Source organism: Harmonia axyridis, chromosome 1 (genome assembly GCF_914767665.1).
Source record: "Harmonia axyridis chromosome 1, icHarAxyr1.1, whole genome shotgun sequence".
NCBI lineage: Eukaryota > Metazoa > Arthropoda > Insecta > Coleoptera > Coccinellidae > Harmonia > Harmonia axyridis.
In genome coordinates this window covers 42,851,212-43,427,927 of record NC_059501.1, presented here as the reverse complement: position 1 = coordinate 43,427,927, position 576,716 = coordinate 42,851,212, and the positions used below count along the sequence as shown (strand labels likewise).

The 576,716-nt window shown below is 34.1% G+C and overlaps 19 protein-coding genes, 6 long non-coding RNA genes and 1 pseudogene across 39 annotated transcripts; 9 read left to right on the top strand and 17 right to left on the bottom strand.

The window, feature by feature from the left end:
• The first annotated feature begins 10,910 nt into the window (after positions 1 to 10,910).
• On the top strand, positions 10,911 to 109,565 carry LOC123671444. The gene is made up of 4 exons (XM_045605308.1): positions 10,911 to 11,008; positions 26,690 to 26,887; positions 26,960 to 27,138; positions 107,241 to 109,565. The coding sequence occupies exons 1-4, from the start codon at positions 11,006 to 11,008 to the stop codon at positions 107,557 to 107,559; spliced, it is 699 nt and encodes a 232-aa protein (XP_045461264.1). The 5' UTR covers positions 10,911 to 11,005; the 3' UTR covers positions 107,560 to 109,565.
• LOC123671445 lies at positions 20,847 to 21,879 on the top strand. The gene is made up of 2 exons (XR_006746094.1): positions 20,847 to 21,635; positions 21,722 to 21,879. It is a non-coding gene; the product is annotated as an uncharacterized LOC123671445 (long non-coding RNA).
• On the bottom strand, positions 21,685 to 22,686 carry LOC123671448. The gene is made up of 2 exons (XR_006746098.1): positions 22,450 to 22,686; positions 21,685 to 22,290 (listed from the first exon to the last, which is right to left on the bottom strand). It is a non-coding gene; the product is annotated as an uncharacterized LOC123671448 (long non-coding RNA).
• LOC123671446 lies at positions 29,154 to 29,911 on the top strand. The gene is made up of 3 exons (XR_006746095.1): positions 29,154 to 29,654; positions 29,709 to 29,798; positions 29,849 to 29,911. It is a non-coding gene; the product is annotated as an uncharacterized LOC123671446 (long non-coding RNA).
• Positions 77,308 to 92,335, bottom strand: LOC123671447. Of its 2 annotated transcripts, XR_006746097.1 has the most exons (4): positions 92,061 to 92,334; positions 77,744 to 77,920; positions 77,505 to 77,683; positions 77,308 to 77,444 (listed from the first exon to the last, which is right to left on the bottom strand). It is a non-coding gene; the product is annotated as an uncharacterized LOC123671447 (long non-coding RNA). The 2 variants fall into 2 exon arrangements; XR_006746096.1 differs by having other exon boundaries at positions 77,505 to 77,920; positions 92,061 to 92,335.
• An 11,551-nt stretch (positions 109,566 to 121,116) lies between the features above and the next one.
• LOC123670625 (homeobox protein HOX3-like) lies at positions 121,117 to 122,001 on the bottom strand. Its single transcript, XM_045604144.1, has one exon. The coding sequence runs from the start codon at positions 121,999 to 122,001 to the stop codon at positions 121,153 to 121,155; it is 849 nt and encodes a 282-aa protein (XP_045460100.1). The 3' UTR covers positions 121,117 to 121,152.
• An 11,858-nt stretch (positions 122,002 to 133,859) lies between these two features.
• On the top strand, positions 133,860 to 137,915 carry LOC123683445 (homeobox protein Hox-D3-like). The gene is made up of 3 exons (XM_045622500.1): positions 133,860 to 134,374; positions 134,462 to 134,531; positions 136,523 to 137,915. Exons 1-3 carry the CDS (start codon positions 134,060 to 134,062, stop codon positions 137,245 to 137,247), a joined length of 1,110 nt encoding a protein of 369 aa, XP_045478456.1. The 5' UTR covers positions 133,860 to 134,059; the 3' UTR covers positions 137,248 to 137,915.
• A 3,732-nt stretch (positions 137,916 to 141,647) lies between these two features.
• LOC123670616 (homeobox protein Hox-B3-like) lies at positions 141,648 to 141,983 on the top strand. Its single transcript, XM_045604136.1, has one exon. It carries the CDS (start codon positions 141,648 to 141,650, stop codon positions 141,981 to 141,983), a length of 336 nt encoding a protein of 111 aa, XP_045460092.1.
• A 46,104-nt stretch (positions 141,984 to 188,087) lies between these two features.
• On the top strand, positions 188,088 to 189,291 carry LOC123670609 (annotated as a pseudogene).
• Positions 189,292 to 202,039: 12,748 nt separating this feature from the next.
• On the top strand, positions 202,040 to 360,748 carry LOC123683842. Of its 4 annotated transcripts, none has more exons than XM_045622783.1 (9): positions 202,040 to 202,241; positions 342,428 to 342,548; positions 342,598 to 342,828; positions 342,886 to 343,031; positions 350,891 to 350,967; positions 354,858 to 355,295; positions 355,397 to 357,071; positions 358,723 to 359,063; positions 360,251 to 360,748. In XM_045622783.1, the coding sequence occupies exons 7-9, from the start codon at positions 356,356 to 356,358 to the stop codon at positions 360,346 to 360,348; spliced, it is 1,155 nt and encodes a 384-aa protein (XP_045478739.1). In that variant the 5' UTR covers positions 202,040 to 202,241; positions 342,428 to 342,548; positions 342,598 to 342,828; positions 342,886 to 343,031; positions 350,891 to 350,967; positions 354,858 to 355,295; positions 355,397 to 356,355; the 3' UTR covers positions 360,349 to 360,748. The 4 variants fall into 4 exon arrangements, with proteins under 4 accessions (XP_045478739.1, XP_045478757.1, XP_045478748.1 ...); XM_045622801.1 differs by lacking the exon at positions 350,891 to 350,967 and adding an exon at positions 343,138 to 343,273; XM_045622792.1 differs by lacking the exon at positions 350,891 to 350,967.
• LOC123683898 lies at positions 225,147 to 226,629 on the bottom strand. Its single transcript, XM_045622907.1, has 2 exons — positions 225,671 to 226,629; positions 225,147 to 225,615 (listed from the first exon to the last, which is right to left on the bottom strand). The coding sequence occupies exons 1-2, from the start codon at positions 226,361 to 226,363 to the stop codon at positions 225,580 to 225,582; spliced, it is 729 nt and encodes a 242-aa protein (XP_045478863.1). The 5' UTR covers positions 226,364 to 226,629; the 3' UTR covers positions 225,147 to 225,579.
• On the bottom strand, positions 230,151 to 234,491 carry LOC123683860. Of its 4 annotated transcripts, none has more exons than XM_045622831.1 (8): positions 234,062 to 234,491; positions 233,462 to 233,577; positions 233,291 to 233,400; positions 232,910 to 233,191; positions 232,407 to 232,850; positions 232,197 to 232,350; positions 231,998 to 232,140; positions 230,151 to 231,417 (listed from the first exon to the last, which is right to left on the bottom strand). In XM_045622831.1, exons 1-6 carry the CDS (start codon positions 234,246 to 234,248, stop codon positions 232,347 to 232,349), a joined length of 1,143 nt encoding a protein of 380 aa, XP_045478787.1. In that variant the 5' UTR covers positions 234,249 to 234,491; the 3' UTR covers positions 230,151 to 231,417; positions 231,998 to 232,140; positions 232,197 to 232,346. The 4 variants fall into 4 exon arrangements, with proteins under 4 accessions (XP_045478787.1, XP_045478805.1, XP_045478780.1 ...); XM_045622849.1 differs by having other exon boundaries at positions 231,998 to 232,350; positions 234,062 to 234,192; positions 234,274 to 234,491; XM_045622824.1 differs by having other exon boundaries at positions 231,998 to 232,350.
• On the bottom strand, positions 236,770 to 239,909 carry LOC123683886. 2 transcript variants are annotated; one of them, XM_045622874.1, is made up of 5 exons: positions 239,755 to 239,909; positions 238,863 to 239,013; positions 238,408 to 238,809; positions 238,101 to 238,348; positions 236,770 to 237,434 (listed from the first exon to the last, which is right to left on the bottom strand). In XM_045622874.1, exons 1-5 carry the CDS (start codon positions 239,813 to 239,815, stop codon positions 237,253 to 237,255), a joined length of 1,044 nt encoding a protein of 347 aa, XP_045478830.1. In that variant the 5' UTR covers positions 239,816 to 239,909; the 3' UTR covers positions 236,770 to 237,252. The 2 variants fall into 2 exon arrangements, with proteins under 2 accessions (XP_045478830.1, XP_045478841.1); XM_045622885.1 differs by having other exon boundaries at positions 238,101 to 238,345.
• LOC123683816 lies at positions 243,555 to 250,267 on the bottom strand. Of its 3 annotated transcripts, none has more exons than XM_045622759.1 (2): positions 248,808 to 250,267; positions 243,555 to 248,749 (listed from the first exon to the last, which is right to left on the bottom strand). In XM_045622759.1, the coding sequence occupies exon 2, from the start codon at positions 245,634 to 245,636 to the stop codon at positions 244,455 to 244,457; it is 1,182 nt and encodes a 393-aa protein (XP_045478715.1). In that variant the 5' UTR covers positions 245,637 to 248,749; positions 248,808 to 250,267; the 3' UTR covers positions 243,555 to 244,454. The 3 variants fall into 3 exon arrangements, with proteins under 3 accessions (XP_045478715.1, XP_045478707.1, XP_045478699.1); XM_045622751.1 differs by having other exon boundaries at positions 248,808 to 250,074; XM_045622743.1 differs by having other exon boundaries at positions 243,555 to 248,700; positions 248,808 to 250,074.
• LOC123670601 lies at positions 248,426 to 263,405 on the bottom strand. Its single transcript, XM_045604113.1, has 9 exons — positions 262,650 to 263,405; positions 261,779 to 261,939; positions 260,792 to 260,974; positions 260,561 to 260,697; positions 259,660 to 260,071; positions 259,425 to 259,554; positions 259,220 to 259,344; positions 258,672 to 258,879; positions 248,426 to 248,700 (listed from the first exon to the last, which is right to left on the bottom strand). The coding sequence occupies exons 1-9, from the start codon at positions 262,717 to 262,719 to the stop codon at positions 248,426 to 248,428; spliced, it is 1,701 nt and encodes a 566-aa protein (XP_045460069.1). The 5' UTR covers positions 262,720 to 263,405.
• On the bottom strand, positions 286,410 to 289,472 carry LOC123683835. Its single transcript, XM_045622772.1, has 2 exons — positions 289,225 to 289,472; positions 286,410 to 287,581 (listed from the first exon to the last, which is right to left on the bottom strand). Exons 1-2 carry the CDS (start codon positions 289,462 to 289,464, stop codon positions 286,559 to 286,561), a joined length of 1,263 nt encoding a protein of 420 aa, XP_045478728.1. The 5' UTR covers positions 289,465 to 289,472; the 3' UTR covers positions 286,410 to 286,558.
• On the bottom strand, positions 299,963 to 302,060 carry LOC123683882 (matrix metalloproteinase-18-like). Its single transcript, XM_045622862.1, has one exon. The coding sequence runs from the start codon at positions 301,956 to 301,958 to the stop codon at positions 300,852 to 300,854; it is 1,107 nt and encodes a 368-aa protein (XP_045478818.1). The 5' UTR covers positions 301,959 to 302,060; the 3' UTR covers positions 299,963 to 300,851.
• Positions 304,564 to 306,534, bottom strand: LOC123683891. Its single transcript, XM_045622899.1, has 2 exons — positions 306,404 to 306,534; positions 304,564 to 306,343 (listed from the first exon to the last, which is right to left on the bottom strand). Exons 1-2 carry the CDS (start codon positions 306,477 to 306,479, stop codon positions 305,631 to 305,633), a joined length of 789 nt encoding a protein of 262 aa, XP_045478855.1. The 5' UTR covers positions 306,480 to 306,534; the 3' UTR covers positions 304,564 to 305,630.
• Positions 311,552 to 316,915, top strand: LOC123683807. 2 transcript variants are annotated; one of them, XM_045622730.1, is made up of 2 exons: positions 311,552 to 311,666; positions 311,775 to 316,915. In XM_045622730.1, exon 2 carries the CDS (start codon positions 312,959 to 312,961, stop codon positions 316,013 to 316,015), a length of 3,057 nt encoding a protein of 1,018 aa, XP_045478686.1. In that variant the 5' UTR covers positions 311,552 to 311,666; positions 311,775 to 312,958; the 3' UTR covers positions 316,016 to 316,915. The 2 variants fall into 2 exon arrangements, with proteins under 2 accessions (XP_045478686.1, XP_045478676.1); XM_045622720.1 differs by having other exon boundaries at positions 311,610 to 311,666; positions 311,725 to 316,915.
• Positions 327,791 to 334,534, bottom strand: LOC123683909. Of its 4 annotated transcripts, none has more exons than XR_006748072.1 (4): positions 333,900 to 334,534; positions 333,495 to 333,846; positions 331,975 to 332,223; positions 327,795 to 327,928 (listed from the first exon to the last, which is right to left on the bottom strand). It is a non-coding gene; the product is annotated as an uncharacterized LOC123683909 (long non-coding RNA). The 4 variants fall into 4 exon arrangements; XR_006748071.1 differs by lacking the exon at positions 327,795 to 327,928 and adding an exon at positions 330,430 to 330,567; XR_006748067.1 differs by lacking the exon at positions 331,975 to 332,223 and having other exon boundaries at positions 327,791 to 327,928.
• On the bottom strand, positions 337,669 to 338,952 carry LOC123670583. Its single transcript, XM_045604091.1, has one exon. It carries the CDS (start codon positions 338,950 to 338,952, stop codon positions 337,669 to 337,671), a length of 1,284 nt encoding a protein of 427 aa, XP_045460047.1.
• Positions 360,749 to 363,226: 2,478 nt separating the features above from the next.
• On the bottom strand, positions 363,227 to 444,987 carry LOC123683786 (putative ferric-chelate reductase 1 homolog). The gene is made up of 10 exons (XM_045622680.1): positions 444,786 to 444,987; positions 410,732 to 411,126; positions 402,712 to 402,899; positions 402,379 to 402,653; positions 387,993 to 388,146; positions 376,039 to 376,265; positions 370,030 to 370,270; positions 365,182 to 365,294; positions 364,205 to 364,315; positions 363,227 to 363,611 (listed from the first exon to the last, which is right to left on the bottom strand). Exons 1-10 carry the CDS (start codon positions 444,798 to 444,800, stop codon positions 363,474 to 363,476), a joined length of 1,857 nt encoding a protein of 618 aa, XP_045478636.1. The 5' UTR covers positions 444,801 to 444,987; the 3' UTR covers positions 363,227 to 363,473.
• On the bottom strand, positions 396,473 to 397,966 carry LOC123683794. Its single transcript, XM_045622690.1, has 2 exons — positions 396,617 to 397,966; positions 396,473 to 396,554 (listed from the first exon to the last, which is right to left on the bottom strand). Exon 1 carries the CDS (start codon positions 397,950 to 397,952, stop codon positions 396,750 to 396,752), a length of 1,203 nt encoding a protein of 400 aa, XP_045478646.1. The 5' UTR covers positions 397,953 to 397,966; the 3' UTR covers positions 396,473 to 396,554; positions 396,617 to 396,749.
• A 25,166-nt stretch (positions 444,988 to 470,153) lies between the features above and the next one.
• Positions 470,154 to 563,543, bottom strand: LOC123675019 (dynein axonemal heavy chain 10). Its single transcript, XM_045610245.1, has 21 exons — positions 563,189 to 563,543; positions 562,829 to 562,984; positions 561,804 to 561,830; positions 557,446 to 557,522; positions 554,631 to 554,864; positions 547,028 to 547,344; positions 546,111 to 546,291; positions 535,161 to 535,400; positions 532,890 to 533,080; positions 532,608 to 532,806; positions 529,445 to 529,692; positions 510,125 to 510,269; positions 508,803 to 509,112; positions 508,112 to 508,225; positions 503,961 to 504,304; positions 493,613 to 502,885; positions 485,068 to 486,178; positions 479,378 to 479,509; positions 477,494 to 477,873; positions 476,394 to 476,573; positions 470,154 to 470,482 (listed from the first exon to the last, which is right to left on the bottom strand). Exons 1-21 carry the CDS (start codon positions 563,418 to 563,420, stop codon positions 470,186 to 470,188), a joined length of 14,388 nt encoding a protein of 4,795 aa, XP_045466201.1. The 5' UTR covers positions 563,421 to 563,543; the 3' UTR covers positions 470,154 to 470,185.
• Positions 506,434 to 507,409, top strand: LOC123675025. The gene is made up of 2 exons (XR_006746738.1): positions 506,434 to 506,878; positions 507,001 to 507,409. It is a non-coding gene; the product is annotated as an uncharacterized LOC123675025 (long non-coding RNA).
• A 3,602-nt stretch (positions 563,544 to 567,145) lies between the features above and the next one.
• LOC123681324 (trypsin-like) lies at positions 567,146 to 568,174 on the bottom strand. The gene has a single exon (XM_045619664.1). It carries the CDS (start codon positions 568,155 to 568,157, stop codon positions 567,186 to 567,188), a length of 972 nt encoding a protein of 323 aa, XP_045475620.1. The 5' UTR covers positions 568,158 to 568,174; the 3' UTR covers positions 567,146 to 567,185.
• Between the last annotated feature and the right edge of the window lie 8,542 nt (positions 568,175 to 576,716).

Here is a 576,716-nt window from a genome sequence, read left to right as displayed (position 1 = left end):
TTTGGTATTTAATCCTATTATTTCTCCGACGATTGACTTCTGTATATTCTGAATATTCTTTCTGCTTTATCAAGCTTGCCTTGATGATGGTGTAAACAATTTAAACTGTAGATAACAAATTTTTTCAGAAGATCAAACATTTTCTGCCATTTACCTAAATACTGGTGTGAAAGATTGTTTACGTTACTTATTTTGCACAACCTCATTTTGGTTAGTCTAATAAAGCAGCAAAAAAATGGGATAGTTATTTGAAAGATATGAAATATGACGTCAACCTGTAAAAATAAATTACGTCATGAGAAAAATCATAAGATAGTTGATTGAACAATTAAATTGACCTGTCCGCGCATTTCGCTTGAAAACATTCAATAACTCACTTATTGATTTTGCCCCTTTTTTATCTACACACTGTACATGTTACCTAATTTCAGAGATATGAAACATCACGCTGTGAACTCAAATGTTTATAACTTCAAAGTTTTTCCTAAATTATTATTATTATTTTCAGTTTATGGAGACAATTCTGATGATGATTCAGATTATAACTTATCTACGTATTCAGAAACGCAATCTTAATACTCACGAGATGGCAATAGGAACTCAACACCATGTTCTGTTCTATCTGAAATGGATCTGAATATTGAAAGGAAAAGGCAACCGAATGAGTTCAATAGTAATTCCCTTTCGAAAAGCATCATTCATCTGTCAAACGAACCAGGGTGCGATGACGAAAATATGATGGTAACTGAGTCCCGCAGAAGAAGGCGAATTTTTGTTTCTACTGCCTTACGAAACAGCAAAAAATCTCACGACATCTAGAGAATAAACACAGCGGCGAGGAGGAGGTGAAAAAATGTCTTATGTTACCAAAAGGTTACTTAGAAAGGGCCAAGATTATTGGTCAAATAAAAAAGAGAAGAAAGTTTCTTTTTAATACAAACGAGAATTTCAATGATGGTGAGCTGATTGTTGCGCGAAGGTCTAAAAGCAGCAGGAATAAAAGTGGTAGGTATTATAGTGCATTTGCAAACTGTAGGGGATTTTTCTCAAAAGCCACTCTTCGAGTGCATTTAAAATCCTGATGATAAACTTATCATCATTTATGTGAACAAAATGGTAGAAAAATATAGGGAACCCAGACATTTCCAAATGATAAGGCAGATATTGCGATTAATTGGTAATTTCCTCATTAATATGAAGGCACTAAGTAAGGAAATAAATGATTTTGCCTCTATATATGAACCCAAGTTTGTGGACATGGTTTTATCTGCTATAAATATGTGTGCCCGGTACACTGAAACTACGAACTGCTACGAAGCTCCTTCGGTAGCGTTCAGTTTGGGCACACTGCTGCAGCAGATAGGCAATATATTAATTACAGAGTGCATTAAAAACCACAAGGAAAAAATGTGACAAAATTCTAAATATTTCTTGAAAGTTTTCGCACAAGAAGTCAATATAAATGTTAACAGAACCGTTGCTGAAACTCAACTCAAAATGAGTAGGACAAAAACAATTATGCTGCTCACAATGGGCGACATAAAAAAACTCAGAGACTATTTGACTAGAAAGCGAAAAGGAGCCCTTGAAAAATTGAAAATTGCCTTCTCGTCATTGGCCTGAATAGACTCAACAAAGCAGGTTTTCAATAGAAGTGGAGAGAATTTGCATTGCAGAATTTGAATAATTTGACCTCTTTCAATCACATTCAGGAAAATCAAAGGAAATAGGAAAAAATTTGTTCGATTCACTATAAGGGGCGAGTTGAATCGGACGGTTCCTCTTCTTTTGGATACTCATTTATGTGAGTGCATACAATTAATAATAAACAATAGAAAAAATATGAGGGTCCACAAGAGTAATCCTTATGTATTCGGTACACCAGGGTCGGATACAAAAAAGCATTCACATCTGAGTGCTTGCACTTTAATGAGGAAATTCTCTGAAGCTTGTGATGCTGACCACCCGACAAGATTACGTGGCACCAATTTGAGGAAACATATAGCCACTACGTGTATAACCTTGAAAATCGAGACGTAGTGGATATGCCGAACTTCATGGGCCATTCAGAGAAGATTCACAAAGGCATTTATCAGCCCATTATAAGTAGGGACATTTTGGGTACTTCACAACTTCTGCAAACAGCTCAAGGAGACAATGATAACGCAAGCAGTGATGACTCATAAAATGAGGTTGTCAATGATGATAAAACAATTCCTGCAAACGACATTAATTCAACAGGAGGAACTCTAAATACTAATGGCGGGAATAGGAAGAATTCCAGCAAAGGTGAGATACATAATTACATTCCATTCGAACTGCTGATTGTAGTCAATTCACCAACCTCAAAATAGTTTTTTTTTTTCAAAAACATCTTGAAATTTAGACTTTACTAATGTCAGTTCCCGAAGCAATATAGTTTTTGGTACGGCCGTGAACATAAAATAATGATTTTATCACTATATTATAGTATTACCAATCGAGAACAAATCTGCAGCTGAGCTCCAGGGAGGGCTCTCGTGAAGTATATTGAATTTTTCTACTCCAGATTTAAAATATAATATGGAAGAACTTGAATTAAAACAATTTAATTCATATGTTCATTAGGACCAGTTAAATCACTACGGAGTGAAAAAATTAATTGACATCATCTGTCCGTGCGATGCAATGTCTCTTGAAAATATTCTGTTGATATATCGCACGATATATGTTTGCGAGAAAAAATTGCATGTGTTGTTTGAGTAGAATCACTCTCGTCTTGGAAAGTTACTGAAACTTGTTTATTGTTTCAACTCTTTTTCGCATTTTTGTAGCTCATACCTTATGTGGCATCTTCAAAAGAGTGAGGTGGACGGACCCAAGAGGAGAAAGATGCTATTTTCCATTTTTTCGGAGATTATGTAAACAGAAAAGCTCCACCTCCTTTGAAGGTGATACAAACAATGCTAAAAGAAACTACTGTTCTTCAGAATCGTACATCACCGCAAATAAAGACATGGATTCACAATCAGCTAAGGAACTCCAAGAAGAAACTATCATTTTCAGACTGAAACTGATATTTGTGATATTTTTAATTTATTTCTATACATAGTCTTTCATTTTTATTCATATTCATTTATTTTATCATATATTCATTTACTTTTTACATAAAAAAATTATTTGGCATTAATTGGTCACCTTGATTCAAGTCAAAGTATAGAAGAATATTCTATATTCGATATTTTTGATCAGCCAGTGTATGACTGGGGGAAGTCTTCAAGACGAAAAATTATCTTCTTGAGCCAATCATAAAATGAAAATGAGAAAACTTTTGGATCCTGCGGCTGAAGATCTTGATGGCGATGTGGTTACGTTTCCTCCTGAAGATGATAGCATTTTCAGTACGAAACTCACATCTTCGAGCAAGTGGAGAATTTGGAGGGAAAACATTAATTCTGAGGCATAATTCTGTGGTTCATGTTAAAAAAAATTGAAGATGAATATTTTTCGATCCAATCTATTCCTCCAGTTACTTTCGAAATCGGTAATAATTCATCAAGTTATGAAGAAAATAATTTGGAATCCTGAGGAATAACAAAACCACTGATTTTTAATGGAAACAGTAGGTGGGATTGACCAATATAAGATCCATTGAATATACGCGAATAATAATGATAAAGGGAAATTCCACGTTGCCATGCGTATTTTTACCAGATGCCAATTTATGTGTCGACATTAATCAGTTCTTTGACTGAGAAACTGAGTGGAGAAAAAGTTCCGGGAAGAGCTGCAATATATATCGAAGGAGACTCCTATCGTGATGGGAAGAATGTGACTATTTTCTCCATTGATAGGGTGGCGGCTGGTGGCCGCACGACTATAAAAGAAGGGGACATTGAGGTTATGACCAAGCAGCTTAATCTTGAATCATTCCGATCTAGAAGGTTCGAGGCTTCTAAGAAAAAGAAGGCCTTGAAACCAACTGTAAAAGAAGAAGAAACGAAATCGACTATTTAGAGAAGAGTCGTTTGTAAGAAGGAGCCCGCGGCAGAGAAGAATGTCGGAGAGGCGAGCGGAAGTAAGAGTAAAAGCTCCATCACCGAAAAAGTGACCCAGAAAACTGAGATTGAGTCTCACGTCCGCGCTGGCGCTACAAGGAAAACTAACGTAGTGGATTCCGTCACAACTATAGACAGATAAGGAGAAGACTGTGTAGAGTCATTTGAAATGTCGATGCTGGCGACCCGAGGGACAGGGTTTGGAACTAATGTATCGCTATTTCACACAAAAACATATTTCATCCTTTTCTACTGAAAATGATGACTAGTGTAAATTCCAACCTCTCTATAGTCAGTTTGTTTTTTGTTTCAGTGCAGTCCTGACATAGACATAGCTTTTATCAGGTTCAAATTTAAAGTTTAATTATCTTTTATTTTTTTTCGTAAGTATAAGTAACGGTAAATAGGGTAAATATATAACTATTAAGCACCTCTTGACCATAATTGATCAGCATGTCATGCTAGTTATTCATGTTGCATCCCAAATTGTGCGAATAATTATTACAGGGGTTCAACCACGAACTTTTTTCGGCCTCCTCCAACTAAAATTTTAAAACAATTAAAGCTGTACATTCCAGCTGTAACATTAATATACACAGTAAGATATGTGAGGACCATTTCAGTGAAGACAATTTTTTTAATACACTTAAAACCAGACTTTCACCTTCAGCTCTGCCAGATTTTCCGAATTATGCACTGCTCTCTGATCCGAATAATTTAATTAATTGTGTGCCGAGTACAAGTTTAGATATCACAAATAATCATCCAAGTACTGTGACTCTCCCCTGTTGCGAAGAAAAGATCTGGCATTTTAAATCAGCTAACATATAGAGAGAATTTTTTTTATGAGATTAGTATACGACAAAGAGAGCAGTTGTCTAGATTGAAAAAAAAACCATTGATAAGTCAAACATTAATTAAAATTAGCCGAGAATATAAGTGATTCCATTCTGTTAGAGCTTCTTCATTCTTCAGGGCAAAAAAAAATATTAAAAAAAAAGTGAAACAAACAGAGCTTTATTTTCACTCCATATTGTTCTATTGTTATCACCTCACTTTTTACAAAAATCTCTTCAGGATCACCAATAATTTTTCACTTTGTTCTAGGTTTCGAACAGCTTATGTGAGAGTTCTGCCAAAGAATTCAAGATTCCAATTCTAAATCAACCCTTCGATTTCCTGGATTGTTGTCAGTAATCACAGAAATTATTATTCTATTGTCAATCTTCAAATGAAATGAAATTAAAAAAGGCATCAGGTTTAGAACATCGTATTGTATCACTTAACTATTGAAGAAGGTATTCTTTAATAGTTAAGTGATACAATACGATGTTCTAAACCTGATGCCTTTTTTAATGTTCTCAAAATATTCATGTGTTAGGTCTTCAAATGAAAAAAAAATATATTCCTTATATGATTCAATAATTCATCAATTTCTGTTCATGAATATCAATTTGTATAATCATCTGCAATAAGAAGTATTTCAATTTTAGTTGAGTATTATTACTGAGGTAAAAATTAACTTGGATGCAAAATCTCACTGAAATATTGAACAAATTGTAATTGATATTACAGTTTTTTCACAATTTTCGGTGCAGGTTTTCATTCAAATTGTGAGTTATGAAATAATAAGGCGCCAAATGCGCAGAATCAACATCATTAGTTCCATTCCCTGCCCATAAGGTCGCCGCAATCACGCTTATTTATTTTACCACTGAGTTGTCACTCTTTCCTTCCTTTCTCTATGGTCACAACCGTCACCTCTCAAGAGGAGGATAGGAGCTCGGAAGTAGGAAGCGTGTCCGCTTATAGAAGTGGCACACCCTTGCGTCCGGGAGTGAGACAAGTAGAGGTCAGGAAAGACTTGATTTCCAATAAAGAAAGTTCTTCGGAAAGTGAGGATGATGATGCTAGATAAACATTCATTTCCGGAGACCTTTTCTTATCGAGAAGAATATGCCTCGTTCATTATATCAGCGCAGATGCGCAAATATCGAAAGGAATTGCTGTGGAATTCGCGTCACGCTTCGGAGATCGCGAAGAAAATGCGATATCTGGGGACTCTCACATGTCCAGGAGCATACTTTCTGAATCCGGACGAGGATACCGATAAGTTTAGAGTGGCGTTAGTCACTAAGCAGAGATATCATGGAAAGCCCTCTCTTGCTAGGATCAAGGAGGCGCTACGGATTATGAGATCGATGTTGATGGCTAGAAATATTAGCCATATAGCGATGCCGAAAATTGGGTCGGTGTCATGATATAGATTCAAATTATTATGTTATATTATAATGTGTGTACGCATGTGTTAACCCCTACCCTTTTTCCATGTAGTCCTCGTACTTGAATAAACAGATAAGTTTCCGATTAGATTTCTTTTGAATAAGAATAACAGTCAGGATTAGACAAATCAGACTGGGCTTAGGTTCAAGATGTTATTGAACGAATACTTATAGCGTATGGTATAAACGTCGATGTACATTATATCGATAGTTTAGAATCAGCTTAGATCGTAAGTGAGGAAGAAGAAGAAGACTCTGACCGCTTAGAATTTGAGCTTCTAGCGTTGGGGTTGACTGATTCCAGTCCAGCGTCGAAAGAGACGCAGTTTGTCACGTTCCTGGCTGCTGAGCGATTATCTTTTCCGTCGAAGGACTTGAAGAAATGGTTGTTATCCGATCCTTAGATGTTGGACGGGGGTCTGTTATTGTAATTAGGATTTCAGGCGATCGAAATCATTCGTAACGCCTGAGGCTATTGACTCAAACACTATACGTCAGCTTGAGCCTGATGAAGGTACGATTAAGCAAGGACTACTGCTCGTTAGCTGTGGTTTAAATGGATCCACAGCTATGGTCATGAAACTAGAGCAAGATGAGGCCAAAGCAAAGGTTGCGATGTGTCGCATCAGTGGAGTAGAGACACAGTACTATACGAAGATTCCGTGACAGATTCGGATTGAAGGAACTTACACCCTCTTTTGAGGACCTTGCCGTCATTACGGCAAAAAAAAGCTTTCATGGAAAAACATCCAAGTTCATGAGGGAGAAGGAGCTAAGCTTCCGTTTGATCCATCCAAACTCTACTACCGTCTATTGTCTAATGGGGATGAAATACATAGAACATGGTTATGTTCTTCGATTCAGCTCAACAAAGTGTATTGTTCTTCTTGTATGGCATACGGCGGCAAAAATAACAGAGATTCTACATTTATTACTGGACACCAAGCCAAGGCAGCTTTTGAATGACTAAAAGGTCCTGATATTGAGAGTCTTCTAGGTGTTAATCAATCTAACTGACGAGAAAGGAAAGTTCATACAAGAAGATTGGTTGTTCAACGTTTGATTGATATAATTTCATTTCGGGGTAAGCAAGGCTTAGCTTATAGAGGGAACAAAGCAAAGGCAATTTTCTCGAACTTGTCAAAATGGTTGCAGACTATGACGTCATTTTACAAAATCATGTTAAACCGTTTATATAGGACAGTAAAAAACACAAAAAAATAATGGAGGAAAAAAATTTACAAGAAAATCAAACAGAAGACAATATGGGCGGGTTTCTGTGATGACATTTTATAAAAATCTCTCATAAAAAAAATAATAAAAACGATTGCTTTAATTCGACGCATTAAAATTTTGAAAGACCTCCAACATAGTATTATATACAGCGTGATGGTAGACTCTACCCAAGATATAGCAGTTATGGACTTATTGGCTATTTTTGTACGCTATGTCGTCCGAAGAAAAATTTATGAAATACTTTTAGAAATAACTGTAGTCGAAGGCTCGAGTGGACTTTCGTTGTACAAGCACTTAGAATTAGCTAAGTACGGAATTCTGGCATCGAATATCGTTGCATGTTCATTCGACGGAGCAAATAACATGAAAGGGTGTTATAACGGATTACAGGCACACTTTAAAAAGGCAAATGAAAATATGATTTATACTCACTGTATGGCTCAGTCTTAAACCAAGTGGTAGCTAATTCGAAAGTAAAATTGGTAGAAGCAGAAAATTTGTTTGGATTGGTGGAAGAATCTGCAGTTTTCCTGATCCCATCCTACAAGCGAATGGCAAGTATGGGAAAAAGAAACAAAAAAAAAATACTGCACGCAAAACACTCTATAGACTGCAAAAAATAGGAGCCACTAGGTAGTGGAGTGAACATAAGGCTCTATCTTTAATAATTGATGAAAGTGTGTTAATAATAATAAATAATAATAATAAATTTTTATTCATCCTGATAATATGTACATAATAACAATAAATTCCAATATTCCATATACAATTACAGTGACCTGGTGACCTGAGCTGGAGCTCGTATGTCACCAAATCACCTATATACGTGATGAACAAGTTGAGCAATTCACAGTTTTCATTTCTATGTGATAGCGCCAACGCCATATTCCTTCAATAAGGTGTAAAAAAAAACCAAAAATGAACTCAATCACATCTTGTCCACTTCAACACACAACCGCCTATGAACCAAAAACCCACGGCCTGTAGATTGATCCGTCAACAACCGCATAAAACCTATTCGAATTATCAATCAGAAAACGTTTGAGTTCAATCCTATGCTTTTTATTCTTGAAGTTGTTAACTTTAAACTTAAGTGGGAGAAGAGTGTACAATTTAGCTCGATAGTACAGCCAACCATGCTGAAGGTGATATTTGCTCAATCTAGGCACCACAGCCTCCTGTTTAACAAGATATGATATCCATGATCTATCAACTTTGTTTCTGTCCTGAACTGGCTTAGGAGAATTTCAAAAATATACAATTGCTTTATGTTCAGTTGCTCAGTTTGGTTAAGGAGCGAAGAAATTGCCACAAATAAATTATTCAACGTCATTACCGTATTCAAGGAAAAATGTGATGGTAAATTCGATTGTAAATCCAGATATATGGCCAGAAATTTGACAAGTCAAAGGGCAAAAGTTGAAAATTCATTTCATTCATTTTACTTGATTTGTTTCTAGTTATTACTCCCGTTTCCAAATATTTGCAAACTAAAACATTGAACTATGGTGTTGCTTGACATTTAGTTCAAACACTGCTAAAACAAATCGATGAAAAGATAAATGATGAACATTTTGAAATGTTGTACATGAAAACCAAGAAGTGAACCTCTGCTCTTAATTTGCAAATTGGAAGGTTATAATATCGATGTGGAAATAGAATTAGATTTCACAGAAAAAAGAATTTCTAAGAAAAAACGAATGCCTGGGGAAAATTAAAAGCTAATGCTCCTAAAATATCAATAGTACAATTATAAACTAGTATTTTTCAATATTTTAGACTGCTCTAGAACTAGCAGTTAAGAGAGATTTTCCCCAAACCGAGAAGTTGGTTGCATCCAAAGAAACTCAATGAAATCATGCAGCTTGATGATCTTCCGACTGAAGTCCTCTCTTGTTTATCAAACCTCTGCAAAGTTGAAAAAGGTGGTTTGGAATAACTCGAAGAATTTGCAGATCAATTCAGAAGTTTTATAAAAATTGAAAATACTCGAGAGGAACAAATCCCAAAAGAAATAATAAACAAAGCAGAAGAAAATTCAGATTCGGAACCTGAATCAGAAGAATATTATCATGGTCTCTGCAATGACATTAAAAATGTTTCAAGTGATTTTCATGCGTCTTTTCAGTTATGTTTTAATTCTCTGGATTATTATTAATGTGTGCTGACGATACCTTATGCACAGGTTACAAGGGAAAGAGTGTTTTCTAAGCTGAAAATATATATTGAAATCATCGTGGCTGTGACTGGTGACTTGATAATTCTTCCAATTTAAAGTTTAGTTTTTCTTTAATTTTTTTGGCTATAGAGCTGTTCACAGTTCTGTAATTTTCACCACAGACAGTCTTCGGACTTAGTTATTATATTTTTATTTGTGAAAAAAAGAGAAAGAAAAACATTATAAATTATTGTAATTGTTCTTGCGAATGAAGTATTATTATCATTATATATTCTCCAGGTCACAGTCTAGTGTTGATATAAATGTGATGTATGTACAAGACAAGATTAGTTGTAGATGAATCACTTGAGATTCCACTGTTTAGGAAGAAACATTCGCAGCGTTATATATTTTATCTTGGGCCGAAATTTTACATTATGCTTCCTCTTCATCTGAGACAAATCGAAAATATGTGAGGTATGAATGATTATTTACTCATTTTAAGGTAATTCATCTATTGTGTATGCATAATTTTGTAGCATGAAAGCTAGCGTATGCTGCTTTTTGTACGTTTCACTTTATTATTTTTTCCACAATAGAAAAGAAGCAGATAATTTTTATGATGAATAAATTGAAATAGAATGTTTGTCGGCAACAAAGCCTTCATTAAAATTATAGGTGTATTTCCTACGTTTGTATAGTAACAATGTTTCAAAAGCCACATTTGATTGCAAACATTGTGCTGTTTGAACAGTGGAAAATGATTCTGCAAGGCTTTTCATTTTCAGTATAATACTACATTTTATTGCCTATACAGAATTTTTCGTTTTTTGAAATAAATGATTATATGAAGGCGATATTTGATAGCAGGAGGAAAAAAAATTATTATTGTTGAATAATAAATAATAATAATTAAATATTATTAAGCATACCTATAATGCAAATTATATCGTTTGAACGATTTGCGGATATCAAGAATCCTCGGAAATATCCAATTGAGATTGAAATTCAGTTAGGGAAAAAGAGGGCAATTGCTCTTATAGACATCGAGAACGATCGAAATTAGGGTTGGGTCCTCAAACGCCAGCCCTCCCTATTTCATGATTGGTCCGGACTAGGTGGCTGCAAATGCGAGATAAGGGCATTGAAAATAATCTCCGACATTCTCCCCTTTGAAACAAATTATTATGGAAACCCCAGGATTGGATGCTCAGTTTCGTTAGAAGAACAGTGCTGACAAGTTGTTCTTGATTGAATTATTGAATCAGGAATTCGATTAAGGAACATAAGCAATGGTATGTAGTTACATATTTCCTTTGATTTTTGAGCTCATTATAAAATGGATCGATCTGAGGGCACAATTTTATGAACAACTTTTGTTAGAGAGTGAATAAAGCACAAGATCTGTCTAATTGCGATCAAAATTTGTTCGTCCTCCATACTAATGGTTTTCATTTTGTCGTTTTTCAGTTATTTTCTTAATTCCAACTGCCCATGTTTGAAAAAGCCAAATTTGTTGATGAGTTTAACTATTTACTTTCGGAAATTCATATTTTGTCGGTCGAATTTTCACAGGAATATTTTCACAAGTTGGCGTTAATAACTCAGAATCACATGAAAACTTTACGTAAATTGGTTATTCATTTTTTTTTTCGGTCTCTGTTCATTATGTGCTGAGCAGTCTCAAATATCCAATAAAACTTTGCTTTTTTCAACCAGAAGTTATATTTTCACTTGCTTTTTTCTGACATTTCTCAAAAAACTTTCTCTCTAATCTTTATACCGGGAAATGAATACTGAAAAGCATCAAAAGATTCAACTGTCTCGACTACTTAGGTGCTTACCTGATAATTACTAATACATTTAATACATAAACGTTGAAACAAGTAAATTAATATGTGAATCAACAAATGAAACTGAATAAAGAATTTATTTCAAATGTACCTAAATGTTATTATTCGCAGATTATCTTCTTTTTATTTATTCGTTCGACTGCATTTTCAATTTCCAAATAAATCAAATTGGAGCTAAACCAATTTTTCTTGGCTTCATTATAAAATAGGCATTCGCCCAGTACACATTGGGTCAACAGGGACCATCTGGCTAACTCCAACAAGAATCGACGTTGGTGAAATTGTGGACACACCATGAATAGTCCAGTTTTTCACAGGAAAATGTTGAAACAGTTTTGATTCCTTTGATTCTACATTATTCTGAGGTGCTGAATCCAAATCTGTGGTCTGCCACCAAAATTTTGTGACGATACATTGAAAAAAATGAAAAAAAGGGAAATTTTATTTTGTGGTTTTTGCATATAACTCAGAAAAGATTATTTTTTCTTGAATAACCATTGAAAAAACAAAGTAAATAAAATAAAAATCATATTTCTTCAATCAAAATTTTTGTCCGATGAACCGTTCTGTCTTGAACGATAGTTTGGAATTGGCTCTTTTTATCTCCAAAAACCCACTTTCTTCTTTCCAAAAATTCAATTTATTATTAATGGCATGTCATTCACTGGATAATTTCTTATTTCATTACAATCCAAACGGGTTTATTACTAAGCCACCACCTGCTTAAAAAAATTGCTCTACTTTTTGAAATTTTGTTCATTTCTTATTGATTTCAATGAAGATATTGAGGAAAGGATACAAAACCGTCGAAGTATTCATACAATAAAAATCTCAAATAATGAGTCTACCTGATTTCTGCGCTGAGAAGAAAATTTTATTGTACTCGAGGTGGTGCTCCTCTCAGTCCCCTCTCTCCTTATCAAAAACCCTCGGAAAAACCCCACCGGCTGCCTGCTGACCTCCAGGGACACTTACAAGGATAAAGAATTACAAACAAAAAATTGGTTATTCGTTTTCGATGTCGTTTGAATTTGCAGGCACTTCTTTAAATTGATTTTCACCTGTCTAAGTGTCAGCAGTTGTATTCAAACGCGGAATACTTGAAGATTCGTCTGCATCAATTCTCCTCTTTTTGAAAAAGTTTTTCAAAGAAGTTTTCCAAAGAAGTTTACTTATTCATAATAAGATTTGGATTAGTTTTTTGATCATGCAACACACATAGTTAAACACGGAATTCAATAGAAAAATTCCACGTCATCCACCTCAATTTAATTAACATAATATACTAAACCTAGGTACTCATTTATCTTTGTGAGTGAAAATTTTAACGTAGTGGAATCCAAAGTGACGATAGAGTTTCTTTGCGACAAAGGGATAATAAGATATAATATGATATTATTTATTTACTTTAGGGTCCTAAAAAAATTGGAGAAATTGCTATCAGGAGTGCCACAGATTCAATTCGAGTATTTCGGAGCTTTTACATCTCATTAATTTTTACGCGATTGTTTATCATCAATTTGGCATTTATAGCCCGTATGTAAATAAAGATTGGGCCGACGACTCTCGGGTCATATCGAGCCCTTCAATAAAACCACTAGTTGATGAATTCGTTGATGCAATTTTTTCACGATTGATATTGAAGGTAGTGACTTAAAATGGATATTCCTCCTGAGGGGGAATATATCCCTCTTATCCCTTGGGTTCTTTTCAACTATTCAAATTCAGATGAACGGTTTATCGGACAAAAAAACTTATTGAAAAAAATTTATTCACTTTGTTTTTGTATTGGAAGGTCAAATTGATAATTGACTACTAGCACATTCGTACTGGACGTCGAATTATTCTCGGTCGCGACTATTATTTATTTTAAAAACAGTATACAAATATTATGTGTTTGTATAGCTACCTACCGAAATATATTCTTTACTTCCTGCTTCTACTGTTCTAACATGCTATTAATACGGAATTCTACACGAAGCTCAAGAACTATAACCTCTTTCACTTTTTTCAAAATGATAAGATATCAGCAAGCAGGTCATAAATATCCTGATTCATTCTCGAATTGCAAGGCGTTTCTGAAAAATGATTTTCAAAAATGTATTTTGATTTTTATTCCAGATATTCGAAATATTTATAACGAGACTATGGTGTGAAAACTTCTTTAAACATGGATTTCTTGAGTGTTCTGAATTCTTCAAAACACTATGTCAATTTTAATGAAGTATCTTCATTTGATAATAACCAAAGCTCAGTAATTTGTAGAAGCTGAGGTGAGCTCATTAAAATAGCTTCATTTTCAAACTAAGTTGGCTAATGTTTCAATTCTAAAATTTGAGACATAGCAACATCCATTTCTATGGGTTTTTTAACACAGTTGAATTTAGCTTATTTGACCCAGAAAAAAGAAACTGGATGATATGAATGAAATTTTGTATTCGTATAAGATTTATCACATCAATGAAAATTTATATTTCGAAAATCATGTCTATCGATAGTAGCATTTGCGAGATATAACTAAAAAATGCTTTTTTATGGACTTTCAACCGTCTCTATCTTTTCAACCGAGCCGAATCGGAAAAAAATGGTAACGAGTTTCTTTTGACCTCAGGAATCTTCTTTTGAAATATGTGTACTGTTCTCATTTATGAGAACATCATTCCGATTTAACTCATTATTATAGTATGTAGAGAAACCTGCTATCGAATAGTTCCTTACCGACTCAAATTTCAGATAGAATTATTGCGTCTATATGATTTTCCATCCTTTCCCATAGATTATAAGTTCATCCAAATTTTTGCTTTTTCTCTCCACTTTCAAGTTACGCCGGAAAATCATAGTATTCACGAATTTCAACCTGTCTCTTATCATCAAACTAATCGAAAAATCCGTTCATTATTTATTCCTTGTAGGTGTCTGCACAAAAATAACTATAATTCTTTTGAGATTGGGTGATACAAGCATTTATTAACGTAAACAATAAAGCATATGTAGATAAAATCTCAGTTTAGCGGAGGAAATGTAAACGTGACATACTTTTCAACGTATGATACAAGACTCAAGAGCACAGACAAAAACAAAAACTTCAACAACAATAGAATCAATTGGAAATGAGTTCGGGTAGAAATGAAACTAATCCCATGATTTATCTACTGCAACTTGTTTACGAATATGAGGCGGAATTTCATGTGAAAGCATTAGTTACCAATGTGAAGGTGTAGATTTAATTTTCTAGACAAAGACAATGGTCTTTCTTCCTAAAATATTTTCAGATCTCTACCACTTCCGGTTATACCGGATACAGACTACTACTTCCTTATTTCGAATGGCACACCCAGTATATTATTGCATCATTAGATAGCTTTTTTGATGACAATTTCAGCAATATGCCATAGCTTGAGTAAAAACTCAACGGTTCATGAGTTAATGGGGTTCTTATGAAAAAAATGGTGGCGATGAGGTCTCACGTTTTTTTGGATATTTCGGCAGAAAAAGCTTTGTCGGAAAACTTTTTCTTTTTTTTTCAAATCTGCAAATACATATACGGTTTGAACCACAAATGTACAGGATATTTATAAGAAGGTCATGAACTTGGACAACTCAAATTAATCAAAACTCAAGATTATCAAATCAAATGTTGAGAAATCCATAAACCAATAAGAATAATTAATTAAAAATGAATAATTCAATACAATTCTGGAAATGTCAAATGTTATCGAAACACCGAATTGTAGTTTTTTTCTGTGTTTTCCGGAAGTCACAGATTACTCCACAAAGTGATTTTTTCTCTTATTTCGTAATATGTTCCTCTGAATCTTTTCCATAACAATTTTAAACCTACAAATTCGAATTAAGACGAAAATTATGAATTCAGAATAATAGAAAATTCAATAGAATTTCGAAAAAAAAAAACAATATTCCAATTACAACAGACCGATATAGGTTGAAATTTAGTTTGTTCATCTTGAATGATTACTCCAATATTCATATCGAATGACAATGACAACGTTCATTTTTTGTCTGAACTTCAAAAATAGACGTTTGAAATTTTCAGATATTTTTTTTTTCGGAAAATTCCGAAGTAAAGTTTTTATATCACAAACGAATAATCAATATAATATAACTTTTTTAAACCATTAACCAATTTATTGAAAGGATTGCAAGGAAAGGGCTATTTTGATATCAAGGCATTTCATTACTTTTCATAATATCGATTTTCGATGAAAATTAAAAAAGGCTGCGAGAGCATAATATACCAGGTGGTTCAACTAGATAAAAGCCGCATCCACGTGCTGACTTGTGCAAGTGCTCATTAGCTGTGTGATGTATTCAAACACAGAGCCGTAATCCATCACCCCTCGTATATTGTAAGGACACACGTCTCATTGAAAACATTTCATTATTGTTGCCATATACCAGTTTCGAATCAGTGATTTCAACCCTCTTTCTCACACACTTATTGGCTTCTGTGAGATATAATAGATTTAGGGTTTGTGCGCACAGTTGACTTGTCACATCAGTGAGGGTCGGTAACTCTCACGCTGATCTGCTAAAATTAGTTCTCTAAATCCGAACATCTATATGATACTTATCAATATGGGAAAATTTTATATGGTGTGTCAAATAATAATGTGTTAAGGAATTGGCGCCTTTGTGAAGAATATGTTTCAAAGAATCAATGGTGCATGAAATGCGTGTTGCTCGCTGAATACTTGATTATCATACTGCATTACTCATCAAATATGAGGAAATATCATATAAATCAATCAATTAATACATTCACCAACCAGAAGCCGTTGTAAATCGTCCTCGCTCTCAGCTACAATTACTGCATCATCGGCATAACAAATTATTTTGATCTCACCGGTTGTTAGGCTGTAACCTCTTGTTTACTTCTTCAGTTCTTCTATTATATCGTCCATTATTAAATTGAACAAATGAGGACTCAAGGAATCCCCTGCCTTATTCCTATCGGTGGTGATTTAGGTACCTTACTATCTTAAAGATATTGTCAGGAACATTTTTTCTCTTTAGGATACGAGTGATATCTTTCAGTTGAACTCGATCAAAAGCCTTCGTCAGATCAATGAAACACATGTACATGGGCTTGTTGTATTCTATAGACTTTTCTACCAGCTGTCGTACTATATATATAGCGTCTATGGTTGAACGGTTTTTCCTTAATCCTTGTTGTTCTTCAGAGATGCTCGTGTAGTTCTCTATCATTTCCGTCAGGATTTTGGTAAACAGTTTCATGGTAGAGTTCAGCAGGGTGATACCTCTATAGTTTTCAGGCTTCCTCTTGTATCCCTTCTTGAATATGGGTATTTTCAAACTCTTTTTCCATTCATCAGGAACCATTTCTGTATTAATAATTGTGTTGAAGAGAGTTTTCAGTTCGTTTGCAAGTTGGGATCCACCATATTTGGGGAGTTTATTTGGTATTCCGTCTGGACCTGGAGATTTACGATTCTTTAGTTTGCCCAGTGCTTGTTTCACCACCTCGACTGTGATTTTTGAGGTCCCTGTATTTTCTGCTTCTTCGCTATAGTGACCATCATCATGCTCTTCATTTGAACAATATAAATTCTTGAAGTGATCTTCCCACGCATTCTTATCTATCTGTGCTGTTCTCGTGTATTCCACCAGTTCCATTCTTCTGTTTTTCAGCATACCCCATATCTTTTTCTGAGCCCCATTAAGATCGTGTTCCATTTCAGAGGTAAATTGTTCCCAGTATTTCCGCTTTATCTTTCATCACTGCGTTGGTTCTGTTTCTCACTTCCGTATATCGACTCCTCTCTTCCGGTGTTCTTCTGCTTCTGTATCTTATGTAGGCTTCCTTTTTCTCTTTAGTCAACTCTTTTATTTCTGGACAATACCATTCTTTGTTATTTGATCTGTCTACTGTTCTCACTTTTCTTTGACCAATTGCTTCTATCGCCGCTGTTTCGATGTTATTTTTGATCATGTTCCAGCTTATTTCTACGCCATCTGTTTCTAATACTCCGTTTATCTCAATCTTTTGTTGAAGACGAGATTGGTAAAGTATTTTGTTTGATGCGTTGGCTGGTGATTCTGTATTATATTTTGTCTTTTTAACAGAGTTCTTGTCTTGCCTTTTTCTTTGTATGTTCATACGTAGATTACATAACACAAGATTGTGATCTGAGCCGATATTTGCTGATGTTACACTTCGTACATCTAAGATCTGGGATGGGTGTATGGCCAGGATAGGACAAAATCTATAATTGATTGCAGACCTCGGGAATTTTGCCATGTTATTTTGTGCTGAAGTTTGTGTGGGAAAAAGGTATTGTTTATCCTTAGAAAGTAAAGTGCATAGAAATCGATAAGTATTTCACCATAATCATTGATTTGTTTTTCATTGAATCGACTCATTATCCCAGGCAGCACATTGTTGCCCACTCGGGCATTAAGATCTCCCAAGATTATCAATTTTTCCGTTGACGGTATTTTTCTTACTTCTGCCTCAACTCTTTCATAGAAAGCGTCTGTTTCTTCTTTTTTCCGAATACTATCTGGGGCATAGACACTTATGATATGTGTTTTTCCGCATTCTGTGTTTAAAGACAAGTATTATCTCGTCAATGTATTGGATGTTATCGATAAATGGCTCATATTTCTCTGCGACCAGGATCCCTACACCAGCTGACGCTCTCTTACACTGGTCTACACCACTATAAACGAAGATGTATTCCGGCAACTTTAGAGTACCCTTGCCTTTCCGTTTGGTCTCGGATAGTGCGCAGATGTCCACCTTGTGTTCTCTGATCTCCAACAATATCTCATGGGATTTCGTGTTCCAGGACATGATATTCCAGCAAGCCACTCTCAAAGTTTTATTCCTTTATCTGTTCTTCTTTCTCAAAACCGTATTCGTTGTCCTATTCATAGCTATTTTCGTCACCGTTGTATCCATCGTATTCCGAGGCCGATTATTGGTTCTGTGAGCAGAATACTTTTTATGCCAGGTAGAATGCTACCCTCGACTGACAACCCTCCTCCTTTATCCGGGCTTGGGACCGGCAGTGACACCTGGTAGCTACTCAATCCACCACCAGACATCACAGGTGGCGGGTAATTTATTTGACAATTATCCCAACATATTGTTTTTCGGATACTAATTACAATACCGGTAATTGTAACTAGCGGCGGAGAACGTTCTTTTTCAAAATTAATAATTATAAAAAATTTATATATAAATATATAAAATATATGCGCCCTGCGATGTATGTTATTGATAGGTTTTCAGCAGGGGCGCCAAAAAATTATTTGCTTCAAGCGCCATAATTGATCGCGCCGGCCCTGACTTCAATGACCTGAAAAATCGAACTTTTCACGGTTGTTTACCATTAAACACTGATAAATTTGTTGCAATTTAAGCTATGATATTATTGGCAAATGATAGATCTGAAAGACCATGTGCTGAAAACTTTGATATCCTCTGTCCAGAATTGTATTACGGAAATATTGAAGATGAGGTTACTGTAAACGAGACTGAAATTGCCAATATACCTGCCGTAAGCCCTCCAAATGATCATGATGGTGATACATTAGGTACGGAATTATGCCAAGATGTTGAGGTCGATGAGGAACACATAGAAGAAGCTTGTCACGTAGAAAATTGGAGAGGACTAGGAAACCCCAAAAAGAAAAAAACTAGATCATCATTCTACGCTGCACCTTGTCCGGAAATTTTGATGGTAGAAATTCATAGAAGGATGGAGCTTTTCACTCATCAAAAATGGAAATATTGTCAATAAAACAAGAACAACTAAAATATCAGGTGGTGAATCTATTCTACTGGCAAATTATTATCCATTTGATACGATCCTACAATGCATTTTATCAGCTTAGTGCGGCAGTATTGGTTTTCAACAAAAAATAAATGAGAATTAAGATGTAAAAATATTTACCCTACTCAATTTATCAACTATCGAAATTGCTCTCACGAAAAGACGTTTGCACGGATATATAAAACCATTCAATTGACTGAATCTCCTCATACAAACTTTGAATGTACGTTTCTGGGATCGCTGCAAGGACACTATAATTGCCTGATATACTCCAATGAAGTATAATTGAAACTATACTCAGCAGTCATCTTTTTATCGACACAAGTGAAGTTGAAAATATACAGTTGGAAAAATTGCCTATAAATTTGAAATGTGCAATTGCTGAAACATGCTCAACAAATTTGAATGAAATGCCCTCATAATTGAACTAATTTGTCAGAAGTAAATCAGTTAAAGAAAAAATTACCTAAGAATGAATGAACAATACCCCTTTGAATCAATTAACTCTTGTGGCGTTTTGGGGTCTAAATCTGAATCTTTCATCAGACAAATTCAGAATTTGTCAACACAGAGAGTTTGGTCTATTTTATTCAATTTTCTATTGTCAATTAATTTTTCAGTAAATTCATCAGATATGTACCAGATACCCCTGCTGTATTCTTCACCTCTCTAAGTCGAATTTAATCAAGAATGACTCGAACTACGCCTATGTCGAACTATACGTAACTCGACGAAAAATCTTGATCCCGTGATGATTCGAGTTAACGAGAGTCCACTGTATTTGTTCATCACAGCTCACTGGATCTTATACTAATTTGAATTTTCCTGAGGATTACTAAAGAATTGTTTGACAGAAACCGACAAGAAACCATAAAGTGTATTACTGGACCACGGTTTCTTTTTACATTTTTCTTAACTAACAGTGGTTCACCAAAAAAAAGTTCTGGTGGGAAGAAGAGGGCACTCTTCCAGAAAAAATATTACCCTGTAGATTTGAATTCAAAATTAGCATATCACATGATGAAAACTTAAAATTGGAATATGCTATGACGTTTTCGCCATAATGAGACCTGATGATGTGAGCTTAAATGCGAAATCGGACCCTCTCATTTGCTTATATGGAGAATCTTACATAAACAAGCATAAAAGGAAGCAGATGAACACAGTTGCTTCCAATAGGATGAGGGAAATGGCTCGTTTGCAAATAGCCATATCAAAATCAAGCACAATAACATCCTTGATTGATGCTCTAATGCCTCATCATTACGAGCTGATTGTGGCAGCAGCCAAAGTAGTGTGCGGATTTGATAGTAACAAAAAAACCTTCACAGCATCATCTTTAGCACTACACTTTGGCACTCACTTAAAATTTTTGTGTGATGTTGCAAAGAAAGCAATACTCACGAATAATCCCTTGTTCACTCATGATGAACAAGAAAGGAAAAAAAGATTAAAGCAGATATTGTTAGGGTTCTGATACCATGTAAGGGTGGATTGACAAATACAGGTACTTTGTACAGTTTAATCGTTGATTTAACAAACTTGGAAACACAAATCTAAAACAAAATGGAGGTTAGGTTTGCTGCTTAAGGTGTGACGCCGTTATCTATTCGTGTCTGACAGAACTGGCATCTCCACCTTTAGCGGCCATATTACTTTTCTAGCTGCGCATGCGCACTAGACGGATCATATTAGTTGTCAGCAGGTTGTTTTATAGAAGTGGACTGGCGCCAAATATATTTGGCCAGCAGTTCTTACTTCAACACCCCCTCCCAAACTGAGGAACTGACAACTAGTCAACAGATAAGACATATACAGATAAGTTCCAACCAACTGACTTCAATAGTTAAAATAGAATATATACAGTACAATAAATACAAATAATAGTTAATATTTCTTTTGAGTTTATATAAATCAAGCCTTAAAACTAAATCAACAGGATTGTCAGTGGAACTGTAGAGGCTGTTACTGTAAGGCAATCGAATAGGGTTCCTTATAGCGAACCAACTTTCCTGAATATTTTGTATGGTATCAATACATTGTTTCCAGGGACCGGAGACCCTTCCAACAAGTGATATTATACCACCAGATCAACATATACATATAACAGATACATATTAAGTTCCTTCATATAGAACTAACTTGATTAATTCATCACACACACATACGTGTCCGAATTTTTTTGATTTCGCATCTATCATTACCAGGGACCGGAGACCCTTCAAATCAAGACACTAGTGTTTATGAAAGTATGTAACCAGGGACCGGAGACCCTTCTACATGACTTTGAATAAACACTTAACATATAAACATATTTATTAGAGTATATTTCCAGGAACCGAAGAACCTTTCAATAAAACTCCGACATATACACAACAGATTTTTAGTATTGTCTAAGCATGTTTCCAGGAACCGAAGAACCTTTCCACACAGACACATATTCAACAGATTTTTAGTATTGTCTAAGCATGTTTCCAGGAACCGAAGAACCTTTCCACACAGACAACTACTCGACAGATTTTATAGTATTATCCGAGTATGTTAAACAATACATGGATAAACAACAGATAACTGAAAAAAAAAAGAGAACATATTGGGTTATTTGTATACAAATCAACTGAAAAAATCAAGCCTCATAGAATACAAGGTGATTACGAAATTTACTTAGCTTTGCTGCACTTAAAGGTTTTGTAAGAATGTCAGCAATCTGATCATTGGTATTAATCTTCACAATATTAATTTTCTTGTCACTTACATGTTGACGAATTAATAAATACTTACGTGCAATATATTTTAAACGACTTTTACTTGTACCTGCAAGACAGTTTTGTCTTGCTGCTTCATTGTCTTCATATATATCAACAGGAAATGAACTGATACCCACAGTTTCTGCCAATAACTGTGCTAAAAATAGAACTTCATTAGTAGCATGAGTAAGTGCAATAAATTCTGCTTCTGCTGAACTTTGTGCTAATGTTGATTGAAGGTTTGAGCACCATACAACCGGATTACCGAATGCAAAAATCACAAAGCCGGTTGTCGATTTTTGACTCTTCTCATCACCTGCAAAATCTGCATCACAATAGCATGACAACGTTGGGGAACCTGCTGTATATTTTAGACCCAACTGACTGGTACCTTTCAAGTATCTGAAAACCCTTTTTACTAATGTCCAATGATACTGTTGTGGATTGGCTTGGAATCGAGATAAATAACCTACAAAAAAAGATATATCGGGTCTTGTAAATAAACTTAAATACAACAGAGAGCCTATGGCTTTCTTGTACGGAAAATCTGCTTCATTAGGAACTTTATGATTTCCTTGAGGAACCAATGAACATATTGACGTTTTCTTGAATAAGCTTTTCACTGGTACCTGTAATTAATAGATCATCAACATATACTAGAATCAAAATAATCTCACTATCTTCCTCTTTCTTATACAAACATGGTTCACGTAAATTTGTTTCAAAACCTGAATTCTTTATAAAATTATCGAGTGTTATAAACCAACATTTTGGTGCTATCGATATTCCATAAAGAGCTTTTCGTAACTTAAGAATTACCTTAGTTTTATCCAGATTGATTCCTTCTGGTACACTTACATATTTTGGTCTATCAATTTCACCATAAAGAAATGCTGTTTTGATGTCCAACTGTTCAATATGCCATTGTCTAGAAACTGATAATGCAAATAATAATTTAACTACTGATAGAGTTGGTGTAGGAGATGCAGTTTCCTCAGAAGTATACTTTTCAGTATCTTTGCATCCTACAACAACTAAACGAGCCTTATATATACCATTGTCTTTAACTGTAAATACCCAGATGATGATTTTTGTTGTTTATTCTTAAAACACTCGTAATTCTCACTCAGCAAGTTCTAGAAAGACTGAACGGAAGGGAACCCAACCCAGAAGGGAACTCAACCCAGTTCAGCTGGCTGAACGGAAGCAAGTTCAACCCAGAAGGGGGGCTCAACCAAGTTCAGCTGTCTGAACGGAAGGGAGCTCGTCCCAGAAGGGGGCTCAAACCAATTCAGATGTCAGAACAGAAGACTTGACAGAAGGACTTTTGAAAGAATTTTTTTTTTCTTTCTTCGTATGGGGCTACCTATATGTATAACCTATCATGTCGACTCTCTAAACAGAAATCACATATATTATTATCACTCTTTCCACATTTAATGCAGAGAACTGAAACAGAATTAAGATTATTCGTGAACATATTAGATTCTCCAATGGGATAATCAAAACATAAGGAACATGCAGTATAAACTTCATTGATCTCGGTCTCGAGATTCCTATCTGTGTCATCAAAACATTCAGAACAAATATCATTCAAACTACTACCTGTATACATACTGTTGTCAACCTCTCTGAAATACTGGCAGTTTGCTACCTCTAAAAATGCATTCTTCACAAAATCATAGGTTCTGGTTGCCTCGGGTAAAGTGTAACTGTAAGAGTAAAACTCTGGTTGGTCAGCATCTCGAAAATGTTTTCTGGAACTTCCATTGTTGACACGTGGGATTGATCCATTTCTTCTTGATAACTCATTTTAACACTAACTTCTTGATTGTGGATTGCTTTTAACGTCACAAGCTCTGTTATCATGTGAGGGTGCTCGTCACAAGCTCTGCTATTTCGTGAGGGTGGTCGTTACAAGCTCTGCTACCATGTTAGGGTTCTGATACCATGTAAGGGTGGATTGACAAATACAGGTACTTTGTACAGTTTAATCGTTGATTTAACAAACTTGGAAACACAAATCTAAAACAAAATGGAGGTTAGGTTTGCTGCTTAAGGTGTGACGCCGTTATCTATTCGTGTCTGACAGAACTGGCATCTCCACCTTTAGCGGCCATATTACTTTTCTAGCTGCGCATGCGCACTAGACGGATCATATTAGTTGTCAGCAGGTTGTTTTATAGAAGTGGACTGGCGCCAAATATATTTGGCCAGCAGTTCTTACTTCAACAGATATCGCAAACGAAGAATATGATTACACAACACTGGTGTAACGATGTTTCCAGTCTAGCAAATAAGGTATTGAATGAAATCGAAGTGAGCAAGCCTAAGATACTTCCTTTTACGGAAGAGCCCCCTGCAGGGCTCTGTGTGGACTTTTCGAGAGCTTTCGACTCTGTCGATCAGGAGATTTTGCTGGAGAAACTGAAAATGTACGGCATAAGAGGGATTCCACTCAAACTTTTTGAGAGTTACCTCAGCAACAGGAAGCAAATCACTTTTTTGGATCACGAAGGAACTCGAATTCTATCATCTGAAAGAACTATACACAAGGGAGTGCCACAAGGAACCATAGTGGGACCCATCTTATTCGTAGTGTATATCAACGACTTACCTGAAATTTTCCAGAAAGTTCTATTTCCTCAAGATCAACTTATACTTTCTCCATCTACTACCTATTCAACTGAGACTTCACCACAACATAATTTAACAATTGAACATCTATCACCTAGAGAAGAACATATAGAAACATATTTAAATGCTGACGACGCTAATGTTTTAATATCAGGCCAGACTATTGGAGATGTCATGAACACTTTGAAAACATCAATGATAGTGATTGAAAAATGGTGTATCGAAAATGGTTTAGTTCTCAATGGGAATAAAACTAATGTTTTAATATTTTCAACCAATCGCCCAAATTTAACATTTCCGGAGAGTATTACTTTGGACAATGGAATAGTTCAAATAAGATCTTGTACTAAATTATTAGGTGTATTTATTGAGAGCAATCTTGGTTGGGGGGTTACATTGTGAATCAGTGACGAAGAGATTGCATACGATCATATATACACTAAGAGCCATTAGAAATAGAGTAGATATAGACACCTTGAGGATTGTTTATTTTGCAAATTTTCAATCAATTATGTCATATGGAATCATTTTCTGGGGTGGGAGCACCCAGGCTGAACTCGTGTTCATCGCTCAGAAGATGGCTATGAGGATAATGTTTCACATGAAATACAGGGAATCATGTCGGGGTATATTCAGAAGATATAATATACTAACTGCACCTGGTCTATATATCTATAAAATTTTATTATTTTTGTTCAAGAACAATTCCTATTTTCAGAATTGTAGAAATGTGAATAATACCAGGAGAATGATTGAATATCTATTACCTATTCACAAACTAACGAGTACGGAGCGTAATAATTTCTATATGAGTATGAAACTCTTCAATCATCTACCTAGAAAAATGAGAGCCATTAAGAAATTGAAACTCTTCAAAAGAGAATTATTCGCAATGTTAATAAAATGTGAACCATATTCAATACTTGAATTTATAGACTTTTGTCATGTACATATAGCATAGATATAGTAGTTCATTTGTAAAGAATTTTTGACTTGTTTTCATTTAGTAATTGTAGATACAATTCTGGAAATAAATACTATTATTATTATTAATATGCTATGCTATTAACATGAGTATCTCGAGAACAATTCGATTTCGAGGACCCCAGGAATCTGTCATTTTCGTTTGTACCTCCAATTTAGTCAATTCAAAACGGATGTCTTCACAAATAAATTGCAATTGGGGAGAGGAATTACCCCCAGTACCCCTATTTCTACGCTCTTGTATTCTGACCCTTTGGTTCTTCAGAGTGTGGTTAATATTACTACCCTTCAATGCGTTGTGCGCTTCATAAAGGTCGGCTAGATCGAACAAGGATTGCACACCATTCCGAAATAATTCCCTCAAAAAGTGTATAACTCCTGAAATTGAAAAAATACCCCCGATCGAATTGAAAATCGTGATTAAATTGCAAAATAGCAGAAGAAATGTTTACGCAAAATTTCGTGAAGATCATTTCATCAGAAATCCTTATTTAGACAAAATAACCGATGACTATCATAAAAAATCACATTTCATAACATACTGAGAGAGTTTGGTGATCTCCAATAGATGCATGAATAATAAAAAGCTCTTCATACCAAGTCTGCCTTCCTCTCGATTTTTTTATGAATCGTCAGTTTGGATCCGTGTTCGGAAAAATAGATTAACTCATTCAGACATTGCCATTTTTAGGGCTCTGATGTAATTGACCGAAAAACATAACAAAGCATGAATATGAACTATTCACAATACACAGACAGAGCGTTTGAATTCTCTTCAAAAAATTGTTTTTTTGCACCAACTTCTGTTTTAAAGAATGTTCCCATGAAATGTTTCGAAATGAATTTTCGATATTTAAAAATTGACTTTGTATCATAAATTCGAGCTTTGCAGAAAATTCACATTTCAATAATACTACATTACTTCACAATTTCAGCCTCTCATCACTTTATTTGGATCACCTAGTGGTATTATGGATCGACTTGAAGGCACTCCTTCTTCACCCAGTAAACTCTTGGAACTTCACGATATGATATCTGATGAGGAAGATGAATTTTTTGATGATTACTCTGTAGTAGATAGTGATGACGAGAAGAAATCTGATTTTTTCCGAGCTCCGACTCTAACTGTGCAGGTATTTATAGATTTATATCGACAAAGAGGCATTTTTTCTAATTTTAAATGAATTTTTTTTTATTTTCAATAGCCTTCACTTGTGGACTCCACACCACATAGAGGAATAACAAGAAAAATATTCACGAATACGAGAGAAAGATGGAGACAGCAAAATGTCAGTGGAGCATTTGGGGAATTGAGGAAATTGGTTCCAACGCATCCACCAGACAAGAAATTATCAAAGAATGAAATTCTCAGGATGGCTATAAGGTTGGTGTTATGATTATTGTGACTATTCCCCGCACTTTCCAAACGACCCTATAAGCAGCTCTGGTCAAGTTCTGATTATCGATAACAGCAAACTTGATTCTTGACTCTAATTGATCTGTCAAGTTTGGTGTTTTCAGATGTTTGAATGTGACAGTAGCTCTAATTCTTAAAACGTCGTAGGATTAGAACGGGGGCCATATTCTGTAATTTCTCCCCACCTAAGTTGAAGGTATCACCTTGATGAGGTGTACCTACCTACTTTCATTAAATTTCCCATTTTTCAAAATGACACAAACTCAGTTAATAATATCGAAGTTTATATCAGAATGACAAAAACAGTAGTCATAATACCAAGTGACTATTCTTTCTTGATTTCCGTCCGTTAAACACGATTATGGCTGATTAACCATTAAATGTATCTTGGGTAAAACTATGTAGATATTTTGTCGTCGTTGACTGTGGAGACTGAATAAACTGAATAATTTTTTCTGTGCATTACTTATGATAAATTTTTAATGCAACAGTGCCTTTGAGGAAATGAGGAAATTGCTATGCTGAGAACATTGTTTTTATTTTCTTATATTCTGAAGATAAAAGTTTTATATCGGGATATGAAAGCACTTTTGTTCTATTGCAGTTTTCTGCATGGGACTTCAATATACATATTTATCAAGCATCTTGGGGTTCTTCATGAATTTGAGAGCAAAAAGGAATCGGTATAAGAAAAACATTCATTAATTGTGAAGGTAGTGTATTGTTCGTGAAAGTGAAACTTGTATAAATCGTATCTCTTTACATACTCAAATGGTTGAAAATGAAATTAAGGAAAGCAAATTTTATTTTTGGATAATAACTTTTATGGCTTAATTGATGATAATACTTCACATGATAAATAGGCAGTGACGGCTCGACAGGTTCGTCAGAGAGAAATAAAGAATCAGAATTATATTCATTGAAACATATTCTGAATGATCGATTTCGATATTCAAATCTCCAATAATTTCCTCGATATATTATATTTCCATTTGAACTGGCAAATGTAACTTATTTCGATCAACAATTATTTATTTATTTAAATCAACAAGTTCTCTACAGGGTCGTAACTAGGGAATCCAATCCCGCATTTGCGGGATCCCTCTGCATTTCTACGGTATCAACATTGCGGGATTTTCCATGCGGGATCCGCGGGAAGCATTATTAAAATTCCGTAATCCACAATAAAAGCGCAAACGTCTTCTAAAACGCCCCAGCAATAAACTCTCAACTCATAGTCATGAATTACGGACTTTCACCTGCTATGACAAAATTCCCATTTTTATAAAAATCTTACCGTTTTCGAGATTTTTTTTTTTTTTTGAAAATAATGACTTTTTGCCCCTTTCAATAGTATTGTCCTTATGGTTGGTACAATTTTACATCTTTTTGGTTAATTTTTTCAGTAAAATATTGCTGAAGAATGATGTTAACGTTTACGTTAAAAACATCCTCCGAACATTTTAAAGGGGGGCTATGAGAAATATTTTTATTGGAAATTTTGGTAGTGGATTATTTTGTTCATGAAGTTTAGCCTACCGTAGTGGAAAAAAATGTACCGAGCTACTGCTGCACATTACAACAATAAATTGTCTATTTTATAGTGATTTCAAAGAGGTATCACACAAGTCATTTGTTATTCAAAGAAAAATGATATGGCTGTTTTTATCCAAATGGGTACGTTTCTGACAAAATCAAGTTTGTCAATTCTGTTAAGAAATCTTCGATATTGCATTACTTAGTGAACAATGGCAATTGTTTACGTGCGAAAATATTACTCGCATAATTATTCACCTCAACGAAATTCAATTTTGCCGGCAAATTTTGCGAAAACATCATGCAGATCCAGATTTTTTCAATAAGATCATTGGGAGCGAAGAGTCTCCCTGTACCAAGGATGGGTACATGAAGACCTAAATCCTCTGGACACCCATACGTGATGAAGCCGAATTGCGGATGCGTTCTCTCAATTCGGCTTGTAACGGTTATATTTTACACCATTTAGATTTCGGTTGTTACTGCGCCCTCTAGAGGTTGATTGTGAATTCAACTCGGAATATTCCGTATTAATATAAATTTGAATTTATTATGGAACAGTTATTTCCGGATAAGTGAGGTCGAATATCATTACCGTTGGGAAATATTTTATAGTTTCTGGATTTCTTGTATTACTTTTCTTCTGTGTGGGAAGTTTCGTTTGACAACTGGTAGATTCTGTGGTTATGGATTGTCAAAATGGAGGTTATCGGCGATTTGAGATAATTTTGAAAGAGATTTTTTTGGGAAGAAAATTGGACTTGAATTGGAGAATATATGATCTGGAATCATCCTTGTTAGAGGCGATTATTTCTTCAATTTGGGTAATTCCCTGTTTGGCTTATGGTATTGTGAATATTTCTGGGAAATACGTTTTATACGTGATTATAAAATTTTCTTCCACAAGGTCCATCTCTTGTACTGAATTTACTCTGAAGATCTGAGAGGTATGATATCATTTCTATATCTTGAGCTGTTGTCTGAAATTTCTGTTTTATTAGGATTCGCTTCCCGCCGATTAGTTCGAATAACTGTTGAACTTACAAGAGGAATATCAAGAAGATCCTTTTCCCTCGAACAACAACTGAGAGGTATAAATTCCGTTTCATTTTGTGAACAATATCTTATAGTATTTTATTAGGGTCCTAGTGCCTGGGTATTTTGGAGAATCCTAGTGCCTGGTAAGAGTCTGGTTGGATTTGAAATCCTAGTGCCTGGGTAACGTTGAGAATCCTAGTGCCTGGATATTTTTGGGAATCCTAGTGCCTGGTTACGTTCAGGAATTCTAAGTCTGGTGTATAGTACGGTTGGAGTTTATGGTATTTATTTTCTGGTATATGGTGCTGAATTCTGGTGCAGTTCTGGTGTATGGTACATTCTGATATATGGTACAGTTCGAGTACATAGTATATTGCTGACATATGGTGTACCTCGAGTAGATGGTATATTCTACGTATAGAGATCTCACCGTTAGATTTGCTGTCAACCTTCAATATTGATTTTGTATCAGGTAACCGGTGCTTGCACTGGGTATTGTATCGAGATTTAGTTTTAGAAGTAACGATTTAGTGTTCTGATGGTAAATCAATCATTGGAATAGAAGTTAACGGTTTTTACTATTAGTTTTCTGTCCATTGACAGTTATATTAAAATATATTGAATCAAGGTTGTTTGTTGCTTATTAGATACTGTGGAAATTGTAAACAGTTTGCGGTGAGGTGCACTTCACTAACTGGCCATTTATTTTAACAACTATAATACTTGTGTATCCCTTCAGGATTTGTGACTGGAATTTGTTATCACTTTATTCAACCTGCTATTTTATACCAGCCAGTTATTACAACCACTGTATTTGTATATTCCTTCAGGATCTGTGGTTTAGGTCAATCTTCTTGTTTACTTGGTTATTTGTCTTGTTTTATTATCTTGTATAGTTGGAGTTTGTCGAACTCTGTTTATTTTTCAGTTTCGGTACTGAAGTTTGAGGTTAAGCCTTAGCCAAGTGTAGGCTGATTAAGGATTCTGTTGTCAGGATTAGGTTAGGTATTATAGGTTATAGGAAGCCCTTCTGGCATTTGTTGTTGATTATAGTTTATAGGAAGCCTTCTGGCTTTTTTTAGTATTAGGTCAAGTTTTTGGAAAGCCCTTCTGGCTCTTGGTAACTTTGAGAATTCCTTTTTTTTTATTTCTTTTATTATCAACCACTGCATAAATTTTAATTTTATTAAACGTTTGACTTGAGTGATTTGTTTTACTGCTACTCTGATAGAGGAGTACGCAATTTATTCTTAAGACAGGCATATCTCTACCTGGCGCCCATTATTACCTTCCATCTAATTTTGAAGAACTCACTCCCATCTTCACTGAGTGTAGTCGCGAGCCGAATTTAGCCTTGTGACCGGCTTACTCAAGGTCGACACGTCACAGGCTTCATCACGCATAGGTGTTGCGTATACTTTGTCTTTTAGGCAGCCCCAATAATAAAACTCCATAGGATTTAGGTCAGGTGAACGAGGAGGCCACAAAATTTCACCTTCTCTTCCAATCCACCGGTGGGGATAAGTTCTATTCAAATGTGCGGTAACTTCGAGTCCGTAATGTGCTGGGCATCCATCATGTTGAAACCACAGAATATAAGTCGCAGCGCCAGTGACACATCTTCCAATAAAATGGGCAGCTGGTTGGTTGAAAATTCCAAATAATTGTTTGCGTTCAGTAATGGCGGCAGTTCGATCGGGCCCAAAATTGCACCATTAAATATTCCAGTCTATAAATTGATCTTGAATCGATATTGTGATTTATCTTCTCTCACCTCGTGTGGATTTATGATATTCCAGCCATGCAAATTGTGGAGATTCATGTACCCTCCTTGGTACAGGAAGACTCGTCGCTCCTAATGATCTCATTAAAAAAATCTGGACCTGCATGATGTTTTCGCAAAATTTGCCGGCAAAATTGAATTTCGATGAGGTGAATAATTATGCGAGTAATATTTTCGCACGTAAACAATTGCCATTGTTCACTAAATAATGCAATATCGAAGATTTCTTATCAGAATTGACAAACTTGATTTTGTCAGAAACGTACCTATTTGGATAAAAACAGCCATATCTTTTTTCTTTGAATAACAAATGACTTGTGTGGTACCTCTTTGAAATCACTATAAAATAGACAATTTATTGGTGTAATGTGCAGCAGTAGGTCGGTACATTTTTTTTCCACTACGATGTGTGTACGACAGGTTGTCTGCCTAAATATTTCGATCAAACCTATCAAAAATTCTTTCATTTTGCACAAGAATTTGGTACGCTACGAAGTTCCGACGGTACCTAATAAATTGCCAGCTGTCTGTGATCATCTGAAATCCGACACGGATACTCAATAAAACAACCTCTCGAGAGGCAGGTTTCGACGGCAGCAAGGGATGGCAGACTAGCTACCATTTCGACGCAAGCTACTTGGTCGCTTGCTACCAAACGCTCAAAAAAAAAGGCTTCGTGAGTGGCGGGCATTAAGTTTTCTTTCCGATTAATGTGCATGCGAATGTTTAACTAGTGTCTGAAAAATATTTCGTCAGTTGAATAGATTACGTATAACGTCGAATATATACCAATTATCACTAAAATGAGTGTCATTGTAGTTTATAATGAGAATAAAGGGCCATGTTTAGTTTGGAATCATTTCTTGAAAACCGAAGATGGTTTTTCAGCTGAATGCAAGTTATGCCCTAGCATTATTAAAATCTCTGCTCGTTCTACCAAATGTCTTCACACCCACTTAGAAACGAGGAATTTCATGATTTTGAAAGACAAGATCAACAATGAGAATGACGTTATTGATATTGATAGCGCGAGTAATGCCAGTAGGCATAGTATCATGATTTCTAAGCGCTCATCCTCAGATGACACTAGTTCTTCTGTGTTACCTAAGAAGAAAATAAAAATCACGGAGTATTTTCAATCTCAGAAAAGAGTTTCTGATGGAAGAAAGTGTCCGGAATGGTAGCTAAAGATGGTATACCGTTTTCAAAGTTTATCACATCGATAGATATGCGCCAATTATTCGAATTATTACCCTGACAACAATGACAGCGAAGATGAAGAACAATTCTATCTCTTTTCCATGGATCACGAATTTCCAAAAGTTGATTTACTACGAAGTTACAGGTAAAAAAAATATGTTTTGAGTTCAAATAAAATTGAATAATTTATTTATTCTAGGACATTAATTCTTAAAGTACGACAAATTGTCAAATTCTTTAGTTCAAAATTTCCCAATGAGAAATGACTTATTGTAAAATTAATTTGAAGCAGAATTTGGCAGAGAATTGCAATTGATCAAACATTGTAAAACACGGTTGAACAGCCTTGTAGCAATGATTTCAAGGTTCAACCACGTCAAACGATGTTTATTTAAAGCTCTCATTGATCTTAAAAAGACATTATTTTTACATTCATTTACTGAGGATGAATGTATTTATTTATTGTTCATTTTGAAAATAATACATCCAACAGGCCGTGAAGCCCAATTACAGGTGTACATAACTAAACTATCTAATAAAATTATATAATGATTATTCTATCAAAACAAGAAGAAACAAATCATCATGAGCCTACTACAAAAATATAATTTAATTCTGAAGCGTACTGAACAATAAGTGCCTAAATTGGTATAAAGACAAGAAAAATATATCCACACTCTGAAGATTATTATAACTCCTGCACATTGACGTAAGTGGACAATAAAAATGATGCTGAGTATTAGGTACATCAATATGAAAAGTTAAACGTGATCTGGATGTAAAACGAGGAACATTCAAATATATTGACGAAAGAAGAATTGTCGAATCGATCCGTCCGTGAATTATCTTATAAAGAAAGACGAAATCATTAATTTCGCGGACCTAGGTCCCTTGACTCATTTACTTTTCGTAATAGCGTGTTATTAAGGTGGTAATCATAAGCAATAGGGGATGGCCTCCTAGTGAACGTCATAGTTTTACATTTACTTATGTTTAGGAATAACTTATTCTCCACACACCATGTATGCAATCTGTCGAGGTCACCTTGCAACAATAAACAATCCCGGCGATCCCAAATCTCTCTGTAAATCTTTAAATCATCCGCAAAAAATAATTTTTTAGAACAAAAAATATCCGAAATGTCATTGATGAATTCATGATGTATATTATTTATGTTGTATTTCCTTTCATTAATTTTAATTTTTGTTTTTTTCTTTATTTGTATTTTGTTGGGGGTTGAGTGGAGTAGCCTTGGCTAGACTTCACCCCTAGAATTTGCCAAATAAAGACACTATTATTAATCCCTTATGAGGATGAAGAGAATAATGTACCATTATCTAATCTTGCAACAAGAGGTGAAACATCGCCTTTGAACTTAGACGTAGAAGAGGAATTGAATCATAGACTTCGTACTGCGTGGGTATCAGAATCAAAGGCTTCTCCTATGACCGTACGAACAACACTAGAACATTTACTAAAGCATGAATCTTTCCTACGAAAACATTTCCAAAATCAATGTTCTAAACTAAGTACTAACTACTTATTATTTTGTATATAATAATAATAAAGGCCTTTATTTATAGAAATTGTGATACAAAAAATAAATAAACATTTTTATCCTGCTACTAAAGTATGTTTTTAATTGGTATAAGTATTATTATTATTATTTTCAATAGATTGAGTACAAAAAAAACATAATACTTCAATCCCGCATTGTGGGATTGGATTCCCTAGTCGTAACACTCCCCTCAAAGCTAGGTTGACTTGGATAGTGGATCACAGTTGTGGTTCAAGAGTACTTGAAAAACGACTCGTGTCAACGGAACAGTCGTGCATTAACGAAATGAACGATTCATCCTAGTTGACATGGGTAGTGAAGCACAAGCGAGGTTAGTTATGTATGGAGATCCACTCGTGTCAACGGAAGAGTGGTGAAACTATTCACGAAACGGATGGTTACGTAAGGCAGCACGAACGTAAAATGGGATACCAAACATGTTACGAATTCTGTTAGTCGTGGAGCCACCATAGTGGAAGAAGAAGAGGGTTATTTTCGATTTCTTTTTGAACAGAATTGTACTGTAATAGGTTTGTGATATTTTGTACCATTGATTTTTTTGTTACATACGGCTCTGAAAATATTCCCCAAAACATATTTATTGAGTTTCAACGGATGAAATAAATTCTTAGTACATGCACTGAATATCACAAAATTCAATTAAAAGCTAGGCGAGCACATATGTCAAACATTTTTTGGGTTTCACAGGAAGTCATGAAAATTAAAGAAAAAATTAATCCCAGCACATTTGTATTTCGATGTTTTTTTAATGAAAATATGTGCAAAAAATTGTGCCGCACTTATGGGAAGTTGTGCCCTTGACATTTCCGTAAAAAAATTTGAAGCAAGTTGGTCCTGCATTTTCGTTTTTCTTTAGCGAAAATTGCTTCAAATATTTTTGCTACATTGGTGCAATTGTCTTGATCTTGTCAGATTTTCAGAAATAACTCTACTTTTTCTTCAAAGGATGGAAATCATTTATCAGTAGATTGTTTGAAAATCTGACAGACTTGAGTCTGCAGAAATATATAGCCAAACTATACAGGGTGAGTCTTTGCTTGTACATATATTTCAACCCAAAATTCCTGAGGTCAAAAAAAAACACTTCTTCCTTCACTATTTTTTACGATTGGATTTTTTTTCACACATAGTATAGCGGGCATTCTGTCGACCGGACTTAAATGGAATTTTATGTTCGGAAAAGATTGATCTTGTCCAAGGATTTATCAAGCCAAGTAGCTTGACATTTTAACCAACTACTCGACTTGAAAATCAAACTCTTGAAAAATTACATACTTGAGCTTGGCTTGATTTGATTTTAGATATTTATTGCTCGACTTGATATCAAGCTACTTGATATTACTTGAGATTGATATGCACACGTCGCACGGCATATATTTCTGCAATCTCGTGTGCGCCTAGACTAAATGAAGAAAATCCTTGAGCGCCAAGAGACTGAAGCATTCGCCAGTGTGACATTCATAAGTAGTTTTCTTTCATTTCTATCAAATCTATTGGTAGATTTCGGTAGTTTCAGAAATATCTTTCCAAACTTGGCCAGAATGGCCAAGGATTTTTATCGACGCCAGGATCTTCCTGTTGAAAGACAATTTTCCTGAGCTGCTCTTACAGTTACAAAACCCGCAATAGGTTAGTCGACAAATCTATAAGATGACTCATGTGTCTTAGATCCTGGATGGAAAATTATGGAATCAAACAAAGCCTGGAGGTTTCTCAATATTGAGAAACTTTATTTTTTATATTTACATTTCTTTTATACAATAAGTTCAATAAATAAAAGTGTGTTTTGCAATGTTCCTTCTCATTTCATCATTTTTTTAATGATGTGATACTACACAATAAAACTGCTTACAATCAAGTAGCTTGATATGATTCAAGTACTTGATAAATAAATACTTGACTTGACATTGGATAACTATTACTTGACTTGAGTGCAACTTAAAATCAAGTCAACCTCAAGCCAAGAAACTTTAAAATCAAACCAAGCCGTGAATCCCTTAATATGTCAGTAAAAACCATATTCCGAAAATAATCTTCATCGATTCCATTCCATTTGCGAGATATAACTGAAAATTACATTTTTTCATGGATTTCCAACAGCCCATATTCGAATCGAAAGAAATGATAAAGGAAAAAACTATTTCCTTTGACGTCAGAAATCTTCGGTTGAAATATGTGTACAAATGAAAGACCCACCCTGTATAACAATACTCGGTCAAAAGCTGGGTTAATTTTTTCTAATTTTTTTGTTTTTGATTAACTTTTGTGGAAATTTCTATGGCATACCTACCATTACATGGGTGTAGCACAATTTTTCGATGTGAGTAAAGTTGACCCAGCGCTTTTGGATTTTAGATTTTTTTTTGAAAATCAAAAGGCGCTGGACCAACTTCCAACACATTGTTACCAGTTCCTACAATCTACTTTTTTTTCTTATTTTTGGCATATGAGGGAAAAACTATTGACTTTTTCTGAGAATCTGACCGGTATAAGTTGGCACAATTATACTACAAATTAATTTTCGCCAAGAAAAATGAAAGTGCAAGGATAACTTTTCTCTGATTATGTCTTTATTTTTTGGAAGAATAAGCGGGATATTCGTGAAAATCACAGCGCACAAATTTTTCTTCAAGTAGCATAATTTTTCGAACATGAATATGAGAATTATTGTCGGATGGACGTGTGTGGATTGCTTTCCTGGAAATTACTCGAATTACACAGTTTATAGTTCGAAATAAAACTTAAAAAATCGTACAGAAGGGGCTGATATCCCAGAGAGTGCGGTATCGTCTGTTTTGTTTTTCGATCGTTGAGTTTTCGGGATTTATTTCCTTATTATTTGGACTGAAATAAGGAACGGTGAAGCGAATTCAGTTTTTTGTGACAATCGGAATATGTGTTGAATGCGATGTTCATACGGAGACTTAACGTGCGGTTGATAGCAGCCTAAAGCCCACCATGGAATGCACGAAGTGCAGCAAAGCGGGGACCGCGAGATCTCCTCTGGTTGCTTGTGATGGATGTCCTACAAAGTTCTGTAAGTCATGTTCGGGGTTGCACCCCTCTGAGATTGCAGTCCTGGAAATTAAGGGTAAGCGTCTTATGAAATTTTATTGCCCGGGATGCCTTAAGGGAGAAACGTTTGAATTGTTGAAAAATACCATTGAAGATAAAAACACCATTATAAAAAGCAAAGAAAAAGTAATAGAACTTCTGGAGCAAAACCTGGAGAAAACTAAGCAAGAGTTGATGAACATGTCAGTTGACAACACAAGAAGATATTCAGAGGTTTTGACTTCCATCAAGCCTTTGGAAGAAATCAATAATAGGAGCAATGTTCCTCTGATAATTTGTAAACCTAAATCAGACCAAGATGTTATGAAAACTAAACAGGATCTCATAACAAAATTAAAAATCAATGCAAAACCAATCGGTGTAAACTCGCTGAAAATAAAAAGTGGAGGAACGGTCTTGCTCAAATGTAACTCCGAAAAATCGCACAAAGAATTGAGGAAGGAACTCGAAGAAAACATGAGTGACAAATATGATATAAAGGAAACAAAACTACGGCTACCTGAAGTATTTATTTCAAACATTGAAAACGACATAAAAGCTGATGAAGTCATAGAATCGATAAAGAATCAAAATGATTTCTTTAGCAAGGGTGATCAAATTGAGATAGCCGTGCTGAAACCAAATAAGAAAAAAACAGCTCAAAATTGTGTATTACGTTGCAATGGAACGGCCTTCAAGAAAATGATTCACATAGGCAAAGTTTATATAGGTCTGAGACGTTGCGAAATAAATGAGAATGTTACAGTCACTAGATGTTACAAGTGCCTCAAATTCAACCATAAGTCGAAGGACTGCAAATACACTGGACCAGACAAGTGTTCCTTTTGTGTCGATAGTCATCATTATACTAAATGCAAATCTCAGGAGAGGACATGTATTAATTGCGTCGAGAGCAATAGAAAATACGGAACTAGTTACCCAACATCACACTCTGCTCTAGATAAGGATTGCGAACTATTCAAGCAACAAATGGATAAACAGAAGGAACGTACGGACTACAAAACACTAAACATTACAGTTGAATAGTGGAGCGATATTTTCAAGAACATGAAAAGGAAGTAGAGAATTTCAGAACCCAATGCGTGCAGGATGTATATCAACTGAATCGTTTGAGTGATCAGATGGATGGCTCTATTTTCAAGGTTTTTCACTTGAATATACGCAGCGTAAATAAAAACTTAGATGAACTGAAAATTGTTCTTCGACAAATTGATAGGAGCTATGATGTGATAGTACTAACCGAGACTTGGCAGTTAATGAACCCCGAAATATTCAGTATGCCACAATACGATTTAATATATAATAGTGGAGAAATTAATCAAAACGATGGAGTTATAGTTTATATAAAATCATGTATACAATACAAGTTTATTTTGGAGGATGTAGGCGGTCTGAAATTCATTATTTTCGATATCTTATATCAACAGAAAAACATAAAATTAACAGCTGCATATAGACCGCATACAGTCTCCAAAGATGTTTTCAATGATTGTCTTGTTTCACTGTTCAATAAGCATAAACACGATAAGGATATAAACATATTTCTTGGCGACACAAACATAGATCTCCTGGCATATTCGATTGAGCATGAACATTACATGAATATACTGTGTGAGCAAGGTTTCGTCCCCACCATAGACGCGGTCACTAGACAAAAAAGCGGAAGCTGTTTGGACCATATATTCTTGAAAACACTAGGTATTAACGAAGTGAGGGTGACACCCATTGTTTTAGAAATTGATTTAACTGATCATTATCCAGTAATGCTATATGTAGAAACGGAAAAATCGGAACAACGCCCACGTTTGACTAAATCAAAAAAATATATCGATTACACAAATTTAGAAATGGATTTGACCAATGAATCTTGGGAGAATATTTATTCAGCACCGAACGTGAGCGAGGCTACGGGAAGATTTATCGAAACGTTTACATACTTGACAGACAAAAACTCAAGACGAATAATCAAAAAAAATATTAAACGAAAGGAATGGATAACTGAAGGCATAATAAAATCAATTAACGAGAAAAATAGTATGTATAAAAAAATCAAATCGGAAAAATTTATGGACGAGAATCTCAATGAGAATTATAAGAGATATAAAAAACATTTAGAAAAATTAATTAAAATCGCTAAAATAAATTATTATGAAAACGAAATACAAAAACATAAAAATGACCCCCAACAGTTGTGGAGGGTCATAACAGATAAAAAACTCAATCAGCAACAGATTTCCTTAATTATGCAAGATAATATTACATTAACGGAAAGAACTAAAATAGCGGAAACTTTTAACACGTATTTTTCTAGCATAGGCACACAACTAGCAAATAAAATAAAAAAGAAAAAAACGAAATTTAATAATTCAGAATCATCTAACCAACTCAAGTTAAATTTTGATCCTTGTGATGAGCAAGAGATATTGAAAGTAATAGAGTCACTAAAAGCGAATAAATCTCCAGGTATTGATGGTATCCAAGTGACACTACTTAAGAGAATTGCCAAAAGTATAGTCGCTCCCCTTAGGTTTCTGGTGAATTTCTCTATGCGGACGGGTATGTTTCCGGTTTCTTTAAAAACAACACTTATAAAACCAATACACAAAGCAGGAGATAAATCGTCCGTAAATAATTATCGCCCAATATCACTAGTATCAAATATCTCAAAAATATTTGAAAGAATAATACATAATAGAGTCACGAAGTTTCTGGAAGGGTGCAAAATTTTGAGTGAGAGGCAGTTCGGTTTTAGGGTCGGGAAATCCACACAGGATGCTATAGCGGCACTAACAGGTGAAATATATAGATGTCTGGATATGTCGAGACCATGTCTGGGTGTGTTCGTGGATTTAGCCAAAGCCTTCGACACGGTCAGTCATGACGGATTGCTTGACACTCTGGAGAGCATGGGTGTCGAGGGTAGTCCACTCAACTGGTTTAGAAGCTATCTGATAGGTAGAAAGCAATGCGTCCAAGTTGGAGAATCGATAAGCTCACTATCAGACATACATTATGGAGTGCCTCAGGGAACAATATTGGGCCCTGTTCTTTTTAATATTTACATTAACTCGATGTTTTCATTGCGCACCAGGGGGAAACTATTTGCATTTGCGGACGATACTGCGGTATTTTATGAGGGAGATAGCTGGGAACAACTAAAGAGTATGGTAGAAATGGACTTCAAAGACATAATTCAGTTTCTTAATTATAAGGTTTTAACAATAAACAAGCAGAAAACAAAATTTATGCTGTTTTCCAATAGCTCAACTGTATTGCCTGAGTATAGAACGTTAAATATTGAGGATGACTTCACAATTCATTCAGCAGATCATATAAAATATCTAGGTGTAATATTGGACCCATATTTGAGATGGAATTTTCAAGTCGATAACGTTGTGAAGAAAATTCGGAAAATGATACCTAGATTCAGGTTTTTTAGGGAATTCTGTAACCCTCAGTTGTTGAGAACATTGTACTTGGTTTTGGTTCAACCCCTTTTGGTATATGGCATACTTGGATGGGGAGGGGTAGTGAAACATTATTTACTTAAGCTCGAGGTAACACAGAAATGGTTGTTAAAGATAATATACAATAAACCATATCGCTATCCGAGTGAAAAACTGTTCCAAGAATCTGCTGTTATGAATCTTCGACAGCTGTATATGCTCGTGCTTGCTGTGCATCAATTTAAAAACATTTCGTCCGCGGAATTTAACGAGCATTTGCATGGAACGCGACACAGAGGACGAATGATTTTAATACCTAGAACAATGAAAACCATAGGACAACGATCGCACACATTTTTATCCCCTCGAGTGTACAATTACATACCAGCGTGTATTAAAGCAAGTAATAGCTTAAAAATTTTTAAATTAAAATTGAAAACGTGGATAGGAAACTTAAGTTCTCAGGAAGTTACGAATTTGTTGGATATTAAGAACTCGTATGTCCATACCTGAAATGTTGGGGGGAACCTTGGTCACAACAGCGGATTAATTGCATATTGGGCTCCTGATGCCTTGTAATGTGGTGTTAATAAAATGTTGTGTATATAGTCTATTAGATATTTGAGTGTATATATATTGTGTACATGAAGAGTGGAACAAATAATTTCAATGTAGATGCCTCAAACAAGGTGCCTACGCACCTTCGAGGTAAAGAATAGTTTATTGATTTACCTTTGTATCCATATTTAGGTTGAATTGTACTCAAATATGTTTGGTATAAGAAACTGTACTCTGAAAAATGTTTTAATTTTGCTCAATAAACTTATAATAATAATAATAATAATGTTTCCTTTGGAAAAAAATAAAAGTGCTTGGCTGACTTTTTTTTCATAATTTCTCGGAAAACGAGAACGAACAATTTCCGTGGAAATATTTACGGCATAAGACAAATTTTTTCATTTATTTGTGAGAAGAAGAAACGAAAGTGCTGGGCAATCCTTTTTTTAACTTTTGATAAAATTAGAGAGTTTTTCGGAAAAATTCGAACTCTGTACAAATATAATTTTTCGAAAAGTGCTATGCTGGCCCATTCTTCCGAATTTTGAAATATTTCGTGATTCACATGATATAAAAAAAATCAACGGTACAAACCAGTACAAACCTAGCACAACAAAATTCTTCTCAAAAAGTTCTGGGCCAACTTCTCACACATTCACACATAATTTTTGGTCTTTTTTTTTAATCGAAAGAAACAAAAATACACAGGAGATAATTTTTTTTTATTTAAGCGATTTACTGGGAATCCATTTCACTATTATTCATTTCAAAGAGTTTGTCGTTGCAGAAAGTTCTTATTTTTAATTTTTTTTTTGAAGTGGAAAAAAAAAGAATAAGATGAATTCTTGATTGAAAAGAAATTTATGCTTGTTATAATTTTCCAAACAAACATTTATTTTTTTATGAATTGTCACATAATAATATTATACAATAAGTCTTTTCAAAGGCTGAGAATGCGGTTCATCTAAAATTGAAACTGAAGACGTGAAAACGTATGTAGAATTATTGCATGTGGTAGAAAAGGACTGAAAATCAGAGGAACGTATGAGATTCCTTCACTCGTCCTGAAAATTGGTGAGATCTCAAAAACGCTGAGGAGAGAGGAGTAGTTAAACTTTGGCAGATCACGAGAATGTCACGTGGTACAAACCCCTCATAACAGCATGAGTCAAACAATACAGGGATATGCTTTGTATAATTTCAAGAGAAAAACTCCTATGAACATGGAGTCACAAACGTTAATTCGATCATAAATAATAGGAAAGAATAACGACAAATTTAATCAACTTCAAAGAGGTGTCGCACCATTCATATTCCTCATAAATATCCAGATAGACAGGTATAAATAAATAAATGGTCTACTCCACTATAAATTTAATTTATGCACTATGCATTTCGGCAAGGTAACTTGCCATCATCAGGTGCTCGAGACAGTTGTTAACATTTGCGGAAAGGCGTGCAAAGCTTCGGAAACTAAAAGGGATTAAAAACATATGTTCCGCTGAAACCTGAAACCGATGCTAAAATTATTTAGCATTTATCAGTAACTAGTTTCGAATGCAGAATCGTAGGAATTTTCCATATGTTGACATTTTCCACGTAATTCGAAGTGTTGTTTTTCGTCTTTGTGAAATGCATTCCATCCCTCATTCAATTGAGGTAAAAGGCAATGCTGCTTATATTGTTTGGGTTGCCATGTGTTATTTATTGAACAGGCGGCTTAGTAAAGCTCGCCACTCACGAAGCGTTTTTTCAGGCCTTTGAACGCCAAGCGTCCAAGGGATTGCAGTCGGGCAGTCAAGTTCATTCTCTGATTTCCAGTCGTGCGGTCGTGTCCCGAGCTGCCCGACTGTAAAATTATCCGAACGCTCGAACATGGTAGCCTCGTGAGTGGCCGCCTTAAAGACGGTTTGGAGATTTTTATTGCAGGGAATGTTAATAAACGCAGCAAAGCGGACCAACCTCATGTCGTTTTCAAGAATATGAAAGGGCGGCCACAAACTAGGCTAAATTGTCGCACTTCGAAAAAAGGCGCCTGAAACAGTCGCTTCACTGTTTCACCCCTAACACCGGCCCTGTCTGTAGGTATGTACACCTGTAATGGGTCTATGTGAATTGTAGTGTCCCTGCGAAGGTTTTACTGTGTCTATTTAAGGATCTATATTATTTTGTACGTTGTAATGTAATGAAAATAATTGCTGGATTTTCCAAACGACAATTTGATTATAAAAATATGACAATTTTTTCGGTTAAACCACGGTACCTACTCCCGACTTTCCAAGAAGAACGTTTTTACATTTTTGGATCAGATAACAATAAACTGTGTTCAGTATTACCTGTGCAAGTTTGTCAATAGACGTATTATGACCCTATCCTCCTTTATTATTCAAAATCTTAACCCAGATAATTTATTGCTTCAGTCGGCACCTTGTTGAGGTTGTTTTTCAAAGATAACCATAAAATTCGATTTTAAGGCTAAGATAAACGTGATGAAAGACTGAAAGCAGTATAAACAAATCGTTTTACAAACTTATAGGCATATTGGCACCCCAATTACAATTACAAAAAAATATTATTCCTTCTTTTTATCATTATATCCTAAAGTTGAACACGTCCTACAAATTTTTCTTAAAGACAAGCATTATGATCCTATCTTCCTATCTTTCGCCAATGGAAATTCCAAAAGATGCTGTGATTGTTGCGTCATAAAAAAAAATTGAAATTATGCCATATTGTTCATCAATTCGTCATGTCTATGGTACAGTACGGTTGCTCTTGAAAAATTACAATTTAAAAGTGTTTTAAATAATGAATTCAGCATAATTGTGTGCGATAGTTGTTAATTTCAATCATAGCGTAAGAAATTTGATATAATATTATTGGAATTAACTTATTTCATCATCTTGAATACTGTTCCAAACTGTTTGTTTAACTTTACGCGGAGTTTTTTCTTCTCGTTCGCCAACATAATATTGTGTTGATAACACATTGAGTCTCCCGCATCCAGGGAGCGTATTCATAAATTTTAGTCCGCCCGAGGTTGCTGTGCGCGTGTTTTCATATTCTTGCTGTGTGTAACATCGAGAGAAAGGGATTCCTTTTTGTGTCCTTGATTCTTTCAATCCTACCCTTATATTCCTTGTTATTCGTGGCCCTCCTCTCTGTGAAAAGTCTCCTGTATAGGCCCACAGGAGTGAAGATTGTAGTACCTTGCCCTTCCTCAAAAAAAGACGAAGAAAGAACTATTTCAATATGCCTTTTATTTGTGGGGTTTGCGGTAATTTTACGAAGGGTGCAGATCAGCTACAATGTGCTCGATGTCGCAAAACCTATCACCCTATTTGCGTAAATTTGTCAGCTGAAGATGTGGAGTACTTGAGGAAATCCAATTCTAAATGAAGTTGCCATGATTGTGAGTCTCGAAAGAGATCGTTACGTAGCGGGTCCCAATCTTCCGGCATGAACAAAAATCCAGCATAGCAGGTGACTACTTGAAAACAATAAAAATGATCAATCCACCATTTAAACTGAGCTACTAGATGTAGAGAAACACTTGAAAATCATAAGCAAGTACTTGACTCTCATACAAAGGCGATCGCATATTTTGAGAGGAAGATTGAAGTCATCGAGTATTCTCACGCTAAGTTGTCTTCTGATCTCTCTGACGTTGTGGATAGGGATGTGTCGTTCACGAACGAACGAATCAAAAGACCCGTGTCTTCAAAACGAATGGTTCGATCGGGTCGTCTCTCTGAAAATGATTCGTTCGTTCGAACCGATCCAGATGATTCAAACTTTCACGTTCAGTTCATTCAATCTGTGGATCTTTTAGGTCCCAAATATCGAAAGATCCATGGAATGGTTCGTTATTCTAGTCTAGGTAGACTATTTCGGATGGGTTGACCGCAAAGAAACATCTGATAGTAATAAAATACATCCATTTCGCAGATGAATCATCGGCTCGGCAGTCGGCACCCGGTTTTGAACAAAAATGATAGATAGTAACTGTCTGTAATGGCTCCTCTCATGATTATTACCAATTATGATATCTTGAAAATGTGTTAATGTATATTGTTTTTTATTTTTCGATAAAAAATTTTCAGAAACATGAATGTAGGTTTAGTTAAAACTATACTACAAACTATGTAAAGTTGATTAAAATGAATTAAATGAATGAACATATTTGTCATCTTTTGGGAACAAGGTACAGGGTGTTTCACGTAAGCGGGACTCTGGATTTTTTGCTTATCCTTTGAGCGATATTGAAAAGTGACCCACCAAAATGATAGTATTTTTCACGAGCTATCCAAATATGTTATCGGAAAACTATAGATCCGAGGCATGGAAAGTTATTGAGGAAAAACCGTTTTTCCGATAAAAATTTTTACAAATTTGACTGATTTTCAATATAGGAAAGTCTAGAGACTATTTCTCACCAATTTCTTTCTCCATTTGAACTACAAGAAAACAGAAGTTTTTTTCTTTTAAATTATATTTCATTATATTTTCTGAATGCACTATCGATTCTGAAATCTGAATCCGAATATGTGAATATAGTGGTAGTTTTATATTTATTTCAAGCTATTCCATTCAAAATGAACATGAGGAAATTCAGATTTAATATTCGGAAAATATATCCATTTTTCAAATTTTGTGAATTCTTCGCTCACGATGAGTAAATTAATAATATTGCAAAGACCACAACGTTGTTAGAATCATATATAAAGCCCCTTTATATGGAAAAATTATACATAATAATACATATGATATTTTCTTCACATGCATTTTTCAGAATTTGATTTCTCGATTCTTGCCTTCGCAATTAATGGATCATGTTCTCGTCCTGGGAGGATCTGATTCGGTATGATAAACGGTAATTCAGAAATTTCTCGAAGTTATCTATACAATAAGAGTAAAAAGCTCTAAATTGTTTGAGATGAGCTCTGGACGGTAGACCGCACGACGAAGGTATTAATTGCATCTTATCTTACTTATCTTTTCTGAAAAAGATGGATGAATTCATTTGTTTGGAATAGATACAGGTAATTGTCAATGATATTGAAATAGATACAGTGTGAATAATTACGAATATTTGAAATAGATAGTGAGAGAATCTCATTGTGATTGTTAATGATTGAAAAAGATACACTGTGAATAATTACGAATAGTTTAAACAGATAGTGAAAAATCTCATTGTACCTAATTGTCGATGATGATCTCTTAGGCTCATTCAGGAAAAGACGATTATCTCTTCACGCCAAAATATAAAAAGATTTTAAATTTGTGAAACACACACAGTCTTCCATTGAACATCAGTGTGAATTATTATTTTCGTTATTATTTTCTCAAAACTTTATAATGTCGACTAATATGTCAAAAAAAAAGAAGTGAAGTGTGGATGCATTTTTCCGTAGGGGATCAGAACAAGGCAAAGTGTGGGTATTTTCTGAACACTTTGAGTTTTAGTGGTGGTGCAACCGGTAATTTGATAAGGCATCTGAATAGCAAGCATCCTACAGTATTACAAAAAAAAACCAAAAAACAAGAAGAAACCACAAGCGATCCCGCTTTTTCGTCAAACGATGTTGAAGAGGATCAACCGGCGACAAGTAAACCCTCTTCTTCTACTTCAACCTCATCGGGAACAAGTTCAACAAATAAGGGTCTCCTCCATAATAAGATGATGCAGCAGAGCAGTATAGGAGATTATATGACTTGGTCAAGAAACCACTCCCATTGATTAAAAACAAAGCCATTAATGATCAATTAATGGCTTTATTGGTCAAGGCTTATTTACCATTCAATCTGATAGAAAATCCGGAATTCAAGAAATTGGTGGAATAGCTTAACGCAAATTATTGTCTTCCATCAAGGAAAACAATATCGGCGAACTATATTCCACAATTATACCAAAAAGTGAAAGAAAACGTGGAAAATAAACTAAACGAAGCCGTGGCAGTATGTCTGACAACAGATGGGTGGACTTCGCTGACGAACCAGAGCTATATAGCGATGACTGCTCATTTTACAAATCAATCAGCACAAATAGAGTCGTGTCTACTTGGGTGTTTTCCATATAATGAAAGATATACCGCCCAAAATCTTGCCACTTTTATGAAGGACGAAGTGAATAAGTGGAAATTAGAAAACAAAATTTCTGCTGTTATAACGGATAACGCTGCAAATGTGGTAGCTGTAGTGAGGATGACTACATGGAGACATTTTCCATGTTTCGCACACACTCTAAATTTAATTGTTCAGGACAGCCTTAAATCCATAGAGCCACAATTGAGGAAAGACAAAACAATTGTGGAATATTTTAAAAGAAGTAGTTCTGCACTAGCAAAACTACGCGAAATGCAGATCCAGTTGAATTGTCCTGGACTTAAATTGAAGCAGGACTGCCCAACAAGATGGAACTCAACATACGATATGTTGGAAAGAATCTTGTTATTAAAGAATGCAGTTGTCAGTACTCTCGCCATCGGAAATCCCGGAATAAATTCACTTCAAATGGATGATTGGACGATAATAGAATATTCATTGAATGTTTTTAAAATATTCGATGAAATTACGAAAGAGGTCAGTGCGGAGAAGTTTGTTACCTTCTCGAAAATAATCGTTTTTGTGCAGGCGATCAGGGATCACATTCAAGAAGTACAACATTCAGAACTGAATGATATTCCTGAAATAAGTCAACTTCTCCGAAATATTCCAAATGGAATAGGCGAGAGATTTAAGGATGTCGATTCCAATGAACTGACAACACAGGCGACCTTTTTAGGTTTGGATTCTCTGAATCAAGATTCGATTCAACATTGAAATTGATAAGGCAAAAAATGTCGCAGTTTACTATAGAAAACGAAGAAAGCACTTCCTCAACAGTGCCAGAAGAAGAAATTTCTTCGTTAGTATATAAGCGATACAAGGAGAAAGTCAAGGGACAGTTGGAAGTTCGTAGTTCCTCAGCAGCTGCCATTATTGAAACCGATAAATTTCTGAGTGAACCTCTACTCAAACTTTCGGGAAATCCTTTAAAATGGTGGATCGAACGAAAAATGCTGTACCCTCGTCTTTTCATTTTAATGGAAAGACGATTGTGCAACATGGCAACTTCGGTCCCCTGCGAAAGGATTTTTTCGAAAGCTGGAAATATTATTAATGAGCATCGAAGTAGGCTCAAACCTGAAAAAGCTGCCCAGCTCATTTTCTTGAATCACAATTTGAGTTTAAAGTAATTAGTTAATGCTGTTATTACATATTTCTGTATATACCTAATGTTGATTATATATTTATACCTATACACCTATTATTTCTTTAATCAAATAATTTTACATGCAAACTGTTTATAAATACCTACAATTTCAATCTGACAATATAGATTTTCCTTTTTTTGAATTAATCATTTAATGCAAATTTCCTATCTACTCATTTCGGTAATAAGAGAATCATTTCAGATGTTTTTGCACATTGAAGATCACGATGTGATATGAACTTATCTGAAAAATTAATTTCAAAATGATAATGTGATTTTGTTCGGATTCAAAATATGACAAAAAATTGCAATTTCAAATCCAAAATATAATAAAATTTCAGTTCAGCAGGTAGTTTTCATTATAATTAATAAGGCAAGGCCTCATGAATTTAGTGTTCTGTACAATGTACATACATTCATGATTTATTAGTAGCTAAAACCTCGAATGGTCCGCAATCATTCAATTTGAACGAGACATAAATTGGTTTATGAAATTTTTTCATAATCATTACATGGATCAGATCTCAACTCAATTCATTATATTCGGCCAATTCGGTAACTTATAACTTCTTGATAATGGATTATCTCCTATATCATGTCTCGAATATATCATTATCACGAATTCTCGATCCTATTAAAAACATACCGATCCACAAATACAAAGGTGATCTGATCTTAACTTAACAAAAACATTATTAACTTGACCAGGTAAAGAAAAGAAGGAACGAAAGAACCAGATCTACGGATCTTTGAATCATGTGCAAATCGTGCATGGTTCGATCTGAGCTAGTGAGCTGAAAAGAACCATTGGGTCAATTGAACGGGTCTTTTGAACCGGGTCGTCAGAGCTATTGATCTGGTTCGACCCGGTTCGTCGAAATTGAACGAACCACACATCCCTAGTTGTGGATAGGATTGAGAAGGTGAGGACTAAGACACCATGTGCTGATTCTGCGTCGGGTGGTTCGGATACCGCTGAGATTCTTGAGCGCTCGAAGCGATCGTTTAATATCATCATAAAACATATACCAGAGTCAGAAGCATCCAATGATTATGAGGCTGCTCGCGAAGTTCTGGGGCATGTTGATCCCAGTGCACATAAGCTTCAAGTTCGAACTACTCGTTTGGGAAAGACACGGTCAGTACAACCCCGTATGCTGAAGGTTAACATGGTTTGTCCGGACATCGTAAGCTCACTTTTACGAAATAAGAAAAAACTACTGAGTAGGGAGTCATTTCAAAAATACGTGTTCACTGATGACAAGTCCTCTTGAATTATCTGCTAGGGATGGGAATACCGGTTACTCACCAGTCGCGTTACATTCGCGACCGCTCCAGAAAAATACTGCTCCAAAATACCGCGATTTTGTAACTGTGGTTACAGGCAACAAAACCGTAAGCGATTGCAACTGGGTTGAGTATCAGCGACGGAGGAACGAAGGAAACGAGACCATTGGGATACCTAGACTATTTGTGGACTGTCCTGTTGAATGATAATTCATTGTTCATTGAGTTTCTACGTTTTTCCAGAAGAACGTATGCAAGCATAACAACATTTTTTTCTTGCAAGCATAACAAAATCATAAAACCATAAAATTTTTTTGGTGGCTCAGAATAACAACAAAGGTTAGAATCTTCGAAGGGCACCTCATTAAAAACAGATGGTGTAAACTTCAGTGGAAATATACCATCCTCGGGTAATCTAGGTATTACGTGAAAGAAATCATATCTATGTGTATTGCTGAAGACGTGGTATTCAATGTAAAACCTTAATGAGGTATCTACATTTACCAAACCTCGTTCAAATATCCCAAACCGTTTCGATGTTATAATTCGAAGTCCGGTGCCGGTACGCCGTAACTATCGTTACTTTGGAACCGGTTACTTTACGTTTGTGGAACGCGCGACTACGTTACTCAAAAATACCGCTCCAAAATCGCGGTATTGAAATACCGTCCCATCCCTATTATCTGCGCGTCAAGTTGCGAGAAAGGGAGAAGGCCGGGGAGATGAATCTCACTATTAGATATCTTCGAGGGGAACCGGCTATTGTTCCAGTGGATTGTGGCAGCAAATCGAAAAACTATCCGGCTCACTAAATGAATGAATACTCGTCCATTCCAACTCACAATCAAATGCATTCCAGTCCAATATTTTTTTTTCAACCTGGAAAGGATTGCTAGTGGATGTGGTTTGTGCTCCCAGTGTTAACGCCTGTATGGACCTATATGATTCACATGGATTTCACTCACTTGGTGCCTGATTGAATTCTAAAATTTGTATATATTTTTCGTGTTATTTCTTTTTTTTTTTACTTTACATACTGATACATACATGATACATACTGTATCAATCATTTTGTTTCTGAGCTTCATAGGCATAACATCAGCTCTTGTCGTTGAATAATAATAATATTCCTGTTAAGAAAAAGTTCAAAAGCAAAAGAAACATTAGAAACATCTATTTGGCTTCAGAAAGGAGGGAATTTTGTGCAGAACATTTTTGTGTAAATAAACATAAATTCGACTTTTGTTAGCACATTAGTTTGCAACGTTCACAACTGAAACTTGTTAGATCACTACTCGTATTCTCAATTTTTTTTTTAACTTTAAAGACAATGAGCCGAAGAAGTAGTCCCGTTTGGAATTTTTTCAGTGTATGCGATACAGTGAAACATTTAGCAAAGTGTGATATTTGCAAACAGGTGATGTCATTCAAATCATCAGTTACGAATTTGAAGAGACATCTCCAAAACAAACATCCAACTGTTAAAATTGTTCCACATTCGAATCCCAGTGTGAATAGTGAAGAAATTGAGCAGAATCTGCAAAATCCAACTGCTACAAGTTCAACTGTTTCATCTTTGAAGTCTGATGGGAATACTTCTGAGGAAAGCAATCTGATCCAAAAGGTATTGTGTAAAAATTGAGATTATTACTTTATATAAAAAAAAATTCAATGTGAAATGAAATGAAAAATATTTCCGTACAAGCATTCAAATATGGTGAAATCAATCTTAATTCAAATGAAAAATATGCTCATTGAATTGTTTTTTTTGTTGTTTTGAGAAATTTCGGAAATGGTATTCAGTGAATGTTATGTGGAAATAATCCACTCACTTCATTCTTCTTTGAGATTTTATTCTAGTGATATTTTCTATTTATATTTTGTAAATAATTGCTCAAAACTAATATCTATTTCTTTTCAGATTGACTCAATTTCCACAATAAGAAAACGAAAAATACAACAAGACATAACAGAATTTTTAACGAAGAGGATTAAAGTAACACCTTCTATAAAGAAGACTGAGCTGATCAGCTGATACTGAGCTGATGAAGTTTTTTTATTTGGATTTTCAACCCTTTCGCGTTGTTGAGGACATCGATTTCCGAAACTTCGTAAAAGCGCTAAATCTATCATATGAACTACCTACCCGTCAGTCAATATCAGCTAGTATTTTGCCAGAGTGTCTCAATAAAATCTAAAGATTTGATGATAAATGTTGGATATAGGTCACTCAGAACGGATTGTTGGACTTGATAGCAATGATTAGCAATGATAGTTATGTTGGAATTATGTACTGTTCATTTCATAGACAGTAATTTCACATTTCGATCAGCTTTATTGAAATGTGCAGTCTTTGATGGTTCACACACTAGTGTGAATCTGTTCTAATGAACTAAGAAATATGGTGGAAGAGTGGAAGATGAAAGAAAAAATTGTATTCGCGGTTTCAGACAACGCCGCCAATATCAAGAGTGCCATAGTAAACCATTTAAAATGGAAATACTTGTTGTTTTGCGCAGTATTCTTGAATCAATAAATTTATTCGTTCATTTTGAATACATCATTTACTTGTATGGAGTATTATATATTTCTATGAAGTATATGTATTCGGTATTCTATTCAATCATTCCAAGTATACCAAATTTCTTACTTTACTTTTTCCGATTCAATATATACTTGGATCAAGTTTAATATTTCAAGAATATCCTGTTTCTTGATTTGAGAATAGTTTTTTTTCCGTGTGGGTACGCCAAAGATCGTGTGAATAAACCAATTGCTTTTTTCCATTTTTTGTATATCGGATATATTCAAATTATTAATCTGATTTTATCGTTGCATATTTCATTCGAAGCCGCAATTCAGATTAACATAATTTAATTTTATCTTTGAGAAGCATCAATCGTTGCAAACAAAATTTCTATGTGTCATACAGGGTGAGTCAGCACAAAATCTTTTTGATGCTTTGCATTCTGCACTTATTGAAAGAAATATTAATTTTGGAGATATGATTGGTTTTTGCTGCCGACACCACAAATGTTATGTTTGGGGAAAAAGCTGGCGTTTTCAGCGAAATTTGTACATACAATAAAAACTGCATTTTTATAAAATATGTATGCTATTCAATTGCTCTATCCGTGATATATGCTAGCAAAATTTTTCCCAGAAGTATTAATCAGATCGTTAGGGATGTATACAATTATTTTTCACAGAGTTCCGAAAGACAGTAGAATTCATGGAATTTCGAAATTTTATGGATCTAGAGATAAAATTTTGAGACATGATGACATTCGATGGCTCTCGTTATATAGCAGTGTGAATAGAATACATACTAGAACAATGGCCTGCTTCAAAATTATTTTTTCAGGGTCAGTATTTAGAAGACAAGCGACATAAAATGTTTTCTGAATTTTTATTCAATTGTTTCAGTGATGAATATTGAAAATTATATTTGAATTTTCTCAATTTTATATAACCCATTACCGATAAATTCAATTTGATTTTTCGAGGAGATTATCCGGTTATACATATAGTGACCATACGTCCCGCTTGGGGCGGGACAGTCCTGCTTTGAAACTGCTTGTCCCGCTGTCCCCAGCGAGGGCAAAAATGTCCCGCTTTTTCAAAGAATCCACTATCAAAATTTGGCGGAATCGTCTAACGGCGGCCTAATAATGTGATGAGACTCTCAGGGGATGCAACACGTAAAACACATGCAGATGCTATGGCTAGCCTAATAGATTTTGCGCTCGGCACCAATATTATTATGCGAGAACTGCTTTGAAGTTCTTGGTTTTATTCAGTGAGAAGCTTGAATTCGCGCCGGTATCGGTTGGACGAAAATACGTAGTGCTCGATTCTCATACAGAAAAATGCCTAAACGGAAGTGTTCTTTCAATTCTAATTTACAAAGCAAATATCCATTTATAAAAGTGAGAAGTGAAATATCTTCATCAGAAGTGAGATGTGAAAAGTGTCGAACTGATTTTAGTGTTCATCATAGTGGTGCTGGCGATATTGAAAAACATATTAAAAGTGAAAAACACAGGCTTTCTGACCAAGCTGCGGCACCCAGTTCGTCAATGTTCACTTTTCTCAAAAGAACTGATCAGCCAACTTCTAGTGATTTAAATATAGCAGCAGCAGAAGGTGCATGGGCGTTTCACACTGTGCAAGAGAATCACAGCTTTCGCTCAAATGATTGTAGTTCTCTTATAATTCAAGCATGCTTCGAAAAAAAATTTCGCTGTGCTCGAACAAAATCACAAGCTTTAGTTGTGAAAGTATTGGCTCCTATGGCATTGGATGAATTGAAAAGTCAACTTCATGAAACCCACTGCATTACTTTAATGACTGATGCTTCAAACCATGGTTCGATCAAGCTATTTCCAGTTATGATCAGGTATTTCTTACCATACGAAGGTATAAAAGTCAAGATTTTAGAGTTCAGAGAACAGCCGGGAGAAACGTCGGATATCATCGTTGATTATTTGAAGGAAGTATTGTCTCTAAATAATTTGAAAAAAAAATAGTGGCATTTCGTGGAGATAATACAAATTGCAATTTTGGAGGTAAAAACAGAAAAGGCAGTAATAACGTTTACGCGAAATTGCAAAAATCGTTAGAAAGACAGATCATTGGTAGAATGTGGAGCTCACGTAGTGCACAATGCCATCAAAACAGCCGCAGATTGTCTCCCCATCGACTTTGAATGCATAATAGTCAAAATCTATTCTCATTTCTATATCTACACCATTCGAGTTGCACTGAAAGACTTCTGTGATGCAACTCACACAGAGTATCAAAAAATGCTTGGATATAGTAAGACAAGATGGCTTGCGTTAATGCCCGCTCTGGAGAGGGTAATTAAAATGTTTCAGCCTTTAAAAAACTATTTCCTAAGTATCGATAAATGCCCGAATATCTTGAAAATGTTTTTCGAGGATCCTACCTCTGAGTTATGGTTGTATTTTCTGCATACGCAGGCAGCTGCATTCCACAAAGTCGTGCTGAAAATTGAAGGACAGAACATATCTGCAGTTGAATCGGGGAGACAAATAAACCTTCTCCGAGAAAGCCTCGCTCTTAAAGAGAGGACAATTTTCTTACTTCATTCTGTCCGAACAATTTCAGTTAAACTACAAGAAATTGATGATACATTTGACCAACAGAACATTAATACTGTGGCTTCCGAGTTCTATAAAACGAGTAAGGAATACTTGGACCAATGGTGTCAGTTCAATAAAGAATTAGAGATATTCGAATGGGTCAACTTGAACAAAAGAATGATTTGGGAAGAAGTTCAGAAGGTAGTGGATATACTGATCACTCAGGGTTTTATTAGCTGCAGCCAGGATACAGAAGCATTTGAAGAGTTTTCCCTCATTTCAAAATATCTTACAGATGAGAAAATCACCAACTGGAATGCTGAGAATATCGCCTCTGAACAACGATGGGTAGAACTGTTCCTGCATTTCCGTGCCAATAATATCCCCTGTGAAATCTTTCATATCATTTCTGAGTATGTTATGTGCCTGCCTGGAAGTAACGCTCCTGTAGAGAGAATTTTCTCTCTGATGAATAAAATATGGTCAATTGAAAAAACGCAGTTAAGTGTTGCAGTATTGAAGGCCATTCTATTTACAAAAGTTAACATCAAAAAAACATGTAATGAGCTTTATTCGTATTTGAAAACTAGACCAGATATATTGAAACAGATTTGCTCCACCGAAAAGTACAAAAATAATGGTAATTGATTTTTCATTTATCTTAATATTGATTGTTATTTGTTTATTCATTCATATGAATAAGATGATAACAGTTTTAGTCGAGGGGGTAACCACTTCCGAAATCGATGTAATTCTGAAACACGAAATCCCGAAATCATCATCCGAAATCCCGAAATCGCCACCGAAATCACGAAATCATCTCCGAAATCCCGAAATCACCTCCGAAATCCCGAAATCGCTACCGAAATCCCGCAATCGCTGTCGAAATCTCGCAATCGCCGCGCCGTCGAAATCACATTTCTCGCAATCAATGGAGTGTGCGCACAGGCATAGGCACTGACCTATTCCATCTCGCGCGTGCGTGCTATCGATGCTCTACGTTCGTTATACCCAGTATTTTATATTCAAGTCAGGTTATAGTTTTACCGCGATTTTCGAATGAATAAAGTACTTTTTCAGAAAAAGTTGTTGAATTAATGATAAAGTGAGTATTGAAAATTCCTTATTTCAAATGAGTCTATCGATTAAATAGAACTAATGCATCAAATGATTGCCTGTATCAAAAATGAAATTCACAAATACGAATGTCGAGCAAATATTTCGGAGGGTATTTCCATACTTTATATACAGAGTTTTTCAAAATTCAGAAATAAGATTTTTGGGGTTACCTATATTCTGCAGGTCAAAATAAGTCGCAATTTCTGTTACCGAGTTTCGTCACCAATATACAGAGCGTTGAAGATTTCATTCTGTTTTGAATAGTTTCAAAGATATTTTATTTGAAACCTAGCATACATTCGAGCATGCGTTTCAGGATTTACATCCAGTTTGCCGAGTGATTTCGACGAGGATTTCGATAACGTGCATAGGAAGGGAAAGTTTTTTTCGTCCACTGAACTTTTTTGTGGTGCGCTGCTGGGGATTCTGAAATACAAAATAAAATATTTTTTTTTATACATTTCTTGTTCCCTGTAATTTTTGCGTTTCTGTGACTGTTATTGGGAATCATTTATTTATTGAATTCGGTTTATGATCTTGAATTGCAGGTTTCCTTACATATTACCTGAAAAATAAAAAATTTAACGGAACTTGAGTTTTAATGAAAGCGAGAAATGAATCAAAGAGACTAACTAGAAGACTAAAGTATACCTAAATTGCTATTTATATATTATTTTCTCGCAGAAGATGTTTTTTGTTTTTCATTTTGAATAAAAGTTTAAAATTCTAATACTTTTTATTATCTGTGCAACATTTCCGTAGATGCAAAAGTTTTCGAATGAACTGATGATAAGATCGTACTCTCGATCGTACTTCTCTCCTTCAAAAGTTTCAATGAAACAAAAAATCCGAGAAAAAATCTTTCGAAGTAATTCGAAATATTTTGCAATCAGATGAAACGTCTGTTTCTAAACGAAGTATCTAACGTATCTGACACAAATTAAAAAATTATATTTTTTGTTGCTTTTTTGACATGACGAACCATCATATCCTTATCCGTTGTAATTTGGGAAGAATCACTTACTAAGACTGAGTAAATCCCAACAGGCTCCTGAATTCCGTGCAGTATCTTAGTATAATAAACTTCCTGGGGGACTGAAAAATCTGCCAATGAATAGATTCAAAGCAGAAATCAAAATTATATTGTAGCTAATGTGATTTATTCGATTGGCGATTTCAACGGTTTGACCTCGGGTTTGACTCTGGATGAGATAGGTTTTATGTTATCCGAGATGTAATCCTGTTCTGGAGCATTTTTTTTAGCCATTAATATCTTTCCCTCGACTTATTGACAAATTTGTACAAAACTTATGCTATGGACGATTTTATTCCAGGCCATAAACTAACGTAACCAAATATGTAAATGTCGATTACAAAATCAAAAAGACTGCATAACTCTGGATAGAAGGATTTCCTTATATTTTTTATAGAATGTATCTGTTTTTGTTAGGAATATTTGTATATAAAATTTCAACATTTTTAGGAATCATTAAAAAAAAATGAGCTTGTCACCTTTCAGTAATGGTGATGATAAAATCTTTTTTCATACCTCCAATATTTTCAAGTAATAAAAAGTTTCTCGCAAAAATCATTCGAAATCCCCTGAAATCACCATGATTTCCGAAATCGATGTAACTTTTTCACTTTTTGAGTGATTACTCGCTTGGTTTTTCCTTTCAATAAATAAATATTGAAATTATTAATTTTCTAAATTATATAATTACCAGTACCAAGAAAAAAAAAATAATGAAGTTAGTACCTTTAGTTTGAAATGTGGGGATAACACTATCACAACATCAGAAACAACTAAATCTCTTGGAATCCATGTGGACAGAAATTTAAGATGGACTACTCATATTAAGCCATCTGTCTTATAACATTTTGCTCTGGGGAAGTAGCCCTGACTTCTCCAGAGTTTTTGTAGGTCAGAAACGAGTATTACGTACAATATTCAACCTCAATATGTTAGCGTCTTGTAAGCCAGTCTTTATTGGGAATGGAATCTTAACCCTACCCTCGATATACATTTTCAAATGCTTACTATACGCAAAGGAAAATGAAGACAAATGGATGAAATTATCAAGTCATCATAATTATGTAACTAGAAATACGCAAATTTTTCTATTACCTAAACATAGGACCCATAAATTTGAATGCTCTCCATTGTACCGAAGTATTAAGTTATACAATCATTTGCCACCATCTGTGAAGTCGTTGAATTTAAAATTGTTCAAAAAAGAAATCAAGAACCTCCTCTTAAAAAAAGGTTTCTATTCTGTAAATGAGTATTTATGTGACTCCTTAGTTGTTTAGTTTTCTTATTGTGACCTGTCCTATGCACCATGTAGTGTCTTAAAGGATTAAATAAAATTATTATTATAATCATTTCTGATCATCCGAAATCACCCGAAATCCTCCGAAATCGCTCGAAATCCTCCGAAATCATTCGAAATCGTCCGAAATCGTGCGAAATCCCCCGAAATCCTTCGAAATCGTGCGAAATCGCCCGAAATCCTCGGAAATCATCATGATTTCCGAAATCGATGTAATTTTTTCACGGAGTGATTACCCTCTCGGTTTTAGTAATATTCACATTCAGTTTTAATGCTGATTGTTACTCGGTTTGTTATTTGACTCCTTCGTTGTTACAATGTTGCACATAAGTTTTTGATATTTTTTTTCGATGATTGTTATTGCTTTTCCAGTTGTTCTTATTCTTTTGTTGTTTATCTCTTCATTTTCTCTGATTTATTGTTATTTGTTTCGTGTAATCTCATGCCTAAGTTGTTTTCACTTAAATATATCTATTCATTTTTAATGTTCATGGTAATTTGTTTGCTTGTAATGAACCCTTTTTCGGTTCTTTTTTGTTTCATTCGTCCTTCATCACAAGTTTTTTTTGTTAGTTATAATTTTTATCAATTCTGATTGAAATCATTTGATTTGTACACCTTTTCTCTTTAAAGTCTTGTTTTTGCGTTACTCAGTCTAGTGTCCCGCTCTGGACTCAATTTTTTTTGTTCTTTCATCTATTTTTATGTAAATGTCCCGCTCTGATGAAAAAAATAAATGGTCACGTTAGTTATACATAGAGTCCATAGACATATTACATATCTATTAAAACAATTATTAGGCTGTTATATGAAAGTATCTTATATCAATTCAATATCTATTCATGAAATTGAAAAATAATTTTTTTATGCTACCAATTGAGAAAGTATATTTGGGAATAAATGTTTTTCAACATTTGAAGAGTTCAAGAGACGATAGCAAGATAACATTGGAAATGGAAAAAGATTTTTTGGGTAAATGTCAATTATTTCTCATTGAGCTTTGTCAACAATTAATGTCAAGACTACCGACAGATGATTTATTCAAATTCCTATCTTTTTTAGATCCGCAGGTAGCTTATTACCATGAATTCAGTTCGCTTTGTCCCTTATTCGAGAAGTTCCCAAGTATAATTTCTCATGTCAGTCCACAGTCTATCGACGGTGAATTTAGAACTTTGATTGACAGAACAGATGATAGCGAGATTGTTCCCAATTCTATACTTCCATCGAAAAATTATCCAGAAGAGAAAATCGATATAATTTTACCAAGGGGATCGAAAAATCTAAATCTAAAAAACTGGCATCGACCCAAATATAGCAGCTGTAAATTCTTCGAAGGGCAATTCATTTTAAGGCAGGATGAATTTGAGAATATAACGGAAAGTAAAAAATTGATTAGCGGAATTTGGAGTTATATTATAAACGAAAAAGTTAAAAACGTTAATAATGTATGTTTATTAAATTTCAAACACCATAGGTATATGCCTTCTACGGATGAAATTAAAGTGTATGCGTACTGTTCACAAAATTGTAAGGTATTCGTTTTGACAATTGAGAAAGTTTCCTTGGAGTGCGATCATCAAGTAAATGTTTTGAGCTCTTCGTTAAATTTCAATCACACAAACAAGTTGACTCGGCATTTGAGGGGAACTGAAAGGAAATTATTCAAAAAAAAAGCCCATAGTGTAAAACCCTCAAAACTGAGAGAAATTGCGATTAGAACTGCATCTGAAAAATTAATTAAGGCCGGAAATATGCAGGGCATCAAGTCTGACGCGGTTTTTAGGAAAGTTATGTCGGAAAAGTTTGCATCGTATGATCGTGATCAAGATGACCTTTATGATCTCCTTCTAATGCAGAGGGAAAATTACTCCTACATGAAAATTGTCGGGCAACCTCTCCATGTTTATATTTATAGTTTACAACAATTGGAAGTTGTTTCACGGCTCATCGATATTGGTGTAGATGATATGACAATTCATCTAGATGCCACTGGATGTATTGTCAGAAATCCACCGTCATCTAAGAAGAGAATATTTTATTATGCAGGAGTAATCAAAACTGATTTTAATGATAGAATATTTCCCGTAGTGGAAATGATAAGCTGTGATCATGATAGCGTATCAATTGGCAGGTAGCTTGTGAAATTCAAATATTTTGCCATAGCCAATAAACTTAGATGGCCTATATTTAGAAGATTAGTGACAGATTTTAGTTTTCCCCTCATTAATGCAGTCTCTTTTTTCTGGAACGAAATTAATTTAAAACAGTACCTTAAATTGACTTACGAATTTGTTGTCCATCAGAACTGTAGTTTAAACGATATTACAAGACTACATATTTGTTGTTCTCATTTTTTCAAAATTATTAGTAATGACGTCAAAAATCATTTCAGTAATTCTGCGAGTCAAAAATTCATCAAAGAATTGATAGCATCTCTCTTCAACATGAACGAGTTTGATGTTATATGCGCATGGTTCAGGGATTTTGTTATACTTGTGAAATCCGAATACTCTAATGATTCTGTAAAAACGGCAATGATTAGACTTATGACAACCTCCTTGAATCATGAATGTATAACGGAATTAGAAAATGAAAATTGCCCTCTTCCAAAAGAAAGAAAAAGTAGGGATGAGGGGAAAATTTATAAAAGTAGTCCATTTTTTGAGCACTTTTCGCAAATTTGTCAGTCAATTGATACGGAAACAATATCAGGAAAAGGTCATGAAAGCAACCCCTATTATAATCCAAAATTCTTAAATGACGTGTGTTTAAAAAAGTATTTTGCTTACTTGCCCTTGTGGAGTGGGTTATTATTACCAAATCCAATTAAACGCCTCAGCAACGCATTAGTTGAAAACTGGTTCTCCGTAACTAAAAATATAATCATGGAGGGAAAATTCAATCAAAAATGCAGCAGAGTTATTCGGAATCTTAGAAAAAGAACATTAGCTCTACATAAAGAATTTATTCTAAATATTCCGAAAGCTCGCTGCACTAGGAAAAGAAAAAATGATAGATGGAGTGAGCACTCTATATATCTCCAAGAAGAAAAATGGAAGAAAAAACTTAAACTGCCGACCAGTAATTTTGAGGGGACCGAATTAAAAAAAACCTTAAAAAATTTAAAAGACAAGGATCATGAAATAAATGAGCGAAAAAGATTTCCAAATGGACTCATGAGAGATCCAGAATACTATAAAAAATGCTCCACGTTTGGGAATTACGTAGTGGGTAGATATCAACATTTGATTTACAATGACCTATTGATTTGTGATTACGAAACTTTATCCGGTAAAGAGTGGTTGACCGATGCTATTATGAATTTCTCTATAAATTCGTTCATCCGAGGAAGCGATCAAAATAATTTCGTTATGATAGCAGTAGAAAAATCATTCGCCATCTTTAATATGAATTTAGAGGATTCATTTTTTGAGGATCTACCACTTTTTACTGTAGAGAAAAAAATTATTGTTCCACTCCACATCAATAGGAACCATTGGTGTTTAATTTTCATTGAGATAAGTGAAATGCAGTTTATATATATCGATCCCCGTGGCTATTCATCAAAAAACGCAAATTGATATTTCGAAAAATTTCAATCATTTTTGAGGAAGTATGACCACATTAAAAGAACACATTTGGCCAATATCAATTGGAAAACAGCTAACCTTGATTATATTAAACAGACAGATACGTACAACTGTGGTGTTTATGTAATCTATTTTGTTGAACAGTACGTCAATGGTTCACCACTAACATTAACTATAATCTTAGTAGCATATCGAAAAAAATTAAAAAGACGTTATTGGAACATTCTCAAGTAACTTTGAATTTTTGTATGATATGTGGAGAAGATGTAGAATTTTCAAAGAGTCATTGCACAGTTTGTGGACGAAAATTTCATAAGGAATGTTATTATTTGAAAGATTTTCCTTGTGCCTTATGTAAAGAAATGACATGATATATTTTTAAATAGTAGACAGAAAAATTTGATTTATTTTCACCTCATCAAAAACATCCTGAAAATTATCCTTGATTTGAGCAATATAAAGGAATATGAATACACTACCCCTTTATCATATCCTCCGATTGGATTACTTTCAGTTAATCGATTATCTTTCGAACAAAAAAGTTATGAATTTTCATCTAGAAAATACCCCCAAAACCGCATTTTCCCCCTTCCCCGAGGCCTGACAACCTATGTGGGGTATGTTTCGATTCAGTTCTCCTCTGTTTACCACATACTAAAAGCTGAACACGGTACTAATTCAAACAAAAAAGTTATGAATTTTTATCTAGAAAATACCCCCAAAACCGCAATTTCCACCCTCCCCGAGGCCTGACAAACTATGTGGGGTATGTCATTCGATTCAGTTTTCCTCTATTTACCACATACTAGAAGCAGAACACGGTACTAATTCAAACAAAAAAGTTATGAATTTTTATCTAGAAAATACCCCCAAAACCGCAATTTCCATCCTCCCCGAGGCCTGACAAACTATGTGGGGTATGTCATTCGATTCAGTTATCCTCTATTTACCACATACTAAAAGCAGAACACGGTACTATTTCAAACAAAAAAGTTATGAATTTTTATCTAGAAAAAACCCCCAAAACTGCAATTTCCCCCCTCCCCGAGGCCTGACAAACTATGTGAGGTATGTCATTCGATTCAGTTTTCTTCTATTTACCACATACTAAAAACAGAACACGGTACTATTTCAAACAAAAAACTTATGAATTTTTAAGTAGAAAATACCCCCAACACCGCAATTTCCCCCCTCCCCGAGGCCTGACAAACTATGTGGGGTATGTCATTCGATTCAGTTTTCCTCTGTTTACCACATACTAAAAGCAGAACACGGTACTAATTCAAACAAAAAAGTTATGAATCTTTATCTAGAAAATACCCCCAAAACCGCAATTTCCACCCTCCCGGAGGCCTGACAAACTATGTGGGGTATGTCATTCGATTCAGTTTTCCTCTGTTTACCACATACTAAAAGCAGAACACGGTACTAATTCAAACAAAAAAGTTATGAATTTTTATCTAGAAAATACCCCCAAAACCGCAATTTCCACCCTCCCCGAGGCCTGACAAACTACGTGGGGTATGTCATTCGATTCAGTTTTCCTCTGTTTACCACATACTAAAAGCAGAACACGGTACTAATTCAAACAAAAAAGTTATGAATTTTTATCTAGAAAATACCCCCAAAACCGCAATTTCCACCCTCCCCGAGGCCTGACAAACTACGTGGGGTATGTCATTCGATTCAGTTTTCCTCTGTTTACCACATACTAAATGCAGAACACGGTACTATTTCAAACAAAAAAGTTATGAATTTTTATCTAGAAAATACCCCCAAAACCGCAATTTCCACCCTCCCCGAGGCCTGACAAACTATGTGGGGTATGTCATTCGATTCAGTTATCCTCTATTTACCACATACTAAAAGCAGAACACGGTACTAATTCAAACTAAAAAGTTATGAATTTTTAAGTAGAAAATACTCCCAAAACCGCAATTTCCCCCCACCCCGAGGCCTGACAAACTATGTGGGGTATGTCATTCGATTCAGTTTTCCTCTGTTTACCACATACTAAAAGCAGAACACGGTACTAATTCAAACAAAAAAGTTATGAATTTTTATCTAGAAAATACCCCCAAAACCGCAATTTCCACCCTCCCCGAGGCCTGACAAACTACGTGGGGTATGTCATTCGATTCAGTTTTCCTCTGTTTACCACATACTAAAAGCATAACACGGTACTAATTCAAACAAAAAAGTTATGAATTTTTATCTAGAAAATACCCCCAAAACCGCAATTTCCACCTTCCCCGAGGCCTGACAAACTATGTGGGGTATGTCATTCGATTCAGTTTTCCTCTGTTTACCACATACTAAAAGTAGAACACGGTACTATTTCAAACAAAAAAGTTATGAATTTTCAAGTAGAAAATACCCACAAAACCGCAATTTCCCCCCTCCCCGAGGCCTGACAAACTATGTGGGGTATGTCATTCGATTCAGTTTTCCTCTGTTCACCACATACTAAAAGCAGAACACGGTACTAATTCAAACAAAAAAGTTATGAATTTTTATCTAGAAAATACCCCCAAAACCGCAATTTCCACCCTCCCCGAGGCCTGACAAACTACGTGGGGTATGTCATTCGATTCAGTTTTCCTCTGTTTACCACATACTAAAAGCATAACACGGTACTAATTCAAACAAAAAAGTTATGAATTTTTATCTAGAAAATACCCCCAAAACCGCAATTTCCACCCTCCCCGAGGCCTGACAAACTATGTGGGGTATGTCATTCGATTCAGTTTTCCTCTGTTTACCACATACTAAAAGTAGAACACGGTACTATTTCAAACAAAAAAGTTATGAATTTTCAAGTAGAAAATACCCACAAAACCGCAATTTCCCCCCTCCCCGAGGCCTGACAAACTATGTGGGGTATGTCATTCGATTCAGTTTTCCTCTGTTCACCACATACTAAAAGCAGAACACGGTACTAATTCAAACAAAAAAGTTATGAATTTTTATCTAGAAAATACCCCCAAAACCGCAATTTCCACCCTCCCCGAGGCCTGACAAACTATGTGGGGTATGTCATTCGATTCAGTTTTCCTCTGTTTACTACATACTAAAAGCAGAACACGGTACTAATTCAAACAAAAAAGTTATGAATTTTTATCTAGAAAATACCCCCAAAACCGCAATTTCCAACCTCCCCGAGGCCTGACAAACTATGTGGGGTATGTCATTCGATTCAGTTTTCCTCTGTTCACCACATACTAAAAGCAGAACACGGTACTAATTCAAACAAAAAAGTTATGAATTTTTATCTAGAAAATACCCCCAAAACCGCAATTTCCACCCTCCCCGAGGCCTGACAAACTATGTGGGGTATGTCATTCGATTCAGTTTTCCTCTGTTTACCACATACTAAAAGCAGAACACGGTACTAATTCAAACAAAAAAGTTATGAATTTTTATCTAAAAAATACCCCCAAAACCGCAATTTCCACCCTCCCCGAGGCCTGACAAACTACGTGGGGTATGTCATTCGATTCAGTTTTCCTCTGTTTACCACATACTAAAAGCAGAACACGGTACCAATTCAAACAAAAAAGTTATGAATTTTTAACTAGAAACGGCCCCATATAACAACATTAACCCCGTGAATTGCTAAAAAATGTTCAATAATGGAAAAAAATATGAAAAGTCTGTATTGCTTGAGTCAAATAATAAATTACCATCCATTTTCATAATGAAAATCATAATTATACCGTTTTTTGCTTGGACCGTACTTTTGCCTCGGAGTGTACTTATGGATGTGGATAACTTCACACCGGTCCAATGGCATATATATCGATATATTTGAATGAATGGTTTTGAATGATGTTCCTTAATGAAATTTAGTAGAATGAACTTTTGAATATTTGAATGAAAAAGGTATTATGCTTGAAGATAACGTTTATCAAGAAAAAATTATCATTTTTGTATTAATTCATTAACGCAGAAATGTCAAGTGAGTGGAAAGCTAAAAACATACACGATAAATGGATATCATTTTTCAATAAAACAGGGAAATATGTAATAGAGGTGAATCTCATTAAAATGTGCAAATATATTTTCGCAATTCCGGAACATAATGCTAAGGGGGAACGAGTGTTTTTCACAAGATTTTGGCAGTGGACTAAAGAACGAAATGCATCAAGTGCAGTAAGCATAGTGGGAAGCATAATTTGAGTTATTTATAATTATAAAATGATATACGAATAATTTTATAATTATGTGAAAAAATTATTTGAGAAAGCCAAAACTGAAAGAAATGCATAACTAGGCAAAGAAATATGGCACCGAGGATCAAGCCTAAAAAAGGGTACCTACTTAGGGTTTATTGTTGCGACTTTATGGTGTTTTTATTGCGAGTTAATATTATTTTTGTTCTTTATTAATCATTTGAGTGGAAATGTCTGAATTAATGAGTCCTATTTCATTGGGGAATGTGTTATAATTCAAATACCTAATGAAAAAAGTAATCCTAGAAACTCCGGATGATTATTAAACGAATACCTCTCAGATAAGTTTTGAATTTCTGTGTGTTATTTCAAACTGTTTCTGTGCTACTTGTCCCGGTCGATGTTCCAACATTTATGGCACGGACGGCCAAACACAAATAATAACGGCATCGTCTAAACAAAATACGATCCCTTTGGGTCAGGTCATAAAACCTCCAGATGTAACATTTATTTCAACCCCCTTTGATTTTGCCGCTAATCGGTACTTCGCTATATGAATTGCAACATCTGGTTGCGGAAAAGAACTGTGTCTTCCTACATTGGGTTGATTAAATGAAAACAAACAAAACCGCTTCTACCCTCTATTTTAACCAAGTGACTACTCGGGTTCTTCCAACAAACAGCGAATTGCAAAATTAATTCAGTCAACATTTACATATTCAGTGCTATAGTACGCGAGCATCGTCCTAGTCAAAATTATTTATCGACGATATATTTTTTGTGATACTTAAGTATAGTTAATATGAATAAAAGGTATCAATCGGGATCTGAAAAGAAATTTTTAAGATGAGTGGATCCTGAGATATAGTCGCTTACCTCGCTTATTTGCCCACCCTGTACATAGGAATAATAGATAGGTTCGTATTGCTCGCAGATTAATTGAATCGATCCTCATGCTTTGAAAAAAAAAACAGAATAAAGTAAGATAGTCGGAAGGAATGAGATGATACCGTCTGAATGAATCGAAGGCGGCCGTCGGAAAGCAATAAAAGACCCTTTGGATGTTAAAATAATAAAAGTTTTTGGACAACAAGCGTTTTCTTGCAAATTATCCACATATATTATGTTGAAATGGAATATTTGGAAGACTATTTATTCTTTCGTGTTCAAGTAGTAGTCAAATTTGAAATTCCATACAAGGAAAATTTGATTTTATTTGCTGCAGATTGCGCAAACGTTATGATGGGGGCAAACAATTCTTTGATGACCCACCCTAAAAATGGTGTGCCTTCATTATACACAATGAAATGAATTTGTTGAGTACCTCACGCGAGACAATCATAATTATTTTGGCTCTAGTCCAAAAAGACAGTCCGCATTAAAGGAATTCCAAAACTTTTGTCATGTGAAGGTGCATAAAATATTGCATCCTTCCCAAACGCGCTGGTTGTCGGTCCACATGGTTGTCGCGAGAATTTTGGAGCAGTAGATATGCTGCTCTGAAATTATTTTTTACGGACGCAGTGGGCTAAACACGACGTTGTAGCTAGGGATGCAAGCAAAGTATCGATACTTCGGAAGTATCGATACTTTCGTTTCGATACCAAGTAATTTTGGCATCGATACTTTGAATGCGATACTTACCTGGTATCGATACTTCAAATCCGGGTATCGGTTAAGTACCTTATCTCGGTAATGTAGGTTTCCACTAAAAAGCGCCATCTGTTATTTTGTAAGAGAACCGGCATAATAATAACATTTGAACTTGTAGATTTCTTCTCAAACCGGGGAAAAACCGGAGGAACAAACAGGGGAAATACCGCACTTGCAATATACTTTCGTCGTTGATATTTCACGATTTCGTTTTCTGTTGCCGCGTTAGTGAAGCATCTGACTTAATTTTAATCGAAATTTTTGGAATGCCTCCGCCTAAAAGCGACGTTTGGACGTATTTTAAAAAATTAAATTCTTCTACTGCAATTTGCAAACAATGCAGTAGATCTTTAAAAACTAGTGGAAATACTTCCAACTTGATGAAACATTTGAAGGTGAGTGTTATGCATGTTACATTCAATTCTTACTCAAAAATTTTCATCAAATAAATTTCAGCTATATGTATAATTTTCTTATAGATTCACAATTTTTCAATTCAGAAAATTTCACAAAAATAAATTTCTGCTATATATCTTTTTGTAGAGTCATGGAATCGATACACGAACCCACAAAGCAAAAGGATGTTATTCAGATGATACTCCAAGACCAAGCACATCAAAAGATGCTGATATTATTTTAAATGAAGAAACCAAATTAGAACAAGACTCCCTCAATGAAGGCTGCGAAACTCATTCTATTAGTTCTGTTAGTACCACTACTATAACCAGTGATATATTACAATCATTTAAAACCATCAAAAGTTTTGAAGGTAGGATAAAAATGATATTGTTATACATTTTTTTAACTGAATATTTCTTCATTTGTAGTCGGTGGGGTGAAACACAGTGAGATAAGTAACACCATAGCTTATTTCATCTGCGCAGATAACCGCCCCTTCTCAACAGTTGAAGGACGAGGGTTTAAAAAATTAATGAAAACTGTTTGCCCATTGTACAAATTACCATCGAGAGAATATTTCAAAAGCAATATTGACCTGAAGTATGATATTATGCATTCCGTATATAAACAGAAAATGTCTGAGATTGAGCATTTTTGTCTGACTATGGATATATGGAGTGAAATGATGACAGGAAGGAGTTTCTTAGGTGTAACTGCCCATTTTATCCACAAAACGAGAAGAAACTCAATATCGTTGGATGTGAAGGAATTATGTAACCGCCATAATGCGGCGTACATATCAGAACAATTAAAAATCATTTTGAATAGTTGGGACATCAATGAAAAAAAGGTTGTTGCTATCGTAACAGACAATGGTGCTAATATGGTTGCTGCAGTAAGGTTGATGGAGGGAAATCAGCATATACCCTGTTTTGCTCACATCATCAACCTGATAGCAGAAACACCCTTATCCAATCCACAAATATCCACTTTGATAGATAAGGTGAGAAATATTGTCAAGTGGATAAAGAATTCTGTGATTTTATGTGACGATCTCAGAAATAGACAGAGGCAAAATAATGTTAAGGAGGGATTGTTGAAAAAAGTTATTCTTGATGTAAAAACAAGATGGAATAGCACCTTCTATATGCTGGAAAGGTTCATAGAACTATCCTCGCTTATAAGCGAAATTCACTTAGGCAGACGTAATGCCCCACCAATGGTCGATGCTGGGGAATTGGAAGCAATTGCAGAAATCATGAAAGTTCTGAAGCCTCTGGAATATATGTCCAAGGAACTATCAGGGGAGGATTACATAACAGCCTCTAGAGTAATTCCCATGATTAATTGTGCAATGCATACCTATGAAAATAATATATTCGAAATGGAAGAGTCCAAGTTACTCAACAATCTCATATTGACTGAAATGAGAAAAAGACTGAGCAAAGCAGAACATATCCCTGTTTTGGCTGTTTCTACACTTTTGGATCCTAGATTCAAAAATATACATTTTAAAGATTCGCAAGCAGCTGCAAATGCAATTTCCTTTGTGAGGAGGCTATTGAAACACGATGTAATGCCTGAAACTCCTGAAAGGAATAATTTACAAGCTGAGAGTACATCAGAAGGATTTGACTTTTGGAGCTTCCACAAAACCCTTGTCTCAAGCCAAACAGAGACAAGAAAGGAAACCGATGAAGTAGCAATGTACTTATCGAATCCTCTGACTCCAATTGATTCAAAAAAGGATCCAGTAAAATATTGGGAGGATACTAAAAATGTATTTCCTAAGCTGTATAAGGTTGGAATCAAATACATGTGTTTGGTGGCAACCTCGGTTCCATCTGAAAGGCTTTTTTCAAAAGCTGGTGCCACTTTAGTTCAAAATAGAAACAGGCTTCTTGGAAAACGATTAGGAAAACTGTTGTTTCTAAATTCTATTCCTGAAAGTGAATGGTTTTGAGTTCTAAACTTGTTAGTTCATATTTTCATTAATTTTTTTCATTTCTATTATATACCTACCACATTTTCAGTTTTTTATATTTTTGCAATAAAATTCATAATACTTTAATGAATTTCTTTCTTGCCCACATAAAACATTATAACCAAAGGTAAAAAAGAGATGATTTTGAGCAATGAGCAACTTAATATTTAGAATTTCGATGTTTTGATCATTTGAGGAATGAGGTTAGATCTAAATAATAAATAATGCAGGATAACTTTCATCATAGAATATGTTATTGTATGTTCTGCGAATTTTGTTTTGAAGTATCGATACTTCGATACTTCATGGTATCGATACTTTTGAAACAAGTATTCAAGTAGTATCGATACCTTAGTGTGAAGTATCGAATGAGTACATGGTATCGATACCTTCTGGGTATCGTTGCATCCCTAGTTGTAGCCACTGAAATATTTTAATTAAATTGAATGATATTGTTACAAAATTATTCCTACAATTTCTAGATTTCATCCTAACGATATTCAATAATTCGAATAAAGAGATGCAGTCAGAAGCACCAAAATTACATGTGCTCTATAAAAATGTTTGTAGTTGTTTGAGAACAATTTATGATTGTTTTTTCGAAGGATCATACATATCAAAGACTCAAATAGAAGATATTGACTTCAAAGGTCCAAATAACCATCTAATAATAGAGAAATGTTATTTTGGTGCTTCTGTTAGCAGAACAATTTCAGAAAACAATATTTCTGAACAGCAATTAAGTTTTTCCATCTGAGGTGCTTGGAATTCTTCATTGAATTAAGCACTGAGATAAATAAAAGATTTCCTCTGTAAATAATATTTCGAGAAAACTCACATTCGTGGATCCAGCAGTAGTTAAATCTGGAAATATTGCTTCCATTGCTGAAGTGGTAGCATTATTTTCAAATCCAATTAACGAAAATGATTTCCGAACTGGACACTGAGTGGCTATTACTCAGATGTACAAGAGTTTTGGAAAGCCGTACAAAAAAATTACATCTGGAGAAGGATTGGAGGTATTTATTAAATTAACAAGATTTGAATTTAATATTTTATGCCTTCCGCACTCGTCTTCCAATGTAGAGCGCATATTTTCATCAATAAATTTGATGAAAACAAAACAGCGGAACGCTCTCAATACAGACACAATATCGGAGTTACTTCATTGTAAAGATTATATGAAAAAAGATAATTGTTTTGATTTCAAAATACCTCAGAACATGACAGCTACAATGAATAAAGATAACATATATAAATTATAAATATTATGAATTGTAAATTGATAACTTCTCTAAGAAAATGTTTTTTCATTCATTTATTCATACAGGTTTGAGCCTCTCAGAATTCATTATCTCAATTTCATGATTACTCACATAGTGCCCGAAAAATTAATTTTGTTTGATTGACTTTTACCCTTGAATATTAATGAATCGTGTTGACAATTAACGTGGATCATTGTGGTAAATAAAGCAAAGCACTATACCTATATTCACCGTAAGAAACAAAAAAGGACGGATCTGCACATCGTAAATAATATGTAGTTCGTGGTATCTCTGCTGTTGGTGCGTCACAGTGCGGTTTTTTCTTATGCAATAATTTTATTGCTTTTCTTTTCGAGGGTGAGAACTGAAAATCTGGTTACTTAGATCTTCGAATTCCTCAATTCAATGTAATCAAGGAACGAACAATACATATCATATAATAGAAAGTTGGGCTTGAATTCCTAGTGCATGTGTGCTTATTATACACAAAAGGGGTAGAAATGTTCCTACCCATAATTTTTCCCCAGGATGTGATTGTTTTTATGAACTTGTTGACAAATATATGAATGTCACCAGATTTTACTCTCTGAAATGTGATTCCTCTTTCAATACATGCTAATGCTTCGAATGCCTGAAAATTAATTCTCGAACAATTTTTACCCAGGGCTAATTAGGTATTTGATATGAATACATATCTCATATAGAAAACAAATATGTATTCATGTTTCGTATGTATCAAACTTACCCCTGAAAGATATCTTTGGCCAAAATCTGGTATGCCAGAATAAAATCGCAAAATTGAAAACAGAATGTATAACATTTTCGTGACAATACAATACTAATCGGGATGAGATTTCATGTTTATGATAGAACAATGATTTCAAGCTTTATGTAAAAATTCATGGTGATAATTATCAGAACCATAAAAAATGCTGTGACATTGCCCAATGGAGCAGGCATTATTCTTCCCCATTTTTCGCTTCTAAAAACAGCGCTCTACAGTACATTATTTTCGGTCTTATAACATTATTAACTTATTGAAACTTATTATTTACTCATGCGTCACATTGCGTTTAATCAAAAAACTGGAAATTTCTATGGAATATTTAATTTCTCGATTCTCAACCAGAGCACCCACATTTCCTCTATATCTATCAGGATCTAATGGGGAGAAAGTGAAATATTGAGATTCCGGGCATTTCGTAAATCCAAATTTCATTAAGCACTCTTTCAAATTATTAGTGTTGTTCAATTTGTGTTTCCGTACTTTCATAGGTTCATAAATTCTGCAGATTCACGACGATTGAAAACTATTTGAATTTCATAAATATTCTACGTAAAACACCAAATCTTCAAACAAACCAAACCATCTCAATTTGCGGTTGCTAAGCAGGGTGGTCTCTTTATAACCGTATCATAAATACCTATCAATGGATGAACATCTGGGAATGCGTTAGGAGGGTCTTCTTCAAATTTCAAATTGGGAATTTAAAAAAAAAATCGAGGTATATGGTATATACAGACGATGGTGGTTTTTCAGATTACATTAATGATTACACACACACATGGGCGCCCGCAGAAATTTTTCTCAGGGGGGGCAAAATGAAAATTATTGAAAAACGATAAGGCGTCCATGATTGTCATTGAAAACAAGAAAATTGTTGTGAATTCATTACTTTTCGTTTTTCCTTGCCCTTTGGATTGAGAAGGTTATAGTGAGGGTATTGTGCTGAAACATGAGGCGATCAAAATCTCAGGGGGGGCCACGGCCCCCCCTGGCCCCCCCTGCGGGCGCCCATGCACACACATACAGCAGAATATCAGTTGTTTGTATTCCTTCATAGATAATAATCATCCATTTATGCACCTTGTTGATAACATCTTTCATAATTTGAAGGAAGATATATTGAATTTAGAGATCAAGATTACACATTGGCAGGTCACACAAGCAAAGTTGAAAAAAGGTCATTTTTTGGACTCTCTCACTGAGTTAGTTCCTGATCATGTAATGGATACTGTAGTTGTACCTACTGTAGGAAATATTTGGACGAAAATATAACAGTTTTTTCAGTCGACGATTCTCCACATTTTAAGAAAATGGATAACTTAAAGCAGAAATATGGTATTGGTGGTATTCTATTCAGAATGATTGGTTTAAGAACTTGTCTGGTTTAACAGTTCCACGTGAAGTTGAAGATGTTTTGTCCTTGGGTCCATCCACAGTTTAAAGAAAAAAATTTTGACTTTATAATGAAGTTGGCAAGGATGAACGGATTCCCTAGAAATATTGTTAATGTCATCCTAAATGAACAATAACCGGTGCTACTTGATGTTTCTTGTAAAAAGGTTAAATATTTCAAAACACCGTTGCAGAGGGGTCCGAGTGGTGCACTTTGCAAGTTGTTGGAGAGAGAGGATACTAAGAGTGTTCAATACAGTAAGAAAACTGTCAATAATTTATTTTCCAGATTGAAGGATCTCACACCAACGCTACAAAGATCGGGAGTGGTTTATTCGATACCGTGCGGTAATTTCGATAAGAGGTACATAGGGATTACAAAGAACAAATTGGATGTGAGGGTGAAACAACACAGATATGATCGTGGTGTAGTGAATATTGATAAAAGATAAAAGAGTGCATTGAGCTCCCACCATTTTTCAACTGGCCATAATTTTGACTTTAATAATGTGAAGGTGTTACATAGTGAAGTAAACTCTCGAATGTTTAATTCTGATAAGAATTGTAGAAATTGAGGCTATTAGCAGGAATTGCGGACACACAGACCTACAGACAGACAAACAGACCAACATACAGAAACGAAAGCTGAGTTGTTCAGAATGGCCTGAATGCATTTTGCGAGTAGAAATTTCGAGACTGGAGACAAAATTTTCATAATGACAGAAATGATGGCAATAGTTCAACTATTTTCGGTAAAATCTGAAGAAAAGAGTAGAATATTGAAAAAAATGGGGAAATCGCTGAGTTGGGGTCAAGAGTTTTTGAATGCTAGTCATTTATGCGTTCCTTGCGCCCTTGGAAACCACTTGTACCTTTATAGAGCTCAAAACCTTTGAACTTTACGTAAGTACTTTTCTTTTACGAACACGATTTCCACGTATTGTCTCAGAAATTTTTGCAGCAAAATCCAAATATATGAAATATAAATGAAAACATAGTTTGTTTGATATCAGTACACCACGAAAAATTTCCACCAACTTCCCGGTGATTTCCCTCACCTCTTAATTTACAAGGTATCACATTAATAATTAAAAATACCTCAAATATAAAATCGAAACCTATAATTATAAAGATTCAAGCCAACCTACCTAAATAAATTTTCGAATGAAACACCCTATAACTAACAGAAGAGACTCATTTCATCTAGGTGATTTGCGTTAATTGTTAATATTTTGAGCTCTGAAATGTTTCCTTAAGTGATGAATCACTCTGTATAAGTATATATCATATATATATATATATATATATATATATATATATATATATATATATATATATATATATATATATATATATATATAATGCCACCAAGACAATAGAAGATCTCTTGGCTTACGCCCGAGAAGCTTCAAAGAACTCCACGGAAGTGTGAAATTAAAAAAAAAAAAAAAAGTTGAGACTGCTAAGAATTGTATCCTCTTACACGCAGACGATAAAGATGAAAATGGGCCTGGATAAATGCGCTGTGATTCATGTCAAAAGGGGAAAGATGGTAGAAGGAAAGGATATGCTAATCCAAGATGGAACAACGCTCCAGAGACTATCACAGGAGGACACCTACAAGTACCTTGGAGTCCAACAAGCATTAGAAATAAAAACATCTGAAGCGAAAGCTTCATTCCAACATGAGTTCTTTGATAGAATAAGAAGTTCTCAAAAGCAAACTGAACTCCAAAGCCATGTTCAAGGCAATTAACATATGGGCAATACCTAGTATCACATATTCCTTCGGCATAATAAAATGGTCGAACACGGAACTCGAAGCCATAGATACAAAAGTAAGAGTTCTCATGAGCAAATACGGTATCCACCACCCTCACTCATCAATAAATAGGTTATACCTGCCCAGGCATTGTGGAGGCAGAGGACTACAAAACATCGAGATGACCCACCAAAAAGCAGTTAGCGAACTGAGAACATATTTTAAATCAAGGCACTCACCGTTCTTTCAGGCGATCTGCAGAGAGGATAGTAACATAACGCCCTTGAATCTGAACTCTACGACGGAACCTCTCCAGATGATGACATATGAAACACTTGCAGACGAATGTAGGGATGGGCAATAAATATCGATATATCGAAATATCGATATTTTTCCAGAAAATTTTCGGTATATATCGTCGGTATTTCCAATTTCCATACTATCGATTGTCGATATTTCCAACCGCGATATTATCGATATATTTATATAGATTTCGCTGTACCAAATTCGATATTTTTTTATATTTCACATTATGATTTCGACCTCACGAAACATAGTTCCATTAGTCGAAAATCCTGATTTAGCGAACTATAAAATAAATATCGAATATTTCCGATATATGTAGCAGTTTTGATAATCTACTCATCGAAAATAAAAAGTTATGTCTCGATCTTGCTGAAAGCTCAAGAAAAAATAGACATAATAAAATTGTAATAAAATTCAACGGCCGTTGTTAAATACCTTTCTTTTTTTTTTTTTTTCTTTTCTTTCTATTTTATTTGGGCTCAGCAGTCATGCTATGTACCCATAATCACGTAGTATATAATAATGCATTGTCCACCACCAGACATGTATAACATCCATGACCTAGCCGGGATTCGAACCCGGTACCTTCAGCATCACAGCCGTCTCTCAAACCACTGTGCTACCGAAGGTAGACAAATACCTTTCTTTCTGTACATAAACGTCCTGAACCATTTATTGGTTATTGATGGAATTCCCAAGATCCCTTTTACCTACTCCATATTAACCCATACAATATTTTCAGTTTTGAAATTCTACATATATTGAAAATATGCAAAACTGCTAAATATGATGTAGTCACGATGAATCTGGATTTTCATCTAATGGAACTAGAGCATAATATGTCTCGTGTGGTCAAAATCATAATGCAAAATATGAAAAAATATCGAATTTAACACTTTCAAGTAAATATCGAGTATTTTCGATATGTAGAATTTCAGAACTGAAGTACCTACTTCATTTTGAAAATATTCTATAAAAATGGAAGCAAATTACTAAAAATCTGGATTTTCGACTAATGGAAGTAGATCAAAATATGTTTCTTGTGGTCGGAATCATAATGCGAAATATTGAAAACTACTAAATATGTCGTTTTCAACTGAATCTTATTATTATCCTCTTTGAGAGAAAAACTTTACTGAATTCAAAAAAAAATTCCCACACTAAAATATTACAGCGATATATATCGATAAATATCGATATTTTTACTCCAACATATTCCGATACATTTCGATAGTGTCAGAAAATATCGATACAATATATATCGATAGTTTTCTGTCCCTTGCCCATCCCTAGACGAATGGCACGGTAAATCCCTCCACGCTAGATATCCCACAGCTCTGAAAGAGAAAAGAATTAACAAAAAACACTCTCTTACTTACCTTACATCAGGTTACCTCTTTCCGGAGACTGAAGGGCGCATTATTGCCATACAGGACCAGGTCATGCCAACGCGAGCCTATATGAAACATATAGCAAGAAAAAATATACTTACCGACAGATGCCGTAGATGTGGACAAGCTCTTGAGTCCATCCAAACATCACCTCGTCGTGCTCCATCCTGGCTCCTAAAGAGTACACGAACCGCCATAATGCAATGGCAAAAATTTACCATCAAGCCATAGCCATCAAAACAGGTCTCCTAACAGCTAGAAAGAAAATACATGAGTATGTAGCACCTACTGTGCTCGAAAATAACAGATACTTACTGTACTGGGATAATGTCATCCAAACCGACAGGAAGATAGCGCACAATAGACCTGACATAGTGCTGTTCAACAAAGTAGATAAAGAAGCCACTATAATAGATATAACGGTCCCAGCTGATGATAATATCATCAAAGCATACTCTGAGAAGCTCGGCAAATATCAGGACCTCGCTTTTGAACTGAAAGAGATCCATAAACTGAGAACAGTAACCATTCTCCCTCTTATAATCAGTACTAACGGGCTTGTTGAAAGCCATCTGAGAGACCACACAAATTCCTTAGATCTCGAGTTAAACCTTATTGACACAGCGCAGAGGGAGGTACTGCTCTGGACAGCAAGAATAGTGAGAATCTTCCTGACGACAACCTAGATTAGTCTTGGTCAAACTTGACCCGGCTGATGTGGGACCAATACCCTATACGGTGAAAGAAAAAATATATATATATATATCTTTGTAATTCTCTTTTGAAACAAAAAATACTCCTAATAGATCAGACAAAATAAGGACATGCCAACAATGCAATTTTTCTCGAAAAAATCACGCCGGTAAGGTTAGCTCCCGGCCGGCCAGCTCCACGGGAACCATTCATTCCACCACGGTCAAACACACTTTCGTCATTTTCGATATTTTGATTTAATTTCTAGATGCGTGAATGTAATAAAATTAGGTTCATCTTAAGATCTAGATCATGAAAGATCTAGCGAGTAGTAATTTTTTGTTTATATAGGCTACATCTAGGGATCAATTTAAGGATGGAATTGAAGAATTTCATGCCGGCCGAAGAGATTTTCGTGATTTTTATATTTTCCGAATGAGCGGCCAAAGATGATATTTATTCCATCTTACGTGAATTGTATGATATCATGCCGGCTGGATAGTTTTTCGTGATTTTCATGTTTTTCGAATAAGCGGCCAAAGATGATATTCAGCCCATCTTATGGATAATTGAAAAAGCTATAAATATTGAAATTTTCGTTCACATTGGGTACCTCTAAGGGCCCAGCTCCACGACCTGAATAGTATGATATCGTGCCGGCCGGATAGTTTTTCGGGATTTTCATGTTTTTCGAATGAGCGGCCAAAGAGAAAATTTAGTCCACGTTATGAAGGATTGAAAAAGACATAAATATTGAAATTTTCGTTCACATTGGGTACCTCTAAAGGCCCAGCTCCACGACCTGAATTGTATGATATCGTGCCGGCCGGATAGTTCTTCGTGTTTTTCATGTTTTTCGAATGAGCGGCCAAAGATGAAATTTATGAAAAATATGGGCGTCACTGTGCAAGACTGTGATAAATCATCAGTTATGGTAAAAAAATGTTTGGCAAAAATATCAGCCAACAAATTCGGATCGCTACATAGTTTTCCATCTAAATTTATGGAAATATTACAACAACCACTATTTGTTCTTCCAGTAAGTCCGTTTACTATATTCAAAACTGTCTTATTTCTGTTCGAAGAGTTGTCAATAACAGAACTATAAAACTTATATTCTGTGCGTTTTATCAGCGCAATATGCTGATGTTTTGCTATTTTGTAGTTTTCATAAGTATCTAAGAGGCCAAAATTTTTATGGAGCCAATGGAGGTTCGACAGGTTCTGTTTACTCTGGATGATCTCGGGTGTTATCCATTTTTTTACTGAAGGTGTTGAAGTTCGTTTACGCATAAGACAGTTTTCTTCAAGATAATAGCGAACAATATTAACGAATGCCTCAAAACATGCATCAATATCAGAATTCGAATAAAGTTCAGCAAAATTGCACTTAGATAATGAGACTAAGAAATTATCTACATTATTCTGACTTAGATTCCTAAACGAATATGTTTCGATCTTTTGCTTGTTTTCCAGTCTGAAATTCACCTGTAGTAAAATAGCCTTATGATCACTAATATGGGGATCGAAAACTACAACTTTATAGTCATGTGGATCAACATTAGTAATGATGTAATCAACTTTAGATATACTGGTATGACCGTTTATGTTCGTGAATTCTCTACTGGAATACTGTGACGTTACACTCAATCCAAAGTAATCTAGCAAATCATTCAACAATTTAGAGTTATTACAGTTTTTCCTTAAGAAATCTATGTTTAAATCTCCACAAAGAAAAATATGATCAACAACGTTAATACATGACTGCAATGCGTAAAACAGTTTATCAAAAAACATTTCTAAATTACCAGAACAGGGCCGATAAACACTGATGATGCCCATACGAATGTCTTGATCCGAAACTACAACACCACAAATCTCAATGTGCATTTCCTCGGAGAATCCGGAAACCTTCAGTTTCTTCACTTGTAAACTCTGCTTCGTATATATAGCCGATCCACCATGTTGCCTAGAGGTACGGCAAAAGTAATCAGCCCGAACATAGCCAGCAATCACCACCGCTCTGATATTGTCCACACTGCACCAATGTGGCCAAAGATGAAAGGGCCTCAAAAGCTGTAACCGACTTTTTTACGACTCTTTATCAGAACTTTATACTTTATTTCTAAACGGTCAAGCATTTCTGATCATTAAATTAATACCGTCCTCTCAGATGAGTTTGGAATTTTTGTGTGGTATTCCATCCTATTTCTATGCCACTTGTCCCGGTCGATGTTCCAACATTTATGTTAGCCCTAACCTAGAATGACTTGGTATTTTCGTCGATATTTATATGAGTTCCGTCAGTTGTAGACATACTTTGTTTACAAGAAGTTACATTGGGGAAATGCTTATCGAAGAAATTTGCGCGTATTTGTGGATCAACATTATTGGTAAATTTGGATTTCACATCTCCTCTATCCGTTAATCTATTCAAGAATTGCCAGACCGTTCTGATTTAATTATATGAATCAATAATCTTGTCACGGATATATTTTTGTTTAGCATGTTAAGATTTTCTTCGTAACGTAGCTTTTCTTTTTTGTAGTCTTCCAGACAGGGCCTCCACAACAGCGCGTGCAACGCGTGCACCGCAGGCGGGCTCCACTCTAAAAGGGCGCCAAAACCTCCTATAGACCGCATGAAGAACCGATTGGCCAAAGGTTTTCCAAAAAGATTCTTTCAAATTTTCTCAACAATTTTTTTTTCCAAACTTCTTTCTTGCAATTTATACAAGTTTCTGAACGACGCTATCGGTATGAAATAGCCAGATTGTCATTATACGATTCTTTATTAGTAAATAAATCATAGATAATTATCCCTTTGTCGGCACGAGATTTCTTAATGTCCGCCACTCACGAAGCGTTTTTTCGAGCGTTTGGTAACAGGCGTTCAAGAGATTCCAGTCGGGCAGTCAAGTTCATTCTCTGATTTACAGTCGTGCGGTCGTGTCCCGAGCTGTCCGACTGGAATCTCTTGAACGCCTGCTACCAAACGCTCGAAAAAACGCTTCGTGAGTGGCGGGCATTATGGGCACCCGGCAACCTGCATCTGACGGCGGACACTCTTTCTTCGATTACCACTGACACACGCATATGGTAAACATAAACAATCATAAATACCGAAACGACGGCCTTTAGCCCGGGGAATCACTGAAACTTTCGACACTATCTGTAGGAAAAATACTTCAAGTTACCCAGAATATCTGAAACTACCAAAATCTGCTTGCTGCGCTATAACAGCGAGAGGCGGCATAATCCAAATAATAGATTTTATTTCGCAACGTTTGAGGGTCAAGAATTTAAATACTTAGATAATTAAAAATTGTATTGTAATACACAAAATTTTATTTTGTGTATTGTGTTTTTAATTCAACTGTTTTTTGTTGTGATTAAATTAAATTTTATGAAATGGTAAGTAACTTTTCAAGGTTCTTCTAAAATAGTTTTTGAATATGATAATGGGAACTTTCTCAAAACTGTCTCAGATGATTTCGTCTTTTGATCCTGTGATCGACATTAATCGAGTGCAAAACTCACTAACAAATTCTTTAAGAATGACCCATTATTTAGGTAACCAGATACAAAATAAAATTAAATTTAGATATTAAACTCATGAGAGGTCAAGGGTCTGATAATGGGGCAAATATGCGCGGAATTTGTATTGGTTTACAAAAACCTCATTCTCGATGCTAATCCTAGGGCATTTTTTGCGCCATGTGCTGCACACAGCTTAAATTTAACTGAAAATGATGCTGCTAAGGTTTCAAATGCACTGGACTCTTTTGATATTGTACAAGAACTTCATATATATATTTCTCTTCATCCACAAAAAGATTGGAATGTAAAAAAGCATGGGCCTCAGTTACATCTAAAACCCTTAAATGATACTAGATTAGGGCTGCCATACTTCCCGGTACGCCGGGACATGTCCCGGTTAGGACCATTGAGTTCCCGTATCCCGGTCAGTAATTTGACCGTTATGAAATTCATATTTCCTTATATAGAGTAGGTGAGACAAAATTTGTTTTCATGGAATCTCAACGGATTCCAGTAATCATAAATCTGAAATGCTGTTTCCGTTATTTCTCAGAAACCGAAGTATTGAAAATAAAATTATAAAAATTGGATACATGGCCAAATAAATCGTCTTATACAGTCACTTTTTTATGTATTGAATCCTTAGAGGACCTTAATATTTACATATGAAATATTTTCGCCGTCAGTGCGGATAACAGAAATAGGTACTCACTTCGAAGTAAAATAAAGGCGATTTTTTTTAATTAGAAGAGATATTTTCCGAAGGCAACAAAATTATCGTTTGTCCAGTGCATAGACTTCACAACACTGCTTCCACTTCCGCCGATATGATGTCAATTTCTGTGCAGTCTAATGGTCTTAAAATTTTCAAATATTTTTCGATATTTTCTCTAAGGGTCGAACGATGAAAGGTTTTCGTGAGTATGCAGAAACCAATAACAGCAATGTAGTTTCTTCTTCTAGAATTAGATGGCTTTCACTACTTCTAGCTATTGATCGTTTGCTGAAGCAATGGGTGTCATTGAAAAAAAATTTCTTAGCTGAAAAAAGGGCCTTAAAAGCTGTAACCAATTTTTTTGATTCTTTATTAGAACTTTATACTCTATTTCTACACAGTCAAGCATTTCTGATTGACGAACCGATTGAAAGGATAGAAGAATCATAAATTACTGTTATTAAAGTAAAAATTAATTGAGAGGATAGGTACTAATTAAGAGTTGAATGGAAGATTACTAAATAAATATTTTGGGAACCAAACAAGACAAGTCTATAACAAACTAAAGCACGAAGAATACAATGCAATAAGTTAAATTTGACAGTGAAATCAGAGTTTTTTCACAACACCCGATATCTCGAATATAATGAATATAAAATGACATACGTAAAATTTTATAATTATGTCAGAAAAAAATTACTTGAAAAGGCCAAAACTTTGAAATATATAAATGGGCTGAAAAAAATGGCACCGAGGATCAATTTCAAATTTTGAAGAGTAGTGACTCTACTATCGCCTTCCTTCAATATTTCTGAAATCGCGAACAAATCAGATCCGGACTTTTTCTATTTTCGGAAATATTGGATCTCCCTGTACGTGCACTTTTCTCGAATTCGTAACCACAAATAATTAATTCATAGAGAAAATTCATAAACCAACACTGTGTGGAAAGTTGGTCCAGCACCTTTTGATTTTCGAAAAAAAAAAACGAAAATCCAAATGTGCTGGGTCAACTTTACTCACATCGAAAAATTGTGCTACACCCATGTAAAAGAAATTAATCAAAAACAAAAAAATTAGAAGAAGTTGAACCAGTTTTGGTCTTTTTGACCGAGAATTGTTTTATACACTTTGATGTCTTGGATTTGTACACATATTTCAATCGAAAATTCCTGACGTCAAAGGAAATACTTTTTTCCTTTATCATTTTTCCGAATCGGCTCGGTTGAAAAAATATGAGGTGTTGAAAATCCATAAAAAAATGTTATTTTCAGTTATATCTCGCAAATGGAATGGAATTGGTGAAAATGAATATGGTTTTTACTGACATGATGAATATTTTCCGAACATGAAATTCCATCAAAGTCCGGTATATTAAGTGAGAAAAAAAAAACGGATCGGAAGAAATAGTAAAGAAAAAAGTGTTTCTTTCGACCTCGGGAATCTTTGTACAATTTACTGATAACCGATTTCCATCCTTTGAAGAAAAAGTAGAGTTATTTCTGAAAATCTGAACAGAACAAGACAACTGCACAAATATAGCAAAAGTATCTGAAGCAGTTTTCGCCGAAGAAAAACGAAACTGCAGGACTAACTTTCTTCATTTTTTTTACGGAAATGTCAGGGGAACAACTTTCCATAAGTGCTGCACAATTTTTACACATATTTTCATAAGAAAAATCGAAATATGCTGGGATGAGATTTTTCTAATTTTTGAGTATTCCTGTGATACCAAAAAAATTTATGAAATGAGTGCTGGCCTAGCTTTTAAATGAATTTTGTAATATTCAGTACATGTAGTAAAAATTTATTTCATCCGTTGAATCCCAATAACATGTTTTGGGAAATATTTTCAAAGTCGTATGTAACAAAAAAAAAATCAATCTAACAAAGTATCACAAACCTAGTACAGCTCAATTCAGTACGAAAAAAAATCGAAAATAACCCTTGTCTACTTCCACTATGGTCGCTCCAAGACCACGGAACACGTTAAATATCTAACATGTTTGATATCCCATTTTACGTTCGTGCCGCCTTCGAAACCGTCCGTTTCGAGAATAGTTTCACAACTCCTCCGTTGACACGAGTCGATCTCCACACATAACTAACCTCGCTTGTGCTTCACTACCCGTGTCAACTAGGATAAATCGTTCATTTCGTGAATATTTGCACGACTGTTCCGTTGACACGGGTCGTTTTCCATGTATTCTTGAACCACAGCTGTGATCTACTAGCCATGTCAACCTAGCTTTATGTTGTTTTTATTGCGAGTTGATATCATTTTTCTTCTTTATAAATTATTTCAGTGGATATGTCCGGATAAATCTTATTTTATTGGGGAATGTGTTATAATTCAACGTGCAAAAAAGTCAATAAGTCTAGAAACCCTGGAAAAAAATAAATGAATACCTCTCAGATGAGGTTTTAATTTTTGTCCCGGTCGATGTTCCAACATTTATTGAACCTAAAGTTTCATTTTATTCAAATATGTAAATATTTTAGAAATAGCAGAAAATAATACTTTTAACATAGAAACTAGACATAAAGCAAGTTCTCTTTTATTAAATATTCATTCTTTTAAATTTATTTGAAGTATAATAATTTCTTATGATGTTTCATTCCAGATTAATATTGCAAAATGATGCAAAGTATAGCGATTGACATTAAAGTGTGCCAAAACTATTTGAAGAATTTAGTTGATCATTTCAAAAATTATAGGGATGATAATGTTTTCGAGGAAAAACTTGCGGAAGCTGGAAAACTAGCGGCTGCTCTTGAGATAGATCAAGGTTTTTCTCCATTATATACTGTAAGACGAAAGTATAAACCAAAATTGTTCGATTATGAACAGACGGATGAGGCACCTCAAGATCCAAAAATCGCTTTTAAAATAAATTTCTTTTTGAAAATAATTGATCAAACACTAAGTTCCTTAATTAGTAGGTTTGATATGATATCTGATTACGATAACGTTTTTTGTTTCATTTCTGATATTCTTAAATTAAATGACAAATATCTATTAAAATGCTGTCATGCTTTTCAACAAAAACTGATCAGGAAAAAAGAGGCTGACGTGAAAGAAAATGATTTATTCAACGAGATAAAAGCCCTAAGATTGTTTTCATTATCTGAAGCGAAAATCCCCTTGAAATTCTACAATATATTTTAGAAAACAATCTAACTTCTTCTCTACCGAATCTTTGTATTGTTTTAAGAATCCTTCTCACTTTACCTGTGTCCGTTGCTTCTGGTGAGAGATCATTCACTAAATTAAAAATAATTAAAAACTATTTGAAGTCTACCATGTCATAAGAAAGATTTTCTGGATTGGCAATCCTAGATATAGAACAAGAGATACTCGATAAAATTGATTGATTGATAATATAAAAGAATTTGCAGCAGCCAAATCTAGAAAAACATCCATTCAATTTCTGGATTGATCCTAATTAAATGTTTATGCCTTTATGAATAATTTATAGAAGAATACAGCTTAAGTTTTGAAACATATTTGAAATGTATCATGTTACAACACCATAAAGTTCTTAAGGCAATGAAGGTTGCTGATAGATTTTCAACTAGTCTACACTAAATTCTCAACAAAAAAAATTTTTCCGATTTTCCAGCAGTGCTTTTCTCCACCTCCCCCATTTATGGGGGGCCAAAATATGTTCCGCACGCGGGCGTTGTTGTCCCTTGCGTGGCCCCTGACTGAATTCACCAATGTACAAAAAAAATATGGCCGCTGAAGCAGCCAGAATTACTGAAAAAATTATAACTAACTCGATGGTCAATTCAACATAGGATGTGCCATATGTTAGAAGAAACCTTCTAGGCAGTAATGTGTAAACTGCACATTTTTTCCTCAAAAAATAAATCGAAGCTAAAGGTTTGATACAGAATTTAAATAAACATTCCTTGTGTACATGATATCCTTCAAGGAAATACTTGTTGTGTTATCGAATTTGTCAGATCATTTACAATCCATTTAGATTATTCTAAAGCGATAATTCTTGTAGAAGAAGCAATAAACCATCTCTCAAATATGAGACAATCTGACAGTTCATGGAAGAATATTTGGGAAAGGGTTGAGAATATTAGCAAAGAGATTCGCATGGATATCAAGGAAACTATAGTAGAAAAAAGAAAGAAGTCACTGCCTGCACGGTTTAAACACTGAAATACAAGTGGAAGATAACTGGCAGGAAGCAGAGAATTAGAGGTACCCAATGTGAACGAAAATTTCAATATTATTGGCTTTTCCAATCCTTCATGAAATGGTCTAAATTTCATTTTTGGCCGCTTATTCGAAAAATATCACGAAACACTATCCGGCCGGCATGATATCATACCATTCAGGTCATGGAGCTAGGCCCTTAGGAGTTATCAATGTGAACTAAAATTACAATATTTATAGCTCTTTCAATCCTCCATAAAATGAACTATATTTCATCTTTGGCCGCTAATCCGAAAAACATGAAAATCACGAAAAAGTATCCGGCCGGTACGATATCATACAATTCAAGTCGTGGAGCTGGGCCCTTATTGGACACCAATGTGTACGATAAATTTATTATTTATACCCTTCTTTTTGTTCTATGATATGAACTCAAATTCATTCTTGGCCGCTCATTCGGAAAATATAAAATCACGAAAATCTCTTCGGCCGGCATAAAAGTCTTCAATTCCATCCTGAAATTGATCTCTAGATGTAGCCTATGTAAACGAAAAATCGCTAGATCCCCTACTATCTATAGCCCTATATCTTTCATTTCTCTAAAAGATGAACCTAATATAATTACTTTCACGCATCCAGAAATTAAATCAAAAAATCTAAAATGTGTTTGACAGTGGTGGAATTAATGGTTTCCGTGGAGCTGGCCGGCCGGGAGCTAACCTTACCAGTGTTGCCGAAAACACCGATTTATCGGTATTTATACTGATTTGGAAACTGATCTCCCGATGTACCGAAAGGGGATAAATGTATACCGTTTTTTCAATTTCATAGATATTATGTCGAAATTGAATCTTTTACCGAAAAATTAAATATTTTTTATAATTAGATGCATATACAAGAGATTATTTATTTATTTATTTATTTATTAGAAAGAAGAACACAAACAGGTATTCCAACCCAATACAGTATTCACAATTCAAAAAAACAAAAAACTTTATCATCATACAATCTCAGCATTATATAAACCTAACCCATTGTACATATACTTATTTTAATACTTAACCTAGAAACGCGAAAAGAAAACAAAACAGTTCCCCTGCACTCCAGAGAGAAAAAAAAAAAATGCAGAGAAACACAATATAATAATAAACTAATAGGTACACATCATGAACTTATTCTTCAAACAATTTTTCAGTTGAACAAGAGAAATATTGAAAATATCGACATCAAGAGACAATGAATTGAAAGTTGACATAAATCTACATAGTGGCGAATTCTGTGTAACATTTAATCTACGAAAAGGTATAGCAAACAATTCTTTAGATCTTAACTTCTTCTCAGGAACCCGAAATGTTACCTGCTGAAGGAGGCTCGGGACAGAGAGGACACCATTCGATATTTTGTACAACAAACATAAATCATTTAATTTCCTACGATCTTCCAAGCTGATCAAATTAAACCTCTGTTGAGCTTCTGCATAATCATGGTTATCAATTTGAAAGTAATTACGGAAAGCAAGGTGTTTCAAAAATTTATGCTGCACGCTTTCTAATCTCTTTATATAATATTTGTAATGAGGGTTCCAGATTGGAGATGCGAAATTGAGCTTACTCACCACAAAGGCATGATATAAGGTTAAAACTGATCTATTTCTCCTAAATGATCTACCGTGTCGAAGGACAAATCCCAGCATTCTATTCGATGAGATTAGATAAACACATCTTGCTCGGTTTAGATACATAAAGATAATATTCAAAAGGGTCATGGGCCTTCATTACCGCAAAGTTACAGACCACGGGCGCTTTCGAAATTTTGGGATTTCCGGCTTATACATGTTTAGTGGAGAAAAAATTAAATTTTTAAAAGTCAGGTGCTTGGATTTCTATCTAGAGGCCTGTCAACAAATAATTCAAAGATTCCCATTAAAAAACAATATTATTAGGGACTTGAATATTTTCGAAGCAAGGAATGTTAAGGAAGGCAAAACTGCCTCTGTAATTCCAGTGTGCAGATTTTTTCCCGGTTTAATAGGCGACATAGATTTCCAAAACTGTGATACAGAATGGAGAACCTTGCGGAATACGAAAATAATCAAAGAGTTTCCTGACGATACGTTATTATTTTGGGAAGAAGTGGCTCATATTAAGAATGGTGATGGCACTCCCACTTTTCCCACTGTGACTAAATTCGTGTTTAATATTTTCACATTACCCCATTCCTTGGCAAACGTGGAGAGAATATTTTCTGCCATTAACCAAATGAAAACGACCCAACGCAACAGACTGTCAACCGAAACAATTACAAGTTTGTTGCACTCAAAAAGATTGATAAAAACAACAGGACCTAACTGTTTTGATTTTGACATTGGTCAAGAAATGACCTCAACTATGTCAAAATCATATTGGTATGGGTCGACAAACTCATGAATACCCAATTGTGGGGAAAATTTATATGTTTTTATTTTTTAATGAAAATATTGTATCTTATTAATTTTTTCACTTAATGTTATTTTTGGTTACAAGAGAATGTCTTATCAGTTAATTAAATGTTCTTTTGTTTATATTTTATTTTAATAAATTGATATTCTTGGTAAAATCTTCCTTACACCGATTTGCTCCCCAAATACACCGATTTTGCGCAGTCATTTATACCAATCTTGAGTTTATACTTTCGGCAACACTGAACCTTACCGAGGTACTTCTCTGGCTTAAGTGCCTTACAGCCTGGCCATGAAATTTTCTAAATATTCAAAACTTGTTGGAACTAGTTTCAAATTATAGAATACATTGTGTAAATTGGGAAGAGAAAACTCTGAGGGCGGAATGTATTTTGCTGAAAAGATTAATGGATAGAAACGAGAACCAAAAAACTTCAATTCGATGACAGATTTGTGTAAGCTTCTGCAGAACTATTATCCAGCATTTGATAACTTACAAATACTAACCAAAATAGGACTCACTTTGCCAGTTTCCACAGCTGCTTGTGAGAGATCGTTTTCATGTCTGAAGAGAACCCATTTGACGACTACTATGATTAATACTGGACTTTCCTATGTCTCAGTACCCAGTATTGAAAAAGAGAGAGCAAGAAATATAGAATTAGATAATGTAGTCCTTGAGTTTTCAAAAAACCATAAAAATAGAAGAATTCTTTTAATGCCATAAATCATTTTTTGGTCTTTCCATATTTCATTAATCTTGAATGAATACTGATCATTATTATGAATGATGAATAGGGTAAATGCACTGGTTAGCCGTGGTTCTCGACCATTCCGTGATTTGAGATAAAATAATAATAAAAATATATCATAGTGCAAAATATTTTCGCGGTACGTGTTCTCGACCATTCTACCCTTCCAAGATAGTTTGCATAGTAGTGGTATAGGTCAAAGTTTTCGCGCTAAAAATTAGTTTATAATCGTCTATCATAGAAAAAGGTTCTTTCTCGACCTATCTTAGAGAAGTGCTTTGTGATATATGACCAGAAAATAGTTATTATTTCTTATTTTAAATGAATTATGTGTGTATATTTTGTTGCATTTCAACTATAAGATATAATTTTCAGTGTATTTCAATCAAGAAGCAAATAAATGTATATTTTTTTGTTCAATATTCGGCGGTCGCGAACTGGTATTGGAAAATTTGTATCTTTTATTTCTCGACCAAAGTGGTCGAGAACCAATATGTTACTTCAATAATTGTTTATTTCAACCGATATATTTCTGTTGGATCATTTTCGTTTTTTTTTCGATACCCTGATTCATTTATATATCTACCTTCTGAATATTAGTTTGCGACCACCGAATTAACGTTGAAACACTTATTTCTACCCTTTATTTATTCGCGGTCGAGAACCAATTTGATTGTACTCAATTCTCGACCACTGGTGGTCGGTGTTTTATATTTCATTTACTCATTAGTTGTTAAATAGATATTAAGAGCAAAATAACCAAATAATGTTGTATGAGTTGCTATTTTGAAATATTTATAGAAAGTGGAAACTTTTGCAAAATAATTTTTTTTTACGTTCCGAGTGTTTCTTACTTGATTACCCCATTTGAAACCCATCTGAGTGATGGTAGTGATGTCGATGGTACGGTACGAAAGTAAGTACTAATCACTCATCTCGCTCTAAAGTTTTTCATAAAATTTTTAAGTGGAGCGGCCACTATTATTAGTGGTCGAAAACTAACACAAAAATGGTCGAGAACTCTGCGGCGTGGTCGAGACCGAAGGTTATTGAGATTTTCTATATTTTTTCACATTTCAAAGGTTAAATGCGGAAAGAATGCTTAAAATTATATGACAAATAAAAAAACTTAAAACTACCCAAAGAATCGATGAACACCAACACCATTAAAATTTGATAAGTTTATGTGTGAAAAAATCGTGCTCGAAATCGACGTTTCTGTTAACTGGTCGAGAACCAGTGCATTTACCCTACTGATCATTATTATTGTTGCCTATAATACATTTCGTTTCAATTGAATTTTTTTTTCTGTTCTTATGCATATTACAGATTTATGTTTTTACCGATAATGTCTATTTTGCGTTAGAAATATATGATATAAATATATGTGATGATGATAAATATATATAGCAACATAAAACTTCCGATTTTCGCGTATTAGTTCGATATACTTTGGCCCCGTCAAAAAAAATTCACCCCTCTGTTTTTGAAAGCTGGCGTCGCCACTGACAATGATAATGAAAACTTTACAACAAATTCCTACCTTTAGAGATACGGAGTTTCGAAGACCTGATTCGAATTTCCCCTTCAGATGTTCATCACAATTTTTTTATATTGATAATTATTATATGTTTCTTTCATATGTGCTTGAATATTTGAGGATAAAAGGTAATATAATAAACCCTCGTATAAAATTTGCAGTTTTTTTTACACCGCCAGAGTAAAGGAATAAGATACTTCTGGAACATAAACCTGAGATGTCCTCCTTTGATAGGAGAAGTACCTATATTTTTCATCTCCAATAACGATCACTATTTTCTCAGTCTATTACTCATAAAATTTTGTTGTAATTATTCTAGAGACAACAGATCTCTAATTTAATTTAAAAAATTACCTATTTGAATGCCCATTTCTGATTATCACAAATTTTGAATGATCAGTTGCACTCTCCGTTAAACTTGTAACTAGATTATATCGAATATAAATTATCTATAATAGTTTTCATATAGGTACTGAACTTTCTGAAGACTGTGGAACAGAATATAAAAAATATTTTTTTTCAGATAGGACTCAATAACATTCGCCTTTTTCTTAAATAAATTTGGATATCATGAAAATCTGTCCCATACAGTTCCTGAATGTGATTCATTCATCTATTTGGATACTATTCTCATCCGAATAATTAAATATTTCTCTTTAAATAATAAAAACATGTAATTCCTATAGCCATTTAGCTATTTCAATACTATTCTCATCCGAATAATTAAATATTCCTCTTATAAAAAAATTAAAAACGCATTATTCCCATAGCCATTTAGCTATTTTAATACTATTCTCATCCGAATAATTAAATATTTCTCTCATAAAAAATTAAAAACGCATTATTCCCATAGCCATTTAGCTATTACAATACTATTCTCATCCGAATAATTAAATATTTCTCTCATAAAAATTAAAAACGCATTATTCCCATAGCCATTTAGGTATTACAATACTATTCTCATCCGAATAATTCAATATTTTTCCTAATCCTTTTAGTAGACGATCTCATATATACTCACCCAAATTACTGAAAACTATATTACACTTCACTTAAAACAATACTGCGATTACATTTTGAATTTATTGTTCTCATTTATCTCGCAAAAACACAACACAAACAAAAACATGTGCGTAACCTGCATAACATACAACTTGTTGAACACCCCGATCAAGCGGCTGTGGGCGAACTCAACACTCTGCTACACTGCGGCCACTGCGCTATCTATAAAGACGGTTGTGTCCGGATCTGGAAGGGGAGGTGTCCTTACAACGTTAATAGGAGGAACGGAAATCGCCTTGTAGTTGTAACTGATGCTTAGAGTTAGAATATGAATATAGATAGAACTGATAGAAGGAAGAAGGAACGGAAAGTAAACATTTTGTGCTCGATCCCGAATACAAGGAGATGGAAATTTGGTGTCACCAATCACAATCGATTGTGTGTGAGAGCCATAGGCGTGGAGAATCCTGATTTTATTGTTAAATGCTTCATCAGGAATTATTCTTTCATAACTTGAAACTCCACAATAGCCAAATCATTTAACTGAGAAAATCATTGATCCTTTTGAAACACGAAAGAATTTTTATAAATAAGTCACATTGTAAACAATTTTCGAGCATGAATTAATAATTTCGAAATGAATCAAATTATGTTACGCTATTAATTTAGTGCCCCTTCAGACAAGAAGTGGCGAATGTTGGCATCAAAACAAATGCATCAGTTACAAGGCGGTTTCCGTTCCTCTTATTAATGTTCTAAGAAGTGGTGCTTCTGTTTTGATTCCAACATTCGTCGTTCCTTATCTGACGGGACACATTAACAGTAGCGTTACATAATTTGATTTAATCCGAAATTGTCAATTGATGCTCAAAAATAGTTCACAATGTGATTTATTCATGAAAATTCTTTCGTACGTCAAAAGGGTCAATGTTTTTCTCAGTTAAGATTCAGCTATTGTGGTGTATAAAATACCTTGCCTGGTTTGTTCAAAATGTTTTATAGGGCAATCAAAGCAACTATTGAAAATGAGACTCAAACAAAAGAATTACGATTGGATTGACATTCAGAGATAAGGAAAATACGACCACCCTTTCTGAACATCATTTTGTAGAAAATCTCATACGTTTGACTTCAATAACGCGAAGGTAGTGGATTATGGAAGTAATGGGAAGAAAAGGAACATGAGCGAAATGATTTTCATATAATTAAACGAGACTGTTAATCACAGGACCGATACACAACATCTAAGTCAGGTATGTGCTAATTTATTAGACAGATATCGTGAATTCCAAAACCCATAAATATCCAACGGAGGCGATCCATAACATACAGTGGAGGTGAGATGATATTGGGTAGGTGAAAAAACTTTCAGTCGAACTCCACCAAATACAAACTTTATTGATAACGTGGGTGTAGTATCAAAAGGGACATGTTTCGAAGGGACCATCCTTCATCCTCAGTCAGAAAAAGGTCTACAGAAAAAAGAAATGTCAGTATTGTGATTAACAGTAAAATTTTTAATCTACCATATGTGGTGGAAAAAATAACCAAGAATATATGTGAATATTAAAAAACTAGAAAACTAAGAGGAATTTAACCGCAAAACTTTGCGGGTCCCCTAATGTTAGGGGTTGTGGTTAGATCGGGTGAAAATAACATTTTTGTTCATATAGTATCAATTAATAAAATTGTGACCATGCACGTGTTGTCTTTGAAGGGGTTATGACAAGGAAGTGACGTTTGACACGACATGAAGTTTGAGGCCGACATCTGTCATCCACCGAGCGAGACGTCACGAGCCAAGGCGACAGAGTTACTGTCCAATGGACCTATGGTAAAGAGCAATAAACAATCGTACAACATCAACTGACCGCAAAATTAGGAATTTTTATAAAAGCTGAACTAGAAAAACTGTAATGTGTAACCATGGTTGTTGAGCGAGTGTGAAGTGAATTCAATTCAGAAAAGAAAATTATCAACAAATCGATCAATCAAAACAATAAGGAATCGAATAGTTTTAAGCTGTCAAAGTTGGTTTGCTCGTTTATTCATTGAACTTCTGATTTTTTTTATTGCCTTATTTATCTCCAGGGTCTCAAGTAGATTGAGCTCCTTCCCTTTTTTTGAACATAAAAAGAGTTGTTAAATTGAAAGAAATTTTGTTTGAGAACTAAATCCACAAGAGAACATAAGTTCAGTATGTGATAAGTGGGTAAATTTGAATTGGAAAAAAGAAGTTGTCTAATCAACATCGGACAATCTTCGGGGTCAATGCTGGGGAAAAGATTTGAGACTTTTTTTGAGAATAATTCAGATGATGAGATTCATTTGAAAAGGACATACCTATTCAGTAGTTTAGTATTTTCGTTGAGCAGAATTTTAGAGACAAATTCGATATTTTTTAATATTTCACATTATGATTTCGACTACACGAAAGATATTATGTTCTAGTTCCATTAGTCGAAAATCCTGATTTATCGTGTTCAAATTCAGTTGAAAACAGGATATTTAGTAGTTTGCTCCCATTTTTATGGAATATTTTCGGTATGCAGAATTTCAGTTTAGCGTTTCTTCATTTCGATATTTATTTTAGAGTATCAAATTCGATATTTAATATTTCGCATTATTATTTCGACCACAGGCAACATATTATGATCTAGTTGCATAAGTAAAAAATTCTGATTTATCATGACCAGATTCAATTGAAAAGGAATATTTATAGTAGTTTATTATTATCATTATTATTATAAGTTTATTGGCCAAAAATTAAACATTCTCCAGAGTATACTTCTTTACACCAAACATATTTAAGTATAATTCAATCTGAATATACAAGTTTGTTTCTGTTTTTATGGAATATTTTCAATATGTAGAATTTCAAAACTGAAAATACTACTTATTGTATAGGTTAATATAGGGTAGGTACAAGGGATATTGGGAATTCCAGCAATAACCAATGAGTGGTTTAGAAGGTTAAGGTAGAGAAAGATATTTGAAAGCGGCTGTTGAATAATATTACAATTTTATTGTGTCTATCTCTCAGAGGAAAGAAAAGATAGAGGTGCCTTATAGCATTTGTTGACATCGCTATAACATTTTTGTTTACAAACACTTATAATGTACTGCGTTGCCATTCTGAGGAAGAAGTAATCTTTTCTCCGTTCTGTGGCATAGATGTTTTGCGAATATTCTGAGGATTTGGCAACACGGTTCTGTTGTTGTTATTTCACGTGCCAACTGGAGGTGCGTTGAGGGTTAACTGTTCATTTTAATTTCACGTTTGTAATCGGCTTTATTTCATACAAGTTTGTGAATTTTAAGTTACATATTGTTAATTTTAATCATGGTTCATGGTAGATACTCGAAAAACATGTATAGTGTGTAAAACATCGGAAATGAAAACCTAACCTATCATAGGTTAGTTCACGTTTTGAGTCCATAGGCGTAGAATATATCTCGTCTATGGCATAGTATTTGTGAGATATCGAAAACTTAATTCAATGCTAACATTTGTAGGTTTCCTTCAAATAGAGAATTTAGCAAAATATTGTGACACGTATTAATATTGGAAATGAACAATTTGCCGGAATATGCATATGTTTGTTCCAAACATTTCAGCACCGAAAACTTAATAAGAGGCAGTAAGAGAACCATTGACTACGCCACTGAAATGTTTACCGCCTCTCTAGTTGTCAATTTTGCAGGTTTGTTGTTGTCCTATCTCACTTTATCATCATGCTGTTGCAATTGATTACAATACAACGCTATTTACTTCTAAGGGCACCTCTATCTTTTCTTTCCTCTGAGGTCTATCTCTTTCCAGGGATTTCAGCAATATTGAGTAATAACTTTTTATTTTCGATGTGTAAAAATTCAAAACTACTTCATATCGAAAATATTCGATAGTCATTTCAGAGTGTCGAATTCGATATTTTTTAATTTCGCATTATGATTTCTCCCACACGAAAGATATTATGCTCTAGTTCCATTAGTCGAAATTCCAGATTTATCGTGACCGAATTCAGTTGAAAACTAAAATTTAGTAGTTTGCTCCCATTTTTTATGGAATATTTCCGTTATGCAGAATTTCAGTTTTGCGATTCTAGAGTGAGAGAGAATAACTTTATTGAAAACTTTTCAAAGGGCTATCGACCGAGGTCTTCCTGCCTTGCGATTCTATATTTCGATATTTATTTTAGTTAATGGAATTCGGTATTTTTAAAAATTTCGCATTAGGATTTCTCCCATACGAAAGATATTATGCCCTAGTTCGATTAGTCGAAATTCCAGATTTATCGTGACCAAATTCAGTTGAAAACTAATATTTCCGTTATGTAGAATTTTAGTTTTGCGATTCTATATTTCGATAATTATTCTAGTTAATGAAATTCGATATTTTATAATATTTCGCATTATGATTTCTCCCGCACGAAACATATTGTGTTCTAGATCCATTAGTCGAAATTCCAGATTTATCGTGACCAAATTCAGTTGAAAAGTAAAATTTAGTAGTTTGCTCCAATTTTTTATGGAATATTTCCGTTATGCAGAATTGCAGTTTTGCGATTCTAAATTTCGATATTTTTCAATATTTCACATTATGATTTCGAACACACGAACATATTATGCTCTAGTTGCATTAGTCAAAAATTCTGATTTATAGTGACTGGATTCAGGTGAAAACGACATATTTAGTAGTTTTAATATTTTCAATATGTAGAATTTCAAACCTGAAAATGCGTCTTATTGTGTAGGTTAGTATGGGCATAGTATAAGGAACCTTATACTATGGTATCATCAACAAGAGTATTCTCGTAGGTGTGGTTATCTTCCGTCCTTCCAGGCAACGGTAAAGTCAACGGTTCTTGAGAATGGCTCCAAAATCGGAGCCGAAACGTCGAACACGACAAAATATTCATCTAATATTGTTATTAATTCCATTTCGTACCTTGTCTGCTTGAAACGCAGGGGGTCATGACCCCCCCCCTGGGACCGCGCTTGGATTTGAGACAATGTAAACTTTCACAATAAATTACAATTTAGTTCATATCGAATTTTTAATGAAAAGAATGGATTATAATGACAGACGGCTATTGGTCTATTCAGAGTATAGAAGATTGTCACAAGCATTCAATATAAAATATTATTATTCTATACTCAAAGGTCACGAGAGTCGAGATTCGCGAAAAATGTCAAATATAAACGTTGTATGCGCCATCTGAAACAGACGCGATCTCTCGTAATCAAGTAGGTATAAATCAGAAAAATTTCCCGTTTTGTTTGAAAGGTATAAGTAGACACACCAGGTTTTCTATGCATCTTTGTCCTGTGTAAGGGGAAACTACTTTTGTTGTATTGGCGCGCTATTATGGCATAACATTAGGGGATCCGATTTGCATTAACGAACAATATTTGAAAACAAAGTTCTTTCGGGATTGCGTAAATTTCGATTGAGTTTGTTGCTACATAGTGAGAGCATAACCTTTTTTTTCGATGTTTCGATTGATTATTTAGAATGTAGTATTCATTTTTGTTAAATTTATATTCTGAGTCTTTTATAGGTTTACCTAGATTTTTTTCTGTTAATAAATAAATAAATCATTCTTCTTCGCTAACATTAGAAGAAAATCAAAAATCAAAAGTACCGGTCGTCTAAAACCGAATTTATCGATCACGCATGAAAAAAAGGAAAAAAGGGAGTAAACAAAAACCTTTGAGATAGACACTTAGTCGTTATTGTTTTTCGTGTTATTTGCTGGTGATGTTCAATTAGAATAGACCAGAATGGTGTCCAGGATTTAATCCATTAAGAAAAATTGAAAATCATCCGAGCTCCAAGGCACACTTCTTTGGTTTTAATTTATTAGATAAACAAGATATTCGATCACAATTGAACAGTGCTTAACGACTGAATATCCGGAAACATAATGAGCAAGTGAAAAAGAACAAATACATTTTATCGAACATTATAAACTGTATTAAATTTTGTGATGCTTTCGAATTAGCATAACGTGGCCATTACGATGGAAATGATTCAGCTGTGTGAAGCTGGCACCACCAAATACGAAATTAGGATCAAAATTTCAAGATCATTTGTCTAAGGTTGTCCACCCTTTTTTTCATTTGTCCAGGCACCGTTTGGGAGATATGAGAATTGACAACTTTTCCGTTCATTTTCTGAGCAACACCCCCAAATTGCAAAAAAGTATTTAAAATGGCATAGATCGTTTGTCCACCACATCAACCAAAATTTCGGAAAGTGTGAAATTGGCACCCCCAATAGCGAATTTTGAGCAAAATTTAAGGATCGTTTGACCATCATAAGTCCGCGTTTGTCCACCCTCAAAAACCAAAAAAACGAAGATTTGATAATTTGGAAAGTGTAAAGTTGTCACCCGCAAATGCGGAGTTAGAGATCAAAATTTCAGAATCGTTTGTCCATCGTAGTTCAACGTTTGTTCACCCAATAATTTCATTTGTCCACCTTATAATTTCATTTGTCCACCTTATAATTTCATTTGTCCGAAAATAGAAACCAGAAACATCGACCATTCGAATTCACGGGAAGTGTGAAGTTGGCATCCCCAAATGCAAATTTTGAGGTCGAAATTTCAGGATCGTTTGTCCATCGTAGGGCCACGTTGATCCACGTTTGGCATTCTGATAGGAGCTAGAAAAGTAGAAATGTTTATGTGAAAATCTCAGTTATTAATATTTGAATTAATTTTCGGAAGAATTTGAGGAATTCAGAAAATTTTCTAGAAAAATATGCAGAGAATACAATGAAGCCATGTAGAATTCAATGAGTGATTTCATTACGAATTAAAAATGTAGCAAGTTACATTCAAAAAACAAAAGGTGGGGAGGAATCATTTCCGGTGAAATCGGAAGTTGAACGAATCTGAAGCTTTTTTTGTATCTCTTAACAAAGTTTTTATAAAATTTGAAGTGATTATCTCGAGTCTTTCTTTGAAAGATCTCTACCAACGGCCTTCACGAATCACTTTGTAATCTGTATACGATAAATTTCATACTCAGTCATTATATTTTGCATAATAAATAAAGGAACCCGCTCCTTTATTTTTATGATTCTTCAATGACATGGAAGTTCATTTTAAAGAGAATTCTTCACAAAATATCTCCTCTCCTATTATCAATGTCAATGACTGTCACATACTCAGAGTAATAAACATAGATAGAGGGAGCATTATGTCATTTTCAGCAGGCAAATTTTGTCCCCAACATTAACTATCAAATTTGACATGAAGCCCGCGGAAATGAAAACATATCAGTGATACGATATTTCACTCGCAAGTTCCTCCAGAAACTTCTTATGTCCCTTAGTGAATCAACGTTTCATATCAAAATATTGAAATAAATACCTCAATATATCAGAAATTCAGAAAACAAATTTCAAGCCCGCCAAACGACGTGAAACAACGGATGGCACTAGGAGAGCAAAGGTTGCCAAACCTTAGATTTCAGCAGGTAGATACAGAATATAATAAATGTTCTGCTTATTATAAATTCGACAATTAGGAAAATATCGGCTTCCAAATTTTCAAATTTGCACATTCAATCGGAAATCACTCAAATAATTATATTTCATTCCATATAATAGACATTCATAATGATATAGTAACATTGTGGATTTGAAAATAACGAGCGTTCATTTGAATTCGGGTAGAGCGGGTATTTTGTGATTACAAGTAGCGCTTAGCTTGTACGATATTACTAACATTTGTTTACATACTTCGAATTTGGAAACTATATGGTACAAGCTAAGCGCTACTTGTAATCACAGAAAATCCACTCTAATTTCTGCACAGCACTCTTGACCACGAATTTAAATGAACGCTCGTTATATCACAATCCGACAACGTACTCTATCCATTTTGGGGACATATAAAAATTGCATATACTTCCTCTATGTTTATTACTCTATGATCAGATAAAATAAAGTGTCAACAAGTTTCTGACGTTGGAGATACAGGCGCGGATCCATGACCCACTTCTGGGGTGGGGAACTTTTAGATACTTCCGCCATTTTGGGACGTCATTTTTTTTTGCCGTTCATTAATATGGGTTTTCACAAAATGTATTGAAGGTGGAATGAGTAAAATAAAAAATGTCCCTATTCATGTACTTGTATTTTCTCATTATACACTGTGTCCGTAAAGTATGGAACAAATTCATTTTTAGCTAAACAGACCATTTTAAGTAATGTTCCTGAAACACGTCGATTTTTAATTTAACTTTACCGTATTCTAAAATAATAATCTAATATACAGTTTGAATTACTTTCGAGTAATGACGTCACCCTCAGTTTTTTTTAATGGAACATCCCCATGTTGTCTCAATTTTCTGATTACTCGAGCTGAGCTGATTCCAAAAATGTATCACATGTTGATTCCAATTGGTACAGGGTGGACAAAAATACAATAGTTTTGTGTATGTTCATAAAGTAACGCGTAACATTTTTCATTAGTTGAATTAACAATATCATCAAAAATACTTATTGTTTAGCGGCAATTGGTTTGAATGTAACACCAAATAGTTTGTAACATTTTTAGATTAATAAAAATGAGCTGTTTCCAAACATGTTTGGTACTTGGTCTAGCAGACAGAATATGAAAGAAATTATTTCTTATCAATTCAAAAGAAACGGTCGTCTAGTTTTTTGTAAAATGTCATTATTTGTTTATTGCCGCTAGACAATAAGTATTTTTGATAATATTGTTAATTTAACTAATAAAGAATGTTACGCGTTATTTCATGAGCACACCCAGAACTATTGTATTTTTGTCCATTCTGTACCTATTGGAATCAACATGTGATACATTTTTGGAATAACCTCAGCTAGAGGAATCGTAAAATTGAGACAAAATGGAGGTGTTCCATTTAAAAAAAAATGACGGTGACATCATTACTCGGAAGTAATTCACCTTGTCTATTAGATTATTATTTTAAAATACGGTAAATTAAAATAAAAAATCGACGTGTTTCACGATTATTTCTTAAAATGGTCTGTTCAGCTAAAAATGAATTTGTTCCATACTTTACGGACACAGTGTATAAAGTAACAAAGTGTATCAGTTTTTTGACATTTTCTATGTCACTTGTGTTCAGTAGATTAAGCCATTTGATCATAGAAAGATACAAGCTTGCAAATGGACTACTTTTTTCTTCAGAATGACACTAGGACTAGGTTCACTCTGCTCTCTGCATGAAAGAAACCGAATGGATTGAATGAAACTCCAAATCAGCTATTATACAGGGTGTTTCTAAATTGGAGGATGGGTACCCAAACTCTTTTTTTTTTCCAGATACAGGGTGTTGGAGTTTGATTTTTTCAACTTTTTTCTCATAGCACCTGTGCTTTACGAGATATTTAACTTGAATTTGGTATTGATATTCTAATTTAATGTGAATCATGTGATTTTGAATACAAATCTACAGGGTGATATTTTTTCTGGAACACTGCCTGCTTTATTCCTCCAGAACTTTTTTTTGGTAGACTACAGGTAGTTCAGAAAAAAGTTAAAAGAAACTTTGATCGAGTACTACACTTTTTGGTTTCTTGTAATTCTGTCCTATCTGCTACTGATTTCTAGAAAAAAAATTAAAACTATTCTCTAGTATAGTATATCCAAAGTCACTTGGAGGAAGCTTGAATATTTCAATTATACAAGGGTTGTCCAAGTTTCAGAAATTCCTTTGGAATTTATGAAAATATTGCTATCAATACTCTCAAATAAACCCCGGTATTTAGCAGATCGTCTTGGAAACAAGAATGTCCCGATTTGATTGATCTTATTGGCTGAATATTTCCCCTCGTATTTCCCTTTCCACTTTGAGAGCGTTTTTGGTTACACTCATTGGCTGCATCTATCACTTCTTAATTACTTTATAATAATTCGCATATACCAGTGTGGTCCATAGGGGTATTATTGAAGTGCATTTTTACGTAGTTTTAGTTCGTTGTGTGACTGATGCTTTTAATGATTTCGACTACTTATGATGTTCGGCACATTTCATTGGCTTATGTAAAAAAAGATGAATATTTCGCAATCAAATCTATTTCTCCATTTACTTTCAAAGTCAGAATTGATATATGACGGGTTCTGAAGAAAATGATTTCGCATCCTAAATATTAACCAACAAAATTTTCATTACATTTTCTGATTTCAGCAATGTTATTACTGGTTTGAGAATAGGCATATGATGTTGAGACTCTTAGTACGTCAAATTAGCAGCTACGTAGCCAGATCGAAAAATCAATCAAGTATTTTATAGCAAATAGAAATATTTCACCATTTCCTGCCATCAGTTGGGACAGTTTGAATAATAGGTTACATATATCTTTTGAATATTTATTCTGATTCTGAATACGAAAAGTTATCGAGGAAAAACTTGAACTGAGGAAATACTACAGTTTCTAACTGAGTGGAGTAGTCTATGACTTCCGGAAAACATAGAAACTAATATCGAAATTTGGATAACTAAATCTGACATTTCATGAAATGTCATTAATTATTATTCGTAATTGAAAATTTTATTGATTTATGGATTTTCAACCATCTTAACTTTTCAACCAAGAAACTTTTTAGTTTCTTTTTATGTTTTCTGGGAGTCATAGACTACTCCATTCAATGAGAAATTGCAGTTTTCCTTGAGTATTGCCATATTGCTGAAATTATCATCAACCAAGCCATCTAATAATGCAATAATATACTGGGTGTGCCGTTTGAAATAAGAAAGTAGTACTCTGTTTCCACCGTTTCCGGTATAAAAGGAAATTGTATAAATTTTCATCACAAAATTATTATTTGTTTTCTATAAACGTTTAATAGGCCATCGCGGTGAATCACCCTGTACATCATTATCATTTAGACTTCTGCTTTCACAGAGGGACATAAATTTCACCTTACAATAACGAAGAAATAAAATTCAATTCGGCAACGTAGCTGCTAATTTGACGTAGAAAATTGGATGTCATTCAAGGATCTCAAGGTCATGCACCTATTTTACCCTAGTTTGTCTTATCTTCAGACAGAACCTTTCCGAATTCATCTCAGACATTTTCGTGCTCTTATAATTCTATGCAACGATCAGTTCATCACCGTTGATAACGTTCCTTGATAGTATATTACAGGTCGAGAATAAAGAATAATCAACTTATAACACCGTAGAATGGCATAGTATTATTTCTGATGTAACAGCAAAAGGTACTCACGTCACAAATTTTCTGAAAGAATCGACATCTGAGTCCCATACATACGCAAAAATATTATTTTCAAATCAAGGGTTTGAAAATTGTGCGCCTATGGTTTATGACTGTTTTGCAATTATCTCTGGCCAAGCGTTTTTATAGACTAGTTCAAGTGACTTTGGATATACTATACCTAATACTCAGAAAAATCCAAATTATAACGAAGATTCAGTTAGTAAGCTATGATGAATAAATTTTAATTTGAGTTTTGATACTTATTTAACGCATCTGTAGCGAAGATGAGTAAAGATTCGATAAACTGGTATAATCATCACAAAAAAAAAATAGATTACAAAACTTATAAGAAACACTCTGTATCTCGAAAACGTAGTGTTACGGGGTCCATATTTATAGGCCTTTTTCTATTATCCAAGGAATCTCTCATATTCCTTACCTCCAATTTTAGCAATCCATTCCTATGATTATCCAACAAAGCTAAATATTTCTTTTGATAAACAAAATAGGAAATATATTGGCAAGTAGGCCTGCTTTTATTGAAGATTATCATATTTCAGATCCTTTTTTCCAAAGTACCAACAAAGAGGAAATATTTCGCATGTACGTGTTATTATTCTTTCATAATTGTCTATTTTTATTGCCATCCGTTCCAAGAGAAGGCATCGTAAACATCGTATTGAGTAGGTAACTCAAAACATCATTAGACTTAGACCTGAATAACAGGAATAGATAATGTTAAGGGTAGGCGGAGGGCTCCGACCCGATATAAAATAAATATTCAACGTCTTGTTATATTTCATGGGATAAGTAAAAAATATTCACTCAGGAATTGTTTTGTTAACGGAATTTTGAAAATTACAGGCTCCCAAAAATCATGGCCCCGGGGAAAATCACACTCGCCACTTGCTCCACTCCTTTCTCGACGGACTAAAAGGCTTTCATAAGGCGGATAAACTAATATTTTATTGCAGATTTGGATTCAACGTGATTTGAAATGCAAAAAGCCAAAGTTTGAGGTATGATTATAATAAAAAATTGGTTCGATTCCAGATGTTACTATAGCATAGCATCATGTCAAAAATTGTTGCATTGGTAGAATGCGTGCTCAATTATATTCATTTAACATTAGTTGAGACTAAATTTGTCCTAGTACTAGTCAATACAACAATTATATGTTGGGGTCACAAAATAATTAATTAATTAATATACAAATTAACAGATAGAAAACAACTATTTATTCTAGTCGTCACACTTCTAGTATTCATATATTTTCCCTTTCCCTCTTCTTGGGGTCCATAATTCTGATTGGTGAATTGAAATTAAAAACAATTGCTGAAATATCAGAGATAACACCTGAAAATCTATACCCATCTAAGAAGCCAGACAAAAATAGATGGTTTGTCAAAGAGATACCGACAAGATTTATGAAGCGCAAAAAAACTCTTGGAAATCGGGGTAAGCAGAGAATCACATGCCGACGCGCGACAGTAATATTTATGACCCAATTGCGGCACCTTTGAACGTGTTTATTGCGGAACGTTTGAACATACAAATTGGTCCATATTCGTATTATTTCCAACCTTATTGCATTTCTATTCCGTATTCCTACTTTCAACATCTTTGTTTCAGAAATTAAGTCAAATTACATTTTTTCTGATCTTGTAATTATTTGAGCCTCAATATGTCAAATTCTAGAAGGGCCGGCAAAATTTAAAGGCGGCCACTCACGAGGCTCCCATAGTCGAGTGTTCGGATTATTCAGGGGCCCCGCAAGGGACATCAACGCCCGCGTGCGGAACATATTTTGGCGCCCCTTAAAGGGGGGAGGTGGAGAAAAGCACTGCTGGATAATCGGAATTTTTTTTTTAAGTTTTATTGAGAATCTAGTGTAGAATGGTTGAAAATCTATCACCAACCTTCATTGCCTCAAGAACTTTATGGGGTTAGTTGTGACATAATACATTCCAAATGTCATTCAAAATTCAAGCTGTATTCTTCTATAAATTATTCATAAAGGCATAAACATTTAATTAGGATCAATCCAGAAATTGAATGGATGTTTTTCTAGATTTGGCTGCTGCAATTTCTTTTATATTATCAATCAATCAATTTTATCGAGTATCTCTTGCTCTATATCTAAGATTGCCAATCCGGAAAATCTTTCTCATGACATGGTAGCCTTCAAATAGTTTTCAATTATTTTCAATTTAGTGAATGATCTCTCACCAGAAGCAACAGACATAGGTAAAGTGAGAAGGATTCTTGAGGCAATACTAAGATTCGATGGAGAAGTTATTATTTTCAAAAATATATTGTAGAATTTCAAGAGGATTTTCGCTTCAGATATTGAAAAAATTCTTAGGGCTTTTATCTCGTTGAATAAATCATTTTCTTTCACGCCAGCCTCTTTTTTTTCCTGATCAGTTAGCTTCTGTTGAAGAGCATGACAGCATTTTAATAGATATTTGTCATTTAATTTAAGAAAATCACAAATAAAACAAAAATCGTTATCGTAATCAGATATCATATCAAACCTACTAATTAAGGAACTTAGTGTTTGATCAATTATTTTCAAAAAGAAATTTATTTTAAAAGCGATTTTTGGATCTTGAGGTGCCTCATCCGTCTGTTCATAATCGAACAATTTTGGTTTATACTTTCGTCTTATAGTATATCATGGAGAAAAACCTTGATCTTTCTCAAGAGCAGCCGCTAGTTTTCCAGCTTCCGCAAGTTTTTCCTCGAGAACATTATCATCCCTATAATTTTTGAAATGATCAACTAAATTCTTCAAATAGTTTTGGCACACTTTAATGTCAATCGCTACACTTTGCATCATTTTGCTAACAATATTAATCTGGAATGAAACATCATAAGAAATCATTATACTTCAAATAAATTTAAAAGAATGAATATTTAATAAAAGAGAACTTGCTTTATTTCTAGTTTCTATGTTAAATGTATCATTTTCTGCTACGTTCGGAAACTTGTATAAATTGCAAGAAAGAAGTATTATTTCTTTTGTTTTATTACGGTTTATTTGTTTTCGTTATCATGTAAAATGGTTGTACCGTTGAAATAAATACATAAATAAAATTTGAAAGAATCTTTTTCGAAAATCTTTGGTCCATCGGTTCTACATGCGGTCTATAAGGGGTTTTGGCGCCCTTTTAGAGTGGCGCCCGCGTGCGGTGCACGCGTTGCACGCGCGGTTGCGAGGGCCCTGGGATTATTTTGCAGTCAGGCAGCTCGGGACACGGCCGCACGACTGTAAATCAGAGAATGAACTTGACACTTGACTGCCCGACTGGAATCTCTTCGACGCCTGCTTCCAAACGCTCGAAAAAACGCCTCGTGAGTGGCGGGCATTATGCCCGCCACTCACGAGGTGTCCGGGCCATTTGGGGGAGGAACGTTCCCCCAGTTCCCCCCTCCCCTCTGGATACGCGCCTGTGGAGATATATTTTTGGGTTTATATTGTTCCTCAATAAAAATAAACGTTCTTTTCTATTTCACTTGAACAGTCGAGGAGAAAGTAGCACCTATAGTCTGTTACTAGAATGAAAATCTAATGCTCGTGATTTCTCAGGATCGCACTCGGAATGACATTCTAATCTTGACAGAGAATATACCATTTTCAATTGTCCACTATTGTAATAATACTATCACGATATCACTATCGTGATAGTACAATCACGATATAATATATGATAGTACCTATCGAGTATTTTACATGGTGACAGTTGTTGCGATAGTTGCTATCACTATCACACTATCGTGACAGTACTGTGACCGTGAAAAAAAAATTTAGGAGACAATCTATTCTATGGATTATTAATGGATTTAGAAGGAGGGTCATGTCAGTTGTCAAAAAAATTATACAAATACCTACAAAGAAAATAGAGAAAAGATATAAATATTATTTGAACCTGATTCAACTTTCCTTAATCATATTATTTTTGTTTTCAGATATATCAAACTATTGAGCAGCATTGTAGAATGGCAACAGGAGAACAGAAATGATGTCATCATCTGTGAATCTGTTTCATCATATTCACAATTATTTTGCTCCAGCAGTAAATATACAAGATTGAGATCAAGAAGACATTTAGTCTCACTTGATAGCCAGCCCTTTTTCTGTGACAAAAATGGAAATAATTTACTTATGATTGCTCCTAACAACCATCTACCTTTATCGACTAAAAAACTTGGTAACGATACCAAACATGGTAAAAATATAAAGCAAGAAAACGACGAGCGAGATGAAGGAGATTCGAATAGTAGCTAAAATAATTATAAATGCTGTTATGGTTATTTTTTACTCTCTTAGAGGTACTAATGTTTGAGTAAGAATATTGAATTCACAATTCATTATTGTTCGGTTATAGATTTCTTGTTGGTGTAATTTCGATATTCCCGCTAATAACGGGTGTTTTTTAAGAGGTTGCCGATTTTTTTTTTGAATAAAACACATATAAAATTATGAAATGACCAAAATTTTATTTTATTTGGTAGATAATTTTTTGCATTTAACATTTAAACACAATTTGTGGCATATGGCCACCACGACTATTTTTCACAAATGTCATTCTGGAGGTCCAATTTTCGACCACTTTTTCAAGCATTTGAGGGCGTATGTCAGCAATGACACGTTGAATATTGGTTTCCTAAGCGTCAATCGATTGAGGTTTATCCACATAAACCAATGACTTCACGTATCCCCACAAAAAATAATCGAGTTGCGTCAAATCGCACGAACGCGGAGGCCAATTCACCGGACCATTTCTCGGAATAATGTTGTCGTTGAAAGTTTCTTTCAATAAGTCGATTGTTTCTAGTGCTATATGGCAAGTGGCACCATCTTGTTGAAACCACATTTCATCCATATCCATATCTTCAAGATTTGGCAACAAAAACTCATTGATCATGGTTCTGTATCGATTTCCATTCACGGTAACGCGTTGTCCTTCCTCATTTTTAAAGAAATATGGACCGATGATCCCACCAGCCCATAGACCGCACCAAACAGTACATTTATCAGGATGCATTGGTAATTCTTGAACGGCGTTGATTATCTTTGCTCCAAATGCGACAATTTTGCTTGTTGACGTATCCATTTAACCAAAAATGCGCCTCATCACTGAAGAGAATTTTACGGTAAAAAAATGGATCTTCGTTCAATTGATTTAACGACCAATCACTGATTCACGGCGCAAACGATGGTCGTGTGGCTTTAATTCTTGCGCCAATGGAATTTTGTATGGTACCAAACTCAAATCTTTACGTAAAATTTTCCATAAAGTCGATGGACAAAGTCCAATTTGCAGAGCACGACGACGAATCGATAAATTGTCGTTTTCTTCGACACTGGCCTCAACGACAGCAATATTTTCTTCTGTACGAACTCTTCTCCTTCTTGTCGGTGGCTTGGCATCCAAAAGAGTAAATGTAGATCGAAATTGGGTAATTACGTTCTTTATGGTGGTCTCTGACGGACGATTATGTGCACCATAAAATTCACGAAGTGCTCTATAAACATTTTTAATTGAACACTGATTTTGAAAATAAATTTCCACGATTTGAAAACGTTGTTCTGGAGTTAACCTATTCATAATGATTTGCCAAACAATACTGAGTAGAAATGCCACTTTGAGCTGTCAAAATAACTGTCATAAAATAGAATGACATCTATCGGAAAAACAAACCTAAAAAAACACCCGTTATATTATTTTGAAGAATAAAACGACTTTTGTTAGTTACTCATTTGTTGCTAAATCCTTTTACGGTTTATGAGTTTATTATCGCTCTCAAGATGTTTACTTATATTGCATTACAAGCTCGTTTATGTCCGAGGTATACTGTTTTGTCGGCGTCTTCCTTGTTTTGACATCTGTGATATTTGAATTCGTCATCCGTATACACTTACCCGTTGTTTTCGGTTTTTGTATCATTTTCGTTACAATATTTTGATACTACATTTATCAAAGAACTGAACTGAGCTATTCGCTTCGAAAAATTGCCAATGCTGTGTTTTCCAATTCAATATGTTCCATTCAAATTGCAATTTATTTGTGAAGACATCAGTTTTGAATTTATTATACAGGGTGTTCCTAAATTGAAGGTACAATCGAAAATGTTAAATGACAGATTCTTCGGATCCCCTTATTGAAATAAAGACCCACAAGAAATTCAATTTAAATTCGGCATAGATATTTCAATTTAAAAATTTTATCGTGTGATATAATAATTTTGATGCAAATCTACAGGGTGATATTTTTTTCTGAAAGAGTCTTCTTGCATCAGAATTTTTTTCTGGTGGACCACTGGTAGTTTAGAAAAATATAAAAAGAATCTCTGGTGCAGTACGACACTTTTTGGTTTCTTGTCGGTTCTTGTCAAACAATTCTCTGGTAATCCTCAGGAAAATTTAAATTATCATAAGATCCGATAAACTATTATAAGCATCACAAAAAAGTAGAACTACAAGAAACACCCTGTATCTCGAAAACAAATTGTTTGTGGGCCTATGTATAGGACATTCTATTCTTAAAATTATAAAATACATGGAATTTCTCATTTTCTTCGTACCTCCAATTTATGAAACCCCGTATGAAGTAAGAACTATCGAATCGGTAATCGAAAAAATGCTAACATTTCGAGTAATTTTGGTTCAAACTTCGTTATCAAATCATTGTTTGTTTTTTACATTGCAGATATGAGTAAACGGTGTCGTCAAAAAAATTTTTTCGGTTTCCCCTTCCCCAAGAAGAAAAAAGATCTACGCCCTTATAAGTGACTACTTACCGTTCAGCGAAGACTACCGATCTCTGATAATAATAAAAGTAGTCGCTGGGCTCCTCATCCAAACTATTGTCTTCGATTGGTAAAATCTTTTTCTTACCGTTCTCGATACTTGTTGTTGTGCTTAGGCAATAGATATAGAGAATAATTTGGAATTTGACTAACATTAAGCACAAAAATTCTTGATTGTGACAAATAGTACCAACCCATTTCCAGATTATTGATATTAATTGGATGGTGTATTCAAATGATGCAACAAAAATAAGAAATGTCCTGTAGATATCGATGTTACTATTTTTTTCTGCTAACTCGATTTCGTTCAAATAGATATATATACAAATTTGCAGTTGCAGTTGCAGATTTATCTAGGTTTGAATATTTTTGGCCTTGATTTTTTAAAAGATGGAGCAAACATATGTAATTTCCTCCACTAGATAAAAGTAATCTCTACATTTATCATAGTCAGTACATAAATTGTCTTTGAACCCCAGCAATGGACTAGTTTTCATTTTTTTGTTATGGATAAATTTCAAAAATTTAAGTAAAATGAAACAAAAATGTGGAAAAATCATTGGAATATCTCTAGAAATTAAAAAGTTATGGGACTTTGAAGTTGCGCTTGGAAGAATAATTTCATAGTCTAGTGTGTGACGTCACGCCACTTACACGAGGCGACTGGTGTTCGCAGAGTGCTCACGAATTCATTGGTGTACAATCACTTGTGCCGTTCGTGTCGTGTTTTGTTCGTTACAAGATGGCTGAAATAAAAAAAAATCCTACAAATATTGTATTGTGCCTATGTGTGCAAGCACGACAATTAAAAACCCCAATAAATTGTTTTTTCATGTACCAAATGAATCAAAGGAAGAAGTGGTGCAAATTAATGAGGCGTTACTTAATTGGACCTAAAACTACTTCATATGTGTGTGAAGATCATTTTGATGTAAGTACCTATCAGCGAGCCTATCAGTACTAGCTGTCTATTTCTGATAATAAAAATACTAAGGTGTAAGTTGGTTTGAAATAAGTTATTGAGTAAAAATAACTTTGTCCTTTCACGAAGCCTTCTTCCATTATGGTGACATAAAAACAGAAGTCGAGTTAAAACTACACTGTACAACTACAAACGGCGCGAGAGCCTTGGCGCGGCTAAGTATTTAAACGTAATTTATGGTGTAGCGATCACAGGCAAGTGGCGTGACGTCACAGACGAGTCGGAGACCAAAGACGTTCCGCACTGAAAAACGTCAATATAAATAATCTACTTCTCAGTCATTTATTGATTTTCAAATTTTCAAAATTTTTTCGCTGATTTATCAGTTTTGCTCTATATTTTAATTCTATCGTGTCAAATATAGAATTATCAACATCACTAAACTAGACCATTGCAATCATTTGCTACCTTCATTTTCTGATTGAATAAAAAATCAATAATCAGATATTATGAAGAAAACCGTTTTATCTGAAAGGATGAGCAGAACGAATTAAATGTTAAATAAATAAACGTCAAGCAATGTTATAAACATTGAGCAATTAATTTCATTTGTGACAATAGATAATAGATTAACCAACTATGTAAATGGAACTTTCGAACATTTGAATTTTAAAACTTATAGAACTGATAACCCTTTTACTTTAATTGATAAATTATTGTCTTAAGGAATATAATTTCCTCATTCTATTCTGAATTTACCTATTACTATAATATTGATAATGTAACTACAGTTTGTAAAACTACTACAGTTCACAAAAATTAGCAAGCAGCATTAGTTAGATAAGTTCCTTACATTCTGGACAATATTCTAAATATATCAATATTAAATATTCTGTTTCTGATTTCCACATATGTATTAAATATATTATAATTGTTTAAGTTATTTTTTTCACAATTCAGGCTCAGGCAACAGAGTCCTTCAATAATGTTGAATCACGTAGAAACTATACAATTTCCTTGACAAAAACGATGATTCAACACAATTAAACTATATATTACGCAAGTCAAAGCTGATCATTTTGAAATAGTGAGCGCAATCCAACTTGTTCGAGATGGTTTGCACTATACTTCAGATGGTCCATCGTAGGTCCACGTTTGTCCACTATTATTTTTCATTTGTCCATGCACCGTTCGAAGGATAGAGGGTGTTTCATTGGGAAACGGAAATACTTCACAGGTGCATAGGTGGCACCAAGGCGATTCTGGAGATACCCCATTTATTGGGTCTTCGTAGCCGAGATACAGGATGTTTTATGAATTTTGCTCGTTTCTTTCTGAGGCCATATTAAACGAACCAACCGGTATATTTTCTTCATATTTGGCAAATATGTTCCTAATTGAGAGCCCAAACGTCTCATGTAATAAGTGCTTTGAAAATCTAGGTCCGGGTTAACAAAATATTATGAATCGTTTGAATCCTCGAAACAACACCCTGTACATCGGAATTTTGAAAATCTGTATTAATATGCGGAAACACCACTAAAAACTAAACTGAGACGTGTACTTCAAATTTTTGCGCAGACAGTTTTACTGCACAAATTTTCAACGTAGAAGTGAAGTTTTTGAGAACTTGAAAGTGGTTTGAAGTGACTTTTAACAATGAATTATCAAAAACATTAAATCCATCATTATTTCAATATGACTTTGTAAATCATTTTTACATTGGTTTTCCTTTTTATAGCTTTATACAATTTCAGTTTTTATTTGATTTATTCCAGGTATCTTTTTGATCTTTGATCTTTCTTCCAAAATTTTCCTTAATTTATTTTTTATAGTTTCATATATAAAATAATGTGAATATAATTAGACTTACGGTCTAAGCCTTTGCTTTTTGAAACTCGTTTTCGCAATCTGGGGGTCCTGCTCAGTTAATGCTCGGAAAGAACGTTTATTTCCATATCTATTGAACGGTCTCTGGTCAGATGAACAAAAAAAGGGGGACAAACGTGGACCTACGATGGACAAATGATCCTGACATTTTGAGCTCAAAATTCGCATTTGGGGGTGCCCACTTCACACTTTGCGTAATTTGGAATGATAAATTTTTTTATTTCTGGGGGTGGACAAATGAAATTATTAGGTGGACAAACGTGGACCTACGATGGACAAACGATCTATGCCATTTTAAAAACTTTTCTGCAATTTAGGGGTGCTGCTCAGAAAATGAACGGAAAATATGTATTTTCTTATATCTCTCGAACGGTGCCTGGACAAATGAAAAGAAAAGGTGGACAAACGTCTACCTACGATGGACAAACATTTCTGAAATTTTCATCCAAAAATTCGCATTTGGGGGTGCCAGCTTCACACAGCTTATCCAGTCTCTTGGAGAAAGCTGAATATTTCGATTATATGAGGGTTGTCTAAGTTTCCAGAAATTCCTTTGGGGCCAGTGAATTTATTGCCTAAAAATACTTTCAAATAAACCTGTAACTAAACTACCCAGTTTGCCCGAGCATGAGACTGAACTGGGCAATCTGTTTAGTAGGCAGTTGAATTTCCCTCGATTCTGTGGCCGGGTTGAAAGTCAAACAATTCAATGAAACATGTGGCATCTATTTCGCTTCAGATTACAAAAAAAATTGATATGAACTTTGAAAAAATTAGAAGTACTGACATTAGTTGAAAGTCAAAAATAAAAAAAAATCATAAACAATATTGTGGTATTTTTTCTATCAGACAATGTTGAACCCAAAGAAAACTTATCTTCAGAATGCCTCTGTAATATTATGATGACCGTGCTGAAGATTTTGTAAAGATGTGGATTCAATATGAAGGCTGGCTGGTTCCTGAAGTTAATATTCCAAAATATTATCTTGCGATACAATCTCCCAGAAAAAGCGTCTTCGACGCTTTCACCTATTCATTTAGGTAATATTATAAATAGATATTCACAAGGTTAGTCACAACTTATTTAGGAGAACAGGCTAATACTTTCAAACTGACTTTTAACAGGATGAAATTTCAAAGAATGAATAAGAAGGAATTGAATTTGGTTGACGACGCATTCGATCGCGTTGCATGGGCGAATCTCTTATCGATGGTATCGATTATTTCCTTCACGAGATCTCCTAGGAATTGATAAGCACTGTAGCGTGAACAGGGCCGCATTAAGGAGATCGTCAAATATTCACGCTACAAACCCTGGTATTAAACGAATCGCGGTATTCATTTCAAAGGTACATCAATGACCAAGCGTTCAAGTAACTTTGGATATACTATACCTATATCATTGCAAAAGATAGTTCTAAATTGATTCGACAGAATTAAAATTGCTAGTCCTCAGAACTAGTAATACAGTAAATAAAGAAAGGGTGTCCCAAAATAAACGCAATATTCAAATTTGCCGCAGTGTCCGACAAAAAAAAAAACAAATAAACAGCTGGCAGTTAAGGTAAGTAAAAATGAAGCATTACACAACAGAACAACGTGGCTTCATTATTGAACAATATTTTCAAAATAATGAAAGCTTGGCGACGAAACACATTTTCACCTTAATGGGTTTGTTAATCTCCAAAATTGCGGAATTTGGGGTTCTGGGAACCCACATGTGATTATCGAACGACAAATGCATCGTGGCACCCAATCGAGCACTGAAAAAAATTGCTTGAGCACTAAGCACTCGAAAAAAAGGGCTTCGAGCACCAAGCATCGATTTTCACAAAAGACTCGTGATGACTAAGAACTTTGTGAAAGTAATTCGAAATTTTGGGCACTAAGCACTTTAGTAGGAACTGTTGAAAGTGAGGTTTTTCAATTGGAATAAATATTGTTCCCATAAACATATGTAAGATAATGGACGGGTAAGAGAAGAAGTTCACCAGAAATTCATAAAAGCATTTTGATTCAAAATAGTGAATTTTCGCGAATGAAAAAATGAGGTTATTATTTTTCAGAGTTGACAACAGAGCTGTGCCAAAGCATTGTGCTTAGTGCTTTCGAAAGCACTTGAAGCTTTTTTGTGCTCCCGAGCCCTTTTTGAAATCGGTGCTGAGTGCTTAGTAATCGAAGCACTTTGACAAAAGGCTTAGTGCTTAGTAATCCCGAAAGTGCTCCCGAGCACTGAAGTGCTCGCGATTACTTTTGCGGATTTTTGTTATAACACGAATATGCGCCGACGCCTTGATCGTTTCACATAATCTGATTAGTCTTTGATCGTGTATTGAAATGCAATAGGTACACAATAAAGATCTGACACTGGCTGTTTTGTGTGAATTCAATGTGCATTTATATATCAGATAAGTTTAATTTAATAAAAAATCAATGCATTTGTTAGGCGGAAGGAGAGTAGGAAATTGAATTTTCAATCATATCCCAGGATATTTCTTATAAAATAAAGTATAAACAGTACTATTATGATATTTTGAAATTGAACATTTCAATACCTATCTTAAAGGTAAATGAGAAAGTTATTACAATTACCATCCCCTTTTTTTTTCAACAATAAGAATTTTGATATTTGCATGATTGAAGGACGTCAAACAAAGTTCGATCATTAGTAGTTGGCCAGACTGTTAACGATAAAATTGAATAATTTTCTGAAAATATGAATGCTTTGTGTCGAGAATTGTCACAAATCACAATTCCTTTTTTCTAATCATACCTCTATTTTTTATGCTTGCGTTGTATTCTACAAGTAAATTTAGTTTCCATATCTTGCTTTTTAGTTTTCATTATGAAACTTATTTTCATATTTCGATCTCGTGAAATAAGACTTCCTCTAAACCTCCGATCTTGTGATTCCAAAAATGATATATTTCATTATTTATGGATGCTAGATATTTACCTCTTGTTAGTATATTGTAATTTCACGAAATAAAGTCCGATAATATTTCTGTGAAGTGTTTACATGAAAATAAATATATAATCTGAATTATTTTTTAATGTGTTTGACATGATATTTCGAACAGCCTTAATGAAATACTTAATTGGACATAATAAACTTTACGGTTATATGGGACATTTGCCGCCTGGAATTTTCAAACTTTTCGAAGAAATTCAATACTAGGAGTGAGTTTACATCTGTTCGTTCATTATAGAATTTCTCCAATAGTTTGGAAATACCTGACGGGGTGAACGTCCAATACACCTTTAAAATTTATTTGGACCTATTTAGTATTTATGTTTCTTCAGGCAATGCTCATATTTTTGTCACTTATTTAAGGTCTGTTGAAATGTATGTACCCTGATTATGTCACAGTGTTGGCGAAACAATTGTCACAAACGGTAAGGGATTTATGGAAATCAATTCGTTTTATTATTTTATTATTCCGAAAAATTTCCATCTAGGCGAGTTTCTATCTTCAGAAGTGATTACGGCTGTCCGCTGTTACTGTCGGCACGTTTGATAATTTTATTACCCATTTTTGTTGCTGGTAGACCCGAGGGAAGACCGGGGTGAACACATTTTTTTCAGGATTTCTTCTATCTGAAGTTTTTCTCCTTGAATCTAACCAGATTATTCAGCCACTTCCGCCGACTAGAATACGAGATGTGAGATAATGGAATATTTTCAATCGAATATTATACACCATCTGTTTTTGATGGGATACCCTCTGTAGATTCATCCTTTGTAGTTGTTCTCAGCCGACAGCTACCAAAGAAGTTTTATGATTTTATTATGTTTACGTACTTTCTTCTAGAATCGTGTAGAATCTCAAAGAACAATGAATTGATTCATCGAAACAGTCTAGGCATCCCAATTCCCATTCGTCTCGAACAGATTTATAAAACTTCGAAAATCTACCAACTGATTTCTTCCTACTAAAAATTTCCTGGAATTGCGAAAAAACTACTCAAAAGTAGATTTCTACTAAATCTGGTCACACTGCTTTGAAAATAAAATTCCGATGCTGATAAGGCAAAATATGTTTTATTTTATTTTGCTATCATAAAAATTATTAAGCTTTGTTGGAGAATCATAAGAATAAAACGATGACTTATATCTTATAAATTGAAATGAGTTCTTTCATTTTTATTATCCAATCCATACGGGCTGTTCCAACATTGATGCGATGCTCAGTTAAGGGCTGATATTTTCGATTATTTTTCGACACAGTAACACGAGGTTCTATTAGATTAGAGCTACATTATCTAATTGTTTGGAAATATACAGAGTGTAGCAAAAAATTTACCTACTTCGATTAATAAACAAATATTTTTTTATGGAACACCTTTTTTTTCATTGAATTTTCAGATTGCACGGAATAAATTAACCTGAGTTGGTTCGCTCAAAATTTACCGTTTTTGAAATATTTCGATTTTTTATAAAGTGAAGAGGCTTTGGAGGATCCTAACGACAAAACGAGTCAACTAATTGACGACTCATTCAAACGTTATTATCGGGCATATTCTAAATGGCATAGCCTGCATTTTATTTTTTTATCAGGTAGCAAATTTTAGTATCTTTGTAAATTTGTCTCCTGAATCACAAAATAAATTATAGGGTGTACCAGTTGAAATAGTCCAATACTAAATTTTGAATGCGTCATCAATGAATTTTATCATTTCGAACACCCAGTGGAGTTTTCAATGATTTTCTTTCGAAATCTCATTCAAATAAATTCCTTCATTACGAAATTTCAGCGCTTAATAATTTTGTTAAGACTATCTAGGTATATCTAGTGGTTCTAGGAATTTCAAGCCTCAACTTTCAATTTCGGTCTGTAGAATTTCAATATAGTATTGAACGTATGTCCTCAATCCAATGAAGGATTGAAATATGTTCAATTGTTCTTGCAGTTAAGAAAACTCTTTAGATGTTCATTAATTCTAATCTGGAAAGCCTTCCTGTCGAATATACCTATACATTTTGGCAATCATGACAGGTCAACTGTTGATTTATCATCTTTGGAGGTAGGACCTAGTAAACATGTTATTTGTTATGAATTTCAAAACAAATTCAAACGCAGCTCGGTCAAAAAGATTTCACCTGGTTATACTCATTCACCTTCCTGGTAAGTAGTTTCAGATGAATTGTTTTCAAACTGTGAAGAAAATACTAGTAAATAGCAACAAATAGGTATTCTGAAGGATCTACGAAATATTAAATATTTGGTACTTGGGTATTTAAATGAATTTAGTGAAGTTATTGAAAGTAATAAGGCGCTTATTTAGCTCTTACTAGATCGAATTATTTAGGTCCAGTGGTGTCTCAGTGGACACAACAATATTGAGGATAAAGAGTACGCAACTGACTCGTTTGTGGTTTTTAATAAATTTTCAAAGATTGAACAACTAATAATATAGGTACAACTTTTTCGTCACCTGTATTTCCGTCATATCTAGCTTCGTTTTCGAGAAAAAAAATTGAAGCCACTCTATTGAATCATAAACACCATGTGGATCCTAAACACCATGAATAGTTTTCAGAATGAGTTGAGCTAATTTTTTTTCTCGATAACAATGCTTGATATGAAGATAATATAGGAGACCGAAAAGTTCCATTTTTAGTTATTCAATCTAAAAAATAAAAAACCACAGAAAAATATTTAGGATAATTCATAAATAACTAGGTACCGTTTTTTCGAAACTTCTTCGCTCGTCATATCTCGGAAACGAAGCAACTCCGGACGGTTCGTAGACCATTTTTAAGACCAAACGAACCAATATCTGAAGCTTCGTACCAGTGTAACCAGATTTAGTAGAAATCAACTTTTTTAGATTTTTCGCATTTGCATGAAATTTTTAGTAGGAAGAAATCAGTTGGTAGATTTTATAAGATTCAGAAATCTCACCGAGATGGTTGGGAATTGAGATACCTAGACTGTTCCGATGAATCAATTCTCTGTTCATCGAGGTTCTATGCGGTTCTAGAAGATCGTCCATAAACATAATAAAATCATAAAACTTCTTTGGTGGCTGTCGGTTCAGAATAACTACGAAATGTGATGGAATTTTCGAAGGGTACATCATTTAAAACAGATGGTAAAACGAGTTTTGCAAAATCTTCATTCGAAAATATACCTACCATTATCTCACATCAGTTATTCTATTAAGCGGAAAAAAATATGTCTAACTGGAATTTCATTGTTAAATTAAAGTTGCTGATTATTTCAGATTTATAGATATTCATTTCATATTACAGAATCGTTTTTTATGAACTTTATTTTATAAAGAATTTCTACGTATCTTTGTATTCTCAATCTCAATCAATTTAATCATTCGGACTATGGAAGCATATGTTCAATTTTCGAAAGGAAATTAAAAAAAACATCCAAAAATTTGATTATCTTGAATCGAATCGATTTATTCTAATTCTGAAAGTTACGATTGAAATTGAATATAATTATTATAATAATTTTTGTAACTTGAAATCGTACTTATAAACTTCAACCTTATATATCATGTATATCATTCTTTCAGATTCAATTTCGAAACGTAGGTATCTTGTGCCTAGAACACTGATGAAATAATTTTGTATTTGGTTATATTTCATTGGGTATCTTGTACATCATTGTCAGTGATTGCAAGATTTTGGCAATATTTGAAGTTATTTGGGAAAAGAACTCTTATGAAAATGAGGAATTTCTGAAAAAGAAACACAAATCGGTAAAATCTTTTCTGATCGGACAAAAAATCTTATGTATCCACTTATGTGACAGTTAGTTCTTCATTTTATACTATAGTTGAAATTAATGAAGTACTTGTTTGAACAAAATACATACAGAAGCAGGTATAAAGGTCGTAAAGAATAAAATCTCAAAATTTTATTAGATTAGTATAGCGTTGGCCAATAGTCTATCAAACAAAAATAGTATTATTTACATGAGTTAGGTAAACGATAGTGAAAATTAAAATAATAAGACTTAACACGTATAAGGGTCAAGAAATTGATACGCAAAAAAGTTCCATTATTCCATTGTTCCATATTTTCATTCGAATTCTCATTGCTCTGATACTTGCCTAAAGAAATATTTCAGTAGGCACTTAAAAAACAACGACAGAAACGAGGTTTACTATCTTTCTTACCAGATAAATATTTTCTCCGAATACTGCATTCTTTGCGGGTTGGGTAGGTCATAAAAAGTCATAAAAGGTATTTGGGATTTGCCAAAAGAACGGTTCTATTAGATTTATTCTTCTTTAAAAACCAATTTTATCTTGGAAATATGTATTTAAAACAAAAAATGATTAAAATATGAACTTTAACTCAAATATACATTGGAATATGCAGTTATGCAAATTCATATTCATCCGAAGCCTAGTTATGGTTAAGCCAAACTCATCGGTTTTGTGATCAAAGAAATATTGGATAATTTTTTCAAGATATTCTGTTTGAAATTTTATGTTTTTGGTTGAGCTATCCACATAATATTCATTACGACTCTTGAAATTGTTATTTAACATCTAAAGGCAACATTTTATTGAGATTGAATCAAAAGTTTCGAAATCTTCAAAAAAAAAATTCGAACGCCTATATCTACGAGATTCCTTGTTGGATTTGGACAAACTAAACAGTAACATTCGATATTCGAAGATATCCTGAAAATTTCAAGTTTGAATATCTCTCCGAGAATTATCATTTTTTCGGCCGGACGAACACAATCGAATTTCAAGACAGATTCATCATCAGTGAGTCGAACCCTCGGTCAAGCATTGCAGATATTATGACGAAATAATAAGGCTGAATGATGGCTCTAAAATATATAGTCATAAGTTTTCAAGTATGGAATAATAACTCATCACATTCGTCCCTTCCATGCAGGTTCCTGCTATTTGATATTCAATTTATCTGTTGGTTAACTAGAATCATTCATTTTTGTGACAATTCAATTTTTACTTTCATTCAAATATAGTCAAACATTTTTCTAAAATAAAAATTGAATTGTTAAAAATTCAAAATCATATTTGAAGAATTTGAACTTGTTCTCTTTCATTTTCATTTTGCTCATTCTTCTTTATTTTGATAATCCAGTTTATATTATCAACTTTGAAAAATTTACTATTTTGAATCAGTTGGCTTCTATAAAATTCTGGTGTACTTCTTCTCTTACCCGACCATAATCTTACATTAGATTATAGGAACAATATATTTTCCGATTAAAAAACTTCACTTTCAACAGTTCCTACTAAAGTGCTTAGTGCTTAGTGCTCGAAATTTCGAATTACTTTTACAAAGTGCTTAGTAATCGCGAGTCTTTTGTGAAAATCGGTGCTTAGTGCTTGGTGCTCGAAGCCCTTTTTTTTCGAGTGCTTAGTGCTCAAGCACTTTTTTTCAGTGCTCGTCACAGCTCTGAGTATAGGGTATGAGATGTTCAAGTTTTGATCCAACCAATTGCTGTTATTACCAGCATTCAGAATTTGTTGTTCCTGGGATGTCAATTGGGAAGAAATATCTTTTTCTTTAACATGAACCTTAGATCCATTCTGAAGATGAGCAATATTTTGAGCGGAATTGTTCGGAATATAGCTTCCATGATAGTTTCTTCCAGGGTAGTATGGAGGATTTCCCATTTGGGGATATATAGGGGCTTCCGGGTAACAATCTGGGGCCCAATTATTGTATCCCCTGCCAATGTATTGATTCGGTCTTGGCAAATAAGGAATATGTTGATTAATTTGGGCGTAATCTGAGTATACTGGAGGCATCTTCATAGTACCATTGCATTTGGTCCTAAGGTTAGTCGATGGGTTCTGTTGCGAGTCTGGAGAATTGGGATGACTAGTGGAAGGAGAGCCACCCTTGTTCTTCTGCTCCTTCTTGAACTTCATACGCCTGTTTTGGAACCAAATATTAATTTGTCGTTCGGTCAGATTCAGAGCTCTCGCTAAATTAATGCGTCTGGGCCTACATAAATATTTGCAGGTGAAAAATTCCTTTTCCAGTTCCACTAGCTGGTTGCTCGTATAAGCTGTCCTTGCTCTTTTTGTGGTGTTATTCGGTGTTATCTGTGTGGGGACTACTTGAGCTTGTTGATGCTGTGGAGTACTCATCATGTACTCTCCTGAAAATTGTAATTATTGTTGTAAGGGTTCAATTTGCAAGGATTTCGATTCTTATTAAACAGATTTCAAGAGAAGTTTTCACAATGATAAACTATCTTTACAGGAAGATTCAACGTTTAGTAGACAAATTTATTCAAAAGAGATAACTATTTATTCCGAAATTTTATCTATGTTACAATTTGGCAGTTGATAATATATCGATAATTTATTGAAAAGAAAAGGTTTGAAAACGATGTTTCACAGAGAAATGAGACCTATAATGGTGGATTGAGTCCAAAAGAGATCAGAAGTCGCTAGATTATATAAAAGGGTATGCGAACGAGAATTAAATTACAATTTTCTCAACAAAACTGCAAGTGGCAATCACTCATATAAATTCTTTACGATAGCATTGTTAATGAAAAAGCTACTTGAAATAATCAAAAGAACTTATATCAAGTATTATCCGTTCATTCGATTTTTCCTTAAAATTCACGCTGAGAATACGCAGTAGGTATATTTAGTACCAAAAACAATTATAATATTATCGGTCGAAATCGTGATACAGAAAATCTTTCTGCAAAACAACATTTTTTTGAGAAAAAAATCACTAAACGATATTCATGGAAATATTCCATTGATTTCGATAAGAAGTCAGTCTTAACGGAACTTTATTTTCGGAATATATTCATCATACCAATAAAAAATGATATTTCCAAAATCATTTGCGAGATATAACTTAGATTTTTTTTTTGGATTTTCAAGAGACTGTATCTTTTCAAGCGAGATGAATCGGAAAAAATGCTGAAGGAAAAAAGTGTTTCCTTTGACTTCAGGAATCTTCGGAGTCAAAGACTCATCCTGTATATGTATATCCATGTTTGAGCGCCCAAAATATCAAATAATTGCGCAAAAATACACAATCATGTAAACTTGTATTGAAACCATGATATTATATGCTATATTTTTTAAAGTGTTGAAGTAATTTTGACATCATCAATTTCCATCAGTTCTTTTATCTGAATAACCTTTACTTCAAATCCATTTATTGTAATTTTGTTTCATATTTTGCGATATGAGTAGAAATGATGGAAGAAAAGGTTATAATTAGTGATTAATGATTCATGTTCTATGAGGATGGTGAATGTCATAAACCTCTGTATAAAATTCACTCTATTTTATTAGAGAAGACATACAACATATTAAACTATCAATTAAACTGTTAATACAATTAACGGAATAAAAAGAATCAATGTCAAATCATTAATAAATCATAATCATTATCAACATCAATGATCTCTTGTAATGTATAAATTAATTAATATGAATTGTTTATTGTATATTCCTTTGAACTTTCGATAATTTTTTCAAAATTGAGAAGAATTGAATAAACTCTCAACTTTATTCTCATAAAATTATTTTATATGAAATGAATTACAAACAAATAAAAGTAGAAGTTGATATTTTAGAAAAAATCAATTGAAACCTTTGAATTAAATAACATTTCAGAAATTTTCAGGGTAGGTTTGGATTTTGAATGTAGCAGTTCCGTGAGTATGACCGTTTGAAATTTTGTATTCTCATTAGTTTTGCAATTGCAGGGTAAGAAATTGTTTGTTGATATGAGAAACCAATTCTAGCATAGAAAATTTGGGAAGGATATTGAAAAAAATACTAAATACCGAGTATTTCCATGATCGCATTAAGTTGAAATTTGACTATAAATAAAGGATACCCATTTCATCCTTTGTGCCAAATTTTGTGTTGAAAGCCAAAACCATGAGAAATTCAAGAAATATATCGAAAAAAAATACCATAATATCTCCGTGAACACAAAACCGATGGTGATAAAATTTCAGGATTTCATATGAAATATTAATTTCAAGACCTTTTTGCGAATTTTTAAGGCGATATCATCAGAACCATAGAAAGAGCAATGTGATATTTTTTTTGGTGTATATATAAAAAATTACCATTTCAAGCTACAAGCAAAATTGTTGATAACTTTATCAAAACCAAAAAAAAAACCGAATATTGGCAAAAATTTAGTGACTCAAGATAAAATAACAACTCGGTTGTAGATTTTTGTTAAGAAGATTGAATTATGCTGTGAAACGAGATTTGAAAGACATTTGAAAGATTTGATTGATTGATCTAATTCTTAAAACCTGTACATGAATTTGCTCACGATTTCATGCGCAGTGGTGTTGTCAATTATTCAATTATAATTTCACCAAAATGAAGAATTATCGATAATCTAATTTATTGCAATCAATTCATTTATAAATAATTATATTGAAGGTATCAAAAGTTTAGATAGAATAAAACGATTTATTGATATAGTCTCGACCAACAAAATCGTTTTGTTACATTAGCTTAATTTAGATAATCTTCGAATTTCATCTGCAATAAAATAGAGGTTTTAAACATTATTAAATATGAAGCATCACATATTTTCTGATTTTTCTGATCACTGAAATTGGATAAAATCAAAAGTTTCATTCAGACATTTCTGGATTTCATGAAAGTCACCTTCCAAAACCGGCTTTCAATAAATGAAAATACATGAATTTTGTCAGATATGCTCTAGACAACTCACTGTGCTTTCTATAGCCAGCAACTTGTCGCGTCGAGGAAGTCGTAATGATGTCATTAGAATCATATTAATGAATATTTCCCTCCTGTCAAAAATTCTATGTATCTGGAGAACAATTATCGAAAATTACAGCGATAATTGCATTGTAGGAAGCGAAACTGCTCTGCGATAATTGTTCTGTTCATAGATGCATAGTTTCTATGCATCTTTCACAGTTCGAATCTATGGCATCTATGGAATCTATGCCACTTTGAACTTAAACAACAGTTTATTCGGGAAATATTCCCCCGAATTACACTCGTGCATCAAAATGACCGGATAATTTCGCATTCCAGCGTGTTTTCTTTGAAAAACTGCATTCGGTCATTTTCATTTTTGGAGAAAGAGCCCTCCACCTTCGGTGTCTTTCTCCAAAAATGAAAATGAACTCATGCAGTTTTTATGACAACACGCTGTCATGCAAAATTATCGGTAATTTTGATGCACTTGTGCAATTACTTACGAAAATCTATCGATTGCATCTTATCGTTTGGAATTTCGAAATATTTTATATTTTCTTGGTAAATTCAGCAGAATGTATAACTAAGTTTTCATGAATTATACATATACGGTGTGTTTTCATTTTCCTCCATTTCTAAATTGAAACATTTTGTGTTGTAGTGTACTTTTTGTCTTAATTAATTTGAATTGAAAAATATCTGTAGTTCAGAGAACGCTGAGTTGAACACCATACATTTTATAAAGATGTTAATGACATTCACCCCTATCACACTATATTTTGAATACATTGAGAAAAAGTTTTAATTGTATTGAAGAATGGCAAAACATCAACTTGATATCACTGATACAATGTTGGTACTTTTTCATCAATTTAATGAAATTTTATTCCTAAACGTATATCCCTAATTATTGATATTATCAATCACCATTATCAAGATTCTGAAATTGATGATGCATGTTCTATGTTACATATTACTTTTGGACTTTGGGTGCTCGTTTCCTGAACAGATCGCTCTAGCATTTCGTTACAATGTCTATATTTTTCCAATCAAGATCCCGAAAGATTCTAGATAAATCTGTCCTCGAATTCGAAATTTGATTTGTATATAAAAAATATTGTATAAATCGCTTCATCAGAAATATCACAAATTTAAACAGAATAGAAAAAATTTATTTCTGTGAAAATTTGACATTTTCGGTGAAACAAGATATATCAACAATTCTTAGTTAATTGAAGGATAATAATAGAATGCTCATTATAAAACACCCAACATCCACTTACATAATGATTTCAAAGTTTGTAGAAAATATTATTTCGGATACAAATACAAAACTTTAAATTGATGAAGCAGAACTACACAACCTCTAAAAGTTGACCCTTTTAGTCAACAATAGATTATTCAATTTACTAATTCAACTACACTTATACTGCGAAATCCAAAACAGCACCGTTATCTGTTTGTACTGATAGCAGGTAGTAAAACCATTATGACACTTCTTAGAAATTCATGAAGTACTTAGTTAGTGAGGGGGTGTGATATTCTGGGTTTTCCTAATGACTGATAACAAAGAAATATGCAAAAATAGGACGTGGACTATTTATAAGGGTTGATCATAAATTATTCTCGACGAAGATAAGCTTGTAAAACTGAAATATATTTGAAAACAAATTTTACCGATTTATTATTATGAAAGAGAAAGGAAAAGGATATAGGTACTTATTCATATTTTACACTATGATTTATTAACTATTTCTACTATCAAAATACAATCTCTCCACATATAATAAATATAAGAAAGTGATTTAAATCAATGCTTTGAATCTTAAATTGTTGGTTTCAACATACAAATTTATTTTTCGAAAAAAAATTATTCCAGAACTATTTCAGTTAGAAATTTGTGGCTAAACATAGTATTGTATTTGATATCATCACTTCCATAATATACAGCGTATGATCGATGAAAGATTACCTCATCGACCATCATAATACAAGATACAAAGGGCGGTAGGGCATGCAAAGCTAGGAAAACTAAATGGGATTAAAAACATGTGTTCCGCTGAAAACATTCGGTATTTAACAGTAACTAGTTTCGAATGCAACAACTTCCAAATAATTCGAAAGCGAAGATATTGTTGTTTTTCGTCTTTGTGAGATACTTTTCATCCCTCTTTCAATTAGAGTAATATTCAATACTTCTCATATTGATTGTGTTGCCATGTGTTATTTATTGAACAGGCGGCTTAGTAAAGACGGTTTTGAGATTTTTATTGCAGGGAATGTTGATAAACTCAGCGGAGCGGATCAACCTCATGTTGTTTTTAATTATCAAGACTATATTTTTTCAGAGAAATGAAAAGGCGACCACAAATTCGGCTTAATTATGGCCCCTCGAATAGGGGCGTCTGAAACAGTCGCTTCACTGTTTAACCCCTAACGCCGGCCCTGAGGAATCACCTTCTGAAGTTTGTCAAAGTACTTTTGAATTACCTTGTATAGGTACAGGCGAAACAAATAGGAAATATTTGGTTACAAACACGAGATAAATTTATTAGTATTTGCTATTCGTTAGGAATTTTATTTTGAAAATCAAATACAAACAACATTCAAGTTGTTTGTATCTTCTCTGTAATCCATTGTGTTATTCCTTTTTGTGTGCATCATCTCACTCAATAGACGTCTAAAATAATTCTGTTCCCTAGATGTTTACGTCAAAATTTTACGTTGAGATGTTTTCGTGTTTATTGACAGTAAAATTAAATTTGCACACGTCACCATTCAGTTGAACCTTATCGTTTGAAACCATTCAAGGTTCAAATTCAGAAAACTGCAGACCTCTTCTAGAAATGATATGTCATTCTGTTCGAAGGTGAGGTATTGATTTATTAAATGAGCGTTAAAATGATTCAGACCCAAATTAAGTGCTTTTCTCGAGTTTATTTAGAACCGAACATTGTGATATTGATCATTTAATGATCACGTGACCACAGATTTTACAGATAATCAAGATTTATCTGAAATAAACGAACGGTACAGAGCATCCTGAGCTTTAGCTGTTATGTCAGTTCTATGATACACACGTGGCGCCCTTCGTGGCTAAATGAAATGAAATCATTAGTAAAACATAATCAATATTCATAATATACACTTTTACTGTCTTGCCTGCTGAAGAGGCGTTAGAAATTTATGCTTTTTTTTAACTATACTAAGAAGTTTTGAGTTGATTTTGTTTTCAATATTGAAAAATATGGAAAAATTCGGAAGGTATGGACTTTGATATTATCAATTATTTACTGCAAGAAATTCACAAATTCATTACTATGTAGTTGGTTGCCACAATTCATATTACAATAAGAAAAAGTAGCTCGAGAAAGAAGGAAAGATATGGTGATATGGATTATTAGTGTGAGAAGAGTTTGATAAGAATATTTGAGAAATGATAGCAAATGTCTCTCATCTAAAACTTATTGTAGTGCTGATCATATTTTGAGAGAAATGGCAACCTGAAGTATTCCATAAAATATGCAGTGCTCATTTTGTGTGAAACGTGAGAAAAAATGATCATGAGAGAACTTCATTTAACCCAAAGATTTGTAGAGGTTAGTTTAAATTATGTTACGTTTATCTAATCTCATTCTACTTATTTCAGAAGTATAAAAAAACGGATACCTAATTCCTCTACAAAAATGAAAAGATATAAAAGAAAAATGGTCTGATCTAGATGAAAGTATATTTCCAAGGAGGAATCACTTCTAAAATCTCCATTCGTTTCATGAAGACAAAAATGTTTCAATGGAAGTTTAAGAAGGAAAAAAGGAATTTTCATGTCAAATTGATCCAAGTGATTTGGAAGATGATATCTTTTTATTTTCATCAGTAATTTAATGGACTATGGTGCCAAGGGATGTGTGATGGGATAACTTACTGCCATAGGATAAATAAATGATATGTAAAATCAATGCAGTATTTGATAATAATAATTTATTTGCACACAAGAAATTCATAAAAACATACGCCATCAAAAGTTTACATGGCTTCTCAATCAAAAATCTTAAACTATAAATGAGTAGTATTAATAGTCATTGTAATGAAAACATAAATATGTCAGTAGTTACAAATTATCAAATAATATTTACAAAAATTATTCCTAAATAAATCACTCAACCTGTATATTGTATGATCCAATAGCAAATCCTTTACTCTCTTACTAATAACAACTGGACTCAAATTTTTCAATAACATGTATAACTTCAGACATGTATGATTCGGAACTTTTCTCATTCTGGATGGTCTTATTCCAGCATAATTAAGGCTGAGAAAAATATCTTTCTGATTGAAAAATTTAAACTTTCATGCTACACAATGTGTAAAGCATATTTTTAAAATAAATCATTTCAAGTTTTAAGAATTATTTTTTTGTGAATTCTTCATCAAATGGCTCACTAACAGTTTTGAACGTCTTATCACCAGATGAGAACACTATAGAGTCGCAATTTTTCAAATTCATAATTGCCATACTTAATCAGACTCTAGCATAATGTTTATTCATTCTTTCAAATTAGCTGGCTTTTCCTCTTCTCAAATTTTGGCAATGGTGCTCAGTATTTTCAGCAGAAATAATTTGACCTGAAATTATAAACAATTATAAAAATAATCTCTATAACTTACTAGAAACTTAACAATGAATAGACATAATTTCACTGACTCCCCATTCTTGAAAATAACACCATTCAGAAAAGCAACAAGCCTCGGGTCCAACTGACAAACTTCAAGTCCTTTTCCTGAATATGGTATTTTTTCCCTGAAACTTTCGTATGATAATAAACTATTAGCTGACACAAATATAGATATAGTACCTTGAATACACTGATCTGGCTTTATATTCCCAATTGATTCCATGCTGGGTAAATTTATTGCCGAACAGGACATTTATAAAATACTTCTGGGACACTGATGTCCCAGTCGATACCCTTGAGGGAGTAAATTTCTTCTGCTTCATCCATTACATAATTTCGATATAATAAGGTGAAAAATTCACTGAAGTCTGTCTCATTTATTTAGAAGTAATGAAACCAGTCCACTTCATATATTGTAAACATGGTCAGCTTTTTTGAAAGCTTGGCCTTTTTCTTCATATCCCTAGCTTGAATGTCCATCGCTCTTCTGAATAAACTGAACATGCAACACGCTTTATATAATTACACGAAAAAATTATCTGTCCCCAAATTCTTACTTATGATATTGTCCAAAGTCACCACCAGATATCTCATTCCAAAAATATACACACTGCCTATTCATTTATTATCTGCATTCCATACCCATAATTTTATTTATAATCCAATTATAGAAGTATAACAAGTTAGGTATTGAAATTTTTCAATACAAACTACGACGAAATGTTAATTTTTATAAATAAACAAACATCAAAGACAGATAAAATCCAATAATCCATAGACAAAGGAAAACTCTGTGGATAAAATCGTTTTGCTAGGTCGAAAACGTCCGACGAAAAAGATTGACATCTGATTGCTCAGATATCTTTGCCGAACGCTCCAGATGTGTATTCCCCTCAATCTGGATGTAATAAACCAACGGTTCAGACAAGTCCTAGCGGTCCGAGGTAATAACCGAACGCGCTTAAAGTACAAGACAGCTGAAGAACGCTGGTTTGTTTACGTTGAATTTGACAGTTTCGTTTTGGCGCGTTCCACTCATAGTAAGGGCTCGAAGCCCTAGTGCGCCGGGGTGACACGCACCTGACTGGAAAGCAGCTATTATGTACTTATTTAAAAAAAACATTTTTTCACATATACCTAAACATTTCAGAACATTAAAAATTCAGAATTCCCTATCTTTTGGAGAGCAGTATATATGTGGTGTTATTATAAGCCATGTCATTTTGTCGGTTAGTTTATAAATCCTGAAATCGACATGAACATTCGAGTGTTCAGCAATGTGCTTGAAATTGTTATTTCAGATAACTAACAGAAATATCAACTGCATCGCATTTGTGATTACGAAAATATTTAATTTTTTTTTTCGATGTTCTTCTTGCAAATTATATGCTTCTGGATATGCGATCAATATTAAATTTCGAACTAGACTTCAAACTATAATTCTACATCCTACTGCAAATTTTTATCTTTATCGAATTCGCAGGTGTGTAATGAAAAAAGGAACAAATTTTAATTTTTGAACGACCATATTTACGGGACCCCTATCGGATTTTGCATAAAATTAACCGCGATACTAAACTAACCTACCCTGCCAATTTCAAGCTTCCAAGTCATTTTGTTCCATATTTTTAGTGAATATTATATAAATACAGCCAGACAAAATAGAATTTGAGCCCTCGAAAATACTATCCAAGTAATTTTTTTTTGTGCGGTGTAGCATGAAAACAAAAATTCAAATTCAAATTGAAAGTTGGTCAGGGTTTTCACCATAATTTGACCCTCCCCTTTAACTTTGTTAATAAAAGAGGTACAAAAAAATGTTTTCTACAAAAGTTTCACGAAATCGTGTTTTATGTAAATGATTTCAAAACGAAATATACATAGAGTGGGCAACTTATTGATAGCAACTTCATCTTTTCAAATGGAACACCCTGTATATTTTTCTATATTTGACTGGCTCTCTTTCCCCTGATTTCAAATATATAACATATGTTTGGCCTATCTCTCTCATTCTGAGTACCACAGAGATTCAAATTTTAAGAACGACTTGGCAAGCTAAGTAGGTAATCAGTTTTCAAGTGGAAGGCTGCGATAATTCAAAATGCCCTTTTTGAGTTATCTCGTTGGCAACTATATCAGAGTTTTACTATAAATTGGAATTGGGCGATTTGGATGCTCCTTTTCTCTCCTTGTAGCTTTCTTATTTTTATTGTTCTCCACATAAAGCGAAAATATTTCGAGTTTTTCCGCATTAGATGAATAGTTTTATGCAATGACAAACGTTTGTTATATATCGTTGCCCACGAGATAACTCAAAAAAGGGCATTCTGAATTATCGCATCCTTCCACTTGAAAACTGATTACTTAGCATGCCAGGTGGTTCTTGAAATTTGAAACTCTATGGTACTCAGAATAAGAAAGATAGGCCAAACATATGTTGTATATTCGAAATCAGGGGAAAAAGAACTAGTCAAATATAGAAAAATTTACGGGTGTTCCATTTGAAAAAATGAAGTAGCTATTAATATGTTGCCCACTCTGTATATATTTCGTTTTGTGAAATCATTTTAAAAAACCCCTGGTCGATTTCGTGAAACTTTTGTAGAAAACATTTTCTTGTACATCTTCTAGTAACAAAGTTAAATGGGGGTCAAATTATGGTGAAAAACCCGGTACATACTCCTCATTGCCATTTGAAATGAAAGCAGAAATTTCAGCTTTTTTTTACAATAAATGGATTTGAAGTAAAGGTTATTCAGATAAAAGAACTGATGGAAATTGATGATGTCAAAATTACTTCAACACTTTAAAAAATATCGCATATAATATCATGGTTTCAATACAAGTTTTCATGATTGTGTATTTTTGCGCAATTATTTGATATTTTGGGCGCTCAAACATGGATATACATATACAGGATGAGTCTTTGACTCCGAAGATTCCTGAGCATTTTGTCCGATTCAGCTCGCTTGAAAAGATACAGTCTCTTGAAAATTAAAAAAAAAAAATTATTCTAAGTTATATCTCGCAAATGATTTTGGAAATATAATTTTTTATTGGTATGATGAATATATTCCGAAAATAAAGTTCCGTTAAGACTGACTTCTTATCGAAATCAATGGAATATTTCCATGAATATCGTTTAGTGATTTTTGTCTCAAAAAAATGTTGTTTTGCAGAAAGATTTTCTGTTTCACAATTTTGACCGATAATAGATAAATCCATGACAGAAGAGTTGAAAGTACCATAATATATACATAATAATGAAATATAACTATGAAACTGAAATATTTCCGCCCGATTTAGTTCTACAAGATATGGCAGAATGAACGGATTTACCATATAATTATTTATAATGAATTTTTTCAATTCATTTTTGGTGATCTGATGAATCACCGAATGAAATATTTTTATGCAAAATCCTATCATTTCAAATGCTACAGAACTGTATATAGTAGTTTCATCAAAAGTAACAATTACAACAGTGCAAACTCATATATAAGCTAGAAAACAATCATATAAAGAGTCAAAATCTATTGAAGAAAGTCCAAAATATGACCAACCGAGAAACAAGGCAAAACAATTCATACTACTTATATAGAGCAAATACTGAAAGTCGAAGGAGGGGTCCCATATATGCCAGCTTGACAACTTTTTATAGCATGCCAGGTCATATCAAGAATTCATTAAAGTGTACATTAAATTAAACATTAAAACAATATACGCAAGTTCAAAACTACCTTACTTAACATCAGTGAAATCGAAATAGAAATTTCAGGAAATACATATTTTCAATTTCAATTTTGAAGTCTACAGGATTAAATATATGTATATCACAAGGTGGAATAGGCGCATAAATGAGCTTTCAAAACTCCTTGACTTGTCAGTGGAATAGTAATGGATGTTTCGAAAACTAGATTTTTTCAATTTTTTTTTCGACATCTGATGGAATATTTCTGTTTAAAATCCTATTATTTCAAATTCTATAGTAGGTACAAGCGAAGGTGTCATAGATGCTTAAATGCGTTAAAAAACTGATAACTATGATAGCGAAATAATTATAGAAGTTCGCCAAATAATTAATTCAAATTAATCCTATTAAATGATCAACAAAAATAAACAATTCCATAGAAATGCGAATTTGACACATTATACTTCAGAATAAACGAATTGCTATAGGTCCAATAAATTATTTCTCTAATTCTGTGGTTATTCCGTTCATTCTTCCACATCTTGTAGAACAAAATCGTGCGAGAATATATCAGAAACGCACAGTTTTCATGGTTATATTTTATTATTCTATGTTGGCACTCCGAACTTTCCGCTACGGCTTTATCTGTCAATTCATCAAATTGCCTTAAAGAAATCAGTTCTGCCAACCAAAATTTTTCAATGCAAAAATCACTAAATTATATTTATGGAAATATTTCATTAATTCCAATGAAAATGCAATGAATTAGAGAAAATAATGTATAATACTCGTACAGAAGGCTCATTCTACCACTCGTTCATTCCAAAACTCGCCACTTCGTGGCTCGTTTTTGAATTTTGAACTCGTGGAAGAATATCAATGCCTTCTGCACTTGTATTATAAATAACTATTCTAGTCGCCCCCCCTACCCCACTCTATGTACCCAAACTAATTGAGAGGGAGATGTCCATAAAAACAACATTACTGATAACGCTAAGACCGTTTCCAAAACAGCCGTCGTTGAGCAGACCTCAGCTAACTTTCACAAATTTATTCTTCAGATTTTTCGTAGTTCGTGTTTGTGAAGTAACAGAAGTAAAGAAGAATGGAAGATAAAGTCAATAGTGTAGTTCACGAAGAGCAAAAGAATGGCGTTGAGGAGATGAAGCCGTTAGTGTCCATCGATCAGGGGAATCAGTGTAATGGTGATGGACAGATAAAGTCACCAGTGATAGAACAACACATACAACAGAGAAACGGATACAGTGATTCTGAGATATATAGTGATGTTCAAGGAAACGGTTTATCAACTGCCCCCTCTCAGATAACCATAACTCCTATGTGTAGTGAATATCCTGAACAATATGTTAGCTTAGATGACTATTACGACTACAATCGTAACAGTTCTCACCAGCTTCAGGTAAATTATTTCAAAGATTATATAAGATATTTTAAAAGATTTCGTCCTCGATAGTTTTTTTCAAATAATATTTTTACTTTTTTTCAGGCGGGCAATTGCAACATGACTACATATAGGATGAACGAATACAATAATATCAGAGATGACAGGCAATTAGGTAAGTTCAAATCATCATTTACCTACAAATTTTAAATTTTCTTAAATTTGATTAACATCAAACCTTCATCCCAATTTGCTATTTTATTCAGTTATCTTTTCACTAGGAAAATATCATTCAACCTACCATAATAAATCAGATTGTAATCAATTATTACTATGAAAGTGGAATATTTTCCAAGTCCAAAATTTTTTAAAACCTATATCTTCAAATACTAAATATACCCGTCTATATATGAACCTTTATGTCGATGCTTTTCCAAATTATTCAACTTTATACATAGAAATTAATGAAAATTTACAGTGGAGTATATTTATTTTTCAAGTTTACTTATCACCTAAGTTATAAAATTGAGTCAGAAATTTTGGTTGAAAATATTTTCTAGTTTTATAGATATCATAACCTACAACCTACAAGTAAATAGCCATATTGAACAAAATTTGCTTCAATCCGTCCCTGTACTTTTCTTGGTAGTTCATAAAATTTACGAGAGAGACAACTTATTGTAGATGAATTTTAGGATATCGCTACTTTTTCATAGAACGTTGTTGAAACGTATAACTTTCCATTAGGGATTCGCGGCTTGACTTGATGTTTGAGGTATTGACTTGATATTCGAGCTGAAGGGTATTATTTTTAGAGCTATAGAACTTTAAATTGCAATACAACAACGATGGATTATTCGATTGACATGAATTTTATTTATCCGCAAGATAATCTTGTGGCATTACATTTTAAATATGATTTCTGGCATATGACCGCCACGGCTGGCTCGGATGTAGTCTAATCTGGACGTCCAATTTTCGATGACTTTTTCCAACATTTGGGGCCGTATATCGGCAATAACACGGCTAATGTTGTCTTCCAAATGTTCAAGGGTTTGTGGCTTATCCGCATAGACCAATTACTTCACATAGCCCCACAGAAAGTGATCTAGCGGTGTTGAATCACAAGATCTTGGAGGCCAATTCACAGGTCCAAAACGTGAAATTAGGCGGTCACCAAACGTGTCTTTCAATAAATCGATTGTGGCACGAGCTGTGTGACATGTTGCGCCGTCTTGTTGGAACCACAGCTCCTGGACATCATGGTTGTTCAATTCAGGAATGAAAAAGTTAGTAATCATGGCTCTATACCGATCACCATTTACTGTAACGTTCTGGCCATCATCGTTTTTGAAGAAGTACGGACCAATGATTCCACCAGCCTATAAAGCGCAACAAACAGTCAGTTTTTCTGGATTTAACGGTGTTTTGACATACACTTGAGGATTAGCTTCACTCCAAATGCGGCGGTTTTGTTTGTTGACGTAGCCATTCAACCAGAAGTGCGCTTCATCGCTAAACAAAGGGATTCATATATTGTACCTAAGAGTATAATCTTTTTCAGAATTTTTGGTTTGATAATGGAGAATATGCCGAAACATGTAACCGGATGATTTAATATACAAGGTTCAAACAACAGAAGTGTTTTTTAGACTTTTTCCTTAAATTTTTTACTAAATATACCGACTGCGTATTCTCAGCGTAAATTTTAAGGAAAAATCGAATGAACAGATAATACTTGATATAAGTTCTTTTGATTATTTCAAGCTTTTCATTAATAATGCTATTGTAAAGAATTTATTTGAGTGATTGCCACTTGCAGTTTTGTTGAGAATATTGTAAAAATTCTCGTTCGCATACCCTTTCATATAATCTAGCAACTTCTGATCTCTTTTGGACTCAATCCACCATTATAGGTCTCATTTCTCTGTGAAACATCGCTTTCAAACCTTTTTGTTTCAATAAATTATCGATATATTATCAAATGCCAAATTGTAACATAGATTTCCGAATAAACAGTTATCTCTTTTGAATAAATTTGTCTACTAAACGTTGAATCTTTCTGTAAAGATAGTTTATCAATGTGAAAACTTCTCTTGAAATCTGTTTAATAAGAATCGAAATCCTCGCAAATTGAACCCTTACAACAATAATTACAATTTTCAGGAGAGTACATGATGACTACTCCACAGCATCAACAACAAGCTCAAGTAGTCCCCACACAGATAACACCGAATAACACCACAAAAAGAGTAAGGACAGCTTATACGAGCAACCAGCTGGTGGAACTGGAAAAGGAATTTTTCACCAGCAAATATTTATGTAGGTCCAGACGAATTAATTTAGCGAGAGCTCTGAATCTGACTGAACGACAAATTAAGATTTGGTTCCAAAACAGGCGTATGAAGTTCAAGAAGGAGCAGAAGAACAAGGGTGGCTCTCCTTCCACTAGTCATCCCAATTCTCCAGACTCGCAACAAAACCCATCGACTAACCTTAGGACCAAATGCAATGGTACTATGAAGATGCCTCCAGTATACTCAGATTACGCCCAAATTAATCAATATATTCCTTATTTGCCAAGACCGACTCAATACATTGGCAGGGGATACAATAATTGGGAAGCCCCTGTATATCCCCAAATGGGAAATCCCCCATACTACCCTGGAAGAAACTATCATGGAAGCTATATTCCGAACAATTCCGCTCAAAATATTGCTCATCTTCAGAATGGATCTATGGTTCATGTTAAAGAAGAAGATATTTCTTCCCAATTGACATCCCAGGAACAACAAATTCTGAATGCTGGTAATAACAGCAATTGGTTGGATCAAAACTTGAACACCTCATACCCTATACTTAACGGTAAAACTACCATTACCGAATTGTAATTCAATACAATCTTCATCATCAGCATTCATGATGGTTTTTCTACTCCAGGAGTAGTTTTTATAAGCGGCGCATATATTACGAAGACAAAACATCTTAATTTCGAAAACATTATTGTGCATCTTATTTTGATTTTAGCTTTAGCGGGATAGCCAGTGCGTGTGATAATCACATACTAACATTTAAAGTAATGTTGATATCTGATTATGGCAATTTCAGTATGTTTCTCCTAAATTAATGTGTCTACATCTACATCTGTGTCTACATCATGCTTGTGTTCATGATTATAGTTTGAATTATTCATTCAGAATCAACGAATTATTGTTACATGGAGGTTTTATTGATATTATTGTATAGATCATTGTATATAGCTCTATATTTTTGTAAGATATATTTCACTATTTTCGTCCTGAATTCTCCCATTGATCCATAAAATCGATAGGAAATAACTGTGAACTATTGAAAATACTTTGAACACATATTTTTTTCAAGTAATTTTCCAAAATTGTTACTTCAGGAATGCTATCAAGATATTGTGAATGAATTTTAATTGTATCTTTTCATACTGAATCGAACTACAATCAATGTACATAATAATATATTTTTTGAATTTTTGTATTTTACAAAGAATTGAAGGAATTAAAAAAAAACAAAACTGTAAGAAAACTTTTCGTTTCAGTTGATGCAATAACATGTGAAGGTAATTGAATTTTTAAAAACCTCGTTAAACAAGATTATGTAGATTCTTATATTATATTTACAGTCATATTATAATTTAAACGAATATTTATTTATGTAAAAAAAAATTTATACTTGAAGAAAACACCAAATTTTACACGATGGTTTATTATTTTTCCCTCTCCCCTAAAATATCCAAATAATTGAAGAAAACAATCATAATCGAGAATCGAACCTATGCCTGCCATCCTTCTTGGAGTCTGAGAGAAACATAACTTTTTGCAGAAGTTAAAAAATTTCATTTACACTTTTTGATACAATTTGTGGTACGTTTCACTAACGTTAGACCTTTCAGATAGTTAATACATCTATGTATCCACTATAATATTATTTCTTAAAAAATAGTTGACAAAATAGGATTACTGAACATAATAAACGTCTTTAGCACTTAGCCAGCAGGACATATGGCTTTTTTTCAGAAACAAATTTGTATTATATCATTCATAACTCTGGAACTTTCGGGATTAGGCCTTTCGGTAAATATTTCGCTAATTCTGAGGCTAATCCGTTCATTCTGCCACATCTTGTACCATGTGTCAATGGCCTAGTTGCTGAGACACGTTAAATTTAAAAAAATCGTTCTAGAATATCGAAGATTCGTACATATTTCATGGTTATATTTTATTATTTTTTGTTGGTACTTGGAATTCTCCTGTCACGGATTTATATATTATCGTAAGTAAGATGTCTAAAAACCTGGTGTATGGACTGATTAGCGTTTGTTTTGCCTATTCTGATTGGCTACGATCGGGTTTTAATTGATGTATCCTGTCAAAATCAAAGGAATAAAGATCGAAAGGAAAGGTATGATATTGCGGCACGCCACGAAATAAAACTAATAGTTTCGATTTGGTCGAATGTCATTCCATTCAAAAATTGACGAGTGCATTCACCATGTTTTTAGACATCTTAATCGTAAGTAATTGCACAAGTGCATCAAAATTACCGATAATTTTGCATGACAGCGTGTTGTCATAAAAACTGCATGATTTCATTTCCATTTCTGGAAAATTTTCTCCAAAAATCAAAATGACCGAATGCAGTTTTTCGAAGAAAACACGCTGGAATGCGAAATTATCCGGTCATTTTGATGCACGAGTGTAATTCGGGGGAATATTTCCCGAATAAACTGTTAACTTGTCAAAGTGACATAGATTCCATAGATGCCATAGATTCGAACTGTGTAAGATTCATAGAAACTATGCATCTATGAACAGAACAATTATCGCAGTGCTGTTTCGCTTCCTACAATGCAATTATCGTAAGTAATATCATAAGGGCATCTAATTTTTCCGAAAAGAATCGAAAAAACACGTTGCTAAGTAATATTTTGACAAGAAGCATGAGTGCTGGTGGCAACAAAAATCCGAGTCGAAGACGAGGATTTTTGCACCTGCACGAATGCTTTTTGTCAAAAAATATTACTTTGCAATGTGTTTTTTCGATTTTTTTCACAGGAAAAATTAGATGCCCGAATGGTATTTGACAAGACTATTTCCTGAGTAACAGATTATTCTGCATGCATTACCTATGTATTGTCTTCACAACTAGTTCTTTGTAATTTTCACAGTTTTCCTTCTTCATATTCCACGCCCAATCTTTCAGAATTAGGTTTAGTTGTTCTAAAGTTGTGTTTTCCATAAGCTCATAGTTATTTGCTTTGCAGAATGTCATGAACTGTTTCCATATTGAAATATGAGTTCTGAAGGTATTATACGGTGTACTTTTCTCAATCGCCAGATCAATATTAGACAAAGAATCGCTTCCAAAGCGACTCATTTTCACGATATAAGCTGACTAACTAGCACTTGACAATAAAATCAGAAAAAATTGTTGAGCGTCGTTTTCTGGTGTCCTTGGAGATTATAATTACGTTTGTTTTCAAAGGTATTATAATTTTTGGTGACAACAACTGTCAAGTTTTGCCGCGGGTAAACGCGAATAAACTGCTGACAGGTCCTGCCAAACAGTTTTTCCACCTAGAAACCATTTGTAATTCAAAATTGCGCGTTTCTGATTGGTGCAAATTACGACGAGGGAAATAGTCGCTGTAATTTTCGATAATTGTTCTCCATATACATAGAATCTTTGACAGGAGGGAAATATTCGCCTTAATTTTCGATAATTGCATTCTATTTACATAGAATTTTTGACAGAATGGTAATATTCGATCAAATTTTTGATAGAGAAAACTATTCAGCCAACCCACATTTTTCAGTGAATTAGTGAAAATAATGCATAATTCTCGTACATAAGGCTCATTCTACCACTTATTCATTCGTGGAAAAATTATAATGCCATCTGCACTTATATTATAAATTAATATTTTATTGCCAATATTTTTGCAACACACGTTTTGGCGTTAGAGAGATAGAGGAAGTATACGCAATTCTTACATGCCCCAACATGGTTAGATTACGTTGTCGGATTGTGATATATTTTCAAATCTACAATTTTACTATATCAATATAAATGTATATTTAATTGAATGAAATATATTTATTTGAGTGATTCCTGATTGAATATGCAAATTTGAATACTTGGAATCCGATATTTTTCCTACCTGCTGAAATCCAAGGTTTGGCAACATTTGCTTCCCTTGCGTCCCTTGTTTCACGTCTTTTGACACGCTTGAAGTTTTTTTTCTGAATTTCTGATATATTGCGGTATTTATTTCCATATATTTTGACTTAATATGAACCATTGATTCCCTATGAGACGTAAAAAGTGCGTTTTTTGTGCAGAAACTCGCGAGTTAGTGAAATATCGTATCACTGATATGTTTTCATTTCCGCGCGCTTCTTGTCAAATCTGATAGTTCATGTTCATGTAAGGGACAAAATTTACTTACTGAAAATGACATATGCTCCCTCTATCTATGTTTATCATCCTGAGATGTAGACTATTTTTGAAAACTCGATGATCCTTGGTGATGAGTTTGTTTTGAGCTCTAAGTCACGCTCTCAACTATAAGCTCAGATAGGGCTATCATCTGATGAACTAGTGGAATGTTCTTCAACATTGCGATGTCCAATACTTCTGGGCGACCTAGTTGTGAGTTGCCTATAACAATTTCTTGGGCTGAACGTTGAATCACCCTGTACAGCGAGATAATAAATCTGAAAACTCCTCTTGAAATATGTACAATATGAAACAGAATAATTTGCCAATTCAAACCATATAACCATTTTCACGATACAAAATGATGAATACCCCAAAGGAGGAACGACCAACTCAAGAAACCATCCCCCAGATAACATAAATTGATTCCACAAATTCTACAAATCGTACAAAACAACGAAGGATATTATTTTCGAGAGTTCAGTTATCCGAATTAGAGAAGCAATTTCATCAAAACAAATATTTAGATAAGTCAAGTTACAAACGTATAGCTTTAGCTCTACACCTGTCTGAACGCCAAGTCACGGTATGGTTTACAAACAAGCGTTATTGATATATTATCAACTGCCAAATTGTATCATAGATAAAATTTCCGAATAAATAGTTATCTCTTTTGAATAAATTTGTCTACTAAACGTTGAATCTTCCTGTGAAGATAGTTTATAAATGTGAAAACTTCTCTTGAAATCGGTTTAATAAGTATCGAAATCTTTGGAAATTGAACCCCTTACAACAATAATTACAATTTTCAGGAGGGTACATGATGACTACTCCACAGCATCAACAACAAGCTCAAGTAGTCCCCACACAGATAACACCGAATAACACCACAAAAAGAGCAAGGACAGCTTATACAAGCAACCAGCTGGTGGAACTGGAAAAGGGATTTTTCACCAGTAAATATTTATGTAGGCCCAGACGCATTAATTCAGCTAGAGCTCTGAATCTGACCGAACGACAAATTCAGATTTGGTTCCAAAACAGGCGTATGAAGTACAAGAAGGAGCTGAAGAACAAGAGTGCCTCCCCTTCTTCATCAATTGATTCCACAAATCGTACAGAACGACCAGAGACATTATCTTCGGGAGTTCAGATATAAGAATTAGAGAGGCAATTTCATCGAAATACATATTTATATACAGTCCATTCAGGAATTATTGATATCCCGGGTGGCTTTGGAAAATCGAAATTAAGTTGGTACTGGCTCATTCAGTAACATTTTGAATTGCAGATTTCGGGTTGGCATTGGGAATGTCATTGAGAGGAGGTTAGATTTCAGTTTGTTTGTGTTATTGGTTTTGATCGAAGAAATTTTCAAACTTAAAAGTTGTATCAATTTCAAACACACCTTGATTAGTCTATTTGAGTATTTCTCACAGTACTGTTAGAAAAAAGAAGAAGGCAAGTCATTACAACCTGGATTATTAGTGGAAGAAAACCTGTGCAATACCATTTCACCTTCAAATAATCATTGAATGATTCGATTGTTACCAAAAGCCGAGCCAAAAGCAACCAATATATCAGCCTGGATGAAATTTGACCAAGAAGCATCTGGATTTTAATCAGTCGAAGACAACTTACATAAACTTAATTGGTTACAAGTTCAAAACAGTTAATAAAAGGAAAATTCTTATTGATAAACAGAAAAATATAATAAGTTGAGTACGATTTTATGGTGAATAGAGAGAATATTTGCAACAAAATGTGAAATTCATTCATCTGGAGGAAACTTGGTTAGGTATTTGAAAATGCCAGCATTATTCAACAGTGGACTCTAGAAAGAAAACAAAATTTTTTCAAATATATTCAAGGGTAAAAGTAAAAGGAGCACTATTTTGAATGCTGGATATTTGGATTTTACCTGGATGTTTTGTTTTGACAGTGGTGATCATGAGGATTATATAAATCTATGACGAGATAATTATTTTATAATTGGATTGCTTAACAGAGTCTTGGCATAGCATCTATAGTTTATTTATATTCTATATTGAAATTAAGTATTGTTATATCTGTTTTTGTTCTTCAATAAGTAATCCAAAAATCTAATGAATTCCAATTGCTTTATAGAATTTTTACTGATTATTTAATCGAAAAAATATTCAGAAGAGTAACTTCAAGAATTTCTTTACCTCTTACCCACTTGAAGATATCTAATAATAGAATGCAATAAAATTTTAAAATTCACAAATTAAAAATAATTTCATGCAAAAATGCTTTTAGTGAATTTAGTGTTATGGGCAAAATAATTTATGTAATTTAATAGAAACTAGTATAAAAGCATTTCAATCAAAAACAGAAAACTCGTGTACAAATAGTACCTATATTTTTCATACAAGTTTAATCAAACATTCATGTAATGAACAGTTTCAATAAATAGTGTCTTTAGAAAGTAATTTACACATCGGCTAATAAATTGGTTCCAATTTTGAAAGTAACAGTACAACTGTGATATCAAAATTTTTCATATACTAAATGGATTCTTTGAATTTTATTTCTGTCTTATTATGATATGGCTCTTCCATTCACTAAGCTACACTATTTAAATTTATCAACCAGTTTTTTCTGTTTTCTTCACCAGTTTAGACACCACACCACAGTTGAAATGATCCATAAGTTATTTGATAAGAATTTTGCAAGCAGGTTGGTATCCAGTGTCCATCAGTAATGCAACAATTTTTGAAGAGCCATTGGTGAAAAGGAATATGCATATTTTAATGATCTTCAATGGGATCTTTCATGGGCGACTCTTAAATGAATATATATCTCTTCATTGGATTTCCTTGAAATGAGATAGCATTTCACTATATTTTTACGTTATATAATCTGAATTTCAATTTATGAAATCATGACTGTATGCGTCCCTTCGTAATAATCGTAATTTCGAAAATTCAGGATCTTTCGGATACAAAAATGATGAAAATAATTTAAACTAGTTATTTCTATGATGAACCATAGCAATTTTTAGTGATATTTTTGTAACCAGAAATAAAGCCGCGGCTAGACGTTCATGGCCTACTTCGATGTCAATAATTCCTGAATGGACTGTAGGTCAAGATGCAAACGTATAGCTTTAAATCTACACCTGTCTGAACTCCAAGTCAGGGTATGGTTTGAAAACAAGCGTAGGTACATGAAGAAGCAGGAGAACAAGAGTGCCCCTTCTTCATCGATTGAACAACAAATTCTACAAATGTTGTTGATGTTGATGTAATGATTCTTACACCAATATAAGAACAGTGAGTGACAAAACAATAAGAACTGTAGAAAAGGGTGGAAATCGAAAAATATTTTTCATCAAGAAGAAAAATGAAGAAAAGAAGGATATAAAGGAATGGTTCTGCAATTGGAACCCTGCTAAACCATGGCTATCAAATTTTATAGTGACGGGGCCAGCGCGAGTAATTTTGGCGCCTGAAGCAAAGAATTTTTAGCCGCCTCTGCTGAAAAGCATCAATAACAATATGAACTCTTCTATATCTGTTTCAATGAGGGTAATAGGGAATTCTGTTTATATTGATTGGGCTGCCATGTGTTATTTATTCTACAGGTGGCTTAGTGAAGGCGGTTTGGAGATTTTATAGCAGGGAATGATGACAAACGCAACGGAGCGGAACGGTACAACCTCATGTTCAAAAATCAAGAAAATGAAAAGGCGGCCAAAAAAACTGGGCCGGAATACCGCCCCTCAAATAGAGACGCCTGAAACGGTCGCTCTACTGTTTAACCTCTAACGCCAGCCCTGTATAGCAATTTAGCCTGATACCACCAATGTTTTTCATAGTTACACTTGTAGTATAGGATCCCGATATAGAACGACCTTCACCGAGATGCTTATTTGATAAAACGTATTTTATATTTAATTTAACATGTCAATTAATATATCACATATGGGTTGCTTAACAAATTTTAGTCCAGAGTAGGTTTAATTAATAATAAAAAAAAAATTTTTTTTCGAACATTTCACCGGTTTGCTTATTAGATAAATTCTATACCAATCGAAAGTATGAGGCCCATAGAATGTGCAAACGTTAGGTTGCCTATTTTTTTCCGGTCACAACTCTCGGTTGCCAGGTATAAACCGGTCAGTCTATACTAGCATTTTGCAACGGTCTGACTATTTAATCAAAATCAATATGATTAAAGATTATTTTATTATGAACACGGTGGTATAGGGTTGCCTGCGAAAAATCAGTCCAGAATCCCGGTTGTCGAATTTTAAAAAGTTAAATATTGCTGCGAGTGAGGACACAGCATAGCAGCTGTTTGAAGTCCGTCCAGTGAAAGAAAGAAAGTGCGCATGCTATTTGTTCTTGGAAATGAAGAGGATATATGCGTGCATTATTTTGGAGCAGATAATTATCAAAATAGATGAATAGTTATTTAATTTTTTTTTTAATCAATTAATTATTTATGTGTGTAAATTTTTTATGTGACACTAAATGAAAAGGATAGCGATAGACTCGTGTATGCGTGCATCATTTTGGAGTAGATAATTTTTGAAATAGAGGAATAGTCAATTAATTATTTATGTGTGTATATTTTTTATGTGACACTAAAGAATCTTTACTAAAAAAGAAGGTTATAGTAATACATATATAATACTAATCTTGCAAAGGACCCCGCACGTTTAGTATGGGAAATGGCTTTCCGTGAATTTGGCTGAATTTTTGATATGTTGTAGTTCTTGATGAACTGATCAGAAAAGTCCCTAGTCACAAAGCTCAAAAATGGACAGTTTTCGAGATATGGAGCTTTGAAATGGATTTTTTGCAATTTTCGGGGTTTTTGCTCATCAATCGGGGAACTCTCATTTCTTGTTTTGATGGAATTTGGATGTTCGGCGTCCAGAAACCGACTGAGAAATGATCTTCCTTGGTTATATTAGGCACCGCTATCGATAATTTTTTATACACTGCTCCACATTGGCTATGAAATGAGATACAAAATCCAAGATCTTCCATACATTTTTTCATGCCGCAAGATGACGCCAGAATAATTCACATGACTGAGAAACGACATATTGTGGGATTTTTTTAAGAGAGACCATAATAACTGAATCCTCATATATCTGATGTCCAATAATATCAAATATGTTAGCCGAAATGTTCATAACCAGGCATCGCGAGCTGTAATGGGGGAAAATCATAATCATATAACCTCAGGGATAACAATTGTGATCACTATTGATGTCATTTACATATGATATGTGATTTGTTTCTCACAAATCTCGATAATCTGACAATGGGGTGCCAAGACATTTTCCTCAGAATTTCTCCAAATTGATGATAGCATCTCACAGACAAACGAATCCGTGAAAATGTCTGCAGTTTTGATACAATATAGTACTCTCCTGGTAGAAAATAGAAATCAAAGTGTTGGAAGCAAACTATGAATGGAACTTCCGATATTCACCCACGAATTCTTGATAATAATTTTTTTTTTCTATGACTTTTTGAACTTCACACATACGAATGAATACAATCTAATAATATGATCGTTGGAAAAATGAATGAGTAGATCAATCAAAAACAATATAATAATGAGAGTGACATTCATAATAATAATAACAATAATGATAATAAACAAAAAACAATTTAAAATTATATTAGCAATCGCAAGAATTCTGATATAATATTAAATTGTTTTTTGTTTATTATCATTATTGTTATTATTATTATGAATTTTTTCAACAATTTTCAACGTGCAAAGACATCTTTTACACATCCAAACAAGTTCCCGAACCCGAACGTCGCAATCCCCATAAAATGACCTCGGCCACAGATTGCAATTATACGATTCTTTTCGAGTAAACAAATCATAAACAATCATCCCTTTGTCGGTACGGGATTTTTTGATGGACCACCTGCACCGGACGGCGGGCACCATTTCTTCGATTTTCACTAAAACGCATATGGTACACATAAACAATCATAAGTACCCAAGCAATAGCTTTTAGCCAGGGGAATTACTGAAACTTTCGCCACCATCTGTAGGAAAAATACTACAGGTTACAGAGAATTTCTGAAACTACCAAAATCTGCTTGCTATGCTATAACAGCAGAAACCTATCCAAAGAATAGTTATTTTGTTTCGAAACGTTTAGGGGTTGAGGTCAAGACGCAAAAAATTAAAATACTCAGATAATTGGAAAGATTTGTATTTTGTGTAATTATGGTTTGTTTTACTGTTTCTTGTTGTGATTAAATTAAATTTTATGAAATGGTAAGTACCTATCCACATACAGTATTAGCATTTCTATTAGTCTATAAAATTCGATATTTTTTTTTCTGTTTAAAATGGTGCACATCCTCAATTAGCCCATACCTATATACTATAATATTATTTTTATTTGCTTCAAATAGGGAAGTATTGTTTGTAATCGTGAAAAAATTGAATCGACTTTGATATTTTGAATTTGTTACCTGGGGCCACCATTATATTATACTCAATTTTTTTTTTTAATATGCACCCTGGATCTGTATTATTTATTTGATGTTCGTAGCCGTTTGACATTCTAAAAAAATTATATTTCACCTTTGCCAAAAATTAATTATTATAACAGGAACAGGGTATGTGCTTCAGATCGGTCTTAACTTATTATTATTATTAATATTAACTCCGTTTAGGTTTAAAGGCTCGGATTTAAGGTTTAAATTCATAAAAATGAAAACATACGGGTTATTCTCAAAGAGATGGCGCAAAGTAAATCATGGGTGAATGTCCTTACCAATTTTGGATCAAGTTTTTCTTAAATTCTAGGAGCCATACAAGAAAAAACGACCTTCTGGTGCAAAATTTCGACAGCAAAAAAAAGCTTGACTTCAACAAAGGGAGAAGATGGCTGGGAGTATGTTCTAATACTGAAACGATAGAGGGAGAAGAAATTACAGTTTCTAAAGCGGCGCCATTGCCATCTTCTGCAACATGTGGACCATCGACATTAACAAGTATTGAAAATCTAGCCTCTGTAGAGTCGGCCATCCTAACAACTACGACTACAAGCGACACTTTTGACGATTGTCACAAGAAAGATTATCTGGTTTGGCCATCTTAGCTATAGAGCAAGAGATACTCGATAAAATTGATTTTGATGATATAATAAAAGAATTCGCAGCAGCCAAATCTAGAAAAACATCCATTCAATTTTATCCTTTAATTGAATATTTTATTTGTTATTTGTTTATTGTTTGGTTTATATATTTATGAATAGATTAAAGAAGAATAAAGCTCAGGTTTTGAAAACTCTGCAGTTCCATTACAAAATTAAAATAAAATGCGGTTTTGATCGAATGCTTGAATAAAATAATGAAAAATTTTAAAAATGTATTATGCAACAACTGACAGCATAATGTTCTTAAAGCATCCAATAAAGGTTGCTGATAGTTTTTTTAAATTCCTAACAAAAACTGAAACATTTTTTGCCGATTATCCTGCGACGTTTTTCTCCACTTCCCCCCTTTAAGGGGCGCCAAAATATTTTCGGCACGCGGGCGTTGATGGCCCTTGCGGGGGCCCTGATGCTACAAGTTATCATGAAATCACTAATCAGGTTCAGTCGTCATGAAATGATATCTCTAGGTTTTTTCAGGATTTATGAATGGAATAAACTCCATTTTCCGGAATATCGATATTGCAATTGAATGTATTTGAAGAATATTCGATTGATATTGTTTTGTTATAGATTGAGTGAGAATAGGTAAAGTTTCTATCTACATTAATTTCCTAATGTCGTAAGTTCCAATGAAATTTCTCAAAAGCTATATTTAGCATTCGACAGTTGGTTTCGATCATTTTTTCCCAACCTTTTACGATTCTTAGAGTTATGTATTTTATTATTCGACTGTAATAATATTTTCTGACCGAAAAATCAGCCCATCTCAATGATGTTGAAAATAAATAAAATCATGTTTTATTTTTATATTTACCTTATATTTAAAATTCAAATGAATATTTTCGGGTTGTAGTTTGTGGATTGAACATATCAATGGATTTTTCATATAGCTCAGGAGCTTGAAATAGTTTCCTAGTTTTCCTAGGTTTCCTAGTAATACATCTTTTTTGGTAAAAATGAAGGAAAAAACTTGAAAATTGGAAAATTCAGTTTTAATATCAAATAAAAGAAATTTTATAAAGAAAAGTTCAAGAGTTGGTAGAGACAGATGGAATTTTAGTTCTTCTATACATACTAAGCAAATAGCCACTCTTAGTGCTGTGCAGTTTTTTTTATAAAGTAAATAAGCTACTTTATCAAATCCAAGCTCAACCATTAACGAAGAAAGAACTGAAAATGAATTTTTAAATCAGAATCGTTGTTATCCGTGTTTAATTGAAACTCTTAGCTCTCTGGTTAACATCAGTTCTACAAGATCTTGTTCTAAATCTGTTATTTATCCAGCATTTGAGAAAGGACCTATTGCCTCAATCCCTTCAATATTCAAGTAAATGGTAACAAGTGAGTATCAAGGTGAATTTAGATGTCAGAAATACATTAAAGAATTTAGCTACGACCAGGTCAGAAGCTTTCGATTTCTAATTCAATAAAAATTTAGAGAGATTTCCTCAATTTTTACTGAATTAGAAATCAAAAGTTTCTGATTTTTTTTTGTACTTGGAAGGAAACAATATGATGTATTTTTTCGATACTCTCTATCATTTGAATTCAACCCGCACCAATTCTTTACAAAATAATTTTCTATGGGAATAAAGCTTTTCCGATATAAGACACTATACGATATTGATGAGGGTTATTGAGTCTCAGTGCTGCCCTGGTGATAATGAATTTGATGCTTTGAAAAGCACACAGTTTCAGTCAATAAAACCTTGTAATCATGAAGATACTGAGTGATATCAACGCGAATGCTCTTGCAACCATCAATAATTATTATGAATTAACTGGCAATTATTTCTTTGAAGTTGGCAAAAATAACAAATTAGGTACCGAGACCCATATATTTGATGGTTTCCTTGTCACTATATATAAAAACCGTGTAGCAACTTCCAACGGATAAAAAATGTAGGCTCAAAAATTCATTGACAGAAAGGCTTATTCAAGATCGACTCAAGAATCAAATCCCAATACAATACAGAGAATGGAAATCCCACAATAAGCATTCAAAATTAGCATTGTTACAAATTACATCTGCAACAGAGTCTACCTGCAAGGTAGTCAGCCATATGTTAATGAAAATATTTTGGTAGTATGACAACAATTCCGTTTATGATACGTTGCTTTGCTGTTTATGATTTTGCGCTTAAACAATTACATTTCTGGGGGGAACACCCAGGCACTACCATTTTATACAGATTTTTGATGAAGTGTTTTTTTTTCGGGTAGCTATTATGAAAATATTTGCACTGCTTTGATAGGACTAGTTCAAACAAACCTCAAACTGTATTTTAATAGCCACAACTGCTATCTTCAAGCTCTTTTTCATAGTTTTTCAAGTAAAGCAAAAAAATTGAGAGAAATTATACCGTATAGAATATTTATGTTCACCAATTTGCATATCATATTTCAAAGGTAGTGGAAAAGATTATTCATATATAAATTGAATATCCACAAGGAAATAAAACAAACAGAAGAGAAGACAAATTAGGTAAATATTGCCAGCCAAAATTATCCAGTGGCGTAAATATAGGGGAGCGATCTGATACTTTTTCTATTCTAATTCTACTCCACTGACTTTTGTTCGAGAAAATTATTTCATTTCTGAAGTTTTACTAAAAAAGGGTTCTTTTTTATTGCGCATCTGAAATAGCTTCTGGATGTTTCAAGTATTATTATTTTTTTTAATTATCCAATCAGTTTGTTGATTCCTCAGAGGAATGCAAAATATACGAGAAACAATTTCATTTTTCATTTCACGATTTCTTTCTTATCCTTTTCAAGAAATATAAGAATAGGCAAAAACAGCAAAACCATTATTTCTGGTATTTACCCTTATTCTTATAACAAGAAAGGTGAAAATAGCATATTTACCCAAGTACATGTTAAATTCTATAGAAAAACTACCTACCGCTCAATTGATGTCGGCAACTGGACTGAGAAGTGGTTTTTGTTCCAACAACCTGACCTTCAACCGTGTCAAGTAAATCAGAACTCAATTATCACATTTAGACCACAAAAGTACCCAAACAGTAGCATATTTTGTATCAGCTTATGGGGTGCGTCGTTATTTCCTATCATTTGAAAAAACATGATCAGTCAAAACTCACAACTATGAACATAGTTTTATTAAGTACCTACTAATCAGAAACTTTTCAGAAATTCGGGGAGCGATCTGATAGTTTTTCTATTCTTATTCTACACCACTGTCTTTTGTTCGAGAAAATTATTACATTTCTAAAGTTTTACTAAAAAAGGGTTCTTTTTTATTGCGCATCTGAAATAGCTTCTGGATATTTCAAGTATTAGTTTTTTTTTCAATTATCCAATCAGTTTGTTGATTCCTCAGAGGAATGGGAAAATATACGAGAAACAATTTCATTTCACAATTTCTTTCTCATCCTTCTCAAGAAATATAAGAATGGCCAAAAACTGCAGAACCATGATTTCTGGTTTTAACCTTATTCTTATAACAAGAAAGGAGAAAATAAGATATTTACCCAAGTACAAACTACCGCTCAATTGAGAGTGACAAAATAGGTACCAAATGGTATTTTATGATCCGGTTGGCCGGTCCTGAAGGCGGCCCTAGATCGTAATGCGTGCAATAATCCTTCTGACCTTGTAATAAAAGAAATTGGAGGTACACAAGAAAACGCTCAAAAGATAGAAGTGTCTAACGACAAGAGATGTAATAAACCATAACAGGCACTTTGAAAATTTGCCGCCTGGCATTTCCTTATCATTTTAAGATAAATATAGTTAGTATGTTTCAGGATATACTAAAATACAAATTCAATTTAATGCATCCTCAAACCCCAAAACAATTTTCATTAAAAAAATTGCATAAAAAAATCATCCAAGTAGACTAGCAGTATCATTCATTAACGCTCATTGTTCCAAATTATCGAGAAAATTAATACCGATCATCCAAAGCGGAGCTAATTTTCGAGACTAATTCTCAATCAAAAACCTGATTTTGGGAATCCATAAATAATTTTCATTACATGACAACGTTCAAAATACAATTATAGATCCTTATGTAGACGCAGTAATCCTACGCTGGGACACAGCAATACAATCTAAATGCCATAAATAAATTCATTCTCATTACAGGTATACAGATACGAAAAGAATGATCGAGCGGATTTTGAGAACATTAAATCCTCCAAGAATTAACTTCGTGCTCAATTCTATGAATGATTCAAAACACTTTGTTTTTCTGATTCAGTTTAGTTAGAGGAGGAAGTGTGTACATTTCAAGACCCCAGGTTTAAAAGAATAGAAAGATTCATCGGTTCTCAATTCAGAATAAAAAAATATTTGACCACTGAAATAGAGAAATGTCTAAAAATCACAATGCATAGGGAACAGAAAAGCAAGGTTTCAAATGAAAAAACTTTGCCAACGATTTAAAAGACGGCATTACATTTCGAATGTGGAATCTTATATTATTATTTTTAGAACTCTTTATTGCTAAATTCATATGTTTGAATCTTATATTCAATTTTTATATTTTTTTCATTGATAATATCCCAATTCTATTCATATATGTTCGGATGAAACCACTTTCCACTATTATATGAATAATTTCAATTCAATTGTATCTATCAATTTGTTTTAATTATTCCTGAATAGAGAGTTAAGTGATCATTCAAACTTTTATCGTAATGCAAAACGCAAATATTCGAATAAATATTCAATGAATATTCGAATATTCAAATGTAGTGGTAACTTAATAATAACATAAAAATTGTTGGCAATGTCATGCGACCCCTTTTCAACCACCCCACTGAATGAATTATCGTATTATTTCTGCGCCATCTATAGCTCATGATTCAGCGCCATCTTTTATCGAGTTACTTCTCCAGGTATTCAATAGTGTTCGATATATGCAACCCGTAAAACACCGGATCCAACTACAGTAGCGACCCCAAGTGACCAGTTCCTTGCCGTCAAACGGCGGTTGGCTTACTATCCATTCCTTATACTATGACCATAGTATAAGGAAAGGATAGTAAGCCAACCGCCGTTTGACGGCAAGGAGCTGGTCACTTGGAGTCGCTACTGCAGTTGGAACCGGTGTTTTACGGGTTGCATATATCGAACACTATTGACTACCCAAACTGGAGAAGTAACTCGATAATAGATGGCGCTGAATCATGAGCTATAGATGGCGCAGAAATAATACGATAATTCATTCAGTGGGGTGGTTGAAAAGGGGTCGCATGACATTGCCAACAATTTTTATGTTATTATTAAGTTACCACTACATTTGAATATTCGAATATTCATTGAATATTTATTCGAATATTTGCGTTTTGCATTACGATAAAAGTTTGAATGATCACTTAACTCTCTATTCAGGAATAATTAAAACAAATTGATAGATACAATTGAATTGAAATTATTCATATAATAGTAGAAAGTAGTTTCATCCGAAGAAATATGAATAGAATTGGGATATTATCAATGAAAAAAATATAAATATTGAATATAAGATTCAAACATATGAATTTAGCAATAAAGAGTTCTAAAAATAATAATATAAGATTCCACATTCGAAATGTAATGCCGTCTTTTAAATCGTTGGCAAAGTTTCTTCATTTGAAACCTTGCTTTTCTGTTCCCTATGCATTGTGATTTTTAGACATTTCTCTATTTCAGTGGTCAAAATTTTTTTTATTCTGAATTGAGAACCGACGAATCTTTCTATTCTTTTAAACCTGAGGTCTTGAAATGTACACACATCCTCCTCTAACTAAACTGAACCAGAAAAACAAAGTGTTTTGAATCATTCATAGAATTGAGGACGAAGTGTATTCTTGGAGGATTTAATGTTCTCAAAATCCGCTCGATCATTCTTTTTGTATCTGTATACCTGTAATGAGAATGAATTTATTTATGGCATTTAGATTGTATTGCTGTGTCCCAGCGTAGGATTACTGCGTCTACATAAGGATCTATAATTGTATTTTGAACGTTGTCATGTAATGAAAATTATTTATGGATTCCCAAAATCAGGTTTTTGATTGAGAATTAGTCTCGAAAATTAGCTCCGCTTTGGATGATCGGTATTAATTTTCTCGATAATTTGGAACAATGAGCGATAATGAATGATACTGCTAGTCTACTTGGATGATTTTTGTATGCAATTTTTTTAATGAAAATTGTTTTGGGGTTTGAGGATGCATTAAATTGAATTTGTATTTTAGTATATCCTGAAACATACTAACTATATTTATCTTAAAATGATTAGGAAATGCCAGGCGGCAAATTTTCAAAGTGCCTGTTATGGTTTATTACATCTCTTGTCGTTAGACACTTCTATCTTTTGAGCGTTTTCTTGTGTACCTCCAATTTCTTTTATTACAAGGTCAGAAGGATTATTGAACGCATTACGACCCTAGGACCGGATCATAAAATACCATTTGGTACCTATTTTGCTCACTCTCAATTGAGCGGTAGTTTTTCTATAGAATTTAACATGTACTTGGGTAAATATCTTATTTTATCCTTTCTTGTTATAAGAATAAGGTTAAAACCAGAAATCATGGTTCTGCACTTCTGCAGTTTTTGCCCATTCTTATATTATTTCTTGAGAAGGATGAGAAAGAAATTGTGAAATGAAATTGTTTCTCGTATATTTTCCATTCCTCTGAGGAATCAACAAACTGATTGGATAATTGAAAAAAAACTAATACTTGAAATATCCAGAAGCTATTTCAGATGCGCAATGAAAAAGAATCCTTTTTTAGTAAAACTTTAGAAATGTAATAATTTTCTCGAACAAAAGACAGTGGTGTAGAATAAGAATATAAAAACTATCAGATCGCTCTTCGAATTAAAAATTTTCTGATTAGTAGGTACTTAATAAAACTATGTTTATAGTTGTGAGTTTTGACTGATTATGTTTTTTCAAATGATAGGAAATAACGACGCACCCCATAAGCTGATACAAAATATGCTACTGTTTGGGTACTTTTGTGGTCTAAATGTGATAATTGAGTTCTGATTTACTTGACAGGGTTGAAGGTCAGGTAGTTGGAACAAAAACCACCTCTCAGTCCAGTTGCCGACATCAATTGAGCGGTAGTTTTTCTATAGAATTTAACATGTACTTGGGTAAATATGCTATTTTCACCTTTCTTGTTAGAAGAATAAGGGTAAATACCAGAAATAATGGTTTTGCTGTTTTTGCCTATTCTTATATTTCTTGAGAAGGATAAGAAAGAAATCGTGAAATGAAAAATGAAATTGTTTCTCGTATATTTTGCATTCCTCTGAGGAATTAACAAACTGATTGGATAATTAAAAAAAAAATAATACTTGAAACATCCAGAAGCTATTTCAGATGCGCAATAAAATAGAACCCTTTTTTAGTAAAACTTCAGAAATGAAATAATTTTCTCGAACAAAAGTCAGTGGAGTAGAATTAGAATAGAAAAAGTATCAGATCGCTAACTTTCAACTATAGGCATAGTTTGTGATTTATCAAGTACTAATCAGAAACTGTTTAGAAATTTGGGAGTCGAAAAGGCGAAACCATATTTTTTCGTGGAAGAAAAAAAATATTATGCATTTTTCGATACTCCTCACCTGTTGAAATCTATCCGTAACAATTTTTTGCATAATAATTTTATGTTAAATGGACAGTACATATGCTTTTCTGATATAAAAAAAGTATATGATATCGATAAAAAGAGTAGTACGGGAAAAGCTTTATTAAAATTGACGGATAAACATCTCAATCCTAACTGTTTCCAAAAAATGAACGTGAAGTTAGCAGCACAGTTATTGAGTCACAGTGTTTATGCTGCTATACAAAAGGCCAATTTTTAATCATTCAAAATAATAATAATAATAATAATAATCAATAAAGTCCCATTTTTAGAAAATAGGACTTTATTGATTTAAATTCGTTACAAATGAACAGAAAAGCAGAACAACTTATATCTTAATATTGTACGAACAGAAGGAAAGTCCAAATAACCTTCAAAATATAAAGATAAAATAGAATATTTTTCTAATGTCACTTCGGTTCGAGCTATTCGATTGTGGGACTACTAAAAATAAATAAATAATTCTCTTTATTCCACAATAATTCAAATCATAATGAAATGGCGTCATCAAAATTGAGTAGTTCGGAGGATATTTTCTCGATATCATTGAGATTATTACTCCACAACAGAATATTCGTGTCATCTACATATTTCAATAGCAGGTATAAGAGAAGGTATATAGAAGCACAATAGGCTTTCATTGAGTTTCAACATATCATAAACGGAATTGTTGTCATACTACCAAAATATTTTCATTAAAATATGGCTGACTACCTTGCAGCATAGTATAAGGAATGGGCTTGCAGGTAGACTCTGTTGCAGATGTAATTTGTAACAATGCTAATTTTGAATGCTTATTGTGGGATTTCCATTCTCTGTATTGTATTGGGATTTGATTCTTGAGTCGATCTTGAATAAGCCTTTCTGTCAATGAATTTTTGAGTCCACATTTTTTATCCGTTGCAAGTTGCTACACGGTTTTTATATATAGTGACAAGGAAACCATCAAATATATGGGTCTCGGTACCTAATTTGTTATTTTTGCCAACTTCAAAGAAATAATTGCCAGTTAATTCATAATGATTTTATTGATGGTTGCAAGAGCATTCGCTCAGTATCTTCATGATTACAAGGTTTTATTGACTGAAACTGTGTGCTTTTCAAAGCATGAAATTCATTATCACCAGGGCAGCACTGAGACTCAATAACCCTCATCAATATCGTATAGTGTCTTATATCGGAAAAGCTTTATTCCCATAGAAAATTATTTTGTGAAGAATTGGTGCAGGTTGAATTCAAATGATAGAGAGTATCGAAAAAATACATCATATTGTTTCCTTCCAAGAACAAAAAAAAAATCAGAAACTTTTGATTTCTAATTCAGTAAAAATTGAGGAAATCTCTCTAAATTTTTATTGAATTAGAAATCGAAAGCTTCTGACCTGGTCGTAGCTAAATTCTTTAATGTATTTCTGACATCTAAATTCACCTTGATACTCACTTGTTACCATTTACTTGAATATTGAAGGGATTGAGGCAATAGGTCCTTTCTCAAATGCTGGATAAATAACAGATTTAGAACAAGATCTTGTAGAACTGATGTTAACCAGAGAGCTAAAAGTTTTAATTAAACACGGATAACAACGATTTTGATTTAAAAAATCATTTTCAGTTCTTTCTTCGTTAATGGTTGAGCTTGGATTTAATAAAGTAGCTTATTTACTTTATAAAAAACTGCACAGCACTAAGATGGCTATTTGCTTAGTATGTATAGAAGAACTAAAATTCCATCTGTCTCTACCAACTCTTGAACTTTTCTTTATAAAATTTCTTTTATTTGATATTAAAACTGAATTTTCCAATTTTCAAGTTTTTTCCTTCATTTTTACCGAAAAAGATGTATTACTAGGAAACCTCTAATATTTCAAGCTCCTGAGCTATATGAAAAATCCATTGATATGTTCAATCGACAAACTACAACCCAAAAATATTCATTTCAATTTTAAATATAAGGTAAATATAAAAATAAAACATGATTTTATTTATTTTCAACATCATTGAGATATTTCAATATAATTTGGTTGTTTAAGGTAAACTTTTCTTCAAATATTCATAAAAACATGGGCTGATTTTTCGGTCAGAAAATATTATTACAGTCGAATAATAAAATACATAACTCTAAGAATCGTAAAAGGTTGGGAAAAAATGATCGAAACCAACTGTCAAATGCTAAATATAGCTTTTGAGAAATTTCATTGGAACTTACGACATTAGGAAATTAATGTTGATAGAAACTTTACCTATTCTCACTCAATCTATAACAAGACAATATCAATCAAATATTCTTCAAATACATTCAATTGCAATATCGATATCCCGGAAAATGGAGTTTATTCCATTCATAAATCCTGAAAAAACCTAGAGATATCATTTCATGACGACTGGACCTGATTAGTGATTTCATGATAACTTGTAGCATTGTACTTGTTTATCACAAATACACGCCACTGGCGTAAATTCTTATTGTAGAGCAGAAAAAATATCAAAATATAGAAATCTTCTGACCACTCTATTTCAAATATTTTAGTTCTTCAAAATAACACCAATTCTTTCAGAGGGCTCCACTTTACGGACCAATTTTTTGAGAGTAAAATTCGAGGCTTAACGTGAGTGCAACTAGATGGCGCTCAACATCAACAAAATCGAAAAAAGCACTACACTGGCTTACTATCCTTTCCTTATACTATGCTATGACTGTAGGTATATTGTTAAGGAAAATAAGCGTTACTCAGTTATTGTTGCTCTGTTTAGTGTTCGAGCTATTTATTCCAATGATCTCCCACCATCTTAAGACTTAAGGTTGTAGACTACTTTGCGCTGAAACTGCAATTCCGCTAGATGGAGCTACCCGAAAATTTTTGGTAGATTTGTACCTGGCACACCCATTCAAGTTGAAGAACCGCCTGTTTGGTATTTATTGCCCCTAATAAAATCTCAACTCTCGATGAAGCCCAGCAAAGAGTAAATTTGTGTTTATGTAAACTTTAGAAATTCAGTTCAGTTAAGATACAGTGGCGTATCCTAGGGGGGGGGGGTAAGGGGGATATATACCCCCCAGAAGGAATATCCATTATATGTAACAACCTTATATATCACAATCTTATTATGAGTAAGCAAAATTCTTTGGAAAACTTCTTCAAAAGAAGGAAAATTTGTTATATTTGTTTAGTTATATATTACTAAATAAGATAATTACTGTAAATATTGTGAATACAGAAATGACAATGAACCACTGTCATGGACGTATATCGAATATGGATAATAGAAAAAAATATATGATTATCTCTGAGTGTATGATTTCACAGAGAAAGTCATAAATAGTGCATATTGAGATTTCTAGAATGAAAAATTCGAGAAGCTTTTGAGTTCTCATTTTATGCGCCTTTGGAGACCACAAAAGTGGGTATAGGAATATAAGACATGTGATTTATTAGGTTATTGTTGTCGGTTTGTTTATTTGGATGAGAATTTCTGATATTCTACTGAAATTCAAAATGATTATTTGACATTTGACACGTAAAAAAATTAGTGAAGGCAATAAGAAAAGAGTAACAGAATAGAAAAAAAAGATTGTATTTTGTTCTGTCTATCGGAACACTTGGGGTTTTTACAGATATATTCAGCTCATCTAAGTTCAATATTTAATAATTTTTTCAAATCGGATAAACTCGCTCGGCCATGTATAAGTATTGATCTTTTAATTTTTTTTGTAGTGATAAATTGAAATGAAATTTCATACAAATTGCAATTGTTCGTATGGTTGGTTGTCATGGAAATGTATATGTCCATAATAATTGTAGTTTGAAATTTTTTTTTCCCATTAATCATTTCTGATGATGCCTAAGCATGAAAGTACTTACTTTGCTGCGTAGGCAGGAAAAGTAATACTTTACTGATTGATATGTGTCTGCAAAATTGAAATTTGTTGTCAATCGGAGAAAAAATATTTTATAAGTGTATTTAAATTTCAAGAACTTTTTTTGGTAAGCGAGGGAAAGCCCTACGCGTTGAAGCATAAGTTCAAGATTCTGGCTCGCGAACTTGCATTCCTCTTGGAATTCTCCCATCTATTATCTCCGAGAGAATACAATTTTCATAATATCTCAAGGAAATATAATATACATATAAATAATTGCTTATAGGAATCAGCAATACTCTTATTGGCTATAGGTGAAGATAAGTAATATTCGATTCAATCATCTTTTGAATTGGTAATATTTCTTTTACTTCAGGTAGAAAAATTCTCAATATTTTTCACAATTCTTTGCTTTAAATTCAAATTTGGAATAACGATTTAACGTTCAACTCTTCGAGTTGAAAGAGATGTATATTGTTCTCTTTCTCTAGGGCAATAAATCAAGAGAGTTGAGTTAACGAAAAAGATTATTTAAAAAAAATATTGCAAAATCTTAAACTTTTATGACATGAAATTTTCAAGGAGGTATGTATACAAGAATGGCTTCACGAAGCGAAAAATTTTTACTATAAATTTTTTCAAGTTAATATTAATGAAGGAAGTACGAGAAAATTTTTTTAATCAAGAATTGCCTATTTTCAGGGTTAAATTTAAATGGTAAATATTGTAGATAGAGTTTCGGGAATAGGGAGTTTTTCAAAAGAAATTTTTTTTTTTGAGAATTTTCTGTCAGATTTCTGAAATATTAATAATTTTCCATATTTCGGCAAAAATCCAGATACCTTTTTTTCATCTTAATTTCTTTATGACTTTTGAAATTTTCTTTATGATACTAAACGCTCAAAATGTACTTCTCCAGACATCATTACGAATAAAATCAGCTAGCATATATATTTTAGGAACAGTATCGTTTCTAATTCTAACAATGATTTCATAACAAGTTTTCTACCTTTCCCTATTCTTCAGTGCAATATTGTCATAAACTAGTAATGTACACAATTTTAGCCAATCAGAGAAACCCTACCCTCGTAAATCATAAAAGTGTCATTCATCTCGAGCCATAAAATACAGTCCAAGATTCTATTGGCGTTCATGTTGCAAAAAGGCGTAAACCTTTGGGAGGCGTTCCAAAAAGCATAATTCCATATGAAAATCATCTACAATTAGAGCAAATCAAGCAATTTTAAAAAAATTTTTGCACCAATTCAAAACACATAATATCACTGAACATTTGTGGATGAGTTACTTGAAATGAGAAGTCTCTCTGAAGCTGAATAGTCATTTAAAGAAAGTGTTCAATTTCAAAGTTCGATTTGCGGAATACTATCGATTTTTTTTTGGAAATCGAGACGGGATCTTCAAGTTCACTATATCACGTCATTGTTCACTCAAAAAATGAAATGAATCCGACCTGTACTTTGGAATTGGAATGCACTGAAATTAGCACTGAAATAGCAGTGGTATGAACAAGGTATTGAACACCCTTAAGGCCTTTTTGCCAACGGCGAAAAGGATCAAATTTGTTTATTGCATTCAGGGCTGTCGACAGAAATTATGGGCCTAGGGGATATATCCAATATAGGCCCCCAGGCACTTCCGCTATTTCGAGTCGTTTTTTTTTTCGCCATTTGGTAATTAATTCAAAAGGAGAGATATTGGAAATGCTTCGTTAGATCTATCATTTAGAAAGTTGTTAATTTTCGATGACCCGAACGAATGACCTCTTGCGGTTGCAGGTAATCTCTCAATAAAACACCGATGTCAAGTTTGAACCGTTTCCAAAACAAATCTGGTTGATAATTTCAAAAGCAATAATATATTTTGTCCAAACTAAAACTTTTCTTATTTATTATTTATTTTTTATCTCCGCAACACAGTCTTGTGAATTATCTTTATTTAACCATTGATCTTCCATTTATACAGTCGATTAATGCATTGGATTCTAGAAATTCATTGTTGCCTGAAGTTTTATATTTCGATTTCAGTGCAAATATTGAAAGGTTTGTTGTTCCTTGTTTCTTTTGAGCATCTGCTTTTAATTGCGGTCGAATCAACCTCACCTTATGCTTTTGGTTACCAGACTTAGTACATTACATTTTAATCTCTTGTCTTCTGGAAAATACTTCTGATATGAATTTTCTTATTTGTTAACAATTTGATACACCAATAGTTCTTGCTGTCCATTATATATTTATATCTTATTGATTATTTGTATTCACTTTCACTTTAATCAATATGCACCTTCTCGTTGCATTCGTTTCATTCATTCGATGCGAAAAGCAATCTAGAAACTTTTCAAAAAAATTAGGTGCGAAAAGAATTGAAACCTTATATCGATACAATTTATTGAAAAATGAAAAATGGGTTTCAATTTCTTGCAAATAGAAAAATCCTATCTCTCGGATCAGCTTCATCAGTATTTACACAACTGGAGAAAAATTAAGGAATGAAGAAGAAAAACCAAAATTTTTGCGGTTTTTTGAGTGTATTTTTTAAGAATATAGAAAAATTCACAATATTGTGTCCTTTTCCTTCATCAAGTCAAGTCATAAAACTTTTAAAGACTGTATTGTCGTTGAAAATGGTCGGATCGGAATTAAAAAAAATAATTTTAAAGTTTGTAGTTTCTATATCAGTTTCGAAATCTTATGATAAAATTTTTTTCCTACTTGTTTATTATTTGTGGCTGAAAATTAAGTTGAAAACGGGTGGTACTCTTATGGTTTTTTCAGACTAAAAATTAAAATAGAGATATAACTAGGTAATTTTGCTAAATTGAGATTATTTTTGATTTATGATATATTCAAAATTAGAATTATATTTTGCCGAAAGTCTGTTATATTATTTAGAATTAAGATTTGAAATAGGGAATCCACTCCCGCACTAAAATATCAATCCCGCAAATCCGCGGAATAAAAAATATCAATCCCGCGGATCAGCAAGAATGCGGGATTGTTAACTACATAAAATATATACTCTTTGTACTCCACCTATAAGACATGTTCATAAGAAGGTCTTATGCTATTAAAAACATACAATAGTATAAAAGTGTTAATTTCATGGCAACAGCTGACAAGTTTTGCCACGTAGAAAAACGAAAAATCTGACACAAAATACAAAGGTCTGGAGGGCATGCAAAGCTTCGAAAACTAATTGGGGTTAAAAACATGTGTTCCGCTGAAAACATTTGGCATTTTACAGCCTGAATGCAAAATCGTAGGAATTTTCCGTATGTTGAATGTGTAAACAACTTCCACATAATTTGAGAGCGAAGATAGTGTTGTTTTTCGTCTTTGTAAAATACATTCATCCCTCTTTCAATTAGGGTAATAGGCAATGCTGCGTATATTGGTTTGGTTACCATGTGTTATTTATTGAACAGGCGGCTTAGAGACGGTTTGGAGATTGCAGGGAATATTGATAAACGCAGCGGAGCGTACCGACCTACTGTTGTTTTTAAGAATCAAGACTATATTTTTTTGGAAATATGCAAAGGCGGCCACAAAATGAGCTAATTTGCCGCCTTCGATAGAGACGCCTAAAACAGTCGCTTTACTGTTTCACCCCTAACGCCGGCCCTGCTCAATAGTCTCATTAGGTGACCTCCCTTTAACTTTGTTACTGAGAGAGGTAAAAAAAATGTTTCCTACAAAAGTTTCTCGAAATCAACTATTGTTTTTTGAAATGATTTCACAAAATGAAGTATATACAGAGTGGGCAACATATTGATAGCAACTTCATTATTTCAAATGGAACACCCTGTATATTTTTCTATATTTGACTAGCTGTTATTCCCCTGATTTCGAATATATAACATATGTTTGGCCTATATCTCTTATTCTGGGTACCACAGAGTTTCAAATTTCAAGAATAATATTTTTTATGACATTATTTGACATCACTAAAATTTTTGAAATTAGAAGAACTCTTTATATAAGTCAACTATGTATATCATCTAATGAAAGAAAGGAGAGCATATTATAAAGTTTTTAGTTTTTACGTGTCATTTGTGTTGAAGATTATTGTAAAAATAAAGAGAATATATTTATTTTCCAGTGACTTGGATTAGTTATATTGTAATGTATATAACATTTATTTATGTTCTGGATTAGTTGCATTGAATTGAATATTTTGGTTTAAATTCAGTGCAGTTTTGGATAATTTTAATTATTATTTGGACAGTTTTCCTGAAGTAGCAAGTAAAAATTAAACTACCGGTCTAATAGGATGATAATTTTGATGTAATTTGATCGAAGATTTAAGAAATTCATTTAGAACAAATTCAATTCTCGGTAAATGAATCGAAAATAACAAAGACACTCTATCAAAAGATGATAAAACAGGAGTGTAGAAGTCAACCTGTAATTATTGCCAAAAAGTATATAATAATAATAATAATAACTAATATGGTTTATTCTAGTGTTGGGCATAATCGGATGTTTTCAATAATCGGTTATTCGTCAACCGAGCATTTCAAAAATCCGATGTTTATTCGAATAAAAATTCTCCTATGCGATATGACCTTCAATGCGTTGAAAATGTTTAAATATCGTCGGCAATAGCCAAAGATTCCCGAATACGTTGCGCTAAGTAATAAACTACACATTTTATCACTTGGTAGACATTTGGATCATTCAGTCACTGGGAACAATTCATTACTCAGCTGAATATGTGTCTGAAATCACTCTGATGCCTGAGATTTATGTCATTCATGAAATCTTTAAATTTTTTATTCCATTCACACCAATAATTAGGGAATAATTGAGTTTCTATTCCTAATTTATTTGAAACTGGAGTTGAAGTTTCATAAATTGTAAATAAATAATATTCATTTGGCATGTCAGAGTGATCTCAACAAAATAATACATTTTCTGAATTGAAGGCATAAAAGTACGAAGCCATTAATGAATTATTAGAAACCCTTATATAAACCCTAAAATAAAAGGGGATATGCTCTCATACATTTTAGTCTCTTTCAGTTTGAATGTTCCAACGAAAGAAATTTCATTTTGGAATGATTAATTATTTCCGAAAATAAAAATGCGTCCTGGAGCCAACAAGTCATTTGTTTGGAAATACTTCATCAAAGCTGATAATCAAGTGGCTGTGTGTCTATTTTGTGGAAAAAATTTCAAATATTTTGGAGGAACAACTAATCTTCATTTTTCCTTTTCAGTTTCTACCATTCAACGCCGATTAATTCAAATATACAACACCTCAGTTTTCGGTAAAGTGCAGCGAAATATTCCCAAAAAAAAAATCACCCACACACATATTTTTCGCTGATCAAGTCCAAGTTATTTTGTTATTCGTTATTCCTAAATCCTAATTCTTTCTTATCCCATTCGATTCTTATCATCAACACGATTTAATTTACAAGCACGAGAATCGTAAATTAAATAATCGGAAACGTACACGAGGATTCCTCGTCGAGTACGAGTAGATACATCATATGAATGACGAAATCAAACGAAGACGAGATGCGAGTCTCCGAATTTAGCGATACGAACATTTCGATGCTCGGATGTTACCGAGCATTTTAAAAATCGGTTAACCGAGTATTTCTATCCGAGGATGCCCATCACTAGTTTATTCTGTAGGCTACAGGGTATAAACATATAATCACAGAGGCGTGAGCCTGTACGTGACATATATAGGGCTAACAGGCAGATTTTTTGGAATCAGAATTAATGAACATCTGAGAAGTTTCCTTAACAGTAAGAATAATTCTACATATCCCAATCACTTGTTAGGACATACGTTTAACCATAATTTCCAAATTTTACAAATTGAGATTGAAAATTATGGTTTAACCTTCCTAGAAATGTTTGAAATAAACGGATACAAATAAGTTGGCATTATGTTGAACGCTCCAATTGACATTAACAACTTGCCTCTTTTGAATACCCTTCTACAACCATTCATTGCGGGAATTCCCAAGATTCATTGTCAATACCTTGTACCATAGTATAATATTCCTTATACTATGCTTGTACCTACCTAACTACCCTATACTTATCTATAAAGGGTGAATCACCGCGATGACCTATTAAATGTTATGGAAAACTAATCATAATTTTGTGCTGAAAATTTGCAGAAAGGGTTTGAAAGGATGATTTTTCTCCATAAAAAACTTTCAGATCTCTTCAACTTATGGTTATGCCGCGAACATACTACTACCTCCTTATTTCAAATGGCACACCTAGTATATTATTGCATAATTAGATAGTTTTTTTGATGACAATTATGCCATACCTTGGGAAAAAACTCAACGGTTCATGAGATGATGGGATTCTTATGACAAAAATGGTAGCAACGGGGACTCACATTTTTTCTGAATATTTCTGCCGAAAAACCTTTTTCCTTTTCGATTGTGCAAATACGTAGTAATATGAGGATCTTTGCAGTTCGGACCAAAAAAGTACAGGGTATTCATAAGAAGATCATGAACTCGGACAACTCAAATTCATCAAAACTCAAGATTTTCAAGATTAGAACCTATATATTTCATTTTTTTTTATTTATTATATTTCAGTCAATTCTACGTAAAAAATAGTGGGGGCTACTTAAGCCAACCCTATACCTAAAATGAATACTTCAAGAATTATCGAGGAAGAACTTTTAATGAGAAAAAACCGGAATTTCTGACTTTGTGGAGTAGTCTGAGATTTCCGAAAAACACAAAAAGAAACTAAAGTTAGATGTTTGGATAACTAAATTTTACATTTCATTAATTGTAATTAATTTTTCGTTGGGATTGTTGAAAAATCCATTAACCAATACAATTTCAATTACAAATTATTCATGAAAATTCTTGAAATGTCAACTTTAGTTATCGAAACATCGAATTTTAGTATTTTTCTCTGTTTTACGGAAATCACAGACTATTCCACATAGTTAGAAATTGAATTGAATGTAAAAATATCCTCAGCTGTAGCTTCATTTTCTAAAAGTTTGTATTTGTATTTTCACTTTATCTACATACTTGTATTTCTATTGGTACTGGTACTACTAGATTTTTAATAATCAATCTACAACAATCAACTGGGTGTTTAAAATGATACAATTCGTTGATGACTTATGCAAATGTTAATATTGGGCTTATTCCAACTGAAAAAATAAAATATAGGGTGAATATTATATTTTCTCATTTGGTAGAGGACTTTCCGAAGATAAATAAAATTTTGTTTTGAACACTAGAGTTCTCAATGATCATCAAAAAGTAAGTACTTACCTCCATTAGTCTAGGATTAAATTTCAAAATCTCATTTGCATAAATTCATTCATCTCGAAGAAGTAGGTAAGGATCTTCCAAAGCCCCTTTCACTTTATAAAGAATTTTATTTGTATATCATTGAAAAAAAGGAACAACGAAAAATTTTTGAATACCTCATTTTTTCGATCTGATCCGACTGTCCACGGCACAATCATAATTCAAGACGAAAAACAGTTTTTTGTGAATAACTCAGAAAATATCCACTTTGGGGCAAGGGTGTGATGCATACACTCACATTATTTTTTAACGTTGATTCAATATCTGCCATAAAAAAATGGGGTTCTAATTTGAAAAAAATTGATTTTTCACGATTTTGTCATCCCTAACTTTGAAAGCGATTTTTTCACCCCCTGTATCATGAATCGCGATTTCGATTTTCAAAGTGGATACATCAATCTTACATCTTGAAAAATCCAAAAAATGAAAATTTTCCATCCAAAAACCTCGAAGTTATTCTGGTTTCAGCGGAGCTCTATTTTCGATTTTTTTTTCGAATTTTCCCGCTCAGAGAGAATTTTCCAACCAAAACTGAATAATGTTACATCAAAATAACTTGAAATTTTCTAAGGAATCTATTTCTTCAATAAAAAAATGGTGTTCTAATTTGAAAAACGGAAGTTGACGTCATTTCCGGAAAAACCGGAGGTGCTCATGCCTTGAAAATATTTTAGATTTCATCAGCATCGTGAAATACTTATAAGTGCTGAATTTCATGAAAATACGTTCAGTAGTTTCCCGTATAAATATGGGTGAGGTTCCTCGTGAAAGACCCTGTATAACGAGATTCTGAAAATACAGGCCCGGCTTAACTAAACTTGGTTCGATTCTCGGAAAAAACTTCAGATAGAAAAAATTCTGAAAAAATGTGTGCACCCGGCAGTAACAAAAATGGGTAATAAAATCATCAAACGTGCCGACAGTAATAGCGGACAGCCGTAATCACTTCTGAAATTCGGTTGAAATATTCTTACTTATACCTACTGAAGATAGAAACTCGCCTAGATGGAAATGTTTCAGAGTAATAAAATAATAAAACGAAGGAATTTTTACAAATTTCTTACTATTTGCGATAATTGTTTCGCCAACACTGTGACATAATCAGGGTACATTGACAAAATAGAGCTTATATAAGTGACAAAAATATGAGCATTGCCTGAAGAAACATGAATACTGAATAGGACCTAATAAATTTTAAAGGTGTATTAGACGTTCACCACACCTGGGATATCCAAACTATTGAAGAAATTCTATAATGAACAAACCGTTGAAAACTCATTCCCATTATTGAATTTGTTCGAATAGTTTGGAAATTCCAGGCGGCAAATGTCCAATAAAACTGTAAAGTTTATTATGTCCAATTTAGTATTTCATTGAGGTTGTTCGAAATATCATGTCAAACACTGTAAAAAATATTTCAGATTATATATTTATTTTTATGGAAACACATCACAGAAATATTTTCGGACTTTATTTCGTGAAATACAATATATTAGCAAGAGGTTGACATCTAGCATCCATAAATAATCAAATAGATCGTTTCTGGAATCACAAAATCGGAGATTCAGAAAAGGTTCTTCTTTCACGAGATCAGAATAGTTTCATTAAAATATGGAAATAAGGTTCATATTAAAACTTGAACTAAAAAGCAAGATATGAAAACCAAATTTACTTGCAGAATAAAACGCAAGCATCAAAAAATAGAGATATGATAAAAAAAGAGGAATTTTGATTTGTGAGAATTGTCGACGCAAAGCATTCATATTTTCAGAAAATAATTCAATATATAATAATAATAATAATAATTGACTTTATTCCCACAAAACAAGATCAATACAAATAATTTTACAAAGAAAAAAAATAACCTCGAAAATGTGAGAATAGGCGGAGTCCAGTGATGCACCTAAGTACATCTTCTGTTCAACTCAACCTAATATCGTTCACATTCTGGCTAACTACTTGATCGAACTTTGTCAGACTTCTTTCAATCATGCATATTTAAATTCTTCTTGTTGAAAAAAAAGGGGATGGTAATTGTAATAACTTACTCCTTTACCTATAAGATTAGTAATGAAATGTACAATTTCAAAATATCATAATAGAACTGTTTATACTTTATTTTATAAGAAATATCGTGTGATATGATTGACAATTCAATTTCATATTCTTCTTCTGCCTATCAAATTAATTGATTTTTTATTAAATTAAACTTATCTGATCCATAAATAATAAGATGTTATAATTGCTTCTTAAACGTCATACATGACATCCAATAAGCGGTTTACGAGGTAGTGGCGTAGTAAGTAAATCTCTTGAGTGCATAATGATGTCCTTGACAGTGGCGAACTGAATTCACACAAAAGAGCCAGCGTCAGATTATAGTGTATTGAATTTCAATACACGATCAAAGACTAATAAGTTTATGTAAAACGATCATCAAGGCGTCGGCGCATATTCGTGTTATGACAAAAATTCGGAAGGGCTTAGTGCTTAGTAATCCGCCAAATTGCTCGCGAGCACTTCAGTGCTCGGGAGCACTTTTGGGATTACTAAGCACTGAGCCTTTTGTCAAAGTGCTTCGATAAATAAGCTCTAAGCACCGATTTTTAAAAGTGCTCGGGAGCACAATGCTTTGGCACAGCTCTGATATACCTATAGGTGTTCTTGAAACTACCCAACTACTCGATACTGTTCTCATCTTCATCAGAGGAGGATTTATTCGTGTCAAAACAATCAACACCATCATCATCGTCTTCAAATTCAAAATCTGAACCAATCTCGTCCAGAAGTTCGAATAATTCATCAGGATCATTCATCAATCTATTAAGATCGACTTTTTCAGTTCGTTCTGTGAAAAAAATTAAGAAATTTGAATTGGTAAAGACCAACACTACGGCAGACTCATATTAATTTTTTAATGGTTCACTCCTGACCCTCACAATTCAAGTTGAATATCTTATAAAGGGAAGGTGCTACGAGAGAAAACCTTGAACTTTGACACCTATATCTCAAAAACAAAGCGTTTGCGGACCCATCTTATATGACTTTTTCCTTAAAAACACCATCCCCCCATTTCTACGCCCTTGATTACTTACGCAATAAATCGAAGATACCTACAGCGTAAAAAGACATAAGGTAAATATAGACACACATTTCGTTTTATTCGATTTGACTTATCTCCAAAAGCAGGATTATATAGTATTATTATTATGAATTTATTGTAGGTAAAATGATTTCTTTACCGTTCCTGCTTTTTTATGAATTGTGATATTTTGTTTTATATTTTTAAGCTTCAGTATAAATAAACTCAATGTTTTTTGGGATTTTTTCTTGTCTTTTTTTGACATATGTATATGTATTTGTATAGTCTTTATCCACTAGAATAAAATTTTTTTTAAGCACTATTACAAAACATCATCAAAACAGGTGATGTTTTTTGTTGGGGGGTAGGGAGTGGTTTGATTGATACTTTTTCAGTAGGGGCGCTAAAAAAAAACTCAAGATGTGATAATCTCTTTAAAAACAAATTTTATCTTGAAATTCAATTGGAATTCAAAACGGATTCATCATCAGTGAGTCGAACCTTATTGCTTTTGACCATCTATGGCACAAATCTGGCACATTCGCGAAAATTCACTATTTTGAATCAAAATGCTTTTATGAATTTCTGGTGAACTTTTTCTGTTACCCGTCCATTATCTTACTATGTTTATAGGAACAATATTTATTCCAATTAAAAAACCTTAGTGCTTAGTGCTCAAAATTTCGAATTACTTTCACAAAGTGCTAAGTCATCGCGAGTCTTTTGTGAAAATCGGTGCTCAGTGCTCGAAGCCTTTTTTTTCAAGTGCTTAGTGCTCAAGCACTTTTTTTCAGTGCTCGCTTGGGTGCCACGATGCATTTGTTGTTCGATAATCACATGTGGGTTCCCAGAACCCCAAATTCCGCAATTTTGGAGATTAACAAACCCATTAAGGTGAAAATGTGTTTCGTCGCCAAGCTTTCATTATTTTGAAAATATTGTTCAATAATGAAGCCACGTTGTTCTGTTGTGTAATGCTTCATTTTTACTTACCTTAACTGCCAGCTGTTTATTTGTTTTTTTTTTTGTCGGACACTGCGGCAAATTTGAATATTGCGTTTATTTTGGGACACCCTTTCTTTATTTACTGTATTACTAGTTCTGAGGACTAGCAATTTTAATTCTGTCGAATCAATTTAGAACTATCTTTTGCAATGATATAGGTATAGTATATCCAAAGTTACTTGAACGCTTGGTCATTGATGTACCTTTGAAATGAATACCGCGATTCGTTTAATACCAGGGTTTGTAGCGTGAATATTTGACGATCTCCTTAATGCGGCCCTGTTCACGCTACAGTGCTTATCAATTCCTAGGAGATCTCGTGAAGGAAATAATCGATACCATATTGATATATGATATATTTGGAATATTATCCAGAATCTAAGGAACTAATGCTGCTTGCTAATTTTTGTGAACTGTAGTTTTACAATCTGTAGGTACATTATCAATATTATAGGTATAGGTAAATTCAGAATAGAATGAGGAAATTATATTCCTTAAGACAAGAATTTATCAATTAAAGTAAAAGGGTTATCAGTTCTATAAGTTTTAAAATTCAAATGTTCGAAAGTTCCATATACATAGTGGGTTAATCTATTATCTATTGTCACAAATTAAATTAATTGCTCAATGTTCATAACATTGTTTGACGTTTATTTATTTAACATTTAATTCGTTCTGCTCATCCTTTCAGATAAAACGGTTTTCTTCATAATATGTGATTATTGATTTTTTATTCAATCGGAAAATGAAGGTAGCAAATGATTGCAATTGCTGGGGTTCAAAGATAATTTATGTACTGACTATGATAAATGTAGAGATTACTTTCTTCTAGTGGAAGAAATTACATATGTTTGCTCCATCTTTTAAAAAATCAAGGCCAAAAACATTCAAACCTAGATAAATCTCATGGTTTTAACTGCAAATTTGTATATATATTTGAACGAAATCGAGTTAGCAGATAAAAATATTAACATCGATATCTACAGGACATTTCTTATGTTTCTTGCATCATTTGAATACACCATCCAATTAATATCAATAATCTGGAAATGGGTTGGTACTATTTGTCACAACTAAGAATTTTTGTGCTTAACGTTAGTCAAATTCCAGAATATTCTCTATATCTATTGCCTAAGCACAACAACAAGTATCGAGAACGGTAAGAAGATTTTACCATTCGAAGACAATAGTTTGGATCACCCTGTAGATTTGCATCAAAATCATTATATCACACGATAAAATTTTTAAATTGAAATATCTATGCCGAATTTAAATTGAATTTCTTGTGGGTCTTTATTTCACTAAGGGGATCCGGAGAATCTGTCATTTAACATTTTCGATTGTACCGTCAATTTAGGAACACCCTGTATAATAAATTCAAAACTGATGTCTTCACAAATAAATTGCAATTTGAATGGAACATATTGAAATGGAAAATACAGCACTGGCAATTTTTCGAAGCGAATAGCTCAGTTCAGTTCTTTGATAAATGTAGTATCAAAATATTGTAACGAAAATGATACAAAAACCGAAAACAACGGGTAAGTGTATACGGATGACGAATGCAAATATCACAGATGTCGAAACAAGGAAGACGCCGACAAAACAGGTATACCTCGGACATAAACGAGCTTGTAATGCAATATAAGTAAACATCTTGAGAGCGATAATAAACTCATAAACCGTAAAAGGGTCCGATTTTTTGCTGCCGTGTCGATTTTGAACAAACGTAAAAAGATTAGTGGTGGATTTTATGGAGAAATTTTCGTTCTTCGTCTTTGAGAGAATTCTGAAATTTTGTATTTTGGAAATCTTCGGAGGTAATTACCCCCAGTACCGCCCCTATTTCTAAGCCCTTGATCACTTATACTGTTCTGTTTATCCAGTAAAATAATCTACCGATCTAGCAACAAACGAGTAACTAACAAAAGTCGTTTTATTCTGCAAAATAATATATTAGTGGGAATATCGAAATTAGACCAACAAGAATTCTATAACCGAACAATAATGAATTGTGATTTCAATATTCTTACTCAAACATTGGTACCTCTAAGAGAGTCAAAAATAACCATAACAGCATTTATAATTATTTTCGCTACTATTCGAATCTCCTTCATCTCGCTCGTCGTTTTCTTGCTTTATATTTTTACCATGTTTGGTATCGTTACCAAGTGTTTTAGTCGATAAAGGTAGATCGTTGTTAGGAGCAATCATAAGTAAATTATTTCCATTCTTGTCACAGAAAAAGGGCTGGCTATCAAGTGAGACTAAATGTCTTCTTGATCTCAATCTTGTATATTTACTGCTAGAGCAAAATAATTATGAATATGATGAAACAGATTCACAGATGATGACATCATTTCTGTTCTCCTGTTGCCATTCTACAATGCTGCTCAATAGTTTGATATATCTGAAAACAAAAATAATATGAATAAGGAAAGTTGAATCAGGTTCAAATATTATTTATATCTTTTCTCTATTTTCTTTGTAGGTATTTGTATAATTTTTGTGACAACTGACATGACCCTCCTTCTAAATCCATTAATAATCCATAGAATAGATTGTCTCCTAAATTTTTTTTCACGGTCACAGTACTGTCACGATAGTGTGATAATAATAATAATAATAATAATTTATTCATCCTGTAAGACATTTTACATGTATAGGACAAGTCATAAAATCAGTGAACAATCACAATTTAACTGAAAAATATTCGCTAACTGAGAAATAACATTTTTCTAACATTATAACCTTAACTACTTTCCTAAATTCCTTAAAACTAAGACATTGTACATTTCTTGGAAGATGATTAAAAAACTTCATACATTGATAAAGGGGACTTTTCAAACTCAGTAGTCCTGTGTTTAGGGATGGACATAATTCTATCATTTCTAGTGTAATAGCTATGAAATACTGAGAGCTTCGTTATATTGTTTTCATTCTCTTTAGCATACAAAAGGCATCTGAGGATAAAAATTGATGCAACAGTCAAAATATGATAGTACTTGAAAAAGGGTCTGCATGAGGTTCTAGGTGTAAGATTAAACATCATTCGCAGAATCCGTTTTTGTGCTATGAATACTCTATCAACATCGGATGAGTTTCCCCATAACATAATATTATAAGAAATGTGACTATATACAAGACTATAGTAAACATTTATGAGTGAATGTAAGGGAATAGTATTTCTCTAATTCTGTGGTTATTCCGTTCATTCTTCCACATCTTGTAGAACAAAATCGTGCGAGAATATATCAGAAACGCACAGTTTTCATGGTTATATGTTATTATTCTATGTTGGCACTCCGAACTTTCCGCTACGGCTTTATCTGTCAATTCATCAAATTGCCTTAAAGAAATCAGTTCTGCCAACCAACATTTTTCAATGCAAAAATCACTAAATTATATTTATGGAAATATTTCATTGATTTCAATGAAAATGCAATGAATTGGAGAAAATAATGTATAATACTCGTACAGAAGGCTCATTCTACCACTCGTTCATTCCAAAACTCGCCACTTCGTGGCTCGTTTTTGAATTTTGAACTCGTGGAAGAATATCAATGCCTTCTGCACTTGTATTATAAATAACTATTCTCACTCTACTTATAGCATAGAAGGAGCTATTATGTTTTTTGCATACAGAATGGACATGCGAGTCCCACTTCAAGTTCTGGTCAAGATATATTCCCAGAAATCTTGCACTTTGTTTAGCTTCTATAACAAAGTCCAAATACCGCAAGGTTAGCCCACCCAAACCATAACTCCTATTTTTGATGTAAATACGTAAATACATTCTGTCTTGCTGATGTTAATCATTATACTCTTTTGACGACACCAGTCTACAAAACACTGTAGCAAGAGTTGACATAAACTCTGCAATTCTTCGAACGTCTTGGCGCTAATCACCACTGAGGTATCATCAGCAAACGAAACCAATCCCAACATGTTCATGAGAAGATTAAAATCAGTGTAACCGGATGACAAAAACAGCATGTTCTTCAAATTCATAGGTAAGTCATTTATGAACAAAAGGAAAAGAAGTGGCCCCAATACAGAACCCTGAGGTACGCCCAAATTAATATTCTCTTCTTGCGAGAAAGTGCTATCAACCTTTACAAGTATAGTTCTACTCTCTAGATAACTTCGAATCCATGTTAGAAATATCGGGTGTCCCAAACTCGATGGCCTATTAGACGTTTCTGGAAAACTAATCATAATTTTGAGCTGAAAATTTGCACATTGGGGTTTGAGACAATGATCTTTCTCCCTAAAATATTTTCAGATCTCTACAACTTCCGGTTGTACCGGAAACAGACTACCACTTCCTTATTTCAAATGGCACACCCAGTATATTATTGCATCATTAGATAGCTTTTTTGATGGCAATTTCGGCAATATGCCATACCTTGGGTAAAAATTCAACGGTTCATGAGTTATTGGGATTCTTATGAAAAAAAAGGTGGCGATGAGGACTCACATTTTTTTGAATATTTCAGCAGAAAAAGCCTTTATCGAAAAACATTTGTTTTGTTTCGTTTACGCAAATACGTAGTATTATAAGACTGTTTTCGGCTTGGACCAAAAATGTACAGGGTGTTTATAAGAGGATCATGAACTTGGACAACTCAAATTCATCAAAACTCGAAATTTTCAAATTAGAACCTATATTTTTTATTATTTCAGTCGATTCTACGTACAAAAAAAGTGGGGGTTACTTCAGCAAACCCTATACCTAAAATGAATACTTCAAGAGTTATCGGGGAAGAACTTCAAATGAGGAAAAACCGCTATTTATAACTGTGGGAATAACTGTCTGTTACTTCCGTAAAACACAGAAAGAAAATAAAATTCGATGTTCCCATAACTAAATTTGACATATCAAGAATTGTAATGAATTATTCGTAATTGAAAATTGTATTGGTTTATGGATTTCTCAACAATACCAACGAAAAATTAATTAAAATTCATGAAATGTAAAATTTAGTTATCCAAACATCGAATTTTATTTTCTTTCTGTGTTTTACGGAAGTAACAAACAGTTATTCCCACAGTTATAAATAGCGGTTTTTCCTCATTTGAAGTTCTTCCCCGATAACTCTTGAAGTATTCATTTTAGGTATAGGGTTTGCTGAAGTAACCCCCACTATTTTTGTACGTAGAATCGACTGAAATAATAAAAAATATATGTTCTAATTTGAAAATCTTGAGTTTTGATGAATTTGAGTTGTCCAAGTTCATGATCCTCTTATTAACACCCTGTAAATTTTTGGTCCAAACCGAAAACAGTCTTATAATACTACGTATTTGCGTAAACGAAACAAAACAAATTTTTTTCGAAAAAGGCTTTTTCTGCTGAAATATTCAAAAAAATGTTGTAATAATCGGGAATTTGAGATTCTCGATTATTGGGTCTGGACGTCGCCAACGTGCGGTAGGTAGACTAGACCCTTTTTAGGTCAGGCACTTGACATTTGACTTGGTGGAGACTAATAAAGTGTGAAATTTATTGGTTCCCTATTTGTCCTATTTGTCAAATCTGGATGATGGAAATCTTTTTGTACAAGTCGATACTTAGGTGCAGTCTCGACCTCAGCCGATAAGAATGTACGTTTTGGGGTGTTAAAAATTAGTTTATCGAAGTTTGTTGAGTGGTCTCCTTATGGGAACATGCAATCCGTGGGAAGAGAAAAACTTGGCAACAACGGAAAAAAATCCAAGACGTTATTTTTGAAGGTACGCCCATCGGGGGCGGGAAAATAAGTAACCTTAGGCCGAATCAGAGAAAAATTAAGCAGTTAGTGACGAGTAAGTTTCGGGAAACGGTTAGTTTCGGGGAGTTCAGGGAACTCAAGAATCAGTTCGGGAATTAGGGAGTTAGTGACGAGTAAGTTTCGGGAAACGGTTAGTTTCGGGGAGTTCAGGGAACTCAAGAATCAGTTCGGGAATTAGGAAGTTTAGAGTTGAAGGTAGAAGTTAGTCGATATAAATGTTTTGGAAGATTAGGTTTGAAACGTAGTTTGGAAAATTCAATAATAATATATTTTTTTTTTGGTTTTGTCACGGGTCGACAATAGATTCAGTAGAGTTAAAGATTAGTCATAACGGTATCGGTTCGCCAAAGTTTTCGTGAGGTTCGAGATACGTTTCGCGATAGTGGACTGGATGTGAAGGATTATATCCACCGAAGGAATTGACAGGTAGCAAGTGAGAAATTCAAAAGTTTAATTTTTTTTTTTTTTTTTTTTGTTTGGTTGTTCTGTCCAATGTTCTGAAATCTCCAGTTAGTTTATGTAAAAGTTTAAGGCAAGTCCTCCAAAGATCAGTTCTGGCTCAAGCTTAATTTTGTTTAATTTTTTTTGTGTTATTAAAATTATAAAAGAGCTTATGCCTTTTAGTTATCCCTAGATCTGTTCCCAAAGAAAAAAATCCAGTTTAACACTAAGTCCTGTCCCTAGTGCGACAGGCCTTACCCACACTTTCTCCCTTAATAAAGGAGAAATTTTGATTAACATCTTTATAACACTACCACCACCTTGATCAGAGGAAAGCCGCTCTTCCAATGATCACAAGAGGCGGTGGATTAGTACAAATGGTGACAGCCGGTGCGATGTGTTAATTTTTTTTCTTTGGAACAACATAGTCGATTTTTTTTTTCCGAAAGAATTTTGGATTTTTGAAGAGGTAGATATTTTGAATAAATCTTGGAAGAAGCAAATTTTTAAGTTGTTGGACATATAGCCGATTCAATTTGAGTGGAATTATTCTGACAATTTTATTCGTGATAAATAATAGTTGAATACTAGAGATAGAGATCATAGATATTGGAATAAACTGAGAGATTTCTGGACGAAGGAATTGATGATATTGAGTGATTGAAGAATTAATCATATGTTGTAACAGTTTCAGCTAGATAATTTTATTCAGGGAAATACTTTAGGAGAAAGCCGTTAAGGAGTACGAGATCGGTGTAACTAAATTTGTTGAGTTGTATGAATTTTTTTTTTTTGGTAATATTTGGGTGAACATTTTATTCCTCAGGACTTTAGTAGACATTTTGTACCTACCTAAATAAATCGTTTATTTGTTTAGACAGTAATTTAAGAAAAAACGCTGACAATGTTGCCGACGGCGAGCACCATCTCTACGGCGAATACAAGTTGTTTATCGAAAATTCCATTTAGATACCCTTTAGGAATGATCGCAACAACACTAGATAATTTTTCAGGCAAGGACGCAACTAGGTATTTCGAAAAATTTGAACTTAGGTCGCAATTAGACGGATGGAGTGAATATGAGACGTTGACATTGCTTAAATTCAAACTTGTAGGGGACGCGTATAATTTTTTCAAATCTGATATTGCCCTAAGTTATTTATCATATGCAGAATTAAAAGCAAAATACCTTCAAAAATTCACTCCATTTAGGTTACCTTGGGAAAATCAGTGGAATTTGAATAATTGTTTTCAGAGACAGGATGAAGACGTTTCATCTTTTTGCACTAGATTGAGAATTATAGGGGCGGAACTATTAAGTGAGGATTTGTCCGGGGCAACGAAAGATGAGGAATCGGGTATTAGGAAGAAAAATAGGGATTTGATTCTAAATCAATTCAAAATTGGACTACGTAAAGAAGTTATGAGGGAAGTCGGTATTTTTTTATTGCGCGAGGAAAATTTGGATTTAGAAAAAGCAGAGGAACTAGTAAGATTGCAGGAAACGACTCATGAAATGTTGCAAGGGAGATTATCTACTAGAAATATATCGGAAATTAAATTCGGAGTAATATGTCAATTTTGCAGAGAAGTAGGTCATTCGGCAAAAGAGTGTAGAAGTACTTGGGCAAATTGGAGGAACATTCATCAAAACGTCAAAAAAGGCTGTTATTCTTGTGGCCAACCGGGTCACTTCGCGAAGGAATGTCGGACTTACAGGAGATCAGTAAGAAGAAATAGTAAAGTATGTTATTCCTGCAATCAGACAGGACACTGGTCGAGAGATTGCCCAACGAAAAATTGGAGAGAAACCCAATTTCGTAATAATTCTCATTATCGACCATGTTCAGTTAGTAATGAGTTCAAAATCGGAAATATCAGAAAAGTTTACCTCAGTGAAAATAAGTCTGAAGGATTAGCGGAAAAGAAAATGACGGCAATTCAGGAGGATGAATCGCGAATTGAGAAAAGGAACATACAATCGGTCGAAAAACAGATGAAAAGTCACATAAATAATGATATTTTTCCAAAAGTGAATGAAGTTAGGGAACTTGAAGTCGAGACGCAGTACAAAGATATTAACAATTCAAATATGATAAAAGAAAGGGGTAGCGGTATTAAACGAGAGATTATAAGGGATAACGAGGAACACGGATTGACGGTTAGGAAAATGATGGAATGTGAGAATTTGAGGGACTTAGACGGTAGGAGAGATGATTCGGTCACAACGGCAAAGAAAATTAGAAAACCTGATACCACTTTGGAATCAGGGGTTGTAAAATTAAAGAACAATACAGAAATAAAGAAATTACTAGTTGGTGAAACAATGAAATTAGAGTCAAGACCAATTCACGAGATAGCTAATCAAAATATCCAGGCAGAAAAATCGGCAAGGGTGACTAGAGTTAATACGAAATCAGTGGACCCCCAGTTCAAGTTGGCGGATTTGGTGTACTTAAAAGAAATGAACGCAAAAAGGGGATTATCAAGAAAACTATTGAAAAACTGGGCTGGACCGTATAGAGTAACCGAAATAATTGGTCCTGTGACGTGCAGGGTAAGAAAATGCGGGGGCAGAGATGAACAAATTGTACATGTAAATCGATTAAAACCGTACACTGCACTAGGTGATGAAATGGGAGAAATATTAGAAAAACGCGTGAGATCGGGATATACGGACCTGGATACTGATTCAGACGAAGAGCAGGAGGAGTTAGGAAAATTCCCCCCGTTTTTGATCCCCACTTGGGAAAACCTGGATGAAGATCAGGGGGAAAGCGAAGAAGAATCGGTAGAAGAAGTTGAAATTCCTGTTCGACGGTCGAATAGATTAAGGCGCCCACCTGATCGATGGGGCTACTACTAATCGCGAAAGACAGCCTCAGATAACGCGGGAATGGTAATTTCATATGAATTTTCTTTTTTATTTTTATTGTAGATTTTCATTTTTTTTTAAGTTTAATGTAGGATTAATTAAGTAAGATAGATAGTAGAAGATAGGGTAATATAGCGTAACGTCGCAATGGGTAACGTGAGGAAAATCTTAGAGATATGACCTTCAGGTGATGTGAATCGGCTCCTGCCCTTTTCGTAGATTCCAGGGACTCGCTAACTCGGAGAGCGAGAATCTGTTTGATATATTAGATAATTCAAGTAGTATTCATCGTTTTGTTTGGTTTAACATTTTATTGGAAAAAACATTGTGGTCGCTGAAGGACATCCCTCGACTGCAGTTCATAGGTGAGCACAATGTTTTGTTGAATAGTGGCAATGGGTGGAATGTTCTATTGTATGTATAATATTTTGTGTGTGTTTTGTTCAAATTTAGATATTATGTATTTTAATGAACCTCTTAGAAATGTTTTTGGTCTAATATATAGCTCCTAAGTTGTTCAACTTGCTTCCTGGAGAATATAAATCTTCCGTACACCACCCTAATTTCAAGAGAAAAGTGGGGAAATGGCTTCAATGTTCAGACAGAAATATTATTAACAACAAATAACTTGTGCTCAAAAATTTGAGGAGATATATTGATTATAGGATATTGTGATACTGTTATGAGTCTGAATTTTGTAAAATTGTTTTTCGTTCTTTTTTTTTTATTGTTATTTTTGATCAGCATTGTTGTGACCTCGTTGATATGTAGAAGTGAAAGAACATCACTTACAAGTAGCAACGCTACTTCTATGATTTATGTTTATTTTCATATTATTTTCATATAATTTATATAGGTAGTACGAGGAAGGAGAAACCAACCGTCGTGAAGAAGGACCAAATTGTAGTTAAGGGAATAACCTTCCTCCCAATCGTGTGTGTCTACCGCGAATAGTATATGTGCGGATAAAAACACTTAATTAATGTGATGTCCCGGTGTGTCCAAGCGACACTATACTACAGTTCGCGCCTGAGAAGCGTAGACAGTTTCGTTGAGCAACCAGGCGAAAGGGTTAAGTTGGAGGTTATGGATGAAGTTACTCAGTTGTTCATTTGCGAGATATAAGTATGGAGAAATGAAGAGAAGAAAGTCAGCGAGAAACTGAGGATGCAGAAGAAGTTTACACAAACCGTAACTTCGCACAAATCCGATCATGTCATACACTGCGGATACTGAGGAAGATATCAACGATTTTGAATAACAACAACACTTCATCGTACTTTAACTATACCCTAATGTATGGAGGAGCAGACTACCAGTCTTGCGAAAAAACGCTCAAAAAGTGAATCGCGAATTACAAACGATATGCGTAAAATAGTCCAACTATAGACTTATCTCACGATCGTTGTGTAACGTTGAGGACAAGTGACACTATGCCCCCTTTCCCTATCCTTGGAGGTTATTCCTGAAGCGAAGTCTGGGTCCAGGAGAAAACGAAATATCGTCCTGAATGAAAACACTAGATGCCGTCATGACGAGACCAGGATGTGCCGCGAAAGTGTACTAGAATTGCGAAAGTGAACTCATAGAACTCCATGTTGGAGCAGTGAAGTGGTTAAGAAGAGATATTTTAAAGAATTTATGACGAATTTTGTTTTTCTTTTTAGACTGAAGATTTTTTTTATTTATTTTTTTTTGTTGGTTGAAAATTTTTGGAATTGATCATGTAGTAAGAAAAAAGAACATACCACCTTAGTAATAATAGTTTTTTTTGAGGGATTGAGTTTAAATAAGTCAATTTAAATTTTTTTTTTGGTTTGATATGTTTTGATATGAATGCTTGATTGGTTATTGCATTAATGTATATATTTTGGTTATATGTGTTTGGGAGATGATGAACTATTGGACAGAAGACAAGGAGGACAAGGGAAAAGTTATGGCAACCGATGTCATAACTTTTTCGAAGAGGGATGTATCTGTAATAATCGGGAATTTGAGATTCTCGATTATTGGGTCTGGACGTCGCCAACGTGCGGTAGGTAGACTAGACCCTTTTTAGGTCAGGCACTTGACATTTGACTTGGTGGAGACTAATAAAGTGTGAAATTTATTGGTTCCCTATTTGTCCTATTTGTCAAATCTGGATGATGGAAATCTTTTTGTACAAGTCGATACTTAGGTGCAGTCTCGACCTCAGCCGATAAGAATGTACGTTTTGGGGTGTTAAAAATTAGTTTATCGAAGTTTGTTGAGTGGTCTCCTTATGGGAACATGCAATCCGTGGGAAGAGAAAAACTTGGCAACAACGGAAAAAAATCCAAGACGTTATTTTTGAAGGTACGCCCATCGGGGGCGGGAAAATAAGTAACCTTAGGCCGAATCAGAGAAAAATTAAGCAGTTAGTGACGAGTAAGTTTCGGGAAACGGTTAGTTTCGGGGAGTTCAGGGAACTCAAGAATCAGTTCGGGAATTAGGGAGTTAGTGACGAGTAAGTTTCGGGAAACGGTTAGTTTCGGGGAGTTCAGGGAACTCAAGAATCAGTTCGGGAATTAGGAAGTTTAGAGTTGAAGGTAGAAGTTAGTCGATATAAATGTTTTGGAAGATTAGGTTTGAAACGTAGTTTGGAAAATTCAATAATAATATATTTTTTTTTTGGTTTTGTCACGGGTCGACAATAGATTCAGTAGAGTTAAAGATTAGTCATAACGGTATCGGTTCGCCAAAGTTTTCGTGAGGTTCGAGATACGTTTCGCGATAGTGGACTGGATGTGAAGGATTATATCCACCGAAGGAATTGACAGGTAGCAAGTGAGAAATTCAAAAGTTTAATTTTTTTTTTTTTTTTTTTTGTTTGGTTGTTCTGTCCAATGTTCTGAAATCTCCAGTTAGTTTATGTAAAAGTTTAAGGCAAGTCCTCCAAAGATCAGTTCTGGCTCAAGCTTAATTTTGTTTAATTTTTTTTGTGTTATTAAAATTATAAAAGAGCTTATGCCTTTTAGTTATCCCTAGATCTGTTCCCAAAGAAAAAAATCCAGTTTAACACTAAGTCCTGTCCCTAGTGCGACAGGCCTTACCCACACTTTCTCCCTTAATAAAGGAGAAATTTTGATTAACATCTTTATAACACTACCACCACCTTGATCAGAGGAAAGCCGCTCTTCCAATGATCACAAGAGGCGGTGGATTAGTACAATGTGAGTCCTCATCGCCACCTTTTTTTTCAAAAGAATCCCAATAACTCATGAACCGTTGAATTTTTACCCAAGGTATGGCATATTGCCGAAATTGCCATCAAAAAAGCTATCTAATGATGCAATAATATACTGGGTGTGCCATTTGAATTAAGGAAGTAGTAGTCTGTTTCCGGTATAACCGGAAGTTGTAGAGATCTGAAAATATTTTAGGGAGAAAGATCATTGTCTCAAACCCCAATATGCAAATTTTCAGCTCAAAATTATGATTAGTTTTCCAGAAACGTCTAATAGGCCATCGAGTTTGGGACACCCGATATACCCCTGAATCCGTTGTAACATTTATTAACAAGGAACTCATAGGAAAGACTATCAAAAGCCCGTGACAAATCAAAAAACAACCCCGCGACGAACAAATCTTTATCAAGGCAATCATGCACAAACTCAACGAAAAACAAAGCTGCCATATGAGTCGAGCGACCTGACCTGAAGACATGTTGTGCAGTGTATAATATATTATACTTATCTATATAGTTCATCATTCGATTGTAAACGATTCTTTCAAAAACTTTGGAGAAGACAATGAGAACAGAGATAGGTCTGTAATTAGCAACATCATGTACATCATTTTTCTTATAAATAGGCAAGACTATGGCTTTTTTAAAAGATTAGGGAATACATCTGAGCTTATTGACAAATAAATTATATGGGCAAAATGAGGTGCGATTGCAGGTCCAATATTTTACAGTATACGTGTTGAAATATGATCAATGCCCGAACACTTGTTGTTTTTCAAATTATTTATTACATTGATCACCTCATTGTCCAGAACTGGTTGAAAAAAGAAGTTGAAATTCAAAATTGAAGAGGTCGTGCACGCATTGGACAAGTTAGAATTATAATAATCGTGCAGGGCTTTTTCAGTTACTGAGGAAAAATATTTAGCAAATATAACCGCTAGATTTTCAGGGTCAACATATGATTTTCCATCAATAATCAACTCAATGGGCTTGTATTTTTTTAACGTTCGGTTTGTTTGGGAATTCACGATACTCCACACTGTTTTATTTTTGTTGTCAGAGGTTTCAATCAGATTACTGAAATATCTAGATTTTGTTTCCTTGATTAACGAGTTATATGAGGATTTGCTTCTCCTATAATTGTCATAGGTAGATTGGCATTTCATGTTAGTATACAGCCAATAACATTTATCAAGATTTCGCTTTGCCAGGTGAATAGCGGGAGTGATCCAACGCTTGTCATATTTAGTATGATTATTAGATTGAATTAATGGAAAAAATTTTTGGAAACTATCTACAATAAGATACATGAATGCTTCAAAGCATTCATCAACGTCATGAGAACAATAAAGAAAGGAAAAATTACAATTATTGATAAAATGACTAAAATAGTCAAGATTTTGAGGGCTCAAATCCCTGACCAATTTATGTGAAAGAGTTTGTTTCGGAATAAAACCCACTGGAAACTTGAGTGAGAGAACTCTATGGTTCTACTATGTACGTAGGAATAATAGATACAGTCCATTCAGGAATTATTGACATCGAAGTAGGCCATGAACGTCTAGTCGCGGCTTTATTTCTGGTTTCAAAAATATAACTAAAAATTGCTATGGCTCATCATAGAAATAACCAGTTTAAATTATTTTCATCATTTTTGTATCCGAAAAATCCTGAATTTTCGAAATTACGATTATTACGAAGGGACGCATACAGTCATGATTTCATAAATTGAAATTAATATTATATAACGTAAAAACATAGTGAAATGCTATCTCATTTCAAGGAAATCCAATGAAGAGATATCTATTCATTTAAGAAACAATCCCATTGAAGATCATTAAAATATGCATATTCCTTTTCACCAAAGGCTCTTCAAAAATTGTTGCATTACTGATGAACACTGGACTGGATACCAACCTGCTTGCAAAATTTTTATCAAATAACTCTTATGGATCATTTTAACTGTGGTGTATAAACTGGTGAAGAAAAAACTGGTTGATAAATTTAAATAGTGTAGCTTAGTGAATGGAAGAGTCATATCATAATAAGACAGAAATAATATTCAGAGAATCCATTTAGTATAATTATGAAAAATTTTGACATCACAGTTGTACTGTAACTTTCAAAATTGGAACCAATTTATCAGCCGATGTATAAATTAAAAAGTCACTATTTATGGAAACTGTTCATGATATGAATGGTTGATTAAACTTGTATGAAAAATATAGGTACTATTTGTACTCGAGTTTTCTGTTTTTTATTGAAATGCTTTTATACTAGTTACTATTAAATTACATAAATTATTTTGCCCATAACAGCTTTAACTCACTCACTAAAAGCATTTTTGCATGAAATTATTTTTAATTTGTGAATTTCAAAATTTTATTGCATTCTATTATTATCTTAGAGTGGGTAAGAGGTGAAGAAATTCTTGAAGTTACTCTTCTGAATATATTTTTCGATTAAATACTCAGTAAAAATTCTATGAGGCAATTGGAATTTATTAGATTTTTGGATTACTCATTGAAGAACAAAAAACAGATAAAACAATACTTAATTTCAATATAGAATATAAATAAACTATAGATGCAATGCCAAGACTTTGTTTAGCAATCTAATTATAAAATAATTCTCTCTTCATAGATTTATATAATCCTCATGATCACCACTGTCAAAACAAAACATCCAAGTAAAAATCCAAATATCCAGCATTCAAAATAGTGCTTCTTCTACTTTTACCCTTGAATATACTTGAAAAACATTTTGTTTTCTTTCTAGAGTCCACTGTTGAATAATGCTGGCATTTTCAAATTACCAAGTTTCCTCCAGATAAATGAATTTCACATTTTGTTGCAAATATTCTCTGTATTCACCATAAAATCGTACTCAACTTATTACATTTTTCTGTTTATCAATAAGAATTTTCCGTTTATTAACTAAATTATTAATTATGAACTTGGAATCAATTAAGTTTATGTAATGTTGTCTTTGATTGATTAAAATTCAGATGCTTGTTGGTCAAATTTCATCCAGGCTTATATATTGGTTGCTTTTGGCTCGGCTTCTGGTAACAATCAAATCATTCAATGATTCTTTGAAGGTGAAATCGTATTGCACAGGTTTTTCACTAATAATCCAGGTTGTAATTACTTGCCTTCTTTTTTCAAACAGTACTGTGAGAAATACTCAAATAAACTAATCAATGTGTGTTTGAAATTGATACAACTTTTAAGTTTCAAAATTTCTTCGATCAAAACCAATAACACAAACAAACTGAAATCTAACCTCCTGTCAATGACATTTCCAATGCCAACCCGAAATCTGCAATTCAAAATGTTACTGAATGAGCCAGTACCAACTTAATTTCGATTTTCCAAAGCCACCCGGGATGTCAATAATTCCTGAATGGACTGTAGGTTCGTATTGCTCGCAGATTTATTGAATCGATCCTTATGCTTAAAAAAAAAAACAAAATGAGATGAGATGAGACCGTCTGAATGCATCGAAGGCTGCCGTCGAGAAGCAATAAAAGACCCTTTTGGGTGTTAAAACAATTAAATTTTTTGGACAACAAGCGTTTTCTTGCAAATTATCCACATCTGTTGAAATGAAATATTTGAAAGACTATTCATTCTTTCCTGTTCAACTAGTTCAAGTAGTAAAGCAATAAAAGATCCTTTTGGGTGTTATAATAATAAAATTTTTTGGACAACAAGCGTTTTCTTGCAAATTATCCACATCTGTTGAAATGAAATATTTGAAAGACTATTTATTCTTTCCTGTTCAACTAGTTCAAGTAGTAAAGAGAACAACTTTCTTCAATAAAAGACCCTTTTGGGTGTTAAAATAATAAAATTTTTTGGACAACAAGCGTTTTCTTGCAAATTATCCACATCTGTTGAAATGAAATATTTTACAGACTATTTATTCTTTCGTGTTCAACTAGTTCAAGTAGTAAACAACTTTCTTCAAAGCAGGCTGTTTTAGTAGAATTGCTGAATCGGGATATTACGATTTTGACGAAACAGAAAAGGTGTCGTTTTGTATAAGTTTTTTGCTGAATTTATCGAAAATATGAGTGCCAGTGATAGTGGGGGCGAAGGAACAAGTCATGGTCCATTACCGAAGAAAAGAAAGTATTACCAGACCTATAAGAGTGATTGGGAAAAATTACCCGAGTTTAGAGGTAGGCTCACACACAATAAAAAAGGACCTGAATTTGCTTTGTGCAAGTCTTGCAATAAAGACATTTCTGTGAAAAATGGAAAAGATGCCCTTTCGAAACATTGTGCATCAATTTCTCATAAAGAAAAATCAAAAAAGATTGTCAACCAGCCCACAATAACCAATTTTACAAGTGGTTTGGCAGCAGAACGAAGGAAATTGGACGATGATGTTAAAAAGGGTAAGTCAACTGATAATACTGTATTTCCTTCAATGAATTATATTTTCTCTTTTAAGAGAAATAAGAATAGCTGCTTTTATAGCTGAGCATAACCTTCCTTCACTATAACGGACCACCTGACAAAATTAATGTCTTCTGTTTGTCATGAATCGAAAATAGCTAAGGAGCTAACGTGTGGTCGAACCAAAGCCAACGGTATTGTTAGGAATGTCATTGGTAAAGAAAATTTCAGGACAATATGTCGCAATTTACAAAGAAAAAAATTTTCTTTGATAGTAGATGAATCTACTGACTTAGGTTGTTTGAAACATTTATGCCTGGTTGTTAGATATTTAAATGACGAAAATGTAATAGAGGATCATTTTTTTACCCTGGTTAAATAGTCATGTTCTGATGCGAAAACATTATACAATGAAATCATTGCAATTTTCGTGAAATTTGAAATTCCATACAAGGAAAATTTGATTGGATTTGCTGCAGATGGCGCAAACGTTATGATGGGGGCAAACAATTCTTTGATGACCCACTTAAAAATTGATGTGCCTTCATTATACACAATGAAATGTATTTGCCACTCACTTCATTTGTGTGCCTCGTACGGCTGTCAAAAACTGCCACGGTTTGTTGAGGACCTCACGCGTGACATTCATAATTATTTTAGCTCTAGTCCAAAAAGACAGTCCGAATTAAAGGAATTCCAAAACTTTTGCCATGTGAAGGTGCATAAAATATTGCATCCTTCCCAAACGCGCTGGTTGTCGGTCCACATGGTTGTCGCGAGAATTTTGGAGCAGTATGCTGCTCTGAAATTATTTTTTACGGACGCAGTGGCTAAACACGACGTTGTAGCCACTGAAAATATTTTAATCAAATTGAATGATATTGTAACAAAATTATTTCTACAATTTTTAGACTTCATCTAACCGATATTCAATAATTTGAATAAAGAAATGCAATCAGAAGCACCAAAATTACATGTCCTCTATAAAAATGTTTGTGGTTGTTTGAGAACAATTTATGATTGTTTTTTAAAAAGATCATATATATCAAAAACTCAAATAGACGATATTGACTTCAAAGATCCAAATAACCATCTACCAATAGAGGAATGTTATTTTGGTGCTTCCTTTACCAGAACAATTTTAGAAAAAAATATTTCTGAACAGCAATTGAGTTTATTCTGAGGTTCTGAGGAAATAAAAGATTTCCTCTGCAAAATAATATTTCGAGAAAACTCACATTCATGGATCCAGCAGTAGTTAAATCTGGAAATATTGCTTCCATTGCTGAAGTGGTAGCATTATTTCCAAATCTAATTAACGAAAATGATTTTCAAGAACTGGACACTGAATGGCGATTACTCAGAAATCTACCGGACCTTCAGCAACTACCGGATGTGTACAAGAGTTTTGGAAAGCCCTAAAAAAAATTAAATCTGGAGAAGGATTGGAGGTATTTATTAAATTAACAAGATTTGTATTCAATATTTTATGCTTTTCGCACTCATCTGCCAATGTAGAGCGCATATTTTCATCAATAAATTTGATGAAAACAAAACAGCGGAACGCTCTGAATACAGAAACAATATCAGGGTTACTTCATTGTAAAGATTATATAAAAAAAGAAAATTGTTTTGATTTCAAAATACCTCAGAACATGACATCAACAATGAATAAAGATACCATATTTGAATTATAAATATTATGAATTGTAAATATAAATTGTAAATTGATAACTTCTCTAAGAAAATTTTTTTTATTAATTTATTCTTACATGTTTGAGCCTCTCAGAATATTTTCAAAAATCATTATTTTATATATATATATATATATATATATATATATATATATATATATATATATATATATATATATATATATATATATATATATGATGAATCATAAAAATGAAGGAACACGCTTTATGAGCAAAATATAATGACTGAGTATGAAATTTATCGTATACAGATTACAAAGTGATTCGTGAAGGCCGTTGGTAGAGATATTTCAAAGAAAGACTCGAGATAAACACTTGACATTTTATAAAAACTTTGTTAAGAGATACAAAAAAACTTCAGATTCGTTCAACTTCCGATTTCACCGGAAATGTAACTTGCAATATTTTTAATTCATAATGAAATCACTCATTGAATTCTACATGGCTTCAATGTATTGTCTGCATATTTTTCCAGAAAATTGTCTGAATTCCTCAAATTCTTCCAAAAATTAATTCAAATATTAATAGCTGAGATTTTTACATAAACATTTCTACTTTTCTAGCTTCTATCAGAATGCCAAACGTGAACCAACGTGGCCCTACGATGGACAAACGATCCTGAAATTTCGACCTCAAAATTTGCATTTGGGGATGCCAACTTCACACTTCCCGTGAATTCGAATGGTCGATGTTTCTGGTTTCTATTTTCGGACAAATTAAATTATAAGGTGGACAAATGAAATTATTGGGTGAACAAACGTGGAACTACGATGGACAAACGATTCTGAAATTTTGATCTCAAACTCCGCATTTGCGGGTGACAACTTTACACTTTCCAAATTATCAAATGTTCGTTTTTTTGGTTTCTGAGGGTGGACAAACGTGGACTTATGATGGTCAAACGATCCGTAAATTTTGCTCAAAATTCGCTATTGGGGGTGCCAATTTCACACTTTCCGAAATTTTGGTTGCTGTGGTGGACAAACGATCTATGCCATTTTAAATACTTTTCTCTAATTCTGTGGTTATTCCGTTCATTCTTCCACATCTTGTAGAACAAAATCGTGCGAGAATATATCAGAAACGCACAGTTTTCATGGTTATATTTTATTATTCTATGTTGGTACTCCGAACTTTCCGCCACGGCTTTATCTGTCAATTCATCAATTTGCCTTAAAGAAATCAGTTCTGCCAACCAACATTTTTCAATGCAAAAATCACTTAAATATATTTATGGAAATATTTCATTAATTTCAATGAAAATGCAATGAATTAGAGAAAATAATGTGTGGCGGCTTCTCATAAAGCTCCACATAGCAACAATATATACACAGCATTCGGTAGCCTAGACGTTAAGAGGTAGACTCACGCACCGAGATACGACAAAGGTCCCGGGTTCGAATCCCGGCGGCTCCCGGTAATAATAAATTCCCCAAGCGTCTGTGACACGGCACACACAATTATACCAAAGTCACACTGATGAGTCCGGTGTGTGTGCCAGGGACGAAACGCATAAGTAGGCATACGTGAAATCCTACATTGGTGACCCCGACGTGATGGCGGAAAACTGCGGCGTTGGAGCGCAGAGGCGACTCACTGCCCCGCTCAACGTTACGGCTACTGGAGTGTCCATCGGACACTAGAGCCGATGGCACGCCGAGCCTCGTGTTTCCGTCGTCACAGCATGCAAGCCCGACGTGATGGGAATGGCCATCTTAACGATGTGTCCTGGAAAGCAGAAGGTCGATGCATAGCTCCCATTCATCTGCAATTTCCAACGAAACTCTAGACGCCCGTTCCCATGACGTGCAATACGTGCTCCTTGGTCTGCCGCGGTATGCCGGACGTGAATAGGCGGCATTCCCCGTCCGTACGATGCCGCGAGGTGCAGCTCTGATTAGGCGGCAATCACCCGGCTGCACCGATGACCTCGTAACACGCATAAGTTTCGTTCCTCCGTCACTGGGGAGGGAGTCATGTGGCGGCTTCTCATAAAGCTCCACATAGCAACAATATATACACAGCATTCGGTAGCCTAGACGTTAAGAGGTAGACTCACGCACCGAGATACGACAAAGGTCCCGGGTTCGAATCCCGGCGGCTCCCGGTAATAATAAATTCCCCAAGCGTCTGTGACACGGCACACACAATTATACCAAAGTCACACTGATGAGTCCGGTGTGTGTGCCAGGGACGAAACGCATAAGTAGGCATATGTGAAATCCTACAAATGTATAATACTCGTACAGAAGGCTCATTCTACCACTCGTTCATTCCAAAACTCGCCACTTCGTGGCTCGTTTTTGAATTTTGAACTCGTGGAAGAATATCAATGCCTTCTGCACTTGTATTATAAATAACTATTTTGCAATTTGGGGGTGTTGCTCAGAAAATGAACGGAAAAGTTGTCGATTCTCATATCTCCCAAACGGTGCCTGGACAAATGAAAAAAAAGGGTGGACAATCTTGGACAAATGATCTTGAAATTTTGATCCTAATTTCGTATTTGGTGGTGCCAGCTTCACACAGCTGAATCATTTTCATCGTAATGGCCACGTTATGCTAATTCGAAAGCATCACAAAATTTAATACAGTTTATAATGTTCGATAAAATGTATTTGTTCTTTTTCACTTGCTTTCACTTGCTGATTATGTTTCCGGATATTCAGTCGTTAAATACTGTTCAATTGTGGTCAAATATCTAGTTTATCTAATAAATTAAAACCAAAGAAGTGTGCCTTGGAGCTCTGATGTTTTTTAATTTTTTTTAATGGATTAAATCCTGGACACCATTCTGGTCTATTCTGTTTGAACATCACCAGCAAATAACACGGAAAACAATAACGACTAAGTGTCTATCTCAAAGGTTTTTTTATACTCCCTTTTTTCCTTTTTTTCATGCGTGATCGATAAATTCGGTTTAAGACGACCGGTACTCTTTATTTTTGATTTTTTTCTAATGTTAGCGAAGAAGAATGATTTATTTATTTATTAACAGAAAAAAATCTAGGTAAACCTATAAAAGACTCAGAATATAAATTTAACAAAAATGAATACTACATTCTAAATAATCAATCGAAACATCGAAAAAAAAGGTTATGCTCTCACTATGTAGCAACAAACTCAATCGAAATTTACGCAATCCCGAAAGAACTTTGTTTTCAAATATTGTTCGTTAATGCAAATCGGATCCCCTAATGTTATGCCATAATAGCGCGCCAATACAACAAAAGTAGTTTCCCCTTACACAGGACAAAGATGCATAGAAAACCTGGTGTGTCTACTTATACCTTTCAAACAAAACGGGAAATTTTTCTGATTTATACCTATTTGATTACGAGGGATCGCGTCTGTTTCAGATGGCGCATACAACATTTATATTTGACATTTTTCGCGAATCTCGACTCTCGTGACCTTTGAGTACAGAATAATAATATTTTATATTGAATGCTTGTGACAATCTTCTATACTCTGAATAGACCAATAGCCGTCTGTCATTATATTCCATTCTTTTCATTAAAAATTCGATATGAACTAAATTGTAATTTATTGTGAAAGTTTACATTGTCTCAAATCCAAGCGCGGTCCCAGGGGGGGGGGTCATAACCCCCAGCGTTTCAAGCAGACAAGGTACGAAATGGAATTAATAATAATATTAGTTGTAAATTACAAAATTCATATCTTTTCCGTCGAAGTGTACAAAAGTTATCTAATTGGTACAGAAACGTTTAACGGCATAAATATGAACATTCCTTGTTTCTGAGTCATTCCTATGACTTTCAGGCGTTTTGAAATGGCTTTTAGTGTCACTCCTATTGATCCTACAATTATTGTTGCGTTTGACATGAGTCTTGAACATTTATTGCCTCCAATTCTGCATCTTCAAGAAACTTATCCCTTCCACCGCGATGCTGGTCTTCGACATCAAAATCACCATTCTTGAAGCGTTAAAACCACTCTTCTATTTATTTATTTATTCAATCAAACGGAACAAGCCATTTAACAGATGTACCAGAAAATAACTAAACCTAGACATAAACAATATCGTTGGTACGTTCTTTCACCAATATCGTTCTCACTATAGGTATTTGAAAGCATTCGATGAACCTCAGCCGCGGATTTCTTCATATTTTAGTAGAAAATTGAAACCTCCCGCAAATGACGAGAATTTGGCTCGTAAGCTAACACTGTTAATCGTGAATAACTTTATGATGCAGACACAAATCGACTAACATGTCAATGGCGTTATGTTCACAAATACCTAAACTTATTTTATGACATCTACGATATATTTATTTCTACTACCACTTACCGTTACAGTCATCTATTGCAAAACGGCGGACGCAAAGTTGTACGCCTTATATAAAAATTCATATGAATATCTAAATATAAATATTTTTGAGGTAAGGCTTGATATCGGTATAATCTGGGATTTGGTCCCATAGAAAAACTCTAAGCCCATAACGGCGAACCCCCTCAAAATTTAAGGCTAGGACCGCCCTTGATTTGTCGTCATGGAAAGTTATTTGCATCAAATATTTTCATGTGAGCAAGGGCGAAACGGTATATTCTAGGAAAAAAATCATATAGAATTCCACCCTAGAATCAGCATAGTATACCGAGTAATCGTCTGAAATCAGCTAACGATACAAGGTTTCCGAAAAAAATCTTTTATTTTCTAGACGGATCTACCGGCATAGTCGGCGAGCAGAGCGAGTTATCTATAATATTATTGATATACTGAACTATCTAAAAACTCTGGAATAGAAATTAAAAAATATTTTCTTTCAGGTAGCACTCAATAAAATTCACCTTTTTCTGAAAGTGATTTTAGATAACATGAAAATCTGTACCATACAATTCTTAAATGTGATTCATTTAACTATTTCAATACTATTCTCATCTGAATAACTCAATATTTTTCGTAAAAAAAAATTAAAAGCGCGTTATTCCCATAGCCATATCAAGCTATTTCATTACTATTTCCATCCGAATAACTCAATATTTCTCATTAAAAAAATTAAAAACGCTTTATTCCCATAGCCATTTAGCTATTTCAATAATCAACTAATGCGAAAAGCGATATTTCTCCGAAAAAAATTAAAAACGCGTTATTCCCTCAGTAAATTCGCATTTTCTGCGTTTCTACTTCCATCCTTCACAACACCTCTCTCTCTTCGATAGTCCGCAGAGCGAAGCGAGTAGAAGCCACGTGAGGGCCAGTCCATGTTATTATAGGTCTATGGTTCGAAATCATAATGTGAAATATTAAAAAATATCGAAATTTAGAATCGCAAAACTGCAATTCTGCATAACGGAAATATTCCATAAAAAATGGGAGCAAACTACTAAATTTTAGTTTTCAACTGAATTTGGTCACGATAAATCTGGAATTTCGACTAATGAATCTAGAACATAATTCGTGCGGGAGATATCATAATGCGAAATATTAAAACATATCGAATTTCAATAACTGATGTAATATTGACTACTTTCAATGTGATCTTGTGTCAATGACCTTAGTTGTCGAGACACGTTAATTTAAATAAATAAATAAATAAATAAATAACTAAAATAATTATCGAAATAAAGAATCGCAAAACTGAAATTCTGCATAACGGAAATATTAGTTTTCAACTGAATTTGGTCACGATAAATCTGGAATTTCGACTAATCGAACTAGAGCATAATATCTTTCGTATGGGAGAAATCATATTGCGAAATATTAAAAAATACCGAATTCCATTAACTAAAATAAATATCGAAATATAGAATCGCAAGGCAGAAAGACCTCGGTCGATAGCCCTTTGAAAAGTTTTCAATAAAGTTATTCTCTCTCACTCTAGAATCGCAAAACTGAAATTCTGCATAACGGAAATATTGCATAAAAATGGGAGCAAACTACTAAATTTTAGTTTTCAACTGAATTTGGTCACGATAAATCTGGAATTTCACTAGAGCATAATATCTTTCGTGTGAGAGAAATCATAATGCGAAATTAAAAAATATCGAATTCGACACTCAGAAATGACTATCGAATATTTTCGATATGGAGCAGTTTTGAATTTTTACACATCGAAAATAAAAAGTTATCACTCAATATTGCTGAAATCCCTGGAAAGAGATAGACACAATAAAATTGTAATATTATTCAACAGCCGCTTCCAAATATCTTTCTCTACCTTAACCTTCTAAACCACTTATTGGTTATTGCTGGAATTCCCAATATCCCTTGTACCTACCCTATATTATTCTATACAATAAGTAGTATTTTCAGTTTTGAAATTCTACATATTGAAAATATTCCATAAAAATAGAAACAAACTTGTATATTCAGATTGAATTATACTTAAATATGTTTGGTGTAAAGAAGTATACTCTGGAGAATGTTTTATTTCTGGTCAATAAACTTATAATAATAATGATAATAATAAACTACTATAAATATTCCTTTTCAACTGAATCTGGTCATGATAAATCAGAATTTTTGACTAAAGCAACTAGAAGATAATATGTTTCCTGTGGTCGAAATAATAATGCGAAATATTAAATATCGAATTTGATACTCTAAAATAAATATCGAAATGTAGAATCGCTAAACTGAAATTCTGCATAACGAAAATATTCCATGAAAATGGGAGCAAACTACTAAATATCTCGTTTTCAACTGAATTTGAACACGATAAATCAGGATTTTCGACTAATGGAACTAGAACATAATATCTTTCGTGTAGTCGAAATCATAAATGAAATATTAAAAAATATCGAATTTGTTTCTCTAAAATTCTGCTTAACGAAAATACTAAACTCTGAATATGTCGTTCTCAACTGAATCTCATCATCTGAATCTTATTGTTCTCTTATAAGATAGAAAAACTTTTTTGAATTCGAGAGAATTTTCCCACAACAAAATATTTTTATTTAGTATTTCAGATCCAATTTCGAAAAGTATTTCTATTGTGTATCTTTTAGCTCAAACACTCATGTTCAAAGAATTCTGTATTTCCTAATTTTATCTTGTAAATCTTTTCTGGCGATATCTTGCTTTGGTGAATATTTCAAAATGTTAGAAAAAAGAACTTGAATCCAGTGAAACTAGCAGAACCACCTTGGAACTTTAGATTTATTTTTGGCCATAATTTTAGGCTTATTTACTATTCTATTGAAACATTTTTTCCTCTTAAATTGTCAGAGAAATCTATAGTCAGAATCAATGTTTCTTACACCTTTAGATGCCATAACAGTTACTAATGTTCTGAAATGCCTTCGAATAACGTTGGGATCGATGAAATGAACTTCAAGTGTTGAAAAAATGGGGTTGATCGGCTGATCGGTTGATCTTTTAACTCACCTCGTGAACTCGATCATGGTGTAGGCAGTCTATCCGGAGGTATTCAAATTAGCAAAAATTGTACCTGAATATAAAAAGGGAGACTATGAAAGAGTGGAAACTTATAGGCCCATTGCGCTTCTATCTGGCGATCCATAACATACATTGGAGGTGAGATGATATTGGGTATGTGAAAAAACTTTCAGTCGAACTCCACCAAATACAAACTTTATTGATAACGTGGGTGTAGTATCAAAAGGGTTATGTTTCGAAGGAACAATCCTTCATCCTCAGCCAGAAAAAGGTCTACAGAAAAGAGAAATGTCAGTATTGTGATTAACAGTAAAATTTTTAATCTACCATATGTGGTGGAAAAAATAATAACCAAGAATATATGTGAATTTAAAAAAACTAGAAAACTAAGAGGAATTTAACCGCAAAACTTTGCGGGTCCCCTAATGTTAGGGGTTGTGGTTGGATCGGGTGAAAATAACATTTTTGTTCATATAGTATCAATTAATAAAATTGTGACCATGCACGTGTTGTCTTTGAAAGGGTTAGGACAAGGAAGTGACGTTTGACACGACATGAAGTTTGAGGCCGACATCTGTCATCCACCGAGCGAGACGTCACGAGCCAGGGCGACAGAGTTACTGTCCTATGGTAAAGATTGTCTGATGTTGATTAGACAACTTCTTTTTTCCAATTCAAACTTACCCACTTATCACATAGTTATGTTCTCTTGTGGATTTAGTTCTCAAACATGATTTCTTTCAATTCAACAATTCTAAAAACGTTAGATTAATAGAATCCAATTCCGACAAGGATGAGAACAACTCTAACTCAGTTTTTTCCAATCACATTATTAACGAAAAACATAATTTTGTTCCTAACTCCGATGTTAAGATTTTACATGTTTGTGATAAAGGGAAGAAGCTCAATCTACTTGAGACCCTGGAGATAAATAAGGCAATAAAAAAATATCTGAAGTTCAATGCATAAACGAGCAAACCAACTTTGACAGCTTGAAACTATTCAATTCTTTATTGTTTTGATTGATCGATTTGTTGATAATTTTCTTTTCTGTATTGAATTTACTTCACACTCGCTCAACAACCATGGTTACACATTACAGTTTTTCTAGTTCAGCTTTTTTAAAAATTCCTAATTTTGCGGTCAGTTGATGTTGTACGATTGATTATTGCTCTTTACCATAGGTCCATTGGACAGTAACTCTGTCGCCTTGGCTCGTGACGTCACGCTCGGTGGATGACAGATGTCGGCCTCAAACTTCATGTCGTGTCAAACGTCACTTCCTTGTCATAACCCTTTCAAAGACAACACGTGCATGGTCACAATTTAATTGATTGATACTATATGAACAAAAATGTTATTTTCACCTGATCTAACCACAACCCCTAACATTAGGGGGCCCGCAAAGTTTTGCGGTTAAATTCCTCTAAGTTTTCTAGTTTTTTAATATTCACATATATTCTTGGTTATTATTTTTTCCACCACATATGGTAGATTAAAAATTTTACTGTCAATCACAATACTGACATTTCTCTTTTCTGTAGACCTTTTTCTGGCTGAGGATGAAGGATTGTTCCTTCGAAACATGTCCCTTTTGATACTACACCCACGTTATCAATAAAGTTTGTATTTGGTGGAGTTCGACTGAAAGTTTTGTCACCTACCCAATATCATCTCACCTCCACTGTATGTTATGGATCGCCTCCGTTGGATATTTATGGGTTTTGGAATTCACGATATCTGTCTAATAAATTAGCACATAGGTACCTGACTCAGATGTTGTGTATCGGTCCTGTGATTAACAGTCTCGTTTAATTATATGAAAATCATTTCGCTGAAGTTCCTTTTCTTCCCATTACTTCCATAATCCACTATCTTCGCGTTATTGAAGTCAAACGTATGAGATTTTCTACAAAATGATGTTCAGAAAGGGTGGTCGTATTTTCCTTATCTCTGAATCTCAATCCAATCGTAATTCTTTTGTCTCATTTTCAATAGTTGTTTTGATTGCCCTATAAAACATTTTGAACAAACCAGGCAAGGTATTTTATACACCACAATAGCTAAATCATAACTGAAAAAAACATTGACCCTTTTGACGTACGAAAGAATTTTCCTAAATAAATCACATTGTGAATTATTTTTGAGCATCAATTGACAATTTCGGAATAAATCAAATTATGTTACGCTACTGTTAACGTGTCCCGTCAGATAAGGAGCGACGAATGTTGGAATCAAAACAGAAGCACCAGTTCTTACAACATTAATATAATAATATAATATAATAAACAACAGCATCAAAGAATTACATGCCAGGTCAAAAAAGAAAAAAACACATTTCAGATTTTGAAGAATTCTTCCAGTGAATATACTGTATTCTCTAAGAGGATCTGCTTCAGATTATTCTTAAACTTCTTCTCTGATAATCGCTTTATCGATTCAGGCAGCTTATTGTAGATTTTTGGACCCCAGAAGTCAACACCCTGTTGGGAAAATTTCCGTCTCTGGTATGGAATGCTGAGCTTATCTCTTCCTCTAGTATTGAAAAGATGATATAGGCCATTGGATGGAAAATGGTCCAGATTTTTATAAACATATGTAGCGCATTCAAGAATATATACTGCTGGTATGGTTAGAATCCCCAACTTTTCGAAAATAGCCCTGCAGCTGTCTGTCTGTTTCAGATTCATGATTATCCTTATAGCTTTTTTTTGGAGAATCAGGAGGTCATGGACTAGTGGTGGGGTACCCCATAGGAGTATTCCATATGTTGCCACAGAATGGAAGTTGGCAAAATATGTTATCAGAGCTGCTTGCCTGGAAGATATTTTATTCATTGTTGATATTGAACCTATAGATACGGACAGCTTCTTCTTCATTTTTTTTTTTATTTAATGGATTCGGTCCTTACTTGGCGGAAATTCATTATAAATAAAATAAAACGAAGTAATTTCCACTATGTTATTTAATTGTTAGCAACAATTGTTTCGCCACACTGTGGCTTCATCAGGCTACATTTCTGAACTGATAAGAGTACAAAGGTTTTCGGAATCTTATATAGGAACAAAATTGGCACAAAAATATTCGAAAGGGTATAAATTACAAAGTTATATTGGACCATTTACAGCCTGGGATTTCCAAACTATCGGAAGAAATTCAATAAAGGGGATGAGTTTACATCCGTTTGTTCGTTCAACAGAATATTTTGGGTATTATACCTGTTTATTTCTAGGGATTCTAAGAGTGTTAGTCTTAAGCTCTTGTTTTCTAAATGAAGAATTTTGAGGAATAAGCAAAGAAAACAAGCTTTGAGTCTAACATACCCTAAGGTAAATTATGGTATTGATACTAAATTTTTTTCGTTAACTTATGTTAATAATATTTCTGAAAAGATTGCTAAATACTTGAAAACAAAATTCAATTACACAATATCCTTCAAAACAAGTAACAACTTAGAGATGTTCATTAAAAACAATAAAGACAAAACAGATAAAGAAACTAAATCCGGTGTCTACAAGTTAACCTGTAATGATTGCCCTATGGTTTATATTGGACAAACAGGAAGATCTTTCAATAAAAGGATAAAGGAACACCAAAAGAGTTATACATCTGATAGTTCGTTTTCAACCTACGCGAATCACTTAAAAGAATGGGACCATACCTTCAATAATAACTTTAAAATTCTTCATTTAGAAAACAAGAGCTTAAGACTAATACTCTTAGAATCCCTAAAAATAAACAGGTATAATACCCAAAATATTCTGTTGAACGAACAAACGGATGTAAACTCATCCCCTTTATTGAATTTCTTCCGATAGTTTGGAAATCCCAGGCTGTAAATGGTCCAATATAACTTTGTAATTTATACCCTTTCGAATATTTTTGTGCCAATTTTGTTCCTATATAAGATTCCGAAAACCTTTGTACTCTTATCAGTTCAGAAATGTAGCCTGATGAAGCCACAGTGTGGCGAAACAATTGTTGCTAACAATTAAATAACATAGTGGAAATTACTTCGTTTTATTTTATCTTCTTCATTTCCTCAATATGTGGCTCCCATGACAAAACTCCGTCCACAGTTATTCCGAGAAGTTTGATAGTGTTCTCCTTCTTACTTCTTATCTGTAATTGTTGAGTCTTGGATTCGTTGATGGATAGACAGTTGGAGTGGAACCATTTGCCTGAAGTCGAGTGCACATATCTCTCCAACAGCTGTAGCTGCTCAACACTTATATCCCTCATAAAAAAGGAGGTGTCGTCTGCAAAGAGAAGGGTTCTTAATGTTCTTTTGGATGTTTCCATACTTAGGTTGAGATCATTTATGTAAATAATAAAGAGCAGAGGTCCAAGAATTGATCCCTGAGGAACCCCCGCTGATATGCTCTTTACCTCCGAGAGGAGATCACTCCATTGTACTTGCTGTTTTCTGTTTGATAGGAAAGAGCAAATCAACTTCAAAGCTGTACCATCCATACCATAGTACCGCATCTTACTGATCAGAATGCCATGATTTACCGTATCAAAAGCTTTTGTTAGGTCTTTGGAAAGTATTTGTGAGATCGATTTTTCATCCATAGCTTCGATAATTAGGTGCATCAGCTCAAGGAGCATTGTCGAAGTCGATTTGGCATTTCTGAATCCATGCTGTTGGTTGCTCAAAATTTCATTGCTTTCAAAGTGTTTAAGAAGTCTCGTTTTTATAATCTCTTCGAAAATTTTTGATATGACAGGTAAAATGGATATAGGTCGATAGTTTGATGGGTCACATTCTTCTCCTCTCTTATGTATTGGTATGATTTTAGCTTTTTTTAGTTCATACGGAAAGACCTTTAATAAGAGGAACGGAAACCGCCTTGTAACTGATGCATTTGTTTTGATGCCAACATTCGTCACTCCTTGTCTGAAGGGACACTAAATGAATAATTTGATTAATTTCGAAATGATCAATTCATGCTCAAAAATTGTTTTCAATGTGATTTATTTATAAAAATTCTTTCGTGTTTCAATAGGATCAATGATTTTCCCAGTTTAATGATTTGGCTATTGTGAAGTTATGAAAGAATAATTCCTGATGAAGCATTTAACAATCAAATCAGGATTCTCCACGCCTATGGCTATCACACACAATCGATTGTGATTGGTGACACCAAATTTCCATCTCCTTGTATTCGGGATCGAGCACAAAATGTTTACTTTCCGTTCCTTCTTCCTTCTATCAGTTCTATCTATATTTATAATTCATATTTTAACTCTAAGCAATCTAAGCATCAGTTACAAGTACAAGGCGATTTCCGTTCCTCCTATCAACGTTCTGAGGACACCTCCCCTTCCAGATCCGGACCGGACACAACCGTCTATAGATAGCGCAGTGGCCGTGGCCGCAGTGTAGTAGAGTGTTGAGTTCTTCCACAGCCGCTTGATCGGGGTGTTCAACAAGTTGTATATTACGCAGGTTACGCACGTGTTTTTGTTTGTGTTGTGTTTTTGCGAGATAAATGAGAACAATAAATTTTAAATGTAATTGCAGTATTGTTTTAAGTGAAGTGTAATATAGTTTTCAGTAATTTGGGTGAGTATATATGAGATCGTCTACTAAAAGGATTAGGAAAAATATTGAATTATTCGGATGAATAGTATTGAAATAGCTAAATGGTTAGGTATGGGAATAATGCGTTTTTAATTTTTTTATAAGAGAAATATTTAATTATTCGGATGAGAATAGTATTGAAATAGCTAAATGGCTATAGGAATTATTCGTTTTTATTATTTAAAGGGAAATATTCAATTATTCGGATGAGAATAGTAATTATAATAATACTTAATTATTATTACACATTATAATTATTCGGATGAGAATAGTATCCAAATAGATGAATGAATCACATTCAGGAACTGTATGGGACAGATTTTCATGATATCCAAATTTATTTGAGAAAAAGGCGAATGTCATTGAGTCCTATCTGAAAGAAAATATTTTTTATATTCTGTTCCACATTCTTCAGAAAGTTCAGTACCTATATGAAAACTATTATTGATAATTTATATTCGACATAATCTAGTTACAAGTTTAACGGAGAGTGCAACTGATCTTTAGAGAATTCAAAATTTGTGATAATCAGAAATGGACATTCAAATAGGGTAAATGAACTGGTTCTCGACCAGTTAACAGAAAGATCGATTTCGAGCACGACTTTTTCACACATAAACTTATCAAATTTTAATGGTGTTGGTGTTCATCGATTCTTTGGAGGGTTTTAAATGATTTATCATATAATTTCGAGCGTTCTTTTCGCATTTAACCTTTGAAATGTGAGAACATATAGAAAATATCAATAACTTCAGTTCACGACCACGCCGCAGAGTTCTCGACCATTTTTGTGTTAGTTTTCGACCACTTTTAATAGTGGCCGCTCCACTTGAAAATTTTATATAAAACTTGAGCGAGATGAGTGATTAGTACTTACTTTCGTACCGTACCATTGGCATCACTACCTATCACTCAGATGGGTTTCAGATGAGGTAATTAAGTAAGAAACACTCGGAACGTAAACAAAAATTATTTTGCAAATGTTTCCACTTTCTATAAATATTTCGAAATAGCAACTCATAAACTCATTCTTTGCTTATTTTGCTCTAAATATATATTTAGAAACTAATGAGTAAATACAATATAAAACACCGACCACCAGTGGTCGAGAATTAAATATAATCAAATTGATTCTCGACCGCGAATAAATAAAATGTAGAAATAAGTGTTTCAACGTTAATTCGGTGGTCGCAAACTAATATTCAGAAAGTAGATATATGAGTGAATCAGGGTATCGAAAAAAAACGAAAATGATCCAACAGAAATATATCGGTTGAAATCAACAATTATTGAAGTAACATATTGGTTCTCGACCACTTTGGTCGAGAAATAAAACATACAAATTTTCCTATACCAGTTCGCGACCGCCGAATATTGAACAAAAAAAATACATTTATTTGCTTCTTGATTGAAATACACTCAAAAATATGTCTTATAGTTCATATAGAACAAAATATACACACATAATTCATTTGAAATAAGAAATAATTACTGTTTTCTGGTCATATATCACAAAGCACTTTTCTGAAAGAGGACGAGAAAGAACCCTTTTCTATGATAGACGATCATAAACTAATTTTTAGCGCGAAAACTTTGATCTATACCCCTACTATGCAAACTATTTTGGAAGGGTAAAATGGTCGACCGGTGTGAAAACAGCCGAATGAGATAGTCGAATTTGACCTTGAACTATTCGTACGCCACTGTATATAGAACGGATACCGATGCAAACAAAATAGAATCGCCGCGTGTATTTCATATCTGATAATCTCTTCATAGGATCAAAAACAGATTTTGGGGATATGCTAACAACCATTAGCAGAAAGTACTGGCGTTTACTATGTCCACTTGTACCTCCAAGTGCGGAAGGGGTTACCTTATATCGGGTGTCCCAAGGTGAGTGGCCTATTAGATTATTATGGAAACTATTGATGGTAAAGTTTTCAAATTTTGTGGATAGATATTTGGCCATGTAAGGTACATTTTTAAAATAATTTCACATTTCCAGTGTTGCCGGATGTACGACAATTTGGCAACAACTTTGTTATTTTGAATGGGACATCCGGTATTTCTATTTTTTTTATGATACTCCATTAAATATTAAATCTATTCACTCTTAATTTTTCATCCCTATCTTCAACGGTTTTTGAGTTATTAATCATTTTTCGAAATTTTAGATCAAATTGGCGTATTACGAAAATGACTCTAGTTCGCTCAATATTTGAGATTTAAGTCAGAAATTTTGCAAGTCGTTAGATATTGATCTGATCTGTGTCACTGTTTTTGAATTATGGTTGTCAATAATACAGGACGGACCAAAAAAATCATCATTTGCCAAGTTACAAAATTGTAAAAGTCTATTTTTTCAAATCAGACACCTAGTATATTTTTCAATTTTTGGAATCAGTACAACACACTCTACAATTTTTCTTTTCACTTCCCTATACCTATCTCAACTGGATTCCGAGTTATATGCTTTTATTAGATTCCACATTGATTCAATAAGCGTTAATTTCTTTTGTATTGTTATTTTCTCTATGTCGTTCATAGATCGATATATCAATGAATCAGTTCAATCCATAAATGTCAAAATAAACAATTATTGCCTAACAGGTGTTTTGTTCCGAGGTTTTTCTATAAATAATGGCTCAAGAAAGATATACACATATAACTCATATAACTCGGAATCCAGTTGAGATAGGTATAGGGACGTGAATAGAAAAATTGTAGAGTTTGTTGTACTGATTCCAAAAATTGAAAAATCTACTAGGTGTCCAATTTGAAAAAATAGACTTTTTTACAATTTTGTAATTTGGCAAATGATGATTTTTTTTGGTCCGTCCTGTATTATTGACAACCATAATTCAAAAGCAGTGACACAGATCAGATCAATATCTAACGACTTGCAAAATTTCTGACTTAAATCTCAAATATTGAGCGAACTAGAGTCATCTTCGTAATACGCCAATTTGATCTAAAATTTCGAAGAATAATTAATAACTCAAAAACCGTTGAAGATAGGGATGAAAAATTAAGAGTGAATAGATTTAATATTTAATGGAGTATCATAAAAAAAATAGAAATACCGGATGTCCCATTTAAAATAACAAAGTTGTTGCCAAATTGTCGTACATCCGGCAACACTGGAAATGTGAAATTATTTTAAAAATGTACCTTACATGGCCAAATATCTATCCACAAAATTTGAAATCCTTACCATCAATAGTTTCCATAATAATCTAATAGGCCACTCACCTTGGGACACCCGATATAATTCAAAATGTCATATCTCAAAACCTAAATATAGGATCGAATTCAGATTTTGGGGATATGCTTAAAACCAATAGCAGCTGAAAACGGCGTTAACCGCATCCACTTACAACTCAAGGGGGCGGAGGGGGGTCAACCCATATAAATCAAAATGTCATATCTGAAAATCTGTACATAGGACCGAATTCAGATTTTGGGGATATGCTAACAATCAATAGCAGCTGAAAGTGGCGTTAACCGCATCCACTTAAAACCTAAGGGGGTGGAGGGGGGGTTAACCCATATGGATCGAAATGTCATATCTGAAAATATGAACATAGGTTCGAATTCACATTTTGTGGATATGCTTAAAACCAATAGCATCTGAAAGTGCCGTTCACAGCATCCACTTACACCTCAAGGGGGCGGAGGGGGGTCAACCCATATGAATCAAAATGTAGATGTATATTTTTTTCAGACATAAAAATTGGCGCATATTCAGTTCTTATAATTTCTATATTCGTCAGTAATGAATCAGAACTTTTATTTTTTCAAATCCAAATATGGTCAACATTTTCATCTCTAACGGACATTCTCTAAGCTATTAAATCACTCAAGTATTAATATTACTCATAATACATTTGTTTCGGAATTCCTCATTCAATGCAGCTGTAGTGAATGCATAATTCACAGACATCTTTTTTCATTTCATTTTCGAATAAACATCTTTCATGAAATATTCTCAAACATAATTTACATTTTCTAGAAATTTCGTTTCGGGTACTTCCACAGATGAGGCAAATGTTCTCTACCGATACAGAAGACTTCAAGATGTCGGTCTGAAATTCCTTTCTGAGCTCATTCATATTGGCACATTCATTCAGAGATTCATTTTGTATTATCTGCTTGAAAAAGTATATTATATAAATACCACAATTATTGGCATCATTTTGTTTCAAATGTTTCCTACTTACGATTTTCCAACTATTGTAATTTTGTAGTGACTCCAGTTGTTTACTCTTTTTCAAATACATTATAAATTTTTTCAAATATGAACTACATGTGGAGAGTTGTTCGCCGAATGGATCTAAGTACGTGAATTCTTTTTTAGAGATACTAATTTCGATTGCGCACCAATGATTACCATTAACTAACAGGGGTATGTAAAGATGTTCCTTCACAATCTTGAAATTTTTAAGAAATGAATGTTCTGGTTCGTTAAAAATGAACTGGGCGTGAAGCCCAGCATCAATAATTTGATAAACTCCCTTCGTATTAATCATGTTCAAAATGAAATCTATTACGGCGTCACTTAGCCAATGTGTACCGTTCAAAGTCAAAAAATCAGCAAGTGGTAATTTTTTGTGGAAGCCATCTAGAATCGACACTATTTATAACCTCTTCCATTGGGAAAATGCTTATAATATGCATGATCTTTTATGAGGTCATTATCAAAAAAGTTGTATTTCACTGTTTCTGATTGTATTTCATTATAATGTATCATTTCGGAAGATTTTTTACAGAGTTTACAAATGAATTCTCCTGTAAAAGTCCTATCTGGTTCGCATATCTGATGCACCCACATATTACATGCATCACATTGTACCCAATCGGTGGCGGTTGTTTCTAACGACCCTTCTGAACAGTACTGACAAATAAGCGTACTTGTTTCGTTCGGGCCTTGTGATTCTTCTTTTGGTAATCCTTCCTTGCGAGGAAAGTTTTTCAAATGCCGTCCTTCAAAATGTCCATTATAAATTGCCCTTCTTCTTCGCCATGTTACATGGTTCTGTCTGTGACTACGTCCTGTCAGATTACTCTTTGGTATTACGCAAAGTATTTCTTTGTATCGGGACAACACTAATTCTCTAGACGTTCTAATAAACCGTGAACATTTCCAATTTCTTTCTCCTCTTAATATATTATTTTTCTACGTATTGAAGTGATTTTCAACAGGAGCATTACTAACCCTGTCCCTATCAAATTTTTCCAGCATAATCGCTGACCACAGTGGTAGGAATGGGATATATTTTTTCAAAATCAGTTCGTAAAATTTGGGGTTATAATATTGGTTCATTGAGTCATTCACTAGGTCTATTTCAATGCAATATTCAATCTTTTTAAAATGTATGAAGAAAAGGCTCTTCTTGAATAAAGAATTACTTGAAGGCTCCTGCGCTAAATTAATTTCAATTGATTCCAAATCATGCCCTTGATCTCTAGACTGTGATCTTGATCAGTGATTATCATTAACAATTTATCAATTGATGTTTGCACTGACGAATTATGATATGGACTGCATAATAAAATTAATATATTTTCCATCCATTCTTCAATTTGTTTAAAACTTTTCAGCGTCATACAGGCAGCCATCAAATCCTTCAAATGATTTCTGATATTGAATTGACTTATTGTATGTTGTTCAATGTCTTTACAAAACATTTTCACAAAATGTGAGCAACAAAGGTGAAGGGAAATCATGTTTTCTTTACACATACCAGTTACATTAAAAATGTTATTGAAACAATAATAAAAATAATAATAAGCAAAAATCGGTAACAACACCAAGCTGAATTTTCTTGAGCAAAATGCTTGAAATCCGCAAAAAGTTTACGTAGATCACATGTGTAGTGTGTCCCCGAAATTAATTCCATTACTGGAAATATTCGTTTGTTACTAGTCTGAATTACCCCAGAATACAGATAAACACGTTTGCATTCTTCATAAGGCTTTCTTATGATAGAACCTGTTGCATCGAAATGCAATAAGAAATTGGAATTATTGGTCCGTTTTTCATATTTGAGTACTTGCAGTTGTTCTTTGCTGAAAAGTTTAACCATGAATGGAATGCTAACTTCTTGTATATACTCGCCATTACATAACTGCATCTTACGTAAATCGTTCCAATCATCTACATCCCTATCCAGATGTCTTTTTGCTTCGGACCTTATCTTTCGTATGGTTGTATCAGATTTGATATCCTGAAGGTTGCCCGCCTTGATCAACATTATGTTCGCTTGCAGGAGAGATTTTTTCTTGAATTCGGATGGCTTTAAAAGAAGCAATTTCTTTTTAGCCCTGAACCTCTCGTGACCTTTAACATAAGTAGTAACTAACTTTTCGTGATAGTAATCTTTAGACGAACTACATACAGTAACAAACTTTTTGGACTCTACTCTTATTCTAAATTTTTTGCAATTTCGCTTGTTATGGATGCAATAAGCTAATATGAGTATGTCCCCATTCTTCAATATTTTTTATCTTTAATTGCTAAAGAACGGATTCTGTTTCTTATATAATAGTTCATATAGTTGTTATCAGTGGATTTTTCAAATAAATATTTTTTATGTGTGTCAGGTATGTCAAATTTACCCTCGAAAACTACGCAATTTTTATATGATAAAATTTTCCCATTTCTGCGAATATGGTTAGTACTGCCAAAAGGAATCAATTCTTTCACTATAGGATCGGAAAGATGCAGATCGTTCGATAACTCTAAAGAGTTAATGGTAACTTCCTTATAATCAATAGCTCCAATTTCAAATGATAAGGCACTGCCATTAGACATTTTTTGTATCGGAGATACAGATTCGTCTGAGTTTAATTTATTATCAATGACAATTCCTTTTTCAGGAGTTGAAGTAGGAACTAAAACTGCATTTTTATCTTGAGTGCTCTGATTCTCGTATTTCATCGAAATGCATGAATTTAAGGTATTAATCACTTCGTCTTTATTCCTCTTTATATAAAGACATAATATGCTCGGAAATATATTCAATTTGAATGACATGGCTTTTATAGAGTCATTACTCGGGTCAATGAGCTCATGATAGTTATAATTTCCATTATTTATTTTTATGTATTCTAATATAGCCGATAACACGTTATATTTTTTAAAAACCATCTTCTTAGCTTTGATTTCAAATTCTCTTGGACTGAGGAATATAAGCAAATTGGAAATCTTTGGATTCAAATGAGTCTGAGAATAATAGAAATCAATAAAAATAAACTTGAGTTACAATTGAAATGAATATCCCATAAAATTAATAATCAATATTACACAAGAATGAAATAAAGAAAAAAAAATTATAGATTCTAAAACAGAATGAAAAAATTCGTAATTAGAAAGAACGATAATAATGAATCAAAAACTGAAAATATATGGAAAACGAACTAAATACTGTCAATTCTGAAAACTAAAAGAAATGGAAATATAAGGCTTTTCAGCAAAACAAAAGAAAATCCTAAATGAATAAAAAACCTACAAAACAGTTGGAAACTCAATAATATTCGACAATTGTCGAGATATCTAGGTAGACCAAGATATTAACTCTTAAAAAAAAATAAATCGTGCAAAGAATGATACTTCAATAGGATGAGCACCAAAACATAAAAAACAGGAAGTTATCGAGAACTTGTCTTCGCCTACTACCACTATTCGCATAAAATCCGAGCTGCAACCTTCCTTTGTATCGGCACGGAGGAACGTCAGGCATAAGGCCCGGTGCACACATCCGATTTTTGTAGTTACGACACCGTCGTCGTGTCGTACTTGCGGCCTGTGGTACAAAGAATCAAATGGGAGCATGCACACTACCCGCCGTGCTGTTGCGACGTCGTAACTGCCAGCCTACGGTCGTTTTTTGGTAGCATGTCCCTCTAGGCCGCAACTGTGCCGCAGTCGTAGATGCGATCTCTCAGTACTCTATTCCAAATTGGCCCGCGCACACATACGACGTTTGTCGTGAGTTCGCACAAAATGGCGGCGAGGGAATTGGATATTGAGCTATTCATTGAAGAAATTAAGAAATATCCAGAAATATGGAATGTGGGTGATGAAAATTACCATGATAGGACAAAGAAGAGAGCAGCATGGACAACTATCTGTTGTTTGTTCAGCGATGATTTTGAACAGAAGGATGACAGGGATAGAAACGAAATTTGTAAGTACAATTCATGTATATTTTCAAAATGTATCGGTAATATAATATTGGTTTTAACTAGCATAGTATGAAAATATTATGTGAAAAAAGTCAAATAACTTAAATATATTTGTTTTGCCAAGGAACACTGCCAACCTCAGATACAAAATAATCTGCTAGCTCATTTCTAGCTTGAATTGCTTGATTCGGTCCTCTTTGTGTATGGTTACGTTGGACGATATCAATGATACCTTCCACACTCAATGCTTCATGAATATTGATTCCATCTCTAACTCTTACAAAATTATGAAGGGAACAGCAAGTTTTGATAAGAAGAATGGCCAAATCTAAATTAACATTTATAGGTTTCTGGAAAATTTTCCATTTATTAGATAGTATTCCAAAAGTACTTTCGACATTTCTTCGGGCACGTGACAATCTATAATTGAATATCCTTTTTTTTTCTGACAAAACTTTGCCGCTGAATGGCCTCATAATATTTGGTAAGAGGGAAAAAGCCTCATCGCCAATAAAAGTATAAGGCATTCTTGTTGCAGTACCTGGTAGAGGTTGTGGTCTTGTAATATTCAATGTATTTTCTTCGAGCTTTCTGTTGAAAGAAGACCGTTGAAATATAGTGCTGTCAGATTCCTTTCCAAAATCTCCAACATCGATGTATATGAAGTTGTAATTTGAATCTGCAATTGCCAATAAAACAATGGAAAAAAAATGCTTATAATTATAAAAGAGAGACCCGCTCATTTTTGGTTTTCTAAGTCTGACATGCTTCCCGTCAATAGCTCCCAAGCAATTTGGAAACTGGCAGTATTGTTGAAAACCATCAGCAACCGTTTTCCACCGTTCTTCCGTAAACTCGGGAAAGGATTCTGGTAGTAAACATTCCCAAATAGCCATGCAAACTTTTCTTAAAATTTTTCCGATTGTTGTATGCCCTAATCTGTATGTCAAATGTAGATCAATCTGATCGCATCCACTACCAAAGTATCTGCAACAAAAAAGGAAAATATACTCACATAAATTATTCAAGATGTTTGAAAAAAAATTTGCTTATTTTCATATCTATTATACATATATTAATTTTTTTTTCAGGCAATAAATTGATTAAAAAGTGGAGGAATATAAGAGACAGTTATTCCAGAAATACAAAAAGAAGCACCAAGTCTGGACAGGCAGCTGACGTAAACAAAAAATATATTTATAAAGAATAATGTTTATATTTGTGATAAATAAATGCAGTTAAAAAAATAATTTCCTTCTTCACTTACCTCAAAGTTACAGCTAGCATTTCCAATGGTGGAATGGAAAGTCTCATCCATGTGTCTTGAGATCTGATTTTTGGTGTTATTTTCGCTGCAAGCTCGTCAAATGATTTCACAGACATTCTGTAGTAGTTATAGAACTTATCCGGGTTTTCTCTTAAATCTCCGAAAGAAGTATGAAATCTACCCCTGAGAAGTCTCAAGTCCGTGTAGGGGTGTACCCAATAACGCCTGTTTTGTTTACAAATATACTTCTTGTAAACAAGGTAAGCAAAAACAATTTTTTTGCGATGGTCGTCCATTATAATATAACTATATATAATTATATATTATATTATATAATAATATCGAGCGCCGATCGCACACACACACACTGGCAGTGTGAACTAGTGAATTGATCCGACTCCGCAACCACGCCGGTGTCGTATGTAGTGTGCATTGAATAGGTACGACACCGCAACGGGTGTCGTAACTACAAAAATCGGATGTGTGCACCGGGCCTAAGGTAAACTTTATGCGGCGGGCGGTGGTCCGGTTCAACGTTATTAATCGCTCGTTCTCTGAACCGACCGCTCTATAATTTCGTTACAATGTCTGTTTTTTCGAATTTTGAGCTCGAAATGGTCTCAAATGACAGTGTTTGACTCACTGATGACAAATCTATGCTCAAATTCGATTCTATTCGTTCGTCCGGCCGTATATGTGATACGATATCTATTGAACGGGAGTAACTAAAAACTTGAAATCTATCTCGAATCCCTCGGCTGGGTTCATTATTGGATGAAATCTAACTGGGGTTTCGAGAAGATGACCGTTCGAATTTTGAGTTCCTGATAATTTCAAAACTTCATCAATTTGTCAAAATGAAATCTGCATTCAGATGTGGAATATAAATTTCAAACTTCATACAAAATGTTATTTTGATTGCGTCATCCAATCCAGACAAAATTGTTAGTGCTAAGAAAATTCGAATTTAATATTGAAAAAATTACCGCTAATCTGAATTCGATTTTTAGATATGACATTTTGATTTATGTGGGTTGACCCCCCTCCGCCCCCTTAGGGCGTAAGTGGATGCGGTTAACGCCACTTTCAGCTGCTGTTGGTTTTAAGCATATCCCCAAAATGTGAAATCGATCCTATGTTCAGATTTTTAGATATGACATTTTGATTCAAATGGGTTGACCCCCCTCCGCCCCCTTAGGGTGTAAGTGGATGCGGTTAATGCTATTTTCAGCTGCTATTGGTTTTAAGCATATCCCCAAAATCTGAATTCGATCCTATGTTCAGATTTTCAGATATGACATTTTATTCATATGGGTTGACCCCCCTCCGCCCCCTTAGGGTGTAAGTGGATGCGGTTAACGCCACTTTCAGCTGCTGTTGGTTTTAAGCATATTTCCAGAATGTGAAATCGATTCTATGTTCAGATTTTTAGATATGACATTTTGATTTATATGGGTTGACCCCCCTCCGCCCCCTTAGGGTGTAAGTGGATGCGGTTAACGCCACTTTCAGCTGCTGTTGGTTTTAAGCATATCCCCAAAATTTGGAATCGATTCTATGTTCGGATTTTTAGATATGACATTTTTATTCATATGGGTTGACCCCCCTCCGCCCCCTTAGGGTGTAAGTGGATGCGGTTAACGCCATTTTCAGCTGCTGTTGGTTTTAAGCATATTTCCAGAATGTGAAATCGATTCTATGTTCAGATTTTTAGATATGACATTTTGATTTATATGGGTTGACCCCCCTCCGCCCCCTTAGGGTGTAAGTGGATGCGGTTAACGCCACTTTCAGCTGCTGTTGGTTTTAAGCATATCCCCAAAATTTGGAATCGATTCTATGTTCGGATTTTTAGATATGACATTTTTATTCATATGGGTTGACCCCCCTCCGCCCCCTTAGGGTGTAAGTGGATGCGGTTAACGCCATTTTCAGCTGCTGTTGGTTTTAAGCATATCCCCAAAATTTGGAATCGGTTCTATTTTCGGATTTTTAGATATGACATTTATATTCATATGGGTTGACCCCCCTCCGCCCCCTTAGTGTGTAAGTGGATGCGGTTAACGCCATTTTCAGCTGCTGTTGGTTCTAAGCATATCCCCAAAATTTGGAATCGATTCTATGTTCGGATTTTTAGATATGACATTTATATTCATATGGGTTGACCCCCCTCCGCCCCCTAATGCCCGCCACTCACGAAGCGTTTCTTCCAGCATTTGGTAGCTAGCGTCGAAGAGATTCCAGTCAGACAGCTCGGGACACGGCCGTACTACTGTAAATCAGAGTATGAACTTGACTGCCCGACTGGAATCTCTTCGACGCTAGCTACCAAACGCTGGAAGAAACGCTTCGTGAGTGGCGGGCATAAGGGTGTAAGTGGATGCGGTTAACGTCACTTTCAGCTGCTGTTGGTTTTAAGCATATCCCCAAAATGTGAAATCGATTCTATGTTCAGATTTTTAGATATGACATTTTGATTTATATGGGTTGACCCCCCTCCGCCCCCTTAGGGTGTAAGTGGATGCGGTTAACGCCACTTTCAGCTGCTGTTGGTTTTAAGCATATTTCCAAAATGTGAAATCGATTCTATGTTCAGATTTTTAGATATGACATTTTGATTTATATCAAATTACTGACGGGGATACGGGGTCCAAACCGGGACATGTCCCGGCGTACCAGGGCGTATGGCAGCCCTAATCTAGTATCGCTTAGGGGTTTTAGATGTAACTGAGGCTCATGCTTTCTATAACATTCCAACCTTTTTGTGGATGAAGAGAAATATATCTAAAGTTCTTGTACAATATCAAAAGAGTCCAGTGCATTTGAAGCCTTAGCAGCATCATTTTCAGTTAAATTTAAGCTGTGTGCAGCGCATGGCGCAAAAAATGCCCTAGGATTACCATCGAGTATGCGTTTTTGTAAACCAATATGTTTTCCGCGGATATTTGCCCCATTATCAGACCCTTGACCTCTCATGATTTTAATATATCCAAATTTAATTTTATTTTGTATCTGATAGCCTAAATAATGGGACATTCTTAAAGAATTTGTTTGTGAGTTTTGCACTCGACTACTGTCGATCACAGGATCAAAAGACGAAATCATCTAAGACAGTTTTGAGAAAGTTCCCATTATCATATTCAAAAACTATTTTAGAAGAACCTTGAAAAGGTACTTGCCATTTCATAAAATTTAATGTAATCACAACAAAAAACAGTTAAATTGAAAACACAATACACAAAATACAATTTTGTGTATTACAATACAATTTTTAATTATATAAGTATTTAAATTCTTGACCCTCAAACGTTGCGAAATAAAATCAATTATTTGGATTATGCCGCCTCTCGCTGTTATAGCGCAGCAAGCAGATTTTGATAGTTTCAGATATTCTGCGTAACTTCATTCCCCGGCCTAAAGGCCGTCGTTTCGGTATTTATGATTGTTTATGTTTACCATATGCGTGTGTCAGTGGTAATCGAAGAAAGAGTGTCCGCCGTCCGATGCAGGTTGCCGGGTGCCCATAAAGAAATCTCGTGCCGACAAAGGGATAATTATCTATGATTTATTTACTCATAAAGAATCGCAATCTGGCTATTTCATACCGATAGGGACGTTCGGAAACTTGTATTAATTGCAAGAAAGAAGTTTGGAAAAAAAAATTGTTGAAAAAATTTGAAAGAATCTTTTTGGAAAATTTTTGGTCCATCGGTTCTTCATGCGGTCTATAAGAGGTTTTGGCGCCCTTTTAGAGTGGAGCCCGCGTGCGGTCGTTGCACGCGCGGTTGCGGGGGCCCTGTCTGGAAGACTACAAAAAAGAAAAGCTACGTTACGAAGAAAATCTTAACATGTTAAACAAAAATATATCCGTGACAAGATCATTGATTCTTATAATTGAATCAGAACGGTCTGGCAATTCTTGAATAGATTATCGGATAGAGGAGATGTGCCGGCCGTATTGTTTCTCGTGATTTTCATGTTCTTCGAATAAGCGGCCAAATATTAAATTTAGTCCATGTTATGGAGGATTTAAAAAGCCATAAAAACTGAAATTTTCGTTCACATCGGTAACTCCTAAGGGTCCAGCTCCAAGACCTGAATTGTATGATCTCATGCCGGCAATATAACAAGAGATTTAACATGTATCAATTAATAAACTTTCAAATAATTCAATAACCACGGAGCTATCAGTTCAGTTTCTTAAACTACGAAATCAACAAAGACGTTTTTTTGCAAACGTACAATAACAACGTCTTTTCTCGACTGACAGGATCATCGAAAAGTTCTACTTTTCCTCCGCCGGAGGGAAAAATACTTTTCCCTCCGGCGGAGGGAAAAGTGGTTGCTAAGGAAATGATTAATTGGTTACTAAGGACAAGAATGAATAATTCTAATTCAAACGTCATTTTTATTGACCAAAGTTATATTGTACAATTGATTAATGTTGAATTATGAAAATTGAAACCATATAGAGGAGAAGGTGGTAATGTGACCCCCCACTTTGCTTTTGAGGGTTCATTTCTAAAATAAAGGAATTAAAAAGATGAAATGAAAAATATTGGGTTCAGTATTTATATGTGCATTCACATCTTACAATGAAATAAAATAAACTCGCTAAATGAAATACAAATTATCATTTATTCTTAAGTAATCAAATTTGGCATCTCGAGATCAGCTGATGGTTATGTGGCCCCCTGGGGGTCACATTAAATGTATTGGCACCTAACGACAGAAGTCACAAATATAATAGTCCCCTTCTGAACCTGCACAGGCAATATGAGCCCATAATTGGCAACTCTGACACTGTATCCATTTCTCTCCAGGTCTGTCATTGGTATAAATGGTTTCGCAAAAAATACAGGGTACATTTTCGTTGTCAGGAACCCTATTCAGATTTATGTCATCAAAATTGACGTTTGTTTCGTCACTGTCGGAACTACTGCTGGGTGTCACATCTCTCTTGCGCCGTACACTAACTCCACTTGTGCTTGCTCCATCATAATTATGCCTGACACCTTGTCCACGTCCGCGACCACGTCCTCGTCCGCGCCCTTTTACACGAGTCTCTGCTACTTGTAATGATTCGGTTAATTGGTTTTTATATGGCGATGAAGTGATAACGTTCGCTCGAGTAGTCTTTCTTCCACGATTAGAAGTGCGAGTCTTTGCCTTAGGGATTGGTTGAATGTCTTCTGGGAGAATCAAACTACTTTGCAGCTCTTGTACTTCAGAGCTCACTCCTGGAGTACTCTGGGATACTACATCAACAAGGCCTGTTTCTTGGTTATCAGGAGTAAGAGAACTATGAGATTCTTCCGTTAAAAAATCGACCTCACTGAAAACTTGCGGATTAAATGGATAAATGCCTGTTGCACGGAAACCATTTACTGCAATTTCTCCTGTCGTGCTCTTGAGATATGATCGTCCAAAAAGTTCAGCAATGTCGTAAGGTTTTAGCATTCTTTCAGAGTGCAAAAGAAACTTGCGAATCTCCTCACTGTAGTGACTCTTCAAGGCGCCCATGAAAGTCTTGTCCAAAGGTTGGAGCTTATGAGTTGTGTGAGGTGGAAGACTGATGATCGTAACATGGTTTACACGAGCAAGCTCTATTATTTCAATGTTGCGCGTGTGACTGTAATGGCTGTCAAATATAAGTAATATGGGAGACTCGGCACTAGGGTTAGTTTTATCAATGAAGTGTCTGAACCATTCAGTGAACAAATTGGACTGAATCCAACCAGATGGATGAACTTTGCCAATCGCTCCAGGAGGTGCACCTTTCATCAAGATATCCGTGAAGTTTTTCCTTGGAAAAATCATCATAGGGGGCACAAACATACCTGATGCACTCATGCAGCAGACAAGAGTACACAAAGAACCTCGTTCAGCAGCAGTTAAGGCTCCTATCTGCCTTTTCCCCTTTTTCCCTAACACTTGTGGTACTTTTGATTGCACGATAGTCAACCCAGTTTCATCGACATTGAAAATTCTGTCGGGAGGATAATTCGTTTTACTCATTTCGGCTTCCAAAATATTGAAAAACTCCTTGACTGCTTCACGGTTAAAGCCATTAGCACGAGCATATGATGTCCCCATTGGTCTGCGCAACGATAATTTATCTTTGTGTCGCCTTAAAAAGTGATCCAACCAAGCTCGCCCTGCTACATCATTCTTGAATGTATTCTGAATATTATTTTTCACCGCCAGCTGATAAGCCATTTTTCTAACATCCATCCTAGTGAGTCCATAGTACCTAGCCTCCATAAACAAAATATAATCCACTAACTTTTCTTCCAAGCTAAGTGGTAGTATAGGTTTTCGACCAAGAGGTTTATGTACAAGTAAATCTAAAGACTTTTGTGGATCCTTCACTAACCGTTTCAGTGTAGATCTAGGCACCGAAAACAATTTTTCAGCTTTTTTATATCCCATGACCTTGTGCCACACTGCATCGATTGCTTTTTTCATTTGTTCAGGGTCCCACGTCTTTTGTTTCTTCTTCGAAGATGGAGATAATACGCTTTGTCTAGGCATCTGAAATCACAAAATAAAAATATGTAAATGCTTAACAAGTCTTATTTGTAATGTGGCCCCCGGGGCCATGATACAACCAATGTCGGGGGGCCAAATTAGAGTTATTCAAAATATTTTGATATACAATCTAAAACATTATGAAATATTAAAAAAATGCATATTTACCTTATAAGTACTGTAGACCACAGTGTCACGACACAATGTTCAAAACCACAGCAAATTTGATCAGTTGTTTTACCAATTAAGGAATAAAACTCACAGTAGTAAAATAAGTTTGGCCGGTACGAGTTTCTACTTGTTCAAATGACGAACGAACGCAACCGCCTCTAGCGGATTTATAGGCTATTAAATCAATAGTACACTAAAATGATCTCGTTGCGCCAAAATAATACTAGATGTCGTTGTGGGAAGTAACTAATATTGAAGGGGGCCAATATACCTGCGGGGGTCACATTACCACCTTCTCCTCTAGTAATGGACGGTTAGAATTATGTTCAAAAGTTGATGGCTCAATGTGGTCAAATTTGTGGAAGAGAAAACCCATTCGTTGTATTGTTGTAAAGGTACTCAACCGATAACATAATATTGATTTTCGAAATCGAATTATTCGAAATGACAACCTTTATTAAAATCTTTGTCAAGAAAATATAGTCCAAAAAAATCTGAGGTTTTAGAATTTGAAGACATAGAAAAGTTTTTGAATTCCTCGATGTCAATATATGTATAATATATCATCCTCAATATTATCACATCTTATCTTTTCATCTTATCTGAATTTTGGCAGGACATGATCATAATTTTGGGACAAAATTGCAGATAATATTAATTATCAGATATTCTGGTGCATTCAGAAGAATCGAGTTGAGCAGTATAACAATAAATAATTATCTACCTCTCACCTGCTAAATAAAGGAGAAAATATAATATCCTTGAATTGACATGGAGGATGGAAGAGCTCTTCTGTTGCTGAAAGTTATGTAGAACTGCAGCACAGAAAAAACTGGATATTGCTAAAATTTTGGCTAGCTATATTCTTGCATCGAGTAGTCAAATTTTGAACGTTCCCATTATAAATACAATTGACAAAGGTACTACAAACGTAACCACTTCATACCTGGATTATCATTCAATGCAGGGATATATTATGCATTCTAATGTAACAATCAAAGTTTTCAATAATTGTTCTTTCAAAAATATGGACTGAGAGTTCATTCAATCTTCAAATTATTATAGAATGAATAGAATATATCAAAACAAATCTCATTTATTCTCATGAAATCACATATTAGCACAATTGCAGTAATTCTTCTTTAGTAATAAAAAATATAAGTGCATTAATATTGTTGATGAGAATTATAATTCTCTCAATCATTTATTCTGAACACTAATGATATATCTGCTAAAATTGTTAGGTTAGTTATGTTACTATATATTTCATCAATGCTTTACGATAACTTATCCGTAAAGAAAGCATTGTAAACAATATTCTTCATCAAAAATATTTCTAGTTATTCCAATCCTTTTGGATATCCAATGCAGTTATTAAATATATAAATACTTATGTGTGGATTGTACATAATAGTATTTTCGAATCTTTTCACCCTGGAGAGTTCAACAATTCTGCAAAATAAATGTAAATAGTAGCCATACGAGATGTAATGATTTTGCTTGATTCTACCTTCCATTTTATGAAACAACTTCTTCTATACTATTAGATAAGTTCGAGATAACACAGGATCTACTTGATACATTTCTATTTAGGAAAGTTCCAGGAATTTCGATATTACTAGGTGTAGAGTCAGGGCCGGATTAAACTCTTTTCCGCCCCTAGGCCAAAAACAATTTGCCGCCCCTATGAGTAAAGAGAATTTTAAAAATTCAAATTTTTTAAATACGTTGTAATAATCGGGAATTTGAGATTCTCGATTATTGGGTCTGGACGTCGCCAACGTGCGGTAGGTAGACCAGACCCTTGTAAGGTCAGGCACTTGACATAAGACTTGGTGGAGACTAATAAAGTGTGAAATTTATTGGTTCCCTATTTGTCCTATTTGTCAAATCTGGATGATGGAAATCTTTTTGTACAAGTCGATACTTAGGTGCAGTCTCGACCTCAGCCGATAAGAATGTACGTTTTAGGGTGTTAAAAATTAGTTCATCGAAGTTTGTTGAGTGGTCTCCTTATGGGAACATGCAATCCGTGGGAAGAGAAAAACTTGGCAACAACGGAAAAAATCCAAGACGTTATTTTTGAAGGTACGCCCATCGGGGGGCGGGAAAATAAGTAACCTTAGGCCAAATCAGAGAAAAATTAAGCTGTTAGTGACGAATAAGTTTCGGGAAACGGTTAGTTTCGGGGAGTTCAGGGAACTCAAGAATCAGTTCGGGAATTAGGAAGTTTAGAGTTGAAGGTAGAGCGTGGAAACCTTATTTAGTAGATATAAATGTTTTGGAAGATTAGGTTTGAAACGTAGTTGATAGTTTGAAAAATTCAATAATAATATATTTTTTTTTTTTGGTTTTGTCACGGGTCGACAATAGATTCAGTAGATGTAAAGATTAGTCATAACGGTATCGGTTCGCCAAAGTTTCCGTGATGTTCGAGATACGTTTCGCGATAGTGGACTGGATGTGAAGGATTATCCATCGAAGGAATTGACAGGTAGGAAGTTGAGAAATTCAACATCCTAATTTTTTGTTTGTTTGTTTGTTTGTTCTGTCCAATGTTCTGACATCTCCAGTTAGTTTATGTAAAAGTTTAAGGGAATAACAAAGACTGGCCAGTTTAAGGCAAGTCCTCCGAAGATCAGTGTTGGTTCAAGCTTGATTTTGTTTAATTTTTTTTTTGTGGTATTAAAATTATAAAAGAGCTTATGCCTTTTAGTTATCTCTAGATCTGTTCCCAAAGAAAAAAAAATCCAGTTTAACACTAAGTCCTGTCCCTAGTGCGACAGGCCTTACCCACACTTTCTCCCTTAATAAAGGAGAAATTTTAATTAACATCTTTATAACACTACCACCACCTTGATCAGAGGAAAGCCGCTCTTCCAATTATCACAAGAGGCGGTGGATTTTCGCAGAAGTTGATAAAGACAATTTTCTATCTGGAAATAAAACAATCTAATGTTTCAGAGTTATATTTCATAGTAAAAAATTACAGCTTTCATAATCAAACTAATAATGGTTTTCTTCTTGCCTTCTTTTCCGCAAATTGTTGCAACACAGCTTCGCAGTCTAATTTTTTCAACAATTCAGCTTCAATGCACAAAACGGCCAGAGAATTCAAACGCTCTTGAGACATGCTAGATCGCAAATAGGATAAATTTCGCTCCAATGCTGAAAACGACCTCTCTGCTGAACAGTTCGTTGCAAAAGTGCATAAAAACATTCTAATTGTAATATCGATGTAGGGAAACACTTGCACTAAGCTTTTATCACTTCTAATGAAGGTACTCATCTCGTGTAGAGTTTTTGGAGGTTGTTCTAACTGTGCTAAGTAGGATTTGAAGTGCAAACATTCATCGTGGAGTTTTTCATCTAAATCCTGAGGAAAACTAGAGATGAGATTAGTAACCGCTACTCCTAATTCTTCAGAACTAATCGATTGCAGTTTTAATAGATAAAAAGGAGAATTTCGCAGCAAAACCCTTGTAGCAATTTTTACGTTGATTCAATTCTCTTGTTAGATAGTCAATTATAACAAGATAAACCCCTACTCTGAAGTTTTCCCTCCCACTCAAAGCAGTATGTCCCACTCGAGTTTCATCAGCAGGAACAGTTCTTGTTGTGGCTCTTCTTTCTTCACTTCGATATTTCTCAAATCCAGAATTGATCTTCGCTCTCTCCTCAAATCGATCAAATTGATCTCTTAATCCTAAGATATAATCAACCAATGACTCATAATACAAAACTACTTCATCTATACCAATGCCAACTTTCTGTATTGCTTCGCTCACTTTATCAAATCTTTCCAAAATTGGACTCCATACAGCGAACATTATTGTGGTTTCCAGAGATGTTAGCTTGATTTTCAATCCTTTTACTTCACTCCCAGTCTACGACCTGTCCCGCTCATCAATTTCACTCAAAGCTGCGACAACTTCTTTCCAATTTTGGTTCATGCTGTTGCAAGCTTCATATCTCGCCGACCAGTGAGTTGTAGATAATCGTTTCACTGAAGGGCCAGTCAGATGTTTCATTAGTATCCCCCAGCGAGCAGTCGAGATTGAGAAGAAAACGTAAATATCCTGAAGAAGTGAGAAAAAATCCCGAGATGCCTTACACGATCCAGCAGCGTGTTCTCCGACGAGGTTCAGCGAATGAGCCGCGCATGGGATCCAATATGCCAAAGGAGAGATTTCTTTTATTTTTGCTTGCAGTCCATTATATATTCCTGACATATTTGCCGCATTGTCATAGGATTGATCTCTACAATTCGCAAAATTGAAATTATGCTCCTCCATCATCTTAATAACAGCGTTATAAAGGTCTTCAGCCTTGTGTCCCGGATTTGGTATAAATCCTGTGAGTAAAATTACCTAAGTTAGTACCAAATTATTCAATGAGCTCATAAAGATAACTTTTACACCCTAGTAAATATCAGTAATTATGTGTGAGTAGAATACTATATTTTATCCACGACTTCCTGGGTAAAATTCGAATTAATCTGCATTTTCAAAAATTAGAGTAGTTTCCAAAGCGATGACAACATTTTCTGCGTTCGCACTGAAAATTGCAAGCTCAAAATGAAGTTCAAAATTTTCAAGTGACATCGATTCCATCAGTAGCCTTTTTTTTACCGCGCTGATAGCTTGGTGGTTGATCTTACTGTCAGTCAGTCTATCACGATGCTGATAAGTTATTCACTGCTATAATTCATATGTGCATATTATAGAATTGTCGTGGACAAGAACAATTACATTGCATAAATCAATTCAAATTTTCATTTTTATGTCAAAATTATTATAATATGTAATGAATTTGTTATTTCAAACGTTTCGATCATTAATCGCTCTTACTAATAAACTGGAATTGATAAAATAGCTACACTTAAAAACATTTTTTGAAAGTAACATCATTTCAGTATTGGTAAATGAGAAAACATTAAGAAAAAAATACAACTTTTCTCAATCTTACCTAAAAATCTTTCCACTGGTTTTCCGTCTTCTTTATTATAGCGAGTAATAAAAGCCAGTTCATCGGTATGCGTTATATCTGGTGTGGAGTCTACGCTTATTGAATAGTATTTGGCTTCTGTAACTTCCTGATCAATTGATTTTTTAGAACTTCTGTAGCCATAATTTGGATAATTTCTTCACAAATCGATGATGACAAGTAAGAGACGTTCCCTCTGCCTTGATTTCCGTGCTTTTCAATGTGATCAGCAAGAAAAGGGTCAAATTCAGCTAGAAATTCTAATAGCATCATATAATTGCCATTATGTAGACTACCAAATACTTCCGTCGAACCCCTGAATGAAAGTCCTCTTGATGCCAATGCCTTGATCGCTGCAACAACTCTCTTTAAAACTTCTCTCCAGTACTGTACTTCCCGCTTGTATTCTTTAACATGAAGTGCATCTACCTGGCCAGCTGCTTTTTGCCTTTGGAGTAAAATTAGGACACAATTTTTGTGATTCTGTGAATTCTCGGGCTGTTCAATAGTAATAGGATTTTTCCAATCATTAAATCCGGTAGATGCAAATGGACCTTTTCCATTGAATAAACGGCATGGCAGACAGTAGAGACGTCCTGTGCTGGCAGAGTAAATCAAGAAATCGCGAGTGTGAGTCTCGGCATTTTTCAATCGGGTTTTAAACAATCCTTTCGAACAATATCGAACGCGATCAATGTAATTCCTTCTTGAAGCTTCAAAATCTAATAAATCAATATTTTGTTTAATTCCACGATTGATAAAATTCTGCCTCAACTCCTCTGTTATTTCATCCCACAGAGCTGGATCATCACTGAAGTTATCTGAACTGCCGCTAAGTTCTGGAAAAGCTTTTTTCGGATTTTCACAAGATTCCACTTGTTCCGGAATCTCCATAATGCTTTCAGCTTTGTTTGATGTGTTGTTACCACTTGTTGAAGGTTGATCGAATTCTTGTTGAATTTCACTCAGCTCTGTCGAGTCCACTTTTTGTTTTTTATCACCTTTTTGTAAAAAGGTGTCAATCTTGGGAATCTTCTTCACCAGTTCCTCATTTTTTTCTGATCTTTCCTTTGCTCGTTTTCTATATTCACAACCACTTTCACGTTTTCTTGACATTGCGAAAAAAAGAATGAACAAGTAGATCTGAAGATAAGTTCCCACAAAATTTATTTATACTAAAAATTGCACTAGCAATGTTTAAAAATGACTGGCGACAACTCTATAGTGGTTAGTTCTCGATTCTGAGTGTATTGCATGGACGGAAAAATAGGACTGACGAGCTGCCAGTGCCGATTCCGAAATTCACGCAAAAAATTTAACTAGTTACTTGCATCCATTGAAAATAATACCTACTAGGGCAACTCATCAAACGTGCCGCATTCATATTTTAAATATTATGCCAGTCCTCTGATTTCCCTGACAGTAATCCGTGTTTTATTAGTAGCAATTACAATTTACGATAGGATAGGTTTTCCACGTTCTCTTTGATGCGCTTAACCGCCGACAGTGCCGACTGCTGTTCGGTTTTAGGGCGGCTCCTTTGATTTTCAGATTACCGAGGGGTGTGAAAAATGCAACAATATTTCTATCTTCCATTCAAAAGAATTATACATCGGTAATGAAAAAATGTGCGAAATTTTCGAAGATGGCTATTTCTACATTTTCGTAGAGGAGTTAAAGAATTTTTTTTCTGTGACGGGAAAAAAATTTGACATTTTATCTCTGTTGACAGGTAACAAAATTTGACTTTTCACGAAATTACTTTTTTCCCCGGGAAAAAAGTGAGTACTTTTTTCCCGGATATATATATCTACATATAGATAAAGGAAGATATTTTATTTCAGAATCTTTTATTGAACATTAGTTACATTTCCTTTATATCAAAAGTACAATTATTAAATGTGCATTGCGTAAATGACATGTTCCTTGAACTATTCGGTACAACAGACGAATTTTCTTGTGTTGAAATAATATTTTTCTCTGACATGGACACAACTGTTGTTGATGTACCTGGTCGCAAATCGGGTGTTATTTCAGAACTGCCACACGTTCTGAACACTTTATTAGCAATTTCTGTTCTGTGTGCCACTGATTCATCAACATACCCTTCAGCGACCGTTGATGATTTCCAACCGCCATGTTTCTTTAGTGTCATCAAGTCTCCCCCAGATTCAACTAAAAGTGTAGCAGACGATCTTCGAAATGAATGACCTGTATATGAGTGAGCATTTTCAAGTTGAAGAAAATTAGCTACTGTTTCAGGTACCTTATAAAACTGATTTTTACCCACAACCTGATTGATACATTTTCCATTGCGATATGCATAAAACAGGCGGCGATCTTTTGCTGCTGCTGGACGAAGGGCTATGTACATTCGGTAATACTTGATATATTCTTCAGTAACTACGAATCTTCTGTTTACATCATTCTTTGTTTGCTTCAGTTTCACAATTAATAACTTTCCCGAATCTTCAATATCATCCAATGTTACCTGGCTGATTTCACAAATTCGACAAGCACCTGCAATCCCAAATACAACAACAACCTTGGCCATTAAATAAACTTCATCCGGTGCATTATTTAAAAAATCACTAATTTGCGTACTCGTAAAAATCGCAGCTTTCTTGGGCGTGTATCCTTTCCCATTTTGTTTCAGAAATGTAATTAGTTTGAAATATTTTGAAATGTCTACATTATTATTGGATCGTAACAAACTTTTAATCATTGAATAATTCGACCACACTGTTGATGGCTTTTGTTGTTGTGCCAGTTCCGAAAAGTAAGCCAATAACACTGTCTCCGAGAATGAACTGCATTTCTTTTTCATTTTCCAATCCATAAATCTTGAATACGCGGTTTCGTATATTTTCCGCGATTTAGCTGGCAATAATTTTCGTGACGCTTCTTGCGCGGCTTCTATCAACTCCGGTGGTGTCAGAGAAAACTCGGAATCAGACATTTTTAACTTTAAATTATTCAACAAGATAACTACTAAACAATTAATACCGAGTTCGCAATTTTTGAATCAAATCACAAAATTAAATTGACAGATATTTGATTACTTTGAAGTTTTCCATAGCAACGCTGGTCTAATTGCAGCCCACTAGTTTAAAAATTCTGACTCTAATGCATTGTAATATTATGTTCTTTCACTATTAAATTGTCGTTTTTCCCATCACAGAAAAAAATAGTGTATTATACACGGGAAAAATATTAGATTTTAGCTCTCGGTTTTTTGTCTCCCTCCGCTTCGCTTCGGGAGACAACATAACCTCGAGCTAAAATCTAATACTATTTTCCCTTGTATAATAAATAACTATTTTTTATTCACCGAAAAATTTGCCGCCCCTAGAATTGTGCCGCCCCTAGGCCATGGCCTATGTTGGCCTAGGCGGTAATAGGGCACTGTGTAGAGTAGATATTGTATTTGTTATCGTTCACGACTTGACTTCTGAGCAGAAATGAAAATAAACGATGAAGTGACAGATAAATCCGTGACGGCTGACGGAGAGTTGGTAGTACCAACATAAAATAAAAAATGTAACCATGAGAGCTGTGCAAATCTGATATATTCTCGAACGATTTTGTTCAGAATTTGATTGTATGAATTACAAAACGTTTGAAAAAAAAATAGCATATTTCATTCGCTTAAATTCCCCGCCTCACTCCGTTCGGCGGGGAAACATAAGCTCGCCATGAAAAGTGACACTTCTCCTCCTTGTGAAATAATATACTATTTATTAGGAAAAAAATATTATCACATTATTTCAAGGTAATTTTTCCTACATCAATCGACAAAAAAAACTATGAAAAAGCACGTAATGTGCATGTAACTTATTACGATGTATAAGCAGAGATCACAAGAACTATTGCTGACACATTAAATGACATTTTATTACACTGAGAAAAATATTTATTTGATTTAATACAGCCTGCTTTGCCCATAACAAATGATTTCTTTAAAAATGGTTTCAATAAAGCTAGGTTTGGCCTAAATAAGGGATTTTGTTGATATTTTCACTTCCTATGGAATATATCTTTTGTACACCAGAACATATATTTTATTGAAATTGAATATATATTCATTAGGGTCAAATAAATGCTCTTTTAGTCCCAAGAATAGTTGTTCAGCACAAAAACTGAGTGAAGACTGTGTAGAATAAGCTTATTTGTATTTCAATATATATATTCTGTTGATTCCAATAAACATTTGATTTATCATGAATATTCATCATTATTTAATTTTTCATGTTTATTGTATTATCTACCAATAAAGATTTTTTTGAATCAAATAAAACATTTCGATCCTTTCAAATCAATATATTAGTTCATTATTATCATTTGAAATCCTACTCCATTATTACCTGTGAAAATGAATATTCAGTAAGCTGGTCAAAATGAAATTCAGGAATTAAATTAAGTATTTATTCTTCGACTCGTATTAACAAAATAAATTAACAATATATCACATATATACTATAGGTACTCATATGTTCAAAAAAACATAGTAACGAAGACGTATAAAAATAAATATCAAAATTCTGAAATAATAAAATATTCATTCTTTGAGTCAAATGAACAAAATAAACAATACTTATATGTTTAAAAAAATTGTAACAGACGTATTAAAATAAACATCAAACATAACAATTTGCTTAGTAAAGGGTGAAGTTGTCTATAAAATTTTTCTCTGATTGTTCTGAAATTGTTGGAAAAGTTTCGAATCAGTTCCCCAAAAAGTTAAAGAAACGGCCTAGTCTACGGGACTCACAATATAAAACATATATACTATAGGTACTCATATGTTCAAAAAAACATAGTAACGAAGACGTATAAAAATAAATATCAAAATTCTGAAATAATAAAATATTCATTCTTTGAGTCAAATGAACAAAATAAACAATACTTATATGTTTAGAAAAATTGTAACAGACGTATTAAAATAAACATCAAACATAACAATTTGCTTAGTAAAGGGTGAAGTTGTCTATAAAATTTTTCTCTGATTGTTCTGAAATTGTTGGTAAAGATTCAAATCAGTTCCCCAAAAAGTTAAAGAAACGGCCTAGTCTACGGGACTCACTATACTCACCCCGTGCAGTTGACTTTGATCACAAACTCTGTTTGAATTTATGAATTATCCGTAAATTGCGATCATTCATTTTATGAAGAGCTACAGGAAATATGCAACTCAATGAATTAAAATTAATCAATTTTTTGTGAGCATTTCCATCATTTTCCACAATAAAACCCTGATAATGAGTTGAATACCCTATGCTTCTGAGAGATTCACAGTAAAAATAAATTTTACTATCAGACTCGTAGATTATGCATAAAATTTTTGCATACTGAGGTTCGAATTCGTTATGATGAACTTGGAGACATAAATTGGGTTTGTAAGTTATTTTATTAATAGTTAAAGAGTTCACTAAAACTGCGTTTTTTTGCAAACCAACCTGATCTAATTTTTCTTTCAATGAATCGTCATCAAAAAGATCTCTGGGAATTGCTGAGTGTCCTAATTCGATGCATTCTACAAAACCTTCTTGGGAAAGCAATCTATATGAAAGTTGGAACTGATGACGCATGGATAAAGTAAATATAATATTTCTTCTAGATGAAATAATATGAGCATTAGTTTTAGCAATTTTGTGAAATGCTTCAAACCTTATAGAAGACAGAAAACATAAAGGACCAACCTTTTTTATAATATTTGGATAGTGTATAAGCATATGATGCTTCGGTTTCAAAGTATCTTGAAAGAGTGAAACATACAACTGATTATGATTCTTAATTAAATGACCTAGATAATCTAATTCTTCACAGGAAGTAGTGGCTTTACTAACAATGTAAACAATTTCTACCAGAAGACATAGAAAGCTGGTAACCTCATCATTTTCCTCTATCAGATCCCCGATGATGAACAGTATATATCCCACGAAAGCTGCCATTTCTGATGCAGATATGATAATATTTCGATTATCTAACTGTCGCTTTGTAATCTGTGGAATACGATTTCCTATGTCATGGTTGCACAATCTCAGGAAGTGGTTTGGCCAGACATCCATACAACTTTTCAGAAACGCAGCGAACAAGATAAAACTTGCCATGTTGATTGCCAACGTCCGGAACGGATAGGGCACGCCAAGAAGAAGATGTCACATAAATCATTATAATCAAAATATTTTATACGTTCGTTCAAAATTTCTAATGAGAATTTTTTTTTTGTTACCACATAATAATACAGAATATGACCCAAATCATAGCGGCAGACACCCTCGTATATGTCATGCATTATATCGCAAGAGCTATTTGTGATATTATGATAAGTTGAAAATTCATTCCAAAAACATGGTTCTGTTATACCAAAAGATTTCTGTTCTAAATTTGTTTCATAATTTTCTTCTGTTCTAATTAAATCTGGATCTTCCTCAACCATAGAGTGCTGAGTTTTTTTTGGCATTGACATATTCGACAAGTGAACTCAGCTGAAAAACTTTCTGTAAAACCGGTAATACTATGGATTCCTAAATTATCTCCAATGAGAGCAAATAAACAGAAATATACTCTGATAATTTCATTTCTATAACATACTTCAATGCCTTCTGATTCTAATATTTTCATATCCTCGATAAATTTAGAGAAAACTTTTTTATTGCCAAACGTTTTTCTGTCAGCTGAATGAAATAGTCCCCATAAGAAAATATTCGGCAGTTTAGAGGAAAATGATGAGGGAATAGCTCCTATGGTGAAATATACAGCTCCAATTTTATAAACTCCAGCAGCTGTACCTAATGGATTTAAAGGTTCGTAATCATCGAAGTATACAAACAAGGGTAGCAAGAGTTTATTACAATACTTGCTCTTAATGCGTTTCCAGAGAAGAGATGAGAATATAGAAGAAATTGTATCATTGGACATACTTTCATTTTCAATATGCCTAATCAATTTTTCCATGATACCAGAAATTTCAAGAACAGATTTGAGTACTTTTTGTATGGGTACTATATATGCTTCACAGGTTTTGAGGTCCATACTGATAGATTGACAATTTGAATATTATCAAAAATTTCTCCAAGTTTGAAGGCCTCAGGCTTTATAAGGGTATTCATTGACTCAAACAACCGAAATCGTTTGTATTCAGTGCAAAATGGTTGAAATGGTTTCTTGTTTACAATACTTGAAATTTTTTCCAGAGCAATTTCATCCAAAATATTCAAAGATTTTATTTCTTTCATTATATCATCTGAAAAGTGTGCAAATAAAACTGAACTGCTATCAATAATCTCTTGAATACTCTTTCTAGTCATTGATGGATTACTGTAAAATTTTGAAATGAACATAAGGGTATTATCAAATAAAGAAGGTGAAGTATGTATAGCGGTGTTCTCAGAATTTAATTCGACACTAGCACTGGCGTCATTAGAGGATTGTTTCTCACAATTTCCAATTATTTTTTTGTATCTTTGAATTTTTTTAGTAGAAGAACAATTTTGAATATGTTTCTGTAAGACCCTTTTGGAAGAAAAACTTCTGGAACATTTTCCACATGGAAAATCATTTTCAGCTCTGTGAAATAATTTCAAGTGTAAGAGGTAAAAACTATTCGATTTCAATTTTTTTTTACAAAATTTACAAATGAGTGTCATGTTACCGAACTAAAATTCAAACTTTAATCATTTATTTTATTTTTGTTTTGTTAACTAAGTCTATTATGAAGGGAACTGATTTATCCTCTTTTGTTGTCAGATCATACATCGCTAATTGGATGAATAACCACAAATGTTGGCTTTCTATGGGATATTTTAAATTAAAAACATGAAATGACGAAAAACAGGTCTCTACTGCGCTCAAAATGGATGGTACCTTGTAAAGAGATGTATATATATTTACATATACATTATGAACAGCATTTCCATTTACTTCCACTATTATGAAAGGCTGCAATGTTGCACCTATACTAGCTGCTTCTTGGATTTTATCATTGACAACTTTGGAAACATCAGCAGGAATCTGAAAATATTAACATGTATTTTCATTTCCCAAAAAAAGTTCTGAAATGAAAGCTTATTATCAACATAGAGTTTTTCACATTGATCGTAATTGAAGATTTATGCCGACAAATCATAAGATTCTCGATATTAATTAATAAGTAACATACACAGAAAGGTTTTTCAGCAATTTTGAACTGAATAAAGGTAGAAAAGCAAGAATTTGGGTTCAACTCATCACGAAATCATAAATAAAATGGAAATAATATTCACCGAATTGAATACCATACTTCAATATGTAGGCACACAGAATCTGCTTCATTGACGCAAGCTGAGAATAGACCTTTCTTCAAGTTGCATCCTAATTTTATTCTCACTTTTTTTCTACTTTGAACCACAAATTATCAATTTATGATTAGTTTCTATCATGTATCATCACAGGAATTGAATTAACTATACAAAATTTATATTCATCCAAAAGGTACCAACCCTTCATATGGTAAGAGAAATTACCTTGAAATTTCACATCAGAAGATAACAAGAAAGGCAACAACTGCATTGGGCATTGAGAATATAAAACAGTAGCAACATAACATACTCACGTTGACTTCAGCTAAAATGCTATTCTTGATCTCATTGGCTGACGGCTTAAATGGAACCATACCTCTTGATTTTTTGGCAGATACTCGTCCTTTGTAAGGTATTAGGGCAGCCAACAAACATAGTTGCAAATAATGACGATATTCTGAGAAAATTGATAATTGAATTTCAATTAAAAACACAGCTTTCAAGATTACTCACCTCTATCTAATGTTCCTGACTTTATGAAATTTTTTATTATGACATCTGCACCAGTCAAAAAATTTTCCCTATATTTAATTAAATTGTCATATACTTTGTCCCATTTACCATAGAGAGTTTTCGTTGGAAATAGTTTTTCGAAATCCTTGTTCACCTATAACATATTTAACTTATTATTTGGTAAAAAAAATGGAATTTGTATTCACATACAAGAAGATAGCCAGCATTTTGAGAAAGAATAGGCATTCATTGTAAATATCATGAATAGTGACTTTTTTGTCCTTGAACATACGATTCCTGAAATTGAAGCTTCTATCCCAGTGTTTTTCAACTTCTGTCCAAGGCTCAGTCCTATTCTTTAACCACACAAAGCTTCCATTCTCATTTTCACTTATTTTTTCACCTTCATCAGAATCATCCGATGATCGATTTTGCACTTCTCCTTTTCTTGATGATTTAAGAACGCCACACTTTCTCAACAATGTGAGGGTATTCCTATATTTATCGACTAATTTTCCCTTAGATACTCCAGAAATATTTTCAGAGGAATGTCTTTTTCTCAAGGGTGGAATGTAGTACACCCCTTTCACTTCGTTAGGAAATAAAATTATAATTTTTTCTGCAAGGTCGTTGAAATCATCATTCAATAATCGCCTACAATGTAAAAACCATGTTACAGATTGAAAATTATAAATGCACAGGAAAACACTTACTGCTGATTACTGTTGAGCAAATGTGTTATGATAATTTCAACCAATAAACTTTGGCACTTGGTATCTAAGACTTCTGAGCTACGATAACTCTGAATCACAGCTCTACCTAACAATGTAGACTGCAATAAGCACTCCAAATCTAAATTTTGGACAATATTTGTAGCTGATGATGTGCTCAGTGCTAAAACGGAAGATTCTGATATTGAGGATGGACTAGCAGGTGGAACATCAATAATAACATCGTAAGGCAAAGAGATATCTGAATTATTGAATGTTTCCTCCCTGAAACATGAAAAATAAATGAAAATTCAAAATAAACATATATTGACGGGAAAATAGCTTTCAATCATGAATAAATACTAATGGAACAGTTGTACCTACCTATAATTTTCCAACTGATGATGCTTCTCCTGATTATCAGAGGAACACTGTGCAATATTAGTAATATTACATTCCTTATTGACTATGATTTCATTGGTCTCCAGGTTATCCTTAGAAGTTCAATGTAGTTATTGTAAAAAAATTATACTAGAGGAAGATAAAACTACTTACTTCTTCCAAAGATTGCAGAGAATTCCGAAATATTATTTGGTGTCCAATAATCGGAATGAGTTTATCGATATCAGCTTCGGACAGTTTTATTAAATCTTGGATTCTTATATGGTTATCTGAAATCACATACCTTATTCAATGTTTTATCGTAGAATATAACAATTTAACATTAAATGAGCTTTTTTATTGCACAAGATTGGGTTGAATTTAGCCAAACAAGGTTTGTTTGGTAGAAAGAAATCATGCTCATCATCAGGTTAGGACGATGAAAGGACTAGAAAGAGAAAAACTTATGCACTACTCATGATATAAACAGAGATGAAGAATAAGCTGTCAACTAATGGAATCTTCTTTGGCGCCAAAAATTTGGCGCCAATTTTGATATATTTCTACCAAAAAAATCTTGTTCGATCCAATTGCCTACTATAAAAAAGATCATGAATCCAATGGGAAAAATAAATTAATATTTAACGTGCTTTAAAAAAAAATCAAGATCGAGTAGGCTGTGAATTCTCTTTTTCTTTCATAGACTCTTAGGAAAAGTACTTGAGCTCGAATTTTTTTGAACGCACGTTTTTTCTCCAACAGAAAAAGAATTACCTTCGAAATTACGAAGGTAATTTCCTAGACCATTTTTTAATAAGAAACCCTCCAGTGTATTTGATTCTTCCATATTATTAATACTAAAATATCTAAGGAGAATGTAGGTATATCTTACCGCTAACGAAACACTGAAATAAAATATAGAATTGAAGGAAAAACTCTCTCTTCGATGCATCACAAACATAAGTATATCGTAAAAATATTTTTACCTCAATTTTATAACACTTATCACTTAACAAAAACCAAAGCACATAGCAAACACATCAGCGACCGCACTGTTTCACTATGAGAATGAACTTCTTTCAGTTACCCAGTAATACAGTTCTTCCTTCCTTCCCTTGGATGGAAAAAGGACGAAAGTACAGAACCTATTTCACGATTGGAGCCAATCGTAGACGCGTTAACACATGTGTATACGCGGTACGTTGCCAAAGCCCTAAAACTCCCAGGGTTGCTGAAACTTTTAGGCAGTAAGGCAGTATATCTTATCTATGGGCAGTACCATCAGGGTTTCAATTTTTGAGCGCTTGTTCTACTTAAACGAGTGCTATATCGTTTTGCCCAAATGTCTATAATTTTCGAATTTTGAGCCGAAAATGGTCTCAAACGATATTGTTCGTCTAATTGGTGAAGAATATGAGGTCAAATTAAATTCTGTCCGTATAGGGCAGCCGGCCGTTTTCACCATAACTCTCGAAGGGATTGTCCTAGAGACTCGAGATTTTCAGGGTGTGTTCGGCTCCCAAATGCAGCGGTTGAGTTCGTTAACCAGCAAAGTCGTACATGGTGTTCCATATAATATGGCCATTCAAAATTTTTGTTCCTCAATATTTCACACAAAACGAAACCAAACGAAATGAAATTTTACGGCAACTTGCAAGATGCTCATAATAACCCTCTTGCAAAATTTTGTGACCATAGTCCCATAGTGTTAACAGAAACAGAAAATTCAATTGAAATATTGGAAAGTAGAATTTTTATATTTCCATAACAAAATATACGATTTTGAGATGATAGTCCTTTTGCTCCAAAAAAAAACGAGCGCTCAGAAGCTCCTGCTCAGGGCTTGCTTCCATTTTTATTTCAGGAATAGCAGAATGATAGCGAGATTTCGAGCTTCAAAGCCCCAAAGGTTTTGATGAATTTATTAATTTATGAACAAACTTATGCTACAGCGGAACTGAAGAACATAAATGTTTCTTTGTTTCAAGCTTATCAAAGATACTCTACAAAGTACCATAAATTATTGTCAAACAATTATTTTATTCAGAAATTGAGTCGGTCTTTTTTCTGACACAAGTATTCCATTTGTTCGAACATAACTGATTATATTTCAATCGAATAAGTTGTGTATTTAAATCAATTATATTCAACCGAAATCAAAAGAAACAAATTACTTTTTTGAATTAAAAAAACATATGTTTGAGCATACCAAATATTTCTTATGTTGAAATAAAGTAGCCCAAATAAATCCCTTATGTGAACCAAAAAACCCGTGTTGACTGATTGCAATAAGGCTCATTTACCAAGAAGAGATCTTATTTGAACGAATGAAATCATTAGTTGAATTCAAAGAAACCCTCTGAAACAAAGCATTTTGTTGCTGAAACCATGTCTTTTTTCTCAGTGTACTGACAAAATTTTCAACAATTATACACCTGCATAAGAAAGCAATTCCGAATTTAGGAAAGGACCAGTTCCTCAGTACAGAAACAATATCATTTTGCGTATTTCAAAATCGATAAATCATGTTTGTATTATCAATCAGTGGCGCATTTAATGCTGCCCTATTTCCGATTATTATAGATAATTTCTAAACACTTGAAATTAGGGTAGTATTATTTTCGTCAGTTATCAATAATATAAGCCTGATTAAATGATTGTGAAATATTCAAAATATCATCGTTTCTGTATACCTTCAGGAATATTATTTTCCAACTTCCCAAATGAAGTGAAGTGGGGTGCACTGAGAGAACAGTTTATTCATATATAATGAAGTTTATTGACATTAAATAACCCCCTGATTCGAATATGGCGTAATGAATATTTATTTGTCATAAATAATGGATTGATTTGAGTTTCATAAATTACTATTTATTATTCAAAAATAAATTTCATTCATGTCGAATAAATGATGGATTCGTCTCTAAAAAAGATTTTTACTGTATAAATTGATATATTTTCATCCAATAATGAATTATTTTTCAAAGATAATTGTTATTCATAAAGAATAATTGTTATTTACGAGAAGAATTTTTTTTTCCTGATGAATAATAATAGTTAACGACTAACAAATATATATTGATATCTATAAAAATGATAAAACCAGAATTTAATATATTTTCATGAAATGATAGGTTTATTAGCCATAAAAAAAAATAGTTTTCATTAAATAATTAATTATTATCATAAGTTTACAATGAACAAACATATATTTAGATTTTATACAAACTCTTTTTATATGAATAATAATAATAATATATGAATAACGAGTTTAGTAGTCGTGAAGAAAGGTATGTTTTCATTCAATATTGGATTATTAGCAACAAATCAATATTATTCATTATGTCTTTATGAATTATATAATTTTTCAAATGAGTAAATTCAGCTGAAATCAATGGTTTTCCTAGAATATATACTTTTCCAATAAATATGAATATTTGAACAGGAACTGAAGTATTTAGGTTTTGTATTTTCATCAAAATCATGAGTTTTACGGTTATAGTTGTTTGAGGCGTAAATTATAAAGTCACTGAAGAGGTGGTGCATTTGCTCAAAAATAAATGAAAGAAATTATGCGAAAGTAATATTTATTTATAGAGATAACAAACAAGAACGAACAGTTCATAAAAATGTCTTATATTCAATGTTAAACTTAACAACCATTTTCAACAATGATATAAAAACATAAATTAATTTCTACAAATAAAACGTACGGATATTAAAATAACACGTTTGATAAACTTCTATGAAGAAACATTTACATTCAAGTGCTAATTCAACAACAAAAAATAAACAAACGTACAAACTTTGCCTACATTGAAATTTTTGATGTTAATTAGATCCACCATCAAATTATCACCTTGGCTCAGACATGATTTACGCTGTTCCAATAACTTGAAAAAGACTGATTCAAAATTTCTAAATAATAAATTACATTGATCTTTGAATTGTTTTTGAAAATCTAATTATATTGAACTGTATCCAAGAGGATTTTTAATTATTGGGAACTCTTCTAATATTTCTTCTATTGATATACGTTTCTTTGATATGATGCAACGCCTGTGTTCATAACAGCTATTCCATTTCAATACCACTTCAGACCAAGGCTCCGCATTGTATTTCAGCAAAATTTGACTCTCCTCGTCAGCTATAAAGAAAAAATTATAAATGAATATTTTGAATGCTTACATGTATACAGGGTGTCCGGATTTAACGTTCATATATATCAGGGGGTGATTTTAGAGATCAAAATATGAAGAAAACTTCATACTTAGGTTCTAAAATGCATCTCACAGGCGCTAGAGCCTCTTCAACACGACCTCCAAAATGCCATAAATTTGCGATATTTTTTTCAAAATTTGACGGATTCATATGAAATTAAGTAGATGGAAATTGTTGGATGAACTGAATTGTCTGGTGATGAAAAAATTGACTGATTCTCATCAGTGGCGGCGATAATAGGAAAGGATTTCATGAAATGACGTCTTATTCTTAAGTAAGAGATGAAATTGAAATTTTGATGAAAGAAATGAACTCCTCGACAATTTTCGAACAAAACACCGTTATGGAGCATCATTCTCGAGAAAAAGTGTTTTTATGTGATGGAATGCATTGTAATTGGGCCATGTACTGCCTATCTCGAGACACATGATCATGTGTCTCTAGAATCATCTCCTGAAATATATGAAAGTTAAATCCGGACACCCTATATAGCCATATAAACTAAGACATATTCATAAAAAATTGAATAAACGATTTAGATTACAATTTAAGATGCCATATGGTCAAATGATAATATTGTTTATGTACCTACCATCAGTATTTGTGTCTTGCAAATCATTTTCTTCTGTGAACTGCCGGCATGGTAATATTCCTGCAGATCTTAAAAATGTTAATCTATTCCTGTATTTATCCACCAGTTTTCCTCTGGCTATTCCACTCTTTTCATCCTTCGCGAAACGTTTCTTGATTGGTGATGTGAAGTATACTTGTGGAATTTCTCTCGGGAAAATATCTACTATATGTTTGGCAAGTTTTCGGAAGTCTTCATTATTTAATCTTCTGAAATCAAAACATAATAACAAATTGAATCATACTACATTTGAGACCCTGAAACTCACTTGAAAGGAACAGTATTTATGAAATGCTGTACTATGATTTCCACTAAATAGCTTTGGTTGCAACTAGGTAGAGAATTCTTCGATGCATATATTTGTTTCAAAGCCTTGCCCATCAATGTACTATCAAGTAACTGATCAAGACTGAACTCTATACCACCAACTATTATATGCTTCTTCTTGCACAGTTCTGAAGAAATATGACCTTGATCTTGACCTACATTCGTATTTTTTTCAGATCTTCTGAATTCTTCATTCACTTGATAGTTTTCCTGACTAGAATAGTCATCACGACTTGAAGTTGGTGTAACACATGTGGACGAAAACGTTTCGCTCTCGTTATTGAGAATTATTATTTTTTCTATCGGTTCATCAAAACTGAATGAGTGTTGAAGAGAAGCGTTTTTGAAAATTTCCTTTAGTTATAATTGGGTTGACTTGGAAATAATTCAACTTACGAATTGTTTTGGCAAGAAGACTGAACACCTCTAAATATGCTTGATATTTTTCTCTTGAGTTTCAATCTATCCCCGAGTTTTACGATTAATTTTTCAAAGGAATCATCCCTCAGAAATTCTTCAAGTAATTCCACAGTATCAATACCATTTTCTGAAATAATACAAACGTCATGTCATTCTGATCTCACAATCGAAAAATTCATGATGTAAAAAATACTGAATGAGAAATATACAAAGTGGGTGAAAGGTAACGCACAAAATTCATATCTTCGGTTTATACCCACCCACTATTTCGTAGAAAAATAGCTCGAACATTCATTTTGAATTAATGTTTCTGATCGAATTCTCAATACGTGAAAATTCGAATTCAATGATATGGGTTTAAGAATTGATATTGAAAGATTACTTTTGGAAAATTCGAGAAAATTATTTAATTTATTTTCACGGAATTTACTGCATGTTTTATATTTGCCCCCTGTTGAGTTGGATGAGATTGTATAATATTTTATTGACAGTGAGTAAAATTTCTCAATAATAAGTAAAAACACATGTCATTTGTAATAACGATATATGTATTTCTTTGGAAAAAGTGTATGATTGTGAAGAAAGCTAATATGCGTTCTATTTTCTATTGAAGGAGTTTATGCAAGGTATCCTAGGACCATGTGTGAACAATACACCACCTCCATATTTACAGAATAGAATGCAAGAATTGTATACTCCTATAGACACAATACATCAATACTTAGATCTGTTCATGATTTGTCGTAAGTTAGGTACAACAAATGTAAAAACCTAGGTGTTTTTTTTATTTTTTATTTTTTTTATTTAAAAAATGAAGAATCATATTTCGAGAGAGCTAGTTTTACTATTTATGAAATTTAGACCTTACCTTCAAAAACAGCAGCCAAATGGCTCGAACCATTTTCACTCAAAAAGTGTTGGAATTCCATTTCACTCACCAAGACAAGATATCCTACAATCACCTAGTTTTATCGTATATATTGTTCCGTAAATCACCAGCACTAAAGTACCGTAGTAACGCACCAGCGAAGATTTATGCAAGAATGAGAATACGTGGCGTGGCACGTGCAGATTTCATAAGGGTTTCGGCGAGGAAGAGGGGGCAATCGACAAGTCTCTTCACGTTCGCGGTAAGACAAAGAATATATAATATATATACACTTATTGGTGTCCAATCAATATTTATTATTAATTAATAAATTTCATCGTTCATTATTCAATGCACAATTATTTGACATAAATAACTGCAGTTTGTATCTCAAATTTGATTTGTTTGGTGGAAATAAATGTTTTTTTATAGCTGATGATCTTTTCGGACATTACTTTTCGATAAAATATTTATTTTTTAACAATAAACGTTGCTTTTTATGAATAAATATTGCCCGAATAAATCGAGTGTTTCTTAGAAATAAATTCAGAATCCAGAGTTTCTTTTTATGAATAAGACTTTCGAATAATTAATAAATTATATTAATTATCAATAAAACTGTTCTAAATAAAGAAATCTTGATTATTAACCCTTGCATTTCTCTCAGTGTGGTATATCGAATGTTCTATTATTATGCTGAATACATTTCAGATGAATGAATCTCATACACATTTCACATATCAGCAAAGTATTATTCGATTTCTCAGAGCTACCACAATATAAGCAGGATTTCTTCATATTACTGGATCTGGTGATCATCAATTTTTTTATATATGTTCGATAATAAATTGGATCGAAATTCATGTCCGGTTCGATCCGATGCATAATGCAAGATGCATAATAAATAACAAACACCCAAAAATTGAAGGAATCCTGTTGAAGGGGAAGATCATTTTCGGTTGCTTCAAAAAGTTTGGTGTTAAGGTTTGTGTGAAATTTTTTATTATATTGTACTAGAAATTTGTTAATTTTTTTCATAATATTGCCACCTTTATTGGAAACTGATGGATCTAAATCAAGAAATTAACTTTTTCGTAGGTCTATGTAAATCAAAAGCCAATGGTTATTATTTTGATTGAAAGGCATTACAATTTTAGAATAATATTTTAAGTTTGAAATACCGGTGAAATATGTCGTTCCCCGAGAAAATCTCCGCACTGAATTCATCACCTATTACTGTGAATTCAGGATAAGTAGAATCTTTTTCAAAAATTTCCAGGCAGAAACCAATCAGATTACCGTCCAACTAAGAATTTGCCTCATCTCCATTAATTTCTGGTGTGTTCAACCTTCCGAATGAGTCGTTGAAAATGTTGAAATGATATTTCAAATGATCTGCTCGACATTCAATGAAATCGTATTTGGCTACAACGTATGATGTTTTTTTCACTTTTTCATAATATTTATAGTCATCTATCAAATAATTATTGAGGATGAGGACAGAAAATCGCTTGTAGACAATTTCAGATGTATTATTATTGGTTGTGCAATACTGATTCAAGTATTTCTTCTTGAAATATGTATGACTTCTCTTCACCCTTCTTCACCTTCTTTCAATTTTTTTTCGAAGATCATTTGTTTTTGTCTATATAATATTCGCACATTTTATAAATTCCCAATACATATGTTTTTTGTTTTCTAATGAATCTTGAGCATTTCATTCTGAGATGATTATTCAGGATGTTATTTTACAAAATGCCGAAATAACTCTCGATTGGTGCATTACACGACCTTTCTTCAACTACCATACAAGTCCACAGTGGTAAATATGTAACATATCGTACGAGAACATCATTAAAAAATCGGGGTTGTAAAAAGGATTCATGTCCTCTACCTCATCATTGCAAATCATTCTTAAAACGTTATTACGTCTTTTCTCAAATTCTACGTAAAATTTAGATTTTTTATATTGAGGTGAGTAGAGAAACAAAGCGGGTTCTCCGCCGGAAGTGACGCAATAGGTCTCCTATACGTGCTAGGTGAATATTTCAAAAGTGCGATTTGGCGCAATCGCTGATAAGGATGACCACACCTGACCGCACACTCACTGACGACCTTGTTTTCGTGATGATATGTAATTTTTAAAAAAACTCGAGATTCCCCCGTTCGGATTCGAACTTGGACTTCCTGTGTCTGTAATCTGACGTCAGCCTGTTGGATCTCTCGGCCACCTCGACGACGGTAATATCTGTACGAAATGTGTATGTAGAAGGATTAGGGTTGCCAGATGTATATGAGGAAAAAACCGGACAAATTTTTATTTTTTATTAGTTCATATTACAAATTACAAAATATAACAAAAAATTACGAAAAGCTTACAGTCTACTTCTTTATATACTTAGCATTTGACGAGACTGCTTTCAACAAAGATTTATTGCTTGACATAGCATCCTTAAATTCCGTGCAACTAGCATTTATATTGACATAAACACACAATTCATATTTTACAGTGTTTACGTCGAGACGATTTATTTCGTCAGTCCATAGATTTCCCATAACATTGACATGCGCAATATCTATCTATGTAACTACAAACAATACTGTTGGTTGTCACGCGGTTGCGCTAGATATTGCGCGGTCGCGCCAGATATTGCGCGAAATTTAAAAACCGGACAATCTTCTGTCCGGTTTACTCAGATTTTTTCGAACGGACAAACATGAAAAAAACCGGACTGTCCGGTCGAAAACCGGACATCTGGCAACCCTAAGAAGGATGGAGAAGGCGGGGGTGGGGGAGAGAGAGAGAGGCTTGGGATCGCGCGCTCGGGCACAGACAGACAGACAAGAACCCCAATGAGCCAACCCCACCCCCCGGGGGACCCTGCGGACCCCCGGTGACCCGGTAATGGGGTGATCTGCCCCCCTGGTGGTCTGGTTTCCGGGTCACCCGGAAAGCTGGCCACCGGGCGACCCGGTGCCCGGCGGTTTTTCTAGTGATAATGATAAGAAACATAGACTTTTTGGGGACTGATGAGTGTGTGGGGGGAACAGATATATATGAATATAATTCAGAAGTTAACTCGATCAGTACCCGACAACTGCTTGAAAAAATGGAAGTGTACGAGTTTAAAAAATCTAAAATTTTCAATAGATATCTTTGTCAAGAGTTGCATTTTGCTCTAGTATATCATGACAGTGAATTATTTTCGAGAATTCTATCTGATATAGGATTATTCACACCAAACTCTGTTTTTCAAGAACTCGTACAATATGTTGCACCGAGGACAATTATAAAGCAAGTTTTCGACCATAAAAAGAATAATGATGCGTTCATCGACGATCTCCAATCATCTTTATTGAATCAACAAGTGACATTAAGTGAAGTGAAATATATTCTGGAAGATTTTGGAAATGGGTTGTTGCCATATGACATAGTGGACGTTCAGATGTTGTTAAATAGATTATGTCAAAAAAAGGACATGACTGTATCAGATTTTCATATATATCATCCTATAATTAATATTTGGTCGAATTATAAACCGTTGAATGCATTTGCTGATGAAATAATTGGACTAGCTTCATATTGTGGTGAATTTACCTTGGTATGTGACTTATTGGATGAACTGCAGAATCATGGAATTTCCTTCAATTTTGATCCTGAGCATAATATTACTCATAGGAAGATAATGAGTAATTTACAAAATCATGGTATTGCAGGAAAATGTTTTCATGATGAACAACTTGGATTTTCAGGATGCCATAGTAATACTGAAGTATATGAATATATAAAACAAAAATTATTGAGTTTGTAAAATATATTTATTAAATATTTTATTAACATTACAAGGTGTTTCAATTACTATTGGTACATACACATATTCTTAATCTAAATAGAAATAATAACAACATTCAAAAAGGTGTGAGAAAACTTGAACTTCATATCAATTTTTTGTATCGATATTATTATTATTCATCTGCTGGAGGCATAGATTCATAACACATTAAATCAATATCTGTAACATACGGTTTCAAATCATTACTTTTCATTTAAAAAAAATATAACAAAGGGTGCTTAAGAGTATCTTGAATGGCCAGATTTGTACAGATTTTACACATAGAAAGAAATTTCAGTGTAGGAGGATTGTACGTTATTGTATTATTTTTCAAGTGGTCTTCCTTTTGACGGTAATATTCAGATTCATAACCATAATTGATATCAATCGATAGACCTGATTCTAAATGTAACATTTTTTTACTATAATGATGCAGAAATGAAAGATCTACATAACAAAAAACATCTATCAAAAAATTGGTTGTTTTCAATGGAAAGTTATTTGCAAGACTAACCTTTAATTTTGAATTTTTGCTTTGAAATTGATTGGTGAATATTAAGATTTCATTTATTGATCTCCATTTTCTGCTTCTCTCGAAGTAGTTCAATATAACATCATTATAATCGAACACAATTAGATTTATGGAATGAAATGAATTTGCTTGACCTTTTAATAAGGCAATAAATTTACCCATAAGTACCCACGTTTTGCAAGGGATGTCGTTAGCTTCTTCAAATTCGAGAGGGAATTCTTCTTTAAATTTTTCAACAAGTTCAGGTTGGAAGCTGAAGTAATCTCGTATGGCACCTTCTCCAATGTTGCAGATGAATGATTTCATCTTATGGAAGAAAAAAATACATAGTATTTTTATTGTTTAATGCTATAATGACCCCAAGGCAGTGTGTTGTGGGATTGTGGAATTATGTAACGTTTGTCATCTTTATAGCATAGAGCAATCTTTTTCTGTTCTACTGAGAAGACATTATGACCCTTAGAAACTATATTTATCTGTTTGATATACATTACACTATCATTCAGTAAGCACTGTAAGAAATCATTAAATGATAAACTTTTCACAACATTCTTTTTGATTCCCTTGATTTTTTTAAGTTCTTTTGAGTCCACACAATAAGAGTACATTTTTGAACGTAATCCAACGAAATCTGTCATTATCAAACCGTTGTTTTCATCTTTCATGAGTCCAAGAACTTTTTTATTCACTCTTGGAATATTGTATACATTATCAGGAGGATAGTCTGATGTATCAAATCGAGTAGGACAATCTTGTCTGATTTGCTCGTATGGATCTTGATTACTAATTTCATATGTTAAACTATCAGTATCTACATAGTTCAATATACAATCCTTGAAGGTAGGTAAAAAATAATCGTAGTGGAATTCATATAGACATATCTTCGAAATATCTAATACTGACATTCCAACATATATTGGTTTATCAAATATAAGTAGTCGTTTTTGTATTTCGATTGCTACCAAATCATCATCTAATATTGTTCTACATTTGAAAAGGGGACTTGCAATAAGATTCTTCGCTCCATATCTTCCATTCCACTGATTAACTAATTTAACAGTTCGATGTTTCCTAATATTTTCAATAGTTTTTCCAAATACAGCATTGTTCATCAATTTGAATAAGTTTTTTTCGAAATCATTACACGCAGCTTGTCTTAGAAGTGTATTTTTATCAATATAAACTTTAAGCCAGGCAGACTGTTTGAATTTAAGGACCCTATGAATTTTTTTGAGTATCAGTCCATGACTAAGAGCTTGTTTCAGATTTCGATAGTGTAGAATGTAATTTTTCTTTGGAAATAAAGTTGTTAGTAATTTGGGTTGTTTTATTTTTGAACCTGGTGGTATCCGCGATTCTGCACAAAACGGTAGATCTTTATGAAGATCATGAATATGCTGAGGATATTCCAAATCGACCTCTAATATATAACCTTCAGGAGCATCATCAGGTATACCTAAGATATCAATATTTGTTTCAACCCACTCGAATCCCCCATAGGGTAAAAATTGACTCATAGCGAATCCGTATAAGTTGTTCACATCAAGGTAGAGCAGGTATTTTTCTTTTTCCTATTTATTATACTTAGATCCCATATATTTGTTATTTGCATGAGATAATCTATTGGAACATTGACTAATACCACCTCTTATTCCATCTTCTATGAAGAGTAACATATCAATATCCTTGATAATTTCTAATTCAATATTCGTGATTTTTAACATACAATCCCATGTATATCCAGGCAAAGTATAATAATGAATAGGATCTAACTCATATTCTTTAATGCAACTATCACGGAATTGTTCAAAGATATCAGCCAAAAGTAATATATCAGTTTTAAGATATAGCATTATGTAATCTTTCATTGTATGACACTTGAATGTGGACCAAACCTGTTGAGCATGAAGGTATTGTTCCTCACTTATCCCATCATAATTCAATTGATTATAAAATTTTTCTCTAGATGGCAGACAGGGTTCACATAATTTGTCTATACTATCTATGTAATCGTATGGAAAAACACCCTTCCTAGTTAACAGTTTCAAGTTGTCTACACTCAAATTAGAAAATTGATTTTTCAACTCAGTGTACTGATCTAATTTCAAATATGAAGCTAGATTTTCAAGTGAACTGTTCAAAAAACGGAAACTATCGATAAACCTAAGCTGTATTTTTGTTTCAGAATCATATTTTGTGAAACTAATATATTTCTCCATATTCAAAGGTAGAAGAGAAACAGAACCACTTTTTGCTAGTTCTTTTATTATGAAATGTGCATCATATCCTCCAAGGTTGTGAAACACTACTGGAATAACGAAACTTTTTTTGTAATTCAGGTTACATTTATTATGGGCTCGTCCTCTGTATTTTCCATTGAAATGGTCATGATCCTTAACAATAATATCGTCTGGTGTGAATTTTTTTCTACATATATGACAAATAGTTTTATCATCACAATCATCATCATCATCATATGAATAATTCATAGGTTCCACAAATTTAATTTTTTGATATAAAGTGTCTGTTAATTCCGCTAATTTAGAAGAAAACCCCTCCATGCAATTCACACCAGTATAACTGTCGAAAAATGAGGGAATTAATTCTTCATACATACTTTTCAAATAAAATCCTGCACTTATAGCCGTATGTTTTTGATATCTAATCGAATTGAATTTCACTTCGTTCATAGGTTCTAAATAAGATTCAAAATCACAATATAAAACAAAGGGGCTTCTTTGTTTATAACAGTAGTTAGTGAAAGAAATATGACTTTTTTCTGGAAACTCTATGCGACAGGATTGATGTTTTGTACACAGTTTGATGTGGTTATTCAACTTTTCATCAGAAGAGAAATAATTCAAGCATTGATCACATATCCATAGCTTACATTTATGTTTGTTCACTTGACCTGCTATTAGTCTGGATAAATTTTTTATATATGCAAAATGGTATTTTATCTCCCTATCGATTGAATTGTCTTCTCGAACATTTTCAGGTTGATAGTAATTCTGTATGAGTAGCAAATTCACATGTTTATTTGGAATTTTCGAAGTACAAATGCGTGTGGGAATTACTGTGAATTTTTTATGCTTATCCATTTGCAGAGAAAACACGTTTACTGATAATTCATTCAGTTTTTCAAACTTAGATATATCTTTAAATGCTATTGGAAATTCAATATCATTAATTTTGAAGATAGTTCTCGGATGAGGATAGGACGATGTTCTATAATTGTGTGAGTCAGATGTTGGATATAAACCTGCGATGATGCTCCACATGAAACAAAACTCATCATCATAGTTTTGAATATTTATACAAGCGCGTTTGCATGCTATTTCTTCAGGTAAACGTATAAATGAACTTCCACCATTTCCTATTTCAACTTTATTCATATTGACTTCTAATGCAACTATTGAATGAAGTGCAAATCCACTTTCTTTCTCTTGAAACGATTGGAGTTTGATGTTTATTGGATCTACTACATTTTTTTCATACCACTCCTTCAAGTTTGTACTTTTATCGATAATTTCATTTTTAGTTGGAAAATATTTGAAATCTATCAGTTCTTCATTCACCTCTTTTTTTAATAAATTGTCCACAAAAAACAGTATTAATTTTAACAATATCATTTTTTTTTAAAGCAATTTGTACTCTTCGTTTTAAGAGGTGAAATGCATCTTGTAGAAATTCAGTGAAAAGTATATGTTTTAAATTAATTACTACGCCTGTTCTTATCCGACACTTGAAAGATGAACAAACATCTTGCCATTTCACTCGATCGCTCCGTTTTCTACTGATTCCGGCTCCTTTATAATTAATTGAAGATTTCAGTTGGATTTTATATCGTTTCAAATGACATAAAGCTGTTTGAATTTTGATTTTCTGCCCATGATCCACATTACTGACAATATTTTTATTGAATAAACAAATATGCTTATTTATCAAACGTATCCAAGTTCTTATTATATTTATGTCTTTCTCACGAACAAGAAGTTGCATAGCTCTATGGAATAAAGAAATGTCACATACGTCCATTATTCCATCAACTCAATCTGGAACAGCGGTGTTGATGGTCCTTTATAATTAATAGAAGATTTCAGTTGTATTTTATATCGTTTCAAATCACATAAAGCTGATTGAATTTTGATTATCTGCCCATGATCCACATTATTGACAATACTTTTATTGAATAAACAAATATGCTTATTTATCAAACGTATCCAAGCTCTTATTATATTTATGTCTTTCTCACGAACAAGAAGTTGCATAGCTCTATGGAATAGAGAAATGTCACATACCTCCATTATTCCATCAACTCAATCTGGAACAGCGGTGTTGATGTTGTGAGTCCTATGATCTCCTTCATTCCAATAAATTTGATACCATATTTCTGACTGTTCAGCTCATCCAAATGTTCTTTCAAAACCAACGTTGCTCTTTTTGGTAAAAAAATCTTATTATCTTCAAGTTCTAGAAGAATACAATCTCCATACACGGTCGTTACCAGTTTTGCATCCAATATTGCATGAATGCAGTTGAGTTCCAATGTGTTCAAAGGCACAACTTCCTTATTCTTAACTGAAAGAGCACCCATCTCATTAATTTTATTAAGATCCATTTTTTTTTTCTGAAAGGTAGAAAAAAATAGATTTCCTTATTTTTCAATAAAAGCAGATAATACTCACATTTGATTTGGTAGAGATCAACAGAACACTTTGTTATTGATTCATCAACATCAACTGATGAATTTACTCAGTTTATTCAGCTTTTATATCAGTGAAATGGGTGGGTAGTTTTTTTCCACCGAAACCACAGACAATCTCAGGATGCTTAAAATAAGTACTATTTCCTAATTTCAGACCTATTTCACAAACCAGGAATTGAAATTCTTCACTATGACTACATGAGGATGCTGTGGTTAGTCTTGGAACATAATTTTGAAACAAAGAGATATCAAGGAAAAATTTTATTCATTATAACGTATTCAGTTCACATATTCAATTTCATTGAGTATTTTGTCTTTGATGAAAATCATGCATTCACATAAAATCAAATTTTCAATCGATGAATTGAGATTACAAAAGATTGTAATTAATTCCTCAATAGACTGTACACTATGTTTTTTCATAGTAACTATAGCATTCAAAAATTTTTTATAGTAGGCTTGAAAATTGAGATTCAATAACATTTCTAATCTAGATTTTATAAATTGATCATGAAGTTCTACAATATTCGATACATCTTGTGAAATAAAATATAAATTATTATCATTCCTCGAAACATGTAATATCTTGAACCCATTTACTGTGGTAGTTACAATAGAAATGTCTTCAATAAATCTGATGTCGTTGGCTTCATTCAGTTTGAGGATCTCAATAAACAGCAGCCATTGCTTAGAATCGAATGATATAGACACTTTTCGTCCTAAGTTCTGTGAGTCTTCATTATTGGATATCCTTACAGATGGTTCAAAATTTCTTACACCACTTAATCCACAATCAATGACGTGTTCAGTCGTTGTAAGATTTGTGTTCAAAACAAAATTTTTTTCCATATCCATTATTATGGAATCATACACTGTATCAAATGATGCTGTGTCCTGATAACCGAACATGATGTTCAATCGAAGTCAAAACTTGGAATGATAGCTTCATTCACAATTTGTTTGATTTATTAATCCAGGAGTCATGTGATTTATCGAATCCTAACCACCTGACCAGAACTTTATTTCCTTTTTTACGTAAAATTTTTTCAACTAAATATACATCAGAATATTTAGCTTTTTGGAGTTCTGGTTCATAAAAAGCTCCTCTAATAGGTTGTCCTTGTAAATCATCAAGGAGATAGGTAACAGGATTGGTAATTTGAATCTTGCTGATTTTGAATATTTCAGTTGTCCAATTCGGCAAATAACCCTTACTGAAAACATGTTTGAACTTAGAGATGAGCGATACCGTGATTTCTAGATCACGTTGTGAAACGTTCCTGTTCCTTTATGATATCAGTGAAATAAAAGCGTGACGGTGATCACCGTTTAGGTATCGTATTCGGTTAGAGTCCGTTCCCCGTTCCGCAGCACTGGGAGTGGGGTCACCCCACTACCAGTGCTGTACGGAACGTTCGCTAACCGAATACGATACCTAAACGGTGATCACGCTTTAATTTCACTGATATCATAAAGGAACAGGAACGTTCACGTTTCACAACGCTGAGCACGGACCGTGCTTGTTATTATTATTTGTATGAATCACCCAAACCTCAGCTCTTTTGTCTTTCTGTTAATTCTTTAGAGGTAACAGATTTGTGGAATATGGATATGAATAATTTTGGACATCGAAAAATAAATAATACCTACAAATACAATAATTCACATGTGAATATATATTGATGATATTGAATGGCTGATACTGCATCAAATAAAATAAGAGAAAAACAGAAAAAGTAACAATCAGAAATGTACAAAATATAGTAAAACCAGTTATTGAATAATTAAATTTCCTAAATATATCTGATATTTTCTATTAATTTCTGAGCTAATCAAAGAATTGTGAAATCCCTAAATGAAAGGGTATGATTTTTAGGACATCGAATAATAAATAATTAGCCATATGCATATATTCAGACGTTTATTTATTTAATAATAATGATGAGTAATCAACCTCCAAACAAAATACACTCATTTTATAATTGTATATATCGAAATAGTTAAGGGGCTAATACTGTAACAAAAAATGAGAGAAAAATTAAAAATTTCACAACAAAAAACTCAGAAATGGGTAGTTAAAACAGTCCCTAAATAATCGAATTTCCCAACTATATTTGATGAATTTTTCGAGAGAAAAATACAATTATTCCTATTCATTCTCCACCAACGACAATTACAATTGAGGAAGAGAATCATTTGAGTTTTTTTATTAGTTAGCCTGCTTGGACGTTCTGTTAATTGTCCGGCTTTCGAAAACAATCGTCCGCACGGAACTTATGTGGCTAGAGTGCATCAGTAGTAACTGCCGACAAAGGTTCCGAAGCAATAAAAACATCAGGCTGGCAGGCTGGCTTCATAATTTACGATTGCACGGACGTTGATAAACCCTGAAAATATCTGTTAAATGTTCAAACAGTGATCCCGTCACGCTCTGTATTCGTTTTTCGGAACCGTGACTACCTGTGACAGTCTGATATCAGTGATTGAATCACAGTTCGTGTAGAGTAATATTCTCAATTCTTATTGTTATTGTTCATGACTTCTGAGCAGAAATTAAAATGAGCGATGAATTGACAGATGTAGCCGTGGCGGAAAGTTCGTAGTACCAACATAGAATAATGAAATATCACCATGAAAACTGTGGGTTTCTGATATATTCTCGCACGATTTTGTTCTACAAGATGTGGAAGAATGAACGGAATAACCACAGAATTAGAGAAAATATTTTTTACTCTTTATTGGACCCAAAAAATCTTTATGTACAGGGTGGGCAAATTTCGATGTTTTAGCACTACAACTTTTGAACCAGAGGAAATAGACAGAATCTGATACCCACTTCTCGATCTCTTTTTCTGAGAAACTAATAAGGGTAGTATTCATTTTTGACCACCTTCTTTTGTTTTCGAGTTATAAGCGAAAATTGGAAAAATGGCGATATCGAAAAACATTTATATCTCTGCTAATACTGATGATAGAGCTCTGAAATTAAAACATTATACAGGCACTTTTTTACGTAGAATCCAGTGGCGTGCTCGTATTTTCAAAAGGGTTTTTAATTACGAAGATATGACCCAAAGTTATGTTTTTTCAAATGGGAACACTAGATTTTTGTGTCATTTTCTGAAAGCTTAATTTTTCCTGATTTCAAAAATATACAATATCGTATGATTCGGATCAATATAAATAATAGAAAATGGCCAAAAACCTCTTTTCACCTAAGAGTCTCAATATTTCTATGGTTTCAACTGTTGATGAACACAGAAAAATTGAGCTTTCTATAACAAGAGCAGTGTCCTTCCGTCAATCTGATTATTTCTATGCTTTTCACTTATTTCTACAAAATTCGAATCTAGATATGTTTTATAAATTTTTTATCTAAAAATTGATTTGGAAATAACGGAGAAACCACAAGATCGAATTTTTCAATCGAAAGAGTTGTATTGAGATGCATGTATATTATTTACATAGGTCTCCAGAATCAATACGCACAAGTACCAATCCATTTTAAACAGCATATGAAACAATGCATATATGATTGAACTCAACATTTTAATTACGAAGGGACAAACAAGAAATAATTTTTAACCTAATAATGACAACAATTGCACAATGCACAGTCGACACCTCTTTTCGATATTTCCATAGATGAATATTTGAAACTGTGTTCAAGCTACCTAGGAAACTTTCTTTTCGAAAATATCCGTATAAAATAAATATAGATTCGAATTTTAAAGAAATAAGTGAAAAGCATAGAAATAATCAGATTGACGGAAGGACACTGCTCTTGTTATAGAAAGGCTCATCAACAGTTGAAACCATAGAAATATTTAGACTCTTAAATAAAAAAAGGTTTTTTGACCATTTTCTGTTATTTATTTTGATACGAATCATACGATGTTATATATTTTTGAAATCAGGAAAAATTAAGCTTTCAGAAAATGGCACAAAAATCTAGTGTTCCCATTTGAAAAAACATAACTTTGGGTCATAGCTTCGTAATTAAAAACCCTTTTGAAAATACGAGCACGCCACTGGATTCTACGTAAAAAAGTGCCTGTATAATGTTTTAATTTCAGAGCTCTATCATCAGTATTAGCAGAGATATAAATGTTTTTCGATATCGCCATTTTTCCAATTTTCGCTTATAACTCGAAAACAAAAGAAGGTGGCCAAAAATGAATACTACCCTTGTTAGTTTCTCAGAAAAAGAGATCGAGAAGTGGGTATCAGATTTTGTCTATCTCCTCTGGTTCAAAAGTTGTAGTGCTAAAACATCGAAATTTGCCCACCCTGTACACGAGACCAAGGTTTTCTAGTATTTTGCCATGGAAATAAAATTGACTTATTTGGACTTTCTCTAAATGTACTACATATTTTGCATGCTGCACATAATTTACAAATATCCTCATCGATATTAGGCCAATAAACATACGATCTAGCCAAAGATTTGCATTTATTCACCCCCAAATGCGTAGTGTGAATTTCATCAAGTATCGCCTTACGTAAACTTTCCGGAATAATAACACGATACCCCCAAAGAATACATCCATTTTCAATATGCAATTGATCTCGTTTTCGCCAGAAAGGTAATAATTTGGAATCATCAACAATATTTGGCCATCCATGCAAACAAAAACCGAATACTCTATTTAAAATTGAATCAAATTTAGAAGTTTAGTTTAGAAACTCATTAAATGAAACAGAAAAAATTCTGACAGTACCTTGGTCATCCCGTATTATTTCACCCCTTTTGTCAGACATTCAACGACCATTCCAGAAAAAACTCATTCGACTCGGCTAGATCGGATATGTTATCATTGAAATATCAGGTGTTCTTTTTCGATATCCTTAATGAATTTTCAAATCAAATAAGAATAGAATTCCAAATGAAATTTTGCAAGATGCTCGAAATAGTCATGCTATATTTATATTCAAAATGTCAACTCAAATGGAAATATTGGGTGATTATCTTCCATGTTTCTTTAAAAATATTATTTCATCAACTGGATATGAAAACTTTGTAATATTCCATAGTCCCATACAAAATTTGCGCCATTCAAACAAAAACCTGATCTTTACTCTATATTTTCCGCTCTTTTCAAATTTCAATTCAATGGTTTTTATCTTATATACCGAAATTTTTTTTTCACCTGACACGTTAATTGAATTTTTCGATACGCGACTGCAATTTTTCAATTTTTTTTTGTGAGCTGATGGAAAATGCTCTTAAATATCAGCGAAAAATTTGCCATTTTATAGATGACAGTTCAAAATGTTGTGCCCTCATTTTTCTGATTTTTATTTCCAGAGATATATTTAACTTTTGAAGAAAATTGTGCAATATAAGATCTTTTGAGAGAACGCAAAAGACAATATATGAAGATGCAATCCATACAACCAATAAATGAGAATCAATAATGTACTTTTTTAGGTTTTCCATCGGTATAAAATGAATCAGTGCTCTAAGTAGAAAAAAAAATAAAGAGTATGTGAATAAGTTGTTGGGTGAGTGAGAAAATGAAGTTAAAGTTAATAAGTGGGATGAAATAAAGCATGGATGAGGGAATTAATCCGAAAATGAGAATTTTTTTACCAAATGAAATATTTTTTTTATGTTAACTTTTTCCATATTTACTATTTTGAGTTGAAAAGAGAAAAGACATACCTTCAAGCTAGGTTGACATGGGAAGTGCATGCACTGAAAGAAAAATATAATACCAGCAATGAGAAAATTCATATACTATATGCCTCAACAAAACATTCTAATTCTCAGAGTTCATCTTGGTTTACTGCGATTTAGTTAATAATGGCTATATGATTTAACTCTTCATAACATGAATAAGACCGTTTTACCACAAGTATTAAAGTGATCAGACCGCAGTTGTACTTCTAGTTTTAATACTATTATTACATTATTTCATTGTGGTTGTAAACCCGTTTACTTGCTTCTGTTAAGTTCTCAATTGCCTCAGTAACTTTTTCTCATTAACTCAGTATCCTCATATGACTGTGTTTGTAACACCGTTTCACTACGTTAGTCATTTTATATAACTGGTTTTGAAACTGATTTCACTATCTCAGTAGACTTTAATAACTGCGTTTGTGAGTGTGTATTACTATCTTAGTAATCTAGTATAACTGCACTTGTAACTTTTTCTCACTATCATAGTAACATTGGATATCTACCTTTTACTGCCGTAGTAAACCTATTTTGTAGTCCTTGTTATCTCATCTGAATGCCTTTATCAGCTTCATTTGCCATTTTAATTAATTCTTAACTGCCATGGTAGAATGATTCAATGTAACAGAAAACATTGACCAATTAAATTTTTTCTGTCACATTGGTGCAGTCAGGGCCATTGCAGTTAAATAAATTAACTAAGAGCGGAAGTTGACAAAGGCAGTCGGATGAGTTTAACCATAATATATGAGAGTGCATAAATGATAAAAATATAGTTTATTCTGTGATGAAACATCTACGGATTTACAGATATAAACAATTCACGGATGCGTGACAGACCATTGTCGAACATTAAAACCAACCTGCAAAACATATATCAACTCTATTTTCAAATTGTGATTCTATCATATTGATCAATAAACCATGATGTAAAAATGACCTAAATTGACATAACTAACACTGGAACTTTATTTAATTATCTCGAATTGTTAATAACAGAATTTCAATTACCTGCAAATTGTGCAATTGCTTTGTAAACTGTAATGCACTAAATTTCCAATAATTTTTTGCGCTTTATGTATTAAATCAGCAGTATTGAATTCATTTCATAAGAAGAATATTATCTCGAATGACTACTTCAACATTATTTGGTGGAAATACTAATAAAATAAATAATATTATAACAAGATATTTTATTGTTGCTAATTATCACATTTTTTCTCTGAAAGAATATTTCAAACATAAACTAACAAATAAATTATTTCATAATATAGCGACAAATAAATCCTGAGATTCAACTTGTTCATATAACAAACATAAAAAATAATTATACTTTCTGGTAACAAAATATATTCAAAATAGCTTTATTATATAAAATAACAAAAACGCACACAAAAAATAATAAATGTTAGTATGCTCCTAGATTGCGTTTTGTAAATGCTTAATACTCCTCTTAAGTTAAGTAGAAATTTGCAACATGCAAAACTCGATATTAAATAGCATCACATCGTACAAAGAGTAAAATAAAATGTTGTGTATTAGGCAAAAACAACATTGTGTATTAGGCGAAATCGAGGTACGTTGAAAATTAATTAAAAACTAGTAGTAAGGAACACTTTATTATTTCTCTGAACCTGAAATAAATGAGAAATGAAAAAAGTTTTTTGTAGTAGAATAACCTTTTGAATTCCCTCTTCAATTATTTCATAACTATAATAATGTTCATTGAATTTCAATGTCTTAAAACTTTTATACAGAAAACAAACTTCATTTTCTTTATTCACCAAGATTTTGAGAATTGATCCAAAGATTGGCAAATCGAGCTCATATTTTTGTAGGCATATAAACTGACCTACTCTATAAATGCGGTTATAGTGACTGATCTTAGATACCATAGAACGTTTGAAAGTTAATATTAGCGAGTTTGCACTGTTTTTCAAATAGTGATTGTCCTTCAAATATACTAGTCGCATTATCAGAAAATTTATTTACAGAATCATTTTTATCTTGGAATCCTATCTCTTGTAGTAATCGACTAGAAAACTGTAATTGATGTTTGATTGCTATTGTTCTAGTAATATTTATCCTACAAGCAACCGGATTGACACACAATTTTGATTGTCTATGCTTGGCTTCGTATCTCAATGTTGATATATTAACAACGGGTCCAACTTTGTTCAAAATGTATGGATAGTGTGTTAAGAGATGATGCTTTGGTTTAAGTCCAAGTGAAAACAGGTTTTGATACAAAAAATGATGATCCTCTATCAGCTTTCTTAGTTGTATGCACATGTTTTCTGTTACAGCGGGTGAAAGAATGATTGTCAGTATTTGCCTCAGTTTAATATAAAGTTTCCAGAAATTATTATTTTCGGGAATTAAATCTCCAAAAAGTATACCTCCAGCTAATACTAGGGAACGGCATTCAGAAAAAGAAAGCTTGAGTTTTTTATTTTTTAAATTATCTATATTCATTGAAGGTGGTTTATTGTGAGATTCAAAATCAAAATATCTAATTCTTGCGTTCAAAATATCAACTTCTATTATTTCATATACAATAACTATCTGATATAAAATCGCAATGAGATCAAATAATGCTACGCCTTCATAAATATCATGCACAATATCGACATAAAAATTTTCAGTCACGTTGAAGAATTGAACAGAATTCCAAATAGATTCTTCTCTTATTCCAGTTTTTGATAAGTTTTTTTCTTCAAGATCAGTTTTGTAATTTCGTGGATTTCTCAAAATATCATTATCTTGAACACTTAGCGAACGAGAACGATCTTTATTGCATTTGCAAAATCTACAAAAGTAATTTGCGCTAAAACTTTCAGTGAATCCTAACATAGTGTTTATTCCCAGATTATCACCTGCTAAAAATATAAGGATGAAATAAATTTTTACTTTGCGATTGCCAAGGGTTATTGTTATTCCGTGTTTGAATAGATTGTTGCAATCTTCAACTATTTTGGAGTAGATTAAATTGTTTCCAAACTCTTTCAGGTCATTGCTGTGATAGAGATTGGTCAAAAATATGTTTTCTAGTTTTGATTCGTATAATAGCGGAATAACAGGAATTGAAAAATATACCGCCCCTAATTTATGTACTCCAGCGTGAGAAGATAAGGGATTACCAATCTCAAAATCATCTGAATAAATCAAGAGTGGAAAAACATGCTCCTCATGTGCAAAGTGTCGTCGTTTATTAAGCCACCATTCAGTTTGAACGATATTATGAATGCGTGTTTCATCTTTTAAACTTTCTATATAAGATAACGTTTTAGATAACACGTCAGGTAGTTCGAATACCTTAGTAAGAGTTTTTTTCATTGAAATGAAGTGGCCACAATATTTCTGAACTCTACTTATTTTTGTTCTTTCAGTTTTTTCAGCTATCAAATATTCTTCAGGACTAATGAAAAATCCATTTTTTTCCGAATATTTAAATGTTAAATATTCACTAGAAAAAGAAGTGAACATATTCTCAAATTTGTTCAAATATTTGAAACATTCTTGGCGGTTGGAGTTAGTACACATTTCCGTTATAAAAATTTTGAATAAATTAATAGGTCTTTTTAATAGCGTCAAAACATCTGCCAAAATTTCTTGAACCTTATTTCTAGGTAAAGTATTATCAGCATAAAATTTTGAAACAAATTCCAAAATGTTTTGATTTAATGTCCTTTCAAATATATCAAAATTAGATTTGTTTTCTGTATAATCGTTGACATGAAATGCATTTAATTTAGAAGTAGATGCTTCTGACGTGCTAACGTTAACAGGAATAGCGTCAGACAGATCAATTGTATGGATCCTCAAAAAGTGTTGCTTAAAGCTTTTAAAAGAAGGAAATTTCCTGAAACAATTCTTTTCAGCACAAGCTACCGAAGTCTTGTTATCACAACTATGATGGAATTTCAAATGTGTGAATAAACCAGTACTATTTTCAAATTTTTTTCCGCAAAAACTACAACTTGCCATTTTTACCCAACACAATACCTATATGTACAGTCAAAATAAAAATTATAATAAATGAATACCTACTTTATTTCTCTAAATGGAATTTTAAATCAGATATGACTGCAGCTGCTGCGCTAGTCTTTCTCAAACATGATGTTCTGAATACTAACTCTTGAATGGTCTCCCATATGTGCTTACCTTCCAAAGGATATTCTAAATTTAGAGCATGGAAGAGTTTATATAATGCCTCCAGACATCTGATGGGCGAATCGAGTTTGTAGTGAGTGTCAAAAAATACAACAAAATATTCTTCCTCAATCACTGCACCGAAGGGTTGAAATGGAATCTTTAATTTCGCCAATTTATTTTTTTTTAACAGAACCAAATTTTCCAGATCTGCTAGTTTCTATGAACAAAATTGTATTTTAGATCAGGATATCAGTTGTACATATTTATTGAGAGAAAATAAATTTAACAAAGTAAAAGAAAAAATGGTATTATTCTTCGTGAAATGACATGATGTACTGACTATAGCGAATATTCAGCCTAGTCCATGAAAAACAGCACCCAAATAACAATTATAGTCTAGTAAATCTCCTTTGTCGTGTTTGGAAAACAATCAATCAATCAATACACGATTAATGATCATCTTACCCGAAAATATTTTTCAAGTTGTTCAAGATGGAATGATTATATGGACAACACCCTGGACGAAATTACATTGTTAAAATATACAGTCAACATACCTCTACACTGACAAAAAAACTTTCCTGGCACTCGAGTCTTGTTGGTCTCCAGGTTTTACCTTGGTTTCTCAAGGTTATCATGGGATAAAGATATGGCAGCTTCAGTAATGCTTTTGTGGATCTATCTGAAATAATTAAGAAGAAAATTTAGTTAGTTCAGTTCATTTCTTCTTGATACAATATGATTAAATAAATTTGCACTCACCATGTAATTCGGATCCAATATCAATTTTCCTATCTTTGCACTCGTCAATAATAGCTTCCGCTACTTTAGGCCATTCTTTGTATACAATGTCTATTTCTCCAGGGTTTTGTCTATCGAAGTCAGATTCGAACTGTAATAAGTAGACATTTTTTACATTCACTTCAAAATTTATGTCATTTATATAAATGGAAAGAAACATTATTCTGCATGCTGAATTTAAAATATTGAAACTTACCAACTGAATACCGTTCTGGGTTCTCAATATTGGATACTTTATAAGTATATTCAGTATATCTTCTTTAAGAATGAAATCCCTTCTCTCTTCGAAAGTTGCTTTCCACGCCAGCAACAATCTTGGGAAATCAGTTGCGTCTGATTCTAATAATTTCAAACTTGAAATAACTTCTTCAGAAGGTTCTGTCAATAATGATGCATGTTCTTCTGATTTATAATTATTTGAAAATTTTTCGGCCAATCTCAGGCCAGCTTTAACATGAATATATCTCGACCAGAGTTTTCCCCTTGGTGCTTGTTTCCTCAGATTGGAACTAGACTTGGTATATGGCGTAAAATAAACCTCCTGTGCTTCATTGGGCAAGAGCCTTGAAATTTCTTGGGATGCTCTGGTAAATACCTCTGATTTTAAGCTGAAATAGAGCATTGAATTGAAAATATCAAATTCGTGAAAATTTTGTTTTAATATCTTTTTTTATATGAGGTACACTATATGGGACAATGTGTAGAAATATTTAACTCACGAATCCAAATACATTATATCCAAATTTATTCTTGTTTAGAATGTTTGTTATGCATTATTAATATTTTGCAACTCTAATATATTTGAAATCGTCATGAACTTTTGCGTGCGTGTTTATGAGCCTATTTACGCTTTACATTCCGCGAAAAGTTGAAGTTTTCAACGAGCATCCACCCATTCAGCTACATGACTTCAGATATAAGCATCAATATCAGTGAACGTAATGAAGATATTTTTTAGATGATCTATTTTAATGATGCCTTAAATTCAAGTCTAAAATTTCATTCTGTTCTAATGGATAATCTAACTACTGAATTTCAACTCATTCAGATTTGTAGTGAAAATGGGTTATCCAAAAAGAAATTGAAATTCAACTCACTTGCTACTGGAGAATTTTTGTATTATTTCGTTTATAATAATTTTGGCCAATTTATTACGCAGATTGTTGTCCAATTTTCGGTGATACAGCAATATCATTCGGCCCTCTGAATCTTTCCTCAAAACTTGTTCTAAGTTCTGCAAAGTAATAAATTATGTGCTATTTCAAACCTCAAATATTTTACACCAGTAGCTTCAATATCGGTTCAAAATCATTGGGTTCAAAACTTACTAGGGGTGCGAATACGGAAGTAATTTTTATATCCTCCCCTATTCTCTCCAATGCAGGACTTTCTGATATGTTTGAGATCTGCGGATGCTCCAACAATGATTTTAAATCGTCATCAACTTCTATGAATAGATTATTATTGGAAATGGTTGAAGCACTTGATATAGATGGCATATCAAGTTCAACCTGCAAAAAAAGTTATAAACTGATTGATTATCATTATATGTATTGACTTAGCAGTCAAAACATCAGTATTAATTATTCTTTGCCTAGAGTAGCCCAGTAAACTCTGTTGTAAAAAAAAGAATTTTACAGAGTTGACTTCCCATTAGTAAATGGTTCTCTGTCCAAAGCTCTGAAAAATATCTATAAAATAAACAATTAATTTATTATTTAATTGATATTTTTCAGAATTTGGTAGGGAAAACCCAGGAAGGAGCTTAGTAATGAATTCAACTCCAAATACCTATATCCTTTAATGATTACTTGACTTCACACACTGGGTATACCCAATATCTGATCTTTTGAAAAAAAATTATTTTCACATTAATTTTTTGATTCCATCTGAACACATACACTACAATAATTTTGTTCACTAACGTAGCGAACTCAAGGCAATTTCTATTAACAAAATTTCATCAACCATTTTCGATCATTTTTATTGAGCCAAAGACAACAGATATGGTGTCATTCTTTGTTTATATCTGAATAATATGATTCGTCCTAACATATATAAATTTTGAACGAAAAGAAATCATAGAAGTAAAAAAAATATAAATAATAGACAAGACAATGACAACTGATAATAATCAACTCCACAAATACGTTACCTAATTTCATAACAATAATTTGAATGTGACGTTTTGATGAAATTTCATAACTAGAGTACCTAGAGATACTAGAAAAAGCTATAAAAATCAACCCTTTTAGTGGGAGAAATCAAACATGTAGAAATGAGTTCACTAAGCTAGACAAATTTTTAAATTTTACCGTTTGATTAACATCAATTAGACAGTGCTGCCCACTCGATAATCGCAGATCACTCAACATTTTTTTGAAAACCATTCTTGGTCCAATTTTTGGAAAAATTTCTTTGAGTGTATCGTTTTCATTATGCAACAATTCAAAGTTGGTATCATCGATACCTTCATCTGAAATAAAAAATGAATATAGTGGTATTTAAAAAAATTCAAGAAGTCAGGAGCTTTTGCGCGCATGTTCAAACGGTCGAAACGGTCCAAAATTTCGCGGGAATCTCCAAATCAGTAATATAAGTAATGAACACATGGGGTTTACAGCGATGTCAAAGGCATTCAATTTGTGCTCACTGTATATTGTGCAATTGATTATTGATTTATTCTGACGGTGAATTCGATTAATCTTCGAGGTCACGGAAACACCGCCGATTCCAATGATAGCGTTATTAGGGTCCCTAATATATATCCCTAATTTAGGGATAATCTTTCGAACTGTTTTAAGTTACATAAAATCACTTCGTTCAGTCCAGTACTAATTCATCTGTTTTTAGCTCGGTTTTTAGTTACTTGAATTACTTTGTTCAGTACGAAAGAACATGCATATTAGCGTTTGATTTTGATATTCGATCTTTCAATAATTAATTATTTAGCCTTTCGAATAGAATTCAATTATCACGGGCTATCAAGCCAAAATGCGATGAGATCAATAGAAATTATAAAATATTAAGTTATTAACTAGCATCCACTCCCTTGTATTAATCCCAAACGCATATCCGCCATATTTTCAAGATCCAACGGCCAACATTGCTACCTATTATGAAAACTCAACGGTTAGTGAATTCTAATTGATGGTCTCATAATATTTACGAATATACCTAACTTACCTGTAAATTTTTCGATGTAATCTTCTAGACCGCAACTTTGTAATAAATTTGCAAAGCGTGAATTCTCCATTGGGAAGTCTCAGATTCAAAATGCGCTGCACAAACACCTGTTCGAATATGTCCCACTGTCCCAGGAATCAGGATTGATGGCAAGCACAACAAATATTCCGGAATATTCAAATGGACACTTTTAACAACACTATGAGGATATGCTTTTGAATTAAATTAAATTCGTTCAATCACTTTGGTTTTATTTGCTCGACTGCCTAAAGACGATTAGAGAACGCTTAGTTGGACAGAAAGCAGAAGATACGCTGATTTCGTTTTCGTTGACGATCGTGTGAGCGGGCGAATCGGGTGGCGCGAAACCCTTCATTCGATCATTATCGCATATATTCGACTGATTTAATGAAACAATATTAACTGTGGCAGAGACAAGTGCGACTGTGGTAGTAAATTTATGGAACGAAGATATCTCTCATAGTAATGCTGAATTGTTATGGGTATTGGGCGACGGTCAGGCAACTTAGGTTTACTGCGGCAATTCGACATTTGAATGTGACAATAAAACACATTCATTGGTTTAGTAAGAAAAACCTAGTAAAATTGATTTAACAACTATAGCAACTCAATTTACTATGTCTATAGGGCTGTTTTAACTGGAGAGTAAGAAATAAATCAGCCCTAGTAAGAATAATTTTGGTAAACCTTTCTCATTGAATCATTTCTTTCAGTGTGGCGTTCGATGATTTAATTTTCTTTTTCACGGGAACGGAATGACGTATATTCGTATCTCTAGAACCTATTTGGCAAATTTATGTTGTTTCTTCGTCGGCACAAGGGGATGCCGAACAGCCCTTATGACCGCACGTGTCTTTCAGCGTCAATCTAGATATTTATGACTATTATGCTGCTCCTTTTTTATGGGAATTAACTGTGTCGGTATTCCTGCCTGTTTATTACCGAATTGAATCTCATTCCGAATTTCTAAACATATTATTTTTCCCTTGCCGTTAATATTTTCACTAAAATTTTTGTCTGAGAATTGTTTTATATAGTTAGGCTATATACCGGGTATCCCGGGAAGAATGCGAGAAATGGATGCATAAATGAAGGTCATCATGAAGGACTCGTATCAAGATCGCCGTTTGCTATATACAGGGTGATGTTAACCTTATAAGTGAAATTTCATAGTTCGATAACTCTTTAACTAATCGACCGAATAATTTCAAATTTTGAAGTGTAGTCACTCTATTATCGCCTTCCTTCAATATTTCTGAAATCGCAAACAAATCACATCCGGACTTTTTCTATTTTCGGAAATATTGTATGTGACTTATATTTCAGCTCGAATTCGTAACCACAAATAATTAATTCATAGAGAAAAATCAAAAATAATTTTTGGCACTCAGGTAGTATAGGTTCCCACCTGGTGATGTTGGTTGTTGCCCAAAAACCCATTGGGTCATCCTGCTGAAATCACAAATGAACGGCTGGCATCTGTTGTTGACTGCGTTTGTTTGTTGTTTCCTTCAAGTGTTACTCATCCTGATACTTTTTCACCGAAAAGGCCGAAAGCCCGAAACACGTGTTTACGGTTAGCACTCCTCCTTGCTCCTTGAGGGTACGTCCTTATTATTTTGCCTTGCTTTAAATTAAGAATATAATAGATGTGAGAATGGAGATTCAAGTTTTTTATGATCAGACATGGAAATAAGTGATAGTTTACGCAATGGGGGTCAATATCAATGAACTCATTGACTAAATAAAAAAAAATTATCAGAAAAATGTTCTTTTACCATTCATATGATGTTCCGGGGTAAATTTTATAGATTTCCTGGTTGAATAGATATTTATGGTTTAAAAAAAAAAGAAATCTTACGGTATTTATGTGCAGAATTATGGGTATTGAAGTCGATAGGAAAAACATAAAATTTTGCTACTGCGGCCACAATTTTTTTTAATTTTCAAAAATGCTGAAGACGTCGTTATGTTATTACAGAATCATTAATTCTAGGCATGGACGAGAAATCTAGACAAAAATGAAATCGACTATTACACGTGTAGAGAAATAATTTTAATCCGTGAAATGTTAAATCATTGAAAATTAATTTAACTATAACCAACTGTACATTGATATTGACTACCACACCCGATATCCCCGAATTATTAATTCAACTATAACTCGATGACTAAATTTGGGATCTCTCGAACGAACTAGGATGAAGTGGTTGAGTTGTTAGGAAATTGATTAATGCACTTTGATGTGTAAAAACTGATTTATTGCACAAAATGAATGATAACTTCATGTACATAACAAGATCGAACATGAGCAAATATAATGGAAAAAAATTATTAGTGTTATCGACTTTTTCATTCCTTTTTGTATTGATTTTGAACAAACACTTTCATTTTCAGCCAATTCCTATTTTTGAATAGTTCCTTATTTTTAGAAATCAGGTCGTCACACTTTCCCCTCTTTGGAGGTCTTTTATTCTTTATATGAGTTTTAAAGTATTCGAGAACAACTTTCTTTTCTGAAGTTGTCCAAGGAATGAGAACTCTTTTTTCTCCTTTTTTGAGTTCTTGGGGTTGCTCTTTGGATATATCAGGAATGTCTTCAATTACATCTTCGATATTATTCTCCTCAGATAAATCTGAACGTCTTTGTTCTATGTTATCATCTGGTTCCAATATATTTTCTTCTAAATTCAGGTCGATATCGTCTAGCGATTTGCCTTTGAATTTGCCAGCTTCTCCCTTTTCCATGAAACTTGTGATCGTATCTATCTACAATTAAATTTATCTACATTAAATTTGTGATCGTATCTATCTACAATATTCAAACAATAAAAGATACTTACCCTTCTAATATTATACTAAAACATGTGTGAACACAACACGCTAAGAATCATTACTGACACCATGTAGTTGTTAGTTGTGAGACGATACAAATGATGAAACCGCCAATTAAATTTTTTGTTACCATTAATTCTGACAACACTGTCGGTAGAATTATCCACTGCAAAAAGGCAGGAGAAATATACGTCGGAGGAACTATCTATTGCACTTAGGATATGATTTATACAGTGGAAGACGCAAAGATGGTGTTATGGATAAGAGTATACACACATAGAGAAGCCAATGCCGGATTATCGATAGGAGGACCTAAATATAGGAAAGTGCGTTGAAAAAAAAATTTTTCGAGACAAATATTAGTGCGGATTCATATTATAAACTTATCAAAAAACCAATATATGCAGAGAAATCTAATATACATTCATTGGTTCTGGTAGACGACCTATTGCTGGATCATATGAGGAGGACCTATAGATACCGGGATGTATATATATATTTGAACTTTGTGTGTTCCGGATTGGACCGCGTCTAATATTTTGTCGTGTTCGACGTTTCGGCTCCGATTTTGGAGTCATTCTCAAGAACCGTTGACTTTACGCCGGGGTCTCAATCTGCCTACTCCCCAGGTATCATCAACAAGAGTATTCTCGTAGGTGTGGTTATCTTCCGTCCTTCGAGGCAACTGAAAGTTAGTTGCCTCGAAGGACGGAAGATAACTACACCTCATATGGGCTATGAAAATGGAAAAAAGAGTTGAAACAATATACAAGTTTCAGTAACTTTTCAAGACGAGAGTGATTCTACTCTAACAACACATGCAATTTTTTTTCGCAAACATAAATCGTATGATATATCAAGAGAATTTTTTTAAGAGACATTGCATCGCACGGACAGATGATGTAAATAAATTTATTCCACTCCGTAGTGATTCACTTGGTCCTAATGAACATGAATTGTTGAAATTCAAGTTCTTTCATATTATATTTTAGATCTGGAGTGGAAAAATTCAATATACTTCACGAGAGCCCTCGCTGGAGCTCAGCTGTAGATTTGTTTTCGATTGGTAATACTATAATATAAAATATAGTGATGAAATCACTATTTTACGTTCACGGCCGTACCAAAAAAAATTGCTTCGGGAACTGACATTAGTAAAGTCGAAATTTCAAGATGTTTTTGAAAAAAAAAACTATTTTGAGGTTGGTGAATTGACTACAATTAGTAGTTCGAATGAAATGTAATTATGTATCTCACCTTTGCTGGAATTCTTCCTAATCCCTCCACTAGGATTTGGAGTTCCTCCTGTTGAATTGATTTCATTTGCAGGAATTGGTTCTTCATCATTGACAACCTCATTTTCGGAGTCATCACTGCTTGCATTATCATTGTCTCCTTGAGCTGTTTGCAGGAGTTGTGAAATTCCCTATATGTCCCTACTTATAATGGGCTGACGATAAATGCCCTTGTGTATCTTCTCCGAATGGCCCATGAAGTTCGACAAATCCACTACGTCTTGATTTTCAAGATTCAAAGTAATACACGTAGTGGCTATATGTTTCCTCAAATTGGTGCCACGTAGTCTTGTCGGGTGGTCAGCACCACAATCTTCAGAGAATTTCTTCATCAAAGTGCATGCACTCAGATGTGGATGCTTTTTTGTATCCGACCCTGGTGTACCGAATACATAAGGATTACTCTTGTGGACCCTCATATTTTTTCTGTTTTTTATTATTAATTGGATGCACTCACATAAATGAGTATCCAAAAGAACAGGAACCGTCCGATTCAACTTGCCCCTTATAGTGAATCGAACATATTTTTTTGAAATTTCTTTTGATTTCTCTGAAAGTGATTGAAATAGATCATTATTACTTCTCTCAATCGTTTCGTATTTTTCAAATTCGGTAATGCTAATTCTCTCGACTTCTCCAGCGCGTCGTCTATTGAAAACCTGGATAGACGTTAGCGTTGCCTCTTGTAAGTCTATCCAGGCCAATGACGAGAAGCAAATTTTCAATTTCTCAAGGGCGTCTTTTCTCTTCTTGGTCAAATAGTCGCTGAGTTTTTTTATGTCGCCCATTGTGGGTAGCATAACTGTTTTTGTTCTACTCATTTTCAGTTGAGTTTCAGCAACGGTTCTGTTAACATTTATGTTCACTTCTTGTGCGAAAACTTTCAAGAAATATTTAGCATTTTTTCGCATTTCTTCCTTGTGGTTTTTAATGCACTCTGTTATTAATAAATTGCCAATCTGCTTCAGCAGTGTGCCCAAACTGAACGCTACCGAAGGAGCTTCGAAGCAGTTCGTAGTTTCAGTGTACCGGGCACACATATTTATAGCAGATAAAACCATGTCTACAAATTTTGGGTCATATATAGAGGCTAAATTATTTATTTTCTTACTCAGTGCCTTCATATTAATGAGGAAATTACCAATTAATCGTAATCTCTGCCTTATCATTTGGAAATGTCTGGGTTCTCTATATTTTTCCACCATTTTGTTAGCATAAATGATGATAAGTTCTTCATATCTGATTGCTCTACATACATCATCCTCCCTCAGCGGTGGGAATAAATGATTCCTCACAGTTATTGATGCCATAGGATGTATTCTTGATGTGATTTTTTTGCTTAGCAAATTTGGCAATCTTTTAATGTCGGAATCAATGCCTGTGCAGGATCTGAAATGCACTCGAAGGTTGGCTTTTGAGAAAAATCCCTTACAGTTTGCACATGCACTGTAATCCCTACCACTTTTATTCCTGCTGCTTTTAGACCGTCGCGCCACAATCAGCTCACCATCATTTAAATTCTCATTTGTATTAAAAAGGAAATTTCCCCTTTTTCTTATCTGACCAATAATCTTGGCCCTTTCTACTTTACCTTTTGGTAACATAATAAATGTTTTCACCTCCTCCTCACCGCTGTGCTTATTCTCTAGATGTCGTGAGATTTTTTGCTGTTTCGTATGGCAGTAGAAACAAAAATTCGCCTTCTGTTCTCCTTTTCTTCCGCGGGACTCAGTTACCATCATATTTTCGTCATCGCACCCTGGTTCGTTTAACGAGGCGAATAAATGAACTTGGATGCTTTTCGAGAGGGAATTATTATTGGACTCATTCGGTTGCCTTTTCTCCTCAATATTCAGATCCATTTCAGATAGAAAGGAACATGGTGTTGAGCTCCGACTGCCATCTCGTGAGTTATCAGATTGCGTTTCTGAATACGTAGATAAATTATAATCTGAATCATCATCAGAATTGTCTCCATAAACTGAAAATAATAATAATAATTTAAGGAAAACTTTGAAGTTATAAACATTTAGGTTCACAAGAAAGCGACAGCGCGATGTTTCATATTTCTGGAATTAGGGAACATATACAGTGTGTAGATAAAAAAGGGGCAAAATCAATAAGTGAGTTATTTAATGTTTTCTTATGATTTCACTCATGACGTCATTTATTTTTACAGATTGACGTCATATTTTCTTTCAAATAACTACCCCATTTTTTAGTTGCTTTATTATACCTACTTACATGAGGTTGTGCAAAATAAGTTACGTTAATTACAATCTTTCACACCATTATTTAGGTAAATTGCAGAAAATGCGTTTTGTTTTTCAACAAATGTTGAGGTTTTTGTTTTTTATATTCGAATACAAAAATACTGCTTGTTTTTTTAAATTACTGGCAGTTCCTGTTTTTAACTGGTTTTTTTCCTTCAAATATTTATAAATAATTAACCGTGCAGTCATATTGAGAATTTTTTCTGTTATGTTATGTTCCCCACAAAATGAAAAATTAACGAGTTCTTTTTTGAAGGAATTTCGAAAGTTATCTACGAGGTTAACATTGTGGGCATTTGCGTGGAGGTATTTATAACATTTTTCATGTATTAAATCTATAAATTGAACTAACCTTTCACTCGGATAATTCAATCTTGTTCTCTCATCGTTCTCTTTAAACGTAACGAATAGATGCTGATTTAAAATCACATCATTCGAGAATAAGTTATTTCGACACTGAACACAGTCCAGTACATCAACTTTGCTCAAAATATACCCTGCTACATAAGCAGTAGCATAATTTTGCTCCAAAAAAATTTCATCCGTACTATCAGGAGTGTCAACAATTGTATTACTACAAGATGTTTCAGGAGTTTGGTCAATGGTGTCTGAATACTTTTCAATAAATTTACCAAAATTCCCTAAAAATTCACAGAAATCATCCTCACCATTTCTTGATTTGCTGAGCGGAGAACTTAAATTATTAATAATTAAAGTTTTCATAGCTACAACAAATTGTTGGCATGTGGGATTCGTATTGCAGATACCATGCTGCCTTATCTGGCCAAAAAAGTTTTCTAAAGGATCTTGATTCAAGTTCCTTAAATTCAAAAATGTTATCCCCTGCAATTGTAACTTTTTCCAAAGTAAAATGATTGCTCTAATACTTGTTAGCCACCCATCAACGAATTTAAAATTATTTCTCAACTTTCCCTGCTTATCAAAAATTTTCCATCTATTAATTTTAGACAACATGTCAGACCAAAACTCTAAATGAGGAGAATTATCCGATAGTGCAGATCGAAATTTTCTTCCTTCGTGATTACGCACTTGTGAACTGTTCACTGAGTCAAATAAATTATCCATCAGATGACAGAATTCCGCAGTATGTAAAGAATCTGATTTCAAATGTCCAGAAGAATGAAATGTTTCAATGGCTGCTGCCATTGTTTGACTCAGCTGTCGAGCTGCTACTTTAACTTTCATTTTCATGTAAGAATCTTTGAAATTGAAATAAGACTCTTTCATTCTAAACAGACATCTATAAGTACGTCTAGAATTATCGAATTGGAAAGCTTGCAAAATATGTTCCATGCTTGCAAACTTTCCTTTTTCAAATTCTATCCTACAATCAATTATTGCATTTCTTGTATTTTTTAAAAGATGTGGTACGTCGAATATTGTTTCCACTAATTCTCCATCAACTATAAATTGATATGGACTTGGGTTTTTGTCTGGATACTCTCTAGTGAGAGCAGCAATAGGATGAGATATCCTTAACAAGAATGCAACTGTCGAATGTCAATTTGGATTTTGGAACATTATCCTTCTTGTCATGAGCGACAGAGATAACCATACATCTTCTATCTCTTTCATTCTCTGTTAGGTAGGCGCATAGAATATTTGTTTCCAATTTAGTACTACGAGTTTCACCCCCTGGTGTGCATGCTCCCATTTGATTCTTTGTATCACAGCCCGCATGATGGCAGTTACGACGTCGCAACGGCACGGCGGGTAGTGTGCATGCTCCCATTTGATTCTTTGCCCCGGTGCACACATCCGACATTTGTAGTTGCGACAACGTTGCGGTGTCGTACGCTAGTGTGCATGCTCCCATTTGATTCTTTGTACCACAGCCCGCATGATGGCAGTTACGACGTCGCAACGGCACGGCGGGTAGTGTGCATGCTCCCATTTGATTCTTTGTACAACAGGCCGCAAGTACGACACAGCAACGGTGTCGTAACTACAAAAGTCGGATGTGTGCACCGGGCCTTTGTAGCACAGGCCGCAAGTGCGACACAGCAACGGTGTCGTAACTGCAAAAGTCGTATGTGTGCACCGGGGCTAAGCCCCGGTGCACACATACCGTGTTAGGGGTGATACAGTGAAGCGACTGTTTCAGGCGCCTCTTTTCGAAGGGCGACAATTTAGCCTAGTTTGTGGCCGCCCTTTCATATTCTTGAAAACAACATTAGGTTGGTCCGCTTTGCTGCGTTCATTAACATTTCCTGCAATAAAAATCTCCAAACCGTCTTCACTAAGCCGCCTGTTCAATAAATAACACATGGCAACCCAAACAAATAAGCAGCATTGCCTTTTACCTCAATTGAATGAGGGATGGAATGCATTTCACAAAGACGAAAAACAACACTTCGAATTACGTGGAAGTTGTTTACACATTCAACATATGGAAAATTCCTACGATTCTGCATTCGAAACGAGTTACTGATAAATGCTAAATAATTTTAGCATCGGTTTCAGGTTTCAGCGGAACATATGTTTTTAATCCCTTTTAGTTTCCGAAGCTTGCATGCCTTACCGCAAATGTTAACAACTGTCTCGAGCACCTGATGATGGCTAGTTACCTTGCCGAAATGCATAGTGCATAAATTAAATTATTAGAGGAGTAGACCATTTGTTTATTTATACCTGTCTATCTGGATATTTATGAGGAATATGAATAGTGCGACACCTCTTTGAAGTTGATTAAATTTGTCGTTATTCTTTCCTATTATTTATGATCGAATTAACGTTTGTGACTCCATGTTCATAGGAGTTTTTCTCTTGAAATTATACAAAGCATATCCCTGTATTGTTTGACTCATGCTGTTATGAGGGGTTTGTACCACGTGACATTCATTTGTGCTAGGTTTGTCCTGGTTTGTACCGTTGATTTTTTTTATATCATGTGAATCTCGAAATATTTCAAAATTCGGAAGAATGGACCAGCACAGCACAGTACAGAGTTCGAATTTTTCCGAAAAACTCTCTAATTTCATCAAAAGTTAAAAAAAGGATTGCCCAGCACTTTCGTTTCTTCTTCTCACAAATAAATGAAAAAATTTGTCTTATGCCGTAAATATTTCCACGAAAATTGTTCGAATTCTCCGAAAAATTATGAAAAAAAAGTCAGCCAAGCACTTTTATTTTTTTCCAAAGGAAACATGTTTGAAAAATTATGCTACTTGAAGGAAAATTTGTGCGCTGTGATTTTCACGAATATCCCGCTTATTCTTCCAAAAAATAAAGACATCATCAGAAAAAAGTTATCCTTGCACTTTCATTTTTCTTGGCGAAAATTAATTTGTAGTATAATTGTGCCAACTTATACCGGTCAGATTCTCAGAAAAAGTCAATAGTTTTTCCCTCATATACCAAAAATAAGAAAACTAAGTAGATTGTAGGAAAAACAGTATAACTGGTAACAATGTGTTGGAAGTTAGTCCAGCGCCTTTTGATTTTCAAAAAAAAAATCGAAAATCCAAAAGCGCTGGGTCAACTTTACTCACATCAAAAAATTGTGCTACACCTATGTAACGGTAGGTATGCCATAGAAATTTCCACAAAAGTTAATCAAAAACAAAAAAATTAGAAAAAATTAACGCAGCTTTGGTCTTTTTGACCGAATATTGTTTTATACAGGATGGGTCTTTCATTTGTACACATATTTCAACCGAAGATTTCTGACGTCAAAGGAAATAGTTTTTTCCGATTCAGATATGGGCTGTTGGAAATCCATGAAAAAATGTGATTTTCAGTTTTATCTCGCAAATGAAATGGAATCGATCAAGATTATTTTCGGAATATGGTTTTTACTGACATATTAAGGGATTCACGGCTTGGCTTGATTTTAAAGCTACTTGGCTTGAGGTTGACTTGATTTCAAGTTAAACCCAAGTCAAGTAATAGTTTTCCAATGTCAAGTCAAGTATTTATTTATCAAGTACTTGAATCATATCAAGCTACTTGATTGTAAGCAGTTTTATTGTGTACTATCACATCATGAAATGAGAAGGAACATTGCAAAACACACTTTTATTTATTGAACTTATTCTATGAAAGAAATGAAAATATAAACTTTTTTGAAATAGAAATATAAATTAAATCACTATAAATCATGAAAATATAAAAAATAATGAAAATATAAAGTTTCTCAATATTGAGAAACCTCCAGGCTTTGTTTGATTCCACAATTTTCCATCCAGGATCTAAGACACATGAGTCATCTTATAGATTTGTCGCCTAACCTATTGCGGGTTTTGTAACTGTAAGAGCAGCTCTGGAAAATTGTCTTTCAACAGGAAGATCCTGGCGTCGATAAAAATCCTTGGCCATTCTGGCCAAGTTTGGAAAGATATTTCTGAAACTACCAAAATCTACCAATAGATTTGTAGAAATGAAAGAAAACTACTTATGAAGTCACACTGGCGAATGCTTCAGTCTCTTGGCGCTCGAGGATTTCCTAGGCGCACACGAGATTGCAGAAATATATGCCGTGCATATCAATCTCAAGTAATATCAAGTAGCTTGATATCAAGTCGAGCAATAAATATCTAAAATCAAATCAAGCAAAGCTCAAGTATGTAATTTTTCAAGAGTTTGATTTTCAAGTCGAGTAGTTGGTTAAAATGTCAAGCTACTTGGCTTGATAAATCCTTGGACAAGATCAATCTTTTCCGAACATAAAATTCCATTTAAGTCCGGTCGACAGAATGCCCGCTATACTATGTGAGAAAAAAAATCCAATCGTAAAAAATAGTGAAGGAAGAAGTGTTTTTTTTTGACCTCAGGAATTTTGGGTTGAAATATATGTACAAGCAAAGACTCACCCTGTATAGTTAGGCTATATATTTCTGCAGACTCAAGTCTGTCAGATTTTCAAACAATCTACTGATAAATGATTTCCATCCTTTGAAGAAAAAGTAGAGTTATTTCTGAAAATCTGACAAGATCAAGACAATTGCACCAATGTAGCAAAAATATTTGAAGCAATTTTCGCTAAAGAAAAACGAAAATGCAGGACCAACTTTCTTCGAATTTTTTTTACGGAAATGTCGAGGGCACAACTTCCTATAAGTGCGGCACAATTTTTTTCACATATTTTCATAAAAAAAATCGAAATACAAATGTGCTGGGATTAATTTTTTCTTTAATTTTCATGACTTCCTGTGAAACCCAAAAAATTTATGACATAGGTGCTCGCCTAGCTTTCAATTGAATTTTGTGATATTCAGTGCATGTACTACGAATTTATTTCATCCGTTGAAACTCAATAAACATGTTTTGGGGAATATTTTCAGAGTCATATGTAACAAAAAAATCAATGGTACAAAGTATCACAAACCTATTTCAGTACAATTCTGTTCAAAAAGAAATCGAAAATAATCCTCTTCTCCTTCCACTATGGTGGCTCCACGACTAACAGAATTCGTTAAATATCTAACATGTTTGGTATCCCATTTTACGTTCGTGCTGCCTTACGTAACCATCCGTTTCGTGAATAGTTTCACCACTCTTCCGTTGACACGAGTCGATCTCCATATATAACTAACCTCGCTTGTGCTTCACTACCCATGTCAACTAGGATGAATCGTTCATTTCGTTAATATTTGCACGACTGTTCCGTTGACACGAGTCGTTTTTCAAGTACTCTTGACCCACAGCTGTGATCCACTAACCAAGTCAACCTAGCTTTGAGGGAAGTGTTACGACTAGGGAATCCAATCCCACACCAAAATTTCAGTCCCGCAAATACGCGGGATGAAATTCGACAATGCGGGATTGAAGTATTATGTTTTTTTTGAACTCAACCTATTGAAAATAATAATAATACTTATACAATTAAAACCATACTTTAGTAGCAGCATAAAAATGTTTATTTCATATACAAGATAATAAGTAGTTAGTACTTAGTTTAGAACATTGATTAACATTGATTTTGGAAATGTTTTCGTAGGAAAGATTCATGCTTTAGTAACTGTTCTAGTGTTGTTCGTACGGTCATAGGAGAAGCCTTTGATTCTGATACCCATGCAGTACGAAGTCTTTGATTCAATTCCTCTTCTAAGTCTAAGTTCAAAGGCGATGTTTCACCTCTTGTTGCAAGATAAGATAATGGTACATTATCCTCTTCATCCTCATAAGTGATTAATAATAGTGTCTTTATTTGGCAAATTCTAAGGGCGAAGTCTAGCCAAGGCTACTCCACTCAACCCCCAACAAAATACAAATAAAAAGAAAAAAACAAAAATTAAAATTAATGAAAGGAAATACAACATAAATAATATACATCATGAATTCATCAATGACATTTCGGATATTTTTTGTTCTCAAAAATTATTTTTTGCGGATGATTTAAAGATTTACAGGGAGATTTGGGATCGCCAGGATTGTTTATTGTTGCAAGGTGACCTCGACAGATTGCATACATGGTGTGTGGAGAATAAGTTATTCCTAAACATAAGTAAATGTAAAACTATGACGTTCACTAGGAGGCCATCCCCTATTGCTTATGAGTACCACCTTAATAACACGCTATTACGAAAAGTAAATGGTTCAAGGGACCTAGTCCGCGAAATTAATGATTTCGTCTTCCTTTATAAGATAATTCACGGACGGATCGATTCGACAATTCTTCTTTGGTCAATATATTTGAATGTTCCTCGTTTTACATCCAGATCACATTTAACTTTTCATATTGATGTACCTAATACTCAGCATCATTTTTATTGTCCACTTACGTCAATGTGCAGGAGTTATAATAATCTTCAGAGTGTGGATATATTTTTCTTGTCTTTATACCAATTTAGGCACTTATTGTTCAGTACGCTTCGGAATTAAATTATATTTTTGTAGTAGGCTTATCATGATTTGTTTCTTTTTGTTGTGATGGAATAACCATTATATAATTTTATTAGATAGTTTAGTTATGTACACCTGTAATTGGGCTTCACGGCCTGTTGGATGTATTATTTTCAAAATGAAAAATAAATAAATACATTCATCCTCAGTAAATGAATGTAAAAATTATGTCTTTTTAAGATCAATGAGAGCTTTAAATAAAAATCGTTTGACGTGTTTGAACCTTGAAATCATTGCTACAAGGCTGTTCCACCGTATTTTACAATCTTTGATCAGTTCCAATTCTCTGCCAAATTCTGCTTCAATATAATTTTGCAATAAGTCATTTCTCATTGGGAAATTTTGAATTGAAGAATTTGACAATTTGTCGTACTTTATGAATTAGTGTCCTAGAATTAATATATTATTCAATTTTATTTTAACTCAAAAAATATTTTTTTTACCTGTAACTTCTTAGTAAATCAACTTTTGGAAATTCGTGATCCATGGAAAAGAGATAGAATTGTTCTTCATCTTCGCTGTCATTGTTGTCAGGGTAATAATTCGAATAATTGGCGCATATCTATCGATGTGATAAACTTTGAAAACGGTATACCATCTTTATCTACCATTCGGGACACTTTTTCTTCCATCGAAACTCTTTTCTGAGATTGAAAATACTCCGTGATTTTTATTTTCTTCTTAGGTAACACAGAAGAACTAGTGTCATCTGAGGATGAGCGCTTAGAAATCATGATACTATGCCTACTGGCATTACTCGCGATATCAATATCAATCATTCTCATTGTTGATCTTGGCTTTCAAATTCATGAAATTCCTCGTTTCTAAGTGGGTGTGAAGACTTTTGGTAGAACGAGCAGAGATTTTAATAATGCTAGGGCATAACTTGCATTCAGCTGAAAAACCATCTTCGGTTTTCAAGAAATGATTCCAAACTAAACATGGCCCTTTATTCTCATTATAAACTACAATGACGCTCATTTTAGTGATAATTGGTATATATTCGACTTTATACGTAATCTATTCAACTGACGAAATATTTTTCAGGCACTAGTTAAACATTCGCATGCACATTAATCGGAAAGAAAACTAATGCCCGCCACTCACGAAGCGTTTTTTCGAGCGTTTGGTAGCAAGCGACCAAGTAGCTTGCGTCGAAATGGTAGCTAGTCTGCCATCCCTTGCTGCCGTCGAAACCTGCCACTCGAGAGGTTGTTTTATTGAGTATCCGTGTCGGATTTCAGATGATCACAGACAGCTGGCAATTTATCAGGTACCGTCGGAACTTCGTAGCGTACCAAATTCTTGTGCAAAATGAAAGAATTTTTGATAGGTTTGATCGAAATATTTAGGCAGACAATGAAAAGTTCAGCATACGCAAACAGGAATATCAAAACTAAAGCCTATGGGGAACTAGTAGAATATTCCAAAGGAAAATTACAGAATGAAAGAGTAGATGTAAATTTCTATCTGATCGATATCGTTTTCCATCTTGACAAATCTTCCTCTGCATTGAAATAAACATTCAATAATTTCTATTAAAATATACTCGTTTTCTTTGATATCTATCAAAATGACAGCTCTTTTTGGAAAACCCCTTCAGTATAACAACTGATATTTTAGCTGATTTTATTCAAATGAGCTGATAACATTTATAGTTTCCGACATATTTTTTGATACGACTTTCGGATTTTTCATTCGATACGTACACAGAAATTTACAGGCTAGGACAATCGAATTGGTAATAACTGTAACTAGTAACTGGTAATAATTATTTTGAGTAATTTGGTTCGAACTTCCCTTTCTCGTCAGTTAGATTGATTAACAGCTAGAAGACTCTCAATATCAGGACCTTTTAGGCATTCAAAAGCTGCCTTGGCTTGGTGTCCAGTAATAAATGTAGAATCTCTGTTATTTTTGCCGCCGTATGCCATACAACAAGAACAATACACTTTGTTGAGCTGAATCGAATAAGATAACCATATTCTATGTATTTCATATCCATTAGACAATAGACGGTAGTAGAGTTTGGATGGATCAAACTGAAGCTTAGCTCCTTTTCCCTCATGAACTTGGATTGGATGTTTCTCCATGAAAGCTTTTTTTGCCGTAATGACGGCAAGGTCCTTAGAAGAGGGTGTAAGTTCCTTTAATCCGAATCTGTCACGGAATCTTCGTATAGTAGGATTCTACACAGTGTCTCTACTCCATTGATGCGACACATCGCAACCTTTGCTTTGGGCTCATCTTGCATTTGCAAATAACGCCATTTTTGGTAAAACTATGGAAAATATTCGACTACACAGGGTAGTTCGTCTGGTAAATCGCTATGAAGGTCGTTTCGGAGCCAAAAATCTGATAGCATCGCCAAGATTCCATAGTCGTACGGTTTTCGGTGAGGATTTAATGGCCATCGAACTCAAAAAGAATGAGCTTTTGTTTAATAAACCTCTATATATAGGTATGGCTATTCTTGATATTTCAAAGATGTGTATGTATAATTTTCACTATAAGTATATGCTACCTAAAAATCCTGATTTTATATATTATGTATATTGATACCGACTCATTTTTTCATGAAATTAGAGGTTGTAACCCATACGAACTCATTAAAATGGATTGTTATACACACTTTGATACTAGTGATTACCCTAAAACCAATGCTTTCAACATTCCATTGGTGAATAAAAAGGTACCAGGTTTAATGAAAGATGAAGTGGATGGTGAAATTATCACACATTTTGCGGGTTTAAGATCTAAAATGTATGCTTTCAAGGTTCAAGGGGGAAAAATCACAAAAAAAATCAAAGGGTGTGAAAAATTATGTTGTCAAAAACCACTTGACTTTTGATGATTATGTGAAATGTCTCAAAGGAAATGAACAACTGGTTTTACCCCAAAATACAATCGGCTCCTTTGCACATGACATCTATTCAATTCAGCAATCGAAAATAGTATTGAGTGCACAAGACGACAAACGCTACTTAATTCCTTCATCTTTTGATACGTTACCTTGGGGTCATTATTCACTACAACCACACACATCATCACTACTACCACTTCCACCACAACCACTATCACAGCAATAATAGGAAAAGCCAATATAAATCAATTTAGCCAACATCAGAAACAACAAGGAGATCGACACCAACGTAGCGAGTTCAACCTAACAACTTGCATTACAGGTTTTTTCTCTTCAAGAATCAGCAATTAAAGTTATAATTCAAAATATAGATTCTATATTTCGCGTGTTCCGCCTGAATTTGCCCGAACCTATAACCATTGAAATATTAAAGAAATTTAGCATTTACAAATGGAAACAAATAATAGCTGATGCCAGCAACTCTGTAAAGAATCAACCTTCATTTGAGTATCCTCTTTTCTCTTCGAGGTATATCACGAGTCGTAAAGCTCAAAGCTATATTCTTTGTAAACGTGAATGAAGTGATGAATATGACGATGGTGAAGAATTATATATATGGCGAAATTATTATCGTATTAAGGAATTCAATTTATTTTTGTGTAAAACTTGTTATAAAATTTTTTTCAAAGAACTGAAAAGGAGAAGATTCAATTCAAAATTGTTTAGTATTCGTGACCACTCACATTTGTACATTAGGCAAGACAATCTTCATAACTTGTACAGAAGTAGAGAATATTGGTGTAACTCAGAATTTGATAGAGTTCTTTTCGATATTTATGAAAAGAATGAGTGTTGTGACAGATTACATAATTCAATACCTAACATTGGTGCTAATTTCAAAAAACATGTCAAAAGATTTGTAGATTCTGCAGATGAAGATAGTGATATATAGATTTTAAGAAATAATTTTGATCGAAATGTTGATAGAGATTTTTTTTTTATGCTTAATCCATACAATACATTCCAAAAGATTTGTAACTTCTGGAGATGAATATAGTGGTATAGATTATTAGAATAGTATCATATATGATCGAAATGTTATTCGATATAACTAAAGTTAAGATAATTCGTACTATTTGTAATAAAAAATGTAAATAAACATGTTACGTTGATGAGTTTTTTATTTTTTATTCCTCATGTACTGATACAATATACAAGCACATCTGCAAGAACCATAAGCTACCCAATGTGTTCCAGATCCGTCTGATGAATCCAAGTTGATGATGCCACATTCATTCACCCTGGGACATCTTCTCAATAAACTGTCGCGCATAAATACACCTCTAAAGTTTGAGATTTTTAATTTTATCGTATAATCAACCAACTCATAGTCGAATAATGCTCTATTGGGTAGCTTCACAGTTAGTTTTTTTGCTTTTTAACATAGAGTCCATAACCTTTCTTATATTTCTTCACATAAAGACCATGCCCAACTGCTTTCATTACCTTGTTGTGGCGTTGATGTTCAGCTAATTCTTTTGTAGCATTTTTGGCATCGATAAAAGTTTTGACAACAGCGCTTCCACCACCAAGTAAGCTACCCAAAGTGCTCAAGCCCGCAAGAATTGGCATCAATGGCAATATGCCTCCTGACTTGAATGGAATAATTCGAGGAACTCTGATGTTCTTGCTACACCCAGCTTTTTTTATGGCGGCTCGAGCTGCTCTTAATGCTATCAATGATGACTTTTTAGCGGGCTTGAGCACTTTGGGTAGCTTACTTTTTGGTGGAAGCGCTGTTGTCAAAACTTTTATCGACGCCCAACTGCTTCCATTACCTTGTTGTGGCGTTGATGTTCAGATAATTTTTTTGTAGCACTTTGGGTAGCTTACTTGGTGGTAGAAGCGCTGTTGTCAAAACTTTTATCGATGCCCAACTGCTGCTCCTGCTGCTGGACAAGAATGTGTCCAGCAGCAGGAGCAGGAGCAGCACTTTATGAGTTTCACAATTCATCTGTGGATGTGTCTACTTCTGCTATACAGCTATTATTGGATTGTTGCTGCTGCTCCTGCTCCTGCTGCTCCTCCTGCTGGACACATTCTTCAATAACAACCGTGGTACCAATCACACACATCCACAGATGAATTGTGAAACTCATAAAGATGAGACACACCCAACCATCTAAAGAAATAGTTCAAGTAATTAAGGAACTTCATCGTCCTGCGCGTAAAAATTTCTCTCGACGAAGAACAATTATTTAAGGGTTAGATGATCTTTGGCAAATGGATTTAGGGCAGCTTGATAAGCTCGCCACAAGTAATGAGGGTTTTAAGTATATTCTTCTTGATTGCTTCTCGAAATTCGTATGGGCTAGAGCAGTGAAGAGGAAATAGACGAAGAAGTGACTAGGGCTTTTCTCGATATCCTACAGCACAATGACGGACGAATACCTATCAACTTACAATCTGATCAAGGAAAGGAATTTTTCAATCACCAATTTCAAGAACTAGTTATTAGAAAACATCACATAAATCATTATAATACGTATAGTGATAAGAAAGCAGCAATAGTGGAGCGAGTCATAAGAACGTTGAAAGAAGCGCTTTTCAAACAATTTAGTTTGAGAGGAACTTATCGAGGGATCGACATCCTTCAAGAACTACTGCAGATGTGTTTGTATATTGTATCAGTACAAGAGGAATAAAAAATAAAAAACTCATCAACGTAACATTATTATTATTATTATTATTAAACAAAATTACAGAGTTGAGGTACATTAAACCTATAAACTCTAACTGAAAATTATCCATAATACAACTGTAGAGAAAGAGAAAAAAAACAGAGATAAGTGAAATTTACAAAAGGCTTCAAAAATGATATTATCAACAACCAAAAACCTAACAATGTATACACTTCAATTACTTTTCCAGGTGTCAAATTTATTCTTGAACGCATTGACTGATACTGCTTCTACAATTTCACTGGGCAGGCCGTTCCAATGGTTAAACACCCGATTACAAAGGAAATTCTCTCGGCACCTCGTTCGAAATACTTCTCTATTCAACTTGTATCCATGTCCACGAAGTTGATTCGAATTCAATTCATACAGGTGGGACATATCGACGCCGAATAAGCCGTGCAATGCTCGATATGTAACTATCAGGTCTCCCCTCAAACGACGATCAGCAAAGGAAGAAAGACCCATCATCCGTAGCCGTTCCTGATAACAAGGGCGATTCCATCCAAAGGGAATGCGTGTGACACGACGCTGTAAGTTCTCCAGCAATGCAGCATCACCCGTCAACCACGGATGCCAAACCGGACCGGCAAATTCAAGTATTGGTCGAATATAACTTTTATATATCTGGGAGATAGCCGCCACATTATTGCCACGAAAAACGTTCTGGACAACATATATAAGACGTTTGACCTTCTTTGTGATGTGCAATACATGTTCAGTCCACGAAAGATCACTTGAAATCACCACACCCAGGTCCACATGAGATGAACATCCAACAACTTCAACGCCGTCAATGAAATAAGTCAAACCTGGATTGTTTTTACCCAAATGTAGTATTCGACACTTTGAAGGGTTTAGGGGAATCAACCATTTGTCGCACCAACAAACGACCCTGTCCAAGTCTTCCTGCAGGGTTTTATAGTTGTTGAGAGGGCAATTGAAAAATTTAATATCATCGGCAAATGAAGCACTGTCCGACTTGAACTCAACAGCTAGATCGCTCACATACACCAGAAACAGCAACGGTCCCAGAACTGAGCCCTGAGGAACGCCACTGAGCACGCATCTTGGTTCCGCACCAACTTTTACCACAAACGATCTGTCAGTCAAGAAGCTCTCAATCCACTTCAAGATCAATCCCCGGATTCCAAAGTGCTCCAGCTTGTACAGAAGCCTATTTATTGGTACCCTATCGAAGGCCTTTGCGAAATCCAGATAGACAACATCTACCGGAAGTCTATTATCCAAAGAATGGGTCCACTTGTTGAGACAGTTGAGGAGGCAGGTGATAATTGATCTTCCCCTGATGAAACCATGCTGGGTATCTGGTATGATGTTATGTTCCAAAAAAAACGAAAGCATCCTGTCGTACATTAACCTTTCCAGAATCTTACATAGAATGGAAGTGAGGCTTATTGGCCTGAAATTATTCGGATCTTGCTTGTCGCCTTTTTTATGTATCGGTGATACAAGTGCACTCTTCCATGATTTCGGCAGTATACCAGAGGTCAAAGATACTGAGAAAATTTTGGATATGGGTAGAGTAAGAGACTGAGAACACTCTTTGAGCAACCTGGCAGAAAAACCATCCGGACCAGGTGACGACGAAACATTCAGAGACCGCAGTTTCTCTCCAACCATCAAGGGATTGATGTCAATAAAAGCCAGAGAAGAATGGTTTCGAGGAGAAGCAGTTGAAGGTATAGGTGCTCCGGGCTCGGATGTGAATGCCATTGAGAAGGTATCAGCCAGAATTTCAGCTGAACACTTATGGTCATCTGCAACTAATCCATCCTTGTCCTTAACAAGCGGCAAAGATGGTACGGTATTAAAAAAGCGTCGTGTGTATTTGAAGAATTTCTTCTTGTCACCCGAAGTAGCTAGATCACTCTCAAATTTGGATTTGGCCTCACGTAATCGGCTTGAAAGACGATTGGAGAATGCTCTATGCCTCCGAAAGTCATAAACTTGCCTGCCGCGAACACACCTCCGCCACAACAATTTCTTGAACTTAATCATCCCAAAAATATGACTGTCAATCCAAGGCTTACTGCTATTGACCCTTACAGCTCGCATGAAAGTGTGGTCCTCAACAGTTCCGGTAACATATGCGTTAAATTTAATCCATCTCGACTCGACGTCCCCAGTGCCCATCACATCATCCCAGTCGGTTTTGAAAAATATTTCATTAATACTCTGGTATCTGACAATTTTGCAAGTTTTAGTCTCGGACTTCATTTTAGAGGAAAGAAAAAATTGTATTTTTGCTGATAAAACCAAGTGATCTGATTTTTCCAGTGGCGGATGGTATTCAAGTTCCGAAAGTAAATTCACATCATTTGTAAGGATTAGATCTGGTGTTGTAGGTTCTTGGTTTACTCTGTAACGGGTAGGTTGGTCAACTAACTGGTGTAAATTGGAGTGGTTCAACATTTCGGTGTATGGAATCGAAGGAGAGTTTGCTGAGGGCGAACGAGATATTGGCCATATTCTAATGTCGCCGAGATTGAAGTCTCCAGCCAATAAAACATGTTTATGTAGGTTAGATAAGTTCGTCAGATGCTCACATAGGTCTTTGTCATATATGGAAGGTCGTGGACGATATATGCAGCCAACACACAAGGCGAAGCCAGATGATTCTATATTCAAAAAGATATTATCGATGCCTGGAGTATTGAGTGAATGTTTAGAGATTTTAAACGAATTAGCAATGGAGTCATGGACATATATACATACCCCAGCATAACCTGGAGTAGTAATACTATCGCAACGGTATATGGTGTAATCAGGTATATGAGCAACTATATCAGGCTTTTCTGGATGCAGCCACGTTTCCGTGATCATTATAAGAGAAGGCTTATGATATTCGACCAGTAAAAGAAGCTCATTGAATTTTGCAGTTAGGGAAGCTAGGTTGGAATATAATACCGGCCATACATTCAAAGGTAATGCTAGTTTTTTGGAGAAGAATCTTCTGATACAATTGTAGGAACACCCCTGATGTATTTTATGGTGAGGTTGACCTCTCCAGCTCGGCGTCTTCTCTCAAGCACAGCGCGTAGGTCCTGTAGCTGCTTTGCTTGCATAGGGGTTTTATCATCAGTGATGCTGAATTTGCGCCAATCAGGCATACTAGCGATAACTCTTTTGTTCTTCAGGATTCTCGTGACTATTAGCGGATTATTAAAGCATAACTTGAGAATTCTTGGACGGTCACCCAGCGAAGTTCCTATTCTTGAGATGGAAGTGCGTTGTAAATTTGCGTCGGGACATATACAATCAAGCACCTGAGAAACAAGACTCACATCCACATCGGGGCTTGCTTCAGGAACTCCGCGTATTAACAGGCTGTGGGATCGACGTAAGCGTTCGAGCATTTCAGACGGTTCCACATTAGGAGACACAGAAAGTCCTGCGGAGGGTTGTATCCTCGAAGACTCGATTGCTGATATTCTACAGGCAGCAGAATCTACCGCCTCCGCAAGGCCTCTGTGAGATTCCGCCAAACTCAGCACCTGGGAAGTGCAGGACTGGACCTTAGCATCGTGCTCGCTGATTGACCGGGAATGACTCACAAGTACGTCATCATGACGCCGCAAATCATCCGAATGCTTAACCAAAATTGATCTACACTCGGATAAATCTGCTTGCAGTGCCATCTGAGTGGATTTAATAGAAGATATATCATTGGATATATCGTCGAGTTTGGCCATAAGGGCGGCAAACTGATCACAACTAAGCGACGATGCAGTCGAGGGATGCAAGTTTCCTGGCATGGCCGATGTACCAGGGCGCTGAGAAGGCGATGAGACCGAACCGCTACGAAGTAAGCGGCCCTCATTTGCACAATAGCCACAAGTCCACTTCGCATCGATCAGGCCCAACTCGCTCGGTGACAAATTTAGACAATCAAAATGAAATGCTTTTTTGCATTTGAAACAATTAGCAAATCGAGTGGAGGTCGTCTGCTTCGAGCATATATGACATTTAGTCATCTTCCTCAAACTGTTGCGACACGGTGGAATGGAAAAAAGGAGAGACAAGCTTCACTCTCTTGGGCAGTTAAGAGAGACTCACACAGACTAGGTAGGCCACGGAAGGGGAATAGGGCAAACAATTGGGTTAAGGATCGAGTTGTTATGTCCAGGAATTTGAATAATTCGCGATGGAAACTACGAAGCTGCAGACGCACTGTATTCCTGCCCACCAGATGTACAAACCGCTCTCGAGGTAGTACAAGTACTGGGAGTATTTGAGTTTCAAGTATTGTAAAATGTGGTGCCGTGTTCGCTCGCAATATCGACTGTTACGCGCAACTGGTGGGGAAATCGACGCAAGCGTCAAACGTATGATGATAAATAAAGTATGTAATATCAGAAACAAATAAAAAAAAATTATATACAATATCATCAAAACCAAACAATATCCTTCAAAAATTATTGTTGACCTCCTACCTTCAGATAAAATCAGGCACAACACGAAAATTTGATCTGGAAAAGATAAGTAATCTACGGAGAAAATTTGTCTTGATTATCGAGCCACTCGTAATACGTGTTAACACTCTCTCAGTTGCATTCAATGCAAACATGTTTATTTACATTTTTTATTACAAATAGTACGAATTATCTCAACTATCCGAAAACGTTTAGAAAATTAAGGAATTACATCAAATATTTCCTACATAATAAGTCCTGTCATAGCCAGAACTGGAATATAACACTATAACACGTTAAATGATGCAGATACATTATATAGAACAAAAATACATTTCGTTGGAAATAACATCGTACAACAAAATTTCATCAAAGAACCATCATTTCTTGGATGAAATATTTAAAAAAAAAAAAAAGATATATGTTTTTCAAAATTTTTTTCATTTCATCATATGACGTGTTATGTTGAGGAAAACGAATAAATTTCGATAATCAAGATAATATATGCTTGTGTGAGACTCAGTTCGAGGATGCAAAACATATTTTCATTCTTGATTGAATCATTCTCTGACAGAATTTCACATTCAAATTTTCTCAATGTTCATTCTCCGAATGAATTCCTCAGTGAATTCTTCCTGTTCTTCCTCCTTAACCGAACGCTTTATATCTTTTTCAATTTTTGTAGGTGTGCTAGGAAAATTCAAATCCCCATAAGCTAGCTTGTTCATCTCCTCAATTTTATTGAGAAGCTTTGTGGTCTTTTTCCTCTCGAAATATTGCGGATACAAATAATCTGTGGTCAACCCTGAGCTCTCATATTTATGACTTTCAAAGCGCCATGGAACACTGCAACTTTCCAACTCTTGGAATGTTGGGAAATGATGAGACCAGCTTACTTTTATTCTCGAATTCTGGTCGAGAACTGTTTTCCGTTGCGTCATTCTTTTGTAAATCGCATGTCCATCATTGACCAGAATCATCTTCATTGGTACGTCGTGATGATTAATCAATCTTACATTGATGACGTTTTGGAATCTGTCGATTTCATCGATCTCCACCTTGAAATTCTGAAGCAATGCTAAATTGATAAAATTTCGGCATGCTTCATCTGACCACTGCATAGCTTCGTATGGAAGCTGAACATCAGAAAGTCTTGTTCTGATAGCATGAGCTGGGAGTTTACTATAACACTGCCTCATAAAGAAAATCTTCCCACAGTCTACTTTTCGTGCTATCCCAAAATCAATGAAGAAAAGTTTTACTTTTTTGGCAACTTTTCTACAATCGACTATGACTGCTCGAAAGTAAACTCCATCCAATTCAGCTACACAGTACAAGTTTTTAATTAATAAATTAACGGGAATGACATATGCAGCTGTATTTTCCCTGTAGAATTTCTTCATCTCTTTTGAGGATTCCTCCAATTCAGGGTAGTTTATTGCAATCCAAAATTTCGACGGATCCTCAATGGACACAACAGTAACGTCGTATACGGTGGATCCTTCTCGAAATAGGTTGTTCACTGGAATTGGCTCGATTTTTTGACCTGGCCAAACAATATTGTCAGGTATCACAGGTTCGCAATGATGGTATTCTTCATGATCAATCTGCAAAAATAAATATTAAACATTAAATTACTTTTTCAAGAAACATTACTTCATAGTCAAATTGTTGAAATATAAAAGGAATGTGTAAAAGTTATTGCGAAAACATTGCAACTTTTGCACAAAAGTTTATTATTTTCTACTATACTGGGTGTTTCAAAATTAGTATAGAAATTTCAGTGGTGCATTTTTCAGGTCAAAATATGATTTTTTTCCAAAAACATTTGTCCGTATATAGGTTATGTTTAACCTGGTTACTGATTGTAATCAGCTACAGAGAGATATTTTTTAGGGGTCAAGACATTTTTCGCCCCATAAAATTTTTATAGTACGCCGCTGGTGGATTCTAAAATTTGAAATGAATTTTTTATTTTGTTCATAAATTTTTTGTTTCTTGTCATTTTCACACATCTGCGATCGTTACCGAAAAAAAATGATACGCCACATTCAATTAAAATTTTCAACAAAAAGTATGAAACTAGTATCACAATCAAAACACAAAACTCTACATATTTTGTTTGTGATCTAAATAACAAGCTCCCTCGAACATTTCCTAAAAAAAAAAAGAAACATAAAAGAACCTATATTCCAAATTAAATCTTAATATCTCGAAAACTGAAAGAGCTATGAAGAAAAAAATAAAAAATCTTGAAACTTCAACGCTCAGTAACGTAACGAAGCATTTGCGTACACATCTTTATGGAAAAAAAGTCTCTTTTTGACCTGAAAAATATACCCCTGAAATCTTGATAGTAAATTTTGAAACACTCTGTATAAACATATAATTCAACTCTTATGAATAACTCTGCAGTATTTCGATAACGCAAGATGCCGGACGGTAGATTATTAAGAATACTTATTACAAACAGTTAAAAAAGGGTTGGGTATAAATGATTGAGAATACATTGTCAAAGTCAATTTTGAAGAGATAATGAAATGAAATGAAACGTTAAGTTAGTAAAAGAGATAATTAACTTAATTTCAAGAGCAAATTTTCAAATAATCAAATAGTTAATCAAAAATTGTGTAATCGCTTTTTTATTATCATTGGATACGGGCTAAAACTTCCATATTTCTCATAAAAATTAATTTTTAAGACGAACGATATCTTCAGTATTTATAGTTAAAGAGGAGAGTCAGTGTTTCTTAAATTGGACACCCTAAATTTTTCAAACAGTTTTTTAGCCGAAGATTTGTCGAAAACCATCCCGTTATCGACATTTTCAAAAATGTCATCCGTTTTGAAAATATCTAGTTTTTCGACTCCATTTTTATGGTACACATTATATATAATTATTTTTCATTAGAACAACTGTTTCAATTGTAATCGAGTCATATATAGGCTGTCCCATCCAAAAACCCCAACTCTCCTTTATATCTCTGAAACTGTAATTGATTTCTATGATCTATTAACGATTTATGAATTCAATTGTCATACGGCATCGCATTGTCCAAAACAACCCTAGTTTGAAATTCCAAGAATTACAACTATCGAATCATTAGGGGGATCGCGGTAATTTTCAAACTGAATCACTGTAAGGTTATAACAAAAACAAACATAGCAATTTAGATAATGGAGTTTTGAAATTTATTACACATCTGTTTTAAATGAAAAGTTTAAGATAATAATAATTGATGATAGTTACCTCTGAATAGTGACCAATAAGATCATTGTTGAATTCATGTTTCTCTTCTTGTCGAACAGGTAGCAAATTTCTATCGTTTTCAGGTTCTTGGTCCAGGAAAAAAATTTTTACAGGATACATATCAATGTCCTCAAAATCTGATTCTGAGTTGAATTCATGTTTCTCTTCTTGTCGAACAGGTAGCAAATGTCTATCGTTTTCAGGTTCTTGGTCCAGGAAAAAAATTTTTATAGGATACATATTAATGTCCTCAAAATCTGATTCTGAGTTGAATTCATGTTTCTCCTCTTGTCGAACAGGTAGCAAATGTCTATCGTGTTCAGGTTCTTGGTCCAGGAAAAAAATTTTTATAGGATACATATTAATGTCCTCAAAATCTGATTCTGACCTCTCATTCGTAGTTTCAATCGATTTTCTACGGTTATAGAGTCTATCGATCATAATGTTGTTTGGTCCCGGTTGTAACGAAATATCGAAACCATACATCTTCTGGAAACTCTTTTCCTCTGAGGTTTCCGAAAATTCAATATTTGCCATTGAATTATGTCTCAATACTGCATTGAGATATGAGTCACTGAAAAGATAATATATGTAAATTAATTCTACAAAATTATATCAAAATATTTCTTATACTTTATGCGAAAAGTTTTTGAATACAAATAAAATGGTGTACGACCGAAACATAGAATTTTTAATTCGATTTTGAATTGTAAACATTCAAAATAAGCATTCAGATGAATTTTACCTGTTCTTGATTATGTACGATTAACGCTGTTGCTGTGGTTGTTGTTGTTGATGCTGCTACTGCTCTATGAATAAAGTAAATATTTTTTATATAAGGATACAAAATTTTCAAATTGATGCTTACCCACAGAGTACACTAACACACACGCACAGCGAGAGATATGGTCAACCGCTCCAATAAAGTTTCGAATTGCAACTCGAATGAACAACAACAACAACAATGTATTGTCAGACGCAAATGAGGGAGGAAACTGTGATTCAGTAAGCAGAACGGCTGCTTAAATATGCTCAAGTCACCCTCTAGGAGATGTGAGTCACAATATTGTTTACATTTGAGAGTTGACTGCTATGCAGAAACAAAACAGCTTATCCCAATAGTTTTTCAATATTGTAGTTGCAGATGATCTCATATGTTGGGAAAAAATCACATGGAATGTTAATGACAAATCTAATGAGTATGAACAGGATTTTATTCCAAATTGAAAATTGTATGTTTTACTTTATTATGATAGGAATGCATGTACTGTTGCTTGAATGTTTTCTTCGACACACTGGGCACTCTTTGAACGCCGAAGCACAATCGGTACAAGCCACCATATGCCCACAAGGTGAAAAAACGATAACCAACTCGTCTTTGAAACAAATTTTACATAAAGTGACGCTTTGCTCTGATTCAGTACTCGAAATCTCGTTAATCGCATCCTTTTTACTAGACAATAAACTCTTATATTTTTCATGAACTGCTTCAACGAATGCTGGAGTCTTTTTCAACAATAAAAAATTACATTTGGGGAACCAAAGGGCATGCTGTTCCCAAGGATCATCATCCTCAAATCTTCAAGGCCTCCTCCGCAGTAAAAACACATGGTTTGATCACCAGCACCAGTATAGTAAAATCCTGAGGCAGCTAATTGTCAGGGTTTTTGTTTCATACATTTTGACCAATTATCAAAGGTTGATAGCCTAGATTCGTATGTGATCTGATTCAGGAAGCAAGGATCTTTGGCTTTTTGTATGACTAATTTTTCAAGTCGGGTTTCAAAGTCTTCAGTTCGGGAATTCGGTAAAATTTTCACAGTCGTCTTATACATCTTGAAGTTATATTATAATCAAATTAATCTCTAAATTTTATTGTCAGGTCGTGATTCTGCAATCATCGGTTTGCCTTTTGACTGAGTCCGGTACTGCTTTCTAATCAACTTGGATGATACTCAGCTGTTGTTGTTTAGATTGTCTCGAATGCGGATGCAAAACGATATTCGCCATATTTCCATTCCCGATATATCTCACATGCTTGTTGTTGACATGAAAAAAAAATTCCTTCAACAAAATCGCAATTCTGCTTTCAGAAAATTTGTTCACGAATGGCTTTGTCTGAATCCTAAAATATTTTCCTCGGCAATGAATCATATAATCCCACATCGAAAAGCATTAGCTACCTAGTTAAAAAGTGTAATTTGCTTTTTCATTTTCATATCACATTGAATGCCAAAATTCCATGCCTTGATTATCATGAGACACCTCCAGTACATTCATTCATTGAGATCATGCAAATAAACACACACACACACATTACTCAATTCGAATGAAACACGCTCAACTATTAACATTATGAACTAATTAGTATGGAAAATTACAGAAATCCAAATTCCACTGAGGATAAATCCAATCTTTCAACAACGTAACCATCTATTCGTTCAAATCTCAAATATTCAATTATCGCTTCGAAGAACACACTCCATTTCTACCACTTAATTTACTACTCTACTGTGTGCCTCCCTGTAGCTTAGTTGTTAAACCGTTGGATTCACAATCCGACGCTCGAGGCACCGCCGGTTCGAATCCCGCTCAGACTTTTTTATCAGTTCAAGCTCCACCACAAGATGGCGCCGCGAACGGTAAAACAGTTCCCACCACTAGCTTCCAAACTCACGCTATCCACCACAAGATGGCGCCGTGTGTCTGCACTCCAATATTCATTATCCCACTAATATCCAAAAGTGAGGTTATGTTCGTTTTCTGGCTTAGAACATACTTATCCCTAACTACTATCATAGTATGAGGAATGGATAGTAAGCCAACCGCCGTTTGACGGCAAGGAGCTGGTCACTTGGAGTCGTTACTGTAGTTGGAACCAGTGTTTTACGGGTTGCATATATCGAACACTATTGACTACCCAAAGTGGAGAAGTAACTCGATAATAGACGGCGCTGAATCATGAGCTATAGATGGCGCAGAAATAATACGATAATTCATTCAGTGGCGTGGTTGAAAAGGGGTCGCATGACATTGCCAACAATTTTTATGTTATTATTAAGTTACCACTACATTTGAATATTTATTCGAATAATTGCGATTTGCATTACGATAAAAGTTTGAATGATCACTTAACTCTCTATTCAGGAATAATTAAAACAAATTGATAGATACAATTGAATTAAAATTATTCATATAATAGTAGAAAGTGGTTTCATCCGAAGAAATATGAATAGAATTGGGATATTATCAATGAAAAAAATATAAAAATTGAATATAAGATTCAAACATATGAATTTAGCAATAAAGAGTTCTAAAAATAATAATATAAGATTCCACATTCGAAATGTAATGTCGTCTTTTAAATCGTTGGCAAAGTTTTTTCATTTGAAATCTTGCTTTTCTGTTCCCTATGCATTGTGATTTTTAGACATTTCTCTATTTCAGTGGTCAAAAATTTTTTTATTCTGAATTGAGAACCGACGAATCTTTCTATTCTTTTAAACCTGGGGTCTTGAAATGTACACACATCCTCCTCTAACTAAACTGAATCAGAAAAAAAAAGTGTTTTGAATCATTCATAGAATTGAGGACGAAGTGTATTCTTGGAGGATTTAATGTTCTCAAAATCCGCTCGATCATTGTTTTGGTATCTGTATACCTGTAATGAGAATGAATTTATTTATGGCATTTAGATTGTATTGCTGTGTCCCAGCGTAGGATTACTGCGTCTACATAAGGATCTATAATTGTATTTTGAACATTGTCATGTAATGAAAATTATTTATGGATTTCCAAAATGAGGTTTTTGATTGAGAATTTGTCTCGAAAATTAGCTCCGCTTTGTATGATCGGTATTAATTTTCTCGATAATTTGGAACAATGAGCGATAATGAATGATACTGCTAGTCTACTTGGATGATTTTTTTATGCAATTTTTTTAACGAAAATTGTTTTGGGGTTTGAGGATGCAATTGAATTTGTATTTTAGTATATCCTGAAACATACTAACTATATTTATCTTAAAATGATAAGGAAATGCCAGGCGGCAAATTTTCAAAGTGCCTGTTATGGTTTATTACATCTCTTGTCGTTAGACACTTCTATCTTTTGAGCGTTTTCTTGTGTACCTCCAATTTCTTTTATTACAAGGTCAGAAGGATTATTGAACGCATTACGACCCTAGGACCGGATCATAAAATACCATTTGGTACCTATTTTGCTCACTCTCAATTGAGCGGTAGTTTTTCTATAGAATTTAACATGTACTTGGGTAAATATCTTATTTTCTCCTTTCACAGTGTTTATGCTGCCATAATGACAGCCCTAAGAACTGGAGAACTAGTATCGGCAACAGCCGAAAATACTGTACGCTTTGTGGAAACCATCAACAACTTATTTGATGCTTTGAATAGCACACGGTTTCATTCAACAAAACCTTGTAATCGTGCACTTAGTGATAGAAATCCGGAAGTTATAACAGCCATTAATAATGGTTATGAATTAATTGAAAACTTGTATTAAGTTGGCAAAAATAACAAATTAACGAGGCCTGATAGTTTTGATGGTTTTCTATTAACTATAAATGTCGTGAAGCAATTTGCATATGACCAAAGAAATGAGGGATTCAACTATTTATTCACGGGAAGGCTTATTCAAGATCCTCTCGAGAATCAATTTTCTGTGTATCGTCAGAGAGGGGGATATAACAGAAATCCCACAGTAAGTTCATTCAGAACAGCATTCAAAATTAGCATTGTATCAGATTTTTTAAGGCCATCTGCAAGTGACAATGCAGGTAGTAAGGCAGATGACGATGAAAATATTTTAGTGGCAGATAACAACGAACCTTTTTCCTTATTGAATCTCGATGAAAACTCGTCTTCATCAGAATCGGACGATTCGGATTCTTCAAGTAGTCCAAGTAGTACTCCTGCCACCGAATTTCGAGATGGAGTGACATTGGAAAAATGTTCTGTAGTTTATTTTGCAGGTTATTTGGTCAAAAAATTTTGGGAGCGTTTCGGGTGTGAAGATTGGAAAATCACTTTGGAGGCTCCTAAAAATCTCGAAAATGAAGATGAGCTCTTGATCTTTTTCAAAAATTACGGTTTAAATTTTGAATGTGGATTAAAAGCACCTACATCTTTGCTGGAGAAATTCACAACAATAGTTTTGGATTGTTTCAGCAAAGATATAGGGAAAAGTTGCAATGATAAAGTCATGTGTAATTTGAAAAAAAAAGTGTTAAATGCATTAAAAATTTTCTGCCCGAATGGTTCGCAACGAATATCATCTGCTCGGAACATAGAAGATATATTTTAGATTTGTTGTTAAGAACTGCAATATATAAATATTGCAAAAATATTTCCAGCCTACTTAAATCTCGGCAATCATCGAAAAATGTGAAACTGTCAATTGTTCAACATTATTGAATATACAAAAGGCCAATTTTTAATCATTCAAAATAATAATAATAATAATAATCAATTAAGTCCCATTTTTAGAAAATAGGACTTTATTGATTTAAATTCGTTACAAATGAACAGAAAAGCAAAACAACTTAATATTGTACGAACAGAAGGAAAGTCCAAATAACCTTCAAAATATAAAGATAAAATAGAATATTTTTCTAATGTCACTTCGGTTCGAGCTATTCGATTGTGGGACTACTAAAAATAAATAAATAATTCTCTTTATTCCACAATAATTCAAATCATAATGAAATGGCGTCATCAAAATTGAGGCTTTCATTGAGTTTCAACATATCATAAACGGAATTGTTGTCATACTACCAAAATATTTTCATTAACATATGGCTGACTACCTTGCAGGTAGACTCTGTTGCGGATGTAATTTGTAATAATGCTAATTTTGAATGCTTATTGTGGGATTTCCATTCTCTGTATTGTATTGGGATTTGATTCTTGAGTCGATCTTGAATAAGCCTTTCTGTCAATGAATTTTTGAGCCCACATTTTTTATCCGTTGCAAGTTGCTACTCGGTTTTTATATATAGTGACAAGGAAACCATCAAATATATGGGTCTCGGTACCTAATTTGTTATTTTTGCCAACTTCAAAGATATAATTGCCAATTAATTCATAATGATTATTGATGGTTGCAAGAGCATTCGCTCAGTATCTTCATGATTACAAGGTTTTATTGACTGAAACTGTGTGCTTTTCAAAGCATCAAATTCATTATCACCAGGGCAGCACTGAGACTCAATAACCCTCATCAATATCGTATAGTGTCTTATATCGGAAAAGCTTTATTCCCATAGAAAATTATTTTGTAAAGAATTGGTGCGGGTTGAATTCAAATAATAGAGAGTATCGAAAAAATACATCATATTGTTTCCTTCCAAGAACAAAAAAAAAATCAGAAACTTTTGATTTCTAATTCAGTAAAATTTGAGGAAATCTCTCTAAATTTTTATTGAATTAGAAATCGAAAGCTTCTGACCTGGTCGTAGCTAAATTCTTTAATGTATTTCTGACATCTAAATTCACCTTGATACTCACTTGTTACCATTTACTTGAATATTGAAGGGATTGAGGCAATAGGTCCTTTCTCAAATGCTGGATAAATAACAGATTTAGAACAAGATCTTGTAGAACTGATGTTAACCAGAGAGCTAAGAGTTTTAATTAAACAAGGATAACAACGATTCTGATTTAAAAAATCATTATCAGTTCTTTCTACGTTAATGGTTGAGCTTGGATTTAATAAAGTAGCTTATTTACTTTATAAAAAAAACTGCACAGCACTAAGAGTGGCTATTCGCTTAGTATGTATAGAAGAACTAAAATTCCATCTGTCTCCACCAACTCTTGAACTTTTCTTTATAAAATTTCTTTTATTTGATATTAAAACTGAATTTTCCAATTTTCAAGTTTTTTCCTTCATTTTTACCAAAAAAGATGTATTACTAGGAAACCTCTAATATTTCAAGCTCCTGAGCTATATGAAAAATCCATTGATATGTTCAATCCACAAACTATAACCCGAAAATATTCATTTCAATTTTAAATATAAGGTAAATATAAAAATAAAACATGATTTTATTTATTTTCAACATCATTGAGATATTTCAATATAATTTGGTTGTTGAAGATAAACTTTTCTTCAAATATTCATAAAAACATGTGCTGATTTTTCGGTCAGAAAATATTATTACAGTCGAATAATAAAATAAATAACTCTAAGAATCGTAAAAGGTTGGGAAAAAATGATCGAAACCAACTGTCAAATGCTAAATATAGCTTTTGAGAAATTTCATTGGAACTTACGACATTAGGAAATCAATGTTGATAGAAACTTTACCTATTCTCACTCAATCTATAATAAAACAATATCAATCGAATATTCTTCAAATATATTCAATTGCAATATCGATATCCCGGAAAATGGAGTTTATTCCATTCATCAATCCTGAAAAAACCTAGAGATATCATTTCATGACGACTGGAACTGATTAGTGATTTCATGATAACTTGTAGCATTGTACTCGTTCATCACAAATACACGCCACTGGCGTAAATTCTTATTGTAGAGCAGAAAAAATATCAAAATATAGAAATCTTCTGACCACTCTATTTCAAATGTTTTAGTTCTTCAAAATAACACCAATTCTTTCAGAGGGCTCCACTTTACGGACCAATTTTTTGACAGTAAAATTCGAGGCTTAACGTGAGTGCAACTAAATGCGCTCAACATCAACAAAATCGAAAAAAGCACTACACTGGCTTACTATCCTTTCCTTATACTATGCTACTATCGTACCTTCATCAGGCTCAAGCTGACGTATAGTGCCTGAGTCATTAGCCTCAGGCGTTACGAATGATTTCGATCGCCTGAAATCCTTATTACAATAACAGACCCCGTCCAACATGTAAGGATCGGATAACAACCATTTCTTCAAGTCCTTCGACGGAATAGATAATCGCTCAGCAGCCAGGAACTTGACAAACTGCGCCTCTTTTGACGCTGGACTGGAATCAGCCAACCCCAACGCTAGAAGCTCCAATTCTAAGCGGTCAGAGTCCTCTTCTTCTACCTCACTTACGATCTAAGCTGATTCTAAACTATCGATATAATGTACATCGACGTTTATACCATACGCTATAAGTATTCGTTCGATAACATATTGAACCTAAGCCCAGTCTAATTTGTCTAATCCCGACTGTGTTTTTCTTTTTCAAAAGAAATCTAGTCGGAAACTTCTCTGTTTATTCAAGTACGAGGACTACATGGAAAATGAGTAGGGGTTAACACATGCGTACACACATTATAAATATAACATTATAATTTGAATCTATATCATGACACTGACCCAATTTTCGACATCGCTATATGGCTAATATTTCTAGCCATCAACATCGATCTCATAATCCGTAGCGCCTCCTTGATCCTAGCAAGAGAGGGCTTTCCATGATATCTCTGCTTAGTGACTAACGCCACTCTAAACTAGGGCTGGGAATCATGAATGAATGATTTGAATATTCGAATAATCATTGAATAATTATTCGAATAATTGCATTTTGCATTATTCGAATAATCATGAATATTCACTGAATAATCAATGACTACTTTTCTATTCATGAATAATCAGTGAATAGTCGAGTATTCACTGAATAGTTGAATAATCAATGAGTACTTTTCTATTCATGAATAATCAGTGAATAGTCGAGTATTCACTGAATAGTTGAATAATCAATGACTACTTTTCTATTCATGAATAATCAGTGAATAGTTGAGTATTCACTGATTATTCAGTGAATAGTTTTCTATTCAGTGAGTAGTTAGATATTTATGAAGTTACGAATGAAAGTTTGAATGATCACTTGACTCACTATTCAGGAATGATTAAAACAAGGTTTTGTGATTCACTACGGACAAATCGTTTTATTAATATTAAAATTACTGGAAATTACTTAATATTGAAATAGATAGATACAATTGAATTAAAATTATTATTCATTTAATAGTAGTAGAAAAAGATATTCAGCCAAAGAAAAATTAATAAAATTTGGATTTCATCAATAAAAAAATATAAAAATGGAATATAAGATTCTAACATATGAATTTACCAATAAAGAGTTCTAATAATAATAGTATAAGATTCTACATTCGTAAATGTAACCTTGCCTTCCTATTCCGTATGCATTGACATTTCTAGACATTGCTCTATTTCAGTGGTCAAATATTGTTTTATGTATTCTGAATTGCGAACCGACGAATCTTTATATTCTTTTAAATCTATGGTCTTAAAATGTACACACATCGACTGAGACTGAAGTAACATCCTTCCCTAACAAACTGAATCAGAAAACAAAGTTTTTTGAAAATTCCGTATAATTGATCAGTATGTGTATTCTTGAAAAATTCAATGTTCTCAGAATCCGCTCGATCATTCTTTTTGTACCTTTAGACCTGTAAAGGGTCTATGTAGAATGTAGATTGCATTGTCCCAGCGAAGGTTTTACTGCGTCTATTTAAGGATCTATTGTATTTTGTACGTTTTCATGTGATAAAAAAATCTCTGTATTTACCAAACGACAATTTGATTATAAAAACGAGACCGTACTAATTTGAATGACAATTTATTTGTTTGGATTCCGAACACTGACAGGAGAACCAAAAATGGCGGTGTGTGACGTCACACTAATAGAGCGTATATGGCGAGAGGCAAAACACCAAAACGATTATACCACGTCGCAAAGGGTATATTCACTCATCAAAACGCTCGGTTTATTGGTTCATTAAAACATGAGTTTAATCACTGAATATTGACTAAATATTCATTGAATAATCACTGAATAATCATTGAATAATCACTGAATAATTATTGAATAATCACTGAATAATCATTGAATAATCACTGAATAATCATTGAATAATCACTGAATAATCATTGAATAATCAACGAATAGTTGAATATTCATGACTACTCATGAATAATCAAGCATGAATATTTGTTTGAATGAATTATTCGAATAATCGAATAAATTTATGGATGAATATTCGAATACAAAAAGACGAAAAAGTCCCAGCCCTACTCTAAACTTATCGGTATCCTCGTCCGGATTCAGAAAGTATGCTCCTGGACATGTGAGTGTCCCCAGATCTCGCATTTTCTTGCGATCCCCGAAGCGTGACGCGAATTCCACAGCAATTCCTTTCGATATTTGCGCATCTGCGCTGATATAATGAACGAGGCATATTCTTCTCGTCAAGAAAAGGTCTCCGGAAATGAATGTTAATCTAGCATCATCATCCACACTTCCGGAAGAACTTTCTTTATTGGAAATCAAGTCTTTCCTGACCTCTCTACTCGTCTCACTCCCAGACGCAAGGGTGGGCCTCGGGGTGGGCCACTTCTATAAGCGGACACGCTTCCTACTTCCGAGCTCCTGTCCTCCTCATGAGAGGCGACGGTTGTGACTAGGGCTGGGACTTTTTCGCCTTTTTGTATTCGAATATTCATCCATAAATTTATTCGATTATTCGAATAAATCATTCAAACAAATATTCATGCTTGATTATTCATGAGTAGTCATGAATATTCATATTCGTTGATTATTCAATGATTATTCAGTGATTATTCAATGATTATTCAGTGATTATTCAATGATTATTCAATGATTATTCAGTGATTATTCAATGATTATTCAGTGATTATTCAATGATTATTCAGTGATTATTCAATGATTATTCAGTGATTATTCAATGATTATTCGAATATTCAAATCATTCATTCATGATTCCCAGCCCTAGTTTAGAGACGTCCGAGCGGTCCGAGGTAATAACCGAACGCGCCCTAAATACATTATATTCTTGTTTGCCATACGGTGTTCCTTATTTTACGCAAATACGCAAATGTTACCGAAGAGCAATAATACAATGAGAGTAGAGAAACAAAGCGGGTTCTCCGCCGGAAGTGACGCAATAGGTCTCCTATACGTGCTAGGTGAATATTTCAAAAGTGCGATTTGGCGCAATCGCTGATAAGGATGACCACACCTGACCGCACACTCACTGACGACCTTGTTTTCGTGATGATATGTAATTTTTAAAAAAACTCGAGATTCCCCCGTTCGGATTCGAACTTGGACTTCCTGTGTCTGTAATCTGACGTCAGCCTGTAGGATCTCTCGGCCACCTCGACGACGGTAATATCTGTACGAAATGTGTATGTAGAAGAATGGAGAAGGCGGGGGTGGGGGAGAGAGAGAGAGAGGCTTGGGATCGCGCGCTCGGGCACAGACAGACAGACAAGAACCCCAATGAGCCAACCCCACCCCCCGGGGGACCCGGCGGACCCCCGGTGACCCGGTAATGGGGTGATCTGCCCCCCTGGTGGTCTGGTTTCCGGGTCACCCGGAAAGCTGACCACCGGGCGACCCGGTGTCCGGTATTTCGGGAGTTCAGTTGTAAATATAAACACAATAGCCTTACAATAATCTCTATTGATTTCAATATATTACATATCACGTTCATATGATAATCATAAAAAAAAAAACTGATCGATCTTATTACAATCTTAATATATACATTTAAGTATAAAATAGTACTAGAATGGATTATTTATCATATTCAAGTAATTTTTGTTTGATTAATTCCTACTTGGTGTCACTGATAATTATTTGATTCGATATGATCCTGTTCAGAAGATTTTTCAATTGCTGCAGTAATCCCTCTGAATGACAAGGTAATTTCAGTAGTGTTTCTATTTCAAATTTATATGATCCTGTAGCCTTGTTGAAAAATTCATTGAATTCATATATCATATTATCTTTAATAAAATAGATTTTTCCATCGATATATCTGAATACTGATGAAAAATTTGACGGTATTCCAGGGAATATTTCACTAATATATCTCACAGATTTCCTTGATAAATTGCATTCGTCAATTTCAACACAATATACATTATTATAAAAGATATATGTTTTACCTTTATAGGTATTCAAAACCCCATGAACTATCATATTACGGGGGAGACCCATCCGATTATACTCATAACTTGTTAGCACACCAAAATTACTTGAATCAATTCTATAAAACTTATTATGATGCAATAGCCCGATTTCATCATTCGGTCTCTGATATATGTGGATAGAATCTTTTTTGAAATCTATATTACCTATGGGTATATACTCTAGAGCTCTCAATGGTGGATGTATGATCTTATTTTCGAGTGAAATCACCCACACCCAGCCTTGATATAGGAGATAAATGTGATTATTGATAATGACAATCCTTTCTATTTTATTCTTTACTTCACATAAATTAGGTTTTATATAACTTCCGACAGGTTCCTGTGTATTTCTAGTTGTTTTCATTGTGGTTTGTGTTGTTATGATTGTTGTAGATTCGGTTGTTGGATTATTATTTTCAAATCCATATAAGGATTGTATTGCATTCAAATTGTCTCGAGGTAATATATTATTTTTTATTTCATCTTCTGAATAATAAGGGCTCATAATAGCTGTATTATCTGTAGAATGAGCTAATCCTAGTGCATGACCTATTTCATGAATTAAAACTAAATATAGAGAGGTAAATCCTGAAGTTGGAGACCCAAGTTTCTTGAACCATTTTTCATCATTATCAATATGAATTTCAACACATCGATCATTATCAGGAAAATATGCATGTGCCAATACTGTTCCAGGGCCATCAAATGAAAATGGACATTCACGATTACCATCACAATTTTTAGTCATGTTATGTTTACTCGAACTGTATTTGATGAGAATATCAGGGTTCTTATCATTTTTGAAAAATGACAATCCGGAATTCACATCCCAAATTTCAAATGCTCTAGATGCTATATACTCATCATCCTGATTACCTCTAAGGAATTTCCATTTAATTTGTTTTTTCATCCATTTATTCCTAGTCACGTAAGATTGGAAGAAATCGGAAACGCCGCATCTTGGCTTTTTCATTAGTTTGATCGTTTCACCAGTCAAGGTACCAGTCTCAGAAAGTTTGAAATACTCTTGAAATTTCAATATCGATTCAGTCAATCTGACAGATTCTGTTTCTGAATTATTATTCTTTATTAGATATCCATACTTTGTCAAATATGTTTTAGCAATTTCCATTTCATCATTAGATGATGTAAAATGAAATGAAACTAGTGAAAACAAAAAAGCTGTGAGGAACATTGTGACCCAATGAAATCAAACTGTATACTGATGAGTATATTCAAAACTCGAGGTATTTGAACATTAGTCTTTGAATCTTTCGTTATAAATTTTTTGAGAAATAACGTAAAATCAACTATGATATTTTATTTAATGGAACACGTTTAGAGGTACTACATCTTAATGAGGAAAATCTATTTCTATCATTAAAAACTCCATTCCATTTATCAGTAAAGTTTCTTGCAATAATTTTATTATCAATTAACCATTGGAACAATTTTCTGCAATTATTTATGCTACAACTTTTCGAATCACTTCGATGAGCCATACATTTAGGTGTTTGCTTCTCAAATTTTTCTAGGTTTTGATCCTCCAAATTAATTATTATTGTCCTAGATCTAGATATTTTTTTCAACAAATCATATTTTTGGTGGCCTTTTACATAAACAGTATCAACTCCAGACAAAATTTCACAAATAATGTTATCCAGATCCTCATAGTTCACAAAACCTTCACTATATTGTATTCCGTGATGAAAACGTTCCAAGTATCTAACACTGGTTTGATCTTTATTTGATAACATTTCGAAGTCTATCGGTGGTTTAAAAATGAAATGATATATTTGATATCCATTTGATGCGGCCAATTCCTTCACTATGAATTCTTTGTTAATCACAAACCCTTGCATATCAAGAACAATCATTGTGCTCATATTGATGTCAACTTTCGAACTGTTTCAGTTAAAGGTAAATTCTCCATTATACAGTCGTATACAATAATGCAATAGGCTCTGGTTGAGGAGGGGAAACCTGATCTAGACTCTATCTCAAGTTTTATATCAACCGTTGATGATTTGAAAGATTCACTACGTCTTGAACAGTCAATAACAAATAAGCATCTGTTTTTGAAGTCTGAATATTGAATTAAAGGATTGATTTTTAAGTTATTATAACTAGTCGAAAATTCGGTGTAATTATAATAGGCTTCACCATAATCATTTTTCTTGAAGTTCAATCTTGAATTTTCTTGAGGAATAAATTCACCGTTCAGTAACAGTCGAACATCAGAAACATCAATATTATCAAATAATGTAGGATCTTCTGTACTTATGTTTTTCTTTTTGGTTTGAAAACAGCATATAATAAATCTAGGATAATCAATAATAGAAGTAGTCTTAACAGTCCATATTTCTGTTAGAGAGTTAGTTGTTAAATTGGGCAATTCATGAATTTCCCATTTTCTGAATGGAAATAATATTGGTCGATTTGATTTCATAGATTCAAGTAATTCAATCTTCAAAACATCATTGGGATGAATATGTTTGACTTTCAATTCAATACTATGGATTTTGACTTGCCCTTTTGTAACCCCAACAGCTTCTCCAGTTCCAGCAGTAATTTTCATAGCATTATTATCATTTTGTGATCTGATGAGTCGAATGGTTTGTTTTCCACAAATAGCTAAATTATAGTCGTTGAAGAAATTCAAAAGATGTTTGAGAGGTATTCTGAATATAAAACTTCCATCGGCATTTATTTCTGGATCATTAGGATATGTCCATCCAGCTGTTTCTAGTTCTCTGACGGAATCTTTGTCGTAGCACAGATATCCTTTTATTGTACTTATCAATCCTGGTTCTCTAACCGAATCGATCTCAGTTCCATGTAATTCATAGGAGATCGAATCGAAAAGGAATGCTCCACAATTCGGAACCAACTTAATTGTTCCATTTCCTGCAGTTTTTTCAAGTTGACCTTTAATGATAAGTACTGCATCATGCATGAAGAGCCATGTATCTGATCGATTTATTGAAACTTCGATCGAATCGTTATTATTGAAAGATTTAATGAATGGTAAATATGTTCTTGTTTCCACTTTGCTGATGGATTCATCGTTGTTGATTGGTGAATAAAGATTGAATGTCTGGTTGGATAGCATATCCGATAGATTTTAAGAATATTTTATTTCTTAAGGTGACTTTTCCACCCAACTTCTTGCACGACTTATTGACTACTGATTTCACAGGAGTGGGGTACATATACTTATATGATGATGATGAAGAATTGAATATTAAGACCATCTTTTCAATTCTAATCGTATAATTATCTCTTCACCTCTGAAATTAACAAGTTCAGAATCTTGATCGAGCACCTTCAATGTGATATTGTAGATTCTTGATGTAGTCAATGGTAAATAAATTAAATTTCTAGGCACTTCGTCAATGCTATAGCCTGGATCAGAATCTAGAGAAAATTCATAAATTGTATGTGTGGGCCTATTGTTATAGAAAGCTCCTTCTGTAATATTACTATCTATGTGGATAGTTTGAACCTTCACGATATCTACAGTTACATCAGATTCATGTATCTGATTTGGATTAAGAATTCTCTTGGAATATCCTAAAACTTTACCCAAAGTATCGTCCTCTGAAAAATCAATTGAAAAATGTTTATGATATATTTCGCTCTTTAGTGTATTCAGATTAGGACGTAAAAAAAATATGTCTTCACCTCCACTTTTATACTGTTCTTCTGAGAGTAGTTTCTTCTTCAAGAATTCTTCAATATCACCTATTTCATAGGCTCCTGTGGGAATAACAATTACTTTCCTCTTCTCTTTCAAAGTTTCTCCAATATCACTTTTCGGTTTCACTTGTGGGTTAGACGACAGTTTTGGTATGAAATTTTCTGAATGGAGTTGTTCTTTAATGCTTCTCTCATAAAAGTAGAATTTATTATTAGTTTCATCAATATTTGGAATTGAATTGAAAGTATGGAAGCCAATCAACGCTAGACCATAATGATAATTTGGATCTAATTCTATTGGAGTAGGTAAGTCGATTGAAAGTATCGGAGATCGATCTTTCAATGTGAAGAGCATTGACATGACTGATGAAATGAAACAAAGTATCCTTTTATTTATAACATTTTCGACGTTAAAAACTTCAAACACAAGTGACCACAATTGAATGAATTAGATTTCTGATAATCGGTTCTGTTATACTTAATAATAGAGTTTTTGAAATAATGAACCAATTCTCGGGGTGGTTTCAAATTTCCATAACTATCAAAATATTCCACGTAATTTCCGTTTTTGACATATGCAACCCAGTGAGTTCCTGGACCATTTGAACTGTCTAAATTCACAACACCACACTCTCTGCCTTTTATAGCGGTTGGTAAAGTATTTCGCATGAACACTCCTCGAAAATATGGAATACTCTTACAATATTGTAATATCTCATAATCATATAATGCTCTTGGAGGCAAACTTTTCAGAGGTTTTTTTTTTTTGCTTCTTCAAATATAAACCATAACCTTTATGCATCTTTCTCAAAAATAATCCGTGTCCAATAGATTCCATCGCTTTATTATGTCTTTTTTCTTCTTCCAACTTTTTTCTCGCACTTCGGGCATTTATAACAGCATTTGCGACTGTACCACTTCCTCCTAAAACTGACCCTAATGCTCCTAAGCCAGCTAAAATACCCAATATTGGTAATACTCCTCCAGATTTACTTTCAAATGGTATAATTCGTGGAATTCTTATTTTACTTTTTCCACCGGCTTTTTTCACTGCCGCTCTTGCTGCTCTCAGAGCTATGGAAGCAGATTTCTTCAAATCCCCAGGTTTCGATTTTCTGAGTATTTTATTGATTGGATTGAGTACAGCAGTTCGAAAAGATTTTCGATGCCCCATTCCTAATTTTCGTTTAGCTTTCATGGCACCGGTCACTAAAAGTGACGCAGTTTTCTCTCCTAAAGAAGCTTCTTTTGAACGAAAACGATTCCAAGCACTATCTTCCAATTGTTTATCTGCTTTATGTCTTTCTCTCAAATCGTTAGTTTTGCTATAGGCAATATCATGAACCTTACACGCTTGATCTAAAGGGTTGACCCCCAAATCACCTCTATCTAATCGTTTCTGTAGCTTAGTACCTGGACCACAATATGAATATCCTGAAAAAAAAACATGAATATGAGAATAATATTTACAGCATCATGAATAAATCTACATACCTGGTAAATGAAGCTCAATAGGAAGCTTATTTATGATGGAATTAATGAGGCCCCCACCATTCACAAAAGTCAGCATGATACTGAGAAATCATACGAAATATTTGTATATATAAATATAAAATTGTATAAAGTGAGTATTGACCCAGTTGATTGTAAGATGGAAATTGAACAACAACAAACCGTTTTATCAGTGGATAATTTAGATATACTGGAAAAAGAAAGACCCTCGAAACATGGTGATTTGTTTCCTGATAGTTGCAGAATTTTAATGACAGGTCCAAGTGGATCAGGTAAATCAAATGCTCTTTTGAGTTTATTGTTATCACCAAACGGATTACGTTTCAAGAATATCTATATTTATAATAATAATAATAATAATAATAATAATAATGTTTATTTATTCCATAAAATTACACATAAAGAAGTAAAGATGGAACAAGTCAAAATACAAAAAACGTAACTATCTAATCAACTAAATTTTACAAAACTGTTTGAATTCATCAATATTGTAAGGCTCACAACTTAAAATTAAGACATATAAAGCTTTCCTGAATTTTATGTGACAAGAGAGATTTCTTATTTGTGAGGGCAATAAGTTGAATAAGTTTACTGCCATACATTCAACACTTTTTTCCCTTAGCGTGGTCTTATGAACTGGTACATAGAAAGGGAACATTCTTCTTGTATTATTTAAATTCTTAAACGATTCAAAATAATGATTTTGTTTACTGAAAAAAATCAACAATCTATAAATGTACAAACCAGAGATGGTAAGTATATTATTGCTTCTGAAAAAACCCCTACAAGACTGTCTATAGCCTAAATTTAATATAGTTCTCAATGCCCGTTTTTGAATCACAAACAAATCACAAACATGAGAAGCATTACCCCAAAAGATTATCCCATATGATAGAATTGACTGGAAATTAGAAAAGTATACAAGTTTCAACAAATCAAAATCAACCTGATTTCTCAACATAAAAAGCATGTAACATACAGAATTTAGTCTTCCTCTAAGTTGTTCAATGTGAGGTCCCCACTTCAAGTGTTTATTCTAAAAGCCTATATCAACCCAAATATCAATTACTGGAGAAGGTGCTGAAAGGTGTGCCAGAAATAGGTTATCATCCTTTCAAGGAGAATGATGATATAATTGATCCCAATGACGCCGAAAAAAATTCAATCATTATTTTCGATGATGTTGTAGGAGACAAACAAGATAAGATTAAAGCATATTACTCTATGGGTCGACATAAAGCAATCGATGTTGCGTTATTATGCCAGACATACGTGATGGCTAGCAAACATTTATGTCGTGATAATATGAATATTATTGTCTTATTTAAACAAGATGAAACTAATTTGAAACATGCATTCGATGAACATGTCTCTCCAGATATGACCTTTGAAGAATTCAAACATCTGTGTGCGTTTTGTTGGAATGCAAACAAGTATGGATTTATTGTTGTTGTTAAAAACTTTGATATTAACGGAGGACGCTATCGTCAAGGGTTTGATCGATATATAAAAATTTCCTCAAAACAATAAAAATGACTTATACCGAAAAAATCGTTTGATATTTAAAATAATAACCCATTATTTACTATAGTGGATGACAACGATAATGAAAGTACATAAATATATTGACTTCTATGAATCACATTCAGTATAAGTGAACCCTAGTCAAAATGAAGAGTGATCTTGAGAATCAAAGAAAACGTAAAATACAACAACTTGTGAAGGATGTGAGGAAGAAGTTTCTTACATTCAAACTAGGAAAACATGAAGATGATAAAGCAATCTCCCAATTATTTCAACCAATTACCAAACAACTACATAGTATATAAGATAAACAAAGAGCCGGTTTATTGAAAACAACACAGCTCTATACAGGTCCAACACAGCTTCATACAGCACACCTAGCGTATCCAACACAGCTTCATGCCAGTCCGGCACAGCTTCGAACAGCTAAGCTGACAGGTTCAAATCTGCTTCAGAAAGGCCCTCTGACAGTTCCACCTCATTTTTCATCTAGCTTTCTGAGCCCCAAAGTTGTGTCACCAATTCCACCCCTTCAGCATACATTTCACGCATTCAGTTCATCTACACCTACAACAAAAACATCATATCCAACTTCAGCTTTCAAACCTGAATCATTATTCCAAAAACCCTCGTATAACAAATCTCCTAGATTTCTTCCCACAAATATTGAAGCTGAAACTGATGAAGAAGAGGATGTGTTCCCTGATAACACCAAAGAAGAAATTCAACAAATCCAAGATGATGTAGGGGATCATTCGATTGTCGATGAATACTTAGAGCAGTATCCAGCTGAAGCAAGAAAATACGTTTCATCAATATGGTTATTAAAAGATCAGAGTAATTCAAATGATCCAACATATGGACCTAAATACGATGCCAAAATTTCGAAATGGTTTCTAGGTAGCAAGGTTATCAATTTCGATAAAAAAACTAGTGAAATAATCATAGACAATAATGAACGACTTCCAGGCACAGCAGGGCTCTACAGTTTAGTATTCGATAAACAACCATCCGATTTTACTAAAGATGATTTACAATATTATAAAACAATTTTGAATTTAACGAACGTTCATAGAAGAAATTTCGATGCTACAAAGCAACGACGTGGAACGGTTGGATATAAATGGCTTGAAATTATAAAACCTCTTACTTCCAATCAAGGAGGAAGTTTGATGACATATAACGAAAAACCAATCGAATATATTTATTATGATGATTAAACGAGATAATTGATCGTTTGCGATTACTTTATGCATCGAAAGAAGCAGGTAATACATCTGTTGATAATGAAATACAATCTATAATCGAAGAACTACATGAATCCAATATTATATATTAATAATGGAAATAAAAAAGTAATCTCAGTTTCAAAATGCCTCTTAATAAGTTTGGAAGTACCTCTCATGCAGGAGAAAATAAATTTAAACGTAAACGTTTTGAACATCACAGTTTTCCCTTAACAGCTGAAGGAAATTATGATTTCGGTAATCGTAAACTATGTAATGTTGAAATACCCACAGAAAAAAAAGATGTGGTAATCAAAGATTTCCTTGATCTTGAGTTGGCCAAAGTTACCAGCTCTTTGAAAGCCATTGAAGAGAAAATTATGCAAAACCATTTTGAAAGTGACAGTCTGAATTCTGAACTGAAAAACAAATTCGTGTGCTTGAAATACAATTTAGAGAAAGACTTCGAAAAATTTGTTGAAACATACAGAAAAACAATGACAGTAAGTATGGATATGAAATTGAATCTGATAAGAAATGAATTGAGGACTCTAAAAAACAGGATTTCCACTCCTTATTCAATCACCGACAATGAAGCATCATCACTCTAAAGAAAAAATTCAAGTGGTTAGTGAACTGCATAGACCTGCTCGAAAAAATTTTTTACGTAGACGTACAATCATTAAAGGTATAGATGATTTATGGCAGGGTGATTTAATAGAACTGAGTATTTATGCTAGTGAAAATGGCAATCATAAATTTATCCTTGTTATAATTGATTGCTTCTCCAAATTCATATGGGTTAGAGCATTGAAAACGAAAGGTGCCGAAGAAGTATCTCGGGCATTTGCAAAAATATTGAAGGAGAGTGCACGAAGTCCTAAAAACTTACAAACAGATCAAGGAAAGGAATTTTTCAATAGCAAGTTCAAAAACCTGATGAAGAAATATAATATTAATCATTATAACACATATAATGTGAAAAAAGCTGCAATTGTTGAACGAGTTATACGAACAATCAAAGAAAAAATATTCAAAACGTTTAGTTTGAATGGCACATACAGATGGTTAGATATTTTACCTACTATCATTCATGAATACAATAATGTGAAACATAGAACAATTGGTATGAAACCTAGTGAAGTAAATGAGACAAATGAACAATTTCTCCTCAAGAATCGATACAATCATATTAAAATTGCCGCTCATGGTAAATTTAAAGTTGGAGATATGGTGAGAATAAGCAAGTTCAAACATGTTTTCAGTAAGGGTTATTTACCGAATTGGACAACTGAAATATTCAAAATCAGCAAGATTCAAATTACCAATCCTGTTACCTATCTCCTTGATGATTTACAAGGACAACCTATTAGAGGAGCTTTTTATGAACCAGAACTCCAAAAAGCTAAATATTCTGATGTATATTTAGTTGAAAAAATTTTACGTAAAAAAGGAAATAAAGTTCTGGTCAGGTGGTTAGGATTCGATAAATCACATGACTCCTGGATTAATAAATCAAACAAATTGTGAATGAAGCTATCATTCCAAGTTTAGACTTCGATTGAACATCATGTTCGGTTATCAGGACACAGCATCATTTGATACAGTGTATGATTCCATAATAATGGATATGGAAAAAAATTTTGTTTTGAACACAAATCTTACAACGACTGAACACGTCATTGATTGTGGATTAAGTGGTGTAAGAAATTTTGAACCATCTGTAAGGATATCCAATAATGAAGACTCACAGAACTTAGGACGAAAAGTGTCTATATCATTCGATTCTAAGCAATGGCTGCTGTTTATTGAGATCCTCAAACTGAATGAAGCCAACGACATCAGATTTATTGAAGACATTTCTATTGTAACTACAACAGTAAATGGGTTCAAGATATTACATGTTTCGAGGAATGATAATAATTTATATTTTATTTCACAAGATGTATCGAATATTGTAGAACTTCATGATCAATTTATAAAATCTAGATTAGAAATGTTATTGAATCTCAATTTTCAAGCTTACTATAAAAAATTTTTGAATGCTATAGTTACTATGAAAAAACATAGTGTACAGTCTATTGAGGAATTAATAACAATCTTTTGTAATCTCAATTCATCGATTGAAAATTTGATTTTATGTGAATGCATGATTTTCATCAAAGACAAAATACTCAATGAAATTGAATATGTGAACTGAATACGTTATAATAAATAAAATTTTTCCTTGATATCTCTTTGTTTGAAAATTATGTTCCAAGACTAACCACAGCATCCTCATGTAGTCATAGTGAAGAATTTCAATTCCTGGTTTGTGAAATAGGTCTGAAATTAGGAAATAGTACTTATTTTAAGCATCCTGTGTCTGTGGTTTCGGTGGAAAAAAACTACCCACCCATTTCACTGATATAAAAGCTGAATAAACTGAGTAAATTCATCAGTTGATGTTGATGAATCAATAACAAAGTGTTCTGTTGATCTCTACCAAATCAAATGTGAGTATTATCTGCTTTTATTGAAAAATAAGGAAATCTATTTTTTTCTACCTTTCAGAAAAAAAAAAATGGATCTTAATAAAATTAATGAGATGGGTGCTCTTTCAGTTAAGAATAAGGAAGTTGTGCCTTTGAACACATTGGAACTCAACTGCATTCATGCAATATTGGATGCAAAACTGGTAACGACCGTGTATGGAGATTGTATTCTTCTAGAACTTGAAGATAATAAGATTTTTTTACCAAAAAGAGCAACGTTGGTTTTGAAAGAACATTTGGATGAGCTGAACAGTCAGAAATATGGTATCAAATTTATTGGAATGAAGGAGATCATAGGACTCACAACATCAACACCGCTGTTCCAGATTGAGTTGATGGAATAATGGAGGTATGTGACATTTCTCTATTCCATAGAGCTATGCAACTTCTTGTTCGTGAGAAAGACATAAATATAATAAGAGCTTGGATACGTTTGATAAATAAGCATATTTGTTTATTCAATAAAAGTATTGTCAATAATGTGGATCATGGGCAGATAATCAAAATTCAATCAGCTTTATGTGATTTGAAACGATATAAAATACAACTGAAATCTTCTATTAATTATAAAGGACCATCAACACCGCTGTTCCAGATTGAGTTGATGGAATAATGGACGTATGTGACATTTCTTTATTCCATAGAGCTATGCAACTTCTTGTTCGTGAGAAAGACATAAATATAATAAGAACTTGGATACGTTTGATAAATAAGCATATTTGTTTATTCAATAAAAATATTGTCAATAATGTGGATCATGGGCACAAAATCAAAATTCAAACAGCTTTATGTCATTTGAAACGATATAAAATCCAACTGAAATCTTCTATTAATTATAAAGGAGCCGGAATCAGTAGAAAACGGAGCGATCGAGTGAAATGGCAAGATGTTTGTTCATCTTTCAAGTGTCGGATAAGAACAGGCGTAGTAATTAATTTAAAACATATACTTTTCACTGAATTTCTACAAGATGCATTTCACCTCTTAAAACGAAGAGTACAAATTGCTTTAAAAAAAATGATATTGTTAAAATTAATACTGTTTTTTGTGGACAATTTATTAAAAAAAGAGGTGATGAAGAACTGATAGATTTCAAATATTTTCCAACTAAAAATGAAATTATCGATAAAAGTACAAACTTGAAGGAGTGGTATGAAAAAAATGTAGTAGATCCAATAAACATCAAACTCCAATCGTTTCAAGAGAAAGAAAGTGGATTTGCACTTCATTCAATAGTTGCATTAGAAGTCAATATGAATAAAGTTGAAATAGGAAATGGTGGAAGTTCATTTATACGTTTACCTGAAGAAATAGCATGCAAACGCGCTTGTATAAATATTCAAAACTATGATGATGAGTTTTGTTTCATGTGGAGCATCATCGCAGGTTTATATCCAACATCTGACTCACACAATTATAGAACATCGTCCTATCCTCATCCGAGAACTATCTTCAAAATTAATGATATTGAATTTCCAATAGCATTTAAAGATATATCTAAGTTTGAAAAACTGAATGAATTATCAGTAAACGTGTTTTCTCTGCAAATGGATAAGCATAAAAAATTCACAGTAATTCCCACACGCATTTGTACTTCGAAAATTCCAAATAAACATGTGAATTTGCTACTCATACAGAATTACTATCAACCTGAAAATGTTCGAGAAGACAATTCAATCGATAGGGAGATAAAATACCATTTTGTATATATAAAAAATTTATCCAGACTAATAGCAGGTCAAGTGAACAAACATAAATGTAAGCTATGGATATGTGATCAATGCTTGAATTATTTCTCTTCTGATGAAAAGTTGAATAACCACATCAAACTGTGTTCAAAACATCAATCCTGTCGCATAGAGTTTCCAGAAAAAAGTCATATTTCTTTCACTAACTACTGTTATAAACAAAGAAGCCCCTTTGTTTTATATTGTGATTTTGAATCTTATTTAGAACCTATGAACGAAGTGAAATTCAATTCGATTAGATATCAAAAACATACGGCTATAAGTGCAGGATTTTATTTGAAAAGTATGTATGAAGAATTAATTCCCTCATTTTTCGACAGTTATACTGGTGTGAATTGCATGGAGTGGTTTTCTTCTAAATTAGCGGAATTAACAGACACTTTATATCAAAAAATTAAATTTGTGGAACCTATGAATTATTCATATGATGATGATGATTGTGATGATAAAACTATTTGTCATATATGTAGAAAAAAATTCACACCAGACGATATTATTGTTAAGGATCATGACCATTTCAATGGAAAATACAGAGGACGAGCCCATAATAAATGTAACCTGAATTACAAAAAAAGTTTCGTTATTCCAGTAGTGTTTCACAACCTTGGAGGATATGATGCACATTTCATAATAAAAGAACTAGCAAAACGTGGTTCTGTTTCTCTTCTACCTTTGAATATGGAGAAATATATTAGTTTCACAAAATATGATTCTGAAACAAAAATACAGCTTAGGTTTATCGATAGTTTCCGTTTTTTGAACAGTTCACTTGAAAATCTAGCTTCATATTTGAAATTAGATCAGTACACTGAGTTGAAAAATCAATTTTCTAATTTGAGTGTAGACAACTTGAAACTGTTAACTAGGAAGGGTGTTTTTCCATACGATTACATAGATAGTATAGACAAATTATGTGAACCCTGTCTGCCATCTAGAGAAAAATTTTATAATCAATTGAATTATGATGGGATAAGTGAGGAACAATACCTTCATGCTCAACAGGTTTGGTCCACATTCAAGTGTCATACAATGAAAGATTACATAATGCTATATCTTAAAACTGATATATTACTTTTGGCTGATATCTTTGAACAATTCCGTGATAGTTGCATTGAAGAATATGAGTTAGATCCTATTCATTATTATACTTTGCCTGGATATACTTGGGATTGTATGTTAAAAATCACGAATATTGAATTAGAAATTATCAAGGATATTGATATGTTACTCTTCATAGAAGATGGAATAAGAGGTGGTATTAGTCAATGTTCCAATAGATTATCTCATGCAAATAACAAATATATGGGATCTAAGTATAATAAACAGGAAAAAGAAAAATACCTGCTCTACCTTGATGTGAACAACTTATTCGGATTCGCTATGAGTCAATTTTTACCCTATGGGGGATTCGAGTGGGTTGAAACAAATATTGATATCTTAGGTATACCTGATGATGCTCCTGAAGGTTATATATTAGAGGTCGATTTGGAATATCCTCAGCATATTCATGATCTTCATAAAGATCTACCGTTTTGTGCAGAATCGCGGATACCACCAGGTTCAAAAATAAAACAACCCAAATTACTAACAACTTTATTTCCAAAGAAAAATTACATTCTACACTATCGAAATCTGAAACAAGCTCTTAGTCATGGACTGATACTCAAAAAAATTCATAGGGTCCTTAAATTCAAACAGTCTGCCTGGCTTAAAGTTTATATTGATAAAAATACACTTCTAAGACAAGCTGCGTGTAATGATTTCGAAAAAAACTTATTCAAATTGATGAACAATGCTGTATTTGGAAAAACTATTGAAAATATTAGGAAACATCGAACTGTTAAATTAGTTAATCAGTGGAATGGAAGATATGGAGCGAAGAATCTTATTGCAAGTCCCCTTTTCAAATGTAGAACAATATTAGATGATGATTTGGTAGCAATCGAAATACAAAAACGACTACTTATATTTGATAAACCAATATATGTTGGAATGTCAGTATTAGATATTTCGAAGATATGTCTATATGAATTCCACTACGATTATTTTTTACCTACCTTCAAGGATTGTATATTGAACTATGTAGATACCGATAGTTTAACATATGAAATTAGTAATCAAGATCCATACGAGCAAATCAGACAAGATTGTCCTACTCGATTTGATACATCAGACTATCCTCCTGATAATGTATACAATATTCCAAGAGTGAATAAAAAAGTTCTTGGACTCATGAAAGATGAAAACAACGGTTTGATAATGACAGATTTCGTTGGATTACGTTCAAAAATGTACTCTTATTGTGTGGACTCAAAAGAACTTAAAAAAATCAAGGGAATCAAAAAGAATGTTGTGAAAAGTTTATCATTTAATGATTTCTTACAGTGCTTACTGAATGATAGTGTAATGTATATCAAACAGAGAAATATAGTTTCTAAGGGTCATAATGTCTTCTCAGTAGAACAGAAAAAGATTGCTCTATGCTATAAAGATGACAAACGTTACATAATTCCACAATCCCACAACACACTGCCTTGGGGTCATTATAGCATTAAACAATAAAAATACTATGTATTTTTTTCTTCCATAAGATGAAATCATTCATCTGCAACATTGGAGAAGGTGCCATACGAGATTACTTCAGCTTCCAACCTGAACTTGTTGAAAAATTTAAAGAAGAATTCCCTCTCGAATTTGAAGAAGCTAACGACATCCCTTGCAAAACGTGGGTACTTATGGGTAAATTTATTGCCTTCTTAAAAGGTCAAGCAAATTCATTTCATTCCATAAATCTAATTGTGTTCGATTATAATGATGTTATATTGAACTACTTCGAGAGAAGCAGAAAATGGAGATCAATAAATGAAATCTTAATATTCACCAATCAATTTCAAAGCAAAAATTCAAAATTAAAGGTTAGTCTTGCAAATAACTTTCCATTGAAAACAACCAATTTTTTGATAGATGTTTTTTGTTATGTAGATCTTTCATTTCTGCATCATTATAGTAAAAAAATGTTACATTTAGAATCAGGTCTATCGATTGATATCAATTATGGTTATGAATCTGAATATTACCGTCAAAAGGAAGACCACTTGAAAAATAATACAATAACGTACAATCCTCCTACACTGAAATTTCTTTCTATGTGTAAAATCTGTACAAATCTGGCCATTCAAGATACTTTTAAGCACCCTTTGTTATATTTTTTTAAAATGAAAAGTAATGATTTGAAACCGTATGTTACAGATATTGATTTAATGTGTTATGAATCTATGCCTCCAGCAGATGAATAATAATAATATCGATACAAAAAATTGATATGAAGTTCAAGTTTTCTCACACCTTTTTGAATGTTGTTATTATTTCTATTTAGATTAAGAATATGTGTATGTACCAATAGTAATTGAAACACCTTGTAATGTTAATAAAATATTTAATAAATATATTTTACAAACTCAATAATTTTTGTTTTATATATTCATATACTTCAGTATTACTATGGCATCCTGAAAATCCAAGTTGTTCATCATGAAAACATTTTCCTGCAATACCATGATTTTGTAAATTACTCATTATCTTCCTATGAGTAATATTATGCTCAGGATCAAAATTGAAGGAAATTCCATGATTCTGCAGTTCATCCAATAAGTCACATACCAAGGTAAATTCACCACAATATGAAGCTAGTCCAATTATTTCATCAGCAAATGCATTCAACGGTTTATAATTCGACCAAATATTAATTATAGGATGATATATATGAAAATCTGATACAGTCATGTCCTTTTTTTGACATAATCTATTTAACAACATCTGAACGTTCACTATGTCATATGGCAACAACCCATTTCCAAAATCTTCCAGAATATATTTCACTTCACTTAATGTCACTTGTTGATTCAATAAAGATGATTGGAGATCGTCGATGAACGCATCATTCTTCTTTTTATGGTCGAAAACTTGCTTTATAATTGTCCTCGGTGCAACATATTGTACGAGTTCTTGAAAAACAGAGTTTGGTGTGAATAATCTTATATCAGATAGAATTCTCGAAAATAATTCACTGTCATGATATACTAGAGCAAAATGCAACTCTTGACAAAGATATCTATGGAAAATTTTAGATTTTTTAAACTCGTACACTTCCATTTTTTCAAGCAGTTGTCGGGTACTGATCGAGTTAACTTCTGAATTATATTCATATATATCTGTTCCCCCCACACACTCATCAGTCCCCAAAAAGTCTATGTTTCTTATCATTATGTTTAATAATAATAATAAAAATAATAATTATCACTAGAAAAACCGCCGGGCACCGGGTCGCCCGGTGGCCAGCTTTCCGGGTGACCCGGAAACCAGACCACCAGGGGGGCAGATCACCCCATTACCGGGTCACCGGGGGTCCGCCGGGTCCCCCGGGGGGTGGGGTTGGCTCTTTGGGGTTCTTGTCTGTCTGTCTGTCTGCCCGAGCAGCGCGCGATCCCAAGCCTCTCTCTCTCTCTCCCCCACCCCCGCCTTCTCCATCCTTCTACATACACATTTCGTACAGATATTACCGTCGTCGAGGTGGCCGAGAGATCCAACAGGCTGACGTCAGATTACAGACACAGGAAGTCCAAGTTCGAATCCGAACGGGGGTATCTCGAGTTTTTTTAAAAATTACATATCATCACGAAAACAAGGTCGTCAGTGAGTGTGCGGTCAGGTGTGGTCATCCTTATCAGCGATTGCGCCAAATCGCACTTTTGAAATATTCACCTAGCACGTATAGGAGACCTATTGCGTCACTTCCGGCGGAGAACCCGCTTTGTTTCTCTACTCCATTATCATCATACGACTGTCATTTTTTTTATATCGGAAACCACATTTTATGAAAACACTCCGTAACGTCTGTAATGATTTAAAATTGTATTCGGACGAATAGTCTTTCAATATAATTATGGCGTATGAGTTCAAGGGTGGGCACAACATTGTCTCCATAAAATTGAAACACTATCCGTCTGATAATATCTCTTGCAAAGTCGTCAAGTTTATTATGTTTTTGATCGGTACGCTTTCGTTTAGTGGAATGATCAATCACGTCTCCACAATTAACAATACGAAATATTGATGTATAAATCATTTTTGTTAATACACAAATCCTGTTTATTATGAAGTTTTGAGATTTATCATTATTCTCATGTTTCAGAGTGTAATAAATGTTGAGCACCAATCGTTGACACTGCTCATGTTTGTCCTCGTGTCTAAATTCCGGATCCCTGGAATCTTCAATTTTTTTTAGGGGGTTCAACAAGTTCTGAAGAAGGTCTTCATATTGCCATTATAAAAATAATCAAAAAAACAATCAGCCACACAACGAAATATAACCAAATAAACAGGCTCCAATTACACAGGCCAACAAAATGAAAAAAAAAATTTGGTGCCAGAAATCTAACATCTGATTTTAGATGTTTTTAATGTGCTGATTCCAAAAATGCCACCAGATTTTTCTATCAGCTCTAGTTTTTGAGATACACGTTACAAGTTGAATGATATATCTTATAAGAGACCTGAATCTCTCAAAGGAATCCGCTGAATTACTTGCATCCATATTAAAAGTAAAAAATCTACTTTGTCGAGGTACTGATATTACATTTTATCGTAAAAGAGATAAGAATCTGCTGCCTTTTTTCACTCAGGAAAATGACTTGGTATTCTGTAACAATATAAAAGGGCTCTTAGAAAAAATGGGTTTGCCTGAATACACTCCAGATGATCGGCGCCTTTTTATTGACAGTTCAAAACGTAGTTTAAAATGTGTTCTTTTACATAACAGTAACAAATATGGCTCAATTCCTATTGGTCATTCTACTACCATGAAGGAAGAATATGAAACAATAGCATTAGTTTTGAGAAATATTAAATACGAAGAACATCAGTGCTCATTTTGTGTTGATTTAAAAATGGTTAACTTCCTCCTTGGACTGCAGAGTGGTTCTACAAAATATCCTTGTTTTTTGTGCCTTTGGGACAGCAGAGCTAAAAATGAGCACTGGGTTAACTAAAATTGGCCTTCAAGAGATGTCATGATTCAAAGAATACAAAACGTGATCAACGAACCTTTGGTTTCAAGAGAAAAAATCTTACTTCCGCCCATGCATATCAAGCTAGGCCTAATGAAGCAATTTGTGAAGGCCTTAAATCGAGATGGAAATTGTTTTGGGTATTTGTCACGTAAATTTCCTGGCATTAGCACGGAAAAACTAAAAACTGGTATATTTGATGGTCCTCAAATAAGGCAACTTGTTAAAGATCCACAATTCACCACATCAATGAACGAGACTGAATCTAACGCTTGGAGTTCATTTATTCAAGTAGTACAAAATTTTCTTGGAAATCATAAAGCAGAGAATTACGTAGAATTAGTGGAAACTATGCTTTCAAATTTTAATATTCTCGGCTGTAACATGAGTATAAAAGTTCACTACCTCCACAGCCAACTAGATCGTTTTCCAGAAAACTTAGGTGATTGTAGTGAAGAACAGTGGGAAAGATTCCACCAGGATATTAAAACTATGGAAGATCGTTATCAAGGACGATGGGATAGCCACATGATGGCGGACTACTGCTGGAGCCTTCAGCGAGACTGCCCTAGTAAACTCCATTCTAGAAAATCGTATAAAAGAAAATTTTTATGTGATTAGTGACTAATGTAGTGATGTAAATTAAGTTTTTGCAATAAATACTTAAATCCATGTGTCTTTGTTTTTTTTAACTGTCAATAGTAATATTATATATTATAACAGTTATAACGTAAATTATATACACAATTTTTTAAAAAATCTCAAAAACTAGATCTGATAGACAAAATCTGAGAACTTTTTTACATTCTGTATCCAAAAATTACTCAGGAACAGTTAAGAAATCGCAGGCACCAAAATGTGTGTTGGCCTGTGTTATTATTAACACAGATCGAACAGGTCTACCGAAGTACAATCTTCAATAAAATAATATGTGGAAAATGAGCACAACTCCTATCAATAAGAGCGATAAAATTACCATGCGGAGCATGTGTAAGTACTAACAAACTTGTTCTTGCTGAATTTTTTATGTTCGAAATAATATCAATGTTGACTGAAAAATATATACTTCATCTCGATAAAGAAAGAAATCAATCATACAACGAACTGAAACCGAGTGAAAATGCTGATTTTATTAATACCCATATGAACCTCAGCGAATCATTAGAATGTTATTAAGAAGTGATAGATGAATATATCCAAAAACGCCCCTGAATAGGATCATCGTGAATTCAGCCAATAGAAATCCCTGAATCGATACTTTCTTGTTTCCAAGATGATCCGCTAAATACCGGGGTTTATTTGGGAGAATTGTTAGTAATAATTATTAGCAATAATTTCATAAATTCCAAAAGAATTTCTGAAAACTTGGATAACCCTTGTATAATCAAAATATTCTGGTTTCCTCGAAGTAACTTTGGATATACTATACTGAATGAGTGCAATGAACCGATTTCTCAGAGGCTGAAGAGTAGTTCTATTCTGAATAATGTTGATTCTTTCATCAGGAGATTCAGCATTCTCTTTGAACTTTCTTCTTACTAATTCTCTATCAAATATTGAGGATTCATCCGATATTTCCAAGAAAGAAGCAGAGCACTCTGGTTCTGGTGACTGACTCTGACAACCAATTTTGATGTCCATATCGCTTTTTAAATGTTGTTCATTGCAGGTATTACTGTGACTATTGAACGTGTTCGTTACCTCTATCGATTTGCCATAATGCAACTTATTTTTAACACTCTTAATTTCCGCAGAATACTATAAAAAATAGTTTCGTTTAGCTTAATTTTCATCACTTGATATTCAGAATTCATAAAAATGGTTTATTTTTATAAAATATAAAATTTTCAAGAACACGACTGCTTTTATCTAGATTTTTTATTTTTGTGCGCTTAGAGAAGCTATTGTTTTGCCCACGATATACTTAGACACATACCTGAGTGTATCGTTGTTTTACCTGAATGTCTATCATTTTCGAATATCGAGCCGAAAATGGTCTCAAACGATTGGGTTCGACTCCCTGATGAAGAATACTGGGTCCAACATATCAGTTTTTCGAAATCAGTCAGAGCATCCATCAATTATTTTTGATTTATAACTGCGGTATCTGCTTTATACGATTTTATTTCAAGAAATGGAACTCCCCCAACCCATTTCATATTGAAAATCATAACCTGAACCAGAATACATTCCATCAACACTTTGTAATCTTGAATAGAGTTGTGGTTATTTTCCAAATTATCGTATGTGCTTTGAACTTGGTAAGATCATTTAGTGCTTTCACATCTTCCGTTACAGGAAGTATCTTAGATTTGTTGACTTTGAATTCATTCAACACAATATTTGCCAGAAGGAAACGTCGTTACACCAGTGATGAGCAATCATATCCTTTGTTTGAGATATCTGTTTCAATCTTCTTTTCCTTTCTTTTTCATCATAATTGAGTAACGATAATTTGAGATTATTGCTTTCTTTGCAATATCACAGAAATGTTTTAAGTTTGTGCCAAAGTGCAAGGCTAGAGATTATGTTGTGAAGGTTTTTTATTGGTATCGAATACGCAGACCACTTTGGCCGCTGCGACAATCAGCTCGTAATGATGTGGCATTAGAGCACCAATGTAGGATGTTATTGTACTAGATTTTGTGTTTGCTACATTCAATGCTCCATTTACCTCAGCTTATTGGAAGCTACTGCATTCATCTGCTCCTTTTATGCAATTTCATGTAACATTCTCCATACAAATTTATAAAAAAAACTACGTTATAAAAAAAATCTTGTACTGCTTTATACTTCGATGTCCACCGAATTGCGCATAATCTTTTAAGAGTTTTTGCAGACGGATTTTCATTAGACTGATCAATATTTTTCAAAAGAACAGTTTGTCTTTTTGGAGAGTTGAAGAAATCATACAATTTTTCAATGATATTGAAGCAGTTTCTAATTTGTGGAATTTCGCAAGCACAGTGAACATAAATCGCCTTAGGGTATTTAATAATCGCTTGAACGCCATTGAATATACCTGACATATTACTCGCTCCATCATACCCTTGCCCGACAAGATTCTTGAGTTCTATTCCAAATTTTTCTAAACTATTCAATATTAAATTAGATAAACTTTCGGCGGTTAAACTTTCTACTGGAACGAACTGCAAGAAATCCTCGTGGATTTTGTTTGCATTGACATATCTTACACATAAAGTAACTTGCTCATTCGTCGATATCAGTTGTTTCATCTTCTAGAATAGAAAACGCTCCTGTCTCATTAATTCTTGAAACCAATTTATTCGACATGATAGTATTTATACTGTTGATGATTTCATTTTTTATTTTTGGGCTTATATAAGTCTCCCTTCTACTTGATTTTTCAAGAGTCTTCCTTAGCTTAGTGTCACCCCTAGCTCTGTATTTCAATATTGCACGGAATTTTCCCTCATTTACTATAATCTATTTTTAGTTCTCCAGAATATCTATATCCTCTAAGTGACATTTCCTCTCTACCGCACACTAATATAGCTTCTATAATTGGTTTAATTCTAGCTCTATTTTCTGATACCTGCCTTTGGATTTTCGTCCATCAAGTCTATTATATTCTCTTGAACTTCTGTTTTTATTTTAACTAAATTATCGTATGCACATACGGATTCTTTATGAAATTGAGTATATTGAATTGAATATCTATAAAAATAACTTGTATGCCGGTGGTGGAACCCAAAGTGAACAATCACATCTTTTATATCGCTGACATGTTGACCCACAATTTTTCCAATGTCCTTTGAATTCACACACACTTCTTCAGATTGCTTTTCACCTGTTGAAGTGTCAGCTATTGTATTCAGACGCGATAAACTTGAAGAATCGTCTGCATCAATTTTCCTTCTTATGAAGAAGTTTTCCAAAGAAGTTTGCTTATTCATGATAAGATTTTGATTATTCTTTATATCACGACAAACACATTGAAAGTTAAACACTGAAAATAATAGAAAAATTTCATGTAATTTCAATGTAATTTCATGTAATGTAATTTCATGTAACCTCCAACAGAATATTCTAAACAACTAAACCTACTGGCCTATCTTTGTCAGTTAAAATGTTAACGAAGTAAGTCAGGGAATTCAAAGTGCCGACAAAGATATTCTTTGCGACAAAGAGATAATTGGGTAATTTATGGTATTATTCATTTACTTCAGGGAGAAATTGCTATAAAGGGTGCCGCCGATTCAATTCGAGTAGTTCAGAGCTTTCACTTCAGAATCTCATTAATTTTACGACTTTGTTTTTCATGAAATTGGTATTAATAGTCCGTGTGTAAATAATGATTGTGCCGACGACAGTCGAATCGGATCGAGACCTTTGATATAACCGCTGGTGGATGAATTAAATTTTTGTACGATTAAATTATTGAGCCTTGTGACTTATAATGGATATTCCTTCTGGGGGGGATATATCCCCAGTTTCTCGCTGATTTTCCTTCTCTTCGGTCACCCATACTTTTATTTCACAAATGAATTTAGAACAACTTCATCCATAGCCTCTAACTTAACCCTTTCGGCTGGTTCCTTAACAACACTGTTTACGCTTCTCAGGTCTACCTTGAACAATGGTATGTTGGCGCTTGAACTCATCGGGACATCACTAATTAAGTACAGTAGAATCCTTTTATAGTGACATCGAAAGGAATTGACAAACACGTCATTATAAGCGGACGTCATACAAAGCGTTTTGTGAAAAAAAACCTCTTAGGTGAATTCTCATTTAAATAAAAGAACAAAGCAAAAAAAAATCGAAATTAAATTTCACTTACTGTTGTTTGTATGCATGTTCATATATATTTTATTTTTTAATCAAGAAATCTATAACTATGTCTTCCTTCGTTTTCTCATTGTATTGTAAATTTATATTGTAATAAAAGTCCCTAATGCTATTGTGTATAGAAGACATCGCTATAGTCGAATTTGTACTATCATTTTGTAACGAAGTCTGATTATTCCCATAGGAATGATCAGGCTCCGTCTAAAGAATATTTTATTGTTTTCCGTTCAAATTAATCATTCTGATATATTCCGTAAATATTGGAAATAATTTATTAATTGTTCACCGCGATAATGAAAAAGTCCATGCTTCATGTTTTTCAACCGACCAGGGCCTCGAATAATCCGAGTGAAATAATATAAGAAATTATTTATTTCGGCGTTTTTACCGCTGATATATTTTTTTTCCATATGTCAGATTACGTTCCGCCAAGAGAATTTTCTCGAAAAACGAGGTTTTTGTCGACATGAAGAGTCACGTGGGCCGAATTCCTTCACCGTCCCGCACCGAAGTTATAAAAGGGGGTAACCGACCCAAAATCAAAAAATTCATGTTTAGGCAGTCAGTAGAGAGAGTATAGTTAAAATTCACGTTCAGGCAGTAGTAAATTCATGTTCAGGCTCTCAGATAGTTGATTAGTAGTTTTCAGTAGTTTAGATAGTAGAGATTTTCAGATTCAGTAGTATAGTAAAGTTAGTTATTCAGATAGATTTAGGTAGTAGATAGTTCAGTAGTTAGTTAGTTAGATTTAGAAGTTTAGGCAGTAGTTTTAGTTTTAAAAAAGACATTTTGGTTAAGTGGTTACCAGGTGACCGGAAAATAGTAAAATTGGTAATTGAACGCCAATAATTACAAATCCGTTTCTGAGGTCGAAAATCGCCATTTTCATCAGTAAACTTACTTGTTAGTCTTTTTCTGGGGAGTTTGCTAATTTTTTACTTGTGACTTTCTTACGAGTGAATATTCAAGGGTTTCATTTGATAGAGACAACGAGAGGGTGGTGTACCGGTGGAGTTTTTTTCAACGCGCTAGGATTAGTTTTCATTCCTTCCCGACTCTACAAAATCCACGATTCTCAATCTCCAAATATCATAATTTCCCGGCTCCCGGATCCGACTAACTTGTTCAACGGTTCTGACTGACAATAAATTGGTGAGGTAAGGACACAGTAGTTGTAGACAGTACAAATTATCTCAGTAACCGAATTAAAGTATACAGATTGATATAATTTATGCTTTTTCTGATTTCCCGTTTTTGCTGAGATTGTCTGTATTGTAGAATTGAATCAATAAACCTATTAATTTTGTTGCGTTGTTTGTTACTTGGTCACCGCTACCATCCTAGGTGACACCGAATCCTGTCTTCACTAAGCTGCCCTGGTAAGGTTTGTCAATTTCTCCCTAAAATTGGCTGGCGCTCGAGATACTACTGCAAAGTGCTGAAGGGCAATTGGCAGAGGCGCCAGTGACGCAAAAAGGGCGTGACAAATAGCGCCCTAGCGAGGGACTTGAGAGGACAACGCTACAGAATAGCTCCCGATCTTCAGAAAACAACGCTTAAGGGTGTAAGGACTGAAGAGGAACCGAAGGTCAGTGCAACCATTTTTTTTTTTTCTCTCTCTCTGAGTGGAAGAGATTATCTTCTCCTGTCGGAGGAAGACCCGTATATTGTTTAATTTGTTACTGGTACCTAAGTATCAGTGGACTATATTAAAGTGCTATAAACATTTCCGCGTTTGACAATAATTTCCTTTATTAGCAGGAAACCGACATAGCATTGACAGTGTGGACATTTAAATCTGAATAACTTTTTTTTGTTTTGTGTATTGCAGGACTAGAACAATCGACCGCCGGATTTCTTTGTGACTTTTTCGGTTACGTGAAGGGTTACGGAAAGTGACTTTGAGGTGACACTCAGTGACTATCTTTGTGCGCGTTGAATACTGTTTAACGTTGAGTGGTTGGTTCAACTCGGACAGAAAACCAGTGAGTATAATTGAGATACTACTACCGATTGTTTCATTGTACAATCACTGCAGCTAATATAGTGATATCATACCGCCTTCATATAATAGGGTATTGTTCACTGCTACTATTTACTGATCATCGTTTGAATAAAGAAAGAGTTGTTGTTTTTTCCCTTACACACTTTTATCCTGAGCAACTTTATTCCAGACTGAAACAAGGTAGGGATATAAAAGTCATAAGGACTTGGAGATATCTACTTGTGATTTTATTTGCTTTTGAACCATAATAGCTGATTTCTGATAAATAAAGTTGACTTGTTTTTTATTATTGCTGCAACAGTGAATATAAGTTTTGTTGCTGTGTATCCCTTATTTCTGAATTTACTGATTGCCTGAAACATTTTTATTTTGTGTTGAATTGCTGAAGAATTTTTGAAACAAGTGGTTATCGTTATTGATTTGAATAAAGACTTGCATTGATTTTCTTTGTCTGATATTCCAGGATTACTGAATTGTTGTTGGTTTATTTGAAATATATTTTGACTGTGAATAAAATTGACAATTTGTTATTTTTGAGATTATCTGATTGCTAGAACTGTCAACTGTGTTTGACAGTGAACATTATTTGAACTACTCGGTTAACCCTACTTTTCTTTTCTGGGTTTGTGAATTATTTTGAAATTGTCAACTGCGTTTGACATTGAATATTTAGTTTCTTCTGGAAATTGTCAACTGTCTGACATTGGAAAATTTTTTGAGAATTATAATAAATTTAAACCAACTTGTTTTCTGAAAGTTTTCTCATTTTTGATTTTCTTTGACTGTATCAAACAATAATTCAAACTTGAATTCTGTTGTCAACTTGTAATTTTTCAGCATTGTTGTCTATTAGTGTTATTTTTGTGCGAGGGATAAGGGAAAAATAAGGACTGTTACCGGGAATAGTGAAGTTGGGGAAAGTGTTCGGACTTCAACGGTTAATAAGAAGAGGACAGTGTCGAATAACTTCGATAGATTTCCAATCGATTGTTTGAGTTTGGACTTCAACGATTCAATCACTTAACCTCAACATGGATGTGAATCGACTATTGAATGATGAGCTGACTTATGAATTACAGCTGAGAGGACAAATAATACCCAGCACAGTAATGCTAAAGAGGAGTTTATTACGACAGGTATTGAAATTGAATTTGCCTCTACAGCCGACAGGAATGAACCCGACACTGGACATGGAGTCATGTCAGAACAAACTCACCGACTTGCTGGAAGCCATTCAACACTTTGACACTGAGAACACCACGAAGGAATATACTCGGATTTCAACAAGATTAATACACATTCAGAGAAGACTGAATTTTATTATCACTAAAAATGAAACCGAGTCACAGATGATAGAACACTTAAAGGAGACTGCAGCTCGGGCCTTGAGTTCATTGGAGGCAACGTTGACTGCTGACAGACAGCAACCATCAACCCGACCGGATGGATCGCTTTTGGAGGCAGAGATTCCACAGTCGCCTGAGATGTCTCCCATTCAACCAACCAAGGTTGCACAACTGAAGACATCACTGATAGATTTGGAAGATGATGAACTCCCACTGCCAACTGCCCAGGTCTCCCATACTGCAACACCTGTAAATAAGTCAAGATTAGTTCAAGTTTTGAATGAAACCAGACAGGAATGTGAGAAGTTACTGCAGAATTTACCAACGATGCCTATTCCTCAACCACAACAGCCGAATATGAATCAACCAGAGGCACCAACTCATAGTCGATGGACCAGCTCTATGAGAAGGGTGTCATTTCCCGATTTGAATGAACCCATGATGAATCTGAACCAGCTGATGACACCGACTACTGCCCAACAAGAATCTGAACCACGACCGATGCCAACCTCGACTATACCCATCCATAAATGGAATATTTACTTTGATGGGACTGATAGTGTGATTGGATTTATAGAAGAGATAGAGAGACTTGCTGAATCCCGAAAGACATCCTTAGAACATGTGTTCGAATCGATTTACGAACTTCTGCGAAAGGATGCCAAAGATTGGTTCATCCCCCGGAGGGGACTCTTCAGAAACTGGGACGACTTCAAGACTCAATTAAAAGAGGCATTCTTACCAGTCAACTATGAAGAGAATCTACTGGATGAAATCAAGAAGAGGATGCAAGGTCCTGATGAGAAGTTACTACTGTACGTTACCCGGATGCAAAATCTATTCCAGAAGCTGACTTGTAATCGTCCCACGGAGAGTGAACAGATTCGACTGATAAGACAGAGGTTATTGCCATCACTGCAGCAGGCTTTGGCCTTTCAAGAGACCAACACATACGATGAACTGCTGAAGAAAGGAAAAATCTTTGAATTAGTACAATGGCAAATGGGACATTATACAAAACCACCGGCTAACTCCAGCCTTATTGATGAACCTCATCTCACTTATCAACAGCGTCGTCAAAGAGACTATCAAGCTAATCTCCATGTACTGACAGACGATCAAGTCCCAAATTCCAAACAGGATTCCCCGAGGCCAGTGTCCTCCCACGGTAGAACAGAAAACCGAAGACTCCCTGGACCTGGTCGTCCACAACAGCCGTCAAGATCACTGGAACATGCAAACAACAGGTCAAGAAATGGTAACACCCCCCAGGACCGGACTGGATCCCCAGCGGAACGAAGAGTGACCTTTCAGACCCAATGCTTTCGATGCGGAAAATATGGACATTTAAGAAGAGAATGCCAAGGAACGCCGAAATTATTTTGCTCCCGATGTCAAAGAGTGGGCATCCTCTCCCGAGATTGCCCCTGTTCCCGGAATCAGAAAAGAACTTCCCCACCGACGTCCATCGAGCTACTGACTCCACTGGACCCCACTACTGGAAGTGACAACCGGCCCCTGGTGCTGGTATACATCGAGGGAAAGGTATTTCACGCACTGGTAGATACTGGTGCAACCAAATGTTTCTGCAGCCGGAAGGTAGCCCAGCTGTGTGAAAGGAATGGAATTAAAGGAGAAAAATCCAACACAGAAACTGTCATGGTAGCAAATGGTCAAACGACAGCCACCCCGAAGATGTATCACTTGTCAATGGTGATAGCCGATTATGTCCTGACAGATATAGAATTCTTGTTGGTACCCAATTTAACGGTAGACTTAATCCTGGGAATAGAAGTCCTCAAGAAATACAACTTCTCCCTGGATCTTCGAAAGACAAATGTCTACTTGGAAGGTCGACTTGTACCCAGAGTGGAACAGGTGACAAAGAAGGCCATAGAGATACAGGCCGCCGCAGAACACCTACTGGATCTAACTGGTGAGCAGAGGACGAGACTGGATTCCTTCCTCACCGAAGAACTGGGAAAATTTACCCAACTGAGTGGCACTACAGACTTGATAGAACATAAAATAAGGTTGAAACCCGGAATTGAACCGATTAAACAAAGATATAGGCCTCAGAACCCGAAGATGCAGGAAATCTTTGATCAGGAAGTGGATCGAATGCTGGAGGAAAGAGTAATAGAACCCTCCAAATCACCCTGGAGTTCACCCGTGGTACTGGTCAAGAAGAAGGATGGGAAGTATCGCTTCTGCATAGACTTTCGAGCAGTCAATGAGGCATCAGTTAAGGATGCATATCCCCTGCCATACATCTCTGGAATTCTGGATAAATTAAGACGGGCCAGATACATATCAACAATTGATTTGAAGCAGGGATACTGGCAGATCCCACTGGAGACAGAGAGTCGCCCCATTACTGCGTTTACAGTGCCTGGAAGGGGATTATATCAGTTCACGGTAATGCCCTTTGGACTACATGCAAGCCCAGCAACCTTTCAACGATTCTTAGACACCATCATCGGACCGGAGATGGAACCAAAAGCTTTTGCTTACCTAGATGACATCGTCGTGCTGGGAGAAACGTTCGAGGAACACCTGGAAAATCTACAAGAGGTATTCCAACGACTGAGGGAAGCCAAACTGCGTCTCAACCCAGACAAATGTGAGTTCGTCCGGAAATCACTGAAATACTTGGGACATGTCGTCACCTCAGACGGAATCTGCACTGACCCCGACAAAGTGTCGGCCATTGTCGCCTTTCCGGCTCCAAAAACAGTGCGAGAGGTACGTAGATTCTTGGGAGTCGCCAGTTGGTATCGTCGCTTCATTGAGAACTTCTCCGAGGTGATTTCTCCATTAACACAGTTGTTAAAGAAGAAGCAACGATGGAACTGGGGTCAAGCACAGCAGGAAGCATTCGACATCCTGAAACATAAATTAACTGAGTCACCTATTTTATCTTGTCCTGATTTTACGCAACCCTTTATTTTACAGACTGATGCAAGCGATGTGGGACTGGGAGGAGCCCTAACTCAAACTATCAAAGGAGAAGAAAGAGTCATCGCTTATGTCAGCCGGACATTGAACGCCGCCGAGAAGAATTATTCAGTGTCCGAGAAAGAATGCCTCGCCATAGTATTTGCGATAGAAAAGCTGCGACCATACCTGGAAGGGTTTAGATTCACGGTCATCTCCGACCACATGAGTTTGAAATGGTTAAACTCCATCAAATCACCCTCCGGAAGAATTGCAAGATGGGCAGTGTTCCTACAGCAATTTGATTTTGAAGTACAGTACCGAAGAGGATCACTCAACAAACTGGCCGACAGCCTGTCAAGAAACCCACTACCGACACTTAACTGTGTCCAACTGAAAGAGACAGATATTCAATGTAAGTGGTACAAAAATAAGTTTCAGGAAGTAGAGAAAGGACCAGAACACTGCCCCGACTATTCCATCATCGATGGAAGACTACACCGACACTTTTGGGATTCATCAGATGTTAGGGAAGCTGGAACAGGCCATCCATGGAAGCTGTGTATACCCACCGAACAGAGGAACGAAGTACTGAAAGAAAACCACGACTCGGCCTTGGCTGGACATCTGGGAATAGCCAAGACAATTGCGAGGATCTCGCGGAATTATTACTGGCCAGGTATGTTTAGGGACATTGCGAAATATGTCCGGAACTGCACTTCGTGCCAAAAGTTTAAAGTACCCCAACAGCAACTGGCAGGAAAGATGCAACCTCGAAAGATGGTGGATGCGCCATTCAAGGAAGTATCAACTGATGTAGTAGGACCTCTACCCCGCTCCAAGAAAGGTAATTCCTATATTGTAGTTATGCAGGACAGGTTTACCAAGTGGGTGGAATGTCGACCAGTGAGGAAGGCCAACGCCAAGACTGTCTACATGGCGTTATATGAACAGGTTGTACTGAAGTATGGATGTCCAACCACTGTGATCTCCGACAATGGGAAACAGTATGACAGCCGGCTATTCAGAGAAAACCTCCAGGCTATGGGTATCAATCACCAGTTTACCCCTACGTATACTCCACAGTGCAATCCGGTTGAAAGGGCCAACCGAACACTGAAGACAATGATTGCTCAATTCTGCGAGGCAGATCACCGAAGTTGGGATGAAAAGGTAGGAGAATTAACCTTTGCTATTAATACTGCTCGACAGGACTCTACAGGATTCACTCCGGCATATCTAAATTATGGAAGGGAACTGCGCATCCCCAAAGCCATATATGCCACGGAACCCAGGAATCAAGGATCTGGAGATCCCAACGAGAACACCGAAGAAAAAGAAGAAAGTTTGACTCACCGTACAGAGCAGATTCAACACCTACTGGAGGCCTATGAGTTTGTAAGGACCAACCTATACAGGGCATTTAATCGACAAGCTCATAACTATAACCTTCGACGTAGAGAAGTTCGTTTCCAGGTAGGCGATCAAGTGCTTCGTCGTACACATCACCTATCATCCGCCGTTAATAACTTCGCATCTAAGTTAGCTCCAAAGTTTGAAGGGCCATTTCTTGTTGTGAAGGTGATTTCACCAGTTATTTATGACCTGAAAGACCGGTCAGGTAAGAAAGTGAATCACGTACATGTTAAAGACCTAAAACCATTTCATAACTAGTAAGTTACTTTGTTAAACTCACCGAGAAAAAGTCAGAACTGAGATAAAAAAAAAAAAAAAAATTTGTTACTAACTGGTACCTCCCCGCATAAACTAGACCTAGTAATCTGATTTTATACTACTGACATGTTCTTATTATTCTGTGATTTTCTTGTTCAGGCAAAGAGGATGGCAGAGAGTCTGCATAGTCGCTGGGCAGCGATCCAGTGGGGAGATGAGGTCGTGTACGAGCCACGTAGCTCATCACCGGAGACGATACCGGAAGTACCGGTGTTGAGGAGAAGAACGGTGACAGAGGTGAGGATGTCTAGAGCCTCCCAGAGCTCGGTGTCGTCCGTTAGAGGGAGAAATTACCTAGCCGGAGTAGAGAGAGTGATGAAGAGGACCACTACTCAGTCTACACAGACCCCCCCTTTGTGCCAGCTGCGTACCAGTAAGCTCTTGCTTACTTACCGGTTCTAAAATTCCCTTCAGGACGAGTGTGGAAGACAACACCGGTATAACTAAACCATATGTTTCAGATCAAACCACACCGGCCCCCAAGAATGTCCGTACGGTAGGTACGATGGGATCTAGAGTCTATCTGGAGGTGCGATCCAACACTTGCTGGAAGTGCGGCAAGACATGCCCCTCGCGGCAGGAGTGTCGAGGTCCACCACTCCTATTTTGCAGCAGATGTGGTTTGATAGGTACGCAGACCAGGTACTGCGAGTGCGTACCCAGGAAACTGGCCCCACGACCGCCAGCAACTAGGTCGGAACAACCAGTCAGGCATCCATGTGCAAGATGCACAGAAAGGGAGGCCATGCAGCGGAAGATGAGATAGAACAAAAAGAATGATGAAAAAAAAATAGAATTGCAAAGAAGATACTGTTGTTTTTGTTCCATAATCCTGTAAAACTGTATAAAACCATATAGGGCCTAACCCAATATCTGATAACATTATATTCAAGACTAGTAGACTGATTTTTAATCTGTAAATGTTGATGAAACCGAATAGTACATAATAAGTCAGTGAATATTATACAATAAAAACAATTCCAGTCACTTGCCCGAATTTCAAAGGCCATCAGATATAAATTAATAGTTTCACTGTGTAATCTATTTGAAGAATGCCATTTCTAATCTCTTACTGTTCTGATAAATTACTGAAATATTCCGCAGTGTTACAGATGAAGTTTTCTAAGAGGCTAGATACTCACCGATGAGAATGAATGCTGGAGATAGGCAACACACCTTTCATCGGATGATCAGCTGTAGGCCCAATTCCACCGAAGACATGATTCCTGAAGATTTATTCATGTCATCGTCCAAGAAAGAAGTACTTGAAGAATTGGACATCATGACCTGTCAATTATTACTCTGGTGGACATCTGGATTCCATTGCAATTTTCATATAGATAATTTAAACTGTATAACTGGAAGAATTTTCACCGTTCTGAAAATTTCACCATACAGTCACTGATTCCTTGTAATATCCACAGGTAAATCAACCAGTATATCAATGAGTTTGGAATGGTTTCGACTCATCTGACTGGGAACTTCGACGTCCCTCTGAAAGAATATGGCATGATTCATCGAGATATGGAAATCACGGAACTACTCACCGGAGAATGGGATAATCCACACCTGACATCAGATTATTTCACCGACACTTGGAAACTTCATGGAAATGGGAATGAGTTCTACTCCACAACCCCGAGATGAAGAAATTCCCCAAACATGTACACATTCAAATCACCCCGGATGACCGAAGAAGGAAGACGGCGTTTGAATTTTTCACCGACACTTGGAAACTTCATGGAAATGGGAATGAGTTCTACTCCACAACCCCGAGATGAAGAAATTTCCAAACATTCAAATCACCCCGGATGACAGAAGAAAGAAGACGACGTTTGAATTTGACATCGATTCATAGAGCAAAGTTTTATTTTTATATGTCATACTGTCTACAACAGCATTATAATCTTTGATAGCGTAACGTAACAGTCAGACCCGTACTTCCCATATATCCCGCGTGATAAGACAGGATAGTATTCGGTTATTTTTTGTTTGTTTTTAGAATTCAAATTTCTGTTTCACCGTAACTTGAATTTTTCCGAACCAGGGGGGATGTAACGAAGTCTGATTATTCCCATAGGAATGATCAGGCTCCGTCTAAAGAATATTTTATTGTTTTCCGTTCAAATTAATCATTCTGATATATTCCGTAAATATTGGAAATAATTTATTAATTGTTCACCGCGATAATGAAAAAGTCCATGCTTCATGTTTTTCAACCGACCAGGGCCTCGAATAATCCGAGTGAAATAATATAAGAAATTATTTATTTCGGCGTTTTTACCGCTGATATATTTTTTTTCCATATGTCAGATTACGTTCCGCCAAGAGAATTTTCTCGAAAAACGAGGTTTTTGTCGACATGAAGAGTCACGTGGGCCGAATTCCTTCACCGTCCCGCACCGAAGTTATAAAAGGGGGTAACCGACCCAAAATCAAAAAATTCATGTTTAGGCAGTCAGTAGAGAGAGTATAGTTAAAATTCACGTTCAGGCAGTAGTAAATTCATGTTCAGGCTCTCAGATAGTTGATTAGTAGTTTTCAGTAGTTTAGATAGTAGAGATTTTCAGATTCAGTAGTATAGTAAAGTTAGTTATTCAGATAGATTTAGGTAGTAGATAGTTCAGTAGTTAGTTAGTTAGATTTAGAAGTTTAGGCAGTAGTTTTAGTTTTAAAAAAGACATTTTGGTTAAGTGGTTACCAGGTGACCGGAAAATAGTAAAATTGGTAATTGAACGCCAATAATTACAAATCCGTTTCTGAGGTCGAAAATCGCCATTTTCATCAGTAAACTTACTTGTTAGTCTTTTTCTGGGGAGTTTGCTAATTTTTTACTTGTGACTTTCTTACGAGTGAATATTCAAGGGTTTCATTTGATAGAGACAACGAGAGGGTGGTGTACCGGTGGAGTTTTTTTCAACGCGCTAGGATTAGTTTTCATTCCTTCCCGACTCTACAAAATCCACGATTCTCAATCTCCAAATATCATAATTTCCCGGCTCCCGGATCCGACTAACTTGTTCAACGGTTCTGACTGACAATAAATTGGTGAGGTAAGGACACAGTAGTTGTAGACAGTACAAATTATCTCAGTAACCGAATTAAAGTATACAGATTGATATAATTTATGCTTTTTCTGATTTCCCGTTTTTGCTGAGATTGTCTGTATTGTAGAATTGAATCAATAAACCTATTAATTTTGTTGCGTTGTTTGTTACTTGGTCACCGCTACCATCCTAGGTGACACCGAATCCTGTCTTCACTAAGCTGCCCTGGTAAGGTTTGTCAATTTCTCCCTAAAATTGGCTGGCGCTCGAGATACTACTGCAAAGTGCTGAAGGGCAATTGGCAGAGGCGCCAGTGACGCAAAAAGGGCGTTACAATTTTCAAGATTGCTATGAATAAATCGTGATAATAATTCTGCAAACGATAGCTTGTTTTTGGAGATATTTGAGATTGTTGAATGACCTACGCCAAATTCCTTCACGAGAAAATATTTTGATTCCCTTTCTAATCTGCGTATTATTGTATCTTTCTCCTCAATGGTAATAGTAATTTACGTAACAAGTCCGGAAAATAAGGTTTTTTTGGACGAATAGACAAAATTCCAGGACGAGCGTAAGCGGCTGTGATTCTACTGTATTCTTATCCGCACATATACTATTCGCGGTAGACACACCGAATGGGAGGAAGGTTATTCCCTCAACTACGATTTGATCCTTCTTCAAGACGGTTGATTTCTCCTTCCTCGTATTCTCTATATAAATTACATCAGGAAACAAGAAACCTCTCAAAGAGGTTCATTAAAATATACAATATTCAAATAGTTGAAAAAAATTAAAAAACACACAAAACATTACACATACAATGGAACATTTCACCCATTGCTACTATACAACATAACATTGTGCTCACTTTTGAACTCTAGGCGAGGGATGTCTTTCAGTGACCACAATGTTTTTTTTTTCAAGAAAATGTTATTCAGGTTGTCGCTCTCCGAGTCAGCGAGCGCCTGGAATCTACGAAAAGGACAGGAGCCGATTCACATCTCCAGAAGGTAATATCTCTAAGATTTTCCCCACGTTACGCTATCTCACCCTATTTTCTATTATTACTCAATTAATCCTACATACAACTTAACAAAAAAAAATACAATAAAATGAAAAAAAATTTCTTTGAAATTACTACTCCTGCGGTATCTGAGGCTGTCTTTCACGGCTAAAAGTAGCCCCATCGATCCGGTGGACGTCTTACTCTATTTGAACGTCATAGATCAGGACTTTCTATTTCTTCTAACGATTTTCATTCTGGTTTGCCCATGCGGGAATCAAGAACTGGGGTAATTTCCTAACTCCTCCTGTTCTTCATTTGAATCCGTATCCAGGTCTGTATATCCCGATCTCACGCGTCTTTCTAGTTTTTCCCCCATTTCATTACCTCGTGCAGTGTACGTTTTTAATCTATTGACATGAACAATTTGTTCATCTCTTTCCCCGCATTTTCTTACCCTGCACGTCACGGGACCAATTATTTCGGAACTCTATACGGCCCATCCCAGTTTTTCAATGATTTGTAAGATAACCTTTTTCGCGCTCACTTTCCTCAAATATACCAAATCCGCCAATTTGAACTGAGGGACTACTACTTTCTTATCGAATCTCGTCAACCTTGCGGATTTTTCTGCCTCACTATTTTCGTATATTTGGTCGTAAACTTGATTTTTCAATGTTTCGCCGAGTATGTTGTTGATTTACGAATTGCCCTTCAATTCTGCCTGTATTAATGCTTCCGAACGATCCGGAATGACAACCCCTGTTTCTAAAGTGATATCATTTTCCCGCTTTTTCTTTTCCATTGGGACTGAATCATCTCGCCTGACCTCGAAGTCGCTCAAATTTTCACATTTCATCAATTTTCAGTCGATACTCGTTTCTCGAAATCCCTTATATTCTCCAATTCAATACCGCGATCGCTTTCTTCTCTCATTTTCGAATTTTCAATGTCTTTGTACTGCGTCTCGATCTCAAGTTCCCTAACTTCATTGACTTTTGGCGAAATATTATCATTTATCTGATTTGTCACCGGTTTTTCGGATGATTGCGTGTTCGTTTTCCCAATTTTCTTTTCCGCCAATCCTTCCGATTTATTTTCATTGAGGTAAACTTTCCTGATACCGATCTGGAATTCATTACTAACTCGACCGATTTGAGAATGATTATATTGCCTATTATATTGGGTTTCTCTCCAATTTTTTCATGGGCATTCTCTCGCCCAGTGTCCCGCCAGATTGCAGGAATAACAAACTTCCTGATTTCTTCATTTCGATCTCCCAAAAGTCCGACATTCCCTCGCGAAAAGGCCCGGTTTGTCACAGGAATAACATCCCTTTTTGGCGTTTTGTTGAACGTTCCTCCAGTTCGCTCGGAAGGTATTACATTTTTCTGCAGAATGTGATTCTGATGCCAAAATTGGAAGTTCTTCGAGTTCCCAGAATGCCTTCAAAGTTGCGTTCAGAGATGAATCTAGAGTCACATGCAATGAATTTACTACCTTACAAGAAGAATGAGTTCTACCCATCAAGACCCAACCGAAAACAGTTTCGAGTGCTGAAGGTTCTCCTACTCCACCTTTTTGACGACCATCAAGAAGTAAAGAGGGAAATATTTCAGCTCCCAGAAGTATGTCGACACTACCAGGTTTATTGAAATTTGGATCCGCCAAATTCAGTGAATCGTGGAATGAAAATTTTGTTGTGAAGTTTGGCAAGTCTGAACATATCTTTGGGATGACAACAGCATCGAAGGTAAAGATTGGGTGAATCCCTTCTCGGGGGCGGATTGTGCAAGTGGCAGTGGAAGTTGATGGAGATGATCTTTCTCCTATGCCTTTTATGCATAGAAATGATTTAGATAATGTTAACCCTAGTGAAGCAACACACTTTTTAGTAATTATATTAGTTTGGGAACCACTATCTAAAAGAACTCTGACAGTTTTATAATTCCCCCAGGCATCGAGAATTTCTACCTGAGCTGTAGCGAGAAGAACGTTGGAAGACGCAGTGGTAGTGAAACTCTGAGCTGAGTTACATGAATTGATATCAGAAGAAGAGGGAGAGGTTTGTTTTTTATTTTCATCGGAATCGATATGGAGCAGAGAACGGTGTTTCCTAGAACAAGTGCGACAACTTGATTTAGAAGCACATTTCGAAATGTCATGCGCTGAATGCAAACAATTAATACACCAATTGTTACTTTGGGCAATTTTCATTCTTTCAGTTGGAGTTTTGGACAGAAATGAATAGCATTTGTAAATAGTATGTGGTGAATTGCAAAAATTACATCTTATTTTTGAAGAAATATTATCAGTTTGAGCCAGAAAAGTGGAGGTTGATTTACTCGAGGAAGGTTTTTGCTGTTTGGTTTGAGTTTGAGGAAGTGGACTGTATTTGGGTTTAATGGAGGTAGAGAGAGCTGCAGATTCTAAAGCGGTGCACTGATTCAGAAGGAAATTGTGTAAATTTCGGAACGATGGAATATCTGACGAGCATTCTTGTAATTCAAAACGTTTAATTGTAGCGTTATCTAGTTTCTGAATAATCATATGAAAAAGTACAAAATCCCATTGATCAACTGGCAAACCTAAGTTTTTCAAAGACGACAAATTCTCAGAGAATGTATCGAATAGGTTCCTCAAACCTTCAACCGACTCATTTGTCAACTTTGATATGTTCGTGATATCTTGCCAATATGAATTCGCCAAAAGACGTTTAGCCCAGTCATATTAGGGCTTTCACTTCGGAATGAAAGATAATAAGCTGCAAATTGGTATGAACCTTTGTTTTGTCATTCTAAATGTTGTCTCAAAAGTCACAATCGTTATCGTGTCCGCGTCTCAAGATATTCAAGGTCAAAGGTCACAAAAATCGGTTTTTCGCGAATATCTGGCTTCCTATCGGTTAAATGAGATTTGCATTTATTATAAAAGTTGTAGGCTATAAAATTCCCTACAACTTTTGTTTAAACTTTTTTTTCATACGACCAACCGTTTTGAAGGTAGAGCGCGAAGAGTGCACATCGTACAGTCATATACGGCCTAATGCAAGGTCAAGCGTGAGTTATGGTTATCAGTACGTTATAAAGTCAATTATTTACTTGGAAATTATAATTATTAAACAATGCCTATTATTTATGTACTAACTATTAATTATTTATATTTAATTAAAGTAAGTAACTTGATTATTTATATATAATTATTCATATTTAACTATTTAAGTATATGTCATCATAGGAGAAGATATCAATTTGCTCGTTATTTTAATTGGACGTACTCAGTCACATCATCAGGAAATTTTTTTGAAAAAAGTTGGCAAAGGCAATGTCAAAACACAAATATATTCTACTAAAAGTTTTGACCAATATCCTCGTACTAAAAAGCACATTTTATTTTTACACGCATTCAGTGGCTGTGACACGACTTCTGCGCTATTTAAAAAAGGAAAAAAAACTGTTACTAGAGCATTGGAAAAAATTCCTGATTTAGATAAACTGGTGGAAGTATTTCAACAAGAAAACTGCCCAAAACAAACATTATTAGAAAATGGAGTGCGCATCTTGTTGGCATTATATAATGCTCCAAAATCTGAGGACAACATTGATCATTTCCGCTACACGCAATTCATCAAATTTACAAAACTAAATAAACCTGTACAACTGTCAACACTTCCACCAACAAGTGTAGCAGTTCATCAACACATAAAACGTGTCTACTACCAGATTCAAACGTGGTTAGGGAAGGACTTAGAACCTCAAGAATGGGGCTGGATGCTTGAAAATGAAATCCTGGAGCCCATACGAACGTTATTACCTCCAGCACCAGCCGAACTACTAAACGTAATATTTTGCAATTGCAAAAATGGTTGTGGTTCCCGCTGTGGATGCAGAAAATCAGGGCTACAATGTTCTTTAGCTTGCGGCCAGTGCAACGGACAAGCTTGCCTCAACGCTTCACTGTATCCAAGTAATCCCGATGAAGAAAATACATATGATCCCGATATTCTGGAAGGTTTGGAGATGAACATGACAGATAATGAGGATGATGACAATGAATCGAACATTTTTGAGCGACAAGAAGAAGAAGACGACGAAGAAGAAGAAGATAATTAGCTTCCATTTCCAATTTCATTACAATTAAAATCAACAAAGATACTTTTGATATTTGAACTCACATTTTGATAAACGTATATTATGCCGTATTTAATAATAAATAAAAATATGTGTAAAATATATACTCTTACTATCATTTTAACTTAAAATAAAACTAAAATATATAATCCAGAATTAATAATATTTTATACTTAAATAATTAAATATGAATAATTATATATAAATAATCAAGTTACTTACTTTAATTAAATATAAATAATTAATAGTTAGTACATAAATAATAGGCATTGTTTAATAATTATAATTTCCAAGTAAATAATTGACTTTATAACGTACTGATAACCATAACTCACGCTTGACCTTGCATTAGGCTGTATATGACTGTACGATGTGCACTCTTCGCGCTCTACCTTCAAAACGGTTGGTCGTATGAAAAAAAAGTTTAAACAAAAGTTGTAGGGAATTTTATAGCCTACAACTTTTATAATAAATGCAAATCTCATTTAACCGATAGGAAGCCAGATATTCGCGAAAAACCGATTTTTGTGACCTTTGACCTTGAATATCTTGAGACGCGGACACGATAACGATTGTGACTTTTGAGACAACATTTAGAATGACAAAACAAAGGTTCATACCAATTTGCAGCTTATTATCTTTCATTCCGAAGTTGACCCCTTTTTTTACCTAATATGACTGGGCTAGTTCATTTTGATAACGTTTAGTCAAGGTGTCGAAAGCAATATGGTAATTTTGTGCTGTTAATGGAAAACCTTTCAACAATGACAAAGCTTGAGATTTTAAGGAACTTAGAAGATATTGGAATTTTTCAATATCAGACAAATTAGCATTATTGTGAATCAAACTAGTGAATATGTCATGAAAGGTTGTCCAATCTTTATAATTTCCGCTGAATGATGGCAAAGAAATCTTCGGAAGTTTGACATTACTGACATTAGGTGTAACTTTCAAGGATTTGACCGAAACATCACCACTGATTGTGGGGAATAAATTATTATAAATGGTTTTTATGGTGAAATATGTATCATTGAATGCTGACTTTATCTGTTGAATGAATGGTTGAAATAATTGAATTGTGAGTGTTATGAAATTTTCCATGAATATCCTCCAACTCTTCATATCGAAGTCGGAATCTAACATGACGACTTGCATCATCGACCGCTGCTGTCGCTAAAGAAAGAATTTCCTCAACATCGTCAATTTGTAATTGTCGAATAGCATAATTTTGTTTCAATTCATTAGCACTCATAATGAACAAGCTGAATGTAAATAAATAATTAATAAGAAATCAAATTATACTGTAACACTCAATATGTGAATCGATTTATCGATAGTGAAAAAAATGAAAGTGAAATATTGAACTGAAATAATTTCGAAACAATCGTCGAAGTAACGGAAATTAAAGAAAATTTGGCTCGAATAGGACCAATGTTACGATAGGTCAGAAAATTTAGAAAAATAAGGAAAAAGAATTTGAGAAAAAGAATACACAAAAGATACGTTGGAAGCACTCGACCTACCTTTGTTGGAATGAACGCCAGAGTTGGAGATGGTACTTCCCAGTATCTATTGTCTTGAAAAAACTTGCAGAAAATAGCGAAAATGTCCAAAAATTTCGTGGTTTCGATTGAATCAATTCACGGCGTAGCGCACTTTTTGGAACGAGAATTCGAACTGATCTCTCGCCCATATGTCCCCATATGCAGTCCGAGATTTCCCAACGTATTTTATCACAATTAAATGAAATGAACAAATGCACGGAATGAATGTGAACATTAATTGAAGAAATCGACGCGTTGATTCAACGATTGTTTCGAAACAAAATAAATAACCATATAACTGAATTTAGAATAAAAATAGAACAAAATAAATAATGAGTGTTGCATTAACAGGCTCGGTTTTCCATCTTTTCAAGGATGACAATATCAGGCCGGTTGTGCGCGATTGGCCTGTCAGTTATCAGTGGATGGTCCCAACACACCTTTACAGCATAATTCTCCTGAACTTGTTTTGGTAAGTATTCATGTATTTTTCTTTCTGTTTTTAATAATCCATATTTCAGGGCGATGGCTTGGTGGAATACTTTTGCCATGGCTTTGTTCCGATCAGTGTATTCCCTGGGAGCGAGCATGGGGCAAGATGATGTGACATGCTGAATTGTTTCTGGTGCCTGAGAGCATTTACGGCATTTATCACTAGGAAAATTTCTTCCCGTTATGTTTTTCTGGTACGCTCTTGTAGGGACCACCTGATCCTGGATCGCTGCCAGTCTACCTTCCGTTTCTGGAAAAAGGTATCCAGCTTTGAGGTATGAGAGGGATATTTCTGCATCTATATTTCTATTTTTTAGGACCGTTGGATATCTTCCGTGAAGTGCCCTGCCTTGCCAATCTTCGCATAGTTCCTCGATGGTTGGAGGTTCAGCCAGATGATGTTCAGAAGCCAGGTTCAGCGCCGTAATGCCTTGATCTTCCCTGGAGAGAGCTTTATAGAAAGGTAAGTGTTTTGATTTTAAGTACTCTCTCATATCCTTGACTGTAGTGTGGTGTATGGTTTCGATATTTTGCATACCTCTACCCCCTTTATTCCTCGCTATGTATAGCCTATTTACTGAGGTATGAGGATGGTGCATTCCATGCCTGGTGAGGAGCCCTCGCACTTGAATGTCCAGTGCTTTGAGATTTGTCGTTGTCCACTTCACAATTCCAAAAGAATAAGACAGGGATGGTATTGCCCAGGTGCTTATTGCCGTGTATATATATATATATATATATATATATATATATATATATATATATATATATATATATCCAACAGACATATTCAGTCCCGTTATATTTGGCAGGCTACCTCAGACCCATGTGATCCGGGTGTTTTCTACGAGTGTATATATCAAAAATCGGCTGTTTGAAAATATAACTCATTAGGCAACCAGAGAGGGGAAAAAAAAATTTCCATTCAAAAAAGTTATATATTCGGTTCTCTTTTTGAGACCCGTCACGTACCGCCGATTTTTCATTCCCACATATACTCGGCTGACATGTTCGGCCAACCTTGTCGATCCCTGCGGTGTTGTCAGATCACTGGGACTTATTGCGTCTATTCGATATGGGATATTGTTATATTTGTATAAGTGGTATTGAGAACTGAACAAGTGAAGAATATCGCATATTTCGAATAGTTCGGCTTTTTCATGAGATATGTTTATTGAATAAACTCAACATTTATTCTGAATGAATAAAAATTCCGTAATTTTCGAATATCGAGTAGTAATGATCTCAAACGATTGGAATAGAATCCTTGATGAATAATCTGAGGTAAATTGATTCTGTCTTTTCACGCGATAACAAAAAAAATAAGCCACAAACTTGAAACTTCTTGAGTAATACTGCTAATACTGAGATTCATCGACACATATGCTTGATTGTTTTAAATTAATATTTTGTATTGCTCTTTCTCAAAAGAATATATATACGAAAACCTCACACTAGTCAGAAGTTGAAGATATCAGTTTAAGCTATCTGAAATTTCATTTTCTCGGTTATTCGAATAATACTAATCCAATGAATTGAAATTTGAAAATCACTAGCACTGCAATGGACGGATTAAATGAGCAGAATGGGTATGAATACATCCGCTAGTGAATCAATAATAAATGTTAGATAAAATTTGAAATATCAGAAAATATCTGTCAGATGTTGATGAAATTTTAGGTTTATATGTATAAGGGTGAATAGTGAAATGACTTGTCTCGAATTTCATCTTGGTATCCATTATTCTTTAAATCTATTCGATTGGACTCACAATACATCCGCCACATTGCGATTATATTATGTGTGTATCTGGAGGTCGTTGATGAAATCAGTTATCTGAAATTTCGGTAATGTGGGTTTTCCACGTGGAAAAATCTTGTGTTTAATGAGACAACAGCGAAACTTTTGTAAGACGTTGTATTTGATCGACATTTTTTTGACTGATTACATAAAAAGCAGGACAAACAATACAAATGGTGTGGAGTTTATCGCGACAAAACATCGAGAAAAATACATGGTAGAATAGATTTTATGATTTTATCAAATTTTCAGTACGTTTTAATGCTTCATTTTCAATAACCACTAAAACACGTCCGGTTCTGGTCATTAGACCTCTTTCAAGCATTAAAACTGCAGATGAAAGCAATAGGTGTTATGTATTGAGGATGTGGAAAATTTTGAATTCGAATAAATTATCCTTTGTTCAAACTCGTTTAAATTGCTTTTCAGTCTCAATATGTTCAAACTTAGTAAATCTGCTTTATGTGTTCTTTAAATCATTTTCTTCTCTTTTTTATTGTAGCTTACAGCGTATCGTATAGCCTGGAAATTCTTCGGTTTTCCTCTTATATATGTATGGTATGTCATTCTATTCAATTTTCGTCTGTTTACCACATACTACGAGCAGAATAGGGTACTTTTTCAAGCAAAAAAGTTATGAATTTTTTAGTAGAAAATACCCCCAAAATCGCAGTCTTCCCCTCCCCGAGGCCTGACAAACTATATGGAGTATGTCATTTGATTCAGTTTTTTTCTGTTTAATATACTAAAACCAGAACACGCTATTCTTTCAAAGAAAAAAGTTATGAATTTTTATCTAGAAAATACTGCCAAAATCGCAGTCTCCCCCCCCTCCCGGTGGCCTGACAAACTATATGGAGTATGTCATTTGATTCAGTTTTTTTCTGTTTACCACGAACTAGAAGCAGAACACGGTACCCTCCTATTAAAAAAAAGGTATGAATTTTCAACTAGAAACGGCTCCTATAACAATATTAACGACCCTCTGAATGGCTAAATATATTCAATAATAGAAAAAAAATGAAAAGTCTGTATTGCTTGAGTCAAATAACAAATCACTATTCATTCCCATATTGAAAATCATAAATATACCATTTTTTGCTTGGACCCTACTTTTGGCTCGTAGTGGTTTTTTTGACCTCTGGAATCTTCGGTTGAAATATACAGGGTGTCCCGGGAAGAATGCGACAAACGGATACCATGAAATAAGGTCATCATGGAGGACTCGTATCAAAAGGTTTCAATCGCCTGAGTGCCTTCGTTTGGGATATACAGGGTGATGCTCATCGTTTGACTGAAATTTCACAGTTCAATTACTTTTTAACTAATCGACCGAATAATTTCAAATTTTGAACTTTTGTAATTCTTGACTATCCCCTTCCCTCAATATTTCTGAAATCAAGTAAATCAGATCCGGACTAGAAAAATTTCAGATCTTTTCTATCTTCGTGAATATTGAATCACCCTGTACGTGAACATTATGTTTTTTTTTCGTTTTTGCGTACACCAAGAATTGATTCACAAAAAAAATCTAAATCTCTGCTTGGCACGGTCATACAGGGTGGGCAATAAACATTCCCTTAAGAGTGATTTTTTCTTAGTTCAATAACTCTTAATAATCCACCGACTATCTTCAAATTTTTGTTGCGGTAAAGTTTAATCACCGTTTACTATCGCCTTCCTTAAAAATTCTTGAAATCGAATCTGTATGACCGTGCCAAACAGAGATTTAGATTTTTTATACTGAATTAATTCTTTATGATTACGAAAACGGAAAAAAATCATAATGTTCACGTACAGGGTGATCCAATATTTTCGAGAATAGGAAAAGTCTGAAATTTTTCTATTCCGGATCTGATTTACTTGATTCCAGAAATATTGAAGGAAGCGGATAGTAAAGGGTTACAAAATTTGAAATTATTCGGTCGATTTGTTAAAGAGTTATTGAACTGTGAAATTTCACTCATACGATGAACATCATCCTGTATATCCCAAACGAAGGCACTCAGGAGATTGAAACCTCTTGATAAGAGTCCTCCATGATTACCTTATTTCATGGTATCCGTTTGTCGCTTTCTTCCCGGGACACCCTGTATGTTCGAGTAAAAGATTCAGCCTGTATATCAGTTTTTCATTTTTTTCAAATAGCTCAATAACACGTACCCTGTTCACAATGTTTTGTCTTCCAGAGATTGACGAAACACTCCCCATCTGGTCATGTTTCTACATATTACGCATCAGATAGCAAACACACCAGGCCGGTCGAAGCGACTTACACCCGCATCTGTTATTTTTCAACCCCAGAGTGATAAACCTGACTGGTTTCTGGTGAATACAATACGAATGCATCTAAATCCGCATTTCTTCGACCACCCAGATAGTATGAAAAACTAGCACACTTTGAAAGATTTGAAGATAATTCCATTATTTCTATTTGAATGTAACATTATACGAATACATTATTTGATTGATATTGAAAAAGCGCGTATTGGATTATACCCTCTACAGTAAAGAATGAATCCGGCAGTACCAATTATATCTCGAAATCCTTTATTCTAATTAAATTATTAAATAATAACGTTTATTGTTAATAGTTTTAATAGAGCCTAAAAATGACGTGTAATCAGATTTTCCATATTCGATATACATTTTACACGTTATGCCGTTAAGGGATGAATGTAGTAGTAAAACTCATGAGATTTTCGGAAATCTGAGGAGCAAAAATTTCTTAACAGGGTTATAAATTAGTTCAAATTGCTCTAAAATTATGACGTAATCATTTTTTCCATATTCATATTCGAATTGCATTTTTCACATACTGCCGTTATGGGATCACCGAACTTGAAAAACATCCATACCTAGCCAGGATTCGAACCCGGTACGTTCGGCACCACAGTCGACATCTCTGTCCACTGCACTACCGAGGGATGAATGTTGTAGTGGGACTCATGAGGTCTTGGTAGACTGAGGAGCAAAAAATGTCGTAATAGGATAATAAATTAGCCCAAAACTATGCTGTAATCATTTTTTTTTCCATATTCATATTCGATTTGCACTTTTCACGTACCTACTCCCGGTATGGAATGAATGTAGAAGTACCCAGGATATCTAGTTAACCTGAGGTTCAAAAAATTTCGTAATAGGGTAATGAATTTGCCTGAATTGATCCCAAAATTATTATGTAAGTTAAATTATTCTGGGGAGTTTCTTTAGGATTGGTTTCTGTTTGCTTGACAGTAAAGCTTGCAGAATCCAGGTATTTTTCTTTTGAAACCGTAAATTCAGAGATTTGGTAATGGGTTCAAACGTGAGCCTAAGAAGAGCCTAAAATTATGGTGTAATCAGATTTTCCATGAGAAATCGATTAGCTTGGAGGTTCTGCTAGTTTAGCGTCAAGCTAGCAGAACTCGTGATTTCTCCGACAAGTTAAGAGCAAAACATTTCTGAATAGAGTAATGAATTCTCCTGAAATAATCCTAAAATTATGGCCTCAGAAAAATAAAATATTCGAAAATGATTCTGCTAGCTTAACGGGTTTGAGGTATGGTTTGTAGAAGTATGTAATCAAATAAAAGGATTCAGGATTGCATTCCTGGTTAAAAAGGGCAGAAGTATTTTTTTGAAATCACCCCATTATCTACAACCTCTTTTTAATGGTTTTTACTGAATTTTTTGCAATCTATTGACTTTATTGATTGAAAATAACATTATAACCTCTTTCTTCGATAATTGCTTTCCTGAACAATATATCTGAAGAATTACATTTTGTTAAGGTTTTCCATTTAGTTTTGAAGAAAAAATATCCCTTGCAAAAGTTCGATATGGTAAATACTTTTCTTTACAATAAAGCTTGTCATTTTGAATGATTTGTCGAAATCAATATAAGGTTACAGGTTGAGTATACAACATTACATCGAATAGGTTTTTTTTTTCCATAAAGCTGAACTTTCATGAATTTTGCTTAAACATTCAAAATATGCGATAACAACGTTTTCTATTGTAGATAGGATGATTTTTCGTGGTCCATTAGTTGAATTTTGTATATTCGTTCTCCCAATATTTTTTTGACTTCTGGGGAATTATTCTATTTCGTTCATCTATCGCAATGCTTTTATTTCTGGAGGAATCTAGTTCATTCCAAAATCAGATATTTAAATGTATTAATTGATAATTGCGTCTTCAACACTTATTGAATTTTGAGTTTGTGATACAGACATCTGTTCTGCCAACCAACATTTTTCAATGCAAAAATCAGTAAATGATATTTAATGAAAATATTCCATTAAATTCGACAAGAATGCAGTGAATTAGAGAAAATAATGTATAATTCTAGTACAGAAAGCTTATTCTAACACTCGTTCGTTCGAATAATGACGTTTAAATCAGAGTTATTTATTCTTGTCCATGGTAACTAATTAATCGTTTCCGTAGCAACCACTTTTCCCTCCGCCGGAGGGAAAAGTATTTTTCCCTCCGGCGGAGGAAAAGTAGAACTTTTCGATGATCCTGTCAGTCGAGAAATGACGTTATTATGGTACGTTTGAAAAAAAAATGTATTCCAAAAAAATCTATGGTTTTAGAATTTGAAGACATTGAACAGTTTTTGAATTTGTTGATGTCAAGTTATGTATATTATCTTCGATGTTATCTGACATTTCATAATTTTGGAAAAAAATTGCAGATAATATTAATTATCAGATATTCTAGTGCATGCAGAAGAATCGAGATGAGCTATATTCCTGCATCGAGTAGTCAAAATTTGAACGTTCCCTTTATAAATACAATTTGCAAAGGTACTACAAACGTAACCACTACATACCTGGACTATCATTCCATGTAGGGATGCATTATGCATTCTAATGTAACAATCAAAGTTTTCAATAATTGTACTTTCAATGATATGGACTGAGAGTTCATTCAATCTTCAAATTATTATAGAATGAATAGAATATATCAAAACAAATCTCATTTATTTTCATAAAATCACATATTTGCACAATTGCAGTAATGCTTCTTTAGTAATCAAAAATATAAGTGCATTAATATTGTTGATGAGAATAATAATTCTCTCAATCATTTTTTCTGAACACTAATGATATTTATGCTAAAAATTTTTAGGTTAGTTATATTACAATATATTTCATCAATGCCTTTCCATAACTTATCCGTAAAGAAAACATTGTAAACAATATTCTTCATCGAAAATATTTCTAGTTATTTCAATCCTTTTGGTTATCCAATGCAGTTATTAAATATATAAATAAGTATGTGTGGATTGTACATATTAGTATTTTCGATTTTTTTCACCCTGGAGAGTTCAACAATTCTGCAAAATAAATGTAAATAGTAGTCATACGAGATGTAATAATTTTGCTTGATTCTACCTTCTATTTTATGAAACAACTTCTTCTATACTATTAGATAAGTTCGAGATAACATAGGATCTACTTGATATAGATATTTCTATTTAGGCAAGTTCCAGGAATTTCGATATTACTATAGGTGTAGAGTAGATATTGTATTTGTTATTATTCACGACTTCTGAGCAGAAATGAAAATAAACGATGAAGTGACAGATAAATCCGTGACGGCTGACGGAGAGTTCGGAGTACCAACATATGATAATAAAATATAACCATGAAAGCTGTGCAAATCTGATATATTCTCGTACGATTTTGTTCAGAATTTGATTGTATCAATTACAAAACGTTTGAAAAAAAAATAGCATATTTCATTCGGAGTTGAAGTGACTTTTCATGGCTCGCTTAAATTGCCCGCCGAACGGAGTGAGGCGGGCAAACATAAGCTCGCCATGAAAAGTGACACTTCTCCTCCTTGTGAAATAATATACTATTCTAGTGTCAGTAGTTCTGACCAGTTCTCACTTCTTTTCAGTGAGTTGGTGCACCATAGAATGAAATATTCTAATTTTCATAGAAGAATCAAATCTTGAAGTCATTTTACTTAGTTACATAAATCACCTACATATGATGTTAGCTGAAATATATGATTTTTGAGCTGCGTACAGAAAATTCTAAATGAGCATTTCTCATGACGACGGCCGTATTTACCGGGTTTGTATAAATTGCCAAATGTTTCAGGTTTATATAAAGAAAAGATTAAACATCTAAGATTGAAATAGTTCCCTTTCATCTACGGCCCACAACATTGAGGGACCGCAAACGTTGATTTACCATAGCATACCATATATACAGAGTGGATCGTTCTCGCACGTCGGGTTCGATCGCTGTTGTTCGATATACAAAAGGGCGCGCAAAGTTCGTGTTAGTGCAGTATTGTTTACTTGGGATAAGTTGTGTTTAGAAGTGAAAGAATTATGTCCGCGCGAAGCAAATTAATTATGAAAATTGCGACAGGTATGAGTATTATTTTTTAAAGAATAGTTTCATATTATTCTGTAGGCAAATATAATTAGTTTATGATATTGTTTGAAGTAATAATAAGAAACCTCACTCATTTTAGTGATAGAACTTATAAATCAACTGAAAATGTTTTCTGTAGGTATCGACATTGAAAGAGATGTTCATAAAAATAAGCAATGTGCACCGATGAGTCATCATTACAGAGTGGAAAATAGTGTAAGTTTATCAAAATTTATTCCTAGATATAATATTCCAATTTTACCCTAGAACCCCCAACATATGCATTCCTAATTCGAATTACACAAGATGTTAAAGTTGAAAAAAATAGTTTTTGCGCGCTTGTTTTTTGTGAATAATTATCGTTTTCGAATATTGAGCCAAAAATAATCTCAAATGATACAGTTCGATTACCTGATGAAAAATCATGGTTCAAATTCGAGTATGTCGGTATATCTGTCTGTCTGTCAACCGATCCTTCTTTCTCTTTGTCTGTCCTTCCGTCCGTATGTCTTTTTGTCTTTGTGTATCTATGTTCTTCCTTCGGTCTGTCTGTCTTTCCGTATATCTGCCAATTCATATGTTTCTTGGTCTGCTTTTCTGTATTTCTGCCTGTTTGCCTGCTAGCCTTCTGTTTGTTTTTCTGTAAATATACAGTCCCAAATTCGTTGTCTAGTGAGGGGATTTCAGAATTCTTTCGGACTAGAAAAATAAATGGCTCATTTCCGAGCTAGATTTTTGAGAGAATTAATTTGGTGAAAACCGCAACCTTTAAACTTCAACTGTTCACAAGCTGTAATTTGAATATGGAGTATACTGAAAAGTTCATATAACTTTTTTATAATTGGTGCTATAATAATGAAACAAAAACATTCTACGGGCGCTCTTTTCAGTAGAATCCATTGGTGTAATAATTTTTTTGATGCAATTAGATTTTAAAGTTATAACACAATAATGTGATTTTTAAATGTAAATCATAAAAATATCTTTGATAAATAAAATCGCTTTTCATTCCCTTTCCATAATGATAATATATGATATATGAAATGCTCATCAAACTCTATAAATAGTCAAAAAAAATCAGTTTCACATGGCAAATCACCCTAGTGCCGATCCATTATAATCTGTGAACTTCAGATAATTAAAATATTCGGTTGCCACCAAGTTCTCCGTATTTAACAGTGTCAGGTATTTTCATTGAAAATATTTTCAACTGATTAATGGTGTTCTTCAAATGTGACCAAAGAAACAAATCTAACGATATCAAATTCGGAGATCTTGGTGGCCACCAACTTTCTTCATTATCTTAAGTCCACAGATTATAATTGATAGACAATTGATTGATTTGATGTGTGAAACTTGAACGTCCGATGATTTTTAATGTTTGATGAGGAATTCATTTATCATGCTATAAATTTTTCAAGAGGGAAAAAAATCATAGAAATTTTTATGATTTATATGTAAAAAAACACACGTTTGTATTGTGACTTTAAAAATTAATTGCAATAAAAAACGAATGATAACAAAAATGGATTCTACTGAAAAGTGCCTGTAGAATGTTTTTGTTTCGTGTTCATCGGTTGTTTCCTTTTAGCTTGAAATCAGTTAAATTTATGAGGTTGCGGTCATCAATTTAATTCTCATAAGAATCGTGCCCGAAATTGTCCAAATTATTTTTTATCTAGCTCAAAGGGATCCACTAGACAACGGATAGATGAGCCTACAGTTTTTTTTTTGGCGAACGTCCAAAAATGTTACTGTAGAATTGATCACAATCAGTGGCGTACCCAGACATAAGCCTTGGGGGGGGATAAAGAAAAAAATTTTTCAAATTTTCCTTCTTTTGAAGAAGTTTTCCATGGCAGTTTGTTCACTGATAATAAGATTGTGATATATAAGGTTGTTACATATAATGGATTTTCCTCCTGGGGGGGATATATCGCCTTATCCCCCCCTTGGGTACGTCACTGATCACAATATGGCAGGAGGCGAAACACCAAAACGATTAAACCACGTCGTCAAGTAGTATATTCACTTATCAATTTGCCGTAACTATGGAAAATTCACGGATTAAATTGATTTATCAAAACATGAGTTGAATAATCAAGGATACGTTATATATGTTGTTCAAAGGAAAGTTCTGGGGTAGTTTTGATTTCTTCAATTTCCTACGTTATTTGGGGCGTTCAACCCGAATCTGAGGTTTGCAAACAAAATCGTGACGGAACATTGAAAATATTGCAAAAAAAAAAATTATTTGAATTTTTCGTGACTGCGTTTCCTATACCAAAACAAAGAGAATAAAATTTTCAACAAATTTTTTTTTTTAGCTATTTTGTCCGATCAACTGTTCTGGCTCAAATGACATTGGCATATTTTATCTGTCTCTGCAAAAACCCACTTTCTCCACTCCTAAACTTTTATTTATTATCAATGACATGTCTTTTACTCAAAACTTTCTTCTTCCAATCCAATCTAGGTTTCATAAATCCATCATCAGTTTAAAAAAAAGCATTCTTAAAATCACTTTCTGAAATTTAGTTTATTTATTTATATTGATTTCAATGAATATATTGAGGTGATAACACTGTCGTAGTATTCTTACAACCGAGAAGGACTCAAATTCAATTTTTTTATATGTTATGTATAGGTAAAAACCGCCGATATTCTTTCACCTTTTTTTTTGCATTCTTTTCAAATCTCCTTCGCGAAATTTTGGTGGAAAACTTTAGATTCTGATGCAGCACCCCGAAAAAACATGAAACCGAAGAAATCAAAACTTTCCAGTGCGAGCACAAATTGACTGGACTATTAGGAATAAACGGGGTTTTTATCGGGGTTTAGTTAAGGCTTCGAATAAGAGTAAAATTTTCATCTGTATGATCCTCGGTAATCACCCTAAGTACTGAAAAGGTGAAGTTACATTTTCTATAGATAAATTGAGGTCATTTTGAAGGAAATCAATTGAAATCGAATACAATACAATAGTGGAAAAGAGTTAGAAGTCGCTTGAAGATGGTCTTTCACACGAATTAAGTTGCGGGTTGAAACTATATAAATATAAAATCTCTGTTGTTGAAAATAATTTTTTGTTAGACCGTTTGGACTAATGACGTTATTCCGGTAAAATGGAACCTTTTTTCTGATTGAACACGATAATTCATTTTCTCTCTACCGATTCATACATTGGTATCAAACAAAAATCAAGAATAATCTTCAGTCTAGTTTTACTTTTTTGGTAACATTTGATTTTGGTGAAATTAGTAATTTTTTTAAAAACAGATGTTGTTCCACTTTTTTGTATATTTTTGCATTATGACATCGATTCTATCCTTCATACATTTCTTCAAAGAACTCAAAGGAAATATCCTTTCTTCGGAATGTTTTTTTTGTATTTCTGTACTCTCATCAAATAGGAAACACTCCATTATTTCTCGTAAAGGTTAACATTGTCGAAATTTTGGTTGCTTCAATATACATAAACACATCAAATTCAGTCGACAGCTGACGATTTATTATGAAATATAGAGTATTTTCGAATTTTTTGAAATTCTTCCAAACTGACAATTCTCACAAAATTTTTCGAATTATTTTGTTTTGGCGTTCTCCGAATGTTGTTCAAGTTTCAAATCGATCATAAAGGTATTTTTTGTGTTATTTGGGATACCAAATTTCACATACTCGTAACTCCGGAACCCTTGTCCACTATCGAATTCAACCAAGATATGCGGACACCTAATACTAATCTATTGCATAAAGTAGAATCCTCAAGTTCAGTTATTTTGTTATTGTGGGTACGGACGGCCGGAAAAACGGACTCACTTGAATTTGACCCAGTATTCTTCATCAGATCTTTTGATCTTTTGAGACCATTTTCGGATCGATATTCGAAAATTACAGACATTTGGGCAAAACCGCGATACACTTAAATATGTGTGTTGGCAAAACGATAGTAGGCTTCACTATTAGGAACATGCGCACAAAAATAAAAAGTCTAGATAAAAGCATCGTGTTCTCGAAGGAATGCGCTTTTAATGAGAGTTAACCACTTTTATGAATACTTAATATCAAGTAATGAAAGTTAAGCTAAACAAAGCAATTATTTATAGGCTTCTGGGGAAATCAAATGTGAGAACAAGGTGTTGCATTATCTAAAATCGATAGAGGCAACGAACACGTATAATATTCAAAGTAATACCCCCAATGAATTGAATACCGATATGGACATCAAAATCGATTGTCAGAAACAGTCACCAAGACCTGAGTGCTCTGTGCCATTTCTGGACATATCGGATGAATCTCCTATATTTGACCGAGTATTGGTAAAAAGAAATTTGTTCAGAGAGAATGCTGAATCTCATGATAAGAGAATCAATATTATTGAGGATAGAACTATTCAGCCTCCAAAACTGTCTAAGGAATCGGAATCACATACATTGAAGTCATTCACTACCAATAGTAACGATTCATTTGATGTAAATTATTATTTACCATCCATATATACTTCTTCTGATGATGGGAGCCCTGCGAACCACTCTCCAATTACGGTGTGTATTTCTTTTTGACAGATTTCCTCGCTTGATGAATTCATTAATTCATTGATTTACATTTTTGCAAAACCATTGATTCAATTCAACTATGATTACAGAGCATAAACCACGATATCCACTAAGCAGAAGTAGATGTGTCCAAAGAATTCAACCACGAAGACGAGGGTCAAGCTGAGATCTATAAACGAAAGACAAAAAAAAATCCTGATAATCAGGTTCTTTGTTCACTATGTTTCGAAGAGGTTGGGCATTTTGCAAGACATTTAGAACGGAAACATAGTGAGGATGAAAGTGTAAAAAAAATATCAAAAATGCCTCTTGGCAGTAATGAGAGAAGATGTGCAATTATGGCTCTGAGAAAAAAAGGATACTTCCTTCTCAAAAATGAAAAAGAAAAATTTAAACCACTACGTGAAAACGCTGTTAATACTAATGATGGTGAATACTTACCTTGTGTCAACTGCCTTGGATTTTATAAAAAAACTTATTTATGGAGGCATAAGAAAAGTTGCAAGGCAAAACCAAATCAAGATTTCGGGAAATCTAATCAGCACATGTCAAATGCGCAAACTTTTTTGGTAACCACCGGATTACTCGGTAATTTCCTCAATAAAAGCATAATTAAAAAAGACGTTTTCGGCATAATAAAACCTGATGATGTGAGCTTAAATGCGAAATCGGACCCTCTCATTTGCTTATATGGAGAATCTTATATAAACAAGCATAAAAGGAAGCAGATGAACACAGTTGCTTCCAATAGGATGAGGGAAATGGCTCGTTTGAAAATAGCCATATCAAAATCAAGCACAATAAAATCCTTGATTGATGCTCTAATGCCTCATCATTACGAGCTGATTGTCGCAGCAGCCAAAGTAGTGTGCGGATTTGATAGCAACAAAAAAACCTTCACAGCATCATCTTTAGCCCTACACTTTGGACTAACTTAAAATTTTTGTGTGATGTTGCAAAGAAAGCAATACTCACGAATAATCCCTTGTTCACTTATGATGAACAAGAAAGGAAAAAAAGATTAAAGCAGATATCGCAAACGAAGGATATGATTACACATCACTGGTGTAACGACGTTTCCAGTCTAGCAAATAAGGTATTGAATGAAATCAAAGTGAGCAAGCCTAAGATACTTCCTGTTACGGAAGATGTAAAAGTGCTTAATGATTTCATCATGAACAAAGCACAAGAGGCATATGATAACTTGGAAAATGACATCAACTCTACATCAGATTACAAAGTGTTGATAGAATGCATTTTGGTCCAAGTTATGATTTTTAATAGGAAAAGGGTGGGAGGAGTTCAATTTCTGGAAATAAAATCATATCAAGCAGAAACAACAATTATCAATCAAAAAGAAATGATGGATGCTCTAACTGATCACGAAAAAACGATATGTTCTGCATTTAAAAGGGTAGTTGTATTTGGAAAAGGAAGTAAACCTGTTCCTTTATTGTTCACGAAATTGATACAAAGATATATCCAAATAATTCTAAGGGTACGAGATGAGACTGATATAGTTCCCAAAAGCAATCCTTACCTTTTTGCGAATCCGAATTGTGCAGACAGATGGGTAAGTGGCCCGAGTGTAATAAGGAAATATGCATATATGTGTGGAGCCAAAAACCCGGAAACGTTGACTAGCACGAGATTCCGTAAACAAATTGCTACTATACTTCAGATAATGAATTTTGAAGATGATGAGATGCAGCAAATAGCCACATTTATGGGTCACACAGAAAAGACACTTAGGGAGTTCTATCGGTCAGTATTACTTTTTATGTACCTACCATTAGAATTCCTCAAGTTTTATTCCATATCATTTATGCATGATTGTTAGATGTCACCTAATTTAATTTTGAAATTTGAGCCAAATAAGATTTCACTGAAATGAATTGAAGGTAATTCGAGTTCAAATTCAAATTCTGTTAACATAAAAATTCGAAAAACACATTTTATATGCTTATAAACTAGTACAATAATTTCAATGTTTTCAGAGCTGTAGTTCTTTGATTCTTCTAGCAGATCGTTCAAGAATACGCAGTATTTTCCGAATTTCATTTTACTGTTTTAAGAGTTATGAGAAAGGCCTCATAACTGTATTTAAATAAAATGAAATTCGGATCTGAAATGTTTCAAGTGTTTTCTCAAAATTTATGTTAACATAGAGACTTTGAATTCGAACTTGAATTATGTTCAATCCATTTCAGTGAAATCTTATTTGGCTTATTTGGACCACCTGGTCCTTACCAGGCAGCATCCTAATGGGCAAATAGTCACCGGATAATTTTTTTCAATTCGTCATATTTTGTTGAAAAGGAGCAGCTAAACAATAAAGTCCATAGGTTACACTCAATCATATGACAGGGTGTCGGAGTTGTAAAATGGCATTTCTCAAAAGTAACATTTCTCGTAGAAAAATAATATGTAGAATGCAACACTTTTGCGCAAGAAATATTACTGGTTACCCATTAGGTAATAATTCAAGACTGATTTTAATGAAAACTTTTGTTAGATACGAGCTGATTCAAACATTATTCGAAATTAAATTGATATAGTTCATATTTCAACCTGTAATTGAAAAAGTCGTGTGTGGAATCTTCCAAATTTTTGTCATTGCTCTTAGTTTCAGTACACTATCATAATGTCAAAAAGTATTGGCTTTGCTATGACCAGTTTTTGAGATACACGGGGTAATATAATGCAATGAAAATTTCATAAAAATTAACGGTAAGAGGCACGTTGGTATTCACTTATTGTTATTTTGTCATTGTACAGGGTGTCTAAATTCGATGCTCACTGAGAGCATCTCAAGAACTATAAGACTCAGAGAAAAAATCTTCGAATACCCGGATCTTTTTCTTCGAAATAATTAGATATCAGGAAGGAGATAATAGATATGTTGATTCGTTCTTGAGTTATAGAGCGTTTCTTGAAATATGACTTCAAATACTTCGCTATATCTTGGTTTTTGTTCGAGATATTCGAAAAATTCTAGAACGTTTCTTTTCAGAAAAAGTTATGGTTCATATGATGCTCAATACGGATCATAGAAATATAGCAAACCAATCTTGAATTATTACCTTGTGGAAAGAAATATTTGTTGAGCAAAAGAGTTTCATTCGAGATTATTTCCAACGAGAAATGTAACTTCGAAGAAATGCCATTTTCCAACTTCTAATTCTACTATATCTCAAAAACTCGTCATATGAATGTTTTTGGCCCATGGTCTTTCTTGTTTGGAAGGTCATATTGTGCAATATACGAAAAATACATAAAAATTAACCAGTGACGATTTTTCCGATAGGATGCTGCCTGGTCTTTTCTTTAATGAATTATATTCTAAAAAAATTGGAACGAGCGTTCGATAGCTTCGTGAACTTCAATACGTCAGCGCCTTTTTTATGTTTTACAGATTGCCAGAGGATATATATCAAACGGCAAAGGTTGCAAAGGTGCTATTACTGCTCAATGAGGGAAAAGGAAAAGAGTTCAAAGGAAAGAGCCTCGCAGATATTGAAATCTCCGAAGATTTGTTGGAAATTGAACAGAAAGAAGATAACAAAGACGAAGAGTGTGAGAAGGAAGTGAATGAAAAAGAAACCAATAGTCAGACAGACCATAACAAAAATACAATGAGTCAAATGGATTACGAAAATATGAATGACGTGGATTGCGAAGATATGAATGGAATGGATTGCGGAGATATGAATGAAATGGATAGCGAAAAAACAAGTAATACATTTCAATCAAACAGTGAGTGTCATTTTCTATTTTAAAAAATAACTTTCAGCTGTAGGTACATACTTGAGCTGTATGTTTATGAAGAAAGAATTATGTTTCCGAAATGTGGATCAAGTCATGAATGTAATTTTGGCAGTGAAAACTTCGTTACACCAGTGATTTCTAATGTTCGAATTGTTTTTTCAATCTTCTTCACCTAGCTTGTTCTTCCTAATTGACCGGGATTATTTGTGACTTTTGCCTTCCCACAAAAACTTTTTGATGGGTATCAAATTCATGCAGACCACTTCTGCTGCTGCGACAATCAGCTCAATGATGAGGCATTAGAGCATCGAGCAAGGAAGTTATTGTATTAGATTTCGTAATGAATATTTTCAAACTGGCCCTCTCATTGTTCCTAATGAAAGCTACTGTATTCATTTTCTTCCTTTTATGATTTTTTATATGAAATTCTCTATATAAACGAATGATAGGGGGCTCCGAAATGAAGCTGATATAATCTGGTCTCATTTTATCGAAAACGTCGTTTTTTGTTCTCCTATTAAGTAGCATTAGAGCATTTGACATATGTTGGTAGGATTGTTGGAAATTATTGTTGGGATATGTCTAACATATTTATCTATGTCACCAAAAATGAGAATTTATAGAAGCCGAGGCAATGGACACAGAAATAATATTACTCATTATTCGGAGGAAAATCACCTTCGTCAGTGCGTAGGATCAATTTTTTTTCGTTACTCAACAGAAAACATTCTTTCTTTCTTAAAGCTTAGCACTTCCACGAGACATCCTGAGTATCTTACCTACACTCATCATCAGCATGTTTTCATTTGAAATATCTTGCAAAAGCTGAACCTGTTCATGAAACGACTAAAATCTTGAATATTAAGGTTTTTATGAGGTAGATTTCTTGCTTCATTTTATTTGTGCTTTGCTTTTTCCTATTCTTCACCGTTCTGTTAAATGATCACCGATAAAGATCTGAACTAGACTTGTAAACCTTATATTTTGAATAGTTCATTAGGTAATTAATGTTTTATATCTGGGGCAAAAATTAATTTGCTCTTCACAAACAGAGTGCAACTTCTGACGCAGGCCTATTTTAATGTTTTATGAATTCTATTTAGATAATAGCAGTAAAAAGCCCACAAAGTTTTAAGAATAATCTAACATTTGTTATTTCATATTTATATTTCAAGGCTCTTCAACTGATGTGGTCACTAAAAGTAAAAAAGCAAAACAGAAACTCCATATATGGTCAGGAGAGGAGAAGCAATTAGTACTCAAACACTTCTAGAATCATGTAAGGAACAAGAAGCCTCCTAGAAAACATGAATGTATTGAATTCATTTCCAAGCATTCACCAAGTTTTCAGAATGATGACTGGGTTAGAATTAAAACCCTAGTATATAACGAATACCGGCAAAAATAGATTGATATTGAAAGTATTGTATTGAGACTGAGAAGTATTTATTTTATTTTTGTTTTGTACATCCAGTTTTTATTATTGTTATTTTTTCAATGAGTTTTTTTGATCACGTTTTGTTATACCTTGTTTGCAGACGTGCAGTTATGTGATATTTTGTTTTTTATTATATTTTTTTTTCAATGAGTTTTCTAATCAATTTTTGTTATACCTTGTTTGCAGACTTGCAGTCATGTGCTATTTTGTGTTTTTATTATAGTTATTTTTTTTATGAGTTTTTTTAATCAAGTTTTGGTATACCTTGTTTGCAGACCTAGTTATGTGATGTTTTGTGTTTTTATTATAGTTATATATTTTTTCAATGAGTTTTTTTTCATCAAGTACCCGCACACAATATCTAATTTATTGACTTATCAAATATTTCCACATTTTTATTTTTTGAGTTGATTTCAGTTCCCAGACAAATTCTCAGAATGTTTGTCTCATTGTAACTAAGAAATAGATAATTCCAGTTATCGATATAACAATATCTTCTAAATGAATATTATTTTCATTCATTTTACTTAGTTTCCGATTTATGAATTTCACCAAAGCAGTTTATTATTTCCTCATAACACTATATAATGTATTCTTTCTCGACACTTCTGATTGGTTGAAATCGAACTGTTTTTGATGGTTGGCTATTATTTTCAACATAGTTTCAAAGATTCAAAGAATTATTCGAAATAATTTCAAAGTTGTTATATCTGAAGAATATTCAAAAAATAAGCAAATTTCTAAACTACATGATTCATATAGTTAATAATTCAAGAGAAAAAAGACATTCAGACATTCAATCTATTTTGAACATCATTTGAAATTTCAACATATTATATTTTCATTCATGTCAACTAGGTACTTGCAGTAAGAATAGAGAAAACATGATAAAATATATATTTTTTCAAATGAGCTCGTTACAAACTATTCAAAATATAAGTTTATTTTCACTGTATCACGGACTCATTTTGATTTCATTTATAAACAAAGTTCAATTTTTTTCCTTCTAGAGTTCAATTCGTTATAATATAATGTTATAATAATAATTATAAATCGACTTTATTCAACAAATGTACATACATTTGCCCTGAAAAGGCTAAGATTAGCTAAAACTACTCTTATACTCTTAACCTTCTATAAATACTCTCAGTTGCAAAGAAAAACTGAACAAGTTGATATTTGGTAAAATTTGAAGTCTTATAGCTTTCTTATTTTTAGCAAAATTCAAAATTTTTCCAGGAAACTGTAGATAAAATTATTAATTTCAACTTGCATATTCAATATTGTGTTAAATACTGGGTTTTTAGTCAATATGCAGTGTTAATCAGAAGTTTGTTAAGCCATAATTTTGAAACATCCTATGGAATAATTTCGTGATTAATTATCTGAAGTTACTAATTTTAATCAAGAACCATTCCTCCCCAACGTTGTTTTTGATTCATGGCTTCACCCAATTCAAAGAAATGAAGAAATTTACACGATATGGCTTTGCTCATTTTGCCATAATATCAGTATGAATGCTCAGTTTATGTGTCTTCCAATGAGAAGGCAACAATATGTTGCTTAGTTATAATAATCAATCAATTCAAAATTTATTTATTCAAGCTTATTGAAAATAAATGAGAAATAATAACAATTCGATTCAACTATAACGTAACTAACCTAAAAAAACGTTTTTTTTCTATAATTCAGATTATTATTGTTTTTATTTACTGTCTTCATACCTCGGTTCATACATGCCGATTATAATAATAATATCCATTTATTTCCAGAATCATTAACCATTCTGTCGAATCCTTTCTCAGTTTCTCCTGCTGCACATTTTCTCTCCACTTTCTGAAAACTTTCGCAACACAAGGATGTTGCCTTTGATTGCACTATAGAAATATAGTGCTGGACTGAATGACTCTGTTCATGTTCTAATTTATTTACAGAGTTTCTTATGGATTGAATATTTTGTTGAAATGTTGAATAAGGCTTAATTTAGTAAGTAAGTGATCTACTCGAGGTTTATTTTCAATTTAATGTGGAATCTGAGTGATGTCTTACGCCATCCAATTTTTTCAACCTAAACTTTGTTCCACCTACTTTAGTCCGTCACGGATTATCTTTTCCCCAATTTTTCTCTACTTGCCAAATTTTCTTTTTCTTCATCACTTCATCACTTTTCAGGTCGGCAGCAGACAGAGTGAAAATAGCAAGGATGATTGCCAACATCCGGACCGGATAGGCACTGAAAAAAGAAGAAGATGCCATATTCACCACACTTGTGGGCGAATCTAGGCACAACCATTTCGAAACTTTTTCCTTCAGCTGACAAATTCAACATTATCATCCATGAATTTTCTTATCGTAATGAGAGTGCTCTTATTTCTGTGAATGAATTTATATTTGTGAACTCCCCAGAAGCAAATGCCTTATCACCAAGCGCTCCATATAGTTTGCGAAATTAAAGACCCTATTACATGCCAGACAATAAAGCTAACTAATAATTCTGTTTTTCTTCGCATTTGATATACTAAGATCATGGCTCTTGTTGCATTTAATGACTGTACATTCCTCTCAACAATTTGACCTTCATCCCTAGTACATGTTAACAGCACTATTCGAATTAATTTTATTTATAGATCATTACATTTTCTCATTGTAATTTGCAGTTTTTGAAATTCAGTATTTCAATAATCCATCCAGGGTTTAAGAAAAACACATATCATTATAATATAAAATAATATATAACTTTATGATAAAACCAACAATGTATGTCAAAAACAGATTATGTAATGGTATTCAATTGTAATGAAATACTTTTCAACGAGTTGTCAATTACCAACTGATAAAATTAAGCCTCAACAATGAAACTCAATAATATCGGTAACATAAATATTCTTCATCATTCTACAATGTTGAAAAAAATGGTATATTTCAGCAGACTTCTATGAAATAAAACAATCAGATCATTTTCACGAAACATTCCTATTGCGGAAAGTTTTCCAAGTTTCTTCGATCGGTGCCAAAACAGTTATAAGAATAAGTACAATAGTGATGACAATAACTACAGTTGCATAAATCCATAACATAGCTTTCCTGAATACTCCATACTGAAACAAATAAAAAGTTCAGTAGACAATAAAATTCATAATGGATTGAAATAGTTATTTTCCTAACAAAAAGTTGTACTTTTCCGCAAGAAACTGAACGACGCAAGCGGAGTTTAGTCAAGCAGTTGTCTGCGGGAAAGACACTTTGACACTTTCCGCAAGAGTTATGTACAGCATTTTTTCTACAAGCGCTTGAATTGAATCGAAACTCGAAATATTTGATTAATTATTCATATACATTGACGTAATGCTGCATGTCTTTAACATAGTTATCTGACCGTTGGCGTCAATTGGGTATTAGATGCATAAAGACATGACAGAACTTAACTCATTCTTCAATAGTTGCGTGCGGAAAAATCTCCTGCTATTTCTTTGCCGCGCGCATATGGGTGCAGAAAGAAGGGTTTTTCCTGTAGCGCATGGAAAATTGACTCGTGCAGGAAGAAGGATGAAAGCACAAAGGCTTTTACAAAAATATTTCTAAAATGTCAGATTTATATTTTTAGAGATGAATAATCTGATCCAAAAGGTTTATCTCATTTGTCATACTCCATCTATAATTTTCTAATATTGAGTATCAAAAAAAGACTTACCGGATAATCACCGCTATTCATGTGAGTTGTATTTCTACTTGTATTCAAATCCTTCATTGGAAATGAGGAAACTCTTCCATCGGAGGATCTTTCTGATAAACAACCCATTACCTATGAAAAAGAAAAATATTAGAGATATGATTCAGTAGACATTCAGTGAAAAAATAAATCTTATTATGCAAACCGTTTCGAATATATTGAAGAAGTAAACATATCAGTGGTCGATAAATAAATATTCTTCAATGGAGGGAAAGACTTTAGTTTCCGAATTATGCAATATCGAAAATGGAAAGATTGATGGACGAAAAGAAATGAATTTGAAATTGAAATATAGTTATTCAATTCATATTTCTCCTGATTTGTTTTTTAAGTACCTGAATGTTCAAACTTCCACCAATAAACTGTATGGCTATTCTATTAGCAACAAGGAATAATAAGCTGGGTTGCTCGTTATGAGCCACTCGCATCGAACTGTTTGAATCGAGAAGTGGATATTTCGGTGATGCTTTATATAAAAAAATAAATGGAGAAAACGGGAGAACAAATTAAACTTATAGTTCAAATCTGCAAACTGCATCATTTCACGCCAATCGCCTTCTCGCAGTAACGTCTCAATGACACCAAAAATAAAGAATACAGAGTAATATAAAGATCGATCGTTAACTTCAGATCAGAAACACAATGAAGCAACCGATAAAAATAAAAGAAATTGGTCAAACATAGGGATAAAGTCAATAGAACTGATTTGATTTGAACAGGATAATAAAAAACTATAAAAATTATCAAGAGAGCTCCGTAAAACGATTGGTATACTTCGGGCGTATAGATGAGCAAGAACCTTAGGAACAACATATCACAAGCTACCTCAGACGTATTGAGGGACTTGACTGTCCAAATAACTGACATTTGAACATTCGAATTGTCATTGTTTCGTAGAATCAAAATGGCCTGCTTATATTGGGGCATCTTCCACTTACCGACAATGATAGATGAACAATCACATGGAACACAACATATCCTGCCAGTATGTAGTCAACAAAATGTGGAAGTTCAGCTTTTCCCAATTTGACAGCAAAGAATATGGCGACAACTGAAAAAAAAGAAAAACTTTTGAATTTAGTAGACCGTAATATACAGAAACGAATGATTATTATGAATTTTTTGTCGGAAAAAGTGAGATCGAGTTCCGTATAATGTACTGCGATGAAATTATAAGCAATTGATATTTATTTTATCTTTTATTCAGGAAAGTGATTTAAAACTGATGCAAAAAATACAGTTAAGTTTATCAGGTTTCAGGTATACGAGTAATTTCCAAAATTGATATTTATAGTGGCCTATAGGCCACTTTAAATATCAATTTTTTTGGAAATTATCGATGGAGTTGCCACCCTGCTTATGTGTTTTATTGCGTACCCATAAAACACATAAGCAGGGTGGCAACTCCCTCGATAATTTTAAATGAAAATAGGAGAGTCGACAGGCTTGAAGGGGACATCATACCCTCAAAAATTATTATCACGAGATGTCCCACTGAAAATATTATTTTACTGAAAAACCCACGAAAATATTCGATTGAATTCTTTATTATGGGCCACTGGGTATTTGAATGAAATATCAGAACCTATTTTTACCAAGTGACTGAAAAATTGTACATTAAATCACTTCAGTCAATACTTAGTTCGTGCTTGTTAACCTTCAAGTTCGTAAAATAATACAATACGAATGGTAAAATTGTATATAAATTTTCATATTATAATATTTGAACACTCCTGAGCGTTTTAATTGAGAGTTTCATGTGTTTGCTATAAATTCTGACTTCTGAATTTTCTGTCTGAATGACCTTAACCTATCCGTTCCAATCAATCAATTCAATTCATTCCACAATAGTTGATACAAAAAAAGTAACTTTACATAAACAATAATTTCACCTAAGATGATATCACAAAATACATCTTGTGTGTTACTATTTTCAACCCTATTGCATCGGTCACCATAGAGCGATCCGGCAAAAACACAGTACGACATGATACACACAGATATTATTCAGATAAAAATAATCGGTTCATACTTTCAGGAGTAAGGGAGTCACACAACCATTGAGGGAAAAACCTGAAGGCATAATATCCGGTAATATCCGGCATAAAACAAACTACAGTCCATTCAGGAATTATTGACATCGAAGTAGGCCATGAACGTCTAGTCGCGGCTTTATTTCTGGTTACAAAAATATCACTAAAAATTGCTATGGTTCATCATAGAAATAACCAGTTTAAATTATTTTCATCATTTTTGTATCCGAAAGATCCTGAATTTTCGAAATTACGATTATTACGAAGGGACACATACAGTCATGATTTCATAAATCGAAATTCACATTATATAACGTAAAAATATAGTGAAATGCTATCTCATTTCAAGGAAATCCAATGAAGAGATATCTATTCATTTAAAGTCGCCCATGAAAGATCCCATTGAAGATCATTAAAATATGCATATTCCTTTTCACCAAAGGCTCTTCAAAAATTATTGCATTACTGATGGACACCAACCTGCTTGCAAAATTCTTATCAAATAACTCTTATGGATAATTTTAACTGTGGTGTCTAAACTGGTGAAGAAAACAGAAAAAACTGGTTGATAAATTTAAATAGTGTAGCTTAGTGAATGGAAAAGCCATATCATAATAAGACAGAAATAAAATTCAAAGAATCCATTTAGTATATGAAAAATTTTGACATCACAGTTACAGTTGTACTTAAACTTTCAAAATTGGAACCAATTTATCAGCCGATGTGTAAATTACTTTCTAAAGTCACTATTGAAACTGTTCATGACATGAATGATTGATTAAACTTGTATGAAAAATATAGGTACTATTTGTACTTGAGATTTTTTTTTTTTATTGAAATGCTTTTATACTAGTTTCTATTAAATTACATAAATTATTTTGCCCATAACAGCTTTTACTCACTCACTAAAAGCATTTTTGCATGAAATTATTTTTAATTTGTGAAATTTTATTGCATTCTATTATTATCTTCAAGTGGGTAAGAGGTGAAGAAGTTCTTGAAGTTACTCTTCTGAATATATTTTTCGATTAAATACTCAGTAAAAATTCTATAAAGCAATTGGAATTTATTAGATTTTTGGATTACTCATTGAAGAACAAAAAACAGGAATAACAATACTTAATTTCAATATAGAATATAAATGAACTATGGATGCAATGCCAAGACTTTGTTTAGCAATCAATGAAATAATTCTCTCTTCATAGATTTATATAATCCTCATGATCACCACTGTCAAAAAAAACATCCAGGTAAAAATCCAAATATCCAGCATTCAAAATAGTGCTCCTTCTACTTTTACCCTTGAATATAATTGAAAAACATTTTATTTTCTTTCTAGAGTCCACTGTTGAATAAATAACCAAGTTTCCACTAGATAAATGAATTTCACATTTTGTTGCAAATATTCTCTGTATTCACCATAAAATCGTACTCAACTTATTATATTTTTCTGTTTATCAATAAGAATTTTCCTTTTATTAACTGTTTTGAACTTGTAACCAATTAAGTTTATGTAATGTTGTCTTTGATTGATTAAAATCCAGATGCTTTTTGCTCAAATTTCATCCAGGCTGATATATTGGTTGCTTTTGGTAACAATCAAATCATTCAATGATTCTTTGAAGGTGAAATCGTATTCCACAGGTTTTCTTCCACTAATAATCCAGGTTGTAATGACTTGCCTTATTTTTTTCAAACAGTACTGTGAGAAATACTCAAATAAACTAATCAATGTGTGTTTGAAATTGATACAACTTTTAAGTTTCAAAATTTCTTCGATCAAAACCAATTACACAAACAAACTGAAATCTAACCTCCTGTCAATGACATTTCCAATGCCAACCCGAAATTGGCAATTCAAAATGTTACTGAATGAGCCAGTACCAACTTAATTTCGATTTTCCAAAGCCACCCGGGATGTCAATAATTCCTGAATGGACTGTACAATAATTCTAATACTGAGTCAAACCAATTTGAATTATCTACCATAACACAATTAGGCTCATTTCTAAATTTTCATTTTGTCGACAAGAATTTTTTCACATATTCAGGTAACAAATTGAACAACTTTGTGATCAGAAATGTAACAAAATGTTGACAAACATTAGTGTGCAGAAGTGGCAGCATCAAGTCATTACTTAAGTTAGATCTTGTAGCATAATCATGCGAGACAGACGAAAAGAGGTTTCTTATCTTTAAAAAGACTGGTAAAAACATAAAGGTTTCTTATATTGAGCAGACCATATCCAGAATATAAAGCTATAGTTGGAAATAAGCGAGGCTTTTTGAATAATATTTTTAGAGCCGAGTTCTGACATGACTGTAAGTTACAAAGCACATTGTCATAAGCATTTCCTCAGACAACAATACCTTATCTGAACAATGACTCTACAAGTGACCTATAAACCATTATGAGAAGCTTCTGATTTAAAATTTCTCTGATTTCATGCAATTTACTCTACCACATAAATATGAAGAGTGGTGGCCCCATTTTAGATGTTGGTCCAATACTATTCCAAGGTATTTTATAGTAGCGGATTTTTTCATGAAAATGGAACAGTCGCATTTCGAACTTTGAAATTCATCATTATGTATAAATAAAAAAAAAAAAATTGTTGGTGATTTGGTTGATCAGTTTTTGGTTGGTCTACAGATGTGGCAAAAAAAGTCACAAAAAAAGACTTTGATATATTCAGGCACAACCTTTACTCAACCACTGATGAAGTCTACTGATTCCCCTTTCGACCCTTTCAGTCCAAGATCTCGCATTGAATAGTATTACTGTATCATCAGCATATGATGTAACATTACAGTCATCAATCACTTGTCCCATTTTATTGATAAAAATCAGGAACAAGACCGGTCCAAGTACTGTACCCTGAGGAATACCTGTCTTAACTGTCATATAAGAACTGGAATATTTATTGATTTTGGTTTTTTTGTTGTCTATTACTCAAATAATTTCTAAGTAGGTCCAAGGAGCTACCTCTTATTCCTATTCCTGCAATTCTATCCAAAATTCCAAAAGTATGTTATCAGGAACAGTGTCAAAAGCCTCTTTAAGATCCAGAAAACCTCCAAATTCTTTCTGGTAATATGCAGGTTCTGAGTTTTATTATTTAACGAATCGAAAACTGAATCCTCAGTACTTCTTCCATTTTTAAAACCAAATTGATTATCAAGCAAAAGTTTGTTCTTTTCCAAGAAGTCAACAATCCTTCGTTTTAAGCATTTCTCAAAAATTTTCGCAAAGTTGTTAATTAGAGATATAGGTCTATAATTAATTCTATTAATTATTCATATGAAATTTTGACGTTTCCTGCTGAACTGTTTGTTTTCAGTTCAAGTATCATTGATCTTTTGGAAATGGCAAACATTTTTGTTCATGTTGTTTTTAGTTCACTATACTCGGGAATTTTTCTTTTAATATTTCTGTAAATAATATTTTCATAATATACATAAAACCTTTTTAATTTACGATTCTGCAAATACGTAGTATTGTAAGACTGTTGGCAGATTGGATCAAAAATGTACAGGGTGTTTGTAAGAATATCACTCTTTCGTTCCTGCTTACAACTGATTTTGATTCAACCACGAATTCTAAGATATTATTTCAAGAACAACTATCATCCAAAATTCAAAAATGAATATTTCAAGAAACAACATAATTTCTGCAAACTGTTATTAATTACCGTGATTTATAGAACAACGAAAATTACCTTCATTCAATATATCATTCTACATCAAACTTACTTGCCGCAATATGAGCCAAATTTCCACCCAGCCAATGCATCCAATTGAAGAGAGGTCTCTTGGAGGCACCAGGGTGAGGTCTAAAGAATGCTCCAATGGGTTGCAAAAAACATAAAATAGTCGTAATCGTACCAAGAATGGCATGAGGCAGCTCATTTGACCATGTTCCCAGTTCAACCCAAATTAAAACAATTGCAGCTATAGTGAGAGCCCATGTAAACATCATCAACAAGCGATGCCACTAAAATAAATAGAATGTCTTAATCATTAATTGAACTACTCCAGAAAAATAAATTGTAAACCTGAATATAATATGAGTGGTTCTACACTTGTTTTTTTAAATTTTATTATGAGGGAGTAATTATTGTTTTTCCTTTTTTCCATCGCCAAATTTCTCGCATTAATAATACCATGAAAGTAAATAAATTAATTCAACAGTGTCTGTGTACTTATATCGGGATGGAAGAAAATGAATACTCATTTACATTTGATGCTCTAGCATTGATACTACTAGTAATGGTAACAAGCAGGAACATCGGAATCTATTTTGAATAAAACATAGTTGTAACTTTTAACGAAAAATATTATCGAATCATTTTGATTGAGTTTTTGGAAGAATACACTCGTCCTAGCGGACTCGTGATATTATCAATCGGTTCGTTTTCATATTTTTACCAATAAAAGTTTCCGTGGAATTGAAAATATTATCGATAAAATTTGTAGTACTCGTGGCATTTGATAATACTACCGATTAATTTAATAACAAAACTTAGTTGCTTGAAAACACCACAAGTCCACAATGAAATCTCCAGTTGAGATTTCTATCAATTGTGATTCCTAAAAACTTAAAATTTGAGCTTATTTCAACTTCCGTATCATTGATGTTGATATGCTTTGGAAATATTATGTTCGATCTTGTATTGGAGAAATGCATGATGGTCTTTTAGATCACTCTTATACATCAGACTGCAACGCAACTTTAGACATTGCAGGGCCGGCGCGAGTAATTTTGGCGCCTGAAGCAAAGAATTTTTTGGTGCCCCTGTTGAAAAAATATCAATAACATGACCTCCTTCAATTTTTATTATTATTTATTATTATTATTATTACAAGGTAAAGAGTTGAGGCCAAGCCTATAAACTCACAAAAATTGAATATATGAAAAAATACACCGAAACTTAAAAAAAATGCATTACAAAAGAAAAAGTAATTCACAGCTCCACAAGTAGAACTTACTCGCGACGAAACCAGGTGTCATAGTTGTTTTTGAAAGAGTTCACAGAAACTGAGTTCACCACCGATGAAGGTAAAGAGTTCCAAACGTTAAACACGCGGTTTGTAATGAAGAACTAACTGTCTTTGCGATGTTTTGAAACTTTCCTTCCTCAGCTTGAAAGCGTGACCTCGCAGACGGTCGTCCAGGTTCAACTTGAAGAGACCACTGAGGTCTCCAAAAAAGTCGTGGAGAGCACGAAAAGTTATGATGAGATCACCACGCAGCCTCCTGTCATCAAAGACAGATTCATGATAAATTTAGTAGCTTTTATTTTGTAATTTCTTTAAAATCACAATAATTGTACCTTTATGGATTTTATTCTAGCAAAATCATTCAAAATATCTTCAAAATTAATTTTGCTACTAATTACGTGTTCGCTAGAGATAATTGCGAGCCCAGAAAGTCTCCCCTGAGGCATTGCAGAGCTCAAATAATTTTTAACTTTGAAAAAGAACGTTCTCCGCTGCTAGCTGCAGTTATCGGCATTGTAATTACTAATTAGTATCCGAAGAACAATAACTATTTTAAAATGATTTCCAGATAAATTACCCGCCTCCAAATAATTCAGCAACTGGATAGGTGACTTTTTGGATTCCAGCGTGCGGCTCAAAATAAGCAATTCCGTGCTCAGATTTCTGGGCTCAATATCATTTCCTAATCGCTCGAAGAGTCCATTGCAATTTTGCATTAAACTCTGAAGGTTTTGTATGATGCCTTTACGTCGTATATGAATTCAAATAATGAGCAATGTTCTATCAATTGGAGGAAGCGTTCATTCAAAGAATTAACGCAAGTGTCCAATAAATAATTGAAAAAATCAATGTGATTTTCTCTCAATTGATATCTAAGCGGCGTAATAGCGTTAATTCTACTTTCTCATCTAGTGGTACTAAGACCTTTAAGAGTTAGTGGAAAATTGTATTTTTTCAAAATCCTCACCGTTTAGTTGAACTTGAAAAAAATACGAAAAATTCTTGAACAAGAGAGGAAAAATTTGATACTTCACCAGATTCACAAGCTGCATCGTTAATTACTGAATTCAGCGAATGACAAGAACAAGGAACGAAGAAACCGTCCGGGTTTTCATTAAGAATAATATTAATACTTCACGTGCCTGCTTTCGCAGAAAAGTCAAATCGAATAAAACAAAATGTATGTCTATGTGTCTATTTAGCTTATGTTTTTTACGCTGTAGGTATTTTGATTTATCCCTGGATTTCTTCGACGCCGATGAAAAATGCGTAAGTAATATATCTGATTTTCACATTCACATGACACTGCGTAGGAGCGATGAAATATTACCTACGTATCACACCACGAGATACAAAGGGCGGTAGGGATTGCAAAGCTTCGAAAACTAATTGGGATTAAAAATATGTGTTCCGCTGGGAGCAATTGGCATTTTACAGATCCTAGTTATGAATGCAAAATCGTAAGAATTTTCCAACTGTTGTAAACAACTTCCTCATAATTCGGAAGCGAAGGTAGTGTTCTTTTTCGTCTTTGTGCAACACATTTCATTCCTTTTTCAATCAGTGTAATATGCAATGCTGTTTATTTATGTTGGGTTGCCATGTGTTATTTATTAAACAGGGGGCTTACTAAACACGGTTTGGAAATTTTTATTGCAGAGAATATTGATGAATGCAGCAGAGCGGACCAACCTCATGTTGTTTTTAGCCCACAATGGGCTAATTTGCCGCCCACGAATAGAGGCGCCTGAAACAGTCGCTTCTCTGGTTCACCCCTAACGCCGGCGCTGGTTGATTGGTCACTAAATCATCATGTTTGGAAGTAATTAGGATATTGGTATCATCTACATACAAGTAGGTGTTAATATTAACGTCGGATTGACCCTGAACCATCTCATTACTTCAACTGAATAGGAAACTTCCTCTGCCATTGTTTCATCTTCCTTGATCATGATAAATATCTCATTCTGGATATCATCCGGTAAGTCATCATGTAAACAATAAAAAGAATAGAACCCAGAATAGTGCCCTGCGGGACTCCCCTAATAATATCTATTTCAGACGATAAAATTCTTTCTCCATTTTCACATAATAAAATCACAACTTGTTTAGGGTTCTTCAGGTAACATTCAAGTAGTTTAAGCGGTAATCCTTTAATTCCACATAACTCTAGATTTTGTGAGAGTATATTGTGGTAAACAGTATCAAGGGCCCCATGTTCGAGCGTTCGGATCATTTTACAGGCGGGCAGCTCGGGACACGGCTGCACGACTGTAAATCAGAGAATGAACTTGACTGCCCGACTGGAATCTCTTGGTTGCCTGGCTTCCAAAGTCTCGAGAAAACGCCTCGTGAGTGGCGGGCATATGATATGGTTTAGAACATTCCCTGCCCAAACATTTTGAGGGAATTGCGTGTATTCCTCTCTCATCCAGTGAGGATTTTCGGTAGACCAGTAGCGGCAATTTTCACGATTAGCATATCCGTTAACATGTCCATTTCAATCATTTGTTCACAAAAATCAGTTCTCCTATTGAAATTATCTTCCCAAAAGCTTCTGGCTAAGTATCATTTTATAGGAATACATGTTATTTTGTTTTGATATGTTAAGGATTGATAACATTGACTGTTATGTAGTCATCGAAGACCTTTATTATTATTATTATTTCCACTCGATTTATCTGGATCACATCACATCTAATTTCATATCCCCACACAGTGAATTAGCATCTGCTTTTTTTATCTGCCTTACATGCTCAAATTCGCGAAATTACTTTTCTACTCAACCTCCCTCGGGATAAAAGCGGCCATTCCGGAAATTTCTCTTGAAATAAACGACTTACTTGTTTTTGAGTTCGAGTGTTATTTCCGTAACCAATCATTTGTAAAATTATCGTAATGAGCATTTCCGTTAATGGAACCAAAATTGAAACCAATTAAATTCAAACACAAATGAGACAATTCATGAACTACAACTTATCACAAAAAAAATTTTTTAAGGCGTTTTAAAGGAAATAAAATTGCCACAGAATATGTTTTAAGTAGTTTTCAGGAAATCATCTGGAATATACAATATTATGGTTTTTTCTTACTTTCCTCTCCATCACATCTTGAGGATAAATAGGTTTAGTATTACAGTAATAAGATTTGGGAATATTCAATGTAATATTATAACTAATTTCGGTAATCGCATGATTCTACTTTTTTCGAGTTTAATTTTTGCAATGATCTTGAAAGCGATAACATTTCTAAATAGAGAATAGAGTAATCTTCCACATGATGTTTCACAAGCCCATACTTCTCATTTGAAAAATAGCGGGTTCTACCTGTCTTTCGAAGGGGGTTGAAGGTATGGTTCGCATTTTTACGAAGAAAAATCAGATGTAGAACTAGATAATAGAGTTAATTGCGGCTGCGGTTTGGCAGCATTAAGAATCTTATTTCCCTTTTTCATGCAAAAATATTCGATTGAATAAAAAAATTGAAGCCCTCATGTAAAAATCAATAATTCGACTACACCTTCCTTCTGTCTTCTTCGACCCATCCATCTACCCAAAGTCTCTCAAATATAAAATAATATACTGCTTTTACAATATTGTGCGTGAATTTTCAAAGATGCTATAAACACGAAATTTTGCATTGAACTCGAAACTATTCTTCTTAATGAACTCTTATCTCAACAGGATCTGTCTGCACGTCTACATTGAGTTTCTTATTCGTTCCCTATATTTTTCCCCAACCTTCCCTGAAAATTTCATGGGTTTCCATTCGAGAGTTATCGTGTTTGCAGACAGAATAAAATTTGAGGCCATATTCGTCATCAGTGAATAGAACCATTCCCGGCCAAAAATTCGGAAATTGGAGACATTATAATGATTTTTTTTGTCTTAGAGGAAATGATAGCGCGATCTATTCAAAGAGCAAGCGCTCTAAAATAAAAGTGTTAAAATTCATGAATTGATTTTGTTGAATTTGATATGATTTCATTTCTTTTTCTTTGTTTTTATGTTATGGCGATATCAAACTCAAGTAAATGTAGTAGATAGGTGGTTTTTGAGTCTGTGAATTTGAAAATATTTCGAACAATAAGAGTCTGATGAGGAAGAATTGTCTGAATATATAAAAATTCAGTAAATTCTTATGTTAGTTGAATTATCCGATTTTCAATCTGCTTTCTCGAATTTATGGATTTGGATAATTGTATTTTTTTATCATTGACTTGTACATATATTTCACCCGAAGATTTCTGAGGTCAAAGACAACGCTTTTTTCCTTTACCATTCTTTCCGTTTCGGCTTGGTTGAAAATATACAAGTTGTTGGAAAACATTAAAAAAATTATGTTATTATTATTATCTCGCAAATGGAATGGTATCGATGGGAATGATTTTCGGAATATAGTTTCTTATTGATGTGATTAATATTTTCCGAAAATAAAATTCTATCAAAGTCCGGTCAAATCCAGAATGCCCGCTATACTAAGTGAGAAAAGAAATCGAATCGGAAAAAATGGTAAGGGAAAAAAGTGTTTCTTTTTTCTTTTTGACCTCAGGAATCTTCGTTTGTACAAGTCAAAGACTCCCCTATATATGAAAACTGAAGGTATTACTTATTTCAGTTATTCAATATTGATATAAGAAAAACCATCAAGGTAAGAATTTGGATTTTCATCAGTTATGCATTTCTGGAATAAATAACTCGATAAAACGAAAACAACTGAAAATGCTTAGTAAAGAACAAAAAAGAAACGTTATATACTTACACCAAACCACACATCTTTACCACACATAGAGCTATCCGTCCAAGTCTTACGATAGTATCTGGCTAATAAGGTACCTATTGATACAGCTCCGATCCAAGCTGCTAACATAAACGCTCCATGTATGCGAATCAAAATTCTGGAAGCTCCTTCTACTTCTGATACATCAGCTAAAGACAGTAGACTTCCTGATGGCAGATAGGTTACATCATGGTAACCGACCCCTTGTCCTGAAATAATAATGTAGAATAGGCTTTCTAAATGTCAGTATTATTAATGAATCTTGATTACTTTCTTGGAATTAATAGAATTCTTTTGTGTATACAGGACAAGCCACTGTCGAGGGTATTCTGGACTTTTGCGGAGAAAGAAAAGTACAATTTTATTGAAAACTAGCTGCTCGCCCCGGCTGCATTTTTCCGTTTCCTATGTGGCGCAACCAGTTGCTCTAATCCATTACGCTGTGTCCTGCGTGAGCGAATTATTGCGAGCGATGCGAGCGACGCGACCAAACACGATTTATCAAACCTTGGAATATAATGGCGCTGTCCTACGTGCAGTCGTATCGGTCGTAAAACTGTTTCAGGCGAATTTCGCGCTCTGTCGGCGATCAAATTATTTGATATCTCCGGGCGGAATTCGCGCGAACTTCAGTAGTTCTTGTTGATGCAGGCACGTTTACTTCGATCGCTCTACAATGAATTATTTAAACGAAGTTTTAATACTGGTTCTTAGAAATTCCAGTATACTCTGGGACAAGACTGATAAAAGATATCATAATCGACTGTTGGTGGATAGAGAATGGAGTAGAATTGCCGATGAACTGGGGGAAACAAGAAATATTGACAAGTTAACTATAGTATTATATACACTGAGAGATGTGTTCATTTGATATTATCGAAAATGCATTATAATTAATAAATCATTTATTGGATATATGGACAAACAAATATTAGTTTCATGGAAATAAATAATTTATTTGAAATCCCACCAATAATCATCATTTATTATTACACTCCATTTATTTACGGATAACTTATATTAATAATGCTGAAGAAATATCCATTTGAAGGAAATAAATATAGTTGAGGTTAATATATCATTGAGTAATAATTAATAAACCTTATTTATATGTAACATGTATCCATGCTGAATAAAAAAAAAAATTTCAATTCAGTAATGGATAATTATTTTGGTTGTTTCTATTATCCGATTGTTAGGGTCTGAGTAATTTTTTAGAGTTCATATTGAGGGTATCCGGGTTTGAAACTAGTCATCTTGATTCGCATCTGTTATATATTAAATATAAATCTGCTGTAATTATTGTGAATTGTGAATTAATAAAGAAATATGGATTTCTCTCAGTGTATATTTGAAACTCTTTTTTGAAGCTTTCATATGTACCCGTGGATCAATCCTAGCATCTCTAAATTGTTAGATTTCATATTGTGATATTCCTTCATAGTCTATAATAATATTATGCAACAACGTGATGGCCTTTACAATGTGTACTGCATTTTCTCTAATTCTGTGATTATTCCGTTCATTCTTCCACATCTTGTAGAACAAAATCGTGTTTTCATGGTTATATTTCATTATTATATGTTGGTACTCCGAACTTTCCGCCACGGCTTTATCTGTCAATTCATCAATTTGCCTTGAAGAAATCAGTTCTGCCAACCAACATTTTTCAATGCAAAAATCACTAAATGATATTTATGGAAATATTTCATTAATTTCAATAAAAATGCAATGAATTAGAGAAAATAATGTATAATACTCGTACAGAAGGCTCATTCTACCACTCGTTCATTCCAAAACTCGCCACTTCGTGGCTCGTTTTTGAATTTTGAACTCGTGGAAGAATATCAATGCCTTCTGCACTTGTATTATAAATAACTATTCTCCCCACGATACATTGGCAACACAATTTAATTTTGTATTCTTCTATGAATGATTCGATTTCGGGAAACCTGAACATATGTTATCTGTTCGATAATTTATTCTTGCAATAAATAAACCTACGTGTTCCTAAATGCTTTTGTATTATATCCATAATCCTCATAATAAAATGAGAAAGAATCATTTTCGTTTCAATTCAATCATCTACTTTCTGTCAGGCAACCCAAAATACATCCTACGTCAGTCTCAAATTATATAAATAAATCACAAGTACGAAGCCAGGGCTAGCCGCTATTTTTCAATAAAATCGTATTTTTCTTCTTCCGTAAAAGCCCAGAGTACCGTCGACCGTGACCCACCCTCTCCTGCAATTCATGTCTATTGATATGTCTTATCAAAAACAAAAAAGCAGCTCAAAACAAGCGTAAATACGCTTGTCAGTTCATTACGAGGTTCACTATCATTAGGTATTCCTACTGTCGTGTTCTGTTACACTGAATATTTCCCTCCTGTCAAAAATTCTATGTATATGGAGAAAAATTATCGAAAATTACAGCGATGATTGCACTGTAGAAAGCGAAACAGCACTGCGATAATTGTTCTGTTCATAGATGCATAGCTTCTATGCATCTTACACAGTTCGAATCTATGGCAATTCCATTCTAAATCAGTTTGACAAGCAGTTTATTCGGGAAATATTCCCCCGAATTACACTCGTGCATCAAAATGATCGGATAATTTCGCATTCCAGCGTGTTTTCTTTGAAAAACTGCATTCGGTCATTTTCATTTTTGGAGAAAGAGCCCTCCACCTTCGGTGTCGGGCTTTTTCTCCAAAAATGAAAATGAACTTATTCAGTTTTTATGACAACACGCTGTCATGCAAAATTATCGGTAATTTTGATGCACTTGTGCAATTACTTATGAATATGTAGCAGAAAGTTGAGACTTGTATAGTATATCCAAAGTCATTTGGGGGAAGCCAGAATATTTCAATTATACAAGGGTTTTCCAAGTTTTTAGAAATTCCTTAGGAATTTTTGAAAATATTGCTAACAATACTCTCAAATAAACCCCGGTATTTAGTAAATCGTCTTGGAAACAAGAATATCCCGATTTGATTGATCTTATTGGCTGAATATTCCCCCTCGTATCCCCCTTTCCACTTAGAAGGCGTTTTTGGTTACACTCATTGGCTGCATCGATCACTTCTAAATTACTTTCTTATAATTCGCATAGACCAGTGTGGTCCATAGGGGTATTATTGAAATGCAATTTTACGTACAGTCCATTCAGGAATTATTGACATCCCGGGTGGCTTTGGAAAATCGGAATTAAGTTGGTACTGGCTCATTCAGTAACATTTTGAATTGCAATTTTCGGGTTGGCATTGGAAATGTCATTGACAGGAGGTTAGATTGTTCAGTTTGTTTGTGTTATTGGTTTTGATCGAAGAAATTTTGAAACTTAAAAGTTGTATCAATTTCAAACACACACTGATTAGTTTATTTGAGTATTTCTCAAAGTACTGTTTGAAAAAAGAAGAAGGCAAGTCATTACAACCTGGATTATTAGTGGAAGAAAACCTGTGCAATACGATTTCACCTTCAAAGAATCATTGAATGATTTGATTGTTACCAGAAGTCGAGGTAAAAGCAACCATTATATAAGCCTAGATGAAATTTGACCAAAAAGCATCTGGATTTTAATCAATCAAAGACAACAATACATAAACTCAATTGGTTACAAGTTCAAAACAGTTAATAAAAGGAAAATTCTTATCGATAAACAGAAAAATATAATAAGTTGAGTACGATTTTATGGTGAATACAGAGAATATTTGCAACAAAATGTGAAATTCATTTATCTGGAGGAAACTTGGTTATTTGAAAATGCCAGCATTATTCAACAGTGGACTCTAGAAAGAAAACAAAATGTTTTTCAAGTATATTCAAGGGTAAAAGTAGAAGGAGCACTATTTTGAATGCTGGATATTTGGATGTTTTGTTTTGACAGTGGTGATCATCTATGATCTATGAAGAGAGAATTATTTTATAATTGGATTGCTAAACAAAGTCTTGGCATTGCATCTATAGTTTATTTATATTCTATATAAAAATTAAGTATTGTTATATCTGTTTTTTGTTCTTCAATGAGTAATCCAAAAATCTAATAAATTCCAATTGCTTTATGGAATTTTTACTGAGTATTTAATCGAAAAATATATTCAGAAGAGTAACTTCAAGAATTTCTTCACCTCTTACCCACTTGAAGATAATAATAGAATGCAATAAAATTTTAAAATTCACAAATTAAAAATAATTTCATGCAAAAATGCTTTTAGTGAGTGAGTTAAAGCTGTTATGGGCAAAATAATTTATGTAATTTAATAGTAACTAGTATAAAAGCATTTCAATAAAAAACATAAAACTCGAGTACAAATAGTACCTATATTTTTCATACAAGTTAAATCAATCATTCATGTCATGAACAGTTTCAATAAATAATGACTTTAGAAAGTAATTTACACATCGGCTGATAAATTGGTTCCAATTTTGAAAGTTACAGTACAACTGTGATGTCAAAATTTTTCATATACTAAATGGATTCTTTGAATATTATTTCTGTCTTATTATGATATGGCTCTTCCATTCACTAAGCTACACTATTTAAATTTATCAACCAGTTTTTTCTGTTTTCTTCACCAGTTTAGACACCACAGTTAAAATGATCCATAAGGCCCAGTTGCACCAAATGCTTTAATCTCGACTTGGCTCTTAAGTGAGGCCTTAGATCACGATTAATGTAATGCATCGTTTCACCACACTCCAAAGCGCCATTTAATCGACCAATCGCGATTTAGCACTAATCGGCCATTTTTGGAGGATTATAATCTTTCAAGTTGAGATTAATAATTATTTATCAGTATGGAACTCTTATCTATGTAATTATTTTTCCGAAAATTTCTAATTTTTGGGTCAATTTTATCAAAATATGACTATATGTATAGGATCAATATTTCCCATTTAAAATACACGTAAACTTTGTTTTTGTGTTTTATGGAATTTATTGCAAAGAATAATTTATTGATATGTTTGATTGAGATATTATTTAAGAAGCAGTTAAACTTGTTAATAAAAATAAATAAGTTAATAAAATTACTTATATAGTTTTTTTTCCAGAATGTGTGGTTCTGTGAAATGGGATAATTTCTTTTTAACTTCTGCAAGTTTCCGACATTTCGAAGCACATCACTCGACATTTTCGGCAAAGATTAACTTTGTTTTTTGTTTACAAGATGACAAATGATTTGAAATGTTATGAGTTATGAATGAATGACACCTGACACCTAGCGCCAATGGTGGTCATCACTGCTAATACGATACAGAACACTATATAACTTTTTGTTCACAACGTTGCCAAATGGTTTGACTATTTAATCGCGATTTGGTTAATCGCTATCATCTTCGGACGGGTTGATGCATGGTGAAACAGAAAACATTGTTAAGCCTGCTTTAGTAACAAGCGGAGTTTAATCAATCTGGGATCAAGTGCTGTTTGGTGAAACTGGGCCTAAGAGTTATTTGATAAGAATTTTGCAAGCAGGTTGGTATCTAGTAGTGTCCATCAATAATGCAACAATTTTTGAAGAGCCTTTGGTGAAAAGGAATATGCACATCTTAATGATCTTCAATGGGATCTTTCATGGGCGGCTCTTAAATGAATAGATATCTCTTCATTGGATTTCCTTGAAATGAGATAGCATTTCACTATATTTTTACGTTATATAATCTGAATTTCAATTTATGAAATCATGACTGTATGCGTCCCTTCGTAATAATCGTAATTTCGAAATGTCAGGATCTTTCGGATACAAAAATGATGAAAATAATTTGAACTGGTTATTTCTATGATGAACCATAGCAATTTTTAGTGATATTTTTGTAACCAGAAATAAAGCCGCGACTAGACGTTCATGGCCTACTTCGATGTCAATAATTCCTAAATTGACTGTAGTTTTAGTTCGTTGTGTGAATGATGCTTTTTATGATTTCGACTATGATGTTTGACAAAATTCTATGGCTTGGGTAGGGCCCCCGCAAGGACATCAACGCCCGCGTGCGGAACATATTTTGGGGCCCCTTAAAGGGGGGAGGTGGAGAAAAACACTGCTGGATAATCGGAAAAAAATTTTTAAGTTTTTTTGAGAATTAAGTGTAGAATGGGAAAATCAATCAGCAACCGTCTTTGCCTTAAGAACTTCATAAAAATAATGAAAAAAATGAAAATACATTCAATAAACTCTATACTACTGTAGAGTTATATAAAAATATAAACTGCACAGTAATGAACATACTACTGTAGAGTTATATAAAAATATAAACTGTGCACAGTAATGAACATAAAATTTACTCTTTATACATCGCAAAATATATTAGCTTCTTATTAAGTGGCACAAACGTGTGCTTCATCACAGATAATGGTCGAAATCCTGTATAATATTTGTCAAAATCCTGTAGTAAATCTGTTGAAATCGTGATTTTAGTGTGTCATATTCTGTATTTCTCTTTGTCATATTCGTGTGTACATTAATAGTTCTGATTCATCATTTTATGTAATTTTGTCTTATCAAAGTCTATTATCCATTTTTTCAATTTTCTTTTGAATGATATTTTGTGCTTCACATTTTTTATTTCTTGTGGTACTAGGGGGAAAAGTCTCGGGGCTATGTAGGTGCAACATCTTTAGCCTATCCTCTTTACTGATCTTGGGCGTTCAAAGTTTTTTTCGGCAGTTCTTGTACGATATTGATGGTCTTTCGCTTTGACATCAATTTTTCGTTCGTAGATGTTCAGAACGATTTTCAGTGCATAAACCTGTCTTATATCTGGTACTTAGGCCAGTTCATAAAGTTCTTTACTGGGGAACGTCATTTTTTTCCAGTGTATTATCTTGAGGAAATACTTCTGTAGTACATCCAATCTTATTTTGTGACAGTCCAGTACTCCACCCCAAATTACACCATAGGATAGCTGGGACTGCACGAGCGCATTATATAATATGTTCAGATGTTTCAAACTATTTATGTTTTTCCTTAGGTATTTGAACTTATATTAGATTCCGCGCAGTTTCTTAGTTAGATAAATCATGTGCTGGTCCCATTTTAATTGTTGGTCGATTACTATGCCTAGGTACTTCACTGAGGCTGCTTTTGGGATACTTAAATCTGTATTTATGTGTTAATCTCCAAAGTCTTCTGTTTTAGCTTTGCTTGATGTGAACAGTAAGTATTTTGTTTTACTTGGGTTTAATGTAAGTTTACTCAGTTGAAACCATTTATTTATTTTCTCAAAATCCCTCTTTGCAGTATTTTCCAGACCTGCCCATGATGACTCCTCGTACAAAACAACGGCATCGTCTGCAAAACTTATACATTCGCATTCAGTTCTCATCTCTAGCAGGCTGTTTATATAGACTAGGAAGAGAAGCGGTCCTAAGACTGTACCCTGTGGAATTCCGTAAGTTATAACTTTTTTTCACTTTGCTCATCATTTATTACCACAATTTGCTTTCTGTTATTAGGGTAGCTTTTGATCAAATCGTACATTGGTCCACGGAATCCATAGTTATAAATTTTTTCTGATCGAATGCTTTTGCTAGGTCGATGAATATTGCTAAAGTTGGTATATTTTTATCTATATTTTCATGAAGCTTTGTTGTTAGGGCTTTTATTGCGTCTTCGGTCGAGAGTCCTTTCCGGAAACCATATTGTTCATGGTGCCAGTTGTTACATAATACATTCCAAATGTATTCAAAACTTAAGCTGTATTCTTCTCTAAATTATTCATGAAAGCATAAACATTTAATTAGGATCAATCCAGAAATTGAATGGATGTTTTTCTAGATTTGGCTTCTGCAGATTCTTTTATTAATATAAAAGAATTTGCAGAAGCCAAATCTAGATACTCGATAAAATTGATTGAATGATAATTCATTCAATCAATTTTATCGAGTATCTCTTGCTCTATATCTAAGATTGCCAAACCAGAAAATCTTTCTTATGACATGGTAGACTTCAAATAGTTTTTAATTATTTTTAATTTAGTGAATGATCTCTCACCAGAAGCAACATACACAGGTAAAGTGAGAAGGATTCTTAAGGCATTACTAAGATTCGGTAGAGAAGAAGTTAGATTATTTTCAAAAATATATTGTAGAATTTCAAGAGAATTTGACGCTCCAGATAATGAAAACAATCTTAGGGCTTTTATCTCGTTGAACAAATCATTTTCTTCCACGCCAGCCTCTTTTTTTCCTGATCATGTTTTTGAAGAGCATGACAGAATATTAATAGATATTCGTCATTTAATTTAAGAATAATATCACAAATAAAACAAAAAACGTTATTTAAGGAACTTAGTGTTTGATCAATTTTCAAAAAGAAATTTATTTTAATAGCAATTTTTGGATCTTGAGGTGCCTCATCCGTGTGTTCATATTCGAACAATTTTGGTTTATACTTTGGTCTTACAGTATATAATGGCAAAAAGCCTTGATCTATCTCAAGAGCAGCAGTTTTCCTCGAAAACATAATCATCTCCATGATTTTTGAAATGATCAACAAAATCCTTCAAATAGTTTTGGCACACTTCAATGTCAATCGCTAAACTTTGCATCATTTTGCTTACAATATTAATCTGGAATGAAACATCAAACCAAATTATTATACTTCGAAAGAATAGAAAATAGAAATATTTAATAAAAGAGAGCTTGCTTTATGTCTAGTTTCTATGTTGAAAGTATCATTTTCTGCTGTTTAAAGGGCTATCACATATTTGAATAAAATGAAACACTATAGCATCAATTCTACCTGACCATCTAGTATCACTTAGGGGTTTTAGAAGTAACTGAGGATCATGCTTTTTTATAACATTCCAATCTTTTTGTGGATGAAGAGAAATATATCTAAAGTTCTTGTACAATATCAAAAGAGTCCAGTGTTTCATTTCCAACCTTAGCAGTATCATTTTGAGTTAAATTTAAGCTGTGTGCAGAACATGGCGCCAACATTGCCCAACGATTAGCATCGAGTATGCGTTTTTGTAAACCAATATATTTTCCGCGCATATTTGCCCTATTATCAGACCCTTGACCTCTCATGATGTTAATATCTAAATTTCATTTCATTTTGTATCTGATAGTCTAAATAATGGGTCATTCTTGCAAGAAAGAAGTTTGGAAAAAAAATTGTTAAAATTTGAAAGAATCTTTTTCGAAAACCTTTGATCCATCGGTTCTTCATGCGGTCTATAAGAGGTGTTGGCGCCCTTTCAGAGTGGCGCCCGCGTGCGGTGCACGCGTTGCACGCGTGGTTGCGGGGGCCCTGGGCTTGTGTAAAAAAATATGAATATTTCGCAATCAAATCTATTCCTCCATTTACTTTTAGAGTCAGAATTGATATGACGGGTTCTGAAGAAAACGATTTCGCATCCTAAATATCTTCATTCCACTGAAGAAAAAAATTATTAAAATGAGAACCAACATTTTTCATTATATTTTCTGATTTTAGCAATTTTATTACTGGTTTGAGAAATCATGTAGAATCGGCATATGATCTTGAGGATCTCTTATTTAGTCAAATTAGCAGGTACGTAGCCAGATCGAAAAATCAATCAAGTGTTTTATAGAAAGTAGAAACATTTCACCATTTCCTGACATCAGTCGGGACAGTTTTAGTAATAGGTTAACTATATCTTTGAATATTTAATCTGATTCTGAATACGAAAAATCTAAGAGTTATCGAGGAAATACTAGAACTAAGGAAATACTACAATTTCTAAGTGGAATAGTCTATGACTTCCGGAAAACATATGAACAAAAATCGAAATTTGGATAACTAAATTTGACATTTCATGAAATGTCATTAATTATTCATAATTGAAACTTTTATTGGTTTATGGATTCTCGACCATCTTAACGAATAATTCATTACAATTAATAAAATTTCGACTTTTTAGTTTCTTTCTATGTTTTCTGGAAGTCATAGACTACTCAATTCAATGAGAAATTGCAGTTTTCCCTAGTTCAAGTTTTTCCTCGATAACTCTTTAAGTATAGGATTTGCTTGAAACCCCTCTCTTTTTATACTTATGTAGGATTGACTGAATGAATAAGAAATATAGGTTTTCTTCCAAAAAACTTTTTCATAAGATATCCATAAGAATCTCATTAACTCATGAACCGTTGAGCTTATACTCAAGTATTGCCATATTGCTGGAATTATCATCAACTAAGCTATCTGATAATGCAATAATATACTGGATATGCCATTTGAAATAAGAAAATAGTACTCGGTTCCTGGTATAAAAGGAAATTGTATAAATTTTCAGCACAAAATTATTATTATTAGTTTACATATTCAACTATGTAGTGGCAAAGAGGACAGGGGAAATAAAAAAAAAGTCAGGGCACGAATACCAGTGATGAATTATTATTTTACAATTAACGTCTAATAGGCCATCGCGGTGAATCACCCTGTACATCATTATCATTTATTCTGCTTCCAATGCGGGACATAAATTTCGGCTCACAATAACGAAGATATAAAATTCAATTCGGCACCGTAGCTGCTAATTTGACGTAGAAAATTGAATGTCATTCAAGGATCTCAATGTCTTGCACCTATTTTACCCTAGTTTGTCTTATCTTCAGACAGAACATTTCCGAATTCATCTCAAACATTTTCGTGCTCTTATAATTTTATGCAACGATCAGTTCATCATCGTTAATAATGTTCCTTGATAAAATATATATTAATCACATTATAACACCGTAGAATGACAGTATAATTTTTGATGTGACAGCAAAAGCTACTCACGTCACAAATTTTCTGAAAGAGTCGACATCTGAGTCCCATACATACGCCAAAATATTATTTGCAACTCAAGGGTTTGGAAAGTGTGCGCCTTTGGTTTATGACTGTTTTGCCATTATCTCTGGCCAAGCGTTTCTATAGACTAGTGACTTTGGATATACTATACGCTTACAGCACGGAAAAATATTTAAATGTCATATGCAATTATGGTTATTGCAAAAAAAAAACATTGGCTCTTTGCAGTCGTAGCTGCGATCCTGCTCCAAACTATTGTCTTCGATCGGTAAAATGGCCTTACCATTCTTACTTAATATAATGTTTCATATTCAAGTTTTTAATATCAGATGTAATTAACGCTGCATATTGACCTTGAAACATTCAGAACGGATACCCCAGTATGATGTCAGGTGAAAATTATTGAATTTCTTAATGAAGAATAATATTTGTTTTATTACAGGATGTTACAGAAAAAAGGGCCAAAGAGCAGATTTAAGTTGACGGCAAGTTTTCAACGCCATCCTGAAGGGAAATTCAATCAATTATTTCGAAATACCATTGTAAAATCTACAACTCGACACCGCCCTGGAGAGTTTTAGATAGGGAATCTTTATACATCGGAGAAGCGGTATATATATATGCTACATATGAACCACCTCTCCTCAATTTGAATCTTTCAGTGCTTTAAAGCGTCGCTCTTGTAGAATCCGACGTACCAACCTTTTGAAATACGTCTCCTTTGACATGCAACGAGCTTTGGTGTTCTGTCCGATACCGAAGGTTAAGCCAAATTTAGCAAACGTGCTACATCTACCTCGTAATCTTGTAGGTTTTGAAGGCTTTTCTGTTCAAGTCTGCCAACCTGTGAATAATATACTGCATATCGCATCGCATCAGCTTTCAGAGCTTTTTTCTTGTCTTGTTGATTGGCTCGTATCGTTTGAAACATTTTCAGGCATTCTTTTCACAAAGAAAATCAAGAACCTGTCTATCCCTAAATTATTATTCGCCTTTGTATATGTGTTTGATATATCTAGAATATTGGACAAGAGCCCATACATGAACACAAAATGCGTAGTTTTTTTGGGAATTATTTCGGGGTTATTAAAATGTAATAGAGAGGTCGATCAGGGCTCGGAGGAAAGCTTTTACTATGAGTCATTAGTCATAAAAATAATTATTACCTGTAGCACTATAACCAGCTGCAACCAGTAAATAATACTTTTTGTTCGACAAGTCGAATTCTAAACCATTTACCAGAGTTTTTGCATCTCTTCTAACTTTGCAGTATATGACATCATTGATGAAGCTATGATTCAATAAGCGGATCCCTAATTGCTGAAAATGAAACAAAACTTGATTATTTCTTCATTCAACAACAAGTACAATGAGAATAGGAATGTGTATTTCTCCTCTACAAATTGCAATTCACAGCTTAATTGCCAAAAAAAAAAATGGAAAACTGATCACAGTTCTAACTATATGGTTATACGTATATTTCAAGAAAACATGACAAGGCATAATATTGCTCAAAAAATTCTATTTCATTTTCCAAAAAAGTAATTAGACTTCGTTGCAGTTGATTTTACAAGAGAGACTATATTATGTCGTGGAAAGAAGAAATTTTCTATTTTTGAATTATCAACCAAATATATTTTGTATATATGTATATATGTATATATATATATATATATATATATATATATATATATATATATATATATATATATATATATATATATACTTCAACTTTGCAGGGTTTGGCTATAATGATGCCGGTCATTATTTAAGAAGTACTTATACTTATAAATGTACTGAGCAGGATTACTATCGCAACGACGAGTCATCAGTAGGGTAAAACTAACCTGTCTCACGACATTTATAAGTATAAGTACTTCTTAAATAATGACCGGCATCATTATAGCCAAACCCTGCAAAGTTGAAGTATATATATATATATATATATATATATATATATATATATATATATATATCTGCAATTTTAAGGGATATCGACTGAAGCGAGGTAGATTTAAATACTCTTTATTTCTTGCCTAGCTTTCGGAAAACTTTGTTTCAATCATCAGGGCCAAAAATGTTGAGGTTATTCCTCAGTAATTACAAATAAACTTGAAAACATTGAGACAACAGTTCACAAGACAAGTAGTCAATTTTTAAAACACAATAAATTATGCTTCGATAAATCTAACCTTAAAATAATTGATCACAGAGTATACAAATCAGTCCACAGATTATTCTGTCATAATGTTGTTCTTCTCTGACTTATTCATCCAACGGTCCATCATAAAAATTTTTTCGTTCTTTAATGTTAGGGTATGTGAGTAGATAGGTATATACATTACTTAGTTTCTGTACGTCGGTCTTTTTATTTATTGGGTCTTTCTGGTTCCTTATGTTTATCATCTCGAGTATGAGTCTTTTGTTATACTTTTTCTGAGTTGCCACTATCTCTGCACTGTCGAAGTCAATCCTATGTCCTTTCTCTACCGCATGTATGGTTAAAGCACATCGCTGGTTGTTTTTTGTGATGTCACTTTTGTGTAAGGCCAATCTGCTTTTTAGCCACTGGGACGTGTGACCAATATATGTGCACTCACATTCCGCACAATTCATCTTATAGACAACATTTGACCTAAGTAGTGTTGGTGTTTGATCTTTTATTCTGCTGTATAATCTTGAAATGCTTTTTGTATTATACGTTGCTATCTTTATATTTTCCTCCTTGAAACAATTTTTGATCTTACTAGTCAAATCTCTAATATTTGGCAGGGAACCATATTTTGTGTTTTCTGGCATTCTGTTATCATCTCCTTCTGCTGCTTCAGGTGGTTTTGGTTCAGGTTTAGGTTGTTCTGGATTATTATTTGACTCGTACAATAATTTGTTTAGTAATCCTCTCGGATAAGAGTTTTCTTGAAATATCCGGTATAATTTCTTCAGATTCGCATCCACCAAATCTGGGTGACAAATGTTCTTGATCCTGGCTTTCATTTCTTTAACACAATTTATTTTTACTTGTATTGGATGTTCTGACTGATAGTTGATGAACTTATTGGATGCTGAATTCTTTCTGTACCAGTCTAGTTTAATTGTGTTATTTATTCTACATACCTTCGTGTCTAAAAAGGGTACTGTTTTATTTTCATCTTCTCTCTCTATTGTAAATTGTATGTGTGGATCATAGCTGTTGAAAATTTGTTGTATTTCATCTATGCCTGTGTGAGGCAGTGCAAGGATTAGGTCGTCAACAAATTTCTTCAGGAAAATGAGATTGAATGACAGCAACGGTATACATACATCCAGTAGATGGTCCATTACATATTGTGACAAGATCGGGCTAAGCTTCGATCCCATGGCGCAGCCAAATGTTTGCACATAGAATTCATTCTGAAAGCAGAAGTAGTTGTTTTTTAGAATAAACTGTATTATCTCCATGAACAATGACTTAGGAATGTTGCAGTGTTCCTCAATTTTAGTCCACTTTATATCGATTACCTTCAATACCAATTCATTGTAAATATTGCCAAATAAATTTATCACATCGAGTGATGCTAGCTCATATCCTTCTGGAATGACTAGGTTGTTCATGCATTTGGAAAACTCAAAGGTGTCTTTTATGTAGTACTCATTATTTCTTTCATATGCATTCGATAGAATATTCGCCAGAAATTCCGCCAAATTTGATGTTGGGCTCTGTATGCTAGCAACTATTGGTCGAAGTGGGTGTCCTGATTTATGAACCTTTGGATTTCCATAAACTTTTGGACAAACTGAGTTGTAGCATTTCATGGCCTTTGCTTGTTCTTTACTGATAGAGTTAGATTTAAAAAGTCTACTTACATAGTCATTACATTTGTTTTGCAATGTGGTTGTAGGATCTCTCGGTATTTGTTTGAAACTTTCTGAATTTATTATTGTATACATTTTTTGAGTATAGTCTTCTCTGTCCATGGCCACAGTGACTGCTCCTTTGTCGCTATTAAGGATGATAAGATTTTCATTAGCTTTCAGAAATTCCCTTGCAATTCTATATGGTCTGTCTGTTTGGTACATTATGTCCCTATTTTTGTGAATATAACTGGCTATGATGCTGGATACTTTTGCTCGGTATAGGTCTTGATTCTTCTCAGTTGTCTTTTGAATAATATCTTCCACATCGGCAATGAGATTGTCCATCGATATCTCCCCTACAGGTACAGCCATGCTGAACTTCGATCCTAACGATAGAAAATTTTCTATTTCTTTAGGAATCTGTATTGACGACAGATTCCTAAACCATTTTTCTTGATTCTTCCAATTTGGCTTATTCATCTCTTCCAGTTTTCCAATCTTTTTGATGTTTGTCAGTTTTATTATATGGAATCGTTTGTTGTATAGAATTCTCTGTCTTTTCTTAAACTCTATTAACAATTCTCGTGACATGATGTCCTTTAACATCCTCATAATATCCTCATTAGCTGTTTCTAAATGACTGATTCTTAAGTTTACATGATTAACCTCCAAGCGTGAGATAGAACTAGTTGCAAGGGAATTTCTGAAAGCTAATGAAAATCTTATCATCCTTAATAGCGACAAAGGAGCAGTCACTGTGGCCATGGACAGAGAAGACTATACTCAAAAAATGTATACAATAATAAATTCAGAAAGTTTCAAACAAATACCGAGAGATCCTACAACCACATTGCAAAACAAATGTAATGACTATGTAAGTAGACTTTTTAAATCTAACTCTATCAGTAAAGAACAAGCAAAGGCCATGAAATGCTACAACTCAGTTTGTCCAAAAGTTTATGGAAATCCAAAGGTTCATAAATCAGGACACCCACTTCGACCAATAGTTGCTAGCATACAGAGCCCAACATCAAATTTGGCGGAATTTCTGGCGAATATTCTATCGAATGCATATGAAAGAAATAATGAGTACTACATAAAAGACACCTTTGAGTTTTCCAAATGCATGAACAACCTAGTCATTCCAGAAGGATATGAGCTAGCATCACTCGATGTGATAAATTTATTTGGCAATATTTACAATGAATTGGTATTGAAGGTAATCGATATAAAGTGGACTAAAATTGAGGAACACTGCAACATTCCTAAGTCATTGTTCATGGAGATAATACAGTTTATTCTAAAAAACAACTACTTCTGCTTTCAGAATGAATTCTATGTGCAAACATTTGGCTGCGCCATGGGATCGAAGCTTAGCCCGATCTTGTCACAATATGTAATGGACCATCTACTGGATGTATGTATACCGTTGCTGTCATTCAATCTCATTTTCCTGAAGAAATTTGTTGACGACCTAATCCTTGCACTGCCTCACACAGGCATAGATGAAATACAACAAATTTTCAACAGCTATGATCCACACATACAATTTACAATAGAGAGAGAAGATGAAAATAAAACAGTACCCTTTTTAGACACGAAGGTATGTAGAATAAATAACACAATTAAACTAGACTGGTACAGAAAGAATTCAGCATCCAATAAGTTCATCAACTATCAGTCAGAACATCCAATACAAGTAAAAATAAATTGTGTTAAAGAAATGAAAGCCAGGATCAAGAACATTTGTCACCCAGATTTGGTGGATGCGAATCTGAAGAAATTATACCGGATATTTCAAGAAAACTCTTATCCGAGAGGATTACTAAACAAATTATTGTACGAGTCAAATAATAATCCAGAACAACCTAAACCTGAACCAAAACCACCTGAAGCAGCAGAAGGAGATGATAACAGAATGCCAGAAAACACAAAATATGGTTCCCTGCCAAATATTAGAGATTTGACTAGTAAGATCAAAAATTGTTTCAAGGAGGAAAATATAAAGATAGCAACGTATAATACAAAAAGCATTTCAAGATTATACAGCAGAATAAAAGATCAAACACCAACACTACTTAGGTCAAATGTTGTCTATAAGATGAATTGTGCGGAATGTGAGTGCACATATATTGGTCACACGTCCCAGTGGCTAAAAAGCAGATTGGCCTTACACAAAAGTGACATCACAAAAAACAACCAGCGATGTGCTTTAACCATACATGCGGTAGAGAAAGGACATAGGATTGACTTCGACAGTGCAGAGATAGTGGCAACTCAGAAAAAGTATAACAAAAGACTCATACTCGAGATGATAAACATAAGGAACCAGAAAGACCCAATAAATAAAAAGACCGACGTACAGAAACTAAGTAATGTATATACCTATCTACTCACATACCCTAACATTAAAGAACGAAAAAATTTTTATGATGGACCGTTGGATGAATAAGTCAGAGAAGAACAACATTATGACAGAATAATCTGTGGACTGATTTGTATACTCTGTGATCAATTATTTTAAGGTTAGATTTATCGAAGCATAATTTATTGTGTTTTAAAAATTGACTACTTGTCTTGTGAACTGTTGTCTCAATGTTTTCAAGTTTATTTGTAATTACTGAGGAATAACCTCAACATTTTTGGCCCTGATGATGGAAACAAAGTTTTCCGAAAGCTAGGCAAGAAATAAAGAGTATTTAAATCTACCTCGCTTCAGTCGATATCCCTTAAAATTGCAGACATTTATAGTACGACTGTTAACTAATCAAATATATCACAAAATGGGATTTTATCATGACATCGCCACAACTTATGGACAAGAAGAGGCAACAAGACTTAAAAGGTGGAGCTCAAATAATATCAAGCTGGCATCTGCCCGAAATAGGAGAATATTCCTGTTGGAGTGTAAGAGAAGAAATCTGGTACCTAATCATATAAATCACAGCATTAAAAGTGTTCAGAAGCTTTTTGAAATTGAAGGAGGGAAAAAACTAAATAAGAAAATCGATAATTTCAACAACAAGTTAACTAGTTCTATCTCACGCTTGGAGGTTAATCATGTAAACTTAAGAATCAGTCATTTAGAAACAGCTAATGAGGATATTATGAGGATGTTAAAGGACATCATGTCACGAGAATTGTTAATAGAGTTTAAGAAAAGACAGAGAATTCTATACAACAAACGATTCCATATAATAAAACTGACAAACATCAAAAAGATTGGAAAACTGGAAGAGATGAATAAGCCAAATTGGAAGAATCAAGAAAAATGGTTTAGGAATCTGTCGTCAATACAGATTCCTAAAGAAATAGAAAATTTTCTATCGTTAGGATCGAAGTTCAGCATGGCTGTACCTGTAGGGGAGATATCGATGGACAATCTCATTGCCGATGTGGAAGATATTATTCAAAAGACAACTGAGAAGAATCAAGACCTATACCGAGCAAAAGTATCCAGCATCATAGCCAGTTATATTCACAAAAATAGGGACATAATGTACCAAACAGACAGACCATATAGAATTGCAAGGGAATTTCTGAAAGCTAATGAAAATCTTATCATCCTTAATAGCGACAAAGGAGCAGTCACTGTGGCCATGGACAGAGAAGACTATACTCAAAAAATGTATACAATAATAAATTCAGAAAGTTTCAAACAAATACCGAGAGATCCTACAACCACATTGCAAAACAAATGTAATGACTATGTAAGTAGACTTTTTAAATCTAACTCTATCAGTAAAGAACAAGCAAAGGCCATGAAATGCTACAACTCAGTTTGTCCAAAAGTTTATGGAAATCCAAAGGTTCATAAATCAGGACACCCACTTCGACCAATAGTTGCTAGCATACAGAGCCCAACATCAAATTTGGCGGAATTTCTGGCGAATATTCTATCGAATGCATATGAAAGAAATAATGAGTACTACATAAAAGACACCTTTGAGTTTTCCAAATGCATGAACAACCTAGTCATTCCAGAAGGATATGAGCTAGCATCACTCGATGTGATAAATTTATTTGGCAATATTTACAATGAATTGGTATTGAAGGTAATCGATATAAAGTGGACTAAAATTGAGGAACACTGCAACATTCCTAAGTCATTGTTCATGGAGATAATACAGTTTATTCTAAAAAACAACTACTTCTGCTTTCAGAATGAATTCTATGTGCAAACATTTGGCTGCGCCATGGGATCGAAGCTTAGCCCGATCTTGTCACAATATGTAATGGACCATCTACTGGATGTATGTATACCGTTGCTGTCATTCAATCTCATTTTCCTGAAGAAATTTGTTGACGACCTAATCCTTGCACTGCCTCACACAGGCATAGATGAAATACAACAAATTTTCAACAGCTATGATCCACACATACAATTTACAATAGAGAGAGAAGATGAAAATAAAACAGTACCCTTTTTAGACACGAAGGTATGTAGAATAAATAACACAATTAAACTAGACTGGTACAGAAAGAATTCAGCATCCAATAAGTTCATCAACTATCAGTCAGAACATCCAATACAAGTAAAAATAAATTGTGTTAAAGAAATGAAAGCCAGGATCAAGAACATTTGTCACCCAGATTTGGTGGATGCGAATCTGAAGAAATTATACCGGATATTTCAAGAAAACTCTTATCCGAGAGGATTACTAAACAAATTATTGTACGAGTCAAATAATAATCCAGAACAACCTAAACCTGAACCAAAACCACCTGAAGCAGCAGAAGGAGATGATAACAGAATGCCAGAAAACACAAAATATGGTTCCCTGCCAAATATTAGAGATTTGACTAGTAAGATCAAAAATTGTTTCAAGGAGGAAAATATAAAGATAGCAACGTATAATACAAAAAGCATTTCAAGATTATACAGCAGAATAAAAGATCAAACACCAACACTACTTAGGTCAAATGTTGTCTATAAGATGAATTGTGCGGAATGTGAGTGCACATATATTGGTCACACGTCCCAGTGGCTAAAAAGCAGATTGGCCTTACACAAAAGTGACATCACAAAAAACAACCAGCGATGTGCTTTAACCATACATGCGGTAGAGAAAGGACATAGGATTGACTTCGACAGTGCAGAGATAGTGGCAACTCAGAAAAAGTATAACAAAAGACTCATACTCGAGATGATAAACATAAGGAACCAGAAAGACCCAATAAATAAAAAGACCGACGTACAGAAACTAAGTAATGTATATACCTATCTACTCACATACCCTAACATTAAAGAACGAAAAAATTTTTATGATGGACCGTTGGATGAATAAGTCAGAGAAGAACAACATTATGACAGAATAATCTGTGGACTGATTTGTATACTCTGTGATCAATTATTTTAAGGTTAGATTTATCGAAGCATAATTTATTGTGTTTTAAAAATTGACTACTTGTCTTGTGAACTGTTGTCTCAATGTTTTCAAGTTTATTTGTAATTACTGAGGAATAACCTCAACATTTTTGGCCCTGATGATGGAAACAAAGTTTTCCGAAAGCTAGGCAAGAAATAAAGAGTATTTAAATCTACCTCGCTTCAGTCGATATCCCTTAAAATTGCAGACATTTATAGTACGACTGTTAACTAATCAAATATATATATATATATATATATATACTTCAACTTTGCAGGGTTTGGCTATAATGATGCCGGTCATTATTTATATATATATATATATATATATATATATATATATATATATATATATATATATATATATATATATATATATATATATATAATGTTCAAGATAATGATCGTTGAAAATGATAATATACACTATATAAGGGATATCGATCAGCAATTAACGAGATATATTTACTCTTTATTCATGTAAAGCCTAGCTTTCGAAGCTTATTTTGCTTCTTCCTCAGGGCAACTGTAAAATACAACAAAACACATCATCAACAATAAAACAAAAAACAGAGTACAACAACTTACTGAATGCGAGGTTAATCTCTAAGTCTAAGAATTGTACAAAATCAGACACAAGCATCAAACAGGGCAATATCAAATGATTATCAATTAAGAAACGCAATATCATAATACGCAATAAACAAAGTTAGGTTAAATGTCATCCATCAACTGGACCATCGAAAAATGGTCTGTTAGAAAATTCTATGAGATATGCATATATTGGACTTAATCTCTGCGTGTCCGTTTTCTTGTTAATTTTACTTTTTTGAGTTTGTATGTGGATCATTTCTAGTATACATCTTTTTTTATAATTTACATTTACATCTAAAATTTTTACGTTATTAAAATCAACACTGTGTGAGTACTTATTAGCATGAACAGATAATGCACATCTCAGGTTATTTGTTCTAATATCACTTTTATGTAAGTTCATGCGATTTCTAAGCCACTGAGAGGTTTGACCTACGTAGGTTTCATGACAGTCAGTACATTCCAGTTCGTACACCACATTCGATTTTATTTCTTTTGGTATAGGGTCCTTCAGTTTTGAATATAAATTTGCCACTTTCTTTTTGCACTGTGCTACTATTTTCACTTTTTTATTATAATCTTTAAAACAATTTTTAATTTTGTAGGTAAGGTAAGGGATGTTAGGGATGCTTCTATATTTCACAACTTCTGTTTCTCCCACCATATCAGGTTGTGTTTGACTTTCAGTCGAAGGCAACATTGAAGTAGAATATAGAAGTTTTTTCAACATTGTTTTAGGATAGGCATTCTCAACTAAAAGATCAAACAGTCTTTTCATGCTTCCATCTCTGAATGTTGGATCACAGATTTTATAAATCCTGTTTTTTTGTTCTTTAATGAAATTTAATTTTATGCTCATTGGATGGTCAGATAAAAAATGTATAAACTTTCCTGCAGAAGTCGTCTTTCTATACCAGTTTAATTTTACTTTATTATCCACTCGGCATACCTTGGTATCTAAGAACGGAACAGAGTTGTAACAATCTTCTGTTTCAATCGTGAACTTTAATTTGGGGTCGAAGCTGTTGAAAACTTGCAATATCTCTTCAGTTCCCGTTGATGGTAGGGATATTATTAGGTCGTCTACATATTTTTTTATAAATGCAAGTGTGAATGTTAATCTAGGTATACAGGAGTCGAGCACATAGTCCATCACATACAACGACAAAATCGGGCTAAGTCTGGATCCCATAATGCACCCAAACATCTGCAAATAGAAACTGCCATCGAACATGAAGTAACCTGATTCTAGGAGGAAGGTGATAATCTCCTTGAAGTATTCTTTTGATATGTTGCAGACTGCCTCAATCTTGTTCCAATGGAATTCCATTGCTCTCAGTACCAACTCCTTAGAGATTGAACACACTCACTTAAAGATTTCACACATTTGCAAGTACAATAGCACCATAAAAAGAGAGTTGAGGCAGACAATACCAACAGAGATACATAGAGAATTTTTCAGACGCCAGAAGACTACATACAACAAAATATTTCATAAAGTAAAAGCCACAAACCTCAGAAAAATTAAAGCACTACAAAGAAGAATACATAAAGCAGATTATAAAGTTCCAGAGAAATGGTTCAAGAATTTGTCCCAGACAACAGTACCTGAAGAGGTTAGAACAGTCCTTGGTTTGGGTTCCAAATTTAACGTCCCTTTAGACCACAAAGAAATAAACATCAAAGACCTAATAGCAGACGTTGAGAGCATTTTGGACTTGGTGGAGGAAGATAGAAGAGACACTTTGAGAGCTAAGATAGCAAGCATTATAACCGGTCATCTACATAAAGGTAAAAATAATATTTGTGCGACAGACAACATAAGAAAGCTATATAAAACAACGAAAAACTTTTTAAGAACTAATGATCACCTTGTAGTTCTCGACAGTGACAAAGGTTCAGTGACTGTACTTATGGATAGGGCGGATTATCTTCAGAAGATGTACTCAATTGTTGACACTGAAGATTTCAAAAAGATTTCTAGAGACCCAACTACCACTATCCAGAATAAAACCAACAAGATCATATCCACACTTGTAAACCAAAATATACTAAGTAAAGAAGCTGCAAGATCAATGAAATCATATAATTCAGTGAGCCCTAGAATGTACGGAAATCCCAAAATACATAAGGAAAATATCCCAATGCGACCAATCGTATCTGATGTACAGGGTCCCACATGTAAATTTTCAAATTATATTGCACAAATCCTAACAGAAGCCTATGACCAGGATAATGCATATTATGTGAAAGATTCGTTTGACTTTTCCAGTAAGATTAACAATTTTGAATTACCCCCAGATTATGTGGTGATATCACTTGACGTAGTCAACCTATTTGGCAACATATCAAAGGAGTTGGTACTGAGAGCAATGGAATTCCATTGGAACAAGATTGAGGCAGTCTGCAACATATCAAAAGAATACTTCAAGGAGATTATCACCTTCCTCCTAGAATCAGGTTACTTCATGTTCGATGGCAGTTTCTATTTGCAGATGTTTGGGTGCATTATGGGATCCAGACTTAGCCCGATTTTGTCGTTGTATGTGATGGACTATGTGCTCGACTCCTGTATACCTAGATTAACATTCACACTTGCATTTATAAAAAAATATGTAGACGACCTAATAATATCCCTACCATCAACGGGAACTGAAGAGATATTGCAAGTTTTCAACAGCTTCGACCCCAAATTAAAGTTCACGATTGAAACAGAAGATTGTTACAACTCTGTTCCGTTCTTAGATACCAAGGTATGCCGAGTGGATAATAAAGTAAAATTAAACTGGTATAGAAAGACGACTTCTGCAGGAAAGTTTATACATTTTTTATCTGACCATCCAATGAGCATAAAATTAAATTTCATTAAAGAACAAAAAAACAGGATTTATAAAATCTGTGATCCAACATTCAGAGATGGAAGCATGAAAAGACTGTTTGATCTTTTAGTTGAGAATGCCTATCCTAAAACAATGTTGAAAAAACTTCTATATTCTACTTCAATGTTGCCTTCGACTGAAAGTCAAACACAACCTGATATGGTGGGAGAAACAGAAGTTGTGAAATATAGAAGCATCCCTAACATCCCTTACCTTACCTACAAAATTAAAAATTGTTTTAAAGATTATAATAAAAAAGTGAAAATAGTAGCACAGTGCAAAAAGAAAGTGGCAAATTTATATTCAAAACTGAAGGACCCTATACCAAAAGAAATAAAATCGAATGTGGTGTACGAACTGGAATGTACTGACTGTCATGAAACCTACGTAGGTCAAACCTCTCAGTGGCTTAGAAATCGCATGAACTTACATAAAAGTGATATTAGAACAAATAACCTGAGATGTGCATTATCTGTTCATGCTAATAAGTACTCACACAGTGTTGATTTTAATAACGTAAAAATTTTAGATGTAAATGTAAATTATAAAAAAAGATGTATACTAGAAATGATCCACATACAAACTCAAAAAAGTAAAATTAACAAGAAAACGGACACGCAGAGATTAAGTCCAATATATGCATATCTCATAGAATTTTCTAACAGACCATTTTTCGATGGTCCAGTTGATGGATGACATTTAACCTAACTTTGTTTATTGCGTATTATGATATTGCGTTTCTTAATTGATAATCATTTGATATTGCCCTGTTTGATGCTTGTGTCTGATTTTGTACAATTCTTAGACTTAGAGATTAACCTCGCATTCAGTAAGTTGTTGTACTCTGTTTTTTGTTTTATTGTTGATGATGTGTTTTGTTGTATTTTACAGTTGCCCTGAGGAAGAAGCAAAATAAGCTTCGAAAGCTAGGCTTTACATGAATAAAGAGTAAATATATCTCGTTAATTGCTGATCGATATCCCTTATATAGTGTATATTATATATATATATATATATATATGTCAGGATGGTTTTGACAACAACCTAGGAGAGCCTTGGTCGTGAGTCGACCCGGCTCTTTTCTACGGAGCTAACCCATTATGGTGAAAAAAAAAAAAAAAAAATATATATATATATATATATATAAATGTCTACAAAACAGAATCCATGTACCTTATATGTATGAACACTTTATGATCCCCGTAATCATTGAAATAATAGATGTGTTGAATAGGCAATACAAAATTTCGAATTTGAAATTCATCAAAGTAATGGTTAGTTGATATATTTCAAATTATAAATTTTGCTCATTGTTGTTACATTGAATAAATTCGGTGATTATACATGGTGGCCACTTTTTCAATGGGATTGTATTGGTAACTTTTAAACCATAAGAGTTAGAAGGTCCATCAAATGGAGAAAAAGTTGCATGCATAGAAGCATTATCAAGCAGTTCAAACAAATTGAGATTATCAGGGCCGGTTATTGAGATATCATAAAAAAAGTAAATTCTGTCATTTTGATTTTTCTTTTTTTCACACTTTATTTCAAATATTATCAAAAAATGTTACAGGAATTATTTATTCGACAATGAATTGTTCTCAATTTGACGTAATCAGATTTCGTATCCAACGTTTCTTGCTCTCTGGGGCCACCCTCAACCTCATTTTTTTCAATACGGACCTGTATATTTTATGACACTTTTCGAAATAACTTTTAACGCTGAATTCAACGATATATCATACAATGTCATTCAAAGTTGATTTTCAGACCCTTATCCAATTTTCTTTGGGTCGGATCTGTAGTGAATGCAATTTATCAAAAACTGCTGTTAATAAAATAGTCAAGAGACGCGAATACAATGATTTTAAATTTGAATACCAAGCCTTGCAAAACTTATATCGTAATGATATCAAAATAAAGTTCGATTCTGGAACAAATGACAAATCCAACAAAAGTGATTTCTCGCGAGAAGATTGAGAATGTATTGGAAGGTATTCAAGAAGACGAAATAAGCAAATGTATAAGAAGTATGGGTTCCAGAAGTGCATTTTACAAAATGGTGGACATTTCGAACACTTACTTCATTCATTTTCATTCACTTTCGAATAATCATTCTATTTTTCTTTCATTAAATGATAATTCGTTTAATTATTATGAATTGAAATATGTAAATAACTATAACTTGTTTCTTGATTTGATTCTGATATGTTCCAATTAGTTTAAGATGAGTAAGTTGATTTTCTCATCGAAATGTATTGCTTGTTGTTAATTAAACAAAAGGTACCGAAATGTAATACAGATCCGACCCAAAGAAATTTGGATAAGGGCCAAAATCACCTGAAAATCAACTTTGAATGACATTGTATGATATATCGTTGAATTCAGCGTTAAAAGTTATTTCGAAAAGTGCCATAAAATATAAAGGTCTTTATTGAAAAAAATGAGGTTGAGGGTGGCCCAGAAAGCATGAAACGTTGGATACGAAATCTGATGACGTCAAATTGAGAACAATTCACTGTCGGATAAAAAATTCCTGTAACATTTTTTGATAATATTTGAAATAAAGTGGGAAAAAAAATCAAAATGACAGAATTTACTTTTCTTATGATATCTCAATAACCGGCCCTGATAATCTCGATTTGTTTGAACTGCTTGATAATGCTTCTATGTATGCAACTTTTTCTCCATTTGACCGACCTTCTAACTCTTATGGTTTAAAAGTTACCAATACAATCCCATTGAAAAAGTGGCCACCCTGTATGATAAAATTAAGAATTGTCAAGTTGATGGCTAATATAGGTATAATAATGATGAAAGATTAAATATTCAATCATGATTCATTTCTATCTCTATACGTAGTAAATATAAACTCACATTTTTCGTTCTTGTCGCACCATAATTACCCTTTCCTGTAGTCCAACTCAGGAAGGAATCTAAAGTGTTATTACTTAAGGCACATTCAATGACTGAATCACTTCCCATTTTATTATCATCAGAAAGCCCCACACCAACCCATTTAGCACCTTGGTAACCTTTCAGTTCGAAATCGAACTTATCCCCAGCAACTGAAACAGCAACAACCGCTTTGCAGCTTTCAGTTTTAACGCAACCATTGGGACTTCCGAAACAAAGTTTTGTAGAGGCACAACCTATAAAAATGGTTCTCAATAAAATCCTGACAAATGGGAATGATAATATAAATATAACCTGTGTAAAATGGATCGAAATCCATAGCAGATTCTTGTTTAACTTTCTTCACGAATGTGGGTGGTGTATTGAAAAATGAGGGACTCGATAATTGTGGAACGTCATCATCTACCATAGATGAACTTGGACGAAATGGTTCTGATTGTACTCCAACCCAATAAATTCCATAGTCTTGAGCTATAGTTCCACTGTAAAATGAATTCGATAACAATTAATTATTCACTTTTCAACAAAGTTTTTGGGACAGCCATGGAGTTCATTCGGTTTTATGAAATTCAATATTCAAATTAACATTTTAGCCTTGATCTAGTAAAATGTGTTATTCACACCTTTTCGCCTTCATCTTCTTTCAGATTCATTAAGCACGGAAACCATAATCCAATTATGAGCTGAATGTTCTTTCGACAATTCCCGACTTTGTGAATACTCCTGAAGTTTAACAGAAAAACAATTCAATTCAATTACTTGTTCGACGTGAAAATAACCTTTTTTGTCACAATATATTTCATGTTTTTCATTTAAAAAATTTTGAATAATTTCAAATTTTCTGAATGAAAGTCTTGCATAATATTTCAGAATGCGTCTGTTTGAAACGGTAATTGAAGTTGACTTCATTTCAAAAAAATTAAATGTTCCAGGTGATCAGTAGCCCTCTTTAGTTCAAAAATCTTTCACGGTTCATTCAGAGAGTAAACCTTTCGATGTTGATTCTGCAAAATGAAATTATTGACGCTGAAAAAATACGACCAAGGGCGGTCCTAGCCTTAAATTTTGGGGTGGTCACCCTAATGAGTGTCGAGTCTTTTTTATGGGACCAATTGTGAATGTGAATCGATATCAAGTCCTAACCTCTCAAAAATATTTATATTTATACATTTATATAAGGTGTACAACTTTGTTACCGCCGTTTTGCTATAAAAGGCTGTAGTGGTAAGTGGTAGTCGAAATAAATACATCGTAAATATCATACAATGAGCTCAGGTATTCGTAAATATAACGCCATCGGAATATTCGTCGATTTGTGTTTGCATCATAAAACTTTTCTCGATTAAACATGTCAGCTGACGAGCCACATTCTCGTTATTTGCGGAAGGTTTTAATTTTTTGTTTTAATATGAAGAAATCTGCAGCTGAGGCTCAGCGAATGCTCTCAAATACCTATGATGAGGCCGCTATTAGTGAAAGAACGTGCCTAGAGTGATTTCAACGTTCAAGAACGGCGATTTTGACGTCGAAAACCAGGATGGCGGTGGAAGAGAGAAGGTTTTCAAAGATGCAGAATTGGAGGCATTACTTGACCAAGACTCGTCGAACGCAACAAGAATTGACAGGATCATTGGGAGTGACGCAACAAGCCATTTCGAAACGCCTGAAAGTCATGGAAATGATTCAGAAACAAGAAAATTTGGTCCCGTACGAGTTGAAGCCGAGAGATGTTTAACGGCGTTTGTTTCCTGCTTGTAGGGCAAAGACAGAAGGGATTTCTGCATCGCATTGTGACTGAAGACGAAAAATGTATTCATTACGATAATCCCAAGAGTAGAAAATCACGAGGATATCCCGACCGTGCTTCCATGTCGACTACCAAACCGAATATTCATGTTTCTGAGGTTATGCTCAGTATTTGGTGGGACCAGCTCGGCGTAGCGTATTATGAGTTGTTAAAACCGACTGAAACAATCACAGGGGATTATTATCGAACGAAATTAATTCGTTTGAGCCGAGTATTGAAAGGCAAACGGTCGCAATATAACGAGAGACATGATGAACTGATTTTACAGCATGACATGACAATGCTCGACCCCATGTTGCGAAAATGGTGAAGATAAACTTGGAAACGTTAAAATGGAAAGTCCTACCCCACCCGTTGTATTCTCCAGACGTTGCTCCCTTGGACTATCACTTGTTTCGATCAATGGCAGACGGCATAGCTGACCAGCACTTCCGGTTTTATGAAGAAGTAAAAAATTGGATCGAATCGTGGATCGCTCCAAAAGATGACCAGTTTTTTTCAACGTGGAATTCGTACGCTGCCCGAAAGATGGGAGAAAGTAGTGGCCAGCGATAGACAATATTCGTCATATGTATGTGGTACAGTACGGTTGCTCTTGAAGAATTACAACTCAAAAGTGCTTTAAAGAATGCATTCAGCTTAATTGTGTGCGAAAGTTGTTAATTTCAATCATAGCGTAAGAAATTTGATATAATATTATTGGAATTAACTTATTTCATCATCTTGAATACTGTTCTAAACTGTTTGTTCACCTTTACGCGGAGTTTTTTCTTCTCGTTCGCCAACATAATATTGTGTTGATAACACATTGCGTCTCCCGCATCCAGGGAGCGTATTCATAAATTTAGTCCGAGGTTGCTGTGCGCGCGTTTTCATATTCTTGCTGTGTAACAGCGAGAGAAAGGGATTCTTTTTTATGTCCTTGATTTTTTCAATCCTGTCCTTATATTCCTTGTTATTCGTGGCCCTCCTCTCTGTGAAAAGTCTCCTGTATAGGCCCACAGGAGTGAAGATTGTAGTACCTTGACTTTCTCAAAAAAAGATGAAGAAAGAACTATTTCAATATGCCTTTTATTTGTGGGGTTTGTGGTAATTTTGCGGAGGGTGCAGATCAGCCTCAATGTGCTCGATGTCGCAAAACCTATCACCCTATTTGCGTAAATTTGTCAGCTGAAGATGTGGAGTACTTGAGGGAATTCAATTCTAAATGGAGTTGCCATGTTTGTGACTCTCGAAAGAGAACGTTACTTAGCGGGTCCCAATCTTCCGGCATGAACAAAATATCCAGCATAGCCGGTGACTTGAAAACAATAAAAAATGATCAATCCACCATTTTAACTGAGCTTACCAGATGTAGAGAAATACTTGAAGATCATAAGCAAGTACTTGACTCTCATACAAAGGCGATCGCAGATTTTGAGAGGAAAATTGAAGTCGTCGAGAATTCCCACGCTAAGTTGACTTCTGGTCTCTCTGACGTTGTGGATAGGATTGAGAAGGTGAGGACTGAGACACCATGTGCTGATTCTGCGTCAGCGTCGGGTGGTTCGGATACCGCTGAGATTCTTGAGCGCTCAAAGCTAACGTTTAATATCATCATCAAAAATATCCCAGAGTCAGATCCATCCAACGATTTTGAGGCTGCTTGGGAAGTTCTGGGGCATGTTGATCCCAGTGCACCCAATCTTCTAGTTTGGGCCAGACACGGTCAGTACAACCCCGTATGCTGAAGGTTACCATATTTTGTCAGGACATCGTAAGCTCACTTTTACGAAATAAGAAAAAACTACTGAGTAGGGTGTCATTTCAAAAATACGTGTTCACTGATGACAAGACTCCTCAGCAGCTCAAGTTCTTGAATTATCTGCTCGTCAAGTTGCGAGAAAGGGAGAAGGCCGGGCAGATGAATCTCACTATTAGATATCTTCGAGGGGAACCGGCTATTGTTCCAGTGGATTGTGGCAGCAAATCGAAAAACTAGCCGGCTCACTAAATGAATCATCACTCGTCCAATCCAACTCACAATCAAATGCATTCCAGTCCAATAAAAAATTTTTTCAACCTGGAACGGATTGCCAGTGGATGTGGTTTGTGCTCCCAGTGTTAACGCCTGTATGGACCTATATGATTCACATGGATTTCACTCACTTGGTGCCTGATTGAATTCTAAAATTTGTATATATTTTTCATGTAATTTTGTTTATTTACTTTATTACTTACATACGGTATCAATTATTTTGTTTCTGAGCTCCATAGGCATAGCCTCAGCTCTTGTCGTTGAATAATAATAATAATAATAATACTTATAATAATAAATGTATAACCAGTTTTTCACAATAAAGCCTCGAATTTCGGAAAACAACGGCGGAAGCAAAGTTGTACGCCTGTGTATTATGATATATTTATTTACTTATCAGGGTTTTAACCATTAAGGTTTAAATTAATATAAAAATTGAATATATCTATTGTTCAATATAAAAAAAAACAATTGACAACTAGAACACAAAATTTGATTTGGTCTTTGAACCCTATGAAAACCTTGTAATCACAGCGTCCTCGTCAAGATCAATGTCCCTGTGAATGTTCAGAAGGATTAAAACAAATCCGATGCAAATCTCGGAAAATCCAAATAGAAAATATCCCAGAAAAATTTTCCCAAACAACTATAAGGGTTATAAAATCATCAAACATTCAAACGAACCGGTCAAGCCGAGTGCCGATAGTAACAGTTACAGTCGACCAGGGGCGGATCCAGACGATGTTCGAGGGGGGGGGGGCATAGAAAGTCACGGCTCATATAGGTAACAAAATAGCGGAATTTTTTGTTGGTACCTAGAAAGATGGATTTTAGTAGATGAATCATATCATATTCAGTTTCCAAAACTTTTGTAGGACAAGAACAAGAAGAATTTTTCATATAATTCATAAATATATGTAATTTTAATTCATAAGAAAACTCAGGCGCAAGAAAGTATAAGGTGTAGTAAAAAGAAAACCATTATTTTTGCATAAGGAACAAGACTTCAATTAACATAGTTAGAATGATCTAATTTGGGTCAAATATGCGCTGGTTCGTTTGATAACTACAGTTCAAAGTTAACAATTGTGCCTTAGGGAAACAGCTTAGATAATTCGCTGCCAATCTCACTAAACACACAGCAAAACCTTCCTGACCGTTTCCGAAGACTTACCGCGTTTCGACCACGACCGTTTTTACTTGACGTCATAAATGATCATCACCAGGTACCAAGCGTTTCAAAAATGGGTCGATTTTGTTGCGATTCCGCAGTGATTCGCAGTGGAAATTCGGTCCATGCGGTTTATTGTGTTAGCTCGTGTGGTATCCATACATCTAGCATCTTTTTGGGATCAGCCTTATGTAAATAGTGTTAAGCAATCAAAACAGGATTCGACAATGTCCATGTTTTTATCAATATTTTCGACAATTGGCCTCAGGGCCGCCGCCAGACATTTTAGCTCCCCGGCGAAATAAAATTTCACCGCCCTGTTTTGGCTAATTTATCTGAATTTTCTCTGAAGGAGCCTCTGTTATTCCTCTCAGGCATCTTTTCAATTCTATATGAAACCGTATTTTTCAACTCGAAATCACCTTGTCAAAATTATCAGGACGTCCTCCATTGCTTAAAAGCATGACGCTCTATTTATAAATCTACAGCAAAAAAAGACGTAGTTCCTAAGGGTGCAAAAAGTCTTGTTTTATTAACTGACTCTGAGTCTCTACAATTTGACGCCCCGTCAAAATGTCCGGTATACCGCTCCTGGCGGCAGCCCTGATTGGCCTTCCAGTGCGTGGTGCATCTTTAACATTGAAATTACCGGAACGGAATCGACGAAACCAAAATTGCACGTGATTGGCTATTACAGTATCACGTCCAAAAACACTATTTACATTTTCAACCACTTTTTGTCTGTATCTAAGAAAAACTATAAAATATAGCGTAATTTTTTTTTGCTAGTGTCCGTCTTTGTGGCGTGTTCAAACTTAACTGAGTCAACTCATCACAAAACTGTCAGAATGTTTTTGTAGTGCGAAATCTCATGTTATTAAAAATTTAATAACAAATTCTAGTCTCCTATTTTTTGACTAGCGTATCTTTGTATAATATTTTCAACATTGTGACTGCTGCGAATGGTTCTATGTAAATGCAATAATGCCAATACATTCAACCTGTCTTCAACCATTCTAGATCATATCCAATATTTCCGGCGGATACAGGGGCCATGGCCCCCATGCCCCCCTCCCTGTATCCGCCCCTGCAGTCGACAGCAGTTATTACTTCTGCAATTTCAGTTTTGAAACACGAAACATATTATACCTGTGCTTTTTTTTATTCAAACTCCGAAAAAAAATTTAGATAGAAAGAATTCCAGAAAAATTTGCCGTTCCTGGTCTAACAATAACAGCAACAAAAAGTTTAATAAAATCATAAAATATTCGAACGTGCCGACAGTAGCAGCTGAAATTACATCTGATATTTCAGTTGAAACACTTTCTCTAGGGATTAGGATTGTAAACCTATCGCTACGAGCTATTCATTAATTTTTATGATACCCTCATTTGTATTCTTATCTATTTTGGGAACTCGTTCAGATATTAATTCTTCGAAATATTTTGTTCATATTTATGCCGTTACGCGTTTGTGTACCAATTGCGTAATTCTTGTACACTTCTACGGAAAAGATGTGAATTTTGTAATTCACAATTAATATTGTTATTAATTCCATTTCGTACCTTGTCTGCTTGAAAGTGGTATGTGGTTCTATTTTGGAGGGGGGGGGGTCATGACCCCCCTGGGACCGCGCTTGAACACAACTCCTCAGGCTTGTCGGCGTTCGCTTTGCTGAAAGTTGCCGAATTTTATTGCCACATGGGGCGGCTTCTGGATTATTTTTATTTTCAATTCTCCCATCATAATGTTGATTCCTCAGAATATAATGCAAAATATTTGAGAAACGATACCATTTCACCATTTCCAAGTTATCCTTCTTAAGAAATATTAGAAGTTTCATTATTTCCTACCACATTCCATTATATTATAACATTTTTTAATTTTTATATCAAACGAAGGAGAACTGACGTAGAAGATGTTATCACCGTTGTGGCCAAACTTAAATGGAGCTGGGCAGGTCATGTCGCACGGATGAGACGAGAACAGTGGACAAAGCGATTGCTGGAGTGGAGACCACGAGCAGACAAAAAGAGCAGAGGAAGACCGCCTACACGATGGACGGACGACATAAAAAAAATATCTATATCTAATAACTGGATTCGGACAGTACAGGACAGAAGCGAGTGGAATAAAATGGGAGAGACCTATGTCCAAACAATGGACGCAAAGGGTTGTATGAGGATGAATGATGATGATATCAAATTAACTACAGTTGGGCGTGGGCCCATTCAAAATTTGAATAAGGGTTCATCCGCATAATCCGATAATCCAAAAAAAAAAATGTTCAAGCTCCCTATAAAGTCCCAACTGGGCAGAAGAACCTGAAACTGCAGGGTCCACTCTAGAGGGGCGGCAAAGAATGGAATTAGCTACTTTTTCCGAGAATGAATTAAATGATTTGTTTTAATCTCAGAGATTTTCACAAATAATTTTTTTATCAAATACAATTTTAAACATATTTGCATCGAGAATGTATGCAACATCTATTCGAATTAGTAATAATGGTTCATCCGCATCACCCGGTTCTTTTATTTATTCATATCTGAGAAAAAAACGAAATGTTCGAGTGTTTTACGAAGCCTAAACCTAAATTCAATTGATATATCTTATCATTTATTCATAAAAATTCAGTTGAGCACGTTTATTGTTTATTACATTCCACGTTTCACAAGCAAACAAACGCCATTCAACATCCCTCGGCTTCCATTCGTACGGCACCTAATTTCTTTGATTCTAACTCCTTCCCATGACTTTCAGGCCTCTTGAAATGGCTTGTTGTGTCACTCCCAATGATCCAGCAAATTCTTGTTACGTCTGACACGAGTCTTGATCGAGGAATACCTCCAATTCTTGATCTTCGAAAACCTTCTCTCTTCGACGTCGAAATCACCGTTTTCGAAGCGTTTAAACAACTCTTGGCACATTCTTTCACTAATAGCGGCCTCACCATATGTATTTGAGAGCTTTCAATGAGCCTCAGCCGCAGATTTATTCATATTAAAGCAAAAAATTAAAACCTCCTGCAAATGACGACAATTTGGCTCGTAAGCTGACATGTTTAATCGAGAATAGCCTTACGATGCAGACACAAATCGACTAATATTTCTATGGCGTTATGTTTACAAATACTGAAGCTTATTGTATCTACGACCTATTTATTTCGACTACCACTTACCGCTACAGCAATCTATTGCAAAACGGCGGAAGCGAAGTTATGCACCTAATCTAATGAATAGACATTATTATTTACAGTTCAATTCAGCTTAGATCTTCGAAAATTGAGATCTCAAGAGTGTACCAGCAATATGAAACTTACTTGAAAATAATTGGTCCATCGTATCCTGGTGGTGGAGTCCATTGTACTTCCAGAACATTTTTTGGATTTGGAGAACTGTGAGTAGTCGTATCCCTTTCGTTGTCACAATTTATTGTGTGGGCAAATTCACCCATGTTTTCGAATGTACCTACTATTCTTCCATCGGGACTTCGCCCTTGTATCATGAAACCTTGGAAAGGGGTGCCCAGTAGAGACCTTACTACCACAATCACTTTTCCTTGGAGCCTCCTTGGAACTATCGAAAATGGTGAAACGCTGTTTTGTGGCAGACTTCCTGGATGCTCTGGTAACATTGATCGACATATTTTTTCTGGAGCACCTTGGGGCAGGGAATTTGTCCCGATTAAGGTGATTACTAACCATACCAGCACTTCCTGTGAAGGAAATTTTTTTAATAAGAAATGAGGTGTTGATATCATATGATCAAAAAAACGGAGAAAGGAAAAATTCGACAAATCGACCTGCAGTTGATATTTTTCGCTTCTCTAGATTCTGATAGTTGTTTTACAAGTATATTGTTCAGCAAAATAACTGGGGTATTTTAATTCATGTTTATATTAACGTTACCGTTCCTGATATTTATGATAATGCTAGGAGATGGATTAAAGACTCACTCAATAAGTTCTGAGAACATTTCCGGAAAATGAAAAATAATTTGAAACCTTCCTTCTAGTCAGACTCCCCCTGCATAATAAATATCGAACAGAATGTGCTTGACTACTCAAATCTTCAGGATAGGTTCAGGGTTTGAATATCTGGCTCAACCCTTTCAAGTGATAGGCGTTTAAGTTTCTAGGAAAGTCTAGTGAATGATTAGGAGTGAGTATTTTGAATAATTCCATCTAACAATTAATGATTTTCCAGGTTTTTTTTTAATTGTTTTTAGTTCCAGATACATATAGTATCAGGTTATAACGTTTGACGTCTTATTCCTTATCTCCATCGTCTTTATCAGTCCAAATATTCTCCTCCAGACCTTTTTCGATTTCGTCATCATTCCTTCTCTCCAACTTTTGCAAGGTCTTCTTCTTCTTCCTTGTGGGGCTTAACTTTCGAACCGTATAATATCATGCTATTCACTATTTAGTTGTGAATTATCTTCGTGTTATCGATGTTCACGTTTTTGACCCATAATAACTGTTCAGCTTTCCTTCCCTGAACATGAGTTCTCGAATATTCGGGTAGTTGCATCTCATTATTTGGGTCAGATTTTCTCTTTGAATCAGATCCCATCAGATAACAAAAATTCATTGTATAAGTTGTGCGATACATGACAGGCAAATGTAAATTGTTGAAAAAATTCGATATTCCTGATTTAGGGGTGTTCATTGTTTTATTTAGACTCTGAATCGTTTAGATTTCCAGGATTTCCTCACACGTTGAGATTTCTAAAAAAGCGTCCGAATAAAATTTTCCAGAGTTTTCTGATGCTATTAAATTTCTCAAAGATATTTGTGTCATCAATAAACTTAATCGGACGCAAGCTCAAGTTCAAGGTCATTTGACGAAAGGATCGGCAGTTTTACTGAGAACTCATCCGTTCTCAGCTTTCTATCTCGGCATTTTTCGACGATTTCGATATTATTTGTTTTTCGTATTCAAGCACTACTCTTGGATTCAAACACCACCAACAAGTTGAAGAATTTCATTACTGGGATGCACAAATTCTAGAGGTATATCTGAGCGCTATCTTTCAGGGGGGTTCAACTTCCGATCGACACTAACAGAGTGTCTTCCGAATATCGAAATACCAGTTCTCAGAATTTTCAGATTACTCTTTTTCTTCATGTCATATTTCACTTTAATTTTCAGAACATTGCTTATAATTTGCTTAGGTACGACGGTACGATTACGAAGTTTTCTCTACCAACACCCAATTTACAAGGTAATTCATTTAAATTCTAAGAACCAGCATTAATTTAAATCAGGCTGCAGCACACTTGGTCGATGGCCATTTGTTTACGAACAATAATAATTTATGTGAACATTCTTCCCTTTTCAGAATATGCGAATGACCCTAATAATAATGATATAATTAGTGAAGAAACTACCTTGAAGAAGGCACAAGAATTAACAACCTTCTTCGAAGTTCCTTTAACAACATCTCAGGAAGTTGTAAATGAGCTGACTGTTGGCGAAATGATTGATAAAAGTATTTCCAATTTATCTGTTTATGCATTTTGAAGAATTAAGATTTCATCATGAAGTTGTCTACAATCTATTTACTTTACTTTCAAATGGTGTGTTAGTTTGTAAATATATAAGAAATCCGAGAATGCAGTTGAGTTCGATTAAGAAGTCATTTCATTTTCTTATACTTTGTAAAATCTGTAATGATCTATCTATCGTATGTATCTATCATTTCGACGAAATAAATCAATTATACTTTTTTTGGAATTATAATTTCACCCCGATTAATAGCTCCACTACCTAATTTGCTAATAGATGGCACCACTATTGGCACTATCTGTATTATCCACTTTCAAATAATATTATTCTTAGTTGGAAGACACTTCGATTGGAGGCGCCACTAGCCAAAAAAATAGAGTTCTGGTTTCTTGACGACTCCACTTGTTCGGTGGTCCTAGTGGTCATTTTTACGTCGTCAGGAAATTCCTGGAACCAGAATATGGAACAGGTCTCAAATCTCGCCGTTGAATATGGCTCATAGGGTATTTTCGTATGTTTTCCGTTCCTCGGATTTTTTGCTGGAGGAAAATTGAGAAATTCAGATCTTCCTTTCCATGCGCGACACCTATACATGAATATGTATCGCATGAAAAAAATATTAGAGATTATCTAGCATCTCCGGGAATTCATTGGATCTTTAATCTTTCGTTGGTCTTTGGGAAGCAGGTGTCATATTTCACTTGAAGAGATCGATTGGATCTCAGTTTCTGGTAATGGAAGTATTACAAACGGTTTGCGTCAGGATTGAATCAATTTTGAATTTTCGATCGATAGGGGTTCTAGTGAGCTCCCGAAATGATTGTCAGGGACTGACTACGGGAAATTTTTCAATAGGTTCGAATATCCTTTCGCGACCAGAAAATGAAGTCACGGGAATTCAAATGGATCGTTTGGAGAGATGACAATTAACTTAACAAATTGTTAGGGTGTTTTGGAGGCAATGGGATCATTAGTGTATCCACTAAAATCTTAGGCGACTTAAATGGACCAATTCAATGCCTAAAATGAATTAATGTGATGTAGTTTTGTGGTTTCAGCCTGGACTACATCCAGTAGAGTAGCTGTTTAGAGTCGTTCAGGAACTAGTGATGAGTTCGGACAACATACATAGCTCCAGTGCGAAAAATTCGGACCCATAAGGGTATTGTTACACCTGAAATTATCAAACCTGCTCATACACTAAACGAATTACCGCAGGAATCAAAGTTTATAAAAAATTATTCAACACATTTTATGAGCTGGAAAGAAGCAAAGAAGACGTATTTCTGGCATATTTTCTAAATTCATCGAAGAAATGGAATGATAGATACCACTTTTTTCCATGCGGCATCGAATGAACACAGCAAATACTTCGATCACTTCAATAACAGACTCTAACCCTACATGGAACAAGCCCTCAACAACAAATAAGTACTACGCATACAAAAGTAACTTATGTTCTAAAGAACATGTTATAGAGAACTCTCCGCAAAATACCCTTCGCTTCGGTTTCATTTTCAATAATCGTCAAAAAATTATAAATTCGTGTCATATGACATATGAAGTTATGGAATAGGTGTTAATATTTTGTGATCAAATTAGATATAAAAAGGGGTATTTTTTATATCATTCGTGCTGAAATAGTTATTCTCTATACCTACACAGGCGACATCTCAGCTCAATCGAATATTCTTCATCAGTGATCCAAGAATTATTCGCAACTAGTCTCAGCTAAAAATTCCGAAATGAAAGATAGTTGTGCACAATGGTAGCACCCACAACGAGTTCCAGTTGAATCAATTAATTATTTCAAAAATGGTTTATAATTGACATTCAATGAAAATTTAAATTTAATTAAGTGATCGACAAATTATTCAAGTGTATTTAATTCGTACTATTACTGATTTGTAGCGAAAAGAACTTCAACAAAACAGTTGAGTTGACCTTTTTGTCAGAGGCTATTCTCATGGTTATACAGACTCACATCTGAAATCTTGTTAGATTCAGTCTGATAATTTGCTTTAATTTCGAGAGGTATCGTTATGAATTAAACACAGGAAGGTTATTTCATTTTATTTCCTTTCATTCATTCCAATCAAGAGAACATTCATTCACAGTCCACAGATGTGAATAAGTATTCACGGAGTTCCCATATAAAACCTTGTTCTAATTTTGCTGGAACCACATAATTCAATTATTGGTCATTGCGGTAACAACAAGGACATCAAGTGCGATAATATGATGAGGAATTTCTGGCAACATGGTAATAATATGGATACCTATTGTTATTTCAATTTTGATTGAAACAAGTTTTATAATTTCTATGTTCAGAAATATTATGAATATTTCAAAAAATAGTTATACATAGGTATAACAAATGAGTTTAATGAATTCTTCCAACTTACGTTGCATACAAAATTTCATAATATTTTGATGAAGATTTAAATGTAGAAACATTCCAGAACAAAATATGTAAGGAAATGAGATCGAACGTATCGCTTCGAGCGACAGCATTGAATTCTTCGTTTTTGCAATTGTCAAAGAAACATAAATGGAATTGTTCCAAAAAATTTTAAATTGCTTACGATGAGGTCGTTTTTTCAGATTGCATCTGTGATGTCCGTAAAAAGTGTCTGTAGTGAACTTTGTAAGAACATTATATGTGGCATTGGTGTAAAAAAAGTAATATTGGCCATGACGTATACAGGGTGGCCACTTTTGTAATGGGATTGTATAGGTAACTTTTTAACCATAAGAGTTAGAAGGTCGGTCAAATGGAGAAAAAGTTGCATGCTTAGAAGCTTATCAAGCAGTTCAAACAAATCGAGATTATCAGGGCCGGTTATTGAGATATCATAAGAAAAGTAAATTATGTCATTTTGATTTTTCTTTTTTTCCCACTTCATTTCAAATATCCTAAGAAAAATACAGGAATTTTTTATTCGACAGTAAATTATTCTCAATTTGAGGTAATCAGATTTCGTATCCAACGTATCGTACTCTCTGGGCCACCCTCAACCTCATTTTTTTCAATACGGACCTACATATTTTATGACATTTCTCGAAATAACTTTTAACGCTGAATTCGACGAATTTTCATACAATGTCATTCAAAGTAGATTTTCAGGTGATTTTGGCCTCCACCCAATTTTCTTTGGGTCGGATCTGTATTACATTAAGGTACCTTTAGTTTAATTAACAACATGCAATATGCAATAAATTTCGATAAGAAAATCAACTTAGCCATATTGAACTAAATGAAATATATTAGAATCAAAGCAAGAAACCTTGGTTCTTCTTTTATAATAATCATTTAAATATTTCAATTCATAATAATTAAACGAAAGTATCATTTAATGAAAGAAAAATCAAATGATTATTCGAAAGTAAATGAAAATTAATGAAGTAAGTGTTCGAAATGTCCACCATTTTGTAAAATGCACTTTACGGTTCTGGAACCCATACTTCTTATACATTTATTGCTTGTTTGGTCTCCTTGAATACCTTCCAAAACATTCTCAATTTTCTCGCGAGGTATCACTATTGTTGTATTTGTCATTTGTTCCATTGAAACAAATTACAGAATCGAACTTTATTTTGAGATCATTACGATATATTTTTTGCAAGGCTTGGTATTCAAATTTAAAATCATTGTGTTCGCGTCTCTTGACTATTTTATTAAGAGCAGTTTTTGAGAAATTCCATTCACTGGCCACAGTTCTCGATTTTTTTTTCTGGATTCGATTGAATTTGGGTCAGAACATTGATATCGTTAACAGACTTGTTTTTTTTTACATACACACCATTAAATTTGGATGAGGGTCAAAATCACCTGAAAATCAACTTTGAATGACATTATATGATATATCGTTGAATTCAGCGTCAAAAGTTATTTCGAAAAATGTCATAAAATATGCAGGTCCGTATTGAAAAAAAGGAGGTTGAGGGTGTCCCAGAGAGTACGAAACGCTGGATACGAAATCTGAATACGTCAAATTGAGGATAATTTACTGTCGAATAAAAAATTCCTGTAACATTTTTTGATAATATTTGAAATAAAGTGGGAAAAAAAGAAAAATCAAAATGACATAATTTACTTTTCTTATGATATCTCAATAACCGGCCCTGATAATCTCGATTTGTTTGAACTGCTTTATAATGCTTCTATGCATGCAACTTTTTCTCCATTTGACCGACCTTCTAACTCTTATGGTTCACAAGTTACCAATACAATCCCATTGAAAAAGTGGCCACCCTGTATATCCGAGCGATTCAGGAGAGTAGAATAGTCTATGAACAATATTTTTGGATAAAAATTGAGATCAACTATTGATGGTGTTGCTTGATGTATCAGGGGAGGAACTATGATAGTAGTCACTAGATAGAACATAGAAAAAGAAGTTTTGACTGCTTTCAATTGTATAGTACTTCCAAAATCACTTGATGAAAATGAAAAACCGGTTATTTTAATCTTCTATCTATGATGTTTTGTCAATTCCATAAGGGTGCGTACCGTAGGCCCTACATCATCGCGAAATGATTCTATACAGGTTGGAATCCTGTAGTACTACTCATTTTTTGATGTTGTTTATATCCTAACATGGAAAATTTCTTTGTCTTTTTTTGAATTTATAACAAAATTTTTCTCATGTATTTTTCTTAATTGGTTGATTATAATAGTTTTCATCATTCAACAAAGTAAGATTTTGATGATATTGATAATGATCAGTAATGACTTCCGGAGAACACAGAAAGAAACTAAAAGTTGATGTTGAAAATTGAATTCTTAAGTAAGTCTGTAACTGAAATGCAGGAAAAAACGATATTCTGGAAGTAAACAATTGTATTTTGAAAAGAAATAACTGGCTGTTAACTCAACAAATAAACAACATAGAGAAAAAATGTATTAGATACCAAAACAGTAAAACAAAATTCAGAAATAGCTAAAAAAACTGTCAAAATAATTCACACAAGGATAGAATATGTAGTTTACAAAATCATAGCTCAAACGTATGCCACACTGATTGAGAACGCAAAAAAATACTCTTAAAATAAATGAATATCAAAATTCCAACAAACATCATGAAATATAATGATTGAAAACAGGGTTTTCAGGTCCGGAGAGAAAAGTGTAGCTCCATATTTTCAGAAAGAATAATCAGTTGATATTGTAGAGGATCACATCAATAAATAACCTGGATTTCAAGAGGAGAAAATAACATAGACAAAGGCAGGCCACCTTGAGAGCTTTTGTGTAACTGCTCCAATACCAAAGTAGGAAACCATCAGATAAATCACATCATTGAAATGTCAGTATAATTCACCAGAATATCCAATCTTCGATTCGACAATGTGATCAACAAGTTAGAATGTGGACTAAATTACCCTAAAGAAAGCAGAGAACTATACAGAACATTGTCTGAAGAACAACCGAAAGCTATCCCGATTAACGACTATAATTTAATAGGAATATAATGCAGACCTGAACAAAGTCATGGACAAGCTGCAGTATATTTTCATAAAACAACTGCAGAATAGTATGTACCAAAAGTAAATATCATAAGTTTGTCAATATATAGACCACCAAGTGGATGTTTTCAAACATTTTTCACAAAGATGGAAAGCATTGGGAATGATACTTCTAGAAGATAAGCAAGTAATTGTAGCTGGCGATTTTAATAATAAAAATTTTCAAAACAAATGAGGATCGACGTGACCCAACAAACCTTATGAACTCCTTCAATCTTAAACCAACCATAAATGAGTATACAAGAGTCACAAACACAACAAGTTCTTGTATTGATAACATTTACAGAAATATACACAATTGGAAAAATCTGGTTATCGAAATGCATGTATCAGATCATAGAGCACAAAAAATAATGTTTACTACGAATTACAAAATGAAGATAAACTAAGAATCTAAGCTTACACTTTTTCTAGATTTTTTTGGTCAAAGAGTGAAAGATAAATTTCTGGGACAGTAACTAGATCAAGATTGGCAACTTGTACAGGAAGTGAATAAGGAACATGTGGATGGACAATGGAACGTTTTGATGACAGAATTTAAAGAAATATTCAATGATAATTTCCCCAGAAAAAAGAAATATAAAAATAACTGCCAGCACCTATAATTGATGACATACAAAGTAAATTAGACATTCTATATGTCCTCAAATCAGCTGTACAACGAAGCTGACAAAAATAAGAAGAAAGAATATGACAAGGCTCTAGGGGAAGCAAAAAAAATGTATATGAGAACAAAATTAAGAGATCAGAAGTGGCAAATCTGCAAGGAAATTACTTGTAGAACCCATTATGCAAATGATTGTGAATTGGAAAGAAAATCAGAAGAAATTGCAAACAATTTCAATGAGCACTTCAGTTTTCAAGAATGCAATAACAACTATTCTCAATAATCTATAATAAATACCTATTGATTTCACCAATATAAAGTATATGAATAAGTCATTTTATATGGAACCAACTACTGCTACGGAAATTGAACACTTATCTAAATCAATAAAAAATAAATTCAGTAGTGGAGACGAAGTTCCTATCTCAATATTTAAGTAATACTTTGCTGATTGATATTGTGTCTGCAGAATTAATATGTGCTGTCAATCGGAAAAAAAATTATACACTGCTTTTTACCTGTTGATATAATACTACATGATTTTTGCGCATAACATGAATTCAAGTAAATCACATTGGAAAGGCGATATTTCGTAGAAAATCCTTTTTGTAAACTATATAATTGAATGAATTAAGCTGTAACCTTAATTAGGTGAAATGTGCTACCTTCATCATTAAAATCTCAAACAAATAAAAGATTAACGACATTCCTCAAAGAACAGTGCTAACCGTAGACACGTGTTTCGGGCTTTCGGACCTAATCAGTACGGTGAAAAAGTGTTCTTCACAAAGACACACTGATACACAAGAATCATACCTAATAATAACTCTAACAACACGATCTTATTGTAAAATTTGGTAAAAATTTTCATATATTTCATATATTTTTTTTTAAATACACTTGTGAGGACGCAAACTCGGTTATGGCCCTGTGATTTTCTGAAACTTTGCTATCTAGTCAACACAACAAAAATATATCGTATTATACATCGCATAATATACCCGAATATTTCTTTTTTCGAATTGTAATGAAATTTATGCCATAAGTCAAGCTCAGTGTGACCAGATTTAGTAGAAATCTAGTTTTTTAGTAGATTTTCCGCATTTTCATGAAGTTCTTATTAGGAAGAAATCATTTGTTAGATTTTAGTAGTTTTAAAAAAATCTAACCGAGAAGGTTGGGAATTCGGATGTCTAGAGTTTCCGATGAATCCATTCATTGTTCATTGAGGTTCTACGTTCTACGTGATTCAAGAAGAACGTACCTACTTAAACATAATAAAATCATAAAACTTCTTTGGTGGCTGTCTGCTGAGAATAAATACAAAAAATTATGGAATATCCGAAGGGTAACCTCATTAAAAACAGATGGTGTTTAAACTTCAGTTGAAAATTTACCATTATTTTCTATTCAGTTGAAAAAAATAAATGTAACTGAAATTTCATCGACAAATTTGAGTGGCTGAATATTTCAGATTTAAATAATATATTTATTCCACATAACAAAATCGTTTTTTAGGTGACCTGGCGAATCTGCAAGAGAGCACATTTGAGATAAATACTTTGAAGACTTCCATTTCATCCAAAGATTCAATTGAATTAACATGAAAAAGAAATACATGACAATGCAAGTTAATTCAATTTAATCTGTGGATGGCACAAATGAAAGTATTCAAAGTCAAAAATCCCAAAAGTGATTTTTTGGAGATACGCACGCCCTTCTCAATTGAAATGGCAGTATTGATAATCATAAATGGAATTGATTAATTCCAATTCAGAAAGATACTATTGAAGCCAAATATAATTATCGAAAAAATTTTTGTTACTTAAAATCGTACTTATAAACTTTAACGTCATATATCATTTACACCATAAAATAAAAGGATCTTTGAATTGTTTCCGAAAAACGTATTTTTTATTAGTATTTCAGAATCAATTTCGAAACGAATTTTGTATCTAGTACCTCAAACACTAATGTTCAAAGAATTTTGTATTTGGTTATTTTTTATTGGGTTTCTTGTACATCTTTGCCAGCGATTGCAGTTTGTGGCGATTGAGTGTTTTTGGCAATATTCAAAGTTATTTGGGAACAGATCTTCAATGAAAATAAGTAAGTTCTGAAAAAAACACAAATGACAGAAACGATTTTCACGATGTCATTTCCTTGTTTTATTTTCGAATCTGTGAGCATCTCTACTATCTATCCTACTCATGAAGTGAACTTTTACCATAAGAGACATTAGAATGAAGTGTGTTCTGAATAAAAGTGAAAATATAATGCAGCGCAAGCTGTGAAATTATGTCAGTAGATTTTTGATAGATTTCTGAACGATGTTGGTAGATTTTTAGTAAATTTCTGTGGCAGACATCTTACAGAAATCACGAATCGGAACCTACACTATATACCTACATGTTGCAACCATCGCAGTCGTCTGGCGTACTTTGAATAGTGTGCTACGTGATGTTATGTGAGCGGGTAATTCTTTAACGTATGCGAAATACTAGGAGTTGTGCAGAAAATATAGCGAACGATACATCGAAATATATTTAGCAGCTTACTTTACATTCATTAAACGACACGTTAAAAAAAACTGAAATTATTTGGTTGAGGGGATTTCGACATTTCGAGAAATTTTTCTATTGTAGCCCTTTGGCGGGAGACATTGCCACATACCAAATTTGTTTCACCTGTTTTATTTTGAGGCACATTTATGGGTCGTCGATCCAAAAAGAAGTTGGATGCAAGAAAATATGGAACTAATACGGAAAAAATAATCCGAGCAATCAATGCAGTTCGAAATGAAAACATTTCTTCTGAAGTATACAACATTCCCAGAAGAACTCTTTGGAATAAAATTAACAAAAGGTATATAGGTGAACCCGGAGGCATTAGTGCACTAACATATACCGCCAGCACTTCATTAAATTGCCAAAAAAGCATTTTTAAGGCATTGGTAAAGTCGCACCGATTTGCGGGTCACTTCGCCAAATTTTTGAAAATAAAAAAAAAAGACTTGTGCACCTTTTCATCTGATTTTAATCACAGCAATCGACAACTAAAATTTTAAATTAAACATACTTTGCACAGGACTCATTTCACAAAAAAACGAAAACACCAAGAAAACTATAAAAAGTGGTGCAAAGTCACACCGCTCTACGGTACCGCATGATAATATGATGAAATGTACAAAGATTGATTTATGTTATGATCAAATTCTTTTGAACGTCATATTATGGACTAACGCTTCATACCCTTGCATGAACTCTATTGTCTATACTATATACCTAATCATTTTCAAACCTTCATCACGTTTGTCCTCTATTATGACATTGTCATTTTCAATATTGAAAAATATGAATATAATTAATATGTATATCGTACAACATTTAGTGCATTTGTCAACTGCAGGCTCGCTCAAGAGGCCGGCATATCGGTATTTTGCCGGAGCGGCGAATATTGGAGGGTGGCATTTTCTACTTTTTCCCAGAAATCCGAATTCCTATAAGAATGTATTTTTTCAAATGCAACGAATTTCACATATATTATGATTTTTCATATCATATTAACTAGTCTTGGGCGTGGGCGCATTCGAATTTGAAATAATGGTTCTTCCGTATCATCTGATTGTTTCACACTATCATTTAAAAAAAAATGTTCAATCGTTTTATAAAGTCGAAATTCAGCAAAAGAACCTGAAACCTCAGGAGCGGAATAGCTATTTCTCTAATTCTGTGGTTATTCCGTTCATTCTTCCACATCTTGTAGAACAAAATCGTGCGAGAATATATCAGAAACGCACAGTTTTCATGGTTTTATTTTATTATTCTATGTTGGTACTCCGAACTTTCCGCCACGGCTTTATCTGTCAATTCATCGATTTGCCTTAAAGAAATCAGTTCTGCCAACCAAAATTTTTCAATGTAAAAATCACTAAAATATATTTATGGAAATATTTCATTTATTTCAAATAAAATGCAATGAATTAGAGAAAATAATGTATAATACTCGTACAGAAGGCTCATTCTACCACTCGTTCATTCCAAAACTCGCCACTTCGTGGCTCGTTTTTGAATTTTGAACTCGTGGAAGAATATCAATGCCTTCTGCACTTGTGTTATAAATAACTATTATAATACAAGTGCTGAAGGCATTGATATTCTTCCACGAGTTCAAAATTCAAAAACGAGCCACGAAGTGGCGAGTTTTGGAATGAACGAGTGGTAGAATATCAATGCCAATGGAAGAATGAACGGAATAGCCACAGAATTAGAGAAAATAATTGAGGAGGTATTTTCTACTTTTTCCGAGAAATTTAGATTACTAGAAGAATGTACTGAATGTTTTTTTTTTAATTTCAACAAATTTTACATTTGATTTTTTCAATAAATTTTTTCAATCAATAACTTTGATTTTTTGAATGTTGATTGGAAATTGAAATATTATTTCAAATTTTATAAATCATATTTTTACATCAAGTTAACAAAGCTTTCAAAGTTCTTTTGCGAGATTATATAGATACCGAAAAAAAAATTCAGATAATTATCTGGAGATACTTCTTTAGTTACTTTTCATATATCTGATATGATACTTTGTAAGTCGTAAAAATGCTAGGTATGATTCTTAAATTCGAAAAGTCTTGCAATTTTATTTTTGATATTAGGCATAAAAGCGATATTAACTGAACTGAAATAGATATCTTTTTTTTTTTTTCACCGTATAGGGTATTGGTCCCACATCAGCCGGGTTAAGTTTGACCAAGACTAATCTAGGTTGTCGTCAGGAAGATTCTCACTATTCTTGCTGTCCAGAGCAGTACTTCCTTCTGCGCTGTGTCAATAAGGTTTAGCTCGAGATCTAAGGAATTTGTGTGGTCTCTTAGATGGCTTTCAACAAGCCCGTTAGTACTGATTATAAGAGGGAGAATGGTTACTGTTCTCAGTTTATGGATCTCTTTCAGTTCAAAAGCGAGGTCCTGATATTTGCTGAGCTTCTCAGAGTATGCTTTGATGATATTATCATCAGCTGGGACCGTTATATCTATTATAGTGGCTTCTTTATCTACCTTGTTGAACAGCACTATGTCAGGTCTATTGTGCGCTATCTTCCTGTCGGTTTGGATGACATTATCCCAGTACAGTAAGTATCTGTTTTTTTCGAGCACAGTAGGTGGTACATACTCATTTATTTTCTTTCTAGCTGTTAGGAGACCTGTTTTGATGGCTATGGCTTGATGGTAAATTTTTGACATTGCATATATATATATATATATATATATATATATATATATATATATCTTTGATCCAATATTGCACTAAGAATCATGGAAATCAATTTGCAGGAAAGCGATAAAGACTAAATTAAGAATTTGTTTGCCAGATCACTCTCCTTGACATAATCAGTACATATTGCATGAGAGGGGACAGCCAGCAGATGGGACATAGAGGAATATAAAATTTAAAAATGATTAAGGAGTAAATTCCATTTAAAGAGAAAACAAATGGATGAACTTTTGCTTGTTCTCTTGAATAAAGGCTTTAATATTCTTTCTATTATTTTTCTTTATTGCTAGTTTTCTGTAGGAGTACGGTAAAATGATGCAGAATTCAGGAAGGAAATACGTTACAAATCTTGAGCAAAAAGCGTTTTCAACCTTGGGGATGCGCAAGCATTCATTTTCATTCAGTCTCGTTCGATAATTATGCGATACAGCCGGAAAACAATCTTTTATTTTTGGTAAATACGTCAAGCATGTTAATACGTACAAATTTCTGATATTTGAGATGTCAAGTTCATCATATAATTTCAACGTGGGATATCTACGAGGTCTAGACGATATAATTTTTAGAATTTTATTTTTTTATTTTATTTTTTTATTTTATTTTAGAATTTTATTTTGACATACTGACAACATTTTTAAATTGGAATCATATAATCCACCCCACGCAACAATTCCATATCGAAGCATCGATTCGATCAACGAACTGTAGAGTATTATAATTAATTTTCTGTCTAATATTTCCCTAAGTTGTGAAAACTTAAAGAACATTTTTGGCATTTTTATCGTTAGATAGTGTACGTGTTCGGTCCATCTCAAGTTCTCATCTAGAATTACACCCAGGTATTTGATTTCACTAGTTCTTTTAATTTTTAAGCAGTTGAATGTCTCCAATATGTTATTAGAAGATGTATGGATATACAAAAATTCACCCTTCGGTCGATCTGCTTTAGTTGGAGAGAAAGTCATAAATTAGTTTTCTGAAAATTTAAGCTCAGTTTGCTCATTTTCAGCCATTGGCATACGTCACCCAATCCCAGCTCGGCTAATTTATATACCTCACTCCACGTATCAGCAGAAAATATCAGGACTGTATCGTCAGCATATGATATCACACGACAATCCGTTGATATACTCCCAATTTCGTTCAAGTAAGCTAGGAAAAGCACGGGGCCCAGCACTGTTCCCTGAGGAACCCCTGTGTTAATAGCATAATCACTAACAGTGGTGTTTATTTTTACTTTTTGCTTCTGACCAGTCAAATAATGCCTCAGAAGAAGTAGAGGATAGAGGGTCGAGGATAGATTTTTGTGACCTAATACGCTCTATTAGTGATGACGTCACAGACCGCCATTTTAGTTCTCCTGTCAGTGTTCGGAATCCAAACAAACAACTTGTCATTCAAATTATTACGTTGTCGTTGAAGAAATTGGCTTATTTTGATAAATATGATTATTCAAGGAACGATTCTACTATTAATTGATAGACAGAAGGAACGATAATAATGCTAGTAAGTTCGAACTTGAAGTTCAACTAATAAACACGGCTTTTTACAAAATCTGGGAAACAGGATTCAATCTTACTGGTATTAACCTCATTCCTTCTGTCTATCAATTATTACTGAAATCGTTCCTCAAATACTCTTATTTATGAAAATGAGCCAATTCCTTCAGCGACACCGTACTAATTTGAATGACAATTTATTTGTTTGGATTCCGAGCACTGATAGGAGAACCAAAAATTGCGGTGTGTGACGTCACACTAATAGAGCGTATACGGGTTTACTGATAATTCATAGAAAAAAACCAAATATATTCAAGAAATGGAATTTTTATCTTTTCTGTCCAACAATTCTTATTAATTTCTTTAGTCCTTCATTCAATAATAAACTAATCTAATGAAATTTGAATTCATGAAAATAATAACACTTAATACATTTTTCCTTGCCTAAAAACTTTTCACCGCCGACTTGTATATTTGCTGTGGCGGTAGGAACGCTAGAGCGGGCCTGGTCAACTGAAGAATAATAAAACAAAAAAACAATATAAGTTGAGCTTGTCCGTGTTTATTTGACACAACAATTGCAAGCTCCGAGCAAAATTTAAAGTTAGGTAATCACATCATCCGAACTATAGGAAATTCAAGAAGAATATTAGAAAAAATATTTTCATGATTGCATATTCGATCTGATTCGAATTTTGCTGGTAAGTATATATAAAATAACCACATCTATGCAGTTTGTGGAAAATTTTATATTGAGAACCATAGAATTTTCAAGTAGAATATCGAGAAAATTATCTAATATTTCGGGTATAATAGATCCGACAATAGATATTACGTGTGTGAAAAAATAATTATTTCAAGCGTCTTTTAAATTATGGCGCCGATAGCTAATCCAAGAAGAATATCGAAAAAAAACTGAGAAAAGTACAGACAGTCAAAAATGTTTGAGAATGCATTCCTTTTTTCATTAAAATATTTATTCCATGAAGTCATTTCTAAACTACTGAGACTTCATTATCAGTTCAGATATTAGAATGATCATTAATGAAATAGTATATTCTAAAACAAGTTGCAGAATGGGCTCCTATTCCAACACGAATGCGAAATTCGTAAACGAGCGACGAAGGAGCGAGTTTTCGAACGCATGAGTGTTGGAATTGCCTTCTGCAACGAGTATTAGACGATATTTTCTCTATTTCAGTCAAGTTTTGTGGAATATTGTCGAAATTCAATGATTAATTCAGATTATATATCCTAGTGACTTCTGTATTGTATCTTGGCAGTTGGTGTGACTGTTACGAACATTGACAGATTACCGATTTTGAATATGAATCGTACGTTTTGAATTTTGAAAACATTTACACGCATTGAATTCGTAAATTATGTCTGACAAAATCGATTTAACAACCATCAGAATAAAGGGAAATTGCAAATAATGTTGCAAATCATTTCACTATATCCAAATCATATTATATTATATTGACAATTATTGACGTTTGTTGAAATTTGATAGGATTGGAAGTCAGAATAGACAACCACAAAACGAAAAACATAACTGCGAAAACGATGCTGTAATGAGTTCATTACAGCACTGTTTTTAGAACTGTAATGAACTCATTACGATACTGAAATAGAGAAAGAATTTTCTATAACGCACCTGATGTAATTAATTCGAAGATCGAAGAAAACTTTTCCAACTATAATATTCAGATAATAAGAATTCATGTTTCAACTCTAATTTGCATTATTTCATTAATCTACTACTTCACCTAATACCAACAAGTTATTTCAAATATAATAATGCTCATTATAGGGTATCTTACTGCACTTTGTGCGAAGACCTGATAATTTACAGCACGTATCGTATTGAGGTGGAAAAATATTTTCTCCTAGTAGTTGTTATACGGATTTTATAAGAATGTTACTTTTTCTTTATTGGAATTATTGTCCTGAGCATGCTTTAATGTGTCTATACAGGGTGTCCCATAAGTGGCACGTCACAGTGACACCGGAGGTAGGTCAGCTAAAGAGGGACCTAACCAGCCTAACATGACCCCAGTAAAAGTTGCATGGTTTTCGAGTTATTACCAAATTACGTTTTTTAGTGAATTTTCACCTTTTTTAACATTGTCAGGGTCAGAATTCTGCTGGAAAGCTCTCGAAGCTTATTTTTTTTGTTGTAATGGAATCTTAAATAGTTATTTAAGATGACATGAGTATGATTCTGTCAAAAAGTTATGTGGATTTCCGTAAATTAATGGATAAATCTTGATTTCAATTGCTAGCAAAACGAGAACTTCGACTTTGGACACCTGCTGTGAAAAAAAAATCCTTGAAACAAAACGCGCAAGTAACATCAAAAAATTGGGCATTTTAGACAGATTTAGAAATGGTACAATACACGAATCTTATGCCCATAAAACTAGGTATTTTCATCATTTTACCGATGCCCTACTCAACTAAGTTGAAACTAGGAACCCCGCTATCAGGTAATTTTGCCGCTTGCTATAACATTACATTTGATACCGGGCTTTGTTATTATTTGTTGAAGTCACAATAGGGAAAAAGATGGATTAGGGGAAGCGAAAAAGGAATATTATTGAAAAAAAAAGGTAAATTAATTAAAAACAGACTTAACTTTCGATTATTTATTTAATTCTTAAATCTAACTTACAGTAAATGTTCAAACTGTTTCCCTCGGACTCTAATGCATAAATGACACCGTTTTATAAAATTACGATTCAATTTTCTTAAACTAATTTCCGATATGGTCCGGGCTGCGTCGAATACGCGTTCACGCAATTCTTCCTCGCTTCTTATTGGTTTTGCATACACTTAGTTTACAATTAGTTTAAGAAAATTGAATCGTAATTTTATAAAACGGTGTCATTTATGCATTAGAGTCCGAGGGAAACAGTTTGAACATTTACTGTAAGTTAGATTTAAGAATTAAATAAATAATCGAAAGTTAAGTCTGTTTTTAATTAATTTACCTTTTTTTTCAATAATATTCCTTTTTCACTTCCCCTAATCCATCTTTTTCCCTATTGTGACTTTAACAAATAATAACAAAGCCCGGTATCAAATGTAATGTCATAGCAAGCGGCAAAATTACCTGATAGCGGGGTTCCTAGTTTCAACTTAGTTAAGTAGGGCATCGGTAAAATGATGAAAATACCTAGTTTTACGGGCATAAGATTCGTGTATTGTACCATTTCTAAATCTGTCTAAAATGCCCAATTTTTTGATGTTACTTGCTCGTTTTGTTTCAAGGATTTTTTTTTCACAGCAGGTGTCCAAAGTCGAAGTTCTCGTTTTGCTAGCAATTGAAATCAAGATTTATCCATTAATTTACGGAAATCCACATAACTTTTTGACAGAATCATACTCATGTCATCTTAAATAACTATTTAAGATTCCATTACAACAAAAAAAATAAGCTTCGAGAGCTTTCCAGCAGAATTCTGACCCTGACAATGTTAAAAAAGGTGAAAATTCACTAAAAAACGTAATTTGGTAATAACTCGAAAACCATGCAACTTTTACTGGGGTCATGTTAGGCTGGTTAGGTCCCTCTTTAGCTGACCTACCTCCGGTGTCACTGTGACGTGCCACTTATGGGACAGCCTGTATAATAATGATTGTTTTTCTTCTGCAGCTTCACCAAAAATATATGATAGAAGAACTTTCTGATATTTTACCATTTTTTTTTTCAATGTACATCATTTACAATTTGTCATATGCCTTTTTTCATCAAATAATGAATTTCGCAGGCAAAATTAATTTTATGGTCTCTTGTGGCTGCTTGTGCTTTATCGAAATCATCAAGTTTTCGAATGAAACTGAAACATTTTTTAATTAGGAGCACCCCGTCTTTTCTAAGTTCGTGGAATCAGCGATATAGCCCAGTCATATTAGGGCTTTCACCTCGGAATGAAAGATAATAAGCTGCAAATTGGTATGAACCTTTGTTTTGTCATTCTAAATGTTGTCTCAAAAGTCACAATCGTTATCGTGTCCGCGTCTCAAGATATTCAAGGTCAAAGGTCACAAAAATCGGTTTTTCGCGAATATCTGGCTTCCTATCGGTTAAATGAGATTTGCATTCATTATAAAAGTTGTAGGCTATAAAATTCCCTACAACTTTTGTTTAAACTTTTTTTCATACGACCAACCGTTTTGAAGGTAGAGCGCGAAGAGTGCACATCGTACAGTCATATACGGCCTAATGCAAGGTCAAGCGTGAGTTATGGTTATCAGTACGTTATAAAGTCAATTATTTACTTGGAAATTATAATTATTAAACAATGCTTATTATTTATGTACTAACTATTAATTATTTATATTTAATTAAAGTAAGTAACTTGATTATTTATATAATTATTCATATTTAACTATTTAAGTATAAAATATTATTAATTCTGGATTATATATTTTAGTTTTATTTTAAGTTAAAATGATAGTAAGAGTATATATTTTACACATATTTTTATTTATTATTAAATACGGCATAATTTACATTTATCAAAATGTGAGTTCAAATATCAAAAGTATCTTTGTTGATTTTAATTGTAATGAAATTGGAAATGGAAGCTAATTATCTTCTTCTTCTTCGTCGTCTTCGTCTTCTTGTCGCTCAAAAATGTTCGATTCATTGTCATCATCCTCATTATCTGTCATGTTCATCTCCAAACCTTTCAGAATATCGGGATCATATGTATTTTCTTCATCGGGATTACTTGGATACAGTGAAGCGTTGAGGCAAGCTTGTCCGTTGCACTGGCCGCAAGCTAAAGAACATTGTAGCCCTGATTTTCTGCATCCACAGCGGGAACCACAACCATTTTTGCAATTGCAAAATATTACGTTTAGTAGTTCGGCTGGTGCTGGAGGTAATAACGTTCGTATGGGCTCCAGGATTTCATTTTCAAGCATCCAGCCCCATTCTTGAGGTTCTAAGTCCTTCCCTAACCACGTTTGAATCTGGTAGTAGACACGTTTTATGTGTTGATGAGCTGCTACACTTGTTGGTGGAAGTGTTGACAGTTGTACAGGTTTATTTAGTTTCGTAAATTTGATGAATTGCGTGTAGCGGAAATGATCAATGTTGTCCTCAGATTTTGGAGCATTATATAATGCCAACAAGATGCGCACTCCATTTTCTAATAATGTTTGTTTTGGGCAGTTTTCTTGTTGAAATACTTCCACCAGTTTATCTAAATCAGGAATTTTTTCCAATGCTCTAGTAACAGTTTTTTTTCCTTTTTTAAATAGCGCAGAAGTCGTGTCACAGCCACTCAATGCGTGTAAAAATAAAATGTGCTTTTTAGTACGAGGATATTGGTCAAAACTTTTAGTAGAATATATTTGTGTTTTGACATTGCCTTTGCCAACTTTTTTCAAAAAAATTTCCTGATGATGTGACTGAGTACGTCCAATAAAAATAACGAGCAAATCGATATCTTCTCCTATGATGACAGCAGTCTTTTGATGTTCTGATAAGGCAATAGCTGTGTCAATGATGAGAACATCATTGAGAAATTGAGAAATTTACGCGTTTTAAAGAAAAGATATATAATGTCGTGTTAACTTAAAATAAAACTAAAATATATAATCCAGAATTAATAATATTTTATACTTAAATAGTTAAATATGAATAATTATATATAAATAATCAAGTTACTTACTTTAATTAAATATAAATAGTTAATAGTTAGTACATAAATAATAGGCATTGTTTAATAATTATAATTTCCAAGTAAATAATTGACTTTATAACGTACTGATAACCATAACTCACGCTTGACCTTGCATTGACTGTACGATGTGCACTCTTCGCGCTCTACCTTCAAAACGGTTGGTCGTATGAAAAAAAAGTTTAAACAAAAGTTGTAGGGAATTTTATAGCCTACAACTTTTATAATAAATGCAAATCTCATTTAACCGATAGGAAGCCAGATATTCGCGAAAAACCGATTTTTGTGACCTTTGACCTTGAATATCTTGAGACGCGGACACGATAACGATTGTGACTTTTGAGACAACATTTAGAATGACAAAACAAAGGTTCATACCAATTTGCAGCTTATTATCTTTCATTCCGAGGTTGACCCCTTTTTTTACCTAATATGACTGGGCTAATATTCGAGAATGAATCGAAACTAAGAATCTATTCAAAATTTCTTATGCATAATATTATTATTTCCTGATTATGTGGCTTATTCGTTCATTCTGATACATCTTGTAGAACAAAATCGTGAGGGAATATCGCAGATTAAAAAAGATTTCATGCCACAGATTTATTTATTATCTTTCAAATTTGTGATACAGTTCTGCCAACCTACAGTTTCCAATTCAGAAATCACTAAACGATATTTATGGAAATATTTCATTAATTTCAATGAAAATTCAGTGAAGTAGAAAAAAGAATGTAAAATACTCATACTCATTCGAAAACTCACCATTCCGAGGCTCGTTTGGTACCCGTGAAGGGTACAGTGCCTCTGCTCGTATAATAACTAACTATTTCGGTGGTAGGTAAAATATATTGTTATATCATAATATGAATCATGGTGTGACTTGTATTGTAAAAATTCTGCCGTTTTCCTTTTACAAAACCAACTTCACTTTAGTTATTCATCCCTCTCCTAGTAGGTAGTATGATTAATTTATGAGGTTAGGAATGTGGGCCAACGTCCTATCGATCGGGGCATTTTATTCTGAAAAGAATTGAAATGAAGCAATCTTAGCAATCCAAAGCCATTTGAGTAACATGAAATGCAATAATCATCGTTTGGAATCGCATTCGGACTCAATATTGAAAATTTCATTATTTCAAATGATTTTGAATTCACAAACATTATTCGCGATATTATTCAAGCATGACTTCTTCAAGACACATGCAATTTATAAACTCATTTACTTTTGGATTGAACTATTATTTCGCTAACTGAACGAAGAATATGTCCTCAACGCGTTCAAGCCACACGCATATTGCCAATGTTCGGCGTGGTCGTCAATATTGGTAATGTATAAAATATTTTGCATAATATGTTAGATATATTAGACAATAACTGCTAAGAAAGAACAGATACTAAATTTTGAATTGGGAATTCCCGACAATTGCTTCTCCCACATCTTGTATTCACAAAAGGGTTATTTCGTTGGATGTTTCTTAACACATTCTATGTACATACATAATTGTGTTTTTCGACATCAGTCATTACTCCGATGAATTAAACACAGATTGCTGTTTAATTTTTTGTTTCATCCCGTGAAAGAGTTGATAACATTTATACCTATTCAGAAAGCTAATTAAACAAAAATAGTTATTTTTCTAACAAGTGCGGAGAGTGGAAAGATAGCCAAACATCATGCCATCGATCAGGGAGAATTTCGTGAATTATACTTTTCTCACATAAGCTTCGTAAAACTGAGGTACCTGAGGGCTTACAATTTTTGGACGAAGAGATACAACTAAAATATTGTACAAAATTTTTGGGAGTTACTGTGGACCATACCTTTATTGGTTTGAACATATTCAACAACTTTGCAAATCGCTAAATAAAGTTTTATATACCTTGCGTGTCCTCAAATCGGAATTTGAAGTAGATTTTTTGAAAACGATTTATTATTCAAACTTTCAGGCTCTCATGAGTTATGGACTGTTGATCTGGATCAGTAGTCAAGAATCCAATTGTGTGTTCCGAATTCAAAAACTCGCCATGAGGTGTATTTTCAACTTGAAATTACGAGAAACTTGTCGAGGCATTTTCAGAAAAGAGTAACATTCTCACTTAACCAGCTTTGTACATCTACAAGTAAGTGTTTACAATTCATATTTAAGCAATCGAAATATTTCAGGAAGTTCAACAAGATAAGTTGCCACAACACAAGACATAATTTTTTCTTTTATCCTCGGTATTATCTGGCATCCACTGAAAAATCTCCAAAATATATGTGTATAAAACTGTTGAATTCACTACCAGTGCACATAAGAGAAATAGGTGACTTCAAATTGTTTCGGAAAGAGATCTAAAGTTACTGCTTCATCAAGAACCTTATAACATTTCAGAGTTCCTCTCAGGATTGAATTGATTAATTTAATTTGTATTTCTGTTTTTCTTTTGACGTTTCCCAATTTTGTTGTATTGGAATGTGATGATTTTTGGTGAATAAAATATTTATTATCATCATTATTTCATCATTTATTATAAAAATTGTCAAGGTCTAATGATTAAGACAACTGAATTTCTAAAGTCTTTCTGAAATTGATCTACCAAACTTATTTGTGTAACAGAGTCATAATTTAAATCCTCAATGAATAGTTTCGAGTTTATTTGCGATAATTACTACCAGACGCATAATGTCAATGTAGTACAATCAGTAAAAAAAAGATGGAGGTCATGCTTTCATTGGTGTGGCATAGCATCTACATTATGTTTCTATTTTAAACACTGTCTTCATTCCACAGGAGTTGATGATTTAAAGATCGAAATATTGATGGGTGGAACGATGAGCCTGTTAGGTGGTCTAGGTATGGAATATTCTCCAACGATTACTTGACCATTTTCTGCTAATAGGCGACTTTAATCTGATGCGATACTCTTGGATTTTCGGAATGCCAGAATATATTATGTTCTGTGATCAGGCAATTGGTCTATACTTTGTTCAAGGATTTCACTTCCTACAATTAATTCACTGGGATGGTTAAAGTCCTTAAGCAATGCAAATATTGGATTCTCCAGATAAACTTCAAACTGTAGGCAGATGAGATCAAAATGTATTTTGCATTGAGAAATTCAGATTCCCCGAAGTTTTAAGATGCTTTGGACCGATTTCTTGATTTTTGTTTTCTGCACTACTTGTCCTTCAATGTTTACAAGTGAAAACACATAAAATTCACTCAAAGTATAAATATCTATCATAAGTACTCTTTCTCTGAATTATTTCATTTAGAGAATTCAGAAGTGAGGAAACCCTGAAGGGAAGTATAAATTGATTTTATTTTAGTTTTATTCATTGTACGTTAGGGAGGATTTTGCTAGACTGGATTCTAACGTTACAATAAAAAAGAAACCGCGAAAAAATGTCTGATACAAGAATCGTCGACACTGGAATGCAATAATGAAATAACCTGATGAAATAAATTCTAACGACATTAATTACGACAGATGATATGATCATTCCAGAGATATTTCATTTACAAACTATGCACAGAATTCGGTTGGATTCAGAATCAATAAAAGGGAAAGTGCGTTGAACTTATGTGATGCAATTCTGAACTTCAATTACGCAATTAATAATTATTACCGTCAATGAAGTTTCACGAATATTTTTGTTTTTCAATTCTTTATTGTAACACGGCCAGAGAATAAGATTTTTATAAAATTAAAATTGAGATAATTTTTTATTACCAAATCACTCGATAACCGCTGGTGTTACATGAATCAAACAGGAATGACTTTATTGTAGAATTCAATGCCTTTTAAAAATATCTTACCATTTACCATCATAGTTAGGTCAAATAAAAAATTTGCTCTGATTTACCTAACAAAACTAAGTGAAAGTAGCTGCCTTTACGACAATTGCTGAACTATCGGCCAAATTGGCATTCCTTATGACCAATAAAAAAAATTGTCAATTTTCAAATTGAAATTGGGAAGACATAAAACATTCTTTCGAAAAAAAAATACATATTAAAACATAAAACACTCAGTATCTCGGAAACAAGCTATCTAAGGCATCTTGGTCAATAACGTCATATTTTCAGTTTCAAAATGTATAATTCAGAGATTGGACATTTTCAAAGATTCACCTTGTATGTCTATAAGGGTACGGCTTTGTGGTCTCTTGAACTATTATCTAGAGGGTAATTATTTTTCAATATTCTTCTCGTTATAGTTGAAGTTTTGGGAGGAGTTTGGAATTGTATATTTTCTCAAATTCGGATTCCTGGTATGGACATATTGGGTGAATTTTCTTCTCGAGTTTTCTATGCTTCTGGTGATGCGATCGATATGGTTTTTTTTATTGTTATTCCTCATTTGAAAGCGAAATTTCTTTTCAATCGTATTTATAAATTTTGAACGGCTATATTATTTACCCATAGTCGGGTTTTACCCGTTCACGAGGTTTTGCCCATCCACGAATTATCGGCGAGATTCAAGCATACCTTGAGAATTTCAAGTTTCTCGGTCTTTCCGTTCGAGAGTTATCGTCTTCATGACAAGCTGACAGGATTGAATTTGAGGACAGATTCGTTATCAGTTACTCCAACCTTATCGTTTGATAATATTCCTGGCCCAAATTTCGTGGACCACAGACATTGGAACGGAGAGAAATCTGTTCAGGAAATGAACGTTGAAAAACAAGAAATGATTCATTTCCTTCAATCGAAAAGCCACGTGTAGCCAAATTAATGGAGAGTTTTCAATTATAATTGATAAATGTACGGACATAGCCAGAAGAGGGGGGGGGGTAGAGGGGTTGAAACCCCCCTCCCTCCCGAAATGTGTAGAAGCCACCATTTATTGAAATGAAAAGAGGCGAGCTGGCGTGAAGCATCAGGGTCAGTTCAGATGGTCGCGCGTAAACGCGCGAAATTCATTAAGATGAATTTCCGACAAGTAAAGACTGAGACAATCAAACACTTCATTGTTTTAGTTAATTCTAATGAGTTTTTCTACAAGCTATGGTTGTATACAGTGGCATACCCAGACATAAACCTTGGGGGGATGAAGAAAAAAAAATTGCTTATTCGTTTCCGATTTGAATTCGAGTAGTTTGGAGCTTTTACTTCAGAATCTCATTAATTTTCACCTGAGTGTTCATTTTTATCATCAATTCGGCATTTTTAGCCCGTAAATAAATAATGATTATGCCGACGACAGTCGGATCAGATCAAGCCCTTTGATGTGACCGCTGGTTGATGAATTCGTTGATTAAATTTTTACACAATGAAATTATTGAGCGTTGTGACTTATTATGGATGTTCCACCTGGCGGGGATATATCCCTATTGGATACGCCACTGATTGTATAGATAAATGATATGTTGTCTTAGTCAAATTGAGTAGAAAAATGAAGCTACAAGTTGCTCCCTAATCCCTGATAAGAGGGGGGTCGTAATATGAGATTTCGAGAAGTCATAGATAGGGGACCTACTGAAAGATTTGAGAAAAATGAAATTATATATTATTATATTATATTAGTTATAACGAATTGAATAATACTGGGTATTGCAACTGGTTCTCCCACTTTTACAAAAATCACAGCGCGGGAAAATTAATAGTTTCCAGTTGCCGCATAAGTGTGGTCACGCGAAATTCGTGCAATCGATGTTGAATCTGTAACGGCCATATAGAGGCCTCCCGCATAAGGTATGGCACTCCACAGATTCATTTCCTGATCGAAAAACGATTTTGCGTTTCCTCAGGACCATATTATCAACTATAGGTAATAATCTCGGTAATAATCAACCAGGACATTCGAAAAGGACCATCCAAAATATCGCCAAATTGAGGGTATCCATTTAGCTCTTTGCGAAATTATGTGGTTCCTGCCCTCATTTCAAAAAAATGTGGGGCAATTATTACATTGCGACATCGACATGTTAGATCGAATATTTCCCTCCTGTCAAAAATTCTATGTGTCTGGAGAACAATTATCGAAAATTACAGCGAATATTTCCCTCCTGTCAAAAATTCTATATATCTGGAGAACAATTATCGGAAATTACAGCCATAATTGCATTGTAGGAAGCGAAACTGCACTGCGATAATTGTTCTGTTCATAGATGCTTAGTTTCTATGCATCTAACACAGTTCGAATCTATGGCAATTCCATTCTAAATCAGTTTGACAGGTAATGTAACAGTTTATTCGGGAAATATTCCCCCGAATTACACTCGTGCATCAAAATTACCGGATAATTTCGCATTCCAGGGTGTTTTCTTTGAAAAACTGCATTCGGTCATTTTCATTTTTGAAGAAAGAGCCCTCCACCTTCGTTGTTGGGCTCTTTCTCCAAAAATGAAAATGAACTCATGCAGTTTTTATGACAACACGCTGTCATGCAAAATTATCGGTAATTTTGATGCACTTGTGCAATTACCTACGATAATTGCATTGTAGGAAGCGAAACTGCACTGCGATAATTGTTCTGTTCATAGATGCTTAGTTTCTATGCATCTTACACAGTTCGAATCTATGGCAATTCCATTCTAAATCAGTTTTACAGGTAATGTAACAGTTTATTCGGGAAATATTCCCCCGAATTACACTCGTGCATCAAAATTACCGGATAATTTCGCATTCCAGCGTGTTTTCTTTGAAAAACTGCATTCGGTCATTTTCATTTTTAGAGGAAGAGCCCGACACCGAAGGTGCAGTTTTTATGACAACACGCTGTCATGCAAAATTATCGGTAATTTTGATGCACTTGTGCAATTACTTACGAAAATTGCCTCCCGTTAACTGGGGAAAACGATGGTATTGTTGTAATATGATTTTCGAGGCTGTCCATTGGAGTTCTATAGACAAGCGACAAAATGTATTTTCAATTCTCGGCCAGCTAAAACTGTCACGAGAAATTAAGGGCCTAACATCGAACTTCTAGTGCCAGTAGGATGAGGCTACAGGACGTCGTTCACGTGAGATTATGCAGATCATTATTTCCAAACAGGAACATATTTTGTGGCCCCCTATCTCTCTATAATTGAGATCTCCAAACGTCATTCCTAAGAGCCTGAAGGCGGTAATCGAGGAAAAAATAATTGAATTTGACACCGCAGAAAGAGCCAAGTAAAATCCAAATGTGTACTACACGCCAAGGTTCTTATTTGGATGACGTTAGTGACAAAGAAGTCAAATGATGGTGGAGCCTTGAGAATGAAATAGTTATTTATTATACAAGGAAAAAAAGTATTAGATTTTTGCTCAAGGTTGTATTGACAAAAAACCGAGAGGTAAATTCTAATATTTTTTCCGTATAATACACTTTTTTTTCTGAGATGGGAAAAACGACGATCTAATATTATATCATTACAATATATTAAATCCAGGGAATTATCGATGTGAAATATGAAGTTTTAAAATGGTAGGCACGGCAATTAGACATGCGTTGCTAAGAAAACTTTTGAAGTTTAAACTCGATTCAAAATTTGCGATCTCACTGCTTATTTTGAGTACTATAAAGTTGAAATATGTCTGATTCTAAGTTTTCTGTGACTCCACCAGAATTAGTAGAACCAACGAAAGTAGCTCCCCAAAAATTATTACCAGCTAAATCGCCAAATCGCGAAAAATTTACGAAACCGCGTATTCAAAACTCATGGTAGATGAACAAGTGATAAATATATTTATTTGAGTGATTCTCAGTTGAATATGCAATATGAATATTTGAAATCCTATATTTTTCCTAATTGTCGAATTTATAGTATGCAGAATATTCATTATTTTCTGTATCTACCTGCTGAAATCCAAGGTTTGGCATTTATTGCTCTCCTAGTGTCATCCGTTGTTTCACGTCGTTTAGCGGGCTTGAAGTTAGTTTGTTTTCAGAATTTCTGTTATAATAAGGTATTCATCTCAATATATTATGAGTTGATATGAAACGTTGATTCATAATGGGACAAGTTCGTTCTTTGTGGAGAAACCAGCGAATTGAGTGAAATATTCTATCACTGATACGTTTTCATTTCCCCGCGCTTGGGGACAAAATTTGCATACTGAAAATGACATATGCTCCCTCTATCTATGTTTATAATTCTGAAATTATGATAATGGTAGTGATACCTACTCCACCAGATATATCTGAGAAAGCAAATGCAATAGTATCTAATATATTACCGGCTTAATCCGATTTAGTATGAGGAAACATTGAAACATATGACTGATTTCGTGAATAAATCGTAACAAGAAACTAAGTAATCAAAAATTTCAAAACCTCCTATGTTATGGTGTATCTACTCAAACAAAAACGTCGGACCTAGGAAAGAAATCTAAAGTTTTATCAAGGACTGATATCAATGATTTTATTCAAGGTGATGATAACGAAACAAATTTACTTTATAAGGTACGCAGAGATAATCATAGTTTTGGATGATTACCTAATAATAATTCCAATATTTTTTATTTATTCTAGGTTCTGTTAATTTTGGGTATCAGCGTGCGTTGACGCCGTGAAGAATTATCACATATAATTATTGATCCCATTGGAGATGCTGGATCTATGTATATTGATTGTTAAAATACCTGATAAAATGACCCATTGCGTAAATGTTTCAAATTCTGATTATCTTGATTGACTCCAAGTATAGAGCACTACGGCAGCCTCATACCAAAAGTAACAGATTATTTTTAAATATTGGACAGGAAAATCTATTAACCAACGTGGGGCGTTGAATAAAATTGAAGAAATTCTCAGCTTGATTGCAGAATGCCTTGGAAAAGAAAGGTATAAGAACTACACAGGTCACTATTTCAGGGGAAACAATTGACCAATGCAGGGGGCAACATTACACCCATAAAACGTCAAGATGGCTGGAAATTAGCATCCGTAGCAGAGGCATATATAAAAGATAGTTTGAATAACAATATTGAGATTTCTAACAAAATATTGTATTGTCCATCTCCTTCCAAAAAAATTAAAATATCTGATAATATTGTTGAATAAACTCTTCAAGAAATCTTTAACATTTCTAATCAGAAACAATATGAAACATCTTCGGGAATTTAGGTTGGAAGTGACTTCAATTATTATTCTAATGAATTTAAATGTTTTATGTGTTATATAATTGACCGTTGAAAATAAATAGTAATATTTCATGTTTATTTTGTGTTTTATTGGCAGTGAAAAAAGGAAACATTTACACTTCAATAGAGATGCAGAAATGTCAAGTTGTTGTAGGTACAATAAATAATTCTTTAGTTATCTCTTTTAATTTTTCATCATCTTTTTTAAAATTGGCAGAATCAGATACTGAAATCTCATACCTACATATTCCTAAAACTTCACTAAACCAACGATAATGAGAATCTCTAGTCACCTAATCCAAATGCTTGAACACATGATTACAAAAAATCATCTAGGGGAAAATTGACCATCAAATTATAAAAGATAGATATGAGCGATCAATCACCATCAAATTAAAAGGATGTTCACCTACAATTACAAAAATAACGATGAAAGCAGAATTCATCAACCTACTCAAATTACGGATAATGATGGAATGATTCTCTATTGCCACCTTTAATCCAGACGAATTGGAATCCTCATACTCAGCCTGTATTATTTTTACGTGATTCTGACCTCATTTCTAGAGAATCGTTTGACGATAGAGAAAATTATTTCGCGGGAAAATCGTTGTTCTACTATAATCTATATATAAATTTCGAACTTCGCAAAACCCACTCATCCACTCAGAAGTGATAACTTCTTTCCTGGATAACCAATCGGTCGCTCTTTTGAAGATCATCTCTGGTTCGGAGGATTATTACAGGCAAATTTGATGTTGAAGCTATATTAACTTAATTTTTGGATCGACGAACCAACATTTCGGTAGAATCTAACATTGTTATAGATGCAGATATCAACATTTAAAAAAAAATCAATTTTTGAACTCCGGATGGCATAAATCTCAAAAAATTGGCCATAAACATTCGGCCACAACTTGGCCACTTTTGAACTTTTGAATTCCAGTTCGATAAGATGGGTACATTCCTACATTGAGAAGCCAATATTCGATTACATAAACATATGTTGATTTTAGTCTAACCCTCGTAAGGGTGGAAGAAAATCCTCATATTTTTCTATAAAAAATCTGTTTTTGTTAGGAGTTGAAAATCCAAAAATTTTTATTATCTGTTCAACATTTTCGAAGATGCAATATTTACAATAAAGATTGAGCTTGTCTATATTTTCCCTTCAAATACTGAAATGGATCATTTTCCCATTCTAAAATAATTTCCAGTACCAAAAAATCATTTCTTATCATCCGAAATCACTGGCAATCACCCGAAATAATCTGAAATCATCCGAAATCTCCAGAAATCTCCGGAAATCATCATGATTTCCGAAATCGATGTAACTTTTTGACGGAGTGATTACCCCCTCGATCTAACCATATCATTTGAACGCGTTGAATTGCAAAGGATTCCTATTTTCTATGTGTGTACAAAGTGTTTCACGAATAACTGTACAGGCTGTACAGTATTGATACAGGATGTTTTCAAGCTATAAGAGAAAATTGGAAATTAGCGTGAAATAAAAAGTGTTATCCACTTCTTTATTATTGGTGCTATCAACATGAAACAGAAATATTCTACAGCCACTTTTCTCTGTAGAATAGGTAAATAAGTGTAGAAGAACTTTTTCATTACAATTAGTTTTGGAGTTATAATACAGTTTGTGTTTTTTTTAATGTGAACCATACATTTTTCTATAACAAATGAAATCGCTCACTTTTTCCTTTTCCAAAAATATATATACAACATATATAAATTTCTCATTGTAGGTATTATAAAAATAATCAAAAGTTTCAGTTCGACACGGCAAATTAGCCAATTGCCTATTTATGATAATCTGTGAACTTCAGATAATTATTCGGTGGCCACTAAGGTCTTCTGATTTAATACTGTTAGATTTTTTCAACATTTTCAAATTGATAAATGTTGTTCCATAAATGTGAACAAAGGAAAAAATCTAACAATGTTTAATCAAGGTGACTACGGAGGAATATTTTAATCTCGATTTTAATTATCTATAGTTCACAGATTATCATAGCATAGAAATTATAGTAAGCCAACCGCCGTTTGACGGCAAGGTAATAGTCACCAGGGGTCGCTACTGTAGTTGGATTTGGATTTGGAGAAGTAACTCGATAATAGATAGCTCTGAATCATGAGCTATAGATGGCGCAGAAATAATACGATAATGCATTCAGTGGCGTGGTTGAAAAGGGGTCGCATGACATTGCCAACAATTTTTATGTTATTATTAAGTTATAACAAATACACGCCACTGGTGTAAATGCTTATTACAGAGCAGAAAAAATATCAAAATATAGAGATCTTCTGACCACTCTATTTCCAAAATTTCAGTTCTTCAAAATAACACCGATTTTTTCAGAGGGCTCCACTTTACGGACCAATTTTTGACAGTAAAATTCGAGTAAAACGTGAGTACAACTAGATGGAGCTCAACATCAACAAAATCGAAAAAAGCACTACACTGGCTTACTATCCTTTCCTTATATTATGATCATAGATAGGAACTTGGATGATTGCCGTGAAAAAGTTATACCGAATGAAAATTCACGATAACATAAAACGGCCTTCATCTCTTGAACCAATACTCTTACTATCTCCATGTCTAGACTAGACATAGAAATTTGACAAGAAATTGAAGGCTCAATTCCAATAAATTTTTTTCATTCTATATAATCATTTGTCAATTCTTACTGAAAAAGGAGAGTTTCCCTGGAACTTTAAAAGAATTATATATTCAATAAACATCGTCATTAGAAACTTGACACTTTCAACTTATATACACCTATATTGTACATATATTTGAATATACATATATTAGCTGTTTTCACATTTGGCGAAATGAATTCATGGCAGTCGCCTACTGAAGTAAAATTTCAAGATACTTCAACGAATTGAGTCATTATAATTTGTTAGTAGATGCATTTATTTTTATATAGGTATCATTTCTACTGAGCATCTATAGTTGGTGAAGACATTTAATTGTTTATTTATTTGTTATATCATTAAAACCTACTGTTTTATGATAATTGTTTTGAATAGCTGCAAGCTCATGGTTCTGGGAATTACTCAAACGGTGACTCATCTGATTATTAGCATTTTTGTAAAATGATGATAATAATAACATGTTTAATATTCTGAATGAACAGTTATATACAGCTATTCATTCTGAATATTCATGAATATTGATTGATTTTCGAGTATGAAAACATTATTATTGTTGATATTAGATCCAAGTTGTCTTTTCACAATGCGATCTTTAAGCTCCAAGCTCGGCTCCATGCATTGAAATTTATTTTTTGTGAAATTGTGCATAGGTAAACATAAACAGGATGGTTGAGATTTCCAGTTCCATAGCTTTGGCGTCGGATATTTTTTTTTTATGAAAAAGGTTCATATAAACATAACAAGCTTTGTTTTCGAAAAACAAGGTTTTAATTTTGAAAAAAATCAGTTTTCTACTTTTAACTTCATTTAAACTACTTTTAATATTATAATCATTCATTGTTTCAATTCTTCGGTATTGAAGTATAGATAACGTAGTGTTCCGAATTAGGTATCTCATGCCAAAATTATGAAGTGGCGTCAATATAGGGGTGCGATGATCTTTCTCCTATGCAAAATCTACTGCACCATCTTTTTTTTTGAGAAAACTATTTCATTTTCTGAAATCAATAGAGTTTCATTGAAAAGAAGATTTCTTGGTTGTAAAATTTTCGAGATGATCTAGTACTAAGCAAACACTATCCACAAAAATTAATATTTTGAATTTTCCCATCAGTGATAAATATAGCGAACTACCAAAATTGCCGTGATTTATTATAACGTTTTCAGATGGCATTTAATTGAGAATTTCTGAAAAGAACATTTATCAGACATTCAAACAATAAAAAGTTTTTGTGAATATTTTTTATTGTCTAAGTGTCTGATAAATGTTCTTTCTGACATTTTTATGAAAAAAGTGCTTCTATCTAACGCAAACTTTATTGAACTGAAATCAGGACCACCCTGTTAATAAAAACATTCACTCGAAACACTTAGAAATAGGCGCACTGAGATCATTTTAGGCGTATTCCTTCAAATTCTGGGTATGCGTTTGTCTATCGCAGTAAACGCTTTTCACAGAGGTATTTGGTACATCCAGTATCCACCATTTCAACTGATAATCCACAAGAACACTCACCTTTAAAAACATCATTACTATTTATTAACTGAAGAAGTTGTTCCAAAATTATCGATTATATAAAAACACTTTCACGCACCACCTTTATTTATCTATTATCGTACGATTGAAAACACACTCATATACTCTCACCAAACACGATCCGGTCAAAACTGAAACAACTTTCCACTTCACTCGGTCACCGCTACGTTATGTTCTCTACCTTGCACACGAAGGCCGATGGAACGTTATTCTTGAGGAAATCGAAGAAGGGATATTTTAATTCAACAGAGGTATTACGCTTAGATCAAGCCATTCTTCAATTATCGAATTCTATAATTGATCATTTTGGACGGATTTACTGCTCTAATCATTAATATTTATGTCTCAGTCTGATATTTGCTTAGGTAGGCTACACTACATTTCAAAGGTATTGAGTTTTCGACATCATTTTTTGATGGCACACCCTATACAATCATGAGTTTTTGCATAAAATTTGCATGTTGGAATTTGAGACAATGATCTTTCTCCCTAAAATATTTTCAGATATCTACAACTTCCGGTTATACCGAAAACAGATTACTACTTCCTCATTTCAAATGGCACACCTAGTATATTATTGCATCATCAGATAGCTTTTTTGATGACAATTTCAGCAATATGCCTTACCTTGGTAAAAACTCAACGGTTCATGAGTTAAGCTTCAGGTTATTCTTCGTTTTCATAATTTGTGAGGAATAATATAATAATTGATTAAAAGTTATACAGGGTGTATTGAATTGGGATACCAATTTGATATTTTTGAAAAAATAGGCAAAATGAAATCTGGAAATTTGTGTAATAGCTTTAGGTTAGTCTTAGACATTCCTGAAGAATTGATTCCGTATGGAATTCGAAAATTGGTTTCATAGTATTTGCTTTTTCTGCCATCTTGAAGGTATTCGAATAACGAGTCGGACATGTTCATTGGTGTTTTTGGTTGATTTTTGTGTTTCAACAAAAACTAGATATACAGGATGTTTCGTGTCAATTTGATTGAAATTATTCCTCAAATTATATACAGACCGTTCGTTGCTAACGCGTATGTATGAAATTACTGGAACTTTAGTATCTCGCTGTATATTAGTCCGATATTGATAATACAGGAGATATACAGTATTTGAATGAATTTTATATAGGTTGTACATCTAGATCTGTGGCCAATGCAGATCTATGGACAAAGAGGATCTATGGGCAATGTAGATCTACCTACAAGGTGTATCTACGGGCAAAGAGGATCTATGAGCTACATTGATCTACCTACAAGGTAGATCTATGAGCAACATTGATCTACCTACAAGGTAGATCTATGGGCATTATTGATCTACCTACAAGGTAGATCTGTGGGCAATATTGATCTACCTACAAGGTAGATCTATAGGCAACATTGATCTACCTATTGGGTAGATCTACAGGATATATTGATCTACCTACAAGGTAGATAAGGGCGCGTACTAGTTTGGATAACTAAATTTGACATTTTGAGAATTAGAACGAATTATTCGTAATTGAAAATTTTATTGGTTTATGGATATTCCAACAATAGCAACGAAATATTAGTTTTAATTCATGAAACGTAAAATTAAGTTATCCAAACATCGATTTTTAGTTTCTTTCTCTGTTTTCCGGAACTCACAGACTATTCCACACAGTTAGGAATTGCGAATTTTCCTCATTTAAAGTTCTTCCTCGATAACTCTTGAAGTATTCATTTTAGGTATAGATAGAATGTGCTTAAGTCATTCCGACAATTTTTGCACGTAGAATCGACTGAAATAATAAAATATATAGGTTTCAATTTGAAAATCTCGAGATTGAAGAATGTAAGTTATCCAAGTTCATGATCTTCTTATAACATTTTTCGTCCAAACCGCGAACAGGTTTATACTGCCGTCCTAACATCAAAGGTCCTATCTGCAAAATTCATGTTTTGAGATAATCCGGTTTTTGTTTCATTTCATTGTATAACTTACAGTTATTGAACAAACTCTTCACATTTTATTTTATATATTATGTCAAAGAATACAATTGAATCGAAAAACATAATTTCGATTAATCTCTTTCGCATTAGTAGATTTTTGATTAGATTGTCACTTAGGACAAGATAGCCTAGTATATGAAATTACTTGCACTTAATGCAAATGTCCTAAATAAAACTAATTGTCGAATTTACTGAACACTCTTTAATTCCAATAATTTTTCAAACTTAATACGTTCTTCACATTTTTGCATGTATATGAAAATAAATGTATAATTACTAATATAACATTATAGGAAGACAAAAATATTATTCAGTTTCCTCTTGAGAACCACCTTCATTGACTAGGAGTTCTTCCCAAAATTTCATTCGATTCTGAGGAATGTGAGCTTTTAATTTGGCTATTAGATTATTTTTTCGATCTAAAGCCACTCCGCGACATATGCTACGAGTTTGCGGCTGTGTGAGCTTGCCCTTAGCGTACTTCATAATAAAAATATTTTTTCGGCAACCGTCCGGGAAGTGCTCACTTCCCGGACGCTTTTTCTCTGAGAAAGTAGCATTTCCCGGCCTAGTCCGGAAAGTACGTACTTCCCGGACTAGGCCGGAAAAGAATCATAGAATCCATAGCAACCGAGATAACGGCTGACAGTTCATATGAAATTAGTTGTCAAAAATTTGCATGTTTTTTGATCGCAATCGCAATAAAATATGGAAAGCAGCAGCGATAGTGTTATTTTACATGGTTGCCGAAAAAATATTGTACGCAACACGCCCGAAAATGGTTTTTTTGGACTCGCAGACTTCCAGGACTCGCTTACGCTCGTCCTGGAATATTGTCTATTCGTCCAAAAAAACCCTATTTTCCGGACTTGTTACGTAAATTACTATTTCAATTCAATGAAATCTTTTTCGAATTCCGTTTTGTAGGAAAATTAATAATTTCCTCTTTTGAAATGAAGAGAAACCATATCTTTAAGGTAGACGCGTGAAGTGAGCTTTTGCAGCTTATATTTGGAAGTATAATCAGTGAAGTTGAAAATTGAGAAATTTGCATTGTAACAACATTAACTTTCGATGAATTGGCTTGTTTGACTATTTCACAAAAATCATCAAAATCATACACTTTTTTATTTTTTTTGAGGGCAACCTCAACTTGGTGGTGAAAAGAATCCGCTACCATAAAAGTATGGCCGGGCTCAAAAAACTTGATTGTTATATCTTCAACAGCAACTTCTGAACTGTTGACCAAATACAGAAAGAAACTGAAAAGGGACCAATTTTTATTTTGGCTCGAACAATTATCAAGCCAAACTGTTATGTGCTTAATGTCCCTATTTGCCAAAAAAAAAACATAGAATGTAGAAATGATATCATCTTTGGATCTGCCAGCAATTCCCTCGTGCCACAACACAGCCAAGGGGTATGTTTTGGATTTTTTTCCGAGCGGAACGAAGCTCTCATTATATGCTACAATACGTGGCGTAAAAATAATTGCTTTGAATGTTTCCAAACGTGGCAGCATGACGACATGAAAATTAAGAATTCGTTTAAATAATCCCATATTTATGTCCCTAGTTGAACTTAACCTTTTGCAAATCAACAGCTACAAAAATCTCATCATCTTGTTTCAGTTTCTCTGCATCCAGTTGATAATTTTTTCTGGCATTAGTTGCTTTCATTTTATGAATTTTTCATTTCTTGCACACATCACAGTCAGCAAGTTTCTCTACGTCAGCTTCATGAGACGTGGCTTTTTTGTGGATTTTAAATTCTTCGCAGTCCCAACATTCTTCATTTCCCAGATTGGCAAATGATATATTCAGGTCATTAGTAACGATTTTTCTGTACAATTCGTAAGAAAAGTCTGTATTTGGATGTTTCAGTTTAAAATCCTTATACATGAGTATTATGTTTATATCACTGGGGAGATATTTTCTAAGAGGGAGCGTGTTCCCTTTTGTAATGCGATATTGTTGGTTGGAATGAATTCACATGTTCAATAATTGTGTTTCTGTCCACTTTCGGGGGATGTGAGCGCCTTCTTCCATCTTTTTTAGGTACAATCAATTCCGAATCCGTTTCACGTACATTTTTCAACATTCTGTCATTGTCTTTTTCATAGCCCAATGTCGCTAATAGAAATATCTTACGAACACACATCATCTTCCTTCTCTGATGTTAAATAGTATTTGTATGAATACAGTCTTTATGATATGTTTTTTTTAGATGTATTTCTTTTTTTTGCACACTTTTTGACGCATCTTGAAATAAACTGTTTATGTTGTTCTTTTGGTAATAACCAGTATTGTCTATTAATTTCTCTTTGTCTAGTCTACAAAATTTTTTTAGAGCAATTAAGTTTGCATTTACATGACTTCTTTACTTCATGAGCTCTTATATAATTTTCTCGTTTCTGTTTCTTCCTTTGATCTAGCGATTCTTCAAATCTTTTTCTTTTTCTTATTTCCCCAGTTTTTGTATAGTGCTCATTCAATGCTTTATCAACCGCTTTATTGACAATTTCTGGTAAGATATTGCCTAGAATATAATCCTTAACGAAGTTGAATTCGTTTTGTTCTAGTTCTATATCGCATAGGTTCTCCTTGCATTCTTTTATTTCACTTACAGCTACTAAATTGGACCTTCCATGGGCTGCTACTAATATATCAGACGATAATATGTGAATTTTCTTACTAGGGGGAGTAATTCGGCTATTTTCATAACTCGAATCCGACTCACTATCACTTATACAGGGTGAGTCTTTGACTTGTACATATATTTCAACCGAAGATTCCTGAGGTCAAAAGAAACACTTTTTTCCTTTATAGTTTTTTCCGATTCGGCCCGGTTACAAAGATACAGGCTGTTGAAAATCGATAAAAAAATGTGATTTTTGGCTATATCTCGTAAATGGTTCTATTGAAGGGAATGATTTTTGGAATATAACTTTTCCTTGATGTGATACATCTTCTCCGAACACAAGATTCCCTACACATCTTTCAGTTTCTTCATTATGAACATTACATCACATAAAAAATACCAGAAATTTGAAGAACCCAACTCTTAAAAGTAATTTGAACGTTCATTGAACAATATTTGGCTAATTTGGAGAATAAAAGTATTCTTCATATTTTCTCCTACAAAGCGCCGTTTTCGAGTAACTTGATCTCAAAAAAAAAAAATTATCTGTGAAATTCGAAAAATTGGGTACTTTGGCTAAATGCAACTCTGTTCTGTTGTGGAAAAAAAACCACAGAAATGAATATTTACTATGATGTCATGTCTCAGCTTTTAGAATTGAAGTACTAGCCAACTTAGTTTGAAAATGAAGTTATTTGAATAAGCTCACCTCAACTCTTCTATTTGATTACAAATAACTGAGCTTTGACACAGCTCTTATAATAAGAAGATACGTCATTAAAATCAACATTCTATTTTGAAAAGTCCAGATTTCTCATAAAGCCCATGTTTAAAAAAGTTTTCACAAAATAGTCCCATTATAATGACAACAGTCAATATCCCACTAAAGACTGCTGCTATCGAACAATACTGTATTCTTCTTCGGGTTATTCAAACTCACATCGAAACATACCACTAAGTACATACTAGACAAATTTTCATGTGATTGAGATTAAATACTTTTATTCTTTTGCTTTTCCATAAATTCATCCTAGAGCATATGATTGACATACTTCCAAGAGTGCCATAATTGTTTTAATATGAAAACAAATAGGTGAGTTGAAAGAAACACGATATTCAACTGTGGATATTCATATTGAATACTTCTCATTTATTATCAATGGCAAAATCAAGAAGAATCAAGTAGTAGAGTTGGCTATAATGTAGGTACATATTATAGAACAAATTTGATTACAAGTGGAGTCTAACATTTTCCATTGATTACAGAGCGATAAAACTTCATTTCCATATTTTCACACTGATGGCTCCAAAAATATTGAAGCAGATCATTATTTTTATTTTTATGAGATAGTTGGAACAAATCAAATGCTTCATTTCATAAAGGAATTACTTTCTATCAGAATGCACACTTATTTATTTTGTATCCACACAATTATTTTGGAAATTTTTTTTAAATTTCTTGATAATATGTATGGAACTTCTATATTCTGTTGGGTTTCTTCAAATCTTCGATGATTTTCATTTTATGCAAATATAATATCACCAAGCACATGGTAAAGGAGTGAAGAAGAAGAAATATAATATCAAATATCATAATAACAATAACAGTGTAAAATGTAAATGAATAGTTTAGGTTAGAACATAGATTATTCGAACTGCTGTGTTTAAATTTGCAACACTCGAAATTTGAGGTTCAAACTTAAAACCACAGACTTCTAGTCTGTGTTAGAACTTTTACAGATTTATTTGAGAATGTGAGGTTAAATGTACGAAATGAAATAATCAACGATATAATATTATAAATGCGATATAATAAATGAATGGATATGAATTATGAGTATCAGAGCTAAGCTAATATGGGTGGTAGCGAGCTCAATTCGTTATGATTATCGAAAATGTAATAGAAAATCAAGAGAAAAATATTTAATCTTTATCGTCAATGAAATTGGAATAACTCATTTATTGTATTATAAATACTACTTTGTTCAACAAATGGAATGTTGAAAGTGAGTTTATGATGGTTTTTCCAATCTAGTAGCTTATTTCCAAGGTTCAAATCTTATACTTGCGAAAACTTCAGTGTTCCGGTTACCAGGGGTGAATTAGCTCATTATGAAAATTTAAAATGGCTATATCTTTTTAACAGGGCCGAATCGGAAAAAATGGTAAATGAAAAAAGTGTTTCTTTTGACCTCAAGAATCTTCGGTTAAAATATATGTACAAGTCAAAGACTCACCCTGTATATGACTTGATTAAAATTATACAATTGACAAAAAATGAATCAAATCTCGAAATGATTGAAGAATATCAATATCTTTGGAAGGGATGACATTTATGAAAAACCGATAACAGGATGCTTTTCGATAAATCTGCAGCTAAAAACTGCGTTGAAATATATATGGTATCCCATTGATGAAACACCATTTTTCCTTTATATCTCTGTAATTGATTTCTTTGATCTGTTATGAGTATCATATAAACCATATCAATTACTGAAAAAAAGAAAGTTTTAGAATTTTTCGAATATCTAGAATATAAACCAAGATATAGCGAAATATTTGAAACAGTCATTTTTCAGAAACGGCATGAGATAGAATTAAGATATCTAAGTACGGTCTGCTTTCTGATATCTTATTATCTCGGAAAAAGAGATCGCGAGTCCTTGAAGATTTTTTCTCTATGTCTTCTAGTTATCGAGATGATTTCAGTGAGCATCGAATATGCAACATACTGTACTTTTTCAGATTCAATATTTATTTACTAAATAATAATGTCCTCTTAATACACTGCTCAACAATTGATAGAGACCACTTACTTGTTCTAAATTTATTTCTGAAATATTCGCTCCAAGATTATAAATTTATTCAGATATCAGAGTATTTTCAGTTGATAATATGGTTCACTTGAGAAAAGAATGAAAAAATGGAAAGTTGGAGAGAAAAAAAGACTTTATTAGGAACACTCAAAATTCTGTGTTTGAATAACATGAAAATTTTATGATGAAAACACAAGAAGGCTGAAGTTTCGGTTAAGCTAGTACCTAGTTGGTCCCCCACGAGCTCGTCTCAAGCATTCTACGCTACGAGGCATACTTTCGATCAAACGATTTATAAAATTTTGGGGCAAATTCGTCCAAATATCCCGTAAAGCGTTAGAAAGGTCCTCCAGGTTATTGATCGGTTGTTCTAAGGTTGACAATTGTCTAGACATCTCAGACCAGACATGTTCGATGCAATTCATGTCTGGAGAGCGAGCTGGCCAGTTCATCCTATCAATAGCATGAGTTTCTAGCGCTTCATTAACCAGACGACTACGGTGTGGACGGGCATTATCGTCAATTAGAATGAAATTCTCGCCCACGGCAGCCGCAAACGGAACAATTATGTGTTCAATAATCATATCGTGATATCTCTGGCTGGTCATGGTGGTGTTCTGCAGAACAACCAACTCTGTGCGTTGGTTCAAACAAATGCCTCCCCATACACATATAGAACCTCCGCCAAAAGCTGTTGTGGGTACCATAAACTGTTCTGCATACCTTCGACCTCTTTCCCTCCAAGCAAGAATACGTCTATCGGAGTTGACCAGACGAAATCTAGACTCATTCCAATCTTCAAGTGTCCAATTGCGGTGCTCCTCAGCCCATTGCCGTCGATGAACCCGGTGTTCCCTATTCAAACGGGGATGTTGTACCCTCCTACGTGCTCTCAAACCACGAACATGTAGTCGTCGTCTTACAGTCTGGTTCGAAATTAGAACTCCTGTTGCAACTCTCAGTGATCTATTGAGCCGCGACGCCGGGTAAGTGGGATTTCTCCTAGTATTGAGGATCAAAAGACGATCTTGGGCAGTTGTTGTACTGCGCTGCCGACCTCATCCATGAACATAAGCTACTGAGTCGTTTTGGATGAACCTATTCCAAACCCGACTCACGACACTTTGCGAAACATTCAACCGCCGGGACACTTCTCGCTGGGACAAACCTTCCTGTATCCATCGTATGATTTGGTCCAGTTGCACAGGAGCCAAACGTCTTCTCGGCATGACTGATAAGCTGATATTGTTCTCATTTCTTCAATTATTGTCACCTTATGTGTTTGAACGAGAGAAAAAAGCAGATTTAATAACAAATACCACATTGCTTTTCACTTCACCTGTAACAGCCTACAGATAATAATCGATTTTGTGAACAAGAGCCGATGAAGTGAGGAAGACTTTGATATAATCAACTCAAAACATCTTACTTTTTCCTTAGAGAACATATAATGTACAGATATTCACGAGATAACTTGAAAAGAATACAAATGAAGAGAAGTTCATAAGTGATCCCTAGCAATTGTTGATCAGTGTATATATATGGCCAAGAGATTGTGTCAAAAGAAAACAACAGGTTCCTCGTATCATGGGCTATTCGAATCACCCCCATGTATGTTATGCGATTCTTCACGGTTTTCGAGTAATGAATATTTTTTATGAACTTTGAGAATTTTCGACTTGACCATCTTAAAGAAGATATAAAAAAAGTAGAAGACCTTTCTGTGAAATTTCTCTTGTAACTTAATCTCCATGAACTGTACATTTATACATGAAATAACCAGCTTCGTAGCTCTGATAGAAATTATGCAAATGTTGTTCTTAATTGAAAAAGTTACGTGAATTGGATTATGATCTAAATTTTCGTTAAAAATGTAAAAAAGCTAATACACAGTTTCTTAGTATGCTTAAAAACTGCGCTCAACAGTCAACTTCTGGAATCATTAATAAAAAATGGTACTTAACTGTCTACTTTTGCTAGAATTAGCCTTCAAATTCAGTGTGTTGGAAAAAATCAAAGAACTAGACATTTACTCAAAAATTATTTTTTGCCATTTAAAGATTTTTCTGATAAAGTTATGATAGAAAATGCTGAAAATTGATGAAAATCAGCTTCAGATATTGCTCAAGAAAAGTTTTAGAAAAAAAAAGAGAAAGATATGGCAATAAATTACACATCATAATGGTAAATCTCTTGGCCAGCATGTATATTGAAGGCTACTGCGTCGAATTCATTGGGTTCGAGGTAATTTGCGACGCCTATCCATTTTACTTTTTAGATTCGGTATCATCGTAGGACAAGGTCTACAGATTACACAGGTTGCCTCGTTAAATAGATTGTAGAGGGAGGGTACCGCGTCATCGAGTGTACCGGATTCAGATATCGCCAAAAACCATCATAGACAATAGTGTTTCGTTTACCTGAAGAAAGTAAGTGTTTAAAGCTCAAATGGTTTATGATGTTTATTTTAGAAGTCTTCTCTTTTGAAAACGTATTATCAGTTTAGATTAATTGCATAGTCTATCAGAGCTAAAAGCTCTATACAGTGTGTCCCGGGAGCAACTGTACATAACCTTATTAGAGGCAGAGTAGGACTAGGTGAGTCCGTGTCTACAAAAAATTAATTTCTGCCTTTCCTCAGAAAACTATAGGATGAGATTTCATAGTCATGAAAATAATGAAACCATCATCACAAACAAATTATCGGCAGAATTTATTGAAACTTGGAATGTTGATGACATACACCGAGGTCGAGTCAGAAAAATATTAATTATTTCAATATTCCAGGACCGGACTCATCATTCCTCATTTTAAGAGATTACAGAAGAGCATGAATTCAGATTCAATACGCGTAATCACTGAATGTTGTCACTTTCAATATTCTTGTTTTATGAATTTTGGAAATTGGACAATGTTCGAAAAATTTGATTTATTCACGTAGCAGGACTGAAATATCTCGTGATTGAACATGAAACATCATCAAGAAAGTCAAGAGCTTCAATAACCTCATTCAATAAGGAATCAACAACAAAATAAAAATATCGAAATGCAGTATTAGTTTGAATATTTGAAGAGTTGTTCGAATTGCAGGGTAACCGTACGCACACTTATCAGAGGTAGAATAGGACTAGGACATTACGAATTAATTATGTAGATAAAAAAATTCGCGAAAAATCCCGATTTCATTGTAAACAAACGTTATTTATAGGAATGGCACATCGGGTGACGTCACGAATGGTTTATATGCTGATTGGTGGAAGTTATGTGGCAATCTGTCTAATATAAAGACCTTGGGTACGTACGAGCCAAGACACTATTGCCCTTGTGTGATATGTCAGAAAAGCTAGTAATATTCTCTACTGAAAGATAAAATTTATTTTAGTACAGGGTGTCACAAAACAATGCAACAATATGCAATGAAGGGTCATTTCTCAACCCAATTTTGAAAAATCGAACTCAATTATTTAAAGATCGAATATCGATAATTTGACGCCCCATACTCGCTAAATTATCTCTGTTGTTAGAGAGAGACCACTGATATCGGTGTATTGTGATAAGGATAGAATAGTTAATGGCAAATATTGGTATATTGGTAACCTGAATTGATTGCAAATGTTTTCTTGTGGAGATTGCAGATTCTTAAAAGATGTACTAAGTAATGTGCTTATTTTAGTTCTTATAAACAATTTTAAGTATGCCTGCTTCGTGTGGAACTTATAATTGTGTTTTAAGGCATAAAAAGGGTAAGGCATGAAATCGAACTTATCTAATAGTATAGAAGAAGTTGTTTCATAAAGTGGAAGGTAGAATCAAGCAAAATTATTACATCTCGTATGGTTACTGTTTGCAGAATTGTTGAACTCTCCAGGGTGAAAAAAATCGAAAATACTAATATGTACACATACGTATTTATATATACAATAACTTCATAATAATAAAAGGATTGAAATAACTAGAAATATTTTTGATGAAGAATGTTGTTCACAATGTTTTCTTTACGGATGAGTTATCGAAAAGCATTGATGAAATATATTGTAATATAACTAACCTAACAATTTTAGCATAAATATCATTAGAGTTCAGAGTAAATGATTGAGAGAATTATTATTCTCCTCAATATTTTTCCAAATTAGTTTACAGAAAGCAAGGCATTAACATCAAAAGTGCATCAATAATATATAAAACAATCTGTAGACCTTTATTAGAATACGCACACCCAGTGTTTGCCAACTGCAAGCCTCCAGCAATTAAAAATCTCACAGTAGCAGAAACCACCGCATTGAGAACCATAACCCGAATGAGACATCCTAGAAATCCACTTCATAATCCTCCAAATAGTCTACTTTATCTGAATACCAGAATAGAACCTATTGAGATAAGAATGAGCAGACTGAATAAGGCATTCTATAATAGGTTAGTACAGTTGGATGAAGTGATTTCTCAATACCAGGAAGATAGAAGGAATACATCTAAGAGAAAACATCCAGAACTCCCACTTATAGCAAAGATCAAAAGTTTGATATGAAAAAATGAAATAATAATAACCTTTTACCTCAAACAAATTCAATGTACCAAAAATTGTTAAAATACAGGCTGAAGGACCCTTGGTCGATGGCCAGTTGCATATGCAATAAAGTACTGTTATTATTATTATAATTATAATGGGAACGTTCAAAATTTGACTACTCGATGCAGGAATATAGCTAGCCAAAATTTTAGCAATATCCAGTTTTTTGTGTGCTGCAGGTCTACATTACTTTCAGCAACAGAAGAGCCCTTCCATCCTCCATCTCATTCGAAGGATATTATATTTTCTCCTTTATTTAGCAGGTGAGAGGTAGATAATTATTCATTGTTATGCTGCTGAATTCGATACTTCTGAATGCACCAGAATATCTGATAATTAATATTACCTGCAATTTTGTCCCAAAATTATGATCATGTCCTGCCAAAATTCAGATAAGATAAACAGATAAGATGTGATAATATTGAGGATGATATACATATCTTGACATCGAGGAATTCAAAAATTTTTCAATGTCTTCAAATTCTAAAACCTCAGATTTTTTTGGAATATATTTTCTTGACAAAGATTTTAATAAAGGTTGTCATTTCGAATAATTCTATTTCGAAAATCAATATTATGTTATCGGTTGAGTACCTATACAACAATACATCGAATAGGTTTTCTCTTCCACAAATTTGACCACATTGAGCCATCAACTTTTGAGCATAATTCTAACCGTCCATTACTATATGGTTTCAATTTTCTTAATGCAATATTAATCAATTGTACAATATAACTTTGGTCAAAAAATGACGTTTGAATTAGAATTATTCATTCTTGTGCTTGGTAACGGATTAATCGTTTCCGTAGCAACCACTTTTCCCTCCGGCGCGGCGAAGGAAAAGTAGAACTTTTCGATGATCCTGTCAGTCGAGAAAAGACGTTGTTATTGTACGTTTGAAAAAAATTGTACATTATTTCACAAGGAGAAGTGTCACTTTTCATGGCGAGCTTATGTATCCCCGCCGAACGGAGTGAGGCGGGGAATTTAAGCGAGCCTTGAAAAGTCACTTCAACTCCGAATGAAATATGCTATTTTTTTTTCAAACGTTTTGTAATTCACACAATCAAATTCTGAACAAAATCGTAGGAGAATATATCAGATTTGCACAACTTTCATGGTTACATTTTATTATTTTATGTTGGTACTTCCAACCCTCCGTCAGCCGTCACGGCTTTATCTGTCACTTCATCCTTTATTTTCATTTCTGCTCAGAAGTCAAGTCGTGAACAATAACAAATACAATATCTACTCTACATCTAGTAATATCGAAATTCCTGGAACTTTCCTAAATAGAAATATATCAAGTAGATCCTGTGTTATCTCGAACTTATCTAATAGTATAGAAGAAGTTGTTTCATAAAATGGAAGGTAGAATCAAGCAAAATTATTACATCTCGTATGGCTACTATTTACATTTATTTTGCAGAATTGTTGAACTCTCCAGGGTGAAAAGATTCGAAAATACTATTATGTACAATCCACACATAAGTATTTATATATTTAATAACTGCATTGGATATCCAAAAGGATTGAAATAACTAGAAATATTTTTGATGAAGAATATTGTTTACAATGTTTTCTTTACGGATAAGTTATCGAAAAGCATTGATGAAATACAGTCCATTCAGGAATTATTGACATCGAAGTAGGCCATGAACGTCTAGTCGCGGCTATATTTCTGGTTACAAAAATATCACTAAAAATTGCTATGGTTCATCATAGAAATAACCAGTTTAAATTATTTTCATCATTTTTGTATCCGAAAGATCCTGAATTTTCGAAATTACGATTATTACGAAGGGACGCATACAGTCATGATTTCATAAATTGAAATTCAGATTATATAACGTAAAAATATAGTGAAATGCTATCTCATTTCAAGGAAATCCAATGAAGAGATATCTATTCATTTAAGAGTCGCCCGTGAAAGATCCCATTGAAGATCATTAAAATATGCATATTCCTTTTCACCAAAGGCTCTTCAAAAATTGTTGCATTACTGATGGACACTGGATACCAACCTGCTTGCGAAATTCTTATCAAATAACTCTTAAGGATCATTTTAACTGTGGTGTCTAAACTGGTGAAGAAAACAGAAAAAACTGGTTGATAAATTTAAATAGTGTAGCTTAGTGAATGGAAGAGCCATATCATAATAAGACAGAAATAAAATTCAAAGAATCTATTTAGTATATGAAAAACTTTGACATCACAGTTGTACTGTAACTTTCAAAATTGGAACCAATTTATCAGCCGATGTGTAAATTACTTTCTCTAATTCTGTGGTTATTCCGTTCATTCTTCCACATCTTGTAGAACAAAATCGTGCGAGAATATATCAGAAACGCACAGTTTTCATGGTTATATTTTATTATTCTATGTTGGCACTCCGAACTTTCCGCTACGGCTTTATCTGTCAACTCGCTCTGCTCGCCGAAGGGGCTCCGCCCCTTGGACCCCGTCACTATGCCGGTAGATCCTTCACTGGGTATCCCTCTAGAAAATAAAAGATTTTTTTCGGAAACCTTGTATCGTTAGCTGAGTTCAGACGATTCACTCGGTATACTATGCTGATTCTAGGGTGGAATTCTATATGTTTTTTTTTACTAGAACATACCGTTTGGCCCTTGCTCACATGAAAATATTTGATGCAAATAACTTTCCATGACGACAAATCAAGGGCGGTCCTAGCCTTAAATTTCGAGGGGGTTCGCCGTTATGGGCTTCGAGTATTTCTATGGGACCAAATCCCAGATTATACCGATATCAAGCCTTACCTCTCAAAAATATTCATATTTAGATATTCATATGAATATTTATACAGGGTGAGTCTTTGACTTGTACATATATTTTAACCGAAGATTCTTGAGGTCAAAAGAAACACTTTTTTCATTTACCATTTTTTTCGATTCGGCCCTGTTAAAAAGATATAGCCATTTTAAATTTTCAAAATGAGCTAATTCACCCCTGAAAACCGGAACACTGAAGTTTTCTCAAACATAAGATATACCTTTTGAACCTTGGAAATAAGCTACTTAATTAGAAAAACCATCATAAACTCACGTTTAACATTCCATTTGTTGAACAAAGTAGTGTTTATAATGAAATAATTGAGTTATTCCAATTTCGTTGACGCTAAAGATTAAATATTCTTCTCTTGATTTTCTATTTCATTTTCGATAATTATAACGAATTGAGCTCGCTACCACCCATATTAGCTCTGATATCCATATCCATTCATTCTTTATATTTCATTTATATGATATCGTTGTTTATTTCATTTCGTGAATTGCCATTTAACCTTAAAATCTCAAATAAATAATATTTATCTGTGAAAGTTCTATACACACAGACTATAGTAATCTGTGGTTTTAAGTTTGAATTTCAAATTTCGAGTGATGTCAAATATAAACACAGCAATTCGGTTCGAATAATCTATGTTCTAACCTAAAATTTTCATTTACAGTTTACACTGTTATTGTTATAAGATATTTGTTATTATGTTACCATGAAATGAAAATCATGGAAGATTTGAAGAAACCCAACAGAATATTGAAGTTCCGTACATATTTTCAAGAAATATGAAAACAACTTCCAAAATAAATAAATGTGTGGATACAAAATAAATCACTGTGCATTCTGATAGAAAACAATTCCTTTATGAAATGAAGCATTTGATTTGTTCCAACTATCTAATAAAAATATTGAAATGCATCAATATTTTTGAAGCCATCAGTATGAAAATATGGAAATATGTAAAATATTCTGGCTCTGTAATCAATGGAAAATGTTAGACTCCACTTGTAATCAAATTTGTTCTTAATGTGGACATTATAGCCAACTTCACAACTAAATTCATCTTGATTTTGGCATTGAAAATAAATGAGAAGTTTTCAATATAAATATCAATAGAATATCCTGTTTCTTTCAAAACCTAATTTGTTTTCACATTAAAACAATTATGGCCCTTTTGGAAGTATGTCAATGAATCATATGCTCTTAGGATGAATTTATGGAATAGCAAAAGAATAAAAGTATTCAATCTCAATCACATGAAAATTTGTCTAGTATGTACCTAGTGGTATGTTTCAATGTGAGTTTGAATGATCCGAAGAAGAATACAGTATTGTTCGATAGCAGCAGTCTTTAGTGAGATATTGATTGTTGTCATTATAATGGGACTATTTTGTGAAAACTTTTTTAAACATGGGCTTTATGAATAATCTGGACTTTTCAAAAAGAATGTTGATTTTAGTGAAGTATCTTCTTATTATCAGAGCTGTGCCAAAGCTCAGTAATTTGTAATTAAATAGAGGAGTTGAGGTGAGCTTATTGAAATAACTTCATTTTCAAATGAAGTTGGCTATTACTTCAATTCTGAAAACTGAGACATGACATCATAGTAAATATTCATTTCTGTGTTTTTTTTTCCACAACAGAACAGGGTTGCATTCAGCCAAAGTACCCAATTTTTTGAATTTCTCAGATAATTTTTTTTTTTTAAGATCAAGTTATTCGAAAACGGCGCTTTGTACGAGAAAATATGAGGAATACTTTTATTTTTCAAATTAGCCAAATATTCTTCAATGAACGTTCAAATTACTTTTAAGAGTCGGTTTCTTCGAATTTCTGGTATTTTTATGGGATATAATGTTCATAATTGAGAAACAGAAGAATGTGTATGGGATCTTGTGTTTGGAGAAGATGTATCACATAAAAAAAAAGGCTTTATTTCAAAAATCATTTCCTTCGATAGAACATTTCACGAGATATAGCCGAAAATCACATTTTTTTAACGATTTTCAACAGCCTGTATCTTTTTAACCGGGCCGAATCGGAAAAAATGTTAAAGGAAAAAAGTGTTTCTTTTGACCTCAGGAATCTTGGGTTAAAATATATGTACAACTCAAAGACTCACCCTGTATAAGGCGTTCAACTTTGCGTCCGCCGTTCTGCAATAGATGGCTGTAACGGTAAGTGGTAGTAGAAATAAATATATCGTAGATGTCATACAATAAGTTTAGGTATTTGTGAACATAACGCCATTGACATGTTAGCCGATTTGTGTCTGCATCTTAAAGTTATTCACGATTAACCATGTTAGCTTACGAGCCATATTCTCGTCATTTGCGGAAGTTTCAATTTTCTACTAAAATATGAAAAAATCCGCGGCTGAGGTTCATCGAATGCTTTCAAATACCTATAGTGAGAACGATATTGGTGGAAGAACGTACCAACGATATTGTTTATGTCTAGGTTTAGTTATTTTCTGGTACATCTGTAAAATGGCTTGTTCCGTTTGATTAAATAAATTAAGAAATAGATGAGTGGTTTCAACGCTTCAAGAATGGTGATTTTGATGTCGATGACCAGCATCGCGGTGGAAGAGAGAAGTTTTTTGAAGATGCAGAATTGGAGGCAATAATTGATCAAGACTCATGTCAAACGCAACAATAATTGTAGGATCAATAGGAGTGACACTAAAAGCCATTTCAAAACGCCTGAATGTCATAGGAATGACACAGAAACAAGGAAATTGGATGCGGTACGAGTTGAAGCCGCGAGGTGTTCGAACGACGTTTATTTACTTGTGAACAGCTGCTTGCAAGACAAAGACGGAAGGGGTTTCTGCATCGGATTGGGACTGGAGACGAAAAATGGGTTCATTACGATAATCCCAAGCGCATAAAATCATGAGGATATCCTGACAATGCTTCCACATCGACGGCCAAACCGAATATTCACGGTTCTAAGGTCATGCTCAGTATTTGGTGGGACCATTATTATTATTATTATATTACCAGCTCGGCGTAGTGTATTATGACTGAAAGAATCACAGGCGATCTTTATCGAACGCAATTAATGCGTTTGTACCGAGCATTGAAAAACAAACCGTCGCCGTCGCAATACAACGAGAAAGAAGATGAATTGATTTTACTGCATGACAATGTTCGACCCCATGTTGCGAAAGTAGTCAAGATATACTTGGAAACGATAAAATGGGAATTCCTATCCCACAACCCTACCCGACGTATTCTCCAGACGTTGCTCCCACGGACTATCACTTGTTTCAATTAATAGCACACGGCCTGGCTGACCAACACTTCCGATCTTATGAAGAAGTAAAAACTTGAATCGATTCGTGGATCGCTTCAAAAGATGACCAGTTTTTTCAATTCGTACGCTGTCCGAAAGATGGGAGAAAGTAGTGACCAGCGATGGGCAATATATATATATCGATATTTTACTCTTACATATTTCGATACATTTCGATAGTGTCAGAAAATATCGATACAATATATAGATATCGATAGTTTTCTGACCTTTGCCCATCCCTAGTGTGGATTTGCCGAACGCAGTCATAACAATAAACAAAGATTTCTCTATGACATAATTGTCAGTCAAACGCATGTCTTAAAATTTTGTTCAAATATAAATCGTATATTGTATTCTTTAATAATGAATAAAAAATAACCGATATCAACCAAATTCTCAGATCTCATTTTTCCAGAAATGGCAATTTCTTTCTTTGAAGAATTTGGGAGAAATGAATAATCAAAATGTGAGCGTCAGTCTTTCAAGAAAGTTATTCATGCTTATAGGTTTGTAAAAAATTTTTAGAGAATATTGAGTAATAATATAATCCCAACATAAGATTTTAAATTAGCACATTTCTTCTTTCTAGAGACATGTATGATGCATAAGTCCAAATTTAATTGATGATTGGGTGGGAAAAATTGACAAAAAAAGTTTATGTTTGTTAGTTAAGTTGTAATCCTTTTTATGGTCCTTTTTTTTGTTTATTTAATAGTTACAATAAACAATTATTAGCATATTTTTCTCTGAATTTCAACTTTGAAAGAAAATTTGTCGTTTTATGTCTTGCCGATGAAAATATTGATATTCTTGTAAGTCAATTCAAAATGAATAATAGATATATTTTAAGGGCTATCATTCCATTGGATATTTACTTGTGAGCCCTAAAATGAAGTTACATTCATTCCATTGACTCATTAATAGAAATACTACCTGAAATAAAGAAATTGCATTCAATGTTTATTTTCAGTTTTGACAAATATTGAATTTACATAATCGTTCGATAAGATCCATGAAAAGACCTACAGTGAGATTTTGTTTTAGGAATATTCAGTATAGCTGTAATAAACAAACTGAAAAGAGGCAGAATGAATAATAGATCTACCTTTCGGATACCCATATCTGAGAAATCAGGTTATAAGAAGTCCCTCATTTCCAAGGTTTATCAATACATTTTTCAGTTGAGCAGCAAATTATTCTTCTATTCCATATTTTGTGAAGAAATACAATATAATTGCAACAATTCGAAGGACCTATTGGAAATTCCTGACGAACTAAGGAGTTTTTTAGTATCTGAAGATTGTATTGATGCTATGTTATAGAACGAGACTTGTGGCTCTGGGTTTTACTCAGAAGTGAATTAAACAGGGCAATTTATGCCCTATAGAGTAAATAAAATTTTGATAGATATAAGTTTCAAAAGATCAACAATATTGATCATAGTATTTACATAAATCAAAAAATAACTGGCTTACTATTGTTGCATTGTACGTGGATGACTTTTTTGTTTTAACTAATGTTAATTCTGAATGAATTTTCTGATAGAAAATTTTATGAAAAAGAAATTAGGGGAAGCTAAAAAATGATTAGGGATGAATATTACTAGAAATTATGGAAAAGGTAGTAAAGCTATCGATTATATTCTTCAAATATGTATTGCAATAATTCAACATGTCTGATTGTGAACATGTGAAAACTAAATTGAATTTTGATTCAACAAAAAAGAGTTGTAATGATGAACCATATAAGAAATTAATAGGTTTATTAACATCTTTAGCAGTATTAACTAGTCCTGATATAGCATACTCTGTTAATTTCTTGAGTCAATTTAATAATTATCTCATTGTTGAACACTGGAAAAGTGCAAAACTCATTTCAAGATACAAAGATCATTGTTCAAATTTTACTTCAGTCAAAAGGAACTGAGTACTAAAATTGTATCGGTCAATACTATTGACCCATATTAGTGGGTTCGATGAAATGGCCATATAGCACCTATTCCTATAACGATTAAAAGATTGGAAACTTTAGTGAACAAATAGGTAGGTATCTACATTATACAAATTTGATCATTCATGAAATGGAAATTTTCAATGAATAGTTGCTTTTTAAAGTATTTTATACCTTCATTGAATTGCTGGAAAATTGATACCAATTTCGAAAGTGACTGCCATGTTAAAATTCTTCATATACTGAATGATCCTTCAAAATTTATTTCTGTCGTAACATTTTGACTAGTATTTCAACTGATATATTCCATACGTTATTGAAATCAATATCTTCAAAGTACTATTCAAAAGACTTATAATGGAATTTAGAAGAATATGTCTTTCTCAATTTCATAGTCATATATGATGTATAAGTCCAAATTTAATTAATTCACATCTAAAGTGAATGTTATTTTTAGAAATATTCAGTATAGCTATAATAAACGAACTAAAAAGAGACATAATGAATAGACTTGCCTTTCAAATACCCATGGCCTATGTTACCTCATAAGCAATTACCTATAATATCTTATCTTGGTGAAACCTTTTTGAGAAATCAGGTTATAAGTTTGAGAGTCTCTAATTTCCAAAGTTTATTAATACATGTTTCAGTTGAGCGGAAAATAATATAACAGGGTATATATAGTTGAAATTATTAGTATGAAAGATTTGACTTATTCATTATAAATTCAACAGCACTGCACTCAAATTCTTCAAAAACGGAGTGGACACTTATATTTTTGCACTCCTCTGTCGTAAAAGTGTATATTTTAGATATTCAAAAAACACATGGAAACTTTTGACTATTATCTGACTAACTTGGCTCTTTTTTTCCAGTAATAAAGCCAATTGTGAATTATCTATAAGGAGTTTTTCTATCTGTTTAATACTGTTTCATAGTAGCATAACTTTGACTCCAATCCAAGACTGAATTGATGAATGAAGCTTCTGTTCTCTTTGGTAGTTCCATCTTCTGTCGCAATAAATTCAAATTCTCACGAAAGGGAATGTAGTTTTATAGTTTGTGGAAAATAAACGAAAAATTCCTGAATTAAAGTAACATTCAACCAATTAATTCCAAATAATACAAACCCTTCAAACGAACCTGAGTTGAGGAAAATGCATTCGATGATGATATCAATGTTCATTTGCAAATTTTGACAAATATCTATCGAATTTTCGATTCGCCGAAGACTTTGCATTTTATCTGTCGGCATTTATTTAAATATTGAATAACAATTTTGGAAACTGCAAACTTTTTCAAGAACTTTCATATATCGAAATGGAATATTTATTATTAACATGACACTGACAGCCAAATTGTCCACAGATACCACAGAAATATGGGACTTGAAATGTCAAAATGATCCGAAACACCCCGTATACTCGAAAACCGCGGGGAGAATCGAAGGTTTGGGATTTTTCCCGGGATCTCCAGACGATTTTGAGGGGGGTCTTATTCTTGTCATTTTTGCTCTAGATGGTCCCGTTTGGGCTGTGATTTTACGTTTAGAGTTTGACGTATATGTGCAAGCGGTTTTATATATACTTAGATTCATCAAATTGCCTTAAAGAAATCAGTTCTGCCAACCAACATTTTTCAATGCAAAAATCACTAAATTATATTTATGGAAATATTTCATTAATTTCAATGAAATTGCAATGAATTAGAGAAAATAATGTATAATACTCGTACAGAAGGCTCATTCTACCACTCGTTCATTCCAAAACTCGCCACTTCGTGGCTCGTTTTTGAATTTTGAACTCGTGGAAGAATATCAATGCCTTCTGCACTTGTATTATAAATAACTATTCTAAAGTCACTATTTATTGAAACTGTTCATGACATGAATGATTGATTAAACTTGTATGAAAAATATAGGTACTATTTGTACTCAAGTTTTCTGTTGTTATTGAAATGCTAGTTACTATTAAATTACATAAAGTATTTTGTCCATAACAGCTTCAACTCACTCACTATAGGCATTTTTGCATGAAATTATTTTTAATTTGTGAATTTTAAAATTTTATTGCATTCTATTATTATCATCAAGTGGGTAAGAGGTGAAGAAATTCTTGAAGTTACTCTCAGTTGAAATACTCAGTAAAAATTCTATAAAGTAATTGGAATTTATTAGATTTTTGGATTACTCATTAATGAACAACACGCAGATATAACAATACTTAATTTCAATAAAGAATATAAATAAACTATAGATGCAATGCCAAAACTTTGTTTAGCAACCGAATTATAAAATAATTCTCCCTTCATAGATTTATATAATCCTCATGATCACCACTGTCAAAACAAAACATCCAGGTAAAAATCCAAATATCCAGCATACAAAATAGTAATCCTTCCACTTTTACCCTTGAATATACTTGAAAAACTTTTCTGTTCATCAATAAGAATTTTCCTTTTATTAACTGTTTTGAATTTGTTATCAATTAAGTTTATGTAATATTGACGTTGATTGATTAAAATCCAGATACTTTTTGGTCAAATTTTATCCAGACTGATATATTGGTTGCTTTTAGTAACAATCAAATCATTCAATGATTCTTTGAAGGTGAAATCGTATTCCACAGGTTTTCTTCCACTAATAATCCAGGTTGTAATGACTTGCCTTCTTCTCTTTTCAAACAGTACTGTGAGAAATACTCAAATGAACTAATCAATGTGTGTTTGAAATTGATACAACTTTTAAGCTTCAAAATTTCTTCGATCAAAACCAATAACTAAGATGCATAGAATACCTGGTGTGTTTACTGATTCGATTTTGTTTCAGATTTTTTGGGAGACCCACCTGTTGCTTTGGTGGTCTGCTTCACCAGAGTTCTGTAAGGGGGCGCTCTTCAAAAAATTTCGAATTCCCACTATCTGCTTGGTGCCGTTTAAAAAGGAAATACTGATTTTAGACACTGCAAACATTCACAATAAATTACAATTCAGTTCATATCAAATTTCCAATCAAATGAATGGAATATAATGACAGACCATAGAATATAAAATATTATTGTTCTATACTCAAAGTTCACGACAAGAGCGTAGAAATAGGGGGATACTGGGGGTAATTACACGGTGTTCCTAAATTGGAGATACAAATGAAAATGACAGAAGTTTTTTTCTCGTATAACCTTCCCTTCACAAGATATTCAATTTGAATTGGCCATAGATATTCCAGTTTAAAGTTTTCACCATTTGATATGCTACTTTTGAATGCAAATATACAGAGTTATATTTTTTCTGGAAGGATGCCTGCTTCCTTCCTCCAAAACTATTATATATTTTGGTGAATGGCTGTTAGTTTAGAAAAATGTAGAAAAAAACTCTGGTCCAGTACTACACTTTTTGGTTTGTTATAGTTTTGTCATATCTGCTTTCGATATCTAGAAAAAAACTCTAGAAATCCTCAGGAAAATCCAAATTATTATTAAGATCCAGCTAGTAAGCTCTAATGAATGTATTAATTATAAGTTTTGGTATTTATTTACCCAATCTGCAGCGAAGGTTAATAAATATTTGATAAACACTAGAAACAACCTGTATATTGAAAGCAAAGCGTTTGTGGGCTCATATTCATAAAACTTTTTTTTCTCAAAATTATCCAAGTAATTTCTCATTTTCCTTCGTAACTCTAATTTGAGAACACCCAGTATAAGGTAAGAACAACCGAATTAGTAACAAAATAAATTATTTCGAGTAATTTGGTTCAAACTTTATTATCAAACTTCTTTTTCTAACATTACAAATATGAATAAAAGTTGCGTCAAAAAATTTTTTTTCGATAATCCCCCACCAAGAAAAAAAAAACTAGGTACGCCCTTGGTTCACAAGAGTCGAGAATTGAGAGAAATGTCAAATGTAAACGATGTATGCGCCATCTGAAAAGCCCGCGATCCCTCGAAATCAAGTAGGTATAAATCCGAAAAATCTCCCGTTTTGTCTGAAAGTTTTACAGGTATAAGAAGTAGACACACCAGGTATTCTATGCATCTTACCAATAACACAAACTGAAATCTAACCTCCTGTCAATGACATTTCCTTGTGCTAATATGTGATTTTATGAAAATAAATGAGATTTGTTTTGATATATTCTATTCATTCTATAATAATTTGAAGATTGAATGAACTCTCAGTCCATATTTTTGAAAGTTCAATTATTGAAAACTTTGATTGTTACATTAGAATGCATAATATATTCCTGCATTGAATGATAATCCAGGTATGAAGTGGTTACGTTTGTAGTACCTTTGTCAATTGTATTTATAATGGGAACGTTCAAAATTTGACTACTCGATGCAAGAATATAGCTAGCCAAAATTTAAGCAATATCCAGTTTTTTCTGTGCTGCAGTTCTACATAACTTTCAGCAACAGAAGAGCTCTTCCATCCTCCATGTCATTTCAAGGATATTATATTTTCCCCTTCATTTAGCAGGTGAGAGGTAGATAATTATTTATTGTTATACTGCTCAACTCGATTCTTCTGAATGCACCAGAATATTTGATAATTAATATTATCTGCAATTTTGTCCCAAAATTATGATCATGTCCTGCCAAAATTCAGATAAGATAAGAAGATAAGATGTGATAATATTGAGGATAATATACATATCTTGACATCGAGGAATTCAAAAACTTTTCTATGTCTTCAAATTCTAAAACCTCAGATTTTTTTGGAATATATTTTCTTGACAAAGATTTTAATAAAGGTTGTCATTTCGAATAATTCGATTTCGAAAATCAATATTATGTTATCGGTTGAGTACCTATACAACAATACAACGAATGGGTTTTCTCTTCCACAAATTTGACCACATTGAGCCATCAACTTTTGAACATAATTCTAACCGTCCATTACTATATGGTTTCAATTTTCATAATGCAACATTAATCAATTGTACAATATAACTTTGGTCAATAAAAATGACGTTTGAATTAGAATTATTCATTCTTGTCCTTAGTAACCAATTAATCATTTCCTTAGCAACCACTTTTCCCTCCGCCGGAGGGAAAAGTATTTTTCCCTCCGGCGGAGGAAAAGTAGAACTTTTCGATGATCCTGTCAGTTGAGAAAAGACGTTGTTATTGTACGTTTGAAAAAAAAAGACGTTGTTATTGTATGTTTGAAAAAAAAAAATATATTCATTTAGAAACATTCATTCTTTCATTTTATCTTTCTCAATATACTGTTGAGGTAAAATAGGTACATACTTTGAAATTAATTTCATTATTTCTTGAAATAAAACTAGCAGAAAATTAAAATAATATATTCTTATGACTATAATCAATCTGTATTTAGCATTAAACTAACCCCTTGTAGTATCCAATGACTAATGTGTTCAGCAGTGAAAAGATCTGCTTCAAAAACAAGACCAACTCCCATTGCATTTCGTCTTTGTGAAGTAGTGTAAACTGGAGTCCTCAAAGTATTTTGTAATTTCAGTCGGTGTGCCTCAATGGGAATCACACTTAGTACAGGAAGTTTCTCTACCAGTACCTTAGGATGGGATTTTCTCAAACAGCTATTTTCTACATCCCAACCAGCACCTTCCAAGAAAAGTCCATGAACAAAACAATTTCCCTACAAAAGGCAAAAATATTAATGCTTATTATTCGGTGCATACCCTTTATGAGTACATTAGGTATCCAAAAATAATATCCTAGAATTTCAATATTTCCTGAGAGAATAAACTCTACGTTATACAAAAAATGTGTACACTTATGAAATGGACTGTAACTTTTACTCTTATCATTTATGACAATTCACAAATGTACAACTTCAAATTCAATAAAAAACGTAGAAAATGTGGTACTATATGTAAACCGGTAGCGTGGTTAGTTCCGTCTCTCTTGGGGTAGGAAGCGGCAATTACATTACATCCTCTTTCGTTCCATGCGCCAGCCGTTTTAGATGCGGGGATGCCAGTGAACATAGACTAGGGCTGCCATAAATGTTGGAACATAGACCGGGACAAGAGGCACAGAAATAGGTTAAAATACCACACAAAAATTAAAACCTCATCCGAGAGGTATTCATTTAATAATAATCCAGGGTTTCTAGGATTATTGACTTTTTAAATAACTAACCGGGACACGGGAACTCAATGGTCCAAACCGAGACATGTCCCGTCGTACCGGCACGTATGGCAGCCCTACCATAGACCGACGTGATCATAAACATTTCAGTAAAACCTAACCTAATACTTGCAAGAATGAATCGAAGAAAATAATACGAATAGAGACAATAGAGTAAAGTCTATTTTATGAAATATAAATGGTAAAATGGAATACTATGTTTTAGAATGAATTACTATAACCATATTATGTGAATTTGCTGTAATATTCTTCAGTACAGTCCCTCCTTAATCCATACTAGTGTTTATTCTATTATCATTCTTCGTTTGTTTATTATGCCAGGAAAATTGATTTCGGGGCTCGTGGTATTTTTTCGGTAGGACATTAATATTTAATTTGGAACATTTTTGAAAAAACTGTCCTTTGATATTGTTGCGATTGAAAAGATTGATAATGTAGAAAAGCTTTAGTTCAGATACCTATACCTCCTTTTTTTCCAACATGACCTGTACATTTATGAAGCCAATTTGGAATATTATGTCATATTACCCGACAAAATATTCAAATAAGAGAAATGCTAAAATTTTATCAATTATATACAGGGTTAGAACTATTTAGAGGGGTACTACAGGAAAAACCGTTAGAGATACAGGGTGACTCAAATTACAAAAAAGGTGCGTTATTTAGAGATTAGTGTGTTAATAGATCCATCTCCGATTTTTCTGGGGATATCTCGAAAAAACTAAAGCATAAAACTGTGAGCATACCCCAGTATTGTATAAAATGGTTATCTCAGCATCAACTTCTTCATATATACATTTCATTTCATATTCATTAAAATATTTAGATAAACAAAAATGATATCCCATAATCCTCGACTTTCCTCTAGGTACTTATATTCCTGACAGTTATCATTTAATGCAGGTTAATGCAGTCAGTTTGATCAGATCTACATAAAATATGAGTGGTAGCATTAAAGAATATTTTGCACTATGCTGAGGGTGAGTATTTTGTCTGATCTGAAAAAGTGATGAGAAACCTGAATTTTGGAAAATACAACCACTCCCAGAAAGTTAGCAAGTACCTGTACAGTGCATCCCATTTTGGGCGAGACAGCTAGGTTTCTCGCTTGTTATATTTAAGATCGAGTTTAAGATAGAGCCTTGCGGTTTTCACGTTCCTGTCCTACTTTTTCGTGAAACTCAAGTTGGTCTAATCAGACCATGATTTCGTTCAAGAGATACAGGGCGATTTTGGAAATTGATACTTTACGGACCCCTCCTTTATATCCGAAGTTATTAGAAATAATGCTGAGGTAAAAACTACGTCTGAATCAGAATTCTGCGTAGAATCCAGTGGCGTACTCAAATTTATTTTTCGGGGTATGGTTTTGAAGATTCAACACAAACCTATAATTTTTTTAATGGAACGCCATTATGATGTATGATACTATGTAGATAGGATGTTCAGAAATGTTAAAGAAACACTAAAACATCAAATAATAATGATTTTTTGTGAATGGGCAATGGATTTCCCATATAAAAAAAGAATCAATAATAATAACAATAATTCATAGCGATGACAGCTAAATCAGATTGGTTTTTTTCTCTCCAATGCCTGCTTGATAAAACAATGCTTCCAAATGCATAATAGCCATAATAACAACAAGAATGTTTGTATTATCAACGACCTACTACTTTTGAAAATCAAAAGTAATAATCCTCTTATTGAAACTTAGGAAATTCATGGTCTATTTACAAAAAATCATCATTATTTGATGTTTTAGTGTTTTTTAACATTTCTGAACATCCTACCTACATAGTTTCATATATCATTTTGAAGGAAAAAAAATAACAAATTCAACGAAGTAATGATATATAGGGTGTTCCATTAAAAAAAATATAGGTTTGTGTTGAATCTTCAAAACCATACCCCGAAAAAAAATTTGAGTACGCCACTGGATTCTACGCAGAATTCTGATTCAGTAGTAGTTTTTACCTCAGCATTATTTCTAATAACTTCGGAGATAAAGGAGGGGTCCGAAAAGTATCAATTTCCAAAATCGCCCTGTATCTCTTGAATGGAAACAGTTATGCAAAATCTGGTTAGGCCAACTTGAGTTTCACAAAAAAGTATACAGGAACGTGAAAACCGCAAGGCTCTATCCTAAATAACAAGCGAGAAACCTGGCTGTCTCACCCAAAATGGGATGAACTGTACGTTGTCAGTGACACTCAATGCGTCTGTACTGGTTCCTATATATTATTTATCATTTGAATTTCTCTTTTAAAGGGGTTTATAACTTTTTGATTTATTTCGTTCTTATTCAATTGAACGACACGATTTAGGTTGTGTTAACATACCGTCGGATCCCTTTCAAAAAGTTCCGCACGCGGCGTCAAAATTAGGTCACCCTTTCGGATGCGGCTCAACCTCATACCGCATAATGTGGTCGTAGCATTACGTCATAATCTCTTGATATGATATGATTACAACGTCATCTAGCAATCTTTTTTTATATAACTGAATATTGAGGGATTCGAGTATTCTATTATAGCAGCAATTCTGAAACTTTTTCTCTTCGCGCCCACTGCTGTAATTCAAAAAATTTTGTTCAATTCAAATAACATTTGGCAACACTGCCCTGTTTAAAGCTCTGGAGATCTTGTCTGAATGTAAGCGCCTTAGAACATTAATAAGAGGAACAAAAATCGCATTGTAACCGATCCATTTGTTTTGATTCCATCATTAGTTGTTCCTTGTCTGACGGAACGCTATAGCTGTAGCGGAACATAATTTGATTTATTTCGAAATTATCAATTGACGCTCAAAAATAGTTTACAATGTGATTCATTTCTGAAAATTCCTTATAGCTTAAAAAGGTCAATGTTTTTCTCAGTTTAATAATTTAGCTATTGTGAAGTTATGAAAAAGGATTCCTGATAAAACATTCAACAATCACATCAGGATTCTGCACGTCTATGAATTTGGCTAGTTCGATTGTGATTGGCGACACTAACTTGTCATATCTCTTGTATTCGAGATGACCACAAATGTTTACTTTCCGTTCATTCAATAGACAAGACTGACGACTGCGTAGAATCGTTCGAAATGTTGATGCTAGCGACCCGAGGGGCAGGGTTTGGAACTAATGTATCGCTATTTCACACAAAAACACATTTCATCCTTTTCTACTGAAAAATGTTTTTGGCGTCAATTCCAACATCTCTTTTGTGCTCCACAGTTCAACAACAACTGGAAGTGGGATAAAGCAATCACAGCTGTTTATTCCAGCTGTAATATTAATATAAACAGTAGTATATGAGAGAACCATTTCAGTAAAGACAATTTTTTCAAAATACTTAAAACAAGACTTTTACCTTCAGCTCTGCCAGATTTTCCAAAGTATGCACCGCTTTCAGATCAGAATAATTTAATTAATTGTGTGCCGAGTACCCACTAGTATAACAGATTCAAGTTCAGATATCAGAAATAACCAACCGAGTACTGTGACTGTTTTTGTGAAGAAAAGATCAGGCATTTTAAATCAAATCAAAATCAATCAACATATAGAGAGAAAATTTTTATATTAGTAAATGTCAAAGAGAGCAGTTGTTTAAATTGAAGAAAACAGATCTATATTTTCACTTCATATTGTTTTATTGTTATCACACTTTCAATGAAAATCTCTTCAGGATCACCATTAATTTTTCACTTTGTTCCTAGTTTCGAACGGCTTACGTGGGAGTTCTGCCAAATAATTGAAGATTCCAATCAACCCTTGGATTTCCTGGTTTTTTGTTCGTAATCGCAGAAATTATTATTTTATTATCAATCTTCAAATGAAATGTTTCCTTCTTTTAGTTAAGTTAACAATACAATATATCTAATGTGATTCAATTATTTAATTTCTGTTCACAAATATCAATTTGTATATTCAATTTGTGTAATAAAAATTATTTCAATTTTTGTTGAGTATTACTACTGAGGTAAAAATTAAATTGGATGCAAAACCTCACTGCAAGATTGAACAATGAAAATTCTGAAAAAACTGTAGGTTTCATTGTAGGTTTTCATTCAAATTGGGAAATTGTTTCGAATTATGATTTAAGGCACCAAACGCGCAGAATCAGCATCGTTAGTTCTATACCCTGCCCATAAGGGCGCCATAATCACGCTTATTTATTTTACCACTGAGTTTCTCTTTTCTTTCAATTTCTCTATGGTTCATTATATCTATATTCTAAGGTTAGCGCCAAATCCGCCACGTATCCAAGCATCACAAGCTCACTCGACTTGTCTGAATTGGAAAATCGGTACCATGAATACAAAAGCGCAGACACGATATTCTCGGTTCAGTACAGTTATTTTAACAGTAAACGGCGAGCATTAGAGCCCGTTCACATGACAAGCGCGTTTTGACAAGATGCTAAGATGCATAGAATCTCTGGTGTGTTTACAGATTCGATTTTGTTTCAGACTTTTTGAGATATCCACCTGTTGCTTTGTTGTTCTGTTTCACCAGAATTCTGTAAGGTGGAGTTCTTCAGAAATTTTCGAATTCCCATCTGCCTAGCGCCGTTTAAAAATGAAAAACTGATTTTAGACTTTACAAACTTTCACAATAAATTACAATTCATTTCCTATCAAATTTTATTATGAGATGAATGGAATATAATGACAGAGTATAGATGTTTGTTACAAGCATAAAATGAAAAATATTATTGTTCTATAATCGAAGGTCTCGAGAGCCGAGAATCGAGACAAATGTCTAATATAAACGATGTATCTGAAACATATGCGATCCCTTGAAATCAAGTTGGTATAAATCTGAAAAATCTCCCGTTTCATCTGATAGTTTTACAGGTATAAGTAGACACACCAGGTTTTCTATGCATCATAGTCAGGTGAACACAACTGTTGATGAGCGTTAGTAAAAATGGTATATACTTCGTCTTTTGACATTTAGCAAATCAGTAAATCGAAATTCTCAAGAATAAATTGGAAAGTCATTGAAAAAACTATCAAGGAGTTATGGTATTTTCAAGGCTACAATTTCTAGAGAACCAAGGAGAAGAGGTGAAGAATATTGTGCCGGAGCTGCGGCAGTCAAAGTTACAATCATAACGGCCTGAAAATGTGGTTAATGCTTAATGGTTAATGTTATCCACCAGAATCATGCTCAAAATGATATAATATAAAGTTCGTCCGGATTTATCTTTGTGTCACCAAAATTGGTTCAAAGCTCATCACATAATATTGTTGAAGACTTTTACATTGCTTTCAAGTCATAATTTTGTTATTTATAAAACTTCAAATTGGGTCTGTTATGAAAAATTGCCATAAGGGCAAGTCTCTTTAAAATCGTAGGAAGAAATTTGTGACAGAACTTTTGAGGCATAATGTTAGACACTAACCGTAGGTGGTCTCATGGTGATTTCTGCAGGTTCGACGAATTGGGTTACATTTGTGTAAAGAGTCGATCTATCCAAAGGCCAATTATGAACACGGCAAGCAATTTGCACCAAAGCCGCCAAATAAGTTTCTGGGATATGAAGTCCAGAAATCCAAAGTACAGGTGGTTCCCCAGTGGTTGACTGAAAAGAAAGAAGAGGAATTTGACACAAGTATTAAACTTGAAACCAAGTATTGAAACCTATTCGTATCATGAGAATACATATAAGGATGGAAAATACTTTCTTTCTTTGATCTCAAACAAGATATACCTGAAATAATATATTTCATATTATCAAAAACTCCTAAATTCCATAAAAAATCTGTTGAAAATAACAAAAATGTATTCTATCAAAGAAGAACTATGAAGTTCTCTGTTCAACGTTACCACATCTGTGACACCTTGTCAGTGCTCTCTCTCTTTTTAGCAAGTGCTGTAGTTCAGTACAGTACGTGTTTTTGTTCCTTGTTTCCACCGAATTTTAATAAAATCTTCAAAATTATAAACTGTTATAAAATTGAAAGATGAAATTCATTCAATTTTTCCTGAGATAATGTTCGAAGTATATCTATGACAACTGACAGTTATTATCACAAAATTAATCATTGAGTCAAAACACCGAATGAGTGAACAGCACAAAGACTAAAATAAGCAATGATTATTCAAATGAAAATAGAAATAATAATTATTATTACATGTATGATGAGAGAGAACGGTTGAATATATAAAATGATTTGAGAAAAATACTCTGCGACGTGAGATAATGTTCATGATTCAACTGGAGTTTTTTACCATGCAGGTAGCTTGTATTAAAGGCGAAAATGTGATGTAGGTTACAATTACAACCAAGTGAGCAACACCCTATATGGACCATGAGGTCACCGCATTCACGGCCCAATTTAGTTTTTTTTATTCCGCTTAGACAGTCACAATGATGAATACAATTTATAAACCAAACAGTTACATACTCTTTGAGCAAATATTTTCTCCCATCGAACTTCATAAAAATTTATAATAAAATAACTATAAATAATAGTTACAAATATCAAGGTTGACACATACCCATTGAAAATATTGTGCCTGCCTGGATTCGAAATGCTCCATCCAGCCTCCCAAATTCTTACAAGTGGCAGGTGCAAGCTTCCTCCAAGGATCTGGCAACTGACCGTTGAAAAGGGAATAAGCGACATTGTCTAAGATACTGTCCATACCAATCTCGCCAGCTAAAGCTTTTTGTAATTGCTGTAGAGTCCTTCTCATTGTAGTAATGAGTTTATTGAAACGCTCTAATTCTTGGAGTAAAACGATAATTGTTGGCGACATAACTCTTTGAAAAGCCCTTTTAACCTTCCAAATCTCATATTCGTCTGGTATTTTTTTCAAAACATCGTTAGCCACAATTTCTATGAACTCTTCTCGACTAATTCCCTCTCCAGTGGAAGCTAGAGCAGAACATTGTCAGTATAGAGAGTTTATATCGTACTCAAAATAAACAGTCTAGCCTTATATTCACCTGAGTATAAGTTTTTCCGAAAAATAACAACGTTTTATTAGCACACGATTATTATCTCGATCCGTAATTCAGGCGATCTTTTTTTGCGTTCGTTCTGAAATCCGATCAGTCTCTTATTTCGTCATAATATCTGCAGTTTTAGAATTTTGAGTCAGGAATAAATTCAATTATGAAGAATCCAATGTATAAAAAAAAAATAATAATCTCACACCCATATTGCTCTCCAGCGAACAGCTGCCGTTCACAGTGTAACTATTTCCATTACCATTTCTTTAAAAACTCAATAATGTGAGAATTACGTAAGGGAAAGAAGAAAGTCGGGCCGAAGCAACCACTATTGTTTTGATCTTCTTCGTTTACGAATCGATGGCATTGTCCAGTTCTTTAGGGGTAGATATAATATTAATCAGATCCATATTTGTTGTCGTTAGGTTCTTGAAAATCTGGCAGTTCGATCTTATTAGTAATCACGGACATATTTAATATTTCCGTTCGAATGAATATTCAATATGACGACGGATTCGTTGTCTGCGTCGGAAGAGCCACTATTTCGAAAATAACTGATATTGTGACGAAATGTGAGCGATTCGGCAAATGGCCGCCAAAAATTGACAATGTGCAACAAGTGGGGAAAGTACAACTTTACTCGCGAGTGTGAAAGTTTGTGGCACGAGCCTGAAAGGCAGTTGTAGAAAAAGTATAATGTGCAACATGTGGAGAAAGTCCTTTTCTCGCTCGTGTGTTTCCACACTCGCGAGATAAGTTGGAATTTCCCCACTAGTTGCGCAATATACTATTCTCCACATGTTGCACACTATACTTTTCCTACAATTGCACAAATTTCAATAATTCAAGTAATGTACTCGATTCAAATCAAAATGGCCTTCGTTGACAATATGTGCTAATTTATTGCGTTTCTATAGAAACGACTCAAAAGCCCAATTTCATTGGTCTACCAAGCGTGGTGTGGGCAAAGTGCCGTGTGGAATAATATTTCTCACAGTGTGAGCAATACATAGTTTTGAAGTTGAGTATGCTATGAAGAATACGCTACTTTCCATAGCAGTTGTAGGAAAAATAAATTTGAGTACTTAATTACCATTAAATTTTATGCAATTTGACCCATAATTGCACTAAGAAATTAAAATATCGATAATAGTAAAATGCCTCTACAAAAATAACCATTTATAAAAAGAAGAATATTCCATTTTAGGGCCTCTGATCTTTTCAGTACAAGTTTCAACAGCAGTTGGATAATAATACTTAATTCTTCCGTAATAATCTTGCACTAATTCGACCTAATTTCATGAGAATCGTTTGAAGTAGCGGTCTTAGAATGATTTTCTGAAACCTACCGCTGTCCTACTATATTATCTATGTAGAATATTATCAAATAATTGAAGAATATATTTGTTTGTTGTTTGTTATATTACCTGATTGAGGCTGTAGTTCAATTAGTATCCTCCACATTTCTTTAGTGGCTTGTGTATAGTATCCAATTTCAGCATTCGGATGTAAACCAAAAATTTCCGGACTATTCGTCAAAGGAAGTTCATCTATGAAAGCTATAAAAAAATTCATCTCAAATTATCAGAGTCAATCATTTGATTCTAACAGAGTGAAAATAGAGGTGGACCTGTGTTGTCAATTATGACTTGTCTGAGTTATAGCGGATGATTTTTTCGTTGAATCAATAAAAATCTCGAAAAGAAAACATCTTGCAGAAAATGTTTCGAATAAAAAGTAAATGGTTTTGAGGAAGAAGTCCACATATCCTAGAACCTTCCCCATTTAATTCCCCCTTGTGGGGGATGCATGGGTGAGGATTTCAAGTCAGGGCCGCGTTAGATATTTTAGCCCCGGGCAAAATAAAGTTTCGCCGCCCTGCTTTACCTAATTTATATGAATTTTCTTTAAAGAAGCCTCTGTTATTCTTCTCAGGCATCTTTTCAATTCCATATGAAATCGTATTTTTATCTTAAAATTTCCTTGTAAAATTTATCAAACGACGTTTTGCCGATTTCATCAAAAAACGTCGTGCATTGTTTGAAAGAACGGCGCTCTGTTTATAAGTCTAGACTATAGTGAAAAGAAGACGTAGTTCTTAGAGGTGCAAAAAGTCCTGATTTATTAACTGACTTTGCACCCCTACAATTTGGCGCCCCGGCAAATTGTCCAGTATGCCGCTCCTATTTGTATTTTACGGCGAAAAATTCAAAAGTTTTGAACGAAAAATTTTTCACGATTCGTCACAGACCTTATCTGTTGCATTTATTATTCACATGAAATTCTAGTGTGAATTAGCCAACTGTTTTGCGCATACAGATAGACGAAAATTTATATACTAGATAATACCAAATGATCTTCTTTTAATTATTGATACATCCTTAATTACTGATGGGAAGTAGTTAGAACCAAAAACAAATCTATTAACCTTTTATTCGAAATATTCTTCCGCAAGATGTTTCATTCTTGAGATTTTTGACTGATTCAACTTGAAACTCACCCGGTAGGTATACGAAAATAATTCAATTGATATGAAAAAAGCAATTTCAGGTTTTGAAATAATATATTTGGAGATTCCTCAAACTTTATACTGTTTCTTTATGGTTTTAATACTCTTTTTAAAATTATGACATTATAGAATTATGTGATTCGCAATTCACGAATATATGAACAAGCACCCAAAAAATTTCATTTACAATTTTTATACTGCCGTGTTCATTGAAATGGGCTCAGCCACAAAAAATCATTTTTCTGATATTCGACAACGATTTTATTTAATTAACATGAATGTATAATATTGCTCCCTTTTTCAATTAAATGATGAGGTGCGTCAAGTTGGTGATCCACTCCTAGAATTGTGGTATCAAATTTTTTTGGGTATTTTGTTCCAATTTGTGCCGTTTGTTATCAATTTTGTGTCTATTAACTTTTCGAGGTATTTCGAGTTGTTCCCGTGAGTCACTAACTATAATTAGCCAATTTTCAAGTTTGGCCTGTGCTGTGGACAAAATCAGATTTAAAGCTCACCTAAATTCTGATTGATCTTTCCTTTTGTTTTACGTCGGGAGACTAATATTCTCAATACTCATTTTAAGAAGTATTCATTTGAGTTTTTATTGTTTTAAATCATTGCTTCAATACAGTCTTCTGACTGTTATCAGTTAGTTATCAGAACAATAAGTTTTGCCTCACTTTTCTAAGTTTTTTCGACCGAAGTTTTCTTCTCAACATATATGATACGATACAATAAATTATACAATTGAGCCGCAGAGTGACATGCAATGAAAATAGAATTACATGATACATCCGATACAAAGTCACTTTTTCGCAGAAATTACCTCGAGGAAATAAAAAGCTATTTTCGTTATTTCCGAATCCATTTGTTGAATAAAAAAATTTATAAAAAATATCTAAATTGATTTTTGTAGAAATTAGTAAGAAGCATAGAAATAATCAGATTGATGAAAGCACACTGCTCTTGTTATAGGAAGCTCTATTTTTCTGTGCTCATCAACAGTTGAAATTGAAACCATAGAAATATTGAGACTCTTAAATAAAAGAGGTTTTTGACATATTACTTCGATTTATATTGATACAATATATATATATATATATATATATATATATATATATATATATATATATATATATATATATATATAGATTTTGTTGCCTTCCCGGACAGTCGTCGGTTCGTAAATGTGATGAGGGACGAATTCTTGGAGTAGCTGTTCCCTGAGACACATAAACTGGTGTACAACTTTGCCCATGTTGTTATGGCGAGACAAGTATTTTGTGTTAGCTATTGTCGAGCATCCAGATGACAAATGCTGCACAGTTTCCTCAACGTTATTGCAGAGCCTACATTTTGTGTTTTCGATGTTTTGTTTCATTATGTACTTTGCGTAGGCTCGTGTAGGAACAACTTGATCCTGTATTGCCATCAGGGTTCCCTCAGTCTGAGGATAGAGATAACCCTGAGTTAGGTAGGTGTTCGTGCTGGGCAAGTCGACTTCTGGCTGCTGCAGACTGGCATAGAATCGTCCATGCAAGGGCTTTGATCTCCATTTATTTTTCCATTTTTCGAAAATGTTCTCTGTTTCAGGTTCCTGCCCGTCATCGCCTCCTGCCGGCGTGGACACATAGCGCTGGCTAGCTACCCACTGGTGCACTGGTAAGTTGCTCTGCAGAAAGAAGGTTTTAATTCTGCTTTCCTCTTTCAGATAGACGTTCTCCAGTGAGCTCAGGCCTCGCCCCGACTCTCTACGTGGAATATACAGCCTTTCAATAGCTGAATTTGGGTGGAGCACACAATACTGTGTCAAGGTGGTTCTAGTCTTCCTGTCTAGACGCTCCAGATCCGTCTGAGACCAGGTGAGTACTCCAGCGGTATATACGAAAGCCGGTATTGCCCAGATATTGATAGCGGTCATCTTGTTCTTAGCTGAAAGTTGTGTATTTAAAACTTTCTTTATTCTAGAAAATAGCTCTTTCTCGACTTCTTCCTTATTCTCTCTCTGTCTTATCTCATATGTCTCCTGGACGCCCAGATATTTATACCTCTCTTCTGTCCCCAAAGTTGGTAACACTTGTCCGTCTATCAACACCATATTTTCTTCACGTTCTAGTTTCCCTCGCCTCACACTGATCGTTGCACACTCATCCAGACCAAATATCATCCCAATATCTTCGCTGAACCCTCTCACCAACTCGAGTTCCCCCTCCAATTGCTGTCGGCCTCTAGCGAACAATTTAAGATCGTCTACATAGAAAAGATGAGTGAGCTTTCTACTCTGGTCTAATGAGTATCCGTAGGACGATCTGTTTAACATACCACTTAAGGGGTTTAGGGCGAGACAAAACCACAATGGGCTGAAGCCGTCTCCCTGGAATATACCTCTTCTAATAGTTATTGAGGTTGTTTTGTGCGAATTTGATGTTCCTTCAAGAGTAAGTGAGGTACACCACGTTGACATCAGGGAGCGGAACAATGAAATCACCTGTGGGTTTACGTTGTATATCTTCAGGATATCGAGCAGCCAAGTGTGGGGCACAGAGTCAAATGCCTTCTGGTAATCTATCCAGGCCATGGAGATATTTTTTTTTCTTTTTTTTTCGCCTGTTTGGTGATTATATTATCAACTACCAAAAGTTCCTTACTGCCTCTGCCACCTCTTCTGCAGCCATTTTGTTCCCAGGCTAACAATTTATTATTTTTCAGGTGAATCCGGACCTTGTGACCGACCGTTGAGGTAAGTATTTTATAAGCAGAAGAGAGGCACGTGATCGGTCTGTAGTTTTCAGGTTTGGTAGGATCTCCCTTTTTGAAGATCATGTACGTCGTGCCTTGTGTGAGGAATTTTGGGATCTTTTCCGGGTTTTCCAAAGCTGCATTCAAAAGCCGCGCCAAAACGCCATGAGTGGACGGTAAGTATTTCCACCAATAATTATGAATATTGTCTATTCCAGCCGTTGTCCAGTTTTTCATTCTTTTGACTGTCATCGCTACATCTTCTTCGGTGATGACGACCGAATGCATTTCAGATAGATTTGCATGTATTTCTTTTTCACTTTCTATCCATGTGGCTTTGGTGTTGTGGCTTTTCCCTTCTGACCATATGTTAGACCAGTATTTTTCGAATTCCTTCAGTTCAGGATCAGCTGCTTTCGGAGATTCTTGCTGGGTTCTATGGTGATCTCCCAGATCTTTGAAGAAACTTTTTTGATTGGTGTTGAATTGATTATTTTGATGGTATCTCTTAGTTCTTTTATGGTATCTTCTCAATCTGCTGCCCAGGATTGCCAGTTTTTGCTTTAAGGTCTCCATATGAATCACTAGCTGTTGTTTGTACTGAGCATCTTTCCTTTTCAGTTTTAATCTTCTTGAATAGCACTGCACTTGTCTGATTACCCTTTTGCTAACTTCCTCCTCCTTCAGGTAAGAATGAAGGATTCCTATTTCCTTCCGTAGGATTTTGATTTTCTTTTCCAATCTTTCCTCCCACGGGGGTTTTCTCTGTTGGTGTGTCCTTTGTGTTTCCGTTACTGTCGGTGTTTGCAGTATATTGTTAACAACCATTGCAGCGCAGTAGACCTTGTGGCAAATATCTTCTAGGTTCTTTGTGCTATTCAATATTTCACTCAGTGCAGTATTTACGGTGGACATTGTTGTTTTGGAATCCTTATTTTTCTTTATCTTAGGAATTCGATATATATATATATATATATATATATATATATATATATATATATATATATGTTATATATTTTTGAAATCATAAATATCAAGCTTTCAAAAAATAACACACAAATCTAGTGTTTCCATTTGAAAAAACAAAATTTGGGTTATAGCTTCGTAGTAAACCCTGGTGAAAAGGCGAGCACGCCGCTGGATTTAACGTAAAAAAGTGATTGTATGATGTTTTAATTTCAGAGCTCTATTATCAGTATAAGCGGAAATATAAATTTTTTTCGATATCGCCATTTTTCCAATTTTCGCTTATTACTGGAAAACAAAAGAAGTTGGCCAAAAATAAATACTACTCTTGTTAGTTTCTCAGAAAAAGAGAACGAGAATGGGGTATCAGATTTTGTCACACCCTATACACATTGAAATCTGATGGAAAGATTCTGTGATATGGAACTTTCATAAGAAAAATATTAATGCCAATTACATCATGCTCCCGAAATTTTTAGTTCGGATTTGGATTCTAATTTTATTAATTATTGAGAAAACAAAATTTCATATGAAAATAATTAAGATTTATTGAATGGATCTCATACAAAGAACTCAACCCAGATATTTGAACTCCGAACCTTCTATGACTATATGCTGTCTCTAGCACATTCCGCTGTAGAGTTATCATGTAAACGGCGGACGGCCGGCCAAACATTCAGACTTTATCAGTTTTGACCTAAATCATTATTGAATCCTTCATCACTGAGTTTAATATATTCGTTTGAGATCATTCTTGGATTAATATGAAAAAATTGCAGTCATGTGGGTAAAAGGATATATTGCTCTCCACACGCAAGAAACGCGGAGAAATACGAAATTCAGCACAAAATTTCTAAAGCAACTACTCCTCCATAATTATTTAAGGAAATGTTTGCTCACCTATATAATCATCCTTCACACCACTGGGAGGAATAATATAATCGACACTTTCATCGTGGTAAAAATGAAAAGGTTGGAATGTATCGAAAAGAAAGTCGCCCATGTATTCATCCATATATATTTTCACTATCCTTCTGTCAAAATCATCGATTACCCTCCCTCCATACATCACCTCTCCAATTAAATACTTCAAACTTCCCCAGGGTATTCTGGTATCTTTCAGATTTTTCGCTTTCGTCAGATAAGTGTCCAAAATCGTAACGCAAACGTTGAAATCAGATTCATTAAAATCATATGAAACGTTCCATCCTATCTTATCGTATTTTCTTCTTTCTTGAACCACTGCATGGAAAAAGGCTAGGACATATATTAATGGCTTAAACATATCATGGTTACAGGTTTCTAGTGTTTGAACTCTCATTTTGAAGTAAGTATTGCGTAGATTTAATTTCAAACCATTCGGAGGTTCTGTTACAACTTTGAGGGATCTTTGCAGCATACCGATCGGAAAGGCGTTTACAGGATCGGTCGTTAACCACAATCGGAAGTCGGGATGTGGTTTACTCACTTTTTCTAAGTGTTTTTCAAGCGTTCTTATGAATGTGAGGAGCAGATGACAATTCTGGTACATCAGCCACTGTCCTCTACTAATTGCAGTATCGAGTAAACCTACAGCTATAGGCTCTTGACCTTGTCCAAGAGATAAGTATTTAAACTTTCCACCGCCAAATCCATATCTATCAGCCAACTTCATCAATTCAGCAGTTGGATCAGAACCTGGACTTAAAATGAATATGACAGGTGTTGTGGGATTGCTCTGTTCGAAAATGTTATCGAAACTGATAACAGGTGGCATGATATATTCCTCTCCCATAGTTTCTGTTATGTAATCTCCAACTGCTCTGAATACTCGATCAACTCTGAAACATCGCAAGAGGAGCAGTTTCTGAAAAGGGTTCACTTTGTCCGAATATCCAACAGGAAAGGGAACAGTTTCAGGAGCATCCAAATCGTACCAATCCTTCCACTCAGTTACATTTCTAGAAATATCATCTGGGAGAGTATTGAACACTGGAAAATCACTAGAGAGCTTCATTATATCTTCCCAGCCCTGAAAAAAATATTAAGTGTAAATATTGCAAAGGCGTCAATAATAACCTTATTTCGCAAACAGTAAAGAAATGTAAGACAACCGATAAACTCATTCAGTAATTTATGTTTTTATGGAAGTAAAGAATGAATAACGTCATGCGTTCAGGACTTTCAAGAAAAATGTAAATATAACAATCAAATTTTTCCTTCAAAAATCAGGAAAGTCAATGTTATTCTGTATTGATATTTTATTTTTTTTAAATAGTTTTCATCACTTATGGAATTTTAAAAAATATTTAAAATTAAATTAATCTGTGAACACCACGTATCACATCATTTCCATCATGACATTGATAGAAGCGGTAAAATTAAAAAGGTAAAGAAGTATTTAAATTTTAATGTAAGAATATATTATTAGTCGGATGAAATTCTCTGCCTTTAGATGTGTGATTTTGAAATTATATCGTCTCGGGATTGCTTTAAACTTGGGAAAGGATTAAACTCCACTCTTGAGATTTCCTGAAAATATTAGTCAACGGGATTGAAATATGTCGATTTCAGATATCATGTGAGTGGACTAATCTTTTAAGTTGATCTCACATGATCATTGGAAACTATTTATTCTTATTGTTAAATACATTACATAGTTTTTTATGGCAATTTCAGTCATATTAAGCCATACCTTGGGTAAAAACTCAATGATTCATGAGTTAATAGGATTCTTATGAAAAAAATTGTGGCAGCGAGGACTCACATTTTTTATGAATATTTCTGCAGATAAATTTTTTTTCGAAAAAACCTTTTTCATTTTCGATTCTGCCAATACGTTGTATTATAAGACTGCGTTGTGGGTATATGCTAGGCTTGATGACGGTTCATGTATGATAATATCTGTATTATAATTTGTTCATATGTATAATAACCATAATATGTATAAGAACCAAGAAACAGTTCATCTTGGGTCTTCAAGAAATGTATTTCATTTCACTAATGTCTTGTGACCTAACTCATTCAGAATCTACGAAAATATAATTAAATAATAAAACAAACAACAAATTTAGACCAAAAATGGGTGTTTATACGAAGATCATGAACTCGTACTCAAAGATCAAACTGTAGAGTTTCAAATTAGAACCTGAATTTTTTATAATTTCAGTCCATTGTATATATAATAAGAGGGGGGTTACTTAAGCAAACCCTATACCTAAGAGGAATTCCTTAAGAGAGAACTTTAAATGAGGAAAACCCTCAATTTCTAACTGTGTGACTGTGTGTCTAAATTTGACATTTCAGAATTGTTATCAATTATCTGTAATTGAGAATTTAATTGGTTTATGAATTTCTGAACAATCCCAAAAAACAATTAATTACAATTCATGAAATGCCAAATTCAGTACTCAAAACATCGAATTTTATAGCGTATTTTACTGGCTGCACCAGTTCGAATTAATTCGAGCTAACTTTGTCATTTAGCTCTGCAAAAATTCGAATTAATTCGCACTGGTGCAGCCAGTAGAATTCGCTATTAGTTTATTCTTGTGTGAAGTAACAGACTCGGTCACAGACTACTCCATACAGTCAGAAATTGCGGTTTTTCCTCATTTAAAGTTCTTCCTCGATAACTCTTGGAGTATTCATTTTAGGTTAGGGTTAGCTTAACTATTTAGTAACCCCTCTCATTTTATACCTAGAACCGATCGAAATAATTGGGAATATAGGTCATCATCATCATCATACAACCCTTTGCGTCCATTGTTGGACATAGGTCTCTCCCATTTTATTCCACTCGCTTCTGTCCTGTGCTCTCCGAATCCAGTTATTAGATATTCTTTTTATGTCGTCCGTCCATCGTGTAGGCGGTCTTCCTCTACTTCTCTTGTCTGCTCGTGGTCTCCACTCCAGCAATCGCTTTGTCCACTGTTCCCTTCTCATCCGTGCGACATGACCTGCCCAGCTCCATTTAAGTTTTGCCACAACGGTGATAACATCTTCTACGCCAGTTCTCCTTCGTAGGTCTTCCTTATGTGATCTCTCAGAGTTAAACCCAGCATAGACCTTTCCATCCTTCCTTGCACCACTTTGATGTGATTTGAAAATCTTGAGTTTTTATGAATTTGATTTGTCCAAGTACATGACCTTCTCATAAACACCCTGTAGAATTTTGGTCCAAACCACAAACAGTCGTATAATACTATGTATTTTCAGAATCGAAAATGAAAAAGGTTTTTCCGAAGGAATAAATATTCGAAAAAATGTGAGTCCTCGTCACCACCTATTTTCTTCATAAGAATCCAATTAATTCATGAACCTTTGAGTTTTTACCCGAATTATGGCGTATTGCTAAAATTGCCATAAAAAACCATCTAATGATGCAATAATATACTAAGGGTGCTATTTGAAATAAGGAAGTAGTAATCTGCTTCACATATAACCGGAAATTCTGCAACTTCCGCGACTGTCCAAGTCTACGTGAACCAAGTGACGACTCTTCAACAACTGGAAGTAACAGGTATCGTAATAACAACCTAGATGGCCCATTTCGCATTTTTCTTGTTACAGCAAACCTTGTAGATCATTGCTTGACATATACCTTCAGAAAACATTCCCATAATTTCCGCATCGATTGCAGTAGGATATTTCAACACGGAGCATCCAAATGGAATAGCTGAATCAGAATAATAGTATTACCCTAGAAGCGTTCACAATGCAGAAATAGAATATTGTGGTACCAGATGGCTCCAAAGGAACCAACAAAATACAGTTTTTCATCAGCAATCATCCCAACAAGGTCTAGTGTCATCGCTATAGTGAAGAATGTCAACAGGGAAAACGTCTTCACAACTAGGTACTCACTAAACTCGGATCATAAAAGCACAAGAAATTTCCCCATCAGATCCACCGCCTGGTTAGCTGCCCGTCATCAATAGGAAAGTCTGCAGAAAGGATCATCAGGCTCTAGAAAATTCTCCTGGATGAACACTCCACCACAGATCAGCTACTCAAGAGTCGTAGAATATAAATCGATGGCTTTTGAACAGAAGCGGGTAACTGTTGCAATTCATATTTCCGACATTTAACCCCTTCCAGAGCGGCAAAAGGAGTCTATGATTCGTATATTCTAAAGGAGGCCCTACACTATCAAGCGGCTTGATCAAATGCTTGAGCAAATTGATTGTATCAAGCGTGATTGATAGTGTAGAAGCCCATTTGACGCTTGAAGCAAGCGTTGACGGTGATTGATAGAAAATTTGAATGACTCAAGCGGTTGATCAAGCGGCTTGATAGTGTAGGGCAATTTTCGTCAAGCATTAAGTCAGTCACTCTTTGGAAACCATGGCGTCAACATCCCAAACCGCGTCTCACTTCCAAACCGATCCAGAAAACTCGGAGCGGGAGTTTATTAGTTTGTTGATTGATTTATATCGTGATTGTCCGGAGTTGTGGAAAGAAAAAAGTAAAGATTATTTTTCAATAGAAATAAAAAAAATTCGGCATTTGAAAAAATCGTGGGACCATTGAGAAAGTTAAAACCGGATTTCAGTGTGAAACAATTGAAACAAAAAATTAATATTCTCAGAACTAACTTCAACCGGGAGTATAAAGCCATCGAGGCTAAAAAAGTGTCAGGGACATCTACAGATGACATCCCTGAACCTTCGCTTTAGTATTACAATGACATGTATTTAGGAGATGTTCATGAGTGAAGCGGTTTCTCATTTTGTACCACTCTTTAGACCACCTTCTTTTCCTTCTTTTTCTGCTTCACGGCAACCAATGTTGCGATTAGGAAGGCCAAATCTGAATTCGACAATTGTAACGCGAAAAAGCGAAAGCACGATCGCAAAACTCACTTCTCTGCTTCGACTGACAAGAGAGTTTTGATCAAAAGATTGAAGTGTTGATTGAAGCACGCTTGAAACTCCCATCAATCGGAGGTTCAAGCATTTGATCAAGCCGCTTGATAGTGTAGGGCCTACTTAAAACATTTCACATCTGTTTCGTCTGTTTCGATGAGCTATTCAAGTAATCAACGCAAAGTACCGTCGGGAAAACGGTAAAATAGGCATATACTTACTTAGGATGAAATATATTATATAAATTTCTCTATTTCAGTATCGTAATGAGCTCATTACAGTTCAAAAAACAGTGCTGTAATGAACTCATTACAGCATTGTTTTCAGTTATATTTTTCGTTTTGTGGTTGTCTATCGTGACTTCCAATCCTATCAAATTTCAACAAACGTCAATAATTGTCAATATAATATAATTAAATGATTTGCAACAATATTCGCAATTTCTCATAACTCTGGTGGTGTTAAATCGATTTCTTCAGACATAACTCACGAATTTAATGCGTAAGTGTAAATTACACTAGGGGAATGAATTAAAGGATCAAAATAAAATTCGAAATCTTAAGCGGTTTTTCAAATGGCTGTATTTTCGATAACAATGATCGTATCTCAATTTGAAAAAAAAAGCCTTTTGAAGCTTGAAGTTTATAGTTTGGAGATCTCATGATAAAAAAATTTTTCAAGCAACGTGTACCGCTCAATCCTAATGAATACAGTGTCTAAAATTACGGCGGCATTTTTTCAGTTTTTATTTTTGGCCTACAGACTTGGAAAATTTTTTTACAACTTAACCACTATATGGATGAGATAACTTGTTCATTTAGCTTTAATATCCTTTTTTTCAAAATTTCGATACGAGCATATCTCTCAGAAATATCAAACTTTGAATTGAAAAGGACCTTTTAGTCTTCAACCATCAATATCTCACCAATCAATGTTTGCACAGAAAATTTAGGGGATGTTTTGAAATCTTGAATGAATTCTCTACAAGAAGTAGCTATGGTATTGTCAGAAAAAAAGTTTCTTCGTTCTCTACAATAATTTGAAAAGTTGATAAAAAAAGGCTTTTGGAGGCTTTTTGGATAATCAAGCGCTGAATTGATAATATCGAAAAACCCATCAATGTTGAGTGTGCGTTTCACAGTTCAATATCACCACAAAAATCTCATAGACTTTCAATTTAATCCTTGGAGCGGTTTTTTTGTTTCATTCGATCCAATTTTCAAAAAATTGAAGGACGACCAATGTTATCAAAAATACAGCCATTTGAAAAACCGCTAAAATTATTTTGATCCTTTTATTTATTCCACTAGTATATTTCCAAATTCGAAACGTACGATTCATATTAAAATTCCGTAATCTGTCAATTTTCGTAACAGTCACACCAACTGCGAAGATACAATACAAAAGTCACTAGGATAAATAATCTGAATTTTTCATTGACTTTCAACAATATTTCACCAAACTTGACTGAAATAGAGAAAATATCGTCTAATACTCGTTGCAGAAGACAATCCCAACACTCTTGGGTTCGAATTTCGCATTCGTGTTAGAATATGAGCCCATATATTTAATTAATTCTATTTTGTGTTTGTTGAATTACATTCATTTTCTTCACTAGATATTTATGTTGGCTACTGTAATAGTGAATGTATTATTTGTATATCGCGTACAGGCTCTAAAGCCTCTGCGATCGATGTTTATGATAAAATAAACTACATTATTATTATTATTATTCTGCAACTTGTTTTAGATTAAACTATTGTGTATCAGGGATATGTTTATTTATAAGTCATGGCCTATGATTTTCCATATAAACCGGTAAATCATTGTATCAAAACGATTGTTTAAATTAATTTGAAGATTAATTGATAAGTCTCAAAAGTCGTCCTTCTTTGTCATCTTTCAGAGTTGCCGTCAGAAAGCACTTGCTCACCGCCGAACTTTGAGTTATGTGAGTTTCGTAGGTTCATTTTTGTCTTCATTTTTCCCCCTATCCATACATCCCCCCATATATTCCATCCATCCCAATTCCTTAACCATGAGCGATTCAGTAGTCTGGCATTTGTTTTTTTTGTATTTTGCCTTAAAGCATGTTAATTTAATTTTATTTATTTTCAACATTGTGAGGTTGGCAGGAAGATATCGCTTTAGCGATATGCCCACCTTTTGCACTCATTGTACAAGTCATGTAAATACCACATAATTCAGGCAATAAAGAGTTATTATTATTATTATTATTATAAGAGTAGTTTCTCCTTCACGATTTCGTGCCAACAAGTTCATCCTTTTCGAATTGTTTTTCGAATATTATTCATGAAAACAAGCTTAAAAATGTATTCATCTGATGAGCATCTACCAGAGAATATTCTGGAAGCAGCTAATATAGCAACTATGGATCTATTGCCTGCAAAATCTAAAGAATGGTACGAGAAGCAATGAGTATGCTAATTTTTTGAACGCCCTAAAGATAATAATAATAACATCTCTGAAGAGGAAGTAATTTTGATGTACTTTTTTGATATTAATAAAGGAATATTTATAATGTTCTTAATATTATTACATTAATTTTCCATTTTTATACCAGCCAAGTGCTAAATGAAAAAATATTGTTATTATTATAAAGTACTCAATCCAAACTCACTTTGGTCGAATTATTCAATGATTAAATGTATATTGGAAAAAAGAGAGAACATTGATATAAAGCTTTTTTTATAAAACGGTTGTTGAAGAAATATTGTTCCTATCTTGAGTAGTAAGTATCTTTTTCTAATTATGTGGCTAATCCGTTCATTCTGTCACATCTTGTAGAACAAAATCGTGCGATAATATCGCAGATTCGCACAGGGTTCATGTTTATATTTTATTATTATATGTTGATACTCGGAACTCTCCTGCCAGGGATTTATCTATTATCCGCATTTGTAATGCAGAAAACTATTCTGCCAACTCACATTTTCCAATGCAAAAAATCATCAAACCATATCTATGAAAATATTCCATTAATTTCAATGGAAATTCAGTGAATTCGATAAAATAATTTATAATACTTGTACACAAGGCTTATTCTTACCACTTGTTCTTTAAAAAACTCGCCACTTCTTGACTCGTTTTTGAATTTTGAACTAGCGGAAGAATATCAATGCCTTCTGCACTTGTACTATAAATAATTATTTCCACACTCGATTGCTTGCCAGAACTCCGCACCGCGTCGTTTGAGCAATGGCAATTTCACGTGGGAAAGTACAACTCATAGTATATCCAAAGTCACTCGAACTAGTCCATAAAATCGCTTGGCCAGATGTCACTTTGAAGTGGCTACCACGATCAACTAAATATCGAGGTTTATTTAAAATATTGTTAGGCAATAAGTTCACTGGCCACAAAAGAATTTCTGGAAACTTGGACAACCCTTGTATAATCGTAATATACTGGCTTCCTACAAGTGACTTTGGATATACCATACCACTCTAGATAGGAAAATTACTATATCAATTGTTGAAAATGAGTTAAAAGTTGAAGGGACGTCAAATATCATAGTGTTAATCAACTCATACTATATCAATTATTTGGCTTGAGAATTATATAATATATGAAGTTACCTGTTGTGATATGAATGTTGCTGGGCATTGTCTTTCCGACTTCTCTAAACTGATACAGCCCTTAATGAAAAACTCCAACTCCATCTGGGATATATTATTTTCATATTTTTCCAATTTGGAAGTCATTTGAAATGAATATAATAGTTTATGTTTCTCAAATATCCCAGTGCATCCATAATCATATACATTTTTTGTGAGGTTATTGATAATATTACCTAACCTTTTCAACAGTACAGTGTGCGGTAGAGCTTTTCTTAACGAGTATGCAAATACCTCGAGATAAGATCCCAGAGAATATTGGTACATCGCATTAACTGCAGCCATGTCAGCCATAACAAAAAATAAAATGGCTCCTCTTTTAGCAACGGATCTATAGCCGTCTCTCAGTCTATCAATATCTTTCGAAGTTTCAACAGCCAACTCGAGTTTTTCCATTACCTCTCCAGCTTTACTTTTAGTGTTTTCTAATGTAGCGACTAATTCCACATTGTCCAACATATTTCCAGTAGTTGTCGATAATTCTCTCAATAAAGAGTCCTCAAGTTGTTGCAGCAAATTTTTATTTACGCTCGTTTCGGATATGAGCATTTCTCGCTGTTCCTCTAGATCAGGTCTTTCATTTCGCACCACAACACTCAATAGCTGATCTTCTAATCCTGATAAAGTAACTGTATAATTGATAACACTCGCTATGGCGTAAACCGATGGATTGAATAATGGATTGGCGAATTTAGTAGTCATGTAGAGTCTGAAGTTGGGATCCCAATCAACCTCTTTGTCCCCCAACACAACGAAAACTCTACCGGATACAGTCTTAATATTTTTTGAAATAACATTGATCACCACCGGATCGATGTAATCATCAACATCTTGAAAAATAACCGGGGATCCGTATTTTATTGCCATATCTAAGTGTTTCAGAAAATCGCTATCACTGAAGCTGAGAACTTTGAGGTTGAACTGCTCTTCTTTTTTTTTAATCCAATTAATGGCTTGTTGTTGTGGATCAATACAAAGAGGAAACCTTGAGCTTTTCATTGTAAGTATGCCATTTTGCACAGACAGCTCATCTGGAGGTAACCCTTCAGAGTTCCACCCACTCACTTCTACATCACTGGATAAGTTCGTTTCAATTCTGTATGGTTGAGTTAATGGAATTTCTTTGGAAACTATAGCATCCAACCATTTCATATATACTATGTCCCTACGAAATTCATAAGTGAAAGGTCCACAGTAAGCTAAAAATCCAGAAGATAACAAACAACTTCCTATGAGTCTTTCCTTTTCCAGATGCAGCCCTTTCAAGTCTTCAGTCCATCTTGCCTTCTCAGAACTTAGCCCTGTGATCAATTTGTCAGCAGCTATCAATCTTCTCATCATGATATCAGTTTCCTCTTGTAATTCTTGGCGTCGTTTCAAAGCAGCTTCGTATTTTTCATTCAACTTAGCAAGATCCGCCTCTAGTTTTGCTATTTCATTGTATAATTTCTCCAAATTTCTCTTGGCTGTATCATATTCTTTTTGAAGCTCTTCTACTCTTTCTTTTTTAGGCTTCACTTCACGGTAAACAACGCAATAGTCTAAAACAGCTAAAACAAATTTGAGCAAGCCAAAGCCGGCCTTAGAAATAGAAGCCATATCGTTCAATTTCGAAGATTTTTTCATATGAGCTCTCACAGCTCTTTGTTGTGCCTGAGTGATGTTATTGACATCCATCTCTTGTAAAGTTCTTAAGAAATTTGGATCAGCCATCATACCTTTAGCAGTTTTCCAATTTATTTCTTTATATCCTCTAATTATTGCAACACACTCACAAACTACTTGCACGGCCTCTGGTGGTGTGGCAAAAGATCTTATTTCTGTGATATCAGACTTGTCTAGATCCTCTAACGCAATTCTGGCTGCTTCAAGCGCAGGCATTGCTTCCGCAAGGGCTTCCTCTGCCTCTCCCTGTTCTACACTGATAACTTGCGCCTGCTCTTCGATTTCAGTACTTCGAACAGAAGCAATATTTTTTTTCTCGGTAGCTTTTTTCGTCCCTGCATCTATTTCAACAAGCATAGTTTCGCATTCCAATGTAGCTTGAGTAACTATTACCTTCTGCTTTTCCAATTTTTCGTTCAAAACAGCTAATTCACCACTAGCTTCTTCGATTTTAGACATTCCACTCATCAATCTATCACACTGGCTTTTAATGAATGCATTTTTTTCATCTAATAATCTTAAATAAGTCTGAATGAAGTCCAGGTAATGTTTGGGAGTGACATAATTCTTCCTTCTTAATCTCAATGCATATTCGAGAGTAAAGTGCATAATATCCTTATGTGAATTCACCACATGTTCAATTATTGTTGCTCGATAATCCTCAGGTATTCGTGGATTTTCTTTCAAAAAAACAGAAGCTACTGCAAATAAAGCTTGATCTGGCCATGGAAATATCCAATCGATTGTGGTATTGTTCACTAAGCCCGGAAAATTTCTACATCTCTTGCTCAGTATTTCACCTTCAGGTGACATAGAGAGCACCACGTGCAAATTATCGTTACAGGTATTGACGAAGTATTGCCATACATTGTCTTTGGCGACACCATAACCAGCTTTTGTTGCTGCGCTTCTACAATTTCCAATAATGGCATCTTTGTCATCGTCTGTGAAGAGTGAGGGCACAATACCAATCATAAGAATGTTGTTTATGAATTCGAGAAAACCTTCTTCAACAACTTGAGCAGCTGCGAAGAAAAATACTGTAGGCTTGTTGTCAACGCCCAATTTATTATATAGCACTTTCAAATCCTCTTTGAACATAGCTTCATTGTAACCTCTGCAGAGAACAATTGAGAATAGATCACAACCAGCCGTGAAAGCTGCAAGTTTTGTCAAACTTAATTTTCCACTACCTCCTACACCAACGATCATAACATGGCCTTTTTGTAACCTCAAACTACGATGTATACGCGTTAAGTGTTCCAATGCGTCATCAAAAAGAACTATCGGTAGTTTTTCCTTAACTTCATTGTATTCTTCATGAATTTCTTGAAATAAAAAATAAATAGCTTCATAATCTAGTAAATCTTCATAACATCTAGGCTCATCTTCATTCACAGCATTTCTATAATCTCCAAAAAGTAATGGATCTCTCATAGCATACTCGGTCACGTCAATTTGCTCTTCTTCGGGCTCTTCAGTTTTTTCTTCTTCGGGTACGAATGCAAAATCTTCGTCTTCTTCTTCTGGTACTGCAGCTACTTCTTTTGTAGGAGGTGGAAATTCTGTTTGTATTTGTTTTATAATATAATTCCTCATGAGTTCCTGATCTTTTTCGTTAATAAGTCGATCACAAATTACCCTGGTGAATTCATTTCTCCATACTCTGACAATTTGAGGAACAGTTGTGTATAGATGAGGTTTAGTCATGCACATGCCAGCTACAATTCTTGAAAGATCTCTCATATTGAATATGTAATGAAATTTTTTTGGTGTTGGTGGTAGCTGAACAATTATTAAATTGTACAGATTGATCGTTATCGCTACCAACTTGTCAGCTACTTGAACTTCAGGCGGAAATGTATTTAGATGTCCTGATAATATTCTATAATATATATGTTGAAGAGTTTCAGAGGTTGGAAATATTAAATTATATACGGTAAACATTGACATAAATCTTGCATCTACCTCATTTCTTCCTCCACCAGCTACACCCATTGCAGCATAATAAAAGATATCTCTGAGGGATTTCCAATTTAAGTCTTTGCCCCTATCATAAAAACCTCCTAGTTCAAATAGGAGTTTCAATAAGGCTATTGGTTGTTGAGTCCCATAATCATCTACTTGAGGCATATTCAAGTCGTCCATGAAACAAATTAATTTCTTTCCCATCGGTGGACCATAAATTTCTTTTGTTCTTTTCTCAACAGAAGATTCCAAGTTTCTCTGTACATCCATCGAAGTAGTACGTGAAGAGAAATTTATATTCATTATAATATATAATTCCTGATCCAGGTTTCTGAGAAAATCTTGAATTATAGCTGTTTTTGAAGTACCAGTTTCACCGATCAATATAATTGGTCTCTTCACACGATTCATAAGTTTCAGTGCGTACGTTGTCCTAACAGTATCAATTGTGGGTACCAAAATTTCAGCGAAACGTTTTTCAGGATCATGGATATACTCTGGTACAAGCCAATCCCAAGCAAACCATTTTCTCTCTTCTATATCTAAATAATAATCGTAGAAAGTGGGATAGGCTGTTGGCAACTTGCGGATATCACAAGGGTCTTCTTTAGTATCTTCAGCTTTCAACATTGAACACAAACTCTTTATGAATTCATCAAAGTCTTTCCTGCCATCCGATAAAAGCGCGGCTCCAACAGAATTGTAGAGAGCTGTCACAAATACGGCTTCAATTAGATCTGTATCAGCTGGCTCGTCTGGCGTTCTGACGTCTTCAGCTGGTTGAGGTAAAATAGCATCTATCACAAAACACATTTGAGTTACCATATTCAAACCTGTTTGAGGAATGACTGTTTTCAGAGGAGCCACTTGACGATTAGCTAAGGTGCCTTCTATAATATAACTCAATAAGTCGGGGACATATCTTTCATATAATTCTTGATATGCCTCAAAATCAGCTGGATGAGTCCTGGTCTTAATCCATCTGTCCCAGTAAGGTTGATATCCCAAATTTTTGGGATCGACGTAAACCATACCGGCTCTTGATACAGTAGCTGGGGAAGCATACTGCAGATCTCCCACTTCAAACAATAGAGCACAAATTGGAGTTTGCAAACGAATTCTTTCGCCATTAGCTAATGTTAAAAGCTTATTGTCATCCATAACTGAATTCATGTTCTCGATCCACAATGCATCAACATCCCCATCGAAAAGAATATATCTCCTCTCTTGTTTTTCTGTAGGTTTATTCATTTCTCTGAATATATTCGAAAGAAGACCGTCCACCCAATCTCTCGTGGCTGGATCCAAAATTCCGTACAATTCGATAACTGAACATGCCTTTGGATTCAATGTGTAAATTTTGGTAGGTAATCCCATCAGCGTTTGTGCATCAGCTAAAGTATGAATAACAACAGACTTCCCGCCACCTGTTGGCCCTACTAGCATTGTAGAATGTCTGGTCATCATTGTTTCATAAAATTGAACAACTTTGTCGACTTGATAAGGTAATATGATATATTGTTTCCGTGCAAGAGCCGTTTCTACAGCTGCATTGAAGTCAGGGTAACCTACTCGTGGACAGTCCATACCAGGGAACAGATCTCTGATGAGACCCAAAAATAAAGGAACATCATCAAATACAAATTTTGGATGGTTCATATCTCTTAACGCTCGCATTAGTACTAAAGCTTCTTTTATATCAGGAGAGGCTCTCTTTAAAACACCAGCCATTCGTAATACAGCATTCAGAGCTCTGAGACCCCAGTCATAATGAAACTGTTTTGATAATTGTTCCCTTGCTAGTTTATAAAGGACGGTCATTTTCTTAGCTAAAACCTTAGCCTCTAAAAATCCATCCGAAAACAAGGATATCAAACAAATCATCTCCATATCAGGTACTATACAAACAACTGGTCTGAATAAAGCTTTAACTGATTCTGGTAACTCTGTTCTACCAGCGTAACCTGGATTCATAGTAATGAATATACCAACCTTAGGATCCATACTTATTTCAGCTCCTTCAAACATAAATTTATCAACTCTATTCATTAAAGCACTGCGGATAGTTTGCAGTTGAGTTGAAATCACTGATAATACAGAAATATCGATCCTATTGAACTCGTCGAAACAACCCCATGCACCACACTGAACAAGACCTGCCAAAGTGGTACCTATTGCTTTGAAATCCATACCTTCTCCGCAGTTTGTGACAATGCAAAGTAGTGCTAAAGCTTTCGCTAAATCTTTCGTTGTTTCTGTTTTTCCAGTTCCAGCAGGGCCTGCTGGAGCTCCCCCCATATGCATAATCAGAGCTTGTGTAATGGTCAAATATATACGATCAGTTAAAGCTGTTATTACTAATCTACCATTCAAACCCATGTACTCATAACCATATTCAAAAGAACCTGTACACTGATTAACATACAGATTATCGAGGTGGTTGACCCAGTAAAATCGTAGCTGGCTTTCCCACTCAAACTCTTGAGCATCGGTTACACTATCCCGGACGAAACCTTCAATAATGTCTCTTGCATGAACTTCTATAATAGCTATTGTTCTCATTTTTGATCTTGTGTTTGGGGTAAGATCTGCTCTTACACTAACTACGATTTCGTCTAGTTGGGAATTGAGCTGAGTCAAATATTCTTTCATAGCTCTCTTATTTCCTTTCTTGATCTTGGCAAACACGTTTTCAACCTCTGCAGTCCACCATACTTGACTGCCTGCTAAGCACACCATTCCCAAATATTCCAACATCCATTCACATCTAGGCCTCCGAATTTTTCCGTAATAGAAAATACCAGCCTTAGTTATGAACCGATTAGATCGTCTCATCTCCCACAGTACATCATTCATCCAATCTTCAACTTTACCAGCTACAAAAACAGCATTTCTAAATTCCATTACTTCTGCTTCAGCCGAAATCATAGCGCTAGCTACTAATCGATCCTGATTATCAGGAGCTATTCGTAAGGATTTAATATTATCGAACATTTTGATCATATGGTCCTGTACGCAGTAAGGATCACTACTTCCCAAAATCGATAGTAGTTCCTCTGTCGAAATAAAATAAAATCTTGGAAAACGTCTTCGTTTTGAATCCAGGTAATCGTTTAGAGATTTTTGACACTTATCTAATCCTAAGCTCAGCATTTGGAATTCTGATAAACGCCCAGCAACTAAGCAACAGTCGCATACCAATGGTTTCTTTGCAGAATCAGCCATAATTTTCTTGAATGCTTTATCTATATCGTCGAATTTTTTTGCTTCGTCTGGAAGTTGCACCCTGATGTCACCTCCAACAAATATTCCTTCCAGATATAACCATTTCCGTTGAACTTGTAACCATTCATCGATAACCTCTCCGATAGTTGACAAATTTTTTTCCCATTTCTGAACCACTGGTAAAAATGGTCCAACAAATTGAGATCCTGCCATACTTTGTAAATTCATGGAGTTATCCTCAAGTACTTGCATTATTTCATCTACTGGACCTAAGAGATATCCCCTATCTTCACTTCCTTTAGAGTGTTTCACAATTATGAATGCCATAGATGCCCATATATCGACAATTTCTTTTACTCCTTTTTCTATGGCTAATTCTTTTATAGCATTGGTGATAATTTCTTCAGCTATATCCTGGTACCTATGTAACTCCATAGAGAACATATTGTCCAAAGTAAATCTGTCAGGAGCCATATCAAATTCAATTCCTGTCTTCACCATCAATTGTTTCCAGTGCCTCTCTCGAAGAGCCTCATTTTTCAAAGAAACCATTAAGGGAACACTGTTCTTGAACATTTTCATTTTATTTTCAAGAGTTACCCCAACTGGCAAATTTTTGACCACCCTTGGTAGCTTTTTAAAGTCCTTGACAAAATTTTCCATGCCGTCGACGAGAGCTTGGGGGTTGAGGTTAGCCCACAATGTTTTTCCCCAAATTTCTCTTGCATGTTTCTGATTCTTGTAAATTCTGTACACTAACTCCATACCATCGTAATGGTCCTTTGCTTTGAGATATTCACTGTAGTCTGCTAGAGGAATATCGAATAACATTTCTGCTTGAAGTAGCTCTTGTCGTCTCTCTTCAAATTCAATGAATAACCTCTCATATTCCTCCATAAGGTCCACACCTCTATCAAGATCTTCACCTACTGACCCAGGTCCTTCCTGATTAAATCTCCTCACAAACTCTGACAGCAACTTACAAAAATCATTTATTTGATTCAAAGTAATCAAGGCGAATCTCTCTTTAGTACTTTCAAGTTTCTGCTCCCTATATAAGGCTGTTATAAATAGCGATTTCCAATCTTTTTCTAATTTGTACGCTAATTCTTCATGTTCAGGATCATATGGTAACTGGTGTTGTTTCAATACACCATATGTTTCTTGGAAATCGAGATATTCCAATTCGGCGTGCAAGTTTTTCTTCGTTATAATCCCAATTGCTTGCATCACTGATTTGAACTTATCCAATCCTTTGATATTCTGGTTTACGAGTACTCTCAATTCCGATATTGTATCCCTGAGTTCTTCCATAGCAGCAAAAGTTCTTTCTTCCAGTTGTCTTCCCAATATCATTTTCCACTCTAGAGAATGTTTTCCTATCTCTATCAAAAGAGGTTGCAAATTTAACTGAATAGAACAGATGGGTATAAGATATTCCTGTTCTTCCATTTTGACTCGAATATTTTGGTAAAAACTGAATTTGTCATCGAAATCTTCCAGAAGATTATGTTTTTGTACCCAACCCAAACAGGTTACTTCTTTATCGAAACTCCAAAGACTCTTATACCTCCGCCATTTCTGAACATATCTATGTACTTGGTATATTGTTTTATGTGAGGTTTCCTGAAGTTTTGTAACTAAGTCATTGATATCAGGAATTTTAATGATATCGTCGTAAAATGTATAGGTGAATTCTTCCATCTTTGAAATCTTGATTGGTTTGCAAGGTTTGCACATTCGATCCATCCATCTTGTAAATGATTTGAGAGTGTCCAGAAAATCTTTGGCATTTCTAACAATAGTATTATAAATTTCTGGAGCTGTGGGATATAATATCACTTCCGGTAATTGTACTACAGCATCAACTTGGAAAAGAAGAACTTTTGCTGCAAGTTTAGATGTGAATGTTTCCAGGTTTCTCACAATCATTGTGATTAAGGTTTGAAAGATTTCATTTTCCCAATAGTGATAATAAGCTGCCATCTGCGGAGCCATACCAGTATTCGTCTTAAGCACCAGGTATTCCACTTTTATAAGTATAGGGCCAAAGGTTTCATAAATATTAATCATTTCGTTCAAACGCTCAGTTCGTAAGTCAACAATAGAATTGAAGAATTGTTTGCAGGGTAAACGCAAGGTGTTTTCTTCTACCGTTACAAAATCAAACAAGTTGAAATTGGATAGTTTCTTGATACGTTTGTCAATATCCGCCTCAATATATTCTATTTGAGAGAAAAGAGTTTTGAGGTTATTAATTTTCAAAACGCAGTTCTTAGCATAATCTGATATTCCGAGAGATCTCCAATTTATTCTACTCAAACCTTGTTGAATATAAAGTTCCACCTCCTTTATCTCTTCTTTCAGTAAGTTCATCTGAAAATAAAAATAATGAAAACAATTTTACATGTCTTATTGTAAAAAAATAACAAAAAAAATCAAAAACCTGACAGTTATGAGAGAATTAAATGAACAGAAAGCAACCATGAATGTTTCATTATTCTTTCGACCAAAAAAAGGGTTTATAGATCAAAAAGAGGTAAAACCGAAATTCCTAACTGTGTGGACTAGTCTGTGACTTCCGGTATACACATGAAAGAAACTAAAATTCGATATTTCGTAAATTAAATTTGACATTTCAAGAATTGTAATTAATTATTCGTAATTGAAAATTGTGTTGGTTTATGGATTTGTCAACTATCCCAACGAAAATTAGTTATAATTCGTGAAATGTAAAATTTAGTTATCCAAACATCGAATTTTAGTTCCTTTCGGTGTTTTCCGGAGGCTGAAATCTAAAACGACGTACTTCTCTGCGTTGCAAGTGTTAATTCTCAAAATCTTCCAGAAAATTATCTCTGCCCGTCTCTGTACCCCCTCGTACCTGTGTCACCTTTCATCGGCAACCAATCACGTACGACGAATCGAAAAATCACCGGCACTTTGCAAATTCCTGTAGCGTAACATAAAATAGGAGCATGTAAAATCATTGCAGCACGTATTACACATTACACTTATTTTAACGTTCATTCCACCTGAATGAAATTGGTTCCCATTTGGAAGAAAAATGGTTTTGAGGTTTTTGACTAACATGGACATTGAAATCGAACAATCGAAACTCTCTTGATTAACAAGCATCGGCTTCTGATCTGATAAAAGCTGGAAAATTAGGAATTTTCATGCAAAAATCTCAAAGTTATTAGTAATTAACATTGGAATGAAGTTCTATTCGAGATAATTGGAAAAACGCAGGAGAATCCGGTGAATCAAGAAGTTTTTTCCAAGAATTCATCTCTTCCAGCAATGTTCGATAATTTATGATAGATACGAGGAAATTTCATGTTTGATTTTAATTATATAGGGCACAATTTCTCAGAGAGCAGTTGTTTCGCATGTTCACATTACTCAAAGTTTCAAACGTACGCACACACATGATATTTGCATTAATTACCTGCGGTGATGTTAATTTTGTGGTTACATCATTGTAAGCTTCAATCATATCAGTTATGGCCTGTACGTCACTCTGAAGTCTATCTTTTTGGATGGCAACCATTCTTACATCTGTAGGTAGCATGTAACCGAAGTATTCCATGATACATCCCTCTTTTATATAATTGAAGATCTCCCAGTCGAAATTCAAAGAGAATTCTAGGTTTTGTTCGGCCATTATATTGTCCCCCATAACCTCATGCCAGGTTAAGCTTTTTAATGATTTCATTTTATCCATAAGCATATTTGTGCTTTTTGCGGACATCAACCATTTTAGCGTCGAAGCAACAATGGAGAATTTCAAACCTGAAATTCGTCATTTAAAGTTTTCAAGATATTTTAGGTGAGGGCAAGGGAGGCACATGTGGACATTTTTCATATTATTGCAATTTTAGGTGTGGAAAATTGATTCCATTCAATTATTATTTTAACCTTCAACTAAGAAGATGAGTTATGCCATTTAAACTGAAATTTAAATATTTTATCTTTAAAATTTTTTCCAGCTACAAGCGAAAATAATAACTACTGCTATTTGTCCACATGTGCCTCTTTAGGGGGCACATGCGGACATAGCAACTTATATTACGGAGTAGAAGTGGACAAGTAAAATAAATTGCTTCTAAGTCCTCTATAAATGTCCTTTCAGTAACCGTTTCTTGAATCATGCAGCAATTCAGGAAGAATTATGACCATAACTTACCATCATCTGCTTGAAAATGCCGGGTAAATATGAAATCACTGTTTTCTTTACAAATTTCTACAGAAAACATAAGTTTCACTCAAAAGAAAACTGCCGCGTCAAGGACAAACTACTATAGTGGTAGGTTAATTTACCCATATATGCAAGAACTAACAGCAACGCCAAACGGGCGGTAAATTTGAATTGTCCACATCTGCCTCGTGTCCACATGTACCTCCCTATCCCCTACATAATTTTCCACTAACTCACGTAGCACCACCATAAACAATTGTGCTCATTCAATATATGCTTCTGCCTCTGATATGTCTGAGTAATTTTATTGATAAAAGTATATAGAAAATTTTCCTTTTCTAACTACCGTTTTGGCAAAAGTCATCATAATAAAAACTAGCTTCAGTATGTTCAAGGTTTTTATGGAATGCATTTTTGTGAGAATTTCACGAAATATTAGTAAATTCCTAGAATTAATAATATCATAAAATAGTATATTATATACCGCGGGACTGAAGTAGTACATTTAATCCTGAGGGTAAAGTTTATGGCCCGACCGCAGGGAGGGCCATAATTTACCTGAAGGATTAAATGTACTTCAGTCGCAAGGTATATACGATACTTTTCGTACTTCCGGTATGATTTTATTAATTATTTCAATAATTTCAATCAGTCTTTTCTCTCTTCAACTCATTTAATAAACTGTCTTTAAAATAAGTTACCATAGTAACATTGCGTTGTGACAATTATAATTTAGAAACATTGTCATTACTAGTGTCATTGTAAAGAAACATTGTTATTGATAATTATTGGTATCATGAGTGAAGAAGGTGTATCTGATATTGATAAAAGAGCAGCCGAAGTAGGTGAAGAATTGTTACCACCGAAATCTAGAAAACTATACGAGCAGCAGTACGATGCTTTTAAAAAGTGGTGCCGCTTAAAAAATGTGAGACAACCTACTGAAAATGCGCTGTTAGTCTACTTCAATGATAAATCAAAAGCGGTTTGTGCCTCAACTCTCTGGGCACATTACTCAATGCTTAAATCGGTTATTAACATTAGAGAAGATATTGATATAAGTAAATTTCCAAAATTATTAGCTTTTTTGAAGAGAAGAAATGAGGGATTTAAGCCAAAGAAGTCAAGAATTCTCACGTCTGAGCAGGTAGATCAGTTCTTACGGGAGGCTCCGGATGATAAATATTTAATGCTTAAGGTAAATTTGGAAATTTGTTTATATTCAGAAATTTTAAGAAATCAATTTTTTTGTAGGTTGCACTTATTTTGGGCGTTGCGGGAACTTGTCGTGGAAAAGAGTTGGTTGATTTAGAAATCGACGATGTGAGAGATTTGGGCGATTCCTTCCTAATTGCGATTAGAAACACCAAAAATAAAATTGACCGAAATTTTGTGATCAAAAATTCAGAAAACAGTGCCATCAGTTTTGTGGCGATATTTCGAAAATATGTGGCATTGCGAAAGACAGGGACACCTCATTCAAAATTTTTTGTTCAATACATCAACAAAGAATGTACTACGCGAGTAGTAGGAAAAAACATGTTTGGTACATTTCCACGGCAAATAGCAGCTTTCTTGAAATTAGAAAATGCGACGTCTTATACGGGACATTGTTTTAGACGCACATCTGCGTCTTTGTTAGCTGATTCGGGAGTGTAATAATCGGGAATTTGAGATTCTCGATTATTGGGTCTGGACGTCGCCAACGTGCGGTAGTTAGACCAGACCCTTGTAAGGTCAGGCACTTGACATTTGACTTGGTGGAGACTAATAAAGTGTGAAATTTATTGGTTCCCTATTTGTCCTATTTGTCAAATCTGGATGATGGAAATCTTTTTGTACAAGTCGATACTTAGGTGCAGTCTCGACCTCAGCCGATAATAATGTACGTTTTAGGGTGTTAAAAATTAGTTTATCGAAGTTTGTTGAGTGGTCTCCTTATGGGAACATGCAATCCGTGGGAAGAGAAAAACTTGGCAACAACGGAAAAAAATCCAAGACGTTATTTTGAAGGTATGCCCATCGGGGGGCGGGAAAATAAGTAACCTTAGGCCAAAGCAGAGAAAAATTAGGCAGTTAGTGACGAGTAAGTTTCGGGAAACGGTTAGTTTCGGGGAGTTCAGGGAACTCAAGAATCAGTTCGGGAATTAGGAAGTTTAGAGTTGAAGGTAGAGCGTGGAAACCTTCTTTAGTAGAAGTTAGTGACGAGTAAGTTTCGGGAAACGGTTAGTTTCGGGGAGTTCAGGGAACTCAAGAATCAGTTCGGGAATTAGGAAGTTTAGAGTTGAAGGTAGAAGTTAGTCGATATAAAAGTTTTGGAAGATTAGGTTTGAAACGTAGTTTGAAAAATTCAATAGTAATATATTTTTTTTTTGGTTTTGTCACGGGTCGACAATAGATTCAGTGAAGTTAAAGATTAGTCATAACGGTATCGGTTCGCCAAAGTTTCCGTGAGGTTCAAGATACGTTTCGCGAGAGTGGACTGGATGTGAAGGATTATCCATCGAAGGAATTGACAGGTAGCAAGTGAGAAATTCAAAAGTTTAATTTTTTTTTTTTTTTTGTTTGGTTGTTCTGTCCAATGTTCTGAAATCTCCAGTTAGTTTATGTAAAAGTTTAAGGCAAGTCCTCCGAAGATCAGTTTTGGCTCAAGCTTGATTTTGTTAAATTTTTTTTGTGTTATTAAAATTATAAAAGAGCTTATGCCTTTTAGTTATCTCTAGATCTGTTCCCAAAGAAAAAATCCAGTTTAACACTAAGTCCTGTCCCTAGTGCGACAGGCCTTACCCACACTTTCTCCCTTAATAAAGGAGAAATTTTGATTAACATCTTTATAACACTACCACCACCTTGATCAGAGGAAAGCCGCTCTTCCAATGATCACAAGAGGCGGGGGATTAGTACAGGAGCAACAATAGACGTGCTGAAGAGACATGGAGGATGGAAATCCTCCAACGTGGCCGAGGGATATATTGAATCGTCTATTAAAAATAAACAAAAAATTTCAGATAAAATATTTGGTCAAGTCGCCGATTCGTCCACTATAGTTATGTCGCAGTCCTCATTCTCGCTTCCTGTTTCCGCAGGATCTTCGAAACAAACACCAGTTCAATATGAAAAGGACCTATCTGTTACTCGTCAGTTACCTGGTGCATTAACCCAGGAAAGACTGGTCAATATGACGAACTGTCACAATATTAATTTGAATATTAACGTTAATTACCATTCTAATTAATTATATTTTTCAATAAAATATCCCTTAAATTCGTTTGTTTGTGATTTAATCGTTCCGGGAGTTTCGTCAATATTTAATCCCGGAGGGATTGAATGTGACACTTTAGTACCTGTCACAAGGGAGTGAAGTTGTCACTTTAGGCCCGGAAGTACGAAAAGATTCTTACCTTTTGGTGCAGATGAAGAACTTTGTACCCAACTCTGTTTTGTTGAAGGTTTCATCGGTTGAATACTAGAGCTCTGTTTGGATGTTTTTGTCTTCATATCATCCATTCTCAAATCTATAACAAAAAATGTCTTGAATTTCTTTCACAATACAGGGTGTTTTTAAGAGAGCCAAGCTTCAAGAGGGATCATAAAAATTATTTTCAACAAAAAATGTCATATAACACATGGTCGAAATGTTGATGGTAATTCTTCAATTCAACATTTCTTCATTTCATAGAATATTTCAATTTTTTCACATAAAATCAATTATATTTCAGTTATCCCTGTAGCCACATCAAATTTGACCACAGATCTGAAAACTGCATTGAATTTGCTGCAAGATAAGATGTTCTGTGTGCCAAAAAATTCTTATTGCGGGCGTGGAATAAAATCAGTCATATTTTTCCAATGGTTTCATCGGTTTAGTTATAAAAGCCCAAACCTAAAATAGGTCAACAGAATCCGTTCTGAATTGTGCCAGAACAATTAGGCAAAGCAGGGCGGCGAAATTTGTTTTGCAGGGGCGTCTGGCGGTGGCTCTGTGGGTTACTTTAATATATGTATATATATATACCTTAGGTCAAATACCAGGCTATCAAATCAATTCATTAAAAATGAAGTGAAACATTCATATAAACAAAAAGTTGTTACCATCATCGACGCCTTTTTTGAACAGAAGACTTGAAACTTTCAGAATATCCATTTGCATGGCCTTCTCGACAGAGGATGTGCTCTCTTCTTGCCATTGATCGAATTTACTCTGTTCGAAGGCCATCAACGCTTTACTAACTTTGAGATAATTTCTGAAAGCGTCGTCTTTTATTCTAGATGATATAAGTTCAGGAACCTTTTGAAATTTCATAATCATCTTCTTCAGTTTGTGGAACATCAATCTCACCCAATATATGGATCCTCCTTTCGGCGGAAAATTTCTGCAGAGAATTGGATGACGGCGATTTCTCTGGGGAGAAATTACAGTGTTAGCACCTGATTAATTGACTTTACTAATATTTTGTTGTTTGTCGTTCAGACTCGCAAGTTCTTACGCCTGAAAAAACTAAATCTTTGAATAATATTTTGTTAGTTCTTTTCTGTCACTTTATCAGTATGTTTATACCTATGTTTTGCGTTCAAAGTATTCAAAATTCGAACATTATTTCCAATTATTCAATTCTCGAATTTTCAATATAATTCACTTCGATCAATTTTGTTTAATAAAGTGAATCAATCAAAACTTGCTGACTGAAACAGGAAATGCCCGTTTTTTTCTGAGGCCATATCACACGAACCACCTGGAATATTTTCTTCATATTTGGCAAATATGTTCTCAATTTAGAGCCTAACCGTATCATGCAATAACCGCCTTGAAAATCCAGGTACGGGTTGACAAAAAATTATGAATCGTTTGAATCCTCGAAACAACACCCTGTACATCGGAATTTTGAAAATCTGTTTTAATATTCGAAAACACCACTAAAAACTGAACTGAGACGTGTACTTCAAATTTTCGCGCAGACAGTTTTACTGCACAAATTTTCAACGTAAAAGTGAAGTTTTTAAGAACTTGAATACCTGAAAGTGGTTAATATTGAATTACAACTCCAAAGTGCTTAGTATTAACGAGTTTTTTGAGAAAATTGGTGTTTAGGCTTAGCGCTCATGACTCGTGAGCAATTTTTTTCAAAGGTTTAGTTCTCGAAACGCTATTATTACGTGTTCGTCACAGCTCTGAACCCAGAATAAATAAGGTGCTACTCAAAATACATTTTCCTATTTCGATTGGTTAGCTGCTCATTTGAGACAGTTTCGTTCATTTCACCAGTTGTGTTAAAAATGATTTTACCTCAAATTTGTGAAAGCATCTAACAAAGGTCATGACTCATTCCGATTGAAGAGCAAGTAGCTAACGCATTGATTTCCAACCTTAGTGTTATAGAAAATAGCAAATAAGAGTAATGGGAAAACTAACTCACGGTAAATATATTATCTACTTCTAGTACTTCTTTCATAAACTGATCCAAGATCACATCAAATTTACTCATCAACCTGTCCAGAATCACCTGTCTCGTCTCCATATGTTTGAACTTCAAGAGCATATCCAGGGCGATTTCAGAAGACCTATAATATTATTAGAGTAAACATAACTACAGAAATATTGAATTACTGAAATGCTAATCAAATTTCTTTTTTATTATAAGATGTATCGTTAAAAATGGTTAAATATCTATATAAATATATAGATAGATAGATATATATATATATATTTTTTTTTTTTTTTACTTCACCATAAGGGGAGTTTTCGCTAGAAAGTCCGGGTTCAAATAAACCAAGGAATTCCTAGGCTGCTGTCAGGAACATTCGGACTATTCCAGAGTATCACCTCCTTTTGCGCTTTGCTAATTAGCTCTTGTTCCAGTTCCAATATATATCCAATATATATATATATATATATATATATATATATATATATATTTTTTTTTTTTTTTTTTTTTTTTTTTTTTTTTTTTTTTTTTTAATATCACCATAAAGGGTAGGTAAACCCTGAACAGCCGGACAGTTTGTGCCAAGGCTGCTCAGAGGGATGTAAGGAACTTCCTCACCAGTCTAGTATTGGCGAGGATTACTTCTTTTTGAGCTGTGCTCACGAGCTCTTTTTCTAAACCTAGTCTTAGGGTGTTGTCAACTAGGTGTTTCTCCACTAGCCCATTGGTGGACATGACTAGTGGCAGTATGGTTGTTGATTTGAGGCCATAGATTGTCTTCATCTCAAATGCCAGGTCCTGATACTTCGTTAGTTTTTCCGTGAAAGCTTTAGCTATGTTGTCATCGGCCGGGATAGCAACGTCCAGGATTTCCATCGTTCTCTCTATTTTATTGTGGAGCAGGATGTCGGGTCGGTTGTGTTTGATTGTCTGGTCCGTTGTGATAAAATTATCCCAGTATAATTTGTAGTGCTCGTTTTCTAATATGTTACTGGGTCGGTATTCAAACGGTCTTACTGTTTTTTTTATTAGTCCGCACTTTTTGGCTATCGCCTGATGGTAAACTCTGGCCATCGCGTCATGTCGCTGCGTATAGTCAGTTGGAGCCAGGATGGAGCAAGATGAGGTGACGTGCTGAATGGATTCAGTCACCTGGGAGCACTTTCGACATTTATCCGTGGGTATGTTGCGTCTAGTAATGTTCTTAATGTATGATCTTGTTGGGACCACTTGGTCTTGAATGGCGATCAATCTTCCTTCAGTTTCAGGAAATAGGTATCCGGATTTAAGGTAAGTAAGTGAGTATTCTTTATTGACGTGATCGTTTTTTAGGGTCCCGGGATACCTTCCATGTAGCGCTTTGCTGTGCCACTCCTGAGTCAATTTTTCGATGGTAAGTTGTTGTGGTTCGATTTGTCCTGCCAGGTTCAGCGGACTCAAGCGGTCATCTTCTCGACATATGGTTCGGTGAAACGGTAAGTTTTTATTCAGAAAATATTCTCTTGTGTCGCGAATTGTTCTGTCATGTATCATTTCCAGGTTCTGCAGCCCTCTCCCCCCTTCATGCCTTGGAACATATAACCTATTGACGGATGCATGCGGATGGTGAATGCCGTGTTTGGTGAGTAGTGCCCTAACTTTCTGATCAATATCTTTTAGTTCCGTGTTGAACCATTTGATGACTCCAAACGAGTAGCTTATACAGGGTACTGCCCATATATTTATAGCTTCGAACATGGCCTTCGAATTAAGCTTGCTCTGAAGTATCTTTTTCAGTCTGCTTAAGAACTTTTCTTTGAAGATAGTTTTCATCTCGGTTGTTTTGATGTCTATATATATATATATATATATATATATATATATATATATATATATATATCTATATCATAACCTAGCAGTGTAGTTCACAAAATCGGCTTATCAACATCATATAATTTTGTTGATATATATGTTGAAACCACAAATGGACGGCTGGCTTCTGTTGTTGACTCTGTTTGTTTGTTGTTTGTTTCAGGTGTTGCTCATCCTAACACTTTTGCACCGTACTGATGAGGGCCTAAAGCCCGAAACACGTGTCTACGGTTAGCATTTCTCTGTGAGGGACTGTCCTTATCCTTTTGTGCTTTGTTTTATGAACAAAAACCCTCGTTATCCTTAACACATGTGATAATCCCGGGACTCGGATGTCACGCAGGTAGCTATAGCTTCCTACGTGGTGATGTTGGTTGTTTCCCGAAAACCCATTGGGTCTTCCTGCTGAAACCACAAATGGACGGCTGGCTTCTGTTGTTGACTCTGTTTGTTTGTTGTTTGTTTCAGGTGTTGCTCATCCTAACACTTTTGCACCGTACTGATGAGGGCCTAAAGCCCGAAACACGTGTCTACGGTTAGCATTTCTCTGTGAGGGACTGTCCTTATCCTTTTGTGCTTTGTTTTATGAACAAAAACCCTCGTTATCCTTAACACATGTGATAATCCCGGGACTCGGATGTCACGCAGGTAGCTATAGCTTCCTACGTGGTGATGTTGGTTGTTTCCCGAAAACCCATTGGGTCTTCCTGCTGAAACCACAAATGGACGGCTGGCTTCTGTTGTTGACTCTGTTTGTTTGTTGTTTGTTTCAGGTGTTGCTCATCCTAACACTTTTGCACCGTACTGATGAGGGCCTAAAGCCCGAAACACGTGTCTACGGTTAGCATTTCTCTGTGAGGGACTGTCCTTATCCTTTTGTGCTTTGTTTTATGAACAAAAAACCCTCGTTATCCTTAACACATGTGATAATCCCGGGACTCGGATGTCACGCAGGTAGCTATAGCTTCCTACGTGGTGATGTTGGTTGTTTCCCGAAAACCCATTGGGTCTTCCTGCTGAAACCACAAATGGACGGCTGGCTTCTGTTGTTGACTCTGTTTGTTTGTTGTTTGTTTCAGGTGTTGCTCATCCTAACACTTTTGCACCGTACTGATGAGGGCCTAAAGCCCGAAACACGTGTCTACGGTTAGCATTTCTCTGTGAGGGACTGTCCTTATCCTTTTGTGCTTTGTTTTATGAACAAAAACCCTCGTTATCCTTAACACATGTGATAATCCCGGGACTCGGATGTCACGCAGGTAGCTATAGCTTCCTACGTGGTGATGTTGGTTGTTTCCCGAAAACCCATTGGGTCTTCCTGCTGAAACCACAAATGGACGGCTGGCTTCTGTTGTTGACTCTGTTTGTTTGTTGTTTGTTTCAGGTGTTGCTCATCCTAACACTTTTGCACCGTACTGATGAGGGCCTAAAGCCCGAAACACGTGTCTACGGTTAGCATTTCTCTGTGAGGGACTGTCCTTATCCTTTTGTGCTTTGTTTTATGAACAAAAACCCTCGTTATCCTTAACACATGTGATAATCCCGGGACTCGGATGTCACGCAGGTAGCTATAGCTTCCTACGTGGTGATGTTGGTTGTTTCCCGAAAACCCATTGGGTCTTCCTGCTGAAACCACAAATGGACGGCTGGCTTCTGTTGTTGACTCTGTTTGTTTGTTGTTTGTTTCAGGTGTTGCTCATCCTAACACTTTTGCACCGTACTGATGAGGGCCTAAAGCCCGAAACACGTGTCTACGGTTAGCATTTCTCTGTGAGGGACTGTCCTTATCCTTTTGTGCTTTGTTTTATGAACAAAAACCCTCGTTATCCTTAACACATGTGATAATCCCGGGACTCGGATGTCACGCAGGTAGCTATAGCTACCTGCGTGGTGATGTTGGTTGTTTCCCGAAAACCCATTGGGTCTTCCTGCTGAAACCACAAATGGACGGCTGGCTTCTGTTGTTGACTCTGTTTGTTTGTTGTTTGTTTCAGGTGTTGCTCATCCTAACACTTTTGCACCGTACTGATGAGGGCCTAAAGCCCGAAACACGTGTCTACGGTTAGCATTTCTCTGTGAGGGACTGTCCTTATCCTTTTGTGCTTTGTTTTATGAACAAAAACCCTCGTTATCCTTAACACATGTGATAATCCCGGGACTCGGATGTCACGCAGGTAGCTATAGCTTCCTACGTGGTGATGTTGGTTGTTTCCCGAAAACCCATTGGGTCTTCCTGCTGAAACCACAAATGGACGGCTGGCTTCTGTTGTTGACTCTGTTTGTTTGTTGTTTGTTTCAGGTGTTGCTCATCCTAACACTTTTGCACCGTACTGATGAGGGCCTAAAGCCCGAAACACGTGTCTACGGTTAGCATTTCTCTGTGAGGGACTGTCCTTATCCTTTTGTGCTTTGTTTTATGAACAAAAACCCTCGTTATCCTTAACACATGTGATAATCCCGGGACTCGGATGTCACGCAGGTAGCTATAGCTTCCTACGTGGTGATGTTGGTTGTTTCCCGAAAACCCATTGGGTCTTCCTGCTGAAACCACAAATGCATTACATTTACCTTGTATTGTAATGGTTGGATCTCTGTTAGGAAGAAGTTGGTAATATTGTTCATTGAGCAAAATTGTGTTGGAGAGCTCTATGTACTGATCCTTATCCATCAATACCGTAACATTGCCTTTATCAGCCCGTAACACAAGCAATTCTTGATGTTGACTTAGGTACCTCTTACAGTGGTAAAATTCTCTCTGGAAAACATTATTAGTCCTTTTTCCAGGTTTGATGTAGTTGGTTATAATATTAGCAGCTTGGGAACGTTTGATGTTCTTCCCCTCATCTGACAGTCTATCATTAAGGTCTATAATGCTCTCTACATCTGCCAACAGTCCCGACATGGAAACCTCCTTCAAAGGAATATCAATGCCGAATCTGGGGCCCAGTGCTAGGAATTTCAATATTCTATCTGGTATAATCACAGAACTAACATTCCTAACCCACCTTTCTTGTGGTTCTACTCTCTTTAGAAGTTCATCCGATAGAGCTCTCTCCTTCATCAGATTTCTCTCCCTGATAGCAGCAAATTCTCTTCTGTACCTTCTGGACTGGTAAGATTCGAAACGAATTAGCATCTCTGGTGGAAGCAACCCCTCCAAGATCTGCCACAACCTGGAAGACTCACACTCCATTCTTCCTATCCTGGTCACAGTCACAGTGATCTCAAATTGAAGAACGAGACGCCTTGATTTCTCCAACATAGCTTGAACCTGTCTGGACGAACCTGAATCACTTGCTGAGCTGAACAAATAATTCATATTGCTGGAAATATGTTTGGGAAGTAAACCCTGTCTTTTGCATTCCAAAAGGAACACTCTTCGGTTTCTATAAGATGCCAGTTTCATATCGTATGAAGACCATGACTTCAACGCCTCATATGCTACTCTTCCATAGTTGTTTCTCACTTCTGCATAAAACCCCATGCTTAAATATCAACAATTTTAATTCCCAATATACAACAATAGTTATAAGTATGATAAGGGGTGTGGGAAAATTGATAAGTGTTATAATTTCACTCTTCTTTATTTCATTTAGTCGACGTTTCGATCCCGATGGGGACCTTCTTCAGGACTCTACAATAGCAATAGAAAACAGTCAAAAACATGGCAATCACAAAACATGTAAAAATAGTACATACCGAAATACAGAGTTGTAAAGATCTTATTTGAACACAAATCAATAGCTCTCAAGAAAGCAATGAACAAGAACATCAACAAATTTAGCGAAAAAAGATCTGATATTTCATTAGCACAAGAGTAGAAATCAATTATCATATGTAAATAAGGTAAACAGAAAAATCAACAAAATGAGAGGTTGTCAAAAATGTTGTCAACCAGACTTGCCACAGAATACACGCACATGACAAATGAAACATAGAATAGTATTAAATCACACTTGGTCGCAGTAATTCACTCTCACCGAACTCAGAACAAATGCGATTATTGAAAGACTCCATGAACCGAATCCAATCCCCTCTCACAGAAATAGTCCGGAACACAGATTTCATTATTACGTTATCCCGACTGTAGAACTTGTGAAAATATTCATTCCATTTGATCCGTCCAATTCTCTGCCACCAAACTGGTCATAATGAATCAAATAAGTATAGATGGAGCTAATATTGTTTACATCCCTTCTGTAATTCATAGAACAAGTGTGTCGTTTAATATTTAAGAAACATCTTTTCTTTCCACTAACTGCACATTCAAGAATTTTGGTGGAATCATAATCCATTGGGTGATCTTTGTCCCGGGTATGGTCTGCTAGGGCACAAATCTTATTTGGATTCTTGATGTCGCTCTTGTGTTGAGCAATCCTTCTCTTCAAAAGCTGAGATGTCTGACCAATATACACCTCACTACATATTGAACATGGAATACAATACACCACACCACTCATATTATCAACAGTCATCCTATCTTTCACTCGACTGTATAGTCTGTCAATTTTAAAATAAGATTTCGGAATCAATTTAATTTGTGTGGTCTTTAGGAGGTTAATTAATGCATTAGTCATACCATTTATTAGGGGAATAGAAGAGTAAAGAATTCTATCTACGTTCCCAGTGTCCACAGTGGTGGATGCGCCCCTCTCTCCATTCGTTGGCTGTCTCGAAGGAGTGGTATTGTATATCAATCTGGACAACAACCTCTTTGGGTATCCATTCTCTAGCATCAATTGTAACAATAACCTCAGATTCTGCTGCCTTAGACTTGGATGAGCAACTTTTTCGATGCGATTCTTCAATCCTAAAATCATGTTTACCTTTTGTCCATGTGGATGATTGGAAAAATAGTGTAAGTATCTCCCTGAACTTGTTGGCTTTCGGTACCAATCCAGAATCAGCCTATTTTCCGGTGTTCGAATCACCCTTGTATCCAGGAATGGGACACCACTCGCTGTTTCTTCCTCCAACGTAAACTGTATACTTTCATGTTCACTGTTGAACCTGTTTAGAACGAAAGCAACCTGGTCTTTAGGTACAGCACATATTAGATCATCAACATATTTCTTGATGAAAGGAATGTGAAAAGGAATGCTAACAAGAATGCAGTCCAGAAGGAAATCCATTACTACTTCAGCAATGGACGGACTGAAGTTGGAACCCATAGGGGAACCGAGCACCTGTTTGAAGAACCTACCATTAAAAAGAAAATAGTTAGAAGAAAACAGGAACTTAATGGCATATATGAATTCTTCTTTTGGTAGACTAGTGTGGTTTTTGATAGTATCCCACTTGTTCTCAACAGCTGAGACTGCCAACTCTACAGGAATGTTGGTGAAAAGAGATACAACGTCCAGGCTGATCAGGACATAATCAAAAGGTAACTGGAAACCATTCACACATTGGGCAAAAGCAAAGGAATCTTCAATAAAATATCTACTTCTGGTGGAAGAAAGATATTTAGACAGGATGTCTGAAACAAAAACTGACAGTTTAGAAGTGGGGGTGTTAACAGATGATATTATTGGTCTCAAGGCAAGAATGGGTTTGTGGATTTTTGGTAAACCGTAGAATCTAGCGGGAACTGAATTATAAATGTACAGTAATTTACCTTGTACTTGTGTTATGTGGCCCCCACTGACCCATCGCTTAATCAATGCATTACATTTACCTTGTATTGTAATGGTTGGATCTCTGTTAGGAAGAAGTTGGTAATATTGTTCATTGAGCAAAATTGTGTTGGAGAGCTCTATGTACTGATCCTTATCCATCAATACCGTAACATTGCCTTTATCAGCCCGTAACACAAGCAATTCTTGATGTTGACTTAGGTACCTCTTACAGTGGTAAAATTCTCTCTGGAAAACATTATTAGTCCTTTTTCCAGGTTTGATGTAGTTGGTTATAATATTAGCAGCTTGGGAACGTTTGATGTTCTTCCCCTCATCTGACAGTCTATCATTAAGGTCTATAATGCTCTCTACATCTGCCAACAGTCCCGACATGGAAACCTCCTTCAAAGGAATATCAATGCCGAATCTGGGGCCCAGTGCTAGGAATTTCAATATTCTATCTGGTATAATCACAGAACTAACATTCCTAACCCACCTTTCTTGTGGTTCTACTCTCTTTAGAAGTTCATCCGATAGAGCTCTCACCTTCATCAGATTTCTCTCCCTGATAGCAGCAAATTCTCTTCTGTACCTTCTGGACTGGTAAGATTCGAAACGAATTAGCATCTCTGGTGGAAGCAACCCCTCCAAGATCTGCCACAACCTGGAAGACTCACACTCCATTCTTCCTATCCTGGTCACAGTCACAGTGATCTCAAATTGAAGAACGAGACGCCTTGATTTCTCCAACATAGCTTGAACCTGTCTGGACGAACCTGAATCACTTGCTGAGCTGAACAAATAATTCATATTGCTGGAAATATGTTTGGGAAGTAAACCCTGTCTTTTGCATTCCAAAAGGAACACTCTTCGGTTTCTATAAGATGCCAGTTTCATATCGTATGAAGACCATGACTTCAACGCCTCATATGCTACTCTTCCATAGTTGTTTCTCACTTCTGCATAAAACCCCATGCTTAAATATCAACAATTTTAATTCCCAATATACAACAATAGTTATAAGTATGATAAGGGGTGTGGGAAAATTGATAAGTGTTATAATTTCACTCTTCTTTATTTCATTTAGTCGACGTTTCGATCCCGATGGGGACCTTCTTCAGGACTCTACAATAGCAATAGAAAACAGTCAAAAACATGGCAATCACAAAACATGTAAAAATAGTACATACCGAAATACAGAGTTGTAAAGATCTTATTTGAACACAAATCAATAGCTCTCAAGAAAGCAATGAACAAGAACATCAACAAATTTAGCGAAAAAAGATCTGATATTTCATTAGCACAAGAGTAGAAATCAATTATCATATGTAAATAAGGTAAACAGAAAAATCAACAAAATGAGAGGTTGTCAAAAATGTTGTCAACCAGACTTGCCACAGAAATCACGCACATGACAAATGAAACATAGAATAGTATTAAATCACACTTGGTCGCAGTAATTCACTCTCACCGAACTCAGAACAAATGCGATTATTGAAAGACTCCATGAACCGAATCCAATCCCCTCTCACAGAAATAGTCCGGAACACAGATTTCATTATTACGTTATCCCGACTGTAGAACTTGTGAAAATATTCATTCCATTTGATCCGTCCAATTCTCTGCCACCAAACTGGTCATAATGAATCAAATAAGTATAGATGGAGCTAATATTGTTTACATCCCTTCTGTAATTCATAGAACAAGTGTGTCGTTTAATATGGTACATCTCTAAGAAACATCTTTTCTTTCCACTAACTGCACATTCAAGAATTTTGGTGGAATCATAATCCATTGGGTGATCTTTGTCCCGGGTATGGTCTGCTAGGGCACAAATCTTATTTGGATTCTTGATGTCGCTCTTGTGTTGAGCAATCCTTCTCTTCAAAAGCTGAGATGTCTGACCAATATACACCTCACTACATATTGAACATGGAATACAATACACCACACCACTCATATTATCAACAGTCATCCTATCTTTCACTCGACTGTATAGTCTGTCAATTTTAAAATAAGATTTCGGAATCAATTTAATTTGTGTGGTCTTTAGGAGGTTAATTAATGCATTAGTCATACCATTTATTAGGGGAATAGAAGAGTAAAGAATTCTATCTACGTTCCCAGTGTCCACAGTGGTGGATGCGCCCCTCTCTCCATTCGTTGGCTGTCTCGAAGGAGTGGTATTGTATATCAATCTGGACAACAACCTCTTTGGGTATCCATTCTCTAGCATCAATTGTAACAATAACCTCAGATTCTGCTGCCTTAGACTTGGATGAGCAACTTTTTCGATGCGATTCTTCAATCCTAAAATCATGTTTACCTTTTGTCCATGTGGATGATTGGAAAAATAGTGTAAGTATCTCCCTGAACTTGTTGGCTTTCGGTACCAATCCAGAATCAGCCCATCGGGATCGAAACGTCGACTAAATGAAATAAAGAAGAGTGAAATTATAACACTTATCAATTTTCCCACACCCCTTATCATACTTATAACTATTGTTGTATATTGGGAATTAAAATTGTTGATATTTAAGCATGGGGTTTTATGCAGAAGTGAGAAACAACTATGGAAGAGTAGCATATGAGGCGTTGAAGTCATGGTCTTCATACGATATGAAACTGGCATCTTATAGAAACCGAAGAGTGTTCCTTTTGGAATGCAAAAGACAGGGTTTACTTCCCAAACATATTTCCAGCAATATGAATTATTTGTTCAGCTCAGCAAGTGATTCAGGTTCGTCCAGACAGGTTCAAGCTATGTTGGAGAAATCAAGGCGTCTCGTTCTTCAATTTGAGATCACTGTGACTGTGACCAGGATAGGAAGAATGGAGTGTGAGTCTTCCAGGTTGTGGCAGATCTTGGAGGGGTTGCTTCCACCAGAGATGCTAATTCGTTTCGAATCTTACCAGTCCAGAAGGTACAGAAGAGAATTTGCTGCTATCAGGGAGAGAAATCTGATGAAGGTGAGAGCTCTATCGGATGAACTTCTAAAGAGAGTAGAACCACAAGAAAGGTGGGTTAGGAATGTTAGTTCTGTGATTATACCAGATAGAATATTGAAATTCCTAGCACTGGGCCCCAGATTCGGCATTGATATTCCTTTGAAGGAGGTTTCCATGTCGGGACTGTTGGCAGATGTAGAGAGCATTATAGACCTTAATGATAGACTGTCAGATGAGGGGAAGAACATCAAACGTTCCCAAGCTGCTAATATTATAACCAACTACATCAAACCTGGAAAAAGGACTAATAATGTTTTCCAGAGAGAATTTTACCACTGTAAGAGGTACCTAAGTCAACATCAAGAATTGCTTGTGTTACGGGCTGATAAAGGCAATGTTACGGTATTGATGGATAAGGATCAGTACATAGAGCTCTCCAACACAATTTTGCTCAATGAACAATATTACCAACTTCTTCCTAACAGAGATCCAACCATTACAATACAAGGTAAATGTAATGCATTGATTAAGCGATGGGTCAGTGGGGGCCACATAACACAAGTACAAGGTAAATTACTGTACATTTATAATTCAGTTCCCGCTAGATTCTACGGTTTACCAAAAATCCACAAACCCATTCTTGCCTTGAGACCAATAATATCATCTGTTAACACCCCCACTTCTAAACTGTCAGTTTTTGTTTCAGACATCCTGTCTAAATATCTTTCTTCCACCAGAAGTAGATATTTTATTGAAGATTCCTTTGCTTTTGCCCAATGTGTGAATGGTTTCCAGTTACCTTTTGATTATGTCCTGATCAGCCTGGACGTTGTATCTCTTTTCACCAACATTCCTGTAGAGTTGGCAGTCTCAGCTGTTGAGAACAAGTGGGATACTATCAAAAACCACACTAGTCTACCAAAAGAAGAATTCATATATGCCATTAAGTTCCTGTTTTCTTCTAACTATTTTCTTTTTAATGGTAGGTTCTTCAAACAGGTGCTCGGTTCCCCTATGGGTTCCAACTTCAGTCCGTCCATTGCTGAAGTAGTAATGGATTTCCTTCTGGACTGCATTCTTGTTAGCATTCCTTTTCACATTCCTTTCATCAAGAAATATGTTGATGATCTAATATGTGCTGTACCTAAAGACCAGGTTGCTTTCGTTCTAAACAGGTTCAACAGTGAACATGAAAGTATACAGTTTACGTTGGAGGAAGAAACAGCGAGTGGTGTCCCATTCCTGGATACAAGGGTGATTCGAACACCGGAAAATAGGCTGATTCTGGATTGGTACCGAAAGCCAACAAGTTCAGGGAGATACTTACACTATTTTTCCAATCATCCACATGGACAAAAGGTAAACATGATTTTAGGATTGAAGAATCGCATCGAAAAAGTTGCTCATCCAAGTCTAAGGCAGCAGAATCTGAGGTTATTGTTACAATTGATGCTAGAGAATGGATACCCAAAGAGGTTGTTGTCCAGATTGATATACAATACCACTCCTTCGAGACAGCCAACGAATGGAGAGAGGGGCGCATCCACCACTGTGGACACTGGGAACGTAGATAGAATTCTTTACTCTTCTATTCCCCTAATAAATGGTATGACTAATGCATTAATTAACCTCCTAAAGACCACACAAATTAAATTGATTCCGAAATCTTATTTTAAAATTGAGAGACTATACAGTCGAGTGAAAGATAGGATGACTGTTGATAATATGAGTGGTGTGGTGTATTGTATTCCATGTTCAATATGTAGTGAGGTGTATATTGGTCAGACATCTCAGCTTTTGAAGAGAAGGATTGCTCAACACAAGAGCGACATCAAGAATCCAAATAAGATTTGTGCCCTAGCAGACCATACCCGGGACAAAGATCACCCAATGGATTATGATTCCACCAAAATTCTTGAATGTGCAGTTAGTGGAAAGAAAAGATGTTTCTTAGAGATGTACCATATTAAACGACACACTTGTTCTATGAATTACAGAAGGGATGTAATCAATATTAGCTCCATCTATACTTATTTGATTCATTATGACCAGTTTGGTGGCAGAGAATTGGACGGATCAAATGGAATGAATATTTTCACAAGTTCTACAGTCGGGATAACGTAATAATGAAATCTGTGTTCCGGACTATTTCTGTGAGAGGGGATTGGATTCGGTTCATGGAGTCTTTCAATAATCGCATTTGTTCTGAGTTCGGTGAGAGTGAATTACTGCGACCAAGTGTGATTTAATACTATTCTATGTTTCATTTGTCATGTGCGTGTATTCTGTGGCAAGTCTGGTTGACAACATTTTTGACAACCTCTTATTTTGTTGATTTTTCTGTTTACCTTATTTACATATGATAATTGATTTCTACTCTTGTGCTAATGAAATATCAGATCTTTTTTCGCTAAATTTGTTGATGTTCTTGTTCATTGCTTTCTTGAGAGCTATTGATTTGTGTTCAAATAAGATCTTTACAACTCTGTATTTCGGTATGTACTATTTTTACATGTTTTGTGATTGCCATGTTTTTGACTGTTTTCTATTGCTATTGTAGAGTCCTGAAGAAGGTCCCCATCGGGATCGAAACGTCGACTAAATGAAATAAAGAAGAGTGAAATTATAACACTTATCAATTTTCCCACACCCCTTATCATACTTATAACTATTGTTGTATATTGGGAATTAAAATTGTTGATATATATATATATATATATATATATATATATATATATTGTCGAAGTGAAATTCGTTACTAGAATCACCCGGTATAATTCAGCCCAGGTTAAGAATTCAATAATTATTTTACTAGAATCACCTAGTATAATTTACCCCAGGTTTAGAATTCAATAATTATTTTATTAGAATCACCCAGTATAATTTGCCCCAGGTTTAGAATTCCATCATTATTCTACCAGTCATATGAGTAGGTGAAAATAAAATTTTAATTGAGAGCAGTGAAGGTATTTTTCGTCCAATTCAGAAATTTTCATTTGGAATAATTTCTGATTTATTCATTTCATGAAAATATAACGATGCAATTTAAAATATCATCCTATGTATAAAAACTTCCGTGCGACACAGCTACAGACGTTATCTCTTCAACATGTTCTTTTTTACATGTTGTCGTTTGTTTTTCATATTCACACCGCCGATTTCGAGACTCCGAAATTTTCCCCTTCCAACCGAGATGACAAGTGAAGTATTTCGGAAAAGGAGGATTAGTCTCGCCGGTGTCTTCGAAGTATTAAGATATTTTCCGATTTACTCCTATCGGCGTCTTCGAGCTATATATTTTTTTATAGTTATTGAGCGGATCGTTTTGTGGATTTCCTTGAGTAACAATTTAGAGTTTAATTTTTAGTTTGCAATTTTTTTTTTGAACGTTGGACGTTTTAATACCGTATTTTAAATTCGTGAATTTGACACTTAGCACGTACACGAAAAGAATTTGAGTTCGTGTAGTGAGGTGGGAAATTCTTAGGATTGGTAAGAACCGTTTTATTCCTGTCTGTATTACCGGTGACTTTCCTGTGTTCCATCGATACTTTCCGTGTGTGATTTATTTGTAATTTATTTTATTTCTTAGATCTTTCTTTCTCAAGTGGAGTTTGTCTGTTCGGTTCCTTATTGCGAGCAACTCTTATTTGGAACTATCAGGCAAAACTCCTTATCTTGAGGAGAGGGGTCGCTAATTTCCGATCTCTGGATCACCGTGGTCTTTTGGGCTAGTAACCCTGTCCGGTCTGACTCGAGTCGTGAATTGGTGGATGCGCCGGAGTAAACCCTGAGCGAAATTTATTTCTTAGATCTTTCTTTCTCAAGTGGAGTTTGTCTGTCCGGTTCCTTATTGCGAGCAACTCTTATTTGGAACTACCAGGCAGAACTCCATATCTTGGGGAGAGGGGTCGCTTAATTCCGATCTCCGGATCACAGCAGCCTTTTCGGCGAAATACCCTGTCCGGTCTGACTCGAGTCTAGAATTGGTGGATGCACCAACGTATACCCTGAACGAAATTTATTTCTTAGATCTTTCTTTCTCAAGTGGAGTTTGTCTGTCCGGTTCCTTATTGCGAGCAACTCTTATTTGGAACTACCAGGCAGAACTCCATATCTTGGGGAGAGGGGTCGCTTAATTCCGATCTCCGGATCACAGCGGCTTTTTCGGCGACCTACCCTGTCCGGCCTGACTCTAATCGTGAATTGGTGGATGCGCCGACAAATACCCTGCTTGAAATTTATTTCTTAGATCCGTCTTTCTCAAGTGGGATCTGTGTGTCGGGTCCCTTATTGCGAGCAACTCTTATTTGGGACCACCAGACAGAATTCCTCATCTTGTGGAGAGGGGTCGCTTATTTCTGATTCACGGATCACCGTGGTCATTTCGGTGAGTCATCCTGCCCAGCCCGACTTGAGATTTATTTTGGTGGATGCGCCGACGAATACCCTGATCGAAATCTGTTTCTAAGACCCAACTTTCTCAAGTGGAATCTGTGTGTCGGGTCCCTTATTGCGAGCAACTCCTATTTGGGACCACCAGACAGAATTCCTCATCTTGTGGAGAGGGGTCGCTTATTTCCGATTCACGGATCACCGTGGTCATTTCGGTGAGTCATCCTGCCCAGTCCGACTTGAGATTTATTTTGGTGGATGCGCCGACGAATACCCTGATTGAAATCTGTTTCTAAGACCCAACTTTCTCAAGTGGAATCCGTGTGTCGGGTCCCTTATTACGAGCAACTCTTATTTGGGACCACCAGACGGAATTCCTTATCTTGTGGAGAGGGGTCGCTTATTAATTTATTCCCCTATAGTGTATTTTCCTTTTGCTTCCGATAGAAATTTATCGGTAACCATTTGTTACACAAAATATTTTGTTTGTAACCCTTAATGTAAAAATATCACCCCCAAAGTGAGGAGTCAGCACCCACATTTTCAGAAATTCTATAACCCCTTCGTTTCTGAGAGTACATCGTTAGTAATTATTCCTAACACAAAAATTTCGTTTGTAATCCAACCTATAATGGAAAAATTACACACCCAAAATGTTTATTGATCAACCTGTATGACGGTGCCAAGCAGATACTTAGAATTTTCATTATGAATTAATTATTGTGGTTAGGTAAACGAAACAAAATCATGATATTAAATTAACCTAGAGAGTGATCCAATATTCACGAAAATATAATAAGTCTAAAATTTTACTATTCCGGAAATGATTTATTTGATTTCAGAAATATTAAAGGAAGAAAAGGGTGATAAAACTACAAAATTTAAAATTATTCGGTCGATTAGTTAAAGAGTTATTGATTTGTGAAATTTCACTAATAAGATGAACATCGCCCTGTATATCCCGAACAGACGATTGAAACCTCTTGATAGGAATCCTCCTTGATGATCTGTATTCATTTTATCCGTTTGTCGCATTCTTCCCGGGACACCCTGCATAACAATGAGAACATAACAGTTGAGGATTCAGTACATTTTTCGGGGATTCACATTGATTGCAACTTGAATTGGAAACCCACAAGTTGCGACTACCGCTTAAAATCTGCTAGGATACGAGTACCTACTGCTGTGCTCCGTGAATTCTAACAGAATCAAAAGAAAATGTTAGGTAAGTGTTGAAGATTTTCTTCGGGAAAAACATTTTGATGGACACTAATGTTTCGTCAATTTTGTATTATTTTCATGTTGTACGTGATAAACATCCTTGGGTTCTATTATCAAATAATGATTCATTAGTATCATTATTAAATGATAATTTTCACTTGCTAGCTGGTGGTCGAAATGTTGGCGGTTATTCTTCAATTGAACATTTCTTGATTTCACTGAATCACTTTTTTCCATAAAACCAATTATATCTTATTCATTTCAGCATCCTCATCGAATTTGATCATATATTCCGAAAGAGCATTAAATTTGCCTCAATATGAGAAGTCATGAGTGGCAAAAGAGTTTTACTGAGGAGTGTGGTGAGGTGGTGAATATAAATATTCTGAATGAAAAACTATAAATGAGAATATGTTTTATTTACAGTAAAAACTTCTCCATTTAGCAGGCTTTCGAACGACTTTTCAAGTTTTGTGCTAGCTACTTTCCTTCTGCTGTAATATCATGGCTAACCTGATAACAATGAAAAAGATGAACATACTCAAACTTTCCTTTGCCCTATTTCAGAGCTTCTTTCGATTGGTTAGTGAGATAATTTTCATGGAAGTTATTAATTTCTACTAAACATAATATACAATACAAACAGATATTACAGAAAGATAACCAAATTTGATTTTTAAATACTTAAAAATTTGACGGAACAGATGAAAATATTAAAATGATTGTTCAAAATGTCCTCTCCTTTGTTCAATATATTTTCCACATCTTTTTCTTTTTGAATCCTTCACTCTTCGAAGTTCACTAAATTTTTGACGCATTCGTTCACACTACGAGTGGATTCTTCCAATAAATCTTCTCGAGTCTGATCACGAATTTTGTACGCTTTCTCTTTAAAGTCTTCCACACATAAAAGTCTAAAGAGTCAGATCGGGGCTCCTGGGTCTCACTGGACCGTATTTTCCGATCCACCTCATTCCAAAATATTGGTTCATTAATTCCGCTACATTCCGACTATTATGGGCCGGGCTGCCATCCATCTGAAACCAAACATTTTGTCTGGTAGGCATTTGGTCTAATGTACCTGGTAGGTTCTCTATAAAAATATTTTTGATTTCATCAGAATTGAGACGATCTGAAAGAATTACTGGACCAAAAAGTTCGCGCCTCATCAGTCCCAAACATACGTTTATCCTTAAGTCATGTTGGAAATGGGTAACAACAGTCGCATTTGGGTTTTCCCTTTTCCATTCTATTTCGAGTAGCAGGTGGCAGTTGAACTTATTTGGTTTAATCATTTCATTCGGTAAAAATAACAAATTTAATTCATTTATTAATGAAACATTGAGTTTAATAGAAATAAGTATTTCCATGTGAATTATTTCAAAATCCAATCATAAGCAGCTCCGAAATGAAGCAAAAGAAAGTTTGAGTATTTTCGTCTTTTTCATTGTCATCACGTTAATCATGATATTACAGCAGAAGGAAAGTAGCTAGCACAAAACTTGATATGTCTTTCGAAAGCCTGCAAAATGGACAAGTTTTTACTGCAAAGAAAACATATTCTCATTTCTAGTTTTTCATTCATAAAACGATTAGAAAGATACGACTTATTTCGATCTCTTTAGAATATTTGTATTCGCCACTTCACCATACTCGTCAGTAAAAATCTTTTGCTTATTATGATTGTTCATATTAAGGCAAATTTAATGCACTTTCGGAATATATGATCAAATTCGATGAGGACGCAGAAATTAATAAGATATAATTGGCCGTATTAAAAGTGTACACCCTCTATATAGAATATAGTATAAGTAGTAATCAAAGAAAGGTGGTCATTTGAACGAATACAAAGTTCACTCAATGAGGCAAACTTCTGCTACTCTACTCATAAATGGAGGTGCGAACATTTTGTCTTTTACATGACAAGGGGGTTGGAAGTCAAGTTGTGTAGCAGAAGGCTACATCGAGATCGAGGATTAGCTGCAAAGCATTCTCATTTTTATTTTCCAGCTAATCTTCGATCACAAGCTGATGGCGCAATAGGGTCATGTGATTTTCCGGAAATTCGAATTTTCTGAAACCTGCAACGCATGACCCTATTGAGCCATCAGCTTCTGGTCAGATTCATACCCGTACATTACTCCTACATGGTTTAAATTTTTGAAATGCAACATTGACCAATTGCACATTTAAAGTAACTTCATTTAATAAAAATTACGTTTGAATCGAAATTTTGTATGATGTTCATGATAACTAATTTATCTTTTTCACAATTTTCACAACAGTGGAAGAGAAGTAGAACTTTTTGATGATCATGTCAGTCGAAATATGACGTTAGTATAGGTTTGAAAAAATATTTTTGTTAGGATTTTTGAAAAGGAGTTAAAAAAAACAAATTTGGATAGCTTTAACATTAAGCTAAAAAAGGTCTCACTCGTTTATCTCTTGTTTATCGTCGATAAAATGAACCGTTTTCGAAAAACAAAATAACAAAGGAAATAATTTCTTCATTTCTATCAAAAAGAAACATGATTTCTGATTTTTTTTGTCAACAACAAAATGTGATACGAAAGTTATTCAAGGAACAAAAGTTTTTAAGTTTATGTTATTGAATCTGACAAAATCTGTGCCGATAGAACTTGAGGTCGCAGTTTACTGTCACCTCTTAATGACTAAACTATAACGTGCCTTTCTGTGCCAAAACTGCATAGTTAAGAATCTTTTTCATTTTGTTTTTCGAAAAGGGTTAATTTTATCTACAATAAACAGAAGTAACTGTTCGTCAGCTTAATGTTTAAGCTATCCAAATTTGTTTTTTTCTACTACTTATCATACAGGGTGTTGAAAATGTAAGAAATAAAATATACTCGAAATTGATTCCTCACATATCCCTTGGTGAAACATACTTTTTTTTTATTTGTTATTTGACGTATGTAAGCATTTTTGGTATGTATGAATATGAAAAATCTATTATTATTATATTATTAATATTAATAAAAGAAAATAAACAAAACACATAATTTATATACAACCTAGCCGGCCCCTGGTAAACTAAAAGAGCTAAATTTACTACTGCTTATCATATTAAATTTTCTTTAAATCGTATAAAGTAGTTTGAAATTTATTCCACTAAAATGGATTTCCAGTGACGTCATTTATAGAGGGCCGATGGGAACTTGTCATCTTATTTTTATGTTCATTTTTTTTTAAATTTGAGCTGAATTTTCACTCTGGATATACTCTGTTCTGATTTCCTGAAGACCTACTCTGAACTTACCTTAATATTTTGAAACTTTGATCTATGAAATTAACTGCCTCCATATCGAGCTTTCTCACTTCATTATAGAAATTATCCATTACTTGATCCCAGTTCTCCTTGGAACTCTCCTTGAAAATGTCAAAATCTGTATTTTCGATTTGTATCACTAATCTCTCCACTCTTTTAGAAACACTGTCTATTCTCTGTGGATCTATCACTATCGATCGAAGCTCTGGACCAAATATATTGTAGAAGTGGAACATAGCCTACGAATTAAAACAAAATCAATTATCTTGCGACGAAGCAATTTTATTCAATTACGAATAAACGAATCCTGTACCACTCAATATTTTTCCAACTAAATATGAAAAAATTCAATTCATTTAGTATTTTCGATTATTCCAAATATGTAGTATACGAGTCGCACCAGTAATATAAAACCAGTAGTTCTTTAACTTTCTGCTTTCAATCGCAATCAGATTTATTCATGTGTAAATATACGCGGTTCCTCCAAATCGGATCTATTGTCAAGGCATATCGGGTATCTTAAAAAAGTCTAATATTTTTCTTGAATTTTGTAACCATAATATAACATACATAAAAATAGCCTAGTTTACGGCGATAAATTCAGAATAAGGATGGTATATGGGAGGGTTGCATTCAAATTGAAAAAGTTGTTATTTACATTTGAATTTCACCTTCTGTGCGCAAATTACTTTTCAAGAAAATGAGCAACTAAAAATATCATTTCCGAACATTATTTCCATTGACCTAAACAAAACTAATGCGAATGTCAATAATTCATACTTCTATACCACATCTATTCAATTAATTTCATTTGACCTAAACAAAACTGATGTGAATGTGAATAATTCTTACTTCTGTACCACATCTATATTTCGATATATACTGTGTCCGTTAAGTATGGAAAAAATTAATTTTTAGCTAAACAGACCATTTTAAGAAATAATCCTGAAACACGTCGATTTTTGATTTTAATTTACCGTGTTTCAAAATAATAATATAATAAAGAGGGTGAATTACTTTCGAGTAATGACGTCAACGTCATTTTTTTCAAATGGAACACCCCCATTTTGTCTCAATTTTTGGATTACTCTAGCTGAGCTGATTCCAAAAATGTATCACATGTTGATTCCAATTGGTACAGGGTGGACAACAATACAATAGTTTTGTGTGTGCTCATAAAGTAACGCGTAACATTATTTATTAGTTAAATTAAACATATTATCAAAAATTCTGTACTATTCACGTCCATGATTTAAAAATTAAGCAATTTGTCATAGGAATTTGTCTAGCGGCAATTGGTTTGAATGTAACACCCTATAGTTTGTTACATTTTTAGATTAATAGAAATGAGCTGTTTCCAAACATGTTTGGTACTTGTGATCTAGCAGACAGAATATGAAAGAAATCATTTCTTATCAATTTAAAAAAAAAACCTAATCGTCTAGTCTTTTGTGAAATGACATTATTTGTTTATTGCCGCTAGACAATAAGTAGTTTTGATAATATTGTTAATTCAATTCATAAAGAATGTCACTTATTGTCTAGCGGCAATAAACAAATAATGTCATTTCACAAAAAACTAGACGACGATGTTTTTTTTTAAATTGATAAGAAATGAAGAAATTCTGAAATTTTTAAGAATGACCGTGTAAAAAATGTTTAGCCAAGTTGATATTTGGCATAATTGATCGACCATAGCTACAGAATAACATATCCTAAGCTCATTGATTTTCAGACCGCCTAAGGGGTAGTTTGCGGTTGTGAATTTTTCGAAATTTTCACGATTGACCGTGTAAAAAATGTTTAGGATAGTTGGAATCTTGTGTTCGGAGAAGATGTATCACATCAAGGAAAAGCTATATTCCAAAAATCATTTCCTTCAATAGAATCATTTCCGAGATATAGCCGAAAATCACATTTTTTTATCGATTTTCAACAGCCTGTATCTTAGTAACCGGGCCGAATCGGAAAAAACTATAAAGGAAAAAAATGTTTCTTTTGACCTCAGGAATCTTCGGTTAAAATATATGTACAAGTCAAAGACTCACCCTGTATATTTTTGAAATCAAGAAAAATTAAGCTTTCAGAAAATGGCACAAAAATCTAGTGTTCCCATTTGAAAAAACATAACTTTGGGTCATAGCTTCGTAATTGAAACCCTTTTGGAAATGCGATCACGCCACTGGATTCTACGTGAAAAAGTGCCTGTATATTGTTTTGATTTTAGAGCTCTATCACCAGTATTAGCGGGGATATAAATGTTTTTCGTTATCACCATTTTTCCAATTTTCGCTTATAACTCGAAAACAAAAGAAGGTGGCTAAAAATGAATACTACCCTTGTTAGTTTCTCAGAAAAAAAGACCGAGAATGGGTATCAGATTTTGTCTATCTCATCTGGTTTAAAAGTTGTAGTGCTAAAACATCGAAATTTGCCCACCCTGTACAGGTTTGAAATCGTATGTTTCTTGTTAATGAATATTTCCCATGCGCTTTTATCAAAGTTTTTCCAAGGTGGCAGTTATATTATTATGAACGAAGAGAAAAAATACTTCTAATCTTAGCTTATAAATGAAATCAGGTGTTGTAAATTTTTTAATCATTACCTCCGAAATACTATCATAATATGATAGTTATCTCAAAATTTCAAAATTTGCAGATACGTCCCTTTGTCAATTTGCCGACGATATCTAGGGCCAGTTGCACAGTTTGCCTAAACATTGATTAAAATTTAAACATTGATTAATTTCTGATTTCTCTTGAGAAATCATAGAGTAATCAACGTTTAAATTTTTAATCGATGTTTAGGCAAATGGTGCAACTGGCCCCTAATATCATATTATATTTCTGTGCTCTTCACTTTAAGATGATAAATTTGGACAACGATAAAGTTTGAATATAAACAATATCCCTTCGATAAATGAAAGCTGAAGTCACAACATTCTTTTCCTCGGGAATTTTTAATCATCTTTTACGCACGTTGAGAATACTATTGGTTTGTAACCTGCAGTTCCTGATGATGAAACTTACTTGAAAACGTGAGTCAAAAGCTAACTGAGAAATCACTTGGAAAAGAGTAACGTAACTTCGGCTTTCCCACAGAGTGATCGGATTATTTCATATTCCTTCGATAAACGTATTGGATTGAAAATTACCATTGCTACATCCCTCAAGTCACCGCATACTTTGGCCATGTAGTTTGATTCAGAAAATAATCTTATTTTATCGAATTCCCATCGTTGTCCTTTACCAGAATCTTCTATTTTTTGCCTGATGGTTAAATACGCGGTTTTCCACATTTCAAGCATATCCTTTGCAGTTTCTGTTTGAGTTTTTATTTCTGATATAGGGTTCCTGAATCGAATTATAATTCAGATGAATATTATTATTGTCATTTTTTTCATTTACTTATTGTCATGAAATTTCATTATACCTACCTAAATAAAAATTCTGGATTGAGAGCTTTCCTAACTTTTTCTTTGAGACAATAGACAATTCTCTCCATGAGTGGAACCATTTTTTCATCTGTACAGTAGTACCTTGATAATACCCAAATCAATTGTAGACCATCCATTAGTTCCATCAGTATACCCTTTACTGTAGCAAAATCATCGCAGTTGGTAACAATCTGAAAAAATGATACATTTTGTTGAATTACTTCAAAATGATTGTAGGAAACTTATCAATTCTTCAATTGTACGGGATTGAAGAATATTATAAATTATCAAATGATGTTGTCTTCAATTTGAAATAGTAGCAATATCCTTTCATTTAGGTGAAGGTATACACTATAAAAGGTGTCTACTCACGAAATTATTCAAACCCGATATTTTTTCATTTTGAAGCTCTTAATGATTGAATCAGATATTTCTCTGATTGAATATTGGAGTTACTCTCACTAGAACTGTTAGTTTATATGTCGAGTCAAACGAATGAATTAAATTTTGATAATACATATTATAAGAAAGAAGTTAAGAGAGAGGACAAAATGCTGAAAAACACAAAACAATTTGATTCTATACATCATATTATCTCGAGTTTGAACGCGTATTTGCTGAACTTTTTTTCTTAATGTGTTCCAGACATAAAAATCCAGAGGAGTAAGATCAGGGCTTTTTGGTGGCCATCTTACTGGACCGTATCTTTCAATCCATTACCTCCGCAATACAGACAAAACGTTTGGTTTCAAATGAATTACTACTCAGCTCATATTAGCCTGAATTCAAGGGACCAACTCAATGCATATTCCGGAGAACAATGGATTGAAAGATACGGTCCTGTGAGATGGCCACCAAGAATATCTCACTCTTTACTTGGATTTTATTGTCTGGAACATATTGAAAGAAAACTTTAAGCAAATAAGCGTTGAAACTCGAGATAATCTGATAAATAGATTGAAATTGTGTTGTGCAGAAATGCGTCAGAAACGTTCCGAACTACGCAGGTTTGTAAATTCGGTAAGAAAATGATGTGATGTATCGAACAAGGCGGTACACATTTTAAACATTTGCTATGAGTTAATTGTTTAATTATTTTCTTAACTTCTTTCTCATAATATGTATTATCAAAAATTAGTTCATTCGTTTGACTCGACAGATAAACTAATAGTTTCGGACATTGGCTGAATGAGTTAAAATTAGTGACATACTTTGGCGCTTCTAATAGTGAAGGTAATCGTTTTCTTTCATTACAGTTGCAAGACACTTTGAAAACGATCATTTTTTCAGATGTATCAATTAAGGGGGGTATTAATATATTGATGATACTGCCTGATCGAAGATTTTGAGACCTTGGATAAAAATGACCTCGCGGATCAAGTTATAATCAATTTTGAAGGAACTTTGATATTATAGCAGTTGGTGTATCCTCAAGAAAAAGCATCACTTTCAGATATTTGAAGAAGAATTGTCCTTGCATATCTTCAAAAGACAACATCTTCGGCTCCCAAAAGCCCAGGAACGCGGGCTTCTGGGTAGACGAGTGAGTAGTGACATAAGATTTGATTCTACTAATCATCTAGTTGATGAAATTTCGAAATTTTTCCTCGCTTGTGAATTATGGCGGGTAGTGGGTTACAATAAGAATGCAAGTATTTAATCGAAACAACTTCACCTTTATCGAGCAGCACACAAAATTTCCACCCAGATGTGAGACCTACCTCAGGTCATAAACTGAAATGATAACAACCCCTGAAATTCAATAGAAAAAAATACCGACACGTATCCCGGCCATCTCTCAATATGCGAACGCGAGTTATGTATAACTCACTTGTAGCAGTGGCGTACCCAAGGGGGGGGGGATAAGCGGGATATATGCCCCCCCAGAAGGAAGATCCATTATATGTTACAACCTCATATATCACAATCTTATTATGAGTAAGCAAAATTCTTTGGAAAACTTCTTCAAAAGAAGGAAAAATGGAAAATTTTTTTCTTTATCCCCCCCAAGGCTTATGGCTGGGTACGCCACTGACGTGTAGTATCTAGCAATGTCTGGCATCGAGGCTGCGTCACAATATGCGGCCGGGCTGAGAAACTTATCATACATCAGGCGTGTATAATATTGTTGCATAACATATAATATATTGCTATATTACCATAGATATTCAAAGTCTAGAATACTTCAATTGAAAAAATTAATGGTTTCTCTGTGGTGATAAGATATTTCTTCTCTTGAAATAAATAAAGAAGAAAGTCCATAATACATACATTCAGATATCGCAGAATCGTGTACAAAAATTTGACGTTATCTCTGGCTTGTATATAGTTCTTCTTCAAGTCTAACTGGTAATGAACAAACGCATCTATGATAGGAGATTTCGTCTTTTCCAGTAATTTAGACACTTTCAGGAATGTTGGTTTCTTCAGCTGTTCCACCATAGCGCTAAGAGCTGCTTCTCTTTCATGCCAGTAAGTGTATTCGGCAATTGGACCAAACCCATCTGGCTTCTAAAACATATTTTAATTTGTGTATAAAGTAGTAAAGTACTTGTTTTCATCAACATCATTCCACAATATGTATGTAGGCTCATAAAATAAAGACCCTTTAGGTATATCAGAATAATCAACGATTTCCATATATGTAAATGCAACTAACGCAAACCGAGAATTCCACGTGGAATTAGGTTAAGCACCAGATAAAGAGATATCTTGGAAAGTGAACTAGTATCTAGTGAAATCAATACATAGTTCATTAAAAAGTTCATCTCAATTCCTATATATATGTTCGATAGATTGTTACTATTTTCTTAATAAAATTCGATACTTAGTCGAATATGAAACGAAGTAAGGCAATGTAGATAATCAGCATGATGTTCAAAAAAATTTATTCGTAAAAAGTAAAGTGTTTATTTTGAGGTTCTTCGTTATTACGATAAATTCTGTTACTTAATGCCTCTACTTTTAGAATTTTTATTAATTGAATTTGGATCAAGTATTCATCAAAATAATTACAGATTTCAGTGAAATAAACAAGATTTGAATCGTTTTTGAGACCAATCATGAGTTTCTTTTTACTGTTCTGTAATTTATGAAGAATTTTCATTTATGGTCATGGAATGTTTTATTAAATATCAATACCCCACAAACCGAATCATTCGAATAGTGTGTAATTATTTGTGGAAATCAATATTGCAAATACCTTCCAGTGGTGAGCTCTGGATTATTTGCTATAACATAAAAGATTATGAAACTAATCACTAATTAACGAACTGCAGTATTGTTTTACTCTATACAGGGTGTTCCTATAAATTAGAGTTACAAACCAAAACAAGAGAGTCCCCAGATAATTTTAAGAAGAAAAAGTCATAACATGGGCACGAAAACTCCTTGTTTTCAAGATACAGGGTGTTAAAAATTTTATTTATTTCAAGTTTCTTCTCACAGCCAGGAGAAACACGATATAATCAACTAAAATTTGGCATAGATAGTTATGAAATACGCCAATTTTGATTGCCAATCTTGATATATATTTTTTGAAGGCAGTAGTGCAGTCAGTCAAAACCTAGGGTTATAGAACTACAGCAGAAGCCCGCTTTTTTGGTCCACAAATTTTTTGGTGAACCACTGGTATAATAGTTCCCTTCGTTAGGCGCGCGGTCTACGATCGTAGACCATCACTCTTCCAAAGGTGATATCTTTTAAATTTCATTGATTATGTAGAAGTGGCCCTTAGTAGCTGACAACTATACACCCTTCTAACGATTCAGTATGCAACACAGATTACGGATAACATAGATAGAACTTCCCCCACCCGAAATTAAGTTTTAGTCATTTGTTTACGTTTAGTTTGCTCTAAAAAAAAATCATTTTAACTTAACCTAAAGGTTATTTTATCATCGTTTCCCCTAGAGTGATTTGGATATATTTGATAATTGGCTCCAAATTATCAAAGAAAAATTCCGAGAAATACTGCGTACCTATATACCTACCTATTTGCGGAATATTTATGGATTTTTGCTGAGAACGAGAATAGGAATTGAATGAAGCTCAGAAGAATTGACGTTGATACTAAAAGATTGGGCGGTCAATATGAGAATGAAAGACAGAACCTAATATAAAGAAGGAACGGTGAAGACAATGTACTATAATGACTATAACAATGACTATGCAATGGTAATAGATCATCCATAGTAGAGAACAGCAATGAATCTAATGCTCAGTTAAATTTTAATAAACTCATAAATTTTTTCGTCAAAAAATCCCATTTGTTACCTTTCGGTGTATTGGTTTCATTAACTACATTCTCAAACTTAACAATAATTCTAATTCGATCTAATGATTTTTTTTTCATTTATTATACAGGGTGAGTCTTTGACTTGTACATATATTTTAACCGTAGATTTTTGAGGTCAAAAGAAACACTTTTTTCATTTAGCATTTTTTCCGATTCGGCTCGGTTGAAAAGATATGGCCATTTTAAGTTTTCAGAATGAGCTATGCCGATCCTGGAAATCAGCCCACTGAAGTTTTCCCAAGCATAAATTTATACTATTTGAACTTTGGAAATGGGTTACTTTATTAGCAAAACAAGCATAAACTCACTTTTTCCATTCCCTTTGGTGACCGAAGTATTATTTTCAATATAATAAATGAGTTATAGCAATTTCGTGGGAGATAAATATGTTGATTATTTTTCTCTTGATTTCTATTTTATATTCGATAATAATAAAAAATTCAGCTTGCAACCACCCATATTAAATCTGATATTCATATCCAATCATTTATTTTCGCTTTTTCCCTTCGTTTCGTACAAGAGAAGAGAGATTCATATAACCTTTCATTTTCATATAGGTAAATAAACATAAATGATAATCATCTGTGGACTTCCCACGTTGCCAAGTTTACAATCACAAAACACTATAATGACAAAAAACCTACAGAATAATAAGCTAAATCTATGTACCTATGAATACTAATCATCTCGCATCTGTAATGTTATGTTTAAAAGTTTAAAGGTTATGTTATGTTTTGTGAATAAAATTCAAGAAACCCGACAAACGGTTGAAGTTTTGTACATCACTAGAAATTTGGGCTAATTGAGTATATTTTGTTATCTAGAGGTCAGCAAAAAAGTGGTATTCAAACCAGTGTTCAATTTGAATTGTTATTATCATGGAATCAGTGAGAAAAGTTGTAAATTTTTAGGGTAGCAAGAAGTGTAAGAACGCTTGCATTTTGGATTGAATGAACCCAGAATACTTTACCTTAGTACCTACACAATAGCTTAGCTCGAAAATGAAAAGGCAGTTTCATGAATGGATTTATGTGGAAGATGGAATCACCTCTGTATCACACAGAGGTAATTTTGTGTTGGAAAAATTCCGATTTTATCTTGTTAAAAATAACAGTAGTATGAGGAGGAATAAATAATTTCCAGAAGGAATTGAATTTTTTTCCTTTTTCATCCTAGAAGCTTATAAGTTTCATGAATCTTCAATATTCCATTATTGATTAATTATTGATCTTGATTTTTGTATTAAAAATGAAATGGTGGTATTCAATATGAATATCCACTATTGAATATTCTGCTTCTTTCAACTCACTGAAGTTTTTTATTTATTTTCACGTTAAAACAATTTTGGCCCTCTTAAAAGTACAGGGTCCGACAAAAAAACCTCCCTGATTTCAATAGGCATTTGCAAAAAGAATAAGAAACATATAGAACAATTACTTATATTTGTGAATAGCCTATATGATGCCATTTTACATCACTCAGTACACTTTACTTGGTTTTGAAAATTATGTCTGATAAATGATGTCCCCCATTGTTAAGACACTCATGACATTTCCTGGCCCCCAAGGTCACCCGACTTATCACCTTGTGATTTCTTTCTGTGGGGGTACCTAAAGGCTGAAGTGTACAAACATCGTCCCAGAACTCTGCAAGAACTAAAAGATGCCATTAGGCAGGAAGTGGCAGCCATTCCAAGGCTTCCGAAGAACTATGGACAACTTCAGGGAAAGACTTCGTGAATGTCTTAACAATGGGGGACATCATTTATCAGACATAATTTTCAAAACCAAGTAAAGTGTACTAAGTGATGTAAAATGGCATCATATAGGCTATTCACAAATATAAGTAATTGTTCTATATGTTTCTTATTCTTTTTGCAAATGCCTATTGAAATCAGGGAGGTTTTTTTGCCGGACCCTGTATGTCAATCAATTGTTCTAGGATGAAATTTTCGAATAGCAAATGGATAGAAGTATTCAATCACGTAAAAATGAAATTTTAGGATGTATTGTTATGTATCGATGAAAGCTCAGAAGACTGGGAGAAGATTATAGTGATGTTTGGTAGCAGCAGTTTTTAATGGGATTTCAGATCTTGATTGGTGTTATCTTATAAGGAGCCTAGTTTGTGAAAATTCATTTGAAAATGAGTTTCCATCAGAATAATTCAAAATAGAATATTAACTTTAATGAAATATCTTCATATTATAGGGCTGTGCCAAAGCTCAGTAATTTGTTATCATGAAAATATTTGAAATCCTTTTCTTCTTAGTGTTCACTATTGCCAATATTCTGTCTGAAAATTTGATACCCAATAGGTAACTCCAAAAAATGCTCTCGAGTACTTTCGATGATAAAGAAGCAATTAGTCTTTCCTTAATATTATCAATGTTATAATCAACATCTTCAAAAATTTCATTTTCCTGAAGATGGTAAAATGGTATTCGGCTAGAAAAAAGGAAGTACAACGTACAAGTAAATTAACTTGTTTGTTATCGAACAGATAAACTGAAAATATTATGAAGCTTCCCAACAATTATGTAATCTTTTTTTTTTGTTTTCACATATCAACTACATGTAAAATAAATTTTGAATTCTTGTAAGGTATACCTTTTTTTCAAAAGTACTCAATAAACTGAAGCTTTTGATAAACTTATCGAAAGATTAACATTGACTTGAAATCGTGTATTATTGCCAAATCCACTTTTTTACTATAAATCCAGTATTCAAATCAAAATAGAAAAATATTTCTCTTGTGCCTCACAGTAGGTATACAACATTCAAAGCAATTTGAAATAAAGATTTTTCATTACTGAAACAAAAAAATGCATATCAAAAAACAGGAATTGAAGTACAAACTACCATAATAATAAATTGTCTTTATTTTCATTTAATTTATAAATAACCAGGTTTAACATTTTTTACTCTTATACTTCTTACGTAGATTCATTTAGCCTCAGATGGATTGTGCGAAATAAAAAACATTCAATATTCAGCCAATAATTATTAAATTAGGGCTGCCATTATTCGAATTAATTCTCAATGATTCCTGATCTCAGATGTATTCATTATATTATTATAATATCTATAAACCAAGGACAGTAACTACAAACTATGTATATGCCTTAAAATATCAATAGCTATTGATTCTGAAACATATGGATTGGATCAGTACATGTACTAGATAATAGGATAGGATCTGCGTTAATAGTGAAATCAGTGACTTTGAAATTATTTTTCAGTACTTCGATGAGTATGAAGTTTGAATAAATATTCATTACAGAACTAGTGCTTCACTTATTCAAGTAGTTGAATTTATCAACAGAATCATTGTATTGCAGATTTTTGGTTATTTCAATTAATCAATTTACTTTTCCATTCATTATATGGAAAAATTATCCTTATGAAATCATGAATCAGCAAACTGTTTCCGGTTGGATTTAATTTGAAGGGGTTCAAGATTCTCTTTAAATACAGGTCATCTGAAACTTCTCTGTATCTAGTTGGCAATCATCTTCACGAAATAAATCACGAAGGAAAATCGTCGTCCAATTAAATTCATTATGGTGTTTTTCTGAATGATTCGATGAATTATTAGGAGATCTGAAAAAATACAATAATTATTCAATATATTATTTATATTATATAACTTAGTAACTTACTTACGCCGTACTATGTTGTTTCTTATTGAAACATAAAATATTTTTGAATCAAATATCGAATTATTCCATTTGTTTGCCAAACATAACCACAATTCTTCGAGATTTCTTAAATTTTCAGTTTGGCCATGCGCATAGAGTAATAAACTCTGAGGCCATGCGCAATACTTCAAATCGTTCATAACATACGGTAATCTAGCATATTATGACTTATTTTATTATACAAAATTCGATTTAACATTTCGGATGATACTAATTATTACATTTAATGAAATTCATAATAAAATAAATTTATTAATTCATAAATTTGATGGTTTGTTTAAAAAATTATTCGAGATTCTTCTATGTCGATCGGTCATGCGCATAGAATGATCCGAAAACAATTGAAATTCGAATTTATGGTATCATGATTTCTGTTGCTTTGTTTAATGTAAATGATAAGTATTAAGTGTATTTAGTTTGTAAAGTGTTACCTAAGTGCGTTTAACTTGTTAAGTGTTAAGTGTGTTTAATTTGTTTAGTGTAAGGCGTTTGTTTAGTGTAAAGTATTTGTTTGTGAAGTTCTTTAAGTGTGTTAAGTGGAATTTAGCAGAATGTATTCTAACCAGGAGATGGTAGATATGTTGGAATGCTATTTCACAAATGGAAAAATATCGAGAAGAGCTAAAGAAGCTTATGGAAGGCTGTTTCCAAATAGGAGACAGCCAAATGAGAGTTCTTTCGTAAGGATTGTTCAAAGATTGCTTGATCATGGAATCCTCGCTATCAACATGGTGGATAATGGCCGAATGCGATCAAGAGCAATGGATGATGTTCTAGATGACGTGCAACAGCACCCAGAAACAAGTACGAGACGTCTCGCATTGCGATATAACATATCGCAATCTACGGTGGATCGCAGCTTAAGAGATCAAGGATTGTACCCATACCATATTCAAAAGGTACAAGTTTTATTGCCGACGGATTTACCAAAAAGAATTTAATTTTCTCAATGGGTGAGCTTATTCAAATCACTTTATTTTCAAACTAAGTCGGCTGGTTCCCTCACTTGTCAATGCAAATTCAGTGTTTGAATCCATGATTTTTGACCTGACAACGTAGCAAATATTCATTTCTGTGAGTCTTTTCTATCAGAGTTGCAATTAGCCAAAGTACCCAATTTTTTGAATTTCATAGATTTTTTTTTTTAAACACATATTACTCGAAAACGGCTCAATGTACGAGAAAATATGAAGAATACTTTTATTTTTCAAATTAGCTAAATATCCTTCAATGACCGTCCTAGTTACTTTTAAGAGTTCGGTTCTTTGAATTTCTGGTATTTTTATAGGATGAAGTGTTCATAATGAAGAAACGGGGAGATGTGGATAAAATTTTGTGTACGGATAAGATTCATCACATACATGAAAAACTATATCCCGAAATTCATTTTTTTCTATACAACCATTTCCGAGATATAACGGAAAATGACATTTTTTTATCGATTTTCAACAGCCTGTATCTTTGTAACCGGGCCGAATCGGAAAAAATGGTAAATGAAAAAAGGGTTTCTATTGACCTCAGGAATCTTCGGTTGAAATATATGTACAAGTCAAAGACTCACCCTGTATATTGTTATGTTATTATGAATTATTGTTGAAACTCGTTCATTCCTTTATTGTTGATGCTACTTCATTTATTTATTGTTGATTTATTTATTCATATATTTTTATTTTTTATATATATTTATTTTGGGGTACTGCTGATTCATTATATGTTCATTCGACTATCGACTTTTATTTGCCCCTAAAATAATATAATCACATATTATACCAGTTATTTATAAAAAGATTCAAATGGTTTTTGGTCATCATAGCACCAAACTCCATTTGAATTGCTCAATATTTCGTAAATAAATTCAAAACAAGTACAGGAAAATCACTCACTTCAAATTTCCCGCGTTTGTCGAGTTAGTTCTGGTCTCGACCGCCAGGGGGAGTTAATTTTAAGTACTTTAGGTAGGGGAGCGTCGCATCTATGTTATCCGTAATCTGTGGTATGCAATGAGCTATAAGAAATATTGTTGATGGAGTAGAGGATCGTCTAAATACGACTGTACCATTGTAATCCACGCGCATGCGTTACGATTTTTGGAAGCAAGTGTTGTGAGAAATTTGTTAAGTTATGTTTTTATGGCAAAATTACCAACATAATCGAGTCTATATCATGCTTCGCAAAATTCTGGTTCATTTGTATTAATATAATATTATTATTTCAGGTATATTTTTTTTCAGGTATATTTTTTTTCAGGAACATAATATTATATCTGACCCTAAGAAGAGACGTATAGAAACGAGCATGGATCCGGGGTTTGGCTAAGATGGTTCGATGAAATCTCAAGTGGGGACGAAAGTACTTGAGGAAATGAGGAAGATGAAATGAAGTGGACGAAAATAAAAACTCAGGGGATAAAAATGATCATAATTCGAACTCGGAACTAGAAGAAGATGAAAGTGAATGATTTCGACAAAGTCAAGGTGATCAGTACCGTATCTAGGGCGTGGCAAAGGTGGCACTTGCCACAGGCGCAAGGTCTGCAGGGGCGCCCAAAAATATCAAGAGAAAAAAATATTGGAGCACCAGACATAATAATTCGAAAGATCACAACTCGGTTTTCATCAGGTATACGCCTCGCAACGAGCAATGCCGAGGAATCTGAAAACCAAGGACGGAGATCTTCCCCCTTCCCTGGGGGGGGGGGGTGTTGTTCTCCAAAAAAAACATTTTTTTTACAACAACGTTTACTCATATCTGTAATGTGAGAAAAGGAGGTTTGATAACGAAGTTGGAACTTAATTACTCAAAATATTTTTTTTTATTACCAATTCGATTGTTCTCACTTTACACTTGGTTTTCCTATAACAGAGTTACGAAGGAAAATATTCCTTGAATAATTTTGAAGAATAAAGTCCCATAAACATGAGCCCGCAAACGCTTTGTTTGTATAGTCATACTTTTTAGTGATGCTTATATTTATTAGTTTATCGAATCTTTATTAATCTTCGCTACAGAATTTGTTGATGAGTATCTACCATAAGTTATAATTAATTTATTCATCACAGATTACTAACTGGATTTTTATAATAACTTGGATTTTCCTGAGGATTACCAGAGAGCTGTTTGAATTTTTTTTTCGAAATCGATAGCAGATACGACAAAACTAAAACAAACCAAAAAGTGTTGTACTAGACCAGAGTTTCTTTTCACATTTTTCTATAGAACCAGTGCTTCACCAAAAAATAGTTCTGGTGGAAAGAAGCAGGTACCCTTCCAGAAAAAATATCACCCTATAGATTTGCATACAAAATAAGCACATCATAAGATGAAAACTTTAAATCGGAAGATCTATGACAATTCAAGTTAGATATTTTGTGAAGGGAAGGTGCTATGCTTTAACACCGGTATCTCAAAACCAAAGCGTTTGCAGATTCATGTTATAGGACTTTTTTCTCAAAATGATCTGAGAAATCTGTCATTTTCATTTGTACACATTAGGAACACCGTTTAGATATAATCAATTCAGAACTGATATCTGCACAATTGAATGTAATTTAAATGAATCATAATAAATTGTATAACACGGTCAGACAATTTTTCGATGCGAATTACTCAGTTCAGTACTTTGATAACTACTGTATTGAAATTTTGTGACGAGAATGAAAGAAAAAACCGTAAATAACGAGTACGTGCATACCGATTACGAATGCAAAAAACGAGCGACACCGACAAAGCGAATAGATAAAGGAAAATAATAAACCTCGGACATAGATGTGATCGTAGAGCAGTAAAAGTACTCATCTTGAAAGCGATAACAAACTCATTAACCGTAAAAGGGTCCGATTTTGTACTCCGTGTCGATTTCAGAGGGAAGTGAAATGATTATTGGTTCTTTTTGTAGAAAAATTTTCATTTTTGCGAGAATTCTGAAATTTTATATTTTGTAAATATTGGGGGGGGGGGAGTAATTACCACCCATTTCTACGCCCTTGCTGGAAACATTGAAAATATAGCTAGCCTTCCCTAGAATTTGTGTATAAGCATAAAATAATCACAAAATATATGACTTAAGCTATGAACAAAAAAATACTATAAGTAAATATAATCGATGAAAAAAAATCTTCGAAAATGGGGGGCGCTGTCTAAGATATTGCCACAGGCGCAATAGTACCTAGATACGGCCCTGAAGGTGATCATGATGAACAAGGGGCTTATACAGGGTGGCCATTTGAAAACGAAACAGACGAGATTACAGACGAAATAAAGTTTTTCGATAGAAATGCTCGGATAGGTCGATTTCTGTTTCGAGGGGGACAACTTAAGATGTAGGTTACGGACGCATAGCGCTTCAACCCTTGCTACTACAACCCTCACCCCCAAATTTTGAATAGGGAAGATGGGGTGAGTGATACCTCATTTGAAAGGTATTTTTATACTGATTTCAGCACAGTAATTGTTTTTTCATTTTATGCATTAGTTCTCGAAATATTCTTAACTAAGTTTGTTGATAAATGTTTCCATAGTATGTTTAGTCATAATTTCAAGAACGATAAAAACACACTGTTGAAATGAATTATTTAATCTTTGGCAATCGATTTCGGTATATTAACCATCATCAGGCCAGCTGAAAATCTTAACTAAGTATTTGAAAATGAAGTGGTGTTTTCATGGCACTTGTAGTGTTTTGTGAAAAATCAACATTTTGAGCTTCAAAACAACCATGACTGTGGCTTCCTTCCTAACTAACTAACGCATGAATATTTCGAGAACTAATGCATAAAATGAAAAAACAATTACTGTGCTGAAATCAGTATAAAAATACCTTTAAATTGAGGTATCACTCACCCCATCTTCCCTATTCAAAAATTGGGGGTGGGGGTTGTAGCAGCAAGGGTTGAAGCGCTATGCGTCCGTAACCTACATCTTAAGTTGTCCCCCTCGAAACAGAAATCGACCTGTCCGAGCATTTCTATCGAAAAACTTTATTTCGTCTGTAATCTCGTCTGTTTCGTTTTCAAATGGCCACCCTGTATAGAAAACCTTCGTATAGTTTTGTGCTTATATTCTTCATACAAATTATGATTCATAAAGATTCTATACACTCGTACAACTACAAAAAACTTCCTGTATGGCGAAAACAAAGCATTTTCGGGATCAAGTTAGGAGTTTTTATTCTTAAAATTAACCAGGGAATGACCTCTAAAAAAAGTGAATAAAAGTCAAGTTCTACCTTGTTTTCCAAACTTTCTATAACCTTAAGTATATGTCTCTCCCATTCCATAACCACACCTTCTAGAGACTCAACAATATCTGGTTCGTTTAAAATCTCTTCGTCAGATTTGTCACTGTATAAGATTTCTGGAAAATGACTCATCGGCAAGTCAATTTCATCCTCAATATGCTCCATAGCCCTGAAAATTAGAAACTCATCAGTTATTCCGTTTGAATGAAAAAAAGACTGATTCATCAAAAAACATTATTCTCCAAAATTTACAGACGGTTTCGATTATTAGCTAAACTCATTCGCTGGACAAATTTTCTTTCACCACTTGATCAGTTTCACAAACTAATACAGGCTATTCCAGAAGAGGCGAGCCCGTCTTAAGTATAGGTGGAAAACTCAAATATAATTGAGGTTTGCTTAGTAAACAAAATTAGTAATTTCATTCGGAGGTGAACTGGATATACAGGGTTGGAATTATTTAGAGAGGCATTACAGAGATACGACTTCAACAATGATCACACTCTTCAAAAATATCGAGTCAAGCTACGCAAATTTGAACTACCTTTTTATTTTCTTGTTTAAGTAGTAGGCTGATGCTAGAATTGTCAAAAAACTTGTTATTCGTTCGGTTGTTTTGTGAAACCATCATTTAAATTTTGTGAAAACTATATCGTGTTTGATGAGTAATGTCCTATTAATTACATAATCATTTTGATATCAACACTCTACATAGCTTACAACTGGTAATATCTGTAGAAATTGTTCTACATAATTAAAAAAAAAAACTCAAGTGATGGTTCACATAACAACTGTCCGCAAAGGTAATTGACAATTATGACAAAAATATCAATCTCACGAAAAAGAGAAATGCCAGTTTTGAATTAATTTTGATCTATTTATTATTAGAAACTCTTGAGACTTACCAGTTCAAATTTTCCCCGAAAATTGTAACTTCTGAAATCAAGTCGTCTTTAATTGGAGTATTACTCATTTTTTCCTCATCTCTTTTATGTCTAGAGGCCGCTTCATGGCCAACCACAATACTTTTAAGCTCATTTCTCTCTCTAGCTTTTTTGACTGATAATGACATTCTCCTGTAATCAGATGGCCTCTTCAAATCTGCAGCCTCTACGGAACTGATAGACACCCTAAAAGTTTCCGCTTGTTCCTCTTCTCGTTGAGGTATAGCTCGTTTGACCACTGGTTCTTGGAAGTAACCTCGAAAAAGAGGTTGAAAAACCTGAAACAGTAGCAAAAAAATTAAAAGTTACAATAACATGTCAATATGAAATAAAAATGAGAACTTTGATGACAAAACCGGATCGAAAAAAAAATGAGGGCACTGATGTGAATTCAGGAGCTTTTGAGGTAACGTCCGATATATTGTTATAATTCTGGAACATTAATCGAATAGAAATAATAAAAAAAATTGAACCCGAGCAACCTCATTTATTAATTTTATATCCACATTCACATTTCCACAGTGGAAAAACTTCGTTAGTTGACCTGTATGATTACTATGATTATTATAATGATCTCGTTCTGTTTGATTCAATGATTTGATGCACAGCTTAACGTTTCTATGAAAATTATCAGTGGAACTATTAGATCTACACCTTTACATTGGTTACCAGTGCTATCACATATGGTTCCGCCTCATATTCGTATAGACAGGTTGCTGTCAAAATATTTTGGGATAAATTTCAATTCTGCCCAAACTTATTTCCAATTGTATCTTACTCCCAGACACTATAACTGCCAGATTAAAGTCACGCAAACCTTTATGGATTGATACTTTCCTTCAATCTAATGAAAGCGACAAGGGAATTTGGCTTTCAGAATGGAGCTCTTGTAATGTTTTCAACAAAGGTCTAATCATTAATCCTCCAGAGAATGTTTCAGGTTTCAATCACCCTAGGAAAATTTGGTGTATTTTAAATCGACTTAGGACTGGTCATGATCGTTTCAATAGTATGCTCTTCAAAGGGCATTCTATTGGAAGCCCACTAGCCTACAATCTACTGATTTTTCTTATTTTCTTCAAATGAAGGAAAAATTTTTGTTTTTTTCTGAAAATTGACTGTCACAATCATATAAAAAATTTCCGTTGGAAATAAAATGAAAGTGATGGGATAATTTTTTTTTAAGTATTTTTGCGACTTTTTGGATGAATTAGCGTGATATTCGTGAAAATTACAACGGCACAAATTGGCACAATTTTCGAATATGTTTCTTTCGGAGAAAAATAAAAGTGCGTGGTTGGTTTTTTTATTTTCGTAATTTTTCGAAAAATCCGAAGAACTTTCGAGAGAATATTTACAGCCCCAAAGAGCAAAATTATAGCACAAATTCCTTCATTCATTTTTAAGGAAAAAAACGAGGGACGTGCTGGGCGATTCTTTTTTCATTTCGATTTGCGGAAAAATTCGAACGGCTTAACTCAGCACATGTGCAGCACAATTTTTTTCAACAATTGAAATCCAATTCTTCGATAAGTCCTGGGCTGGCCCATTTTTTCGGTTTTCGAAATATATGGAATTGAGAAAAAATTCACAAAGCAGCACAGACCTAGCACAATACAGCACAACAAAATTTTTTTCGAAAATCCAGAGATGCTGGGTGAACTTCACACACAGGAACCGGTGTCGTGGAGTTGGATTTGAAATTGAATTATAAGCGCATATTGGTATTACACGAAAACAAGTATCTAATGAAAAAAACCTGAAATAATATTTTATTTCCACATTTTTAATGCAATATTTTTTTTAAGGGTTCAAGAACATGGACTTTGTGGATGGCATAGACCTAGCTGCGAAACAACTTCAAATCCGGATTCTGATAGCTTGACAGCTGCCCGCTAAGGTGAACAACAGACAGCAGGGGCGTGCCCAGGCGATGACTGTCGAACTCGGACGACCGAATAAAATACATGTAATTGAAATAGAGTGCGTACACAGACCGTACGATGTCGCCGGTTCAAATTTGTTCGGCCGTCATCGTCCGAGAAAACTTTGGCCGATGACGGATTTGGTTTGAGCGTAGGGTAGCTTCAGAGTGCCGGAGGACAAGAACGCATATAGGGTGGCAAACACTACACACAGTCAAGAATTACGTGAAACCAAGAGTAAATCATTGCGCATCTTCTGCCAAGGCATTTAGGGTACGCCAAAGGGTATTAGGACTACATAAGGCCTATCAAAAGACCACAACAATGGTTTGGGAAAGCTAAGGAAGGTGGATGGTGAAATGACTGTCGCAGACGACGAAACGTTGCTCATTCATGCTAGAGACACACTTCTAACCAAGTAAGGATGTCTCGGCATCCAGGTGCCAGAAAGATAGCTGCCAAACTGTTTACAAAAGAAAGGATCCTATGGGCAATCGAATCAATTCGAACCAATTTTTCCTCGTGCCAAAGGATGATCGGAAAAACATGGGGGTTGAACCTGAACTGACGAACTGGCTCTACAAATTCATTGTTCACTCAATCGTTAGCTATGCAGCTCCCATTTGAAAAGCAAGACTATTGACGGGGAAATTAGTCCTGGAAAAACTACAAAAAATAGCGTGTCTATCACAAGAGCATAACACTCTTGTTAAACTGCTGTCATGCCTCCTGCCTTCTCTAGATAATTTTCTGGTAAGTGAGGCGGCCAGATGTGCTCTCAGGGTGGCAAAAGAGCGTGAACTGAAAATTGGTGACTAACCAGGGCTCCTTCGCATTCTAAATGAATTCAAGGAACCTCTGTATGTGGTCACACATTGAGATTACCTCACATTGAGACTAGAGTTTTCAGAAAAACTCCAACACTCTAACACTCCAACTCTTAGTCCTGATCAATGGGGTAATAATAAAGTAGTTTTCCTACAACTGCTATGAAAAGTAGCGTATTCTTCATAGCTTACTCAATTTCAAAATTATGTATTGCTCATACTGTGAAAAATATTATTTCACACGGCACTTTGCCCACACCTCGCTTGGTAGACCAATGAAATTGGGCTTTTGAGTCGTTTCTATGGAAATGCAATAAATTAGCACATAATGTCAACGAAGGCCATTTTGATTTGAATCAAGTCCATTACTTGAATTATTGAAATTGGTGCAGTTGTAGGAAAAGTATAGTGTGCAACATGTGGAGAAAGTCCTTTTCTCGCTCGTGTGTTGGCGGCACGCGCCTTTCAGGCTCGTGCCACAAACTTCCACACTCGCGAGAAAAGTTGGACTTTCCCTACTTGTTGCACAATATACTATTTCCTACAACTGCTATGAAAAGTAGCGTATTCTTCATAGCTTTCTCAATTTCAAAACTATGTATTGCTCATACTGTGGGAAATATTATTTCTCACGGCACTTTGCCCACACCTCGCTTGGTAGACCAATGGAATGGGGCTTTTGAGAAGTCGTTTCTATGGAAACTTCTGACATTTCCATAGATATTTTTTCATATTGTGAACGAATATCATTTTGAATTAGATTATTTCGACTCGAGTTGAATTTCTTCACTTGAATTTCTATTTATTATACATATAATTATAATAAAGATTCTAAGAGTAGTGACTATTTGGATAATACACCACCAGAAATATTGGAAAAAGCTGCGAAAGTAACGTTGGATTTATTGCCGAAAATTATGAATTGGTATACAAAAAATTCATGGAGTGGAGAATAAAATAGAATAGAAAGATAAAATCTTTTTTGGAATGTGTACTTTGAAGAAATGTCGAAAACTTTGAAAGTGTCCACACTTTGGTCAAAAAAATTCAATGTAGCGAAGTACTTTAAGTATGAAAAAAAAACATTGATATATATATATATATATATATATATATATATATATATATATATATATATATATATATATATATATATATATATATATATCAAAAACTACGTTCATTTTTGAAAAGAAAGTTCGATAATTACGTCCCCAAAAAATTGAATATATTGACAGCAGAACAATTGCAGATATTTTTAAACGAAGCTCCAGACAAGGAATATCTTCTAATGAAGGTAATTTATTCGTAAAGAATGGAATTAGAATTTCGTTTTCTTTTTTCCTCGAATGAACATTGCTTTTTGTGAGAGCTTTTAGTAAATAAAATTAATTAGATAATTATTGAGAATTCTTTTTGAAATTCTTAGATAGGAGTAGTATGTATTCCTTAATGTAACTCCTACAGGAAGACTATGTGGTGCAGTAAATCCGCTAGCCACGCAGACGGTTCGGGTTCAAAACTGGGATATTTTAAATGAAATTTTAATTTTAATTCTTCATATTATTATTTATAGGTTGCAGTGGCTATTGGCGTACGGGACGGGTAGTCGGTATCATTTGGCAGTATGGCTAAGTCAATTGCCAGTTCTTTTAAGTTGGAAAATCACCACTATACAGGGTGAGTCTTTGACTTGTACATATATTTTAACCGAAGATTCTTGAGGTCAAAAGAAACACTTTTTTTATTTGCCATTTTTTCCAATTCGGTCCGGTTAAAAAGATACAGCCATTTTAAATTTTCATAATGAGCTAATTCACTCCTGGAAACCGGAACACTGAAGTTTTTGGAAGTATAAGATATACCATTTGAACCTTGGAAATAAGCTACTAAATTGGAAAAACCATCATAAACTCACTTTTAACATTCCATTTGTTGAACAAAGTAGTATTTATAATACAATAAATGAGTTATCCCAATTTCATTGACGATGAAGATTAAATATTTTTCTCTTGATTTTCTATTTCATTTTCGATAATCATAACGAATCGCTACCACCCATATTGGCTCAGCTCTGATATTCATAATTCATATCCATTCATTTTTATTATATCGCAATTTTAATATATCGTTGTTTATTTCATTTCGTAAAAGAATTGTCATTTAACCTTACATTCTCAAATGAATAAAATTCATCTGTGAAAATTCTAACACAGACTATTAGTCTGTGCTTTTAAGTTTGAACCTCAAATTTCGAGTGTTGCAAATTTAAACACAGCAGTTCGAATAATCTATGTTCTAACCTAAAATATTCATTTTCATTTCCTGTTTACACTGTTGTGATATGATATTTGATATTATGTTTGCATAAAATGAAAATCATCGAAGATTTGAAGAAACCTAACAGAATATTGAAGCTCCATACATATTTTCAAGAAGTTTAATAACAATTTCCAAAATAATTGTGTGGATACAAAATAAATAAGTGTGCATTCTGATAGAAAGCAATTCCTTTATGAAATGAAGCATTTGATTTGTTCCAACTATCTCATAAAAATATTGATCTGCATCAATATTTTTGAAGCCATCCTTGTGAAAATATGGAAATAAAGCTTTATGGCTCTGTAATCAATGGAAAATGTTGAACTCCACTTGTAATCAAATTTGTACTATAATATGTACCTACATTATAGCCAACCCTACTACATGATTCATCTTGATTATGCCATTGAAAATAAATGAGAAATATTGAATATAAATATCCACAATTTCTGTTGCCTGTTTCTTTCAACTCAACTATTTGTTTTCACATTAAAACAATTATGGCACTCTTGGAAGTATGTCAATCATATGCTCTAGGATGAATTTATGGAATAGCAAAAGAATAAAAGTATTCAATCTAAATCAATTGAAAATTTGTCTAGTATGTACCTAGTGGTATGTTTCGATGTGAGTTTGAATGGCCCGAAGAAGAATATAGTGTTGTTCGATAGCAGCAGTCTTTAGTGGGATATTGATGGTTTTCATTATAATGGGACTATTTTGTGAAAACTTTCTTAGACATGGGCTTTATGGGTAATCTGGACTTTTCAAGTAATTTGTAATCAAATTGAGGAGTTGAGGTGAGCTTATTCAAATAACTTCATTTTCAAACTAAGTTGTACTTCAATTCTAAAACCTGAGACATGACATCATAGTAAATATTCATTTCTGTGGATTTTTTTCCACAACAGAACAGAGTTGCATTTAGCCAAAGTACCCAATTTTTTCAATTTCACAGATAATTTTTTTTTAAGATCAAGTTACTCGAAAACGACGCTTTGTACAAGAAAATATGAGGAATACTTTTATTTTTCAAATTAGCCAAATATTCTTCAATGAACGTTCAAATTACTTTTGAGAGTTGGGTTCTTTGAATTTCTGGTATTTTTATGGGATGTAATGTTCATAATGAAGAAACTGAAAGATGTGTAGGGCATCTTGTGGTCGGAAATGATGTATCACATCAAGGAATAGCTATATTCCAGAAATCATTTCCTTCGATAGAACCATTTACGAGATATAGCCGAAAATCAATTTTTTTAATCGATTTTCAACAGCCTGTATCTTTGTAACCGGGCCGAATCGGAAAAAATTATAAAGGAAAAAAGTGTTTCTTTTGACTTCAGGAATCTTCGTTTAAAATATATGTACAAGTCAAAGACTCACCCTGTATATAGGTCACTGCTTTAGACGTTCTTCGGCAACAAATTTAGTGAATGCAGGAGGGGACATATTAACCCTTAAGCGCCATAGAGGATGGCAATCAAATACCGTGGCATAAGGATACATCGGAAAGTCTATTAAAAATAAAATTAACTTTGCTAATAAAATTGTGAACCCTATAGAAAAACCACAAGAGGACTTTACTGAAATAGAGACAGAAAATGCAACGTATATAAATGATCAACCCTCCACTTCTATAATCAACATTACAGAAAATTTACTAAAAAAAAATACATTTCGGGCTTGTCCATACAAAATTATAAAAATTTCACTATTAATTATAATTTTAAATGAATTATTCAACTCAACAATCAGTAGGTAGGATAATTTCATGTTATTTCTGTTCTGATAACCATAGAAATAGATATAAAGGGGCATTACTTGTTGTGATAATCACTACAGAATTACTTGTATTCTTTAAATTTTTGCAGTTGTAGGAAAAGTATAGTGTGCGACATGTGTGGAAAGTACATTTCTCAATCGTGTGTTTGCGGAACTCGCCCTTCGGGCTCGTGCCATAAACTTTCACACTCGTGAGGAAAGTTGGGCTTTCCCCACTTGTTGCATAATAAATTATTTCGTTATAGATTCTGCGATATTTATACTGATGACTCGACAACTGGGAGTTGGTGGACACAGCCCCTTAATCCAATTAACCATACCAATGGGTTTTCTGACCTTCGTTGTTCCAGACACATGGGCGCCCGAGGAAATTTTTCTCAGGGGGGGCAAAATGAAAATTATCGAAAAACGATAAGGCGTCCATGATTGTCATTGAAAACCGGAAAATTGTTGTGAATCCATTATTTTCCTTTTGTCTTTGCCCTTTGGATTGAGAAAGTTATATTGAGGGTGTTGTGCTGAAAAATGAGACAATCAAAATCTCAGGGGGCCCCCCCCCCTGCGGGCGCCCATGTCCAGACAGAAAACCTTGCCATAAGGGGGTGCGTTGCGCTTCTTTAGGTCGAGATGCATGCGAGGTTTTATGATCTCTCAATCCTCTTATAATCTAATCTAATCTACAGCTACTGGCCTCGTAATACTTACATGTTCAATAACATTATTGGCATCGACTAAAAAACTTCCATCGCACGAACCGACAATGAACAAGTACGACATCTCTGCTTCTGCGTCTTCGGCGAAGTCAAAAGTAGCTATGCCTTCTTCAGTTTTTCGATAAAAATATACAAAACGTTTGTCACAATGTGGTTGGAGAGCTTCTAACACAAGGCCGAAATTTGCATGCAACGTATAGTCTTGGGAAGTCTTCGTGATCGTTTTCTGGAAACAAATATTTTGATTGGTAGGTAAGGTATAATATAAATCCTTAACAATATATCGGGTGTCCCAAGGTGAGTGGCCTATTAGATTATTATGGAAACTATTGATGGTAAAGATTTCAAATTTTGTGGATAGATATTTGGCCATGTAAGGTACATTCTTAAAATAATTTCACATTTCCAGTGTTGCCGGATGTACGACAATTTGGCAACAACTTTGTTATTTTGAATGGGACATCCGGTATTTCTATTTTTTTTATGATACTCCATAAAATATTAAATCTATTCACTCTTACTTTTCCATCCCTATCTTTAACGGTTTTTGAGTTATTAATTATTTTTCGAAATTTTAGATCAAATTGGTGTATTACGAAAATGACTCTAGTTCGCTCAATATTTGAGATTTAAGTCAGAAATTTTGCAAGTCGTTAGATATTGATCTGATCTGTGTCACTGCTTTTGAATTATGGTTGTCAATAATACAGGACGGACCAAAAAAAATCATCATTTGCCAAGTTACAAAATTGTAAAAAAGTCTATTTTTTCAAATTAGACACCTAGTATATTTTTCAATTTTTGGAATCAGTACAACACATTCTACAATTTTTCTATTCACTTACACAGACTTTTTTACTATTTTGTAACTTGGCAAATAATGATTTTTTTTGGTCCGTCCTGTATTATTGACAACCATAATTCAGAAGCAGTGACACAGATCAGATCAATATCTAACGACTTGCAAAATTTCTGACTTGAATCTCAAATATTGAGCGAACTAGAGTCATTTTCGTAATACGCCAATTTGATCTAAAATTTCGAAAAGTAATTAATAACTCAAAAACCGTTGAAGATAGGGATGGAAAAGTAAGAGTGAATAGATTTAATATTTTATGGAGTATCATAAAAAAATAGAAATACCGGATGTCCCATTTAAAATAACAAAGTTGTCGCCAAATTGTCGTACATCCGGCAACACTGGAAATGTGAAATTATTTTAAAAATGTACCTTACATGGCCAAATATCTATCCACAAAATTTGAAATCTTTACCATCAATAGTTTCCATAATAATCTAATAGGCCACTCACCTTGGGACACCCGATATATCTTCAAGATATTAAAGAATGAAATAACAGTGATATCAATAAATATATGAACAAATATACAGAGTAATTTTGAAGTATAGAAAGCCTCATTCATTTCGGAGATGCACGATTTTTATATATTTTGGAGTGCAGAGATCTTGTGATACGGCCGATATTAGGCTGGTATTCACATTATTATCAGATTTTGTTTTTTCGAATTCATGATAAACTTTGTTCAAATGGTTCTACCTATATAATATTCGCCTTTTGAAATCCTTACGGAACACTTAATATTATTTATTCACGAATTTGGTTCTGTATACATTAAGTAATGAAATTCATTACACAAATAAATATCACTACGAAACTTTTCGGACATATGGAAAGATGTATTAGGTATATACATACCATTATTGCAAAAAAAAATCATTTAATATGAGATACAGTGGGGCATAGTGACGAATTGATAACTTTGAAATAAATTTAAAACCTTAGAAAATAGGAAAACTGAAACAAAAAATAGTATGCAGCGTATTTCCTTCAAGGCTATCATTATAAAGGACCTGATTTTTGCCAATTTTTTCTATCGTTGTATTGAGAATAGACGTTAGAAAACTTAATTTCGAATCGAAATCATCTATAACGAAAAAATTTAACAAATTTCAGAAAACACACTTTATATCGAAAAATAGGTTTACTGGAGACCCACTTTGTATGTATATAACATATTTCCTCTTGATCGCGTTATACAAATCAGCGAGATCTCACACATTATATTATTTGAAAGCAAGTGAGTTCAAAAGCTCCTGGCATTTAATTCAAATTTAAATTTCGGGCTTTAGAGACCACATTTTTTATACTATTATATTGTCTCCGAAAGTACATTTCACGCATCAATGAAGGAACGCTCAAAAGCTTCACATAAATTTGTAATTTTCGGGATTGTTTTTTCTAGGATTCTGAAACTTTTTAGACATCCGACGCCGACGGTGTCTCGGAGGAAACATCAATCCTTTGACTTTATGCAGCCCTGGATAGCATGCTTCATAGTGCCTCTTTTCGAGATTTGAATAAATTACATACATTAATGGAATCGACGATTGTGGAGTAGACACATAATATCTTCGGGTGCTAATTGATTGTGTACATTTGATTGAGAAAGTACAATAAGTAAATTAGGAGGATTATTTGGATGGCCAGAAAAGTGAATTACCCTTGGATACATTCTATTTCGAAGGGGGCAGACGTTAAGGTCCAATGTCTCAATGCCCCTTCAAATTCTCATAAAAAAGTAGATTACAACTACAAGTGTTATCTGCTTTTTAATAAAAATGTTCTGATAGGAAACCACTTCGGAAAAATATTCCGAAATAATTTTCTTCCACTTTCATCAAGTTACTATATATATTCAAAAATATCCAGATTTATATTAATCATTTCACGAGATTTTTAGATTTTTTTCTCAGCAGATTTTTCTGTCTTCAATTGTCATACTTACAGTAACCATTACAACTTCTTCTTCCCATTCAACTGACAAGATATCTTCTTCTTCATCTTCAAATTCTCCTTCAGAAACTAAAAGAAATAATTAGATTGAAAAAAATAAAAATCAAAATGGCGGAAAGACTCCCGTTGGAACAAAGTTGAATCAAGTCATAAATTTTTATGGATTATTTAAGTATACTTCATTCATGCCAAAAAACGCTGTCGGTTTTCATTAAACTTTCACTCTGTTCAATTTGCACATTTTTTATATTTCGTTATTACAACCTACAACCCATTGGTTGTAGGTAAATCCTAAAAGAATAAGTGCAGAAATCAGTCAATTTTCTGGATTCAGGACAGGCGCGAATCCAGGCCCCACTTGTGAGGGGGGAACTTTTAGATACTCAAAATACTGAAAATGTGGACCCCAGACTCTTCCGCCATTTTTGAACGTCATTTTTTTTGCCGTTCATTAATATGGGTTTTCACAAAATGTATTGAAGGTGAAATTTTTGCTGATCTTGTAATTATTTGAGTCTTAGTATGTCAAATTCTAGGAGGGCCGGCAAAATTTAAGAGGTGCCTGGGCCATTTGGGGAGGGAGGAACGTTCCCCCAGTTCCTCCCCCCTGGATCCCGCCTGATTCAGGAAAATTCTTGATTACAGAGGGTTATTATTCCAACAAAATCGGAGTAAGACACGCGGTAGTTAATGTGAAAATAGTTTATATATTATAACTATTATGCTGTCGCAGAGTTTTAGCATGGGCGAAAATTAAGATCTGCGAAAAGACGAGTCAGAGTCATATTTGGCATATATATTAGTTTCAGCGATGTGAATACACAGTGAAAATATGACCGTCTTCCGTGGGATCCAGGAGTAGTTTTCTCAACCCTTAAATTTCGAAAATTCATATTCCCGAAAATACGTGTCGGAGCATAACCATATTTGGCAATTGGCATGTAGATCAATGCCGCCTCTCGAATCTCGATAGATTATTCTATCTTTCCTCGTCTGAAACCATGTTGGGAGTCAGTAATAACTTCTTATAAGAAGCTAGACAATCCCCTCAACAAGCTTCTAAAATTTTGGAGAATGACGGCATCAACAAAATGCGTCTATAATTTTCTATTATCTCCTTATCTTCTTTTTGGAAAATACTCTTCACTAATGCTAGTTTCAAGCAATCAGGAAAGATGCCAGCATTTATGGAATTGTTTATAATAAAGTTCGAGGGACCGATAATCTCTTCTACAGTGAAGAACACAGTGAATATGAGAGTTATGGGTATACCATCCACTCCTGAGGTCAGTTTATTTTTTAATGACGATATTTCAGATCTAACTCCACTGACACCATCAATGTTATTGCATTATTTGAGAAATACTGGTGTGGCAGATATTGATAATATTAATATAATGAGCTTGTACAAACGTTTGAGATATAAAACAAAACTTAAAGAAGAGTTAATGAGGAGATTCCGCAAAGAATACATAGAACAACAAGTATACCGTCAAAGAAATATTCTTCTGGTGATATATAAGTTGGTGATGTAGTTTTGATAGAAAGCGATTTCTCAAAACAAATGGTATACAGTAGTAGTAGACAAGCACGGAAAAACTCGAGTCGTACGATTGAAAACTTCATCAGGAATAATGAATATTGACTAGACCAATTCAGAAGCTATATCCGTTACAAATCACTTTTCAAGAACAGATTCATGATTTCATATCACATTTGCGAAAAGAAGATGAAGCCAAGAAGACAAAATGTGGAAATGAAGAGAACGAAACAGAATATTTGAAAATCCTACAGTAGTTACCTGTTCAGGAAGAGTTACGAAAAAGCCAGAAAGGTCAATTGAGTCACACTTCGTGATGTGACCCAAGGTAGCAGTACGAGTATGTTGGAAATCAGAATTTATATAAGTTGCTTTATTGAAGAAAAATAAGTGAAGTTTGATAAATGTCAGATAGAATAGTCAGTTTGTATTTGATATAAAAAAAAACTCGTTGAATTTGATTTATTAGAGTGTGTTCATTTAGGTCCTTATGAGAAGTAATTGAAAATTTTTCCTGGTAGGTCATAAATTCTTTACAAATAAGGCGTTATCGAAGAGGGAACTAATTATTATCGACGTCTCCGAGCTGAACGGATATTCTTTGAGATTTTCCCCAGCTTAAGTGACAGACTTAGTTTAAATTTTCGAGCTCTGATTTTCAAATTAATTTTATTTTTCAACGCCAGCAGTTTGTGGTGAAGTACCGGGTTTTTCACCATAATTTGACCCCCCCTTTAACTTTGTTACTAAAAGAGGTACAAAAAAATGTTTTCTACAAAAGTTTCACGAAATCGACTAGTGTTTTTTGAAATGATTCCACAAAACCAAATATATACAGAATGGGCCACATATTGATAGCAACTTCATTTTTTCAAATGGAACACCCTGTATATTTTCCTATATTTGAATAGCTCTTTTTCCCCTGATTTCAAATAGATAACATATGTTTGGCCTATCTCTCTTATTCTGAGTACCACAGAGTTTCAAATTTTAAGAACCACCTGGCATGCAAGCTGGCAGTTTTCAAATGGTAGGCTGCGATCAAAAAAAATTTTTTTTGAGTTCTCTCGTTGGCAATTTGACTATATGTCATATCGTTTCCAACGAGATAACTCAAAAAAGAGCATTTTGAGTTATCGCAGCCTACCACTTGAAAACTGATTACTGAGCATGCTAGGTGGTTCTTAAAATTTGAAACTCTGTGGTACTCAGAATAAGAGAGATAGGCAAAACATATGTTATATATTTGAAATCAGGGGAAAAAGAGCTAGTCAAATATAGAAAAATATACAGGGTGTTCCATTTGAACAAATGAAGTTGCTATCAATATGTGGCCCACTCTGTATATATTTCGTTTTGTGAAATCATTTTGAAAAACATTAGTCGATTTCGTGAAACTTTTGTGGAAAACATTTTTTTGTACCTCTTTTAGTAACAAAGTTAAAAGGGGGGGGTTAAGTTATGGTGAAAAACCCGGTACATCAGTGCGTCCCGTTTTGAACGTTTAAAACCATCCCGCAAAGCTTCTTATTTCAAGAAGAAGGGCCGATTACTTCTGATCCCTGGTTCACCGCTAACTTTTTGTCGAATCATTCCGGCCTTGAATCTCAATTTGGCGGATGCGCCGACATACATTTTAGTCCGAAGCTATTTTTCAGATCTGTCTTTGCCATGTGGAGTTTGTATTTTCGGTTCTTTATTGTGGGTAAATACGCTCTATTAGTGATGACGTCACACAACGCCATTTTTTGTTCTCATGTCAGTGTTCGGAATCCAAACATCCAAACAAACAAATTGTCATTCAAATTAGTACGTTTTCGTTGAAGAAATTGGCTTATTTTGATAAATAACATTATTTAAGGAACGATTTTACTATTAATTGACAGACACAAGGCACGAGATTAACGCCAGTGAGTTCGAACTTGAAGTTCAAGTAATAAACACGGCTTTATACAAAATCTGGGGAATGATACAGGATTCAAACTTACTGGTATGAACCCCGTTCCTTCTGTCTATCCATTAATACTGAAATCGTTCCTCAAATACTCTTATTTATGAAAATAAGCCAATTCCTTCAACGACACCGTACTAATTTGAATGATAGTTTATTTGTTTGGATTCCGAACACTGACAGGAGAACCAAAAATGGCGGTGTGTGACGTCACAGTAATAGAGCGTATTCTTATTTGGAACACCCGGGCAAAACTTCGTATCTTGAGTGGAGGTGCTGCTTTCTGACAGAGTATGTCGTCTTATCTTATTCTGATTGCTGATGAAAATTAAATGAAAAAAAGTATGTCGATATTGATGAGTAACAACTATAATTACCATAGAAAAATTTTTGTTTTTGTTATTTTGAAAAGATTCCTCTGATTTTGATTGGTTGTATCTCGGTTAATATTAGGCTCAGAAAAAAATTCATCAATTTTCTACAACTTTGAAAATGAAACGCCCTAAATGTTGAGGTCCTTCGACCCTCCTCAATTCAGCACAGGGTCCTGGTGTTGTATAATTTGACAGAGTCATCCCACAGCATCCCCGAACAATCTCTAGAAGTTTCCTTAAGTTCGGAATTTTTTCCAGGTAAAATGTACATTTTTACTGGACTAATTGAATAATTTTCCAAAATAAAACATCAATGAATTCCTCAATCAACAGAGGAACCTTCCCTTCTCCTGAATTATTGAAGTTCTTCTTGGATTCATTTTAGCACTGCAAAACACTTCCGATTGGTTAATTAAATAGATTTCATACAAATCAAAATATAAAAAGGTTATATTATTATATAATAATCTAATATTTTTTCTTACCTAATTTTTGAATTGATTCTCCAGTTTCTGAAAAAAAAATAGAGTTAATACCACATATCTACATAATAACTACTCATTTGTCAAACAAGTTAAGTTAATTTTCTGTTCCATCAAACAAATGTCATGAAATTATCTACTAGACTATGATAATAAAAAATACATATTTCTAATCTAACATATTTCCCGCATTTTTTAAAAACAGGACTGCGGAAGTGACCATAATGCTCTGGTCGCGCAAATCTGTTTCGGGCTACATAGTTACAAACTTCAATTACGAAGAAAAAAAAACGTCGTATCACAAAAAAAACAAGATATCTTTGAATAAATGCAGATAAATTTTCAGCAAAATAACGCATAAAAATCAATCTATTGAATCCTGATGAACTCTAGAAATAAATGAATAGCCATATTGAGCTCGTTGCCGATTCTTCGAAATTCGATAAAAACCAACCGAGGAGAGCATGGAATATACGAAACAAATGAAAAATCGATGGTCTAGAGAACAACGAATACTAGAGACATATAGAGAACTGAGCAATATAATGCATTAAAGCCATAGACTTATTATCCTAATTTTGATACGTCTATGATTAAAGCTCAAGTGGAGTCGCAAACCGGATCAATATACGCAACTAGCAATAAGAAATATTATTGACAGTATGAATCTCAAATTCATGTTTATAATTTTTTGATTCTATATTCTCAAAAATCTGAAGTTAAGAAATTTCAGGAAGGGTTGGCATTTGTTTTCCTCGAACAAATGCAAAGATTTATTTATGGAAATAATATAAATCTTATCAAACAACAACATAATTTGCTGATAGGGGACCATAGATCACCTCTTAAACGCACTATTTTCAGTTGATATAAAACATTTAATAGAATATGCAGTTTATTACTGGCATTATTCCTATAATTCCAGCAAAACCCAGTTTTTCCTTTATTATTATTCCTATTCCAAATAAACAATATCAATATACACATTGGAGGAAGCAACTGAGAATAAAATTATGAAAGCACAGTACCTGCATCTATTACTGTTTTTGGAGATTGCTCCCCATTTATCTCCTCCTGTGATATTTTTTTGTCTTTTCCTTTCTTTTCCTTTCCTTTTCCTTTTTTTCCTTTTGGTGGTTCAGGTGGAGGTATTGGTTCAACTACAGGTGGTTTTGGTTTTCTCACTTAAAATTTCAACTTGAATAAGTGATTAGTTAAAGAGGAAGAAAAAATTAACCGACTGTTTACCCTTATATCAAATAATTTTTACTGTTCCATTTATTCTAATGGTTGTTGATATCTCACTAGTTGTAATATGTGTAAGAGTTTTAGTGGTTAACCGATTTCCAGTGATTAAATAAGAAAAACGAACATTATTATCGTCTCACCTATTTCAGGCACTAAAATTTCCTCTTCTATGAGAGTTTCAAAGGATTCTTTATAAACATAGAAAAACCTTCTCTGGCTTTCATCTTGGGCCACGATATCATCATCCAAAAACGAGTATATTTGATCTTCCAGGTCGTCGACGTTGGATAGCATATCATTGAAATATTTTTCAGATTTCAGACCAAAATATTTTAGAATCTTTGATTTGACCCACTCAAGACGAAAATCCATCACTTTGTTATCAAAAATTCACTTGCGAAATGAAAAACCTCAGTATTGAGTAGTTGAACATGTCATGAATTCTATAGAATAGAAAATTTACGGAAACGTAAGTTTCAGCTATTTGTTATTGTTTCGATGGAAATGCTTCACGTTGTCATGAAAACAATATGTCTGACTGAATAAGGGGTTTCGAGTATTCTGTGCCCTTTCTCGGAAATATCTGATATTATTTCTACCCTCCTTCGAATCGTTCGGATTGCTTGTATTGAATGAATCCAACTCTCTATTACAATTACAATATTATTAATTATAACCTATTTTAGCGGTTGTTCCACAAACAGATGGCTCTATCATTTTTTCGTCATGATATTTATAATTCTAGAATTGTGTACCTGGATAGCCCCAAAAGACTCACTGAAGACCAATTCGTGGTTAACTTCAATTCTGTCCGTCCGTCCTATTGGCAATCCGTAAACACAATAACACTCTAACAAAACTGGATATAATTGAATAATCGCAATAACTAAGAACCTGAATCTTTTTCTGTGAAATATAAGGCTTCTCTGAATGATTCAGAAAAACTGTCAGCAAAATGCAGTGATTCAAATTTTGCATTGAATGAGTACTGTTTTGTGTGTTTTTGTTGGAATCTCACATACTTTCTGCTCGAATTTTAAATATGCGAACCTCACCATTGCAACAGTACATAGTAGTAAGGACATTATATATGATTAGAGGAGAATGATGCTACGAGAGGAGAAATTGGAAGTTGGGGACGGAGAGACGGCGACAGCTGTAGAAATCCGATATATATATATATATATATATATATATATATATATATATATATATATATATATATATATATATACTAGACAAAAAAGTTAGGATGTTTCGATCTAGGAAATTCACAAAACTAACGTACATATATTGTGGTTTTATTCCTTCCTGTTAATCTTATTTCAAAATATTGAAAAACAAAATAGTTCAACCCAACTACTCTCTCACAGTAATAAAGATTTAACAAATAACTTATAATATTGATAAAACTCATATATTCTGTGAGACATCAATTCATTTAAGGTAAATAAACCATGACACCACCCGTCAAAGAAAGACATAATTGACGTCCGGTTCCACAGAATTATATTCACTTTCTTAATTTTGTTTATTATTAGCAGGTCTTGAAACTAAGAAATGGTGGATGCGAAATTCTTCGACAATTCAATCAAGTAGGAGTAGATGTTATTAAGATTGTTAGTATCTTGCTTTGTATTTATAGTATTGTCTGTCACTGCTATCGATAACATCTCCATGAATAATCTTTTATGGTAATGGGGTTCCTTAAAGAGTAATTTCGTGTTAGAATAATCTATTACATGGTCATTATTGTTCGCATGTATAGCTAAGGCACAAGTTCTTAAATTTCTTCTTGCATCACTCTCATGAAATGCTATTCTGTCTTTGATCCATCTGAAAGACAAAATAGCATCTATTTTATTTGGATGAAAAAGAAGCCCTTCAATATAAATATGTCAGCTTCTTTTGTAAACAATTACATAAACCAATCACTACACCTATACGGGGAGACAGAGTTTTTGCTGAGGTTTTTATCTGTTCTCTTGTATCATACGTTGAAATGTATGATGCCCCATTTACATTTACTCTGCTAATACTGAGATTTATCGCCATATATGCTTCATTGTTTGAAATCAACAATTTGTATTGCTCTTCCTAAAAAGAATATATATAAAGGAAAAGATTCATTGAAAAGGCTTAAAAATTACTGAAAACACGCCGTTGTTCATTGACATTAGATTTTTCAGACATATAAACATTTGTCCACGTTTCTTGTGAAAGTTTACTTCGGAAAAGTTGTGTTTTCGTCAGTAAAAAATATTTTTCGAAAAAGTATAGTTATTCTTAGGATTATTACTCATTTCAAAAGATGCTTCTTGATCAGAAATGTGGTACTCAAAAAACCTCAGCTTTTAGCTTAACCATAAAGTAAATATATATTTTATCTAGAGAACTTTTTGGGAGATGAGTTACTCTGGTGTATTCATTAATTAGGTATAGGTTGAATAGAAAAATGATTCGACAGAGTAAATAACCTGTTTTTAGTGTTACTCTCTTCTTTAATTTCGATTTTGAAGTCCCCCGCTATAAATATGATGTTATTGGGTTCAATTTTTTCGGACAACAAACATTCAAAAAATACCTCAATAGTTCCATTTGGAGGTCTGTACACTGATACAATTAATATCTTCATTTTATTTACTTCACACTGTATTCAAATTCTCCGATAGATAGGTTACTTATGGATATACATTGTTTTGCAGAAATATTTTTCGTAATGAAAATTGCCGAGCCACCGTATTTTCCTATTTCCCGCTCTCCACTAACTTGAAGTTTTTGATTTGCAATTTGCAGATTTGGTCCCTTGATTTTCAGTGTTCTGTTATGCAGAGAATAGAACAATCTGGGTTCTCTGCAATTACCTAACTGTTCAAGTTTGTCGATACTATTTTCTCATGACTGTCCATTTTGATAGATAATACTTATTGTGTTGAATAATTGAATTAATGGATTTGATGATCTAATTGTTGAGTTATCACCCTTTTTCAGTCAAAAAACCTCAACACAATTGCTCCTGAAGGCCAGATCTCTCATTTACAGGCTTCTTTGAGATGTTCTTGCCGGATTGTTACCTTCATAGAGGCATACTTGTCAGGGTATTTAGAAGCATTTACTTCACAACTAACATCGGGAAACGTATCCTTTAAAATGTCCACTAAATTACTAGTTTTGGTAGTTGGATGTAATCTGTTGATCTGTAGAAAGACCCATTTCGGTACAGTCTGAATGGTTCCTACCTCATTACATTGACCAACTACAAAATTACGTCTTTTAGCTTTCATTTTATCCAATCAGATTCATTTTAATTTTTGAAATTCTTGATGAAGCTTGACTTGAAAGCTCTACCCACAAATTCAAATTCGAATTGATCAGAAGAAAAATTAGACTGTTTGTTTACACTAGTAGGCTGCATCGGGTTTTTCGGAATCGCAGATTTCGATGTTTCAATATTTTGCCTAGTACTTTGTTTACCCTTTTCTATCTGCACTAGTGATAGATAGCATTTGAGGAGCATTCTGCTGTTAACGTTCGTTGTCGGAACGGTTTTTTGTTGTTGAAGGCATCGAGTACTACAGTCATTAGCCTCTAAACTAACCATCACCAGACATGTACATGACCTAGCCAGTATTCGAACCCGGTACTTTCGGCCCACAGTCGACTCTTCAGTTCACTGTACTACTGAGGCAGTCTTGTGTATTGTTCAACGAATTTCGTGCTTTGTCTCGGGGCCATTTATGCCCGTCACTCACGAGGCGTTTTTTCGAGCGTTTGGAAGCAGGCGTTCAAGAGATTCCAGTCGGGCAGTCAAGTTCATTCTCTGATTTTCAGTCGTGCGGTCGTGTCCCGAGCTGCCCGACTGTAAAATTATCCGAACGCTCGAACATGGTAGCATCGTGAGTGGCCGCCTTTAGAGATACTTCAATACTTATTTGAGATTTTTGGTAATTAAGAAAAGAAACACTCATCGGTAGAGTAGCTGTTCGGATAATTATATTACTGGGGGAAGTAGTGTTCTTTCTCATTTGATGAGGTCCCTATTTGGTGAAAAAATATATAATATAGGTATCCTCTTCACAGAAATAAAAGAAGAAAAATGTTTCGATCTAAAGTTCATCTTGAACAGACCGAAAAAATCTAATCAATTCCAATAACAAGGCTTTTATACATCTTCACAAATACATGTGATAGGAAATAAAACGAACATTGTATACATAACCTATGACAACAACTTTTGTGTGTTTCTATTGTTGTCTCGATAAAATCTAAATATTTATCAACTCTTGTGTAAAACCCAGGTCTATTAGGTGCAGCACATCCACTACCATAGGAAACGATGCCATACTGAATCCAATCACAAAATAAAGGACCACCTGAGTCACCTTGACAAGCATCCTTACCTCCGCCTGGCTCCAGAGTACAAATCACATTCGGATTGTGCGCAGCATATGAATACTGTGCACATTCTGTATTTGTCATATAGGGTATATCAACGCACCTGAGATGACCAGATGGACTGTATTTAGGAGGATTGTTAATCCAGGCTTCTGTTGAACCCCATCCTGCTACTATGAATTTTCTATTGCAGTATTTTGAAAGGTCAGCTTCTAAACCTCTACTTGGTAAGTTTATGAGCGCTATGACCTTAATAAACATTATTATTCTTCTTTCAAGAAGAATTAAAGAAATGTCATTGATGATCCTGATGTTATCATATTCTTCGTGATTAAAAATTCTTTCTGCTTGCACTGCTTGAGTTTTATGCCTCTGGGATTTCGATAGTCCAGCTACGACAGTGACATCCCAAGGATTCAAAGGTCTGTCGAAGCAGTGGGCAGCTGATAACACCCACTGAGGGGATACCAAGGAACCACCACAATAATGTTTCAAGCGATTAGTAGAACGGATGGATACTATGAAAGGAGTTGATTCAATGCTGCACTCAGCACCTCCTACAATACGACTCTCCGAGCATTTTGTTGACTGACTGATTGAAATATGAACTGAAATCATCCCTTGGAATAATACTTTCTCCAGAAGCTTACTTCTGTTGCCGTCCAACAAAAATGCAATGAAAATATGTAAAATTTGCAACATGACATTAAACATGACAATACAATACTTGAGAAATAAGCACAGAAAGAAGCTGTCATCAATTCTTATATACTGAAGACCACGTAATCATAGAGTAAAAATCTGTGGCCGCAGGACTTATGTCGCAGTATAAAGGCTGAGAGTTTGTGTAAATTGTGTAAATTGGCCATTGAAAAATTCAAATCAGCATTGTTTCAACATAGAGAGGGTGACAAACGTGCATACAATTGAGATCCCTTTACTTCATAAGTAGGTACCTATATACCGGGTGTTAAAAAAAAATTTCAATATTTTGGGAGCTGATTATGTGCCTTAAAATAAGTAAAAATCGCATATAAACATGGGCCGCGAATGAGCTGTTGTGGAGATATAAGTGATTTTCGGTTTTCAAGTTAACAACTATAGCGCAACCAAATACGATATTAGAATTATTTTCATCTTTCAGATGTCGTGCTTGTTTACAAAACTTACAATTGAAATGTTTTTCAGTTTATTAAAAAAATCAGCTTTTTGACAATATTTTGGGTTTGTCAGTAGGAACCGGCTCGAGCAGAGACGAGAAAGACTGAACTCTAACTGGGATGAACTTAATTCATTCGTATACTTCACAGGAAAAAACCCGAATCAACGATTTTCAAATATTCCTTTCTGTCTCTATGAGATTCAAAAACCCACTACTTGATTCCCTCAAAACTCTTAACAACCCCTCTATATAGAGTAATAAAACATATAACAGCTAGCATCAAACATTTGGTCTTCATATGACATTAATGTAAGTACTTTTCTCTATTTATTAATAACGTTTTTATACAGAGAAGCAGGATTATAATATGCCTGGCAATCATGATATCCAGGGCGAAGTCTAGCAAGCTATTCAACTCAAACCCAATTTCAGTACCGTAATGAGTTCATTACATTACTAAAAACAGTGCTGTAATGAGCTCATTACATCTTACATCATTGTTTTCAGTTATATTTATCGTTTTGTTCAACACACGCCAATTGTTGATATATAATTTGGTGTAGTGACTCTGTCTATATAATGAAATGATTTGCAAAATTATTCGCAATTTCTCTTATTTCTGGTTGTGTTAAATCGATTTCGTCAGACATAATTCAAGAATATAATGAGTAATTATAAATTAATTCAAAATTCGATACGTAGAATTCAAATTCAAATTCCGAATCTTATCAATTTTCGTAACGCCAACTGCCAAGATACAATACAAAAGTCACTAGAATGTATAATCTGAATTTTTCATTGACTTTCGACAATATTTCACAAAACTTCCTAACTCGTTCCTTAGTCACTCGTTTTCGAATTTCGAATTCGTGTTGTAATTGGAGCCCATTCCGCAACTTGTTTTAGAATATACTACTTCAATTGAATGATTCGAAGCATCAATTAATGGGAAGACTAATGGAAAGAAATGAGGGATATAAAATTAAGAAAATTGTCTGAAATTAGACATAACCTAAAATTTCTAATCATTATGTACCAATGCATGTATGCAGTAATATTATTTTTTCATCCCAAAAGGACGAACCGTCCAACGGACTAAATACATCTAAAGATAATTTGAGAGTTCTTCAGCTAAACGTCCAGTGTATATCCAATAAATTAGAAAGCCTGGAATTACTCCTGGCTGATAGTGGTCCTGATATTGTGAGTATTGCTGAACACTGGTGCAGTACCGAAGGTGTCAAATCAATGAAAATACCTGGCTATCTTTTGGCTGAATATTATTGCCGCCCTTATCGAGCACATGGAGGAACGATGATCTATTCAAAAGCTGGTATTAAAGTGAAAAATTTGTGCGTGTCGAATTTTTCCGATGAGATGCATTGTGAAATGTGCGGAATTTCTGTGATGGTTAAGGAGCATTGGGTTAGGCATTATAAGTGTTTATCGCCCGTGTTCCGGTAAATTTAAAGTTTTTCTTGATAGATTAACGGATGCTCTAAACTATTGTTCTAATTTGGTTGACATTATCTTTGTGTGTGGTGACCTTAACATCGACTTTCTGAAATCTGAATGTATTAACCGTAAGCTATTTATGGATTTGATTGGTTGTTTTGATTTGAAAATTTCGTCACAAGATCCTATGACAGTATTTACTGATATAACTGGTCGTACATCTGTTTCAAAAGTGGACTATATTTTAACAAACGCAGATCTATCTGACCAGTGACGGCTCGTGCCCTCGAGATGTGGGTCGGCCACACTCCGGAAAATTACGAACGTATATATCAAATTTATTAAAATTCATTAGTTCCAAAAAATGAAGTGATGAAATGTTATAATTAAATCCAGAATTTCACAAAAAAGCCGTTTCATTGAGGAATTATCCGTGAGCTGAATTTCGGAATCTATTTTACGTTTTCGACGTCTAGCACTCAGTGGCATTACTTCTGGGAGTTTTTCTACTTCTGAATATGAGCGAATGAAATACTCATCTTCTGTGCGAAATTTTTTCAGAGTCGATAATAAAGAAGTGATTCTGGCGTTGCAATAAGTTATATCTGATAACTTATGCTGGATTATAGAAAAAACGGGATCTGTGTATGTAAAATCAAATTAAAAGAGTGGAGAATGAACAAAAATTCGAAATCATTCAACATTTTCCTCAGACCGGTAGCTTCACGTATTGTAATATCATCCCATTCATCTAATTTGTCGCTGATATGATCAAAAACTTCAATTAATTCTTATCTCTTATCGAATATTGTTTTTACAGCGCGAGATTTGAAATTCCAATGAGTTTCCGAGCTAGAGGGTAATCTTTTTTTGCAAATTTCGTCTAGAATATTAGTGCGTTTACTTGATTCAGTGAAAAACGACGAAAATCCTGAAAGATTCGAAAAAAACACGCTATACTCATTGATTTTCTTGGTCGAATCTTGTAACACTAAATTCAATTTATGTGCATAATAGTGCGTGAATAGTGCTTGAGGAGCAATTGTTTTTATTCGCGCTTGTAACCCATTAATTTCCCCCGCCATCACAGCTGCCCCGTCATATGTTTGACCTACTAATTTAGTCGCTAAATTGAAATCTTTAAAATTGTCCAACAAGGTATTGAAAATATCATTCGCGGTTCGACCTTTACTAACATCGAAAAAACCCCAAAATCGTTCGGATATTTTACCTTCTCGAACGAAGCGGAAAATTACTGACATCTGACAAAAACATTTAACATCCGTTGTTTCGTCTATTTCCCAAGAAAAGCACGCAGAATTATTTATTTCCTCGCGAATTTTCTCCCTCGAAATTACAGAACTTTTGAAATCAGGATGTTTTCGAAGTAAGGAATATATTAATTATATTTTCATGATCAGAAAATCAATACCTAACTACTATCGAACGGCATAAATAAGTTCTTTTCTGATTGAGATGTAATATCCCATAATTAACCATTCATTTGAATATATTAATTATATTTTCATGATCTGAAAATCAATAGCTACTATCGAACGGCATAAATGAGTTCTTTTCTGATTAAGACATAATGTCTCATAATTTAATAAAAATATAAATAAATACATAAATTAACCATTCATTTAATTATCAAATATTTGAAATAAACTGTGAAAAGTTGCTGCTTGACGCTCTGCAATACGATAACCGGCCAGCCGACCCTGTGTATTGGGAAGCGACCTTACATCGATTTGTTGTGCCGTTCTATTGAGTGGTCGTATTCTGGGCGTATGTCGTAGTATCTTTTCCTTTACGTAGCGCTCTCGGTAGCGCTGGTTCCGCCATCGGCTCTTGGCCGACCTAACGTGATGAGATGCTTTCAGTGACATTCCAGGGGTTGCAATTGTATAATTGTAACATTTGTGTTACATTTCAGACCTAATGTTACGGTGTTACGTACAATTCTGGAATAACCTGTTTGGGGTGATGTTACGAAAAGTAACCATTTACGATTGTGGTTTGTTACAATTTATGAAAGGGAATAACAACGCTGGATGCTTTGGAAATCGAATATTAGGTGGGTCCGAAAGAAAATATTGGCCGGTATAAGCTATATTTTCCTGTTCTGAGTGGAAATATTCATTACCGAGGGAATTTGGATATCGAAATCGATAACTCCGATTGAGTTTGAATGAATTGAATATCTAGAATTATTTTCTATTTCCCGATAATTTTTGGGTCGGCCCGGCCGACCCTGCCGACCCTGACGAGCCGTCACTGTATCTGACTCTAATGTAAAAGTTTTTGAACCTCTTTTAAGTGACCACCGTGCTATCTTGGTTGAATTTAATAACATATTTTATAGAAATACATAGGGTGGTTCAAAATTGATCAGAAACAAGAGTCAACAAAATATTGACAATTTTGTTTTTCAAATGTCGATTTACGATTTTCATGCTATTTATGAAATTGTTGATGTGGATAAATGTTTTCAAACATTTGTTGATGCGATTCGCAGTTCATTTGAATCTTGGGGTCCAGTGAAATTGGCAACAGGCAATCATAAAATGAATAGATGGACCACTCCTGAGATAGTTTGTAACCTCAAAATTTTGTAACCTCAAAATTTAGGTTTTTACGTGAACTACCTACTTAGGTATCCGCGGCTTGCCTCAGTGGAGACGAGGGGGATTCTTCAAGATGGTAAGATATAATAGTTAATAAAATGGGCGCCAGGTAAATTTCTTCCCGAAAATACCCTCTAGTCAGAACAAACAACTCTAAAAATTTATCAAAAGAGTGTAATGATAAAAAGGTTTATACAGGTAGTGTTATATATTGATTTTTGTATTGAATGTTTTCGGAGTTGCTAACTGCTGCGCAGATAAGAAAAACATATGTAACATTTAACATCGGTTTTATTCCATTCATTCAGCAGTGTAGCCTCCATAAGAAATAAATGTTCTGTTGAATATTATTGATCTTTCATTCCCAATTATATTATTGGAATCTAAAATATAATATATACAGGGTGGCCACTTTTTCAATGGGATTGTATTGGTAACTTTTCTTCTTCTTCTTCTTCTTCTTTATCTCAATGCTATAGCTTCCTCGTTAGCAGCCCCCAAACTAAGGATACTTAGCACCATGGAACAGCCCGCAGGCTATGCTTCCAATCTCTTTGTGGACGGTGAATTGTCAATCCGGTTCCCAGGGCTGTAGGAGTCTAGAACTAATCTATACCGGACTGAGACTTTGAATACGGATTATTGTAAACGTTTAGATTGTTCAACTTGACAAATAGGCTGACTTGTAGCTTAACCCCGTGGAGAACACAGGATGAAACACAAACACTAGGAAAAATCTGAAAGGATAAAGGATATTATAATGCTGAACTGTTAACGTACTATATGACTCCAAAATCTACAAGCTATACATGCAAATTCGAGCATCTAAGAAATTCCAATAATAAGCTCGTTATCTCTTCTCTATGGGAGAAGATAGCCTCATAGATGTTAAGTCTCAACAGAGAATAACCGGACAAGGAAACATCTATGTATGAGCGCAAAAAGGTCTCACTTAAAGCTATTATATCCGGATTCAATTCCTTAATAAGGATCTTCAGATCATTAAAGTTCGATACGAAAGATCTAATGTTCCACTGAAGAACTTTAATTTCCATTAAAGGGATTATGAAAAAAAATCTAAATGTAAACTTAAAGAAAAAACAAGAAAAGGAAAATTGAACCGGAAAAGGTCTATAAGTAAATAAAAAAAAAAACACTAAAATATGTATAAATCAACTTAAGACAACGTAGGTAGTCCTCGTTATATGTGATTATTTGTCTAGGGTAAATCGAGTTATCTTCTAATGTAAACTGTTCGTTCTGGCTGTAGTCGTATGAACTAGCCTGAGAAAAGGATTGAAGTTGAGAAAAACCTTTTGATTTGATTGGGGAGGATGAGGAGAATTTGCTAGGGCCAGCCTCCTGATGGGAGGAAGAAATACATTCAGAAGCAAAAGAAGGTCTTTGATCGAATAAGCAAGCCTTATGAGCCTCCTTATCATATCCTAGCTGAGACGCAGCTTTCCTCTTGGGACGTTGTCTGGGATTATTGAGTTGAGAGTTCTGAACTGAAGGGGATTTGGGACGAGCAGCAATATTGGCGTAGGAGAGGTCGACTCGCCCGGAGGAATCCGGACTCCTTTCAAAGGATTTCTTATGAAAAGAAGGAAAATCGGAAGGGGAGGGGGCAACCTGTCTCTTACAAGCTTTATCTGCTTCATATAATGACACATTATGTAACGCCATAATTTCTCTCATTTTAGTTTGACGCAAGTATTCCGGGCATTTTCTATCGGAAGCTAAATGATCCTGTTGACAAAAAATGCATTTAGGTTCAGAATCGCATGATTTCTCATCATCGTGATGAGAACCACATTTAGAACATCTAAATTTACCTCTACATAAATTTCTCACATGCCCGTAACGCCAGCATTTGTTACACTGTACTACTGGAGGGATATAAAGTTCTACAGGCAACCTGATTGAGTATAGTTCGAAGAATTTGGGTAGAGTGGTACCCTCAAAAGTAATAACACAAGTATTAGTTTTTACGTAACTGATACCATTTTCTGTAGTCTTTCTTCTATTAAACCGTCTCACCCTTATAACTTGAACACCTGGATTTACACCCTTACCCATTGAGATAATTTCTTCATCAGAAATATCTTGTCCCACATCCCGAACAATTCCCATCACAGTGACAAACCTCCCAGGAATGTAAACTTCAAAAACTGTTGGGTTAAAATCATTGTATTTAACGAAGTTGTTAGCTTGATCAGCGGAAGCAAATCTAACTCCGACCCTTCTCAGGCCTTTACGATTTATATTGAGAATATTGAAGTCACTGTAATTAGAATTATTGTAGATGATTTTCCCTATATTAAGAGGATTTAAATCTTTGATTTCATTACTAGAACTTTCGATCACTACCTCGAAAGGACCTTTGTCCTTACAAGAGTAGAAGCAGTGAGTTTTGCGAATTTTTGAGGTACCTTCACTTATTTTATTAAGAACTTCGTCTATTTTGTTAACTAGATCGGATTTGTCACGTCGAAGGGCTTCAACCCTGACAGTTGTTAATTCTTCCTTTAACAAACTAACATTAATGGAATTCCAGATTTCTTTATTCAGCTGAGAAAAGGCCAGGTTAGCCCTGGGGGATAATGCAGACAGAACCCGAGGCCAAGCCTCGGGATCCGTTTCATCCATGTTTGCGAAAAAAAAAGAGATTAGTATAACGAGCTTATCTTAAAACTACTGAAAAAAAAAAGCAGAAAAAAAAGAGAAGAGGTTATAAGGAAAATACGACCCCTAGGATCGTAGCAAAATAAAGCTCAGCACTATATAAAGGAAGGTAATAACTCACCGAAAAGAAAAACAGACCACAACGGCACAATCAAGGAAAAATATCCGGTTTCAATCTCCACAAAACCCAAATATGTTGCCCTGTCAATAGCCTATGCGCGAATCCCATTGGTAACTTTTAAACCATAAGAGTTAGAAGGTCGGTCAAATGGAGAAAAAGTTGCATGCATAGAAGCATTATCAAATGGTTCAAACAAATCGAGATTATCAGGGCCGGTTTTCGAGATATCATAAGAAAAGTAAATTATGTCATTTTGATTTTTCTTTTTTTCCCACTCCATTTCAAATATTATCAAAAAATGTTACAGTAATTTTTTATTCGACAGTAAATTATCCTCAATTTGACGTTATCAGATTTTGTATCCAACGTTTCATACTCTCTGGGCCACTCTCAACCTCATTTTTTTCAATACGGACCTGCATATTTCATGACATTTTTCGAAATAACTTTTAACGCTGAATTCAACGATATATCATACAATGTCATTCAAAGTTGATTTTCAGGTGATTTTGACCCTCATCCAAATTTAATGGTGTGTATGTAAGAAAAAACAAGTCTATTAACGATATCAATGTTCTGACTCAAATTCAATCGAACCCAGGAAAAAAATCGAGAACTGTGGCCAGTGAATGGAATTTTTCAAAAACTGCTGTTAATAAAATAGTCAAGAGACGCGAATACAATCATTTTAAATTTGAATACCAAGCCTTGCAAAAATTATATCGGAATGATTTCAAAATAAAGTTCGATTCTGTAATTTGTTTCAACGGAACAAATGACAAATACAACAATAGTGATACCTCGCGAGAAAATTGAGAATGTTTTGGAAGGTATTCAATGAGACCAAACAAGCAAATGTATAAGAAGTATGGGTTCCAGAACCGTAAAGTGCATTTTACAAAATGGTGTACATTTCGAACACTTACTTCATTAGTTTTCATTTACTTTTGAATAATCATTTGATTTTTCTTTCATTAAATGATACTTTCCTTTAATTATTATGAATTGAAATATTTAAATGATTATTATAAAAGAAGAACCAAGAAACCAGTATACTGGTTTCTTGCTTTGATTCTAATATGTTCCATTTAGTTCAAGATGGGTAAGTTGATTTTCTTATCGCATTTTATTGCATATTGCATGTTGTTAATTAATCTAAATGAAGGTAATACAGATCCGACCCAAAGAAAATTGGATAAGGGTCAAAATCACCTGAAAATCTA

Coding starts and splice junctions, on each gene's coding strand:
- LOC123683835 (XM_045622772.1), bottom strand. CDS start 289,464: ATGTATCCTATAAAAATTTTTTTCCTGGACCAAGAACCTGAAAACGAT. Junction 287,582..289,224: donor TTATTGGTCACTATTCAGAG/GTAACTATCATC, acceptor TTATTTTTGCAG/ATTGATCATGAAGAATACCA.
- LOC123670616 (XM_045604136.1), top strand. CDS start 141,648: ATGACTACTCCACAGCATCAACAACAAGCTCAAGTAGTCCCCACACAG.
- LOC123683445 (XM_045622500.1), top strand. CDS start 134,060: ATGGAAGATAAAGTCAATAGTGTAGTTCACGAAGAGCAAAAGAATGGC. Junction 134,375..134,461: donor ACAGTTCTCACCAGCTTCAG/GTAAATTATTTC, acceptor ACTTTTTTTCAG/GCGGGCAATTGCAACATGAC. Junction 134,532..136,522: donor CAGAGATGACAGGCAATTAG/GTAAGTTCAAAT, acceptor TACAATTTTCAG/GAGAGTACATGATGACTACT.
- LOC123683882 (XM_045622862.1), bottom strand. CDS start 301,958: ATGACTAAAAATTGTGATGGTAATCGTGAATGTCCATTTTCATTTGAT.
- LOC123681324 (XM_045619664.1), bottom strand. CDS start 568,157: ATGTTTAATGTCATGTTGCAAATTTTACATATTTTCATTGCATTTTTG.
- LOC123683816 (XM_045622751.1), bottom strand. CDS start 247,751: ATGATATTGTTAAAATTAATACTGTTTTTTGTGGACAATTTATTAAAA.
- LOC123683794 (XM_045622690.1), bottom strand. CDS start 397,952: ATGGAATTCCATTGGAACAAGATTGAGGCAGTCTGCAACATATCAAAA.
- LOC123670625 (XM_045604144.1), bottom strand. CDS start 122,001: ATGAGTACTCCACAGCATCAACAAGCTCAAGTAGTCCCCACACAGATA.
- LOC123683860 (XM_045622824.1), bottom strand. CDS start 234,248: ATGTTTGTGATGCATCGAAGAGAGAGTTTTTCCTTCAATTCTATATTT. Junction 233,578..234,061: donor TTACCTTCGTAATTTCGAAG/GTAATTCTTTTT, acceptor ATGTGATTTCAG/ATAACCATATAAGAATCCAA. Junction 233,192..233,290: donor CATCAGTTGGAAAATTATAG/GTAGGTACAACT, acceptor TTCATGTTTCAG/GGAGGAAACATTCAATAATT.
- LOC123683898 (XM_045622907.1), bottom strand. CDS start 226,363: ATGTCTGATTCCGAGTTTTCTCTGACACCACCGGAGTTGATAGAAGCC. Junction 225,616..225,670: donor GTAAAAATCAGTTTTATAAG/GTACCTGAAACA, acceptor ACTCATATACAG/GTCATTCATTTCGAAGATCG.
- LOC123683891 (XM_045622899.1), bottom strand. CDS start 306,479: ATGCTGACTTTTGTGAATGGTGGGGGCCTCATTAATTCCATCATAAAT. Junction 306,344..306,403: donor TATTGAGCTTCATTTACCAG/GTATGTAGATTT, acceptor TTTTTTTTTCAG/GATATTCATATTGTGGTCCA.
- LOC123670601 (XM_045604113.1), bottom strand. CDS start 262,719: ATGGAGAATTCACGCTTTGCAAATTTATTACAAAGTTGCGGTCTAGAA. Junction 259,345..259,424: donor TATTGGATCCGAATTACATG/GTGAGTGCAAAT, acceptor TAATTATTTCAG/ATAGATCCACAAAAGCATTA. Junction 258,880..259,219: donor GTTTTTTTGTCAGTGTAGAG/GTATGTTGACTG, acceptor TTTTGTTCATAG/AAACTAGCAGATCTGGAAAA.
- LOC123671444 (XM_045605308.1), top strand. Junction 26,888..26,959: donor CTCCGACTCTAACTGTGCAG/GTATTTATAGAT, acceptor TATTTTCAATAG/CCTTCACTTGTGGACTCCAC. Junction 27,139..107,240: donor ATTCTCAGGATGGCTATAAG/GTTGGTGTTATG, acceptor TTTTGTTTTCAG/ATATATCAAACTATTGAGCA.
- LOC123670583 (XM_045604091.1), bottom strand. CDS start 338,952: ATGATTATTCAGAAACTAGATAACGCTACAATTAAACGTTTTGAATTA.
- LOC123675019 (XM_045610245.1), bottom strand. CDS start 563,420: ATGGATTTTCGTCTTGAGTGGGTCAAATCAAAGATTCTAAAATATTTT. Junction 532,807..532,889: donor AATCCAGAATTTTTATTTAG/GTAGGTATAATG, acceptor AATTCGATTCAG/GAACCCTATATCAGAAATAA. Junction 477,874..479,377: donor TGAACTACAGCCTCAATCAG/GTAATATAACAA, acceptor GTTCTGCTCTAG/CTTCCACTGGAGAGGGAATT.
- LOC123683886 (XM_045622874.1), bottom strand. CDS start 239,815: ATGGAATTCCAACACTTTTTGAGTGAAAATGGTTCGAGCCATTTGGCT. Junction 238,349..238,407: donor ATAAATACTGTTCCTTTCAA/GTGAGTTTCAGG, acceptor TTTTGATTTCAG/AAGATTAAATAATGAAGACT. Junction 237,435..238,100: donor GCAAGACACAAATACTGATG/GTAGGTACATAA, acceptor TTTTCTTTATAG/CTGACGAGGAGAGTCAAATT.
- LOC123683842 (XM_045622811.1), top strand. CDS start 356,356: ATGATTACACATCACTGGTGTAACGACGTTTCCAGTCTAGCAAATAAG. Junction 357,072..358,722: donor ACACTTAGGGAGTTCTATCG/GTCAGTATTACT, acceptor TATGTTTTACAG/ATTGCCAGAGGATATATATC. Junction 359,064..360,250: donor TAATACATTTCAATCAAACA/GTGAGTGTCATT, acceptor TTATATTTCAAG/GCTCTTCAACTGATGTGGTC.
- LOC123683807 (XM_045622730.1), top strand. CDS start 312,959: ATGAATAAAGTTGAAATAGGAAATGGTGGAAGTTCATTTATACGTTTA.
- LOC123683786 (XM_045622680.1), bottom strand. Junction 402,900..410,731: donor GATGGACCAATTATTTTCAA/GTAAGTTTCATA, acceptor TTCATTTTACAG/TGGAACTATAGCTCAAGACT. Junction 365,295..370,029: donor TTTGGCTCATATTGCGGCAA/GTAAGTTTGATG, acceptor CTTTTTTTTCAG/TTGTCGCCATATTCTTTGCT.